At 46.9% G+C, this 476,599-nt stretch overlaps 5 protein-coding genes, 2 long non-coding RNA genes and 1 pseudogene across 10 annotated transcripts; 2 read left to right on the forward strand and 6 right to left on the reverse strand.

The window, feature by feature from the left end:
* Positions 1-40,959: 40,959 nt before the first annotated feature.
* Positions 40,960-158,075, reverse strand: l(2)k09913 (transmembrane protein 53-like lethal (2) k09913). Of its 3 annotated transcripts, XM_055074792.2 has the most exons (5): positions 157,992-158,075; positions 110,631-111,026; positions 86,464-86,628; positions 83,927-84,178; positions 41,298-41,384 (listed from the first exon to the last, which is right to left on the reverse strand). In XM_055074792.2, exons 1-4 carry the CDS (start codon positions 158,073-158,075, stop codon positions 83,957-83,959), a joined length of 867 nt encoding a protein of 288 aa, XP_054930767.2. In that variant the 3' UTR covers positions 41,298-41,384; positions 83,927-83,956. The 3 variants fall into 3 exon arrangements, with proteins under 3 accessions (XP_050041268.2, XP_054930767.2, XP_054930768.2); XM_050185311.3 differs by lacking the exon at positions 83,927-84,178 and having other exon boundaries at positions 40,960-41,384; XM_055074793.2 differs by lacking the exons at positions 41,298-41,384; positions 83,927-84,178 and adding an exon at positions 84,185-84,430.
* Position 158,076: 1 nt separating this feature from the next.
* On the forward strand, positions 158,077-246,057 carry LOC126538464 (protein arginine N-methyltransferase 1-like). Of its 2 annotated transcripts, XM_050185307.3 has the most exons (10): positions 158,077-158,160; positions 166,566-166,657; positions 182,765-182,803; positions 189,343-189,627; positions 195,083-195,160; positions 202,161-202,367; positions 210,340-210,427; positions 224,398-224,664; positions 230,167-230,288; positions 245,773-246,057. In XM_050185307.3, exons 1-10 carry the CDS (start codon positions 158,151-158,153, stop codon positions 245,854-245,856), a joined length of 1,272 nt encoding a protein of 423 aa, XP_050041264.2. In that variant the 5' UTR covers positions 158,077-158,150; the 3' UTR covers positions 245,857-246,057. The 2 variants fall into 2 exon arrangements, with proteins under 2 accessions (XP_050041264.2, XP_050041266.2); XM_050185309.3 differs by lacking the exon at positions 182,765-182,803 and having other exon boundaries at positions 158,136-158,160.
* Positions 234,069-238,595, forward strand: LOC140217429 (uncharacterized; annotated as a pseudogene).
* Positions 246,058-248,960: 2,903 nt separating the features above from the next.
* LOC126538362 (uncharacterized) lies at positions 248,961-277,426 on the reverse strand. Its single transcript, XM_072287702.1, has 3 exons — positions 275,503-277,426; positions 251,144-251,257; positions 248,961-249,106 (listed from the first exon to the last, which is right to left on the reverse strand). The coding sequence occupies exons 1-3, from the start codon at positions 277,424-277,426 to the stop codon at positions 248,961-248,963; spliced, it is 2,184 nt and encodes a 727-aa protein (XP_072143803.1).
* Positions 277,427-390,281: 112,855 nt separating this feature from the next.
* Positions 390,282-390,977, reverse strand: LOC140217286 (uncharacterized). Its single transcript, XM_072287703.1, has one exon. The coding sequence runs from the start codon at positions 390,975-390,977 to the stop codon at positions 390,282-390,284; it is 696 nt and encodes a 231-aa protein (XP_072143804.1).
* Positions 390,978-395,709: 4,732 nt separating this feature from the next.
* LOC140217203 (uncharacterized) lies at positions 395,710-398,021 on the reverse strand. The gene is made up of 3 exons (XR_011893733.1): positions 397,836-398,021; positions 396,884-396,995; positions 395,710-396,676 (listed from the first exon to the last, which is right to left on the reverse strand). It is a non-coding gene; the product is annotated as an uncharacterized lncRNA (long non-coding RNA).
* A 15,104-nt stretch (positions 398,022-413,125) lies between these two features.
* Positions 413,126-428,466, reverse strand: LOC140217287 (uncharacterized). The gene is made up of 3 exons (XM_072287704.1): positions 428,326-428,466; positions 427,999-428,106; positions 413,126-413,773 (listed from the first exon to the last, which is right to left on the reverse strand). Exons 1-3 carry the CDS (start codon positions 428,464-428,466, stop codon positions 413,126-413,128), a joined length of 897 nt encoding a protein of 298 aa, XP_072143805.1.
* Positions 428,467-428,494: 28 nt separating this feature from the next.
* Positions 428,495-429,368, reverse strand: LOC140217204 (uncharacterized). Its single transcript, XR_011893734.1, has 3 exons — positions 428,980-429,368; positions 428,648-428,896; positions 428,495-428,552 (listed from the first exon to the last, which is right to left on the reverse strand). It is a non-coding gene; the product is annotated as an uncharacterized lncRNA (long non-coding RNA).
* Positions 429,369-476,599: the final 47,231 nt, after the last annotated feature.

The following is a 476,599-nucleotide window of genomic DNA, read 5'->3' on the forward strand; positions in this document are numbered from 1 at the left end:
AATAGCAACATCTGTGGGTGTCGATGTCTCCTAAGACGACATTGACGTTGTGCACCGAGTCCGTTCAAAGGACAAGGATAGACCTAATGTTGTGTTGCGCTTTTCCACTCGTGCTGTGCGGGATAAGTTCTTCTCTGCAGCTAGAAAGGCAAGGCTTACCACAAGAATTCTTGGCTTCGAAGAATGCAATCCGGTTTATGTTAATGAGCATCTCTGTGTTGAGAACAAAGTACTGTTGAGCAAAGCACGTCAACTGCGCCTAGAGAAAAAATGGAAGTTTGCCTGGGTTTCGCAAGGAAAGATCTACATGAGGAAGACAGAAACCTCAATTGTATTGAGAATTGAAAGTGAAAGCGACCTGGCTCAAATTGTATAGTTTTTTTTTCTTGTACATATCTTCTCGTTGTCTTTGTTTCATCATGACATTTAGTTGCGATCAAGTTGATCAATTAATAAAACACCAAGATGTGTTCTCAGTTTTTCATTGCAATGTGTGCAGTATCCAAAAAAATCTGAACTTACTGAGTGCTTACCTATCTAAGCACACATTTTTTTTTGACATGATCGCTATTACGGAAACCTGGCTCAAAGATAAAGAATCACCATTTATACCAGGCTACAAACTTTCCTCTCTGCCAAGAGTTTCAAGGGCACGAGGAGGTGGTGTTGCCTTCTTTATAAAAGAAAGTATTGATTTTGAAGTTCTTCCTGCCCTTACTATCAGTGACCCTACAATTGAGGCACTTTTTATCAAAATTGAGTGTGGTATAACGGTCGGTGTGGTGTACCGGCCTCCCAGTTCTGCTGTTTCAGTTTTTATTGAGAAACTTGAATCAATTATAGAAATCTTAACCTCTAAAAAAAGTAACCGTGTTGTAATTGTAGGAGACTTTAATATAGATGTTTCTGGAGAAACTAACAATTACACCTCACTTCTACAATCATATAACATATGCAATCTTATAACAGAGCCAACGCGTATCACAGACAGTTCTAGCACTTCAATAGATCATGCGCTTACGAACATCCCATGTGACAGATGGGGTGGAACTTAACTAGATCCGATAGCCGATCACATGCCCATATTTTTTGCTGTCAAAATCGAAGGAAAGATATCTGCGATCATATCTGGTCACGAACGGCAGAAAAAGATTGACTATAAATTAATTCGCGAGAACCTGCGGCAAGTAAACTTCTTGGATACCTATGACACCGACATAAACAAAGAATATACAAACTTTACAGTTGTCCAGAGTGCCGTCTTGCAGAGCACCATACACAAGTTCTCTGGTCGATATGTTGCACCTATATGTCCATGGATGACTCGCGACATCCTACGCATACTAAAAGAGAAAGAAAAATGGCATGAAAAGTGGAAACGTACTAAAACCAATAAGTATTATTTAAGCCAGTTTAAGCGTTTCAGGAACCTGTCGGTGTCTCTAATGCGTAAAAGAAAACAAGAATACCACTCTTCTCTTATCATTAATGCTCAGGGCAACTCAGGTAAAATTTGGAATATTGTAACAGGTGCAGTAGGGCTTCGTTCTGAGCAGCGTATATTGCCTGATGTAGTTAACCAGGAAACAGTTGATGAATTTAACGAGTATTTTGTAAATATAGGACCGCAACTAGCAAACCAACTTCCTCAAGTCACCGAATGTACGCAGTCTATCCAATCAGTGGTGAATACTATGGTAATTGAGGATATCACAGTGGATGAAATAATAGCAGTTGTTAATGGGCTAAGAACTAAGGCAGCTGGGCTTGACCAAATACCTGTTAAGCTAATTAAGGACAACATTGACATATTAGCGGGTCCCCTCCTTCACCTATTTAATCATTCCCTTCATTCCGAAACATATCCCTCAGAATTAAAAATAGCAAAAGTAATTCCGATTTATAAGGAAGGAGATCGCTCTAGTCCATCAAGTTATCGGCCGATTTCTATTACTAGCGTGATCAACACTGTGTTTGAAAAGATACTCTCTGTGCACATAAACAAATTCATATCCAAATACAACATACTGAGCTCCCACCAACACGGTTTCAGACCTCAGAAATCAACTTCCTCCGCTGTTTTCACCCTGACGCACCTACTTAATACGGCTCTCCAGCAGAATAAAATTGCGGTCGTTGTCTATCTCGACATAAAGAAGGCCTTCGATACAGTTGACCATCAGATATTACTGAACAAGATTAACAATCTAGGGTTTAGGGGCAAAATCCTGAACCTGCTTCGAAGCTACCTCAGTAACCGCAAGCAGCAAGTAATACTTAAAAATTATACGTCTACTTTACAAACTGTACTAACTGGTGTGCCACAGGGTTCCGTTCTTGGGCCCATGCTCTTCTCACTTTACATAAATGATTTCCCTGCAACGCTTAGGCATTCACAGGCTTTGATGTATGCTGACGACACCGCTCTTCTATTTACTGGAGACAGTCTGCCCGATATACAGGATAATATAAATGCAGAATTAGATAATGTTTTTAAGTGGTTCACGTCCAATGAACTGACCCTTAATCTTAGTAAGACTAAGTATACAGTTTTTCATTCCAGGAAGAAAAAGCTCAATACTGAAATACTGGACATATCATTACGTGGCATAAAACTACAACAAGTTATCTCCTACAAATATTTAGGCATTTTCTTTGATTCAGACATGCACTGGAAAACTCACATTAAACACCTTTGTTCCAAGCTTGCTTACGGATGTTATATTCTTCTTAAGGCTCGTGAATGTTTCGGATATCCTGTCCTACGCATTCTGTACTTCTCCATTCAGAGCCACATATCGTATTGTATTGACTCATGGGGAAACACCTTTACAACTTACCTTGAGCCTGTATTCCGTCTGCAAAAACGCGCACTAAGAATTATCACCTCTTCTAGGTGTACACAATCCAGTACGTACTTGTATAGCTCATTGCATGTGTTGCCAGTGCAGGCATTGTATGAATTGAAAATTGCTGAGGTAATTCATAGTATTATCGAGAACAATAATCCACTTCCAATTACCTTGTTTAAAATCCCGTTACGAAATACAAGAGCTGCAAGTAATCAGTGTTTTAATTTGCCCCCATGTCAAAACCTGTATGAGAAAAGGCACGTGGAATTTAACGGCGTACTTATTTGGAATTCTTTGCCAATACATATAAAAGAAGCCCGTAACTTTAGGTCTGCTGTGAGAAAATACTTTTTTTGAAAAATACTGTCGATAAAAGGAAACTTATTTAAATTTAGATTCCTGTCTAAGTTGTACATGTCAATTGCTCAAGTTGTGCATGTGAATGTCATTGTTAAGTATTATGTCTGTTTTGTTGCTCGCATGCGTTGAGGATAAAAGAACACTGAGTTATATTTACCTTCGTGTCTGAGTTATCTATGTTTATATTACTATTATGTAATATGTCTGCTGCTTTTGTGTACTTGCGTGTTGCGTTTTATAGCCTAAGTTACCCGCCGTGGTTGCTCAGTGGCTATGGTGTTAGGCTGCTGAGCACGAGGTCGCGGGATCGAATCCCGGCCATGGCGGCCGCATTTCGATGGGGGCGAAATGCGAAAACACCCGTGTACTTAGATTTAGGTGCACGTTAAAGAACCCCAGGTGGTCGAAATTTCCGGAGTCCTCCACTACGGCGTGCCTCATAATCAGAAAGTGGTTTTGGCACGTAAAACCCCACAATCTCTATAGCCTAAGTTCACCTTGGACCCGGGACTAGCCAATGGCTATGGGTCCAGTAATGCTTTCGTATTTTGTAAAATATGTTGTAAATAATGAATGAATGATACTTTAAGAAAAACAGAGCCCCAAACAGTCGTCTAGGACGAGACAAGGGAAAGAGCTTTTAGCGCCCTGAAGAGCGCCCTAACAAGCCAGCCTGTGCTACAATCGCCAGACTACACAAAAGGGTTCGTTGTTCAGTGCGATGCTAGTGAGCGAGGCATGGGCGTTGTCCTGTGCCAACGGGAAAATGGAGAAGTGGAACACCCCGTCCTGTATGCTAGTCGTAAGCTGACCAGTCGTGAGGAGGCGTACAGCGCCACCGAGAAAGAGTGTGCGTGTCTCATGTGGGCCGTTCAGAAATTGTCTTGCTACCTGGCCGGCTCGAGGTTTATCATTGAGACGGATCACTGCCCTCTCCAATGGCTGCAGACCATGTCTTCCAAAAATGGCCGCCTCCTGCGCTGGAGCCTCGCTTTGCAACAATATTCCTTTGAGGTGGGTTACAAAAAGGGGAGTCTCAACGGTAACGCCGATGGCTTAAGTCGAGGCCCCTAACGTAGGAATCAGCCTCAAAGTTGTTTGTTACTCATGTTTTTCTTCCTGAGGCAGGATTTTAACATATTGCTTTTGTTTAGTGTTTCAAAGTCATGACGTGCTTTCTAGTGCAATTTTCCAATTTGTGGACGCGTTCTGAGTGCTGCTAAACTACTGTAAGGAACTAGGCAGTAGTATAAAAGGGGAAAGAGCCTGGCATGACTTAGTGAGGGTTGTGTCGTGCTTGCTGACTGAGCGGTTGAGTTACGGCGTAGTTCTAACGCTTGCTGGGAACGAGAAAAAAAATGGCAACTCTCCCGAAGTCACTTTGCAGTGTCCTGTGTGAACCTGGACGTGAGAACGAGGCCTTGTCTGTGCGCTGCGCTCAAGAAACGCCGGGGGACGACCGACTTCGGTTATGAGCATCATCGAGCCACATCCCTCCGGACAGCGGATGCAGTCCTCTGACCATCGGCGTCTCCTTCTCCCGGCGGGGCGGTCTGTTACGTTTCGCCTCCGACGCGCGGTATAGCCGGCGCGGATGCAACGGACGCCGGGGCTTCGTTCAAAGCGGCGGACATTTTGGCCAGTTCAGCGCTGCCGCAACGCTTCCTGCCAAGCGCGTCCAGGCATGTTTCAATGCCACGTGTCTTCGTGTGTGCGTGTGTGTGTGTGTGTGTGCATGTTGGTGCCCACGCTTCTCAAAGCGCGGCAGCCGGGGAGGGGAGCTCCCCAACGGTGATGCGAGGAGGTCTGACCGGCGCCGGCCCGGCGGATACGTCACTTCTTGTCACAACGTGTCCGTGCGCCGCCGTCACGTGCGCCTCTTTCAAGCCGTTCTTTCTTGCCCTAGACTCCGAGAGTATAAAAGCAGCTGCCCCCGGACGCCGATAGAGGCTTCGATTTCTTCCGTCGAGTAACGTGGTCTCCCGTCTCTTCACTTCGGTCGACCTGACCGGCCGCTCTTTTGCGATGCTAGAATAAACAAGTTGTTCTGTTAGCAGTCGACTCATCCTTTGCGACCTTCGGATGCTTCCAGCTGTGCCCCAGGCCGCCAGGCCAACGCTACCCTTGGGGCTTGCGACTCAGATGCAACAGATCGCCGAGCGGTGGCTCTGTGATACCGCTGTGGTCACTGCGACACCGGCGTTTCGCTCCTGCTGCTGTAAGTACCTGTTGCGCGAGCATAGAAGAAGGTTTCCAGGCGTCGTGTGCGCGCCCCGATGGAAAACAGTAACACGCCCTTGATTATTGAAGTTCTGGTGTGAAATTATTTCACATTAAAGCCAACTGATTACGTTGCTTCCTATGAGTTCGATTTGTCTCTGACGTCTTTTATTCGTTAACGCTGACGGCCGACGGTAACCGCACTTTTAACACGCGGTTTGGCATTTTATGCACTTTTAGACAAAAAGATCTAAAAAAAGTTCTTGAGTTAGACGTTCTGAATGTGTTTACCAAAATACTCTGGTGCCACCAGTAGTTGGTTTTACCGCAGATGGAATATATACTAGCATATTCCAGGTGCTGAGGTTATGTTTAGAAGAAATTCTATTTTCAGTTGTGCGGGATGCGAGCGCGGCTGGAAATCAGCAGAAAGCACGAAGCACGAGGCTTTGGCGACGGCGCATAGGATTGCTGACAAAGTTCAAGGCGAAGAGAAAGAACGTTGCCATTTAGAATGCGTAGATGTGATCCGCAATACTTTCAAAGGCACGAAGAAAGGAAATTCCATGGTGAGATCGGTGGCAAGCTTTTTTAGGAACTCAGATCTCGCTTTGATGACGGCCGATAAGGAAGGAGGCTTTGTGGTCTTACCCCAGAAGCTTTTTAGCGATAAGGCCATGTCCGCTGTCTTAAAGAATTTTAGGATTGTAGATCTGAAACCGTCTAAAGTGAAGGCAAAGGCGGTTGCACTACTAAGGGATCTGAAACTCGATCGGCTAAAAAGTGAAGTGGTGAAAAACAAGGTCACTGTGCTCTCAGTGTTCTTCAGTGCCAAGAGCCACAAGATGGAGTGCCCTTTCAGAGCCATCGTTACGGAAACTGGTTCTTGGCAAGCTGCGGTCAGTCAGTACCTTCTGCGCCATCTGGGAAGTCTGGCACCTGACGATCCGTACAAGGTCAGCAGCTCAGATCGTGTGGCGCAAGTACTAGGGGATAACCTTTCTGCTGTTAACTCGGGTTTCTCGGTTGACATTGAAGAGCTGTTCTATTCCCTTCCCCATGAAGACCTGATCTGCGCAGTCCGGAACTGTATTGAACGATCTGGCGCTGTGTCTTTCCAGAACGCGTGTGGTATTTCTGTGGAAGGTTTTCTAGAGTTGCTTAAGGCATATCTTTCTTCAACCATTGTGAGTTTTCAGGATAAATTTTATGTGCAAAAACGCGGCATTTGTATTGGGTCGTGCGTAGCCCCTGTTTTGTCTTAGATTCTTTTAGCCGATCTTGACCGCTCGCTATCGCGGGTACTTTCTGACGACCGCATCATTCGTGTGTTCCGGTACGTTGATGATTTTTTGATTCTTTTAAATTTAGACCACAACGACGACTTGACACAGGTGGCATCGGAGGTTTTAGCATCCTTCAAGTCTGCTTTTGCCAGCTTTAATTTTACTGTTGAACTTCCTGAAAATTCTTGCTTGCAATTCTTAGACTTAAAATTATTTTTTAATGACCCTGCCCACCTCTGCTGGGCTTACATGCCTAGGTCGAAAAAAGCACTTCTACCCTTCAACTCGAGCCATTCGAAGCTGGTCAAGAGGGGGATTGCGTCAACGTGCCTCAGGGCTTCGTTGGTGAAGTCCTGCCCTCATAAGGTTCAGTCCAGTTTTGATGCCCAAGCTGATCGCCTTCGGTCGGCCGGTTTTCCGCTGGCCCTTCTTCGGGCTGTTGCCGAGTCCCTGTTGAAGTCCTTCCGATTAAGTTCAAAGCCTCGTGGGGTGGATCCACAGGAGAGGAGGAAGTATGAAGTTATGCCCTATGTCCACAGGGTCTCGCATGGCCTGAAGAGAGTCGCGGGTAAATTCGGCATACAGGTTCTCTTTTCGGCACCTTGTAAGCTGTCTAGTCTGTGCAATTTAGTTAGACCTGATAGAAAAAAGAAAATCGAGTGCTGCACTAACCACAGGAACAAGTTTGTGCCCTGTAGAGCGAATGTCATTTATGAGATTCCGCTGAGTTGTGGCAACGTGTATGTTGGGCAAACAGGCCGCTGCATTAATATTAGATTGTTAGAACACGCCAATTCCCTAGATGATTCTAGAGGACAGCATCTTCCGAAGCATTGCAAGACCTGCAGGCATGACGGGAATGCTTGTACCCCACTTTTCGGCAGGACTAAGATTGTCGGACGCGCAAGGGATAAGAAGGAGCGCGAAGTAATCGAAGCCTTTGAAATCGCGAGATTAGGGCCTGATAAATGTGTTAGCGAAGCTTCCATACATTTGTACCGCAAGGAGTTGGCGTTTCTAGGCTTGACCACATGATAGCTGCATTTGTCTTTGTGGCTGGTGCGCATGCGTTCTGTTGTTGGTGGGAAAGAGGCGTTGGTGCATTAAACCAGTTGTTAGTCTGCGCCCGTGTCGTGTGGTTCTTTCCTTGTCTTGTCCTTTTTTGCGCAGTTTTTTCTTGGTTCTCATAAGAAGCAACAACCGACTTTATTTTTGTGTTCGTCTAGCCCCTACGGCTCGGTTGCGCACCCACGCACCACTTCCCTAATCCGCACACTCCGCGATAAAATTTTACTGAGTCAAAAAGGGGAAAAGGTGTCTAGCTGCTGCTGTGCGACCGTAAGGCCGCCACATCACTTCCCCTCCTAGTGAGTGAGCGAACGTTCATAGGACGATTTAAATTGGTCAAAAGTCCATACGACGGGGCGCCTGCAGACTCGTCCACTGCGTGTCCTTGTGACTTGGCGTGTTTGGACTAGTAGAGCCTTGGAGGGTGGTGTCAGAGATGACTGTGCATGTGAAATGGGGTCTGCTTGTTCAATGTGCGCTGGCTTCAGCCGATCGAGTGATAGCACTTCGTGACGACCGCGCACGTCGATAGTGAACGGCTTCTCACCTCGACGCAGCACTCGGAATGGTCCGTTATACGGTGGTTGGAGTGGCCGATGAACTGCGTCATGGCGCACAAACACGTGTGTGCACGAAGCGAGTTTAGATGGTACATACAACACGAGTGGCGCTGCCCGTCACGGTGGCGTAGTGCGAAGGTTTTCCATTATGTCTCGTAGCCTCAGTGCGTAGGCTGTGGTGGCTTCTTGCGGGCTGCCCGTGAAGAATTCTCCTGGAAGGCGTAATGTCGTTCCGTAGACCAGTTCAGCCGCGCTGAAGCCGATGTCTGTCTTGACAGCTGTCCGGATTCCCAAGAGGATGAGTGGTAGTCCCTCCATCCAGCTGCGTTCTTCTGTTGCGGCGAGCGCAGACTTGAGCTGGTGGTGGAAACACTCCACCACGCCGTTGCTAATCGGGTGATAGGCGGTCGTTCTGATGCAAGAAGCATCAATGAAACGTGTAATACTGGCAAAAAGTGATGATTCGAACTGCCTTCCACGGTCCGTTGTTATTATAGATGGTGCACTGAAAGGAGCAACCCAGTTGTGCAAGGCGCGGGCAACCGTATCGGCAGTGATATCAGCTTAGGTATGGCCTCTGCCCAGCGCGTGAATCTGTCAGTGCACGTCAGTAAATAGGCACGCTCTTGGCAAGGCGGCAGAGGTCCGACAATGTCGAGGTGTACGTGGTCGAAACGCGTGTCTGGATGCACGAACGTTGCCGGAGTCACAGTATGTCGATGAATTTTGGCCCGCTGACACGGTATGCATCCTCTTGCCCAGCAACGCACGTCTCGGTTGATACCTGGCCAGATGAACCTTGCTGTGAGCAACTTTACACAGCGTTGATTCCAGGATACGATAGCTTGTGAACAGAAAGGAAAATGGGGCGACGTAGATTGGCAGGCACCAAGGGGCGTGGGTTGCCCGTGGAGGTGTCGCAGCAAATCTGGTCGCTTGATCCCGGAATCTTTCATTTCATCTAATTTTTATTTCCTTAAAGACGAGCTAAAACCCCTTGTAGGGGGTTTTACATAAGGGGTGGGGCTAACATGAGAAAGCAAAGCATTTTTTTTTAATGATGATAGGTGGGATGTAACTTTTTCTAGGAAGGGTGATGGACAGGGGGAAGGTAGTTCCAGTCGCTTGCTGTTCGGAGGAAAAATGACTTGGAAAATGTAGTCGTACGAGCACGTTGGCGTGAAACTTTCAGCGGATGACCAATTCGGTGAGACGTGCGTGATGGCGGTGCGCAGATGTATGGCTGCTTTCTGAGCTGGGAATAATAAAATTTGTAAAATAGGCACAGGCTTGAAATACGGCGACGGAGGGAAAGACTGTATAGTTGGGACAGTAGCTTGAGAGATGAAACCCTAATACAGGATGAGTATGAGCGGTGAATGAAACGGGCGGCTCTGTTTTGCACAGCTTCTAATGAATCAATGAGGTATATGCTTGCTGTGGATTCCAGATGGCGGATGCATACTCAAGTTTTGGCCTGATTAATGATTTATAAGCAAGTATAGCTTTACATTTTGAGGGGCGTCGTGATGACGTTTAAGCCTAGTTTTTTATTCGCAGATGATATTAGCTTTGTTACGTGCTCGTGCCATGATAAGTCATTGCTGATAGTGATGCCTAGGTAAATTCGACAGGAGAATCGGAAATCTTATAAGTAAATAAATGTGGGTTGTGACTACGATGGAAAGACATGAGCTTGCACTTATTGGGATTAAGTGTCATCAACCAGTGATTGCACCACGATTGAATGCGGTTAAGATTGTCCTGGAAGGATTCTTGATCAGCGGTATTAGTAATCGGGGCATAAATAACGCAATCGTCGGCGAACAGACGAACATGACATGATAAATTTTGTGGCAGATCATTAATATACATTAAGAATAGGAGCGGGCCAAGGACAGTTCCCTGAGGAATGCCCGATGTTACCGGTAGACGGTTAGAGTAGTTGTTAATAGTAACGGACTGTGAACGATGTGTGAGAAATTCTTTTAACCATGCAATAATTTCTCGATGCAAGTTGAGTCTGGAAAGTTTTAAGAGTAGACGTGGATGAGGTACCTTATCGAATGCTTTGGCAAAGTCTAAAAAGATTGCGTCAGTTTGTAAGTTAGCATCAAGGTTGCAATGAAGATTGTGAAGAAAGATGGCAAGCTGTGTCTCGCACGATAAGCCTTTTCTAAATCCATGTTGGGATGGAGTGAAAAATTTAGAGTCTAGATGTTGCATTATCTGGGAGTAGATGATGTGTTCCATGAGTTAACAAGGGATGCTAGTCAGGGAAATGGGGCGACAGTTGAGTGGAGAGTCTCTGTTACTCGATTTGAAAACAGGAGCGACCTTCCCCATCTTCCAGTCTTCTGGGATGATACCTGTGTCGAGTGACTGAGAAAACAACAAGCATAAAAACTTGGATGAAATGTCTTTAGTGTTCTTGAGAAACTTTGTGTTAATTTCGTCGGGTCCGGCTGACGATGAAATTTTCAATTTGTCGATTGCACACGACATGCCATTTGGATGAAAAATGATAACTGGCATTGCCAGTTCAGTAATGGAGGGTAGTGAAAGTATCTTCAGGTTCTTTCGTGAACACTGATGAAAAGGCAGTATTAAATATATCGGCAGACTGAGCATCACTAACAGAGTCGCCGTTATCATTAGCAAGGGTGATGTCATGCGTGCTGGGGATTTATCACGTTCCAAAATGTTCTCGGCTTAGTTATCATTTTGGATAAGTCGCTGTGAAGAAAGAAACGTTTCGTGCTTTTCACAGCTGCCAAGTATATGCATCTTCAGCGCTGAAGTATTTTTCCCATGCAGAAGATCTGGGTCTAAGTTTGGCTGCACGGCACAGCCACTGCTTTTTATTTTTTAGTCTTTTGAGTGTTTTGTTGAACCAAGGATTCTGGGAATCAGAGTTGATAGTGCATTTTGGAATGTATCTGCTCGTTAGATCAATAATTTTGCGTTTGAAGATCGACCAGTTTTTGTCGACTGTTTGCTGATGGAACTGAAGTTCAAAAGGGAATAAGAGGGAGTTTAATTCATTATTTATTGCTATGTAGTCGGCCTTATCGTAAAGCTTTATTGTATGTTTGGACACTTTCCTTTGAACGGGAGTAATGTTAAACGAGGCGTGAATAACTTTATGGTCACTGATTTCCCCTAGGTAAGGTCTGAGGATGACTAGTTAGAATAAGATCAAGAATGTTTTGTGAAGTCTCTGTGATGCGTGTTGGCTCAGTTATTAGCTGTGAAAAATTAAAATTGAGACATACGTCGAGAAATTCTCGAGACCCTTGAGAAACGGTAACGTGAGGTTGGTGCCAGCTTATAAAAGGGTAGTTAAAGTCGCCGAAAAGAATAATTCGTGCGCTTGGATACCTAGTTGTTAATTGCAGCAAAACACTGTTAAACTCACGGGGAAGTCAGGGCTATTATGCGGTGGTCGATAGCAGACGCCAATTAGCGTTGTTATTGGCGCAGTGCGGCAAATGAGCCACATAATTTTAAGGTGCGATGTGATGTTGACAAGCGAAAATGGTAGTTCTCGATTAACGGCGACTAAAACACCCCCCTCCCCACGAGAACGCTCGCGGTCATTGCGAAAGAGGCGAAAATTTGGCAAATCATGCAGAACTTCAGAATCGCTGATGTTTTCGTTGAGCCATATTTCTGTTAGTACAAGTATGTTGCTTCCGGACGACGATACAAGGTTAGACTCAAGGTCTGGTTTGAGAAGGAAGCTGCGTAAATTTGTGAAAATGATGGAAAGGCAAAGGGTGGTTCGGAAGTTGGTTCTAGGATTACAAGCTGACAGAGTGCATTGTGGAGACCGGCGCCGAAAAGATATCTGTTATGCGATTTCCTTCACTGTGTTTTTTGTTTCGTCGAAGAAGTAGCGCTTGGGCCCGGTATGAAGCGTCTTATAGCGGAGCGAGAATTTATCAGTTGTTTCTTTTGCAAATGCAACCAAGTGCTCTTGAATATTTTGGACGCGGCGGGAATAATCTACGCCCACACTGAAGTTTGCTCCTGTAAATTTGGGCCCTTTAGATAGAATAGTTTCTTTGGTCTTGGATGATATGAATTTGACAATGATAGGGCGTAGATTGTTTGGGGTATGGTGGCCAAGCCGGTGGGCACGCTCTATTACTTTGGGATCCAAGGCTATTTCCAGGTGTTCTAAGCAATGATCAGCGATTAATCTTTTCAGACTCGGCATATGTTTCACGGGGGAACGAATCAGGCAGACTGTAGAAAATTAGATTGTTCCTGCGGGAGCAGTTTTCAATATCATCAAGACAAAGCTGTAAGTCTTTATCCAAAAGAGCTGTCTGGCTAGCTGTTGACTGAATGATTTCAATGTCGGATTTAACTGTATCCGCTGCATCCACTGCAGCTTGAGGGCCGTTTTTGTTGTTAGGAGGCTTTTTAGCTCTTCGTCTTCTCTTTGGGCTGCCCCCAGCGCGTCGAAGTTAACTCCTTCTGGGGCGTTGATAACGATTATAGCGCTCCGCGACATGGCGTCGGCAACGACGTTGTCGCTCCCTTTTACGTTGGGGATGTCTGTCGTGAGCTCAAAGATGTATGCCAGTTGCCGAAATTCACGGGCCGTGTGCGTGCCACCGTCCGAACGCAGAGAGCATAGGTCAGCGGCTTATGGTCGGTTAAAATGAAGAACTCGACGCCTTCCAAGAAATTTAAAGCAGTTCTAGTTGACGAGTTTTCTTGTGTAACTGCTGATTACGAAGTAGTTCAGTTCAGTTCAGTTTATTGTCCTTAAAGGACCCCAGAGGGGGTATTGCATAAGAGGTAGATTTAACGTAAGTTCCACATTTGGTACACTTCATTAGTTATATTCAAAGTGATCAATCACACGCTGTAGCAATGAAGACAGGCAAGTGATGCCAACAATGTCAGCAGAAAGGCCGTTCCAGTCTTTAGCTGCTCGAGGAATGAACGAGGCGGAAACATGAGTGGTTCGGGCACGCAGGCGTGCGACTTGCTGCGGATGACCGGTGCGGTGAGAGATGCGTGCCGCAGGAACGATCTATGGCGCATGACGAAGGGTACTGGAAAAGAACTTGTGATAGAGCTCAAGACTAGCAATGCGTCGGCGATTAGATAGTAATGTTATTCCGGATTGTGTTTTAAGTGCGGAAATACTGACATCATATGAATATTGTGAGTGAACAGATTCAAGTGAGGTGATAAGATATGTTTGGTGCGGGCTCCAGATAGCAGATGCATATTCAAGTTTTTCCCGAACAAGGGACTTGTAGGCAAGCAGTTTTACGTTTTGAGGTGCCCGGCGGAGATTACGTTTTAAAAAACCTAGTGTTTTATTAGCAGATGATATGATGTTAGAAATATGTTTATGCCAAGACAGATCATTGCATACAGTGACACCTAGGTATTTATAGGACTCTGCTAGTTCCAGAGGCATGCTTCTAATTTGGTACGGAAATACCAGGGGATTACTGCTACGAGTGAAAGACATAACTTTACATTTTTGTACATCGTTTCATTAACCAATCGTCACACCATGTTAGTATGTTGGCGAGGTGTTGCTGCAGGGCTGTTTGATTGCAGGTGTTGCACACAGTGCGATAAATAACACAATCATTGGCGAACATTCGGATATTACAGGACACATGCGAAGGTAAGTCACTAATATATATTAAAAATAATAGAGGGCCAAGAACCGATCCTTGAGGGACGCCTGATGTTACTGGCACAGGGTTAGATAGGTGATTATTTATAATGACAGATTGGGAGCGGTTGCTAAGAAATTCAATGATCCAATTCAAAACATCAACATGCAAATGAAGTCTTGCAAGTTTCAATATTAGACGTTGATGAAGAACTTTATCGAAGGCCTTAGAGAAATCCAGGAAAATTGCGTCAGTCTGTATGTTACTGTCAAGGTTAGTGTGAACATCGTGCAGGAAAATGGCGAGCTGTGTTTCAGAGGAGAAACTTTTGCGGAATCCGTGCTGGGCGGGATGGAAAAAGTGAGTCAAGTCAAGAAAATTCACGATAAGAGAGTAGATGACATGTTCCATGATTTTGCAGGGGACGCTTGTTAGGTAGATGGGGCGGTGGTTAAGAGGCTAGTTTCTGCTACCTGATTTGTGGACTGGAACGACCTTCCCTATTTTCCAGTCATCTGGAATGAAACCTGAAGAAAAAGACTGCGCAAATATCAAAGACAAATATGCTGCAGAAATAAGCTTAGTGTTTTTTTTTTATTTTTGAGTTAATCTCGTCCATGCCGGAAGATGATGAACACTTGATTTTGTCAATGATCGCACAAATAGCGTCTACATTGAAAGCAATGGCTGGCATTGAGGAGATTATACTAAGCGATGACGAAACGGGAGGCGCATTAGATTCGTTTGTGAACACAGAAGCAAAGGCCGAATTAAACACGTCGGCGCAATCGGAATCATTAATAATTTCGTTCGATTCGTTAGTTATCTTAATAGTGCAGCGTTTCGCTATTGTTTATAATTCTCCAAAATTGCCTCGGGTTATTTATTAATAGGTTCGGTAGACTATTGTGATAAAAGGAGTGTTTAGCGTGACGCAGTGCGTCAACGTAGCTCTGTTCGGCTTCATAATATTTATCCCATGCGCATGGGGGTCCTCTCTGTTTGGCGGCGCGATACAGACGCTTTTTTGTTTTCTAGGCGTTTTAAGGCCTTTGTGAACCATGGTTTTTGCTGATAAGAACGAAAGGTGACTTTCGGAATAAATTTATTTGCAAGATCACTTAGTTTGTTATTGAAGCGCGTCCAATTGCTGTTAACGGAATGGTCTTGAAAAGTTTATTCGATTACAGGAAAGAATGTATTCATAGCTTCAGTTATAGCTTCGCAATTTCCATTATCGTATAGACATATTGTTTTCTTAAAGGTATCCCGTGTCAGTAAATTGAACGAAAATGTGGCATGGATTACCTTGTGATCACTGATCTCAGGCAAATAAGAAATGGATGAAAGGCTATCAGGGTGGTCGATTAGTATGAGATCGAGGACGTTAGCAGTTTGCTGCGAAATCCGGGTTGGTTCAGTTACCAGCTGGGAAACGCTTAAGTTAAGGCAGAAATCGACAAAATTCTTGGCCTCTGTGAGTCCGGATATCGAGAATGATTGTATGGTACGCCAGTCTATTTGTGGGAAGTTCAAATCACCGAAGAGCAGGATTTGCGCGTTTGGGCGAGTGGTTACCAGTTCGCTTATGACGTTAAGTTGATGGCAGAAATCAGAGGTAGCACTGGGTGGTCTGTAACAGATACCAAGTAGCAGTTTTTCTGGATAGGTATGCATTATCACCCATAACATCTCAAGATCTGACGTTACGTTAATTAGCGAGCATGGCAACTGCTCGCGAACAGCGACTAGTACACCACCACCACGGGTTCCTGCACGGTCGTTCAGGTAGAGGCAGAAGCCCGGCAGGTCGGCTAGAACTTCGCTATCAGTAACGGCGCTGCTCAGCCATGTCTCAGTTAGTAGTAATATGTTGCTACCGGTTGATAAAACTATGTTCGACACCAATTCACGCTTTGGGAGGAAACTGCGCACGTTCGTGTATATCATAGAAAGCGAAGCGTATCTCTGGAGCAAGTCGGTGTTATGTTATTTTTCTGTTTGGGGTGATGTAGCTGCCATGCCAACTCTTTCACACTACTCGAGGCGGCATCAGAGGTGCATATTCTTGAACCGATGAACAAAGTCTTAAAGCAGAGAGAAAACGGGACGCCTTTACTTTTTGCGAACGCAACGAGATGTTTTCGGGAATTTCGTACTGATCTCGAAAAGTCCTCGCTAATACTGTGGTCGGTGCCCTTAAGCTTTCAGCCACTCGAAAGGATGTTAACTTTGGTTTTATGGAAAGCAAATTTTGCTATGAGGGGCGAGAGTGATTGGGGGAGTGACGAACGATGCGGTGTGCACGTTCTATTTTTTTGGGGTCAATGGTTAGTAGCAACTTATCGCGGCAAAGTTCCACAATCAATCTTTCGGAGTCGGCAGTGGTTTCCGAGCTGGAAGGGTCAGGAATGCCGTGTTGCAAATGGGTCGCAAGCCCAAGGGTAGCGTTGGCCTGGCGGCCTGGGGCACAGCTGGAAGCATCTGAAGGTCCTGGCAAAGGATGAGTCGATTGCTAAAAGAACAACTTGTTTATTATAGCATCGCAAAAGAGCGGCCGGCCAGGTCGACCGAAGTGGAGAGACGGGAGAGCACGTTACTCGAAGGAAGAATTCGAAGCCTCTCCCTTGGCGTCCGGGGGCAGCTGCTTTTGTACACTCGGAGTCAAGGGCAAGAAGGAACGGCTTGCGAGAGGCGCCCGTGACGGCGGCGCACGGACACGTTGAGACAAGAAGTGACGCATCCGCCGGGCCGGCACCGGTCAGACCTCCTCGCTTCACAGTTGGGGAGCTCCTCTCCCCGGCTGCCGCGCTTTGACAAGCGTGGGCGGAGGCGAAACGTAACAGACCGCCCCGCCGGGAGAAGGAGATCCCGATGGTCAGGGGACTGCATCCGCTGTCCGGAGGGATGTCGCTCGATGATGCTCATAACCGAAGTCGGTCGTCCCTCGGCGTTTCCTGAGCGCAGCGCACAGAGAAGGCCTCGTTCTCACGTTCATGTTCACACAGGACACTGCAAAGTGACTTCGGGAGAGTTGCCATTTTTGTTCTCGTTCCCAGCAAGCGTTAGAACTACGCCGAAACTCAACCGCTCAGTCAGCAAGCACGACACAACCCTCACTAAGCCATGCCAGGCTCTTTCCTCTTTTATACTACTGCCTAGTTCCTTACAGTAGTCTAGCAGCACTCAGAACGCGTCCACAAATTGGAAAATTGCACTAGAAAGCACGTCATGACTTTGAAACACTAAACAAAAGCAATATGATAAATATCCTGCCTCAGGAACAAAACATCAGTAACAAACAACTTTGAGGCTGATTCCTACGTTAGGGGCCTCGACTTAAGCCATCGGCGTTACCGTTACACCCATTTTTCTAACGCACCTCAAAGGAATATTGCTGCAAAGCGAGGCTCCAGCGCAGGAGGCGGCCATTTTTGGAAGAGATGGTCTGCAGCCATTGGAGAGGGCAGTGATCCGTCTCGATGATAAACCTCGAGCCGGCCAGGTAGCAAGACAATTTCTGAACGGCCCACATGAGACACGCACACTCTTTCTCGGTGGCGCTGTACGCCTCCTCACGACTGGTCAGCTTACGACTAGCATACAGGACGGGGTGTTCCACCTCTCCATTTTCCCGTTGGCACAGTACAACGCCCATGCCTCGCTCACTAGCATCGCACTGAACAACGAAACTTTTTGTGTAGTCTGGCGATCGTAACACAGGCTGGCTTGTTAGGGCGCTCTTTAGGGCGCTAAAAGCTCTTTCCCTTGTCTCGTCCCAGACGACTGTTTGGGGCTCTGTTTTTCTTAGAGCATCCGTCAGGGGAGCCGCGATATCAGAGTACCTGGGGATGTACCTCTGATAGTAGCCGGCGACACCTAAAAACGACCGAATATCGGTCTTCGTGCGCGGTTGCGGGAAGTCTCGCACAGCGGCCACCTTTATTTCAGAGGGGCGGCGACGACCCCGACCAATCACGTGACCGAGGTAGACAACCTCGGCCTGTGCTAACTGGCACTTGGGAGCCTTGACTGTCAAGCCTGCTTCGCGCAGTCGGGTTAGCACTGCCCGCAAGTGTGCCATATGCTCAGACCAGGATGGGGAGAATATCGCTACGTCGTCTAAATACGGTAAAGCGAATTCTTGCTGTCCCCGCAACACTTTATCCATGAGGCTTGAAAAGCAGTATGGATCGTTCTTCAACCCAAAACTCAACACTTTAGGACGGAATGTTCCCATTGGTGAAATGAACGCCGCATACCTACTAGCCTCTTCGGTAAGTGGAACCTGCCAATAACCCCTGACAAGATCTAGGGTGGAAATAAACTGAGCGCTACTAACTTTCTCAAGGCGCTCCTCGATGTTAGGGATCGGATAAGTTTAATCCTTAGTGATGGAATTAAGCCTGCGGTAGTCGACGCAAGGACGAGGTTCCTTGCCCGGTACATCAACTAAAATCAAAGGGGAGGTATAATCACTCTCACCCGCCTCAATAACACCGAGCTGTAGCATTTTCTTTACCTCAGCCTCCATAATATCACGCTGGCGGGGTGACACCCGGTACGCCTTGGATCGTACTGGCTCTGGGGAGGTAAGTTCTATTTCATGAGTAAGGACAGAAGTCCTACCAGGCCTCTCAGAGAACGGACCTTGAAACTCTTGTAAGAGCTGGTGTAGTTCGGTTTTCTGCTCAGGCGACAGCGGTGCTTTACTGAATAAGTCACTAATGACTTGATCGGTGTCTTCCCTGTTCGTCACTGAGCCTAGTCCCGGAAGCTCGACCGGAAGCTCTTCGGGAACGTTTACCATCATACACACCACTGCTTCCCGTTGTATATAGGGTTTGAGCAGATTACAGTGGTAAACTTGCTGTGCTTTCCGTTTTCCTGGCAGACTCACCACGTAGTTAACGTCCGACAGTTTTTGAACAACCCGTGCTGGGCCCTCCCACTGCACGTCGAGTTTGTTTTTTAGCGATGTGCGCAATATCATTACCTCATCGCCCACCTCAAAACGACGGGCCCTGGCTGTCCGATCATAATAAACCTTGGCCCTCTGCTGGGCCTTTGCCATTGCTTCACCTGACAACTCCTGTGCCCTTCTTAAGAGTTCGAGGAGCCTAAGCACGTACTCCACCACGACTGGGTCATCGCCCCTGCCTTCCCACGAGTCTCGAAGCATGCGAAACGGAGACCGCAGCGAGCGACCGTACACCAGCTCAGCTGGCGAAAACCCCGTAGCCGCATGCGGCGCGGTCCTTAATGCAAACATCACCCCAGGCAGACACAGCTCCCAGTCAGTTTGTTGTTCAAAACACAATGCTCTCAACACGCGCTTCATGACGGAGTGGAGCTTCTCAACGGAATTCGACTGTGGGTGGCACACTGAGCTGTGTAACAGCTTTACCCCGCACCTTTCGAGAAAGGCTGTCGTCAAAGCGCTAGTAAACACTGTGCCCTGATCTGACTGGATTTCCGCAGGAAAACCAACTCGCGCAAATATGGACAGTAGTGCATTGACTATCTCAACTGAGCTGAGTTCTTTAAGCGGCACTGCTTCAGGGAACTTTGTCGCTAAGCAGATCACAGTCAAAATGTGTCTGTACCCCGTGGTTGTTACCGGCAGAGGTCCCACTGTATCAATAACGAGCCGTCTAAAAGGCTCCGTCATGATAGGTACCAACTTCAACGGCGCCCTCGATTTGTCCCCTGGTTTGCCCACCCACTGACAGGTGTCACATGTCCTCACAAAGTATTCTGCGTCACGAAAACACCCTGGCCAATAGTACTCTTGCAAGAGACGGTCCTTAGTCTTCTTAACTCCTAGGTGTCCGGACCACGAACCCCCATGCGACAAGCGCAACAGATCCTGACGGTAGCACTGAGGCACGATCGGCTGATCGAACTCCACTCCCCTGCGGTCTAGGTACTTCCGGAACAGGACCCCACCTCTTTCCACAAAACGAGCATTTTTCTTGGCGATACCTTCCTTGACATTGCAGCGCATGTTTTCTAGGCTGGCATCCTTTTTTTGCTCGGCCATCAAAGCCGACCGGCTGACTTTTAACAACCTATTGAGTCCATCTGACGTAGGGGCGATGAGCAAATCTGCAGATAGCTTTTCTAACTTTCCCGTGTCGGGCATTTCCTCTCCAGTATCTGGTGCCTTCAACGCTACAGGCTCAAGTTTATTCAGTTCGCCCGTGCTCTGAATATCAGCTTGCTGCGCCTCCGACCCTTTCTCATTGTTAGACAACGTCGGCCCCGCAACTACCGCCTTTGCAGCGAGCTCCCGCACTTTCGATCTGGTTAAGGCCTGAACGCTAGCCTCACCAAACAAAAGCCCCTTCTCGCGCAGGAGGTGATCGGACCTGTTCGAAAATAGGTACGGGTACTGTGGGGGCAGCATAGATGACACTGCGGCCTCCGTCTCAAGCGCCCCGAAAGGTCCTTCAATAAGCATTTTTGCTACAGGCAGACACACGCTATGAGCTTCCACGGCTTGCTTGATCCATGCGCACTCGCCCGTGAACATATCGGGTTCTACGTAAGAGGGGTGACTACATCCATTGTAGCTGCGGAATCGCGAAGCACTCGGCACTCTTTCCCGTTCACGAGGAGGTCTCGCATGTAAGGCTCGAGAAGCTTCATGTTCTCGTCAGTGCTGCATAATGACAAAAACACGACTTTTGTTTTTGTTTCCGGACACTGCGCCGAAAAGTGACCCGGCTTCTGGCACGTATAACACACGCGCACTTGCCTCGTCTCGAACCGCTTTCTGCGTTCAGCTTCGGCTGCCGCCGTCTCCTTACGTTCGGTCGGACTGCTTTCACTCGCATCCGCACTACGTGTGTCCAGTGGCGTAGCAACAGGGGGGGCCGGAGGGCCGTGGGCCCCGGGTGCAAGGGGCCAGAGAGGGGGGGGGGGGAGTGTCATATACGTCTGAAGACACCCCTCTTTCCGCCGGCTACACCCGGGGAGGGGGGTGACAGAAGACCTATGGGCCCCGGGTGCCAGACGACCTAGCTACGCCACTGCGTGTGTCCCCCCTTGCTCTCATGGGTGTGAACTTCGGCCTCTGAAACTTGGAGCCAAATTTACCCTTTTGACCGTCCTTAGCTCCGCGAGCCCGACGCGTCACAAGCTCCTCGGCTAGCTCGGTGGCTTTAGGCACCGTACTAACGTCTGGCCTATCCAAGACCCAGTACCGCACGTTCTCAGGTAACCGACTATAAAAGTGTTGCAGCCCGAAACACTGCAGAACTTTCTCGTGGTCACCAAACGCTTTTTCTTCTTTGAGCCAGTTCTGCATGTTTGACATAAGCCTGTAGGCAAACTCTGTATATGACTCACTTCTGCCTTTCTCATTTTCCCGAAACTTCCGACCGAACGCCTCCGCTGACAGCCTGTACTTGTTTAGCAGACTCGATTTCACTTGGTCGAAATCCTCTGCCTCCTCTCTCTTCAAGCGAGCGACTACGTCGGCCGCCTCGCCGGGTAACAAAGTGAGCATGCGCTGTGGCCACGTTTCCCGAGAGGACCCCTGCTTCTCGCACGTTCGCTCAAAGTTAACCAGGAACAAACCAATGTCCTCTCCAACCTTAAACGGCCGCATCAGGTCAGTCATATTGAACGATACTCGTTCTCCTGCACCGTGTGCCTGACTTCCATTACGAGTGCGTTCCATCTCTACCTCGAGACGCTTCATTTCCAAAGCGTGTTGACGGTCGCGCTCCTCTTTCTCTTTCTCTTTTTGCTCTTTACGTTCGCGCTCCCTCTCTTCAATGGTCTCAAGGCATTCCGACAGCTCGTCATGCTCAGCTTCTAACTCAAGAATAGCCCTTAGCGGTTCTGGTTTTCTGAGTTTGTCTGAGACATCCAGACCCAGCTCTCTTGCAAGCTCCAGCAATTTCGGTTTGCGCAACGACTTCCCATCCATGGCTGCTCTGAATGCTGCTTTCTCTAGCGCCTGTTATTCTCTTGCCGCAAAATAACCCGGCAGCAACATCAACCACAATTACCAGCAATGTTTCTGACACTAACAAAAGCCTGGCAAAACTCAGAAGAAGAAAGTCCCGCACTCACCAAACCTCGAAGCCAAGAATTCAGCGCAGTCGTTCCGCTGCAGGCAACCAGTCATCACACAGGGCTCGTTGCACTGCTCCCGGATGGTCGTTGTGCTGCTCAGCATACAGTCGACCGCATATCTTCGCTGCTGGCCTCTGTTGTCGCGATCCCACCGCTGCCACCAGTTGTTGCAAACGGGTCGCAAGCCCCAAGGGTAGCGTTGGCCTGGCGGCCTGGGGCACAGCTGGAAGCATCCGAAGGTCCTGGCAAAGGATGAGTCGATTGCTAACAGAACAACTTGTTTATTATAGCATCGCAAAAGAGCAGCCGGTCAGGTCGACCGAAGTGGAGAGACGGGAGAGCACGTTACTCGACGGAAGAATTCGAAGCCTCTCTCTTGGCGTCCGGGGGCAGCTGCTTTTATACTCTCGGAGTCGAGGGCAAGAAGGAACGGCTTGCGAGGGGCGCCCGTGACGGCGGCGCACGGACACGTTGAGACAAGAAGTGACGCATCCGCCGGGCCGGCGCCGGTCAGACCTCCTCGCTTCACAGTTTGGGAGCTCCTCTCCCCGGCTGCCACGCTTTGACAAGCGTGGGCACCAACATGCACACACACACACACACACGAAGACACGCGGCATTGAAACATGCCTGGACGCGCTTGGCAGGAAGCGTTGCGGCAGCGCTGAACTGGCCAAAATGTCCGCCGCTTTGAAGGAAGCCCCGGCGTCCGTTGCATCCGCTCCGGCTATACCGCACGTCGGAGGCGAAACGTAACAGCCGTAAAAAAATTAGGTTGTCCTGCCGTGAGCGATTTTCGCCATCGTCGATACGTGCTTCGAGCTCGGAAATACGAAAAATAGCCTGCTCAGTCGTGGTGCGCATTGCATCCACTTCGTTTCGGATGGGCAAAAGCGTCTGGTAGTGACTCTCAAGATCGTTCATTTGTTTGCTTAGATCAGAAGTAAGTTGTGACTTCAGACCATGAATTTCAGTGATCAGCTGGCTCTGAGCGGCGGTTAGTTTTCGCAATTCGGTTAGTAGGCTTTCAGGAATGTCAGGACCCGGGTTTGTTTCCACATCACCGGCCAAAATCGGCAAGGCATAAAGAATATGAGCACATTCGACAGCAATGGCGGCACAGCAGTGCGTGCTCGGCAACTGCATCAGGAAATAATTGCTAGATATTTTGCAAAGAGAGCATATGGTTGACTAACCTGCATTGCAAGAGCAAAAGGTTTAGCGATGGTGTTGGGCTGCTGAGCACGACGTCGCGGGATCGAATCCCGGCCACGGCGGCCGCATTTCGATGGGAGTGAAATGCGAAAACACGCGTGTACTTAGATTTAGGTGCACGTTAAAGAACCCCAGGTGGTCGAAATTTCCGGAGTCCCCCCACAATGCGTGCCTCATAATCAGAAAGTGGTTTTGGCACGTAAAACCCCCTATTAAAAAAAAAGAAGGTTTAGCGAGCTGTGCAGATGCGCATCGCCGAGCCCACAAAGCTGTGTTGACGGCCGCCCCAGTTTATATATGGTGACTGCGTTGCCGTTGATGACGATGGGAATTGCCACCCCCGACTGAGGACCACCGGCCGCCACTTCTTCTGTAGGATGTCCGGGTATGACGCATCGCTGGTACGGAAAACCTGGATGTTGGCTGGCTCGTTTCCTTGGCAGTCGACCACGCACCTCAACGAAGCTGACGTAGCAGCAGCGGTTATCGCAGGCAGCAGGAAATGCACGGTAGCAAAGGTGACGATCTGCATTGCAAGAACAAAAGGTTTAGCGAGCTGTGCAGATGCGCAGTCGCCGAGCCCACCTGTGTGTGTGTTATTTTTAGCAATGTCGTCATTGTTTCCTGTTATCGTCCTCCAGATGGCAACATGCGTTCTTTCCTTGTTTTCTTAGATAACTTGCTTACATTTGTAAATGAAAATCAGTATAATGTTGTCATCGGCGGAGACTGCAATATAGATATGAATTGCGATTATGTAAAAAAATTTTAGTTCGAATATTTGCTTTCATGTTATAACTGTGCAAAACGTAGTAAATATTCCTACAAGGGTTACCATGTGCTCGCAGACCATTATTGATTTGTTTATAACAAATTATTATAAGTCCTTATTGGTTACAACAGGAGTGCTTTCGTACCCAATCAGCGACCATAGGCCAATATGCTGCTGTATTAAGACCGACAGTCCAAGAGTGGACACTGATCTTGCTTCTGGTTTCCAGCGTGTCTCGCAAACGGCTCTGGATGCTTTCTATTTGGATATAAGTAACGTGTGTTGGGACAATATTTTTCACTCTACTGATGCCAATGTGGCTTATGATACCTTTCTTGACTTATTTCTCGGCAGTATACAAAAAACACTTCATCTACAAACGACTAGAAAGGGTGAAAGGCTGTGGAAAGCCATGGATGACACGTGAGCTTTTGCACAAGATTGACAAAAAAGATCGTTTATTTAAGAAGTTTATGCGTACGCGTAAAGAAGTACACCTAAGTGCATTTAAGCGGTTTCGAAATACCTGAGATAAAGAACTTAAAAAATCAAAGGAAATGTATTACTTTCATCTATTTTCTTCCTGTTCTAAACGAACAAATGTAGTATGGAACAAGCTGAATTCACTTACAGGACGGAGCGACAGGAAGGAACCGGTGACAGAAGTCTTGCAGGGTGGGGGAACAGTCCGTGGTGACCGTATTGACACGTGTACTTCTTTATCTTTATCGGGTGACCACTCATGACGGAGTAATCGGCCCCTGTGTCGACTAAGGCGGTGACTGCATGGCCGTCGAGAAGCACGTCGAGGTCGGTGGTTCTTTGTCTTGCGTTACAGTTAGGTCTTGGCGTCGGATCACGGCTGCGTCGCGTTGACCTGTGGCTGGTATGGGACGTCGTCAGGTCGTCTTTCGTCGTCGTATTCTTTGCTTTCACACTTCGTCGGGACGGCGGCGTGTCGTTACGTCGTCGAGGTAGTTTCTTCGGCGTCTTCGTCGGCGGCGGAGGATCTTCGTGAGTTCGACGAACAGCAACCGCACCTCCATCGGTTGCTGCTTTTAGTTTTCCGGATATGGGCTCGCTGACCGGCCCCGGGCTGGGCCAGTGTATGGACGGCGTTGCGGCGACAGGTAGCGGCATGGTGACGGCGAACGGGACGGTCGTCGAGAGTCGCACTGAGTGGCGGCTAGGTAATCGGCGATGTCACGTGGGCGCTCCCCAAGCTGTGGACGCGGCGCGTTAACGGCGAACCCTCTCAGTCCCAAGTCGCGGTATGGGCATCGGCGGTACACATGGCAGGCTTCTCCGCAGTGATAGCAGAGCGGGCGGCGGTCGGGGCTCGCCAAATGTCCGTCTTCCTCGCGTAGGTGCGCTGGGCGACGGGTGGGCGTGCTGGCGGCGGCGGCGGCGGCGGACGACGGAATTGCGGCGTTACAGGGCCCATGCGCCGTCGCGGCGGGGGGCCTTGACGGCGTGCGACGGCGGCGTAGGTCATCGCTTCTGGCTGGGGCTGCGGTAATTGAGGTTGCACCTCAAGAGCTCCCAGCGATCGCTGAACCTCATCTTTCACGATGTCGGCGATCGAGGCCATTTGAGGCTGCGACGAAGGCAGGACCTTGCGCAGTTCTTCGCGCACAATGGCCCTGATGGTCTCTTGAAGGTCGTCGGAACCCAGTCCTTGGATGGCGTACTGCGGCGTAAGCCCCTTGCGGTTATATTGCCGGGTGCGCATCTCCAGAGTTTTCTCGATCGTCGATGCCTCTGCAGAAAACTCAGCTACAGTCTTCAGTGGGTTACGAATAAGTCCGGCGAAAAGTTCTTGCTTGAGGCCCCGCATCAGGAAGCGGACTTTTTTCGAGCCATCTGCTCCGTGAAGATAGCGATCGTCTCATTTGGCAGCTGCACTCAGGCTTTTAGTAAAGCTTGGGCTCGCTCTTTTCGCACCACGCTTGTAAATGTTTGCAAGAAGCCGCTTCGGAACAGGTCCCACGTCGTTAATGTGGCTTCTCGATTCTGGAACCACGTCCTGGCAGCGTCTTCCAATGCGAAGAAGACATGTCGCTATCACAGCGGCGCCGCTCACGACCTGAAATTGTTCACGTTGTGCGACTTAAGCCGTACTACCAGCGTTAATGAATTTGGTACTTCGCGTAACCGACCTTTGGACTTTGCTTCTTTTCGTTGTTTTGTTACTTTTCTTTAATAAGTGTCCTCTTGTGTTTCGATCTCTTATATTTGTAGTATAGGGACGATGCTGTTTAAGAGGGGGGTAATGACACGTGTACTTCTTTATCTTTATCGGGTGACCACTTCTCGCCGCCTAACAAATGTTATCGCACAGTGCAGGACGCGCCTGCGTGTAAAAGAAGTTTCTGGAATGTTATCGATGGTTCCGTCCACTGTCTTTCACCGCAACTTGTGTAATCTGATTGCATGTGTGCGCGACGCGAATAATGTGGAACATTGTGGAAGGAACGCGGGTCCCAGCGATTGCTCTGGAACATTCGACGACAGATGTATAAAAGCCGACGCGCTCGACCCGCTCATCAGATTTTCGACGATCACGACCGTGTTCGCCGCTATCGTTGTGCTATAAGTGTAGCCTGTTTTTATGGGCACAGGTTCGCCCAATAAAAGTTAGTTTTGTCTTTGACAGTATTGCTAGTGTGCTCTTCAACGTCACCACGATGTGACAGTATGGTCAACGTGTTTAACAACTATTTCGTGCAGCGAGATTTTGACACTGGGCCACGTGCATCCTACACAGCTCTTGATCCTCAAAATGTAAATACATTCTTTTTAGAAGCAACAGTAGAACATGAAGTTAGCGCTGTTTTCTTGGCCTTCAAAACAGCCGAAGTTGCGACGCTGGTGGGCTGCAAGTAAGGCCAGTAAAATACGTAATATATATATATATATATATATATATATATATATATATATATATATATATATATATATATATATATTGTACTGAAGGTACTGGGCAGTGGGCATGGTGCTGGTGTGCTGGTGCAAGAGAAGACGACGAGAGGTGCTTGCTTCCCCGTTACGATATAGCGCCGACCTGTTTACGCCTAGCGCTACAACCTATATCTAGTTACCCTTCTGCTAGGCGAACACCCCCGTTGCATTTGGTGGAGCTGCTGGGTTTCTCTACGACATCCTGGAACGCCGCAGCCGAACGCTACCACCACCTGTTGCAATGGATGAACCGGGACCGTCCCAGGCTGCTGCTCCCGTGCCTCCCGCCATCGTCTGTTGTGGCGTCATCCGGCAGCGCGATCCGGCTATATTTAGCGGCACAGACGACCACGACGTGGAAGACTGGCTCGCCGAATATGACCGTGTAAGCGCCTATAATAAGTGGGACGACCGCGCCAAGCTCACAAATGTCATCTTTTACTTGACTGACGTACGTGGCAAACCTATGGCTCCGCAATCATGAAGCCGATTTTACCACCTGGTCGGCTTTCACGGCAACTTTGGCAGAGGTCTTCGGCCGTGCCGCCGTTCGCCGGCTTCGCGCTGAGCAGCGCTTGCGTGGTCGAGTTCAACGCCAGGAGGAGACCTTCACTAGTTATATTGAAGACGTGCTCTCGCTATGCAAGCGCGTCACTCATCTATGGACGAAGCTGACAAGATTAAGCACGTCATGAAAGGCATCGATGACCAAGCCTTCCAGATGCTCGTCGCGAAGAGTCCGCGGACGATTGCCGAGGTCGTACAGCTCTGTCAGAACTACGACGAGCTGCGCAAGCAGCGTGCATCAACACGCGCTGCTCAGCAGGACACCACGGATCTATCTCCGTTGGATTTCGGCCGCGACGCTGCCGACATCTCTGCTTTAATGCCGGAGATAAAGCAGTTCATCCGTCAGGAAGTTGCACGCCAACTCTCTCTGGCGAACAGCACACCCGAGCCGTCGACAACCTTGGCTCCCTCGCTTCGCCACGTCATTCAGACCCAAGTTGCCGCGGCGCTGCCATCTGCCCCTCCTCCGCAGCCTGCAGCTGGACCGCTAACTTACGCTGATGTTGTCGCCCGGCCTTACGCTCCTCCGGCTCCTGATGCCTACCGGGCCACTGGCACCTTCCATGTGCCGCCGCCACCTTCACGCCCGATGGTCGTCCTTTACTCGGCCGCTGGAGCCCCTGTCGTCAACCCATGGCGTACATCTGACAACCGGCCAATATGCTATTTCTGCCATTTTCCGGGCCACGTAGGACGATTCTGCCGCCGTTGCAGCCTCCGTTTACCTGCCAGTGGGGGCGCCTCAAGCTACAGGCCTGCTCGACTTCCGCGTCAGGACTCATCTAGCCTTCCTCCGGACTCATCTTACAGTCGCCTCCCTTTCGATGCACGCCGGTCACCTTCCCCACGTCGCCGATCCATTTCCCCGATGGTTCGCCGACCCAGCCCAGCCCGAGAGGAAAACTAACAGTCGCAGTTCCAGAGGCAAGAACTGCGTTTACGTCGAACATTTCAAGGCCTCATTCTAGCCCGGCGAACGAAATTGAACTGTCCATAGACGGCGTCACCGTACACGCACTTATCGACACCGGAGCCGCCGTTTCTATTATTAGTGAGAAGCTTTGCCGCAATTTGAACAAAGTGACCATTCCCCTTACCTCTCTTTCTCTGCATACGGCAACCTCGCATCGCATTCAGCCTTCAGCGTCGTGCACAGCCCGGGTTGTCATTCAAAGCGTTATGTATGCTATAGAATTTGTCGTCCTACATCGTTCCTCACACGACGTTATTCTTGGATGGAATTTCCTATCTGTCAATCAAGCTCTTATCGACTGCGCTCGTGCCGAACTTACGTTATCAGTGCCGTGCTGCGACCTTGACGACCATTCTTCTCCTAAAGTTGTTGCCGCCTCTGCCATCGATATCGCACCTTTCTCCGCCACTCTGGTTCCTGTGTCATGTAACTCTGCTGCGAACTCATCTGTTCTGTTTACACCGTCGGCCACTTGTGCGTGCCGCCGGAACTTCCTGCTTCCGTTTGCTGTCGTCACTTTTTGCGACGGTTCTGCTGCCCTTTACGTGTGCAATACGTCCGCCTGCCCATCATCCCTACTCCGCGGCGAGTGCCTGGGTACCGCTGAAGCTTTCAATAGCGTTCTCCCGGCCACCATGTTTGGCGATACGGCATCACTTCCGATTTGTTCCGTCACTAATCCCGCCGCGACTGATGCCCCTGTAGACGTCTTCGCTCGCGCTGTCGACGCAGAACTCACACCTGCGCAGCAAACAGAAACCATCAAACTCCTCCAACGTTTTCGTTCCTCATTTGACATTGACCAACCATCCTTGGGTCGAGCGTCCGCAGTCGTTCACCGTATCGACACCGGTCAACAAACACCATTGCGCCAGCGTCCCTATCGTGTGTCGGCTGCTGAACGCCGTATCATCGACCAGCACGTTGACGACATGCTGGAGCGTGGCATCATCCAGCCCTCTAACAGTCCCTGGGCATCTCCGGTTGTCCTCGTTAAAAAAAAAGATGGCTCCATTCGGTTCTGCGTCGACTATCGCCGCCTTAACCGAATAACGCGCAAGGATGTCTATCCTCTGCCGCGCATCGACGATGCCTTGGACTGTCTGCAGGGAGCGGAATTCTTTTCGTCGCTCGATTTGCGCTCCGGGTACTGGCAAGTGCCAATGGCAGAGGCCGATCGTCAAAAGACAGCCTTCGTAACGCCTGATGGGCTATATGAATTCACTGCCATGCCGTTCGGCCTCTGCAACGCGCCTGCCACTTTCGAGCGAATGATGGACACCATTCTTCGAGGGCTGAAGTGGAAAACGTGCCTCTGTTATTTAGATGATATTGTGGTTTTTCCCACCGACTTTTCGTCGCACCTCAACCGCCTCGAGCAGGTACTTGCGTGCCTCTCCACTGCAGGACTGCAACTAAATTTGAAGAAATGCCACTTCGGCGCTCGTACGCTTACTATTCTCGGCCATGTAGTTTCAACAGACGGTATCCTTCCGGACCCCACAAAACTTAGCGCCGTATCCGAGTTCCCTAAACCAACCACCATGAAAGAGCTTCGCAGCTTCATCGGCCTGTGCTCATATTTCCGACGCTTCGTCCGTAACTTTGCCTCTATCATCGCCCCCTTGACGCAGCTTCTCACCGGCCGTTCTGACCTATCAGCCTGGTCCCCGGCGTGCGACGACGCATTCCAAGAACTACGACGCGTTCTCACCTCGCCTCCAGTACTGCGACACTTCGATCCCTCTGCTCCAACGGAGATCCATACGGACGCTAGTGGTGTCGGGCTCGGCGCTGTTCTTGCACAACGCAAGGATGGCTTCGAAGAGTACGTCGTCGCGTATGCCAGCCACACCCTTACCAAAGCCGAGGCGAACTACTCGGTTACTGAGAAGGAATGTCTGGCCATCATTTGGGCTATCGGCAAATTTCGGCCTTATGTGTACGGGCGTCCATTTGACATCGTGACCGACCACCATGCCCTATGTTGGTTATCTTCACTAAACGATCCAACTGGTCGGCTTGCCCGTTGGGCATTGCGCCTACAAGAGTACGACATCCGCGTTGTCTATCGCTCAGGCCGAAAGCATTCACACGCAGACGCTCTATCCCGGTCACCCCTGCCCTCTGGTCCTGTCCACTCGTCTATTTCTACCTGCGGTGCCTTCGCCCTCAACATTTCCGACATGCCATCAGAGCAGCGCAAAGACCCATGGATCTCTTCGCTTATTGACTTCTTGTCCAGCCAGTCGCCAGCAGCGATCTCTCGGGCGCTTCGTCGCCAAGCCACGCACTTCATCATTCGGGATAACCTGCTGTACCGCCGCAACTACAATTCCAGCGGCCGTAAGTGGTTGCTTGTTATACCCCGACACCTCCGCTCCGACATCTGCGCCACGTTCCACAACGACCCACAATGCGGCCACGCTGGTGTATTAAAGACATATTCTCGCCTCCAGCTTCGGTACTACTGGCGCGGTATGTACCGCTTCGTTCTCCAGTACGCCCGGTCATGCCTCATATGCCAACGACGCAAGACGCCACCTCAACATGCCACCGGCCCCTTGCAACCTTTACCATGCCCCGCGCGCGCGTTCGACTGCGTCGGCATTGACCTATACGGTCCGCTTCCCAACACTCCCAGCGGCAACCGCTGGGTTATTGTTGCTATCGACCACCTCACGCGGTACGCTGAAACTTCAGCCCTAGCATCTGCCACAGCAAAAGACGTCGCCAGTTTTATCCTTCAAAATCTGATTTTGCGCCATGGAGCACCTCGAGAATTACTAAGCGACCGCGGTCGCGTTTTCCTCTCTGACGTCCTTTCAGCATCGCCAAAGGAGTGTCGCATCATTCACCGCACTACCACAGCATATCATCCTCAAACTAATGGGATGACAGAACGTTTCAACCGCGCCCTTGGTGACATGATGGCCATGTATGCTTCATCTGACCACTCGAATTGGGATCGCATTCTACCTTTCGTCACCTACGCTTACAATACCGCCACGCAAAGCACCACTGGGTTCTCCCCTTTCTTTCTCCTTTACGGACGCGAACCTTCATGCACTATGGACACGATTCTACCTTACCGGCCAGATGCTTCGGAGTGGACGACTGTTTCTAGAGCGGCTGCTTACGCCGAAGAATGTCGCCAGCTCGCTCGTTCGTTCACATCCCAGGACCAGTGGTGCCAAAAGCTTCGCCACGATTCATCCACTACGGCTCCGTGCTTTGCGCCTGGCTCGCTGGTCTGGTTGTGGTGCCCTCTACTCCTCCAGGCCTTTCCTCCAAGCTGCTCTCCAAGTACCACGGTCCTTATCGGGTACTGAAACAAACATCCGCGGTCAACTACCTCATCGAGCCACTCGAACCGCCTTCCGACCAGCGTCGTCGGGGCCAGGAAATTGTCCACGTCTCCCGGCTCAAGCAGTGCCATGACCCCCCTGTTCTCCTGTCCTTAAGTCGCCAGGTTGGCTACTCTTTCGGTGGGGAGTGATTGTACTGAAGGTACTGGGCAGTGGGCATGGTGCTGGTGTGCTGGTGCAAGAGAAGACGACGAGAAGTGCTTGCTTCCCCTTGCGATATAGCGCCGACCTGTTTACGCCTAGCGCTACAACCTATATCTAGTTACCCTTCTGCTATCTGCTAGGCGAACACCCCCGTTGCAATATATATATATATATATATATATATATATATATATATATATATATATATATATATATATATATATATATAACTTATGTATTTCAACGGGCGCTTTTCCATCCAAAATGCAAGTGGCTCGTGTAGTGGCTTTATATAACAAAGGAGACAAAAAAAAAGACGTCTCGAATTATAGACCAGTGTCGATACTGCTTGTATGTTCTAAAGGTTTCGAGAAAATAATCTATAATCGACTATGTCCTTTCTGTAACCAGCACGTGATAATGAAATGCCAGTACGGATTTATAAAAAATCGATCAACAGAACTAGCTCTTCTCGACCAGAAAGAATATATATTGGAGAAATTTGAACAAAAACAATTTGTTCTTGGTGTTTTTGTTAATTTTACGCAAGCCTTTGATTACATAAATCATATCTTTCGGAAAGACGTCAGTTTGTGTCAATGAATGAAATAGTATCTGACAGAAAGCAAATAATCTCAGGAGTACCACAGGGTAGCATTCTCGGGCCTTTTATCTTTAATTTATATATAAATGACATACTCCATATATCTTCAGAAGGTAAATTTATAATTTATGCTGGCGACACTAGCATATTTGTTTCGTCTTCATCAGATGCCGAACTTTTTCATAAAGATAATGCCATTTTAGAGGAATTAAGCACGTGGGCAGATAATAACCAATTAAAGATAAATACAAAGAAAACAAAGGCTGTGATGTTTCATTCTATAGGCAGGAAGGTTTCAGTAGTATGTAACCTAGTTTATCGCTGCTCAGAGATAGAGCTAGTTAGGTCTATTAAAGTACTTGTGCATTTATCAGAATCACTGCAGTGGGATGAGCATATCAATGCGATATTACAAAAGTTAGGCGCAATAACGGGAGCTCTGAACAGAAACCGCTACTTAATTCCGCAGTCAATAAAATTGTTAATCTATAACGCCCTCTTCGCTTCCTATCTAAACTATTGTCATTTGGTCTGGGGGACTACAACACAATCGAATTTCTCGCGGCTATTAGTAATGCAAAAAAGAATTTTGAGAATAATTGAGAATGTGCCACTCCGGCATTCTACTGTGGAGCTCTTTAAAAAATTTAAAATAATTTGGGTACAAGAGACATATGAGTATAAATTGTTGCGTGAATATCGCCTTAACTATGACTGTCATAATTCTCTCTTCATGGGTTTAGTAAATCTCCATTTGAAGGAAGCATCATATGCCACCAGAACAACAGAAATATGGATTGTTCCATATTGTCACACTGGCTATGGTCGGCAAATGCTCCAAAACAAACTTCCACGTCTACTAAATGAGTTTAATAAAAAACAAATCGATATTCGCGAAGCAAAATTATCTGACTTGTACACATTCTTTTTAGCCTAACATTGACCTCTAGAGCTGTTTACGATTGGTATTTATTTATATTGTTTCAATGTCACTTTTACTAAGCGTACGTTATGAAATGTGCTTTCATTCGATGCTGAGGTGAAGTTAAGTATGTTAACGCATGATGCCCTACGTAGGACAGTAACTAATATGTTTAATTTTATGGTTTTGTCAAAGTTTATGACAATGTTGTGCTTAATACGATGGTTTTGTAAAAGTGTACTACCATATGAACAAAACGTGTGTGCCTCTGCTGTTGTCTTTGCCAGTATGGGGGCGAAGGACTCCCTCAAGCCATCCTTGAATGGCTTTTCCCTTCGCCTCCCATCACATGTATATGTGGTAAACCAATAAAGAATCAATCAATCAAATGCCGGAAGGTTCATATACTCGAGTAGACGGCCAGCAGTTCACGCCCGAAGGTGCTGCAGCGGCGCTCAGTAGGTGTCAGCTTCCTCGAGAAGAATGTAGTTGGGCGCCATGTGCCGTCGCTCAGCCGTTGCAACACGGCACCGATGGCTATGTCTGAGGCGTTGACCATTAAACACTGGGGAATTCCTGGCGGTGGGTATGCCAGGAGAGCCGCATTTGCCATGACCTGCCTGCTTTGGTTGAAAGCCCTTTTTGCTTCTTCGCACCAAGGCAGGTCATTCGAAGATCCTTGCATTGCCTTGAGCAGGTGCGTGAAACGGTTGCATGATATGGGCGCATTTAGGCACAAAGCGGCAATAGTTAGCAATCCGAGAAATTCACATTCACACACACACACACACACACACACACACACACACACAGTTGGCGCTTCGTGGTTGGCAGCGGAAAATCTAGTATGGCCTGCACTTTAAATGGGTATGGCCATACTCCCGAGCTCGAAATGATGTGGCCCAGAAATGATAACTCAGGCACGCCGAGTTCACTCTTGGCCGCGTTGACGATAACGCCATGCTCAGAGAGGCGCCGAAAAACAATCCGCAGGTGCTCTTCATGTTCTTCTGGGGTGGTGCTCGCGATAAGCAAGTCGTCCAGGTAGGCGTGACAAAAATTGAGGCCCCGAAGAATACCGTCGATAAACCTTTGCAACGTTTGACCAGCGTTGCGAAGGCCGAATGGCATGCGCATGAATTCGAATAGACCAAAGGGTGACCTCTTCCGGTGACACAGGTATCTGGTAGTATGCCCGCACGAGATCAATTTTTGAAAAAAGTTTGGCCCCATGCAGACCTGCCAGTATGTGATGAATATGTGGCACGGGGTACCTGTCGGGTGTTGTGACACTGTCCAACGCTCGATAGTCCCCGCAAGGACGCCAGTCACCCGATGATCGCTTAGGAACCATGTGAAAGGGAGATGCCCAAGGACTGGAAGAAGGTTGGATGACACCCAACTCCAACATATGGTCGAATTCCTGTCGTGCCACCACCAGTTTCTCAGGCGACAATCGACGTGGTCGAGCGTGAACGGGTTGTCCAGTGGTGGTGATGTGGTGAAACACGTCGTGTTTTACTGAGGATCCCACTTGGCGCTGGCGTGTCAGGTCAGAAAATTCGCTCAGTATGGAAGTGAAACAAAGAGGGCCTGCTGGCTTGATCAGCGCAGGGCTGAGCGGCGTATGCCTTGAAGGCTTGCCTTTTACAGCGCTTTGGGACACAGGGTCCTGTAACCTCCAGTTACGCACGTCGACTAACAGTCCGAAATGCCGCAGAAAATCAGCCCCGAGAATGGCGAATTTCACGTCGGCTACTGTGAAAATCCATCTTAGCGTTCTCTGCAGGCCCAAACTGACGGTTAGGGAGTGGTTCCCATACGTGGCGATGGCCGTGTTGTTGACTGCTTGTAAAGGCGATGTGTTCAGGCGCTTGCGGTCCGTGGGTGAGGCTGGAAGTACGCTCACTTCGGCGGCTGTGTCGACGAGGAAGCGGAAACCGCTGTTGCGGTCAGTTAGGAAAAAGACTGATGAGCGACATGCATGGCAGAAACGCTTTCTTGCATGGCAGAAACGCTGGTCACCGTCAGCGCCTGCCCGGGCCATTTCCCGGGAGCTCGCAGGGTGGTACGCATTTACGCGCAGCATTACCGAACTTGAGATGGTATCAACGTAGTTTTTGGCGTTTCATGGGCGACTGCGGAGCACTCTGACTGGTTGACCGTGATGCGGTATGGAGGGCGGCCACGGAATCCGCGAGACGCGAGACTTCGTTCTTTAGCTCTTGAAGCTGCTCATGTGGAAACTGTTCACTTGTGACGGCCGCGACAGATGTGGGAGCTACCGCGATGAGCTTGTCTGCTAACTCGGCCAGCTTGGATAGATCGTTTTCATTTCAGGCAGTCATTACCATTCTGACGTTTGGGGGGATTTTTCGTAGAAATATTTCTCGGAGCAGCTGGCTGTAAGACCATCCACTTTGCTACCCAATAATTGCTGCATATGACGCAGCAGCTGGCTTGATGTTCTGTCGCCGAGGCTAGCTTCATGGAGAAGCTGTTGTAGCCGTTGGCTTTAGGGTGGCATGATCCTGCGAATGAGTGTTGCCTTCAACGCCTCGTAAACGTTGTCTGCTGGTGGGGAAAGCAACAGGTCTCGAATTTCACTAGCGGTTGATGGGGGCAGACTGCTCACCACATAATGGTATTTCGTGGAATCTGCTGTGATGCGCCGTGCAGCGAATTGTGATTCCAACTTAATGAACCACAATGCAGGATCCGCAGTCCAAAACGGAGGCAGTTTGACGTCGACGCCGGAGAGTGTCGGAATTTCGGTGCCTTGAGGTGTGTCCATAGCACCTACTGCTCGTCTGGGTCACCAATGTTGTGCAGGACGCGAGCGCGGCTGGAAATCAGCAGAAAGAAGCGAGTAATGCGTCCCTGAAGAACAAGCAACAACTGTCTTTATTTTTGTGTTCGTCCAGCCTCTATGGCTCGGTTGCGCACCGTCGCGCCACTTCCCTTTCCCGCACACTCCGCGATAAGATTTTACCGAGTCAAAAAGGGGAAAGGGTGTCAGGCTGCTGCTATGCGACCATAAGGCCGCCACACAGTCTTATCATAGCCCAAGACGTCTATATCCGTTTGTAGCCGTTTCAAGAAGTTTTTGGCCGCAAAGGACCGCAGGCTCGCTGATAAGGATTAACATTTTTATTACCTAACGTTAACATTTTTATGCGTCCGATTAAGTAAATGCGTATCGCATGCGTCATATGCACTGTATGTGAACCTACGAAATCACGTACACATACTTTCACGCTGTCAAAACTTGGAAACTCTGGTAATTACGAGCGTGTTTGAGCATATCGTGTCCATGTGTCGTGTTTCAGCAACACGAACTTTCAACATGCGCGCGCTTTACGTTTTAAATAATGGTCCTTTTCTCTATTTTTTCCGCAATTCCATCACGACATTCTTGAGGTCAGTTACCGACTGCTGAAGCAAGATCTCGATTGAAAAAACTGCTCCGCAGGTCTCGAACGAACTTTTCCGTGGATTTCCTCCGGTAGCGTGTTAGCCGTCGTCTGCTACGGCAGGGCCAGCATGGGCGGCGCCACCGTCGAGGCCACGCCGAGCGGAGGAGGAGGGAAGTGGTTAGAGCTACTTTTGGAGATTGAGGGGTTTTAGAATGGTCTGCATGGTGCAGCCACCTGGTGGCAGAGAGCTCAACCACACACAGTAGCAGTAACGAAATGTATTCTTTGCTGCTGGCGTAAATTTTTCGCAGGAGTGTAATTGTTAACACGTTGTTTTTGTAAATGTTTAAAATGTTTTACACTTGGTTAGAGCAATATTAGCGCGTTGTTTGGCTGGCTAAGCTTTGCGCCAACAGGTGGCTGGTTGGTGAGACGATTAGCGAAGGTATATCGAATATATATATATATATGTGAGCACGGCTGGCAACTTCTTACTGTTCGATCATCAAGCTCATAGTTTATTGTTCCCGGTGTGTGGAGAAACTGGCTCATGCTCACAAGCCTCGGAGCACATTTTAAGTCATATGCCGTTGGCACTGGCTTCATTAGGCGTACTACAGAAAAAAAATTTCAGGCAGTCTTGAAGTAGCCTGCTCGTTAGGAAAAATTCGTAGCGTTCATTGCCCCGGAAAACTTTTGGAGGCGAAGGACAACTGTCGTGGAAATAAGGAGCCCAGCTTGGGGTGGTTTCCATTGAGATGTGGCGCCCATATTCATCCCTTGAATTGTTTCTGCTGCAAGGCGCAAGGTTTTCGAAGCAGCATAATATTTGGCCCTATTTCGGTGCCTTAAAGCTTAAGTGGGATGGCGTGATGACATCAAGGCATACCACTTTGACACCAGATCCATGATGTCGTTTCGGCAGATGGGTCAAGCAGCCCTTCTTTTACCAAAAATCGGATGGCCGGTGCAGCTTCTCTGAAGAATTGGAGAGCTACACTAACCTTCATTTTTGTGAAGTGGCCGCTGCTCACATGAACCTCTGATAGGGCAAGGGCTACTTTAAGTTCGCTCTCTGCGTCGTAGTCCACCGCTGCCTGGACGTGCTCCAGTTTCACATTCGGTGACGGTAGGTTACTGTCGAGCACGGTGGCATCGCTCAGTGTAAAGACTTTGGAGCTTAAAAGTTGCCATCGTAGGTTCTTCAACACATGTTCTGCATCGGCAGTGAAAAAAAACTCCTTACCGTCCAAATACGGGCGTGGTATCGAGCACACTGTGGTGGCATTTCTGTGGCTCGAAAACCCGAATTCTCGCCACATTTCTCATTTGCTGATTCCACGTCACATGTGCACGGACTCTTAAGGAAATCTGGCTACAGCGCCAGGTGATGTCGAGCACATAGTCTTTGAGCTGGGCACCTTCTACGTGTCGGCCAGTGAATTCATATCCGATGACCTGCTTCCACTGCTGATTAATTCCGCCCAACATGAACACCAACGCGTGATTGGCGGGCTCCTCTGGCTTTGAAGGAAGTGTTGTACCTCCAAGGAGAATGTCTTCAGTTCTATCCAATTCAAATGATGTAGCTATTTCCATCTCGTCTAGAAACAGCACGCAATCTTTCTCCACGTTTTCCATAGTCTCAGCCTTGCACTTCATGACATCAAAAACTGGAAGGTTCCTTCCATTCCTGGAATGAACCTCAGCCCCTGGATCCTCCGCGCCAACGTCCTGCTGGATGGACGTTGGCACTTCCCCAGTGTCTCATAACCGGTCGTTCCGAAAGCGAACTTAATTTGCAAACCTTGTTTAACTGTCTCCGCAGACCATGTGTGACCCTGGGTGCTATTTTTAGAAAGAGCGGAAATCTGATCTGAATTCAAGAACCGTATATTTTTTGCGAAATTATCCGCCTTACTTTCAAGCTTTTGCACTTGCTCTTTGAGGTTTTGGATTGTGTTCTTAGCAATTGTGTGATGTGATGTGTAATTAACCAAGGCAACTGATTCCCTTTTTCAAGAGAGAGAGAGAGAGAGACAACTTCATGTAGTCGCCTGCAGAACGACACCATGACTAAATGGCGCCGTGACGCGGGCCCTGACGTCTTCTCAGCGGGTGCTCTCTACTCAACTCCAGCGCGTGTTACTCCCGCGGTTGGTCGCCCTGTGGGGCAACGTTCCGTCGGTTTCGCTCGGCCTTTGTCTTTCAAGAGCCGCCGAGACCTGCTGGACGGCCCAGGTTTGGCTTTCGTGGTCGTAGCATTCCGCCGCAGCCGCGAGTCGCGGAGGAATCGTTGTACTTGTCGAAGCCTCATTGGGGAACTTGGTGCAATCCCATAGGATGTGCGTCAGGGTGGCCCTCTCCCGCTGGCACACGCGGCACACATCACTCACATATAATTTAGGGTATAGATGAGTCATTAACACTGGGGTGGGTTGAGATTAAGGTTGTTGCATGAGCCAATCGACAGTACAATTGATTAGGTAGAAATGCTTCTCGATAAGAGCGGCAGAAGCAGCTTTGATACACACATGCGCGCACACACGCACACATGGATGCGCACATCCGTACGTAGTGCATGCATGCATACATACATACATACATACATACATACATACATACATACATACCTTGTTAAAATCAAAATAAGTGACGCATGTCGGGCCAGCGGCTCAAATACTGCTGAAGTGTTTCCGAGCGACCACCACTCTTTTAGTAACAAATGTATGCATTTTCTAAGAATGAGGCGGTGAATCAAACGGGAAATGCCTACCTCTGAATGGGAAAACCATTGGTACAGCATTTGGCTTCAGCTTATTCCATCCATCTGCTCAGTTTTGTTCAAAACAGGGTTTTTCAAAGTGAGCCTGCACGAAAAATTGTTGTTAATGTAGGTGCCTTATTCCCCGAGAAATAAGATTAAATGACGTTAAAAGAAGGAAATTGAATGAACTGACCACGCATATGGGCTCACATCCGCACACCTGCACAAAATATAGGTGTAATTCATACATTTCTTTTTCAACTTCATGCGCTACTTCCGTGACATGTGATAAGCTGAAATAAATGTCTTGAATAGCATAATTTTCATGCACAAGAAAAAGTATAAAAGACCTTAATTTGAAGCAACGCGGAGAAAGCACGAGCACAACGCGTCGCATGCTGTTTTGCGCACTGGGACTCGCCCTCCACACTATATGCGCCTGTCAAAAGCGGGTAGCGAGGGCTTTTGGTGAAGTAAGCGTGATGCGCTCCAGATCACGCTTCGTGGCTGAGAAAGATCGTTTATATTTTTATAAGGCTGTGCCTTATTTCGTCATGCCAAGTGAAATAAATAGAGCTGCAAATGGACCTGAGGTATCATGTCGGCCCCTAGCTCTAAGAGGCTACGTCCGTTTGCAGCGATCAAATAGCAGAAGGCCGCAAAAGCATGAACACATAAAATCGTACGCATGGTTTTTAGGAACAGTTGCACAGACAAGCTGTACGTAAGCCCAAAAATGGATTTGGTGCTGCTGAGAAATCGGGTACTTACACTGCATATACATGAGTAGTTCGTCGGCTGCCACTTGTCCCGCTTGATTTTCACAGTCCACAGAAGTCGTTTTCTCCTCTCTGCAGTTCTACCTGCGTCCCCTCTGGCCTCGCACGTTAGTAAAATGGTTTCTGCAATACTTCTGAGGGAAGTCACGGATAATTACAGCTGTCAAGCAGTTAATTGGCGACGGCCAGGGAGCTCCACAGGGTATTGTGCAGATTCGACGCGGTGGAGTGAAAACTAGTTTTTCCCGTCGCCTTTTCTCTTATACTCGCGTCTATCATCTATATACACGCTCTCAACCACCTCCCGACGCGGTGTGCGTGACAGCAGCAGCCCACAGCAGCAGTAGCAGCAGTGGGAAAGAAGAGACAAAGAAAGCTGCGCTTTAAAAGAAAAGGTTTTATTTCACACTCAGGCTATGAGCTGGGCTTTGCGAAGCAGGCGCAGCACCTCGCCACTATAGAGGTCAGGGTAGAGGCCCATGTGCTGCACGTGCTTGGAGTCATCGAACGTGCAGAAGGTGACGTCGGTGCCCCTCTGGCGCCACTGGTTGGCAACCCGCAGATTGTCCTCAATGGAGGCAACCTGGTCACGCTTCGAGTTGATCATCAGCGCTGGGCAGCTGAGCGGGTTCTCGTGAAAGGCGCGCGACGACGCCTTCCAGTGCACCGTGGACACGGGATAGAACACGAACCGTTGCAGGCGGATCATCAGCTCCAGCACTTTGCGAATCACCTGGTTCCGGGTGAGCGCCGTGGGGAAGCCCTTGGGGATGCCTTCATGGTCCACCAGGCTGTCGTAAACCTGCACGGACCGATCGCAATAAGCCACAGTGCAACGCCGACAACCTTATGCACACCCTATTTTGTGCGCAGCTCTGTGTACTCGGGGAACATACTTTTTCAGCTTGTCAGGCTTGAACATTGTGCGCACACGCAAAACTATTAAATATCGAAAAAGGATACACCCAGTTGAACCGTCTAATAAATATTTTATCCAGTGTGGGAATTTGGGAACATTGATATGCCATAAGGTACAATACAGAAGGGACACAAAGAAAGAACACACGGTCATGCTCAACCTGCCGTGGTTCCTCAATGGCTTTGACGTTGCGCTACTATAAAAGCACGAGGTCGCGGTATGAAATCCCGGCTTCTCAGCCACATTCCGATGGGGGCAAAATGCAAAAGCGCCCGTGTGTCGCGCATTCGGTGCATGTTAAAGAACCCCAGGTGGTCGAAATTAATCCGCAGTCTACAGCGTGCCTCATAATCATATATCATGCTTTTGGTACACCTAAGAATGTAATAGTCACCTCCCCCCCCTCCTTTTTCGTGTCCCTGTCCCGTTCGCGCTCTCACTACGACCAACTCGCTCAGTTACAGTTGATATTTCTGGACACAAAGAAATGCACACCCACATACACCAGTGCGCTCATAGTATTATTTTATGTTAACCATGTCAAACTTTTTAACATCGCTATAATCATCATGGTTGCAAGCAGATTTTCTTCTTCAATCATACAGGGTCCATTATGATAGCAATGCCTAATACGCATGGTTTTATTATGACGCGACTACCCATGGCAGCGCGGTAAGATCGGTCGGGAAATGTGGCGAGGGTTCTGCCCTGCCAACGCAGACGATCGCCAGTTTAGTCCCACGACGCGATGCAGCGTTCGCTTGAACAGCGGTACGCTATCAAGTTTTGCGTGAAGCTTGGAGAGAATGCAACTGAAACATTCCAGATGCTTCAAGAGGCCTTCAAGGACGACTGCAAGGGGGGCCAGGAGGAGGTCGCCGACGAACCCCGTTCTGGACGCCCAGCAACGATCCGAAACGACGATAACGTGGATCGTGTGCACGAAGTTTTGCGTTCCGATCGTCGATTGAGCATCCAGCAAATTGCTGGCACTCTACACATGTCCACATTTGCGGTACATGGGATAGCGACCGAGAATCTGCAAATGCGCAATGCAATGCGCACGAGCTTCTGCACGAGGCTCGTGCCGAAAGTGTTGACGGAAGATCAGAAAGAACTTCCGAGTTTTGCGCTGTCAAGAATTGTTGGATTTGATCGAAAATGAGCCGAACTTCCTTAACTCTCTCATAACCGGAGACGAATCTTGGATAATAATAATAATATTAATAATAATAATAATAATAATAATATCCTTTATTTCATGCAAATATTACACATTCAAAAGCCCAAGCCATGAAGAGGCTTGTTGGGCTGTACCCAGCAGTCAGCGACAAGTACTCAAAAAAATAAAGCAAGGTTAGCAAACTATAAACTGAAGCAATTTACAAAAAACAAAAGCAAACTACAACGCAAAAGGAGGCTACAACACAAAAGCAAAGTACCACAAACAAAACGTGAGCTATGAGCAAACGCAGGCTACAAAAGATTTACAGGGAAACAAACAAAGATACACACCAATCTAGACCAAACGAAACTAATCGAAACTATAGCGCGGGCTCTAATAGTGTCGTTGTAGTGTAGTGTCGGCTGTCTGTACGCTGCTGGTTCTTGATCCGTAGGCGGGCGACCTTTTTATTTATTTATTTATTTCATCATTCATCATTAGTACAGAAGGAGGTCCCGGAGTTACAAGAACTGTCAGGGGGACCTCCCATTAGTAATTTAACAATGCAGGAATTAATACATTATGGTAACATAGCAGCGACAGACATCAGAAAACAGGAAGTTAAGGAAGCAAATAAACAAATACAAAAAGGTGCTTACAATAACTTAAGTTCAAAACACAAGCAAATGAAACCGATACAGCGTATGAATAAATAAATATGTAGTAACTGACAGGTTATGGAAACATAGGAATGACACAGATAATTAGAAACAAATATATGCTTACAATACGCAAAGTGCAAAGGTTATATAGACTATACGACAAAAAATTTAAAACGCCTAAAAAATGAGAAAAAAGAAGACAAAAGGAGACATAGAATAAAAAATAAATAAAAGCTATCGATACATTAAGCAAATGCAGAATCATTGAAAACTGGCAAGTACACAATATATACTTATAGTAATGAATCAGTAGCCAGTAGTGTCGTTAGTAAATATTTCTTCGTATCTCTCCTGAATGTTAATGTTGTGCGGCAGGCTTTAATATGGGGTGGTAGTTTGTTCCAGTATTTAATGGCCGTAAAAAGGTAAGTAAACATTCCATAATTAGTGTTTATTCGAGGGAGTAAAAAATTGTTGTTAGAGGAAAATCTCGTATTGTTAGTGCTGGTAAGAGCAGAGTTATCAAATGCATCTAAAATTACTTCATGATTTAGTGCGCAGTATAATAGTAAAACCGATTTGAGCTGGATCATGCAACGTAATGGTAGTATTTTTAAGGAACTGAAAATTGGTACTGCATGTGACATGTAACTAGAGAAGTTGATGATCCTCAAGGCTTGATTTTGTAAATGTTGTAGATGTATTATGTGCGAGCAATATGTGTTTCCCCAAACTGAGATGCAGTATTGCAAGTGGCAATGAATAAATGCGTAATAAAGTGAAGTTCTAACATTTTGTGGGAAATACGAGCGCGTTATGATTAGTACTCTTATTCCAAAGGCAATTTTTTGAGACCATGTCAGCATGCAAGTTAAACTTAAGTTGGGGGTCAAGTTTGACGCCAAGGAAGACAACTTCATGCGCAGGTGAGAGAACGTGAGTTTGTAAGACGAGCGGTGGCGCGGGCGCGATGATGCGTTTATGTGTATGAAAAAGCATAAACTGAGTTTTCGAAGGGTTGACGTGAAGTTTGTTATTTGTGCACCACGCAGATAAGTTGCTTAGGTCAGAATTTAGTCGTTTTATTACAGTATTTATGCATTTTCTATTAGTAGATATAGTCGTGTCGTCAGCATGTAGTATAGATGAAGTACTGGTTAAACAGTGAGGAAGATCATTAATGTACACCAGGAAAAGTAAAGGGCCTAAAAGCGAGCCTTGTGGGACACCCCTAGTGACTGATGTAGTACGTGAGAGTGAACCTCCGAAATTTACAACTTGTGTTCTGTTAGTCAAATAACTGCGGATGAGCGTAAGAGCTGGGGCACGAATGCCCAGAGCTTCTAACTTGTAAGAAAGGATGTTATGACAGGTGGTGTCAAATACTTTACTAAAGTCAACGAAAACTGCACCAACAATATGGGAGTTGTCAAGGGCACGTTTTATTTTGTCAGTGAATGATGTTATAGCTATTTCAGTCGAATAACCTTTACGGAACCCGTGTTGTTCAGGCGAGAGAAGATTAAATTTGTGAAAGTAGTTTGTTAAGCGGTTTACAAGTAGTTTCTCAATGACATTGCTAAAAAAAAAGAGAGCATGCAGATAGGGCGATAGTTTGAAATTAATTCTTTGTTACCTTTTTTTAATATAGGAGTTATTTTACCGTGTTTCAATTCGTCGGGGAAAAGCCTGTTGTGAACATGCAGTTTATAATGTGCGCGAGTACATCGGCGATATGAGATGATACTAATTTGATTACTACAGGTCCCATCAAGGCCGGGACCTGTAGTTCGTAAACTAGCGATTGTATCGGATACTTCTTTGGGTGATGTAGGGAACAAGTAAAATGAATAAGGGTTTTGCCTGAGTACTGGCTGTGGTATGCTGTCTAGTGAATCATCATGTGTAGGGCAGAAAAAAGTATTGAATTCATCTGCGATATCAGTGGCTTCCGTTACTACCCTTGTTCCTGTATTAAGTTGGCTCAGTGCGTGGTTCGGTGAAGACGGATGAATAAAGGACCTAACGGTATCTCAGCTTTTGCGGGTGTTACTTTACTGTTTAACAATCGTTTTCTCAAAGTAGGAACGCTTGGCTTCTTTCAAGAGAGTGGTAAGTGTATTAGAATAAGTTATGTACCGCGACTTTAAAGTTACATTAAAAGGTTGGCATTTTAAATTTATGGAGGTTATCACGTTTTTTAATACTTCTTAAGAGGGATCCTGTTATCCATGGGTTCCTAGGGGCGAATAACCAGTGAGTATTTTATGTTAAACTCGTACACTCCTAGTACACGCTTTTAACTTTGTTGTTAAATTGTTCGAATGCCAGGATTGGGTCTGTTATAGAAAGAATCGGGTTCCAGTCGATTTCAGCTACTTGACTAATGAACTTAGTGGTGTGAAAGTTCGCTGTTCTTATGTTTCGTTGGTACGGTGGGTTAACAGACTTTAATAGAACAAATACGGGATAGTGGTCTGTTATGGGAACAGTGACTACGCCAGCACATTGCTCTAGGTGTAAGTTTTATAATACATGGTCTATTAAAGAGTGAGATCCGGACGGAGGACATATTGTGGGTATGGTTATTAATGAATCTAGGCCATATCCCGCATAGCAGTTCGTATAATTAGAGCAATGACTATCATTGGGGTTAGTAATATCTATGTTTATGTCTCCGAGGATGACGACATTTTTGTTTTCGTTTGCAATGATGTTTAAGATAGCATGTAGTTGAGAACAAAAGTATGGGGAACGGTATACTCATCCAATTATTGTGTTTCTACTGTTAGCTGAAAGAAAAGATTTGTCGAAGTCCAAAAATACAGATTCAACGTTAGGGCAAGAGAAAGATAGACCATGGCGACGGTGACATGGATAGTTATCTTGGACAAGAATTGCTGAACCACCTTACCGAACATCCTTACGAACACATACTTACATTGTGTATCCGGGTATACCAAATAGCTTGCTATCAGCGTTTGTCAACCATACTTCTGAGAGGCAAATGATAGTGAAAGGGTTATAAAAGAAATCTATCATGTTATCATAGTTCTTTGAGAGGCTACGTATGTTGAAGTGTATCAGGGATTTATGGGTGAGCTTGCTGTTATTTAGTGAACGTTTTAGTTCTTCTGAAGAAAAATACATTGTCTGGAATATTTATTTGATTAGATATGAAAACGAAAGGCTTGGACAGCTACGAGGCGATTAGCGAAAGGTCGCATGTGCTAGAAATAATGTATACGCGGCCTCCTTCTGTCTTTCGTGCTTTGATGCGGCAGCTGTCCGTCCATAGAAATTTCCAGTTGTGCTGCTTTTTCAGTTCGAGGGCTTGAGCAAACAGACGTTTGTTGTCTTGTGTTAAGTGGTCGTTAATGAAGACCTTGGCCTCTGCAGAGAGAGGGAAGCCGAGAGTAGCAGTAATTAGTCGTGCTTTCCGGGCCTTATTTACGAAATCAGCCTTCTTAGTGGGGGAACAGAAGCGTGCAATTATATGTTTATCCTTCTTCGCAGGGACGCGGTGAACAATGTCTATGTCAGATGGTGCCACAGGGCAGCCGATCTTGTCGCCGATTTTTTTCGAGAACAGCGACACAATTCTCGCCCTGTGTGGACGGCACACCCCTCATCTCGACATTGTTTGTACAAGAATACTGCTCGAGGTCCGCTACCCTTCTAGCCAGCGTTTCGTTTTACTTTGCGAGTGTTTTGTTCTCTGCATTCACAGCGTCACATTTTCCCCTCGATTCTTCGTACAGCTGGTTCATCATGCGCAAACTTTCACGCATTTCTGCGATTTCTTTCCGAAGGGCATCAACATCGCGAGCAAGTCCTGCACTACTGGGCATCGCTAAAAAACCACAGGAGTAACCTTGGCAGCAGCAGGCGTGACAAAAGTTAAGAACAGAAGTGGTAAATGCCGTATAAAAGCGAAGACTAACCTGCGCAACCAAAAAGTATTGTTTAGTGGTGTGTCCCTGTTGCCACGGCTGCTGCGGCCAAGTGAAGCGCAGGACCAAACGGATCCCTTTTTTGTCTACTTGCAACCAGCATGTCACCCTCACTGCGCTTTATTTTTAGCAAATTAGCATGCGTTTCGCACAGGTCTCTCCCGCAGTACCTAGCTAGCTGAACACACCACTGACTCGCATTTAAATTTGAGTTCTTTTCTGCGAATCGACACACAGTCAAACCTCGATATATCAAACACGGATATATCGAATTATTGCGTGTTCAAACACTTTTTAGATCAGCTGGCAAATTGCATGCATTTTTTATTTTTTATTTCGAACGGGGTCGGACATAAAATTTATATATCAAACTCTGCCACCCCAGACCACGAGCACTCTGTTGACAGGCGGTAAGCTTTTCGACAACACACTCGAAGATAGCGGTGGCGCGATGGGCGTTCCCAACTGCTGCGCACTACAGCTATTCCAGTAGATCATACTATCCAACAAACTGCATGTAAATGGTAACATTTATGCGTGGGACGAGCTGAACAACTGCAGGGTATTGCTGCACAAAGCAGCCCACACGTCCCAAGATTGACGAACAGATACCACCGCACGCGTTGTGGAAAAATCACTTCGACTAATATGTTTGAATGCGCAAAGTTTGTGCAACAAGCAAGACCGGCTCGAACAGTTATTACTCTTCTATTATCCACACGTGGCGATTATATCTGAAACTTGGCTTCATGCCGACATTCCTGATAGCTGTGCCGTACCGCCTTCATACACATGCTACAGAAAGGACCGCTCCACGAGGGGCGGCGGAATTGCGATTCTCGTGAAGGCTAGATTGTCTTCTGTCCTTTTGCCCGATGTTTCCACCTTTCATGAAAGCGTTTCGTGTAGGCTGATGTTCTCAGGTAACCAAATAACTATTGTTGGTATCTATAGGCCTCCTGGGGCGGGACCAGTGTATCTACTGGAATTATATGATTACCTAGAAAAGTACTTAAATCAGAATATTATAATGGCAGGTGACTTTAATCTTCCCCACATTGATTGGGGCACCATGAAGTTTAGTCCCCCCGATGCGCATAGTTCAGAAGTATTACTTGATATATTGTTAGCGTATAATCTAGTCCAGACTGTACACTCTCCTACACGCGTAACTAGTTCAGCTTCCTCAATTCGAGACCTCATTTTATGTTCCGCAGGCATAAAAAATTGCATTACTGAAGTTTACGAGGGCATTTCTGATCACAATCTAGTCTACTTTAACTGCATGCTCCCTCGCCAACTGGGAACGTCCACGCCAAAATTACAAACTGTAAAGCATTTTGACGCAGCAGACAACCCACGCATTATGCATTTTTTGCAAGATGCCCTCTTATTGTTTTGTGAGGACGACGTAACTGCGTTGTGAGCGAGGTTTAAATACCTCTGCGATTACTGCATACGAAACTTTGTACCGGAAAAAGTAAAGAAACTAGGGAGAACAAACCCTTGGTTAACCTGAGAACGAATACAATTAAAACAGAAGATCAAGCGTTGCAGGAAGAAAAAGAATAAAAATGCGTTACTAATTACAGAATTAAGCGCCTCCCTCAAGCATAAACTGCAAAAAGCAAGAGACAGGTATTTTTCAGAGACACTTGGTCGTTTTGCAACGCAAAATCCTCGAAAATTCTGGCAGTACCTTTCGAATAAGGACAATAAAAAGTTAGACCAAGTAACGGTTGACGGGGAAGTTGTCACGGACAAAAAGGAAATGGCAGACAGGTTCAACCTCCATTTTCAAAGCGTATTTTCCAGAGCTGATGCAAGGATTGATAACACGTCAGTTAGTGATGACGCAAGCACCATTACCATCTCTTTGGAAGGTGTTACCGAACTTCTATTGCGATTGGATCCAAAAAAATCAGCCGGCCCTGATAACATTCCCGCAGCATTCTTAAAAAGGTATGCAGAAATTCTGGCCAGATTTCTCGTCGTGATCTTTCAAAAATCTGTAGAGTCAGGCGTCGTACCCCATGACTGGCGTGTTGCGCGTGTTGTACCCGTATTAAAGAAAGGAAATCTATCGGAAATCAATAATTACCGCCCTATATCTCTCACCTCTATTCCTTGCAAACTAATAGAGCATATTATACTCAATACCTTAACAGCTTTTTAGACACGAATAAAATAATTAGCAACAGGCAACACGGCTTCCGGCAACTAATTTCCACTACTACACAACTAATTGATACCGTACATAATCTAACAAAAACTCTCGACAGTGGTGGTCAGGTAGATATAATTTTTATGGATTTCTCCAAGGCGTTTGATAGGGTTCCTCACTCCAAATTAATAACCAAGATGAAAGAAATGGGTATCCCTTCCTGTATCATCGCTTGGGTTATGTCATATTTACAAAATAGAAAACAATATGTGGAAATTGATGGCAACTGCTCCCGCTTCTTAGATGTTCACTCTGGTGTTCCTCAGGGTTCAGTCTTGGGGCCTGTTTTATTTAATATATATATTAACGACCAGTTAGGTATTCTGGAACTAAGCACGTCAGCCAGGTTATTCGCCGATGACTGCATTATCTTCAAAAGCATTCATTCTGTATCCGAACAACTTGTCCTAAATTCGAACTTACAGCTCTTTGCAGACTGGTGTAACAAGTGGGATATGACAATTAATTATGATAAAACCGTTTATTTATGTGCTACGAATAGGATCAACAAAATGAAATTTACGTATGGCATTGGGGACAACATAATTAGTCAAGTGGAAGAATACAGATACCTGGGCGTGACTTTAACATCTGATCTTAAATGGTCATCCCATATCTCCAACATCTGCTCCTCTGCAAGAAAAAAAGCTAGGTTTCTTAAAATATAAATTAGGTAATTCTTCAAGCGTACTTAGACTTTAAGCTTATAAATCAATTGTTAGACCTACTCTTGAATACGCCAGCATAGTATGGGACCATGATTTTGACTTCTAGCGCGAAGTGAAACACAGACACAGAAAGGAGCAGACAGGACGAGCGCTCGTCCTGTCTGCTCCTTTCTGCGTCCGTGTTTTACTTCACGCTAGAAGCCAAAATCATGTCACCGTACCAACTCGCCCAACTGTCTATCCTTTAGTATGGGACCAACACACCACAATCAACATAGATAAACTAGAAAAAATCCAGAGATTAGCAGTAAGGTTTATATATAACCGCTGTAAGCGAAGGGACTCTCCGTCCGCCATGTTACATCAGGCAGCCCTTGAGCCATTGGCTGAAAGAAGAAAGGCTGCCCGGCTGCACTTTTTTCACTCCTTGTATTTTCAAAAACTAGGCATTCAGCCACAGGATAACTTCGAAAGGGACACAACCAGACCCTCACGACATAAACATAGCCATAGCATCAAGCCAATATTTGCCCGCACGAATTTCTTCAAACATTCATTTTTCCCTAAAACAATATCCGACTGGAATTCCCTGCCTCATGACTCACCTCTCCTTTCTTCAACTTCTTGAGAGCCTGTATATAAGTATCTATATGTATGGTTAGAAATGATGATTACTTATTAACTGTGCGTAGTGTGCTTTTTTGTCTATGTACCTGTGTTTGGGGCACGTACTCTCACAAATTGTATTTGCTTTGTAACCTTGTTTAGTTTTGTTATTATATTTTCTGGATGTAAATTATAACTTCCCCAGTGTTGCTGATCCTAAGGCATAGTGCTTACTAACAAATGTATGTACCCTCTCGTGCTTGGACCGATCCGGTCTGCAGTATTTTGTAAATGAAAATAAATAAAATAAAATAAAATAGCTGCACACATCAATCGCACCGAGGGCGCCATTTGAATGTAATGGCGTACACATGCGGTGGCTTGGCTAGTTCGACAACGTTAACGGCACTTGCAAGACAATACTTGATCTGTTTCGCAAAACCGCGAAGAGTAAAAAGAAATCAGTAGGCATACACCAATGAAGTGTGCTATTCATGCTAGTTCCCAGTCGTCCTTCTATTTCACAGCAGTTTTTCAGGCGTAGGCAATGCAGGGCCCTCAGATCACACACTTCGGAAAGGTACAGCATCCCTGGAACACCACTGGCAACTAAGGTCCTGCCCGGCAGCTGTTACATTTGTTTCATGCTTAGCGCTTGCATGACTTTGAGCCTCCAAAATGCAAAAAAAAAAAGAGAAAAGGAAGCCAGTATCGTAATCCTGCACTTGATTGCTTTGATAGTACATGTACGGTGGCACCGCGCTTTGTCACCAACTCTGCAAGTCATTCATTGCTTTAAAGAAGAACTCGGCCAAGCCGCCACGCAAAGCCATCTTTCGGTTTCACCGGCCACGAACGAAAAGCAACCACCGTCGCCTGTCACCCCACATTCTTGTCAGACGGAGCGTCATACGCAACTGCTGTGTCACACTAGGGAGGGGCCTCATAGCGGGTGCCGCCGTCTCGCATGCGTAATTAGACGCCTTGGCCTGAAATTTAAGACTTGCATATCTCAGGACACATGCATGTTCCTAAAATTGTACAAAATGGAATAGTCACCAAATTGCACCACCTCTGAGTTTTCAATATAAGCATACATGCTTAACTGCAGTAAATACAAAGTTAATTATCGAATTTAATTAGATACTCACATTACGACAATAATTATGCTCACAGTTTGCGACCACCTGGCCGCATAATCTAGGTAGAAAAATGGCTTCTGTGTGCTCCTCTTTGCATATTTTTTAAAAGCCGGAAAGTCTAACTTTGAACACCCTGTATAATTACGACATAAACAAACATTCAATGCTTCAAAAAAAATTTTTTTTATGTGTACATTCACGCTACAGCACAGATTAAAGCATACATATGTAGTGCATAAAGAAAAAAAATATTAGCACAATAGCATCTTATTTATAATTAATTTGAGAATGCAAGAGAAAGGTTTTTATACATTGTTTAAAATGGGGTGCATAATAATAAATTTTTTGTTCGGCGATGCTTAGTAGCCAAGGTATTTGATAGTTTAGATCCTGACGTCTGTAGTTAGTATGCCTAAATGGTGGAATTCTGATTTGATTACGTAATGGGCATTGAGGAAGAGAAGTGGGTAGGCTGACAACATGGAGTCTGTATTTTCTTTTATATGTAAGAATAATCTATAGTAAAAACTTGATTTGCTCGGATGAATTTTTTGTTGCTCGGATTTATTTTTTTTGACGACTGTAAAAACTGCCTTTCTGTATTACCTTAGCATTTCCTTTACTTAGTGTGTTAGTTTGTTAGTGTGTGTTAGTTTGATTTATTTTACGGTAGTGCTGTTACCGCTCCGAAATTTTTCCATGGGGCTGTGGCCTAGTCAAGCTGTTCTGAAAAACAGCTTTTTGTCACAGTCCTTCTTTCTGTATCATTGACAGAATGAAAATAAAGATTGATTGATTGATTGAATGAATGTTTGCCAAAAAGATTATGTATGGGTAAATCACAAGGCCTACCATGGTAGTTTTCAAAAATTCTGACTACTCGTTTTTGCAGATTTAATAACTTCTCATAGTTTTTTTGCTGTCGTTGTTCTCCAAATCAAGGCACAATAAGTTAGCTTCGAGTAAAGAAAGGGCATAGTATATTGCTTTCTTTAGCCATAATGGTATTAGATTTTATACATACCGCCTACTTCATTACTAAAATCATTGCTCAGCTTGTTGACATGATTGTCATAGAAGTTCTCCTGAAACCATACCCCCAAAAATGTTTGCATTGTTGCTTTTCTAGTCTCTTTGCTTGAAATAGAACATTTACAGTAACAGGCAATGGCTTATTTATTGGTTTAATTATTATAAACTTGGTTTCATTGACATTCAATTCAAGTTAATTTACAGCCATTCAGATAATAAATTCAAATAATTATTTATTTATTTTTCTAAGCACTGCGGGGAAGAATTTGCAAAGAAAATATTAGTATCATCTGCGTACATGATGATATTAGGTGAGGAAGAAATGTTAGGAAGGTCATTGATATAAAGATTAAATAATATAGGACCAAGGATGGATCCCTGTGGCAATCCAGTCTGTATTTTGAGAAGTGAGGAAGTTGCCTGATTAAATGAAACAAACTGGTAACGATCCGTTAAGTAACTCCTCATCAAATCTAATGCCATACCACGTATAATGCAGTCATTAAGTTTGGACAGAAGTATAACATGATTCAGACTGTGAAACGCCTTATGCAGGTCCTGAAACAAGCCTACCGTGTATAATTGTTTTTCAATATTGTGCAGTATTTCATGTTCTATATTTAGGAGTGCATCATCACAATTTATTTTTTGAAATCCATATTGTGCCGTACTAATAGTAGCACATTTCCTTAAGAAACCCTCAAGCCGTGTGTTTAGTACTGTCTTAAAAAGTTTTGAGAAAAGAGGTAGTATTGATATATGTCAAAAATTGTTTACACTATGGTCAGTGCCACCTTTATGAATCGGGCAAACTCTGGGTATTTAAGTTTGCTAGGAAAAATTCCGCACTCAAACAATTTATTGAGAATGTGAGCTAAGCCATTAAAGATGATGTCAAACACATATTTTATAGGAGATGCCATGATTGAATCGAAACCTCTCTACTTCGCTTAGTGTCGCTGGAAATATTATTAAAGAATTTGGTTGTCTGTTGTTTCCTAACAGAAGTGGGCTTGGCGGCACCGGCCTGAGCAGAATGAATAATTTACATCTCACCCTTGTCCAGGTGCTGATCTGTTCAGCACAAGCTTTACCGGGATATGGTCTTGTCAATGCATCATAGAATGCTGCTTTCCCTTGCACTGTAGAAGCTACAGAGGCGGTTGTGACAAGCGTCACCGAATGGCAATGGACTGGCAGCTGCTGTATAGGCACTCAGGCATCACCAGGAGCATCAACACTATCAACGGGGGCATTTTCTTCGAGCCTGCCTTTCGTCGACTTCGGCAGTGAGCTTGACAGCACTGGCCCGAACAGAATGAACAATTTACTTCTCACCCTTGTCCAGGTTAATGAAAGACAGGATTACACTTGTATTGAGGACGATCGTCCTGGTCTGCTGGTGCTGCCAAGCCCACATGCTCTCTTGTCTATAGCTGTTGCGTGCTGCGATGTCATTCCCGTCTTTCTGTTGTGCTGTGGCGATATTGAAACTAACCCGGGGTTTGATACGACAGCTTTGTTGCAAACTCTTCTTGAATGCTAATATGAAATTAAGGCGGATATATCTGAAATGAAGCAAGCACTAGCTGGCATGGAAACGGTTTTATCTCGTGTGACCAAATTGTCTTGAAGGCTTGATGAATCGAAGAAAGAACTGTCTAGTTTGTGTGGACGAAATGTTAACAAAGATAGACAACGTTGAAAACCACTCTCGTCGGAACAACGTCATTATTCGCGGCGTTGCTGAAGTTCCAAACGAAAAGTACGAGCAGCTAAAAGACAGTGTAGCAAGCGGTGTTTTTCAAGATAAACTGGCCGTTTCTGTGGCGAGCACTCAGCGCATTCATAAGATAGGTCAACTGAGCGCAGACTGTTCCAGGCCCGTTATTGTGCGTTTTGGAAACTACAATGAAAAGGTAGCAGTACTAAGTAACGCCAAGAAATTGAAAGATATTGGTTTTATCATTCACAAGGACTTCTCAAGTATCGTTAGAAAAAGGAGGCAAAACCTTTAGAAGAGTGCTGCGGATGGCCGAAAGAAGAAACAAAAGGTGACTTTAGTTTTTGATAAGCTGAAAATAGATGGGGTCGTGTATGCATGGAATGATGCTACAAACGAACATTATCTGGTCCATCCGTCACTATAAACTCAAGAGGGTGCTTCTACGTCTACCGAAGACTGGCAGACACATGGGAATGAATTTCATATACTAAACATAAATGCACGGTCTTGTTAACAAGGTCGACGAACTGGAGCACGTTTCATTAGAACACCAGCCTGATGTTGCAGTTGTCACAGAAACTTCGCTTCACTCCAATATCTTGGATACGGAGATATGCCCTCCTGGTTATGGCGTTATCAGATTTGACCACAACAGCCGAGGTGACGGTGTAGCAATTTTCATCGACAATAAAATACGGTGCACTGTTATCCCAGATGCTCCTAACATCGAATCCGCCTTTGCCGAGTCTACCGTGGAACACATTAACTTTAATTTGGCATTGTGCGTCGTCCTTCGGGCACAAAAAAATATTGATGCATTGAACGACTTTCTACACCACTTGCGAATCCAAAACAAAAACGTGACAATCGCAGGGGATTTCAATGTACCGGGTGTAAAGTGGGATAAAATTATGTCGGGAAAATGTGAACGAGAAGCAGCGCTCAGTCTTATTGATTTGTGCTTTCCCCATGGGCTCCAGCAGGTAGTACGAGAGTGCACAAGAATACAGGATGACTGCAAATCAGTCCTAGACCTTCTAATTCTAACGCAAGGTGTTGCATCATAGCCCTTTGAAGTTGGAGTGTTTCCTGGTCTCTCGGATCATTGTTTATTTAGTATGAAAGCGTCCTTTGTTTCTTTCCGAAAGCAGATGATTAAAGTGTCATTCTTAGAGAGACTTTAACAAGCCTGACGATACTGCTGTTCTCGACGAGCGAGACTACTGCTTTGGTTTGTTTGAAGAATTAAGTTGTAACGACATGGTAACTATTAATTAAATATGGTTACAAGTCAAATCTTTAGTCCATACGTGCATTACTCGTTATGTGCCACTGATAACAAAAAATAAACGTGCCTGCAGTCCTTCGACAACAAGGAACATTATTCAGTTGAAAAGAAAAGTGAGCCGGCACAGAAAGGTGTACCGACACACACGTGATTCAGCTGTGTTGAGTGATATGCTACACCTAAGCAGCAGATTGAGGTCCCTTCTCAAACAATCAAAATTCAAGTTTTATAATGTTACAATGGAAAAATTTCTACGAGAATCACCTCAAAGGTTCTGGAGGCACTGGGCTACACCAAAGGAAAAAGTCACTAAGATATGGACAGAGAGCAGGACTACAAGTGATAAGTCAGAAATCTGCGACAGTTTCAATATATATTCTGCAAGTGTTTTCGGTGAATAGAATAACAGCAGGTAGTAACAGCAGGTAGGCAATAACAAGCCTGCGGTTTTTGGGTCCACTCTTAAAATTCGTGCAATTAAAAGGCAAACCTTTCGATGAAAGGCTTACTGAACTTATTGTTGGACCAAAAAATATTGTTGCGTGTGGAAAGACACAGACAGAAGAGGCTATTTACAGGCTATTTACACTGGAGCCAGGCAGCCAGGCCTACACTCGCTCGCGCCAAGCGCACCGACCAACTTCATCGTCGTTCTCGCGGCGGCTCGATTCTTGAGCATCGCTCTATGATATCGTAATACTACCCCCCCCCCCCCCCGGCGGCAAAAGCACCGTCACGGTGCTGTTAAATATCCAAGGCACATGGAGAGTTGTAGGGCTCGAGTCGGGCGACGTGGACAATGTCACTGGTTGTCACAGCGGAGGACGTAGTGAGCGTGGCTAGAACGATTTCATAGGTGACATCGGTCACTTTGCGGAGCACGCAATATGGACCTGTGTAACAAGAAAGAAGTTTTTCACATAGGCCGACTTTACGCAAAGGTGACCAAAGCAACACGAGGCTGCCGGGCACAAAATGGACATCACGGTGACGGAGGTCGTAGCATTGCTTCTGCTTGTCTTGAGACACTTGTAGACGAGCGCGCGCAAGTTGGCGAGCGTGGTCAGCATGGGCGATTGCATCACGGGCATAATCACTAGTTGAAGCTGTGACGGACAGAAGCACAGTGTCCAGGGGTAGCGTTGGTTCGCAGCCATACAAGAAGTAAAACGGGGAAAATCCAGCAGTTTCGAGACAGGAAGAGTTGTATGCAAAGGTAATGTAAGGTAGAGCCAGGTCCCAGTCACGGTGGTCGTCGGAAACGTGTTTGGATAACATGTCTGTAAGGGTGCGGTTCAAGCGCTCAGTGAGGCCATTCGTTTGGGGATGGTAGGAGGTGGTAAATTTATGCCGCAGTGAGCAGGCATGCATGATGTCGTCGATGACTTTGGCCAAAAACGTACGGCCATGGTCTGTTAGCAATTGACGTGGAGCACCATGCATCAAAATAGTATTATGTAGGAGGAAGTCCGCAACATCAGTTGCGCAACTGGTCGGAAGAGCACGGGTTACGGCGTAGCGGGTCGCGTAGTCCAGCGTGACTCCAACCCACTTGTTCCCCGATGTAGATTCCGGAAATGGGCCGAGAAGGTCTAAGCCGACACGATGAAAGGGCTCGGCAGGAATGTCGAGCAGCTGCAGGTAACCAGCGGGGAGCTAGGAAGGCTTCTTACGTCGTTGGCAAACTTCACAAGCGGCAACGTAACGTCGTACGGAACGGGCAAGACCCGGCCAGAAAAGACGGCGACGTACACGGTCATAGGTTCGAGATACGCCGAGATGTCCTGCCGTTGGTGCGTCGTGGAGCTCTTCTATTGGAGTGGAGGTGTTTAGATATTACAAGTAGGAACTCAGAGCCATCCGGATGAAGGTTACGACAGTACAGAGTACCGACGCGGAGGACGAAGAGGCGTAAAGTAGCATCGGCCGGAGAGTGCTCAAAACGGTTGATGAGTGCTCTGATGTAGGCGTCACGGCGTTACTCGTCGGCGAAATGAAGCCGCTGTGATACAGAGAATACGCAAGAAGCACTGGTAATATTAGAAGAGTCAGAGTCGTCAACAGGGTAACGCGACAAGCTGTCAGCGTCTTAGACTTGTACACCACGGAATATGAAAATTCTTGTAGCCTCAAAGCCCATCGACCAAGCCAGCCTGTAGGATCTTTTAGCGAAGAGAGCCAGCAGAGAGCATGATGGTCAGTGACTACGGAAAAAGGGCGACCGTAAAGGTAAGGACGGAACTTCGCAATCGCCCAGACTACAGCAAGGCATTCTCGTTCCGTAATGGAATAGTTGCGCTCCGATGGTGTGAAGAGGCGGCTCGCGTAAGCAATAACGCGATCCTGGCCACGCTGACGCTGGGCTAAGACGGCACCTACGCCATGACCGCTGGCATCTGTACGCAATTCTGTAGGGGCATCAGGGTCGAAGTGGGCGAGAATGGGTGGGGAGGAGAGTAACGAGACGAGAGAAGGCGGCGGCTTCTTCAGTACCCCAAGAGAATTGTACGCCTTTCTTCAAAAGATTAATGAGGGGTCTAGCAACTGCCGCAAAATCTTGAATAAAACGAGGAAAGTACGAGCATAGCCCTACAAAACTTCGAACGTCTGCGGCTGTCTTCGGAACCGGAAACTCTCTGACAGCGCGAGTTTTGTGGGGATCAGGCTGTACTCCGGAAGCATCAAGGAGATGGCCCAGAAGAGTAATTTGCCGGTGGCCAAAACGACATTTGGACGAGTTAAGTTGCAGCTTCGCCTTTCAAAATACATCAAATACAGTTGTGAGACATTCAAGGTGAGTGTCGAACATGGGCGAGAAGACGATGTCGTCGAGGTAGCAGAGGCATGTGGACCATTTGAAACCTTGGAGCAAGGAGTCCATCATACGCTCGAAGGTGGCAGGGGCGTTGCATAATCTAAACAGCATTACTTTAAATTGGTATAGGCCATCAGGTGTGATGAACGTGGTTTTTTCTCGGTCCATATTGTCAGCAGCAATCTGCCAGTATCCCGAACGAAGGTCAATAGACGAGAAATAGCTGGAACCGTGCAGGCAGTCAAGGGCGTCGTCTATACGTAGGAGCGGGTAGACGTCCTTCTTAGTAATGTTGTCCAGATGACGGTAGTCTACACAGAAGCGCCACGTGCCGTCCTTCTTCTTAACCAACACCACAGGTGACGCCCAGGGACCCGAAGAAGGCTCAATGATGTTTTTATCGAGCATTCTGTTGACTTCATTTTGAATTACTCGGCATTTTGACATAAACTCGATACAGTCGTCGGTGAATAGGCGTAGCGTCGCCAGTAAGAATCCGATGCTTGACCGCGAGCGTCTGGCCTAAAGGGCGATCGTCGATGCCGAAAATATCTCGGTAGGACGATAATAATTGGCAAAGCTCTTCGGCCTGCGCCGAGGACAGGTCCGTCGCAACCATCAGCACCCGAGGCTGGCACGAGGGGCCTGCTAAGCTCGCGAGAACCATCGGTCGATAACGCTGCCACGTATTGGTCGCCGAGACAATCAACGGTGGCAAGGCAAATTCCTTGCGGTAGAATTTGCTTTGCCAATCCAAAGTTACAGACAGGCATACGAGTGCGGTTCCCAGTAATATTAGGTATACTGTGAGGCACTGTAATGTCATACCTTATTGGAATGTCGGGCAGAGGAGTGACGAGGTACTCGCCATCAGGAACTAGTGGGAAAGACAACAGTTCAATGTAGGCTATTGACTTTGGCTGCAGGCGAAGAAAGCCAGTGGGATGTAAACGGCAGTGGGGCGCGTCAGAAGGTTCTGCGAGCATCGGCATCTCAAGGCGAAGGGTACTGGAAGAGCAGTCAATAAGAGCAGAATGTGCGGAGAGAAAATCGAGGCCGAGAATGAGGTCGTGGGGGCAATGAGCAATTACGGTGAAGACGACAGGAGTGTGGCGGCCGGCGATGCTGATGCGTGCCGTACACATGCCGATGATAGGCACAGTACCGCCATCCGCAACGCGGACGACGTGTGCCGACGCTGGGGTGAGGAGCTTGTTCAGTCGTCGTCGGAAGGCAGCACTCATAATTGAAAGATGTGCTCCTGTATCGATGAGTGCCGTGACAGGATAGCTGTCAACGTCAAGAAGGTTTCGGTTCGTGGGTAACGTGAGCAGAGGACTTGAGGGCAGGGTCGACAACGCAGCTTCACCTCCAGAAGCTGCAGTGCCTAGTTTTCCGGCTGGATCCGGGAGGCGATAGGCGGCGAAGAGAAGCAACGGGGTTGGGGCGAACGAGACTGATGGCGTCGAGGTGAGGGTGAGCGGCTGTACCGAAGGTTAGGAGCAGGAGCATCAGCGGCAGTGGATTCATGGCGGGTGGTATAGGGAACGGAAGGTCCAAAGGTGCAGGAATAAGCGGCGGTGTATGTCCGAGCAGGTGGTGGCCATCGGTTGCGGCAGTGACGAGCGACGTGGCCGATGCAACAGCAGTGGAAACAGATCGGCCGGTCATCAGGGGTACACCAATCGTACGGGTTGTGGCGAGATGTGGCGAAAAAGGACTGCCGAGGACGAGCAGGGCCACTAGAGAACTGGGGAACGCTGGGTTGAGACATGGAACACACGGAGTTCAGACCCATGTTCTCAAATTCCTGTCAGACGACGGCCTGGATCATCGCAATGGTGATTGCTGGCGGATCGGGCGGCGTCGTGGAGAAAGCTGGCGAACAGGTGGCCTCGAGTTCGCGGCAAACAATATGGGTGACGTCGTCACAGGTGGTGGTCTGATGTGGTCGACCCTCACATGTCGACGTAGCAGCAGTGTTGGGTAGCCGTGTGATGTGGTGTGTGATACGGCGACTCTTAGCTTGTGCAAGGTGACGGCATTCTTTGATGATGGCGTCGATAGTCGAGACGTTGCCGAAAACAAGCAAATTGAAAGCGTCATCGGCGATGCCTTTTAGAATATGCGACACTTTATCGGCTTCGGACATAGCATCGTCAGCTTTGCGGCATAGAGCTAAGACGTCGAGGATGAAGGAAATGTACAGCTCCATAGATGACTGAACACGAGACGCAAGAGCCTTTCTCGCGGCAGCCTTGCGCCCAATGGGGCCGCCGAACAGTTCCCGTAGCTTCTCTTTGAAATTGTCCCAACAGGTTATCTCGTCGTCATGCGTTTGGTGCCACACGCGTGGGGTGCCGCCGAGATAAAGGACGACATTGGTGAGCATAATCGTTGGGTCCCACCTGTTATTAGCACTGGCGTATTCATAGAGTTTGATCCAGTCGTCAACATCCTGGCCCTCCAGGGCAGAGAACACACCTGGGTCGCGATGTGGGGCGATCGTGACGACTGGAGCAGTGAGACAAGCCGAAGCCGTTGCAGAGGTGGGTGCGTCACCGGGAGGCATGGTGACAAGCTCGGTGTGCCGACCACTTCTGAGTTCCGTGGTGAGGACGGGGATCGCTGACCTCCACCAGAATGTTGCGTGTGGGAAAACACAGACAGAAGAGGCTATTTACAGGCTATTTACACTGGAGCCAGGCAGCCAGGCCGACACTCGCTCGCGCCAAGCGCACAGACCAACTTCATCGTCGTTCTCGCGGTGGCTCGTTTCTTGAGCATCGCACTATGATATTGTAATAATATCAAATTCAATGGGCCCTGATGATATTCCTAATTTATTCTTGAAGCGATATGCAGAATGTTCAGCCTAATACCTCATACTAGTCTTTAGGAAGTCGTTATCAACAAGTACGGTACAAGATGACTAAAATTAGCAAAATAGTCCCTATTCTCAAGACTGGAGATCAAAAAATGGTCAGTATTTACCGCCCAATTGCTTTAATGTCGACCTTTTGTAAGCTTCTAGAGCACATTGTCTCTAAACACATCCGCGAATACTTAACAGATATTGAATTCTTTAACAGTTGACGAGATGGTTTTCGGCAGGAAATGTCAACGGTCACGCAATTAATAAAAACACTGCACAATCTTAGCGAAATTATTGATCAGAAGGGTTAAATCGACATAATCGACATAGCGACGATGAATCTACTACAACGCTGAACGCCTGTCTGCATTTTTGCCGCAGATTCCCCTGTCCCAGAAGCTGCAAGTTGTGCCTCCCACCAGTTCGTTCTGCAAGCGTGTCCGGAGCGTGGCGTGACGTGGCGGAAATGGCAGCGATTTTCCTGGTAAAGCACGACTGTTAGCTGAGCCAATCAACTGCGGCATCGGCGGCGACGTCACAGCGCCAAAGCTTCATAAACGAGTGCTTCGCGGGAGTTCAATTCACTTGGCAGCAGCGACGACGAATCTACTACAACGCTGAACGCCTGTCTGCATTTTTGCCGCAGATTCCCCTGTCCCAGAAGCTGCAAGTTGTGCCCCCCACCAGTTCATTCTGCAAGCGTGTCCGGAGCGAGGTGTGACGTGACGTGGCGGACACGGCAGCGATTTTCCTGGTAAAGCACGACTGTTAGCTGAGCCAATCAACTGCGGCATCGGCGGCGACGTCACAGCGCCAAAGCTTCATAAACGAGTGCTTCGCGGGAGTTCGGTTCACATGGCAGCAGCGACGACGAATCTACTACAACGCTGAATGCCTGTCTGCATTTTTGCCGCAGGTTGGTGTTTTAAGATACTATTGTACTAATACTATAGCATAAAATTTACCGTCGCTGCTGCCGGGTTTCATTGCTTTGTTTTCTTTGCTTTTCTTTGCTTTGTTCTTTGCTTTGTGGAGTGCATATTTTGTGTTGATAAGGTATGGCTAAGGAAATAGCTAAACTAAAAGAGGAAATGAAAGCTGAACTCACTCAACTGAAACAGGAATTTAGGGATCAACTAAAGCAGTATCGTGAGGCATTGGAAAGGAACATGCGCAATGAGATTCGAGAAATGAAAATAGAGCACAAAAATCGAATTCAGAGCATTGAGTTTGGTCACGCCTCAGTTGAAGAACTGAAGACAAGACTGAATGCTGAAGAAACTGCAAGACGAAAACTAGAAAATGAAAATATAGTGCTTCAAGAAAGATGCGACGCCCTCGAACACAGGGCCTTCGAACTTGAAAAACGCTTTGTGCACTCGGAGCAGTACTCGAGAAACAAAAATCTCAAAATACAAGGTGTCGTAAAAAAGATAATGAAAATGTGCTGGACACCGTTCAGATGATCGGGAAAGTTATCAAAGAAGAAATTGTCGAGACTGACATTGAAATATGTCACCGTGTACCCACCCGAGACCCAGAGAAATCGAATATCATTGTGCAGTTTAAATCCAGGACCAAGCGCGATGCTGTGCTTAACAAGGCAAAGAGGGCACGTCTTTCTAACAAGGATATTGGAAATGATAACACTCACAAAATTTACGTGAACGAGCACCTATGCCCTGCCCTAAAGCAACTACTTGGAATCGCTATCGGTAAAAAATGTGACCATGGACGGCAGTCCGTCTGGTCGTATAATGGCAGGATATTCGCGAGGCAGTCTGACGACACACCCATTGTAAGAATACAGCCTCACGAAGGCCTTTCGAAGATATGCTAAGTGTTGTGTTAAATCTTGTACTTTCTGTTCAAAATGGAATATTTTGAATTTGCGCTACCACAAAACGTTCATCTACAAGATACCCAGCTTATCTCTGTTTTGCATTTTAATTTCCGTTCCGCTATTCACAAAAGTTACAGTATCTCTTGTCTTCTCAACCAATTTTCTTTCCAGTTCGACGTCATCATGATTTCTGAAACTTGGTTTCAAAATAGCTACGATGTCGTTGGCCTGGATGGATATTCTTCTTTATACTTGAACCGTCAGAATAGGCGAGGGGGTGGCGTTGCCCTTTATACTAAAAATAATTACCATTACGAACTGGTGCCAGAGTTTACATTCATAAGTCTTGACTGCGAGATGTTAACTGTCAAGGACAAGAAAAGGGTCTTATCAGTAATATACCGCCCACCGAGCGAAAGTATTGAGAATTTCATTGATTGTTTTGGTAAGCTTCTGGAGTTCTGTTCATTTAATAATGTTCATTTTGTCTGTGGAGGTGACTTCAACATAAATATTTTAGATAAAAATAAGCATGTGCAGGATTTAAACAATCTACTACTATCATTTGGCTTTACCAATCTGATCACTACACCAACGAGGGTTACTCAATCTACCTCATCTGCCCTCAACCTTCTTATTACAAATATAGAAACCTCAGTCTGCACCACGGGTACACTTTCTAATGATATTAGTGATCACTGTCCAGTCTTTATAGCGTACACATTAGATAACACTATCAAACAAAACATTGAATTACTTACCTACCCACACATTTCAAACGAAGCACTGGATTTATTCAGTCTAGCTGTAGGTACGCAAAACTGGGATTCCGTGTTAAGAGAAAAAAATGTTAACGAAGCGTATAACAAGTTTCTTGAACTATTTGTGCGCATCTACACTGCGTATTTCCCCTTCAAGCAAGTTAGGAAATCAAAAACGATACGAAAACCGTGAATTATGAGTGAGCACATCAAAATGATAAAGAAGAACCGCCTTTATCATGCGTTCTTGCCCTCCAGATCAGAAATTAAACTTAAGGAATTCAAAACCGAAAGAAATAAACTGAATAAAATACTAAGGCAGGCAAAAATAGATTACGACCAACGTCTGTTTTTTGAAATCAACAAGAAACGTCCGGATGCGGTTTGGAAAATAATAAATAACGTTTTAGGTCGTCAAACTAAAAGTAGTGTACCCAAGTCGATAAGCTACGCAAATTGCGAATTGATCAGTAAAGTACTGGCAGACCATTTCAATACTCATTTTGTGAATGCAAGCATTACGCACACCCATGACTCCCAAGTCATGTATTCATTAGATAAATGTGTTTCTGAAACTATATTTATGGAGCCAACTGACGAACATGAGGTGTTTACAACAATAAAAAATCTTAATAACAGCAATGCATTGGATATTGACAATTTACAAATTAAGCCAATAAAATATGTCTTACATCACTTGCCATTTATCTGCACGTTAGTCCATATATTCAATTTAGCTATAGAATCGGCGACTTTCCCAGACGGCATGAAACGAGCTAAAGTATCTGTGCTATACAAACATGGCAATATAAATAATGTTTCTAATTATAGACCAATATCTGTCCTACCCATTTTTTTGAAAGTGCTAGAAAAAATTATTGCTACGCGCCTAACAAACTTTCTAGACAGACATGATGTAGTAACAAACTAACAGTTTGGTTTTAGAAAAGGTAGATCTACGGAAGCCACCCTTTTATCCTTGAAAGAAAGTATTGTGCAAAGCATAGACAACGGAGAATTCGCCCTCGGGCTCTTCATCGATTTTAGCAAGGCATTTGATTGCATCAGTCATGACATTCTTAAATATAAACTATCAATATATGGAGTACGCGGACATCCACTGACTTTAATGGAATCACATCTCAGAAATAGAACTCAGTGTGTATGTATTAACAACGTCCTATCTTCTTTCTTGACACTTAAAAATGGAGTGCCGCAAAGGAGTGTTTTGGGCCCACTATTATTTAACTTATATATTAATGACTTAGTAAATATAGATCCTACAGTTGATTTCTTTATATATGCGGATGATAGCACTATACTCTTCTGTGGAAAAGACGCAAACGAACTAATTATCAGGTGTAATGCATTGCTAATGAAACTATCTGATTGGTCACATTCAAATGTGATCAGAATTAACCCCACTAAAACGAAAGCTATTCTTTTCAGAGCCAGAAACAAACCTTTTCAGTTGGAACATTCAATCACTTATTTAGGCAAACACATAGAACTAGTTAATGAACACAAAATACTTGGAGTAATATTTTCATGTCATTTGAGTTGGGATGCTCATTTTAATAACTCGCACCAAGTTTTCTGCAGTCGCCGGTGTACTATCTCGCTGTAGAGCTTACATGCTGACAAAAGCCAAGCTACAAATTTATCATGCATTGTTCACCTCGCAATTTAATTATTGCAGTTTAGTATGGGCAACCACAACACGAACTAACATAAATAAAATAGTTACATTACAAAAGGCGCTCTTCCGACACATTGCTAATATTGAAGCCCGATCAACAACAAAAACATTGTCACAAACATACCAAATCATATGGGTAGATCGATACTACGAATATCGTCTTTTACAAATATTTTATTTTGCAAGGAAAGGATGGAGAGATTTTCTTACATCACTAGCGACCTTGCAGCACCATGACATACCTGTGCATCTCAGAAACCCTGAACCTTGGCTTGTACCGCACTTTCGCACCGAGTATAAGTTACAATCTATTAAACACAATTTGCCGAAAATTCTAAATAATCATGTTCATGCTAATAAATTCTCTCGTAAAGAGTTGAAGATGTATTTCGTTAACCTATAACATATATATCCATGTATAACAATGCATATAAATGACCATGTTTTCTTTTTTGCCTTTTTGGTTTATATGTACAAAAATTTCTTGTTGTTTCTTACATATCCTGTCATAATCATGTATCTGAGTTTTCAATTTTATGTTTAGTTTATGTTTAGTAAATTTCTGTTTAAGTTTCTTTGTACCAAAAAGGTTATTGTTATCGCGCTGCCATGTATAATGCCTCCTGGGTCCAGTCAAGCTGCTGACGGCAGCTTTTAGCCCGGGAGGACGTTTCTAGTCTGTACTAGAAGAAGAATAAACTTGAACTTGAACTTGACTTTAGGAAAGCCTCTGATCAGGTAAATCATAGAAAACTTTTAAGCAAGTGTCACTCAGCACTCAGAAACCAAAATATCATTCATTGGCTAGAATCTTTTCTGGTGGGCCACAGGCAGTTTGTGAGTGTTGACAAGAATTCATCTCGGGTCTGTGATAAGACTTTGGGAGTACCTCAGGGCTCGTTACTGGGGCCGTTATTGTTTCTTGTATATATAGACGATCTCATTGTAGACTCAGAAATTAAGGCCAGATTATTTGCAGGTGACTGTATTATTTACACTCATGTTAACTCTGTTGATGACCAAATTAAGCTCAATGATTATCTGTGCCTTATCAACGAATGGTGTAATAAGTGGCAAATGTCTTTAAATCCCACTAAAACAGTATGTATGAAAGTCACACACAAACACCAGCCGCTCTAATTTGGGTACTCAACCCAGGAAAACAAACTGAATTGGGTGACAGAATATACATACTTGGGAGTGACCATAACCTCAGACTACGCTGGAGTACACATGTACTTAACAGCTGCTAGGGCCAACAAAAGATTGGGTGATAGCCGCCGTGAATGGGAGAGAACTCCTTGACCCTCGCAGCCTCCGTAAGGGCAGAGACCCCAGCTGCAGCTGAGACCATAGCCGTGGCGCTGGTAATAAAGCAAGACGACAGGGTAGGCAGGGAAGTCCATGTCGTTACCGACTCGCAACAGGCCTGCCGTAACTTTACCGACGGACGAACACTGCTGCTGGCGGCTCAGATTCTAGGCCCGAGGCTGCAAGGATACCATCAAATCATGTGGACGCTGAGCCACGCGGGTCTGGAGGGGAATGAAAGGGCGAACCCCCTAGCTCGAGCGCTAATTAATCGAGCGGGGCAAGACCAATCGTCTCATCAATCCCCACCCTTTACCTTCATGCCCCTGCCGTCCAATTACTGCAACCGACTCGAGATCCAGCGACTCAACCGCAGGATTCACCCTCCGCCTCACAGAAAGCTCAGCACTGAAGATGCCGTAGCTCTCCGACTTATTTAGACCAACACATTTCCAAACCTACACATATACAGTAAAATGTTCCCACATACATATTGCGGCATCTGCCCCTGGTGCTGCGACATATGCCCTACACTCTTTCACATCTCGTGGGGGTGTGGGGGCAAACCTCAACACTTAACGACGCCTAGCATGTCATTTGAGCAGTGGGAGGTACAGTTGACCGGCGATACCCTGGCGGGACAAGAAGCTCTCGTCCAGCAAGTACGTCAAGCAGCCATGGCCAGTGGGGTCCTGGAATGAGGACACCACCCACTCGACCTCAAGAGCAACCACCTCGATGGTCCGAATAAATGTTTTCTCTCTCTCTCTCTCTCTCTTGAGATTCATTAGGCGTTCACTTAAACATGCTACACAGGATACTAAACTAACTGCTTGCAAGATGTTGGTGCACCCAGTACTGGAATATGCGTGTGAGACGTGGGATCCGTACACTCAAAGACTGACAACTGAACTGGAACGAGTGCAGCGACGTGCACTTCGCTTTATCTATTCTCGCTTCCAACGACAAAATTCAGTAACGCCGCTTTATACCTAAGCTAACTTGCTCCCTCTTTAACACCGAGGAAACAAAAAAGGCTAATTATTTTCTGCAAAAATCATGAACAACATAGTACTCACCAAACAGCAACAATACATAAGTGAAACCACATCACGGGTCAGTCGGGGTAAGCATCTTAGGCACGTAAAAGAACGAATGTTTTCTAAATGGTGTTATCAGCATTCTTTTTTCATTTCCACAGCGACAGACTGGAACAACTTCCTGAACATGTAGTGCTCGCTCCAAGTGTAGATGTTTTCTCTGCTGGTGTCTTAGAATTGTTAAAATCAAGCGCCTGACGCATTGTGTTCTTGGCTTTTGTGTTAAACATGGAGTGTTTTCCCAGTGTTCTGTTTTTAGTCATATTGAAACTCTGTATACTTTGCTACGAACAGATCAGTCCCGTTTTAAAAGTGAGTAATTCAGCACCGATTGGACGGTGCTTGTGTTCTGTCTAGTATGTTCACCTTTTTTTAATTTTTATTACTCCACTCCTATCTTGGTCCTGACTGGACCAATAGTATCCCTAATAAATAACTAAATAACAGTACGCCCTATACCTTCTGGATCTTATACAGAAATGTTGCTGCATTGAACAAAGTGAGTATTTAGGGCAGAGACTGCTTCATAATCTGCAAGAATACCGTTAACAGAAGGTATTCGTAGGTCTTGAGTGCTTGCCTATCCTCCATATAGCTTCTCAATTTCCAGTCAAGCTTTTCTTGAATTTGTATAAATGCGCGACAACACTTTCTCATATTATTTTTCTCTTGCCTTTTTTAATTCTGAACTTACTTGGTTAAGGTACTCCTTGAATTTCGCTAAATAATTTATGTCTCGTGTCTGAACAAACGCATGGCACATTTTATTTTGATTTTCGTGAAATGCACATCTATCTACAGCTTTCTAATTTTTTGGGTTGTTTTGTAGCACTATGTTGTGGGAAGGCTATGTCATACCAAGCGATTAGTTCATGAATTGTATGCCTTACTTGGGTCACTTTCAGTTAGCTCAGATTCCCAGTTATTTTCACAGATAAGAGAGTGAAAATAGGCTAGCGTTGTTTGGTCGACGAGGGGGCAGGAATATACAGGCACATTTTGCTTGTATTTCTGGGAACAAGGCAGAAAACAAAAGATTGGAAGGTGATCACTTATGTCAGAGGACATGACACCAGCAGTCGCAGAAGAAACATGTACATTAGTGATAAAGATGTCTAACAAGGTGGCACTATGTGCTGTTACTCGTGCTGGCAAGGTTATAATATTCGAGCATGCGTAAGAGTACAGCAGCTGGTTATATTGTCTTGTTATTGTATTTTCAGCCATCATATCTATGTTTGAATCGCTTAGTATGGCGAACATTTTGCCATCCCACTGGGATAAGATAGTAGCTTATCCATAAAGGGAAAACAATTCCTTTTTGTTGCCACAGGGCAACAAAACTAGACTGACAAAACAGACAAACTAGACAAAACTGTAGACTACTGCAAAAGTCCCTGCTTTAAGAGAATACTGAGGCATTCAACATTATGATTATTTAAGAAGAAATCTGCAATTTTCTCTAAGTTTAGATCATTTTGAACATAGGCTACTAGACCACCACGTCTTGCATAAGTACGGTTACGTTTGTGACAGGTGTAGTTCTCGAACCGTATGAGGTAATCCTTATCAGATAACCACGTCCAAGTAAAAAGGGGCACATTGGGACAAGTTTTGGTCTGTTGGAGCAGTTCTTCAATATTTTTCTTGTTTAACTTTTGCACTTTGAACGGTTAAATGAAACATGGGAATATTGTCTGTGTCCCTTCACTTGTCCTGTTGTTTAGCGCTGTTTTTTAGTGCTCGTGCTCATGGAAATATGTTTTTGTAAATTGGCAGATATATTTCCAAATGAAACGTAATCATGATATAGACATTTATCGACCAAAGCCATATCTGCACTCAAACCCATAAAAAGTCATTCTCAAGAAAAAGCAAGAAAAATATTAGCTTATCATTTTGCTGATATCTTCAATGCTGAAGATATGTAGAATAGGAGACGTTTCATTGCGCTTCACCATTGCTTTTCCCCCAGTGGTCCAGACATATTTCCAACCAACCTCATTCTTCCTTTGTTTCGCAGCACTTATGGACTGCTTACCTTGCCAAAGTAACAAAGGACCTAATAAAGAAACGACAAAAAATGAAGGTGTCCAACTCAAGAGGTAGGATGGAATTCGCGGAACTGTCAAAACTGATGAACAAGGCAAAAATAAGAGACATTCGAAACTATAATGTGAGAAAGACTGAAGAAGCCGTTAAAACTGGACGCAGCCTGAAATCGGTGAGAAAGAAACTTGGCATAGGACAAACCAAGATGTGTGCACTGAAAGATAAGCAGGGTAATATCATCAGCAACCTCTAAGGTATAGTAAAAGCAGCGAAAGAATTCTCCACTGACCTGAACAGTGCCCAGAGGAGTTGGGATAGCTCCATTAGAAACAGTAATGAACAGGACCCAGTCACTCCTCCTATAACTAGCGATGAGGTCAGAAGGGCCTCGCAAAACATGACACGAGGAAGAGCGGCAGGAGAAGATGGAATAACAGTCGATTTAATCAAAGATGGAGACATAATGCTTGAAAAACTGGCAGCTCTTACTACGAAGTGTCTATCGACTGTAAGGGTCCCAGAAAACTGGAAGAATGCAAGCATTATACTAATCCACAAAAAGGGAGACGTTAAAGCATTTAAAAATTATAGGCCCATTATCTTACTCCCAGTATCATATTAAATATTTACCAAAATAATCTCCAATAGAATAAGGGCAACACTGGACTTTAGTCAACCAAGGGAACAGGCTGGCTTCAGGAAGGGATATTCTACAATGGATAACAACCATGTCATCAATCAGGTTATTGAGAAATCCGCAGAGTACAATAAGCCCCTCTATATGGCTTTCATAGATTACGAAAAGGCATTTGATTCAGTAGAGATACCAGCAGTCATAGAGGCATTAGGTAATCAAGGAGTACAGAACGCTTACGTAAATACCTTGGAAAATATCTACAGAGGTTCTACAGCTACCTTAATCTACACAAGAAAAGCAGGAAGATACCCATAAAGAAAGGGGTCAGACAGGAGACACAATCTCTCCAATGCTATTTATTTCGTGCTCGGAAGTATACAAGTTATTCAACTGGGAAGGCTTAGGCGTAAGGATCGACGGCAAATATCCCAGCAACCTTCGGTTTTCCAAAGACATTGTTCTATTCAGCCACACTGCAGTCGAGTTACAACAAATGATTGACGACCTTAACAGAGAGAGTGTAAGAGTGGGGTTGAAAATTACTATGCAGAAGACAAAGATGATGAATAGATTGGCAAGGGAACAAGAGTTCAGGATTGCCAGTCAGCCTCTAGGGTCTCTGAAGGAGTACCGTATTTATTCGCGTATAACCCGCACCAAAATGTGAAAAAACGCGTTTAAAAAGTGGGGGTGCGGGTTATCTGCGAATTTTTTCCTTGGGAGGGGGGTCGGCTTCACCGCAATGTGCGGCGGCCTCCCCGTGTAGTCCGCCATCCCCATCGTCATCGACGCTTGTCAAGCCGATGAAGGGCCAACGAAAGGCCAGCATTGTTGAGCCTCGCGTTAGGCGCTGTTTAGTGTACTTACCCCAGTTTGCACTGTTTGCCTGCTTTGTTTTGGCATCATGAGTGCGACTCGACGGCAGTGTTTCACAGCGAAAGAGAAGCTAAAGATTATAGCCGCTGCCGAAGAAATCGGCAACAGAGCTGCTGCAAGACAGCATGACGTCGACGAGTCGTGCATTCGCGACTGGAGGAAGAAAAAAGAGAGTCTCGAAGCAACGAACCGGGACAGGCGAGCGTTTCGGGGTCCGAAGACTGGCGCGTACCCCCACCTCGAGACGCAGCTTGCGAAGTTCATTGAGGAGCAGAGAAGTCGTGGCCACGCTGTTTCGACTGAGATGGCGCAAATGGAAGCCCTGAAGTTGGCCCGGGAATTGAACATTCCACGTGAGTTTCGTGCAAGCCGTGGATGGCTTCAGCGCTTCATGCGAAGACATGGATTTTCTATGCGGCGGCGAACAACCATGTGCCAGCGGCTTCCTGAAGCCTACGAGGAAAAGTTGTTGAACTTTCAACGATATGTGATCGCACTTCGGAAGGAGCACAGCTATTTGCTGTCTCAGGTGGGAAATGCTGATCAAACACCTGTGTACTTTGAGATGCCGATGGACACGACCATGGAAAAAAAGGGCTCCAAATCAGTCAGCGTGCTGACCGGCGGAAATGCCAAGCTGCGCTGCACAGTCATGCTATGCGCTTTGGCTGACGGCACGAAACTGCGCCCGTATGTCATTTTCAAACGCAAGACGCTACCTAGCATTCCACTGCCCCCAGGAATCGTTGTGCGTGCGGAAGAAAATTCGTGGATGAACAGTGGCCTAGTCGGTGACTGGCTTCGAGTAATCTGGGAGCGAAGACCAGGTGCCTTGCTGGCACGCCGGTCGATGCTCGTACTAGATTCCTTCAGAGGCCACTGCACTGATGCGGTGAAGGCTCGCCTTGCCGAGACCAGCACCGACCTCGTCATAATACCTGGCGGCATGACGTCCATGCTACAGCCACTCGACGTGTGCCTGAACAAGCCGTTCAAGGCACACGTGAAGCGGCTGTATGCCCAGTGGATGGCCGACGGCATTTACGCCCTCACACCGACGGGACGCGTGCGAAGGCCTGATATTCCATTGCTGTGCCAGTGGATCGTGGATGCGTGGAAAGCGATACCGGCCGATTTGGTGCGGAAAAGCTTTAAAAAATGTGCGATCAGTAATAGTTTGGATGGTTCCGAGGACGACTACGTCTTTGAGAGTGGCGATGAAGCCTCGGATGGCAGTAGTAAGAGCGGCGACGATTAAGAATCGGATAACCAGTGACGTGGTGGCGGTCGTTTGAATAAATGTTCTGAAAACGAAATGATCACTGAGTGTGAGTTGCATCTTTCTAGCGCTCATTTTTTTTTTTTTTCAGGTAAACGTGCGGGTTATACGCGAGTTTTTTTTTTTTTTTTCCGCCGAGTTCAAAGTTAGGGGTGCGGGTTATACGCAGGGGCGGGTTATACGCGGGTAAATACGGTATGTTCACCTAGGTCAGCTGTTCACTGGGAACCCTGATCATAAGAAGGAAATTCACAGAAGAATATAAATGGGTTGGATCCCTTACGGCAGGCATTGTCAGCTCCTGACGGGAAGCTTACCATTATTATCAAAAAGTAACGTGTACAATCAGTGCATTTTACCAGTGCTGACATATGGGGCAGATGCTTTTGGTACTTCAACTTCACGTAGTAAATGATACCCTGATCCATCGGCTAAAGGGCACATGTAGTGTTGGGCGACAAAAAAACTACCTTGACGCTCTTCAGTTCACCTGTACAGTTATGTGCACTACAGTTGTCAACAACCGTAATTATCTTACAGTCCTTAGACATGAAGTGTCAGTCTAACTGCTGCAGCCAGCCTTAAAAAATGTCCGGGGCCATCCAAGCCTTCCTGTTCACTCTGTACTCGACAGGAAGGCTTTTGATGTTTTTAAAATAACGTGGTTATGCGCTTTCCCGATGACAACAAGTGGCAAGCGTTCCGTGCCAGTCATATTGGTGGCAAAAAGCACAGTTATCCTTTGCTTGCACTTCTTGCCACCAATGCACGGGTCCCCTTTGAAAGTCGCCGTCTTGTCAGGCAGAGCTCTGAAAAATAGAGCAGCTTCGTCTGCATTGAACCCGTCACTTGGTTCATATGCAGCGATATGCTCAAGCAGCTTCACATTTTTCCACTGGGTGGTCACGCTTTCATCAACTCTGGTCTTTTCACCGCACACACTTCTGAAGACGTGTTCGTGTCTCTCTCGAAACCTCGCGAACCACCCTTCTGAAGCTCTGAACGATTCAATGTTCATCATTGCAACGTACTCTCACCTTGTGCCATGATGAGAGGTCCACTCAAAGGCACATGCACGTTGCGACAGTCAATAACCCACAGGAGCAAAGCTTCTTCGAGCTGGGAATGAGCTGCGGTTTGCAACCACTTTCTTGATGCATGAAACTTCTCGCTTTCCAAGGCTTGAAGAATCTGTTGTTCATTATTCACGTACGTTCCCAACGTGCTCCACTTCAATTTTTAATTTCAATTCAATTCAGTTTATTTTTCACTGATAATTATTTGTATAAAAGAACTGTTGGACCAGTAGCCACAGGCTAGTGTAGGCCCATAGTCATATATGTAGCAGGAGTTACAAAGTCAAGCGCATATCTAGTTATTAGTGATACAACCTAACACAGTTAGGTGGACACATACAATATAAACCATTAAAAAAGAAAACAGTGCATATCAATCACTAGTAATAAAACAGAACTGTTAGGAAAATACATACACACAAAAAAACAAAAAAGAAATAGCATATTATACATAGAAGTAACATATTTGTGAAGGTCTGTGCTCAAGTGTTTAGGGTTTTTGAATAGATCCAAGGAGGAATATTCTGGCACAGTATGGGAAGCGGTGGGAGCGGTGGGAGGTACAGTTGACCGGCGATACCCTGGCGGGACAAGAAGCTCTCGTCCAGCAAGTACTGCGAGCAGCCATGGCCAGTTATACGTATGTATGTATGTCCATGTATGTATGTATACATACATACAAGTGGAGAACCAGACTGACGGAAAATCAAGTACTTTTTGATAGGTATAGCTCTTTTACAGCAGACACGAAATGGTTGGCCATTTTTACCTCAAGAGTTACTGCGTTCCAAATTTTGGCACCATGAAACTCAAGTAGTCATTGCCCATAAGTGTTACAAGTGACTGGTAGGTTGAAATGTACAGTTGTTCCACCCTTGGAATGCAATTAGGTGTAATAAACAGGCTTGGTGATAATGAATGATTCCCACATAAAATAGTGTTAATCAAAATGGCAACTTTCATTTCGCATTCCAGAGATAATGGTAGTATACCGAGACGACCGAACAGCATGTCACTATTATCATGTGGGCTTGTGTATGTCACAATGCGCAAGGCCCTTTTCTGTAACCGAAAGACGGGATCTATGTATGTTTCTTATGTGCTAGACCATGATTCGGAACAGTATATGATGTTACAGTGAAATGTGGAAAATTAAACAACTTTAAGTACGCTAAGGTCAAGATATTCTCTGCATTTTATTAATAAATAGCAAGCCAAAGCTAATTTTGTGCATACACTAGATATATGTGGTCTCCAGTTCAAGTTGCAGTCCAATAATACCCCTAAATATTTTATGTGGTCGAGCTGTTCTATAGTTCCACCTAGAAGGTGAATTTGCATGCCTATTGTGCCACACTTGGATAACGGGAGTTGAATACTACATATTTTGTCTTATCTCTGCTTAGTGTTAATTTATTGCATGCAAACCAAGTTGATATGTTCGATAACTCACTGGTTATTCATTCATTCATTCATTCATTCATTCATACATACATACATACATACATACATACATACACACACACACACACACGCACGCACACGCGCACACACACACAAACACACACACACACACACCTCACAGGCTCCAACTGGAGTATTGCGTGAGGGGGGTAAGAGAAACAAAACAACATGTAGCAAAAACAGGAGCAAAAACATAGCTAACATGAAAAACATAGCTAACAACAAATCGAACAATTGAAAAGAAAATTGAATCGAAAGACGCCAAATAACATCAAGCAAATGAAGAACAACAACACTCTGGACGATCAGAAACGCGCATGGCTCATCGAACTCCTGCAAAGAACTGCAAACGCACGTATATTTATAAACTGCTTGTAAGGATAGAGAATGACAGTCAAGTCACATGGTACAAATGAAATGTGTGCGCATAACTACGGAATCAATTTTTTAAATGTTTCTCTAAACGAGTCCAGATTATTAATTTCAACAATGTGGCTTGGAAGATCATTCCAAGCTGCTATTGCCAGAGGTAATGCAGATTTGTTAAATGCATTTGTGTGTCCAAAAACAAGCGTGAAACTGTGTGCGTAGCAGAGCTATCGTCCTTCTAGATTCAAGAGATGGGAGTGATAGCGATTTCTTTATAGCAGTAACGCTAGAATGCCTACTGTAATCTTTCACAATGAAACGTGCGGCACGGTTTTGAACAGATTCGAGAGAATTTATTAAATACTCCTGATGTGGAGACCAGTTGACGGAAGCAAATTCAAGCTGAGGACGAACAAAGGTTCTGTATGCTATTTCACGAGCGGCTGAAGGGGTTTCGCGTAGGTTTCGTTTTAGGTAACCAAGTGTGCTAGATGCTTTTGCTGTAACATGTTTTATATGTGCCTTCCATGATAAGTTTGTTGTAATATGAATACCGAGATATTTGTACAAGGGGGTGACAGTGACAGCACTGTTATGAAGCGAGTAAGTGTAAAGTGAGTTAGTTTTCTTTCCGCTGACAGTCATTTGCACTTTTCTGTATGTAGTGGCATTCGCCATGGCGTGCACCAGTTTGTAATCTTATCTAGATCTTTTTGAAGAGTGATGTGGTCGTCGGGTATCTTAATTTGGCAATAAACTAAGCAATTGTCAGAAAATAATCTGATTGCTGATGTTATGTTGGATGGCAAATCATTTATGTAGATGAGAAATAATAGCGGACCCAGCACACTACCTTGAGGTACACCAGATGACACATCGGCCAAGGAAGAAGAATGATTGTCAGTAAACATAAACTGTTTGCGGGATCCAGAAGAACTTCACTTTGGCCTAGTTGGTGTTAGTCGGCCAGGATGTGAGGAAGTTTCTTATCCATGATATTGTAAGGCTGTCTAAATGTAATGATGATAATTTGGCTATTAATCTAGAGTGGGGAACACGATCAAAGGCTTTGGCAAAGTCAATAAAGATACTATCAACCTGGAAACCATTGTCTATGTATGTGAATAGCTCGTTAGTAAATTTAATCAGTTTAGTCTGACAGGAAAGTCCTTTCCTAAAACTGTGTTGCTTCAGATAGAAGAAATTGTTAGCTTCTAAGTGCTGCACAATATTAGATGCTTGACATGCTCTAGTAATTTACATGGAATGCTTGTTAACCCTTTCGCTGTCACGGACGTACCGGTACGTCATCGCGCTTCCCCCCCACGGTGTCACTGACGTACCGGTACATTCTCTATCGTGCGTTCAAAATTTCGCGCCTGAGCGCAAAGCAAGCGCTCCTGAATTGGCCATGCCATCTGTTGACGCTTTCTACAATTTCGTATATTCTCCCCGACCTGTTTTAACCCATGTATTGAAGAGTACGGTACGACTGCCACTCCGCACTTTCTCTTTGCTGAGTGGCGCGGTGGCTCCGCGTTCGCTGGATCATGCGTCGCGCACGTGTGGTTATGGGTTCAAGGGTTGTTCTGCCATCTCCGCTGGTTTGAAGGTTTTTATTTTATGCGAAGCATATTACAAGAGCTCAACCCAGCTCCTCAGGCGCGGCGGTGTCGCCTTCAATACCACGTGACACCGTGACGTCACGACAGAGAAGAAACGGGGCTCCAACTCGCGCCGTCGCTCGCGGCGTCGCAACGGTATATAAGCAGCTGCGCTTGCCTCTGCTAGACACTCGCGAGGTGAGATGCCTCCTGGAGACAAAGCTGCTCGTTGGAATGAGAAGCGAAGGTTGCGGCGTGCTACAGAGACTGATTTTCTAGGTGGCTTTGGCTCAACTCTTGCAAGATGGGCTGGGTGGGAATCGAACCAGGGTCTCCGGAGTGTGAGACGGAGACGCTACCACTGAGCCACGAGTACGATGCTTCAAAGCGGTACAAAAGCGCCTCTAGTGAATGCGGTGTTGCCTTAGAAACGAGCTGTTTCTAAGGCTCAGGCGTGCGTCGCTTGCTCAGGCGCACATTTCGTTGCCGCGCCGAACGCTGCGTTGCTCGACGCTCACCGCGTCCAATGCGGGGCGCGTAGTCGCTGCGCCGTAGCCCATTGTCTTACACCCCTTGGCGGGTCGACGGGAACGCTGTCGTGTTGCACTCTTGAAGGCGAAGCAGAGTAACGCATGAGTTGTTTCTTCGTCTAGCCGAACCAAATATAGCCAAGCAACAGCAGTTCACCAGGCTAAACAGTGGTTCAACAACTAAAATAAAGGCTAGTATGCTTCGCATCCTGAGCTTAACCTTAGCTAAGCCACAGCCATTTTTTCTTCTGTTGGTGTGTCTGCTACGCCGCGTCAAGTTCAGGCGCACGTGCCGTTGCCTCTCCGAAAAGAGTGACTCGATTGCTGCTTTCGCTCTCTCACCACACCCTCGCTTCCGACTTGCAGCAGTAAACGTAAAGCCCTTCGAACTTTGTTTAGCCTTTTTCCATCTCCCTCTGTCTTCTTGATCACACAACGTCCCATTTCTCTCCGTTGTGCGGGCGACTGAAAGCGCATCCTCCCTGCGCGCGGTTACTTTCGGATGGCTGAGCGCGCGGGACCTTCGTCTGCTCATTGGTGTGGTGGCTCAATTCCGATTTAGAATACGAGCCGAGCTCAGATTCGGACTTGGACAGAGTCGCATGCGAGGAAGAGGGTTGTGCATCGTCAGATTCGGATGTTGAACGGATTTTATAGTCAGGCTGATGATGATGATGATGTTTACTAACAGCAGCTGCAGAACACTGAAATGTGCATATAGCATTGACTATGTTATTTGTATACCAATCATAATCAAAAAAAAATTGCTATGTTCATTCCCTGTTATGCTCGTTCCCTGAAACCAAGCCGACACTGGGGGTGCGTCACGGCCAGAAAGGTCCGACAGCAAAAGGGTTAATGACATGGGTCGGTAATTACTTATCTTACTTTTATCGCCAGACTTAAAGATCGGAATGATTTTCCCGATTTTCCAGTCACATGGCAGTTCCCCTGTGGATAAAGATTGCTAAAAAATGCGTGATAGAATGGGGGCTGTATATGTGGATGTATGCTTTAAAATTTTATTATTTATACCATCAACGCCGGCTGAGGTAGAGACCTTTAGTTTTTTAATTAAAGATGACATGCCAAAGGCATCAATGTTTATAGGTGCCATATACCTGTAGTTTACATCTGCGATTGCGGAAATGGTAGAGTAATCCTCGCGTGTAAACATCGAGATAAAAAATTATTAAAAGCAACTGAGGATTCTTCTGAAATAGGTGCTCCGGTATTGTCTTGGAGTGAAATTCGGCTCGAGTCTTTTTGAGGGGAGATCACTGCCCAGAATTTTTTAGGGTTATTTTGCATCATGGATTGGAGGTCATGTGAAAAGAATTTGTGCTTAGCGCTACATATGTTACAGCAATAATCTTTTTCGGACTCTTTATGTTTTAACCATGCCACTGGGGTTCCTTGCCGCCTTAGCAATTCTGAACAGGCGTTTCTTTTTATTTTTTAATGAGCGTAGCGTCCTGTGATACCATGGTTTTGAACTATTTACCCAGAAGTGAATTAGCGGAATATGAGCATGTGTAAGCTGCATTAGTGCTTCCTTAAAAAGCTTCCAGTTTTCCTCAACAGGTCGGGAAACAGAATTACGCATGAACGAGCTGTAGAAATTCTCCAAACCTATGTTGATGGCAGTGAAATCAGCCTTCTTATAATTTAATATGCGCTTAGGTGTTGTGCTTCAAAGTGTAGTGCGTTTGCATAAGGGTAGCTTTATTGTGAGGTTAACGAGTAGATGATCACTAAAACCAGGCATCAAAGAAACTGATGCAACCGTTTCGGGATGGATGTGAAAACGAGGTCAAGAACGTTATTGCCACGGGTGGGTTTCTGAATCATTTGCACTAGAGAAAAGTCTAGTGCAAGCGCTACGAAATCGTTGGAGTGTTGGCAGGGTGACGTTAGGTTAGCCCAGTCAACTTCTGGGTAATTAAAATCACCAAATAAGAATATGTTAGCTTTAGGAAATTGCGTAGTAATTTCGCAAAGATTTTCATACAAATAAGACGTGAACGTTTCTGTACTGTCTGGTGGTCGATAACCATATTCCAAATACGTTCTTAGAATGCGAAGATGGAATGCAGACCCAGGTTATTTCAAGTGTGCTTGAAATTTTAAGTGGAAAGGCAGTAATGTTATTTTTTTTTACGGCAATCAAACTGTTTACAATTCACCAAGAAATGTACCTGAAAATAATAGCGTGGTATCGTCAGCGTACATGACAGCTTTTGATGACTTTAGTATTAACGGGAGGTCATTGACATATGGCGAGAACAGTATGGGCCCCAAAACTGATCCTTGCGGAACTCCTGTAACCATAGAAGTATACTGGGAAGCAAACGAGCCAAATTTTACATATTGTTTTCGACCGTTTAGTAGCTTGAAAAGAGGTCTATTGTTTTTTTGCTAAAACCATTAGTTCACAATTTTTTTTAGAAGTATGGAATGACAGACCAAGTTGAATGCTTTCTTTAAATCTAAAAATAGTCCTACGGCAAACTCGTTTTTGTGTAGAGCTGTGTATATACTCTGGGTTAGTTCTAACACTGCTGATGACGATCAATTGGCTCTGAATCCATGTTGAGAATTTGTTAGAAGCTTGTTTTCGTTTAGTTAGTGCTTCAGTTGAGCCGCGATGACCTTTTCAAATACAGTATTTATTATGCTAAGCACAGAGATAGGCCGATAGCTTCCAGGGTCATTGACGTCGCCTTTTTTATATAAAGGAGAAACTCTTGCGATCTTTAAGATGTCAAGGTATGTGCCTCGACTTTTACAGTTATTAAGTATTTGAGTGAGTACTGGCACAAGAATATCCATATTGTCTTTCAATGTTTTACCATCGTGGCCAGTAGCTTTGTAGCAAGGCATGCCTGATATAACTGAAGTTATGTATGCTCATCCACTTGATCCAAGAAAAAGCATGCATGGATGGGGCAATCGACATTGCTTTCAGTAACTGGAATACGTTCAGCTAGCTCTGGACCAATGCTAGTAAAGTACGCATTAAAAGTGCCGGCGCACTTGGCATTGACATGTTCAGGAGTGATCGGTCTTTTATTTGGGTTATCAATTACTCCTTTTATAATTTCCCACATTTTCTTGGCATTGCCTTGTGCTTATTGTATAAAGAAAGCATTGTATTGTTTTTTCCGCCTCCGGATAAGAGCTACTACGTGGTTACGAAATATTCAAAAATTTTGCAAATAATAAGTGTTATCTCTCTGTTCTTTTTCCATTTTTGGCACCACCAGTCCTTTTCTTTTATTGCTGTAAGTATGGTGCTATTCATCCACGGGCACAAAGGTTCCTCATATTTGTTTTCTTTATATGTGCTACACTGAGATATCATGTGTGTTAATGCATTTGCAAAGTTTGCGCATTCGATATGAGTGTCACTGCTAAATTCATCTTGAAATTCTTTTTCCTTGATTTTTTGCCCCAGTTTTTTGTAATTAATCCTGCAATTTGTCACGTTGGTCTTTTTTACAATCGTATTATTTGAGCTGTGTAATAACGGAAAAATAGGGCAGCGGTCAATGAGATTCATATCGCATACGCCAGAATGTATGTTATTACTGTTGCATAATACATGGTCTATAGCTGTAGATGCACTTGGTGACAACCTAGTAGGTTCATGGATTGTATTCTTAAAATTGTATGACTCCAGAAGGTGCGAGTATTCATAGTTCATGTCTTTGCTAATATCAATGTAAAGGTCGCCAACAACAGTGATGGTACCATAGCTCTTAGTACTTAGGGTGGAAAGGATAGATTCTAACAATTGATAAAAAATGGGCTGACTCGAGCATGGTGGCCGGTCTATTGTACCAACAACTATGCATGAATCTAAAAGAACAAAGAGAGATTCAACCGCACTGTTACTAATTTCAGTATCGGTGATTATCCTAAAGGGTACCTCTGCTTGATTAGTAGAGCCACTCCACCACCATGTGAAAATGCATTCCTGGGATTGCTTACAAGACTGTATCCCGGAATGGAGATGTGCTCACCTTCTCTTAGCCAAGTTTCCGTTAAGCCAATTACATCAAAAGTAAAATTATGCTGTGCCAAAAAGGAAAAAAGTATATCTTCGTCTCTACGAAAACTACGAATGTTACAGTGAAGTATCGAAATACACTGGGTTTTGTGGAATTCCCGTTCAACATCACGAATTGCAAACGCCACGATTGGTGTGACAAACAAGATTTAACTTGAGAGGCTCCTAAGCTACCTTTTTCAGGTCATTTTCAGAAATGATGTGCAGTACACGAGAATTCTCAATTTTCCGCATTAGAATTTTGGCCTGCGATACCCAAACATACTTCCAATTTTTATCTCTTCTCGCTTGACGAGCTTTTGCGAGAAGAATCTTATTCTCTTGGCAGAGGTGTTCATTAATGAATATGGACTCATTATTTTGGAAGCCAAGGGCAGATGTAGACAATCTCTCTTTCTTGGCATTCTTTATCATTTTGTCTCGGACTGCAGTGGAGGTAAATCTTACCAAAATGTTCTGTTGAGCCTTGTGTTTGGTCGGAACTCGATGCATTACATAGATATCTTCGGTACGAAGTTCCATCTTCAAGCAAGTCGCTAATTTTTGCATCATGTCTGGCAACGATTCGTCTGCCGACACAGGAACATTTCTTATTTCCAAGTTGTTCCGACGAATGTATTGCTTGAGCTCGATTATCTCCTGTCGCATTTCTCTTACTTCCCCCTGTAACTGGCACACATCGCCAATAATGCTAGCCTGCTGGTGTTTCACTTCTGATAGTTCACGGTGCACATTATGCACATCAGTTCTGAGTTGCTCAAATGTCTTATTCATGACATCCAGGGATGTCTTGATGTTCTGCATGTCCCTCAGAGACTGTTTGTTGTCTCCTACTAAGCTTTTTATGTCAACTCTGATGCTTGTTGTGATACTTTCTAGCTTTGAGATCATGTCAAGCAAGACTTTAGCTAGTTCCTTAACGGTACCCAGTGGTTTGTCCACAAGCACCTGTCCAAGTGATTTCAGCAGCTTTTCACCCATTTACAAGTTTCCTACAATAGAGCAGCAATACAGTGAACAAGTACAATGCGTTGTACTTGTTCTGCCGCTTTGCCGGTGTTTCCATCACTGTAGCACACGATGGTGGGGGCATGCAAAACAAGGTCACAACGAAAAAAGAAAACTCTGCAAGAAGAGATGACGCCGACTCGACAACAGAAGGGAAAATGGCGTCGAAGGCGCAGTGGAGCGAAGAAAGAAGACACCGACATTCGGTGACGCTGCGATCGCCCCCACTAATTGACGACAATGGCGATGCCTCTCAGGTTTTGGTTTCACTCCAGTGGTGCCAGCACTGCTTTACCACACTTTCGTGTAGTGGCAGCTGTCAGCATTTGTTCAAATTAAGCGGTGCGGGGCCAAATTCTGACGAATTACCACAGGTTTGGTCCCATAGACTAACATGCACTTTGGCCGGGACCAATAGAGCCGCCCGAATTATTAGCATTTCCGAATTAATGGGTGTCGAGTTAACAAGCCTTTACTGTAGCACTATTCCATGCGTGTAAACAAGAGAAAAGTTTGAGGTGCAGTTGGCTGCAGTCTGGCAGCGGTGCATAAATTTAAGTGGGACGATATGGAACAAATAGTGCTTACCTGCAAAGCAGACAGCTATTAGTTGTGTACTCAAGATGCACTGCTGCCAAACTGCAAGCCTGGTCGTCGATCCGTCGCTTCTCTAAGCCAGCCGTGCTGTCCTGCTGCCCTCTTGTGGTAGAGAAGGCGCCAAGGGAACCACGTAGATGTCCGATAAGAGTGTTGCAAGGTCAGGACGATGTAGCTCCTCAATCTTGTAGGCGTCACACCACGTTTTCCATGTGCAGCAAATCCAGCAACGAAAATGATCAGCTGCAAAGAAGATAGCTATTAGTTGTGTGCTCAAGATGCACTGCTGCTGAAGTGCAAGCCTGGTCGTCGTTCCGCCACTTTTCTAAGCCAGCTGTGCTGTCCTGCTGCCCTCATAAGGTAGAGAAGGCGCCAAGGGAACCACGTAGGTGTCCAATAAGAGTGTTGCAAGGCCAGGGCGATGTAGCTCCTCAATCTTGTAGGCGTTACATCACTATTTCCACGTGCGGCAAGTCCAGCGACGAGAACGATCAGCTGCAAAGCAAATAGCTGTTGTGTGCTCAAGATGCACTGCTGCCGAACTGCCTTTCTTTCTTTCATCAGAGGCAGTCAGCTACAACCACCGTAAAATCTAGTATCCCACAACAGTCGGTTCTCAGCCCTCTCTTTTTCATTATCTTCATTAACGATCTACCAGCTGGCCTCTCGCCTTTTTGACGAAGACTGCCGTCTATCGGTGTATTCATTACCATGAATGACAATCTTTCCTGCAAGATAACCTTAACACAGTAATTACGTGCACCTATCCCTGGCAGATGTGACACTGAACACGCCTAAGTGCAAATGATAGCAGGTTCATTGCAAGTATTCGAATGTCTTGAAAAATGATAGACCGATCAGCTTACTGTTCGTTGCCTACAAAGTATTTACTAAGGTAATCGCAAATAGAATCAGGAACACCTTAGACTTCTGTCAACCAAAGGACCGGGCAGGATTCCGTAAAGGCTACTCAACCATAGACCATATTCACACTATCATTCAGGTGATAGAGAAATGTGCGGAATATAACCAACCCTTATATATAGCTTTCATTGATTACGAGAAAGCGTTTGATTCAGTCGAAACCTCAGTAGCCATGGAGGCATTACGGAATCAGGATGTAGACGAGCCGTATATAAAAATACTGAAAGATATCTATAGGGGCTCCACAGCCACCATAGTCCTCCATAAAGAAAGCAACAAAATCCCAATAAAGAAAGGCGTCAGGCAGGGAGATACGATCTCTCCAATGCTATTCACAGTGTGTTTACAGGAGGTATTCAAAGACCTGGATTGGGAAGAATTGGGAATAAGAGTTAATGGAGAATACCTTAGTAACTTGAGATTCACTGATGATATTGCCTTGCTTAGTAACTCAGGGGACCAATTACAAGGCATGCTCACTGACCTGGAGACGCAAAGCAGAAGGGTGGGTCTAAAAATTAATCTGCAGAAAACTAAAATAATGTTTAACAGTCTCGGAAGAGAACAGAAGTTTACGATAGGTACCGAGGCACTGGAAGCGGTAAGGGAATACATCTACTTAGGGCAGGTAGTGACCGCGGATCCGGATCATGAGACTGGAATAATCAGAAGAATAAGAACGGGCTGGGGTGCGTTTGGCAGGCATTCTCAGATCATGAACAGCAGGTTGCCGTTATCCCTCAAGAGAAAAGTGCATAATAGCTGTGTCTTACCAGTACTCACCTAAGGGGCAGAAACCTGGAGGTTTACGAAAAGGGTTATACTTAAATTGAGGACGACGCAATGAGCTATGGAAAGAAGGATGATGGGTGTAACGTTAAGGGATAAGAAAAGAGCAGATTGGGCGAGGGAACAAACGCGAGTTAATGACATCTTAGTTGAAATCAAGAAAAAGAAATGGGCATGGGCAGGATGTGTAATGAGGAGGGAAGATAACCAATGGTAATTAAGGATTACGGATGGGGTTCCAAGGGAAGGGAAGCATAGCAGGGGGCTGCAGAAAGTTAGGTGGGCGGATGAGATTAAGAAGTTTTAAGGGACAGCATGGCCACAATTAGTACATGACCGGGGTAGTTGGAGAAGTATGGGAGAGGCCTTTGGCCTGCAGTGGGCTTAACCAGGCTGGTGATGATGATGATGATGATGATTCGAATGACGACTTTCAGTATTGCCTAAACTCAAAGTAATTGAACAGGTGAAATTGTATCAGTATCTTGATGTCAAAATAAATAGTTCTAATGTGATAACGCGTTAAAAATAGTCAATGATGCTCCAAAAACAATTGGTTTTATCAGGAGATCCATTTCGCTAGTGAGGTTATTTAATATGTTTTGCGCAAACTGAACTCGAATACGCATCTGCAATCTTGTTCTCTTGATCAAATTCCTTGCTTTGGGATCAATACAAAACTGTGCAGCTCCAGTTACGACCGTTTCACTAATGCTACAAACGACACATCAATCTTTGGCCATACTCCTCCGAGCTGGAACGTAAACTTGCACCTTTATCTAGAGAGACAGTAAACTGTGGCATCAGTGACTGACCTGTGCCTTGAAACGAGGCAGCACCCCATTGTAATCACCTCCTGCCTTGCGTATCTTGACCAGCACCTCGCCAAACTGGTAGCCACCCACGCTGAATCCATGCACCACCAGACGGCTGTAGTTGGGGTGGTTCACCAAAAAGTCTAGCAGCCGCTTGGCCACCACCTTCAAAGACAATGCACACGCCATCGCAAAGTAAATGAAAAGTGGACTGAATGAAGCACTCCACATGCACTGAATGTGACAGGACCAGCATAATCAGAGCTTATCAATGCTAAGGCTGCCCAAGGTACCATAACAAAAGAAAACTTTAAGGTCACCACCCACATAAGGAAAGAAATAAAGATAGCGGACCTGTGTGGCTTTGCAGAAATACAGTCCCCTCATTTTCATTAAATGTCAACTTGGTGTGAGGTAGCATTTTTTTGAGATACTGGAAAAACATACGGTCGAGTGCGCCTCTACAACAAAATAATTCTGTCGCAGTTTTATTGGCAGGTGTTCAATGCACGACCTTTACAAACAAGTGACTTGTATAATGAATGATTTCTGAGCCCTCAAACACTTCATCATAAAGACGTTCGACTATAGTGACTCTTTTAATTGACCTACACATCACCAATAACCTCGCCCTTATTTTCACTAAACAAACTTGGTGCCTGATTTAGTTCCTCAAGGACACTGGGGAAACCTACTACTGTAGATGTATCATGTACATTACCATGTACATATTTAAAACGATATGTACTCACATGCTTCACTTGCATTGTTTATGAGGCACATTTCTTTGTCAAATTGACTGTGTTTTTTTTTTACTGTTGTCCCCCGATATTTGACTGTTGAAATAGAAAGCCCACTTGATTTGATTTGTTTCGTGGAATGCATGAGGATAGGCAGAGAAAAAGTATTAAGTAATTACAGTCAAACCCGGATATATTGAATCTGAAAGGGATCACAAAAAAATATGATATACAGGCAATTCGATATATTGTAACCAACAGTTACAACAGCCGTTTCTAAGAAAACTTTATCTGGGTGAACCTGTGCCTGTCAACTCAACAGACTCCACACTAAACAAAAATGTCCCACGAGCTTTGCTTCTTCGAACATTGTTCTCTTCTTTGTCACCTGTTGTCACGTGCCAGTCTTCTGATTCTCAAGCACAAGCCACCGGCCTATCAGCACGTATTGTGGGTACGTGCTGCACAGCGTTGCCTTGCGGTACCTTGCTTGTGGTGTGGCCGCTCTCTGGCACACAGCTAGGATGTGGCAGGCGTCTTTTCGATCTTGTAATGCTAGCGACAATATAATATTGTTCCGGCACATTACGGCATCTCCGATATTAGGCCACTTTGATCCATCTGCACCAAATCAAGTTCGCACAGGCGCCAGTAGCCATGACATAGGTGCTGTCCTCGCCCAAAAGCAAAATGTAGTCTAGCACGTAACTGCCTACGCCAGCCGCCTCTTGGCCCCTTCAAAGCAGAATTTTTCTATTATTGACCATGAGCGCCTCGCTCTGGTGTAGGCAGTGGCTAAATTTCACCCTTACTTGTTTGGCCGCCTATTTCCTGTCACCAAAGACTACCATGCCCTGTGCTGGCTATTGCCATTGAAAGATCCGACTGGCTGCCTTGGTAACTGGGCACTCGGACTTCAGGGGTATTCTTTCACTGTGATGTACAAGTCTGGCCACTTACATCTGAACACCAACTGCTTGTCTCATTATCCCGTCGATCCTGCTGACGATGATGGACAAGATGCCAACACTTGCCTTCTGGCCATTTCTGACTTTCGCGACATCGTTACTGAGCAGCGAAAGGACGACTGTCTCTGGACGATCATTGAGCGCTCGACTTCTGGACAATCAGACCGCTCGACCAGAATGCTTGCGCTCCATGACAACATCCTTTACCCACACAACAACTCTGATGGACCAGATTTACTTTTAGTTGTCTGTCGTCTCCATTGTACTGTTCTTGCCAAGCTTTACGACGCACCTGCTGCCGAACACCTTGGCGCCTGCCGCACTTATAACAGAGTTGGCATACTAAAGTATGACAGATTATTGCCATACTAAAGTGAAATAATATCGAGGAAACATGTACTTCTTTAACCAATACAAGGAGCACAGAAACAAAGCCTTGGCAGCAATGAGAATACAGAAGAAGCTTTATTACAGTAACCAGATCAATGCGTCATCTCACAATCCGAAAAAATTATGGGCTACTATAAAAAACCTACAGTTTCAAAACGAATTCTTCCATCGATAGCTACGGGATGCGATGCTTCATCAGTAGGTGAAGAATTTAATCATCACTTTTGTACAGTTGGAACCCAACTTCTTTTTGGCATGCAAAGTAGGTTCGAGCCATCTTTGCCTGCTTGGAATTCATGTTCCTTTGGCTACATAGATATTTCAATCCAGGAAGTAATAGCAACTGCAAATCTATTAGATAGAGGAAAAGCACCTGGTTTCGATGGTATTGTGGTGTCCGTAGTGAAAAATAATATAACAACCTTAGCACCTACTCTCGCTAAATTGTTTAACAAAGCATTTTACACGGGCACATACCCGAAGGTATTGAAAATAGCAAGAGCGACGCCTGTTTATAAAAGTGGGTACCCCAACGATTTCGGTAATTATCGACCTATATCGATATTGAACTGCATAAACATAATTTTTGAGAAACAACTGGCCAATAGAATAAGAAAATTTCTATACAAAAATAACATCCTTTCCCCGCATCAACACGGCTTTCAGAAGTCCCGATCGACAACTACGGCTATTCTGTCTTTAACTAATGTAATCAATGAAGCCTTGAACAACAATGAAATATCAATAGGAGTAATTTTAGATCTAAGAAAGACATTTGATACTGTCGACTATCGCATATTATTCATGAAACTGGAAAGACTTGGATTTTGAGGCATTTCCTTAGACTTTTTAAAAAGCTATCTCGATAACCGTAAACAAGCAGTGGTCATCGATGAGCACACCTCAAGTCTCTCTGACATTACTATGGGTGTACCACAAGGATCGGTACTTGGGCCAATATTATTTACAATATACATAAATGACCTTCCGGACGGCCTAAATGAAGCACATGCCTTCATGTATGCTGATGACACAGCTCTTGTGGTCAGTAGCAAATCTTTAAATAACGCTGTTAAAACAATCAACAATGAACTTCAATATATTAGCAAATGGTTTGAAAGTAATCGACTAACCTTAAATACAAATAAAACTAAATTTGTTATTATGTCCCCGTTTAAGAAAAAGCCTTTTGAGGAGCCATGCCGCATTACGATTGGCCGTGATGAAATTGAAAAAGTCAACTCGGTGCTCTACTTAGGGGTGACCCTTGATTCCGCTCTGAACTGGAAGCCTCATATCAATAGGCTGTGTGGTAAGGTCTCTTCCGCATGCTTCGTACTTACAAAGGCGCGGAGTAATTTCAGTTTCGGAACGTTTAGAACCTTGTACAGTGAACACTCACTTGAGTGAACTTCAAGGGACCGAAGAAAATAGTTCACTTAACTGAATGTTCACTAAACTGAATATTTACTAGACCAACATAAGACATGGCATAAAGAGTCAAAAGTTTGAAGAGCAATTCATGGAGCAAAAGAAATGGCATCCATAGTGTTAGAAATGTGTGAAATGGAATTTGTACATATCAACAATATGAGGTTCATAACAGTTATAATGCTGCCTTTCTCACTCAGAAAAAAAATCTGTAACCTTCTTCTGCACTTGTGCTTTTAAAGCACAGGAAGTAACAAACTGTCCAAAGAGTCAATGTTCTTGTACACTTCTTCTGGCACAGCTTGCTGTTGAAACACAAAGTCTTTCAACTTTCCAATGTACCCTACAACCTCAGCTAGAGTTATAGGGCTTGAAACTGGCTCGGCAGTTGCCTCTTCTTCGTCGCACTCTTCTTCTTCTTCAGGACAAACACTGGAAACAATCTCCAGGTCCGTCTGCCCAGCAGAGGTAATCAGTGCACTGTCACACTGTGCATAGTCTTCAAACGAAGTATCTGATCGTAACTGATAAGTTATGATCAGATAAATGAGTAAGTAACTGATCGTAAAAATAAGCCTTGGCCCTCTGAGCGAGTTCGTTAAACTGAAATATTGACTTCCGAAATTCGTTCAAGTGAAACATTTTTGCATAGAATTTATAAGAAAACTGCCGGGGATTTTTAAAAAGTTCGTTAATCTGAAATATTCGATAAACCAACGTTCGTACAACTGAGAGTTTACTGTATTTTTGTCTCGTTCATTCTCACTTAGCCTACTGGATTGAATCCTGGGGATTTACATACAAAACATCCTTGAAACCTGTAGTACGGCTTCAGAAGAGAGCTTTGCAGATAATCAACTACGCTAGCTTTACTACATCATCAAGAAATCTTTTTCTTGCGAACAAAGTCATGTCATTATCGCACCTGCGAGATTACCGCGTTGCCTTATTAGTGTGCTCGATAACGAGATGCAACACGCCATTTCCTGCCCGTTTCTTCAATAAATCGACATTTAACAGTTGCTCAGCCTTCCTCGAGAAATTTCTCGTGCCGATATCTCCCAACCAGTATGGCCAGCAACGCATATATTATATAGGTGTCAAAATATGGAACTCACTTCCTGCAAATATTAAGCAGTCGAGCAAATTTTAATACTACTGTAAAAGAATTCTTTCTTTCCGATCTAAACTGATTAGTCTTTAACGAAAGTTATAATGACGTCAACAACTGGATACAGCGTTCCTGTTATGCTTTTTTGTTGTTTCTATGTACATATGTGTTCATGGATGTATAGCAACGTAAGTGTCAATGCCGGTGTACCCTTGTTCTTACTCGACACAGCGTGCATCAAATGTATATATAGCATATCAGTGTACATTCTTGCTGCGTTGAGTAAATAATAATTACATGTTACCGTTCTGTAAATGGCTAAAGTCCCAAATCTTCAACCAATTCATGTATTCTTATGGCAAGCATGTATGTGTGCAGGCTGCCATGGGAGGGAGGCCATGGGTCTTGTCTCGGATACGTGCTGCCTCACTGGTGGTGTGGGGCTCCTGTTGTGGTGACACTAAGCAGTTCGGACAGAAACTGAGCCTTTTCACTACTGGGTGCGGATGGCTGTGTCGTCGGCATGCGGGGAATGGTGCATGCTCGAGCCGGCGGGGACCGTGGCTTTTTCCCTCCTGCAGTGATCTGCACCTTAGTTTATTGGTTTTTGTTTGGTTGCATTTCCTTCTTTCATTTTTCCTTTTTTTTTCTGTTTTTGTTGTTTGTTTGATCCAAAACAAATGATTGTGCTCGTGTCTGAATCGTTTACTTTTCTTTTCTGCATGGATCCATAACTAGCCTATGGCTAAGGATCCAAACGTTGTCGCATACCAGTTTTGATTATTTGAATAAAATTACTGTTGTTGTTGTTATCAAGGGTTGGACATCGCTTCTTCAGGCCAGGCTTTTACTGCTCTGTGCGAGGTTACATTGCGGCTTGACACCTCTGCCAGCATCAAAAGATGCCATGTGCGCAACCTGCTGGCCACCTTCACACAATCGATGTTCCCATGGAGCCTTTCTTCCGTGTCGGCATGGACCTTCTTGGCCCATTCCCTACATCCACAAAAGGGAACAAGTGGATAACCGTTGCCACAGACTATTCAACGCACTATGCCATTACACGTGCCCTGCCCACCAGCTGCGCTACAGATGTAGCAGAGTTTTTACTTCAAGATGTGATTCTTCACCATGGCACGCCAAGGCAGCTGATGAGAGCTCTTGGCCACTACTTCCTGTCCCAAGTTGTCAAAGACATACTCCATTCCTGGTCCAATGACACAAACTCGCAACCGCTTATCACTCACAAACGAACGGACTGAACGATCGGAACAGCACTTTGCCCTATGTGACATTTAAATAAAATTCATCACGTCATGATACCATGAGTTTTTTGCCTTTCAACCTCTTGTTTGGTCGCCATCCCACTCTGCCTTCTGACACTTTACTACCTCCGGTGTCACAATGTACCATGGAATACACCCATGATGCTATTGGTCGGGCTCGTATGGCTCGCCAAATTGCCTGTGATCGACTTACAGCGGCTCAGGTGTCACAAAAGACTCACTACAACAGTCAGCACCGCAACTTTCAGTTCACTCCCGGAAATCTCGTTCTTCTGTGGACTCCAGGTCGCCACGTCGACCTGTCCAAAAAACTGCTGTCGTACTATACCGGGCCCTACCAGGTATTGCGATGATTAGGTCACTTAAATTATGAAATCACCCCTGTTGAAGACACACCACCCTCATCCGAGCTATGAACTGACATTGTCCAAGTGTCCCGTTCGAAACCGTACTGCTCATCTAGTTCGCTATCATTCTAACAAGCGCCGAGATGGCGCTATAGCCCCCGAGGGTTATGTTACAGTGCATTTGAACAGGATCGTGCGCGCAAGAGGAAGACAAAAAGGAAGTGGTGGACTGTCTACTGGAGCTGTGACCTCTGACACTTGAAAAAACCAGCGAAAAAAATTGAGACGCAAACACGACAGAACACAACAGTGTTCTCTGTCACAACAATTTTTTTTTCTGGGTTTCTCTGTCAGCATGAACCAACTGGCCCAGCAAACAGCACTTTTACAAAGCTGTGACCTTTGTACCGGCCTGCGCGATTACCACAAGCTTTTCCCCATGTAAATAGTTGTACATAGATTTGTGCATGGGGCTTTCTCTTCAAAACGATATAATAGGCCCTGAGGCAAACGGCAGCTTACTGATTGGTGCATCCTAAGGCCGCTAAGTTAATGAACGGAACTCGTAAAAAAACAGCATGCACAGTTTATTTCCGTGTTTTTTACAGAATGTTTTTTTGTGCGAATCTCCAAGAACCATACATAAAGACATTCCACAATTTTCTCGTGGGCAGGAGCGCACACACGACAGGCTCCCAATCTCATATGGTCAGAGGCTTGTAGTTTTAGCTCCTTATTGTTCTTCAGAAGCATGCTCAATGTGCTGTGTGGGATGCCAAAGTCGTCTGCTACCGTGGACTTCTCAGCTGCCTTAAGACGTTGGATCACTTTCAACTTCATTACACAGCCCAAGTTGATTCTTTTCTTTACACTTGCAGTGGCCATCGCTTGCAGAAAAGGGCACCACGAGTAGGCACTCAACCCACACAACAATGCCAGGAAAATCAGAAAGAAGGAATGTTGATGTTCGATGCAGCACAAGAGCTAGCTGAACAGCTTGAAGGGGCTCAACCACACGCGCAAGGTGTGCAAGAAACAAGAAGCAAGGAGCATAAAAGAAAAAAGAAAGTTACAGTGACGTTTTACTTTGTGAATACGGGTGACACGCAAGCGCATGGGTCGCCACAACGCTTCGCCTCGTTTCTTCTTCCCCTCTTCTCTTAACATCCCCTAGATTTTCCTCTAGGTGGCGTTGCTTTGCTGTGCGCTGCCCCGTACTTTCCCCAGTCAGAATTCTCTTCCCTACCTCCAGGCACCACGCCAACCACGTTGACAGTCATATGCGAATAACACTCTTTTGCAGTGGCTATTTGTGCAGTTATCGTATGTTGTAATCACAGTAAATGCAGCTTGAGGAAGGACTCGGCGAAAATGAACTTTTGTCTGCTTCCAAAGGTTGTGGAATGGCAAGACGAATGAACAAAAGCACTTAGCTTGAAGTATGAAGCGTGCCGGTCACAAGGGCGATCTCCCAAACATACGAGTGTGTGGTGTCCACTTCACAACAGGTAAGCCTGCGCTATTATTACATAAGGCGCACTTAACACTGTGTTAGAATCACATTCGCCTGCATTTGTAGGGAGACCGTCCAAGATCTATGAAGAAACAACCCCAGACTGGGCGCCAACGTTTTTGCTAGGCTACAAAGCAGACTGAAGGCACTGCATGCTACGAGCGTGCTGCAAGGCTACGGTCCAAACGAACAACCCCTGAGATCAACGCGGAGAACGCTGCATGGGCAAGAGCTTCTGGAGTCACTGCAATGCCACTCGAAAACAACTGCAATGGCGGTGACAATGACGACGACGGCACACACGCAGAAGACAGCCTGTCACTGCCGCGAGCCAAACGTGAACTCCAGGCTGCTGAAAATGAAGCGGGTCAGTATTGCTTCTTTGTTGAAGTCACAAAGGTAGATCTCATTCACTCTGGATTTTTGTTTGGTGTGTTTACATCGCTGTCATAAAATGTCTGCGTGCTGGTGAACCGTTCTGCTTTGATCCCTAGGTTTGCACTGTTAATTTCAGGAGTTGCTACACAGACAGAGATGACCATGACAGGCATTACAGCATTGGAGCAACAGTGCACTACACTAAATGATAACCTGTATGCCCTGCGTGTCCAGACTGACCAACTGGAGAGGACTGAAACAGCCTTCAGAGAGAGTAGAGCCAAGGTCATCTACTACACAGGGATGGCAAACTTTGATATTCTGTAAGGCGTATCTAAAGTTGTGGAGTGCTATATCCCACACAGTGTAAACAACAGTCCATCAAAGTTTCAAAAGTTCATTCTATTTCTGATGAAGCTGAACCTGATCTTGCACAACACTGACCTTGGCTTCAGCAGAGATTTAGAGCTTCAAAGGCGACAGTGTTGCACATTTTTGATGAGTGGCTGTATATTGCAGATTGTCGATTGAAGCCATATATTTCATGCCTGGACCGAGTCTCACTGCAGCAGACAATGCCGCAGGCTTTATTTTTATTCCTTTGGTGCAAATGTGGCAACAGTCATTGACTGTTTTGAAATAAAAATAGAGCGGCCATCATCGTATGAGGCAAGAAGTGAGACACGGTTGCAATACAAACAGAGTAACACTGCTAATTTTCTTATTGGAATTGCTCCTCAAGGTGTTGTCACCTTCATTTCGGAGAGTTGGGGAGGTCGCTGCAGTGATAAGCATATTACAGAACATTGTGGCATTGTCGATTGCCTGCGTCCTGGTGATGTTGTGCTTGATGACAGAGGCTTCAATACGTACCTCTGAGAGTTTCTATTGCGTGCGGTTGCATGTTTGAGCATACACAAAAGGCAAAAAACAACTGTTGGCAGAAGAAGTCTTGAGCACCAGAAAACTTGTAAATGTGCATATTCATGTGGAGAGAGTGATTGGGCTCATAAGGAATAAGTTCATCATCTTGAAAGGCATTCTCCCCATTTGAGTATGATGCCCACTGAGAAGGTGATGGTACACTGCCACACGATAGAAGTGTCACTGTATGCTGTGCTTTGCCCAATCCGTGTCCATTATTTGTAGCAGAGCTAAGGGAAGCCAACGGTGCAGTGGCTTTACACACCTCAGAGCTTCATTAGTGTGTAATGCTTTCACAAGCCTTTGCTTGTGCTATACCATTCAATACTGTTGTCGTTTGTTCTCGTGCAGTTTTTTTTTCATTGAAACATTAATTGCACTTCTATCAACATGTATGGCAGAGGTTGAACATTTGTTATGAATAGAGAGATAAGGCTAAATTATTATGTAGTGCTACAAGCTCACAAGAGCCTTGCCGTTTGTCAAACAAATAGCAGCATGCCTTAGTAAATAAACCATACTTGTTTTGGATCTTGTACACTTGTTTATTTACTAATTGAACTGATTACTGGTTATTCAAGAGATGATTCCAACAGAATAACACATGAATGCCAAACGAACTAGTTCTCTTTATCTTGCTTGCATTGTGGACAGTGCCACTTCATTGCCTTTGGTGCTCGTGTGATTCCTACACATGAAAAATCATCATCGTCATCAGCCTGTTTTATGTCCACTGCGGGACGAAAGCCTCTCCCTGCGATCTCCAATTACCCCTGTCCTGCACCAACCGATTCCAACTGACGCCCGTGAATTTCCCAATTTCATCGCTCCATCTAGTCTTCCACCATCCTTGACTGCATTATCCTTCTCTTGTTACCCATTCTGTAGCCCTAATGGTCCAATGGTTATCTAACCGGTGCATTACAGGACCTGCCCAGCTCCATTTTTTTTTTTCTTGATGTCAATTAGAACATTGTCTATACCAGTTTGTTCTCTGATCCAAACCGCTCTCTTTCTGTCTCTTAACATTATGCCTAGCAATCTTCGTTCCATCACTCTTTGCGCGGTTCTTGACTTGTTCTCAAGCTTCTTTGTCAGTCTCCTAGTCTCTGCCCCATATGTCAGCACTGGTAAAATGCACTGATTGTACACGTTCCTTTTCAATAATAATGGTAAGCTTCCCGTCAGGAGTTTACCATTACATGAAAAGCAGATGAAAAATGCAACCAGTTAAATGTGCACAATGGGTTGTCGCATGCCATCATCTTCCCTGTCTCTGGTCCTTGACAGAAGCAGTAAACATTTGTTGGTGGTAATGCCTTTTCTGGGGCTTTCTGCTGCTGTGTGAAAAACTTGCTGAACAGCACAGGAAGAATTGCTCTAACGAAAAATTCCCTTGCAGTTGCAAACATCTGGTTACAGAAATGTTCATCTCTCAATTTTTTTTTATGTGGAAGAGGTTCGGAGTCCAGGCAATAAAGTCACAATAGTCAACTTTGCATTGAGTCATCTGGGCTTGAACTTGGTAGTAATACTCGTGCTGCTTAGGAAGCTGCAGAGTTCCATTAATCTCTGTCAAACATGACCTAGCCTCAGTAAATGAGGTGGCATTATGCAGCAAATAGGAAAATTTAACTTTGGCTAAGCCTTTTACACAGCATGAGCATAAAATCAGGGCATCTGGTGTTGCTCCAGTAAATGGATATGAGGCACTGAGTTTCAGATATACAACACTTAAAATTGTCGTGCTTTTGCTTGTGCTGATTTTCATAGGTCTTCAGTGCATCCCGTTTGTGCTCCAAACCCCAGGCAATGGCAGGAGTCTTTAGCGTTTTTTCTGGGTAACATATTAATTTCATAATGACAGGCTAGGAACTTGAAATCAAGAGTTCGACAAAAACTCGTCTAGTCGGGATTGCTCATAGTCAAGGGTAAAACGGATGCCAACCAAAAACATTAAAAGAAAAGAAACCAAGACGTTTCGGCTCCCATATGGGGGCCTTGTTCACAATTAAAGTAAACGAAAGGGGGAGATCATTATGAACGTGTGAATAGATGGCACAGAGAGCGGGCATAAACGAAAGGAATGCTGCCATTACTGCGGTTCAGCGCAGTATTAATTGAGATTAGTATAGACTCGAGATGCAAACGCAGGGTTAGATTACTTTCAGTGGCTAGCATATGTGCCTTAGCCCAGTCAATATTATGTCCTTCTGTTACAGAGTGCTCAGCAAGAACGTTAGAAGAAACTTATTGTTTTTTTACATCATGACAGTGTTCCTTGATGTGCCTTTGAAAGTTGCCCATCTTGCCGATGTAGATGTAACTACAGTCTGCACAAGGAATGTTGTACACAGCACCTGGGTACCTTTCTTTCGAAAGCTTGTCTTTGACATTTACAAGCACGTTTTTCAGCTTTTTTTTGCTGGTGCATGTGCAACATGCACATCAAAAGTACGAAGCATACAGGCTAAGACTTCACTAGTATCGGGAGCATAAGGTATCACAGCACGTTTACAAGGAACAAATGTGGTGGAGGAAGCACTAGGCGGACGGGATAGGCAGCGCTGCACTGAAGCCAAAAATCTAGTAGGATAGCTGTTGCATGAAAGTTCAAGATGAATGGCTTCCAAATCTTTTTTTAGGTATTTAGGAGAACTGCAGGTTTTTTGCGAATGTTGTATGAGTGATGCGGCAAAGGAATGTTTGTTGCAAGCAGGATGAATTGACATGAGGTTCAAGTAGGGTGCCGTGTGCATAAGTTTTCGGAACACCTTAAAACGAAGTCCTGTTCCTCCCCATTGCACCATAACATTCAGAAAAGACAAGCGATGATCCTCCTCCAATTCAACCAGAAACTTTATGGCATGTTCTATCAAGTTTCAATGCGATAAAAGAAAAAGCATCTAGGGCATCCGTCTTTATCACACAAAAGCAATTATCCACATATCTAAGAAATATTCTTGGTTGTGGCACGAACATCACTGGAGCCCGGCATTCTACTGCTTCCGTCATTAGGTTTGCAGCGGTGACCGACAGGGAGGCTAGGATTATCTAGAGCTGTTCGGCAGACGGTTTTCATTACAAATGCTGTCACTCTACCGGCTTGGTAAAGGTACCAGTCAGGTGAATTGTTCTAGTTTTCAGTTTTTGATTCAATCAACTTCACTGTTTCGTTGGTGACATGAAGTGTGCTCAAAAACTGGTTGGCCTTGTCAACGAGGGTGTCGAGTCTATCTGCCAAAGCATCATCCATATACAAATTTCGAAGATGTGCTTGATGTCTGGGCACCGGTTCCTTGAAGCCAGTGGAATGGCCAGGCAGCATGGAAAGAATTGCAGGACCAACACCACTTTTTTGAAGAGACTGCATAGGTGTTCCAATTTATTCTAGTGAGGCTGGTGGCACACAAAATCTTTGTTTTATCGCTTTCTTGTTTGTGGGGGTGCTCTCAATCCTATCATCAAGCTGCCATTCTTTTCCTTTGACAGATGCAAAATTAACGTCTTTCAATCTTTTGAACTGAACCTTTTCCACATAAGTAGAGAGCCAAATGTTGCTCTTTTGAGTGCCGCTAACCGAGTTGTTCCTCATTCTCACGCCCGTGTCAACGGCAAACAAACCGGCACCAACATGCGAGCAAGCTTCTCCCTCACCCGCCATGCATGTAAAGTGTGTAGTCAACACATTACCACTGTTTTTACAAAGAATTCACACTTTAAGTGGACGCTCGCCGAGTCGTTGTGAGTGGTTCACCTGCAAAGCCGTTCAAGGGAAAACTAAACTGTTGAGATCAAAACATATATCATGTACACAATGCACAGATATCCAAAAGAAGCATAGCAAGCATGCACACTGTGCATTCTTCCTTCTAAAGCCAATCAAGGAAAAATGAAAGTGTTGAGATAAAAACATACATGATGTATACAATGCAGATATATATAAATAAAGCAGAGCAAGCACGCATTGCATTCTCCCAGCCACAAAATACTCGCGCAAGCTGCAATGTTTTGTTTTAAGATTTTCTGACCCCAGCACGTGAACTCTGGTTTTGCGCGATTGTTAAATGGACAGTATCAGTTGGTTCCCTCTCTGCACCAAGCTCCAATCTTGCGTGTCTCCTGCACACACCACTGACTAACCAGGGAATGCCTCTGAATGTCCTACACAAAATGCAGGGCTGAAAACGGGGGCTCCAGCTTACCTCTCCCAGTAGGAGCACCTTTTCTCCTTGCAGCCACTTCGCCAACAGTGTTTTTACCCAACCGCTTGTGAAGTATTTGTGGGATTCAAGCGATTTATAAGCCTTCATATCGTCCATTGTTGCAAAGCTTGAAGAGAAAACCAAGTAGTTGACAACGTCTCTGTGCGAGAACTCGGGGAAAGCGCTGATGTCCAACATCGTATCCACACCCCATCACAACGCGTACAGGTCCACATCGTCACACAGTTTTACTTTTTAACGCAACAGCGTTAAGGAGCTCGTGTCGCAGAAAAGCCGGTGTCGTCGGCGGCGGCGTCGGCCGTGAGCGATAAAACCGGGAGGCACTTCATAAATAAAAAAACAACTTGCAAGATAGGCTGGGTGGGAATCGAACCAGGGTCTCCGGAGTGTGAAACGGAGACGATACTACTCAGCCACGAGTTCGATGCTCCAAAGTGGTACAAAAGCGGCTCTAGTGAATGCGGTGTTGCCTTAGAAACTTGCCGTAGAAAGTTATACTGCGGTGTATATCCGTAATTATGAGCATGTAACTTACAGAAGTCGCAGTTACACGAGTAGCGAAGTACGTTTCCGCTACGTTTCTTCTGCTGCGCTCTGCGCACACGCAGAGCCATCTTGCGGCAAACACAGAAGACCCCTCCTCGCAGTGTGCGGCGCTGCCCTGACGCGTGGCGCGCCACTCGCCCGCTTCTCCCCTTCGGGCCGTGCAGGGACCGGTACGAGGATGCCCCACTACCCTGGCGTTTAATAAGTTTTCTCGCTCTCTCCCCTTCCAACTTCCAGCGTACATCACTCGAACCCTCGTGTTTAGGCGACGCGGCTCCTCTTTCCGCTCACAGCGCGATTCCTATGTGCAGCGTCCGATGCGGGACGCCTCTGACGTGATCGCTGTGTCGTAGCGCGTCTGGTGAAAAAGCGTCCCCTGCGATGTGTGCCGAGCTGCTTCGGAGGAGTCATGCTCCCAAGCGAGATAGAAGACGATCCCATCGAGGCGTCAGGCCCATCGTTTGGCTCGCGTAGATCGTTTCTCCCTCAGAGACACCGAGTTCTTTGGTTCGTTCCACTTGCTCAGGCGCACGTTTCATTGCCGCGCCGAACGCTGCGTTGCTCGGCGCTCACCGCGTGATTAGTGGGTGCAAAGTCTGATGCGGGGCGCCTCATAAGTTATCGCTGCGCCGTAGCGCATTGTCTTACACCCCTTGGCGGGTCGACGGGAACGCTGTCGCGTTCCACTCTTGAAGGCGAAGCTTAAGCGTCCTCCAATTTTTTCTTGATATCATGCATGCACTGACCCAATCAGTCCTACGTAATATGCCTCGTTAAACACAGGTCTACTGTAAATGGGCAGCATTTATTGCAAGGAGCAGTGACATCTGCTTAGAAAATGCAGTGAGACAGCAACACTACAGCGCACAACATCAGCCAACGCAAGTGTGGCGCGCGCGGTCGTCCAACATGGCACGGACGCAGCAGCGCGGGCGGATGTGACGTCACGTTCAAAAGTAAGGACAGTAGTTTTATCAGCCGTACCAACTTTTTTAAACATTCACTTACTATCTAAATTAACAAGCATGGTGTTATGTGCACACAAGCAAACGTGAACACATCTCACTCAATGACTGTGGAAACTTTTTATGAGAATGTGCGATATCACACATCAGAATGTGCAATAGCAGGTGCGAGCAAATTGACTTTTGTGCGGCCTTTCCCTTCAACGGGAATGAAGCGACGAGAACACAGCACGGTATGCGTAGATGTTTAGACTGTCTCCATCGCAGATCGCTTTCAAGATAGAGGCCACACGGCCATACCTATGCAGCAGCAACCGGAGTAGAACGTCTGTCTTGTTTGCACCCAGTCCCGCATGCAAGTCTTGAGAACATGCATGCTTGATGCAGCCTGATTTCCACCCGTCTCCGTACACATGATCACTTTCCTTTTAATTGCAGCATCGTGATGAATACTCGGTATGTCTTCGTAGTCGGCACTTCCATGCTGATAGAGCAAATGCAGAAAATGGGAAGAGGGACGGTGGAACAACCTAAGCATACATACTACAGCACATGGAGGAAGCTACGGCAGCTAGGCTTGAAGCGCATACAAGGCAGCTATTTTGAAATGCTGATGGCGATATGGTAACACAGATTTAGGGTCGTACTCGATCCTAACGCGCACACGATTTTTGGACCCGTTTTATCGGGAAAAAAATGTGCGTTAGATTCGAGTAAATACGGTATCCTTTAAAACATGTGCAGGCGACAGAAGAATTCAATTGTGGAGCAGCAGATGTAACTACCTAAACGTTTTGTACTTTATGACTAGCAAATATCTAAAAACAACCAGTGCATCCAAGAACATTCTTTAATTCTTTTATTTTTGAAGTGCCCATCAACAGCTACTATAAGCCTTGGTAAAGGTGCACTAGTGAATTGAGAAAGAAGGAAAGCAAGAAACAAAGCACTCAATGTGATAGAAATAAAAAAAGATTGATCGAGAACAAGAACAGAAATTATTCAAAGAGCACACTTTGAGGTTTAAAATGTCAAGATAATCAATCAAGCAAGGCTGCATAACACCATTAGAGGTAGAGCTCAATTTAACCCTTTGTTGGACAGCGAGACACACTTGTCCCACTTTTCATTTCATGTTCACAGCACTGTAGCTCGATAACAAAACTTGCGCTGTCATATATGGGCCACTAGCTCAATCTATCGAATATAATAGAACATTCTGTGTGCATTTTCGTGGGAAATGCTGCTAGATGGAAGCATGCTACAAGTAGTAGTTTTTGTTTTTTCCCATGCATGTTTCATCAGAGTTTCAAATTCTTTTATACTTGTGAGCTACATTCAAGCAAGAAGAAATGTCTGGCAAGTAAATTTTGTCTAACAGCAATATTTCGTTATGTTTAAGATTGTATAGATAAACAGAATGTCTTTTATGAAAAGCAATGCGATTCACCTGTTGCACGTTAGGCTTAGTGTAGCGATCGCGTGGTGGCCATTCTATCTGTACTGATTTTTTCTTTTTTTCTAAAAGCAAGAAGAAACATGTATCTCACGGTTGAAGAAACAATTAAGGAGTTATTCTGGAGAATGGCAGAAAACGCTAACACAGTGACGATGAGGATTTTGAGCACACTTAAGATGAGGTTTTGAAACCACTACCCAATGAGTACAGCGAGAATGAAAGTGATCTCAAGGAACAAGCTCCTGCTGGCTGCTCAAGCATGCAGAAAAAAGGACAGTGTCCACAATATGCATGTAAAATCAAAAAAAAGGAAAAGCAGTTTCGAAACCAGATGCTGAAGGCGATTACGAAGAGCTTCACTGAGATATGTCGATAGTTAGCAGGCTTATGCCCATGAATCACACCTCCCAGAGGCTTAGCCAGATGAGCACTGTCCTTGGAGCATTCTCTTCCATTTCGATAATGAGGTGTTGGACCATATTGTCGAGCAGACAAACCTCTACGTTAAGCAGACACAGCAAAAGGGATGGGTGCCATTGACACGCAACGACCTAGAAGCTTGTATGAGAATGCTGATCCTTGTGAGCATCTAACCACAGGCATAACTTCAAGTGTACCCGTGCTCCGACAGCTTACTTTATGTCAAAGAAATTGTCCAAGTTATATGACATACAAGCAATTTCAAATAATATGCCATTGTTTTCATCTGAACACCACCACAATGCCAAGCTATGGTGACAAAGAGTTTGATCGTACACATAAAATACATCCATTGATCAACATGATTCAGGCCGAATACAGCTCATCAACACCTTCTGCAGTTGATGAGAGCATGATTTTGTTCAATGTACGCTAAAGCATGAAGCAATATGAAGCCTAAGATAAAGAGAGTCCTCTTGACCACACATTAGGGGAGCATATTGTTCTAAAGAAGGATCAAGAATATTGTTCTAACACTAGCAGATGGTGTCGTGCCTGCCGAGTCTCAGTTGTTTTTCAATAACTTTTTTACCTCCAAAAGCTGTTGCCAGAATTGCGGGACATGGGCATTTTTGCCTACGGAACTTTCCGTACGAAGATGAGCTTTCGCCTGAGGTGAAAGTTGACAACAAGATGGACAAGGAATAATACTTGTGGCAAAGAAACCAGGACATCATTGCTACCAGTGGAAGGACACAGAGAATGACCGAACCACCACGAACTAGAATGTTGCGTCAATGTTCATGATGGAAGAAGTGCTTCCAATAGCTGTGTACTGGAATCGATTAGTAAGAAAGCAACGGATCCATGACAGTGCGAGAGGGTCGAGACCGAGGCATGAAAGTTTAGCCAAAAGCTGCTGATGGGGAACACAGTCAAATACTTTGGCGAAGTCTAGATATATGACGTCAGGTTGAAGTGATGAGAGTCTAAGTTCAGGTGAAGTTCAGTAATAAATTCAAAGAGCTGTGCATTGCATGACAAACCAAGCCAGAAACCGTGCTGATTGTGAAAAAAGAAGGAATGATCACCGAGACGACATGCTATTTGCGAATATATTATATGTTCTGGGAGTTTACAGGGAATACTCGTTAGGCAAATGATGATGGGCGATAGTTGGAAGGATCAGAGTGGCTGCCTGACTTATATACAGGTACCACTACCGGTATATAAGGTAGTGGTACCGGTATATATATAAGGTGAAGTTCAGTAATAAATTCAAAAAGCTGTGTATCGCATGACAAACCAGGCCGGAAACCGTGCTGATTGTGAAAAAAGAAGGAATGATCACCGAGATGACATGCTATTTGCGAATATATTATATGTTCTAGGAGTTTACAGGGAATACTCATTAGGGAAATGGGGCGATAGTTGGAAGGGTCAGAGTGGCTGCCTGACTTATATACCGGTACCACTACCTGTATATAAGGTAGTGGTACCGGTTCACTTCCAGTCATATGGAAGTGAACTATCGGTAATGAACTGGGTAGAAATTATTTGTAATATTAGACTGGAAATTGCTTTCGTACCTTTTAGTATCTTAGAAGTGATGTTATCTGGCCCGGGGCACTAGAAATCTTTAGGTTTTCAATAAGTTTCATAATGCCTTGATAATTAAACGTAATAGGAAACATGAGGGGAAACTGTGGCTGGGCAAATCAATGTCCTTCAGTGCAGGCTCACGAGTGAAAACAGAAGAAAAATATGCGTTAATTACGTCTGACCAGTGATCAAGCGGCACGTTTGAACAGTCAGGATAAGTCAAGGAAATGTTATTGGAGCTATTGTTTGGTTTCAGAATATTCCAAAATTTCTTGGGGTTGACACGTATGATGTTAGGCAAATCGTGGTGGAAGAACTTTTTGGATTGTCTCAAAGTGCTAGTGTATTTCCGCAGGCATTTGAAGTACTTTTCCCACTTTGAACAAGATTTAGAGCGTTTTGCATCACGAAACAGACGTTTTTCTTTCCCGACAGCCTCCGAAGTGTGTTAGAAAACCAGGGTTTCCCTAAATCACCGCGAGTGCGAACAAGAGCCACATGTCTCTCAACAAGCCATAATAATTTATTCTTAAATAGCAACCGGTTTTCATCTACTGTACGAGAAGGAGCAGTCTCACGAAAAAAATTTGAAAAAGTGTTCAGTTCAGTGTTAATTTTGCTAAAATCTGCTTTGTTGTAGTCCCTAATGTGTTTGGTCGAGGGCTGTCTGAAAGGAACTACGATGCAGAGATTAAATAGCAATAATTTGTGGTCACTTCGACCAGCAATAGATGACAGCGATTTTATTATTTTGGGGTTATAAACAAGGACAAGGTCTAGAATGTTCTCCCCCTGGGTTGCCATATTAACCATCTGAGTAAAGTTGAATGTAAGGATTGTGTCAAGAAAATCTTTGGATTGCCGGTTATGTGCCTCTAGATCTGCCCAGTTAATGTCCGGAAAATTAAAATCGTCACAGAGCATAAAATTCGCAGACCAGCAGCGTGAGTAAAGATTTGCTAGCACAGAATTTAGTTCATGGTTGAAAGAAACATCACAGTCAGGAGCGCGATAACAAGCAATAATCACAGTCATACTTGACCGAAGTGATTATTTACACACAAAATTTCCTGTTGACAGTTCAATTTGGTGACATATGAAGGAACACTTTCTTTCACGAAAATCAAAATGCCACCTCCCCTGCACCCCAACCTGTCAAGGCTGTGAACAGCGTATGTTTGGCTATCATTTAGTAGCTCGTGGTCAGCAATATTTGGATGAAGCCAAAATTCCGCAAGTATAGCGAGGTCAGTATTGTTCTTTCAAAATATATTCTAGGGCGTCTTTCTTAGGCAGATAACTACGCATGTGTGCGAGCAAGACCAACATATTTTGATAAACAGGGACAGTAATCGAGGTGAGGCAGGTATGGGGGGGAGAAGAGGGACGCGCATGCCTGGAGAGACGCAGTGACCGCTTTGCCCTCAATTCAACTATACAATCAGATTCAGCATTGTACGTGAATTGCTTGCCATCAAGCAGCAGCCTGTCAAAGCAAAGTTTAAATGATCTGCCATTCTGTTGTCCATGAAGATAAAAGTTTCCTTCGCACCTGTCAAACTCTGGCTGAGCAGTCCTCGCGAATAGAAAAATTCGTGCCCTTGAGCTTAGAAGCCACTGCAAGAATTCTTGATTTATTTTTAAATCTTGCATATTTTACAATAGGCCTAGTTTTGTCCTGCTGGTAGTGACCAAGTCGGTGTGCCCGCTCCAAGTCTGTACTAATGGATAAACCGAGTTTCTCGGAACAGAATGATACTATTTTTGTCTGGGACTCAAGCCAAGTCTCACCCTTTGTGTCTTGAATTCCACAAAAAAGTAAGTTTGAACGACGCACGTGATTTTCTGCATCATCGCATTTTTCGGCAAGAACTTTGACTTCAGTGGAAGGTTTTGTAAGGCTACCATTCACGTTCGCCTTTAAACCTATTTCGTTTGACTAAGTCGACTGGACAATCTTCTCCAGGGCATCAACGCGAGCCAAAAGGCTGGTCACGAGAGTCTCGTTGCCATTCTGTGATGCTCAGATTAAAGAAAGTTCGGACAGAACAGAGCTTTGTGATGTTTCTATGCGAGATATGGCCTTTGCAATAGTTTCTATGGACGGCAGTGAAATGTCATCTGGTCCTGGGTTTAATTCTACATCTCCCGACAGCAACAGGAGCAGAATAATTGTTTTAGCATTGATGTATAGAGATAACATTTCACACAACAGCCCGCAACAAGTTCCAATAACACAAGGAGGGCATGACACCGCAAGAAAACAGCGATTTCCAGAGCGAACACAAGCCACGTTCGGAAGGTAACTGACCTGCGTCAAGAAGGAGATTTTTGTGACCACTGTCATTGCAGTGGCATGCCCCAACTGGCTCCAGTCTGGTGGTGCAATATGTAGTCGATGCGGCTGTCCCTTGCGCATAGTTGCACAATGTTTCCAGACGAAAAACTGGACTGTGGCAAGGAATGGCTTGTCTGAGGTGACTTGCGAAGAATCGTTCAGGGCCATGGGTAGCATCTGGGTGGGTGCACTTTGGTGATAAGCCACAAACGTGTTGCTGCTGTGGAAGCTCAGCCGAAGCGACAATACGAACCACAGGACGAGAACCTGCGTCAAGAAGGGGATTTTTGTGACCACTGTCATTGCGGTGGCGTGCCCCAACTGGCCCCATTCCAGTGGTGCAATATGTAGTCGATGCGGCTGTCCCTTGCGCATAGTTGCACGATGTTGCCAGACGAAAAACTGGACTGTGGCAAGGAACGGCTTGTCTGAGGTGACTTGCGAAGAATCGTTCAGGGCCATGGGTAGCATCTGGGTGGGTGCACTTTGGTGATAAGCCACAAACGTGTTGCTGCTGTGGAAGCTCAGCCGAAGCGACAATACGAACCACAGGACGAGAACCTGCGTCAAGAAGGGGATTTTTGTGACCACTGTCATTGCGGTGGCGTGCCCCAACTGGCCCCATTCCAGTGGTGCAATATGTAGTCGATGCGGCTGTCCCTTGCGCATAGTTGCACGATGTTGCCAGACGAAAAACTGGACTGTGGCAAGGAATGGCTTGTCTGAGGTGACTTGCGAAGAATCGTTCAGGGCCATGGGTAGCATCTGGATGGGTGCACTTTGGTGATAAGCCACAAACGTGTTGCTGCTGTGGAAGCTCAGCCGAAGCGACAATACGAACCACAGGACGAGAACCTGCGTCAAGAAGGGGATTTTTGTGACCACTGTCATTGCGGTGGCGTGCCCCAACTGGCCCCATTCCAGTGGTGCAATATGTAGTCGATGCGGCTGTCCCTTGCGCATAGTTGCACGATGTTGCCAGACGAAAAACTGGACTGTGGCAAGGAATGGCTTGTCTGAGGTGACTTGCGAAGAATCGTTCAGGGCCATGGGTAGCATCTGGATGGGTGCACTTTGGTGATAAGCCACAAACGTGTTGCTGCTGTGGAAGCTCAGCCGAAGCGACAATACGAACCACAGGACGAGAACCTGCGTCAAGAAGGGGATTTTTGTGACCACTGTCATTGCGGTGGCGTGCCCCAACTGGCCCCATTCCAGTGGTGCAATATGTAGTCGATGCGGCTGTCCCTTGCGCATAGTTGCACGATGTTGCCAGACGAAAAACTGGACTGTGGCAAGGAACGGCTTGTCTGAGGTGACTTGCGAAGAATCGTTCAGGGCCATGGGTAGCATCTGGATGGGTGCACTTTGGTGATAAGCCACAAACGTGTTGCTGCTGTGGAAGCTCAGCCGAAGCGACAATACGAACCACAGGACGAAAACCTGCGTCAAGAAGGGGATTTTTGTGACCACTGTCATTGCGGTGGCGTGCCCCAACTGGCCCCATTCCAGTGGTGCAATATGTAGTCGATGCGGCTGTCCCTTGCGCATAGTTGCACGATGTTGCCAGACGAAAAACTGGACTGTGGCAAGGAACGGCTTGTCTGAGGTGACTTGCGAAGAATCGTTCAGGGCCATGGGTAGCATCTGGGTGGGTGCACTTTGGTGATAAGCCACAAACGTGTTGCTGCTGTGGAAGCTCAGCCGAAGCGACAATACGAACCACAGGACGAGAACCTGCGTCAAGAAGGGGATTTTTGTGACCACTGTCATTGCGGTGGCGTGCCCCAACTGGCCCCATTCCAGTGGTGCAATATGTAGTCGATGCGGCTGTCCCTTGCGCATAGTTGCACGATGTTGCCAGACGAAAAACTGGACTGTGGCAAGGAACGGCTTGTCTGAGGTGACTTGCGAAGAATCGTTCAGGGCCATGGGTAGCATCTGGGTGGGTGCACTTTGGTGATAAGCCACAAACGTGTTGCTGCTGTGGAAGCTCAGCCGAAGCGACAATACGAACCACAGGACGAGAACCTGCGTCAAGAAGGGGATTTTTGTGACCACTGTCATTGCAGTGGCGTGCCCCAACTGGCCCCATTCCAGTGGTGCAATATGTAGTCGATGCGGCTGTCCCTTGCGCATAGTTGCACAATGTTGCCAGACGAAAAACCGGACTGTGGCAAGGAATGGCCTGTGTGAGGTGACTTGCGAAGAATCATTCAGGGCCATGGGTAGCATCTGGATGGGTGCACTTTGGTGATAAGCCACAAACGTGTTGCTGCTGTGGAAGCTCAGCCGAAGCGACAATACGAACCACAGGACGAGAACCTGCGTCAAGAAGGGGATTTTTGTGACCACTGTCATTGCGGTGGCGTGCCCCAACTGGCCCCATTCCAGTGGTGCAATATGTAGTCGATGCGGCTGTCCCTTGCGCATAGTTGCACGATGTTGCCGGACGAAAAACTGGACTGTGGCAAGGAACGGCTTGTCTGAGGTGACTTGCGAAGAATCGTTCAGGGCCATGGGTAGCATCTGGATGGGTGCACTTTGGTGATAAGCCAGAAACGTGTTGCTGCTGTGGAAGCTCAGCCGAAGTGACAATACGAACCACAGGACGATAACCTGCGTCAAGAAGGGGATTTTTGTGACCACTGTTGTTGCGGTGGCGTGCCCCAGGTAAACCTTGCAGAAGTCGACGCCCCGGACAACGCCGTCCATGCACCGTTAAAAAGTTCGGCCTGCATTCCTTAAGCCGAAAGGCATCCATAGAAATTTGAACATTCCAAATGGAGTTGTTATTGCAGTCTTGGGAACACCCTCTGGTGCTACAGTTATCTGATGATATGCTCTCACCAGATCTATTTTTGAGATGTTAGCACCATGCAGATCAGAAGGTTGCGTGTTCGAATCACATCCGGGTCACCAATGTTGGAACGCGCTGCTAGGCTGAGCTAAGTGAGTATAAGCAACTACGCGTCCCAAACAACAGCTGAACTTTTATTCCCTCTGAAGCTCACGAAGAAAAGTCACGTGGTTCCTTGCGCATGTGCTCTTGGCATTGCGCATGGAGGCGCCATTTCGCGGCGCTACAAGTACTAACATGTGTGGCAGAAATTTCTGAGGTTTAAAGAAGCTTGAGAAGAAGTTGAGGATGGCGCAACAAGTAATGGAATGGAAAGTGCTAGGCATAACTTTAAGAGACAGGAAGGCACTGGTGTGGATTTGAGAGCAAATAAGGTAGCCAATATTAGACATTAGACATATTGACATTAGAAGGAACGAATGTAGTCAGGCAGTACATGTAATGCATAGGCCAGATAAATCGTGGTCTATTAGAGTTACAGAATGGGTGCCAAGGGAAGAGAAGTGCAGTTGAGCAAGGCACAAAATTTGGTGGTGCGAAACAAGGAAATTTTCCGGCATAACGTGGAATTGGCTAGAGCAGGACAGGGGTAATTGGAGACTGATGAGAGAGGCTGCTAAGCACAATGAATAAGAGCCTCATTATAACATTTTCTGCACTCACCTGTGCCCCTGATGTGGGGAATGCCAGCTGCAGGGGCAGTGTGCGCACTGTGAGGACATCGAAGCCCAGCTGCAGGTAGAAGTCGTGATAGTGCTGAAGGTGCTTGTCCTTTGCATTCATCCAAGCCAGCAACACGGTCAAAGGGTTCTCGCGCAGCGCACTGCTGCTGCTGCTGCTGCTCACCCCCCGGTGACCCATCACCTCGTCTGGCCGTGCCGATGAGGAGGAGGTGAGCACAGGGCACACTACGCCTTGGCTGCCTCCACCCCCTCCAACCAGGGGTGCTCCAGCCGTGGGAGGTGGTTTGTCCGACAGCCGCAGCTGCATGTTCTGATTAAGGGTCTCGGTGCGCACCGCCGTGCTCATGCTCTGCAATGACAGGCATGGCACCAGCACCTGCACAATACACACACGAGGCAGTATTTCACAAAAATTGCTCAAGAAAAGTTGCTTTGCTTTTCAGTATATACGACTTATTTATTTATTGATACTGTAGGCTTCAGGAGGCCTACACAGGATAGGGCACACAAGAATAAATACATCAAAATATGGTCGCGTATACCCTGCTGGAGTATACAAGCTGAATGAAGATACAGGCGGTTGCACTTTACAAAACGCAAGCGGCGACGCGCGATGCCAAGATGAACCTCGTTCTCCTCTTCTTCAGTCCCTTGCTGCGCCACACCATGTGGCATTACTCCTCTTCAAAAAGAAGAAAGAAGAAGGAAAGCATACATAGGCTTGACCTGAGAGTGCCGAGATGGTCTGGGACGAACACATAGGCTGTAGTCACAATCACTGTGGTGTGCGATATAGTCACAAGGCACTGATGGACGAGCAACCACAAAAACTAACCGAAGTGACTGAAAACATCGAATATTAGGGGCTATAGTATGGTTTCAACCGCACAACGTGCACCATCTCAGATTGCGGTTGCCGGTGTCGGGGAGGCTGGCTTCCATCAGGAAGGACTTCATAATTCACGTCACTAATTCGCTGCAACACTCTGTAAGCTCCGACGTAGCGACTCAAAAACTTCTCGGATAGTCCTTTTCGGCGCACGGGAGTCCAGACCAAAACTTGATCACCAGGTTGGAACTCGACATGTCGATGGCGGAGATTGTAACGGTGCACATTGATGCTCTGTTCTTGTTTTATGTGCACTCGGGCAAGCTGACGGGCTTCTTCTACGCGTTGCACGAAAAGTTCGGCATCTTGGGCGAGGTCGAGATGATCGATGTTGTCGCACGGCAGCATTGCTTCTAACATAGTCTGCACTTCACGGACGTAAACGAGGTAAAATGGCGTTAAGCGTGTTGTTTCTTGCGTAGCAGTATTATAGGCAAACGTTACGTAAGAGAGTATCTCGTCCGTCTTGTGCTGTACGTGCACGTACATAGACAGCATGTCAGTCATCGTTTTGTTCAGTCGTTCGGTCAAGCCATTTGTCTGCAAATGATAGGCAGTTGTCCTTCGATGGGTCGTGCAGCTGAGTTTAAAAACGTCTTCAATGAGCTGTGCTGTAAAGGCTTTGCCTCGGTCTGTGATGACGTGCGATGGGGCGCCATGGTGTGGGACGATGCTCTGTATGAAAAACTGGGCAACCTCGGAAGCTGTGCCTCGAGGCAGCGCCTTTGTCTCAGCATACCACATTAAATAGTCTGTGGCCACGATTATCCACCTGTTGCCAGAAGATGACAGTGGAAACGGGCCCAGAAGATCCATGCCGACCTGGTCGAAAGGTTTGCCAGGTGGGTCAATCGGATTCAGCAATCCCGCAGGCTTCACAGCTGGCGACTTCCGGCACTGGCATTCACGGCAGGCTTGGACGTACCACTTAACACACTCTGCAAGTTTCGGCCAGTAGTAGGATTTGCGCACTCTATTAAGTGTTCGCGTAAAACCCAAATGGCCAGATGGAGGCTCGTCATGACAGGCGAACAAAACTTCGGCACGGAGGTCTGCTGGAATGACCAAAAGGTAGGTCTTGTTGGTGGCAGCGGAGTTCTTCTTTTACAAGACGCCATGTCAAAAACAAAAAGACAATCCTTGAGCGATATGCCGGGGTATTGATGGGTTTCGTCCTTTCAGATGTTCGAATATTGGCCGTAGTGTGTCGTCTGCACGCTGCCGTGTGGACAAATCAGTAACGCTTACGGCCCCAAGGAAAGCACTGTCGTCCTCAATGTCGTGGTCGGTAGTGTCGATAGGGGCGTGCGAGAGTGCGTCAGCATCTTCGTGTATGCGGCCCGACTTGTGCGCGATGGTCACGTCGTACTCCTGCAAACTTAGACTCCACCGTGCCAGTCATCCAGAAGGGTCCCAGAGATTTGCAAGCCAGTATAATGAGTGATGATCAGTTACAACTTTGAATGGGTGGCCGTAAAGGTAAGGCAGAAATTTGGCCAACGCCCATACGAGGGCAAGACACTCTTTCTCCGTGGTGGTGTAGTTGGTCTCTGCACGCGATAGTGTGCGACTTACGTAGGCGATCCCTCTTTCAATACCTTCCTGCCGTTGTACAAGCACCGGACCAACACCAACGTTACTGTCGTCTGTATGAACTTCCGTGTCCGCCTCCTTGTCAAAGTGGGCCAAAACTGGTGCTGACACCAGACGCTGTCGAAGCTCGGTGACAACAGTCTCTTGCTCCGAGGGCCAGACGAACGATACATCGTCCCTCATGAGGCGAGTCAGCGGCTCCGCCATCTTCGAGAAATTTTCCATGAAACGCCGGTAGTATGTGCAAAGGCCCAGGAAGCGTCGGACACCTTTCTTGTCGTTCGGTGTTGGAAACGAGGCTACAGCGGCAGTTCTCGCGGAATCGGGGCAAACGCCTTCCGTGCTGACCACGTGTCTGAGAAACATCAGCTCCTTGTAGCCGAAATGACACTTCTGAGGCTTAAGGTTGAGGTTAGCCGATCGGATGGCTTCGAGAACTTGCCGCAGTCGTTTAAGGTGGTCGTCAAGTGTCGCAAAAAAAACAACCACGTCGTCGAGGTAGACGAGGCAGCTTTGCCACTTCAGACCAGCGAAAACGGTGTCCATGATTCGCTGGAAAGTTGCTGGTGCTGAACAGAGACCGAAAAGAAGTACTCTGAATTCGTAAAGGCCATCTGGAGTGACAAAAGCAGTTTTTTCGCGGTCTCGTTCATCGACCTCAATTTGCCAGTAACCACTCTTTAGATCGAGAGACGAAAAATACTTAGCTCGCCGCAACCTGTCTAAAGAGTCATCGATACAGGGTAGTGGGTACACGTCCTTCTTGGACGTGTACGAAGCGCAAGCAGCGACGCGCGATGCCAAGACGAACCTCGTTCTCCTCTTCTTCAGTCCCTTGCTGTGCCACACCATGTGGCAATATAATATTGAAGCAAAAGAAAAAATAGAAAACTTAGTACATTGGACAACGGCTATGGAAACGGTGAAACGCAATCAATCATGCATCAACTTGAACATACTGAAGCACAGCACAAATGATTAAAAAGGAAACTTCAAATTAAGGTACAGGAGCAGAGGCACAACGCTGGGAACAACTCTGATATCGTAAATGTCCTGAGTACAGACAAAGAAAGAAAAAAAGAAGAAAGACACCAGAGGTATTGTTACATGATAGCAATATCATTTGCTCATCCTGAAAAAAAAAAAATGTACATGTGCAACAAGGAATGGACGGTGCGAGGTAGCGTCGTTGCCCACATCGTGCTTGCTTGCAATCCCAAGTTTACTCCAACAAGAACTGAAAATAGGCTTCTAAACATAACACAAACGTACTGGCCAACCCAATGCTCACTGCATCACTTGGCAAGGTTTTCCACGCTTTAATGATAGAGAGAAAAAAAGTTGCAGTTTCGCCCAAAAGGCGAAGCATCGATTGTGATAGCAAATTAGTGAACAGCTATGCAAAGTAAGGGTAGTAGATTTATTGGCCGTATAAACTTGTAAACATAAGCACACTAACCAAACTAACGAACATGGTACCATGCACACACAAGCAAACATGAACACATCTCACTCGCTGACCGCAGGATCTCGCTGTCTAAACTCTGGACTGAAGAAGCGCGGCTACAGCAGCGAGCAAATCGACCTTCGTGGTGTATCTCGCATCAATGCGAACTAAGCCACGTAAACTCTGCCTGCAGATGGCTTTCAAGATACAGCGGCCCAGGCGGGCACGTGCAGAATGCGGCAAAAACAGAACGCGCGACCTGCGGAACCCAGCATACCGATCCACTTGTTAGTTGCAAGGAAGGGGTAGTTTATCAAATTCCGCTCTCATGCAAAAAGGTTTACATTGGACAAACGGGGCGGTGTTTAAATGAAAGGCTAAAAGAACACGAACGCTCACAGGAAAAAGGAACTGGTTCCAATATGGCCACCCATTGCAAAGAGTGTGGGTGCAAGCCTCGCCTAAGAGATACCATTGTTCTGGACAGAAGTCGAGACAGCGTTGCCCGTGAGCTGAAGGAAGCCTTCCACATTAAAAGGAAGGGCCTTGAATGCATGAGCGAACCATCAAAAATTCTGTATAAAAGTGAAATGTCCTTTTTAGAAGCCCTTAGTTAGAACTGAGCATATTCCTGCGTCGCCTGCACTTGGTGAAAATTCTTAATCATTTAGTTTATAATGGGGTGTTTGTGTATCGCGTAACCATTATCATTTATAGTCATTTGGCCCTGTACACCATATGTCATTGTCACGAACGTCACCTGCACAATCGTTCTATCGCCTTTTGCCTGGTTACCATGTGATTTTTGACAATGCGCGAGTTGCGCCGCCAAATTTGCGTATATATATTGTGTTTCCGTCAATAAAGCATTCTTGTGTTGTCTGTTTGGTGCTTTAGTACTTCAGTAACATGCACCAACTAGCCCAACAAAAAGTTCTGCTGGAATATCTTGTACAGTGGGCCCTTCAATATGTGTTTCCTCCCCTACGTCAAATATGGCAGCCCTTGTCACCAACATCACATGGTCTTCATGCCACACCAGACACATCTCGTTTTGCCTCAAGAAGGGACTGATCCCTGGTGAAATTTCCGCCCTCTTTGGTGCGATTCAGCCTTCCTACGGGCACGCAAAGCGGGTGTGTAGGATTGTATGTTCGGAATTGTGGAGGCAAGTGGGGCTCTTCTTTTACTATTTGCGCGCGACATTTCACATCAATTATCCTGAGTGGGTTGCCGAGAAGAAATACCAGGAATACAGGAAGTTTGCGGCACAAACGGTGGAATTCTGGTGGCGACATATGTTAAACAACACACCCAAGCCCCAGACAAGAAGAAGGCCAGTGTTGCCGTAAAAATCCTGGGACAAGTGCAAGTCATGGAGAAAGTAAAGAATGTGCTGGTGAAGGGACCGAAGTTCAGCCTCAAACCTGAAACAGCAGTGCATGAACTACTATATTTACTTCATAATACCCCTAAAGGCCCCCGAAGGGGTATTACATAGGGGGAACCGATACATGAAAAAATTTGAGCTTTGCGCGTTACAGAAAAAAACTAAAGTACACAAAAGTTATACAAAAATTTAGAAAAAAAAACACAAGTTATACAAAAGTACAATGTCTAGCAAAATACACAAGTAAATCAATATACAAAATACATTAGTCAAGTAATACTCAGATAGAAAATACAAAACTGTCTGAGAAACCAAAGTAAGGGAATTAAATAGGCACAATGTAAAAGAAGTAAAACAAGGTGTTGCTTGAAACGCAGTTTCAAGGAACAACTTTCTTTGAATAGGTGTGCTGCCAAGAAGGCATCACCTGAAGACCAGGAAAGGTGCCTACTGGAAGGAGTGGACGCTCTGTCAAGAACAGTTTCGAAGAAATCTTCGAGCAACCGATCTGGGATTAACAAAGTAATCACATTCTTCAAGGACAATGGCCTGCTGCTTTTACAGGCTGACAAGGAAGGAGGCTTCGTTGTGGTCCTGCAAGGAATCTACAAGGAGAAGGCCTGCCGAGCTGTGGAAAAGAATTTTGCCACATCAAGCCTCAAGCCAGCTAGAGTGAAATCTCAGGCTGTGTCCCTCTGCAAGGAACTGGAACTAGGAAAAATAGCAAATGCCATACGTAAGTGCAAAAATAAGACTCTGGGCATGTTTTTTACCGCCAAGACCCCCAAAGAAGAAGTTCCGTTCCGGTGTACTGTGAGCAAAAGGGAATCTTGGCAACGTCATGTTAGCCAGTTTATGTTAAAGCATTTAAGTTCACATAACATAGAAGATCCTTTTGAAACAAGGAACTCCTATGATGTGGTAGGATTTTTGCAGTCCTGCGGTACCGTAGGTAGTTTTTTCTCGGTCGATGTTAAGGATCTTTTCTATTCTATCCCACACAAGGAGCTGTTTTTAGTTGTCAAGGCATGTATTGAAAAGAAAGGCACCATTCCGTTTCAACATTCTGTGGGCATGTCAGTTGAAAATTTCATTAGGCTTCTGAAGCTTTATCTTAGTTCCTCGATAGTTCAGTTTGATGATAGGGTTTATGTTCAGAAGAAGGGCATCTGTATAGGGTCCTGTGTAGCCCCTATCTTAAGCAACATTTTTCTTTCGGCCATTGATAGCGTTTTGGACAGCATGCTTGACAAACAGAAGGTTTTGAAAGTATTTAGATATGTAGATGATTTCCTTATTGTGTTAAGCAGACAGTATCCATCAGGCCACCAAGAATCTGTCAAGGAGATGCTAGATGTTTTTATGAAATATAGCCATGGTTTAGAATACACCTTTGAACTACCAAAGAACAATAAGTTACAGTTTTTAGACCTCGAGCTCAGCCTGAGAGCTGAAGTGCACTGGAAGTACCACCCCCGAGCACAAAGAGTGCTCTTGTCTTATGAGTCAGCCCACTCTAAGATCGTAAAAAGAGCGATAGCCACAGAGGCATTGGAATCGGCTGCCAGAAAATCATGTAAGCATGCCGTACGAAGCAGCTTCCAACAGCAGATTGAAAGGCTAAAGGAGGCGGGGTTTCCAGAGACAGTTCTAAGTTCTGTAGTAGAGTGCCTGCTCCAGAAAATAAAAGGGAAAGCAAGAAAAAACACGCAAGAACAAACCAGGAGATTAAGACCCGTAGTCGTACCGTACTCTCACCACGTAGCTCACAACCTGAAAAAGGTTGCGAGTCAATTCAAAGTCCCGGTTGTTTTCTCAGCCCCTTCAAAACTTGCTACATTGTGCGCCCGCGTTAACAACCAAAAAACAGAATGCGCAACCTGTGGAACGCAGCATACCGATCCACATGTCAGTTGCAAGGAAGGGGTAGTCTATCAAATTCCACTCTTATGCAAAAAGGTTTACATTGGACAAACGGGGCGGTGTTTATATGAAAGGCTAAAAGAACACGAACGCTCACAGGAAAAAGGAACTGGTTCCAATATGGCCATCCATTGCAAAGAGTGCGGGTGCAAGCCTCGCCTAAGAGATACCATTGTTCTGGACAGAAGTCGAGACAGCGTTGCCCGTGAGCTGAAGGAAGCCTTCCACATTAAAAGGAAGGGCCTTGAATGCATGAGCGAACCATAAAAAATTCTGTATAAAAGTGAAATGTCCTTTTTAGAAGCCCTTAGTTAGAACTGAGCATGTTGCTGCGTCGCCTGCGCTTGGTGAAAATTCTTAATCATTTAGTTTTTAATGGGGTACTCCCTTACGGCGGTGTTTGTGTATCGCGTAACTATAATCATTTATAGTCATTTGGCCCTGTACACCACGTGTACAATGGTGGTGCAGCGGTGGCGTAGAGGTAGAACACCCGCCTCGTGTGCAAGAGGTCCGTCGTTCGAATCCTGGTGCCGCGCAATTTTCCACCACATTAAAAAAAAAAAATCCGAGTGTTCATAAAATTGCATAAACAGGCCTGGAGTGTGGCCTGATCTCGGTGACCAGAACCGGTAACACACTCCCTCCCCAGAGCAAGACTGGCCACCCTGGTGCAGTACTTAGCCACAACCTCCTATATGAACACAACAATCAAACTCCGGCCCTCAGTCCCCAGCAGCTGCGAAGCAACTGACCACGGCGGTGGTCAGACCTGTGATGCAGCAGAGGGTGCTAAGAATCCCTGGCTCCGGACAGGCTGCCATTCAAATATGAACCTGGCAACGTTTAACGCTGGAATGTTATCTAGTGAGGGGAGTCTAACAGTGCTATTGGAGGAATTAGAGGGCAGTAAATTGGATATAATAGGGCTCAGTGAAGTTAGGAGACCAAAAGAAGCATATACAGTGCTAAAAAGCGGGCACGTCCTGTGCTACCGGGGCTTAGCGGAGAGACGAGAACTAGGAGTCGGATTCCTGATTAATAAGAATATAGCTGGTAACATACAGTAATTTTATAGCATTAACGAGAGGGTGGCAGGTCCTGTTGTGAAACTTAATAAGAGGTACAAAATGAAGGTTGTACAGGTCTATGCTCCTACATCCAGTCATGATGACCAGGAAGTCGAAAGTTTCTGTGAAGACGTGGAATCGGCGATGGGTAGAGTGAAAACAAAATACACTATGCTGATGGGCGACTTCAATGCCAAGGTAGGCAAGAAGCAGGCTGGAGACAAGGCAGTGGGGGAATATGGCATAGGCACTAGGAATAGCAGGGGAGAGTTATTAGTAGAGTTTGCGGAACAAAATAATATGCGGATAATGAATACCTTCTTCCACAAGCGGGATAGCTGAAAGTGGACGTGGAGGAGCCTGAACGGCGAGACTAGAAATGAAATAGACCTTGTACTCTGCGCTAGCCCTGGCATCATACAAGATGTGGACGTGCTCAGCAAGGTGCGCTGCAGTGACCATAGGATGGTAAGAACTCGAATTAGCCTAGACCTGCGGAGGGAACGGAAGCAGCTGGTACATAAGAAGTCGATCAATGAGTTAGCGGTAAGAGGGAAATTAGAGGAATTCCAGATCAAGCTACAGAATAGGTATTCGGCTTTAACTCAGGAAGAGGACTTTAGTGTTGAAGCAATGAACGACACTCTTGTGGGCATCATTAAGGAGTGTGCAATAGAAGTCGGTGGTAACTCCGTTAGACAGGATACCAGTAAGCTATCGCAGGAGACGAAAGATCTGATCAAGAAACGCCAATGTATGAAAGCCTCTAACCCTACAGCTAGAATAGAACTGGCAGAACTTTCGAAGTTAATCAACAAGCGTAAGACAGCTGACATAAGGAAGTATAATATGGATAGAATTGAACATGCTCTCAGGAAAGGAGGAAACCTAAAAGCAGTGAAAAAGAAACTAGGAATTGGCAAGAATCAGATGTATTCGTTAAGAGACAAAGCCAGCAATATCATTACTAATATGGATAAGATAGTTCAAGTGGCTGAGGAGTTCTATACAGATTTATACAGTACCAGTGGCACCCACGACGATAATGGAAGAGAGAATAGTCTAGAGGAATTCGAAATCCCACAGGTAACGCCGGAAGAAGTAAAGAAAGCTTTGGAAGCTATGTAAAGGGGGAAGCCAGCTGGGGAGGATCAGGTAACAGCAGATTTTTTTGAAGGATGGCGGGCAGATTGTTCTAGGGAAACTGGCCGCCCTGTATACGCAATGCCTCATGACCTCGAGCGCACCAGAATCTTGGAAGAACGCTAACATAATCCTAATCCATAAGAAAGAGGACGCCAAAGACTTGAAAAATTATAGACCGATCAACTTACTGTCCGTTGCCTGCAAAGTATTTACTAAGGTGATCGCAAATAGAATCAGGAACACCTTAGACTTCTGCCAACCAAAAGACCAGGCAGGATTCCGAAAAGGCTACTCAACAATAGACCATATTCACACTACCAATCAGGTAATAGAGAAATGTGCAGAATAAACCAACCCTTATGTATAGTTTATATATATAAGGTAAAAAGAAGCATTTGCACGTGGCAGGTACGTTGCATCAAAATCCTTACCAGTTGAGTTAATGTGGGACAAAAAATAGGAACTCAGATCATTACAAATACCTTCCGGTGTAGTGTACACAACATCATTGTATATTATTTTTTCTGGGGGATGTGGTTTTACGTCTCGCCCTAGAAACTGGTTGAGAAGGCACCAGCTTTTTTCGAATCCGTCCCGTTCTGTTCAATGAGATTGCTAAAATAAGCTTTCTTTGCTGCATAAACTGTTCTATTTAGAGTTTGTGAATACGTAGAGTATCTTTCCTTCAAGGAAGTGTTATAAGGTTGCCTTTTTAATTTCCTATACACGTTATATTTCATTTTATTAGAACGCAAGAGCGCGCCCGTTACCCAAGGATCTCGCGGGATTGCATGTCTATTGCGCACACAGTAAGTGGTGGAGGCGGTGGCGATCGCCTCAGTAAACATGTCTACAAACATGTCATAACTATTGTTATAACATTTCGAAGAGTATACACATGACCAATCAATTGCACGTGCATTATTTGCAAATATGTCAGCGTTAAATAATGTCCGGGTAAAACACTTCTTGCTTGAGTTCAGGCAGTTCGACGTTACAAAAAGCACAGGGTAGTGATCAGTAATATGAACATCTAAAACTTGCGCATATTTGCAAACAGGAGTGTTAGACAACACGTGGTCTATAAGTGTACTACTGTGTTCTGTTACACGCGTTGGTTTGTCTACAAGCAATGAGTAACCATAACTAGTAAAACAAGACACACATTCCTAACAAAAAAAATCAATGTCACTTACATCAATATTAACATCACCCATTATTACCACACGAGCATTAGAACTCAAGAACGCATTAAATATACGGTCAAGGTCATCGCAAAAGCCGTGATAAAATGCAGACGGCGACCTATATATAACGCCCACAATAAGGTTCTGTGACGGCTGCAAATGACTTTTATCCACCCCAATCCATACTGATTCACAATGAGGTGTTTTAAATTCAGTATCGTATCGTCTCCTGCACGTAATGCTATCGTCTATGTACAGGGCAGCACCACCATGGGCGATCCCAGATTGGTTGTAGGTTGCATGGCAGTTCGCTTCTAGCTTGTAACCAGGTTTATTGTGAAGTCCGACTTCATTTTTTGTCAACCATGTCTCTGATATGCCAATAAAGGAGAACTTCTTGCTAAATAGGCTAATAAAATTACGGATTTGGTCCTGGTTTTTCCAGGACCAAATCAGGACCAGGAAGTTTTTCCTGGTGTCTTGGGAAGGAATGTCTGAAGGAAGTTCAAGAGACCTTTCTGACTGGGATGAACCCGGTCGTGGGGGTGAAACAGGCAGTTGTAATGAAGTGGATGCAGCAGGAAAACGGGTACCAGTAAGAACTGGAAGAAAAGGTGAAAACTATCATCTAGGGATGCATCTGCATTGAAATTTCTTCTTTTATTTGTCATTTCATCCTGATGTACGTGTACTTCATCAGTTTAGAAGCATTCGAATACTTGCCATTTTCAAGCTGGAAAGTACTCCGACCAACTTTACGATAAATCTTCAAAGGACTGGAGTATTTAGGACCCCATTTCCGTGAGGTACGTACTTTGACAAGATCTCCTGGTTGAAACTGAGGGAATTTGGTTGCACGACGACCATCTACATACATTTTGGTATTTTCCTGTTTTCGACATACTCTACTTGCACTTCCTGATGCAACTTCGAAGAAGCAAATTCTGGATGAATTGGAGGCATGTTTGCAATGACCAGGCGAGTTTGTGGTTGACGACTATGAAGCAGCATAGCTGGAGACACACTGGTAGTCATGTGTGGAGTAAACCTGTAAATTTCCAAGTATTCTAAGACCGCCAACCTACGGTTTCGCTGTTTTAAAACAGCATTCTAAGGACACGGTTAAATATTTCTACCTGGCCATTGGCCTGTGGGCAATAAAGAGAAGACAAGAAATGCTTAATGCCTCTCTCCTTCAGGAAGTTCTGAAAATCTGCCGAAACAAATTGTGGTCCATTGTCGGACACTATAGCGTCAGGAAATCTTCTCTACTGAATATGGACATAAGACAGTGCATGATGGCTTCGGATGTGACTGAAGGCATAAAAGCAACTTCAGGCCACTTGGAATGATAGCCAACAATGACTAAAGCAAAATGTGCATACTGTGGAGCACGGTCAAGAGGGCCTATTATGTCTATGGCTAATTCTTCCCATGGTCTTAAGGGCCATTCGACAGGCTGTAATGGAGCAAAAGACAGCTTGGCAGATTTATCTACTTGTCGACACACAAAGCAGTTTCCCACAAGTTCCTCAATTTGTCTATCCGTGCGAGGCCACCAGTAGATGCCTCTCAGTCTGAGCTTTGTTTTAGTGATGCCTAAGTGACCTTCATGAGCAATTGACAGGAGTGTCTGACACAAGGAAGCAGGAGGAACGAAACGTTCACCTCAGAGAAGCAGATTATCCACATAGGACAATTCGGACTGTACAGCAGCATATGCCTGTAATTCTGGCGGAAGATCTGCCGCATTTCTCCATCCTCTTACTATTTATTCTTTTAATGCTTGGCAAACTGAATCTGCTTGTGTAGCTGCTTGGAAATCTTCCTTTGTAATACAAGACGAAACCAAATACACTATTTCCTCATCTAGTGCTGGTTCCCATTCGGCAGGGTCAGGTAAGCACGACAATGCGTCCGCAATGACATTTTGGTCACCTTTATAGTACTCAATGGTGAAATTGTAATATAGTAATCTTGCACTCCACCTTGAAATTCTTAATGGACTCCGTCCAGAACCCTTTGAAAACAGTATTGCGATTAGAGCTTGGTGATCAGTTCGTAGTGTGCACTATCGACCCCAGAAGTGAACATGCCAGTGTTCACATGCAAACAGACATGGCAATGCTTCCCATTCGCCTACAGAGTACCATCGTTCTGCGGAAGATAACGTACGAGAAGCAAAAGCTACTGTAAAGAGCTAATTTCCGGATCTTTACTGTAGGGCAGCTCCTTCGCCAACGTCAGAAGCATCAACCATCACAACAACAGGAAGATGCAGTTGAAACATTCGTACCACCGGGCGTGATGCAAGTACGTCTTTAATTGCCGGAAAGCTCTATTCAGTATCCTGATCCCAGACAAAGGCTTGTCCTTGCCTCAAGAGTTTCCTTAGCGGTTCTACTACGTCGGCATACTTCAGGATAAATTGAGCGTAATATCCCGTGAGGCCCAGAAATTAATGTAGAGCCTCTTTGTCCTTAGGCTGTGGTGCCACCATGATCGCCTGAATTTCACTAACCATTGGCGAAATGCCGTTTGCGGAAATTTTATGTCCTAGGAAAGTTAATTCTGGGATACTGAATACGCACTTGTGGTTAAGCTGCATGCCTGCATTACTTATTCTGGACAGGACGGCTTGCAAATTTTTGTCGTGGTCACGTTGAGTGAGACCCCATACAAGAACATCATCAAGGTAGCACAAGGTGCCTGGGCAGTCTTATAAAACAGATGACATGATCTGTTGGAAAGCAGATAGCGCAGATGCCAAACCGAAAAAACACACACGCTTGAAGCAAAAGAGACAGTCATGAGTGATGAATGTAGTAAGCTCAGGCTTTTCTCGGTCAATAAAACCTGATGATAAGCGGTCTGTAAGACCAACTTACTGAAGACAGTAGCACCAGTGAGTCGATGCAACAGTTCGTCAGCCCTCAGTAGTGGAAAGGCATCGTTGATGATAGCCTTGTTGGGTTCTCTAAGATCGACACAAGGTCGAATGGAATTGTCTTTCTTCTGAACCACGACGAGCAGAGAAATCCACTCGGACGCTGAGACTCGTTCAATTATATCAGCTGATTCCAGCCGTTGCAGTTCGGTGGAGACTTGCTCACAGAGAACAAGAGGTAGAGGATGCAGCTTCACTGAGACTGGTTGCACTGAAGCTCAAAGACGAACATCAAGGATGAAGCCCTTTACAAGTCCCAATTGTCCCGAGAACAGATGGGCAAACTCTGACAGAGCGTTGTGCGGTCGAGACGAAAGCTGAATGCTTGGGTCAGCTGGAGCTCCTGATACTTGTTGACATGTGAGCGACGACCCTTGAATGTCAATGCTCAAAGCCTGAGAGAAGCCCAGGAGAAAAGTGCCTTGGTTCGTGACGTGAGATGTCACTACTGCAGCCTTGTGACTGTACTTGACGAGCACAGAGAAATTTCCTGAATGCGAAATTTCTTGCTGGAACTAATTCTTGAGTCGAAGACTCAAAGGAGATATGGGAAAACCGTTGAAATGTTCGTACAGGGTGCTGTTCATCAACGGCACCGTAGCTCCTGTATCCATGAGCAACTTGAGTGTAGTATTCGCAATGACGACTTCAGCGTGAATTATTGCAGTACGGGAATGCGGTGCTTGAAATGTAAGCACAGAAGGGACTGTAGTGGCTGATTCTGTATCGGCGGTAGCGGAAACAAGCTGCATTTGAGCAGGGGACTGTCGAAGCATTCTGTTCCTCGAATGGCAAACTGAAGCGTAATGTGCTTGGCTGGACGGCCTGGATCAGATGTGATGTGGTGAGGTGAACCACATCGATAGCAATGGATGGTTTGCAAAAATACTGTTGCCTACCCAATCGCTTCAAGAGCCTGATTTCCTGCCTGGACCTATGTGAGTGTTATCGGCACTTCTTGACAGTTCCTTTAGCAACTCCGACGTCCCTTACGCGAGCCGCAGCCCTTTTTAGGGCTCTCGGCTGACCGTCTCGCTGCTGGGCCTAGCTCCACCTAGCATGGGCGCAGGAACGGAGCGCGATGGCGCGTGCACCTGGCGTGAGATCCACAATAGCCTCTAGAAACAGCGTCAGCATCCTTCGCCACGAGCATACCCCACAGTGGCTCATAGGACTCAATCAAGAGCAGTACCGAAGCCCCCGCCGCTGCCGCGCAGCGATTATAAAATCATCCTAAGAGTTCGTGGGGGCCTCAACTGCGCTGGAATCCATGCATGCATCCTCAGACAAGTCATCCTCAAGGCTGCGGGGCTCCCCATCACCGACCGCACCAGTTCTGACCAAATTCGTGTCAACACCATCAACAATACCATTCTAATCAGCACACCAGACATGGGACGTGCAGATCTCTACCACAACATCCAGAGTCTGCAATTCAATGGTAACCCTTACGAAGTCGCCACCCATGTGGCCGATCCCATCGATACCTGCAGAGGATGCATTCACTTGCCCCCAGATTACTCAGAAGATGACATCGCCTCAACCCTCCGCAGATGCAACCCAACATTGATTATTGGGGGTGCACGACGCCTGGGCAATACTGAAACCATCATGGTCATATTCCAAGGCGAAATCATCCCTTTCTACGTCAACTACGACGGCTGTTCACTTCAATGCCACCCATTCAGGCAGGCGGTAGAAGCCTTCATCCGATGCCGCGGGATTGGTCATCGCCAGGACGTCTGCACTAATGCCACCGACACACTCTGCCCCAAGTGTGGAATGAAAGACGCACCCATGGACCATGAATGTGACCCTATATGTGTTGTGTGCAACGGAAACCATCAAACCGGCTCCTCACTGTGCAAACAAAGGTTCAAACCGCGCCCTACACGTCCCAGGCACAAACAAGACACTTCACCCACCAACCGAACTCCCAGTCTCGACCGCACTCGCGACTCAAGCCGGCGAAGAAGTCGGAGCAAAAGCAAGGACCGCGGGCCTGGCTATGCAACCCAAGACGTCGCCTGGCCAGCTCTATCATCAAGCCCTACTCTCGCCAACTCCTCGCGCAACCCACCCCAGGTAAGCTGGGCTAAGGTAGCCTCTTCCAGCTGCTCCTCAAACCAGACTGCTAATAATGAATCTCTCCTTGAAGAAAATACAATTCTAAAAGCCGAAATTCAAAGACAAATTAGAACTCCAATCTCGTCACCCCTCTACTTCAACCTCTGAAGCCCCTCTCTCTAGCACGACCCTTTTGACTCATCATCCATCAGCCCTACCTGAAACCTCTTCACACCGCCCCATGGACACTAGCCCCTCCACTGAACGGGAACCGCCTCACCCTCCCCCCGGCAAACGTAAAACTCCGAGCACTCCGCGATCAGAGGACACCCTAGACGAGACAATCTTAAATTATAACGACAGACTAACCGCTTTGGAGACTAAATTCCATAATATACTCACTGCAATTGAAAAAATCAATACAGATTACACAGCCAGGAATGAAACGCTCGACAAATTTATTGAATTCGTACAAGCACACATCCAACAAACTGCAAGTTGGATAGCTGGAGTCACCGCGAATCATCCTAACATAGTTGCACCTGCTCGATCCGCCTCCCCACCAGCTCCGCTTAACAATGGCCAATAACCCGACCCGCTCCGAGTTTGAAGTGTGGCAGTGGAACTGTAGGGGGTTTCGAAAAAAGAAAGCACACCTCCAGCACTTTCTAGCCTCCTCTTCTAATCTCCCAGCTGTCATTGCGCTTCAGGAAACTCACGGACTAATCAGCTTCCCAGGTTATAATGTCTATCAGAACAATAAGGTCTCCCGGCCCGATACGGCAATTCTTATACAAAAGCACCTCACTGCCAATCACTCCCAATTCGACAGCGTCGATATAGAGCACGATTTTCTAGAAATTATTCCTCGCAAAAATAATGCACCTGGCCTTTATATTCTCAATATCTATAGTCGTCCACAAGACAAACATCACCGCTTTGACTCCCTTTTCGCTCAAGCTATTGCCGCTGCCACCCACCACCCCCTCCTAATCCTTGGAGATTTCAACGCACCCAACCATTTGTGGGGTCACTCCGTTTCTACTCCTAAGGGCAGAGCCCTATGGATCCACATACAAGACCACAGACTCACATTACATAACGACATCGATGCACCAACCAGGCTAGGCAATAGCGTAGCTAAGGACACCTCCCCCGATCTTATGCTTACACACAGAATCCAACACGTCACATGGCACAACTCACAAGTTAACCTCGGCAGCGAGCATTACATCATTACCATCACACTACAATTCAAACACAAACCCTTTGCACCCAAACGCCTCAGCCTTACCAATTGGGACAATTTTCGAGAGGCCCGCCAGATATCAGCTCCCACAAACATTCAAGACATTTCAGAATGGGTTCAGCAACTACACGCAGACGCCCAGATGCACACTACCACTCTGCCCCCCGAAACCGCTCTCACTACGGTTGATTCCAAGCTTCTACACATGTGGGAAGCCAAACAGACTCTTCTCAAACGGTGGAAGAGGCAACGGTTCAACCGAAAACTAAGACTCAGAATTGCCAAATTATACCTCCAGATCCAGGAGTACGCCACACAACTGGCCTGCCAGCAGTGGGGCCAGTTATGTGAAAGCATGCATGACAACCTCGATAACAAGCGCACATGGCAACTCTTGCGACACTTATTAGACCCTACCACATCGCGCACACACCACAACCATAGCATAAACAAACTGCTACATGCACACAAAAACAATCTCAACGGATTCTTCGACGACCTCCGGCATAAACATCTGCCTCCCGCTCAGAAGTATGACATGCCAAAATATACTGGCGAACCCAATGACCTACTTAGCGCCGCTATCACGGAAGCAGAGGTTCGCCATGCCCTCGCCACCCTGCGCACAATGTCAGCACCAGGCCCCAACCTTATTAACAATAAAATACTCCGAAATCTTGACGACAACTCTGTCACAGCCATCACGGCGTACTTCAATCACTGCTTTGACACTGGCACCCTACCTAGTTCGTGGAAAGATGCCAGGGTAATTTTTATCCCAAAGCCAAGCAAACCCCTCAACACTTCTAATCTCAGGCCTATATCACTAACCTCTTGTCTAGGTAAAACACTCGAACATGTCATCCTCAACTGACTCAGTAAATACATGGAGGACAACAATCTTTATCCATCTGAAATGGTAGGTTTTCGAAAATCTCTTTCATGCCAAGATATCATGCTTCGAATGAAGCATGACATCATTACACCCAATAGCAGTCTAGATACGCAAGCAATTCTCAGTCTGGACCTCCACGGAGCCTTCAATAACGTTTCACATTCCGCCATCTTCCGAGAGCTTAATCTCATTGGGGTTGGCGGAAAGACATATGACTACATATGTACCTTCTTATCCAACCGTACCGCAACGATACACATAGGCACAGAGCAATCCCATTCATACGCTTTAGGTAGCTACGGCACGCCCAAAGGCTCAGTGCTGTCCCCTTGTCTTTTTAATCTTTCTATGATGCCGATGGCGCAAGCATTGCGGTCTATTCCCGATCTCAAGTTTTCACTCTACGCCGATGACATCACTCTTTGGACGACTGGCGGCTCCAACGGAGAGATTCAAGACACTCTACAGGCCGCAGCAGACGCCGTCGTGGCTCATGCCGGGGCTATGAATCTCACATGCTCCCCTCAAAAATCCGAGCTGCTACTTCTGCCATCCCACCGGGGGCCCGGAAAACACATGTCTAGCATAGAGGTAATACTAAACCACATCCCCGTTACTAGAGTGGACAGGCTCCGGGTGCTCGGTTTACACATTCAAAGCAACCGGCTCAACACATATACCCTACATACACTCCAGACCACAGTCGATCACACCCTGCATCTTCTAGGGTGAGTCTCCAATAAACATGGCGGACTAAAGGAGGCCGAACTTTTCCGCTTGATTCAGGCCTTCGTTATCAATAAGATTACATTCGCAACACCATATCTACATTTTCTTAAATCAGAATCAGATAAGATCGACACTCTTTTACGCAAAATATATAAATTCGCTCTCGGGGTCCCCATACGTACCTCCACTGAAAGGCTAATGCTTACTGGAACTTGCAACACACTTTCTGAACTCGCAGAAGCCCACCTCACATCCCAATATAGCAGACTGTCTAACACCGCAACAGGTCGACACATTCTACAAATTCTTTCTATCACTCCGGCACCCATCATCAAGACTAAATACACCATTCCACATCACATACACGAGAACCTCTGCATCCCCCCCCTTCCTAAAAACATGCGCCCTGTGCATTACAAACAGCGCAGGAGGCAGCGAGCAAAGGCTCTCCAAAAACAATTCTCCACCTCTAAAGACGTGCTCTATGTTGATGCCGCCGAATATGGGAACAGAAATCATTACGCAATATCAGTCATTAACTCTCACGGGCAGGTCGCTGCGGCCGCCTCCATTCCTGGCTCTTCCTCGGAGGAGGCGGAGGAAGCGGCCATAGCCCTGGCCCTCACAATTCCAAATTCATCAGTTATCGTTAGCGACTCCAAAGCAGCCATACATAACTTCGGAGCGGGTAGGGTCTCTAAGCCAGCTTTTTCTCTCCTCTTGGCTCATCCTTTCAATCAAACTGTGGCATTAATCTGGACTCCCGCGCTTGCGGGCCTTGCCGGAAACGAGGCGGCTCATGCCAGTGCCCGAGGATTTACAGTCCGGGCTCAGGCATCAGATGCGTCGGACCTCGCCACGAAGGAGGCGCCGTTTACAGCGCGGGATCGACTTATTACTTACCACGAAATCTGCACACACTACCGATTAGACCGCTTAACCTTTCCGCCACTCTTGGGCAAATTCCCGCGTAGGTGTGAAGTTCTGTGGCGACAGCTGCAAACTCGCACCTTTCCGTCCCCTTACCTCCTCCACCGCATTCATCCCGCCATTTACCTTTCTCCCTCTTGTAAATTCTGTGTCTCTCCCAGAGCATACTTAAACCACATCATGTGGGGGTGCCCTAAGCACCCCCTTCCCCCTTTCCTCAAGCAATTAATATCTAGTGAGGAGCAGTGGGAGGCTGCCTTGCGCAGCTCCAGGCCCGATCTTCAGGAGGCCATCCTGGAGTAGGCTGAGAGGATAAAGGAGGCCTACTTCAAGTAGTTCCTCCCCCCCCCTCTATTCCATTGCCCCCTTCCCTTTAAAGAGGGATAAATAAAGTTTTTCATCATCATCATCAGATGAACAACCAACGCAGCTTTGGCGCGTCTTGAGACACTGGTTTGTGGTGGTTTTGATTGCAGTATCTTTGTGAAAAGGTCAGCTAGCTGTGTTGCGTATCGTGCGCAAATTGCTTCACTGACAAATGGAGCATGAGTTTATTTCAGTTTCCGTCCGAGAAGAGCTATCCGGAGAGGAAAGCAGCATGGATAAGCGACGGCCGGAGATGCCATCACAGCATGCAACTTGCTCACTTCTGGCAGAGCCGGTTCTCATTGCGCTACTTGCAGCTACTGAATTGCCATATGCCAGCACTGTGAGCTTATTTCAGCCGGCAAGCTTCGAGACGCCTTAAACACAGCTGCATTTTGCCAGAATCGGGAAAGCTCATGATGGACAAGGACGGACAGCGCTTGCGAAAGTGCAGTGGTGTCACTCAGTTGGCACTGACATGTAATTATAATAAATATTATAAAGTGATGTCAAAAGTGCACCTCATATGACAATCAGCTCCCAGAACTACGCCACTGAAGTGACCGAAACACACCATCCGAGGGCAGTTGGTGTTGCTGACGGGCAGCATGGAGCGACCACCGTGCGACGGAGTTCGCCTGGTTTGCTCTTTTCTGCCAACGGTGTACAGATATGCAAATGCATTTTTTCATTTAGCCTCTTTATATTCATGCATGCATTAAAGAGTTCACAAAAAGCTATGCGTTTAATTGCTAGCAGGAGCTTCTTTGTAACCAGTGGCACCCACGGTGAGCAAGCAAGGCTAACGTCTTCCATCGGTGGCCGTTAGTGCATACAGTTGAGAGAATGGCGCGCCCTTTGAGACTTTCTCATATTTACCCTACGCAAAGATGGACCATCGTAATAAGCCAAACAGCTCTGTGACACTTTGCTTTGTTGCAGATGGGTCACATTAGTACAGTAAACTCTCCTAAGCGGAGCATCACACTCGACACGCTGACTTTGTCGGCAGCCGCCGATCACTTCAGCCAGCAGGCCTAGCTCCCGGATGTCGAAGCAGCAGCCGACAGCGCTTGTAATGAAAATGCCGCGAGTCATAAAGCGTTTATGTTTGTGAGCATTATAGTGTCTAGACGATTCTGTTGCAGTTAAATGGACACAGAGTATACTATATCGGCAGCAAAGAGCAAATAACGCAAGCTGCCTTGCATGGTGGTCGCTGTGCGCGGCCAGTCTGCGAAATCAAGTGTGGACACTCTGCGACACATCGGCAGTGTGTTTCGACGACGTGCATTCAGCTCTTCGTTGAAGGAGTGCACGTCGCTCGCATCAGTCCTGTGCTGGAAGCGGCAGCCTCCGAATATATATTTTTAACGTAATCTTCCTTCAGTGCCGAGCCTCGATGAGCCTGGCGAATAGTGACAGCTTTCGAAAGCAGACATTGCCACATGCGATCAGTTTGAATGGTACGATTCGAGAAGTTGGAGGTCCATGTCAGGTACGAAAACTGGAATGGAGTGATGGCGTCTTCAATTATTTTTGCTGCAGTGAACATATGCGGTTGACGCGGCAGAGGTTAGGCAGAGGCCGAGAAACAAAACTTGCTTTCTAGCCACATACTCTCACATGCAGAGCGCTGCAGCTTTGCCTGCTGTGTGCCAGATGACACTCACTATTTTGCAAACCGTCCACTGACTGCGATGTCTCGATTGGCTTCGCTGAGTTCGGGCCAGGCGCCATGTTGGCTGGCCTCCCCAGGTCGCGACTTTCCTCCATGTCGTTGAGCGCCATCTTGAAGCCACCGCGTCAACGGAGAAAGGTGGCGGGAACCGCCACCTTGTGTGCCCGGGCAAGGAAAGTGATGGCTGGCGACGCCATCTTGGCGTTGTGTCGAGACACAATGGTCAGACAACTTGTTGAAAACTTGAAGTTCCTTGTGAACTTGTTCTACACTTCATCTGATTTCCTCAGCTTTCTTGAGCATGAGGGATGATCCTTCGTAGAGCAACTTTTCTCGTATTCTTGCTGATGCGACGCCTTGCAAGATTTGGTCATGAAGGGACTCGTGCCAAGCCTCGAACGCACAAGCAGGCACTAGCCTTTGTAACGCGGTGACGAAGTCCTGAAAGGCATGTTGTTGCTTTCTCTCCCTGAAGATAATACGATGCACCAGAAGATTGGTGCTTTCTTCATAACGTTAGTCTAAGAGGTGAAGAATGTTGTAGTTGTCAGGTCCATTTGCCATGCCAGGTCGTACTAAAGGCGCTGCATCGAAGTCTAAGTTACTGAGTAAAATGGCTTTGTTCCTCTCATTTTGTAGTGCCTCGCATCCGGTCGCCTGGAGAAACGTGCAAAAAGAATGTTTCCATGTGAGCCACGGTACCGAAGGAGTACCGGGTAATGCAAAGAAAGGTGGCATGGGGGTTGCGAACGCCGTGCCGGGCACCGAGCACAAAGGCGGGGAAGTTGAGGTGCACAGAGAACCAGACCTAGCTGTTGCGTCTTGCATGTCGAAAGCAGGAATAGAACGACAGAGGCAAGTAGTAAGCAGAAGAATGGTTTACCTCATCGCCAATTTGTAAAAGCTTCGATGGGGAGGCCGGACGCGAAACCTACGGCATGGGGCCGAACGACCTGGTGCGAAGCACTGCAATAGGAGAGCTGGACTGCTCGAGTCGGGGACCAGACAAAGAATGACTTTGATGGTAGTGATCTAAAGAAAGGAAAGCCGCTTGATTCTGCAACCCGTGAGGGAGCACGGCGAAGCCAAAGAATGACTTTATTCCAGTGAGGAGAAACGCAGCAGGTATACTTACAGCTTAGAACGACAGAAAGCTGAGCTAGTTGGCAAGGATTCATTATACAAAAAGGTAAGGCATGCAGACAGGACACAAGAGAAGAGAAGTGGACAACACGAGCGCCAACTATACACTGAAGGGAGCACTTAGGTGCAAAGAAGAAAGAAGACACACAACCCATCTGCGCAGTATTACTGACTGTCGTATGGGTGCGGTTTATAAAGTTCCCTTTAGCTGTGGCCAGTTCTACGTAGGGCAAACGGGGCGGTGTATCAATCAGAGGCTAATGGAACCTAAAAGGTTGTTAACCGGTGGATCGCCTTCTAATCTTTCCCTACATTGCCAAGATTGTAACTGCTTGCCAGAGTTAGACGAATGTGCGATATTGTACAGGCACAAGAATGAAGAGACGCACCTTATGGTAGAGGCATGGCATATCTATAATGGTGGAAGTGCGTGCGTTAGTCAGCCTTCCATTACTTTACATAAGGAAGAGATTAAGTGCCTTAACGGTTTTCTCTCACGTAGACCGGCACATGTACCCGACTGACACGTGGTGATACCATTCCAGAGCTCGCGCAGATGACTTGTGTGTCTTCTTTCTTCTTCTTGCCTAAGTGCTCCCTTCAGTTAATAGTCGGCGTTCGTGTTTCTCTTCTTTTGTGTCCTGTCTGCACACATTACCTTTTTGCATAATGTATACTTAAAGCGTTTGGCGCTCAGTGGTGCCCTGACGTAACGATTCGAAACCCAATCTATACGCCGACACAGGATATCCCAATATTCACCAAAGTAATCTCCAATAGAATAAGGCCAACACTGGACTTTAGTCAACCAAGGGAACAGGCTGGCTTCAGGAGGGGATACTCTACAATCGATCACATCTAAGTCATCAATCAGGTTATTGAGAAATCCGCAGAGTGCAATAAGCCTCTCTACATGGCTTTCATAGATTACGAGATTCTAGCAGTCATAGAGACATTACGTAATCAAGGAGCACAGACCACATAAGTAAATACCTTGGAAAATAGCTACAGAGATTTCACAGCTACCTTAATTTTACACAAGAAAAGCAGGAAGATACCTATAAAGAAAGGTGTCAGAAAGGGAGACACAATCTCTCCAATGCTAGTCACTGTATGCTTAGAAGAAGTTTTCAAGCTATTAAACTGGGAAGGCTTAGGAGTAAAGATCAACAGCGAATATTTCAGCAACCTTCGGTTTGACATTGTTCTATTCAGCAACAATGCAGACGAGTTAAAAAATGATTGAGAGATAACTGCGAGTCGGCCTAGTTGGAATAGATTCATTAAAAAAAAAAACCTTTTTGTACACAAACAAACAGGGACAAAGAAGAGGAGCAACACAAGGGCGAGTGCTTAGTCGTGCTCGTCCTTGTGTTGCTCCTCTTTGTTTCTGTTTGCTTGTGCACAAAAAGTTTTTTTTTTAATGATTGAGGACCTTAACAGAGAGAGTGTAAGAGTGAGGTTGAAGATTAATATGCAGAAGACAAAGATAATGATGAATAGATTGGCAAGGGAACAAGAGTTCAGGATCGCCAGTCAGCCTCTAGAGTCTGTGAAGGAGTACGTTTACCTAGGTCAATCACAGGGAACCGTAATTATGAGAAGGAAATTCACAGAAGAATAAAAATGGGTTGGATCGCATACAACAGACAGTGTCAACTCCTGACTGGAAACTTACCATTATCAGTGAAAAGGAAGTTGTACAATCAGTGCATTTTACCAGTGCTGACATATTGGGCAGAGACTTGGAGACTGACAAAGAAGATTGAGACCAAGTAGTAGCTTAGCACGGAAAAAACCACGGACACAAGAAAGACGATAATCTCCCTCGTGGTGTGATTTTTATGCGCGGAAGGTATTGTGGTGTTTTTATAGATTGGAGTGCACCCATGCTCAGAGCAATATTGAGGCCTACTATATCAGAAAAAAAGGGTCGCGTTTTGTAAGCATGCCATCGTTAAATTTGCATGACAGTGAATTTGAATTTTTAAGCCGCCTCATAGTGTAGCATTAGATTACAGGGTTTTGCATTTTTTGCCTGCGCACTGATAATGACGCCATCGATGGGAGAGCACGTGGCTATGGGGTTGTGTACATAAGTTTGTGTATGCCTTCAAATAAAGTTAGTTGTGAGTTCAGCGCTGTCCTGTGTGCTCCTGCCTTCTGTCATCGTCTTATTGTGCTGCCCCTTCAAGATGTTCAACCAGTACCAACTCGCCCAAATGTCGATTCTTCTACGTCTTTCTTCCCAGGGTTGAAATAAGGTTCTCAGATGTGATTTCAGAGCAGCAGGAAATAAATAGAAGCTAAGCAAAAGCACCAAACTAAAAGTTGTTATCCCGCTCACATTACCATGTGGCGTTGTCTGCTAGGCTGCATCGGACAAGGGGATGCCACCATCGATGGGCATGAGGAGAAACAAGCGCGAAGCAGAGAAGGGTAGTAGAGATGGCGCTCAATTTAATCAGTGAGGGGTTTTAAGGTGGATGGCCTGATTGCACCATCGAAAATTCCTCCATCAGCTTATGGGTAGTAGTAGTATTGAAGGGTTTTATTTGCATCGGGCGAAAGAGGATATGTGCCACGTCTGCCCGTCATGGCCCTGAGTGGCACTCGCTAACACACCTAGGGCTCAATCAACATCATCATCAGCCTATTTTATGTCCACTGCAGGACAAAGGCCTCTGCCTGCGATCTCCAATTACCCCTGTCCTGTGCAAAGAGCGATGGAATGAAGAATGTTAGATGTGTATCAGAGAGCAAACGAGGATAGCCAGTATTCTAATTAATACTAATAGAAAAAATTGAGCTGGGCAGTCCATGCAATGCGCAGGTTAGATAACCGGAGGACCATTAAAGTTACGGAATTGGTGCCAAGAGAAGGAAAGCACAGTCGAGGACGGCAGAAAACTAAGTGGCGTAATGAAATTAGGAAATTTGCAGGCGCAAGTTGGAATTGGTTGGGCTAGATATAGGACACATAAATACCCAAGACAGTGGCCGGTTGGATAGCCGCTACTGTAGTATAATTGCAGTGCAATACATGCTTAACATGGAGGTTGTTGGTTCCTGGATTCCACTGGCGGCAAGTTATTTTCGTCCACATTCATTTCCATTTTCCTCATTTTCTACAAGTGAATTTACGACAGCTAATATCCCTTTCACTTTCCTTGGTGTCATCTTTTGGTGGCTTTATATAGCCTAATATGAAGGTATTTTAGTTATTGAGGTGGTCAATTCACAAGAAAGCCCGAGTTTCTGAAAGTCTGTAGGCCAAGTAGACCTGCCCGAGTTTGATTCTGGTAAGTGAGCGCAGGTAAAGTGAAGTTTATTCAATAAACAATGTGAACCAATACATATTAGAAACTCTATACAGGAATTAAAGTGGAAAGGTGTGTGAGTTGGTATGCATTCATAATGGTAACAGCGTGAACGTAGTTATTCACCCCATCTGTCATTTTGTCCACACTGTTAACATTATACATCTATACAGGAAGATGTCTTTAAGTGAAATCCCTGTAGTGGCGTCATGAGTTTGTGCGCAAATTGTGGATAAAGAAGAGTGAGACAATGGTCCTCGCGAGGTGAAAAAGTGGAATCGTAAACAGACAGATGATGCGAGACTGCAACGTGATGAAGGAGCTGTGAATGAGGTGGCAGGTCAGTGTGTAACGTGGCCTTGGGATAGTGCAGACATGTCTACAGCTGCGCTCCGTAGACGGCAGTGGGTGGCTCACACAACTTGGCTCGGAGAGGTGACCTACCGGCAACACACCGGCCCGCTCACCATCCCCCAGAGTGCTGCAACAATGCAGTACATGGGCAGGTTCCCACTGCAGTTTTGGCCCCGTCCTGTGCCATGGAGGCCAGCCCAGCCTTCAGCACGTCACCACTCATGAGCCCCGTCCTGTGCTATGGCGGCTACCCATTCATCAGCATCCGTCCTGATGAATGGGTTGTCTGACAACCTGACTCGTCTTGTGCCATAGCAATTGCCCCGATTCCACTACTAGTGAGCTACTAAAAAAGCGGCTAGGATCTATTCTGAATAGGACTGTACAACAGGTGTTTCAAGAAATGCATTCAAAAATCCTAAAAAAATAAGGGGAAATAGGACTGTACAACAGGTGTTTCAAGAAATGCATTCAAAAATCCTAAAAAAATAAGGGGAAATGCGATATTTGCTTGCTACCTAATGTATTGCTTTTCAGTGTCGGCAGACATCATACGATGCGTAGAGACATTAATTAAGGCAGTAATTATAAAAATTATAATAAGTAGCTTTTTTACCAGAGGAGGACAGTGGTCGGGTCAAATGGAAGAATTGAAGTCCTTCCTGCAAAGAGTCCACAGCCGCTTTGAGAGTTTCAAAAAAGCCGCCGCTGGTAATTTTTGCACAGTGATGAAATCAGACTATTGTTGGCACCTTAAAATAAAATTAAATAATCATCCAGCTGGTGGTGTGCTGCAGAGGCGTGAAGTGTGTCATGATGAGTAGAGTTACGAGGTGAAAAGAAAACAAGGGTGACACCGACAAGCATCAACATCCAAATGAATTTTACTGAGTCATCTCGAGCTTAACATTAGCAGCTACTCAATTCGGTTATAGCAAAGGCAATGTTTACGAGTCTTCTTTTTAACAAGAGAATGCTAATGTGTTCCCTCAAAATGTGTGCTACACAGAACCTATCAGATCAATATTTAAGTTGAGTGAGGTGAGACAGATTATAAATGAGTGCAAAATGTAGCTGCAAGCTGTCTCATTGGTAAGTACAGGTCAGAAACCAGAAGTCCCTTAAGCACACATTAAAATGGAAGCACCTCCACAAAAGAATTTGCACTTAAAGCTCAGGACTGACTGTTGAACTATAGTTGGCCTTGCATAATAATTATGGTAAATTAGTGCAAATTAGGGACACAAGGAACAAATTGGACAAGGACTAGCAACTGTTTATTCTCATGCCACCCACCAATATTTGTACAATTTGCTGTGCACGCACAATGTCACATCACAAGGCAGAAACTGTGATGCAAGGCTCATGCACAGCAAAGAGTGACTTGCATGAATTCATACTCTGATGAATGCAAGCTTATCGAAGTTTCGCTGATACTTTGCTTTCTTCAGTGTTCGAAATTCTTCGTCACTTATTGATCACCCACATCACTGATGCTACTTACCCAGCAAGGAGCTAAGGATTTTACATACACAAGGGAATCGTTCCAAAGGAGGTTGGTAGCCTTTTAAGAGCTTTGAATCCTTCTTGGAATCCTGTGAAGAGAATCATCATCATTTATTGGTCCTTAAAGACCCCTGGAAGGGGCATTACATAAGGAGGGGCAGAACATTAAACACAACAACGTAGGTCACTGTCAAACATTGTCACAATCAGTGATCAGCAGGATATATATACAGAAGAAAACGTACAAAAACCCTTTAAATAAGCATTAACAAATATAAAAATAGCAACAGTAATGTAAACAGGCAAACAGAAGCGGGCAATAATTTTCACATCATGTTTTCAAATAGGATGTCAGCAACTGCCGGAACTTATATGGATCGCATTCTATTACAATATAATCTGGTAATGAATTCCATTCTTCAATTGCAAGAGGCAGGAATGACTTGTTAAATGCGTTAAAGGAGCCGTGAAGACGTAGGATGCTCATGGAGTTGAAAAGACGGTGTGATGTTCGGAGAGGTGGAAGCAGAAGAGAGTCCCGAAGCGAAGGAAAACAGAAGTATAGCTTATGAAATAATGACAAACGGGTGATTTTTCGTCTGTGCGTCAGAGGCTCGATGTCAAGCGATAATTTTATATTGGTGACACTGGAGTGGGTGTCGTAGTTGGATGAAATATGTCGGGCTGCACAGTTTTTAATGGCTTCTAGGCTATCGATTAGGTAAGACTGATGTGGATTCCAAATTGGGGAGCCAAATTCTAGTTTGGTTCGGACAAAAGTTTTGTATGCTAGACTGCGAATAGAAGGAAGGGTGAAGCTGAGGTGCCGTCTGATGAACCCAAGTGATTTTGATGCATCAGCTGCAATTTTCGTGATGTGCTCGGACCAGGTGAGTTTGCTAGTGATGCGAATTCCAAGATAACGGTAAGATTCAACTTGGGAAAGGGTGGTTGAGTACAACGAATATGCATAGCTGAGGTTAGTGCGCTTGCGTGTTACCTGCATGTATTTGTACTTTGATACATGCAGTTTCATTAGCCATGTCGAACACCAGTCTTCAATTCTGTCCAAGTCATTTTGGAGCAATAACTGATCATTGGATGTGGTTATGCAGCGGTACAAGACGCAGTCATCTACGAAAAGACGAATGCAAGATGAAATGATGGAAGGAAGATAGTTTATGAAGATTAAAAACAAAAGTGGGCCGAGCACCGAGCCCTGCGGGACACCAGAAAGAACTTCAGTTGTGGGCGAATGATCATTATCTATAAGAGTGAATTGACAACGACCGGGTAGAAAACAACGAATCCATGTTAATACCAGCGGATCAAGACACAAGCATGTGTCTTCAGTTGTGGGCGAATGATCATTATCTATAACAGTGAATTGACAACGACCGGGTTGAAAACAATGAATCCATGTTAATACCAGCGGATCAAGACACAAGCATGAAAGTTTGGCTAAAAGGCGCTGATGGGGTACACGATCGAAAGCTTTCGAGAAGTCGAGATATACGACGTCCGTCTGAAATGAGGAATCTAAATTTAGGTGAAGATCGGTTGTGAAATGGAAAAGTTGGGTTTTGCATGAGTAGCCAGGTCTGAAGCCGTGCTAGTTGGGAAAAAAGAAGCTGTTGGAATCAAGGTGAGATGCAACTTGTGAATATATTATATGCTCCAGTAGTTTGCAAGCAATGCATGTTAGTAAAATCGGTCGGTAGTTAGAAGGATCAGAACGGTTACCTGCTTTAAAAACCGGTACTACCTTGCTCAGTTTCCAGCCCTTTGGAAGATAGAGACGATATATTATCCGGTCCAGGGGCGCTTGAAACTTTAAGTCTTTCAATAAGCTTTATGATACCATGTGAAGTGATGATAACAGGCGGCATCTGTGAAAACGGAAACTTAGATAGGGGAAGGATATCTAAGGTCGGTTCATTAGTAAAAACTGAGGAAAAGTAAGAATTCATCACATCACTGCATTTGTCTGGAGGAACTTCAGAACCATTACTGTTAACCAATGAGATATTATGTGATGACTTAATGGCTGGAGTTAAAAGTTTCTAGAATTTTTTTGGATTGGAACGAATAATGTCCTGTAAATCCAATGATAAAATTTTCTTTTTGAGCATCGCAAAAGTTTTATGTAATCGCGAAGACAAGAGAAATACCTTTCCCAACGCAAAGCGCTAGCGGAATGTTTTGCTACCCGGAAGAGTCGTTTCTTTTTATTTGAGAGTTTTCTGAGGGCATTAGAAAACCAGGGTCTGCTAGCGTCGCCTCGAATGCAAACAAGGAGTTTATATCGGTCAACGAGTGATAACAATTTTTGTTTGAAAAGCAGCCAATTTTCATCTACTGTTCTGGAAGTGGAGGACATGCGGAAGTAATGAAAATACTTGTCCAGCTCGATGATAATATTCTGAATGTCAGCCTTCTTATAGTCTCGGATATATTTGGCAGATGGTTGACCAGTAGGGATGGGTACGGACAGCTTGAACAATAAGGAGCAGTGATCGCTGAAACCGGGAATGCATGATAATGACTGCATGGATTCAGGGTTCGAAACAAGAACAAGGTCAAGAGTATTGTTTTGGCGGGTTGGCATGTCAACTATTTGTGTAAGATTGAAGGTAAGAACTAAATGAATAAACTATTTCAATTGGCCACTGTGCACTGATAAGTCAAGCCAGTTAATGTCAGAGAAGTTGAAATCGCCGCAAAGTAAGCACCTCGTGCGGGGATAGCGGGCCTGAAGATCCAGTTGTATTCAATACAGTTGGTTAGGAAATGAAATGTCAGCGTCCAGGGCACGATAGCATGCAATTAAAATGATTGTACTGGAAGGCAGTGTTAATTTCAGAGCAACAATCTCATGATTACTGATTGGTAAGCCACATAAAGAGGGCACACTCGACCGCACGAAAACAAGCACACCGCCACCCCTCCGCCCCACTCTGTCACGCCTGTACACCGTGAAAGATCGCACATTGTGTAGCAACTCATCATTCGAGATATCAGAAGTTAGCCAAGACTCAGTAAATATTGCTATGTCTGTACTGCTATCTTTTAGGAAGGCTTCACCAGCGTCTTTCTTCGGAAGATAGCTGCGAATATTGGCTAGAAGAACCGCCAAAGTATGACAAGTCAGTGCGAAGTATCTCACACAGGGTGACTGCGGCCGGGGGCGTGGCGGCGACCTGCAAGCGAATGGCGATTGCTATAATTGAACCTCGACAAAATTTGTTTCAGAATTGTATATGAATTGTCTGCCATTCATGGTGAGCTTGTCAAATCGGATCTTAAAGTTAGTGCTCCTTTCTTGGGCGTAAGTGAAAATCATTTTTCGGGCTGTTCGCACGCGTGTTGAATAATCATCACGAATTGCGTAAGGCGTATCTTTAAGCTTGGATCCCGCTGATAGAATGTTTGATTTAACTTTGAAACGCCCGAATTTTACAACTATAGGGCGCTTTTTGTCTGCCTGGAATTACCCCAGCCGGTGCGCTCGCTCAGTGTCGTCAGGATTTACGGTAACGCCAAGTTTCTCTGAGCAAAAGGAAATAATCTGGGTCTCGGACTCTGCCCAGGTTTCGCCTTTATTATCCTTTATTAAAAAAAAAATCAAATTTGACTGGCAAAGGCGATTCTCGGCGTCATCACATTTGTTGGTAAGAGCGTTGATTTCAGTGAAGAATTTCTCGATGCTTGTTGTCAAGGCGCAAGAAGACGATTCGTTCGGTTGATTATTCTCGACAACTTTTTCCAGTGAGTCGACACGCGAAAACAGGCGTCCGACCAGACCCTCTATATTAGTTTGGGCAGCGCAGATTAGCGAAAGTTCTGCGAGAATAGTGGTTTCGGACTGTTCCAGGCGAGACAGTGTGGGTGAAATAGATACAAGCGATACAAGTTCGTCACCATTCGAAGGCCCGGGATTTTGTTCCACATCCCCCGACATGACAAGCAAGAGAGATACCAAATGGACATTGAGGCAAAAATAACGTGAAAAACACAACAATCTGCAGTAACAATCAAGCAGGTCAGACGAGCACGACACTGCGACCAGAAAAGGCCTACTGGTTCAGAGGCAACTAGTGAGAGGGAGGTAACTAACCTGCGCAAAAAGGAGCGGTTGCATGACGACGTTCGTCGCATCAGCGTGCCCCGAATGGCCCCAGAACAGAAGCAGTATTTGTAGGCAAGGCAAAGCTGCGGAGGTGGCAGTACTGCGTGGTTGCCAGGTGAAGAACTCGACTGTAGCTGGATGCGGAAGATTCAGCCTGTCTTCTGCTGCTCGGTCGCCATCCACAGGAGGCTGTGTAGCAGCGTCATCGGGTTGACGAGCGGTGGCGGGATCGATGAGGCCAAAACCGGAATGTAGCGGAGCAAGGGTGCATAGCAGGAAAGCCTGTGCAAGAAGGCGTGGTTGCATGACGACGTTCGTCACAGCGGCGTGCCCCGAATGGCCCCAGAACGGAAGCGGTATTTGTAGGCAAGGGAAAGCAGCTGAGGTGGCAGTACTGCGTGGTTGCCAGGTGAAGAACTAGACTGTAGCTGGATGCGGAAAATTCAGCCTGTCTTCTGCTGCTCGGTCGCCATCCACAGGAGGCTGTGTAGCAGCGTCATCGGGTTGACGAGCGGTGGCGGGATCGATGAGGCCAAAACCGGAATGTAGCGGAGCAAGGGTGCATAGCAGAAAAGCCTGCGCAAAAAGGAGCGGTTGCATGACGGCGTTCGTCGCAGCGGCGTGCCCGCTGCAATGAGAGAAAATTTGGAGGCCCAACTTGTAGCGACAAGTCCACTTGTTTCAGGACTGCCTGTGTGTTTTCTGCTAGACAGAAAACCCAGAGTGGCTGACAGTGCGCAGCTGCAGAACTACAGGATGTCCAGCGGCTTGGCTAATTAAGAGCAGGTGGCAGCAGGTTCTGAGTACTTTGCCAAGGCTCAATGAGAAGTCGAGTTCATAAGCCAGTCACGGTTTTGGGAAACCGTGACTTTTTTGTGTTTGTTAGAGAAGGCACCCAAGTTTGCTTTACTTCCAAATGTTCCTGCACATGAACTAATTGAAATGAACTGGGAATCGAGGTCAAGTCAGTATAACAGGGTACACTGTCTACTGGAAGGAGTGCCTGCCTGCTAAGTGCCGCCAAGAACAGACAGGGTGATATAGATGGAGCAGTTTCTTTCTTCAAAGAAAACGATGCTCCACCAAGCTCGTACGGAAGCCAGTTTTGTGGTGATGCCAAGAGCTGCGTGCCACGATCCACCTGGGTTCGTGAACAAGGGAGGGCTCGAGGCACCCTCCGTTAGACCGACGCTCCGCAGCGTGGTGGTGATGAACGATGACTGACCGCCGAGCAACTGTGCTCGTCGATGTTTATTGGGTGCGGTGACCAATGTTGCCTACCGAGCCTGGCAGGCCACCGCGCCTGGCGGGCCAACGAAGATTATGCCCGAGGGGGCGTCACATGCTTGTTACACACCCTTACCCCCAGTTTGTTTGTTGACAACAAACATCCAAGTTCAAAGTACGAGGCTCTGCCCCCGCCCTAGCCGGATCGATGGCGCCTGCTATCCAGGCGAGTAACAGTCCTGTGGCCTCCGCCGTCGAGTATTCCGCCTGGGCACCGGTGTTGACGGGCCGAGTGCTGCCCGAGACAGACTCGCTCCATCGGGAGGGTCCGCAGTGGTCGGCCTTGTGAGTGGTGCCGGAGTTGACACCTGCCAAACGGGCGCCGCACCACTGGTAACGCTTGCCACCTCCGAAGTGGGTGGTGCTCCGCTGAAAGTGACTGGTGTTGCCGCTAGTCCTCCTGCAGGCTGGAACTCTGAAGTGGCAGTCGAGGGTGCTGGCCAGGTCCCGAGGCGAGGCCTGACATGGTCAGCTTGCATGGCCCCATCTGGCATGCGGATGAGCAGCGATGAGGTGTTGGCAGGAGCCACCACCTGTTCATCGGACCAGGGTGGGCCAGGACAGAAGTGCCTGGCAAAAACTAGAGCTCCCGACTTGGCAAAGGCCCGAGACAGCATCCTCAGTCAGCAGCCAGCTTCTGCTTCAGCTGCTTCAGGAGCACTGTGGATTGGAGGTCCGGATGCAAGACGTCCAAGGGTGTCTTGACGATCCGACCCAGCAGGAGCTTATAGGGGGCACGGCCAGTGACATCGTGGGGTGCGGTCCAGTACTGAAACAGTATCCGGGCAATCTGCGTCTGGAAATTTTCAGTCTGGCTCTTCTTGAGCTTGTCCTTGATGGTTTGCACCACCCGCTCGGCTGCACCGTTTGAAGCAGGGTCGTACGGCGGAACCATCATCCAGTGGATTCCGTTATTCGTCAGCCATGCCAGGTACTCTGTGCTTGCGAATGCAGGACCATTGTCGGACACGATGACGTCTGGCAACCCCTGGACGGTGACGACCTGTCGTAGCGCTGCAATGGTCGCGTCTGCTGATGGAGTGGTGACAGGTAGAACCTCCACCCACTTCGAAAAGGCGTCCACCACCACCAGGAAGTAATGGCCCTTGAAGGGTCCCCCAAAATCCACATATAGGCGGGACCAGGGTCTCTGTGGGAACGGCCAGGGGGTGCTTTACACATGACGCGAGGCTCGCTGATGCTCCTGGCAGATTTGGCAGCTCAGCACCATGTGAGCGATGTCCTGGTCCAGGCCAGGCCACCAAACATGGGACCGGGCCACTATCTTGGTCTTCTCCACGCCAGGATGACCCGCGTGCAGCAACTGCAGGACCCTGGCCCAGAGACTTTGTGGGATCACCACCCTCGAACCCCACAGTGGGCAGCCCTGCTGCAAGCTCAGCTCGATGGCCTTGTGGCTACAGGCCTGCTGAACCAATTCATCCCCACAGGACACCGCCTTGGTCACCTGAGACAGGACTGGGTCCCGGCTGGTCGCTTGCGATACCACAGATTTGGAGAGTACCTCCGGGTACGCATGCTTTAGCATGAACACTTCTGCAGGTTCTAGAACAGCATCAGGCACCTCAAACAGGGGCAGGTGACTCAGGGCATCAGCAGGTCCCAGGTCCTTTCTTGGATGATAAACCAGCTGGTAACTGTAAGCTGCCACCCTCAAGGCCCAGCGTACCACTCGAGGTGATGCCTGCAAAGGAACTGCCTTGTCAGGCCCCAGTAGCCCCAACAGCAGCTTGTGGTCCGTGACCGCCTTGAACTTCCGGCCCCACAGATACTGGTGGAAGCATTAGACACCGAACATGAGGGCCAGGCCTTCCTTGTCCGGCTGGCTGTAGCGTTGCTCTGCAGCATGAAGCCAACGAAAAGCAAAACGACACGGCATTCCAGGCCGTCTCTGTCCTGGTGCACCAGAACGGCTCCCACGCCGTACGGTGAAGCATCTACGGTAAGGACGACAGGCTTGGAAGGATCGAAGTGTACCAGCACTTGAGCCTTGATGATTAGCTCCTTGCTGCGCTGGAAAGCCCGGTCCTGCTCATTCTTCCAGACCCATTGATGACCATCTCAAAGCAGAAGATAGAGCGGCTGTAGATGCTCAGACAGGTTTGGCAGGAAACTCCTGTAGAAGTTAATGAGGCCGAGGTAGCTCTGAAGCTCCTTGTTCTGCGGCTTAGGCACCTTGAGCACAGCATCAACTTTGCGGGGCGCCGGGGTTAGGCGAGCCTGGGAAATGACATGTCCCAAGTACTCTACACTGGGGGCCAGGAAAATGCACTTTTCCAGCTTGAGCTTGAGACCGGCGTCCTGCAGTCGTGCCAGGATGTTGCACAGGTTTTGCAGGTTGTCCCCGTCATCCCTGCCAGTAACCAGGATGCCATCCAAGTACACTGCCACGTGCATTATGCCCCTGAAGAGGTTGTCCATCTCCCTCTGAAATATGACCGGGGCTGAGGCCATGCCAAATGGTAAGCGCGTGTACTCGAAGAGCCCCAACGTTGTCGATATTGTGACACACTTATAGGAGGCATCCTGAAGCACCAGCTGCTGGTAAGCATCTCTGAAGTCGAGCTTGGTAAACTTCTGTCCACCAGATGACTGTGACCAGAGATCTATCTGGGGCAGTGGGTACTTCTCGACGGTAGCGACGGGATTGATGGTAACCTTGAAATCCCCACAGATCCTGACATTGCCGTCTCGCTTGAGGACTGGTACGATGGGAGTGGCCCATTTAGACGTCTTGACGGGCACCAGGATGCCCTCTCGCTGCACCGTTGCAGCCCCTGGGTGACCCCGTTCTTCAGGGCGAATGGCAGTGGACGAGGCTTGAAAAAACGTGGATGGGCTCCTTCAGGTACACAGATGCCAGCCGTCGTGCCAACAAATGTGCCCACCCCTGGCTGGAACAGGGACTTGAACTCGGTCAGGAGGCTGGGGATGTCTTTCACCGCATGCAGGCTGGCTTCCTGGTACTCTGGCAGACAAACGCCCAGTGCATGAATCCAGTTTCGGCCCGGCAGCATCGGCAACGACCCCTTGTTTAAGTAAAGGGTCCCTGTCGCCAAAGCGATTGCTGACCTGTGCCTGACCCTGGGAGAGCTGCCCGGAGCAGCTGCGCAGCATCACGCCCGAAGCCTTGACGGACACGCTGGAGAAGGTATGCTTGAAGAGTTTCTCGGCCATGACAGGCATGCTGGCCCATGTCAAGCTCCATGGAAATGGGTGCCCGCAGACTTCGACACTCAGCATGTACGGCGGCACAGACGACGGAAGAAAGCCTGTGTGCCACATGTCGAAAATTGGTGGGTCCTTGGCCACAACGTGGAGCTTGGCCGTGGAAGAACTTGAGCCTGCTGCCGCACGCCCCTACCGCATGCCCTTGCAACAGCTACCCTGGTCACAGGCTTGTGTGGTACCTCGGCTTGAACCAGGCTGCTGCTGCTGTTTGCTGTTCGTCCTCCCCCTTCAGCATACCCGTGCCAGGTGCCCAGTTTTCCCGCAGGTGAAGCATTGTGCTTGAGAGAACTGGCACAGTGAGAGGGAGTGGGCACCACCACAGTGACCACAGGTACTGCCCTTTGTCGCCAACTTGTGGATCGCCGCTTCCGCCGACGGTGAGCCAGTCGTACGGGCAATCTCGCCGGCGTAACCTGACTCGCAGTGTTAAAGAAAGGAAATGCGGACAAGACAGATGACGTTTATTGTTGTGTGGCAAGATACAACCCAAAGGGTGTACTTTTCTTTTAGAGTGTAGTAGGGCTGGTTGGTAGCTTGAATGTATTTTTCACTGTCAAAACACACAAGCCTGTGATTCCCCTTTGAACAACTGTGAGTGAAAGGGGGGGGGGGGTGTAGCAACATGATGTGAGCCAGTTTCTTTTGAAAAAATTAAAGAAGCTCAATGTAGAAGACCCCTTTCATGTCAAGAACTTGCATGAAGTTGCAGAGTTCTATAAGTGCACTCAAAATATAGGTAATGCATCTTTCTTTTTTTTAGATCTAGAAGATCTTTCCTATTCTGTGCCACAGGAATGAAAGCCTGTGTCAAAGAATAGAGGGAATGTGATTTTCTGAATTTTATCGGCCTGTTGCTGGAAACTTTTCAATCTTAGAAGAATTTTATCTTACCATCACTTTTATTGTTTTGTATGAGCAGCCTTTTTTGCAGTGTCAGGATGTGTGTAGCGCCTTTATTATGCAATATATCTTTATCTGATATTGACAAAGCATTGCACCTTTCTTTTAATGGGGGCAGCCGGTTTTAAAGGTATTTAGATATGTAAATAATTTTTTAGTTCTTTCAGCAAAGCATGGTGACGTTACATCCCCTGCTTTTATTTTAAATGTTCTAGTCAACTCAGGCAGGGGATGGTTTTCATGCACGAGATTCCCGACGTGAACGAGTTGCAATTTTTTTTTACCTTAATTGAATCTCAGTGCTCACCAAATGTGTTGGGCATACTTTTCCTGTGCCAAGAAAGAGCTTCTGCCGTTTGACTTCGCCCACTTAAGGTTGACCACTCTTCGCCTAGAGTGGTCTTCATCCACTCTAAGACCTGAAGAGGCAAAGCAGAAGGGTGGGTCTAAAAATTTATCTGCAGAAAACTAAAGTAATGTTTAACAGTCTCGGAAGAGAACAGCAGTTTACGATAGGTAGCGAGGCACTGGAAGCAGTAAGGGAATACATCTACTTAGGGCAGGTAGTGACCGCGGATCCGGATCATGAGATTGAAATAATCAGAATAAGAATAGGCTGGGGTGCGTTTGGCAGGCATTCTCAGATCATGAACAGCAGGTTGCCATTATCCCTCAAGAGAAAAGCGTATAACAGCTGTGTCTTATCAGTACTCACGTACGGGGCAGAAACCTGGAGGCTTACGAAAAGGGTTCTACTTAATTAAAGACGACGCAACGAGCTATGGAAAGAAGGATGATGGGTGTAACGTTAAGTGATAAAAAAAGAGCAGATTGGGCGAGGGAACAAATGCGAGTTAATGACATCTTAGTTGAAATCAAGAAAAAGAAATGGGCATGGGCAGGACATGTAATGAGGAGGGAAGATAACAGATAGTCATTAAGGGTTACGGACTGGATTCCAAGGCAAGGGAAGCAAAACAGGGGGTGACAGAAAGTTAGGTGGGCGGATGAGATTAAGAAGTTTGCAGGGACAACATGGCTACAATTAGTACATGACCGGGGTAGTTGGAGAAGTATGGGAGAGGCCTTTGCCCTGCAGTGGGCGTAACCAGGCTTATGATGATGACTCTAAGATTGTCAAAAGTGCTATTGAGTGGCAATGTCTGTGCACCGCAAGTCATGCCCACATCTCATGCAGGATAGCGTTGATTTCCAAGTAGGCTACCTTTTGGCAGCGGGCTTCCCTATGACCATTGTTCTTGGTGTATCTCCGTTGCAAAGAGTGAAACCAGGAGCCATAAAGGATAGGGCACAGCGCTTGAAGGGGAGACCAGAGGTCATGCAGTATATAAACAAGATTTCACACCTCAAGAATGTTGCCAGCAAACATGATGTCCCTCTGGTTTTCTCAGCCCCTAATAAGCTGAAAAAACTCTGCCCTAGGATCTGCACCCAAGGTACACGAGGCTGCCAAACATGAGTGTCAACGAGGAAGAGTGTGGATGAGGGTGAGTCCATGAGTGTGCATGAGGATGAGTGTCCCTTTGTAAAATGCTCCAGTGGAGTAATTTATTCCATCCCAATGTCATGTTGGAAAATCTACATCAGCCAGATGAAAAGGTATGTTAATGACCATCTCAGGGAGCATGTTCAAAAAGTATAAAAGAAAGATTAAGCACACACATTTGGTTGTGCACATTTCTACACATGGCTGCAAACCATGACTTTAGTGGGGAAGAAGTTTGAGCGTGTTGGTGGGATACATACAAACTGGGATACATAGAAGAATGACACAAAGACGAAGCAGGAACACGGGACGAGCACTAACTTTCAACAATTGATTTATTGCAGCTAGTGAGCATATATATACTCACTGGGACGCCACTGCAACAGAAACACTGAAGGGAAGGAGGAAAAGCAGTCATGCGACTACTATGCCCAAAAATTGCATGTACAAGAAACAGGCTTACATATTATATACAGCATCAGGAGTTCCCAGAGTGAGAAACTGCCAGGGAGACCTCCTATCATTAGTGGGTGCATAAGAGTATTAGAGCAGCAAGTAGAGGGCGAACAAACAAACAAAACAAAAAAACGCGTCAAGAAATACAATTCATAGGAAACAAGCTAAAATAAATAGAAAACAAATAGATATGTAATTAAAACAGCATTATACAGTAATATCACAATAGATAATCATAAGCAGGAATATCTAGTAGTCATTAACAAAAATTTGGCTCTTCTGCATATTACTAACAAAGAAAAATACAAAGTGTTTTACAAAATACAGAAATATGAAGCCTAACGATACAATAGAAGTAATGTAAAGAAAATGTAATAATTATGAAAATGTATTTATGACAAATGAAAAGATGGTTCTGCTAACAGTATTCTTTTCATATTGTGTTTCAAAAACTGCAATGAAAGAGACGACTTAATATTATTTTATTTATTTATTTTATTGTACCCTCAAGACCGAAGTATTATAGAGGGGAGTGGGTAAACAAAACACACACAAGTAAATAAACAAAGCAGCAAATAAACAGCAAATTTGATTTGTTAATTGTATCCGGGAGTAAGGATGTCTGATAAGGCCGAACGAAACTTTGAGTTGTCCTTGATTGCGACAACTGCGCCGGGAAGGTGGTTCCATTCCTGAGAGGTCCTAGGAATAAATGATTCGTTACAGGTTCTGGTGCAGCACTGAATGATTCCAACCTTACGGCTATGGTCGATGCGAGAGGAAATGTAGGTAGGAGATGATATTAGATTATCGCGTAGATACGAAATGTGGAAATATAGTTTATGAAATAAAGCAAGGCGAAAGCACTTATGCCGGGCTGAGAGAGGAGCAAGCAGCAAAGAGTTTTTCATGGCAGTTACGCTTGATGTATGGCTGTAATTGCTATGAATGAAACGTGCGGCATTGTTTTGGATTAGTTCAAGTGATTGAGTAAGGGTTTCGAGGTGCGAGTCCCAGATGGATGAGGCGTACTCCATTTTACTCCTAATAAGCGTCTTGTATAGGATTAATTTTAATGATGTAGGAGCAGAAGAAAAATTTTGGCGAAGATAACCTAGCATGCGATTAGTATTGTTAATTACGTTGTCGATGTGCAACGACCAGGAAAGTGACGAGGTTATGTGGACGCCTAGGTATTTATAGGAGGTTACGACCTCCAGGGGAGTATCATTAAGGTAATAGTTCGGTCGAGGAATATTGCTGCGAGTTACACGCATACATTTACATTTACTTACGCTAAGTTGCATTAACCATACGTCACACCAATTAGAGATAGCGTTTATATCGTCTTGTAAGAATTTGTGATCAGATATGTCCAAGATTTCACGGAGGATAACACAGTCATCTGCGAAAAGGTAAATATTAGAACAAATGTCATTGGGTAAATCGTTAATGTAAATTAAGAAAGGAAGAGGGCCTATAACTGATCCTTGGGGCACACCAGAGTCTACAGGATTAGATGGGGACATATGATTTTTTAACAAAACATACTGTGACCAATTAAAGAGAAAATGTTCAAGCCATGCAAACAGGTGAGGATCAAGATTAAGTTCACTAAGTTTAAATAGAAGTAATTTATGACACACTTTGTCGAAGGCCTTGGCGAAATCAAAGAAAACACAGTCTGCGAAAGAACCTTTGTCGAGAATAAGATGAAGGCTGTGAGTAAAAGAAAGAAGTTGGGTTTCACATGACAAGTTTTTTCGGAAACCATGTTGTGCTTTTGTAAAAAATGAATTATTGTGTAAGTGCTTTGCTAAATGTGAGTACAGAATATGTTCAAGAACCTTGCAAGGAATGCTTGTGAGGGAAATGGGGCGGTAGTTGAGGGGCGAATGTTTGCTACAGGACTTATGAAGTGGGACCACCTTCCCGACCTTCCAATCTGCAGGTAGCCGATAGGTATCTAAGGAGTGCTGAAAAATTTTCGAAAGCAGAACAGATGAATAAACAACAGTATTTTTCAGGAATTTCGCGTTAACCAAATCAGCACCAGGACTTGATGACAACTTGAGACATTTAATTACATTTTCGACCCCAAGAGGTTCAATAATAATAAAGTCCATAGGTGGGTAATTGCAAGACTCGAGAGGTGGAAGCACAGGGTTACTACATACGATAAGGTTGTTACAGAACACAGAGTTAAGGATATGGGGACATACATCTTCGGGTACTGGTATTAACAGGGATGCGATTCCAAAGTGAAATACCATAGAAACGAAGTGTAAATTTTCCATAGTTAGATCTGATTTTAGGTAATAGAAGATTATTGCGTTCTGAAAACCTAGTAATATTATTGTTCATGAGGTTATCAAAAGGAAGACTGCCTAAGGTTATTTCACGATGAAAGAGACGAAATGTAATGAGTGACAACTTACGATAGAACAGCTGTTGAATGGGTAAAACGTTAAGATGTTGATAGATAGGTAAAGAATGGCAGCGGAATGAGCTAAAGGTCATTAATTTTATTGCCTGATTTTGAAGACGTTGAAGTGGTTTGAGATGGATGGCATATGTATTACCCCATGAAGATAAACAGTATGATAAATGACTGTTAATATAAGCATGATACAATGATCTAATAACATGAGGTTGGAAGAATGCACGTGTTTTAATGATAATGCAGATGCCAAATGAAACCTTTTTTATTAGCGAGTTGGCATGGCTATTGAACTTAAGGTGTTTGTCGAGAGTAATATCCAGAAATTCAACAGTATCAGATGTCAGTATAAGATAAGTCTTTAACAAGACCGTTATGGAAGAATAAATCGCCGTTTGTGGATTATGAAATAGTACAAAGGTTGTTTTTAAAGGACTGATTTGAAGTTTATTATCAGTGCACCAGAAATACACATTGTTAAGATCAGTGTTAAGTGTGTCTTGAAGCGCGGTAAGCGATTTCTGTGGTGAGTAAATGGTCGTGTCACCAGCATATAACAAACAGTTACAATTGGCAAGTACATTAGATAGATCATTTATAAATAATAAGAACAACAATGGACCTAGTATTCAAGCTCTTTCTTTCATAAAAGAATACCAAGGATTCTTCAGCCGTGATCAACTTTTTAAATGGAGCCGACGGCAAGTGTTTAACTGCATTCTCTGTCAACATAAAAGATTTGTATTATTCTTTGCCACATGAGGGTTTGCTGCCCAGCGTTGAGGCGGCAATAGATGAGCACGGCGCTGTCCTTTTTTCTAACACTTGTGGTGGTGTTAGTGGGGCAAGGTTTTTAGAGTTTCTATCTTATTATTTTAGGTCTACTTTTGTTGAATTTGACAATAACATTTACCCGCAAAATCAGGGTGTTTGCATAGGCTCATGCATAGCACCCATATTAAGTGACCTGTTTTTCGCTCGATGTGACAAAGCTCTTTTTGCACGGTTGGGTGACTTGGGCGTTGTAAAGGTATTTATATATGTAGATGATTTTTTTTGTATTTTCAGATCGATAACTACTTGTTCCGGCAGCCAGTTCTCATGTAGATTGCTGTTTTGACTGCTCAAACCCTGCTGTTGACAGTATCTTTGCCTTATTCAATGAGTTCACCACTTACGTTCACCCCTGAATTTCCTGCGCAGGGCAATATCAGGTTTTTAGACTTGTGTTTGCATTTCAAAGCTGAACACGTGTGTTGGGTATATGAGCCCAGAGCTAATAAGCCGCCCTTGAGGTACAGATCGTACGTTCTTTCTTGTTGTGCGCTCTTTCTAAGTCATGTGCTCACTTGTTGGATGAAGGCCTTAGTAAGCAGGTGGCTCGTCAGGAAGCAGCGAACTATTCTAGACATATCATTATCTCAGTTGCTGCATCGTCTCGGTTGCTATCTCGGTTGCCTGCATCGTCGAAGAAAGCTAACTTCACGCATGAGCTATGAGCAGAGCGCAGATGACGAAAGAGAGGAAAGAACAAAGGGACAAACGAAAGGTGGCTGTAATTCCCTACTTTCATAAGGTTTCCCACAACCTAAAAAACTAAATAAAAGTTGGGCAACGGTCTAGTATAAACATTGTTTTTACAGCACCTAACGAACTCTTGAGGTTAAGTGTGTTGAGCTGTCCCATGAGGAAACGAAAGCCAGGTTGCGCTACCGTGCACAAGGATCCTTTTGTTACATGCACTCGCAACATAGCGTATAAGATTCCACTTTCGTGTGGGAAGTACTATGTGGGCCAGACGTCTAAACGTGCGTCTGGCGGAGCATAGTAATAAAGTGAAGAGCATCGCAATAGATGGGCATCTGGCTGCCCATTGTAGAAAATGTGATGCGAAGGTACCATGCTTCTTTCTCTTAAAACAAACTGTTGTTGTCTATCGCCACAGGAATAAGATAACGAGGGAAATTGTCGAAGCAGCTGAGATAGCTAGAGCAGGTGACAATTGTGCTAGCACGCTGTCTATTCTTTTATCAAAGAAAGAGCTTGAATTTTTGGGCACAGTAGTAACATGACTGCTTTTCCTCCTTGCCTTCAGTGTGTCTGTTGCAGTGGCATCCCAGTGAGTATATATATGCTCACTAGCTGCAATAAATCAATTGTTGAAAGTTAGCACTCGTCCCGTGTTCCTGCTTCGTCTTTGCGTCATTCTTGCGCTATGTATCCCAGTTTGTATGCAAACCATGACTTCGGGAGACAAAGATCCAACAAAGATCCTATACAGCAGCAAAAGTTGCAAGTCTCAGTTGGCTTTGGAGGCAGTCTTTATCAAAAAGGATGCCTTTATTTGCATCAGTGACGCTTCAATAGGCTTGCACTCGTCCAAGTACAAACTCGTGCGAGAGCCTTGAGTCACGGTTCCTTCCCTTCTGATGCGACAGTGTGCATGCACAACAAGTTGTACAAACATCAGTGGGTGGCATGAGAATAAACAGTTGCTAGTAGCACCCGTCCTTGTCCACTTTCTTCCTTGTGTCCTTTATTAATTTGCTAATTTACCATAATCCATGATCATCATCTTACTTTGCCAATGCATTTATTAGATCAAGATTAGATGCCTGATATAACACAGGGAATGTACTCATTTGTGCATGTGTGCTAAGCTTTCATTTAAGTAGTGCAACTTTTTTGTCACAGTGCTGATAGTTCACAAAAAGAACTATTTTTGAAGCTTTAGCAACCACCAAGACAAATGTGCGAGTGTCACTGCAGAAGTAGTGGCACTAATCAATGAAAGCTAAGCATGCATGCAGTGATAGTCGGTTTCTTTTTTCTTTGTACAGAGTTACTTGTAGGACATCTCTTGTACTACATTTCATACAATAGGTGCAATGCTGTAGAGGGCAGAGAGACTTTTTGCAGTAGCTGTGTCCGCACTTAGGAATAGTTCGATGTTCTTGATTGCAATTGTGCAAAACTCTTCTTTATATGGACTCAGTATTAAATCAAACATTTAAATCCTTAGAAACAAACCACCTGTGGTATACGGCTACTAATGGGTTGTTTTAGATCAATTCAGTTTTCATTTTGTTTTGTTTTTTTTTCGGTTTTTTTATTGGTCGCGGTAGCCTCACATGCACGCATGCACGAGCAAACGCCGTTGGCAAGCAGCAAAGCCTCGATGGAATGCATGGAGTGATAAATCTTCAACACCGAACTTCTTGCACAGTGTCCACAGCGTTGCACACGATGTCTGAAGCCGAGTCCAGATGTTCGTCGACGCTGGTTGATACTGGCATTTTCACCCTCACTCGTGGACAGTGTTAATGCCTCTGCAGAAGGGATGCAACTGGCTGACTTCACTGAACAGTCTTGATTTGCTTTTGTTTGACCTACATAAGATCAGGCTATTTGCCTGCTTTTCGCATTGTTGCACGAATTTTACATGACGTTGCAGGAGGGTGCATTCTCACTCTGCTACTATAGCAAGTCAATAATGTTATGCAATTCTGTTCAATAACCGTTCAAAGCAAGAGTTAATACAGCTAGTGCCATAAGGATACAAAGGTCACAACATATTCAAGGTTTATTAGTTTCTGTGCAGGAAAAAAAAAATTCTCCGTCACCGAAGAGATACAAGTTAATGTGCATGAAATATTTGAAAACAAGTCGACGACGCTGTTTATTCAAGCCACGGAGTTAGATATGCTATCATTGAAAATTCATTACAATAGCCTGCAAGTTCGGCATGTCAAATTTATTAAGCAAGTGAGGTAAAACAACCTTTCAAGATGCATCTGGAAATTTATGTGTGAAAAAAAAAACCAACAGGAAACAATGCAACTTAAGGGTCGCACATTGAGTGCAAAGTTGAAACTTGGGGTACTCTGCTGTCTTGTCATTTGCCCTTGCCAAGGTTACAATTATAAACTGCTCCGTACACATTATTTTTGTGTGCTACTTAACGAAAGAAAATTGTGAGGACCCCAAAAGGCCATGTCATATCATGGGGATCGAACACCTTATAGGCAACTCGCAAAGGTGTGTCTATAGCATATGAAGCAAACATGAAAATGAACTTCATTTGCTACATAGTGTGTCAACGAATGCATAGAAATGAGAGACTGGAATCTGCGGTACAAGTTTTTTATTCTCCCTCCCCATATGTATCGGAGTCTGCAATCCCCGTCTTCGCACATTGCACTTGTTGAGCAAGGCACCATTTCCCAAATCAAACCGCGAAATAGCTCTCGGTGCAATTTTAAGGAAAAATCGCAGCGAACGCTGCGATTTTCGTTGCACGCAACGGAAATCATCACATGCACCGATCACGGCAGCTGCAATTTTCGCATTTGCAAGCACGCAGCGGAGGACCAAATTATTATTGGTGTCAGTTCGCTTCCGTAAGAACAAAGTAAAGCGACTTATTAGTTCTTTGCGACTGAATGCGTTACTTTATCAAAACAAAAAATTAAGTAGGATTACTTAACAAATGCAATAGAATCTATACAAAATCGTAGCGCATGTTTCATTCTTACTAACTACTCTCGAACATCAAGCGTAACATCTATGAAGGCTACTTTAAGCCTCCCTCTCCTCTCATCCCGTAGGGAAGTTAGTACGTTTATCACTGCTGCACAAAATTTATTATTACAATCCAGAATTAAAAAGTGAACTTTTGTCCGAACCTGCATACCTATCATCTCTGACCATCGCCATAATATGAGCGTTCCACACTGCCGCAAGAACCTATTTTTTTATTCATTTATTCCTAAAGCTACCAATGAATGTAATCATCTGCCAGCCTCAACTGTTCATATAACCGATACATCTGCTTTTAGAACTACTATTGAAGAATACTTTAGTTAATCCACACTTTCCATTTAGTTTTTTTAATATTATACCCAGTTATCTGCCCATGCTCTGTATTTCCTTCCACTCCATTCTGTAACGCCTTCGGGCCTTGAAGGTACAATAAATAAATAAAAAGGCAACATCTACCATCCACGTTGCGATTGGTTCCCCTTCCTTGCCACATGTGCTTTTTGGTAGAGAGGTTCAGCACTCCGAACATCGAAAAATCGCACGCACGACGGCCCGCCTCAACTGCGAATGCAGATTATTATCGCTGCGAGTTTTTTAATTGGCGGCTGACGTGAAACCGGTGTCACACGGCCACTTTCCATCGTGATCTTGACCACGATTGGCTCCCTCCCACAACTAGCGCAAGTGATCGAGTCAATCGCAATTGGATCCCGATGGGCTCGACCGAAAGTGACACCCGTGCAAAACAAGCAACACGTGTGTGAAAGGAAGAACGCCCGCCGGTGCTCGTGCCGTGCAGAGCTAATTCACAGAGCAACTGCCGTTGATCGGCGCCGTGTGCACAGGCTAAGGCGGCGTTCTATCGACAGCACGTAGCAACACTTATCGCAGGTGTAGGCGGAAGTCTCGGCTAACCTAACCAGCTGCGGTAGCAACAGCGCGACGGCCACGTGATCCCATCAGCTGTATTCCAAGGTTGCGCAGGGTGTCGCTCACCTTACAGGCGGAGCCGAGGCCCGTCTGCTTTCCGGGTGCGCCGACGATCCGTGCTACCATGCGCAATCCTCGCAGTGCCATCATTGCCAGCCAGACGCCACTAAGCACGACACGCAATGCACGTCGCCCCTAACGACTGCGGTTGTCACCCCACTACTGATGGTGATAGGTATGTGGTATATGCGGTATCCGCGGCGGCGGTGTGTCTGGCGCTGTCGGCGTTACCCATGGAGTGTACATGGGAGTGAAGGGTGAGTGTAACAAGCATAGAGTTTCTATGGTAACAAGCATGTGACGCCCCCTCGGGCAGGCGGGCGTTGGTGCGACCCTAGTCTCGTCGATTTAGCTGCACTTTGTGCACTAGTTCAGGGGGTGCAGTACTCTAGCACTCGATTTGCCAGTGCAGCTAGCGCCACCTGCACTTCGGCACTCGATTTGACGTCGTGCTGCACGAGTTCATGTACACTTCGGCACTAGACTCTCCGCACGTTCTTTTCTCGTGCATGTAGTGCAAGGCTTTTGATAGCAGACGACACATGCGGCTCCATGGCCATGCGGGTGTTGGTAGACGGCATCGACGGCGCCTGCTATTAGCACGGACGCCAGTTTTCATCAGGATGTGTACGCAGCATCTTGTTAAGGGCGCTTTCCGGGTTCAACTGCTGCTAAGTGCACTGAAGGCCGGGATTTTCCCTCAGGTCACAGTCGTTTGTATTAATTTTCACGAGCTTACCGCTACCTCGACGTTAAGTTTGCGCGAAACCACATCGGTCAGTCGTTTGAAACGTTGTGCCATATATGATTCAGAAAGGTGTGGAAACCACGCTTGGTCATGCTTTCTGAATAATGACACACCAACAAAAGAAGAGCCACAGCCACCCAGTCGCAGCGGACGAAGGCCTGTACGTTTCTGCACTTTTGTCCTCGATTTGACCGCTGCACCGAAAGCGCTAGCGTCGCGCTACACTCACGCTAGTAGCGCTACACTCAGAACTAGCGCTGCACTGGCACGACACTTTTCTGAACTAGCGCAAAAAGTGCAGCCAAATCGAGGAGACTGGCACTGCTGCACTGTGGTATGCATGGGAGTTCGCGAACACTACAGGGTGCTTGCATGCAGCGCTACTTTGCTCCTGGCGCGCAAGACGTGCGCGAACACGCGTGCGCGCACATGTTATTGTTTGCAGGCGCTGAGCATCTGCGGCAAGCGCTCGAACCTTGTCAAACTGCGTGCTCCGACATACCTGGTTGCAAGCAAACACCAATGGATTTTATAATTAATCCTGACGACCCGTTCAACGAACCACTTTCGGCCGCTCTGCACCACATTGTTTTTGGACGAGGTCGATCAGCATGCCGTCTTCGCTGTCAGACGAACTTGAAAAAAGCTAATCGATTGCGGCAATTAGCAGCGCTTCCTTTCTCATTGCCGACATCCGCCAACTCCGTTGGAACCGCAGCTATCGGGCCAGAGCATCCGCGGTTCTGCAGTCGGCAGAGAACGAACAGAAGCGTCTCCCCGCAGGCTGGCTGTACCCGGTTTGGAGGCAAACCGGATGTGACGTGAGCCAGTGGCGTACTCCCTGCCCCCAGATAGGTACTTGTACATGTACGCCTAGGGAAAGATGCTGCTAGGTGCTGCTGCTAAATCCCTGTGGTTTCTGCCGGCCACATGTTCTTTATTCTATGATAAGCGTCCGCGGCACAGATTTGCGCGGAGCCGTCCGTCGTGTGGATACACCATTAACGGTATTATAACACGGATGTTCAGGATTAGAGAGGACTTTCAGAAAGTATGTTTGGCTTATGTATGTTCTCTGGAGATGAAGTGACCACTCATTCGATTCTGCATATGAACTTTCAACGGGACTTGTCCTGAAAGCGCCCGTGGCTAAGCGGATACTTAGATGGTGAACAGGGTCTAGCATCTTTAGCGCACTCGGGGCGGCAGAATGATAGATCACGGCGCCATAATCTAATCATGACCGAATCAAGCTCTTGTAAAGATACATTAAGCACTTCCTGTCACTACCCCACGTTAGGCTGGAATAGAAGTTTCATTAGGTTCATTGTTTTCAGACATTTTTCTTTAAGATGTTTAATGTGGGGGACGAAAGTGAGTCTATAGTCAAGTATAATACCTAGACATTTGTGTTCTTTGTTTGCAGGTATCTGTTGTCCACATAGTTCTAAGCAAGCATCTGGGATCAGGCCTCTTTTTCTTGTAAAAAAGAACACAAGAACTTCTGTTAGGATTGATCTTAAATCCATTTTTGCCTGCCCACATTGACACTTTGTTCAGGTCATGCTGTACCTGTCTCTCGCAGACTGCGAGGTTACAAGATTTGAAAGGTATTTGAATGTCGTCCACGTAGACAGAGTAAAAGACGGCCGGTGGCAATGAAGCGCGAAGCGTGTTCATCATCACCATAAAGAGCGTGCAGCTGAGCACGCCTCCTTGGGGTACACCAGTTTCTTCTGTAAAAGGACGTGAGAGGACATTGCCGAGTTTTACCCGGAAGGTACGAGTGGACAAATAGTTTTCTATTAGGATTAGCATATTACCATGGATGCCCATTTCTGACAGGTCTCTCAAGATTCCGTAGCGCCACGTTGTGTCGTATGCCTTCTCCATATCGAGGAATATGGATAGGAAAAGCTGTTTGTGTACAAATGCGTCACGGATGTTTGCTTCAATACGTACAAGGTGATCAGTTGTGGAGCGCCCTTCCCTGAAGCCACACTGATAGGGATCAAGCATTTTTCTCTGTTCAAGGAAATGGATGAGTCGCCGATTAAGCATTTTTTCAAATACCTTACAAAGGCAACTTGTGAGGGCTATCGGGCGGTAACTTGCCACGGAGGAAGGGTCTTTGGCTTGTTTCAAAACAGGAACCACAATGGCTTCTTTCCATGCAGTTGGAAGGTATCCTGCAGCCCAAATGGTGTTGAAAATTGTGAGTAGTGTAACTTGGGTGTCATTGTGTAGGTTTTTGATCATTTCATACATGATTCTGTCAGATCCCGGTGCAGAGCTCTTGCATGAGCTCAAGGCAGCTCTCAACTCGGCAATACTGAAAGGGCAGTTGTACGATTCATTCTGTAGACATTTTCTTTTGAGTGGCTTACATTCTTCTATTTGCTTATATTTCAGAAAGGATTTCGAATAATGTTTTGAACTTGACACGCTCTCAATGTGCTCCCCAAGTGAGTCTGCCTGGTCTTGCAGCGTATCACCCTGTGTGTTTACCAGAGGGAGTGAGGGAGTGAATATGTTTGTCGCCCTCTAATTCTATTTACGCGGTTCCAGACTTTCGCCTCATCTGTAAACGAGTTGATGCCGGATAAAAACTTTTGCCAACTCTCTATTCTGGCCTGTCGGCGGTTCTCCTGCCTTGATACTTAACTTTCTTAAAGTTAACAAGATTCTCTGCAGTGGGCGAAGCGCGTAGCGACCCCGCGCTTTGTTCTGATTCCTACGTGCGATTCTACATTCATCGTTCCACCACGGGACATGCCGTTTGCATGCCGAGCCACTTACTTCACGTATGCATTTAGATGCGGCATCTATAATGAAGGCTGTAAAGTACTCCACAGCAGCATCAATTTCTAACGAGGACATGTCATCCCATGATATGCTAGTTAAGGTTCGGAATTTCTCCCAATCTGCTGTGTCAATCTTCCACCTAGGAGCCTGTGGTGGATATTCGTTTTCTTTAAGTGTTCTTAATATTATGGGGAAGTGGTCGCTTCCGTAAGGATTGTTCGTAACTTCCCATTCGAGTTCAGGCAGTATGGACGGGGAAACTACGCTCAGATCAATTGAAGAAAAGGTGTTGTTCGCAAGACAGTAATATGTGGGTTTCTTCTTATTCAGAAGGCACGCACCAGAAGAAAAAAGGAACTGTTCAACAAGACGACCTCGCGCATCTATACGAGAGTCGCCCCACAGGGAGCTGTGCGCATTGAAATCGCCAAGAACAACATAAGGTTCTGGCAATTGATCTATAAAGGATTGGAATTCATGTTTTGTTAATTTGTAATGTGGGGGTATGTAAACAGAGCTAATGGTGATGAGTTTGTTTAGGAGAACAGCTCGAACCGCCACTGCTTCAAGGGGTGTTCGTAGCTGTAAAGGTTGACACGCTATGCTTTTATGAATAAAAATGGCAACACCGTCTGATGATACGACATCATCATCGCGATCTTTGCGAAACGTGGCATACGGTCGGAGAAAGTTTGTGTGTTGTAGTTTTAGGTGTGTTTCCTGTAGACATAGCACCTTTGGATTATGTTTTTGTATAAGCTCTTGCACATCATCAAGGTTCCTAAGAAGACCTCTGACGTTCCATTGAATTATTTGCGAATCCATATTTGAAGTAAATCGGTGCTGTGTAAACAGAAACACAAGTGATGCATTAGGTTACAGTGCTCTTTCGAGGCCCTGTAACCGGGGTTTTGCTTTTTCTGAAGCGTTCGAGGGAGCCTCGCCGCTCCTTAGGCGCTTGGTGCGCCTTGAGGGTAGGTGTAGTGTCCATTGCCTCTAGTGAGGCGCCGGACACGTGCTCTTGCGAGCGAGAAGTTACCAGCGAGGGTCCCACCTTGGAGTCAAGACCCCTGCGCCCACCAGCCCGGAGGTCGATGGGGCTCCCTGAGGGATTTGGCTGCGCCGGCTGTGGCCAGCGCTGGAAGGGGCCGGGGAGGTTGGGGAGCCTCGGCTGCGCCCACCTTCGGGGTCGATGGCCCCGTCTGCTGTGTTGGCGTAGCAGCGTCAGCTGCAGCCGCCGGGGGTGGGGGGGGGGGGGGGTGCGGATGGCGTCACTGCCGCCTCACTGGGTGTGGGTCGGACAGCCGCCGGAGACCGTTGTGGTGCTGCCCCCTGACGCGTCACATCGGCAAAGCTTTTCTTTGGCAGGTATGCTACCCGCCTGCGTGCCTCTTTGAAACTTATGTTTTCCTTAACTTTGATTGTGACTATTTCTTTCTCTTTTTTCCAGGACGGGCACGACCGCGAGTATGCGGCGTGCTCCCCTTCACAGTTTACACAATGGAGAGTGTTCACGCAAGCTTCAGAAGTATGTTCGTGGGCACTGCACTGTTCATGGGCCTCGGCAGCTCTGCGAGCTGTGACCGAAGCGCTGGCATTTGAAACATCGGAGTGGATTTGGCACGTACGGCCTTACACGGAGCTTGATGTACCCGGCCTCGATTAACTCGGACAAGATACTTGATCCAAAAGTAATTATTAGGTGCTTCGTCTGAATCTCTTTACCATCCCGCCTCATCTTAATTCTTCTGACGTTGATCACATTTTGTTCGCTGTAGCCCTCCAGGAGTTCCGCTTCAGTCAGCTCAAGCAAATCATCATCTGACACAACACCACGGGTGGTGTTCATTGTACGGTGCGGGGTTACTGTTATGGGGGTCTCCCCAAATGACACTAGTTGCGGTAGTTTCTCATATTGTTTTACATTGCGGAGCTCCAAGAGGAGGTCGCCGCTTGCCATCCTCGACACCTTGTAACCTGGACCAAAAACATCAGTCAGGGATTTTGAAACAAGGAATGGTGAAATGTTTCGGACTACTTTGTTTGGCTTTTCAGAATGAATAACGTGAAAGCGGGGAAAATTCTAGGTTTGGCGTCCAAAAAACTTGAAGACATCTTCGGTGCGCCCTCGTTTCTGAGGGCGATCAGCAAGGGAGGGGAAAGAAGTTTCCATGAAAAAATGTATATATTCGGCAACAGCGCCGACCGCCCACCACGGAGCCCAACGGGGGACGCGGCAGAGCTTGCATACAAGTCTGCACGACGCCAGTCGTACGCCGTCACTATAACCGAATATGGTGTACCCAAGGTTGGATAGCCACACAGGGTTAACCCTTGCCGCCAGGAGAAAGGAAGTAAAAAGAAGAGAGAAGGAGACAGGAAAGGTCAAAAAGTGAAAGATAAAGACGAAGATTCGAGGAGGGAGAGACAGGAAAAGGCGACTGCCGATTTCCTGGACTGGATTTCCTGGAGTCTGGAGGTGCCGTCTATGTGAAGCCGAGGCCGAAGAGGTGTGTTGCCTCCGCCGGGGGGCCTTAAAGGTCCAAACACCCAGCATCGGCTCAACCCCTAGGATCCACTTTTCCCCAGACACGGCTAAGCCGCGCACGGCTACATGCGGGAGGGTCCGACCCTCGTGTGCTCGGGTACGTGGTGTCGCAACACACCAAACGCCTGGTGGTGCTCATGGTCGGTGCGCACCGGTGCGGTTGATCGAGGATGAAAGTGCGCTATAAGGAGAGGCCCTGACGTCACTCTTTGTGAAGCTAATAGCGTCCTCGATCACCCTCACCGGTGCGCACCGGGTCGCCTTGGTGCGCACTTTCATCCTCGATCACCGGAAGCGCACCCTGTTGGAGCGGTTTCCCGTTGCTCCATCTCGCACCGAGAAAATCGGCGGTGCGCCGGAGTGCAATCCCAGCAAGCACTGCGGGACGCGCGACGTGCGCGCGTACTGCCGACTGCAGAACCGCGGACGCTCTGGCCCGATAGCTGCGGTACGTTGCAACGGAGTTGACGGAGTTAGCTAGTGGATTTGTCGGCAATGAGAAAGGAAGCGCTGCTAGTTGCCGCAATCGATGAGCATTCTTCAAGTTCGTCTGACAGCGAAGACGACATGCTGCTCGACCTCGTCGAAAAACAGTGTGGGGAAGAGCGGCCGAAAGTGGACAGGTTCATTGAACGGGTCGTCAGAATCCATTGGAATTTGCTTGCAGCCAGGTATGTCGGAGCACGCAGTTTGACAAGGTTCGAGCGCTTGCCGCAGATGCTCAGCATCTGCAAACAATAAAATATGCGCGCGCACGTTTTGCGCGCCAGGGGCAAAGTAGCGCTACAGGCAAGCACCCTGCACAGGGTGCAGTTTTGTCCTCGATGTTGACCCTCCGCAGTGCGGCACCACGGCGGGGCAAAGCGCACCATTCTGGTTTCGGGGCAACCCCGAGGCAAGGTGTTCGAGGACGCCACGGAGGAAGGAAACTAAGGAGAGGCCCTACCCCCTCCGCGCGCTAGAAAAGTGTGGCGGAAATGACGTAGTAGGTTCTCATTTTTTTGCTGCTTTTTTTTTTGTTGTTGTATGGCCACGCCTTTTGGGCCACAATGGCGGCGTTGTTTGGTTTTGAGCGCTCACACGTGTTGCTCTGGTAGGTTTCGGGCCGTGGCAAAGGCGCTGAGTGGGCGGGTTTGCGTTAGTCACCGTGTCTTGTTGCGCTGTGTTACCTGCACCGTGCTCTGCCAGATGCTGCGCGAGCGCGCGACACCACGCACAGCGCGGCGTGGTTTCGCGAAAGATGTAAACAAGAGAGGAGGGTGGCCCAAAAGGCGGAGCATCGCCATGAGCAACGCCAAATTCCGGCTTCACTTTTGCTTCACAAAGAGTGACGTCAGGGCCTCTCCTTAGTTTCCTTCCTCCGTGGAGGACGCTATAAAGTGAAGCCGGAAGTTGGCGTTGCTCCGCCTATCGGGCCAGCTCTCCTCTCTTGTTTACATTTCGCGCGAAACCACGCCGCGCTGCGCGCAACCGTGCTGCTCGGACCCGTGCGCTCCGCAGCAATACTAAGCAATCGTTAGCACGTTAGCATGATTCCGCGAAAGAGGGCAACATTTCCTGCGAATATTCCTTCGTTCGTAGCCATTGCCGTGGCGCGGTACATAGCGTACGGCGTTGCATGCGCGTTCATTTCACGAACTTTAGTTCCTCCTGTCCCAGCTGGCCACAGCAACATCCGGTAGAGCACGGTCCAGATAACGCTGCGCAACAAAACACGGAAACTAACGCAAACCTGCCCGCACGACGCCTTTGCCACGGTACGAAACCTACAGAGCTACACAGAACAATAACAAAGCCGCCATTGTGGCCCGAAAGGCGGGGCCACTACAGCAAAGAAATAAAAAAACAGCCAAACAAAGGAGACCCTACTACGTCATTTCCTCCACACTTTTCTGCTAGCGCGCGGAGGGGGTAGGGCCTCTCCTCAGTTTCCTTCCTCCATGTTCACCGGACTCAGACGCATGTTTCCCATGCATACCACAGCGCAGCAGCGCCAGATTTCCTTCTAGGTAATGTAGTGAGAAACTCTATAGACTGCGACGAGCTCGTAGCATGGTCTGTGAGATGTGACGAGCCTTTTCGCACTCGCAACAGGGCAGAAAAAAGTGCGAATCGGCGCAAAACTCGGCCTAGAAACGCGCTTCGCCACAGCCAGGGCTCAATTCGACCCAAGCTGGTACGACCCCAGATGTCGTTTCCTGCGCCGCCACCAGGCGCCGCTACTATAAGTCAAACTCCAGCGCAAGACGCCCACATGCCAGTCAGTATAGTAACTCTATGCCACATGCCCTTTGTTTACCCATATCCCGAGCGTTTTGGCTCCAGAGGGCGCCACCTTACAAAGCGTGACATTGGACATCATTTATTCTTGGCTAAACAAATATTTTATACACTTAACAATTGTTTAAAATACGGGCACATATTTTACATATTACCTTTTTATGTGAGCGTAACACCTGATACATTTTTCAAAATCAAGCGCAAGCCAGCAGCGGAGCTGGCGGCCGCCTCGTAGCGCAAACCACGTGGGAAACGTTACTGCAAATGGACGCTATGGCGGAACAAATGGACGTGAGTCGCTCTTTTGTCTCTCTTCACATAACATATGAAATGTGATATTACCGTCTGCAGTTCAGCATCCGACAACGCCACGGATAACGGGGCATTATCTTCTCATCATTTACCTTGTTTTGCGGCTAGTAGCGGGTGCGGGCCGTAGTTTGGGGCTACCGGCGCGCCTCGGCGCGAATGAATGATCGTGTCTCGAATCCTTTCATAGCGGCGTCCACATATCACCTTTTAACTGCGCTTGTTCTCGAAGAAATGGTATCGGCACCATCAAGTATTTGCCGCTGCTGTGTTGTAGCTGAGGTCCGCCACCGCAAGTACTGGAGCTTGTTCCTTTGTTTGGCCGCCGGTGCCTTGTAGCCGGCATTTCGCTATGGCCCAGTCTCGGCGCATTTGTGTAGTGCTGCTGCCTCTCCTTGTGCAGCAGAGGATTGAACAATGGCTTTTGGTGGCCGCGCCTTGCTTCTTCGTGGCGGCGACCACTGTTAAAGCTTTTGCCGGTGCGTCTGCTGTCTGCAAAAAAAAAAAAAAAAAAAATGAAATGAATGCCTCACTGGTTACAGTAGTTGCGGCGGACATGCGGAAAGCAAACCAGGATCTCGCTAATACGCGTGGGGTTAGCTCTGTCATTTCATGGCGCCAGCGGAATGGCTCGCCAGGCGCGCTTGCTGCAGCAAAGTGCTCAGGTCGTGCCGCGTATCTGTCACTTAAAAACATTGTGGACAGTTGCTTAAGAATTTAAATTTATATCAAGTTCAGGTATAATTGCAAAGAGTTGACAATTTGCCCATGTCACTGTTACCACAGGCACAGCAGTAGTAAAACTGTGGGGCAGCCTTTTTCCCGTCACACTTGCCATGTTTGCACTTTATCTATGTGCCTTTTGAATTCGCGAATAAGAGACAGGAAAATTGGCTGCAAGCTGACATCCCATTTGCTAAAGTGTCCTTGAGACTTGTTTAATCTTTTGGCACTTTGCAAGGCATGTAGAACCACGGGTAGTGGTGAACTGTTCTCACTTGCACAAAACAGATTACAGGCGGGGGATTATGTCTCAATTGCAGTCGTAGCGCTGGATTGACAGGGACATGAAAGACGACAAAATGTGCGCTATCAACTGAATTTTATTTCAGAAAAGCATGGTATTTATACCGGCTCACACGTGAAAATCGTCGAATTGCAACCCAGCATTTCCCAGATAAGTCATTTCCTTTCTGCTCGGAGAGATCGACGAAGCTCTGACGCAGTTTGCACCTTCTTTTTCTATCAAGCTTGCTTCTACAATCTCCGTTGTATCTTTATTTGCATTTCTAAACGCAACTATGCAATCATTAAACAGTGGTTTACACCCGCAATCATCACAATGCACGGAGACATGTTGCTCTCGATAACAATTCAATTTTCGTTTGTGTTCTCTTAGCCTTTCATTCAGGCATTTGCCTGTCTGCCCTACGTATACTTTGCCGCACATGAAAGGGAAGCGGTATACGACACCTTGTGCGCAGTGCACAAACGGTGCCCGATGGTTCTTTGCGCAACCTCGGCGCATCTTTCACAACGGATCGGTGGCCTTACATATGCTTGGCAGCTTTTGTGGAGCTGAAAATACGACGTCCACTTCCACTTTTCGGGCCACTTTCTTTAAACCATGCGATATACCATGCATGTACGGTACAACCACCTCCTTTCTCCTTTCATGGCTGCGCTCTCGCTTCCTACCTGGTTCCGCTAGTTTTTTCAGCGCATTTTCCGCCACTGATAAAAGTACGTGGATAGGGTAGCCTGCTTCCAGTAGCCGCTCTTTCTGTCTAAGAAAACTTGCAGTCATCCGGTGGGGGCATGATTTGTGGAGTGCATTCACAAAACAATGGTACTTTGTGGGGCTGTTACAATTTTTATGTCAAATTGTGATGATTGCGGGTGTAAACCACTGTTTAGTGATTGCATAGTTGCGTTAAGAAATGCAGATAAAGGTACAAGGGAGATTGTAGAAGCAAGCTTGATTGAAAAATGTGCAAACTGCGTCAGCGCCCCGTCGATCTCTCTGAGGAGAAAGGAAATTACCTATCTGGAAAATGCTGGGTTGCACGTGCGATGATTTTGACTTGTGTGAGCCGGTATACATACCATGCTTTTCTGAAATAAAATTCAGTTGGAAAAAAAAGGCAATTATGGGGTTTTACGTGCCAAAACCACTTTCTGATTATGAGGCATGCCGTACTGGTGGACTCCGGAAATTTCGACCACCTGGGGTTCATTAACGTGCACCTAAATCTACACACAGGTGTTTTCGGATTTCGCCCCCATCGAAATGCGGCTGCCGTGGCCGGGATTCGGTCCTGCGACCTTGAATGAATGAATCAGTGCTTTATTTAGACAATACGTTGTCTGGGATGTAGGGGCTAAAGGCAGATGCAACTGCCTGACAAAGGCCCCCCTACCCGTACATTGCTCAGGTTGTGGAACATCATGAAAATAAAGTGGAACAATGTAGAAACAAGAAAAAGATCAAAATGTATGCGGCAGGCAATCAAGTATACAAAGAAGAGTGTTACACTTTATACATAATATATCATCAGTAATGTGTGAGAACGTGGAAATATTTAAACAAGTAAATAATAAATGTGTGTTACAAAGCATTATATAGCAAGTAGGAGAAAAAATGACTAAAATAAAGTTATCGAGACCGCAAGGATAGTTAAGTACCATTAGGAACTTAGCATAAGATAATTCCTAACCTTTTTCTTTAGACTATAAGGAGATCTGCAGTCCTGAATCATAGTGGCGATTTCTGGATTATTATTGAAGAAGTGAGGTACTAGGTAGGCGAGTGTCTGAGTACCATATTTGGTTCTAAACATAGGTGTTCCGAGTCCGTTATGCCTAAGGTGATAGTGAGTTGTCGGATGACAAAAATGTGGACAGGGTATTTGGGCCATGCAGAATTTCCCTATGTGTATACATAGCAAGCCTTAGTTGGAATAGACGATCTATTGTATGTTTAGCTTGGAAATGTATAGTCCAGTGTGGTCACCACATTGAAGGTTTTTGATGCAACGCACAGCTCTTTTTTGTAGGATTATTAATCTATCTAAATTTGTCTTAGTAGTTGTACCCCAGATTAGTAGACAATAGTGTATATGTGAATGAACAAGGGCATAGTATAGCTGTAATTTTAACCATTTTGGCACCAAGGCTCTGGTATTATACAATATAGAAATTTACCTGCACATATTTGCATGTATCTTGTTTACATGTGGTGTCCAGCTCAAGTTTTCTTCTAAGACTACACCTAGAAACTTATAAGTAGAAACCCGTTCAATAGCACAATTTTTAAATCTAATACAGGTACTATAGTCATCAGGCTTATTACGGCTTTTGAAAATAATATACGTAGTCTTCTGTACATTTAATTGAAGTGGATTACAATGCAACCAGTTTGATAAATTAGTTAACCATCTATTAGCTGCCTTTTCAAGTTCAAATAAGTGTTTACCTGTAAAAAGAATACTTGTGTCGTCTGCATAAGAACTATGTCAGGAGTTCGTGGTATGTTCCCAAGATCATTTATATAAAGAATAATGGTCCAAGGATAGAGCCTTGCGGTACGCCATATTTTATCGGCTGTAATTGGGAACGGTAACCATTTAGGCTAGTAAATTGCACCCTGTTGGATAGATAACTGCATATCAGATTTAATACCAAACCTCTAACACCGTAGTGAGGGAGTTTGCGAAACAAAATGGGATGCTTAATAGAATCGAGCGCCTTTTTAAAGTCTAAAAATAAACCAAGAATGTATTGCTTATTATCAATATTAACTAATTTTTCTTTAATATCTAAGAGCGCAGTTTCGGTTTATTTCTTTTCACGGAAGCCAAATTGCTGCTTGGAAAGCATTTGGTGGTCGCCAATAAACTTCAACAATCGTGATTTTAATGTATATTCTAACACTTAAGAAAATAAAGGTAGCACAGAATAGGCCGATGGTTATTTAAATCATTATGAGAGCCACCTTTGTGAATGACTACTACTCTGGCTATCTTCATGCCTTCAGGAAAAGTGCCCGTGGTGAAAGCTTGATTGCAGATGTGCTGATGTGGGCCGTATAGTAATTCAGCAACATGTTTAATTGGGTCAGCCTCAATTTCATCATAGCCAGCGGCTGTATTTTTATTTAACGATTTCACGTATGTAACCATTTCTAATTTACTACATGGAGTCAAGATTGCGCGCAGGAAGAAATGTATTGTTCACAGTCATTTGTTGTATTATTTGCCTGACCTGCTGCACCAGAAGTTAGGAAATGATTATTGAATTTGTCTGCTAGGTTGGCTTCAGTGAATTCAACGCCGTCAATGGTTCGTGTCATAGGAAGGCTAGCCTTTGTTTTCCCTATGAGCAGATGTGCCGCGTTCCAAGCTTTCCTAGGATTACACAGACCCCAGCAAACCTTGCCTGATAATATTGAATACGAGCTCTCTTCAAATCTGAGTTTAATTTGTTCGCAAACTTTTTTGTATTCATGTAATAGAGATGTTCTCTTAGTCTAATGAAGTTATGGTATAGTTTATCTCGTTCTCTAATTCTATTGTAAAGATATCTGTTAATCCATGGTTTCCTGGACTGGCTGTGCCTTTTGTAGTATTGCAGTGGGAAGGCAGCATCATAGCAGTTCTTTACATCTTGTAGGAACAGATCATACGATACGTTAGGGTTTTGGTCACTGTACACATCACTCCAGTCGATGCTTTCAATACTAGTATGAAATGTCGACAAGGCATTGGTATTGAATGAGCTATATGCAACAGGAGCATCGTTAACATCATGTTTTTCTTTCTTTGTCACAAGGAAAAAACAAAACACTGATAAATGATCGCTCAGATCAGTTGTTAGCACACCGGCATTGACGTCATTTCTATCATGGTTAGTTATACATAGGTCTAGTAGAGTTTCACTTACAGTTGTTATTCTGGTAGGTAATCCTATTAAGTTTGTGCACGAGAATGACTCAACAACATCTAAAAATTGTCTACTATCTGGGCTAAGTAATAGCAGATCAATATTAATATCACCAACAAGGACAATATGCAAATTTCTTAAGGACGCATGTTCAAAAACCGTAGTTATCAATCCAAAAAATTCTCGAGTATCCGCTGATGAGGGGCGATACACTGAGGCAATCAGAGATGTTACACAATGAACAGCAACAGATTCATAATGTGCGCAAACACAACAAAATTCAGGAACCACCTCATATAAGATATCTTCTTTGATATATAGTGACACTCCACCACCCCTGCGATTCGGTCTACTCACACCTTCATGTTTGCATCCTTCGAAAAATACTACATCGAATGCACATGAGTACCAGGTCTCAGTGAAGGCCAAAAAATGAAACGTATGATCTAATGAATCAAGCAGCACATCAGGTTGTTTATTTCTTAGACTGCGTATGTTCAAGTGGAAAATCGACATTCTGTCCTGCTTCTTAAGAGGGGCACTGCACAAGAGATTTAAAAGATTCAGCATCATGATATATGGCTTCATGTAAGATAGCCATAGCAGTAACACTAGCAATTTAAATAACGCAAAGGATGAAAGAAAAGAAGCTGTTCAGCGAACCTTATCAAGGTCACTTTCACTGTCGATGCGCAGTGCTCGATCACCAGGCACCTTGCGCACAAAAAACTTGCCATTTTTGTACCACGCGAACTGATAATGATGCTCCTCGGCTTTTGCTTTCATTAGCCAGAGAAGTTTCGTGTTCTGTGGTGTCAGATTGTCAAGGAAATACATGCCAGAATTGGCGGTTTTTAATTCGGCTTTCTTAGCCATCCATTGATCACGTGTGACACGTGATGCGAAACGGATGAGCACGGCAGGAACTTTGCCAGCTTTTGGCGGCAGTCTATGCACGCCTTCGACTTTGGGGCTAGTCAATCATGGAAGGGTAAGCTTATTTGCTAAATTATTCAGCTTCCTGAGCAAATTTTTGTTCTGGGTGACAGGCAAGCCATGGATTTCAATATTTTGTCGCCTGCTGTATTGCTCTAGGGCATTGACTTGCTTTTGCAACTCAAGAACATTCATGCTGGTGTTAGATGCCCCGATGTAATCTGCCCCTTTTTTAAGGGCGGCTATTTCAGTTGATTGCTTTTGCATTTCAGCAAGCACCGAATCATATTGATCAGACAAATGCTGAACAGACAGCTCCACTGTATTCTTTAATACCATTAGTGAATCTACCTTGCTTTGTATGTCAGCAGGGTGTCTACCAACCGGGAAAACCGGGAATTCTCAGGGATTTTGAGTAGTTTAGAAAAAGTCAGGGAAAACTCAGGGAATTTGGGCCTCTAGAGATGAGGGAAAATTAGCGGCAATTTTATTGAAAGGGTCGAAAGTCGCCGTAATGCTGGATCGTGTAAAAGACAGGAATCGTAATGAATCGTCTTTCGACTTTCCGCATTCCCGATCATTTGGACGGCTTCGCGGCCCCGCCACGTACCCCATAGAGTCAACGTATAAAAACGTGTGAAATTTCCGACGCAAGAACTCTTCGCCGTCCGAATTTCCGGACGTTTTGCCGTGACCGCAGGTCTGAAGCGGCAATAATCAAAGGCACCACCACTGCCGTGTTGATTACTTTGCCACCTCGAACCGGCACTCTCGCACGCAGTTCCGCTGGCAGCCGTTGCCACCACTGCGGCAACGCTAGGCCTAGCTGCTTCGACATTTGCTATGAAGCTTCTTGCCGTTGGGTGCTGAGTTTTTTATTGAAAGACTTGGCTGCTGTCAGCAATGGCACGGACTCCGCCTTTGTGGTCCTCGCGATTGGCTTAGAAACTTGGAAAACCCGGTGCATTGCATAATGCTGGTTCCTGGAAGTCAGCTTTGCCTCTCTATAGAAATGTTACTTGGTGAAGCATACACAAAAGTATTGCAGTGAAGCATAACAAGCATGGGAAGGGGCCACGGAACACAGTATGTATTCCTTAATTATACACGCAGGCACCCGGTATTTCCTGTCACAGTACGAGCACCGATGTGCTTAATATGTGTACTGACAGGCCTTCAGAGCGTTTTCGAACGTGCCTGTGGTGGTTTGAGCCCCTAAGGGCAGTAAATGACACGGATTTATTTTTTTTCAACTGGCCCATTTTTCGGACGTTTTCGCGGCCCCTAGGGAGTTCGAAAAATCGGTCGTGGACTGTGCAACTGACCAAGATGCTTCAAATGGTCCTTGGGGCAAACGAGTGGCGGAATGTCGACAAGAAGAGCAATGACCTACGCATTGAGGAATAAACGGGAATGGAAGCTTGCTGCCTCCGTTTTGAAGGAGCTTGAGCTCAAAAAATAAAGTTTTGGCTGATGCCGAGATGCAGGTGTCCCTCATCGAAACCAAAATAAACTCTTTAAAGCAGTGAAACACCACACTCGGGCGTCGTGCGCGGGCTGAGAGTATGTCAGGACAGTTGAGGTTTACGAGCTGTTGAGAGAGAATCTCAATTGTGACAGAGTTCGGGCCTCATCCCACTGAGGTTGCTATCAGTTGATAGAAATAGCTCATATTCGAAAATATTTGCTTGTATATGCATCTCCTTTTTATTCGTATTGGATAATGTCCAGCCCCATTTGCAATTTTTTCGAAGACACTTTATTTGCTGTGCATTTTACTAACCCATGCCTTCTATTCTCTTTTTGAATAACATAAACACTGCTCCTTAGTATTCAAATTGGATTAAGTCACGTTTTTATTGTTTTCATGTGCTTACTAGAGAGTGACAGCATCAGGCGATATGGTTTCAGTCCGTCTTGACATAAACCATAGTTCTGCATCACTCCACGAAATTTGCAATGGGACTCGGGGAAAACCTGGAAAACTCAGGGAATTTGGAAATGTCAACTTGGTAGACACCCTGGTCAGGTATTTGGGCCAGCTCCTTATTAATTTCAATAAGTATTTTCTTGTAGGTCAATTTATGCTTGCCGGTGTGGCTCTTTTCACTACGTGCCCTTCGGGCCTCCAAAACAAGGCATGTCTGGCACTTCCATGGTTTCCTTGCGGCATCGTCTTTTTTGAGGGTCGTCTTGCTCACACCCGAGCATGCTCCCAGGTGATAGCCATATTTGCATGCTGAGCAGGTTGGATATGTGCCACTATCTAGGAGTGGCTCAAAACAAACTAGGCAGGCATCGGACTCGGCCATATCAAACAGAGCAAAAATCAAAGGCTCATGGTAACAGTGATCGTTGAAAGGAAGCTACAACGATCACCAACAGGAAGCTATTGCAACAGCGGCGGTGGCAGTGGCGGACAACGACAATCTTAGTGAGGTGTAGATACAGTGCACACCTATCTGCGAAGTCAGTTGATAGGGGTTAGTCACGAGCTGACTCTTTTCGTTGCCATCACCGCTGAGCAAATGGTCCTCCAGTGTCTGGATAGCGCCTTTTGTAGAAGTGTCCCGGTGACGTAGGTCACGTTGGGGGCACTGTCGATTCTTGATATGGCGTTGAAGTGAACGGGGCAGCAGGCGCCGATCGGTAACCACACTTGGGCAGTAATCTGTGAAGTCAGTCGATAGGGGTTAGTCACAAGCTGACTGTTTTCGTCGCCATCACCGCTGAGCAAAGTCTTGTACTCAGGCGCCCAACACCATAGCCACTGGGCAACCGCGGTGTGTAAATTCAGTTTACAGATAGGGCACATCCTGTCGTCTTTCACGTCCCTGTCAATCCAGCGCTATGACTTCAATTGATGCAACGAACCAACTAGCCCAATAATCTGCACTCCTGGATTATCTGTACTGTTGTGGGTGTGACTGTATACAGAATGTAAAGGTACAAGTCAATTGTTGACATGGCTCGCAAAATACAAGACTGATCAGACCTTGAAGGCATTTGCTTTTCCTAATGGGTGTGGAAATAAGCAAACACATAAACGGTGTACAGTGCGCGTTTTATGGAACTGTTTGCGTCCCTAATATACAGACACTCCAAGTCAGTTTTGAGTGATCAGGTCCTCTATTTTTGTCAACCCCAGCACCAGTGCATTCGGTGATGTGGCATATGTCAATGTGTTTTCTCATATTCGAGAATACAGCATAGTTCGTGTTTACCAAGAATTAACTGTGCCGACCATCGAAATTGGTGATGCCACAGCTAGCCAGTGCTGGAACTTTAGGTTTTTCCAACCCTTTTTGGTCTAATGGTTCCTGTAACAATAATGCTATGCAGAAAATATCCAACATCAAGGAAAACAACTATATTCAGAAATGTGTCAGCAAGGCTAATTACATTAATTTGTGCTGAAGATATAGTCAGGCTCTCTCTGAAAATTTACTAATTTTCAAGTGTGGTATCGTGCTGAGTATTGGCCTCCGTATTCTTATTTTTAGAGCCTAATGCATATCGCTTGCCTTGGGCAGCACAAAAATGGTCTTTAAATATCTGTGGCCAAAATTTAAGCCATTATGATTGTGAAGTTTCAAGTCTGAAGAAAAACACATTTGAGTTTTTGACAGTGCGAAAAACTTATTTGCAAAACTTCAGTGGACATTATTTATTCTTCCCTGATGTCGTTGATAAGATGTTCACTTCATTCAAAAAGATTGGGCCAGAGAGTGTTAAGCATTTTCTGATAAAAAGGGTGGCTTTTCTGACATTTTTTTTTTGTGCAACTCGCCCTTTATGTAATACATTTGACAGGGTTGTTCAGAGACTTAAAGGCACACTAAAGGTTACTATTAAGTCAATGTGGACTGTTAAAATACCATCTCAGAAACCTCGAAACGCTTGTTTCGTGCGAAGAGACTTAAAATGAGAAAATGCGTTCTGAAGCGTCCGTGTACCTGTAGCGCAGTTCAAATCGCCCGCCCTCCGATCGAGGAGTGGTGATGTCATGGTCTCATAGTGACGTTGCGCCTTCGGTGAGTAAAACTGCGCCACATGACGGCACTATGGCTTTTCTGCGCAAAACGCAAATGCGCGGCCAGAAACAGAGCCAATACAGAGCCGACAGCAGCGCGAAAGTGGAACTATGGTGGCTAGCGGAAGGGAACGCGCGAGACGATAAGCTGGTTCATTATTTTATGACGTCAGCTTCGACGCTCGTTGCAATGGACGACCCTGACAACAACACATTGGCTCGCGATGCTGGGCTCGAGTTCAGCGATTTAAGCACTGATGAACGTGACCTGCTGCTGAGGGCTCGCGCTGCCGGCGTCGTTGCGTACTACTATGACGGTGGCCTGCTTTGAAAGGCACTCCACATGACTTCAGTAAGTCGGCGTTATTGAACTCGTAATCCTCTGGACAAAAGTGCAGCGAGCATACTACGTGATTTTTCGGCCATTTGCCAGCGCGCTGTGGCAGAGGTACGAAACTTAAAGGGACACTAAAGCGAAACAATAAATCAGTTTAGACTAATGAAGCATTGTTTGAGAACCCTGCAGGCAGTCATTTAAAAAAATAGTTTATTAGATGAGAAAATGAAGTTCCAAGTATCATTATTTGAATTTCGCGCCGAAACCCCAGCGCCGATTCGTCAGCGTGACGTCAAGGATTCCAAAGTATGTTTTCGCATTTGGGCCCCGTTGGCCTGAAACTTGCCATGTTTTATATTTGGTTCCTTTAGAACACTATGTAGTCAATCTGTGCCACTGTATGTAATTAGTAGGTCCTAGAAGATGCCATCAAAATCCAAGACGTCATAGCCCCCAGGTGCGGGAACTTAAGTAGGAGTCGCCACCCGTATTTCGTTCTTGCTAATTTTCTGGCTCACCAAAGCGTCTTATCGTTGTAAGAGTGGTGCTTTTGGTGTTGTGGAACGGTAATTTACTGATGCAGATGAAATCACTTTAGTGTCCCTTTAACCACTTTGAACAGAGAGGTTCACTCATTGGCACACAGTGATAAGTAACGTTTGATTCGCCGCTGCAACTGCCCTTTGCCAAGTTCTGCAGACCGTTTGCGCATCCCACGGCATCACATGGACGTGGCATTCTCGCTGCTTGTTCCAAATGCAAGTTTCGCAAGCCAGCAGGACCACCGCAGCACAATGCGATAATGAAACAACTGAAACTCCAAGGCGCGCGCGGCACAATGTCGAGCGCGCAGAGTCGAGCGAAAACAAAACCTTTCGATCACCCATACTACTCAAGGGCAACGTCAAAGTAGCATTTTCTTCCGTCTTATAATCTAATGAAATGGATCTTTTTAATATGAGTAGTTGAGTACTAGTGACATAAATTATGATGAAGAGTGCCTTCGCCATAGGGCTAGTACTGAAATGTCGCTGGGGTGTCTCAAATCGTGTCATGTATTTACCTCAATTTCTTGGTTACTAATGCTTTGTTCGTGATTATATTGACGCCTTAGACATTCTAGAGCATTGTTGTATCATTTTAACTTCATAGTAACCTTTAGTGTCCCTTTAAGTGAGGTGCAGAAAGGTAGAAGTTTGTATGACAGAGGCAATTTCATGGGCATGAGAATTCATCTCTGAATGGGTCTTTCAATGGGGCAGGCCATTATATTTGGCCTTTCTGGGCAATTGGGATCACTGGAGTAATGAGTTTGCAACTTACTCGTATTCCACATGGCACCATGTGTTATAACGCAATTACTATAATCAGTTTTTTGTGGTGGGTGGGGACCCCATTGTGTTAGGGTGCCACTGGGTGGACATAATTTTCTCATCTCGAAGTGATCACGGCCAGTGTGCCTCTGCTGCAGAATGACCACTTCTTCAAACTTATGGTGCAATAAATACCCTTGGTTAGCTCTGAAGAAAAAAATAGGCATTTGGTTATAAAAGCTTCAAAGTGGTACTCATCGTCACTTATATTTATAACAAATTGACTGGCATCCTTTGATGGACTAGATGAACTTATTGTTGGGTTGTTTGGTCTTTCATTACTCATTGGTCTTTCATTGCTGCTAGTCAACAGTCAATTGAAGCTGGAGGAAAATTAGCACAACAAAACACAATGCACATGTTTGTCTTCCCTTCCTGTTTGCATTGCCTTTTGTTTTGCTAATTTTCCTCCAGCTTCAATTGACTGTTGACTAGCAGCGTGTATATTATCTACAGGGCACGTCAAGTTATTGCATTCAAATAAACACGTAAAGATGGTTAGGATGTATTGTAACAAAGTGAACATTTTTGTTGCCGTGCTATGCAGCCTACGTAACAATAAGGCAAGTTTTTAAACATCCACCTTTTGTGCCAACATGTGCGTTTATTTGTTTTCAGTGGTAGCATGTGTAGTATTTGTCGATGGTACATGCTTTCTCCAATGCAAAATGAAGATAGGTCAAGTTTCTGTGGAGAGGCTGGGCCTTCTTTTTTCTCTTCTCTTCTTTTTTCATCATCGTTAGTTGGTAACTAAAGAAGTCGTAAGAATGGCTAGAGTTGCAGGAGTGTGAGATAATGTCCTGGATGTTATGCACATCATCAGCACAGGTACATTTGGTGTGTTATTTCCCTGTAGATTCATTAATGCCAAAACGTGCCCTTGTGTTCCAAATATATTTCTGTGCAGTGTGAACTCTCTAATATAAATGTTTGGTTATGAAAGCGGCCCTTGAGAGTTCAGAACGACAGAAAGCTGAGCTAGGTGGTAAGGATTCATAATGCAAAAAAGTTACTTTGTAATTATGCTAGATGACATGGTTTCAGAAAAAGTGATTTCAGCCATAGAAAAGAATTTACAGCCAATAAAACTCGAGCCGTTGGCAGTTAAGCAACGTGCGGTTGACCTCCTGTCAAGACATAATCTTGATAGGGTTGTCTCTAATGTCAAGAAAGCAAAATTCCTCAGCTTAGAACTGTTTTTCTTGGCGAAGACCCATAAGCAAGAAATTCCTTTTCGTGCTATAGTGTCAGAGAAAGGGACGTGGCAGGTCTGTGTCGCTAGTTACCTACAGAACTGCTTAGCTTCACTAGTTTTTTCAGACCCCCTTTTGCGTGTGTAATTCTCAGGCACTAGTTCATTATTTGAGAGAGGAAAATCCTGGTGATTGTACAGCTTTTTTTAGTATGGATATCGAAGACCTGTATTATTCCTTGGTGCATGACGGGTTGCTAAATTCCGTAAATGAGTGCATTAAAGAACAAGTGCAAGAGTCGGCTTTTATTGACAGATGCGGTGTTTCCACGGGAACTTTTCTAGAAATACTTTCAATGTACTTGAAGTCGACGCTGATTGAGTGGAGAGATGGCATTTTTCTGCAGAAATCAGGCATTTGTATTGGCTCAAAGGTTGCCCCTATTCTTAGCAATATTTACCTGAATAAGGTTGACAGCTGCTTAAACAAAGCCTTAGGTGATGGCGTTATTAAGATATTTCGTCACGTTGATGATTACCTGATTTTCTGCAATAGGGAAGAATTCGATTCCGCTGCTACCTCAGTAAGTGAGCAATTTAAACTTTATAGAGGAGGATTAAAGTGTATCAAGGAATTTTCTCAGCGACGTGTAATTCAGTTTCTTGACATTTCCTTGGTCTTCGAACAAAATCACGTTTGTTGGCAGTACTCCCCAAGATCTTCGAAGCTGTTGCTAAACTTTCAATCCGAGCATTCCAAAATAGTAAAAAACGGAATTGGCTTGTTGTGCCTTAAGTCTTCTCTCACCAGATCCTGCATGCACAAAATGAGCGCCAGTTTTAATGCGCAGGTCCGGCGCCTATTAGAAGCAGGTTATCCTAGTGTAGCAGTGGCCACTGTGGCTGAGCGCCTAAATGAAGTTGGTTTCAAGGGGGATGGACGGGATTACAAAAAAACAGTAATAGCAAAAAAAGAGTAGTGACTGTTCCGAACATTCATTCAGTGTCGCACAGGCTCGCAGGCTTAAAACGGCTGCAAGTAGATATGATAATGTTGCTTTCACTGCTCCCAATGAGCTAGGTAAGATATGCGCTGCCGTACAGAGGAAAAAGGAGCAGGTAAAATGCAAAAAAAGAATAGATATTTGTCCATTGAAGCACAATAAGAACAACAGGTCTACTGACTGTCGTATGGGTGTGGTTTATAAAATTCCCCTTAGCTGTGGCCAGTTCTGTGTTGGGCAAACGGGGCGGTGTATCAATCGGAGGCTAATGGAACATAAAATGTTAATCAGTGGATCGCCTTCTAATCTTTCCCTACATTGCCAAGATTGTAACTGCACGCCACAGTTAGATGAATGCGCGATGTTGTACAGGCATAAGAATGAAGATACGCATCTTATGGTAGAGGCATGGCACATCTGTAATGGTGGAAGTGCATGCGTGAGTCAGCCTTCGATTACTTTACACAAGGAAGAGATTAACTGCCTTAACGGTTATCTCTCACGTAGACCGGCACATGTACCCGACTGACACGTGGTGATACCATTCCTGAGCTTGCGCAGATGAGTTTTGTGTCTTTTCTTTTTTCGCCTCAGTGCTCCCTTCAGTTGATAGTCGGCGTTCGTGTTGTCCACTTCTCTACTCTTGTGTCCTGTCTGCACGCCTCACCTCTTTTTTGCATTATGAACCCTTCAGAGTGTCGCGGCATTTTCCCATCGAAATGTCAAATTTCTATTATAACAGATCTTACAGCCTACCTAGTACCTATACAGCAGATTCCTCTGGTAAACCACACAAAGGTTTTGTTCCTACATGAACAGCCTTCAGATCATGGGACTGATTCCTCGTGCGAGGCGCTGCATTAAGACTGTGGAGCAGATTTGACCAAGGATGTGTTTCGAGGGCAAAAAAAAATGGGAGTTCCTCGACATCAGCACTGTCGTGTGCAGTCAGCGAATAACTGTGCTGGATGCAACTCTGCAATAACTCTGGATGCAACTTGTTAAATGTTCTCACACTTGTAGTGATATTAGCCTCTTTGGTGGAATAGTTTCATCCTAGACCTTGGATTAAGTTAATTGCAGAGGAACAACAGTGCAAAATGCATGTAATTTGGCAAGACAGCAGCAGTCATCAGAACTGGAGAATCCTTAACACATCATACTTGTGCGAAAAACAAGTGGTATTGCTGCTTGCAGGCTATTAATTAGTTGGTTGCTGACGATGTCAGTCATGAACTCTGAAGCTTGTTGGGAAAGCAAGGATTGTGACTCCCAGAAGTTACATCGTTGACAGCGTGCTCCTTTCTTCATTCTCTGTTTGTGCATATTGTACAGATAACAATGTTTGCAAGATGCACCAGATGCTACCGAGTGGCATATAAAACATAGTAGCTAGAGATTTCAGTGTCACACACACAAACCCTACAACAGTGAAAATGTGCTTTTAGGGTATTGTTAGTGCTAATCACTTTAGTTAGTGCACAATCATCGCTTGTGATGGTGCCACCAGAAGCACTTGGTATCAAGTGATGGAAATTGAGTGCACTGTGGGTAGCAGTGATGCGCTTGCGAATTTCCAAGGCCATGACTCGATATGCATTGAAAAGTGCCTGTTGAACATGGGAACTGTTGCTAGTGCACGCAGCAAGTATCTTTGTTACACCTGTGACAGTGTGGCGACCACCGAGGCTGTTTCCAATAATGTTGATTCGGGGAGCCTCATTGGGGTGATGGCGCTCTTTGGCCATACCTGGCCCTTGCGCCATAAAACCCCATACATCATCATCATCATTGGGGTGCTGCTCGTGCTTAATGAAGTGAACATTGAGTTGCCTTTCTTCAACGTGCAGGTTGGTGCACTCAAACGGGCATTTTTTAAAATTTTTTGTGACTCTTTCTGCCGTCACTGAAGCTGCATGTTGCAGAATAGCTGGTAGTCATTTGTACTGTATGCTTCACTTCAGTGTCTTACCTTGTATCAAATGCATGTTCAAAGTGAGGTCCAACGAGCTGGCCCAGATCTGCTAAAGGATATTCATGTGGCAAGTAATTGGTACCGGAGGGTTTCTTTGTTAGCATGCAGTTATGGTTCCTTTTGGCTGTCGTAAGGAGCAGTGATTGGCCTAGCTTGCTTTTATGCCTAGGCGGAGTGGTTCGACAGCTTGGTTTGCGGGATAGCACTTTGTTGAGGTTCTAGCACTGAGGGCCAAAAGGAACGATGACTGAGGAGCACGGCCGGTGCGCTCACTTAAGCCCTTGCTTCCTCTTTCTAGGAGATGCGATTAGGCTCCGGCTCTGTGAACGGCCCCCAGGTGAGCCCCTACCACCACTCTCGGGCAGCACCCTGGTGGCAATAATGCTCTGCATCACTCATTTTTGCGGTGTTGTCTACCATCAGGGAAAACCTGGAAATTTCAGGAAATTTATCAGTTCTGGAAAATTCAGGGGGAAAATGGAATTTTCACTTCAGTTACTGTGAATCGAGGAAATTGGTACCTACTGTGGTTATGGTGAAGCTAGTGGTATGCCAGAAGGAAGCAAGATTTTTAACTGAACCTGCTCAGTCTGCAAATTATGGTGCCTTGCTGGCTTTGCGAGTAGGAGGTTGGAATATTGGAGAACACATGATTCACTCAAATCTCGTAGTGCATCCCACCTGATTTACAACTTGCTGCTAGTTTTTGAGGCGAGTAGCACGAAAAATAACTTATTACGAAGGCGAGGAAGACAAAGGCAGTGCTGACTACCAACAGTTAATCTTCCTTGCCTTCGTAATAAGTGTTTTTTCGGGCTGCTCGCCTCAAGAATGGAACACCAACTCTCCAAGCAGGCCATTCTTCTGAAGTGTATATTACTGGTAATAATGTTGGAAATTATGGGCTGAGATGGTAACCACTTGGTAAGCTATAAGCCATATTTTCTCCCCTTGCACCTCAACGTCTAGTGTTGTAGACTGTCAAGGAATTTTCATAAAAACAAGTCGGCAAAAAGCGGGAGAAATCTGGGAATTCGTAAGTGCCAGTGCAATAGATGCCTTGATACTGTTATGCATAGATTTTAACTCGATGCTATATGAGGCATTCTACATTCTAATTGTTCTACTTTTCATGTCTAAAGGAAACCATTAGTCATGGCCAGAAAAACTATAGCAAAGTAAGAGTTGAAAATGTTGGCAGTGCTATTAGATGCCAAAAAGAAGCAGCCAGTTTAAGCAACAATTGTTGTTAGGCACAGATCCAGTGGCACTCTCTCACTATTGTTGAGCGATCTTTGCCTCAGGCACCTTTAGTAGCGAATCTTTGGCCCTTCGATGTCCTTCCTGGTATGTCCTTATATAGTACATTTCAAGACTTGCGTGTTGTAGCAGCAACCTGCTCTGCCCACTTTACCTTATGGCCATTATTTTAAATAGGGGTGAAGCAAATACTGCATGGAAGTGAGTGTGTTCTAGCAAATTTGTGTGTTTACTTTAAAATGTATAAGCAGCCTGAAGAAGAAAACTACTTTTGCTCAGTAGCTGTTGGCATGAGTTTCTTATTCTATATTTGATTTTCATATGGTCGTACTGTCACTTATTCTATAACCTCTGACAAACTATATGTTAAATTTTGATTTGCTATTTTACATTGTTTACCCATGTCACCTTAATGTAAATGAATGAAACATTGGCTTAATGTAAATGAATGAAACATTGGCAAGATAACTAACTGCAAGGTTATTAATCAGGGTGTCTACCAACCGGAAAAACCGCGAATTCTCAGGGATATTGAGTAGTCTGGAAAAACTCAGGGAATTTGTGCTTCTATCAGGGAAAATAAGCTGTAAATTTATTGAAAGGGAATGAAAGCTGCTGTAATGCTGGCTCGAGTAACATGCAGGAATCTTAATGAATCATGTCGTCGGCTGGAGGAGTTGCCGGTGTACAGTGAACGACCGACTTTTCGGACGGCTTCGAGGTACCACCACGTCTGAAATTTCGGACACAAGAACCCACGCCGTCCGATTTTCTAGAGTTTTTTGCCAGGACCGCTGGTCCGAAACGGCATTAATCAAAGCCACCACCGCTGCCGTTTTGATTACCTCGCCGCCTTGAACCGGCGCTCTTGCACGCAGATCCGCTGGCAGCCATAGCCACCACTGCGACAACGCTATGCCTAGCTGCTTTGACGTTCGCCATTAAGCTTGTTGCTGTTAGGTGCAGTGTTTTTCATTGAAAGAGTTCGCCGCTGTCAGCAATAGCACCGACTCCATATTTGTGGTCCTCATGATTGGCTTGGAAGCTTGGACAAAACGGTGCGTTGCATAATGCCGGTTCCTGAAAGTCAGCTTTGTCTCTGTACAGAAATGTACTTTCTGAAGCATACGCAAAAAGTATTGTGGTGAAGCATAACAAGCGTGTATTGCCACGGGACACAGTATGTATTCCTTAATTATACACATGGGCACCCGGTATCTCCTCTCACAGTACGAGTACCGATATGACTAATACGTGCACCCATAGGCCTTCAGAGCTTTTTCGAATGTGCCTGTGGCAGCTTGAGTCCTTAAAGGGACACTAAAGCGAAAAATGATTTCTTCTGCATCAGTAAATTACCATTCTACAACACCAAGAACACCACTCTTACAAGGATAAGACGTTTGGTAAGCCAGAAAAAGCGCAAGAACGAAATACGCGTGGCGACGCCTACTTAAGTTCCCGCACCTGGGGGCTGTGATGTCTTGGATTTTGATGGCATCTTCTAGGGCCTACTAATTATATATAACGGTACAGATTGACTACATTGTGTTCTAAAGGAACCAAATATTAAACATGGCAAGTTTCGGGAACCTTTATTCACTCAGCCAACGCGGCCCAAATGCAAAAACATACTTTGCAGTCCCTGAAGTCACGCTGACATACCGGCGCTGGGGTTTCGGCGCGAAATTCAAATACTGATATTGGGCCTTCATTTTCTCATCTAATCATCAAACAATTTTTTTGAAATGACTGCCTGCAGGGTTTTCAAACAATGCTTCATTAGTCTAAACTGATTTATTGTTTCGCTTTAGTGTCCCATTTAAGGGCAGTAAAGACGTGCGTTCTTTTCCAACTGGCCGATTTCTCTGACGTTCTCTCGGCCCCTAGGGAATTAAAGAAATCGGACGTTGACTGTACAACTGACCAAAAAGATGCCTCAAATGGTCTGTGGGGGCAAACAAGCGGCGGAAGGAGGACGAGAACGGAAAGGACCTATGCATTGAGGAATGAACGGGAAAGGAAGTGTGCAGCCACTGTTTTGAAGGAGCTTGTGCTCAAAAAACAGTGTTGGCTGATGCCGAGATGCAGGTGTCCCTTATCCAAACTAAAATAAAATCTTTAAAGCAGTGAAAGACATCAACAAGGCATCGTGCACGGGCTGAGAGTATGTCAGGACAGTTGAGGTTGACTTGCAAGCTGTTGAGCGAGAATCTCAATTGTGACAAAGTTCGGGCCTCGTACCACTGAGCTTGCTATCAGTTGATAGAAATAGCTCATATTTGAAAATATTTGCTTTATGCATCTCCTTTTTATTTGTATTTGAGAATGTCCGACTCGATTTGCAATTTTTCAACTTGTTTTTTTTTTTTCACATGTTTACTAGAAAGTAACAGCATCGGGCGACATGGTTTCGCCTGTCCTGACATTAAACCTAGTTCTGTGTCATTCAGGTAATATTGCAAAGGCACTCGAGGAAAACCTGGAAAACTCAGGGAATTTGGAAATGTGAACTTGGTAGACACCCTGATTAATGCACATAGTGCAGATGATGCCATGTGCTGTGCTGTGTATGGCGTACTGGGCAGCTGCACTGACAGCAGTTGGCATACCTGGACATGGCCGAGTAAAGGTGATGCTCCATGTTTGTCTGCCCGTGTCACTCTCCGAGTCTCCGAGACTAAGGGCTGTCTGGCTCAGAAGCCACAGCCCTTAGTCCACAGTATAAAGGCATACAATCTTCAAGAGAAAGTGCCAACTGCTACCCGCTATTACACATTGAGCTCTACTGGAACAGAGAATGAAATCTTGAGTCACTGGTGCTTCACCACAACATTTGGTGTGTGACCGTTTTTTACCTGTCACTGTAGAAGTGCCTTTTAAATCTGCTGGCATTTAGTTGTCCAGCTTGATCCTTTCCTCTATTTTGGTTGGTTCTTCATTGAAGCAACAGGGGTGACGGGAAAGAGATCTCAGTGCAACATGGCATCAGCAAAGAACTGAGGGCTTATCATGCAGTGTCAATAAATATGACAAAAAAGTATGATGCAGGAGACATGGAAAGCCAAGTTAGGGAGTGTGAAAGTAGCAAAGTGCAGAAGACATTGTAGCAGTGGTCATCTCAAGATGAAGTCATGCACACTTTTTCACAGCATAAAATGCAGGATGTGAGGGACGTCGTAGATGATCTGTCAAAATGTGCACATAGTAGCAGCTGAGAAATTTGCCTACCAACAATGTGGGAGACCCACCAAAGCCATTGCAATCAATCTCTCACATGTACAATTTACCAACAAGCATAGTCATAGTCAATGACCTGCATTTTTATTTGACAAGATATTGTGGTTCCTGAATCTTGAACAAGATGGCATTTTACTGCAGTTAAGTGCTTAACAGCACTTAAGTGCTCAAAACTGTGTCTGCCTTTTTGTGCTGAAAAAAAAAAAAAGTTTTGCTTTAAAAGTCTTGCTTTTTAGATGATGCAGCTTGCTTTAAGTAACATCGTGTTCTTTATGCCCACTGCGGCAAATATGATATTTGCTTCGTTATTGCTTGTTAATTTTTTTTATTGTGCACAGCTGACAGTGTGAAGTATTCGAAACTGTCAGAAAAATATTCATATTTGCAAATAGTGGCTATTCAATTTATTTTTCAAGAGTATTAGCACATTAGCACACCCCTAATGGGCACTGATACGGGCACATCTTTTTTGTTTGAAATATGCTCTTTCACATAAGCCCCTGGCGGCTCTTGTCACGATGTGCTGCCAGGGATGCTGCCCAAGCATGGTGTGTGTCCTGGCACTCACTGTTGCTGCTTGCATTTTGCACTCATTTTGAGCATTAGCTAACGCTGATTTGAATCACTGGTGTGCCTGTTTTCTGAGTAGGCAAGCTGTGCCTTTTTCTTTTTTCATTGCTTCGTCCCAGGTACATGTAGCGGTTGCGGTAGGACGTGTCACTGGCTCGTGTTACACTAATGTATCTTAGCTGCTGTGTAGCAGTGATTGGGACGTCATTTGAACCTGCATGAAAAGTAAAAAAAAAAGACACTGAAGGAGTCTGAAAGGGTTGAGAATGAAATTATACAAAGTCAACATTCTGAAAAACACAGCAGAGACCAGGAAGAAGGGAAGACAAGTACTTCGGAGTAATTATTTATTTAGAAATACTGCCAACCCTCAGTTGAGGGTCATAACAGGGAGGGATGTTACATATACGTTCATACAAGACAGTCAGATACAAAAGAAATATGCACATGCACTACAGTGTCCTACGGATACAATACAAGATACGATATACAGACTGTAAGACATGTATCAAATGTTCAACCAGCTGCCGCACGCACACAAACAGAAAAAAAGGAAAAAGATAAAGAAAGAAAAGAAAAACACCTTGCAATATCCACGTGGTACAGTTTTAGTAAAGAACCTTGATTGCATTTGTAAACAATGCAGTATCAGAACTGCAAACAATTCCTGCAGGCAGCTTGTTCCACAGCTCTAGTGACTCTGGGAAGAGCGAACAACGAAAGGCATTGGTTCGGGACAAGTATGGTAGAATAGCTTCACTATGATTTAAGCGGGAGCTCAGTCTGCCTGGAGGTTTTAAATACAAATCTTTATTAATTTTTAGTTCGCCGTGAATTATTTGAAATAACGTTTTTACTCTCTGCTTCTTGCACCGATCTTCCAATAATTCAAGATCGCAAGACTTTAACATCGCCGAAACTGAGCCTGTCCTTCTATATTTCGAACAAATAAAGCGCGCCGCCCGGCGTTGCACCTTCTCTATTTTGGCCCACATTACCTTTTGATGGGGCACCCATGCTACTAACGCATATTCTAGGGATGGTCGAATAAGAGATCTGTAAGCCAGCAGTTTAACATCTTTTGTTGCCCTCCCCAGTTTTGTTCTTAAAAAACCCAATTTCTTCTGTGCCGCAGGGCACACTCTTTCTACTTGATTGTGCCATTTTAAATCATGCGAAATAGACACACCAAGATATTTGAAACAAGGAATATTAACTAGATTGTAGCCTTGAATATCGTACTGAAAAGTAAAAATATTCTTTTCTGCAGTGATATGCGTGTATGTGGTCTTATCAAAATTAATTCGCATTTCCCACTTGTCACACCAACTCCCAAACGCCTGAAGGTTTCGGTTGAGCTTAATCTGATCCTCTAAATAAGATACCGGCGCAAAAATCAAGCAGTCATCTGCAAAGTTTTATCTTAGCAGAACTATCTGCATTACTTTCTTGAAAACTGTGCTGTTAGAGACTGGGTGAGCGCAAGATGATTGCACTCATACTTGTAAGTCGTCTTGCACTTGTTAAAGTGCTCGGTTTTCAAGAATGAGATCATACCAACTTGCCCTGCTGTCTATACTTTTTGCCGTATTACTGCTTGCAGGACATTGTTACTGTAATGTTCATTATACTCAACAGCAGCAGCCTGTTCGGTTTTGAGTGCAGGTTTCGGAGATATACATTTATCAGTCTGGACTGTATTCCGCTGGTACCACCAGCAATGCCAGCCACACCTGTTTGCTGCTCCCAGGTGTCTTCTCCTCGTAGTCCTCTGCATGCAGGGGTGCATTCCGTTTTGTTGTGCAGGTGACACCCCACAAGGCTGAGCAGAACCACGTGAATGATGCGGCCCCAGCGCCACCTGGTGGGGGTGGAGAGGAGGCGGGCCCTTCGGGGGCCATCTACTGCTGGCGGTGCCAGAAGGAGATGACCGGCCTCACCACCTTCCTGCCCGAGGAGATGACCTCCAAGGACTACTACTTTGACTCGTACGCCCACTTTGGCATCCACGAGGAGATGCTCAAGGATGAGGTGCGCACGGCCACCTACCGCAACTCCATGTACCACAACAAGCACCTCTTCAAGGGAAAGGTGAGCAAGCAAAGCGACCTCCATTTATTTCCACTATATGGGCATGTTTACGTTATTCCTGCAACTGTTTTTCTCCGGCTAACAAATGTAAAGGTATAACGAGACACGCCTTCTTCCGTCAGAACTTTTTGGCTGTTGTCGCCGATTTTATGGTGATTATTCTATGGTGAAAAAATTGTTAAAAGATGTGAACCAGGCTAAGGCATGTGGCCCTGATGACATTCCTGCCACTATCATACAGAATTGTGCGGATGCGTTATGCTTTTATTTCGCCTGGTTGTTTCAGAAGTCCCTCAATGAAATCGACATGCCTGATGATTGGAAATTAGCACGAGTTGTGCCCATACATAAGAGTGCGGTGCGTAACTCCGTTCAGAATTACTGGCCCGTTTCCTTAACTAGTATAACCTGCAAAATTATGGAGCATGTAATATACAGTTGCGTTATGGCCCATTTAACTAAACATAATCTGCTAAGCCCCAGCCAACATGGTTTCAGGCGTGGTTTATCTTGCAATACACAGTTGGTATAGTTTATTCACGATTTTAGCCTTGGCATTTGGTAAGCAACAAGTTGTGGACTGCGTTTTCTTAGATTTCAGTAAAGCATTTGATCTAGTTGCACACTGTCTCTTACTCTCCAAATTAAAAGCTTATAACTTGGATGGTAAAATAATAGCGTGGCATGACGAATATTTGTCATTGCGGAAACAGGCTGTGGTTCTGAACGGTATATCTTTGCAATATGCATCAGTTACGTCGGGAGTTCCCTAAGGCTCAGTGTTAGGGCCACTATTGTTTTTGTTGTGTAATAATGATATTTCAACTGTTATACAGCCTTCATACAGGATGTTTGCCGATGATTGTGTTGCTTATAGAGTTGTAGATGCCATTTCCGATTCACAAATCCTGCAAGTTGACCTAAATACTATAGCAGACTGGTGTGTGCGTTGGGATATGTCATTAAATATAAATGCAACTGTTCACGTCACCCTCACAAGAAAACGAGCTAATCATCCGTATAGGTATAGAATTCATGATTCAACTCTAAACATAAGCAAGAAATTTAAATATCTAGGTGTGTTTTTTTACTTCTGACATGATGGAACAAGCATGTTAACTATACAGTAAAAGCTCGTTAATTCGAATTCCGCGGGAATGCTATGAACATTCGAATTATACAAAATTCGAACTAATGAAAGTCAGAGAAAAAAATCGCTCGGTTAAGGCGCGTATATAGTCTGACGTGGCGTGAGCACGCGCGCACACGCTACGTCACGTTGGCGTGAACAACGTCTATACTTCGAAGCTCTGGCGCAGCCAACGTAACCGGACGTGGCCAGCGCAGTCCGACGCGCCCGACGTCGAGATGGCTCTTGCTCCATCCGCGCGTTTGTCGCGCTGACTGGGGCGGAGAAAAATAAAGTCTCCGTCTCGCGCAAAAAGCGAAGCATCGATTGCGATAGAAAATTAGTAGATAGCTATACGAAGTAAGGATAATAGTTTTATTGGACGTATAAACTCGTGAGCATTTGCCAACTAAATTAACAAGCACTGTGTCACGCGCGCACAGGTGAGCATGAACGCATCTCGCTCGATGACCGCGGAAACTCGCTGAAAAACGCTGGAGTGAGGGCACGCAGCAGTAGCAGCCAGCGAATTGACGTTCGTACAGCCCTCGCTTCAACGCGAACGAAACGTAGCAAGCACATCGCATATGAAGCTACCGGCAATACGCGCACTCTGCAAACATCGCAGATCGCTTTGAAGACGAGGCCCACGCGGGCGCGCACTTTGGCCACGACGCAGATCGCTTTCAAGATGCGGCGGCCGCATGGCCGCGCCGTAAGCAGCAGCTGCCTCAACCGCCGAAGATCGTCCCCCGGTCCCTCCCTCGCCTCGCGCGCGACAAGAGAGGGCGCGCTCCGCCCCAACTCCCCCTCTCGCGCATGCGAGATTGAGCCGCGTTCGCCGGCTCACCCTCGCACGCTCGTACGCAAAGAACATGGCGCGCGGCGAGGGTATTATCGTCCTTGCCGCTGATCGAAAAAGCAAAGCTGCGCGACCCGCGCACTAGCACTCTCCCCATCCACGATGATGCGGAGTTCGAATTATCGGTGGCGGTGCGGATTTCAGTGTGAATTAGCGGGATGTGTTACATATCGCTTTCAATACATTGTGGGACGGACCGCGGCAACTAGTTCGAATTATCCGAAATTTCGAATTAACGAGTAGTGAATTAACGAGCTTTTACTGTATTGGAAATAAGGGATCAGTTTGGGATTCTTGTGGTGCAATATTAGTCATTTACCAAGTAGCTTAAAGACGCAGTTGTATTTCAGTCATGTGCGTTCAACACTTGAATATGGGTGTGTTTGTTGGGATCCACACACATCTGAGCTTCTAAATAAATTAGAAAAAATCCAGAATATGGCAGTTAGATTCGTTCTTGGTAACTATAGCCGGCAGCTTAGCATGACAGAAAGCAAACTTAAATGGAAAGAGCTGAAGGATCGTAGAAGGCGTATCAGATTAAAATTTTTCCACAATATTTATTATTCTAAAGCAGGTATAAACCGCGATCCAGGCACTACACTACATATCTAAGCAACTTGACCACTGTTTGAAGGTCAGGGAATTTTCTTGTAGGGGTGACGTATTCCGTTATTCCTTTTTTGTTAGAGCTGTCCGAGATTGGAACAGTTTGTTATTGAACATTGTATAAATCACAGAAAATGATCCTTTTTTCCATGCATTGAAATAATTTGTTCATATATTCATTCAAGTCTGTAACCTCCCTGCTGTAATGCCCTACGGGGCGATGCAGGTAACAAATAAATAAAGAAAATTTGTCTAATCACAAGTGTGCATGAAGTGAATAACGGTGTATGTTCTTGAATGCACGTGAGCTCCTGGTGATTATGCCTGAATTCGTTTATAAAATGAGTCATGTATAACTAGCTGACACGTTCAAGTGGCAGCTCTGATTTCAACAACCAACAATCGTGCTTGCCGTCGTCATTGGTACTGCTGTCAGTGTTGCTTCTATTTCTGGGCACAAGCTTGCGCAGTAAAGTAGGGATATGCGAATGCTCGAATATCACCGAATCTAATCAAATAGTGGATGTTCTAATGTTTAGTATATTTGGTTAAACACCTGGAGTGGTGGTACAAGGCTCATCAGTCAGTCAGCAGCAATGATAGAAATGATCACACGACGTTGACAGAGGGAACGGTGACAAAAGTGGTGCGAATCTTCGAAAACATGTGAAGATCGGGCCAATTGGTTACTGCAAGGCACACATGTTCACGCAGTTTGGAGCTTCCTGTCGAAAATGGCATGGATGCGGCTTTTGCATCGTGAAAAGTGCCTAAAAAATGAAGTTGTTATGAATAATTTTTTAATTACTGTGTAGTTCTCTACCCAATTCTGAAACATCTCCACTGAAAAGCTAAAGTGAAAGTGCTCTAAAACGTTTGTTGTATCAGCCAGGGATTAGCCGTGGAAAAAGACTGGTGTTTTTTCGATCCGCGAGGGTTGCAATGTGGGCTTGTTGGTAATGCATCTTGAAGGAGAGTACGGTAGCACGATTAAAAGACGGGAGAAAAGAAGACGCATAGGGACACACAGCACTGTGTGTGTCCCTATGTGTCTTCTTCTGTTTCGTCTTTTAATCGCACTACCGTACTACCCTTGTCGATCCAGATTATCTTTGTCTTGTCAGATGGTAAATTTCTCTGTCTTCAAATTTGCTGCTTCAGTTGTCTCCTCCCCACCAAAACAAGTGCGCAAATATCAAATGCTTGAAGGCCATTCTGAGGTATCCGATTGGCAGCGTCCACCACGTGGCTCTGGTGTGCTCTGCGATTTATTTTTGACTTATAATGTAGACTTGCTGGGGACCATCGAAAGGCCTAAATAATGGGGATTCCTAAATACCAGATTCACCAGAAAATAGGTGACCTTATACAGTGAAAGCTCGTTAATTCAACTTCCGTTAATTCGGAAAATCCGACCTGCGCCTGGTCCCTACAATTATATATAGGAGTTTACGGGATGAAACTCTCGTTAATTCGGACGGATTCCAGCCCACCTCGGATAATTCGGACGATTTCGGGCAGCCACCGAGGCTCAAAAAACGAAAATACGGCAAACGTGGCACAAAAGTGATACCCAAACCAATGCCTCGTTGCCCAAACGCAGCATCGCCATTGACATCAAGTGGCTGAAACTTGGCCAATCCAATCCACACACACACACACACACACACAAATTCAACAAAAGGCGTGACAGAGCACTTTCAAAAGAAGATTGCGAGGCTAAGACAACTTCTACTGGCAATTTATTCCAGTCATGCACTTTATTGTGAAAAAATGAGTTTTTAAAGACATTTATACAGCACTGGTATTCTTGAACCTTTAAAGAATGATCTAAACGGGAGGATATATAGCTGGGAGGTTTCATGCATAAATCTTTAAACAAACCTGTTGCGCCTATAAAAAATATTGTAAAATAGCTTAAGTCTAAGGTAATTGCATCTGTCTTGCAATAGAGGCCAGCCCAAATTTTTACACATCTTAGAGGAGCTTTTGGTGAAATCATAGTTTGCATACACAAACCTTGCTGCTCGTTTTTGAATTCGTTCAAGTTCGCTGATAAGTGTTTTTGTTTCAGAGTCTCAAGTCGCACAACCATATTCTAAGATGGGACGCTCAAGTAGCGTGTCTCTTTCAAATCAGCAGGTGCCTGCTTGAAATTGCGTTTTAGAAAGTTTAACACACGGCTAGCTTTGGCAGCAGTATGGTTTACGTAGTTGTTCCAAGAAAGGTTGTTTGCGAAGATAACACCCAAGTACTTGTAATTCTTAACAAATGACAAGTTTCTGTCGCATAAAGAGTACTGGGTAGGTAAGGGATGCTTTTTATTTGTAAATTGCAGAACTTTACATTTTGAAAAATTTAATGTCATGTTCCATGTTTTGCACCATGCCAAGACAGAGTCGAGGTCACTTTGCAATTCATAGGAGTCGCTTAAACATGTGACATCACGGTAAATGCAACAATCATCAGCATACAATCTGACCTGACTGGAAACCCGGTCAACTATATCATTGATAAATATTAAAAAAAGAAGAGGGCCCAAAACTGATTCCTGGGGAACACCCGATAAGACTGCAATATCAGATGAACTTGCGCCTTCAAGAATAACGCATTACTTTCTACCGACAGAGCCATTTCAGCAGGGTGGGTGGAACTTGAGGGTAGACAGTTTCAGCAATAATAAATTATGTGCGACAGAATCAAAAGTTTAGGGTTGCAACTTTAGGGAGTGGTCGGACCCGCGTGTTTTCTTCAGCAGCTTCTTTTTGTTGGGAAAGCACAGAAAGCCAACAAACTGGCACATGCAACAGCAGCAGGGCGACCGACTGTATGTAAATTTTTGTACCTCTTCACAGGTGGTGCTGGACGTGGGCTGTGGCACCGGCATCCTGAGCATGTTTGCAGCCAAAGCAGGTGCGGCCAAGGTCATTGGGGTGAGTCACACCTGCAACAAAGTTGAAGAAAGCAAGGAATAGAGGAAAGTGAATTCTAAAAGAAAAAAATAAATACCTGGAAGGTAGTGTTCCTTGAATACTGAATGCATATGCAATTAAAGACCAACTGCAACGAAATTTCACTTCATCTAAATTGGCTATAAGTGCATAGCATATACTGTCGCAGTAATCTTGGCGAAACCGCAGGGCTGGTACTGCATTTACTTGAATCTAGGCCAGCCTCGATTCTAAGCCGATCCTCAAAAGTTCGAAGCCAGAAAAAAAAAAAAATTTTTTACCTGGACTGTACACCGAACAAAAAGCAAGGACAGCGTTCACAAAATGAAGACAGCATGTATTGAATAATGAACATGCCGAGCTCATTCTACGTCATCATCGCTGCTAGCCTTATTGCTGTATTTGTTATCGCTGTCTTCAAACAGCGCATTACAGTTAAGGGGACACGGGTCTTAAAAGGCCGAAAATTGCGAAAAAATCGACTTTTTGAAGCTGACAGTTTGGGAATCTAGAACCATTTTTGCACTAATTTGCGAAGTTTTTAGCTTCACTTATCATTATTTTCGCCGCAAATTCAATTTGTAACATGCCTGTGAGGTGAATCTGAGTGCAAATTTAAGCAAAAATGGCACTTTTTCCGCGTCGAACAGTGGCCGTCGCATACAGGTTATCACGGCCGTCCTGATCTTGTTTGAAAGAGCCGCCCTTCACCTTCAATTTCTCGCCGTCGCTGGCTGTCCTTGCTCATTGGCTTTCTAGAAAAAAACGCCTCATCGAGATGTACCAACGCTCGATTGTATTGGCTGCTCGGCGCACGTGACAAAAATCTAGGCACCCGATTGGCCTAGAGGCCTTCCCGTCGTCTGCTTGGTGTTGTTGACTGACTGCAGCTATGGTTTGGCCAATCAAGAAGTTCAGCACCAAGAACAAATGTGGGAAGCGAGTGAGGCGATCGCTATCGGAGAACTTCAAGAAGAGTCTCACAACGACTTGGGACGAGGATGACGACTTCGCTGTGATCGGCAGTGCAGACCCCGAAGCGGTCGCCGCTGTCGCCACGGTAGGCCTAACGGACGCTAGATCTACGGGCTCGTCAGCTGTCAACAGCATCGCGGAGAGCGGCCGTGTGCGTCTTGACACGCAAACTTTGCTGCCACAGCTGTTAGAGGATGAGAAGAAGGAAGCAGAAGAGAAACTTTGGGAAATGTCATCCATTGCGGCGACAGAGCGGAAGCGAAATCTTATCGCTAAATCCGCCGACGCCGTGGTTCCCTCCTCCCTGACGAAACAGCCTTCACTATCGTGCACTTGGAGCTGGTGAATGCAAAGGGCAGTGATGGTCACTTATCACCCCATCATATCAAATGATAAAGTGGCCGACCACACCTTTTGCCCAACGGGGTCTGACTTGTGTCGGCAGAATGCTTCAAATGCTAAGGGCGAGCCTGCACCAAAGCATCCCTGCAGCTTGCCTCCTCATGTCTGCGACTCCTTATTGCCGATCTATCAGAGACTTTCTGATAAGAGGCTACTGCTGCGATGCCAATGGGGCAAGACCCAGAATAATGAGTTCTTGCACTCAATGATATGGGCACTTGCGCCAAAGGAGCGGCATGCCTCGTTGTTCGCTATTGAAGCGGCTGTAGCCAATGCGGTCCTGAGATTCAACGCAGGAAATGCAAGAAGCTCTACAGGCACACTAAAGGAGCTTGGCCTGGCATTCACAACTCCAAGCGCATGGCTGAAAAAGATCAGCGTTGTTCTGTGGCTTCAGCATGCCAGTGCTCATGTGCCGACAACCTGCAGCGCACCTTGAAGAAAAGGTACACAGGCATAAACAGTCAATCTGACTACATGCCTGGTGCATATTAGCCCATTAGGAGTGTACATACCATGATATTTTAACTGTATAAAGCTAAATAAAGTATCAACCATTTTTCTCAATTTCTCAGAACACAGATTTTGGCCACTTTCTTTGTTTGCTGCTTTGATACCTTTGGACCTAAGACATCATCATCATCAGCCACTGCAGGGCATAGGCCTCTCCCATGCTTCTCCAACTACCCCGGTCATGTACTAATTGTTGCCATGTCATCCCTTCAAACTTTTTAATCTCATCTGCCCACCTAACTTACTGCCGCCCCCTGCTCCGCTTCCCTTCCCTTGGAATACATTCCGTAACCCTTAATTACCATCGCTTATCTTCCCTCCTTATTACATGTCCTGCCCATGCCCATTTCTTTTTCTTGATTTCAACTAAGATGTCATCAACTCGCATTTGTTCCCTCACCCAATCTGCTCTTTTCTTATCCCTTAACGTTACACCCATCATTCTTCTTTCCATAGCTCGTTGCGTCGTCCTCAATTTAAGTAGAACCCTTTTCGTAAGCCTCCAGGTTTCTGCCCCGTAGGTGAGTACTGGTAAGACACAGCTATTATACACTTTTCTCTTGAGGGATAATGGCAACCTGCTGTTCATGATCTGAGAATGCCTGCCAAACGCACCCCAGCCCATTCTTATTCTTCTGATTATTTCAATCTCATGATCCGGATCTGCGGTCACTACCTGCCCTAAGTAGATGTGTTCCTTTACCACTTACAGTGCCTCGCTACCTGTTGTAAACTGCTGTTCTCTACCGAGACTGTTAAACATTACTTCAGTTTTCTGCAGATTAATTTTTAGACCCACCCTTCTGCTTTCCCTCTCCAGATCAGTGAACATGCATTGCAATTGGTCCCCTGAGTTACTAAGCAAGGCAATATCATCAGTGAATCGCAAGTTACTAAGGTATTCTCCATTAACTCTTATCCCCAATTCTTCTCACTCTATGTCTCTGAATACCTCCTGTAAACACGCTGTGAATAGCATTGGAGAGATCGTATCTCCCTGCCTGACTCCTTTCTTTATTGGAATGTTGTTGCTTTGCTTATGGAGGACTACGGTGGCTGTGGAGCCGCTATATATATCTTTCAGTATTTTTACATATGGCTCGTCTACACCCGGATTCCGTAATGCCTCCATGACTTATGAGGTTTCGACTGAATCAAATGCTTTCTCGTAATCAATGAAAGCTATATATAAGGCTGAAGTACTAAAGCACCAAACAGACGACACAAGAAGAGACACTGACGAGCGCTCGTCTGTGTCTCTTCTTGTGTCGTCTGTTTGGCGCTTTAGTACTTCAGTTAAATGCGCCAACTAGCCCAACAAAAAGTTCTGCTATATGTAACGGTTGGTTATATTCCGCACATTTCTCTGTCACCTGATTGATAGTGTGAATATGGTCTATTGTTCAGTAGCTTTTACGGAATCCTGCCTGGTCCTTTGGTTGACAGAAGTCTAAGGTGTTCCTGATTCTGTTTGCGATTACCTTAGTAAATAGTTTGTAGGCAACTGACAGTAAGCTGATCGGTCTATAATTTTTCAAGTCTTTGGCGTCCCCTTTCTTATGGATTAGGATTATGTTAGCGTTCTTCCAAGATTCCGGTACGCTCGAGGTCATGAGGCATTGCGTATACAGGGTAGCCAGTTTTTCTAGAACAATCTGCCCACCATCCTTCAACAAATCTGCTGTTACCTGATCCTCCCCAACTGTCTTCCCCCTTTGCATAGCTTCCAAGGCTTTCTTTACTTCTTCCAGCTTTACTTGTGGGAGTTCAAGTTCCTCTGTAATATTCTCTCTTTCATAATAGTCGTGGGTGCCACTTTTACTGCATTCAGCCATGGCATAGATGCTTTTGGTTCAGAAGTTTAGGCAGCAGTCATGGATGTATATTACTTTTTCAAAAGTGCTGTACAAAGTGCTTCGATTAAGGCCCAGCAAGAAGTGCTTCAACTGCCAAGCAATGTTTTCTTATGTCACTTAAGCTCCAAATGGCTTACGTTAGGGCCTGCAGTAGATCGCCTCATTGAGCAGTTTTCAGCGATCAGAAGTGTTGTCATGTCTGATTCAGCTTGTCGTTTGGGAGGACAACTGCGTCACCGCCTGAGGAAAGCGTTTTCAGACAGAACATTTTATGCAAAGCTCCTGTTCATGAAGAATGCTACAGATATTTTTACACATTTTTTGTCTCTGTTTCAAAAGAGTGAACCTTTGGCTCATCTACTTTATAGTGAAATGGTGGCTTTAGTTTTTAAGCTGTGTGGACGTTTTATGACTAAAGAGCCCTATAGCTCTAAGAAGGGCACAGAGCTGCCATTACTGCAGGCCGAGTCTCCTGCAAATTGGAAAGCTAAAGTGGAGATTGGAGAGGACACTGAGCGGGAAATATCATCTTATGAAGCAGCGGACAAAAGAGCATTTAGGCTGGGTGCCAGAAAGTTTTATATCAAGTGCACAGAATACCTCGTGTCACGACTGCCATTCGGTAATTTATTGCTGAAGAGTCTACGCTTCTTGAAGCCAGAGTCCAGAGAAATGAAATCTTCATGCAGTAATCTCGGACAACTAGCTTCAGGGCTTCCACAAGTTATACAGCCGCGCGACATCTCTGCTTTGGTGGACGAATACAACCTCCTCCAGCTGAGGCACATCTCTGTTGAAAAGCACTGGCAGACCTTTTTTGATGAGAAGCCTGACAATGGAGCCAAGTACCCTCAGTTGAGCAAGATTGTCAAAGCGTTGCTCTGCATTCCACACGGAAATGCAGATGTGGAAAGGGGGTTTAGTGTAGACCGCCGGCAACTTAATGAAAGGTCTAGAGTGACTATTCAGCCTGTAAATGGCATAAGGAACATTGTTTCATATGCCAAACATTTTGGTAGTGACCCGTTTAGCTTTGATGTTACGCCTGATGTCGTCAGAGCAGTGCGAGGGGCAAGCAAAAGGTACAGAGAACGTTTAACAACTGAAGAAGAGCAAGCAGCCAAACGGCAGCGTGCCAATGTTCCCAGGATGACGCAGAGTGATGCTGACAAAAACCTCCAGCTGGAAGTAGAAACAGCAAAGAAAATGTTGGTGAATGCAGAGCTCCTCATCAAGAACGGCATAAAGACGAAGAATTTTGGCGATATTGAAAGTGGGCAGGCCTTGCTTGCTGAAGGGAAAACAAGGCTTTCAGCTGCTCTTGACAAAATGTCACCTAAGGCAGCCAACTAGGCAGTATTTTGTAGTTAATGATGTTGCTTGCAGAAAAAGGCACAGAACAAGTCCACTGCTTTTTGATAGGCCAAGAAGCCGAGAAGTTGTGCTGTCGTTACATGTACATAATTATTATTCAGTTCATATATGTTTAGAACTGTTGATGGTGTTTTTTCATTGTTTTCCTGTAAGCTTGTGATCTGCATTCTACTCATTTTTGTTTTTTCATCCTTTTTCTGTAAGCTTGTCATTTGCATTCTCATCATTTTTAAATAAAAGTTCGTGTCTTGCTTGTTATCCATTTATAACTGCTGTCCTGTAGGGGCTTGGCGGCTATAACACAGCGCTGATCTATACTTGGTCACATAGCAAATTAAATGATGCTGAAGTTCTAAAACTAGTTATTTGGGCCTAAATATGATGTTGCACAGTTGCCTCTAATTTAATTAAATTATGGGGTCTTACGTGCCAAAACCACGATCTGATTATGAGGCGCGCCGCAGTGGGGGACTCCAGAATAATTTGGACCACCTGGGGTTCTTTAATGTGAACCTAAATGTAACTATACACGGGTATTTCGCAATTTGCCCGCATTGAAATGCATCCCTTTTTATGGAACAAAAGGTCTTGTTCCCAAAGGCTTCCTCCTTATTTTACTATTTTACTTCTCTCAAAGTCAAGTTTTCCGCTTGGCAATGAGCCTTGAGCTGCTCCAAAAGCCTGTTTCCCTGCTCCAAAATGCCCTTTTGGCTGCTCCAAAACGGCTTCAGCCAATCGCATCACTGCTACAGCTATCGCAGATACAACGTGCTTTATGGATTTCTTGAATAACATGTTTAACATTGCTTGATTATTTGTATTGAATTTGTTCTTCTGTTTTTAGCTCATTGTTGTTTGTTTTAGATGTTCAAATTGCTCTGCTTTATCTTAGTTGCGGCTGTTTCATTTCATTTTTGTATTAAGCTGGTGATTGTTCATGCTTCTTATTACTGTATCAACTGTATTTCCAATTTCGGTCTGTAATGTGCAAACCCTGAGGGTAAAATAAATAAATCAGAATAAATAACATCTGGTTCATGCTCCAACACAATGCTCTCTAGGGATTCAAACTTATTTAGGATACTTCTGGCATTCACATTAATAATATTAAACTTTCCCTCTTTTGTTCGACGTTGTCGGGTGTTTCTTGCGTGAAGTGGTTGCACAAGGTTGACCCTTTGATTTTTATCTTCATCCCAACCGAACATTACATTATTAACTTTCAATTTATTGAAGATCAATACCACTTTTGCTCCACCTTTTCTATCTTCTGAACAAGAATTCCACAGCTTCTTTCGTAATTCAACAATCCTCAGCTTCTTTGAGCCGTGTCTCCTCTTAACTGTACGATGAAGCTGCACACGCTACATTTTGCGAGCACACTCGCTTAGCAATGCCAGGTCTCCTTACCATACGCTTTCTCGGGATGACAACAAGTACTACACTTGAACCTTATTGTGGTGAAGTTGAAGGGGGAGCCGAAATTACTTTGTTAGATCCATTACTGCCATTTACTCCAGTATACGCCCAATGGGGTGCATAATTGTAGACATGGAAATAAGACAGTTTTGCAGTCCGTGGAAACGCTACACGGCCATACGTGTGACGAAAATTTGAATAAAACGATGGATTTTAGGCGTGTGCAGCATACGACCTTTTAGCACGCAACACAGTGCTCCACTATGTGTGGGCTTGGGGGAACATGGCTCGTGCAGGTAGGCATACGTGCAGCCTGAGTGTGACCCATGAGATGCGGCGGGAAATTGTGGAGGCCACGCCCAGCTGGAGTGTCTGCTGCTACAAAAATGCACCACTAGCTTGATATTCGTAACACAATGGTGTTGTGCTTTTTTGCTTTCCAGATTGAGTGCTCGGGTGTGGTGGAGCATGCTGAGCGCATAGTGCACGAGAACGGCATGGCCAACATCGTGACCATCGTCAAGGGCAAGGTGGAGGAGGTGACGTTGCCCGTTGACAAGGTGGACATCATCATCTCTGAGTGGATGGGCTACTGCCTCTTCTATGAGTCCATGCTGGACACCGTGCTCTACGCTCGCGACAAGTGGCTCGTGAGTTTCTCCTCTCTCTGTGGTCAAATGATCACAGATGTTTAACAGTAGAGCACTAAACAGCTACTGCATTTAGGCAGACTGCAGAGTTGAAACTTCCAATTCAAGTTTATTCTACTTGTGTAAAAAAAGAAGTGCTGCCAGATTCATTCATTCTTTGTGCTCTTGTGGAAACGGCGTTTCGTAAAATTCCAGTCTTCCCTATCGCCCCTTTCCTCCCGACATCGCGTTGCTACCTTTTTGTTATTTCACAAATTCTATTATTATTCTGCTATCAACTGTGCACCCTTAAGGGGAGACACAGGTCTTCTGGCCCCCAAAAATTTTTTTTTAAAATCGACTTGTAAATTTTTTTCTCAATTTAGATGTCCTAGAGAAGCTATTGCTGCAATAATAACGCATTCTGATCAGTACTTATTTTGTTATTTTGTTCTAAAGTCAGCTTCATCACCGCTTTCGCTCGCAAACGCCCATCGAAAAGAGGCGAATTCAATACCTTCGTCTACGCCAACCGTTACCTGCAGCGCGGCCATTTTGGAATCATTCGAAAGCTGGATTCTTCTACATTCCGTTTTTAGCGGGAAAAGGGCACCAAGTCTGGCTGTTCTGAAGGTTCACGCTTTCGAAAAAGGGGGAATACTTGCACGACATTGGTGCCTTTGTACCACGTGGGGCAAATCCTGATATCTGATTGGACGACTGGGAGTTTTGTTTCTCGACAATGCGAGAGGCCATGTTAGACGTGGTTTGCACGCAGTCTAGTGCGCCGTAGCAACACGACAATGGCTGGCAGTCGACGAAAGTTCGCGACGGCTCATGCTTTCGGGAGAAAAACGCAAGCGGCGTTCTCGGATACCCGAGTGGCGTCCGATGAATCGGCAGTGACTACAACCAGCACAGCGACATGTGCCAGCGAGCGAACGGCAGCTACCGAAGCTACGGCCGCATACGCAATGTCTGCGGCTAGCAACACGTCGAGGGCAACGCGTGTTGACACACTTCTCATCACAGAAGCCGAACAAGTGGCAATTGAACGTCGCGTGGTGGAGTAACTACAGAAGCTGTCTTCGTTATCAGCTACCCACCGAAAGCAGTCACTTATCGGAGATTCCTCAGAAGCGGCGGTGAGCGGGACCGCGTTTACGATTCTAAGCCTAGCAGCTCTAAATCGCCTGCTTTGGTGCGCGAAATGCGAATTTTGCCGTGGCCCCTTGGAACGTGTTAAAGGGCGACCGGGAATATGAAGTGGCCGTGAAACTAGTGGTGAACTGTGCCATTTGCGACGACATAAGCACCAGATGGAACTCACCAAGAAGAGGGGAATAAAGGCTGAAAAAGACCAGCATCGGCTAGTGGCGTCTGACAAGAAGCACGCCAGAGCAGAATAGTTCATGCATGCCATAAAGAAGAGGTGCATGAAAGAGAGCGATGGTGATTATGTGCCTGGTGGCTTCTAGTGCAAAGTGGACTTGAAATTCTTGCTGCAATTGCTAAGAATAAATCTAGATCATGTCCTGGAACTTCGTTTTGCGTTTTCTCAAAAGCTGCATTTCTCCTATGACACGTGCTGTTGCCCACAGTATCTTTTGATGTAATAGTCCGATTTCAATTATTATTGTTGCATTCAAAAGCTTCTACACACAATAAAACTAATAAAGTATGATATCCCTTATGCTAGAATTTTTTTATGTGGCAATACAACAGATAAGAATTTTGAGCTTCATAACCACCACATTAGATATGGCAATAACTTTTGTAACTTAAATTACAATGATAGTCTAATTGTGATCTCTGATTGTTCTAGAATGGGTACATATAAATTTTTCTCTGATATTCAGTGGTAAAATTGTTGAAATGTTGGGCAAATTGAGTTTCAGAAGGTATTAATTATCCCAAAGACTACTTAAAATAAGAAAAAAATAGATTGCATACATGCTTCTAGCAGGCTAAAGTATACCTTGCCTGAAAATTTCATTTGTATATGACAAAAAAAAAAAAAAAAATCAAACACCAGTGTCTCCCCTTAAGGGGGGAGGTGGGTCCTAAAAATGTTTTTCTTATTTTTGGGTGAATCTTTAATAAATTCCACTGTCTGGGGTAATTTTTCGTGCTGATTTCAGATCTGTAATTAGATTTCTGATAGCTGTAGCAGTTCAAAAAATATTGAGGTCTGAACTCAAATTAATTTCAAACTCGTTACGGGGCTTTTTGATGATTCCGTCTTGCTAAACCAAAAACTAAGTGCATGACACCATTGCTAAAGACCTACTGTAGGGGGTGATGCTATTTTTATTCATTTAGAAGCATTTTGCGGACAAGAAAACAATCTTGCATTTATTATGAACATTTTTTTCTAATTAGCAGCGATTACTATACCTGAATGTAATTTTCATGACTGTGCAAGAGTAATAAAAATAGCATCACCCTCCAGATCATTTCAATACGAATAAAATGATGCCACCCTTGTCATTTTTCGCCAAAAACAACCCAGAAAAAACCCCCGCAAGGCGGAGTACAGTGTGCAAAAACATCGAACTGAAATAAACTCATTTGAAGTTTCAAACAAATGTAGCTTTTGCTGAAGTGAATCTACAGCAATACAAATGGCACCATTTTGAAGCTGTGCTTTGTAAGAATGGCCATACTAAATGTGTGACTGCACACTCTCAAAATAATAGCACACTGGCCACTGAACTAGCACAAGAAACTTTATTAGGCACCACGCTCTACAAAGAGCATGATGCCTGGGTTTCAAACCGAAGTGTAGAACTCTGTGTGGGCATGAATATAGTTCCAGTGTTGTACATGCAGGCTGCCTGATTGATAGCAGTCTCCATTACAATCAGTGAGGCACTTTTTTTTTTCATTTGGTAGAATTGACCGTGTTACTGAATGAAGGCTCTGAGTATAAGTAGCCTTCCAAGTCATCTTCACCTGACAGTGGCTGTGGATCAGAGAGCCAGTGATAGATATGCAGCTGCTAGGTGCTTTCCAGAATTTTACTTTTGTATGATGCCTCGATCACTTCTGCAGCCAGGTGTGTGCCAGCCCAAGGGGCCTAGTGAACAGAGCTCTTGATGAGGTTCTCTTTATGAAGGGGTGGTATGATAGATATTGTTACGAGCTATCGTGACAATATAATAATAGAGTGAACGCGCAATGTGCTTGGTTGCGAGTCCGAAGTGCCGATGTGCGAAATGTATAGCTGCAGATACAAGGAGCCGACGCGCGATGTGCTTAGTTTGCGCAGTTCAAGGTGCCGACGCGCGAAATGCCTAGTCGCGGGCTCGAGGACTCGACCCTCGATGCGCTTATTCGCGCAGTCCGAATTGCCGACGCGCAAAATGCCTAGTCGCGGGCTCTAGGAGTCGACACTCGACACGCTCATTCGCGCGGTCCTACGTGCCGACGCGCGAAATTCCTAGCTGCGGGCTCGAGGAGTCGACACTCGATGCGCTGGTTCGTGCAGTCGGAGGCGCCGATGCACAAAATGATTACGTGACGGTCCGAGAAGTCCGCGCGCGATGTGCATGATCGCAGAGTCGGAGGCTCCCTATGCGCGAAATGTTTAGCCGCGTTTCCGAGGATTGCGTGCGCGATACGAATTTGTCACGAATTCGAAACACCGAGTGCTGAAAGGCTTAGCCGCATGTCCGAGGATTCTGCGCGTGAATCTTGGTCGCGAAGTCCGCGTCACCGATGCTTGGAATGCTTAGCCGCGAGTCTGAAACGTCCACAAGCGTAGGGATCGGCCACGCTACTGCGATGTCCGCGTAGCGCCCGTTTTGACACGTCGAGATTACGGCGAGTGGAGACACCAAACTCGCGAGGTGCAGAGAGCCGAGCAGACGACGCGAGCGCCGGACCAATGGCGAACCGCGCTGGAGTCACGTGGCGGGCGCGGCCAATCGCAGACTCTGGCACGACCTTCAATCATTTGGTTTTTGTGCGCTTGTTTCTGTATGGAGGAGATCGCTGAAGCGGCAAATTTGAAAACGGAGAAATGCGCTTTCCAACGAGACCAAGATGGCGGCGCTCGGTCGCGCCGTTCCAGAGATATTGTGGCGTGAAAAACGCTGTTCTTTCTTGATTTCCGCGAGATTTTTCGCCACCTTGGCTAATGAAACGAATTTTTTAGAGCACTTCTAGGTGGTTTACAGGGATGATATTTGGGTATCATATAGAAAAAGGGTTATAGAAACTGAAAATGTGATTTTCAAAAAATCGGTTTTCTGGCCATTTTTCACGATCTAAAACCCGCGTCCCCCCTTAAAGGGACACTAAAGGTTAATATTAAGTCAACGTGGACTGTTGAAATAAAATCCCAGAAACCTCGAAACGCTTGTTTCATGCGAAGAAGAGACTTATATTAAGAGAAAATGCGTTCTGTAGCGTCCGCGTACCTCTAGCGCAGTTCAAATCTTCCGCCCTCGATCGGGAAGTGGTGATGTCATGGTCTCATAGTGACGTTGCGCCGTTGGTGAGTAAAACGGCGCCCCCAGACGGCGCTACGGCTTTCCTGCGCAAAACGCAAACGCACGGCCAGAAACAGAGCCAAGACAGAGCCGACAGCAGCGTGAAAGCGTAACTATGGTGGCTAGCAGAAGGGAAAGCGCATGACGATAAGCTGGTTCTTTATTTGATGACACAAACTTTGACGCTTGTTGCAATGGACGACCCTGACAACGCCACATTGGTTCGCGATGCTGAGCTCGACTTCAGCAATTTAAGCACTGATGAACGTGACCTGCTGCTGAGGGCTCGTGCTGCCGGCGTCGTTGCGTACTACTACGGCGGCAACTGTATGTCATGGCTGTACATATTGCACATTTGTAGCTTTTCCTTCGTAAAAACCAAATGCCGCACTCACTGTCCGCCATGAGAGGGCAATACAGATGTGTGATATCATCATGAGCAGCTGCAAGGTTGTAGGGACTTCTGTCGTCTACTAGAGGGGTCACGAATCCATATCCAAAGCTCAATAGTGCCGATAGTGTCCCTAGCACCTCCGCAAACCTGTTGCCATGCTGTTGTCTTTGTTTGCGTGCGCATGCGGCTTTAGACTTCAGCGAGCTTCGGTCACTGCAGTGTTTGCCTCGCCTTTTGCGTGACTAGCTGCCGTGTTGGACGCAGTGTGACTCCGGCCTGTAGCGGCTTCACAGTGCAGTGGCGGGTTCTAAGCTCTGACATACTTCCAGGTGTTCTTGAAATCGTACGTTGCAGAATTTCCGTGCCTTGTGCCATCGAAGAAAGTGGATCAGTTCGGATTCTGCACCACGTGTGCCTGTGATGTGAACATCTCGCATGGCGGCAAGTCTGACATCAAGGTCCACATCGCTTCGAAAAAGCACCAGGGATATGTGCGAGCCGCGGAAGGCCAGTCAAGCCTAGCAAGTTTTGTATGCAGCGACAACAACTTCGGTGTGATTCGTGCAGAATGCCTCTTCACGGTGTTTTTAGTTGAACACAACATCTCACTGAGTGCCAGCGATCATGCCGGACCGCTTTTCCAGAAGATGTTCCCAAGTGCGAAGAAGCCTGTGGTCGAACAAATACATAGTGATGAAGACATAGTCATTGGCAGCACAACCTTCTCTGTGGTTGAGACAGAGCTGCATTGAGAGAGGCCAGTTCTCTGCTGTGCGTCGGTACTTAACCGACAGTACTTACAATGTGCCTGTAGAGCGTCTTGCATTTCCTGCGTTGAATTTCAGGACCACTTTGGCTACGGCCGCTTCAATAGCGAACAACGAGGCATGCCGCTCCTTTGGCGCAAGTGCCCATGTCATTGAGTGCAAGCACTCATTATTCTGGGTCTTGCCCCATTGGCATCGCTGCAGTAGCCTCTATTAGAAAGCCTCTGATAGATCGGCAATAAGGCCTCGCAGACATGAGGAGGCAAGCTGCGGGGATGCTTTGGTGCAGGCTCGCCCTTAGCATTTGCAGCATTCTGCCGACACCACGAGTCAGACCCCATTGGCAAAGGTGTGGTTGGCGATCACTGCCCTTTGCGTTCACTGCCTCCAAGCGCATGATGGTGAAGGCCGTTTCGTCAGGGGGTGGGTGGAACCACGGCGTCGGCGCGTTTAGGGATAAGATTTTGCTTCCGCTCTGTCGCTGCGACGGATGACATTTCCCAAAGTTTCTCTTCTGCTTCCTTCTTCTCATCCTCTAACTGTTGTGGCAGCAAAATTTGCGTGTCAAAACACACACGGCCGCTCTCTGCGATGCTGTTGGCAGCTGACGAGCTCGTTAGTCTAGCGTCCGTTAGGCCTACTGTGGCGGCAGCGGCGACCGCTTCGGCGTCTGCACTGCCGATTGCAGCAAAGTCGTCATCCTCGTTGTCCCGAGTCATTGTGGCTTGAAGTTCTCCGATAGCGATCGCCTCAGTCGCTTCCCAAATTTGTTTTTGGTGCTGAACTTCTTGATTGGCCGAACCATAGCTGCAGTCAGTCGACAACACCAAGACAAAATTGCGCGCGCCTGTGCGCGTCTCGACAACACTAAGCAGACGACGGGAAGGCCACTAGCCCAATCGGGTGCCTAGACTTTGTCACGTGCGCCGAGCAGTTAATACAATGACGCATTTTTTTCTAGAAAGCCAATGAGCAAGGACAGCCAGCGACGGCGGGATTTTGAAGGTGAAGGGCGGCGCTTTCAAACGAGACCAAGACGGCCATGATAACCCGTGTGCGACGGCAACTGTTCGACGCAGAAAAAGTGTCATTTTTGCTTAAATTTGCGCTCAGATTCACCTCGCAGGCGTGTTACAAATTGAATTTGCGGCGAAAATAAGTGAAGCTAAACACTTCGCAAATTAGTGCAAAAATGGTTCTAGATTCCGAAAATGTCAGCTTCAAAAAGTCGATTTTTTCGAGATTTCCGGCCTTTTAGGACCCGTGTCCCTCCTTAAGGGGGGACACGGGTCTTGAAACGGCAAAAAATCACAAAAAAGCCGATTTTCGGAAAAGTGCATTTTTGCTACGTTTATATATTTAAGAATCCCTCCTTGAAATCTAGAAGCTAAATCTAATCGGAAAATAATAAAAAATCGCGCTTAAAGGGGCCAGGGGGAACGCAAAATCAGCAAAATTTGGTCAGAAATGTTCAAACTTCGCGCCGTCGCAATTTGCGAACGCGGTGGCCGGTGGCCGCCATCTTGCGCTTGTTTTGAAGCTGTTTTCCTTGTGCGCATTTTGCGGCAGTTCAAAATGGCATATGTTCGGTGCGCGGGAGCGCGATATGCGCCTTGTACGCATCCAACTTCCGATCTTCCGCAGCGATGTGCCGACTGCGTAGACGCTTTTCAGCGGCGGAACTGTGCTGTAGGCTGTCGCCAGTCGAAAATCCGACACACTGAGTCTGCCTGGAGCAGCAAGAGCTAATTAGAAGCTCCGCAGGAGCTTTCTAATAAAAAAACACATGCGTTCAACTTTAAGGCCTGTTTTCTCAGAATGGATTTTTTTCGCTAGTAGTGGTGCTGGGGAAGGCGATATCTCAAGAACCGCTCTTCAGATTTGTGTGCAGTTATTTTTATTCTGTTCCTGAATGACTTTGCCAGCGGGTAACAGGCTTCTTTTTTTTTGAAAGCTGGTGCAGTTAATTTATAATAAGCAATTAATTTTCTATGAATGTGGTCATTACTGGCTACATCAAATTCAAAGTTGTCTTAAAATTTTTTGGAGGGGAAATTAAAGAAAAGGGCTCTTTAGCCCCCTGGGATATCTGTCAAGGGATCATCACGGTGAATTTCTGCTTCCTTTGAGAATACCCGCTTTGCATTGGCACACAGAGCAAGGACACTGAGGATAGTAGTGCACCTGATGGCTGTCTATCACAATGATTTTTAGTCTCTTATTTTTTGTATTAAAAGCAAGTAAACAAGTGAGAAACAAGATCTTGATGCCGAGAGTTTTGGCTGTAAGAGACCTGCTGCTACAAGCAGCCTTTGTTTGCGCATGCTCTTTTGCAGAAGCCTGGTGGCCTGATGTTTCCTGATCGTGCCACTCTCTTCCTGTGTGCCATTGAGGACCGCCAGTACAAGGATGAGAAGATCAATTGTGAGTGTGTCTCTTAAGACTGCTGTGCTTGTTTGTGGCATGCACAGTTAAACTACCCTATTTACACAATTGTAAGTCGACCACTTCTTCTAAATTTGAAAATCTGAAGTGGGGGGGTCGACTTACAATCGAAACCAAAACATGGTACCGCCTAAAAAGTGGCAAGGGGCATGGGTTTGCGGACAGTGAGGGTGCACTTTTTTTGTCAGTTCCTCTCCCAGTACTGAGCTTATTCATAACTGAGCTTATTCATGCGAACAAGACTACGACGGACTAGTTCACACTGTTCCCATTGTGAATGTATACCAACTCGCCCAACTTTCTACTTTAATTCTGAGCTTATTGCGTGACATCAGGTGTGATGAGCGACTACTGGCAACTGGCACAGGGTTGAATGCCTCCGAGCTTGCAGGCATTTCTTGTCGTATAGTGAGGAACAGGCTGGCGTGGACAGCTAGCGGGAATTACTAAATTTTCCAAGTTAAGCTGGCGCGTCAGGTGGCCATGTTTGCGGCGTGAAATTCAAACCGTTATAGGGTAACTAAACGTTATCATATCAAAAAAAGTACTCCTATCCCTGTGTGCACTATGCTTTCTAGTTTCAAGACATGTGCCAACAGTGACCCTCTAAAAAGTAGTTTTTCTGTTAATGTACCTACAAACAATGGCTAAATTTATTTTTTCGAAAATAACATGCAGAAATACAGTAGTCGATGGATTTTTTGGACTCCACAAATTCGGACTTGATGGATATTCCGGACTTCATAAATGCACTGTTAGGGTTCCCATAGTGCTAATGCATTTTCGTGACCAATTTTTGGACGAATTTAGGCTCCAAAGTTTCATTTTCTAGATTAAATCGCCCATTCCAAGCCATGCTACCCAATTGTGGGTGGGGGCTGCCATGTTGGATATTCCGCTGGCTTGGCCAGGGTCAGCTTCCAGTAGCCTGCTGTATAGCCTCCAAGATTGGGAGGCGCCCGTTTCGATAGAGAGAGAGAGGGAGAGGCGCTATGAGCGATTAAATTTCCTGCCGCCGCTAGGTGCACTGTAGCGCGCTGGTGTGCCAGTGAGGTCTGCTGGGCAAGCAAGCGTAGGCATGCTTGCAAAGTCGAAGGGTCGAAGCAAAGTCGAAGGGTGGGTCTAATATCAATCTGCAGAAAACTAAAGTAATGTTTAACAGTCTCGGAAGGGAGCAGCAGTTTACAATAGGTAGTGAAGCACTGGAAGTGGTAAGGGAATACATCTACTTAGGACAGGTAGTGACTGCTGATCCAGATCATGAGACTGAAATAATCAGAAGAATAAGAATGGGCTGGGGTGCGTTTGGCAGGCATTCTGAGATCATGAACAGCAGGTTGCCATTATCCCTCAAGAGAAAAGTTTATAACAGCTGTGTCTTACCAGTACTCACGTACGGGGCAGAAACCTGGAGGATTACAAAAAGAGTTCTACTTAATTTGAAGACGACGCAACGAGCTATGGAAAGAAGAATGATAGGTGTAACGTTAAGGGATAAGAAAAGGGCAGATTGGGTGAGGGAACAAACGTGAGTTAATGATATCTTAGTTGAAATCAAGAAAAAGAAATGGGCATGGGCAGGACACGTAATAAGGAGGGAAGATAACCGATGGTCATTAAGAGTTACGGAATGGATTCCAAGGGAAGGAAAGCGTAGCAGAGGGTGGCAGAAAGTTAGGTGGATGGATGAGATTAAGAAGTTTGCAGGGACAAAATGGCCACGATTAGTACATGATCGGGGTAGTTGGAGAAGTATGGGAGAGGCCTTTGCCCTGCAGTGGGCATAACCAGGCTGTTGTTGATGATGATGATGATTACTGTATAGCACTGAGTAATGTTTCTTTTTTCTCATTTTTCTCAAAACATGGTTTTTGGACACTGCTTATTTGCTGCATCAGTATCTTTGGATCCAGGACAGCTACAGCTATTATTTTTTCTTTGCAGCGTGAAGCTGAATATGTTGGAAAAGTAATGCTGAGAGCAGATGTTTAATTTTCTATTCCAAAATTTTTTTTTATTTGCATTTACATTTGCTCTTACTATTGATACTGTGAACACAGAACTTCAATGGGCTGTAAGATGACAAATAGTTGTTCAATTCCTAATCTGTTTCCAGCATTGCGATCCTTATGCATTGCAGTATCCGTCTATATGTTTACAACTTTCCCTTTAGCAGTTAAATTTTAATTGTTCCAGCAAACAATAGAAGGTAATTACTAATTATCTCGGCAACTATGTATATGCATAATATAATTGGATATTTAGAATCAGCAAAAAAAAAAAACGGAATCGGCATATGCAATTTCACCAAATTTGATCAAGAAATAACATACCGTATTTACTCGCATAATGATCGCACTTTTTTGTCAGAAAAATTGACGCAAATTCAGGGGTGCGATCATTACGCGGGTTAAATTTCCCGCGAGAAATAAACATTTTTTTTCGTCCCGCGTTTGCTGCGGGATGCGGGTGCGGGACACCAAAACAAAAATGGCGGCCGGTGGAGCAAGCCGAACGCGCCGAACGCGATCTTTTTTTTTCTTCTCGTGAGTACATTACGTGCATTGAAACAGTTTCTTCCGTATCAGTGATAAATAATATCGTTAATATCGGCAAGTTTGCGGCAATAACGTAGACATGGCCGGCGTGCTGCGGAAACTGCGGCATCTGTCTTCACTACTATCCTAACACGGCACGTTTCCGCTAAGGGTAGGCAAATATCTTAGCTGTGTTAAAAGCGTCGGCGTATGAATAGGGTACCGTTTTAACGTATCAGTGTAAACGTGGCTACTATCATTGCCGCGCGCGATTTGTTGCGTGCTCACGAGTGCAGATGAAAAGAATCGAAAGGCGCCTTTTTTGTTTTTGTTGACCACAACCATTATAAAGCCTACCCATAATAAAGGCAAGTTTGGTTGTACGTCTTTTTGCCATGGAAGTGCGGAAAGTGATGAAAGTAATGAAATGAGGCATCTACTTAAGAATGTTTGGTGCGTGCAGACGAGTCGTTCGTGTAGCATTCGACAGATGGTAAGCGCGATCATTATTAGCTAGACTTGGCACACGACATATCGCTGCGGCAAGTTCAGGGTGCGATCATTACATGGGAAATAAAAAAAATCGAATTGTGACGACAAAATTCAGGGGTGCGATCATTATGTGAGTAAATACGGTAGGCTAGCTCTACAACCCATGTCCCCCTTTAATAGGGGAGGGGGACATAGGCCTTCGAGCCATTCCTTAATAAATACATGTTGTCATCATCAAGGGGGTACACGGCAATTGAAATGGTCAAATTGTCAAAATTTTCGATATTGTGATTTATTTTCTTTTAAGATCCACAGACATTTATTTACCTCACAGTGAAATATTATAACAAAATATGTGGTAGAAATCAAGAAAACAGCTATTTCGTAGAGTGCTGTCATAAAAAATTGCTGAAAAATTGGGCTTCGGAAGGCCCCGTCGCACTGCGGATCGCCTGGCTATTTGGCGACACCATCACCAGCACCACCATCTTGGTATCATTGTAAAGAGGAGAGATTGGAGCTAAAGATAGCTGGACCAACGCATTTCTCCACCGAAAAATAAACCAGCAAACGCAAGCGAAAAAAAAGGCAAACGTGGCAATGCGATTGGGCGTAGCAGTCACGTGAGGCACATGGCACACTCCATATTGGCTGTTGTAGATTTGAATTGCTGACGAACCTCTCTCGCTCGCATTTTCGCAGTAGCAAGCTGTCCGTTCCTATCAACGTGATTGACGATCATGGCATCTTACGCACGTTTTCTTCGATGAGCCCCAAAGGAATGAAGTTCCGAACGGCCCACATGACTACGGAAGACTATGAAAGGTGTAGAAAAGGAGAAAAACTACTCGTAGAAGCGGATGCCGCCGAGCTTGTTGACGAGGCACGACACGTCAGTGACTGGGAAAGTGCTCCCGCGTGCGCTGCTGACGACACGACCACAGAACACCTACGTGTCCACGAGTGATAATGGAGCGAGCGACGGTGACGGCGCATCTATGAGCGACGCCAAAGGCGCGACCGCAAGCGATGGTGACGTTACGTCCGCTTGTGGTCGTGACAGCAATGCGACATCGGCGGAGCAGAAGTTCTCGCGTCAAACATTCAACTGCGAATTTCAGTTCCAACTCCACTAATAAAGAGGTTGCGCCACGAGAGACACCAGCGGGCATTTTGAGTGCGCTGTCACCTGCCTCTGCACAACGGATGGATGCACAATGACCCAAAAGGCAACTAAGGTGTACGAAACTACTGCAAGAACACAAAAAACTACATCAATGTAAAGCAAATGTGCCCCCACAGGCAAAGGACTACATCGCAAGCGAGTTTCAGGGGCTCAAAATAAACATTTAAATGTTTACAACAAATGATACTTTGAGCTTTGTTTTCTCAGCTTTCATTTTTTGTGCAGTTGCTTTGTCATCCCAGTGCCATTTTACAACGAATGAAGACAAAATAATTCTGTCTTTCGCACTTGGATCCTGAAACGTTGATGAGTGCAATAAAGCTGTACATTTTTATTGCGCCTCATAAAAGAATTTATAATGGGTGTTTGCAAAAGTTGTTCGTAAGACAATATGCGTAGGAAAGCTGAAAAAATATTTTTATGCTCATTTTGGCATTTAAAAATTACACCAATAGTGCTTTATTGCACAGAATGGGCCTTAGTGAACATGCAGATGTGAAAATCTTGGCGAACTTATGTGTAATTCATTAAGTAATTTGCGGATGATCATTAGAGGCTGTCAATTGCTGTAACTCGAAAACTATAATAGATAGCCCAAAAATAATTTGAGTTATGATATTGCTATGGAATAGTATTTCCAGTGATAAAGAGGCGAGCTGTAAGAAGAAGACGACGACGAGGATTGGAGGCTAGCGCATGCTGTTGCCTCTAGGCCAAGTGCGGCGTATTACGTTATAAATATACTTGTACATAGCTTTTCATCTGCGTCTTATGTAACATATCTGGTGAAGGTGGACGTTCACTATACCACGTCACGGAGCTTCGCAGTGGACGGTACGTCGAGCCTTCCTTCATGGCTCCCGGCGATGACAACTCGACTCGGCCGCCTCCTACACCTGCTGCCACTTCGACGACCTACATCACTCTCCCTGCTCCTCGTGATCCTGGCGTATTCTCGGGCAAAAATGGGGAAGGTGTTGAGGACTGGATCAGCCTGTACAAACACGTCAGCCGCAATAACCGGTGGGACCCTACTATCATGCTCGCCAACGTAGTCTTTTACCTCAGTGGCACACCTCGAGTTTGGTTTCGGACGCACGAAGATGAGCTCGCCAGTTGGGATTCGCTCAAGCAAAAGCTCCGAGACTTGTTCGGCAACGCCTATGCTTGCCAACTTGCCATGCAGAAGGCGCTTTCCGGCCGTGTGCAGACGTCAACAGAGCCCTATGTTGCGTACATTCAGGACTACTTGGCTCTGTGCCGCAAAGTTGACTCGCGCATGACTGAGTCAGACAAGGTATCCCACATCCTCAAAGGCATTGCCAATGACGCCTTCAACTTGCTCGTATTCAACGTCACGACGGTGGATGCAGATATAGAAGAGAGTCGCCGCCTGGAACACGCTAAAAGCCGACGTATCGACCAGCAGTTTGCCTGTTTGCCCAACACCCCAGCGACATCTTCCTGTGCCGATGCTCCTCGTCCCAACAACACTGGCGATATTACCAGGATTGTCCGGCGTGAGATCGAGGCTGCCTATCCGGCTGCCTTCGACTCAAGCCCCTCCAACGCACCTGCAGTCATGGTTTCCCTGACCCCGGCAGTTGTCTGCCAGGAGTTCGAAAACATGGGTCTTCACACCATCTGCTTGACCCATCGCCCTGATAACCGCCCGGCTTCTTCGATTCCGCCCCGACCCCTATCTTCGTACCCACCACGTTTCCGTGACCCATCTGAATGGCGCACTGCTGACGACAAGCCCATTTGTTTTCACTGCCATCGAATCGGGCACATTTCTCGGCACCGTCACAGTCGCTGGACTTCCCCGACCCGGTCTGCTTATACTGCCTACTCGCCCCTCAGGTGGCCCTTCTCGTCCCTATGCCACACGCTCCGATAATGCCCCCACTGATTCTCCTATTCTTGTTCACCTTTGCCCCAACGACGACAATCTCGCTCTCCCCAGCCTCGTCGCTCCTTTTCGCAGACTCCCTTCGGACGCCGCTCCCAGCCGGAAAACTAGATGATGCAGCGCCTCGAGGTGACGCTGCATTGCTCCCTACGCCGCCAAATCCTCTACTGACGTTGCCCACTCATCTGAACCTTCTTGACGTGCAAGTTGACGGTGTTTCTGTATCTGCTCTTATAGACACTGGGGCGCATTTGTCGGTAATGAGCGCTGACCTTCGTAACCGCCTGAAGAAAATAATCACGCCCGCCACAACGCCTGTTGTCCGTGTCGCCGATGGCAGAACAGCCCCCGTAATTGGTATGTGTACCGCTCGTGTCTCCTTCGCAGATCGCTCCGCAATCGTGCTATTCAATCTTCGCCCATTGTCCCCACGACATCATCCTCGGCTTAGACTTCCTCTCTGCACATTCTGCTCTCATCGATTGTTCCGCTGGTACTCTCCGCCTTGACCTGCCTCTTCTGGATTCCGCTGAACCACAACTCAGTCGCCTCAATTCCGTCGACTTCGTTCGCTTGCCACCTTCATCGCTGACTTACGTTGACTTAGTGTCATCCCCACCAGTGCCCGACGGTAACTATATCATGGCTCCTGTACAAAATGTCCTACTTACACACGGGATCGCAGTAACTCATACCGTTTTATCTATTACTGCGAATTGTCTACCTGCCAGTGGCCAATGTTCGCTTGACGACACGAGTGCTGCGACGCGGTATGTCTCTGGTCCAGCTTTGCTCATTCGAGAATTGCTCAATAGCATCTATTGCAGTAGACGACAATTCAGCCGATCCTCCTCTACCATCGCAGTCGGCAACTTGTACCATCACCGACTTACAGAAAATGATTGCGCCTGACATGCCGTCTGAGCATGCTCGTGAGCTCTACCGCGTTCTGTTTTCCTACCACAATATTTTTTACCTTAACCATCGTCCCTTGGCCCAAACTACAGCTGTTAAACATCGCATTAATACCGGCGATGCCCCTCCTATTCATCGCCGCCCGTATCGAGTGTCACCGGCTGAACGTCATGTTATTCACGCAGAAGTTCACAAAATGCTTGCCAAGAACATCATAGAACTGTCATGTAGTCCATGGGCATCACCTGTTGTACTGGTAAAAAAGGATGGCTCATGGTGCTTTTGCGTGGATTATTGGCACTTTAACAGGGTTACTGTGTATCCCCTACCTCGGATTGATGACACCCTTGACTGCCTCCACGGTGCTCGCTACTTGTCCTCTATTGACCTTCGCTCCAGCTACTGGCAGATTGCCGTGGACAATCTCTACCGCGAGAAGACTGCTTTTGTAACACCCGACGGTCTTTATCAATTCAAAGTGATGCCGTTCAGTCTATGTAACACTCCTGCCACTTTTGAACGCACGATGGACTCCCTTCACGGTTTCAAATGGTCCACGTGCCTGTGCTACTTGGACGACATTATAGTATTCTCCCCTACATTCGCTATGCACCTCGAGCGCCTCTCGGCAGTCCTGGACGTTTTTTGTCGAGCCGGTCTGCAACTCAACGCATCGAAGTACCAATTTGACCGTCGCCAGAGTACCGTCCTTGGGCATCTCGTTGACGCGAACGGAGTGCAACCGGACCCAGGCAAGATCCATGCTGTTACGCACTTCCCTGTTCCGAAGTGTGTCAAGGATTTGCACAGCTTCATCGGCCTTCGTACTTCCACCGTATCGTGCAAAATTTTGCGGCCATAGCACGACCACTAACCGAGCTTTGAAAAAAGACGCCTGTTGTATTTAGTTTCGTTATTAATTTGAGTTCTTTATTCCCCAGGGGGCACGTCTGTTCATCGTTATACAGTCGAACCCGGCTATATCGAACTCGCCAAAAAACGCCTATCAGTTCGATATAGAGCATAATTCGATATAAGCCTGCTAAATAATTGGATGTCATAAAAGCACATACCTATCAAAAAATCACTTTATTGATGAAACTAGCTTAGTTTCGCACGAAATAGTCCTGCATTTTCTTCTGCTTGGGCAATTTCGCTGCGTGCCAGGCACGCACTTTTCCACTTTGTTTAAGGAGTCGGAGCAGCTGAGGCCGCAACATTCCGCATTCGCGCAGAAGCACCGGACTAGTGCGAGCGCACCAATCACTTCGGAGGATGTGGGCCAAAGACGGTCGTTGCTTTCCTCGTTGTGCCCATTTTCACTTGTGCTCGGCACGATGTCAGCAATGTAGTCTTCGTTTCCGGGCTCTCCCGTGGTCGCGACACCATCATTTGCACTCACAAACTCGTCCACCGTTGATTCGTCAACAGCTTCCGGAAATTGTGACAGCTCGCTCCAAACTTCGGCAACAACGGCAACGTCGCATTAATCAGAATTTACAGTCATCACCGAGCACGCGGAAGTCGGTACGGCTGAAGCTATTTTGGATGAACCACTCGTACACGGTCGTGTGTACGCGTCGGGCGCCACGGGCGTAACTACGGGCACTGGGTCGCGAGTTAGGCCGCTTTAGCCCTAATTTCCCCCTTCAAGATCGTGCCGAGAGTGCACCTCGGAATCTTGTACGTTGCGGGGACATCCGACTTGTCACCGCGTTCGACCCGATTTATGATTTCGAGCTCCACGACGAAAGGCGAATTCTGCCGCTTCATCACGGCAACACTGCGGGAGAAGGCGCACACAATGAATCAGATAAGCCGCGAGACAACTCGCACTTTCGCTGCTTTCGCCATCTTGCACGACGAGGGCACAAGAGCCTCTGATTGGCTGTCTGAGCAAGCGCTGCGGGCGGGCGGGCCAGGATCATTTTTTGTAGGGGGGTGTCGGCGGCTCCGAGGTAGCGCGGTCACGTAGGGAGAGCGGTTGGATGGAGCCGCGCCGCCGGGTTTTCCCGTCACTGCGAGGGAAAGCCAACTTCCGGAGGCACTTTCCGCCGCTTGACGTTCGATATATCGGGAGTCGCTACTAGTTTTGTTCGATGTAAGCGTAATTTTTGCTATATATACTCATTGTAACTATACCGTGTCCAGAAATTGTTCGATATATGGAATAATTCGATGTAAACGGGTTCGATATAGTCGGGTTCGACTGTATATATATATATATATATATATATATATATATATATATATGGTTGTATATGTTGAATAAACGGCTTTGTACTTCGGGACGGCTGGAGCCTGACTTCCACCTTCCCTCAATATCACATTGGCGACGAGGATGTCATGAACTTACCCCCAGCCCCGCTGCGCCGTCCGTATCCGCCCACCATGAGCTTCACCGGGCTTGCTCCACCACCGTTTTTCCTTCCGACGCCCGGCCGTCCGTCATTGCCATGGGAGCAGTGGGACAGTGGGAGCAGATGTTCAGCATGTACTCGCTGGCATCTGGAGCCGCTGCATTCAAGCCAGAGCGACGCAAGGCCATTCTTTTGCATTCTTTGTGGGCGGAGGGCCAGCGTATTTATCAGACGCTACAGGCCGGGACAAGCGCCGCAGCACCAGCAACGCCAAGTGCTGCAGCACTCGCCGATGACAAGTCTGTCGTGGCACCTTCTGACGAATACGACTCTGCACTCGCCGCATTACAGAACTAGTTTTCGATGTCGCACAACGTTATCATAGAGCGTCATCGCTTTCACAGCCGCTTCGGTTTGTACCATTGATGGTCACATAATGTGTTGCAAGTGTGAGAGCATTTGCGAAAATTAAAGCACCCCGCAGTCGTCACATTGGCTGAACAAGCTGCGCACTGTACTCGTGCATCGCGTGCATAGTCGGGTGAGGCTGTAGGGGGGATCAACAGCGCTATGCGTCGTCACACTGCCCACCATGGTTGGCGCACGCCTGCCGATCAGCCATGGTCTTCAGAAGACAATGGATGAAAATCCAGGGTGTCTACCAACCGCGAAAACCAAGAATTCTCAGGGATTTTGAGTAGTCTGGAAAAACTCGGGGAAAACTCGGGGAATTTGTGCCTCTATCAGGGAAAATTAGCTGTAGATTTATTGAAAGGGTCGAAAGTTGCGGTAATGCTGGTTCGAGTAACAGACAGGAATCGTAATGAATCATTGATGCCCTTTCGTCGGCTGGAAAAATTGCCAGTGTACAGTCAACGACCGGCTTTCTGAATTGCCGATAATTTGGACGGCTTCGCGGCATCACCACATACCCCAGAGAGTCTATGTACCAGAACGTCTGAAATCTCGAATGCAAGAACTCTTCGCCATCCGATTTTCCGGATGCTGTGCCGTGACCGCAGGTCCAAAACGACATTAATCAAAGCCACCACCCCTGCCATTTTGATTACCTCGCCGCCTCGAACCGGCGCTCGCACGCAGATCCGCTGGCAGCCGTAGCCACCACTGTGGCAACGCTAGGCCTAGCTACTTCAACGTTCGCTATGAAGCTTCTTGCCGTTGGGTGCCGCATTTTTTTATTGAAAGAATTCGCTGCTGTCAGCAATGGCATGTGCTCCGTCATTGTGGTCCTCGCGATTGGCTTAGAAGCTTGAAAAGCACAGTGCTTTGCATAATGCCAGTTTCCGAAAGTCAGCTTCGCTTCTGTACAGAAATGTTACTTGGTGAAGCCTATGCAAAAGTATTGCAGTGAAGCATAACAAGCGTGGGAAGGGCTCTAGGCACTGGACGCAGTATGTATTCCGTAATTATACACGTGTGCATCTGGTATTTCCTGTCACAGTACGAGCACCACTATTCCTAATACATGCACCGACAGGCCTTCAGGCCGATGTGCCTGTGGCGGTTTGAGCCCTTGAGAGCACTAAATGACATGCATTTATTTTTTCCAACTTACCGATTTTTCGGACGTTTTTACAGCCCCAGGCAACTGACCAAGACGCTTCAAATGGTCCGTGGGGCGAACGAGGGGTGAAAGAAGGAAAGAACCTACACATTGAGGACAGGACAGGACAACTGTCCTGTGCTCTCCTGTGTCCTTTCACTCCGTCTTCGTCTTGTTCGAACTGTTCCCATTATGAATGCAGGTGTCCCTCATCCAAACCAAAATAAAATCTTTAAAGCAGTGAAACACTGAGGCATCGTGCGCGAGCTGAAGGCATGTCAGGACATTTGAGGTTGACTGACAAGCTGTTGAGAGAGAATCTCAATTGTGACAAAGTTCGGGCCTCATACCACTGAGCTTGTTATCAGTTGATAGAAATAGCTCATATTCGAAAATATTTGCTTCTGTATGTATCCTTTTTCGTATTTGGGGATGTCCGACTCGGTTTGCACTTTTTGAAGACATTTTATTTGCTGTGCATTTTACTGACCCCTCCTTTCTATTCTCTTCTTGAATAACATGAACACTACTCCTTAGTATTCACGCTGAATCAAGTTGTCTTCTGAAATTTTTTTTCATGTGCTTATAGAGAGTGACAGCATCGGGCGACGTGGTTTCAGTCCATCATCATCATCGTCATCAGCCTGGTTACGCCCATTGCAGGGTAAAGGCCTCTCCCATATTTCTCCAACTACCCCGTCATGTACTAATTGTGGCCATGTTGTCCCTGCAAACGTCTTAATCTCATCCGCCCACCTAACTTTCTGCCGCCCCCCGCTACGCTTCCCTTCCCTTGGGATTCAGTCCATAACCCTTAATGACCATCGGTTATCTTCCCACCGCATTACATGTCCTGCCCATGCCCATTTCTTTTTCTTGATTTCAACTAAGATGTCATTAACTCGGGTTTGTTCCCTCACCCAATCTGCTCTTTTCTTATCCCTTAACGTTACACCTATCATTTTTCTCTCCATAGCTCGTTGCGTCGTCCTCAATTTGAGTAGAACCCTTTTCGTAAGCCTCCAGGTTTCTGCCCCGTAGGTGAGTACTGGTAAAACACAGCTATTATACACTTTTCTCTTCAGGGATAATGGCAACCTGCTGTTCATGATCTGAGAATGCCTGCCAAACGCACCCCAGCCCATTCTTATTCTTCTGATTATTTCCGTCTCATGATCCGGATCCGTCGTCACTACCTGTCCTAAGTAGATGTATTCCTTTAACAATTCCAGTGCCTCACTACCTATCGTAAACTGCTGTTCTCTTCCGAGACTGTTAAACATTACTTTAGTTTTCTGCAGATTAATTTTTAGACCCACCCTTCTGCTTTGCCTCTCCAGGTCAGTGAGCATGCATTGCAATTGGTCCCCTGAGTTACTAAGCAAGGCAATATCATCAGCGAATCGCAAGTTACTAAGGTATTCTCCATTAACTTTGATCCCCAATTCTTCCCAATCCAGGTCTCTGAATACCTCCTGTAAACATGCTGTGAATAACATATAAGAGATCGTATCTCCCTGTCTGACGCCTTTCTTTATTTGGATTTTGTTGCTTTCTTTATGGAGGACTATGGTGGCTGTCCATCTCAACATAAAACATAGTTCTGCTTCACTCACGGAATTTCGCAAGGGCACTCGGGGAAAACCTGGAAAACTCTGGGAATTTGGAAATGTCAACTTGGTAGGCACCCTGTGGGTCTAAAAATTAATCTGCAGAAATCTAAAGTAATGCTTAAGTCTCGGAAGAGAACAGCAGTTTACAATAGGTAGTGAGGAAATGGAAGTGGTAAGGGAATACATCTGCTTAGGGCAGGTAGTGACTGCGGATCTGGATCATGAGACTGAAATAATCGGAAAAATAAGAATGGGCTGGAGTTCGTTTGGAAGGCATTCTCAGATCATGAACAGCAGGTTGCCATTATCCCTCAAAAGAAAAGTGTATAAAAGCTGTGTCTTACCAGTGCTCACCTACGGGGCAGAAACCTGGAGGCTTACGAAAAGGGTTCTACTTAAACTGTGGACGACGCAACGAGCTATGGAAAGAAGAATGATAGGTGTAACGTTAAGGGATAAGAAAAGAGCAGATTGGGTGAGGGAACAAACGCGAGTTAATGATATCTTCGTTGAAATCAATAAAAAGAAATGGGCATGGACAGGCCATCTAATGAGGAGGGAAGATAACCGATGGTCATTAAGGGTTATGGACTGGATTCCAAGACACGGGAAGCGTATCTAGGGGCAGCAGGAAGTTAGGTGGGCAGATGAGATTAAGGAGTTTGCAGAGACAACAGGGCCACAATTAGCACATGATCGTGGTAGTTGAAGAAGTACGGGAGAGGCCTTTGCTCTGCAATGGGCGTAGCCAGGATGATGATGATGACGATGATGATGATGATGATGAAAGTCTTTCTAAGCTTTGTAGCACTGCCTGCTATGTGTAAAATGGGGTAGTATTCACTGTAGTATTGCATTTCATGCCTTGTTTGTGCTGCTGCACACCAAAAGATTCAAATTCGTCTTATTTGGCACTTGCTAAATCATTATCTTGCATCGCTCAATGCCAGGTATGTATTAACAAAGTTGCACTAGGGGTAGTGATTTAGTGCTCATTGTACAGAACGGAGATGTGCTCACTGGCACCTCTTGGCATCTCAACATTCTGTGGTGCATGAGGTGGGTTTGCTGGGACTTGAATTGTCTGCAATGTGGGCAACACAAGAGGCAATGGTGAGCAAAGTCCTGTAGGCCTCACTAGGAGGTGGCCGGATGGCGCGACAATGCTGCCATAGTTGGCATAATAGTCACCAATTAGGCGGAGGTAGCTGAGGAGAGGAAGCCACCTTGACCAAGGTTTATGACAGCTGGCTAACCATGGTGCCAATGGTCCCTGGGAGATGCGACTGCCTGGGACGGGTGTGCTAGCTTGTTCTATGCAGGCTGCACCAAGCTAGAAGTTGACTTCCCCTGTGTTGTTGTGTGCGCAGGGTGGGACAGCGTGTATGGCTTCAACATGAGCTGCATCCGCAAGGTGGCCATCTCAGAGCCACTGGTCGATGTGGTGGACCCTAAGCAGGTGGTGACCAACGCCTGCCTGCTCAAGGAGGTCGACCTGTACACTGTGCGTGTTGAGGATCTCTCCTTCACTTCGCCATTTCACCTGCAAGTGCGCCGGGACGACTACATCCAGGCCTTTGTCACCTTCTTCAATGTTGAGTTCACCAAGTGCCACAAGCGCACGGGATTCTCCACAGGTACTGTGCGCTGCTTACATGAAAATTGTGTGCTAGAGCACTGCATCACAGTAAAGGACATCGAGAGGATGACTGATTTTACTGGGGACAGCAGATACGAGCTGATTTTGTTTTTGATTGTTCGTTATCCTTTAGATTAGGCAGTGCACATGATGGAATGAAAGCTGTCGCAGACATTGCCTACCATGTGCAAGTTTTATGAGCCTTCAACTTGTGAGGGAGCCTCATAACGTAGTCCTGTAGTTTTTGAGGTAGCACTGGAGTTCTCAAAGTATTGCAAGATTTCTGCGAAGGTCACATAGTGGTTCTCATAGCTGCTGCCTACAGTAATTGAGTTAAGGGGAGACGCTCCTCAGAAACCTTTTTTTTTAATATTAATGCTAGACAAATGAAAATTGCACCACTTATATAGCTTGATATCCTCATTCCAAATCTGTTCTTAGATTTAGGATAGCTTGATGCTTTCATGTCCTAAGTGCCATGCATAAGTGAAAAACAGTGCATGTTTGTGCAGCTACTGGACCTAGCAGTTGGCATGATATAGCTGTGCAAAATGGCTTTTCTTGTCCCTAACACTCCACTGAGTGCTAATAACCAAGATAATGCAATTCCCTTGACAGGCAACATTTTGAGAGAATTTCATATATGATGCTTCGTTTTCAGTGACTGGTACCCAAGGGTATTGAACATTTCCATTCTTAAAAATAAACTGGTTGCACTAAAATCTAGATCAGTGCATTCTACACATCTTAAAGATGATGCACACCAAATTTGGTCTTGATTGGACCACAATAAGTACATAAAATGTCATGCACAAAAGCCATGTTTGGCCAAAAATATGAAGCTGAGAAAAACACGATTGAAAGTTATAAAAGTTCTTTATTTGTGTTGTAGCGCTGAAATCTATATAAAAATTGCACATAATGCAGGCCAGGGTATCTAGATCCAGTGCACTACTTTAGAATTCACCAGCGCATATGTTGTTCTCTCATAGAGTCTTCGTGAGCACCATGCTGACCCACTTCCTGCGCTGTTACTTTCCGAGCCAACTCCAAGTTCAGTCACTGCTTTTGTAGCAGCGAGGTGCACTTTCTTTGTTACGGCGGTGAACGATTTATGGTGCATCGGTTTTGGTAAACCAAGAACTGCACAAAATCGGACGAGTTGATTGTGTACAGCTCTAAATGCGCGCGCCGCAACCACTGCCTTGATATTCACGGGGAAACTCTCTCTTGGGCTGGCCGAAGGGCGCGCTCCATCGTTAGCGTCGTCTGCCGGAGATGCATGCCGCGACGAATACGTTGATGAGATAACGGACGTGGTACATGCTGCATTGTTGCAACACAACCACAAAAACGACGCGAGTCGTTTCTGTTTTTTGGCCAACTCACGGATAAAAAGGTCACGCCGGACATGCCGCGGCGCTCACGTTCCCGACGCCGATCTCGCAGATAAAGGTGCTTGCCGTCTCCTCGCCGCTCCTATCTTGATTGTCGAAGATTATCTACTTTTTCTCCGATGCGCTGTCAACGAAACTTAAGCGGCCGGCCGCTCTGAACCGTCGAAAGCGTCGCCGTCACCTAGGTTAGGCTTAGCTGCCGCGGACGTCTCCATTGCACACCGCTTGACTTTGCGGCGAGTCCCCTTGAACTTGTGCTTCGACCGATACTTTCTAGATCGAAAATCGCGTTTCTTCATGGGATCCATCAAAACAAGGAGCAGAAAAATGCCTGAAAGCCTGGGAACACGTCGAGAGAGCGTCGCGTCGCAGAAAGAGCAGACAACCTGTGGCCGCGTCGTGCGCTAGCAGCCAATGGCGTGGCCGGAATCGCACCACGTGATTTAGAAATCCAGCGAAAGCGCTCGGTTTTGGCGGTGAAATGTTGTTTTTATTATTACTTCTCGGGGAGATTGTGACGCGGCAAAGCCGACCTCGGAGAGAAAAAGCGTAGGCCTACTGCCTTGCACAAGCCCAATAGCTTGCGACGCCGCGATTTGGCAGGAACTTTGATCAAGTGCTTCAGGTTTGCTGACGACTACCTGGTAGTTATCCGCTCCCAAAACAGTTCCAAAATAATGGGAGATATTCTCGCCACTTTTGATAAAGAAGGAATGGGTCTCAGATTTACTCATGAACTGCCCAGTAATAAGGAAATTCAATTTTTTGGATTTGCAGTTAAGATTAACAGCGCAACATATTTGTTGGCATTATAACCCCAGGACTAGCAAACGAATTCTAAACTACGCCTCGGCACACTCAAAACTTGTGAAAAGAGGAATTGTTATGACGTGTTTGGGTTCCGCACTTAGAAAGTCATGCCACCACCTCACCAATCTGAGCTTTTCGCTACGACTCAATCGTCTAGAGAAGGCCGGTTTTCCTAAATCCATTATTGTGTCAATATGTGAAGGGCTAGTGAAGAAAATAAAGAAAGGGGAAGCACCCCAAAGACAGATCGAAAAAGTTAAAAAAAGTACGCAGTCATCTCTTATGTACATCAGATGGGGCATGGGTTAAAAAAGACAGCCATGAAATATGGTGTTCAAGTAATCTTTTCAGCAAAGAACTCCTTAAACAAGATTTGCAATCTTGTCAATAGACCTAAACAGGCGTCCAAAGCTACATGCCACGTCAAACACTCGGGGCAGCTTGTGGCATGCTCGGCGGGAGTGGTCTACGTCATTCCACTTTCGTGCGGCAAAATGTACTTTGGGCAGACGGGACGCTGCCTTAACATCCGCCTTAGGGAGCACCAAGGTGCGATCAGGAATGAAACAGGTTCGAATCTGGCCGCGCATTGTAGAGTCTGCTCATGCAAACCCATGTTTGAACAAACGGAAATACTGTATAAAAATATGCATCAAATTAACAGTGAGATTGTAAAGGCCTACTTCATGCATGTGAACTCGAGCGCATGCGTCAGCCAGCCTTCTATCACTCTACAGGATAAAGAAGCCGAATTTTTGAATGGCAAGATAGGCTAACACCCTTGTAAACGTCACTTTACACGTGTTTACATTTTCTGTATATTAAAGTCCGTTGCTTGAAATAATAAACCAGTTGTTAGTCTGCGCTCGTGTTGTGTTCTGCCTCTCGTCCTTCTCCGGGTTGCGCTGCCCACTCATAGGAACATGTTCAATCACCAACTCGCCCAGCTTGCCGTCTTAAGGGGAGACGCGGGTCGAAAAACGGTGATTTTCATCAGAAAAGTCAGTTTCACGTTTTTGACTGTTTCAGCAAGATTGACCCCTCCTCTTTCACATATAAAGAAATCAGAGCCGTAAATGATTGGGAAATTATAAATAAACTTGGTGAAAGCACCCTAGGTGGCGAGAAAAGGTGCAAATCTGGCCCATTTTCCAGCGCGTGATGCGTCAAATCGCGGCGTCGCAAGCTATTGGGCTTGTGCAAGGCAGTAGGCCTACGCTTTTTCTCTCCGAGGTCGGCTTTGCCGCGTCACAATCTCCCCGGGAAGTAATAATAAAAACAACATTTCACCGCCAAAACCGAGCGCTTTCGCTGGCTTTCTAAATCACGTGGTGCGATTCCAGCCACGCCATTGGCTGCTACCGCGCGACGCGACCGCAGGTTGTCTGCTCTTTCTGCGACGCGCCGCTCTCTCGACGTGTTCCCAGGCTTTCAGGCATTTTTCTGCTCCTTGTTTCGATGGATCCCGTGAAGAAACTCGATTTTCGATCTCGAAAGTATCTGTCGAAGCACAAGTTCAAGGGGACTCGCCGCAAAGTCAAGCGGCGTGCAATGGAGACGTCCACGGCAGCTAAGCCTAACCTAGGTGACGGCGACGCTTTCGACGGTTCAGAGCCGGCCGGCAGCTCAAGTTTCGTTGACAGCGCAGACGAATTCGTCAGCGCATCGGAGAAAAAGTAGATAATCTTCGACAATCAAGATAGGAGCGGCGAGGAGACGGCAAGCACCTTTATCTGCGAGATCGGCGTCGGGAACGTGAGAGCCGCAGCATGTCCGGCGTGCGGACGGCGCGACCTTTTTATCCGTGAGTTGGCCAAAAAACGGAAATGACTCGCGTCGTTTTCGGGGTTGTGTTGCAACAATGCAGCGTGTACCATGTCCGTTATCTCATCAACGTATTCGTCGCGGCGTGCATCTCCGGTAGACGACGCTAACGGTGGAGCGCGCCCTTCGGCCAGCCCAAGAGAAAGTTTCGCCGTGAATATCAAGGCAGTGGTTGTGGCGCGCGCTTTTAGAGCTGTACACAATCAACTCGTCCGATTTTGTGCAGTTCTTGGTTTACCAAAACCGATGCACCATAAATCGTTCACTGCCATAACAAAGAAAGTGCACCTCGCTGCTACAAGAGCAGTGACTGAACTTGGAGTTGGCTCGGAAAGTAACAGCGCAGGAAGTGGGTCAGCATGGTGCTCACGAAGACTCTATGAGAGAACGACATATAGCGCAGGTGAATTCTAAAGTAGTGCACTGGATCTAGATATCGTGGCCTGCATTATGTGCAATTTTTATATAGATTTCAGCGCTACAACACAAATAAAGAACTTTTATAACTTTCAATCGTGTTTTTCTCAGCTTCATATTTTTGGCCAAACATGGCTTTTGTGCACGACATTTGATGTACTTATTGTGGTCCAGTCAAGACCAAATTTGGTGTGCATCATCTTTAAGATGTGTAGAATGCACTGATCTAGATTTTAGTGCAACCAGTTTATTTTTAAGAATGGAAATATTCAAATATCCTTGGGTACCAGTCACTGAAAACGAAGCATCAGATATGAAATTCTCTCAAAATGTTGCCTGTCAAGGGAATTGCATTATCTTGGTTATTAGCACTCAGTGGAGTGTTAGGGACAAGAAAAGCCATTTTGCACTGCTATATCATGCCAACTGCTAGGTCCAGTAGCTGCACAAACATACACTGTTTTTCACTTATGCATGGCACTTAGGACATGAAAGCATCAAGGTATCCTAAAACTAAAAACAGATTTGGAATGAGGATATCAAGCTATATAAGTGGTACAATTTTCATTTGTCTAGCATTAATATTTAAAAAAAAAGGTTTCTGAGGAGCGTCTCCCCTTAATCCTGGAAAGCTTGTCAAAATGAAACTGCCCTGCACAAAACTGCAGCTGCTATCGACGTGATTGGGGATGGCAACTACGTACTCGTAAAAGCACGCAGCCTACGCGCGCACTTTATTCAAAGCCAGCATTTTCTGAATAACTTCATATTTGGATTAGAAACGCACTCTGTTTGAACAGCTATAGTGCAATTAGGTCGTGTCCAAAAACCGACATCTATGATGTGTTTCCGGCTCTCGCAATCGCTTCCGCTGCACGCTGCCACCAAGAAAGGCTTTGAGATCTCCATCTGTGATCTAGATGGTCTCATTGCTGGGGTGTGGATTTTTATGCCACCTATTACAGACCAAAACGATACAACAGTCTCAGATATTCGCTTTGTGACCGGTGAGCGAACTGCTTGGTAAGTGGGCTGTTATGCTCTTTGTGCAGCTCCCGAGGCAGCCTACACCCATTGGAAGCAGACAGTGTTCTACTTTGATGATTACATGACCGTCAAAAAGGGTGAAGAGATCTGCGGTGTGTTCAGCATGAAGCCCAACCCTAAGAACAAGGTATGTGCCTCCACTTGTTATGGACAGCTTTGTCAAGGAGTTTAGAAAAGGTGCACAGTCTTGTGGTCAAGGGATCTGGTTTTACACTGCTTACTCACTTAAGAGACATTGGAATTACACTTTAATGACTCATTGGATTGAAATGGAATGGATTGAAAGGGAAGATATGAAAAGTCTTAATCTTCCAACCCATTGTTTGAGCAAATACAGTCGCTGACGGATATTTTGCACCAAAAATTCGGACTTGATAGATATTCTGGGCTTTATAAGTGCACCGTCAGGGTTCCCATAGTGCTAATGCATTATCGCAACATATTTTTCAGACAAATTTAGGCTTCAAAATTCAATTTTCTAAAATAAATCGCTCGTTCCGAGCCATGCTACCCGATCTTGGGGGCCACCATGTTAGATATTCTGGTGGCTTGGCTTGGCTTTCAATGGCCCACTCTATAGCTTCCAAGATCGGGAAGTGCACAACATCCTCCCATCTCGGAGGGCATGGCCGCTCTTCCTGGGCTGACAGTGTTTTGCTACCGAAGACCGTGGAATACGATTGGAGTCAAACTGGTGGGGTATTGCGAATATCGCATTTTTGAAATACAAATTGAATACAAATATGAAGCTTTGAATATTGAATCAAATAATCAAAGACAGAGGCTACTTTCACTTATAAACTTTCATTTCACCATATATTTATTTATGTTGAAAGCAATGTATTATTAGAACGGAGTGTGTGATTGCTCAAAACTATTAATATCTGCAATACAGTTACTGTTGTGACAGACTACGGAGACTATTTATTTATTTATTATTTAATTATTTCGGATACTTTCCTGGCCTGAAGGCACTACAGAAAGGAGTGGTAAGTGAAGAAAAAAATATGAGAATAAAACAGTACGTAATTATACAATAATAGGTATTTAAAAAAAACTGCAGAAAATACTGCAGTCTTGAAGTCAGCATCAGTAATGGCAGCGATGGAAGGAGAAAGGTCATTCCAGTCGGCGCTGTTGTTAGGAATAAAAGACCGACACATTTTTGTTCTAACAAATGGAACACCAACTTTAAACATGTGATCAAAACGGGATGAAATGTGTGAAGGGCTACTAATAAGATGACCTTTTAATAGTGGGTTGTGGGGATACAGCCTGTGGAAAAGACAGTCTAAAACATTTACGGAGCAATGAAAGCTCCAGTAATGTGTGTTTTTCATGGAAGTAACGCTGGCACAACGGGAATAGTTAGATAAGATGAAATGTGCTGTGTAATTCTGGATGGATTCTAGTGTGTTTATCAGTGTGATTTGATAGGGATCCCACATGGTGGATGCATATTCTACCTTTGGTCGCACTAATGTTTTGCAGAGGGTAAGCTTTGTTGGCATAGACGCAGCAGAGAAATTTCGACGCAAGTATCGAAGAACCTGGTTAGTGTTATTAGTGACGTGTTTGATGTGCGTATGCCATGAGAAGTTTAATGAAATATGAACACCTAGGTATTCGTACGAGTTGGCGGATTCAAGAGAAGTATCGTGAAGTAAGTAAACACGCGTGTTGTCAGTGTTAGTGCGACTCGATGCACGTATTATTTTACATTTATTAATGTTTAGTTGCATGAGCCATTTATCGCACCAGTTGGATATGCTTCTAAGATCGTCTTGAAGCTTATCAGAATCAGTGTGGTTAGTTATTTTGCTATAAATGACGCAGTCATCTGCGAAAAGCCTGGTAGATGAATGGGAAATGCATTTAGGAAGGTCGTTTATGTAAATCAGGAAAAGCAGAGGTCCCAGTACCGATCCCTGTGGTACACCCGAGGTTGCGGAAGTGTGAGAGGATGAACATTTATTAGCCGAAACATACTGAGTTCGATTAGACAAAGCTTTTAATCCAGTTTAGTACATTAGGGTCAATGTTAAGCATGCTAACTTTAAGAATGAGGAGATCATGTGAAACATTGTTGAAAGCTTTTGCAAAGTCCAAAACACAGTCTACATTGAAGCCAATGTCAGTATGGGTAAATTGGTCATTAGTAAAACGTATGAGTTGCGTTTCACATGAAAATGTTTTCCTGAAACCATGTTGTTCAGTCGAAAAGAAGAAATTTGACTCAAGGAAATCAATTAGATGAGAATGTATAATATGCTCCAATATTTTGCATGGTATACTTGTCAGTGATATAGGATGATAGTTATTTGGGGGGAATGAGTGTTACCTGATTTAGGGACCGCAACAACCTTGCCAACCCTCCAATCGCTTGGAAGTACCGAGCAACCGAGAGACTGGGAAAAGAGCATCGAAAACATAATGGAAGAATATGGTTCAGTAATTTTAAGCATTTTACAGTTGTTTGAATCTTCACCTGATGAAGATATTTTCAGGTTTTCAATCAACTTTTGTATGCCGACCCAATCTATATAAATGAAGTTCATTGGTAAATAAGAGCATTTAGTTACCGACAGTAGAGTGGCAGGAGCGCATTTCTGAAAAATGGAAGCAAATACATAATTCAAAACAGAACAGCACTGCTTCAGAGGGATTGCGACATTGTCAGAACGGGCTTGTTGGATTATTTTGCTTTCTTTGCCACCAACAATATTCCAGAATTTACGTGGATTAGACTGCAAAAGTGATGGAAGGGTGTTATCAAAATAATCTTTTTTGCATTTGTATTAGGATGGTATATTCTGCGTGAATGCTATGCTATGGTGCCCAGCATTTGGGAAGGTTAGTTGCTTTGGCGCGACGAAAAATGTGCTTATTTTTGTTGCGTAGACGGCTTAGGATTCCAGTAAACCATGGCGAGGCAGGATTCGAAACAATCTTTCTTTTAGGCACATAGATCTATTAGTGTTAGCAGTTCTTGTTCATTGACCAGTTCTTTATAACGGTACGTTCAAAAATGTTGACTGTAGCCCGTAATGAATGATTCTAGTTAATTTGTAATGGATGTGGTATCGGCGGCATTGTAATCACATATTGTTTTAACGGTTTTCTTCGAGCGAACTTCTTAAGTGTTAAGTGGAGAAGTGAAAGGTCACCGATTTCTTTAAGGTATGTTGGAGGAGAAACCAAATCTGCGGCTGTTGTAAAAAAGATATCTAAAGTATTATAAGAAGTGCTGGTACTGTGTGTGGGTTCATGAATCAGCTGGGTTAGATTAAAATCGGCGCAGATGTCTAAAAAATCTGAGCACCAATTTGCCCAAGAAGTCCTTTTGGAATATCCAAAAAATGAGTGCACTCGGAAGATGACTGCTTAATGGCGCGTTCACACTGAGACATTCGGCGTCTGGAGCGGCGCCCAGTTCGGCGGAACCCAGTTCGGCGGCGGTGAGATCCGCCGGAATAGCCCCTTCCGCGCCGATCGCTCCCGGACCGATTTTTGCGGCAGCTGCCGCCTGATTCCCTCGCCGCGGTCCAATCGGAGCGCGTCTCAGCAATTCGAAAGATGGCGGCCAAGCTCGACGCGCTCGTCATATCGCAGTCTTGTACGCATCGCGACCTCGGAAATGCTCATCGAATTGGTGTGTAATCGCCCCGTCCTTTTTGACAAGTACCATGCGAAGCACAAGGTCTAAGCGACCTGACAAGGTGGCCTGGCCAAGTTGCGCGCGCTCTTGCAAAGCAGGACGAACCCACCAACGCCGGTGGCGTCGTCTCTTCGGCGAATGCTTCTGCGCGCCACGCTTCGCCAGAAAGGTGCTCGCCAAACAGGGCTAGCAGTACTGCCTCTTCTTGCTCAGGGTTCATAATTGCCTTTCCAAGCAATGGGGGAGACGCGCAAAATGGACACGCGAACTGGACGTGGGCAGAGACAACTGTGCAATTTCGAGTCGCGCGAACATCCGGGATATCCCGCGCTCACTTGGAGGTTAGCACTTTATGGGGCAGATGGCGCTGTATCTCGTTCCGGCGGCGCGGTGCGCAAGCAGTGTGAATGAAGCATTTTTTCGGCGGCAGGAGAATTCCATTCGCTGTAGACGCCGGATTCCTCAGTGTGAACGTGCCATAAGGGAGGGAACACCGTTTTGCCACACTATGTTTGGAAAATTGAAATCACCTAGTAAGAACAAATGTGATTTTCGGTATCGAACAACTGAGTTGTTAAGGACATCATGAAGGTCAGCGCATAAATTAGTAGTGGAGGATGGGGATCTATAACGCGCGCAAAAGATGAGGCCGCCAGTGGGAAAAGCAACATGAGTGCAAACTATTTCTAATGGTGAGTCAATGGAGATAGTGAAGGAATGGATAGCAGAGCTCACGGCAATCAGTACACTTCCACCTGTACGGAAATCGCGATCGTACCTGTAAAAGCTATGTTTTTTGACAGTCTAGTATTTCACTATTTTTTATTTTTGCTGAAAGCCATGTTTCGGTGAGCACAACTATATCAGCTGAGCATGCATCGATATGTGATGACAGTGATGTGCGTTTGTTGCTGATACTTCGGACATTTGTAAAAAGAAGTGGTAAGCAGTTTGCTTGCTTTTGAACACGAGATAGCTATGCTGCACCCAAATGTGAAGATTGTGGACCCGATGGTTTGTTGTTTTTTGGGGTAATCGCGCTCCTGCCTGGTCCGATCTCGCATACTTCATTTGTAGCTGCGCAATAAACGTAACATTTTTACCTTTTCATATTTAGCATTTCGTTTCATTTACATTTGATTTTTTTAGCTTTTCAAATCACAATTTTCGTGTACACAAAATTTTCATTTTGGCTAAAAAAGTTTAAAAACAGGTGGCAACAAACATTAAAAGTTTTCATGTAGAAAGGTGAGTGGTTCCACGTGGTCAGGAAGTAGGCACTCCCTTTTAGCAGACACAACTGCCCCTGCCACAGAAAATGCTCTTTCACTTGGGACCGAAGTGGCTGGTATTGCCAGGTAGTTAAGACAGAGTTTGGCTAGACTGGGGTACCTGAAGGAGCCCACAGTCTGCCACCAGCTATATGAATCACTGTCTTTTCTTAAGGGGAGACACGTGTCGAAAAGTAGTGGTTTTCTAAAAGAAATTCACTTTTTCGTTTTAAGCTGCATTGTCATCTTTGGTCTATAAATTTTTATTTCTGTAAGTATCAAGCCGAAATTCGCACGAGAAGTCGCCAAAATATGCGCCTAGGTGAGCGGTTGTAACTCTATAACCCACCGAAAGTTTAGAAAGTCTGCGCCGTTTGCAGCGTTCTCACGCCCAGAGTCTCACCACCCGCCATTTGCAATCATCAGGGCGCACAGCGTCAGCCCTTTCCTCCAAGGTTCAATGGCTGTCAGTCTCGTATGTTCGCGGAGAACAAAAGAAAAATGAGAAAGAAAACGAAACTGTCACATGTTTTGAATTGCGCGCCATGTAACACGGCGCCGCCATTGGATGGCGGTGCTCCTTTTGTGCAGTAAAGCCGAACCACTGCTGCCGCGCGTTCTCACTAGCTGCACAGTTTTCCGTGTTCTCTCCACATTTTCTTGAGATGACTAGCCCGAAAAAGCGCATTTTCGATGCCCGGAGCTATAGAGCTCGACACAAGTACCGCGAAAAGCGCCGTAAGACAGTTAAAGAAATGACAGCCAGGAAGGATGCCTGCTCCAATGTCGATTAGGCCTACCGCAGACACCAGTAACCACGTCTGTGGTGAAATCTACGCTGCTGTGGATTTCATCAGTTCATCACAGAAAAAGATGGAGTTCTTCAAAAGTGAATAAAGGTTGGTCGGTGCCCCTGCTGCTAGCAAGGTGTTGTGTGAGATCGACGCATTGACGGCACTGGTGGCAGGTTCGGCATGTGCCACTTGCCACGAACGGAAACTCACCGTCCGAGAAAGCAGCTGAGAAGCACAAAGGACTTCCATCATACCTAGAGCTACGCTGCAAAAATCCCGACTGCCCTGACTCTGTGCTTTCATTCATGCACACTTCCAAGCGGATCATCTTAGTCGGTGAGTGTGGTGACCCCGGGGTGAACATTTGCTACTACGACAGCGGGAGCTCATGCGACGGCTTCGCCGTAAACGGGAACACTGTTTTGGCAGCGAGTGCTATAGGTGCTGGATATGACCAGCTTTCGCAATTTTGTGCGATCATCGGCCTGCCAAAACAGCTGCATCACAAGACATTCCATGCTATTTTTAAGAAGCTCCATGTTGCTGCAATGGAGGCTGTTAGCCAAAACTTGGAACAGGCACGAAAGGTCACGAAGGATGCCGTTGGCGGTGGCGACATGCCGGTCTTGTTTGATGGCACTTGGCAAAAAAGGGGCCATAAAAGCCACAACAGAGTGGACACAGGTCTTTTCCTGGACTTTGAGGTCCTTTCAAATTTCTTGCTTGCAGTATCCACAAGGACATGGGTGATGATCAGTGGCGTAGCTAGGTCGTCTGGCACCCGGGGCCTATAGGTCTTCTGTCACCCCCCTTCCCGGGTGTAGCTGGCGGAAAGAGGGGTGTCTTCAGACGTATATGACATCCCCCCTCACTGGCCCCTTGCACCCGGGGCCCACGGCCCCCCAGCACCCCTGTTGCTACGCCACTGGTGATCATGACGAGATATGGCAAGCCTTTCATCATCCTGTAAGTGAAAAAAAAAGAACACCAAATGTTCACCCCATGCAATGGAACCTGAAGCAGCAGTGCACATATGGCAGAGGACTTTGTCGTATGAGGCCCCACTGCGCTTCAAGTTTCCTGAGCGATGGCGACAGCAAAGCCTATACTACAGTCTGTGTGGCTGAGGTGTGCGGTGACACTGCCATCAAAAAAGAAGAGTGCACCAACCACGTTGCAAAATGCCTAGGCACTGCTCTGCGAAAAATGACAATGCCACTGCCACGAGATGAAAAGCCAAAAGTCGCAGCCATCCAGAAACTGCAGACATATTACCAAATAGCCATAATGAATAACAACAGCAGTGTGCGCAGCATGTACACTGCTATATGGGCCTCCTATTTTCATTGTTGCTCCAGTGATGGGGCCAGAAGCCACAAATTTTGCCCTACTGAACCAGATTCCTGGTGCAAGCATAGGCATGCTAAAGCACTGGGGGAGCTTACACCACGCCACACTACCTTGTTGACAAAAACTCGGGGCTTGGCAATTATGCCTATGTACAAGTGCCTTACTGATGAAAAGCTCCTGGCTCGCTGCCTTCATGGCAAGACGCAAAATGCAGCGCAGTCGCTCAACAGCAAGATATGGCTGCTGTGTCCAAACACAAAATTCGCTTCCCAGACATGTGTGGAGACAGTCACAGCTATCGCCATGCTGTGGTATAATAAAGGCCATACTGACTTTGAAGAATTCGTACAAAAGATTGGAGTGCTTCCCCAAGAAGAGTTGGTCACATGCAGCGACCATCCTGATTACATGTGCATAAGGAAAATGAAAACCTCAGCAGTCATGGAGGCATTACGGAATCAGGGTGTAGACGAGCCGTATGTAAAAATACTGAATAAATATCTATAGCGGCTCCACAGCCACCGTAGTCCTCCATAAAGAAAGCAACAAAATCCCAATAAAAAAAGGTGTCAGGCAGGGAGATACGATCTCTCCAATGCTATTCACAGCATGTTTACAGGAGGTATTCAGAGACCTGGATAGGGAAGAATTGGGGATAAGAGTTAATGGAGAATACCTCACTAACTTGCAATTCGCTGATGATATTGCCTTGCTTAATAACTCAGGGGATCAATTGCAATGCATGCTCACTGACCTGGAGAGGCAAAGCAGAAGAGTGGGTCTAAAAATTAATCTGCAGAAAACTAAAGTAATGTTTAACAGTCTCGGGTAAGAACAGCAGTTTATGATAGGTTAGCGAGGCGCTGGAAGTAGTAAGGGAATACATCTACTTAGGACAGGTTGTGACCACAGATCCGGATCATGAGACGGAAATAATCAGAAGAATAAGAATGGGCTGGGGTGCATTTGGCAGGCATTCTCAGATCATGAACAGCAGGTTGCCATTATTCCTCAAGAGAAAAGTGTATAACAGCTGTCTTACCAGTAATTACATACGGGGCAGAAACCTGGAGGCTTGCGAAAAGGGTTCTACTTAAATTGAGGACGCAACAAGCTATGGAAAGAAGAATGATAGGTGTAACATTAAGGGATAAGAAAGGAGCAGATTGGGTGAGGGAACAAATGCGAGTTGATGACATCTTAGTTGAAATCAAGAAAAAGAAATGGTCATGGGCAGGACATGTAATGAGGGAAGATAACTGATGGTCATTAAGGGTTACGAACTGGATTCCAAGGGAAGGGAAGTGTAGCAGGGGATGGCAGAAAGTTAGGTGGGCGGATGAGATTAAGAAGTTTGCAGGGACAACATGGCCACAATTAGTACATGACGGGGTAGTTGGAGAAATATGGGAGAGGCTATTGAACTCGAAGCGAACCGCAGAAGCAAAGGCGCACCGTCGGAGCACGGTGAAAAGTGCTCGCACTGAGGAGGCCAACCATAGGAGTCGGGAAAGGCCAAGCTACAGCGCAGGAGCATTCTAAAAACTTTGTGTGCTGTCTGTGAAGCTGTTCTTCAGTGTGACCAAGATTCATGTGAAAACAATTGCATTTTGAAAAATAGAAGGTTTTGAAACTTTCAAACCTGTTTATCTCATTTTCAAATTTTTTTATATTTCCTAGCCTTCTGGAAGGAAGCCTTTTGTACACTTAGAATTGCTGCGTACAGTGGAACCTCGATTATACGACTTTCTTAGGACCGCTAAAAAGCGTCGTAAAATGCGGGCGTCGTAAAACCAGAACATAAATTATGCCTATAAAAATACTACTTATTTCACACGACAGATTTACGAGAATCTTCAATGTAGACTACTAACATACTCTGCAGGGGGCTTGGAAACCCAAATTACCAAAAAAGTAAATTCGATAAGAATTAATGCTGCAGTACAGGTACCAATCATCCTGTATTCAAACGAACCTTTACGGCATTCCACTGCCGCGGTTCCCATCAGCCAACGCGAACTTTAAAAGAAGTCTAAGTTTCTTTTAGACCTTGTTTGATCCGTGAACCAAGAGCTTTCACTCGAGTTGGGTAACGTCCAAAAGGAGGTCCTCTGCGGCGTCGCATCAACAGATGAACTTCCGGATGCCATCGATGTGCTGTAGCGCCTCGGTGAACGTGGTAGGCACAGGCGTGGCATCTGTGGCGGCATCGCCCTCGTCTGATGTCGCAGCGGTGTCTGCACTAGGAAAAGCCTCCTCGATGGTGTCATCCAGCGACACCTTGCCGCAGATAGCAACATTGTCGTCGGCCTCCATGTACTCGGTGAAGGTCGTGGTGTGGTTTCAACCCTCCAAATCGTCGTCGGTGAAGCCTGCATCAGCCTCGAACAGCATCGAGTTTGTTGCATCCCTGGCAGAGGAGGCAGTCTCTCGCTTAAAGCCACAGTGCTTGAACGAGTTAGCGATTGTGCGTTGCGACACCGCGTCCCATGAACTGGCAATAAAATGCATGCCGTCGAGCACAGTGATCTATTTTTCCGACTCGCTGCGCTCCATAGCCTCCAGCCGACGCTGCACTAACGTTTCCGATACCCTTGCTTGACCCACTTAATGATGCCGGCATCCAGCGGCTGCAGCCGGCTTGTGCAGTTGGGCGAAAAAAAAAAAGGAAAAAAAAACCTTTATGTTCCTCGGGCTGGATGTATCGGGTGGGTGGCACAGTGCATTGTCCACGAAAAGCAATATTTTCCTCGCCTTAGCACTCGCCTTAGCACCCATTGTGTGCGAAGAACACGTGCGATAAACTTAGGCCTCTCTGCGCTACCTTGTCGGCAATCTGCTGCTGGGAAACTGGAAGGAGAGAAACATTTCCCCAACGCGACGAGAGGCGACGCTACCGAGAAGAGAGGGAAAAAGTGAATGTGGAGAAGAAAAGGCGCTATTTCAGCACAGCGGCCGTCGCGGGCAGCTGCTGATGGGAGATAAACGAACGATGAGATGAGGAAGGAGGAGGCAGGGAAGAAAGCTGCGCCGGAGCGAACCGGTCGAGCGGTGTCAAGCGGTCCGCATTCGGAGAGACGGAGCGAGGAAAGAGACCCGCGGCACTTTTCTTTCGTCCGCCATTCTGTCCTGCACTTCGCGAGGGTCGTCGTATAACGCGGTCAGGCATAAAGTTGCGTCGGAAAACCGGGGTTCTTAATGCATTGCTTCTATGGGGACTTTGCCGGGACTGCGCTAATCCGTCGTAAGACCCAGATCATCGCAAAACCGCGGGACGTATTACGGGGTTTCACTGTACTAACGAAATTTGGCATACATACTCTTGAAGGTATGTAGAGTGCCGATATCTACTTGAAATTTCAATATCGGTCCTCAGTAATTACAATAGTACGAAGCTGTTTCAGGAAACTGAACAAGAACAATGGTTGAAGTTCATAATTCTTTTGTCCCACTTTCAATAACTGAGCACGTTTTGTGACTAGATATTGGCACTCTGTGTTCTACAAAGAGCTAAATAAGCTATAGCACCTTTTGTGAAAGTTTAGTGCACAAAAAAGTGCCCGTAAAGATTGCTATAATTTGTCATTCAGTATAATATAACTCGAGAACTATGGCAGCTACACAAAAACTAATTGCATATTTGAAATCTGCATAGAAAAGTCTCTAATTGGCTGAATTTGGAAGTCGCTGGTACAAATAATAAGAAAAAAGTTGTTTCGAGGAGCTACTCCCCTTAATAATGCCTCCTCGGAATATGCAGCAGTTTCACATTCTGATGAAGTTTCCTATTTTCCGCTTGGCTACTGCAAGATAGGTTTTCTAGTCTCAAATTTTGGGATCAGCACTGTGTCCCTTCTCATTTTTTTCCCTAAATTCAGGCAAGTCATAGAGTGCACAAAAACTGATGTAGTGTCTGAGGACGCTGAAATACTTTGAAATCCTGTAGAAATCACCAACAAGAATTCACATTTGTTAAGCTGCAACTTTAGAATTTCATAACTTTGGCTGAAGTACAGATACAAACATCCAAGTGCTAACTTGCAGTATTCGAACATCCAGGAACATACCTGGTTAATTTTAGCTATGTTGTTGCAGTACGTCCTTTGCAAATCACATCCCAGTTTATAACAGAATTGTTGCTACTTTTTTTTATGAACCGCTACTTTTTTTTATGGACCTCAGAAAAATCTAATTGTCTATTTATAAGCAGCACTCAAAATTGGATGTGTCCTGAAAGTTTGATGTGTCAAGAGCGAGTTTCAGTAATGGTTTTTCTGATGCTATGTTCCCTCATATTTAATGGCGTTTGTTTTTTTTGTACTTTTCTCGAAACACAAATTTTTGGGCTCCTCGATATCTCAACGCTCGTCTACCGTTGATTTGTCAACAGCTTCTGGAAATTCTGACAGTTCGCTCCAAACTTCAGCAACACCGGCTACGGCTTCGTCGCACGCGGAAGCCGGCATGGCTAAAGCAATTTCGGATGAACTACTCATACACGGCCCTACGTACGCGTTGGGCGCCACGGGCACCGGGTCGCAAGTTTGGCCACTTTGGCCCTAATCTCCCCCTTATTCTTCAAGATCATGCTGAGAGGGTTCCTCGAAATCTTGCACGCTGTGGGGATATCCGACTTCTCACCGTGTTCGACCCGATTTACGATTTCGAGCTTCACGACGAAAGGCGAATTCTGCCGCTCCATCACAGCAACACTGCGGGAGAAGGCTCACATGGCGCTCACACAATGAACCATAAAATCAGCTCAACAACTCGCACTTTCGCCATCTTGCACGATGTGGGCACAAGAGCCTCTGATTGGCTGTCTGAGCAAGCGCTGTGGGCAGGCCAGGATCATTTTTTGTAAGGGGGTGTTGACGGCTCGTCCGAGGCAGCGCGGTCACGGTAGGGAGAGCGGTTGGATGGAGCTGCGCCGCCGGGTATTTCCACCACCGCAAGGGAAAGCCAACTTCTGGGGGCACTTTTCCGCCGCTTGACATTCGATATATCTGGAGTCGCTGCTATTTTTGTTTCATGTAAGCGTAATTTTTGCTATATATACTCATTGTAAGTACAGTGGAATCTCGATGATACAAATCTCACGGGGTCACGAAAAATATTCGTATTAGCCGAAATTCGTATCGTCGAAACAATTATGGGAGAGGCCTTTGCCCCGCAGTGGGCGTAACCAGGCTGATGATGATGACTTCACACGAAAACGTGGCAGACCCATGTGAAGACGAAGTTGACGCCAGCGGCTGACCGCACAGCGCGTAATCTGACAAGCGACTGCACGCGGTCGGTTTGCGACTTTTACGCTGAACTGAATGTGGGTCATACCGGGAACATCGCTGTGTCGTATGACGGGTCATGGATGACCCGCGGTCATACGTCCCATATCGGCGTCGGTACAGTGATCGAGTTCTTCAGCAGACTTGTGCTCGACTTCGTTGTATTAAGCAATTTCTGTGCTGGGTGCAAGTCGGGGTCTAAGGAGAGTGACCTTTCCTATGGAGCCTGGAAGAATGGCCACAAGTGTCAGAAGAACACTAACAAGAAAGCTGGCGAGATATAGGTGTACGCTGCCCTCATCCTTTTCAGGCGATCATTAGAGCGCCATAATCTGCGGTATACAACGGTACTTTGTGACGGGGACAGCTGCAGTTTTCTCGCTTTACAAGATGATGAAGTGTATGGCTATATCCCAGTTGAAAAAGAGGACTGTGTGAATCACGTGCAAAAGCACATGGGATGGGTTTGCGCAACTTGGTGGCAAAACACAGGCCCTGGACCTGAGAGTCTTGGTGGAAAGGGCCGCTTGACAGCAGACTTGACCTCCAAGTAAACCTCATACTATGGATGGGCTCTGAAGACCCGCAAAGGAGATGTAGATGCCACTCAAAATGCAAGGAACATTGTTTAACTGCGCTAACAAACGGACCACAGAGACAGCATGGGACAAGGATGGGCGCAGACTTGCAACTGTTTATTCCACAAAGACCACATATAAGTACACCCCCGACATACACCACTGCGCGTGCGCGAAAAATAAAAGATAAAGGAAAGAAAAACCTTGTGTATGCAAACGCTCGTCAGCGCCTTGGCAGAGGTTTGACTTTCACCCATGAACTAACAAAGGATAATAATATTCGGTTTTTAGACAGCACTAAAAGCTTCTGTGACGACCATGTGTGCTGGAAATATAACCCAAGATCTCAAAAGAAATTGTTGCCCTACGATTCGGCTCATTCAAAAACGGTAAAGCGGGCAATAGCCACCCAGTGCATCATATCAGCCTTAAGAAAGTCCTGCACACACAAAATGCAGGCAAACTTTGACAGGCAGATTGTAAGGTTGGAAGAAGCAGGTTTCCCGCAATCAGTCATTTCAGCAGTAGTGGAGGCAGTGCTTAAGAAGATAAAGACGGAAAGCAATATTACTGAAGACGCAAGGGAGCGCAAGGATAAGAAACCTAAAGTTGTGCCTTATGTTCACAAGACTTCCCACGACTTAAAAAAAGGTTTTGAAACGGTATGGAGTTGAGATAGCGTTCTCGGCTCTCGGCAAGCTCGCTGGGCTATGCTCGTCATAGGAAGAAGTAAAGATAGGATCCAAGGGTGCGGAACAACACTCCATTTTGCACGTCGATTGCAGTGTTGGAGTAGTTTATCAGATACCTATCATGCGGCAAAGTTTACATAGGCCAAACAAGAAGGTGCGTGATTGTGCGCTTGCATGAGCATGAACTGTCAATTAGAAATAAAACGAATGGGCACCTGCCTGTCCACTGCTTGGCGTGCCTGTGCAAGCCGATCATGAAGGAAGTAAAGATTTTGTGCCGCTGCCGAGATAGCCGAGCCAGAGAGCTACTCGAGGCATACCATATTAGAAAGAAGGGACAGAGTGCGTCAGTGACACCTCAGTTTATTTACATAACAGTGAGATGAGGTTTATTCACGAGCGTAGGTAGGTCGCGTTTGGTTATACAAGGTTGTACTTTTCTTTTATCTTACCTTTTTTCGCACACGCGCAGTGGTGTATGTCGGGGGTGTACTTATATGTGGTCTTTGTGGAATAAACATTAGTTGCAAGTCTCTGCCCGTCCTTGTCCCATGCTGTCTCTGTGGCCCGTTTGTTAGCGCAGTTGAACAATGTTCGCCAATATGTACGAACTCGCCCAACAACAAGTTCTTCTAATCAAAATGCAGGGATGGCCACATATCATAACATTACATCAAGCGATGATGTGGCTAATCACACTCTTTGTCCATCAGGCGCAAACTCCTGGTGCAAGCAAAATGCTGTAGTGGCCAAGGGTGAGCCGGTTGCAAAACACTCTCGAAAGCTTCCTCCTGATGTGTGTCAGGCTTTACGTCCGATATATGAATGTCTTTCAGACAAGAAACTGCTGCAACGTTGCCAGCGTGGTAAAATGCAAAATAACAACGAAAAGCTGCATTCTATGATCTGGGCACTGGCACCAAAAGACCGGCACGCTTCTTTGTTCATGGTGGAGGCTGCTGTGGCAGAGGCAATATTAAAGCTCAATGCAGGCAGTGCAAGGGCCTCTGTATAAATCCAAGCTAGCAAAGTCGCACCCACATGACCGAGAAAGATAAGTGTCGAATGGCAGTATCAGCCAAGAAGCGCAAAGCATCAGAAAATTTGTGCCTGTCCCTCAAAAAAGCGGCACACAGGGGCTGGGAGTCAGCAGGACTACATGCCTGGTGTCTACTGAGCTGTTCCAGCTGTAAATTTGTAAATAAAATTGGGTTTTGCATGTTTTCGCACTTTTCTCAAAACATGTTTTCGGGTCACTTCACCAGACTGTCGGAGTCATATCTCATGATCTAGAACAGCTAGAGCAATATTTCTTTAGCAGAAAGCCTAATCTGCACATTACAAAGTGCTGAAAGCAGAATTTCAAATTTGTGCGCATGTATATTTCCATTTTATTAATTTTCTTTTGGTGGGGTAGTCTTAGGACAAGGAAAGTATTTTGATCACCTGCAGAATGGCTAATTAGAATTTCATTTGAAAACGTTCTGCAGCATTGCAGTTATTGCACATTGTAGTATCTAGCTATGCAATAGTATACACTTTCTGCGGAGCAGTTTTTTTTCCATTGTCTCGGGAAACAATAGAGTGGCAGCACTGTCAATCTCCGGAACTAATGGACCTACAAGAAAAATTATTGCATATTTGCAATCAGCACGAAAAACTAAGTAAGCTTGTTTATTTTCATCAGTTTTGGCCATAAGATGCAGGAAATGCAGGAAACCTCCCCAACCCATGTCCCCCCCTTAAAGCTCCTGTAACAAATTTAATGACACTGTACAATATTGTTCACGTAGTCATTTTTATAATGGACCAATTAGTTTTTCACGATTTCTTGGTCTTTAAAACCAATGCCCCCCGCCTCCTGCAGGATCTCCTCAGCGTAGTGCTGCAAAGGCTGTGGCTTGACCAAGACAGGAGAGCTCACTGAAGTGTTCTGGTCTTTGTCTGTGACTTGCACTGATCACTTGTTCTTGGTTGCAGAGGGACCTGGACTTCAGCATAGACATCGACTTCAAGGGGGAGTTGTCAGAGCTGTGCGAGAGCTTTGCCTACCGGATGCGCTGAGAGGGCTGCCAATGATAAGCTGTGCCGTCAGCAGATAGGGAGGGAGGGAGGGAGGGCCTGCAACAGAGGGGAAGAAAAATAAAGGGACATCTACATCCTGTCTTCATGTTTCCCCTTTCTTGAGTCTGCCTCGAGCATTGCTTGCTCTTGTGCTGGTGTGGCTGAACATTAATAAAGGATGGGAGCTGTGACGAAACCAGAGCGTAGGCAGTAGTCATCTTACATTCTGCATCTAGATTTCTTGACTTTTCTGGCTGGGTGTACATACGTCATTGGTGGCGCTAGCAAATTAATGAGGGATCTTAGCATGCCGCTTTGAGTGACATGGTAAGGGCCCTGTGTGCATGTTCTTTTGGTGCACTCGAGTGCCCAATTGGCGCTGTTGCGTAAGTACAGTTGAATCCACTTCTAACAATATTCAAGTGCCAAGAAAATTATCACCAGGTGAACGTGAAAATCATTACAGACATGCATAGGTCGGCGCACCGATTTCAAAGGCATGAGTTCCAGAGTGTGAGCCGAGGTGTGTGCGAGTATGAGAGTGTGAGCGGAGGTGTGTCAGTGAGTGAGCGTGAAGCGTGTGTGTTTCCGAGCGAGTGCCAGTGAGTGTGAATGTGGGTGAGTGGAGGTGAGCGTGAACCTGACTGAATGTGAGTGAGTGCTTGTGAGTTGAGGTGACTGAATATGAATGTTAATGACTGTATGTGAATAAGTGGTTGTGATTTAGTAGACGTGAGTACGAAGGTGAGTGAGTGAGCGCGAGTATTAGCGTGGGTGAGTATATCGCAGCTAGCACAACAATTGGACTTAAAGTTCCCTTGAAGAGTGGAACGTCGTAGCGTAAACGTGCTACGTTCGCTTCGGAAATCAAGGCAGGCTGTTGTTGGCGGGACCCTATCGAAGAGGAAGTGGACGCAGCATCGAAGGCGGGCATATGCCGCATCCGAACTTAATATAAAACCCTGTAGAGCATGCGCACAAACGAGCGACAGTGGCTGAATTCGGCAATGAATAAAAGACTGGCTGAATGGGTTAACGTGTTGTAGGTTAACCTACAGTTCCTAGGGTCGAATCCCTGGCACACGATTTTTTTTCAGGTTAATGTCTATTGCCTTACCGGGGTAGTTGGAGAAGTGTGGGAGAAGCGCGCTGAACCAGCGGCAGCTAGAGAAGCTACAAATAGCGTCATAGAGGCCCTCTCAAGCCTTAACAATGGCGGGCCACACTAAAGAATTTATCATATGGCAGTGGAACTGCGCCAGTTTTCAGAGGCGAAAGGCCCCACTGCAGCAATTTATCACGACACAGACGAACGAACCACATGTTATCTTACTACAGGAAACTAAAACTGAAATTTCGTCATTTCGAAGTTACTGAGCTATCTCGGCAACCGCAGAGGGCAAACTCGGCCTGGCGGTCCTAGTTGCGAAGGAGTGCTTTCAAGAGCACAAATTGCAGTTGGGCAACACGAGGGTGGAGGTAATGCTGGTAGAAATCATTCCCAGCAGCTGGCTTAAAAACTGTTTTCATTTTAAACATTTACAGTTCCCCGAGAGACCGCCAGCAGGCATTTTTGTCAATTGTAGCCAAGGCGGCGGCAGAATTAAGGGATGCTTCACTGGTGGTGGCTGGAGACTTTAACGCGGTGCATCAGGCGTGGGTTATGTGATACACTCCCCTAAAGGAATAAATCTACTTCAAGCGGTTACAAACTGCTCATTAGAGCTAGTTACGGACCCGCAGTTTCCCACACGCATCGGTAATTCACTCTCGCGGGATACCACGCACGATCTGGCCTTCGTTAAGAATGCCACCTCTGTTAGTTGGCACAATAAGCAAGAGAACCTGGGAAGTGACCATTTTATTATGGAGATTTCTCTGGAAGTTGCCGCAGCCCCCCTTGGGGCGTTCGCCGTAGTAGACCGGGACGCCTTCCGTAAACGCCGGCGAGACGACTTGGAGGAGTACGAGTCCTTCGAAGACCTCTTAAAGAGACTGAAAGAGGACGTCAAGGCTGTTGCTAAAACAGTCGAAACTGACTTAAAGGTCAACAGGATGGATGCGCACTTGGTGCACCTTGTAGAGGCCAAAAGCTCCTTACTCGCCAGATGGCAAACGCACAGGCTCAATCGGAGGCTGCGTAAGAAAGTGCCGACGTTAAATCGTGAAATCGAAGCGTATTGCCAAGAGTTGAGCGAGCAGCTGTGGAGCGAGGTTTGCTCGGCACTTGATGGACAGATGCGTATGGGAGGCGGCAAATGGAACCTCCTGAAGCAACTGTTAGATGACTCACAATCCAAAAGCAATCAGTGCCTAGCTATTGATAGAATAATTCACGATCTTAAAGGAAAGGGGCTAACAGATGCAGACATACTTCAGAGCCTAGCAGACAGGTTCCGTAGGCAGTCAGTCCACGTAGGCCCCACGGGGCACGAAGACTACCCAGAGTATACAGGTGAACCCATAGAGGAGCTTGATGCCCCGGTGACTAAAGCGGAAGTCAGAAAGGTGCTACACGAGCTAAACGGCCGCTCGGCGCCCGGGCCGGATGGCATCTCCAACAGACTCCTGCGTAACCTCGATGAGAAATCAATTGAGAAGCTTACGGAACAGATCAACCGCACGTGGGAAACTGTCTGGAACCCAGAGGACTGGAAAACGGCCTCTGTGGTCCTTATCCCGAAATCAGTTAAGCATTCACACTCGAAAACCTTAGACCAGTCTCGCTCACGTACTGCGTGGGCAAGGTGGCTGAGCACGTCTTCCATGAGAGAGTAACGAGATACATCGAGGAACGAGAACTGTTGCCGTAGGCTTCAGGCCCTCTCTATCCGCGCAAGATGTCATGCTTCTCATCAAAAGGCAGATAATCGACGTGAACACCGGGGAAGTCAGAGGCATTTTAGCGTTAGATCTCGCCAAAGCCTTTCACACCATCACACACACATTCATTCTGGAATCCATCTCGCACTTAAACTTAGGGAAACGCTTTCACGCTTACGTCAGCTCTTTCTTAAGGGACTATAAAGCCACTTAAAATCGGTCAACTAAGATCCGACGAGTTCAAGTTAAGGGCTAAGGGCACTCCGCAGGGTGCAGTAATCTCAACCCTCCTTTTCAATATAGCGATGAAAGGCCTCTCGGAAAGGCTGGCTAGAGTTGAGGGCGCGAATCATGTGCTCTATGCGGACATCACCGTTTGTAGCGGTGGGGGGTCCTAGGGGGCCGTGGAGCGTGCCCTTCAGGAGGCCTTGAATATTACGGAAGAGTACTTAAAAGGGACGGGACTGTGTCTATCACCATCAAAGTCAGAACTACTGCTTTATAGACCGGATCGCAGGGGCAAGAGGCACTCTACCCCTCTCGAACAGATTCCTATTAACCTATACGCAGAATCTGGTCAGATGATCCCTAGATTCGAATCGGTCAGGATTGTAGGTCTGCTCCTAAATGCAAAGGGAAGCAACAATCAAAGTGTTGTCCGCGTCCAGGCAAAAACAGAAAGCATGCTCCGATTAATCACAAGAGTCTCGAACCGCAGAGGCGGCCTCAGTGAGAGCAATCTCCTTAGGCTGTATCAGGCGTTCCTCATGAGTCACATAAACTACGTAGCATCGGCGCTCAACTGGTCCCGCTCGGAGGAGGCCAAAATTGATGCGCTGATGAGAAAAAGCATTAAACACATACTGGGAATTCCCACTAGCACCAGCATGGAAAAGCTCCTACAATTAGGGGTTCACAATACCCTGACGGAGGTGACCGAAGCACAAAGAACGACACAAACCGTCCGCGTCTCGTCTTCGAAGGCAGGCAGAAGCATATTAATGTCCGTAGGTCTGGCCCCCTTGGCCGTCGACCAGAATGCCATCATGCTCTCACACCGTTAGGGCAACCTTTCAAGTTAGCCCTTTCCCTCGGAATGTACACCCCCAATATGATGCAGCTAGACGCAAGGCACGAGCCCGCTCTCTCATTGACTTTACGCACAAAAGCCTGCAATTAACTACCTATGTAGATGCTGCCCAGTATGGGCGCACAGATTCATTTGTAGCTGTTGTAGCTGATCCTCACGGGAAAATCTTAAAGGGCCCCTGAAACGGTTCGGACAAATTTTGTAGACGCGTAGGGTATAGCTTAAGTAGAACATTCGTACCACAATTTAAATGAAGCGTTACGCATTAATGGAGCTACAAGCGATTACAAGTTACTCCCCTCCCTAGCCATGCTTTTCCTCCTCAACTCGTTCGCCGAGCGATCGGGGCTAAGCTCCGCCTTCACTGGTTCTGCGTCACGATGCGACGTCACATCGTCCACTTCCGGTTGTTTTGGAGCCCGCCCGCGCGAAACGTCTCCGCTAGCGGCTTGGTCGTCAACCCCAAGCGAGAGCTATCGAAGCAGTGTGCGTTGCGAGCATTCTGTCGTAGCGCCGAACGTGTCTGGTATTCCGGTAATCGCACCCTGGCAGAACGTTTCGACGGAACGGTGAAGGCATAAACTCAAGTTGATGAAGGAACTTTAGCGTAGACGTACAGTCGCGGACAGAATAAAATGGACCACGGGATCTCCGAAAACGTTCAATTCCCGAGCAGCCTGTAGCAGTAACCAGTAAAACTGCCCACGACAACGTTGTTAGCATATTCTAGTCCAGGTCCAAAATGCAAATACCAGATTGCGTTGTGAGGTTGCGGAGATATTCAGCTTTTTCTTAGATTTCATGGTCCATAATATTCTGTCCGCGACTGTACGTGAGCTGCCTGATGGGTCTCCACGGTCCAGCCACCCGTTGGCGCAGAGCTTAACCTGCCAAAGAAAGAGCTAATATTGCTCTAACCAAGTGTAAAACATTTTAAACATTTACAAAAACAATGTGTTAACGATTACGCTCCTGCGAAAAATTTACACCAGCAGCAAAGAAGAATACATTTTGTTACTGCTACTGTGTGTGGTAAGTAAGTAAGTAAGTAAGTAAGTGGTCCGGATCCCTTTTGACTCAGGGCAGGCGTTTGTCAACGCCACAGGAGATGTTGAAAGTACAAAAAGGAAAGAAAGTAAGGCGTAGAAAGTAAGGAGAGAAAGAACATAAAACACAGTTTTGTCACAGTCACAGTCTGTGAGTCCGTCTGGTTGGTCCGGTTTGTTGTATTCTCTGGCTGCCTGGTCGGCCGTCTCTGTCTTAGGAGCTCGTGTAGCTGAGGTGGTCGGCATCAGCGGCCACTCACTGTGACTAGGCGGCTCTAGCCGGGCGATGTCTGTCTGGGGGTTTCCTTCACCTATTCGGCTCGCTTACCCAGTCGTTCCCACTGTTCTAGCCGGATCTTCGTAGTCTCGGCGCGTGCAGTTCGGTCCTCCTCGGTGAGACCAGTCAGTGCCAGGCTCTCAGCCAGGGTGCACGATCGGGGATCTGCGGGAAGTCTCGGACATTGTTGTAGCACATGGAGAAGGGTTTCTTCTGGTGCACCGCACAAGCGGCACGTCGGATCCACGCCGAATAGTTCGTGGCGGCGTTGGTTTGTGAGGAGAGCGCCAGTGCGGGCTTGAAACAGCAGGGCGCTGCCTCTATCTCCTCGGTAGTCTGGTGATGAGCACGGTTCCGGCACGTGTTGGTAATGTAGTGCCAGGCTTTGCTTTTTGCCACTGTCGTGCGCCAAATCGTTTTTTCAGCATCATTGATTTCCTTGGTGACTGCCTTGCGCCAATCTGCCTCTGTCTTATTGTAGTGGTGTTTTGAATTTTCGCTGTATTTCGTGTCTATGGACGTGTATTTCCGAATCCAAGCAGTCTTGATGTTTTTGTATCTTAGGTGTAGGTACATTCTGCTACTGTAATTTGTGTTTGCCATGAATCTGAGTCTGCCGGCATATTGTAATTTTGACCTCGCCTCCCTTGCCTCGTACGAGGACCAGCTAATTTCCCCGCTTACTGCTGCATTTGCAGTGGCTATGCTGCCCCCTAGCAGCCAACGGCCTAGTTCTGTTTGATGAGGGCCGATTTACGCTCGAGCCGCCTATCGCCGCAAGCCGCACCGCACGCGTGCGGTTGCGCGAAGGATTGCACGTATCAAACACTTGTGCACAAATTTTGGTTTACAATGTGTAGGGTATACACTGTGCACACAGTGTAAATGGTAATTTGTGCACATGTGCTGGATACGTTCAATTTTTCGCGCGACCGCAAGCGATCGGTGTGGCTTGCGGCGATGGGCGGCTCGAGCGTAAATCGGCCCTGACGCTCCAGGCATTTTATGGTTTCACTGGAGTAGGCCAGCACATCGTCTGCGTATGTTGCCGCTGGTACTGCTACTCCCTTCCACAGTGTGCGTCCGACAGTGTATGGGTTGTATGAATGTCTGGCCAAGTGCCAGATGCGGCCTTTGAGGCGATTAGATTTTTTTTACTAATGCATTTTGATGCGGATCCAGAAAGGTTAATTTGGATCCGGAAAGTTCCGGATTCTGATCCGGAAAGTTCCGGATCCTGATCCGGAAAGAAAGCTTCAACAAAGTAAGACGAAACACCTTTCTAATAATTCACCGTCAAATAACGCATTAGTTCTTGGAGATGCCATCGTAAGTGATACCTATAGAAAAACCCCTGCTTTAAGTCCTAAGCACTGTCTTAAGCCTAACATAAAACCCGTTGACATTTTAAGCATACCGCGCTGCATAACCAGGTTCGTCCCGGAAGAAGAACGCTCGCGCTGTATTTCAGATTGCATTGCTAGCATTGAACAATCAAATTCTCATTTTAAGACGTCTGACCCTGTCCGACCGGTAGTTAATTACCTTGTGGAGCATAAACTTAGACCAGTAATATCTGACAAGGAAGGCTATTTCGTAATTGTGCCAGATGACATGTTTTCAGAAAAAGCGATTTCAGCTATAGAAACGAATTTGCAGCCAGTAAAACTCAAGCCGTCGGCAGTTAAGCAACGTGCGGTTAACCTCCTGTCAAGACATAACGTTTGATAGGGTTGTCTCTAATGTCAAGAAAGCAAAATCCCTCACCTTAGAACTGTTTGTCTCGGCGAAGACCCATAAGCAAGAAATCCGTTTTCGTGCTATAGTGTCATATAAAGGGACGTGGCAGGTCTGTGTCGCTAGTTACCTACAGCTGCATAGCTTCACTAGTTTTTTCAGACCACTTTTGCTTGCGTAATTCTCAGCAACTAGTTCAGTATTTACGAGAGGAAAATCCTGGTGATTCTGGCATATCTATAACGGTGTAAGTGCGTGCGTGAGTCAGCCTTCGATTACTTCACATAAGAGATTAAGTGCCTTAACAGGTATCTCTCACGTAGACCGACACATATGTATCCGACTGAAACGTGGCGATACCATACCTGAGCTTGCGCAGATGAGTTCTGTGTCTTCTTTCTTTTTTCGCTGCAGTGCTCCCTTCACTTGATATTCGGCGTTCGTGTTGTCCACTTCTCTACTCTTGTGTCCTGTCTGTACTCCTCACCTCTTTTTTGCGTAATGATTCAGTACGCATCCCGCCAGCCGCGCTTACGGGTCGTGCTTTTCTGCTGCCGCTGGTGCTGGTCCGAAGGCCTGGTTCTGCAGCATCCTCGCAAGCCTTTAACATCGTCATCATCATCATCATCATCATCATCATGATCTTTATCACCCGCCGTGGTTGCTCAGTGGCTATGGTGTTAGGCTGCTGAGCACGAGGTCGCGGGATCGAATCCCGGCCACGGCGGCCGCATTTCGATGGGGGCGAAATGCGAAAACACCCGTGTGCTTAGATTTAGGTGCACGTTAAAGAACCCCAGGTGGTCGAAATTTCCGGAGTCCTCCACTACGGCGTGCCTCATAATCAGAAAGTGGTTTTGGCACGTAAAACCCCATAATTAATTAATGATCTTTATTTTCACCACTGAATACAATGTGAAGAAGCGAGAGCCGGAAAAAAAGCCGAAATTTCTTCGGCTTGACAAAGCTCCGGTCTCCCAGACAGGCACGGTAGCGGCTGGTGGCCAATACAATCACGCCTAAAGTGTGTATATAACAGCATTTTAAACACATATATGCAGATAATATTATGTTATGTAAACTAGTTACAATACAGTAGCGAAAAATAACTACCAGTATACAATTACAATCTGTTATCTTCCATATTATTTAACACAGACTCAATCTCACATATTGCCACATTCTATATGGTCGCAGCGGGTATGTGCCAAGCGATGAGAACGACGCTGAAGTAGCGCGCGAGTAGAAAAACAGAGACGACAACGACGTCTCGTTGACTGCTCTCATAAAGTGCTTTTACACGTCCTCGACACCGGCTTTCCCGTCTCCTACTAGGCTGTGACACTGGTGGAGGTGCTGGGTGGGATTGCCTCATGATCGGCACCCCTTCGCGGAGCCATACATTGAACGCGGAATCACCTGCGTTCGTCCAAACTCCTGTTCACCGCTACAGTCGCCGCCTGCTAGGCCTGACGCCCGAGTTCAACCCTTTGCAGGACCCTGCAAGAACGCGTCTACCAATTTCCGCCATGGCCACTGCAACTCCATCGCAGGGGACGCTGCAGAATCCCAAGATCCCAGAAAGTTTCCATGGTGACGCTTTTGAAGATGTCCAAGATCGGCTGGACCAATTTGAGCGTGTCGCCAGTTATAATGACTGGGGCTCCCAGCAAAAGTTGTCTAATGTCAATTTTGCGCTTCAAGACAGTGCGCGTACGTGGTTTGTGAACCGGGGGAGAAATTTGACCACGTGGGATGCCTTCCGCTCCCAGCTGCTAGACACATTCACTCTAGTAGCGACAGAAGAGACACCGCGCAGCGCCTTCTCGAATCCCGTATTCAAAAACCAAACGAGAGCGCTGTCATGTTTGCAGAGGATATGGCCCGCCTTTTCCGCAGAGCAGAACCTGAGATGGCCGAAGAAAAAAAGTTGCGCTATCTCTTGCGCGGAGTGAAGGAGGAACTGTTTGCCGGGCTCGTGAGGAACCCACCGACGACAGTGGCCGAATTTACCAAGGAGGCTACCGCTATAGAACCCCGCAGGGGCGTCTGCGCAAGCAGGCGTTTGGTGTGTTGCGACACCACGGACCCGAGCACACGAGGGTTGGACCCTCCCGCGTGTAGCCGTGCGCGGCTTAGCCGTGTCCGGGGAAAAGGGGATCCTGGGGGTTGAGCCAATGCCGGGTGTCTGGACCTTTACGGCCCCTCGGCGGCGGCAACACACCCCTTTGGCCTCGGCTTCACGTAGACGGCACCCCCGGACTGACCCACCCGGGGGAAATCGGTAGTTGCCTCTTCCTGTCTCTCTCTTCCTCTAATCTTCGTCTTTCTCTTACTTTTTCATCTTTCCTGTCTCCTCCTAGCTTCCGTTTACTTCCAATTTTCCAGGCAGCAAGGGTTAACCTTGTGTGAATAACCAACCTAGGTTATCTCATATTTGGTTATAGTGATAACGTACAGCTGGCGTTTGCAGGACCTGTTCTTACAGTCCCTGTAGCGTCCCCTTGTAGGACTCCACGGTGGGTGGCTGGCGTTATTGCCGAAAATTCAATCCCTTTATGGCAACCTCTTTCCCTCCGCTTCCTGATCGCCCTCACAAAAGAGGGCGCACCGATGAAGTTTTCCAGTTCCTTGGACGTCAAAGACCAAACTTCCCACATTACCATGTCATCCACTCAGAAAAATCCGACAAACAAGTACGAAACATTTCCCCTTTTCTAGTTTCCAGGTCCTTAACTGATGTCCTTGGCCCAGGCTACAAGGTATCAAGGCTGGCAAGTGGTGATCTCTTGTTAGAGCTCCATGATCAGAAACAGTACGAAAAGTTGCCCAGTATAGTATCATTTGGAGATGTTCCACTAACAGTAACTCCACACCGCACTCTCAACACCACCCGCGGCGTTGTCTCGGATGACGATTTGCTCCAACTGACAGAGGCTGAGCTCCTGGAGGGCTTCAGTGATCAGAATGTCGTCAATGTGAGAAGAATTAAGATGAGAAGAGATGGGAAAGAAATTCAAACAAAGCACCTAATACTCACATTTGGTTCAAGTATTCTGCCCGAGTCTGTAGAGGCGGGGTACATCAAGCTCCGTGTCAGACCATATGTGCCGAATCCCCTAAGATGTTTCAAATGCCAGCGTTTCGGCCACAGTTCGCAGAGCTGCCGGGGCCGCCAAACATGTGCGAAATGTAGTGCCCTTGAACACGCCACTGAAGCTTGTAATAACTCCTTTCACTGTGTAAACTGTGACGGGGATCACGCCGCGTACTCGCGGTCGTGCCCCTCCTGGAAGAAGGAAAAAGAAATTGTAACCATAAAAGTAAAAGAGAACATATCGTTCAAAGAGGCACGAAGGCGGTTAGCATACCTGCCAAAGAAAAGCTTTGCCGAAGTGGCGCGTCAGGGGGCAGCGCCACAACGGCCTCCGGCAACTGTCCGACCCACAAATAGTGAGTCGGCAGTCACGCCATCTGCCCCCACGGTGGTCGCAGCTTGCGCTGCTCCACCAACCGAGCAGAAGGGACTACCAACCCCGAAGGTGGGCGCAGCCGAGACTTCCCCAACCTCCCCGGCCCCTTCCAGCGCTGGCAACAGCCGGCGCAGCCAAATCCCTCAGGGAGCCCCATCGACCTCCGGGCTGGTGGGCGCAGGGGTCCTGCCCTCCAAGGCGGGACTCTCTCGGGAAACATCTCGCTCGCAAGAGCACGTGTCCAGCGCCTTGCAAGAGGCAATGGACACTACACCTATTCTCAAGGCGCACCAAGCGCCTAAGGAGCGGCGAGGCTCCCTCGAACGCTCCAGAAAGGGTAGAACCCCCGTTACAGGGCCTCGAAAGAGCTCTGTAACCTAAGGCGTCACCTCCGTTTCCGTAAACACAGCACCAAATTTTTCTTTAATATGGATACACAAATCATTCAATGGAATGTCAGAGGTCTTCTTAGGAATCTCGATGATCTACAAGAACTTATCCACCAACACAATCCAAAAGTGCTGTGTTTACAGGAAACACACTTAAAACCAAAACACACAAATTTTCTTCGACAACACGTTACTTTTCGCAAAGACCGCGATGATGCTGTCGCATCATCGGGTGGTGTTGCCATTGTAATTCAAAAAAGCATAGCGTGTCAACGTCTGCAGCTACGAACGGCCCTCGAAGCAGTGGCGGTTCGAGTTGTCCTACTAAACAAACTCATCACTATTTGTTCACTTTACATACCTCCACATTACAAACTAAACAAACCTGAATTTCAGTCCTTCATAGATGAATTGCCAGAACCCTATGTCGTTCTTGGCGATTTCAATGCACACAACACCTTGTGGGGAGACTCTCGCATCGATGCGCGAGGTCGTCTCGTTGAACAGTTCCTTTTTTCTTCTGGAGCGTGCCTTCTCAATAAGAAAGAGCCCACATATTACTCACTTGCAAACAGAACCTTTTCGTCAATAGATCTTAGTATAGTTTCCGCGTCTATACTGCCCGAACTCGAATGGGAAGTTACGAGAAATCCTTACGGGAGCGATCACTTCCCCGTACTGCTAAGAAAATCCAAAGAAAATGAATTTCCTCCACAAGCTCCTAGGTGGAAGATAGACACAGCCGAATGGGAGAAATTTCGAACTCTATCTAGCATCTCATGGGCTGATATGTCTTCTTTGGAAATTGATGCGGCTGTGGAGTATTTTACAGCCTTCATTACAGATGCCGCATCTAAATGCATATCTGAAGTAAGTGGCTTGGCATGTAGACGACGCGTCCCATGGTGGAACGACGAATGTAGGATCGCCCGTAAGAAACAGAACAAAGCGTGGGAGTTGCTACGCGCTTCGCCTACTGCAGAGAATCTTGTTAACTTTAAGAAAGTAAAGTCTCAAGGCAGGAGAACCCGCCGACAGGCCAGAAGAGAGAGCTGGCAAAAGTTCCTATCGGGTATCAACTCTTATACAGAGCAGGCGAAAGTCTGGAACAGGGTTAACAGGATAAAAGGACGACAAACTTATTCACTTCCCCTGGTAAACACCCAAGGCGATACCCTGCTTGAACAAGCAGACTCACTTGGGGAGCACTTTCAGAGCGTGTCAAGTTCCACCAACTATTCGCAATCTTTTCTCAAATATAAACACATAGAAGAATGCAAGCCACTCACAAGAAACTGTCGGCAGAATGAACCGTTCAACCGCCCCTTTAGTATTGCAGAGTTGAGAGCTGCCTTGAGCGCATGCAAGAGCTCTGCACCGGGCTCTGATAGAATCATGTACGAAATGCTCAAAAACTTACACAATGACACGCAAGTAACACTACTTACACTTTTCAACACCATCTGGGACGCAGGGTACCTTCCAACGGCATGGAAAGAAGCCATTGTGGTCCCTGTTTTGAAACAAGGCAAAGACCCTTCTTCAGTGGCAAGTTACCGCCCGATAGCCCTCACAAGCTGCATGTGCAAGGTATTCGAAAAAATGATAAATCGGCGACTCATCCATTTCCTTGAACAGAACAAAAAGCTTGATCCCTATCAGTGTGGTTTCCGAGAAGGGCGCTCCACAACCGACCATCTTGTACGTATTGAAGCAAATATCCGGGACGCCTTTATACATAAACAGTTCTTCTTATCGATATTTCTCGATATGGAAAAGGCGTACGACACAACGTGGCGATACGGTATCTTGCGAGACTTATCGGAAATGGGCATTCATGGTAATATGTTAAACGTAATAAAAAGCTACTTGTCCAATCGCACCTTCCGGGTAAAAGTCGGCAATGTGCTCTCACGTCCATTTACACAAGAAACTGGTGTACCCCAGGGTGGCGTGCTGAGTTGCACACTCTTTATTGTTAAGATGACAACACTTCGTGCTTCCTTACCACCGGCCATTTTGTATTCCGTCTATGTGGACGACATTCAAATAGGTTTCAAGTCCTGTAACCTCGCAGTCTGCGAGAGACAGGTACAGCATGGTTTGAACAAGGTGTCAGGGTGGGCAGAGAAAAATGGATTTAAAATCAATCCTCACAAGAGTTCTTGTGTTTTGTTTACAAGAAAGAGAGGCCTGGTTCCGGACCCTTCCTTAGAACTGTGTGGACAACAGATACCTGTAAACAAAGAGCACAAATTTCTAGGTGTCATACTTGACAATAGACTCACTTTCGTCCCACACATTAAACATCTGAAAGAAAAGTGCCTGAAAACAATGAACCTAATGAAACTTTTATCCCAGACTACGTGGGGTAGTGACAGGAAGTGCTTAATGAATCTGTATAAGAGCCTCATCCGGTCACGATTAGATTATGGTGCCGTGATATATAACTCTGCCGCCCCAAGCGCGCTAAAGATGCTAGACCCGGTTCACCATCTAGGAATTAGACTGGCCACTGGCGCTTTCAGAACGAGTCCCATACAAAGTTTATATGTAGAATCAAATGAGTGGTCACTTCATCTGCAGAGAACATACATCAGCCAAACATATTTTCTTAAAGTCCACTCAAATCCTCAACATCCCTGTTTTAATACCATTAATGACATGACACATGCTACACTCTTTCGCAATCGTCCCTCCGTAAGACAGCCTTTCTCGCTGCGTGTGAGGGAGCTTAGTGAAGAAATGCACGTTCCACTCCTCGAGCTTCGCCTAATGCATCCAGCCAAGCTGCTACCTCCTTGGGAGTGGCAGCTCATACAATGTGATATATCTTTCGTGGAAGTCACAAAGCATGCTCCAGAGATTGAAATCCAGATGCATTTCCGGGAACTCCAGCACAAATACTCCTGCACGGAGTTCTACACAGACGCATCGAAGTCACACGACGGGGTGTCCTATGCAGCCGTCGGTCCATCCTTCTCGGAATCCGACGTACTGCATCCGGAAACTAGTATCTTTACGGCTGAGGCTTACGCACTCCTGCAGGTCGCAAAGCATATAAATAAATCAAAACTCCAGAAATCAGTTATATATACGGACTCCCTTAGTGTTGTGAAGGCCTTGATGTCTTTCTGTAGCCACAAAAATCCGGTAATTAATGAACTCTACTCCCTACTGTGTAAAGCATATATATCTAACCAACATGTGATCATATGCTGGGTGCCTGGACATAGGGGCATCGAGGGAAACGTTCTGGCTGACCAGATGGCCACATCAATTTCATTGCATGCAGTTAATCCTACTGCTTCGGTCCCTGTCACATACCTGAAGCCTTTCTTAAGAAGGAAACTACGAAAGCATTGGCAACGCATGTGGGACGAAGAAATAAATAATAAACTGCATGTAATAAAGCCACAATTAGGGTTTTGGCCTCCTGTAACAAAATCCCGCCGTACAGATGTCCTATTCTGCCGTCTAAGAATAGGGCACACGTTTGGCACACATAACTTTTTACTCACGGGAAACGAGCCTCCAACCTGTGGCAGATGCGGGGAGAGGCTGACCGTCCTCCACGTCCTACTGGAGTGTCGGGAAGCCGAATCCAATAGAAAGAAACATTTTCACTTAGCATACCGCCAGCACATCCCCCTTCATCCAGTAATGTTACTCGGCCCAGAACCGCTGTTTGACTCCAGCGCAGTCCTGGGCTTCCTGAAAGATGTTGTCTTGCATGTTCTTAGCCCCACATGTTCGTAGCGGGTCCTCTCTTCAGAGGATACCGCTGTGATAGCTCTCTCGTATAGCACGCGCCTCTAGGCCCTTGTGTTTCAAGGGCTCTGGCGAGGCAGCAGTGCTCCAAGTAATTTTACTATCTTATACATTTTCCATTTTGCATCATTCTCCTACGATGGATTTTAATGGTCATAGTTTTCTTCAATAATCATCGCCATAATTTTATAGCACGTAGATTTTACGCACTTTACATCGACTATTTTTAGGCCACTTTACAGCCAAGTCACATCTTCCATAATACATCAACATTAACACTTGTCATGGCGCTCTTTGGCCAAACCTGGCCCTTGCGCCACTAAACACAACACATCATCAACCGCTATAGAACGGGCACTACAGCAGCGGTACCCCCAATATGACCGCAAGAGCTCGCCGGTGAATGCTTCTATTCTACCTGAGAGCTGCAGCACGTCTCTGCGTGAAGTTATCCGAGAGATTGTGCGAGAGGAGATCCGGCAGCTCGGGATCTCTCCCATGGCACCAGGGGTGGCTTCTGTCGCTGATATCGTTCGGGAGGAAGTTCGAGAGGCCTTTTCGTCGCCCGACTGGCAGGTGGTGCCGCGACGATTAACCTACACGGAAGCTGTCTGTCGTCCACCTCCCGCCACTTCGATGCTGCTGACGCCGTCGACCACTACGACGCAGCGATCACCCCACCCCGACGCCCTATTTTCGACAGTCACAGCCGCCGCCAACTATGCCGTATCGCCGCCAGTCGATCGCTGCGCCTCGTTTCTACGGCGACTCCCCTGCCGGATACCCGTTTCGAAAGACCGATTTGTGGCGCACCGCTGACCGCCGGCCGCTATGCTTTCATTGCGGCGAAGCAGGACATGTTTACCGCGCGTGCCACTACCGCGCGGCTGAGTATGAAAGATTTCCCAACTGCAATTACCCTGTGTCTGATGCTGCACGTAGCTGCGACAGAAATTCTACAAACTTTCGGCCAGAAGGTTCAAGGACGCCTCGACGCCACTGTATTTTTTTCACTTAGCACTCCTTTCCGTAATGCCTTCGGGCCAGGAAAGTATCCGAATTGAATAAATAAATAAAAATGCGCGTACTTAGCACGTGCTTTGGCAGAAAACTACGTACGCGCGCTGCCAAGAGCAGCATGCGCGTGCTTAGCACGTGGTTTGGCAGAAAACCTCGTGCACGTGCTGCCAAGAGCAGCATGTGCGTGCTTAGCACTTGATTTGGCAGAAAACCAAGTGTGCGCTTCCAAAAGCAATACGCGCGTGATTAACACGTACTTTGGCAGAAAACAATGAGCGCGTGCTGCCAAAAGCTGCATGTGCATGCTTAACACGTCGGTTGTCAGAAAACCACGTGCGCGCGCTGCCAAGAGCAGCATGCGCAAGATTAGAGCGTCGTTTGTTAGAAAAGCACGTGCACGTGCTGCCAAAAGCAGCATGTGCGTGCTTAGCAGTGCTTTGGCAGAAAACCACGTGCGCGCGCTGCCACGAGCTGCATGTGCATGCCTAACACGTGATTTCGCAGAAAACCAGGTGCACGCGCTGCCGAAAGCAGCATGTGCGTGCTTAGGACGTGCTTTGCGCGTGCCTACCACGTGGTATGGCAGGAAAACACGTGGGCGCTCTGGCAAGAGCTGTTTGTGCATGCCTAGCACGTGCTTTGGCTGAAAACCATGTGCGCGTGCTACAAATAACAGCATGTGCGTGCTTGACACGTGGTTTGGCAGAAAACCACGTGCGCGCGCTGCTAAGAGCTGCTCGTGCATGCTTAGCACGTGGTTTGGCGGAAAACCACGTGCACGCGCTGCCAAGAGCAGCATGCGCGTGCATAGTGCGTGGTTTTGCAGAAAAGCACGTTTCCGTGGAGCCAAGGCAGCATGCACATTCTTAGCACGTGGGCTGAAAACCAGGTGGGTGCGCTGCAAAGAGCAGCATGCGCGTGTTTAGCTCGTGGTTTGGCAGAAAGCCACGTGCGCGTGGAGCCAAAAGTAGCTTCCACGTGGTTTGGAAAAACCACGCGCGTGGTGCCAAGACCAGCATGTGCGTGCTTATAGCGTGGTTCGGCAGAAAACCACGTGCGCGCGCTGCCAAGAACTACATGTGCGTACTTAGCACGTGGTTTGGCTGAAAACAACGTGCGCGCGCTGCCAAAAGCTGCATGTGCATGCTTACCACGTGATTTGGCAGAAAACCACGTGCGTGCGCTGCCAAGAGCACCATGCGCGTGCTTAGCACGTGGTTTGGCAGAAAACCACGAGCGCGCAGCCAAGAGCAGCATGCGCGTGCTTAGCGCATACTTAAGTAAAAGACCACGTGCACGCGCTGCCAAGAGCAGCATGCGCGTGTTTAGCATGTAGATGGGCAGAAAAGCACATGCGCGAGCTGGGAATGCTTAGAGCGTCGTTTGGCAGAAAACCATGTGCACGCGCTGCCAAAAGCAGCATTTGCGTGCTTAGTAGTGCTTTGGCAGAAAACCACGTGCGCGCGCTGCCATGAGCCGCATGTGCACACGTAACACGTGATTTGGCAGAAGACCACCTGCGCGCGCTGCCAAATACTGCGTGTGCATACTTAGCACGTGCTTTCGCAGAAAAAAATGTGCGCCCGCTGCCAAGAGAGGCATGGGCGTGCATAGCACGTAATTTGGCAGAAAACCACGTTAACGCGCTGCCAAGAGCAGCATGTCCCTGCTTAGCACGTGGTTTGACAGAAGACAAGGTTTGCGCACTGCCAAGAGCTGCATGTGCATGCTAAGCACGTAGTTTGGCAGAAAACAATGTGCGCGAACTGCCAAAAGCTTCATGTACTTGCATAGCACGTGGTTTGGGTGAAAACCACGATCACGCGCTCCCTAGTGCAGCCTGCGCGTGCTTAGCATGTCGCTTGGCAGAAAGCACCGTGCGCGCGCTGCCAATAGCAGCATGTGCATGTTTAGCAGGTGATTTGGCAGAAAACCACATACTGTGCTGCCAGTAGCAGCATGCACGTGCATAGCACATTGGTTGGCTGAAAACCACGTTCAAGCAGTGCCAAGAGCAGCATGTGCGTGCTTAGAACGCGGTTCGCCAGAAAAGCACGTGTGCGCGCAGCCAAAAAAGCATGCGCTTTCTTAGCATGCGGTTTGTGTAAAATCGAGGTGCGCGATCTGCAAAAAGCTCCACGTGCATGCTTACCAATTGGTTTGGCAGAAAACCACGTGCGCTTGCTACCAACAACAGCATGTGCATGCTTAGCACTTGGTTTGGTAGAAAACCTTGTGTGCACGCTGCCAATAGCAGCAGGTCCGTGCTTAGCACCTAGTTTGGCAGAGAAGCATGTGCGCGCGCTGTCAAGTGCTGCATGTGCATGCTTAGCACGTGGTTTGGCAGGAAGCAACGTGCGCGCGCTGCCATAAGCAGCATGCGCGTGCTTAACACTTAGGCTTTGTAAAAAACCATGTGCGATCGCTGCCAATAGCAGCAGGCGCGTGCTTAGCACGTGGTTTGGCAGAGAACCACGCGCGCGCGCTTCCAAGAGCAGCATGTTCGTGCTTATAGCATGGTTTGTCAGAAAACCAGCTGCGCGCGCTGCCAAGAGAAGCATGCGCGTGTTCAGCACGTGATTTGGCAGAAAACCACGTGCGTGCGCTGCCAAGAGTAGCATGCGCATTCTTAGCATGCGGTTTGGCAGAAAACCTCGTGAGTGCGCTGCCAAAAGCAGCATGCGAATGCTTCGTGCGTGCTTTGGGAGGAAACCACGTAAACGCGCTCCGAAATGCTGCATAGGCGTGCTCAGCGCATGCTTTGGAAGAAAACGTTCGCGCGGAACCAAAAGCAGTACGCGCGTGCTGACCACGTTGTTTGGCAGAAAACCAGGTGCGTGCGCTGCGAAGAGCAGCATGTGCGTGCGATGCCAAATACAGCATGCGCGTTCTTGGCACATGGTCTTGGCAGAAAGGCCACGTGCGCGCGTTGCCAAAAGGTGCATGTACATGTTTACCGCTTGGTTTGGCAGAAAACCACGTGCTCGTGCTACCAACAGCAGCATTCGCGTTTTTAGCACATGGTCTTGGCAGAAAGGCCACGTGCGCGCGCTGGAAGAGCTGTATGCGCATGCTTATAGCACGGGGTTTGGCAGAAAACAAAGTGCGCGCGCTGCTAAAAGCTGCATGTGCATGCTTACCACTTGGTTTGGCAGAAAGCCAGGCGCGCGCGCTGCCAAGAGCAGCATGCGCGTGCTTTGGCAGAAAACCAAGAGCACGCGGAGCCAAAGCAGCATGCGCGTTCTTAGTACGTGGGTTGGCAGAAAACCAGGCGCGCGCGCTACCGCGAGCAGCGTGTGCATGCTCAGCACGTGGTTTGGCAGAAAACCACGCGCGCGCACAAGAAAGAGCAGCATGCGCGTGCTTAGCGCGTGGTTTGGCATAAAACCACGTGCGGGCGTTGTGAAGAGCTGCATGTGCATGCTTAGCACGTGGTTTGGCAGAAAGTAACATGCGCGCGCTGCCAAAAGCTGCATGTGCATACTTAGCACGTGGTTTCGCAAAAAACAACGTGCACCCGCTGCGAAGAGCAGCATGCGCGTGCATAGCACGTAATTTGGCAGAAAACGACGTTCACGCGCTGCCAAGAGAAGCATGTGCGTGCTTAGCACGTGGTTGGGTTGAAGACAAGGTGTGCGCACTGCCAAGAGCTGCAGGTGGATGCTGAGCACGTGGTTTGGCAGAAAACCACGTGCCCGCGCTGACAAGAGCAGCACGTGCGTGCATAGCACGTGCTTTGGTAGAATAGCACGTGCATGCGCTGCCAAGAGCTGCATGTGTATGCTTAGCACGTGATTTGGCAGAAAACCACGTGTGCGCGCTGCCAAAACCAGCATGCCCGTGCTTAGAACGTGATTTGGCAGAAAACCACGTCTGCACGCTGCCGAAAGCGGCATGCGCGCGCATAACACTTGGCCTTTGTAGAAAACTCCGTGCGCAGCTAAAAGCAGCGTGCGCGTGCTTAGCACGTTGTCTTGGCAGAAAGGCCACGTGTGTGCGCTGCCAGAAGCTGCATGTGCATGCTTACCACGTGGTTTAACAGAAAACCACGGATGCGCGCTACCAAGAGCAGCACGCGCGTGCTTGCGCGTGGTGTGGGAGAAAACCATGTGTGCGCGCTGCCAAGAGCTGCATGTGCATGTTTAGCAGGTGATTTGGCAGAAAACCACATACTGTGCTGCCAATAGCAGCATGCGCGTGCTTAGCACGTAGTTTGGCAGAAAACCACGTTCACGCACTGCCAAGAGCAGCACATGCGTGCTTAGCACGCGGTTTACCAGAAGATCACGTGCGCGCGGAGCCAAAGCAGCATGCGCGTTCTTAGCACGTGGTTTGGCAAAAAACCAGGTGCGCGCGCTGCCATAAGCGGCATGTGCATGCTTAGCACGTGGTTTGGCAGAAAACCACGTGCGCGCGCAGCCAAGACCAGCATGCGTGTGCATGCTGGTCGTGTGCGTGCAACCACGTGAGCTCTTTGGCATTTCAGCACTAAAAGCTCGCGCTCAGCTTGACGACTTATTTCATCGCCGCATGTATCCGTTTCCGCTATGTAGTACCCCTTCGGGGGCCTTTAGGGGTATTATGAAATAAAATAAATAAATGCGTGTGCTTAGCGTGTGGTTTGGCAGAAAACCACGCGCGCGGAGCCAAAGCAGCATGCGCGTTCTTAGCACCTGGTTTGGAGCAAAACGATGAGCGCGCGCTGCCGAGAGCGGCATATGCATAATTAGCACTTGATTTGGCAGAAAACAACGTGCGCGTGCTGCCAATAGTAGCACATGCGTGATTAGCACGCGGTTTGGCAGAAGACCACGTGCGTGCACTGCCGAAAGGTGCATGTGGATGCTTGCCACGTGGCTTGGCAGACAACCACACGCGCCCTTCCAAGAGCAACATGCGCATGCTTAGCACGAAGTTTGGCAGAAAATCACGTGCGCGCGGAGGCGAAGCAGCTTGCACGTTTTTAGCACGTGGTTTGGTAGAAAACCAGGTGAGCGCGCAGCCAAGAGCAGCATGCGCATGCTTAGAACGTAGTTTGGCAGAAAACCACATGCGCGGGCTGCCAATAACAGCATGCGAGTGCTTAGCACGTCGTTTCGCAGAAAACCACGTTCACGCACTGCCAAGAAGAGCACATGAGTGCTTAGCACGTGGTTTGGCAGAAAACCACGTTCACGCACTGCCAAGAGCAACACATGCGTGCTTAGCACGCGGTTTGACAGAAGACCACATGCGCGCACTGCCGAAAGCTGAATGTGCATGCATGCCACGTGGCTTGGCAGAAAACCACGCCTGCGCGCTGCCAAGATCAGCATGCGCGTGCTTAGCGCGTAGTTTGACAGAAACCCACGTGTGCGCGGTGCCAGAAGCTCCAGGCGCGTTCTTACCACGTGGTTTGGCAGAAAACCACGCGCGCGCGCTGCCAAGAGCAGCATGGGCGTGCTTAGAGCGTGGTTTGACAGAAAACCACGTGCGTGCGCTGCCAAGAACTGTGTGTGCATGCCTAGCACGTATATTGGCAGAAATTATCGTGCGCGCGCTGCCAAAAGCTGCATGTGCATACTTAGCAGGTGGTTTCGCCGAAAACAACGTACGCGCGCTGCAAAAAGCTGCATGTGCATGCTTACCACGTGGTTGGGTAGAAAACCGCACGCGCGCGCTTCCAAGAGGAGAATGCAGATGCTTAGCATGTGGTTTGGCAGAAAATCATGCGCGCGCGCTGCCAAGAGCAGCATTCGCGTGCCTAGCACGTGCTTTGGCAGAAAACTACGTGCGCGTGGTGCCAAAAGCTGCATGTGCATGCTTAGCACGCAGTTTCAAGCAAAACAACGTCCGCGCGCTGCCAAGAGCAGCATACGCGTGCTTAGCGCGTGGTCTGGCAGAAAACCACGCGCGCGCGCTGCCAAGAGCACCATGTGCATGCTTACACCGTGGTTTTGTAGAAAACCACGCGCGCGCTGCCAAAAGCAGCATGCGCGTGGTTAGAACGTAATTTGGCAGAAAACCACGTGCGCGCGGAGCCAAAGCAGCATGGGCGTTCTTAGCACGAGGTTTCGCAGAAAACCAGGAGCGCGCGCAGCCAACAGCAGCATGCGCGTGCTTAGCACTTGCGCTTGGTAGAGAACCACTTGCACAGGCAAAAACTGCTTGCGCGTGCTTAGCACATGGTCTTGGCAGCAAGGCCATTTGCGCGCGCTGACTGAAGCTGTATGTGCATGCTTACCACGTGGTTTAACAGAAAACCAGGTGTGCGCGTTGTCAAGAGCAGCATACGCGTGCTTAGCGCGTAGTTTTGCAGAAAACCACGTGCGTGTGGAGCCAAAAAGGGCAAGCCCGTGCTTACCTAGTGGTTTGGGAGAAAACCACACGAGCGCACTGCCAAGAGCAGCATGTGCGTGCTTATAGCGTGGTTTGGCAGAAAACCACGTGCGCGCGCTACCAAGAGCAGCACGCGCTTGCTTAACGTGTGGTTTGGCAGAAAACAACCTACGAGCGCTGCAAAAAGCTGCATGTGCATGCTTACCACGTGGTTTGGTAGAAAACCACAAGCGCGCGCTGCCACGAGCAGAATGCGCGTGCTCAGCGCGTGCTTTGGCAGAAAACCACGTGCGCGCAGAGCCAGAGAAGCGTACGCGTTCATAGCACGTGGTTTGGCTGAAAACCAGGTCCGCGCGGTGGCATAAGCTTCATGTGCATGTTAGCACATTGTTTGGCAGAAAACCACGTGCGCGCAGGCAAGACCAGCATGCGCGTGCTTAGCCTGTGGTTTGGCAGAAAACCACGTGCGCGCGGAACCAAATTAGCATCGGCGTTCTTAGCACGTGGTTTTGCAGAAAACTATGTGCGCGCGCTGCCAAAAGCTGCACGTGCATGCTTAGCACGTGGTTTGGCAGAACACCACGTGCGCGCGCAACCAAGAGCAGCATGCGCGTGGTTAGCACGTGGTTTGGCAGAAAACAACGTGCGTGCGCTGCAAAAAGCTGCGTGTGCATGCATACCACGTGGTTTGGTATAAAAACACACGGGCACTGCCAAGACCAGAAGGCGCGTGCTTAGCGCGTGCTTTGGCAGAAAACCACGTGTGCGCGGAGCCAAAGCGGCATGCGCGTTCTTAGCACGTGGTTTGGCAGAAAACCAGGTGCACGCGCTGCCATCTATTAGGTTCATATTGTTACGTGTAGAAACTCACAGACGACAGAGACTACTTACAGGATATTTACACTGGACTGGAGCCAGAGCACCAAGTCGACATTCACTCTCGCCAAGGGCAGAGACCCAGTTCTCGCGGCGGCTCGCCCATTGAGCATCGCTTGATATCGTAATTGTCCCCCGGCGGCAAAAGCGCCGTCACGGTGCTGTTAAATATCCAAGGCGCGTGTTGAGTATAGAGTTTGAGTCGGGCGGCGTGGGCAATGTCACGGTTTGTCACAGCAGAGGACGTAGTGGGCGTGGCTAGAACGATTTCGTAGGTGACATCGGTCACTTGGCGAAGCACGCGATATGGGCCCCTGTAGCAGGAAAGCAGTTTTTCACAAAGGCCAACTTTACGCGATGGTTACCATAGCAACACGAGGGTGCCGGGCACAAAATTGACATCACGGTGACGGAGGTCGTAGCGTTGCTTTTGTTTGCCTTGAGAGACTTGTAGACGAGCGCGCGCAAGTTGGCGAGCATAGTCAGCATGGGCGATAGCATCACGGACATAAGCGCTAGTTGATGCTGTGGTGGACGGAAACACAGTGTCCAGTGGTAGCGTCGGATCACGGCCATACAAGAGGTAAAAAGGAGAAAAGGCAGCAGTGTCGAGACGGGAAAAGTTGTACGCAAAGGTGATGTACGGTAGAGCCTGGTCGCAGTCACGGTGGTCGTCTGAAACGTATTTGGATAGCATGTCTGTAAGGGTGCGGTTCAAACGCTCAGTGAGGCCGTTCGTGTGAGGGTGGTATGAGTGGTAAATTTATGCTGTGTTGACCAGGCACGAATGATGTCGCCAATGACTTTGGCTAAGAACGTACGGCCACGGTCTGTTAGTAATTGACGCGGAGCACCATGAATCAAAATGATATTATGTAGGAGGAAGTCCGCAACATCAGATGCGCAACTGGTCGGAAGAGCGCGGGTTACGGCGTAGCGGGTCCCGTAGTCAGCCGCGACTGCAACCCACTTGTTTCCTGATGTAGATTCCGGAAATGGGCCGAGAAGGTCTAAGCCGACACGATGGAAGGGCTCGGCAGGGATATCGAGTGGCTGCAGGTAACCAGCGGGGAGCTGGGAAGGCTTCTTGCGTCGTTGGCAAAGTTCACAAGCTGCGACGTAACGTCGTACGGAACGGGCAAGGCCCGGCCAGAAAAAACGGCGACGTGTCCTGCCGTTGATGCGTCGTGAAGCTCTTCTAGAACGGTTGAGCGGAGGTGTTTAGGTATGACAAGTAGGAACTCAGAGCCGTCCAGATGAAGGTTACTACGGTACAGAGTACCGTCGCGAAGGACGAAGAGGCGTAGTGTGGCGTCGGCCGGAGAGTGTTTAAAACGGTGGATGAGTGCTCTGATATAGGTGTCACGACGTTGCTCGTCGGCGAAATGAAGCAGCTGCAACACAGAATACGCAAGCAGCACTGGTAATATTGGAGGAGCCAGGGTCGTCAACAGGGTAACGCGACAAGCTGTCAGCGTCTTGGTGCAGGCGGCCAGACTTATTGACCACGGAATATGAAAATTCTTGTAGCCTCAAAGCCCATCGACCAAACCGGCCTGTAGGATCTCTTAGCGATGAGAGCCAGCAGAGAGCATGATGGTCAGTGACTGCGGAAAAAGGGCGACCGTAAAGGTAAGGACGGAACTTCGCAACCACCCAGACTACAGCAAGGCATTTTCGTTCCGTAATGGAATAGTTGCGCTCCGATGGTGTGGGGAGGCGGCTCGCATAAGCAATAACGCGATCCTGGCCACGCTGACGCTGGTCTAAGACGGCACCTACGCCATGACCGCTGGCATCTGTACGCAATTCTGCTGGGGCATCAGGGTCGAAGTGGGCGAGAATGGGTGGTGAGGAGAGAAGAGTAACGATACGAGAGAAGGCGGCGGCTTCTGCACGACAATTGTACGCCTTTCTTCAAAAGATTAGTGAGGGGCCTAGCAATGGCCGCAAAATCTTGAATAAAACGACGAAAGTACGAGCATAGCCTACAAAACTTCGAACGTCTGCGGCTGTCTTCGGAACCGGAAACTCTCGGACAGCGCGAGTTTTTTCGGGATCAGGCTGTACTCCGGAAGCGTCAACGAGGTGGTCCAAATGTCGTTTTGGCGGCGGCCGAAACGACATTTGGACGAGTTAAGTTGCAGCTTCGCCTTTCGAAATACATCAAGTATAGCTCTAGTATAGTATAGTATAGCTGTATAGTATAGTATCAAGTATAGCTGTTAGACGCTCAAAGTGAGTGTCGAACGTGGGCGAGAAGACGATGACGTCGTCGAGGTAGCAGAGACATGTGGACCATTTGAAACCTCGGAGCAAGGAGTCCATCATACGCTCAAAGGTGGCAGGGGCGTTGCATAATCCAAGCGGCATTACTTTAAATTCGTATAGGCCATCAGGTGTGATGAACGCGGTTTTTTCTCTGTCCATATCGTCAACAGCAATCTGCCAGTATCCAGAACGAAGTTCAATAGAAGAGAAATAGCTGGAACCATGGATGCAGTCAAGGGCGTCGTCTACACGTGGGAGCGGGTAGACGTCCTTCTTAGTAATGTTGTTCAGATGACGGTAGTCTACAAGAAGCGCCACGTGCCATCCTTCTTAACCAACACTACAGGTGACGCGCAGGGACTCGAAGAAGGCTCAATGATGTTTTTGTCTAGCATTTTGTTCACTTCACTTTGAATTATTTGACGTTCCGACGCAGAAACTCGATATGGTCGTCGGTGAATAGGAGTAGAATCGCCAGTAAGAATCCGATGCTTGACCGCGAACGTATGGCCTAAAGGGCGATCGTCGAAGTCGAAAATATCTCTGTAGGACGCTAATACTTGGTAAAGGTCTTCAGCCTGCGCAGAAGACAGGTCCGTCGCAACCATTTTCTGTATCTTGGCATCGGCGGCCGAGGCTGGCACGATGGGCCTGCTATGCTCGCAAGAAGCATCGGTCGATAAAGTTGGCACGTGATGGTCGCCGAGACAGTCAACGTTGGCAAGGCAAATATTTTGCGGTACAATTTGCTTTGCCAATCCAAAGTTAAAGATAGGCATGAAAGTGCGGTTCGCAGTAATAGTAAGTACAGTGAACTCTCAGTTGAGTGAACTTCAAGGGACGGAAGGAAACAGTTCACTTAACTGAAAGTTCACTAAACTGAATATTCACTAGACCTACATAAGACATGGCATACAGAGTCAAAAGTTTAAAGTGCAATTCATGGAGCAATAGACATGGCATCCATAGTGTTGGAAATGTGTGAAATGGAATTTGTACATATCAAGTGCAAGGTGCATAACAGTTATAATGCTGCCTTTGTGTGCACACACGGAACCGACGAGACTGGAAAGAAAGAGACGGTCGACAATGCCACGGCTAGCCGGTCGGAAAAAAACACACCACATGGTTTGTGGTGCGACAGATCGCAGCTTTGCTCTGGCGGCGTTGTAAGCGTCAGCGATGTTACTTTGTTTATGGCCTCCGAGATTACACGCTTGCTCATTTTGCGCGGGTGATCTCGGAGGCCATGCCTCGTTGCCGTCCGTTTTCCGTGCCGCGGCCTTGCCCCAGGGGCGCTGTAGCGCCAGCGACGTTACATTGCCGCTGGAGCGGCGGTTTGATGAGGGTGGGCATCGGATGCGCCTGCACTGCAGGGCGCAAAACTTCGTTAAAAATGAGCCTTGGTCCTCTGAGCGAGTTCGTTAAACTGAAATATTGAGTGTTCCGAAATTCGTTTAAGTGAAACATTTTTGCATAGAATATATAAGAAAACTGCCGGGGATTTTTAAAAAGTTCGTTATTCTGAAATATTCGATAAACCGACGTTCGTACAACTGAGAGTTTACTGTATACTGTGAGGCACGGTAACGTCATACTGTAGTGGAATGTCGGGCAGAGGAGTGACGAGGTACTCGCCATCAGGAACTGGTGGGAATCCGGTGGGACGTAAGCGGCAGTGGGGTGCGTCAGAAGGTTCTGCGAGCATTGGTAACTCAAGGCGAAGGGTACTGGAAGAGCAGTCAATAAGAGCAGAATGTGCGGAGAGAAAATCGAGGCCGAGAATGAGGTCGGGGGGGCACTGAGCAATTACAGTGAAGAGGACAGGAGTGTGGCGGCCGGCGATGCTGACGCGTGTCGTACACATGCCGATGATAGGCACAGCACCGCCATCCGCAACGGGACGACGCGTGCCGACGCTGGGGTGAGGAGCTTGTTCAGTCGTCGTCGGAAGGCAGCCCTCATAATTGAAAGATGTGCTCCTGTATCGATGAGTGCCGTGACAGGATAGCCGTCAACGTCAAGAAGGTTTCGGTTCGTGGGTAACGTGAGCAGAGGATTTGAGGGCAGGGTCGACAACGCAGCTTCACCTCCAGAAGCTGCAGTGCCTAGTTTTCCGGCTGGGCCCGGGAGGCGATAGGCTACGAAGAGAAGCGGCGGGGTTGGGGCGAACGAGACTGATGGCGTCGAGGTGAGGGCCAGCGGCTGTAGCGCAGGTTCGGAGCAGGGGCATCAGCGGCAGTGGGTTCATGGCGGGTGGCAGCATAGGGAACAGAAGGTTCAAAGGTGCGGGAATAAGCGGCGCCGTATGTCCGAGGAGGCGGTGACCATCGGTTGCGGCAGTGATGAGCGACGTTGCCGATGCGACAGCAGTGGAAGCAGATTGGTCTGTCATCAGGGGTACGCCATTCGGACGGGTTGCGGCGAGATGTGGTAGAAAAGGACTGTCGGGGACGAGGAGGGCCGGTGGAGAACTGGGGAACGCTGGGTTGAGATCTTGAACACACGGAGTTCAGACCCATGTTCTCAAATTCCTGTCTGACTACGGCCTGAATCATGGCAATCGTGGTTGCTGGCGGATCGGGAGGCGTCGCGGAGAAAGCTCGCGAACAGACAGCTTCGAGCTCGCGGCGAACAATACGAGTGACGTCGTCACAGGTGGTGGCCTGACGCGGTCGACCCTCACATTTCGACGTAGCAGCGGTGTTGGGTAGCCGCGTGATGTGGTTTGTGATACTGCGGCTCTTGGCTTGTTCAAGGCGACGGCATATTTAATAATGGCGTCGATTGTTGAGACGTTGCCGAAAACAATCAAATTGAAAGCGTCGTCGGCGATGCCTTTTAGAACATGTGACACTTATCTTATTCAGACATAGCATCATCAGCTTTGCGGCATAGAGCCAAGACGTCGAAGATGTATGAAACGTACGGCTCTGTAGATGTCTGAACACGAGACGCAAGAGCCTTTTTCGCTCGCGGTAACCTTGCGGCAAATGGTGTCGCCGAACAGTTCCCGTAGCTTTTCTTTAAAAGTGTCCCAACTGCTTATCGTCGTCACGTTTTTGGTACCACACGCGTGGGGTGCCGCCAAGATAAAAGATGACATTGGCGAGCATAATGGTTGGGTCCCACCTGTTATTAGTGCTGGCCTGTTCATATAGCTTGATCCAGTCGAGAAGTATGCGCGTTCTTAGCACGTGGTTTGGCAGAAAACCAGGTGCACGCGCTGCCAGAAGCTGCATGTGCATGCTTAGCACGGTGTTTGCCAGAAAACCACGTGCGCGCGCTGCCAAGAGAAGCATGCGCGTGTTCAGCACGTGGTTCGGCAGAAAACCAGGTGCACGCGCTGCCAGAAGCTGCATGTGCATGCTTAGCACGGTGTTTGCCAGAAAACCACGTGCGCGCGCTGCCAAGAGAAGCATGCGCGTGTTCAGCACGTGGTTCGGCAGAAGACCACGTGCGCGCACTGCCAAGAGGTGCATGTGCATGCTTAGCGTTGGTTTGGCAGAAAACAATCGGCGCCCGCTGCGAAAAGCTACATGTGCACACTTAGCACGTGGTTTGGCAGAAAACAACGTGCGCGCAATGCAAAAAGATCCATATGGATGCTTCCGCGTGGTTTGGTAAAAAACGACACGCCCGCGCTGGCAAGAGCAGAATGCGCGTGCTTAGCGCGTACTTTGGCAGAAAACCACGTGCGAGCGGAGCCAAAGCAGCATCCGCGTTCATAGCCCGTGGTTTGGCAGAAAACCAGGTACGCGCGTTGCCAAAAGCTGCATGTGCATGCTTAGCACTTGGTTTGGCAGAAAACCACGTGCGCGCGCTGACGAGACCTGCATGTGTAGCTTACCACGAGGTTTGGCAGAAAACCGCGTGGGCGCGCAGCCAAGAGCAACATGCAGGTGCTTAGCGCATGCTTAGGGAGATAACGTTCGCGCGGAGCCAAAAGCAGCACGCGCGTGCTTACCACGTGGTTTGGCAGAAAACCACGCGCGCGCGCTGCCAAGAGCAGCATGCGCATGCTTAGTGCGTCGTTTGGCAGAGAAGTGGTTCTTGAAGGGAGAAGGAAAGGTTGACGCTGTTTTCTGCAGCACTTGCGGGAGCACGGCTCAGCGTCAATAGGGGGGGGGGAGAGTGGGAGCAAAGGATATAGGAGAGTAGAGGGTTAAAGTGACGCCATGGGCAGCGGCTGAGCAGTCCGGCAGGAAGGGCCCATTGGGTCCGGTAGGAGTGGTGATCGGTTGAAAGGCCAGGGGGCGGTGATCCAGCAGGAGCCAGATGATTGGGGCAGGTTGAGTAGCCTGTAGTGGTTTGGATAGCCGTGAGGCTATCCGTCTTTGCAGAAAATCCTAGAGTCTCGCCGAGAGCCCCGACGAGTCGAGGTACTCGACGACACTTAGGAGGGCTGGTAGCTCGCTACGACCAGGGAAGAGGATGTCTTCCTGCCGTGCAGAAGGAAGCCCCAGGCGTCGGAACTACTGCAGGAGACGGTCACGCTGCTGTAGGTAAGCAGGGCAGGCCAGCAGGAGGTGCTCCAGGGTCTCGGGCTCCCCACAGGAGGCACAGGCTGGAGAGGCGATGAGGCCATGGCGGTGGCGGCGAGCACCCGTCCAACAGCAGCCAATCCTCAGTCGCAGAAGGAGGGAGGTCTCCCTGCGTGCGAGGCCGCGCTGTGGAAGTGGTCGCGGAGGGCGGCCCAAGGACGTCCGCTTGTCCGGATGGCAGGCCAGCAGATGGCGCCGAAGCCTGTGGCTTGTGAAATCATTGGCTGTCACAGCCAGGCTGGGCGGGACCACGCAGTGGTGGGCACGCTTTGCCAGTGCATCTGCTTCCTCGTTGCCCGGTATCCCTACGTGGGCTGGAAGCCAGTGCAGGGACACTGAGCAGCCCGCCTCCTGGAGCGCCATCAGCCTTGTCGAGAGCAGGGCAACCCCGAGGCTGGCCCTTTCTGGCCTCTGCAGGCTGAGAAGTGCCGCCTTGGAATCGCAGTAGATGGTCACTGGGGTCACCGGCAGCTCCTCTGCGAGTAAGTCCACAGCCAGGTGAAGGCCTGCTACCTCTGCCGCTGTTGACGTCGCATGGTCGGGGAGGCGACACTGCTTGCTCTTCCGCAAAGCGGGCACCACGCAGGCCGCAATCGACGAGCATGTGTCTGGCATCACCGAGCCGTCAACGTAGATCTGCAGGTTTCCTCCGTGGTCCTCATGCAGGAGGGAGGCAGCCGTCTGTTGAAGGGCACAAGTCGGGGAGCGCCGTTTGGAAACGCTGGGCAGCTCTGTGGTGATGTGTATGGGTGGTCTCTGGGGAGGAGGCAGCTGTGCGTTGTTCGCTGGAGGCCTCCCGATCACCTCCTCGTACAGCCCACAGAGTCTGCCCATCTGTGAATGGGGCCGCGAGCGCAGTCGGGAGAGCAGGGCACTGCCGTCTGGTCCATGGTGGAGGCGGTCAACATGGCGTAGCCCCTGCTGCAGGAGGAGGAGTGACAGGGGCCATGCTCCCGCCTCGGCCAAGGTTGCAGCGACTTGGGAGCTGCGGGGAGCGCCCAGGCAGAGCCTAATCGCGGCCCGATGCTGCAGCTCCAGCTTCTTGAGACGGGCAGGTGGTAGTGCCACGAGTGGGAGGGCGTACCGCAGGCGTGAGGTAGCTGCTGCATCGTACAGCCGCAGTGCCCACCCAGTGGTACAGCCCTGTCCTCGGGCAAGAAGCTGGGAGACTGCCTTGTGGACCCGGAGGACCTGCACATGCAGGATCTTGACAGCAGGCAGCCAGGACAGTCGGTGATCAATGCGCAGCCCCAGGCACGTCACTGCAGTGCTCCAGGGTAGCTGGACGCCTTCCAGGTGCAGCCGGGGTGCTGTGCGGCGGGCGGCTGCTCTTGGGTGGAGCAGCATGGCCTCCGTCTTCCTTGCCGAGATGGCAAGGCCAATGCTGCTCAGGTAAGCAGCGGCGGTGTCGAGAGCTCTTTGCAGGGCCGAGCGTGCGCTGCGGTGGTTGTGTGGTGGGCTTCGCACCCACAGGGCGATGTCGTCCGCGTAGATGGAGGCGCTCACCGGATAGTCGGGGTCGATCGGCAGGGCAGCAGGAAGCCGGGCCAGGGCCAGGTTGAACAGGAAGGGGCTCACCACTGACCCTTGTGGGACGCCCGCTGCCACCGGCCGAGGGGAGCTCCTCGATTGGCCCACTCGTACCCTGAGGGTGCGTTCCTCCAGGAACGACGAGATGAACCGCCGCAGATTCCCGTTGATGCCAAGTAGGTCCAGGGCCTGCTGAACGACTGGGTGGGGCAGGCCATCGAAGGCCCCCTTGATATCGATAAGCACCAGGAGCACGGCGTCACCGCAGGCCTTGGCCTCTTCCAGCGTGGAGACCACATCCGCGATGGAGTCCGCGGTGCACCGGCGCCGCCGGAACCCCGTCTGCTCGTCGGCCAGGAAGCCACGGGCCACCCAGTCCAGTCGGACCAAAGCAATGGCCTCCATCACCTTGCAGGAGGCGGAAGTGAGGGAGACCGGCCGGTAGGAGCTCACGTTTCCAGCCGGCTTTCCGGCCTTCAGGATGGGGGCCACGATGGCTGTGCGCCATGACTCCGGCACCTGCCCTGACCGCCAGATGTCATTGTAGCAGTCGAGCAGCTAGCGCTGCTGCTCGCTGGCGGCCAGGTTGCGGAGCATTTGGGTCGTCACTCCGTCGGCTCCTGGCGCCCTGCGGCGCTTCCCCCTCTTCAGGGCCACTTGGAGTTCGTGCAGCGTCAGTGGGTCCTGGCAGATAGCAGTAACCTGGCTCGATGTCCACCCCGGGTGATGGTTGTGCAGGCAGCTAGGCAGGCTGAAGGAAGGCTGTCCTACCGGCAGGATGGCTGCAGTGCGTGGTACAGCCGGCGCAAACTGGTCGGCGAGGAGTTCCGCAAGGGCCTCTTCGCTGACGCCCAGCGTGATGGCAGCGGCGAGGACAGGTTGTAGAATTGTTCTCCTGCCGGTGAGAGATTTGAGCAGTCTCCAAGCCAGGGGTCCCCTGGACCTGTCCTCGATGGCAGAGCAGAGGCTCCTCCAGCTCTGGCTCCTCCTGCGCCGGGCCTGGCGTCTGCAGCGGGCATCCGCGCGTCTGTACTCGGTCCAATGCTCTGCCTTGCCCGTCCGGATTGCTCTACGCTCCATACGGCGCCTGGGGGCGCGGAGGTTGAGCAGGTGGAGGTCCGGAGCGGGGGTATCTGGTTGGGCAGAGCACTGAACGGTGGCAGCCTGAGCACAGTCCGCGATGGCGTTGAGGAAGTCACGGCCATCGTCCAAATCGCTGCAGTGCTTCCGGAACAGGGACCAGTCTGTGACGTGGTATGTTCTTGATCTAGGCCTTCTCCCGGACCCGGGGCTGATCACGATAGGGAAGTGGTCAGACCCCCATGTGTCCGGAGTTGTGGCCCAGGAGTAGGAGCACTGCTCGGTGGTGATGGAGAGGTCGATGGCCGTGCGAGCTCCGCGACGGACGTAGGTAGGCTCCCCGGTGTTCATGATCAGCAGGCCAGCTCGGCTGATGGCGTCTGTGAGGTCCTTGCCTCGGCGGGTGCAGCTGCGGCTACCCCAATCCGTGTGGTGTGCGTTGAAGTCACCGCACAGGACTGCATGCCCACCGAGGCGAACAGCCAGCTGGACGACGCTGGAGGGATCCCACGGCTTTCCGGGACGAATGTAGATGCTCGCCACAGCCGTGTCCTGACTGCCAAGGCGTACGGTGACGGCACATGACTCCAGGGGGCCACCCGCGATGTCAGTAACGGGTAGAACAGCATGCGCCAGAGTGCTGCGGACGTAGATTGCGGTGCGTGGCTTCCCTGTCTTGTGGGCTCCATCTAGGCAGGGTGCCGCAGTGCAACTGCGTGTGGCACAGGTGGTGGCGCCCGAGTAGCCCGTGTAGCCGGAGAGCCGTAGGTTCTCGGCCACGGCGTATACCTCCTGCAGTGCGAGAACGTCGAAGTCGCACTGCAAGAGGTACTCACACAGCTCGCCGTGCCGTCGCCGCAGCGAGTTTACATTCCACTGGAGCACCCTCGGGCGGCTGCGGCGGGACCTCGTGGGATGCTAGCCATGCTGGTGTTGGGTGGATGGCACGCCTCCCGCCTGGAGGCAGAGGGCTCGGAGTGGGCTATCAGCAGGCAGCATCTCTCCGATGGCCTTCAGCGTCAGCTGCAGGCTCGCGATCAGCTGGTCGCGGGGGTCTGGACAGGCCTGCGGTGGTGGTGTGGCTGGTGCCTCCGTGGTTGTGGTGGTGGCTACAGATGGTCCGGCTCGGAGGGTCCGTGGGGCTGCTTTGGGTGGCTGGCCAGGAGGGAGCGTGGCCGGCTGGTGCATTCGTGAGCGGCCGGTTAGGGCCTGTGCATACGAGACTTGCGTGGAGGTCTTCGCCTGCTGTGTCTCTTCCCGCACAGAGGCCCGGACGGCACGACGAGAGAGGGGAGTAGGGGCGGTCGCCATGATGGTTGCCACCCTACGTTCTTCCTGCCACCTGGGGCAGGCAGGAGTATTAGCAGGGTGATTGCCACCACAATTATTGCAGTGGGCGGCATTTGGGCAGCTTTCTCCTCGCTCGTGCGACCTCCCACAGTGCAGGCAGCTGGTAGGTCTGTCGCAGGTTGCAGCCACGTGCCCATAGCGGCCACATTGCTGGCACTGCAGGGGGCGCGGTCTTCCAGGCCTCACCCGGAACTGGAGCTTGTATATGGACACATGCTCGGGAGGGACCTGGCTGCTAAAGCGAAGCATCGCCTTGTTGCCGGAGCGGGTCGCAGACAGGATAGGGACACTGGACTCGATCGCACCAGCCAGCTCTGCGTCGGTAGTCTCTCCGTCAATGCCGTGTATAAAGCCCGTGCTGTTTCCACGGACAGCTGGTGGACGAGCAGCAACGGGAATGCCTCGGAGCTCGGTGGTGGCGAGCAGTTCCTCCAAGCAGGCCTGCGAGGTCGCGTCCGCGGCCACGATGTTTCTTTTAGTGTTAACCCGGACGGCGGACACCCCTGGTAGCGCAGAGAGCACGGCTGCAATAGCAAGGCGGGATCCTCGCTCGAAGGCCCCTCCCGGGCCAGAAGGTCGGAACAGGGCCGTCCCGACCACCGCTGGGTCAACCGGTATGGTGGCGGCTTGTAGAGCCCTGGCGCGACGCTGGGCGTTCCTGGAGAGGACGGTGGTGAACGCGTCCTCTGCTGGTTCGCCGCTCTCGGGTGCCAGGGAGAGTGCGGTTTGAGAACTGGTGGGGGTGTTCTTCAGTGGCGCCTGTTGCTGTGGAGAAGCCGCTGGGCCCGAGGTGGTAGCAGTCGCTGGAGGCTGCCTGGAGTGTTCCGTCGCTTCCCCTTGCCCTTCTTTTTGGAGGCAAGGCGCTTTGCAGGGGGAGCTGGCGGATCCTTCAGGAAGGCAGCTGCGCTCTGTCCAGTAGCTGGTGGAGCGTGGTCATGAGTAGTCGCGCCCTCTCTTGGAGAAAGTGCCAAGGAGGCAGTCGATGACTCATCAGGCGTCCGAGAGACGGCGCTCGCGTTGTCTAGGAGCGGGGACAGGCAAGTCGCAGCAGCCGGCGCCGACGTTTCGAGACCAGCGCCATCTTGTGCGTGGGTCAGGGACGATTTCATGGCCGTCACTCCTGGTTGTCGGGGGATCGCGCTGTCGACATCCGCCCGCTCCGAGCGTACGTCGGGTGATACGTGAGCCTCGGAGCACGGTGCGGCGCTTGATGGCTGCTTGCGAGGGCCGGCCACGTCGTCCTCCTCACTCTCAGCTTCACGGGCGCGTTTCCGCGAGCTCGAGGAGTCCATGTCTTCCTCGTCGTCTGAAGAGGGAAGAAAGGCGGCAGTCCTCTCTGCAAGGGTGGAGTCCTGCGTCAGGGAGATGGGGCTCGCCTGGGGTAACTCCACAGCTGCTGCCTGTGCCACAGTGCTGTCGAGTGCAGCCATAGGCAGAGCGGGAGCCGCTGGTTGCGTAGTGGTGGCTTGCTTGCGCAGCCACTCGTCGACAATGTGCGCGGCGCGGTTCTGGAGCTCTTCTCTCGCACGCAGCTCTTGAAGAGTAGTCGGCTCGAATGTCACGAGTGACATGCTGGCATGCCGACGGTGAACCGCGCGCGGTGGGCGTCCTTCCGGCGGGCGGAAACTCATGCTTTAAAAAAAAAAACAGAAAAAAAGAACGCTTACACAATACATCCGCAGGGCACGATATCAGGACGTCGCGAAAAAAACGCGTGCCCACCGCGGAACACACTCTCGCTCGACACGCGCAGCGCGCGCACAACACAACACACGTGCGTGGAGCAGGTGTCTTGGTGTCTCGTCACTCGAAGTGTGGACGCAGGGTCGGGGGAGTGATCCCGCGGCAGGCACGATGCAGCGGGGTAGGCGCAGAAGGTCGCGCAGGGCATGCGTGGCAGCACGCGATGGCGGTGGCCACGCGGCTCATGCAGCACACGCCAGAGCGATGTACAAGCACGTCCGCACACGTGGAGTCGGGTGCGACTGGCGAGGCGAGGTCGTCGGAACGAAAGAGCTGCGTGACCTCTCTCTTCGACTGTCCGCGACGATCCCGTAGCAGTAAGGGCGCGTCAGACCGACTGGGCGGCTGGAAGCGACCCGTCGTTTGGCAGAAAACCACGTGCCCGCGCTGACAAGAGCAGCACGTGCATGCTTAGCACGTGCTTTGGCAGAATAGCACGTGCACGCGCTGCCAAGAGCTGCATGTGTATGCTTAGCACGTGATTTGGTAGAAAACCACGTGTGCCCGCTGCCGAAAGGGGCGTGCACGCGCTTAACACTTGGGCTTTGTAGAAAACCACTTGCACAGTCAAAAGCTGCATGCGCGTGCTTAGCAGATGGTCTTGGCAGCAAGGCCACGTGCGCGCGATGCCAGAAGCTGCATGTGCATGCTTAACACGTGGTTTAACCGAAAACTACGCGTGCGCGCTGCCAAGAGTAGCATACGCATGCTTAGCGCGTGGTTTGGCAGAAAACAACGTGCGCGCGAAGCCAAAACGAGCATCCGCGTTCTTACCTAGTGGTTTGGCAGAATACCACGTGCGCGCGCTGCCAAGTACAGCATGCGCGTGCTTAGCACGCGGTTTCACAGAAAACCAGACGCGCGTGAGGCCATTAGCGGCATGTGCATGCTTAGCGCGTGGTTTGGCAGAACACCACGTGCGCGCGCTACTAAGAGCAGCACGCGCGTGATTCGCGCGTGCTTTGGGAGGAAACCACGTGCACGCGCTGCCAAAAGGTGCATGCGCGTGCTTAGCGCATGCTTTGGGAGGAAACGTTCGCGCGGAGCCAAAAGCAGCACACGCGTGCTTACCACGTGGTTTGGCAGAATACCACAGGCGCGTGAATACCACAGCAGGCGCGTGATTAGCATGTAGTCTGGCAGAAAACCACGCGCGCGCGCTGCCAAGAGCCGCATGCGCATGCTTAGTGCGTCGTTTGGCAGAAAACCACGTGCCCACGTTGCCAAAAGCAGCATGTGCGTGCTTAGCACGAGGTTTGGCAGAAAACAACGTGGGCACGATGCCGAAAGCAGCATGCGCGTGCTTAACACTAAGGCTTTGCAGAAAACCCCTTGCGCAGCCAAAAGCTGCATGCGCTTGCTTAGCGCATGCGTTGGGAGAAAACCGCGCGCGCGCGCTTCCTAGCGCAGCATGCGCATGCTTATAGTGCGTCGTTTGGCAGAAAACAACGTGACCGCGCTGACAAGAGCAGCATGTGCGTGATTAGCACGTGATTTGTCAGAATAGCACGTGCACGCGCTGCCAAGAGCTGCATGTGTATGCTTAGCACGTGGTTTGGCAGAAAACCACGTGTGCACTCTGCCGAAAGCGGCATGCGCGCGCTAAACAATAGGGCTTTGCAAAAAAAGCCCGTGCGCAGCCAAAATCAGCATGCGCGTGCTTAGCACATGGTCCTGGCAGAAAGGCCACGTGGGCGCGCGGCCAAGTACAGCACGCGCGTGCTTAGCACGTGGTTTCACAAAAAACCAGGCGCGCGCGCTGCCATTAGCGACATGTGCTTGCTTAGAACGTGGTTTGACTGAACATCACGTGCGCGCGAAAGCAAAAGCTGCATGTGCATGCTTAGCACGTGGTTTGGCCGAAAAGCGCGTGCGCGCGCAGCCAAGAGCAGCGGGCGCGTGCTTCGCGCGTGTTTTGGGAGGAAACCACGTGCAGGCGCTGGCAAAAGCTGCATGCGCGTGCTTAGCGCATGCTTTGGGAGAAAACGTTCGCGCGGAGCCAAAAGCAGCACGTGCGTGCTTACCACGTGGTTTGGCAGAATACCACAGGCGCGTGAATACCACAGCAGGCGCGTGATTAGCATGTAGTCTGGCAGAAAACCACGCGCGCGTGCAAGAAAGAGCAGCATGGGCGTGCTTAGCGCGTGGTTTGGCAGGAAACCACGTGCGCGCATATCCAAACTAACATGAGCGTTCTTAACACGTGTTTGGCAGAAACCCAGGTGCGCGTGCAGCCAAGAGCAGCATACGCGTGCTTAGCGCGTGGTTTCGCATAAAACCTCGTGCGCGCATTGCCAAGAGCTGCATGTACATTCTTAGCACGTAGTTTGGCAGAAAGTAACGTGCGCGCGCTGCCAAAAGCTGCATGTGTATGCTTAGCACGTGATTTGGCAGAAAACCACGTGCGCGTGCTGCCAAAAGCTGCATGTGCATGCTTAGCACGTGGTTTCGCAAAAAACAACGTGCGCGTGTTGCAAAAAGCTGCATGTGCAGGCTTACCACGTGGTTTGCTAGAAAACCAGACGCGCGCGCTGCCAAAAATAGAATGCGCGTGCTTAGCGCGTGTGTTTCCAGAAAACCATGTGCGGGCGGAGCCAAAGCGAGGCGCGTTCTTAGTACTTGGTTTGGCAGAAAACCAGGGACGCGCGCTGCCATAAGCGGCATGTGCATGCGTAGCACGTGCTTTGGCAGAAAACCACGGGCGTGGGCCGCCAAGACCAGCATGCGCGTGCTTAGCGTCTGGTTCGGCAGAAAACCACGTGCGCGTGGAGCAAAAGGAGCATGCTCGTTGTTGGCATGTGGTTGCGCAAAAAACCAGGTGCGCGCGCTGCCAAAAGCTGCATGTGCATGCTTAGCACGTGGTTTGGCAGAAAACCACGTGTGCGCGCTTCCAGGAGCAGCATGCGCGTGCTTTGGGAGAAAACGTTCGCGCGAAGCCAAACGCAGCACGCACCTGCTTACCACGTGGTTTGGCTGAAAACCACGCGCGCGTGCTGCCAAGAGCAGCATGTGCGTACTTAGAGCGTGGTTTGACAGAAAACCACGTGCGCGCACTGCCGAGAGAAGCATTCGGGTGTTACGCACGTGATTTGGCTGAAAAGCACGTGCGGCCGCTGCCAAGAGTAGCATGCGCGTGCTTAGCACGTGGTTTGGCAGAAAACCACGTGCACGCTCTGCGAAGAGCGGCATTTGCGTGCTTAACACCTAGCTTAATAGAAAACCACGTTCACACGTTGCCAAGAGCAGCATGTGCATGCTTCGCACGTGGTTTGTCAGAAGGCCAGGTGCGCGTGCGGCCAAAAGCTGCAAGTGCATGGCTAGCACGTGGTTTGGCAGAAAACCACGTGCGCACGCAGCCAAGAGGAGCATGCACATACTTAACAGGTGGTTCGAGAGAAAACCACGTGCGCGCGCGCTGCAAGAGCTGCATGTGCATGCTTAGCACGTGATTTGGCAGAAAACCACGTGCGCGTGCTGCCAAAAGCTGCATGTAAATGCTTAGTACGTGGTTTCGCAAAAAACAACGTGCGCGTGCGGACAAAACCTGCATGTGCATGCTTACCACGTGGTTTGGTAGAAAACCACACGCACGTGTTTTTCCAAGAGCAGCATACGCGTGCTTAGGGCGTGGTTAGGAAAAAAACCGCGTGCGCGCGGAGCCAAAGCAGCATGCGCGATGTTAGCACCTGGTTTGGGTGAAATCGAGCTGCGCGCGCTGCCAAAAGCTGCATGTACATGCTTAGAACGTGGTTTGGCACAAAACCACGCGCGTGCGCTAGAACGAGCAGCAGGTGCGTACCTTTAGCGTAGTTTGACAGAAAACCACGTGCGCGCGTTGCCAAGAGCTGCATGTGCATTCTTAGCACGTGGTTTGGCAGAAATTAACGTGCGCGCGCTGCCAAAAGCTGCATGTGCATACTTAGTACGTGGTTTGGCAGAAAATAACGTAAGCGCGCTGCGAAAAGCTCCATGTGGATGCTTACCACGTGGTTTGGTAGAAAACCACGCACGTGCACTGCCAACAGCAGCTTGCGCGTGCTTAGCACATGCTCTGGCAGAAAGCCACATGCGCGCACTGCCAATAGCAGCATGCGCCTGTTAGCACGTAGTTTGGCAGCAGACCACGTGCGCGCACTGTCAAGAGCTGCATGTGCATGCTTAGCACGGGGTTTAGCAGAAAAGAACGTTGTGGTATCCTGTGTTAACTTCTGGTTTCGGTTTTAGGTCGTTTACGTCAGGGCGCCCCTCAGCGCCAAGCCCTGTAAGTTGCCTCCGCAGAAATAAACATTCTTTCTTTGTCTGGTCCCCGACTGAAGCACTCCGGATTCTATGGTCCGGCTCTTTCTTGCAGCGCTGCGCCCCCCGGCCGTTTAGGTCTCATGCCGTAAATCCTCCGTCCGGCCGCCCCGTCGAAGCTACAACAAACTGGCGACGAGGTAAACCGCTCGCTTTATTTTTTACGTCCCCTTGCTTTTCTACTTCTGCTGCTCCCCTGCTTCCGGCATGCAAGACGCTACGTCCAGTTCGACGTCGTCCCCCGCAACTCCCCCGCCTTTCTTCTTGGTGCCCAGCATGGCGTTCGCACCCCCCATGCCGCCTTTCCTTACATTACCCGGTACTCCTTCGGTACCGTGGCTCACATGAAAACATTGTTTTTGCACGTTTCATCAGGCGAGCGGATGCGAAGCATTACAAGACGAGAGGAAGAAACCATTTTTCTGAGTAATTTAGGCTTTGAGGGGCAGCGTCTCTACTATGACCTCGCGTCGCAGACGGACCAGACGGCCACTACGTTCGAAGACATTCTTCGCATCTTCGACCAGCACTACGAAGAAAGCACCAATCCCCTGGTGTACCGTATTATCTTCCGGGAAAGGAAGCAACTACCCGGAGAAACTGTTCAGGACTTCGTCACCGTGCTACAAAGGCTAGCACTTGCTTGTGCGTTCGGCGCTTGGCACGACGAGTCCCTTCGTGACCAAATCCTACAAGGCGTCGCATCAACAAGAATTCGAGAAAGGTTACTCTACGAAGGAGCGCCCCTCACGCTCAAGACGCAGGAAATCGGACGAACCGTACAACAAGTTCACAAAGAACTTCAAGTCTTTAGCAGCTCGTCTGTTCAGCGCGTCTCGACGCAGCGCCAAGATGGCGTCGACAGCCATCACCTTCCTCCCCCGGGCGCGCAAGATGGCGGTTCCCGCAACCCCTCTCCATCGACCCGGTGGCTTCAAAATGGCGCTCGGCGGCATGGCGGAAAGTCGCGACGTGGGGAGGCCGGCCAACATGGCGCGCGGCCCGAACTCCGCGAAGCCAGTCGAGACATTGCGGGCCATCGCTACCGATGTGGTTCACCTCACCACATCGCACCTGATCCAGGCTTTCCGGCAAAGCACGTTACCTGCCGTGCGTGCAGAAAAGTGGGACATTACGCTTCGGTTTGCCGTTCGAGGAACCGAACGCAGCGACAGTCTCCTGCTCGAACGCAGCTTGTTTCCGTTACTGCTGATACAAAATCAGTCTCTACAGTCCCGTTTGTGCTTACAATTCAAGCACCCAATTTCCGTCCGGTAACAATTCGCGCCGAAGTCCTTATTGCGAATACGACACTCAAGTTAATCGTGGACACAGGAGTTACGGTGTCGCTGATGAACAGCGCTGGATTGGGAAGAATTAATTGGGGATAAGAGTAAATGGAGAATACCTTAGTAACTTGCGCTTCGCTGATGATATTGCCTTGCTTAGTAACTCAGGGGACCAACTGCAATGCATGCTCACTGACCTGGAGAGGCAGAGCAGAAGGGTGGGACTAAAAATTAATCTGCAGAAAACTAAAGTAATGTTTAACAGTCTCGGAAGGGAACAGCAGTTTACGATAGGTAGCGAGGCACTGGAAGTGGTAAGGGAATACATCTACTTAGGACAGGTAGTGACTGCTGATCCGGACCATGAGGGTGAAATAATCAGAAGAATAAGAATGGGCTGGGGTGCGTTTGGCAGGCATTCGCAGATAATGAACAGCAGGTTGCCATTATCCCTCAAGAGAAAAGTGTACAACAGCTGTGTCTTACCAGTACTCACGTACGGGGCAGAAACCTGGAGGCTTACGAAAAGGGTTCTACTTAAATTGAGGACGACGCAACGAGCTATGGAAAGAAGAATGATAGGTGTAACGTTAAGGGATAAGAAAAGAGCAGATTGGGTGAGGGAACAAACACGTGTTAATGACATCTTAGCTGAAATCAAGAAAAAGAAATAAGCATGGGCAGGACATGTAATGAGGAGGGAAGATAACCGATGGTCATTAAAGGTTACAGACTGGATTCCGAGGGAAGGGAAGCGTAGCGGGGGGCGACAGAAAGTTAGGTGGGCAGATGAGATCAGGAAGTTTGGAGGGTCAACATGGCCACAATTAGTACATGATCGGGGCAGTTGGACAAGTATGGGAGAGGCCTTTGCCACGCAGTGGGCGTAACCAGGCTGATGATGACGATGATGAACAGCTCCCTATACGAAGAAAATTTCAAGGTTTTTCCATTATTTCCTTCGAGTCTTCGACTCAAGAATTATTCGCAGCAAGAAATTCTGCATTCAGGGCGTTTCTCCATGCTCGTCAAGTATCGCAACAACGCTGCAGTAGTGACATTTCACGTCACGAACCAAGGCACTTCTCTTCTGGGCTTAGATGCCATTCAAGCTTTGGGCATTGACATTCAAGGGTCTTCGCTCACATGTCAAGTATCAGCACTTCCAGCTGACCCAAGCGTTCAGCCTCCGTCTCTTCCGCACAACGCTCCAACAGAGTTCGCCCATCTGTTCTCAGGGCAATTGGGACTTGTAAAGGGCTTCGTCCACGACGTTCGTCTCAGACCTTCAGTGCAACCAGTGTCAGCGAAACTGCGTCCTCTACCGCTGGTTCTCCGGGAGCAAGTCTCCGCCGAGCTGCAACGCCTGGAATCAGCTGATGTCATCGAACGAGTCACTGCGTCCGAGTGGATTTCTCCGCTCGTCGTCGTTCGAAAGAAGGACAATTCCATTCGACTTTGCGTCGATCTTCGAGACCCCAACAAGGCTATCATCATCGACGCCTTTCCACTACCGAGAGCTGACGAACTGTTGCATCGACTCGCTGGTGCTACTGTCTTTAGTAAGTTGGACTTGCAGTCCGCTTATCATCAGGTTTTATTATCCGAGAAAAGCCGTGAGCTTACTACTTTTGTAACTCATGACGGTCTTTTCCGCTTCAAGCGTGTGTGTTTCGATTTGGCATCTGCGCCATCCGCTTTCCAGCAGATCATGTCATCTGTTTTGAAAGACTGTCCGGGCACCTTGTGCTACCTTGATTATGTGCTTGTATGGGGTCACACTCAACGTGACCACGACAGAAATTCGCAAACAGTCCTGCCTAGGATAAGTAATGCAGGCATGCAGCTTAACCACAAGTGCGTATTCAGTGTCCCAGAATTAACTTTCCTAGGACATAAAATTTCCGCAAACGGCATTTCGCCGATGGATAGTAAAATTCAGGCAATCGTGGAGGCACCACAGCCTAAGGACAAAAAGGCTCTACATTCATTTCTGGGCCTCACGGGATATTATGCTAAATTTATCCCGCAGTATGCCGACGTAGTGGAACCGCTAAGGAAACTCCTAAGGCAAGGACAAACCTTTGTCTGGGATCGGGATACTGAATGCAGCTTTCAGGCTATTAAAGACGTACTTGCATCATGCCCTGTGGTACGCATGTTTCAACCGCATCTGTCCATTGTTGGGACGGTTGATGCTTCTGACGTTGGCATGGGAGCCGTCCTGCAGCAAAAATGCGGAAATGAGCTCTTGCTTCTCGTACGTTATCTTCCGCAGAACGACGGTACTCCGTAGGCGAACGGGAAGCATTGGCATGTCTGTTTGCATGTGAACATTGGCATGTTTACTTGTGGGGTCGACTGTTCACTCTACGAACTGATCACCAAGCTCTAGTCGCATTGCTATCTTCAAAGGGTCCTGGACAGCGACCGTTAAGAATTTCAAGATGGAATGCAAGATTGCTATATTACATTTTCTCCATTCAGTACTGTAAAGGTGACCAAAATGTCATTGCGGACGCATTGTCACGCCTACCTGTCCCTCCCGAATGTGAACCAGCACTAGATGAGGAAATAGTGTGTTTAGTTTCATCTTGTATTACAAAGGAGGAATTCCAAGCAGCCACACAGGCAGATCAAGTGTGCCAAGCATTAAAAGACAAAATAGCAAAAGGATGGAGAACTGCGGCGGACCTTCCGCCAGAATTACAGGCGTATGCTGCTGTACAGTCCGAATTGTCCTACATGGATAATTTGCTTCTCCGAGGTGAACGTATCGTTCCTAATGCTTCCTTGCGTCAGACACTCCTGTCTATTGCTCATGAAGGTCACTTAGGCATCACGAAAACCAAGCTCAGATTGAGAGGCATCTACTGGTGGCCTCACATGGATAGGCAAGTTGAGGAACTTGTGGGAAACTGCTTTGTGTGCCAACAAGCAGATAAATCTGCCAAACCATCTTTTGCGCCAGTACAACCTGTCGAATGGCCATTAAGACCATGGGAAAAGTTAGCCATAGACATAATAGGCCCTCTTGATCGTGCTCCACAGTATGCTCGTTCTGCTTTGGTCATGGTTGACTATAATTCCAAATGGCCCGAAGTTGCTTTTATGCCTTCCGTCACATCGGAAGCCATCATGCACAGTCTCATGTCCATATTCAGTAGGGAAGGATTTCCTGATGCTATAGTGTCCGATAATGGACCACAGTTTGTTTCTGCACAGTTCGAAAACTTCCTGAAGGAAAGAGGCATTAAGCATTTCTTGTCCTCTCTTTACTACCCACAGGCCAATGGCCAGGTAGAAAGATTTAACCGTGTCCTTAAAGAATTCATACAGATTGCTATTTTAGAACAGCGAGACCTCAGACTTGCGGTCTTAGAATGCTTGGCAATATACAGGTTTACTCCACATATGACTACCGGTGTGTCTCCAGCTATGCTGCTCCATAGTCGACAAACACGAACTCTGCTGGACGTTGCAAACATGCCTCCAATTCATCCTGAATTTGCTTCTCCAAAGTTGCGCCAGGAAGTGCAGAGTAGAGTACGTGAAAAACAGGAAAATACTAAAAAGTATGCGGATCGTCGTCGCGCAACTAAATGTCCTCAGTTTCAGCCAGGCGATCTGGTTAGGGTACGTACTTCACGGAAATCTGGTCCTAAATACTCCGGTCCGTTCAAGATTTACCGCAAAGTAGGTCGAGGTACTTTCCAGCTTGAAAATGGCAAGCGTTGGAACGCGTCTAAACTGGTGAAGTACTCGGTACGTTAGGGTGAAACAAATGAAAGGAGTAATTTCAATGACGGGACATCCTTTGACGATAGTTTTCCACCTTTTTTTCCAGTTCCTACTGGTACTCATTTTCCTGCTGCAACCCCTTCTTTGCAACCACGTGTCTCACCACCACCACCGGGTTCACCCCGTGCAGAAAAGTCTCCTGAGCGTCCGTGCGACACTCCTCCCCAAGACACTGCCCCTGAAGGCACTCAGGTCTCTGACACACCTTCCAGTCCCTATACGAGTAACACTTCTGCTGTTCCTCCTCTACAACCTGAACCAGTCCTCCGTAGGTCTACACACCATAGACAACCTCCGGAACGGTTTAAGGATTATGTTTCCAAGTAGCTTGTTGCCTTGGGTTACTGTCTACAGAGGTTTCAACCCGCCCATGCGAATTCGGCTCTTAACGCCAAAAGCATTTCCTCTCTTGTTTGTTAGGTGAATAGGACATAAGTAGTATCCTTCAAATGGGGGGATTTCTGGCAGCATAAACGGTGCTATGCGCACGCAGTACTTACTGCTATACTGCAGATTTATCAGTGGATCCTAGTGGTAGGAACACTTTTCTTCATTTCTTAGCATCCCCGCAGAAGAGATACCATACATTTCTTGCAGCATAAACATGTAGTATGCACATTTTCACCATGGTAGTAGCCGCCATACTAAGTTGTCTTTCATGCGAAAAAGTTTTTTAACACTAAAAGTCGTTAGCATTCTTACGGGGGGACTATGGAGTGTAAAGTGCTTTTACGCACAATGCCCAATCCACGACAGCCACAGAGACTGTCTCGAGTCAGGCTCAGGGCGAATGAGCCACCCATCCGTGCTGTCCCAGGGGGCAGACAGATGTTTGTACTGTCTCCGTTTCTACTTCGTGAATTTTTTTTTCATATGTTATCTGTGTGTGCAAGGCTGCATCTCATCGTCTTCCTAAGACGGGTACTGAAACTCTGCAGAAGTGGAATGCAATAGATCATATTCAGTTTTCATGTTGTGCGTTTTTCTTAAATGGGGAAGCCAAAGATCTTTTTCTATTGTGTAAATATGTCATCACTAAACATGTGTGTTACAGTGCTAACATGTGCTCTTTGACTCATGACTTACTTCTGTTGCGAGGAGAGCGAGTAGAGGATTTTTCCTTTCAAGGGAGAGGTGATGTGGTATCCTGTGTTAACTTCTGGTTTCGGTTTTGGGTCGTTTACGTCAGGGCGCCACTCAGCGCCAAACGCTGTAAGTTGCCTCCGCAGAAATAAACATACATTCTTTGGCTGGTCCCCGACTGAAGCAGTCCGGCTCTTCCTTGCGGCGCTGCGCGTCCCGGCCGTTTAGGCCTCATGCCGTAGATCCTCCGTGCGGCCGCCCCGTCGAAGCTACAACAAACGTGCGCGCGCTGCCAAAAGTTGCATGTGCATGCATAGCACGTGGTTCTGCAGATAACCACCCGCACGCGCTAGAAAGAGCTGCATGTGCATGCTTACCACGTGGTTTGGCAGAAAACCACACGCGCGTGCTGCCAAGAGCAGCATACGCGTGCTTAGCACGTGGTGTGTCGTGGTGCGGCGCTTGGTGTGTCGTCTTCTCTCACGTCTGCGTCGTTTTTTTGTCGCGCAATATCATTAAAGAAACCAAGCATTTTCATTCTTTCAAGGACGTCACAACTAGTGAAAGGTATTTTGCGCTAACATAACTACTTTGAGACTTCCAGTAAATATGTTGTTCTCATAAAAAGTATCCAAATAATTTTGGCCTAAGCAGTTATACATTAACCATGTAGGATTCATCAACTTCTGACATAACTTGGTCTTGGCAAACTTGGGAGCTGACAAGTTTGAGAAATAGAAATAGAAAATAGAGCATGGAGTCACTTCCCTCCATATTTGTTTCGATGAAGGCTTGCGCTTTGGTGCTAATCTGGATCCACCCCAGTTTCCTGTGATTACCACTACGGTCTTCAAGGCACACACCCTCAGGAAAACTTTTCATGCACCAACCTGGTTATTTCACACTTTTACTAAGACATACATTGAAAGCAAGGCTGGCATAGCAGGCATGTTGGTTACCTAAGTACTCTGTTAAATAGTTCTGTAAGTATTCACCTAGTGGACATGTCCATATCCTCTTCTGCTGAAGTGCAAATTAGCTAAGGGAGCCTGTCTCCTTCTTATGCGTACCCCAGCCCAGCCAATCAGAACTTCAGCAGCAGATGAAATGGACATTTCCACTAGGGCGAGACGGAATACCCCCCCTGTGCTCTCTATCTTTCCACCCTTCTCCATGTATTTTACTCAGTAAGCTACTGGTTGAGCATGTTGGTCACCTTAATCAATCTTTCAATAGCTCAGCACTTAAAGGGTACACAATACAAATAAGGCACTGTAAACCTTAGCAGTTAGCCTGGCGATTGCTGCTGTTATGCACCATACAGGCTCAAGAAATGGCTTCACCGTAGCTTTCTAAGTTAACTTTACCGAACTTTGAATGTAGGGAAGGCAGCATATAAAAACAGACTAGCATTTTTCTAATGTGCTTCACCCCTTCTGCTTTCTTGCGTTACTACAATCAGTATATTCAACTCAAATGAACTAAAAATAAAAGGAAATTGTGACACTAATTTCATTTCACTGTATCTTTTTTAAAGGTATAGCAAGATTTTTTAATAGCATTACGAGTTGTTACTCCTGTTTCAATCTTAATGTTCATTTCTCATGCTCCAAATAAGGCTACAACTGTTCCCTTATCCACAGCTATCAAGACGTTATGGCAACTTTGGAAGCTCTCTGAACTGAGTAAATGCTATGCATTGCATAATTTCTTAATACGTTTTCATCTCTGGCTTTAACATCTATAGTTTCTCATTAAAGCCAGCATCTCTCTTGTGACCACCATTAAAGAGCCTGTGGTAATGTATGCCTAACAAGGGAGATGGGTGCTTTGTAGTGCTAGTATGCTCTGCTAAGTATATCGTCTTATGCGAAAATTGCTGACATACATGTCTGACAAATACCGCATCAAGCAGTGGTGTTTGCTATTTTGCCTTCTGTTTCAATTTCACTGCATCTATACATGTTACCAGTGCACCAGTAGGGTTCAAGGCTGTTCTTTAAAATGCTCATGAGCACTTATCATGATCAATTCCCCATATAAGTGGTTTTGCTGAAGAAAATACAGGAATACAAGCATAATTACACAACGAGAAATGTGGGTAGGAACACTTTATTTTCAGCACACATTTTTTTAAAGAACTGCTGTTATACTGCTAAAATCTGCGCATTTAATAAAAGTACACTGCTCTTTAAGTGCAAGTATCTTGTACCAGGAAGTCAAACCAAGACGTGGGATGTTCAGTCTGTGAAAATAAAAACGAGTTTGAAACATTAAAGTCCAAAAAATAAAGCACACTCAAGAAAATAAACACAGTACAGGAACAAATCCAATGAATCAGAATTACCTTTTAAAGCAAACATATAGTTTCTATGGCACAGTAAAGAAACTTTATTCCTCCTACTTTCTTGTGCACGAGAAAATATAAAAGTGCATGTGTTCTCCCCATTTTGTTTGTGTGATACCTTTTCACACACTACGAAGATGTCTCAATGCGCCCAACTGTCTTTGCACATCCATTTCTGTGCTCTCATGCCATGATACCTACAGGTAAAGGCTGTAGTAATGCTCAGCTTGAATGAACCAACAACAGCTACATGCACGGTGCTGTTGAAGATGGCATTGTAAGTTAGATTCATGCAGAGCATATTCATGTGCTATAAACATTTGATCGGGATTGTAGGCAAGATAAATAAAAGGTATGTAAATAAGAATGTTCCCTAATAAGCTATGCAGAAGTGCTCTCCCATTTAGCCAGAAGCCGAGCGCAACTGTAGTGAACAAGAAGACAACTTATACAGCATTTAAAATCTAGGTTCTAAATGTGCTACAGACTTTTGCTGAATTCATGGTCGGAAATGTAGGTGTTAAAGGTGACACACATTTAAACAGGTCTCTGTCCGGACTGGTAATGCTATGTATCGCTTCGTTTGATAAAATATACCGTACCACTGGTCTCCCAAGCTAAGGCTACTGTCTAGTTGCAAGTGCAAATCACTCAATTATGAGCAAAAGGCAGTCACGATTACTGTGTCACAGAGGTCTATTTCCTGGCATCTGATTTCTTCTCAGAAAGCTACCTCTCTAAAAAAAACCTTCACAACAAAATAACCCCTACCTTTCTTGAGAAAAGACATCACACTGGTCCTTGAACACTAATTAGGCAGTGGCTCCTTCCGATGTAATGTTATGTACGTCAGCACCTTACAAAGTACAGGAAAATTTAATAATGGCAGCATGACAAGTACATAAAGAAGTAAAGGGATAAAATATCACACAGGCTGCCATGAGTGTTCATGTCTCCATTTCAATGTGGATGTATTTAGCAGTGAATACATGTTCTCATTAAACTGAGTGTCATAATATCAGAAAAGCAAGGGTCTTTACGTTCTAAACTGACAAATGTGCTTTATTATGCAAAATAGAAGTGAGGCGTGCAGACAGGACACAAGAGTAGAGAAGTGGACAACACGAACGCCGACTATCAACTGAAGGGAGCACTGAGGCGAAAAAAGAAAGAAGACACATAACTTTATAATGATTCACCGCAATACAGGATGTGTTTTGTAGTGAACGGTCACCTAAGGTTTTGGCTAACTACAGCGGGCGTGTCCTGCAGCGAGGCTTCTTCTGTATTGCAGTAAAGCGTGTTATTCTGACAAGAGCTAACCTGGCATGTATAGCTTTAGCCAACAAAAGTTCTGAAGACATCGTGCATTCTGCCGCGAAAGTATGTTTTTTTGAGAGTAGAACATTAGGTTCGTCGCTGACTGAAACCATACATTCCAGATTCGCGTAGATCCTTCCCAATATCGGCATGCTTCACCGCAACACAGAGATATGTTGTGGTGATAACAGTGGTCGAACAGGCTGGTGCAAATGTTTCGACAGGGGAGCTTGCCTTCATGAGGGCTACTGCTTTCCTTGGCAGTTTTCATATACGTGAGTCTTCCCCACTCCCAACAGGGGAGATTTAGCTGGACCTTTGCCAAGAGACGTACCGACAAGCGTTCGGTAGTGGTTGGTAGAGATGCAGGAGTCTAAAAAAGCGTTGCAAGATTCGGTTCAGTAAGGTTAGCTTCACCGCAGTACAAGTATGTTAAGCGGTAGACATACAGATGTTTTGCGATGAAGCATATCAAGGGTGCCTGGCCTTTGATGCAAAGCAGCTTCTCATGAGGCACGCTGATCTCATGGCTAGTTATGCAGTTCCTCGCGTTCGGTGGTTTCCCAGTGACATATAAAATGACATTCATTGACTGTGTTGTAAATGGGCGACGGCACTATATACTGGTGGAAAAGCGTCGTTTCGCTTTCAAAAATTGCACTCGGCTAAAGAGAACACCTTGACTCGCGTATGACTAAGGCAGTTGAACAGGAAACTACGAAATTACGTGGCTATGATGGAAGAAATCAAGAGTTGAGAAAGAAATGACCGTGTAAACATTAACTGGCTTACGTGGTCGACAAACCAACGGTTCAAAGCATCACAGCCACGTCCGAAATAGCTCTGAAGGTCGGCCAGTACACTTATTAGGTGCCTCGGCGCGCGTAATTTAATAGGAGACGGCGGGTGCACGCGTACATTATTAAGGAACACATAATATATACGTCGCGTGAACGTGGTCACTCTTTACTTCTGACATGCGTCACTGCAATACAGTTGGGTGTGCTTCACTGCGTAAAGTATAAACCCCATGCAAGCGATCTTGCACGCGACAGCGACAAGCGACGCGATGGAGATGGCTGTCGCGTTCGCTCGTCGCCTACAAGTTGCACCCCATGCGAGCGATGACTTCGAGCGACGTCTCCCCAGTGTTGCCGGTATGAGGGCAGCAATATAGGCGCCGAAACTAGCGTGACGCGTGCTTTATTAACTTAAGTTGATGTATTTTACTGTAAAAAGCAGCATAACTATTTCTGAAAGTCTTGCAGTAGATTCTTATCCTTACACGTATAAAAATTCAATTGTTTGCTCGTTCCGTGCGACAATCGGAAGTGCTGGAGTTATGTACGTCCCGTTCCGGCTTTGCGCTATTGGCTAGTCGCTCATAGCACTTCCGGGCGACGAGCGACGGATTCTAGATTTGCAAAACCGAGCGATCGCGCGACAAGACCGAGCGATCTGTTCAAGCGACGGCCCGATCCGTCGCGCGAAGCCGTCGCTCGTCGCTGTCGCGCACAAAATCGCGCCAATGGGGTTTAGCCTTAACACTAGTCTACTGCGGCAAGGCTGACTCCAGGACGCCGATCTTTTGACCACATTTGACCACATTTTCTGCATTAATTTCGTTTGTTCTTTTTAATTTTCCTTTCATAGTGACCCTGTATCACGCAGTAACAGAGCTGGTGCCGCGTCTTAACTGCGTTAGGAAAGGTAAGCGTGTATGCAGCAGGCACGGCGGCATTGGCTCTTGTTGGGAAACTTCAAGAGACGCTCTTCTGCGCAGCGATGCCATTTGTATTATTAAAAGAATGCAGGTGATGAATAAATGCGCTGCAGCAAAGCTGTAAAAAAGCAGTAGTAATGCTGTTCTAAGATCCTCTCGCTCGAGCGAGATGGTCTTAGAAAAAAAGCGCGATGTAACGCGATCTGACGGAACAGCTCGTCATGCCAGTGTTTTCTTACGTCCTCGTTCTTTCGCGCATCCTCCCCTGAACCAGACTACTGAATGGTTCTCTGCACGCACTGACGATCCTGACGGAGGTAATACCACTCAAATGAGCAGTTCTATATAAGATGCCCGGCCTATTCCACATGCCGGCTGCAATTTGACGCGGCCAGGAGGCAAAATGTGCGCGCAAGGTACTTAACGGTAACGCATCAAATAGCTCACAGCCCCAAGCTTTTATTGCACGGATATAGGGTGGAAAGATAAATTACTCACGTTGTAAGTGGCCACGGAATACGGACTGCTTCGCAGCGCAACCGGTCCCATAAGACACGCCACGGAAATGAATGGATGTGACATCATGGGTTATAGCGGGCGTGCCGTCATGGGTGAACGTAGACATTGAGGGCACCTTTGGTCTGCTGTGCCCCGGTCGCATCAGTCACGGCCTTTTAAAAACTCTGGCTAAAGTTAGCTGGGATACCCTGTACATACAAACTCTCAGAACTTCATTTCGGACTGAAAAGAAATGAAGCTAGCGCCATTTCTTTCATCAGAGCACCGCATTTACAAGTGCAATGTGTTAAAACCTACGTGAGCTTTGCTCGCTTGCGAGCATAATTGCGCACTCAAGGCAGGTTCTCGCTGCAGGAACGGAGCATGAACATGCATTCGCGTCAACAAATAAAATTGGATGACATGGGCCGTAAACATGTCAAATTGCACACGGCATTGGAAACGCACAAGAGTGTCGCAAAAGCACCGACACTGCGGCAAAACACGCGTGTAATAAACACCGCCAAAACGCGTGAATTGCCGCGGTCACATAGAATAAAGAGCCAACATTAGAGAAGGGAAACTGTACGTTCTGCAGTTGTTCGAAAATAAGCAGCGGTAGCGCATTGAACTTGCCTAGGTGGACGCCAGATGGCGCTGCTAAAACAGGAAGCGTAAAAGAGTAAATTCACAATGTCAAGAGCATCTTTGGTTATCAGGTACAATGAGTGGGAAAGAAACTTGGCTGGGAGTTACGTATTTGTGGACCGGAAAAAATTGCACAGAGAAGAATAAAGAGTTAGTGGAATGCATAAGCGCTGATATTAAGGGTTTCGGGAATGGTGCTGAGATTGTCCTATTAGGTGACATGAATGCCCGCATACAGGATTTAGATGGCTATACCGACAATAACGGGAAGTCAATGCTAGACCTTTGCGAGCAACATAACCTCGTGATCGTGAATACAGGGCTTCAGTGTGACAGACAGATCACTTGGGAAGTGGGAAACCGGCAATCGACCATTGATTACTGTCTGATGACAGAAGGAATTCATGATAAGTTGAGAGAAATGGTCATCGATGAGGAATGGTTTAGCAGCATAGGGAGTGACCATAAACGCATCATTTTGAAAATGGGATATTGACACGTGTACTTATCTTTATCGGGCGACCACGTTTCGCCGCTTAACAATCTGTAATCGCACAGCGCGGGACGCGCTTGCATGTATCCGACGTTTCTGGAAAGTTATCGATGCTTCTACCCGGCTGTCTGTTGTCGCCGAACCTCGCGTTATCTGATTTCATCGCTTGACGCGAATTGTGTAGAACTTTGTAGAAGGCATGCGGGTCCCAACGATTAGTCTGGAACATTCGATGACTGCTGTATAAAAGCCGACGAGCTTGACCCGCTGATCAGATTTTCGACGATCGCCGACCGGGTTCGCCGCTATCGTTGTGCTTAAGTGTAGCCTGTTTTGTGGGCACAGGTTCGCCCAATAAAAGTTAGTTTTGTCGTCCACAGTATTGCTACTGTGTTCTTTGAAGTAACGACCACGTGACATCTGGTGGAGGTGCTTTTCGTCCATGTACCGGACGCCCCCGACAAGCCGTGATCCAAGCCCGGACCGCAAAGAGAGCACCAACGTAGTCCTGGACCATCGAGCAAGCCGTCGTCTACAACAGCTGCCCCCGGAGCACGGACTTCTACCTGAGAAGCCCAAGAAGATTGTGGCCAAGACAACCACAATGGCTGCCCCAGTGTCGCCCATCGTACTTCAACAACCCAGGGAGCCCCCTACCTTCCGTGGTGCTACGTCAGAGGATCCTGAAACCTGGCTCGAAACCTTCGAAAGGATCTCGACCTTCAATAACTGGACCTCTGAGGATAAGCTACGACACGTGTACTTCTCCTTGGAAGATGCCGCGAGGACTTGGTTCGAGAACCGGGAGTCCACCCTAGCAACATGGGACCTGTTCCGCAGTAACTTCCTGAGGACGTTCACGAGCGTTGTCCGAAAAGAAAGGGCCGAAGCTCTACTGGAAACCCGAGGCCAACTACCCAATGAGACCATCGCCATCTTCACAGAAGAGATGACCCGTCTTTTCCGGCACGCCGACCCGGAAATGTCCGAAGAGAAAAAAGTGCGTTTCTTGATGCGAGGCGTAAAGGAGGAACTTTTCGCCGGAATGGTAAGAAGCCCACCGAAGACCGTCGACGAGTTTCTTCGTGAGGCGACGAGCATCGAGAAGACACTGGAATTGCGGAATCGGCAATTCGACCGCCGCACCAAGCCAACAAGCTACGCCGGAATTCAATCACTGGCCATGGACGATCTGTGCGAGACCATCAGGGCCATTGTGCGCGAAGAACTGCGCAAGGTCTTGCCATCGTCGCAGCCTCAAGTGGCCTCGATCGCCGACATCGTGAAAGAAGAGCTGCACCGATCGCTTGGAGTTCCTGAGGTGCAACCACAAGTACCGCCGCCTCAGCCAGAAGCGATGACTTACGCCGCCGTCGCACGTCGTCAAGGTCCCCCTTCGCGACCGCGCCAGGGCCCTGCAACGCCCCAATTCCGTCGTCCGCCGCCGCCGCCAGTACGACCACCCGTCGCCCAGCGCACCTACGCGAGGAAGACGGACATTTGGCGCGCCCCCGACCACCGCCCGCTCTGCTACCACTGCGGCGAAGCCGGCCATGTTTACCGCCGATGCCCATACCGCGAGCTGGGATTGCGAGGCTTCGCCGTCAACGCACAGCGCCCGATGGAAGGTGAACGCCCTCGTGACATCGCCGACTACCTCGCCGCTACTCAGTGGAGCTCTCGACGACCGTCGCGTTCGCCGTCACCAGGCCGCTACCTGTCGCCACAGCGCCGACCATACACTGGCCCAGCCCGGGGCCGGTCCGTCAGCCCATATCCGGAAAACTAAAAGCAGCAACCGATGGAGGTGCGGTTGCTGTTCGTCGAACTGACGAAGATCCTCCGCCGCCGACGAAGACGCCGAAAAGCCTATCTCGACGACATAACAACGACGACACACCGCCGTCCCGACGAAGTCTGGCAGGAAAGAACACGCTGACGAATGACCACCTGACGACGCCACGTACCAACCACAGGTCAACGCGACGCAGCCGTGATCCGACGCCGAGGCCTAACTGTAACGCAAGACAAAGAACCACCGACCTCGACGTGCTTCTCGACGGCCACACAGTCACCGCCTTAGTAGACACAGGAGCCGATTACTCTGTCATGAGTGGACCCATCGCAGCCCAATTGAAGAAAGTTAAGACTGCATGGGAAGGCCCGTTAATTCGGACCGCTGGAGGACACCTCATCACGCCGAGTGGAATCTGCACGGCAAGAATTACCATTCATGACCGGACTTACCCTGCCACCTTCGTTATCCTGCAACAGTGTTCACGAGATGTCATTCTCGGCATGGACTTCCTGAATCAACATGGCGCAGTCATCGACCTGAACTCGAAATCGATAACGCTGTCACAAGATCAAGCGATACCGCCGGAGAGCTGTCGTAGTCACCACGCCTTGAGTGTGCTCGAAGATCAAGTGAGCTTCCCGCCGCGCTCCAGCATTATTATTTCCGTCGGCACTGAGACACCCGCTGACGTAGAAGGGCTCATCGAGGGCGACCAACATCTACTGCTCGACCGCGAAATTTGCGTCGCAAGAGGGATCGCTCAACCCCACGGAGGGCAAGTGGAAGTTATGCTAACCAACTTCAGCCAAGAGTTCAAGCACATCAACAAGGGTACGACAATCGCATACATCGAGGAAATTGTGCAGCAATGCCTTTGTCCTCTCGGATTCAGCCGCATCTACCCCGATGAGCACTGTCCCCGAACCAGAATTCGACGTGAATCCAAGTCTTCCTATGAGTAAGCAGCAACAGATCAGAAGTCTTCTCCGACGATACAAAGACTGCTTTTCGACGTCATCGAGGATTCGACAAACACCAGTTGCAAAGCATCGCATAATAACCGAAGAGAGCGCTCGACCACTCCGCCAGAGCCCTTACCGAGTTTCGACGCGAGAACGTGAAGCTATTAGGCAACAAGTCGACGAAATGCTGCGCGACGACATGATCCAGCCGTCGAAAAGCCCGTGGGCCTCTCCTGTAGTCCTGGTGAAGAAAAAGGACGGAACCCTACGCTTCTGCGTCGATTATCGTCGATTGAACAAGATCACGAAGAAGGATGTGTACCCCCTTCCACGGATAGACGACGCATTGGATCGGCTCTGCAACGCTAAATACTTCTCGTCGATGGACCTCAAGTCTGGCTACTGGCAAATAGAAGTCGACGAGAGAGATCGCGAAAAGACTGCCTTCATCACGCCAGACGGCCTCTACGAGTTCAAGGTCATGCCATTCGGACTGTGCTCGGCGCCTGCAACGTTTCAGCGCGTCATGGACACGGTGTTAGCCGGACTGAAGTGGCAGACGTGCCTTGTTTACCTGGATGACGTCGTTGTCTTCGCCGGAAATTTCGACGATCACCTTAGGCGGCTTGCGACAGTGTTAGAAGCCATCAAGTCATCAGGGCTCACTCTGAAGCCGGAAAAGTGCCGCTTCGCTTACGATGAGGCCACGTGATCAGCAAATCAGGAGTACGCCCCGACCCACAGAAGACAGCTGCCATCGCAAAGTTCCCGCAGCCAACCGACAAGAAGGCAGTGCGCAGATTCCTTGGCATGTGTGCCTACTATAGGCGCTTTGTCAATGACTTTTCAAGCATCGCGGAGCCGCTAACACATCCAACCAAATGTGATGTCGCGTTCAAGTGGGAAACGCCGCAGGCCAAGGCATTTCAAGAACTCAAACGACGCATGCAGTCGCCGCCGGTACTTGCACACTTCGACGAGGACGCCGATACCGCAATCCACACTGACGCCAGTAGCCTAGGCCTCGGTGCCGTCCTAGTCCAGAGGAAAGAAGGTCTTGAAAGGGTGATATCGTATGCTAGCCGGTCACTGTCAAAAGCGGAAAGCAACTATTCTACGACTGAAAAGGAATGCCTCGCCATCATTTGGGCTACGGCAAAATTCCGCCCTTACCTCTATGGCAGGCCATTCAAAGTCGTCAGTGACCATCACGCATTGTGTTGGCTAGCTAACTTAAAGGACCCTTCAGGACGGCTGGCGCGGTGGAGCCTCAGATTGCAAGAATATGACGTCACCGTAATATACAAGTCCGGAAGAAAACACTCTGACGCCGACTGCTTATCACGCGCCCCCATCGATCCCCCGCCGCAAGACGACGAGGACGACGACGCCTTCCTTGGAGTAATAAGCGCGGAAGACTTCACTAAACAGCAGCGAGCAGACCCGGAGCTAAAAGGCCTCGTCGAGGACTTGGAAGGGAACACCGACGTTGTCCCTAGGGCATTTAAGCGCGGGTTGTCTTCGTTCACGCTACAAAACAACCTGCTCGTGAAGAAGAACTTCTCACCAATCCGCGCCAGCTACCTTCTTGTTGTACCGTCAGCGCTGCGTCCAGAAATACTGCACGCCCTACACGACGATCCAACCGCTGGGCACCTCGGATTCTCCCGGACGCTGTCGAGAATACAGGAAAGGTATTACTGGCCGCGTCTGACCGCCGACGTCGCCCGTTACGTCAAGACATGCCGAGACTGCCAACGACGCAAGACACCACCGACAAGGCCAGCAGGATTACTACAGCCGATCGAACCTCCTCGCCGACCATTCCAGCAGATTGGGATGGATTTGTTGGGGCCGTTTCCGATATTAACATCCGGGAATAAGTGGATCGTCGTGGCGACGGACTATCTCACCCGCTTTGCTGAAACTAAAGCTCTACCAAAAGGCAGCGCAGCCGAAGTGGCGAAATTTTTCGTCGAGAACATCCTGCTGCGACATGGTGCCCCAGAAGTCCTCATCACCGACAGAGGAACGGCTTTTACAGCAGAGCTCACCCAAGCCATTCTGCAGTACAGCCAGACAAGCCACAGGAGGACAACTGCCTACCATCCGCAGACGAATGGTCTCACGGAGCGCCTGAACAAGACCCTCGCCGACATGCTAGCAATGTACGTTGACGTCGAGCACAAGACGTGGGACGCGGTCCTGCCGTACGTAACCTTTGCGTACAACACGGCGGTGCAAGAAACAACGCAGATCACGCCGTTTAAGCTGGTTTACGGCAGGAACCCGACGACGACGCTTGACGGCATGCTGCCGCACGTAACTGACGAAGAGAATGTTGACGTCGCTAGCTATCTCCAGCGCGCCGAAGAAGCCCGACAGCTCGCCCGCCTGCGAATCAAGAGCCAGCAGAGGACCGACAGCCGACACTACAACCTCCGACGACGCTTCGTCGAGTACCAGCCTGGCGACCGTGTTTGGGTCTGGACCCCGATACGCCGACGAGGACTCAGTGAGAAACTACTCCGACGCTATTTCGGACCCTACAAGGTCATCCGACGTATTGGCGCTCTGGACTATGAGGTCGTGCCAGACGGCATTTCGCATTCACAGCGGCGCCGCGCACGATCTGAAGTGGTCCACGTGGTGCGCCTTAAACCCTTTTACGGACGCTGACGAACTTCATTTTTGTTCTTTTCTTTGCTACGAGTGCTTTTGTTTAGTACTTTCGTTTGTTTGCAGCATCGGGTCGATGCTTTTTAAGAGGGGGGTGTTGACACGTGTACTTATCTTTATCGGGCGACCACGTTTCGCCGCTTAACAATCTGTAATCGCACAGCGCGGGACGCGCTTGCATGTATCCGACGTTTCTGGAAAGTTATCGATGCTTCTACCCGGCTGTCTGTTGTCGCCGAACCTCGCGTTATCTGATTTCATCGCTTGACGCGAATTGTGTAGAACTTTGTAGAAGGCATGCGGGTCCCAACGATTAGTCTGGAACATTCGATGACTGCTGTATAAAAGCCGACGAGCTTGACCCGCTGATCAGATTTTCGACGATCGCCGACCGTGTTCGCCGCTATCGTTGTGCTTAAGTGTAGCCTGTTTTGTGGGCACAGGTTCGCCCAATAAAAGTTAGTTTTGTCGTCCACAGTATTGCTACTGTGTTCTTCGAAGTCACGACCACGTGACAATATGAACACCCTTGGGAATGAAAGCAAGGAGTGCAAAATGGCCAGTCCAAATTTGAACGTTGAACAAATAGCAAATATAGTCACTAGTGTTGAGAAAGAACTTAGCAAGTGGCCAAGTAAGGAGTGGGAATATGGTGAGCTTCTAAGTGTAATAACGACAGAAATACGGAAAGAGAAACAACATGTTCGTTGGAAAGCAAATAAGAAACCGAAAAGCTGGCGGAACAAGGAGATACGAGAAGCGATCGCCGAACGACAGAAAGCATCTCGAGAGCACAGGCAGGCAAAGAAGGCGCAGTTGCCACAGGATGAAGTAACCAGTAAATCGGAAATATACTGGGAGAAAAGGTCTATGGTTCAAATACTGGTGCAAGCAAAATTAAAGGTGAAAGTGAACGTTGGTTGTCAGAAATACGTGAGAAAAAGAAGGCCGCACCTAGAATATATTGGAACCACATAAAATTATTAGGCAGGAAGCTAACAACAATAGAACAACATATCCTAGACGAAGATGAAAACAGACTGGAAGGAGAAGCGGCAATAAATTACATCCAAAAAGTAACAGCCGAATCTTTCCAAGGCAAGGACGAGGTTGTATTTGAAGAAAAAAAGAGCATGAAAGAGACCCAAGTGGAAAAGAAGCTGGTTCTGACAAATTTAAACTGGAACAAAGCGGAAGAGAAAATTCCTAAGCGCACAGCCACAGGGCAAGACGAGGTTCCTGTTAGGCTGATAAATGAACTGGGACCAAAAAGTAAGGAAGCTCTGGTGAAAGCAGCGGAAAAAACTTTAAAAGATAGACGAATACCAGACAGTTGGCGACAAAGTAGAATGAATTTAATGTATAAAGGTAAGAGGGAGAAAAACAGAATTCACTCGTATAGACCGTTGACCATTACATCGGTAATATACAGGCTAGCAATGCAGACAATCAAATTAAAGCTTCAAGCATGGGCAGAGAATAATGGCATTTTGGGAGAGCTTTAGAATGGCTTTAGAATAGGTAGGCGTTTGGATGATAACTTGTTTGTTCTTACTCAGTGTATTGAAATAGAAAAAGCAGAAAGCAGACCGTTGTATGTGGCCTTTTTGGACATTACAGGAGCCTACGACAACGTAGACCGCAACATTTTGTGGGATATTCTGGAAGGGGAAGGCTTAGGTAACGATTTTCTACAGCTTTTGAGAGAGATTTACCTAGAAAATACCGTTTGCGTTGAATGGGAAGGGATGAGGAGCGCGGAGAAAGTTCATATCTACAAGGGACTGAGGCAGGGGTGCCCTTTATCCCCGCTGCTGTTTATTATGTACATGGTGAGGATGGAGAGGTCGCTAGAAGGAAGTAATATCGGGTTTAATCTCTCATACAAACAGGCAGGTACAGTAATAGAGCAGCAACTTCCAGGTTTATTTTATGCGGACGACATTGTGTTGCTGGCTAACAAGCAAAGTGATTTGCAACGTCTGGCAAATATCTGTGAACAGGAAGGCAACAATTTAGGTTTGAAATTTAGGGTTAGAAAATCAGGTGTTATGGTATTCAATGAAAACAGTGAACAGACAGTGGTGATACAGGGCCAAGAAATACCTCGGGTAACAGAATATAAATACCTTGGTATATGGATAAACGAAGCCAATTGATATATGGAAACACAGGAAAAAAACATAACAGTCATGGGGAAGAGAAATGCAGCCATAATGAAGCACAGAACGCTATGGGGATACAATGGGTACGAAGTCCTCCGAGGTATGTGGAAAGGGGTAATGGTTCCAGGACTTACTTTTGGAAATGCGGTTGTTTGCTTTAAATCAGGGGTACAATCAGGACTCGACGGGAATCAAAGATCAGTGGGTCGCCTCGCATTGGGCGCTCACAGGAAGACTACAAATGAAGCTGTGCAGGGGGATATGGGCTGGACTAGTTTTGAAGTAAGGGAAGCTCGCAGTAAAATTGAGTATGAAGAACGGCTGAGGAATATGGAAGAAAGTAATTGGGCTGGGAGAGTGTTCAGGTATCTGTACAGGCAAAGCATTGATTCACAGTGGAGGAAAAGAACTAGGAAACTTACCAGCAAGTATGCGGCCTGTGGGGTGGGCAACACAGCAACAAAGAAGGTCAAGCGGAAAGTCAGAGAGGCTGAATTAATCTCATGGGTGGCGGCAATGGAAAAGAAACCTGCCATGACTAACTACTTAAGAGGAAAAAACGAAATCAGGAAAGAAACCATTTATGATAACTCAAGGGCAGCTCATTACTTTTCGAAGCGAGATCGGGATGTATTAGAACACGCACCTATAAAGCGAGATATAAGAAGGAAGAAGAAGCATGTGCTTGCTGCGGTAAAGCTAGGGAAACGACGGAGCATATTTTATTGATATGTGAAGACGTCTACGCAGTGGTCGATTTAGGCACCACTGGCCGCCTTGAAGCCCTTTGGTTCAGCGGGAGCAGTGGTAAAGCAAACAGGTCCGCAACAGACATTAGTAAGAGGCGATTGGAGGATTGGTGGAGGAAAAGTAGGGAAACGACAAAAGACGGAGACGTACAAAAGCACAGTTCGCAATAGGGCATCAGAAAATTTGGACGTGGTAGTTCATAGTGTTTTTCTTTCTTTTTTTATTGGTTAACCTAGGTAGGATATTAGGCAGCATAGTAGCAAGAGCTTGGTGGCGCAACCCACCGCCCCGTTCCAAAGGGGACGCTCATAACGTCTATCCATCCATCCAGCGGAAGTGCAGTTTTTTTAGCGCAATATTCAATATGGCCGCGTTTCGTCGGTCATGTACGCTTGCATCCGCTCGTACGCGCCGTGCTCGCCCTGCCGGCTATGCGGCATGCCTCGATGCCTCGGCTGTGGCGTAGCCGGTGCGTTCTAATTGCCAGGAGACCAAAGAGCCTCTACTGACGCCCATACAAACAAGCCACAAGTGAGTGAACAGAATGTGCGACTTTAGTGGCAGAAGACAAGCAGTGTACATTCTCGTGAAGTAGCAGCAATAAAATTTGCATGTCGAGATACGCTGGAATCATTTACGCGATCTCGTAAACGGCTCACCGTCGTCGGTGCACATGGCGGTCTGGTAACGAGCGACAACCAGCGGCACAAGCAGACTGGGCAAAGTGTCCCACCTGTCTGCAGCGGCAGTCGTCGTTAAAGATGAGCAACTTGCATTGCGATGCTATCGGGTGATGCAGGCATCTGCTGCCGCAGCCAGCACAGCGACATGGACTACCCGGCTCCTTTGGACTACCCGGCTCCGTTGACTCCTTTCCGACCTGCACGTTTTTTTTTTTCTTTCGGGGGCCTCTAATGTGTGGCTCACACTTGGTGTCCCACATTGTTTCAATATGGACAAGTCGCTTTCGTGGGCATCACCTTCATCAGCCACTTTTGCAGGCCTTTCCACCCATGTGGCTATCAACTTCATACACGTCGGACCATGTAAACACCTATGCTGGTCTCCGTTCGTGCTTAATCACCGCCGAGAAAGGCCACAGGCGCAATTTTCTCATGGCTGCAGCAGGAGAGGGTGAACAGGGAGCACAAATCACGGTGTGTGTAAATTGGGAGTCTGTGTCACTGGGCAGACTGCAGGTGGAAATGCTTACTTCGAGAGATTGCTTTCCAATGCAGCTGACCAGGCTGCCACATCCGAGAAGCATAACACGGCGACCGTAACCAAGTGAGATAACAGCAAAATTAAACAGCACTCAATCACTGCATAGAATTCAGACAATACATTATACATTGGCTACGAACCACGTGGCAACAGTGAGCATTCTCGTACATGGGTCTCTTGCGGTACATTCAGCCGCCTACCTACAGGCGTAGTGCTTGCCTTCGTCGCATGTGGTGGTCTGGTAACGAGCGAAAACCAGCAGCAGAAACAGATTGGACAGAGTGTCCTACCTGCTTGCAGCGATAGTCGCCGTTAAAGATGAGCACCTTGCAGTGCGAAGCAATCGGGTCACGCAGGCATCTGCTGCCGCAGCCTACACAGCGACATGGACTACCCGGTTTTTAGCATTAACTCCTTTCCAACCTGCACGTTTATTTTATTTCGAGGGCCGCTAATGCGTGGCTCACACTTGGTGTACCACTTTGTCTCAATATGGACAAGTCGCTTTCGTGGGCATCACCTTTGGCAGCCATTTTTGCGGACCTTTCCGCCGATACGGCTATCAGCTTCATACACTGCGAACCATGTAAGCACATATGCTGGTCTCAGTTTTGAGCAAATCATGGCCGAGGTGGGCCACAAGCACAATTTGCCCATCGTTGCAGCAGGAAAGAACGAATGGGGAGCACCAGTCACGGTGTGTGTATACTGGTAGTCTATGTCACTGTGCGGACTGCAGGAGCAAATGCTTACTTCGAATGACTGCTTACCAATGCAATTGACCAGGCCCCCACATCCGAGAAACGTAAGACGGCTACCACACCAAGTGGGGCAGCAAAACCAGATTCTGCAATCAATCACTTCAATGTAGCTTGCGCAAATACCCAGGCTATCGAGGAAGAAGAATAATCATCAACGAGACTAGCAATATGGATAATGAGAAAGCTTGCATTCAAGGGAGAAGGCACTCTGCTCTGCAAGCATTGAAGGCTTTAAACATCAAGAAAAGTAAAATTGTACATAGCACACGGTGTGTAGGTTAATGCAAGACCCATTCCGATGCTGCATCAGCATCGCAACAGCATCAGGAGAGGAATTGTGCATGAAAACATACACTAGAAGATACTGCTACAGATATGTTAGGCTACTAGACAATGACTGGTATTAAGTATAAGTTTGACCTTTATGTTTGGATGAGGAAGAATGATCTCTAACGAAAATGGGCAATGAAAAAGCTTGCATTTATAGAAGAAAAATAACACTTGGCACAAATGGAATTGACATGGTCAGGAAGCTGATTAAGGGCAAACTGACGAAACTCTTTTGGCCAGCGTCGTCCGTGCTTGGTCAGAAGTTGCAGGTGCATCTGAAGACGAAGAATTTCTAGAAAGTCCTTTTTGAGTTACCTGGATGACTCAGCCAAATGCCCGTGCTGGTGGAATGGTGGCTGAAGCTCTTTTCAGTCTTGGCACATTCCTCTGCAGACTTGATATCTCATCCAAATTCTTCTGCATGCGCTTCTTTGTTCATGGTGTAAAAGCCTTGCAAATTCAGCTCCAGCCCCTTCAGATTGGTGTAGATAGGAGCTCCTGTGATGACCAAGATGGGCTTGGCATAGACTCTGACGCGAGATACAGCACAGATTAGCCAAACTCATGTGTGTTTTCTTTTATGTTCGAACCAATTATACTGAACCATAAATATGAACAAACATTCATATCTGCTGCAAATAGCAAGCCAATACAGCATATATCAAGCATATTTAATTCTGAACCATGTGTTGTTTACCTTGTAATAGCTGCCAACGTCCACACAATGGCCTTGTTGTAACAGGCAGCAGCTTCTGTTTAGTGCGTGGAGCGTGTTGCTTTATACTGGTGCCGTCCTCATTACTGCATGTCTGGAACAGAAATTTTGACTGAATCAGAAATTGAAAAAGCACAATTTTGCAATATGAAATGCAAAAAGGTGTGACATATAGACTGTAATGGTTTGCTACTACAGAACACATGCAAATGTACACTGTCTGTCCTAGGGTGCTTAAGCAGCATGTTAAATAAATATTGCTACAGAGAGAGAGAGTAAAAACTTTATTGAACATAAATAAAATAAGGCACGATGGTTGGAGCCCCTATTCCAAGGCCCCACTGGCAAGAGCGACTCGCGGGGCTTGGTCCAGTATTGCCAACTGGCTCTTCCGACCCTCGTCCGCAAGCCATGCCTCCCACCGCCTATTCCTCATTAGTGGATGTTGGTGTAATATGGGGCTGTCTATGTGCGGAGGCCTCCTGGGGCACTCCCATGTGATGTGTTTTAGTGTGGCTGTGTCTGTGCACCACGGGCACTCGTCAGTGAACCTCGTGGGGTGTAGTCTGTGTAGGTGGTGCAGGTTTGGGCATGTATTCGTCTGAATACGACGCCAGTCCCTCTCCTGTTGGCTGTTTAAATCGGAGTGAGGATGTCGAAAACGTCTCCGCTCCTGCCTTTGCTGTAGGAGGATGTCACGAGAATTCAGTGGAAGGTCGTCGCTAGGCCATGCCGTTGCTCGAGCAATACGGTCTGCCCTCGCATTTCCTTCCAGTCGCTCGTGTGCCGGACACCATACGATAGTGTGGTGCTCCTTTAGTTCAGTGCCTAAAATTTTGATTATTGATTTGGGTGCTGTTCCATGTAGAAACAGGCGGCAAGCCGCTTGTGACAGCCAAATTGGTTTGGCGCTTGGCGTCCTGAATGGCCAAGGCTATGGCTGCAGCCTCGGCCACGCATGCCGAGGCGGTTTTGAAGGATACCGTTGTTATGTTGTTGTTGCATGTAGAGACTATGGTGAAAGTGTCTGAGCTGGCTCGACTGGCCTCCGTATAATACACCCCCGGTTCCATGCCAAACCGTTTGGGAAAAGTCTCTACCCTTGCTCTGCGTTGTCCGGGATGGTAATTGGGGTGCATGTTTTGGGGAATTGGGGCCACCGCGATGTGCGATCGAACGTTGCGGCCTATCTGTGGCGTTTCCTCTCCGCAATACTGGGGTCTCAGGGGAAAGCCTAACTTCGCCAATATAACCTCGCCCTGAGTTGAAGAACAAAGTCGTTCTTTCTTAGTATATAACATCGCGACTGCGTACGCGTCAAAAGTATTGTGCAGGCCCAGTCCCTCGAATCTCTGTGCTAGCGCATTCGGGAAGCTCAAGGGCGGCTTTGAAGGCTTTTCTTATTATTGTGTTTGCCTGTATATTTTCTTGGTTTGTCAAGGCCTGATACGGAAGGGCGTATGTGATTCGGCTAATTACGAATGAGTGAACCAGGCTGATGGTCTCTGCCTCACTTAGGCCGTCTCTGCTTCTTGCCACTCTCCGTATCATTCTGGCTACGTTTCCTGTGACCGCCTTTAGTTTTTGAAGGGTGTGGGATGTCCCGGCGTTCTGCTGTATCCACATCCCCAATATTCTGAGTGTCTCCACTTCACGAATTGGCGGCCCGTCGAGAGTCAGAGTGAGTAACACCCAGTCCTTCTTTCTTGCGTATTTCGCACGCACCCGAATGAATTCCAATTTTTCGGGTGCGCATGCCATGTCCGCCGCCCTCGCGTATTCCACGACTGCGTCTATGGCCTTTTGAAGAGTTTCTTGCTTGTCCCCGTAGGACCCTTGGTGAGCCCAGAACGTGAGGTCATTGGCATATATCGCACCGCCGAGATTCGGGTGTTTATCTAGCTCCAGGGCTAGATTTCTCATCCCTACATTAAATAGCCGTGGAGAGAGCATAGCTTCCTGAGGGGTACCACTGTCGGAACAGTTGAAGGTGTCGGACCTCGTGGAGCCTAATCGGATAGTGGCCGTGCGGTCGCTGAGGAACGAGCGGATGTAGTTATAAATTCGCGTTCCGCAGTTCACCGCTTCCAGCCCCTCCAGAATAGTGTGGCGGGAGATGCTGTCAAAGGCCTTTTTGATGTCCAATGCCAGTACAAATTTATCGTCCGGCCCTTTGTTGGGGTGCAGGACCTCGTGCTTTAGTAGTAGAAAAACGTCCTGCGCTGACACGTGGGGTCGGAAACCGAACATGTTGGAGGGAAACATGTTGTTTAGCTCTATGTGGTTCGAGAGATGTACCTGCACAACCTTTTCAAAGAGTTTCCCCGCGCACGACGTTAGGGAGATGGGTTGAAGGTTGTTGTTACGAGGCTTACCTGGTTTAGGAATGAGAATAATTTTTGCTTTCTTCCATTCTTTTGGAAGGACGCCGTCCTCTGTCCAGACCGTGTCGTTAAAGAATTTGGTCAAGCTCTTAGCGTGTCGTCACTTAGATTGCGAATCATTGCGTTCGTGACCTGATCTACCCCTGGGGTCGTGTTTTTCCTGAAGGAGTGTGCCGCTGCATAAACCTCTTCAAAGGTTATGGGGGCGTCCAGTTCCGGTTGGTCCTGAGCTCCGTAAACGGGTTTGGTGGATTGCCCGATCGGAACAGTTCCTACGTATATCTGTTTAATTTTGTCTATCATGTCAGCTTCCCGACCTTCAAATTCGTTTTCAAGCAGCTTGAGTGTGCGATTCGCGGCTGTTTTTGTTCCTCCCGGGTGAATCATACTTCGAAGAATGCACCATGTTTTCTTTGTAGTCAACGTGCCCTGAAGCGAGTCGCTAAACTGACGCCAATTGCTGTCGCTTAACTTTTGTGCGTATGCGTATTCATTAGCTTCCTGCGCTGGCTGAGCTATCCGTATCCTGAGTTTTCGATTAAGCTTCTGCCTTTTCCATCTTTTTGTGAGGCCTCTCCGGGCTTCCCAGAGATGCAGCAGGTGACGATTCACGGCTGGAGCCTCCATTGTCGTTTCAATTGTTTTTGTAACCCCAGAGTGAATAACTCTGATCCGCTCGGCCCATTCTCTTACGTCTGTTATGCTACTGATTGTTTTCTGTTTTTCACGAAATTTGGTCCAGTCGGATAGCCTTGCCTTGCCAATAGCTCTTCGAATCCTGGCTGCATTAACCGATATGCTTAAGATATAGTGATCACTTCCTAGGTTTTCATCTAGGTTCGCCCATCGCGTCTCACTTTCGTTGTTGGTGAACGTGAGGTCGGGGGAAGTGTCCTTGGACACGCTGTTCCCGATTCGCGTTGGGAGATCCGGTTGAGTTAGCTGGAAAAGTCCGTAGCGCGCTACAACGTCTGCTAGGCCTGGAAGGCCTGGAAAAGGTTATATTTAAACGTCTTTCTACATTTCTGGAAAATAAAAACCTCTTAACTAACTGTCAGTACGCCTTCCGTAAAAACCGGTCAACACAACTTGCCTTGTTGGGTCAAAAATAATTTATTCTCAAAAACATCGAAGAGCGCTTGCTCACACTTGCAGTGTTAATAGATTTTACGAAAGCTTTCGACTGCATTAATCATGAACTTCTACTCAATAAATTGTTTAACTATGGAATTCGCGGCGTCGCTCTTGACTTAATTAGATCATATCTAAACTCCAGAGTTCAGTTTACACACGTAAATAACCTGTCCTCTCGGTTAAGGAACACATGGATAGGATTGCCGCAAGGGAGCCTACTTGGCCCTCTCCTTTTCAATATCTACGTTAATGATATTGTCAATATTGACAATGACACCAAATACATCATCTATGCTGATGACACTACACTACTGTTTTCGTCTCTCATGCCTCAGACTTGTTAAGGACTGCTAATGCAGTACTAGACAAGCTACATGTGTGGTCCGTTAAATATGGTCTCATAATTAACACTACTAAAACAAAAACCATATTATTTCAAGCCAAGAACAAAAACGCTACGTTGCCTGCTGACATCACACTTAATTCGAAGAAAATTGAACTAGTGAACAGTTGAACAGTTAAGAGCCTAGGGATCATTTTCGACCACGATATGTCGTGGAATAGCCACATATTATCACTTGTCACTAAACTTTCACAGATAGTGGGACTGGTTTTCTCCCTTAGGTACCTTCCACGCCATGTAAAAATGCTTATATATAACTCCGTTTTCATCAGTCATCTGAATTATTGCTGCCTTGTCTGGGGTACCACATCTGTCACAAATATAGGTAGATTATTCATAATTCAGAAAAAAAATTCTCCGTGTGATATGTGATGTACTATGGGACTCCCCAAGTGAACCTCTTTTCCAAGAACTGAAAATACACAAAGCGCATAATTTATTATACACTTACAGGTTAGTCCGTGCATACGTTAGAGTGTAAATATAATAATTGTTGTATCCGTTCCATAGCTAACCTTAAACAGAACATACGCCATTATCAAACGCGATCTCCAGAATATTGGTACGTAATGCATCCGCGCACTAATTATGGAAAGCAAATGATAGCTTATACGCTGCCTGTCCTGCTTAACACACTGATCGCAGATGATATCGATGTTTTAGAGTCTTCGTTAATTAGTCTGTATAATTATTATTGCTGCTAGAGCTGGTTTTATGCTTAATACTTTGTACTTGTTGATCACAATATTACTTTTGCAACATCATCTGCTGTTAGTATGCATGACTGATCTGAGTGACTGATCTGAGTGCCGTATTTTTTTTTCTCCATACTGCTGATTTCTTAATATGCAAGCTAAGTAACTTGCTTTGGTTTATCAATTTTTGTGTTTGTTTCTTTTGCGTTATTTTATTCGTCTTATTCTGCTTTATTGTTATCATTTCGACATGCACTGTTGTTCCCCCTGCTGCTGCCATAAAATGGGTTTTAGGACTTAGTCAATCTGCTGCCGCAGCTTTTTTCCTCAAGACCTGTCCATATTCAAATGTATGTTGTATATGGGAAATAAAGCACTCACTTACTTACTTACTTACTTACTAACAAGATGCCCTTGGGATTGTCTCTACTGTAGCCCCAGTTTAAGTGTTGTGCGTTAAAGTCGCCTAACAATATTAATTTGTCCCTACCTTGAGCGAGTCGCACCGCGGTCGCCACCACGTTTTCGAAATCCGCCTGTTTTTCTCTGGGAGAACTATAAACGTTGAGAATAATCGTTTTAGGTTTGCCCCTTTTCTGCGGCCAAATCGTGATTATCTGGTGCTGAATAGGTTACCCAAAAAAATAATTTACGCTAATCGCGACATCCTTCTTGGCAAAGGTGGCTACTTGAGGGTAATCTGGGTGAGCATAAAGCTCGTATCCTTTGAGTTTTTGATTTTGTTTCCCTATTTCCTGATACAAATAACGTCGGGAGGGATTGGCGCCGATTCTATGTAGTGCGTGAAATTAGCCAATTTAGTGCGTAGCGTGCAGCAATTCCATTGCCAGATTTCAAGGTGTCCGGTCTTTGTGTTGTTTGCCACATTATCCATGGATATTGCTGTCACTATCAGTGTGCTCTATAGCTTGCGGTGTCCTGGTAGGAGCTCCCGGACTTTGACTGACCCTCTTTCGGGGGACGGCTGCGGCTTTTGTTTGCACATCCTCTATCATTCGCTTGAGTTTGTGTAGCTCTGCGAACATTAGTTGCGTGTTTTGTGCTAACTGTTCCAGCGTTACCGTTTGAGCTCTGGAGGCGGTACTTTGTTGCAGTGATGTCTGCGGTGGTGATCTGGAAGTGTGGTCCGCAATTTGTATGGTTTGCTGTGATGTGCTGTTGTTTGCCATGCGTTTAAAAGCTTCAAACTCGGCTCGTAGCTCGGCTAAATGGTTTCGAAGTATCTTGTTTTCTTCTACTATATTCTGGTACTCTGGGTTTTGTGTGATTGGTGTAGGTGTATTCTTAGCATTGGCAGTGGGAAATGCGACTTGCGCCCAGCTCACTTGATTATTTTGAGGGGTGCTGCAGCACAGTAGGATCCCTGGTGACTTACTTCTTGTGGCCTCCTTCTTTTTCGTCTGATGTTGCTGAGGCACCTTGGGTCGGGATGCCGACCGTCTTCTCTGGCCCGGCTACCCGGAACAAGATTGGCTCCGCGACGGCGACCGGGTTCTGGAGCGGCTGCGACGATCCATCGGCGGAAGGAACTCCAGCTCGGACTCCTCGTCTTCGGTGGCGAACCACCGTAGCTGGGTCTTCGTTGGTTTCTTTGGAGGTGGTCTTGATATCTGCCTGACTGGCTTTAGTCTTTTGGGACATCTGCGCTCACCCGTTGGATGATCCCTCCCACAAATGGCGCATTTGGGGGTGCACGTGTGTCCATCGGCAGGCTCCCGCACCCCGCACGAGCGGCACACCTGTACGTCGGGCTGTGGACATACGTCGGTGCGGTGTCCCACGGTGCCAGAGATACGGCAGAATTATACCGCATTTCGGTAGGGTGCGCAGAGTTTCTCTCCTCACCCCCCCCCCCCCCCCCCGAAGTGATAAACACACCCTGGCACTCGGGTGCCATAGAAGATGAGCAAAGCACTTTGTGAGTCACCCATCATTCTTGCGTCGATCAACTCCAGTCCCTGCGTTCGGATACGTAGGTTCGATCGCAGCACGTCAGAAGGGGTGTGTGCTTCTATCCCGTGGATTACTCCCCGCGTCGTGTGTTCTCCTGCCGTAACGCACGCATTGACTGGGTGTTGTCGTCCGTTGATGTTCGAGGATTTAATGGCTTGCATGATCTTGGCCGTATACCGATTCGGGGTGGATATCACTGCAATGTTGGAACCTGACTTGATTCTTAGAATAAAATTGTTGTCGGTGGTTCTGTCCTGGCACGCCTCCATGAAGGCTCTTGCCAGGGCCTGACTGGTAACATTCTTGAGTGGTAGCGCTTGGTGTGGTCTGATGACCACCTTCAGGTCACTCTTCGGTAGCGGCGGAAGACGCTTGAGTCATGGGCGCCCGCGATGCGCCATGGGTTTGGATGAGTTGGTAATCGGACCTGATGGCAGTGCGCTTCCTTGCGCGGAGCGTCGCTCCTGAGCGAGAATTTTCTTTTGCTTCAGGGAAAGAACGCGCTCCCATCCGGCTTCTGCTGTCGTTTCGTCGACCACGGTAATGGTTTGCATGTTGTTGTTGATCGTAGCTGCCTTATTGCATTCGTGGTGCGGTGTTGCATCACCCACCTGCAATAAAGATGCAGTGAAATCCATCTGTTCTTCAAGTCGCGACGTTTTAATAAGTCGCGGGTTCGATATCGCAGCCGGACTTCTTAAGGCCGCCATGCTCGAGTGCGCGCTCGCCCGCAGGCGCCGGCGCTGCTCCCCTAACTGAAGTTAGGGTTGGCACCTCGCCACGTTCTGAAGGTGGAAAATCGGCCGTAAAACGCCGAAATAAGGTCCGACTGACCTGCAGTTGGTCTTCACAGGCTAGGGACAACTTCTTGGAGATGGTGGTGACCATTTCGGGCCGGTCCCAGAAGGTGGTCCACCCGAAAAACCAAACATGCGTAGCCCGATGTGAGCGCAGCCGTTTCGAACGGCGTCTTCTTCTTCCTCCCAAATATTGCTATTGTCAAGCTGTTGACATGCATTGTAGTTAGGCAGACATCAATATTATGGACAAATATTGCTATTGTCCATAAATTCGATGTCTGCCTAACTACAATTCATGTCAACAGCTTAAGTATCATTAAGATCCCAAATGAGAACACTTGTGCGTTCATTTATACACTAGAAGAGATCACAATGCTGGTTCCACAAGAAAAATTCATGGAAGTCATGAAGCTATTAGAACTGATGCATTATTTTTCTGCACGAACGTGACGCACCGCTTCACTACTGCAAAAGTAAATGCCCTACGGTGAACCAAACTGAACAGCAACAACATTTGGAACCAACAAGTACGAAATATGGGTGAATTATCATGCTTGCAACTGTTTAATACATGAAATTCTGTACTTTCACTTCATTTTACCAAAGGATTATGCGGTTTTGTGGACGAAAGAAGTTGCCGGCGGACTCGAAAAATATTTTTGTTTGTACATTGATAAGGCTACTCAGTCACCTATGACCACGGCTACAATAAGATGAAAAATGAGACGCACGTTCCGAGATCACTCTTTCTTTCCTGATTGTGTGTGTATAACGTCAGCCTCGCAAGTAAAGGTTTATTTAGAAAACAGCAACTGAGATCCTGACTGCCCATATGTAATGCAGGATCTAGTTCGTTAACTTGTCCCCGCCTGTACGTTAATGAGACGGATATCATACTGACACCTGTACTTATCTTTATCGGGCAACCACGTTTCGCCGCCTAACAAGGGTAATCGCACAGCGTGTGACGCGCCTGCATGTATCCGAAGTTTCTGGAAAGTTATCGATGCTTCTATCCGCTGTCTGTTGTCGCCGAACCTTATGTTATCTGATTTCATCACCTGACGCGAATGGTGTAGAACTTTGTGGAAGGCACGCGGGTCCGAACGATTAGTCTGGAACATTCGACGATTGTTCTTTAAAAGCCGACGCGCTTGACCCGCTGATCAGATTTACGACGATCGCCGACTGTGTTCGCCGCTCTCGTTGTGCTTTAAGTGTAGCCTGTTTTGTGGGCACAGGTTCGCCCAATAAAAGCTAGTTTTGGCTTTCACAGTATTGCTACTGTGTTCTTTGACGTCACGACCACGTGACATCTGGTGGAGGTGCTTTGCGTTCATGTACCGGACGCCCCCACAAAGCCGTGACCCAAGCCCTCACTCGGAAGACACCAACGTCGCCAAGAACCAGCGAGGTAGCCGCAGGCTGCAAGGACTGCCCCCGGAGCACGGACTTTTGCCTGAGACGACTAGGAAGATAGCCAGCAAGTCCACCCCAATGGGAGCCCCAGCGTCACCCGTCGTGCTGCAGCAGCCCAGGGAGCCTCCGACGTTCCGCGGTTCAACTTTCGAGGACCCGGAAAGCTGGCTTGAGACGTACGAGAGAGTCGCTACCTTTAACAACTGGAACAGCGACGACAAACTGCGATATGTCTTCTTCGCTTTGGAAGACGCGGCCAGGACGTGGTTCGAGAACCGAGAAGCCACCTTAACGACCTGGGAACTTTCCCGAAGCGGCTTCGTGCAGACATTCGCAAGCGTCGTACGCCGAGAACGAGCCCAAGCGCTATTAGAAGCCCCGGAGCAGCTACCTAATGAGACGACCGCGATCTACACGGAAGAAATGAGCCGTCTCTTCCTCCACGCCGACCCTGAAATGCCCGAGGAGAAGAAAGTCCGCCTGCTAATGCGTGGTGTGAAGGAGGAACTTTTTGCCGGAATGGTACGAAGCCCACCGAAGACCGTCGACGAGTTTCTTCGCGAGGCCACAAGCATCGAGAAGACACTCGAGATGCGAAACCGGCGATTCGACCGCCGCACGAACTCGACAAACTACGCCGGAGTTCAATCACTGGCCACCGACGACCTGCGCGAGACTATCCGAGCGGTCGTGCGGGAGGAGCTACAAAAGCTGTTCCCACCATCACAGCCTCAAGTGGCTTCGATTGCCGACGCCGTGCGTGAGGAGCTCCAACAACAACTTGGAGTAGCCCCTGTATCGCCCCAGCCTGAGCCGCAAGCGATGACCTACGCCGCCGTCGCACGCCGTCAAGGTCCCCCTCCGCGACCGCGCCAGGGCCCTGTCACGCCGCAGTTCCGTCGTCCGCCGCCGCCACCGCCAGCGCGACCACCCGTCGCCCAGCGCACCTACGCGAGGAAGACGGACATTTGGCGCGCTCCTGACCACCGCCCGCTCTGCTACCACTGAGGAGAAGCGGGTCACGTCTACCGAAGATGTCCATACCGGGAGATGGGACTGCGAGCTTTCGCCGTGAACGCTCCGCGCCCGCAGCAAGGTGAACGCCCCCGCGATATCGCCGACTACCTCGCCGCTACTCAGTGGAGCTCTCGACGACCGTCGCGTTCGCCATCACCAGGCCGCTACCTGTCGCCGCAGCGCCGACCATACACTGGCCCAGCCCGGGGCCGGTCAGCGAGCCCATATCCGGAAAACTAAAAGCAGCAACCGATGGAGGTGCGGTTGCTGTTCGTCGAACTGACGAAGATCCTCCGCCGCCGACGAAGACACCGAAGAAACTACCTCGACCACATAGCGACACGCCGCCGTCCCAACGAAATCAGGAAGCCAAGACTACACCGATGAAAGACGACTTGACGACGCGACGTTCCAACTTCAGTTCAACAAGACGCAGCCGTGATCCGACGCCAAGACCTAACTGTAACGCAAGACAAAGAACCACCGACCTCGGCGTGCTTCTCGACGGCCACGCAGTCACCGCCTTAGTAGACACAGGAGCCGATTACTCCGTCATGAGTGGACCCATCGCCGCCCAGTTGAGGAAAGTTAAGACTGCATGGGAAGGCCCTCAAATTCGGACCGCTGGAGGACACCTGATTACGCCGACTGGGATCTGCACGGCAAGAATTACCGTTCATGACCGGACTTACCCTGCCATTTTCGTTGTCCTCCAACAGTGTTCACGAGACGTCATTCTCGGCATGGACTTCCTGAATCAACATGGCGCAGTCATGGACCTGAAGTCGAAATCGATAACGCTATCACAAGATCAAGCGATACCGCCGGAGAGCTGTCGTAGTCACCACGCCTTGAGTGTGCTCGAAGATCAAGTGAGCATCCCGCCGCGCTCCAGCATTTTAATTTCCGTCGGCACTGAAACACCCGCTGACGTAGAAGGCGTCATCGAGGGCGACCAACATCTACTGCTCGACTGTGAAATTTGCGTCGCAAGAGGGATCGCTCGACTCCACGGAGGGCAAGTGGAAGTTATGCTAACCAACTTCAGCCAAGAGTTCAAGCACATCAACAAGGGCACGACAATCGCATGCATCCAGGAAATTGTGGAAACCAGCAATGCCTTTATCCTCTCGGATTCAGCCGCATGTACCCCGATGAGCATTGTCCCCGAACCAGACTTCGACGTGAATCCAAGTCTTCCTATGAGTAAGCAGCAACAGATCAGAAGTCTTCTCCGACGATACAAAGACTGCTTTTCGACTTCATCGAGGATTCGACAAACATCAGTTGCAAAGCATCGCATAATAACCGAAGAGAGCGCTCGACCACTCCGCCAGAGCCCTTACCGAGTTTCGACGCGAGAACGTGAAGCTATTAGGCAACAAGTCGACGAAATGCTGCGCGACGACATCATCCAGCCGTCGAAAAGCCCGTGGGCCTCTCCTGTAGTCCTGGTAAAGAAAAAGGACGGAACCCTACGCTTCTGCGTCGATTATCGTCGACTGAACAAGATCACGAAGAAGGATGTGTACCCCCTTCCACGGATAGACGACGCATTGGATCGGCTCTGCAACGCTAAATACTTCTCGTCGATGGACCTCAAGTCTGGCTACTGGCGAATAGAAGTCGACGAGAGAGATCGCGAAAAGACTGCCTTCATCACGCCAGACCGCCTTTGCGAGTTCAAGGTCATGCCATTCGGACTGTGCTCGGCGCCTGCCTGTTTCAGCGCGTCATGGACACGGTGTTAGCCGGATTGAAGTGGCAGACGTGCCTTGTTTACCTGGATGACGTCGTTGTCTTCGCCGGAAATTTCGACGATCACCTTAGGCGGCTTGTGACAGTGTTAGAAGCCATCAAGTCATCAGGGCTCACTCTGAAGCCGGAAAACTACCGTTTCGCTTACGATGAGCTTTTGTTGTTAGGCCACGTGATCAGCAAATCAGGAGTACGCCCCGACCCACAGAAGACAGCTGGCATCGCAAAGTTCCCGCAGCCAACCGACAAGAAGGCAGTGCGCAAATTCCTTGGCATGTGTGCTTACTATAGGCGCTTTGTCAAGGACTTTTCACGCATCGCGGAGCCGCTAACACATCTAACCAAATGTGATGTCGCGTTCAAGTGGGAAACGCCGCAGGCCAAGGCATTTCAAGAACTCAAACGGCGCATGCAGTCGCCGCCGGTACTTGCACACTTCGACGAGGACGCCGATACCGAAATCCACACTGACGCCAGTAGCCTAGGCCTCGGTGCCGTCCTAGTCCAGAGGAAAGAAGGACTTGAAAGGGTGATATCGTATGCTAGCCGGTCGCTGTCAAAAGCGGAAAGCAACTATTCTACGACTGAAAAGGAATGCCTTGCCATCATTTGGGCTACAGCTAAATTCCGCCCTTACCTCTATCGCAGGCCATTCAAAGTCGTCAGTGACCATCACGCATTGTGTTGGCTAGCTAACTTAAAGGACCCTTCAGGACGGCTGGCGCGGTGGAGCCTCAGACTACAAGAATATGACGTCACGGTAATATACAAGTCCGGAAGAAAACACTCCGACGCCGACTGCTTATCGCGCGCCCCTATCGATCCCCCGCCGCAAGACGACGAGGACGACGACGCCTTCCTTGGGATAATAAGCGCGGAAGACTTCACTAAACAGCAACGAGCCGACCCGGAGCTAAAAGGCCTCGTCGGTTATTCGGAAGGAAACACCGACGTTGTGCCTAGGGCATTTAATCGCGGGTTGTCTTCGTTCACGCTACAAAACAACCTGCTCGTGAAGAAGAACTTCTCACCAGTCCGCGCCAGCTACCTTCTTGTTGTACCGTCAGCGCTGCGTCCAGAAATACTGCACGCCCTACACGACGATCCAACCGCTGGGCACCTCGGATTCTCCCGGACGCTGTCGAGAATACAGGAAAGGTATTACTGGCCGCGTCTGACCGCCGACATCGCCCGTTACGTCAAGACATGCCGAGACTGTCAACGACGCAAGACACCATCAACAAGGCCAGCAGGATTACTACAGCCGATCAAACCTCCTCGCCGACCATTCCAGCAGATTGGCATGGATTTGTTGGGGCCGTTTCCGATATCAACATCCGGGAATAAGTGGATCGTCGTGGCGACGGACTATCTCACCCGCTTTGCTGAAACTAAAGCTCTACCAAAAGGCAGCGCAGCCGAAGTGGCGAAATTTTTCGTAGAGAACATCCTGCTGCGACATGGTGCCCCAGAAGTCCTCATCACCGACAGAGGAACGGCTTTTACAGCAGAGCTCACCCAAGCCATTCTGCAGTACCGCCAGACAAACCACAGGAGGACAACTGCCTACCATCCGCAGACGAATGGTCTCACGGAGCGCCTGAACAAGACCCTCGCCGACATGCTAGCAATGTACGTCGACGTCGAACACAAGACGTGGGACGCGGTCCTGCCGTACGTAACCTTTGCGTACAACACGGCGGTGCAAGAAACAACACAGATCACGCCGTTTAAGCTGGTTTACGGCAGGAACCCGACGACGACGCTTGACGCCATGCTGCCGCACGTAACTGACGAAGAGAATGTTGACGTCGCTAGCTATCTCCAGCGCGCCGAAGAAGCCTGACAGCTCGCCCGCCTGCGAATCAAGAGCCAGCAGAGGACCGACAGCCGACACTACGACCTCCGACGACGCTTCGTCGAGTACCAGCCTGGCGACCGTGTTTGGGTCTGAACCCCGATACGCCGACGAGGACTCAGTGAGAAACTACTTCGACGCTATTTCGGACCCTACAAGGTCATCCGACGTATTGGAGCTCTGGACTATGAGGTCGTGCCAGACGGCATTTCGCATTCACAGCGGCGCCGCGCACGATCTGAAGTGGTCCACGTGGTGCGCCTTAAACCCTTTTACGGACGCTGACGAACTTCGTCATTTTTGTTCTTTTCTTTGCTACGAGTGCTTTTGTTTATTAACTTCGTTTGTTTGCAGCATCGGGTCGATGCTATTTAGGAGGGGGGTATTGACACGTGTACTTATCTTTATCGGGCAACCACCTTTCGCCGCCTAACAAGTGTAATCGCACAGCGTGGGACGCGCCTGCATGTATCCGAAGTTTCTGGAAAGTTATCGATGCTTCTATCCGCTGTCTGTTGTCGCCCAACCTTATGTTATCTGATTTCATCACCTGACGCGAATGGTGTAGAACTTTTTGGAAGGCACGCGGGTCCGAACGATTAGTCTGGAACATTCGACGACTGTTCTTTAAAAGCCGACGCGCTTGACCCGCTGATCAGATTTACGACGATCGCCGACTGTGTTCGCCGCTCTCGTTGTGTTTTAAGTGTAGCCTGTTTTGTGGGCACAGGTTCGCCCAATAAAAGCTAGTTTTTGCCTTTCACAGTATTGCTACTGTGTTCTTTGACGTCACGACCACGTGACAATATAACGATTAAAGCAGCGGTGTTAAAGGACTCACCATTATTGCCGTTGTCAGCCGCAGCAAAATCCAGCTCCCGTTGCGATGCAGACGTGTTCCGAATGGCTCACGACCGAAACCCAACTTTCGGGCTTACATGTCCGCTTGCAAACACGTCACTTCACCCCAAGTTAAATAACGCGAGACATCGAAGCGCAATAAACTAGCTTTAGAAACAAAGAAGCAACCAGTATGAGTGTACGAACGAATGAATCCGTGCCGCCGAGCACTCGAAAATACCGGTAAAAATTTTAAAGGCGGTAACTGGTGACACGCGCGTGGTAGAAGCGAAATGCCATACTAAAACGCTGCTGCCACGCACGGAAGTGACGTCACAGTTATGATGACGTTGTTTAAACAAGTATGGCGTGTTCCGGTTTATAGTTTTGCGCGCGCTGCTGGAGCTCCTTCAGCTGTTCAGCCTAGCTAAAACACAATTTTACGGTTTCTTACTGTGTTGTGTGATAGAATGTTGTTCTAGTTAGTTGCGCTGGAAGAACCGGATGGTGTTCGAGATTGCGATCTCGAGCCGCACTCGGGCGCAACGCTGGAGCAGCTCGTTTCCTTATGCCTTGGAGCGCGTTTATGGTTGGTAGCTTGTGCAGCTCCTGTTACGTTTTTCAGTGCTGTTGCTCTTGTTTGTTGAATTTACTGATATGAATGGGGCATATGTGGGCTCTTAGTTTGGCAGAACTTTTTGCTCTTATGGTAAAAACGTTTAAACTCGCTCCAAGTGCTTGTTGCTGCAGTTGCCGCTTAGTGCTGTGCATCGATCGCGAAAAAAAAATTGTTTCATCCTTCGTAGGATTGCTGTTGCAGATATTGCCTGAGTAAGTGAGTTGTTGCAATTTTTATATGGCACTCGATGTCGCATTTACCTCTACTGTTTCTTGTCTTTCATGTTCATACTGTTCCCTTGTTTATCTCGGATTTTGGCGGCTAGCGAATCGCGACTTGCTTGAGCACCTGCTCGCCACAGTTCAATAGGAACATGTTGAGCAACCCCAATGTAAACTATGAAGACAAATATTGCAGAACGTGGCCCAGCCGCTCATAATTCTACTCTGGCTCAATTTTGTTGTAAAGCTTGGCTGTCTTGAAGACCAAAAAATTTTCTTATATTTCTTCCAGCTAGTTTGCTAAGCTGTTATTTAGTATTGCTCCTTTTGAAGGTGCTATGCGAGGTACCAGGTTTGTGCAAATGTTCCTCGCAACTTGTTTACAAACACGATGTAGGCTCATTGCAGCTAGGAACCTGCATTAGGTTATAGATGTGAGATGGACGCTAATATGACCGGTGTGGGTTTGCAGGTCCATGCATGCCACTCTCAAGCAAATGCCAAGTTTCCATTGTATGGAAATGACTTGACTTCTTGACTTGACTTCGCAGGGCTTGTTTGGTTAATCCCTTCATCTGTGCAATAGAATGCTCATAGGTCTTGAGCCTTAGCCCGATCCTCTTGTCCAACAAAAAAAAAATCCTTTAGGCATTGCGTTAGGGAATATATCTGAGTGACAATGTGACAATTTTTGCGTCTATAACCTTTTTTTTCTCCCATCTTATCAGTGAAGGCCTTGTTTGAACAGAGTGCCGTGCAGTGACAGAAATTCTCATCACAATAAGAAAATCTCTGAAGGAGATCTTTGAGTCTGACTAGGACTTCGTCTTGGGCAAGTTGGTGAAGTCTGCTGCACATTGTTTTTTCATACAAACTACACATTTCTTTTTTTTTTTCATACAAACTGCAGCCCGTTAGGGCTATGACAGGAGTGGGTGTACATGCGAGTAAAACTAATTATGATATGCAGAAATGGGAACGTAGAAATAGAAAAATGTAAAGGAACTATACATCAGAAACAGCATTTAAATATTGAGAAATGGGTAACAAACTAACTTCGGCAGGTAACAAATTCCACTGTTCAATCATGCGGGGGGAAAAACTATATGAAAGTGTTAGTGCGTGGATGGAGTGGTCTGATATTAGAGGCATGATAAGCTCTAGTTGAAGTCGAGCAAACAGGTGTTAAAAGGGAGGGATCTGATAGGTGACAAAGAGAGTTCTTATAAAAATAGAAAATCTTCTGAGATTATATGTGCCGCCGTCTAGAAAGAAACTGGATGTTTAATTCCGCAAAGCAGCTGACGGTGAAAAGTCTGTCGAAGCGACGGTAAACAAAACGAATAGCCTTCCTCTGGACCAATTCAATACAATTAATTTCACATTGTTTATATGGGCTCCATACAGAGGAAGCATATTTACAGGGGAAGCATATTCTGAAATTGGCCGAATCAGTGTTTTATATGCTACTAAATTAGTGTCCCTCAGAGCAGCAGACAAAGTACGGCGGATGTAACCAAGTTTTTTTAACGCTTTAGTACAAATGTAATTATATGTTTGGACCAAGACAAGGTGGGTGTAAAAATGACACCTAAATATTTGTATTGAAAAACTCGTGTTAGTGGTACACTGTTGCATATATAATCAAAACATACGGGCCTGCTTCTGTTAGTAAAATACATTATAACAGTTCTATCAAAATTGATGCTCATTTTCCAGGTAGCACACCAGTCACAAAATGAAACAAAGGCATCTTTAAGGCGCTGATGATCAGCGAGCGAGTCAGCTGGGCTGTACATAACACAATCGTCTGCATAGAGGCGTATTTTTGAAGTAACATGGTCTGAAAGGTCGTTAATAAACAATAAGAATAGTAGAGGGCCAGGTACAGATCACTGTGGGACCCCTGAGGTGACGTTGACTACAGATGAATCCGCAGAATCATAGCATACGAATTGGGAACGCATAGAAAGGAAACTGGAAATTCAAGGTACTAACTGAGGGTTATTTACAATATTATGGAGTTTCAAAAGAAATTTAGATTGTAGTACAGTGTCGAAAGCTTTGCTATAAAGTCAGTGAAAATGGTGTCAATCTGATTACCTAAGTCGATGTAATGGGAAAGGTCATGAGTGAACTCCGCAAGTTGGGTTGCAGTACTAAAACCATGCCTGAAGCCATGCTGAAATATGTTCAATGGGTAATATTTTCAAGGAACATTATTATATGCTTATAGATTATGTGGTCTAGTATTTTGCATGGGGTTTTGGTTAAAGAAATAGGCCTATAGTTAGATGAGAGCTGTATGACACCAGATTTATATAAAGGTAGCTCTTTAGCTCTTCCAGGAAGAAGGCACAACGCCGCTGTTAAGGGGCTTCTGACAATGAACAGATATTTAGATGTCCATAGCGAGAATCGTACTAAAAAGGAATATGGAATTCCATCAGGGCCGGCTGTTTCTTTAGTATCTAAGTTTAGTACGAGATTCAAAACACCTAGGCTAATGTTGATATCATCAATTGCATAAGAATCGTTAGTTGTAAGTGTTGAAAGACTGGAATCATCCGAAGCAAGTACTGACTGAAAATATGTATTAAACGCTTCTGAAATCTCTAATGGATCGTTAACAACACTGTTGTTGATTTTAAAAGATGTGGAAGAAGAAGAGCCAGGAGATATGAAAGACCAGAATTTACGGGGGTTAGACTTGAACAGTTTCGGCAACTGAACATTATATAAGAAATTTTTGGCCGAGGTTTTTTTTTTTCTTCTGCAGTTCATTTTTTACCTGAGTGTACAAAACGCATGCCTGAGGATTGTTTGAGCACTTAGTGCAAAGTCTGCCAGCATGTCGCAATAAGTGCAGCAGTTCTCGGTTCATCCAGGGAACGTTATTGTTTTTTTTCTTAGTTTTCAAAGGAACAAATTGATCTATACATGATTTTACAATGCTTTCAAAACATGCCACGAGCGCATCTACGTCACTAGATAGTCCAAGTGCCATTGAGGAAAGCGAAATGGAAAATTGATTTAGGGGTGCGTTAAGGCAGATATAAGTCCAGATTTTTGTAATAGGGCTGCCTCACGGTCGACTTCCGCCGCATTATTAGTATGCGTTGCACTGCTATCACAAGTTGCTGACAAGCTTCACACTATTTTAAATGTAAAACTTGTCTCTAGTTGCAAATCAGACTAAAGGGTCCGGTTAGGCAGACACTGCTACTCCATGTAAATAGCAGCTCCCAGGTGCATACCTTCACTGGACGCTGAAGTAACTAGAGCCTGGTCTGGCCGCCAGCATGAAACAAGAGAGACTATGAAGCCTATGAAGCATTGGGGAGGGGGGAATCAAGTGAGGCACTAGATCACCCGGAGCAACAATCTAAAGAAAACATGTATTTTATGTTAATCTTGCTTTATTAAACAATTGTCTCGCCTTAATGTGGCAAAGAGGACATCTTAACCAAGCCTCTTCACGGACAGGCAGAAGAATGACACAAATGTCCGGCAATGCCGTTAGAAATGTGAACATACGAGCACGGAAAGCACAGCTGCCGGTGATGTGAGGACTGACGACTTAACAAGTACCACAACGCGGAATCGAAAGCGTACGCGTCGGCTCCCGCCTTTTAAAAAGATTCATATTTTTATCGAACACGCCAATACCATGCTGTGCGCCGACCAGCTTCAAGGCCGCAAACTGCACTGTCTTGCAGGGTACCTATTCCCCCATCTGTCCCCTAGTTGCGCTTCTGCTGTGACAGGTGTTGCGGCGCTCGAAGGCAAGCTGCACTGTCAGGAGCATATACTAGATTGACAAGTAACCTTATTTCCGCATTTCTTGTCAGCAATTGGGGCACACTTTGCTAAAGCTTTCATGTTTAGTGCACTAGTGAGTATTTACTCTAAGCACCTATATGAAAAATTGACTGGCTTTGCTATGCGTTTAGCTGAAAACCTTCTACGTTTTTAATACGGATTCTGAACAGTATCCACAATTGCCAACCAAGTCACTTCCTATGGCCTTCTCGGACGTTCTTATCTGAAGTATCTGAAGCTGAAGTAGCCCGTATCGAGCTGAGCCATAACTGTTTGACCAGATGATGAAAATAGGTAATGAACTCGGAGAAAGTATAGGGTAAATTAATTGTGCAATTTCGGAATTTATAAATAGTATGGAAAAGGGGAATGAAAGGGGACGACCTTCATTAGGCATGTGGCAGCTTACCAATTCAGCTACTGTGGCACTCACCCTCCCATTCCCTTGGCATAAGCCACTACCACTCACAGCCACAGCAGCAGACGTCTTAACTGCAGGCATCATGAAATACGTCAGCAGGCAACTGTTCGAGGGCTCTGACTTCGGCTGCCCCTTGATGCCCTAACATAGGGTGGTACGATGGTTTATTGGCCATTTGCCGAATTGGGGCAGTGGCCTGTTCATGCGATTTCATCGAATGAAGAGGCATTTGAAATCCAGCTTCACTCAATTTGTTGTACATGCTGTGACCAAATCTGTTCTTTGAAAGGTGAAGCGTTCCTCACTAGCACACACCATCGGACATAAAAAGAACAGATATCACTAGATATGACTTCGTGCCATATGTGCTCAGAATTAGCCACAAATTGAAAACCTTGGCTGTTAGATATGGTGCCCCAGTGATTTCTCCTGCACCGAAGTGATTAGCCCAATTGTGTCTTTGTAACACGAGCACTGAGAGACAAGGATGTATGAAGAACCATGCCAAGCACTTCGTGTGTTGTGCTGTGGGGGTTATCAGCACAATACCTCTCTGCTGTGGCAAGTCCTATGCAGGTCAGAGTGACTAGTGTCTAAAAGGACACTAAAGGCAATTATTAAGTCAAGCTAAAGTAATAGATTAGTGCTCGAGAACGTCGAAGGCATCACTGTTATTGCGAACAGAGCTTCAGTAATTGATAAACGGAAGTAACCGCAGGACACAATTAGAGGCTGCCCCAGCACATTAAACTACCAGCCCGATGATGCAGGCACTCCTCATTAAAGTTCTGTCGCTAGGACTTATCTACTAGTAATAAAAAGATTGCTGCATTGCATTATAATATGAAAGAAAATGCTACTCGTCTAGTTCTATTTGATATTTAGAAAAAAAGAACCCATTGAGGTTACCCTTGAAAGCATCGCCCACGCTTACACGTTTTAGTAGTTTCATTATCACATAGTGCTGAGCTGGCTTTTCTGGCTCGTGATACTCACACAAATGCAAGTTACAGAGAATTCGATGTTTATGTGATGTTGCGGGATTCCCGAACAGTCCATGCGACTTGATCAAGAGGAGTTGCAGCGGCGAGTCTAACGTTCTGTCCTTGCTCGGTTGCTCCATGGCCACGCATATGCATTTTGCACAAAAAACTGTAGCACCGTCTGTAGGGTAGTGTTTTACTCACCAATGGAAGTGAAGGGCAGTGATGGCACAACGTCGCCACTCCATCCTCAGGAGCAGGTGATTTGAATTGCTCTCTAGGTATGCGAACCCTTCAGATGCAATTTTCTCGTAAACTAAGTCGTTTCTTGGCACGAAACAAGCACTGTGAGGTTTATGGAATGCTACTTTAATAGGCCACATCTACTTCGTATTTGCCTTTAGTGTCCCATTAAATGACCGTATTAGGAAGCACTCAAACAATTCAAATAAATTTCATCGTGTGCATCTTGGCACGCTTTGCAAGGCCTACTAATGTGAACTGTGCTTTTCGCGAGTTATGATCTTGGGCAGTGCATGAGTTCATGGAGGCATATGTTATTAGAACGATCCTGCATGTGTTAGTTAATATAATTAATTTTAATTGCATGTAACCTTAGAAGCAGGCTAGTAGCCTATAAACTCTTGTATGCTACCCCAAGGCATTTAGGCGGTCAAAGTTAGGGCCGTCGACCATTTGTCTGCTCCTAAGCTCAATTAATGGCAAATCAGTTCTGTGGAAGCCCGCAAAACCAAGGAAGGTTCACGAAAAGGAAAATTCTCATCCACCTGACTTTAGCACAATGTCCTGGGTTCCATCCCAGGACCTGGAGAAAATCTTTTTCAGCTAGGAAGTAGAAATCATGCCGTCATTGTCACACAATCAGTCACTGACGTCTTTTTGCTTTCGTTACGCACAGTTCATTTTGCACAAACATGTCGGTCCGCCTAGCAACACTTCACGTTAATCATAACAATGTTGGGTTACCAGCAAAATGTTACCATAACATTGGTTCCCATGATGCATGGGAGTCACTCCATTTTGATTTCCGACTTGTGTAAATGTTTAACCCTTGTGCTGGAATGCAAATTAACAAGTCCTCATGGTTGATTACATGAATGCAATAATGACTTGCAGGCTAAGGCAATCTTTTCTGACTTGCGAAAGAAGCACTGTGAGCAGAGGTGTATGTACAAAGAAATTGTGGGAAGGCTAGGTTCGGTCGTCCTGGTCACCAATTTATGGGAGGCAGCATGAAGAGGTAGCCACGGCTTATTCAAGCCAGCCAGCCATGGTGTCACGGGATCTTGGGAGCAGCCGTTCAGGTCGCGTGCACTAGCATGTTCTATTCTTGCTCTGCCTGTGCGTGAGCCCATCTTCTTTGCCTGTGTTGGAGGCGATAGTCGCACGGCTACAGAGCCCATCTCCTAGTGCGAAGTGCAGTTGAAATAAAGTCCGATGGTAAAGCCCGGGTAAAGTGTGCAGACGGTGTCGTCATTGGTAGTGTCGGGTTCACGCAATCTGAGAGATATACACCAGGCAGCATCGGCAGCATAGGTTGTGAGTGAGGCGCTGCCACAATGATACCAGAGTGCGAAATCGCAACCTGCCACAGGCACTCGTTGATGCACGGGCCCGTAGAAGTCGGAGCTCAAAAAGTAGACCGTCTGGCAGCTCGGCACTTGCGTGGAGATAGCGCAAGTGTTGGTCACTCATGTTGTTGACGTAGAAGTGATTCTCGAGCTGAAGAAATCGTATGGCAGAGTTGCTCCTGCAAAACTTCGGTAGGCCATGCATCCGCGGAAGGTGTGAGTACAACATCGGAAAGCTTGCCTGCTGCTGCTTGCAGTGGAATCTCGAATGCCGATAGCATCAGGGTTGCAGCGGTCACTCAATGCATCACGAAGGTTGTGCTTGTGGCAACGCCGTGCTAGCGAGAGTGAAATTTGTGCCTTGTTGAGTCGGTGGCTGAGCCTCTGAATTGGCAATGAGTGAGTTGCCCCGAGTGGAAAAGCAGGCAGCTTGTGGGAACGTCTAAGGAAGGAGAGCGACGAGCTGTAGAGTAGCCGAAAGGGCTTGCATTTAGCCCAGTGTATTTCTTGGAAAGAATCGTCGAGCAGCTGCCTTTGAGCTGGGGAGGAAGTTCACGGACCAAGTAGAGGTTTGATGCTGGGGTCGGCGCATGCTGACGACCGGCATGGGTGGACGCAGGTGATGTGGGACGACTAGATGCAGAATGACACGATAGACGGCGAGAGCTGTTGTGATGGAGCACCAGCTGGAGGAGAGTGAGCACTCAAGGTGACATAGTGAGCAAGGACGGCTGCCCTCGAGTCCTTGTACAAGTCAGAGCAGGGGCTGAGAGCCGGAGCCTGGAACCTTGTTGAGAAGGAAATGATTGTTTAGCGGGATGAACCAGATGTCCAGCATGTCAGTGTAGAATTCCCGTGCACCCTACAATCGCAGGACCTCTGCCAAACCGTGTGAGGCAACGTCACTACTATACTCGCCTTGGTAAAGTTGGTGCGCTGATGCTGGCATGGCAGGGCTCAGTCGTCCTGGTCACCAAGTTGTGGGAAGGCTGGGCTTGGTGAGCTGCGTCATCACTTTGAGGGAGGTGGAGCGAAGAAGTAGCTGCCGTAGCCACTGTTTGTTTAAGCCAGCCAGCCATGGTGCCACGGGATCTCGGGGCAGGCTGACCCGCGGCCGCTTTGGTCAAGTGCGCTAGCATGACCTATTCTCGCGCTACCTGCATGTGAGCTCATCTTTTTCGCCTGTGTTAGAGGTGACAGTCATGCCGCTACGAGGTATTAAACATGTTTACTGTTTGAGCATCTCTGAATTGCATGAGCTATTAAATACACCCATCACGTAAGTGCAGAGCCCTTCCGCTAAGTCTATCTGGCAGGAGTCCTTTGTCCTGTAGATGTTCACGTTCTCCCTGTCCATTGTACAGCTGTATCCTGCTACGTCTACTTGGTTAGATGCCAACGCCAAAATTGGAGGAAAAAGCGAGGAAGCTAGATCCTTATTAAATGACTTCAATGTGATAGAATTTTTAGAATTATCAGCATTCAAAATTAGCTCTCATTACAAACCACATTTAAATTTGTGAGAAACTCTCACTAAAAGGCAAAGCTTGTACTTTCTGATGAGCCTACCCTGTGCATTTTCATTCCTTAAGAATTTGTGTACTTTTCCTTATAGCTTTTGTCTTCAACATTAAGTGAACAGGGTTTTTCAACTCATGAAAAAAAAATACATTTACACAAGAACTAAAATTCGTGCTATCTTGTGCTGTCTAGGCCAAATTTCAGCTTTTCTGTGTTGTATGTCATCTTCCTTTTGTGTTCTACTTGACGCTTAAGCTATCCTGATAGACAATTTACACACAAACAAACCATTTGTATTAGACTCTTCAACTTTATATGCAAAAAGTACTATCGTTGCAGACAGAAAACACTGGAATATAGTAAGAAATTCTGATAATTGTTTTTCGCGCAAGAAATTTGGTTGGCTTTGGGCAAGGGTCTAAAAATGTTGCAGAATTTGGTTTCCTAAAGTCAGTTTTTCCGTAATACAGCCGTAGTCACAGGACATGTGTGTTCCTTAATTACACATGCACACACCTACTGTCCCTTGTCATACTACAAATACCGACACATGTAATAACTGTACTGGCAGCCATTCAAAGCTGTTTCTGTGGATATTTAAGGCCCATGTTCTGGGATGAAAAGTGTGGCCCTAGCTCGTAAGAAAGTAACGTTTTGTTTATCAAGCCAAAGTTTATAGTGTTCATGTTTTTTAAGTGTTTATTATTTCTAGAGTATTAGCTACATCCTTGTAAGGTGGTTGAAATAAGAGCCCACATTGCCACAGCCATGTCCAAAGTAGCTCTGATGGCCTGCTAGTACAATAGGTGTATTGGTGCTTTTACTGACAGGAGACGGAGGGTGCACACACGTATCATTAAAGGGACACTGAAGCGAAACAATAAATCAGTTTAGACTAATAAAGCATTGTTTTAGAACCCTGCAGGCAGTCATTTTAAAACAATAGTTTGGTTATTAGATGTGAAAATGAAGTTAGAAGTATCAGTATTTGAAATTCGTGCCGAAACCCCGACGCAGCTGCGTCAGTGTGACATCAGGGATTCCAAAGTATATTTTTGCATTTGTGCGGTGTTGGCTGAGTAAAAATTCCCGAAACTTCACATTTGGTTCCTTTAGAACACAATGTAGACAGTCTGTACCGCTATGTAATTAAGTAGGCCCTAGAAGATACCATCCAAATCCATGACTTCACAGCGACCAGGTGCGGGAACTTCAAGGAGGCATCGCCTACCGTCTTTCGTTCTTGCGCTTTTTGTGGCCTACCAAGCGTCTTATACTGGTAAGAGTGGTGTTTTTGGTGTTGTAGAAAGGTAATTTACTAATGCAGAAGAAATCATGTTTCTCTTTAATGTCCCTTTAAGGAACACATTATATGTCCCGTGACAGTGGCCCCTTTCCACTTCTATAATATGCTTCGCCGTCGTACATTGCATATGCTTCACTGCACAACAAGACTGTATTGTAGCGAAGCTGATTTTAAGAAACTGAATTATGCAACACTTTTGGGAACCTTACATGACTTCATTCTGTAGAGGCGCTATGAAAAGGCATGCTGCTCTATATTGGCAGCAAACATAATCTGCGTCATAGAACAACAAATGTTTGTGATATTTATTTGCAAAATATTCATGTAACGTCAGCCGAAATATTACCTGCCGTTTTATTGTGGCTCTGCTGCCAGTAACCCTGAATAACTGAGTGGGTCTAAGTAGTCTGGCCCTGAAAATTGCCCATTGATAATATTTGCATTCCGTTAAGATCAGTTTTTGCCTTTACTAGGATGCAAATGAAAAAATGTTATTGTGACGTAGCATTTAGCATGACCTTTAATACGCCCCGAAGACATGGTGGACCGATCACACTGAAGGCACAGATCAATCTTAAGATGGGTCCCCACAATAGATGAAGATGAAGAACACGATCTGATGATGATCATGTGCAGATGCTGAAGTGCCTAAGAAATGCCCACATTATAATTATTTGCGTCAATAAAATTATAAGCAACCTCTAGAAATCTGACATTTTGTGATGAAATTGTAAAAGTTGGCAGGTATGTATTATGACATCAATGCAGAAAACATTCATTTTGTCATTAAAGAAAGGTATGTATGCATTCACATTTTCATCTTCCCTTTGTGCTTGGGCCTTCATCGGTCTACATTGTGCAACAGGTAAAATGATGTGAAATATAACTGGTGACAAAGAAAATCCTAGCCTGCTAACACACGCCTACTCAGTACACTATTGACACGTCCTGATTTATTAAGCGTGCTCATCTGTCAATTCAAGCACAGAAGCAGGTAACTATAACTTCTGTTCTTGAGCTGAAAAATACACAGCCATGCTTACATAGGAAACAACTTTCAGGAGGCCAATTATTGACACGCATTGCAGATAGTACTATGGATCAAACATGGGGCTGACCACAATGCCCTCGAACTCTTCCCAACATACACATATTTTCTAGCATCCTGGGCCAACCTTCTGACCATGCTTTGAAGCTGCTGTCAGGTTTCGAACCAAGCCCAATCTTTTTGGCTTTGTTCTCCTCCTTGTCTTGCCATTTCCCCTCTCATTTATGTTTGCCATATTGAGACAGATATGTGATGATTTTTCATTTGTGTGTAGTTTGGGCAAAGTCAGTTTCAAATAAAACAAGCCACTCAGCGATTTTTATGGCCTAATTGTTTTTGCACTGATTGGTCAGGCAGACCTACCTGCATGGCTGCATGTATATGGTAACTGAGTTGTCATCAGATGTTATGTGAATATTTAATTAATAAACTTCATATACATTTCTGCGCAGCACAGACCCATTGCGGCTGCAACTATACTGAGCTGCATGGCTGTTCACAGCATCATTACGGAATAAAATCTGCCAGCCTTTATTTAATAAACAGTCAACATAGTGAATAACCGAATAATATATTGTATATTGTTCTAAATTTAAGTACTTTATGGCTTGCACTGTCGTGTTCTTATAGCTTTGGCAGGCCTAAAAATCTCAGCAGACCATCTAACTATGTGGAGTGATTTTTTAGCCATTACATATTCACTGCATTCGCCTGCTTTCCACACGGCTACCAATAATCAGCAGATGTCATGTCGGTTATTTATATTTGGAATTGGTGACTTGCCCAAAACCTCATAGTACCCAAAAGAAAATAAGGCCATCGCATACATGCAACAAAAGTTTAATGCACCCATGGAAGGGGAAGTAAATCGTGAAGTTTTACACAACGGCACAACGGCCTAAAGTTCACAAAGCCAGGATGCCCCCAGAGGTGAATGACACAACCTGTCAGCCAAGCCCTTGTAGCAGCCCCTGACCTGCCTATCGATGCGAAGGACAACTGCAATGACAACTGCAAAGCTTGCAAGGCTGGGACGATAAATTTTTTTCAGTGACATCCATGTTGAAAGCCTAGCCCTTGAAGTGAACGGCACATAGAGTGCACACTTATCTCGCCACCACAACGATGACTGCTCCATAGCTCACAAGGCTGGGATAGCAAGTCTCATCGGAAGGCTGATCGTGCAGGCCTAGCCCTTGAAACCACCAGCTGTGTGCCTGAAAATATCCTGCGCCTTCATCGTGATGGGCACTCCAAGGTTTGCAAGGCTGGAACGCTGAGGTCATCCCATCTGAAATTTGGAAGCTTTGCTCTTCAAGCATCCAGTACCACCATGGCAGTGTTAAAGATGGGAGGAACTGCGAGGATCACTGGTGTTTACTAACAATTATGTGGGAGTAATATTAGCACACTAGAGCCAAAATGCAATGATACCCTTACTAAACTATCGGCATGGACTAGAGTAAATAAAATCAAAGTAAACCCAACTAAATCCGAAGCAGTTATTTTTTGTGCTCAGAATAAAGCAGTTCCTCTGGTGAATTCATTTTTCATCATCATCATCATCATCAGCCTGGTTACGCCCACTGCAGGGCAAAGGCCTCTCCCATACTTCTCCAATTGCCCCGGTCATGTGCTAATTGTGGCCATGTTGACCCTCCAAACTTCATTTTTCAAGACCAGCATATAGAAATAGTCACCGAGCACAAGGTTCTCGGTGTGTATTTTTCTGCCCATCTAAAATGGGACGCTCATGCTGTTTACATCTCCAGAAAACTGTCTGCAGTTACAGGTGTAATCTCACGCTGCTGCACATTTCTTCCCACAAGCGCTAAACTACAAATATATTATGCCCTATTTTTTTCTCACATTAACTATTGTACACTGGTATAGGCTACAAAAACTAAAAGAAATATGAACAAGCTTCTTGTATTGCAGAGGAAAATTATTTGCCTTATCGATAACATTGAACCAACGTCAAGTGTTAATCCCACAATAGTATCATTCAATTTGGTCCGTGTAGATAATATATATCAATTTCGTTTGTTACAAATAACATACTTTTCTTCCACAGGTATGAGTAATTTCCTCACACAACTTCCCTTGAATATCGTACACCAATAGTTAACACTCGTTGTACTGACACTTGGTCCTTACCACAGTTTAGAACCGATTACAAGCTGCAATCCTTGCTCACAATCTGCCATTTTTTCCCAATAAACATAAAGATACTGCTGGTTTTAGTCGAAAACAACTGCGAACATACTTTGTGCACATGTAATCCGTATTTCTTCATATCTCGTTTAAGAAAACTTCTGTGTTATTGCTGTACTTGATTTGATGCTGTACTTCATTGCTGTACTTGATTTGATTTGATGACTACTTCTGTATTGCTATTGTTATTTCGTTCTGTCTGCTGCTGACATGTAATGGTTTCCTGGGCCTTCGTCAAGCTGTTCGTACAGCTTTTAGCCCAGGTGACCATCCAGATACTTGCTGGAGAATAAAATATAATTTGATTTGATTTGAATTATGTAGCATCCTTGTCTGTGCACTCACGAGTGCCCTAGGGACCTAAAAGACTGAATTATGGGACATGGAGTGGCTGAGAAGTATGAGAATATTCTTGCACACTGACATCAAAGAAAAGTGATAGAATACTTGCATCTATGTCACGAATAGTTGTTAAGTTCAACTTAGTTTGCTTTCAACAAAAGTGACGTAGAGGCTTGTGAATACATTGAATTAGACATCTGCTGCAGTAAAGTGAAGCTCGAGGTCTGATTGACCAAATTAGACAAGAAAGCATGTTACACATCAGCTATGCCAACAGGGATTTTAATAAGCAGGCCATAGATAGAGCTGGGTTTGTTCACATGACTAGAGGATGCCCATTGATGAAGCTAAGTAACTCGGTCTAAAGAATGCTGCAAGAATTTAACACTACTTGAGCAGCGATATTCTCACACCAAATAGATGCGTTGTAGAAGCAACAGTCATAGCTCCAAAAGCACAGAAACTCAGAGGTGAATCTGAATTTGTGCCATAAAAGCCATTCTGTTCTCTGTCAGCAGGTCTGCTATGCTGTGTCGGTCAATGGGTGCCGTGTCTGCCCTGAAGACGGCGACATCTTTCCTTTAACTGCGACTGATAATCCATCTGGCACCACTGCTAAAGAAATGTTAAACATTTGTCCTAAAGACAAACACGCAAAACAAAGCGGGGGGGGGGGATGAAGCTTGCAGAAAAACGAGACAAGGATTCTTTGATATAAGGTGTGGCAGTTAGGATCAGAACCAGAACGATAAGTCAAAGGAGAGTTTTTGCACTTTCGTGTGTGATTAAACAGACAGGCATCATGCTGAAGGCATCAAGAAGAGCACAAGGATGAAGCGAAGGCACTTGGCAGCTTGGACAGACAGAGTGATGCACTCGAATGCAGAATAATTGCAGGAAACAACTCAAGCACCTGAATGCAAGAAAAGAGTGAAAAGAATACTTTACGTTAAAAAAAGAAAGGATTTCCTTTTGAACACTATAATAAAATAACACAGCCACACTGTACGATACATAAAACATTATAAACAGCTCCAAAATTGCATAACTGTGCAAACTCAACCTGAAAGCCTGAAATAGATGGAATAAAATTTGTTCCTTGTGAGCAAATCGGCCATCCCGATTTGCTCACAAGGAACGTGTGCAGTTTTCACACACAGACAAGGAACGTGTGCACGCAAGGAATGTGTGCAGTTTTCGCTTAGCAGAAAGGTTATTAATTAGTCAAACTTCTATAGTGGTGACCAAAATAGGAGTTCGGCAATGGGAAAGAAAAGAACATTTGTGTGCAGTACTGTGAGAGTTAACGTGGGCAGAAGTGCAATGTGTAAATAGGGTCTGTTTTGGGCAGATATACCGAGATATAAATTGCACTGGTATTGTACTGAATCAAGTTATCTTGACATGAAGCAATAGCCTGCCCTTTAATTTGCATAGATTTTGCCATACAGTTTGCCAACACTTGCATGGCTGTTACACTACTGCATACCTCGGCAAAGCCAGATGGCTGTCATGCTAAATGTCATGTGTAAGGCAGCCATGTATGTCTATCCACGAGCAGGCATATCTGTATTTTATGACTGTGCGCAAGTTTATTGTTGACAGATACCGTATGTTGTGCATAACATAAAGTAAAACATAACATAAAAGTTCACTGGGCACGGCGGACCACACGGAAAACTGGCTCTAAGCATGCCTCCCCTTCTGCTTATCCAGGTTGGTTGCTACTCCTCAAGCAGAAGCGATAACCTTATGTTGCTGGTCCTGCCGTGCCCACGGCGTTTGATGTGTATTGCATATGAATGCTTAATTGTGTGCAAACTGCTCTTATGCGGTGATGTAGAAAGCAACCCTGGCCCTCCTGTTCAGGAAATGTTCGATAAAATCATGAAATCCCAAACCATCATACAGCAGGAAATTTCGGAACTGAAAGCTTTCCAAAGTAAGCTAGATATATCTCTCAGCTCCTTAGCAACTAGACTAGATCACATAGAACATCTGTTTGGCGACTTCAAGCCCGGTATTGAACCACTTGCTCCAATGGAACAGCATATGAATTCGATAAAGCAGTCATTTTCCAAGCAACATCAAAAGCTCACTGACCTGGAGGATCGCAGTCGTCGCTCGAATTTGATTATACATGGCATAATGGAAGATACCTCTGAAACTGAAGAGGAACTTAAAGATAAGGTGATTTCTGAGGTCTTTGAAAAACACCTTGGTGTCTCAACGTCATCCATTGCCCGTATACACAGAATAGGAAAAGCAAACAACAACTCAAACCGACCTGTAATCGTATTTTTCCAAGATATTAATGAAAAAAAGGCCCTGTATGCAAATGTTAGTAAACTTAAAGGTTCGGCTTTTTCCATACAAAATGATTATTCTAAGGAGACACTAAGAAAACGAAAATTGCTCTGGGAATCTTGCGAAACCAAAAGGAAGGATGGAAAGAAGGCTTATCTCGTTCATGACAAGCTCAAAATCGGCAACAGCATGTACGCTTGGAACGATTCAACTGAACAACAGATTAGCCTTTCTCCTCTCTTCTAGTAACTCTGATTGACAGACCACCTTAGATAACCCAGCTCTTCGTGACCTTGTTATATTAAACATAAATGCCCAAAGCATAGTGAACAAGGCAACTGCCCTTGAGATCGCTCTGTTTACTCACAGCCCTGATATAGTTGTTATAACCGAGACTTGGCTTCACTGTGATATCAATAATGATTGCATCTTTCCTCCACCATACACTGTATTCAGGCATGATAGGGGGTCACGAGGAGGTGGCGTAGCCATTTTACTAAAACCGAATGTTTCCGCTACAGTTCTAAATTCACCAGAAAACCATGAAAGCCTTGCTCTGAAAATCACGTATCTTGGCTACACTTTCATCTTATGTGCACTGTATAGGCCCCCTAATTCAGATCTGGACTATCTGCATAAGCTGCAGGATTTTTTGTTCAACTACAGAAATAAAAAATTGATACTTGCAGGGGATTTCAATCTGCCAACCATAAACTGGTCTAACGAAAACCTTGGATGTTCTGAAAATGCTGACGCTATCTATGATATTTTGTTGTCCCACAACCTTCAGCAAATAGTCACCGAACCAACTAGAATACATGGTTCTACTGAGTCAATCTTAGATTTAGTATTCATAAAACGCTCTTTTTGTGATTACACAGTATCTGTTCATGACGGGATATCTGATCACAAGTTAGTAATCGTATTTTCACTTGTAGTCCACGGACGTATAGAAAAAGCAAAGCATAAGAACGTAAAAGATTATTCAAAAGCACTGGATGAATCCACCCTAGATTACATGGAATTGGCTTATGAAAGCTTTGAGGGAACCAGTGTCACACAGTTATGGAACACGTTCAAGGAACACTGTAAATATTGTATCAATAGCTTCATACCTGATAAGAAGAAGCGCTTAAAGAAAGCAAATCCCTGGTAAATCGGCACATTATTCACCTAAAACGAAGGGTTAAACGGCTGAAAAAAGCTAAGAACGCCAGTTCTAGTCAGTTAGCTATTTTATCAGAAGAGCTTTCTTCTAGCATTAAATCAGCAAAAAACATTACTTTACAGAGAGTCTTCCACAATTTATGCGAAATGATCCCCATAAATTTTGGGATCACCTTCGAACTTCCCACAAGCAAATAAATCAAATCACTATGCATAACAACGTGATTACGTGTTCTCAATCAATTACTACGCATTTCAATGCCTACTTTCATTCTGTATTTTCTGAAGAAAGTGCCAATGAACATGTGTTTGACCTTCTACCTGAAGAATCAATCACTGTATCCTACGAAGGCATTGTTGAATCCCTACTCCGGTTAGATACCAAAAGTTCGCATGGTCCAGATGACATACCAAACGCCTTCTTACGCCGTTATGCTGAATCATTAGCTCATTTCTTAACAAAAATTTTCCGTTTATCCTTATCGTCTTTTTCATTGCCCCCCGACTGGCTAACAGCCAGAGTTCTGCCTGTGCAAAAAAAAGGGGACCGCGCATGTTTAAGCAATTACCGTCCGATTTATTTGACGAGTACCTGCTGCAAACTAATCGAACACATTATCGCTAACCACATACTTGAAATAGTAAACTCTAAAGTATGCTTGTCTCCATTTCAACACGGCTTCAGGAAAGGTTTTTCAACTGTCACGCAGTTGGTTACTGCTATCCATAACTTTAGTTTCGTATTAGATAAATCTGGACAACTGGACATAATCTTTTTAAACTTCAGCAAAGCGTTTCATAAAGTTCCCCATAATAAACTTCTTGAAAAACTGAAATTAATAGGCGTGCCCTTGACCTTAGTAAACTGGATTGCTTCTTACCTACAAAATCAAACACAGTTTGTGGATATTGGTGGCATCTCTTCCACGTTACTTCCAGTGACATCTGGCGTGCCCCAAGGAAGTGTCCTAGGTCCACTGTTATTTTTGGTTTATATAAACGACATAGTGTGTTCCATTGATAGAAATGTTAAAATTGGTTTATTTGCCGATGACTGCATGCTGTACACCCCAATAAGTTCTGTGGCTGACCAAACATTACTGTATGATGCTTTCCGCGAAATTGTGGCCTGGTGTGACAGATCAGGAATGGTCTTCAATTCTGATAAGACTGTGCTTTTGCGCATGACAAGAAAGTGACGTCCTATCCACTTTAGTTACTCTGCTTACGGCACTACTATCTCTGAAGTCGAAAAATACAAATATTTAGGTGTTTTAATAAATTCACAGCCTAACTGGAGCGACCATGTTGATTACATTTGTTCATCTGCGTTAAAAAAACTTGTATTTTTGAAACACAAGCTCAAAGGAGCACCCTGTCACGTTAAGCTATTAGCCTATAACTCTCTTATTCGGCCCAAACTTGAGTGTGCGGCTATAGTGTGGGACCCGTACACCAAAAAAGATATAGCAAAAATAGAAAACGTGCAAAGACGGGCTGTGCGCTTCATTTACAATAAATTCAAGAGAACTGATTCCCCATCTGCTTTAATGGCCTCCAACGAAATTAAACCTCTTCATATAAGACGGAAAATTGCTCGATTAACGTTTCTTCATTCACTCATCCAGGGAAAGTTTGGAATTTCTTCTTCACCTTATGTTACACCTTCAACTACACGAAAAACCCGTCACCAACATACCCATGCCCTAACACCATATTTTGCGAAAACAAACTTGTTTAAGTACTCATACTTTCCGCGCACAATAAACGATTGGAATACACTGCCTGAACAGATTGCCTCAAGTGACAGTTTTGAAAGAAATCTTAGCAATGAATTTTGATGTGCAGATTGATGTGCAATGTATTTCCTTTGACTTGTATCGCTCATTTGTGTCATGTGTCAAACCTTTTGTCTATGTAATAACTTTATGGCGTTTGTAAATATGCCTTGTTATCTGCCCTTCCTGCTTGGACCACATGAGGTCCGCAGTATTATGTAAATAAATAAATAAAATGTCCTTGCATTCATGCTGGACGGCAATATTTTTCAGTTCTACCCTGCCCCCTCACTCTAGGTTTTTGTCCAGAGAAGGATTGCCCACTGCTTGAGTGCCCATGACAGAGTCGATGCTGCTTCAAGCTTCAACAATTATTGTGCCAGTTACAGCTATGCAAGCCAATATTTGCACCAAGAAAATGTTACTTAGCTCCTTCAGGTTTTTCAAATAAAGTACTTTACCAACAAAACTATGCCCGGGGGCTATCCCCCTTCGACTTTCCTTTGGCATTTACAACACATCCTCAGACCATAAATGCTTATTCAAAGCACCCGATACACTTTAGGCCGAACATCATCTGCAAAGTTCCACTTGAAGAGGTATTGACATGATATCTTCAATTATTCCTTTTTTTTTCTTGTTGAATTAAGGCTTTCGAGCTCTAAAAATATAATAACAAGCCTTGGAGTGGCGTGATTTAGTATAATAGCTTTCCTAGAGCCGGTTTCCGTTTTGTTTTCTAGGAGGATACTGTGTAGTGACATCACAACCCAGTATGTGGTCACGTGGGAGAAGGACATTGCGACGTTTTAACACTCTCTTGAGGCCTCCGGCTAGCTCAGTCGACTTGTGCGCTGCTAATTGTGAAGACCAATGTAGCAGCATAGCGGACGACTGAATGAGCTAGAGCAATTGTCTTAACATCGCAATGTCCTGCTCCCACATGACCATATACTGCATCGTGACATCAGGGCATAGTATCCTCCTGGCAAACAAAATTGGCTGTAAAGAAGCTACTATATTAAATTATTTACAGCGTTTTGAGGCTTCACCCCTCTAATGCTGTCTGTCGTCTTCTCTCCACCCATCTTCAGCACTGTTAAATTCAATTATAAACGTGCACTAACCAGCTCAGTTAAGCACACTCGTGCAGTATGTACTATCAAACGCTTTTTTATCCCCTTCCATGTCGCACTGCTACCCCGATAGGGGTGAAATGCAAAGACACCCGTGTATTGTGCATTTGGCGCACATTAAGGAAACCCAGATGGTCATAATTAATGCGGAATCCCCCACTTCGGTGTGCCTCGTAATCACATCATGATTTTGACATGTAAAACCCCACAACTCATTTCATTCTGACGAGAAGTGGCTAACGTATTTTTAAAACCTTAGTTGGCAACGTGTTTTACCTGCTCAGAAAGAATAAATTTGCTTCTTCTTGTGTAGTCCCATGAATTATGCATTGCCTTCGATCAAAAGCCTGACTAAGCATTGAGACACATCTTGGCTTGTCCATGGCATTGCTAGAGAACGCAAAGTACTGTTTATGAGCTGAGCTTTTCTTTGGCCGTTTTTAGCAAAAAGCCACGGACGAACCTAGCTCGTCGAAGGCACGGAAAATGTTAAACATACCACAATGTGTACAAGTATTTCATTTCAGAATCAAGTAGGGGAACACAAGCTGCACACCTGGCGAGTATTGCTTGTGCAATTGACGGAAAGCTAAGTCTACCAATCTTGCTAGAAAGCACGCCTGAAATGATGTACGTCAGCGATTCCAAAACTACCAGGAATCAAGAATCAAGAAGTCTTTATTGAGTAACACAAACAAAATGTATACACAGATATTTGGACCGATAGCCAATGAGGCTAGTAAGCGGTCCAATACAAAATAACATATAGGACAGCAATCACAAACACATTGAAGAAAAACTAACTTTGTAGCCTTGCTTCCATTCCCAAAAAATGTTTCTTGCATGTCAGTTTGAAATTCCTAGCTTGCTTTACTTCAATTGGCAACGAGTTCCAAATTTTCGCTCCTGTAAATTCTATTCGTCTTTCTCCGTACGCATTATGGCAAATAGGAAGGTTAAAATTGCCATTGCTGGCTTGTCTAGTGTTGCGGACGGGAATACTGAATGCACCAAGAGGTAAGGGGTAGTTGGTATTTATAATATTATTAACCATAAGAGCTATTTTGTAATCGCGTAAGGTTGTGAATGACATGATTTGCATTGCGTCAAAAATGTTATTGTTAGAACTATTCGAAGAAGGTAATCCCATGGTTTTCAAGGCACGTTTTTGTAGTCTTAGCAATGGTGTTAAATACGTTTTGTATGTGATTCCCCATGATTCACTGCAATAACTGAGATGACTGTGACATAATGAAAAATACAGTGATCTAAGAATAGCAGGTGGAAAGTGCCGCCGTGCCTTAGACAAGGTAAAACAACCGTACGCAACCTTTTTACACACACTGTGTACCTGTTCCTTCCAAGACAAGTGGCAGTCGAACATGACCCCTAAATATTTAAAAGAAGACACACTATCAATAACATTGTTGTCAACACATATAGAAAAATCACTTAATTCAATGCACTTTTGTTTTGAACGAAAAATAACATATTTAGTTTTTTCGGTGTTTAAAGTTAGATGATTATTACGAAACCAGGTCGAGATACGTTGGAGTTCATTGTTAATAGGATTTTCTATTGACTCAAGTGAGTTGCCAGTAAAGATAAGTGCAGTGTCATCCGCATACATCAAAATTTGAGAACACTGTATTGCATTGGGGAGGTCATTAATAAAGAGCGAAAATAAAAGCGGTCCCAGAACTGACCCCTGGGGTACACCACACGTAACAGTTTGGTATGCAGACTTGAACTGTTTGAGGACAACTTGCTGCTGTCGTGAAGAAAGATAACTTTTAAAGAATTCAAGGGCCCCGCTACGCACACCATATGCTTCCAGTTTCATTAAAAGAATGGAGTGTGAAACTGTGTCGAAAGCTTTTTTGATGTCTATAAATACGCTTACAGCAACATTATGGTTATGAAGAGCAGATAGGATAAGCTGTGATAGAGTAACTACAGCCGTGGACGTGGACCTGCTAGAAACAAATCCGTGTTGCTGAGGACAAATAATATGATTAACATCAAGAAAGGTTTTCAGTTGGAAAGCAATTAATTTTTCAAAAATGGTATTGACGACACTCAGTACAGATATTGGCCTGTAACTAGACGGGTTGTTAGGGTCACCAGTTTTAAATATCTGGTTTTAGACAGCAAGGACAAAAGTCTAAGAATGCAAGGCATGCGGTGAAAAATGTTGAGTAGCTTTTGCAAAGAAACTGCAGGTACATTATTAGGCTACTATGAAAATGCCTTTGGCAGACCAGTTCTTTTTAATATTAAGTTGATGACACAAAATTGCATTGCTTAGACAAAGGAATACTGTTAAGAGCTTGGGTCATGGCTTTCAGTGAAAGGCAATAATGAAGAGCAAGTCTTAACATAGCCACCTACATGCTCTTTCTGTTTGGACAATGATTTAAAGCAAGGGGGGGGGGGGGGGGCTCAGTAGCAGATTAAGAATAATGTATGTAGGACCTGCCACACATCATTAGCAATGGCAGGTGACATCGGTGGTATTTCTGGCTCCTGTTCCAAACATTAAAATATGAACCAGATTCTCTCTACAATGACTACTTTATCATCAGGTTTATAATATTACACTTTTTTATATACCTAAATTTATAAAAAGGAGCTGCAGACAGGCTTCACACAAATCAGGTAGCAATGTCTTTTGACAAATGAGCTTAATAGCATCAGCATTAGGCCTATTTCCACAATCCAGTTCATTAAGTACTACTTGGAACATATACAGAGGAAAGGTCACTTATATTGATATTAATTAGAGCTGCACGAATCTCGGAACTTTCAAGCAAGCAGAGGGGCTCCATGCTGTTATGTCTTCCTAGTTGTATTAGTATGTATGGAATACAGGTTTAGTCATTATATGTACACTAAAGGCAAAACATTTTTATTAGTGACCATGGTTCTTTCTTTTGTGTTTCTTTTTCAACTTGGAAGGAGAGAAATGAGTGCAAGATGATGGTTGTTGGTACATTTAGATTGCCACAACAGAGTGATTAATGAAAATAGAGTTGCCGTGACCCCGTTAAACGCGTATCCAATGTATAAAGAAGTGAACCTTAGCAAAGCTGCACAACCACAAGTCAAGTCCATTCAAGTGCATATACTAGTTAAAAAAACAAGCTTAAAATATAACGTACCAAATATTAATTTAGCCGTCATATATACCACTCATAGGTGCTAGCGTGGCTGAGTTAGTGATCAGAAATGATCCTACAAAAAATCATTGTTGTATAAAAAACAAAATCCATGTTCCTGCTAGGGTTTGGGTTCATGACTTAATTTATAAGCCAGGTGTTCCATACATGACATGGCCGCAGTTACATTCTTTTCTTTCTAATGCAGACACAATCCAATAATTGTAACCCAGTGTATTTGACCACATTTGAATGTTTCAACAATTCAAATGCTGAACTCTCAAGAGTACTAAAAGTGAAATATTTTCATGTGGGTAGTTCCATCAGTCAATACAGCCCTCCTTAGTCCACTATAACTGCTGTTGTCTTAAATATTAAATGACGTGCAATATTGGGAGATGTTGAACAAGTATGCACCATTCGAAGATAAATAAATTTTGTACACCACAGGTCTTAGAACAGTTACCCATTGACAAAAAGCTCATAAAATTGACATCGTGCTTAAGAAACCCGAGTATGTTAATGGGATCAAAGGCTTTGCAAGTTTAAAAGCTGTCCATCAAGAAAGATGTGTTTTCAGGTAACGCTATATCATAGTAAATACAAAGGGCAAGTGGAACAGTAGGAGCTCCAGATTATATTTGGTCATGGCCAGGACATTACGTGAAATGATTATGAGATACTTTCAGCTGTCCACAGAGTTGACATTGCAAGCCTTACTTTAATTGGAAGGTTTCCCTAAAAGGCTGCCACAGTAGGTTGACGCCTACTTGTATGTAATGGTTCATTTGAAGTTCTGTGGGTTGTTTTCATCACCCCACTTGGGAGAACCCTTAGCACACCCCTTTTACTATCGCAAACTAATCCTTGCCTTCAAAGCTTTCCACTTCCCTTTCCATAGCCTTCATTTTACTCTTGCGCACCTGCTTATCCTCCTCGACCTTTGCGAGCGATGAGCTATGTGGAAATCAGTTGTTAATAATGCAAGTCCCTTTGTCCAAACATTGACTCCAGGCAGAAGATTCTCTTGTTCAGTGACTGTCTGTCATTTAATTTATTGTGTGGTGCTCTACTTGCTCAACACAAAACCTTGCACAATAAGGTGTAATTTAAAGCCACCATTAATTTCTGGCAAAGTGGTACCTTAGTTGGCCAGGCCATTGCCTGACTATGTGTGCTGACCAACTGGCCATCTCTAGTTAAGTACAAGGGCATCTCAGTCATTCAAGTGAGTATGGGAAAGAACATTTCAACAATAACTTTGATTTATTCTCACATAAGAATAAGTTATTCTAACAGGGCTGCCTTTGTGGAATCGCTGGATTGAAAAAGCACACATGCATGAATCACTGCATGCTTTCATATGAAAAGCTGACATTTCTATTGCGTCATTGTTTCACGCTACAAGTAAATGATCTATTTCATTAATGTGGAAAGCTGGGCTAGTTGGTGATTAATCATCATACCTTGCAGCTAGTGTCATAAATTCTTAGGTGTCTTCACCTTGTCCTTGTCAGTGCGCTAGCTGCTTCACCACCAAGATATGATAATCTATTTCATATTTCGCAAAGGCTAACTATGAAGCTTTCGATGACAGTAGATAAAGAACTATCAACTGACAACTCTGACTACCTAAAAGATATAGAACATCAGGACACCAACATGATCGGGTAAAAAGAAAGCAGAGCAGTTCATGACTGCCACCTTTGTTTCCTATACTAGCGAACGTGCCACAAATGTTGGACACGTAAATTGGGCAGCCACAACACAACGGCTCCTGAATTTCACAGGCGCAAACACCCCGTCAAGAATTGTAATGTGTAGTGCGGAAAGACATTTTTATAGTGTATTTTGTATGTATTGGTAGTGCGCTATCAAAGATCTGCGGCGCAGCAAAATTGTGAAGCTATTACAAAATCAGCTATATTTATACATCCTTCGCTGCAACCAAGAACGTTACCAGAAAGCAGTTCCTGCCTTTTACAGATATAATCGAAGCCAGATTCAAAGCCATGCATGTTTAGAATGTTCAAAAAACAGCGCTATCTTTTACAAGTCCTCCATCCTTAACCTGCACAACGCCTTGTATTACATTAGAAACAGGAAGGGAAAAAAGAAAAAAAATGTAAATATAAAACATAAAAATGACAAAATCATTGCACATTGTCCAAGTTTCTAAATACTAGCACATACAGCTTTAATGGACGACTGCAAACAGCAGACAGAATGATCGAATCACTGATTGGTAGCGCACACCAAAAGACACGCAGTATGAGCGGAATGAGTACTGATTTGCAGGGACTGTCAGATCACTGTGACCATTGTGAATATGGACAGCAGTTCGTGGCGAGAACCACTAATTTGTTAGTCACTGCGCAACGATTAAAGAATATGTACTTCTGACATGCAGCTTCTTTGCAGTACAACGTAATAATGAACCTCACTGACAAAAAACTAGAAAGTTGGAAACATCTCACTCGCACGAAGACACTAAAACTACGAAACTCAAGCTAAACAGCTATTGGCTTAATTTTGCGGATGGTTTATTGTACCAGTGCAGTCGGATATGTATAGTACACGTGGAATACATTTTCACTGCAGCACAAATTTTATGCAATGAAGCCTATAGATTTTGGTGTATAAGTTCATCGCAGCCACTGCAACTGCTGAGAACATATCGTAAAAGCTTGATTTGCATATATATATATATATATATATATATATATATATATATATATATATATATATATATATATATATATATATATATATATATACTGGCTACCTGCGAACACTGAACGTTGCGAAAACATGATGAAGCGCAATGTGTTTACCGGAGTTTAAATTTTTTTCCGATAGCGCTTCACTGCATAATACTTAATGCTGCTGTAAAGCCCATTTGCAGACAACAATTATGCATTGCAGCGAATAGCTGGGTTTATTAGTTGGTTTTATTGTTCGCGAGTGGTTGTGTAAAGAGGGCGCGAACAGAGAGGAATCCTGAGGGCAAAACAACGGCTTAAAACACCACACCAGAAACACCTCTGAATGCATGTCGGTACACATATTAGATGGTTCAGTGCTCATACTGTGACTGGAGGCGACGTGTACGCACGTGTGTAATTAGGGACTCTTATTATAGTCCCCGTGAGAGTTGAACTGAGCCCCCTTGCAATCTCAGTATGCTTCACAGCAATGCAGTTTGTATAACTCACCACATAACTTGTCTGTATTGTGGTGAAGATAAAGCAAATCTGTCAACAACCATTACGAAACACATACCAGACTTTTGCCCACGTGTAGGTGTGTGTGTATATATATATATATATATATATATATATATATATATATATATATATATATATATATATATATATATATATATATATATATATATTAGAACATATGCTTCCCTGCACTGCATTTTGTACAATTGAGCCCATAAAATGTCTATGTTGTGGTGAAGCTAACTAAAGCAAATTTGTCGACCATTATGAGATGCATACAAGACCTTGCCCACATGTGGGTTTATGTAAGCTATGACTACACTCTAAAAAAAGTTTACCCCCTTTGGGTTGTATTTTGTCCCCAAACAATAATCATCATTTGTCATGCCCGCATTTCCTTTTTTTAATGCTGCGAGGCCGGTACTTCCTAGTGACGAACAGCTTGTGCTTGATCAGCTTGACACAGCACTCTCGACAGTAAAGTATCGAGCGCCGAGTTTTCAAGAAAGGAAATATGCAAGTAAGGCAGATATGACGATTATCGCTGTAGGACAAGACAAGCCCCAAAGGGCGTAAACTTTTTTTAGAGTGTCCTGTGGACTGTCAGTAGCTGTGAAATCTTCAACATCTTGCTCTTCTCTCTCTTTCGAGAGAAAATTTAATTGCATCTAGATAAGCCCCAGCCCCAGGCTTGGAAAACTATTCTCCATGTTAGACGGCAAAGGACTAAAGAAAGGAAGTGAGAAAAAAAAAGAAAAAAGCACACTGACTTACACTTACATCTATGCGAAATGCACTATCACAAAAGCAATTTTCTCATTGCCTTTCTAGAGCAGAGCTCAGATATATATTTGGTTGCACCACAAGTCGTGTATTGTGTGGCTACTGAATTCCTAAGGACAACCCTCACTGTTACAAAGCCTCTGCAAATAAAACTCAATGGTCCCTGTCCTAGTCAACACAACAGGCGGGTACATGTATGGCCCCCCATGCTGGACAAATAATTCTAAATAAATCCCTCTTGAGTGCATGGCCGTTAACGAGACCTTTAGCATGTTGAAATGTAAGTTTAGCTCTCAACTGGTTAAATTGGTGATATAGCCATGGTCTCGAGGTAGCATTTTCTTGAATCTACTGTGTGTAAAACACACTCGCGATTGTTGACAGTTGAATTGTTACAATTACAATCAGCAGAGAGACCTAATCTCAGCCTACATAGCTATACATACTAAAGGGCTCAGAGCACATATTCAACATTCCACCATCTTGCTTGAGTACCATGTCGTTTGCTTGAAAGTGATGAGCTCTCGGGCTACATTTTCAAGAACCATTGTTACTCACTAGCCTCCACTTTCAAAGATGTTTGCACCTGCTGCAACATCACCATCTCCCTTTCGAGGTGAGAGAAAGCTCTATTAGAACTGTCTATGTCATCTGGGCCTTCTTTGTAACCCCCGGTATTTAGAGGCATACTTGATCAAGTGCCTTTACAAATTCACTGTCCTTCGTTATTAAATGTGACCACTGTAACTGCAAAAAGACCATTGAACACCTCCCCTGTCAGTCTTTGACGTCCAATGTCAGCCCTTTTAGAGTGTACCCACCCAACTGGATAGTTCACCTTTCACAGAGGCTAGGATCCTGGGTGCTTGGCCATATTAATGAAGAAAGCTATGCATACATGCTCTTATGACTTTCTAAAATAAACGAATCTCAAAAGATACTTATAGACACCATCTGTCTTGTGCAAGTGAACTGTCTCGATTTGCCTCCTTTTTTTCTTTTAACCCCTCATACCCTCACCCCCATGCAGGGTAGCCAACTGGATGAACGTCTGGTTAACCTACCCGGCCTTCCTTGTTCCTTTCTTTCTCTCTCAGATGTAAACCTCATGCAGGAAAACTAAAAATCACACGAAATCTAGTCAGCCATACCTGTTGAAACTAAGATGCGACATGCTTAAACAATTTCAGACGTGTAAATGCACCTAAAATACAAGTACAAAAGAAAGGAAAACACACACGTAGCACATGCACTACTGATTCTTGTCCTTTCTTTTGTCCTTGTATCTTATATACTTTTACAAGCCTGCAATGCTGAACCAACTCGCCCAACTACCTACATTGCTTAAACCAATTCAATTAATATTTTGGTTAATTTATACTCAGGAATTCGTGCGATGATTAGGCAGATTCTTCTCTTGCAGAACTTCATCCAACCGAACACCAGAGAAAAGAGTGATGCTGATACAGACAAGTTTTGTTGGCAGTGAAATATGTTAGCTGGACAAACTACTGCAAGTGTTGCATAGCAAACTGCATTGAAGCTGGTGAGCAAGTTGAAGTGCATGATCTGCAAATTTTCTGCTAATAATTTGCATTGTCAGACATCTGTGACGAAGGTGCAGAAAGGATTGCTGGTATCTGGACCAGGTTCTTGCTAAGTTCGTAGCAACCGCTATTACATTGGAGGGCAAAATAAAGCAACAACTGTGCCACCTGAAGCAGTATTCTCGCTTCTTGCTTAATCCAGCAAGGACAGAAAAAGAGTGGAGAATGCTGCCTTCCAAGCTTAATTACAAGCAATGGGAAAGCAACCTTGGAAATCGAATCAACTGCATCATTCTGGGCAGAAATGGGAGAAGTAAAAAGATAGGATGACATGCAAGAGTACAGAAATATCTGTATCGGTACAGAAATATCTGTACAGTAAATATCTGTAATCAACTTTATATTATTGCGGCAACTGAAGGAAGCTATGCTAAAAAAAAGAGCAGCAGCTGGGCTTGGAGTTGAAAAACTGCATGCCATAATCATAATAAAATCAGCTTTTGCCATGGCTGGCAGGAGGTATGTCAACATGTACAAGCATCAATGACCAGCAAATTAAGGTCCACCAAAAAGGAAGTGGACTAAACGAGACATTTGCTTGAGCTTTGGCAAAGTGTTATCACCTGGCATTTCTACTTTCATGGCCTCATCGATAAAATAAAGTCGCATAAGTAATACAATATTGCTTTTGCTGTAATGGACTTATTATTGTGTATTTGCTTATGTAAGTGTACGATTTTTTATGTAGTTTTATAGGTGCAACAAAGCACTAAATCTTTTGTTATTGTTTGTATTGAAAGATTTCAATAATGGAGTTGTTACTCCTGCATTTTTTTATGCCAACCCATTAGCCCAAGTTGTATATTAGCTTTTGCCACTATCTAGATGTGTGAATGTGTTGTGTTTGTGATGCCATCGTGTTCGTTGCATTGTCGTCATTCCAGCTTTGTCATGCAACTTTCACGCTACCTGTGTTGGAACCAGATGGCTCACATGAAAAGATCCAGGTGTCTTAGCAGTAGCACACCCACCCATTGTTGGTCGCCTCCGTTTGAGATTCAAAAGCAAGTTTCACATGAATGTTCATTTCGGAACGACCGATAGCAACACCTCACCTTGGCATAGCCAACTACCTGTAAAATACTTCACATAACATCAATTCCCACATTGCGTGGGATTTACGCAAGCTTATCTCATAGTTTTCATGTAGAGCCTTTTGGACCTTAATGTGGGGGATAATAAAATGGCTTTTCAAGTCTAACTCCTCTGAAATATGTATAATTCGACACCTTGCATGCTAAGCTGCAGCTTCTTAAGTCCCAAACTGGCATCAAGAAAGCCAGGACCGTAAAATGATACTGGGCTGGACAAATCAGTTTCCAAAGATTTATGTTGCGTTCTTGACCTCCTTTCCAGAGTTCCTGTGACAAGTTTGTGTGAAAAGACATTCTCAAAGCTAACATATGTAGAGACCAGCTCTATGTCAAGAATGGCTTAGCTGGCTGATGGTGCCTTTTGTGGAGCAATGAATTGCAATTTTTTTATGATGTTATGAAGATAAATAACACTATAGCATGCATGCTTACGCTGTAGCTTTCTTTCCTGCCATGCAACACCAAGAAAGCAAATGAGTAATTGCAAAGTAATCTGCATATTGTATCCCAGGTGTATTGTGTGTACTACATTACCAGAGAATCCTGTGACCTTTAATTCACCTTTCCAGCACAACATGTCTTTATCAAGCCATACCTTTACGTTGGGTTGATATATGTAGGGATTCCCTTTCACCTTCATGTCAGCTTAGCTCTGTCAACAGCAGATGCACTAAAGCTAAACACTCTTGCTACCTACTTCGCATATTGCAACTGAAATGAAGGAAACACAGGTCTTAACAGTAAACTTTTAAACAGTGCATTTAAATACTTGTGCAACCTTCTTTTTGGAAAGACCATGTGGCGCCTAGAGATGTAGCTTGACAAGTAAGAAACTGATGTGCTTTTATCTAAAAATAGAATTGATTGATGTTTTTTGGGACGAGGTGCCTGGTGTCTCAATGAGCACACTTTATGGCTGAGCATATTTTTGCCATTGCGTCAGCTTTGAAAACTTGTCAGAATCTTTAATCTTGGTGCATTAGAAAACACCTTGACACAAAATGAATGTAACCCTTAATGTCATTGAAAGAAAGGTGCTGAAAATAATTTGATGAATACAGCAGAATGAAATGTAAGGAACTTAGATGGGAAATAGGCAAGCAATTTGCCAACCACGTTATGAATGCAAGCAGCTGACACTTAATAGAATAAGAAGGCGCTGTAGCAAGTCTCTGGCTTCCAGTGCAAGACCTGTGCACACTTATGATGATATTGCAGTATTCATGGCAGGGACGGGACCATTCAACCTTGCACGCTGTAACAGTCTGTATATCTCTTTGAAATCTTCTTCTACCAACATGTACAAACTGCATGTTGCAAACAGTAAAATCATTGATATTGTCCTACAGACAGTTTCCATGTTTATTGGATTCTCATTTTAACAGCTGACTTAAAACTTCCATACTGAGAGCTGGACGAGTTAGTGCGTTTTTGGAAGAGTAGAAACAGTGCACAAAGTATGAAGGACAGTGAAAACGCAACAGGAGCACTGACTTGCAACTGAATTTTTTATTCAGGTATACATACAAGAAGAATATGCACACACCATGCAATGTGAAAAAAGCAAGCAAATGAAGTGCAAGCTATTAATCAAGATTGAGATTGCTAGAAAACACAAGCACGAGTGACGTCGTGAGTTGACTGCGACGTGGTACTAAATCCATGCAATAAGTCATGTTAAACTTACATGGGCATTATGCGATTCAATGAATTCAACAGTATGCTTATAAACTATGTATTCTAACATTTTACTTGAATAAGGGGCTAAGGAGATCAATCTATATATAGCTACAAATGCCTTAGTCACCAGATTTGAAAAGCAGGAGGACTTTCGTTTGTTTCAAAGATGAAAGAACTATACCTGTTGTGGGAGAATGCTGAGAAATAAAAGCGATACTGAGGAGTCCGTTGGGAATAATATAATGTACCAACATGCATTAGGAATTACGTCAGGATCTCAAAATTTATTAAATTTGCAGACATACTTCTGTATTTTAACAACATTATTAAGGCATACAAATTTAAAAAAGAAATGCCACTACGTTAGTATTTGCCATAGCAAATGATTTCCTAGGGGTGCATGTACAATGGCCCCCAATTGAATATTGTACCACTAATTCTCTACCACATGTGTTTGACCCCTGCTGATTGCAAGTCACACAAGAGCAACTTGGCCTTCTTTGTAGAGCAAGGACAGTTAGCAAAAATGAAGCACACAAAGGTAGAGAGGTTTTGGTATAGCCTGTACAGTGAAAGATCCACTCAAGATCCAGGTGCTGTACCGTATCTTCAGAAGATAAAGCATTTATCTAAACACGTGCACAGGGTGTAAATGATCGCACTCCGATGCATGTGATACATAATGACAATAACCACGAAAGCCTATCGCATTACTATTACTTCCACAGGTAATTTTCATGGCTGCTATGGAATGGCTGTCTCACTGCACCACAATCTATAGCAACTAATACACTGGGCATTTCAAATGGTTCATGAAAGCGGGTTGGTACATGGCCAGTCTGAAGCAGCGGCAATCCACACACTGTTCAACGCCCAGCCTCGTGTGAGTCACTTGACACTCGTCATGGACACTTGCTGACATTGCCTTCAGGCGGGAACAGGCCTTTCTGTTAGATTCACGTTTCACGTCCAGGCTTTCGTTACTAGGCTTCTGCGTGCGTAAGGCGACGCGAAATGTTTGAATGCACTTTGCTCATCGACAAAAGCCGCCCTTACTTTGCAAAGCGATTTGGAAATGCGTATGCACCCTACATCGACGTCAATGCCGACGCGCATCACTTCTGCGTTTTCGAGCTCGTGAGCAGTGTGTCGACGTGAAACCAAGGCCAAACAGGCATCCGGCTTTGCCAGAAGGCGTACACACAACTTAAAGAATCGCTACATATGACACACCCTGCAATATGCATTATCCGTGTCGGCACCATATGCAGTCGGCGCTGTGTTACCACGACTCTTCGAAACCGACAGTCCAAATGAGGCGACATGTCATGCTGTTTCGTGGATGCAGCACAGTTCGTTCGAAGCTTCTGTGCCTTCGTAACAACAACGTTATTCGTACTCGCCGATATTACACAGTGATCCAGTACTACAGTACACACCACACGGCCACAAGGAATCACAACGGTCCTCCCACTGCGTGCACGCGTGTGTAGGCCCCCCACAGTCATTTTCGATTTTAAAACGCAGCCTAACATAAATGCTTTATTTATTTAGGCGTAGTGCATTTACCAAAAAAACGATAACGTTAGCATTTCATGTATTTTTTATTAAGCTTTGTTTTTGTGACGTCATCATGCGTGGCAGCAGCGGACTCCACTTGGGGTCGTCTGCTGCCACGCGCGTGCACCCAGCGCCGGCCAATTTTAAATCCAGGCCAGAGGTCGCGTGAAAGATCGATGATGCTGAACGCTATTTGCGTTTATAGGGACGAAGAAACAATAAACTTACTAATAAATAGTGCAATATCTAATAAGCAATGATAATTTTGCCCTCTTCTTTATGTAATAAAAATGCTTCCCTAATTGTAAGGTTCGTAAAATAAAATTGCACTTATTACTGCGCCTCTAGCGGAAAATGTTGGAACAAACGTAAGCACACCTACTATGCTGGTTTTGTTAGCAGCGGCGCGCGGTTGATTTTTTTGCCCTCTGTGGTCATTTGTTGAACGTGAGAGTGTGCGGGGCCGGCGGACAGCGCTTCGCCGCCCCATCCGCGCCGTGCTGACCGAGCAAAGTGCGACAGCAGCGCCACAAGATGCGAGGATCGGTAGTGGGTCCACGTAGTCACGGGAGTTTAAAAACTGAACTTAGTTTAGTAATGACGGTTATACTAACTCTATGGAGAAGCTGGTCCGAAAAAGTGGGAACCGCTAGGGCGACACCCTGTTGCTACTGGTGAATGTGGCCAGCGCAGTTATTATTGAAAGAGCTGAAAACAAGTACAAGTCACCTCATGGTTTGTCATTTAAAAACGCATACCTGATGGCCTTATGAAGGTGATGCGTTAATATTAAGTGTACAGAAAGCGCTTAATACGTGCGATACTTATGTAAATCACGATGTACGCATTCATGCAATAAATGATGACACGAGTTTCGGTTTGTAATCTCTGTTTTTTGGATGCGTAGTAGTTTCATACAGTTTAGGTTTTACATGCGATCGCGCATCAACGTCGGAGGCTATGGCACATTTATGCCTTTTGTGACACCCAAGCCCCGATGTGCTCTGGCATATCCCTTCACATGGAAGTAAACGAATGTATCTTCTTGTTCAGAACATCACGCGAGTAGACAGCTCTTGTGATGCATCACAGTCGTTTGAGAAGCGTCACAGTAGAGCATTTTTTTTTACATGTGGAGCCGGGTTTTTATTTGCATTTTTCCCTTCAGTAGGAAATTGCTGGACCAGTGCACCGGAATTGTACTGGCGAATCCACAAGCAAGTCAGAGAATCTGTGTAATTGTTGTACTTTGAATAATCATGCTTCTACAAAGGCCACAGCAGAAAACAGCCCGATGCTGAGTATTTCTGTGCCACAAAGCAATCAGGAGGCGAGTGCCTAATACGGACGAAATCGAGTGCATGAACCCACATATTAATAGCGTAGGAGTTTTATTAACTGTGCAAAAAACATTTTCAACACTTGCCTGCATGCGATTTCGTGTGGCATATTTTTTCTGGTCACTAATTTGTGCAGCGAATCTATTTGCATGATCGACTCCGGCCCTGTGGGACCGTTCATTTGCACTTGATGCTGAGTCTTTTGCATGCATCTATAAACTGCAGATATGCACATCAGATCCTTACGAGCATTCTCAAAATTCAATTATTTTAAGCAATACGCACATATGCCATACTGACATAATTTCAAGTACCACTAAGCAGCTGGGGCACACTTTTGTTGAATATACTCGCAGGTAAAATAAGTAGATCATGTGACAGCTCCAGCTCATTTTCCTTAAATCAGTGTGTACAAGGGGTGTATGCAAAAATAACTTTTTTTCTCGCGCACCGATTATTTTGCTGTATAAGCAAGAGAACCCACCACATTAGTGCAACATATGTTGTACATCACGCTAATATGTGCTTTAATTTACCAAGTGAGATGAGTTACTTTTATGGCTCATTCAGTCCAATCACACTGCAAGCTGCATTCATCAATGTTCTATTGGATATTTCAAATATTTAATGAAACATGTTTCCCTGTTATGCAGATATGCAATGGCAAGCCCTTCTGTGTGTTCCAAAGGTAAAATTTCAGCTCTAAATTAAATAAGACAACTCTAGTCAGAAACAACAAGCAAAAAGGGTGAATGCATAGTATCAGAAGCCCAAGGTACAGAAATTATGAGAAGTGTCGAATGATTTTAAGGAAAGAATGGTATTTCAATATGCAAGACTCTTTAGTGCAGGTCAAGCAAGTCAATATAGGTAGAATACTGTGCAAAATTACTCAGGTGATGGGATGGCAAACAATGGGTCAGGAAATGCGTTCTGATGACAAAAGCTGATGATTGTCATTACATAAGCCACTTTGGCATCATGAGACTGCTGCTTGTAAATTCAGAAACAAACCAATAAACAAGACGTCCAAAAAAAAAAAGGAAACAGCTTAATGATGCTCTCTCCACACTGGGATAAATAAAAAGAACCGGATCACATCTAATGTGGACATATCAGACGCCTTGTGAAACACTAAAGGAAAAATTCAGTTTCGAGCTATGGCACTTGCTGCATAGATGGGGGGGGGGGGGGGGGGCTTGCACCAATAATTATATTTACCACTGCATTGAGAAATTGAAAGCATTCATGCAAACAAGGATGATTCTTTTCCTCCAAGTGCTACAATGCTGCGCGCAGCCATACTAAGGATCGCACAGCAACACCTCCAGGTAAAATGCAAAAGCAGTCAAAGTGCTGGTGTATTCTGGGCACTATCTTTGAAAACATTTATTTATTTATTTATTTATTTACTTACATACCTACAGCGCCCAATGTTGGGCATTAGAGTAGGGGGAAGGAATATACAAATGATGGAAATATAGATGATTGATGTTACAAAAGGATACATCTAATACACAATACAACAAAATATTGATCTTGAAAACAGAGTACTTAACACAACATTACACCGAAGGTTATTATGAACTACAATATAATTACACTTTAGTACATAATACGACGCAATGATATTATTAATAATAATTATAATTATAATAAAGTAATGAAAAAAGAAGAACAGCGAGTAAGGCAAAAAGCCGCGGACAGAAAAGGTTCATCTCCTATTCTGTCCGAAGCGAAACACATTTTAGAACTAAAGATATAAATGTTTCGACAACAAAGTTTCGAACACAGATGGCGTTGCTGTAACAATTTCGAGCGGCAGTTTATTTCAATCATGTAGAGTTTTTGGAAAGAAGGAATGCTTATATAGGTTGATACGGCATTTGTACTCTTGTACCTTTAGCGGATGATCTGTTCTAGGTGATATGTAGCTTGGGTTCTTTATGTATGTGTCCCTGCACAAACCAGTCTTGCCTGTGTAAATATTGAAGAAAAGTTTAAGTCGCAAATATTTCCGTCGGTTCTCGAGAAGTGTCCATCCCAAGTTAACACGTATTTGTGATGAGCTCTGAGTGAAATCATAGTTGGCAGTAACGAACCGGGCGGCGCGTTTTTGTATTCGTTCCAGTTGGTTAATGGCTGTGTTTGTCTCTGGGTCCCAGGCAGAGCTGCCGTACTCTAACATCGGACGAACGTTTGTTAAATAAAGCGTTTCCTTTACCTTATGGGGGGCTCTCCAGAAATTAAGTTTTAGAAAATTTAACATACGACTAGCCTTTGACGCCACGCTCTCTATATGGTCATTCCAAGAAAGATTATTTTTAAAGACAACGCCTAAGTACTTGTAACTAATTACCTCGATCAATGGTTCAGTGTTTAGAAAGTAATTTTTAACAAGTGATACCCTCTTGTTAGTGAAGCGAATGACATTGCACTTGGCAGAGTTTAATTTCATGCTCCAGCTGTCGCACCACGTGGACAGTGTTAGAAGGTCATTTTGTAAGGTACTTGAATCGGCAGGGGACGTAATGGTGCGATATATACAACAATCATCAGCATACAGGCGTATGTGACTTGAAAGATGCGTTCCTATGTCATTTATGAATATTAGAAATAACAGTGGGCCCAAGACGGACCCCTGTGGAACGCCCGATAAGACTTCAGTCTCTGATGAGGTCAGTCCTTCAAGGACAACACGCTGCTTTCTACCAGTAAGATACGCCTCAAGCCATTTCATCAGTGATGCTGGAATTTTGATGGCAGACAGTTTTGTGAGTGGAAGGTTATGTGCAACAGAATCAAAAGCTTTCTGAAAATCCAGCAATGCGCAGTCAACCTGGTGTCCGTTATTTATTGATGATGCGATATCATGGGTGAATTCGATTAGCTGAGTGTCACATGAGAATCCCCGGCGAAACCCATGTTGCGTGGGCCAAAAGAATCCGTTGCTCTGTAAGTGACTCATTAAGTTGGTATAAATTATATGCTCTAGTAGCTTACATGAGACGCTAATTAGTGAAATAGGTCTGTAATTTTTTGTCTTTGTCTTGTCGCCGCCTTTGAATACAGGTACTACGTTACCACTTTTCCAATCTTTAGGCAGGGACCCCTCTTCGATAGATGCCTGAAAAAGAATTAGTAGAAATGGGGCGACGGATGCAGCACAGTTCTTTAAGACATAGTTTGGAATGTGATGGGGACCAGATGCGGAGCTAACTTTAACGTTCTTGAGCAGTGAAGCAACTCCCTGTTCTGTTATTTCTATGTTTTCCATTTGTTCGAACTCGGTAGGAATTGGTAAGTCTTTCACAATAGCAGCAGTGCCGGAAAATATTGATTGGAAGTAAAGTAATGATTGAAGTGCTCAGTTTTGCTGGTTACGTCATCACCGTAATTTGCGTCATCTATAGTATCAGGCACAGCTACTTCGTTGTTGCCTTTACTTTTGACATACTTCCAGAGATCTTTCGGATTAGATTTTATTTTATCACCTAATGTGCGCAGGTACGTAGCCTCAGCGTTCCTCATTTCTTTGTTGATAGTCTTGCTTAGGTCTTTAATCTTAAGATACGTGTCGGAATCCGGGCATGCGCAATATTTGCGATATAATCGGTGCCTTCTGTTAATAATTGATCGAAGGTTCTGGTTCATCCATGGCTTATCAGTTTGCCGTCGGGACGATACGATGCGTGATGGGACGTAAACTTGAACAAATGACAATAGCTTAGCTTTAAACAAACACCAGGCAGAACTAACGTCCATGTTCGAGGTGTGTCGACGAAATTCAGGTAGAAAGCCGTCAATTTTAATTAAGTTCCAGAGATAGCGATGAGTACTGCTTTATTATAAAAGAACACCTTCCGTGGCGGTGAGCTTTTTCGGTGCATAGCAGTACACGTCAGTTTTGCAGTAACGACTTCATGGTCGCTTATACCGGGAATTACGGTGACGCTGGACACAAGATCTCGATCGTTACAGAGGAACAGATCAATTATGCTTTCATTAGCTGACCCTAACCTTGTTGAGCGCTCAACAAACTGGAACAGAGAGTTGGCTTTTATCAGCTCGCAAAATGCTGTGTAAATAAGAGACGAGGAATTGTTTTGCGGTTTAAAGTTTTCTCATTTAATATGGGGAAAGTTAAAGTCGCCACCAAGAATAACATATGTCGTGTTTAACGAGAGCATGATGTCATTCATATCCCGGACAAGGGGGCTGTTGTGGTGCAGCACCACTGAGGGACTGCACTCAACACACAAACAGCCATGTCGGTCTAACAGGACTCAAGCCTGACTGATCCTCGGACTGCCTTGACGCAAAAGAGGCCAAGGCATACAACCACGGAGAGCACCAAAGCCGTCCGCGGAGCAGCGCGAGCACACAAGGGTGCGCCACCACCGGTTCTAGCTCTGGGTTCCACTGAGCCAAACAAAACTCCGTAGATCTACTGGCACACAGGGCCGAGTCGAGCGACCTTAGGAGCATGCATCATGACTTAATGGATAGCTTTCCACCTGACTCATCAAAAATCACGGCAGGACGGGCCCACACTTCGAGAAACTTCTTCTCGCCCAAGCGGTGCCGCTCCCGGGTGAGATGGAACCAGACCTCCTTCCGTGCTTTCGCAACCACTTCGTGAAGGCCCGGCGCCCGATCCCCGAAAACTGCATCGTGGCGTGCCAACCAAACTTGGTAGGAGCACTCGGCGAGGAGAAGCACGAACTGGTTGACCGCCTCATTAGGCAAAGGGTGCAAAAATCGAACTGTCTGATAAGGAACGCCTGGGAGATTAAAAAGACTAGCAATCCTACGGAGAAGAGCTGCAGGAAGTAAACACTGCGCAAAGGCATGAACCGAGTCCTCACGAGCGCCACAGAACGGGCACACTCCACTAGCCGGGATGGCTGTGAAGGGCCTGTAGCCCAACGACAAGCACCCTCGCGCCAGGTGGGGTGCTTCACCCACCTGGCGCGAGGGTGGGCGAGCCACATGAACGTGGCTCGCCTAGCATCGAGGAAACTGGCCGTGATGAGCTTCCAGTTCGGCTTGTGAATGGACAGGACATACATTTGGCAATGCGGAGGGAGGCCTGGGGTGAGGATGTCTACTAATTCTTGGAGCAGAGTTGAAACTACGTCGATGTCGGGGCGAACCGTGCGGAGGCTTAACAAAGAGTTGGCACCCGCCGCATAAATGGTGGACGGGGAACCTGAGCGAGGAACACAGTGGGAAAATGTGCTCTGCGAAAACAAGCGGAGTCGGGTGCTAAGGAAAAACGAGGTAAAGCTTCGAGTCAGGAGCATATCTGAGTTAAGAGCGACCTGGGTCCATCTGACGTGTAGTGCAGTGGCATCGTGCATCGTGGATACACGGTGCCCAGGTCGGGAATTCCGAGTCCTCCCTTATCCCTGGGCAACTTGAGCACCCGCCTAGCTACACAACTCGGAAAATGTGAGTGCGAGAGGAAGGGAGGCTCGGACTGTACTCCCGCTGCGCACGCACTACTTCACTTCTACTGGGCCACCTCCTATGGACGTCAGACTCTGGAGTTTTGGAAGACGCGTAGCGCCACCTGCCGGTGCGAAGAGAGAGTAATTGAGTAGTGCCACGGCCGCCTCGATCACGCGCGCACGGGGCACGGGGCACGGGGCACGGCGGGGCAAGCCCCGCCGTGCGCGCGTGATCGAGGCGGCCGTGGTAGTGCGAAGCCCGACTCCCTTGCTAAGTTGCCTATGCAGCTAGCGACTGCGAAACAACGATTTAACTAGATTTTGGTCCATATGGCGAGTGTTTTGCGCATTTAACACCCAGACAGAGAGCTATGAATTTCTACTCTAGTCGGACGCGCCGCCAAACTGCCATAAAGCGCTTGCTGGCTCACTCATCAGACTGATGACGGAAACAACGGCAACCGCAATAGCTCCGCGCGCTACGAAGAAACGCCGCAATCGACGCTACTGTTGTGTTGGAAATCGTCAGGAACGTGAAGGACTGAATAACAACGTTCAGTTTTACCGATTTACATCGCGATCGTATGAAGGGGAAAGGCGAGACCGCTGGATACGGGCCGTTCAACCTGTTGGGTAATCGGATTACTTGCATTCCCTACAACACAGCGGCTCGCATGAGAAAGTGCGACAATTTTGTTCTTCTGTAATTGTGTTGCGTAGCCCTGACGGAGGACTGTGGTAACCAAGCGAAAACTCAAGAATTTGCAGCCGCCACTTCGTTGGTAACATAAAAAACAACGTTGTGAACCATCCTGCTTATGTTCCATCAATATCTCCGCCTTTTAACAGACGTCCACCTGCGCTTGACTCAACAAGTGGAACGGAGAGATTTGGCAGGTCAGCTTAACCAAACATTTTGGTTAGTTTATGAATTCAAAATCTTGTTCTGTAGCATCGTTTTATCGCGAGCTCACTTCTACTTTCGATATTTTGTATGTCCTGCGCCGATACAACAAGCACGCTTCGCAATGTGCTGAGCCTGCTCGACTGCGTTTTTCAAATGTGAGCAATAAGCTTTCTGTAGGAGCACTGGATGAGTAATTGCGAAACAACGCACGTGTACGTGTAAAGAAAAAAATTTAGCATTTATTTACATTTATGTGTGCGCGCTTGCTGCTCGAAGCGTCTGCAAAAAGTTCAAATTAAGGTACTGAGCGATGCTGTAGCTCCTGCAAGAAAGAAAGATGCAGCGCGTAGGCAATGAAGGAAGCTTACTTTCGTTATGATCGTACGCTATTTGCTGCCTTGAAAAACGTTTTTTGTTTGCTGCCCTGGAAAAGGCTATGAACGGATTTACTCTGTGTAAATAATTGCGAGACAGAACATTACGATAAAATACATAAAAATATAGGAGATACCTAATAAGTCTTGTATTCAGGACATATTCAATATGAAGCAATTTGAAATGCTTATATTTTTATTCTGATATGCCTATAGACAAACCTGATGCTCTCTGTACTTGCGAGTTGCAGCACGCCGAAATAACACTTGAGACTTTATTTCATATTGTACACGTACCTCGCCCTGTTGAGCTTCCTTTCCGAAGCGTGGATGGGCGGAAGAAGCTTTCCAGGTCCTTGATTTTTAGGAAACCGCGCCTCGACACAAACGAAAGAGAAGGATCCATTGTGGCCTATGCACTTTCGCTTGCGGACAGCTCTCCTTGCACTACTCAGTTCGCGCCAAGGCTCCGATAGGGGCGCTGGTGACGGGTTTTTTGAAGGGTTTTTTGACGAGTCACGACCTAGGCTAGGTTGTGGCTCGTGGTTGGTCGTGGCTCGCGGACGCTCCTGTGCACGAAGCTTCAGTGATGTCGTTCGTAGCTAAGTACTCTTTTATCTTTATTAGCTAGTGTTTTGAAGTGTTTTCTTTTGCATGGAGTAGGGGCGCAAATTTTGAATTCTTGGTAGGAGTAGTAAACGTACCGGCTTTGTCTAGGTCTGGCGGCTCCCCCGTTAGGCCTAGGTGGTAGGAGGGACCTATTTGATAGGCTTATTTAATTCTTTCAGCTAGCTCTTCGGATTCTTACATGGAGTAGGGAGTGATAATTCTTTATTTTTGTTTGGGATAGCGGTCGAGGTCGGCTTTGCGTGAGTGATTTGGCGAACTTGCTCGTTGGGCCTAGGGACGTAGGCCTAGCGAGGAAATCGAAGAACGTGAAGGCCGCGGGGGACGGGGAGCAAGTGCAGTGCGACGAGTGCCTGCAATGGTGCTTCCTCGACGAGACTAAATTGCAGAATTTAGCAGACGCGGAGGGGTCTAGCTTCACGTGCAGGTCGTGCGAGGGCGTCAGGGAAGCCGTCCAAAAACTGGAAGGGAATTGGGCGGCTAAGTTCGAAGAGCTTAAGGCAAACCTGAGGGAGGAGCAGGAGAAGCGCGTAGCACTGCAGGCGAAAGTTGAAAATTTAGTCAAGGTGGAGGCGGCCCAGGCCGCGCAGTTATTAAGGACTGTGGCCTAGCTTGAGGAAGAGAAAGAAAGGAGCGCCGAACTGAAAAAGCGGCTCGACGCGCTTGAGACGCGGGCAGCCGAGAATGTCGGGTCAGGACACCAAAGCGGTGGCAAAGACTCAGAAAGTAGGGTAGACCCTACAGGCGAAGTGGGAGGCAGGGAGCCAAAGCAAGCGGTCGCCAGCTCGCCGCCGGTGAATCGGCCTAGCTATAGTGAAGCAGCGCAACACGCCCCGAGTGAGGCGACGCTGCAGCCACAGGAAGCTGGAAAGAGCGGCACCTACATTGAGGCCGCCACGCGGAAAAAGCAGGAGCCCAGGGGACAATGCCCTTTGTCTAGTCCGAATCACGCGGAAAAGGACACAGGGAAGCAGGGAGAGGTAGGAGAGAGTGAAAGGGTGATTATCGCTGGCGACTCAAACATGGCTGGGTGCTCAAAAGCAATTGTGGAGAGGGCGAAAGGCGACAAAAGAGTGGCGGTAGGGACATTTCCAGGGCGGACACTGAGTTCTGTCATGGAGCGAGCAAAAGGAAAGCTCACGGAAAATGCCCACGTGCGCAACCTTGTCGTAGTAGCAGGTGGGCTAAATGACGTCCTAAACAGGAAAGGGTGGACGACTTGCGCGAGCTATCCCCTCAGGTGCAGATCGTGGTGTGCACGGTGCCGGAGGTGTCTGTGCGTGACAGTGACGTACAAAGAGCCGTAATGGCTGCCAATGAGGCAATATGGAAAATGAGCCGAGAGAAGGGCTTCGAGGTTGTCGAAGTAAACAGGGAAGTCAGAAGTTGTGGTGGGTTTAAACAAGATGGGATACACTTCAATTACAGGCTAGCACGAGAAGTGGGCTGGCGACTTGGGGATCGCGCTGTTGCTTTTTTAGGAGGCCCGCGGGCGCTCAGGAGGTCAGAGTAGGTAGTAATAAAGAAGGTCCCCTAGGGGAACATCAGAAGGGTATCGCCGTCGATAACAGAAAAAAAGAGGAAAGCAAGAACAAGAGCTCGCCATGCAATAGGCTACATAAACATGCAGGGCGGCAGAAGAAAGAAGAAATGGGCAGAGATTGAGGAGCAGTTACATAGAGAACAAATAGGGGTGTATGCAGTTATAGAAGCGCACCTTAGAGACTCAGAAGAGCCACCAGTTATTGAGAATTATGTATTGGAAGGGTGGAACAGAACTAAGTCGGAAAGAAAGGAAGGGGGAGTCGGAATGCTCATCCATCAGGGAGCCAAATGGAAAAGAGTAAATTCACAATGTCAAGCGCATCTTTGGTTATCAGGTACAAAGAGTGGGAAAGAAACTTGGCTGGGAGTTACGTATTTGTGGACCGGAAAAAATTGCACACAGAAGAATAAAGAGTTGGTGGAATGCATAAGCGCCGATATTAAGGGTTTCGGGAATGGCGCTGAGATTGTCCTATTAGGTGACATGAATGCCCACATACAGGATTTAGATGGCTATACCGACAATAACGGGAAGTCAATGCTAGACCTTTGCGAGCAACATAACCTCGTGATCGTGAATACAGGGCCTAAGTGTGAAGGACAGATCATGTGGGAAGTGGGAAACCGGCAATCGACCATTGATTACTGTCTGATGACAGAAGGAATTCATGATAAGTTGAGAGAAATGGTCATCGATGAGGAAGGGTTTAGCAGCATAGGGAGTGACCATAAACGCATCATTTTGAAAATGGGATATGTACACACTTGGGAATGAAAGCAAGGAGTGCAAAATGGCCAGTCCAAATTTGAACGTTGAACAAATAGCAAATATAGTCACTAGAGTTGAGAAAGAACTTGACAAGTGGCCAAGTAAGGAGTGGGAATATGGTGAGCTTCTAAGTGTAATAACGACAGAAGTACGGAAAGAGAAAGAACATGTTCTTTGGAAAGGAAAAAAATAAACCGAAAAGCTGGTGGAACAAGGAGATACGAGAAGCGATCGCCGAACGACAGAAAGCATCTCGAGAGCACAGGCAGGCAAAGAAGGCGCAGTTGCCACAGGATGAAGTAACCAGTAAATGGGAAATATACTGGGAGAAAAAGTCTATGGTTCAGGTACTGGTGCAAGCAAAATTAAAAGGTGACAGTGAACGTTGGTTGTCAGAAATACGTGAGATAAAGAAGGCCGCGCCTAGAATATTTTGGAATCACATAAAATTATTAGGCAGGAAGTCAACAACAATACAACAACATATCCTAGAGGAAGATGAAAACAGACTGGAAGGAGAAGCGGCAATAAATTACATCCAAAAAGTAACAGCCGAATCTTTCCAACGCAAGGACGAGGTTGTATTTGAAGAAAAAAAGAGCATGAAAGAGACCCAAGTGGAAAAGGAGCTGGTGCTTACAAATTTAGACTGGAAGAAAGCGGAAGAGAAAATTCCTAAGCGCACAGCCACAGGGCTAGACGAGGTTCCCGTTAGGCTGATAAATGAATTGGGACCAAAAAGTAAGGAAGCTCTGGTGAAAGCAGTGGAAAAAACTTTAAAAGATAGACGAATACCAGACAGTTGGCGACAAAGTAGAATGAATTTAATTTATAAAGGTAAGGGGGAGAAAGACAGAATTCACTCGTATAGACCGTTGACCATTACATCGGTGATATACAGGTTAACAAAGCAGGCAATCAAATTAAAGCTTCAAGCATGGACAGAGAATACTGGCATTTTGGGAGAGCTTCAGAATGGCTTTAGAATAGGTAGGCGTTTGGATGATAACTTGTTTGTTCTTACTCAGTGTATTGAAATATCAAAAGCAGAAAGCAGACCATTGTATGTGGCGTTTTTGGACATTACAGGAGCCTACGACAACGTAGACCGCAACATTTTGTGGGACATTCTGGAAGGGGAAGGCTTAGGTAACGATTGTCTACAGCTCTTGAGAGAGAGTTACCTAGAAAATATCGTTTGCGTTGAGTGGGAAGGGATGAGGAGCGCGGAGAAAGTTCATATCAACAAGGGACTGAGGCAGGGGTGCCCTTTATCCCCGCTGCTGTTTATGATCTACATGGTGAGGATGGAGAGGGCACTAGAAGGAAGTAATATCGGGTTTAATCTCTCATACAAACAGGCAGGTACAGTAATAGAGCAGAAACACCCAGGTTTATTTTATGCGGACGACATTGTGTTACTCGCTAACAAGCAAAGCGATTTGCAACGTCTGGCTAATATCTGTGGACAGGAAGGCAACAATTTAGGTTTGAAATTTAGTGTTAGAAAATCAGGTGTTATGGTATTCAATGAAAACAGTGAACAGACAGTGGAGATACAGGGCCAAGAAATACCTCGGGTAACAGAATATAAATACCTTGGTATATGGATAAACGAAGGCAATGGATATATGGAAACACAGGAAAAAACCATAACAGTCAAGGGGAGAATAAATGCAGCCATAATGAAGCACAGAGCGCTATGGGGATACAATAGGTACGAGGTCCTCCGAGGTATGTGGAAAGGGGTAATGGTTCCAGGACTTACTTTTGGAAATGCAGTTGTTTGCTTTAAATCAGGGGTACAATCAGGACTCGACGGGAACCAAAGGTCAGTGGGTCACCTCGCATTGGGCGCTCACGGGAAGACTACAAATATAGCTGTGCGGGGGGATATAGGCTGGACTAGTTTTGAAGTGAGGGAAGCTCGCAGTAAAATTGAGTATGAAGAACGGCTGAGGAATATGGAAGAAAGTAATTGGGCTGGGAGAGTGTTCAGGTATCTGTACAGGCAAAACACTGATTCACAGTGGAGGAAAAGAACTACGAAGCTTACCAGCAAGTATGCGGCCTGTGGTGTGGGCAACACAGCAACAAGGAAGGTCAAGCGGAAAGTCAGAGAGGCTGAATTAATCTCATGGGTGGCGGCAATGGAAAAGAAACCTGCCATGAGTAACTACTTAAGAGGAAAAAACGAAATCAGGAAAGGAACCATTTATGATAACTTGAAGGGAAGCTCATTACTTTTCGAAGCGAGATCGGGATTCCTTAGAACACGCACCTCTAAAGCGAGATATAAGAAGGAAGAAGAAGCATGTGCTTGCTGCGGTAAAGCTAGGGAAACGACGGAGCATATTTTATTAGAATGTGAAGACGTCTACCCAGCGGTCGATTTAGGCACCACTGGCCTCCTTGAAGCCCTTGGGTTCAGCGGTAGCAGTGGTAAAGCAAACAGGTCCGCAATAGACATTAGTAAGAGGCGATTGGAGGATTGGTAGAAGAAAAGTAGGGAAACGACCAGTGGCGTAGCTAGGTCGTCTGGCACCCGGGGCCCATAGGTCTTCTGTCACCCACCTCCCCGGGTGTAGCCGGCGGAAAGAGGGGTGTCTTGAGACGTATATGACACCCCCCCCCCCCTCTCTGGCCCCTTGCAAACGGGGCCCACGGCCCCCCGGCCCCCCCTGTTGCTACGCCACTGGAAACGACAAAAGACGGGGACGTACAAAAGCACAATTCGCAATAGGGGATCAGAAAGTTTGGACGGGGTAATTCATAGTGTTTTTTTTTCTTTTTTCATTGTTTAACCTAGGTAGGACATTAAGCAGCATAGTAGCAAGAGCTTGGTGGCGCAACCCACCGCCCCGTTCCAAAGGGGACGCTCATAACATCCATCCACCCATCTTCGCAGCGCCCCCTGGGCGATGCAAGAGCCCCATATATCCAATGGCGGGTAAAAATATCGTTCAATATAAACGTACGAATTTCTATAATTTCACACAGAATTTTCAAGGGGATCATTTACAAGTTCAATATCGACAATAATTCGATATATGTGGGTTCGATACATCCGTGTTCGACTGTATTATTATGCTGAAAATGTACTACAGAGAGTAACTGAAAGCACACGAGGTGCTCGTGAATCTGGACGCCTCTTACCTTAATGCAGCCATATCTCAGTGATTACCGGTACAAGATTTTCGTTAGAATAGCAGCTTGGGCTTGTTGGTTTTCCATCCTGCAGTTAACAGCGCAAAATGTAGACAAGAGACGAGACAACAAGACACCACAAGCGCTGTGGTCTCTTCTTGTCGCGTCTCTTGTCTGCATTTTGCGCTGTTAACAGCAAGATTTGCGTACAGTCGTCAGCAGATGAAAGACGATATGGCGGGCGTTGTTTATCCACGGCGAAACATACGACGGTGAGTAAGTGAAAGCATACGAGTTCTACGTGAATCTAAACTCCTCTTACCTTAATCGCGCAGCCATGTATCAGCGATTCTCGGTACACTAACAATGAGCACAGAATTCATTTAAGGGCTCACGTTCGCTTTGTCGCATTTCATTGTTGACGGCTGTAGGTGCACACCAGGACGAACTCGCGTACGCATCCCAACAAGAATCACCGCGCCGCGAACGTGCAGTACCCCGTTTGCGATCCGGATGTTTATATCACGCGGTCTACATGGATGGATGGATGGATGTTATGAGCGTCCCCTTTGGAATGGAGCGGTGGGTTGCGCCATCAAGATCTTGCTATTATATTGCCTAATGTCCTACCTAGGCTAAAAAATAAATAAAAAAAAACAATATGAACTCCCACAACCAAATTTTCTGACCACCTATTGCGAACTTTGCTTTTGTACGTCTCTGTTTTCTGTCGTTTCCCTACTTTTCTTCCACCAATATTCCAATCGCCTCTTACTAATCTCTACTGCAGACATGTTTACTTTTCCCCTGCTCTTGTTGAACCCAAGGGCTTCAGGAGGCGGCAAGTGGTGCCTAAATCGACCACTGGGCAGATGTCTTCACATTATAATAAAACATGCTCCATCGTTTCCCTACCTTTACCACAGCAAGCACATGCTTCTTCTTCCTTCTTATATTTCACTTTAATAGGTGCGTGTTCTAAGGCATCCTGATCACGCTTCGAAAAATAATGAGCTTCCCTTTGAGTTATCATAAATTGTTCCTTTCCTGATTTCGTTTTTTCCTCATGGCAGGTTTCTTTTCCGTTGCCGCCACCCATGAGATTATTTCAGCATCTCTGACTTTCCGCTTGATGTTCTTTCTTTGTTGCTGTGCAGCCCACCCTACAGGCTGCATACTTGCTGGTAAGTTTCCTAGTACTTTTCCGCCACTGTGAATCAATGTTTTTCCTGTACAGATACCTAAACACTCTCCCAGCCCATTTACTTTCATCCATATTCCTCAGTCGTTCTTCATAATCAATTTTACTGTGAGCATCGCTCACTTCAAAACTAGTCCAGCCCACATCACCCTGCACGGCTTCATTTGTCGTTTTTCCGTGAGCGCCCAATGCCAGGCGGCCCACTGGCCTTTGGCTCCTATCGAGTCCTGATTACCCCTGATTTGAAGCAAACAACCGCATTTCCAAAAGTAAGTCCTGGAACCATTCAACCTTTCCACATACCCCGGAGCACCTCATACCTACTGTATCGCCATAGCGCTCTGTACTTCATTATGGCTGCATTTACCTTTCCCGTTAGTGCTATTGTTTTTTTCTTGTGTTTCCATATATCTATTGCCTTCGTTTATCCATATATCAAGGTATTTATATTCTCTTACGCGAGATATTTCCTGGCCCTGTATTGCCACTACCTGTTCACTGTTTTCATTGAATAGCATAACACCTGATTTTCTCACACTATATTTCAAACCTAAATTCTTGCCTTCCTGTCCACAGATATTAGCCAGGCGTTGCAAATCCAAGCGATCAAGACAGGAAGCTGGGCTAGTTGGTGTGACATCATTAATCAAAAGACTAGCGCAAATAACAGGGACACAGACGGTCGCTTCCTCCGTCTGTGTCCCTGTTATTTGCGCTAGTCTTATGATTAATGTTGCAAATCCCTTTGCTTGTTAGCTCGCAACACAATTTCGTCCGCATAAAATAAACCTGGAAGCTGCTGCTCGACTACTGTTCCGGCCTGTTTGTATGAGAGCTTAAACCTGATATCAATTCCTTCTGGCGCCCTCTCCATCTTCCCCATGTACATCATAAACAGCAGTGGGGATAAAGGGCTCCCCTGCCTCAGTCCCTTGTTGATGTCAACTTTGTCCTCGCTCGTTATCCCTTCCCATTCAACGCAAATGTTATTTTCTAGGTAAATCTCTCTCAAAAGCCATATACAATCGTCGCCTAAGCCTTCTCCTTCCAGAATATCCCACAACATATTGCGATTTACATTGTCATACGATCCGGCAATGTCTAAAAAGGCCACATATAACGGTCTCCTTTCTTCTCTAGATATTTCAATACGCTGAGTACATATATTGCCGCGAGAAACTTGGTGACATTCAAGTTGCGCGCCCTTTGTATTGTACACTGTGCACGCCGTACTGTGGTGTTGTTCAGCAACAACAGGCAGCGATCTTCATGGCACGTTCAGCCAGTTGGACCCGGCTCGCATTCGCCACGCGCACGAGGTGCCACGCGGGGAGGAAGAAGACGGTTCGAGGCCAGTTTTGAGAACGCGACTGCCGGGGATTTTCTTCACGACCGCAGTGACTTTTACTTGTGGGCACAAGTTCGCCTTTAATAAATATCGTTGTTTTACTAACATCATTACATTTCTGGTGGAGGTGCGGGGTATGAGTCGAAGCCCCACGAACGAAAGTCAGCGTAGCCCCGACAACCAGCGAGTCCATCCCGTGGAACTGACACCTGTACACCAGCGGACCAGCCGCTGTCTTCGAGGTGACTCGCCCGCATTCGGCCCTTTTCATGCCAAAAGAAACTCAGACAACGGACGCCGCCACAATGACTACCCAGGTGACACCTGCACAGCTAGTCGTAAGCCAACCTCGCAAGCCGCCAACATTCCATGGTGACTCGTTCGAATACGTGGAAGATTGGTTGGAACTGTTCGAGAGAGTGGCGAGCTTTAATGAATGGAATGAGAGACAGAAGCTCTGTAACGTATATTTCGCTTTGGAGGACTTCGCAAAAACGTGGTATGAAAACCACGGACCCTATTTGTCCTCTTGGGAGGAATTTCGACGACAACTGCTAGCAACGTACGCCGGCACGGATCGTAAAGAAAACGCGGAAATTGCACTTCAAGCCAGGAACCAGCTCACAAACGAGAACGTGGCGACATACATCGAGGACATGCCCCGCCTGTTCAAGCGTGCTGATCCAACCATGAGTGAAGATAAGAAGCTGCGCCATCTCATGCGTGGAGTAAAGCAGGAACTCTTCGCAGTTCTCGTCCGCAACCCACCGCGCACGGTCGCCGAGTTCAGATGCAAAGCAACGACCATCGAAAAGACGCTAGAACACCGGGCTCGGCAATAAAACCGTGAAGCAAACTGCACACCTGCCCATGTCTTCCCTGGAGGCGTGCCAAACGAACCTGGAAGCCCTGCGGGAGCTCGTCTGGTCAGTGATCAGAGAAGAGCTCAACAAGTTGCAGAGACCTCAGGTTCCAACTGCACTATCTATCGTCGACGTTGTACGGGACGAACTGAGGAACGTCATACGGGATCCAGAGCGTCAGCCACAGCCGACGCCGCGCACCCCAACGTACGCCAACGTACTCAGGGAACCCGCGATACAGTAGTGGAGCAGTTGCGACGACCGTTCCCTACCCGCCGACAGTACGCAGTGCTCCTCGTCTACTGCAACCACCGGCTGCCTATCAGCCTTCAGCACGTAGTGCACCTCGTTTTGTGGAACAAAGGCCCCGGAAAAGTGACGTCTGGCGGGACCACGAGCGCAGGCGTCTGTGTTTTCACTGCGGAGAAGCGGGTCACCTGTATAGGTTCTACCCGTACCGTCAAGCTGGATTAAAGTTTCTCCCTTAAGTGCCCCATGTCCCCGAAACGGTGAACGGCCAGCAGAGGTCGAAGAATACTTGTCCACGCGCCAAAGCCCCACTGCTCCTCGCCAACATCAACCACGGTTACCATCGCCCATGCGCTACCGATCGCCTAGCCCACGCGCGTCTTCAAGACTGCCTAGGCGTCGTTCACCAAGCCCACACCAGGAAAACTGAAGCAAGCGACCTGTGGACGTGAGGCCGCTGATAACCAGAGTTACGAAGACCCTCCAACGCGGTTCCAGTGCGATGACGAGATAATTCCAGTAAGCAGGTGCAGGAACGAAACGATTACATCAGACTGCGGTTGACAGTAGTAGATGGATGCGAGCTGAATGCCTTAGTCGACACCGGCGCTGATTATTCGGTGATAACCTTCAAGATGGCGAAACACCTGAAAAAAGTTGACACAGTGGACTGGAGCGCAGATACGCACGGCAGGCGGTCACCTTATTACGCCCCTTGGCCGATGCACCGCAAGACTTACGATAAAAGGCTTCAACTTACGTTTCTGACTTTATTGTACTTCCAGAATGTTCACGGGAACTTATATTGGAAATGGATTTTCTACAAGCTAACGGCGCCATAATTAACCTACGTAGGGCCAGTGTGTCTTTCTCGACAGAACAAGCTATACCTGTGGAAGCATCAGAGGAGCGACGTCTCGCTGCACTGCGCGTCGTTGATGATGATGTAACTGTGCCGCCACACTGCAGTGTAATGGTTCTTGTGGAGAATGAAACATTTTACTACCGCGAAGGCATAGCGGATGGAAACATAGAGCTCCTCTTCAACAAAGGCATTTGCGTGGTTCGGGGGCTTTTTCACTTAAGCGATGGCTGTGCAAATGTCGCACTTACGAATTTCGGAAATGAATTCCAACACATCGCAAAAGGAACAGCTATTGCTTATTTCCACGAGTTCTGTGTAGCGACCGAGTTATGCAGCCTAACGACAACGTCAACTGCCCTGCCAGCTCACGAAACACGCAAGCAGCTATTTGATGTCTAAAAGATATCTTGAACGGCTAATTCAAAAGTCCAGTAGCTGTCTTGATCAAGACATTTTGTAGCCATGGACGTCTAAAATTACTTCAGTAAGCCCTGCTAACGTTACGCTAAATGTTAGCTAATGGACAGGTTGACAAGAATAACTGAAGACTTTTATCAGACATTCCCAAATTTTTGCGGCAGCTGTTACAGTAACACGACATTTGCCCACAGTTACAATTTATTTTAAACGACGCATGGATATCAGAAAAAAAAACGTATATTGTCGGATAGAGGGATGCACAGGTAGTTTTTCCAGATGTGAACCATGCGAATAGTGCATTAAAGCCTCATTGGTCGATTAGACCAATCATTGAATGCCGCCTGTCAGATTTTTTTTGCAAATAAAACAAGATCTGTATTGCATGCTATCATGCCAATGTTCGCCCATTGTACTAAACAAGAACATCTCTGCATGAAACACGTCATTATTGACAAAACTTCGCCCTGCTGGGTCTCCACCAAATTGAAATAGTTTCTAGCAAAGAAACATTTTGACAGTGATGCTGTAGTTCAGGCAAAAATTACATCCTGGTTTCAGCTACAGGGGGCACAATAGTCTTACACCAGTATACGAAACAGAACGCTGTGCTGCAATGAGTTAAGAAATAAAGGATAGTACACATCTGGAAAAACACTCTGCAAACCACTCTAACTAGCAATATAAATGTTTTTTCTGATGGCCATGCTTCATTTAAAAGTAAATTGTAACTTACTTTGTGGGTGCCTCTGGTAAGGTAACACCACATGCTTGCACAGCATCACACAGAAATAATGGCTAGTTATTCGGCATACCATCCATTAGTGAATTGCTTGTACGTTGCATGTCACCAGAACTGAAAGATAAATCATAATATGCTGTTATTTTTTTATACACTGCACGATGAGCTTTTCATGCATAAAAGAGGACTGCAAGCGAAAATGCAGCAAGACATCTACTTCACACCATGTCACATACTCGTACTTTATTACCTAATAAATTAGAAAAGATGCAGGAAGTGTAATTAACAAGAGTGACAAATAGCTGCAAAGGTGATCATGGATAAATCTTGAAGATGATTGCCGCCGCTGCCAGAGCAGGCCAGCCTTCGTACGAGAGCACTTGCTGCCCACAAAAGCTTGCTGTCACAGGCCACGCGTGATGGTTCTTGTAGACATAGGCAAGCAATACCTGCACAGAAGAGGAAAAAAAAGGCGAGGGAGGAAATGGGAATATTGAAATTGGAACTTCAATTAGCAATATGTGCTAAGTAAGAAGTTTGGCTCACTTAAAAATAAATTTAAGCCACTCCTCTTAAATTACGGGTATCTTAATGTATGTATGTGATGATGTTTAAGATGACTAGTATATTTCCTGGCATTAAATTGCATAGCAGAGTCAGTCAGCCTTTAAATTAATATATGGTGTTTTGTGGCTAAAAAGCCACTTATCAACCTGTCAAACAAGTCTGAGAAGCTTCCTGCAAAATATAATCAGTTTAAAACAGTAATCCACTCTGCAGGTAAATGATGTACTAACTTAATTAAAAAGTTAGTTTTATATTGTTAGAGTTATATTATTGCAAGTTTGGCATTTTGCACTGCTTAGCTGTTGCCTTTCTTTCAAACTTAAACATGACACAGCACAGAGTAAGCAGGTAGCATGCAAAGGAGTACTGGTGATAAAGTAGTTGGAACACAACACTCCTAGCTGGATTAATTACTTTTGTTGATATATTTTCATGTGACCCTAATTGGCTTAGGGCAATACTTCACACCAATGATGCATCACCTTGGATGATGCGTCATACAAAATTGAAAGAATCTCATGATGTGATTAAACGATAACATTGCCCACTGTTTTGGAAGCGTTAACATGCTGTTTGCGCGAGAAAGTGCAAAGTGATTTGTATAGGTAGCAAATTCATCAGTGCATTTATAGCCTCAGGTAATTCTGAGAATCTACGTTGGCTCGCAATTGAGAAGCCACTGCACAAAAAAAGATGTATTCAAGTAATGGTCCATGTTGAATAATTGCCCACCTAGTGAAAAGTCAAAAGTTGCAGGCTAATGGGCCAGGGTAAATAAACTGCTAAAATCTGATAACACCTCTAATGATATTATCGAAATAGGTGACAAAAAACAGCACAGGTAAAATTACAGTTATGACAAAATTTTAAAAGCACCTCTGCAAACTGCTGGAACCCTCAGCATCATGCCTGTTCTACACGCACATATGTTGCAGCGCAATTTATATCTCAGACGCAGGCGCCTCCACACATCACTGTGTGATCTCCTCACAATAAGGTTAAAAAACTGTCTGGCACAAGCTACCTGATGTGATTCATTTTGCAAGCGCAAGCCAAGTGCTGACGGTGGTAGAGCGAAATTGAAGTTCGTCGTTGTATGAAAGCCTCGGCCCATGTTTTATAAATTCTAGCGGCAAAGCACACCTTTTACAGCCCACATAAATCTTAAATTAGACTGCTTGCTGATGCCATACAGTAAATTTCTGTAAAGAAACTAAATCACACAGAAAACATGTAGAATACCAAACTAATCAAATACTGGCTTGAATACATTTGTGCATTAGGGAAACAAGGTGTAATGTACACTGTTGTAGCAAATTTTTACTCATCTATGGAATACTTGTATGACACGACAGAGTTAATTTTTGAGTTCTTACATAGCAATGACAACCTACAGGTACATTTTGTAAGGCTTAGGGAAACTAATTATTAGTAGAACTGTGCATGTACACTGGCACTGAGAAATTGGTTATAATAGTGGCAGCTTTTAATGGACCAGTGCAAAAAAAACCTGTTTGTGAGACACCAACTATTTTACCACGAAGCGCTCCTTGGCCTTAACCCATATAAAAAGCACTGGGAGAACCAGAGAGGCTACAGTACATTGGCTTACACTGATCATGATGAGGTCCCGTCATCCAGCTAGCGCCAAGGTACAAGAAGGATGTCCAGCCGTCTATAGAGTGAAAGGAACAAAATAAGAGAGCATCAAGTCAGTTGAAAGACAGACTTGCAATTACAAATAAGGCGACCCAGTCACAGTCATTCATTAATAAATGCCACGCTGTCGTGATTGCACTCCCAGATGAAGCTACTACTTTGCTGCTTATTTAGAACAAACCACAAGTTAAATTTGTATATCAGCAGACGATTGCATTTGGAATTGTATAGATGAAGTAAACATTGCAGTTATATTTTTCTTTGCTATAAAGTGGGCACGCTACAAACTAAATGGTTACCAACTCACACGCGCGCGCACGCAACGCTGTAATCCATGCAAGAACAAAAGGACACAAAATAGGGCGAGTTCAGTCTGGTTCAGCCTTACAGCCAGCGCGTCGTCTTCGAATGCACTCCCTTCTGTTGGTTCGTGTTACGTTAACCACAAAGACTAAAAAGTAGGGCAAAGTTCTGACTGGTGTTGCGGAAGTCGTGGAGCGCGGTAGTGCTGAACGGCTGAACACAAGCAGAACCCTCGTATGAAACATTTTTCATTTTATTGCCTCTGTGTGTAGACATGTATGATCTAACAAAGAGCGCATACCGTGCTAATCTTTATGAGGCTTACTGGTTCTAACGAACAAATATTGTAATCATTTTTGTTCATGAATTTATGAACTCTTGTGTGAAATATCTATGTACGTTATATGTGTGTTCATTTGTACTGATTTTATCCGCTGTTGTAACCGTGGGGTCTGGGACCTCTGTCAGGCCTGCGTGCCTTTAGTCCCAGTCTCCCCTCGCTCGGACGAGAAATAAAGTACATATGATGATGATGATGAAAGTAAAGATGACGAAGACCCGCAGGGCAGAAGAGCCCATCCATCAAGAATTGTCGCGGGCGACACTTAAAATATTCACATTGTTGACGAAAAACGAAGTGCAATGTGTTTCACTTACCGGAAAAAAGTGTTATCCGAACGTGCGACGTACAAAGACGCACCGAGACACGAAGGCGGTGATCGCAGTTCCCGCCATTGTGGTAGTAAGCCGTCGGCGAAAACACGCAATACAGCCGGTGTCACGAAGCACTGATGCAAAACACACGGCAAACAGCATCAGCACAGCTAAATGACTCCAGTTAATATCCAGTATAAATGTACAGAACGGCTTAGAATGACGCACAACTGGCATAACGAACCCACGACCGAGACATTGCGGGCGGCAGTGGCCGTTTTTTCAAACTCCCTGCCTCCCAGCGTTTCCAGCACGGAATGAGATGTCCGACAAAATTGGAGCAGGCCTCCAATTTGGAGCGTGCCGGCGTGCCGCCGAAGTGATCGCAGCGCGGTGGCTCTGTGACACTGCTGTGCAACACCGGCGTTTCGCTCCAGCTGCGCTTGCATAGAAGAACGGTTTCCAGGCGTAGTGTGCGCGCCCCACATGGAAAACAATAACACGTACGCCCTTGATTGTTGAAGTTCTGGTGTGAAATTATTGAACATTAAGGCCAACTTATTATGTTGCTTCCAACGAGTTCGATTTGTCTGTGGCGTCTGTTCGCTAACGCCGACGGTAACCGCACTTTTAACACGTCGTTTGGCGTTTTATGCACGTTTAGACAAAAAGATCTAGAAAGGTTCTTGAGTTAGACATTCTGAAAGTGTTTACCAAAATAGACTCTAGTGACACCAGTAGTCGGTTTTGCGGCAGATAGAATATATACTAGCATATTCCAAATGCTGAGGTTATGTTTAGAAGAAATTCTATTTTCAGTCTTATCATAGACCAAGACGTCTATAGCCGTTTGTAGCCGTTTCAAGTTTTTAAGAGGTTGTGTGTTCCGTGGGAGGGACCTGCAGTGTCGACAGATCAATTACCGTCAACCCGAGACTCCCGGAAGCCCAAAAGAAACAGATATATGCCCTGATCAAGGATATTTCCGACTGCTTCTCCACTTCCTCGAAGGCACGGCGCACGTCGGTTGCAAAGCACAGAATTATAACAGAGGACGCCACCAGACCGGTATGCCAGCACCCGTATCGAGTTTCACCAAAAGAAAGGGAGATCATCAAGAAGCAAGTAGAGGAGATGCTTTCTGATGACGTTATTCAGCCTTCCAGCAGTGCATGGCCGTCTCCCGTAGTGCTCGTTGAGAAAAAAGATCACACACTTCGATTCTGCGTCGACTACCGTAAACTGAACAGCGTAACTAAGCGGGATATGTACCCCCTTCCGCGTATCGACGATACGTTAGATCGGCTCCGATGTGCAAAGTTTTTCTCCTGCTTGGATCTCAAGAGCAGATATTGGCAAATAGAGGTGGATGAACGGGACCGTGAAAAAACAGCATTCGTAACCCCTGATGGCCTCTACGAATTTAGAGCACTTCCATTCGGCCTCTGTCCCGCGCCCGCAACGTTCCAGCGAATGATGGACTCTGTGCTCGCAGTATTGAAATGGCAGTTATGCTTAGCGTATTTGGATGATGTGGTCGTATTTTCCACCACATTTGACCAACATCTAGAGCGCCTGCCACTGGTATTAGAAGCTATTCGCGCAGCAGACTTGGCAATTAAGCCGGAAAAATGTCAATTCGGCTTTGATGAACTTCGGTTTCTCGAACACGTTATCAGTGCTGAAGGCGTTCAGCCAGATCCCGAAAAGACAGCAGCTGTTGCGAGGTTCCCGACACCCACAGATAAGAAGTCAGTGCGACGTTTCTTAGGTTTATGCACATACTACAGAAGATTTGTGGAAAATTTTTGAAAGATTGCTGAGCCCCTTACAATACTGACAAGGGAAGGTCAACCTTTCATGTGGAAACGCGAACGACAAGACGCCTTTGACCAGTTAAGGAAACGCCTGCAAGCTTCTCCAATCCTTGCCCATTTTGATGAGACAGCCGACACTGAAATTCATACCGATGCGAGTAACGTCGGCCTCGGTGCCATACTAGTGCAGTGGAATAACGGCCATAAGAAAGTAATTGCTTATGCCAGCCGTAAGCTGTCGAAAGTAGAGGCAAACTACTCCGCAACCGAGAAAGAGTGTCTTGCAGTCATTTGGGCAATATGTTGTGGGGATGCGCGTCTCTCACGCGCCCCTGATATGTTGTTTTCTCGCGTAGCTCCCGTCTCCTGCAATCCGGCTTCGCCGCGTGGCCTGCGTAATGCCCGCGGAAGTCGGTCTGGTTGAGGCGCAATACGAGAGATGGCGCGAGTGTTGCGCTGCTAACGCTGCCTACCGGCGGGGTTACTTGGGCGCGAAAAGACGAGGCACTCCCTCTTGGATTGCAGATCGGCGAGCGCCGTGGAGGTCCCGCGCTTGCGCCGATCCATGCTTCTGCGAGACCGTCTCGCGTGGCCTCCTTCGAACGCGCCATCGTTCGCGTGACCGTACGCGCGAACGACCAGGCGTTGGGATCCAGCATGGGGCGAACATATTCGCTCGTTATCCGGTCGCGGTGAGTCGGACTTCTAGATTCGTCGCGCGCCCATCGGCATGTTTTGTGGATAGCAACTCGGCTAGCAGGCATTGATCTATGAAAGATGCAATAAATACCCTTGTGATTGTTTGCACTACTGTGTTGTTCCTTTGTCCCAAGAGCACGGGAGGTGAACACCACAATGTAAATTTCGCCTCTACCTCTATGGCAGACCATTCAGAGCAGTCAGTGATCACCATTCGCTTTGCTGGCTGGCAAATTTCAAGGATCCATCCGGACGACCAGCAAGATGGAGCCTCAGGCTTCAAGAGTATGACATTACAGTTGTATATCGTTCCGGGAGGAAACAAAGCGATGCCGACTGCTTGTCACACGCACCCGTCGAGACAACTGTGTCAGAAGAAGAGGATTTCCTGTTCCTTGGCATTGTTGACGCGTCACAAATTGCTCAACAACAACGAGATGACCCGGAATTGCTTCCACTTATACAGCGCCTGGAAGGACTCGACGTTCAACTCCCGCGTACTTTCTCTAGAGGGCTATCCTCATTCTGTCTGCGAGGAAGTGTCCTCTACAAGAGAAACTTTGAGAACAGCGAGATAAAGTTTTTACTTGTCGTACCCACATCTATGCGAGAAGAAATTTCGCATGCATGTCACGATGAACCGACGTCTGGACACATGAGCGTGAGCCGTACAGTCGCCAGGATTCGTCTGAAATACTACTGGCCCAAGTTATTAGCATCAGCGCAGCACTATGTCAAGACTCGTCGCGAGTGTCAAAGGCGCAAGACTTCATCCGTAAAACCGGCAGGCATCCTCCAGCCAATAGAGCCACCAAAAGCCCCATTCCAACAAGTCGGTATGGACCTCCTTGGGCCATTCCCAACAACATCTTTAGGCAAAAAGAGGATAGTTGGGGCCACGGACTATCTGACCCGTTACGCAGAAACTGATTCCCTATAGAGTGCAATGGCTGTCGAAGTTGCAAAATTCTTTGTCCACAATATCGTGCTCAGGCATGGCGCTCCCGCAGTTATTACCTATCGTGGAACGGCCTTTACTGCAGACCTAATAAAATGCTTGTTGCAAATGACACATACTGATCATAGAACTACGGCGTACCACCCTCAGACAAGCGGCTTAACTGAGTGCCTCAACAGAACACTGACTGACATGCTTTCGATGTATGTCGACGTTGAACATAGGCTGTGGGACGAAATTTTGCCGTACATCACCGTCGCATATAACACGGCCGTTTAAGAAACAACACGATTTGCCCCGTTTTAACTTGTATTCGGCCGAGCAGTAACCACAACTTTGGATGCTATGTTGCCGTTAGATGAAGAAAACAATAACTCATCCGACCTAGACGATTTCTTGCAACGAGCCAAGGAGGCACAACAGATGGTAAGGTACCGAATACGCCGTCAACAACGCATCGACTCCAGCCGGTACAACCAGCACCTTAGTGAAGCTCATTACCAGCCCGGTGACAAGGTGTGGGTATGGACCCCAGTGCGATGCCGTAGACTGTCTGAAAAGCTTCTGTGCCGATACTTCGGCCCTTACGAAATACTTCGTCGTATAAGCGACGTCACTTACGAAGTGAAATCCGCTGGACACGAGAGCCCAAGACGGCGCAACTCCATGGAAGTTGTGCATGTTGTCCGCATGAAACCCTACCAGGAGAGGTCATGAACAAAAAAATAATGAGAGCCCATAAAAATAATCGTCAAGCGTACCGATCTTCTTAAAGGCAAATAGAAGCGTGTACAGTGTTAGGGGAAAACTCGGAACGTATTGCATTGCGATGCGGCAAGCAATTGAGTCGTGCGGCGGCAGCAGCTCGAGCAGGCGCAGACGCTCGAGGGGCGGAATCGTGATCTGCGTCGTCAGCAACGGCGGCGCGCGCTGGCCGCATTGTCGGGAAGCGTGCTCTGTCAGGGGCAGAGTACCGATTTCATCGGCACTGCGGGAGCTGAGCTGATATTCTTTACTAAACGTTGTGCGGCGCCAAACTCTGAGCCTTCATTAGCGATAATGGAGTTCCACAAACTTCTTTTAACAGCATGCTTCGTTTGTTCTTTCGAAAGGGTGGGGTACTGAGCGCGTGCACGTATATTTGTTCACTGTGTGTGCTACCGTAATAAGCAGCGACAAGACGCACCAAGATGTGCGTGCAAAGTGCCCAGTCTTTGTTTGACTCGAAAGGAAAACAAAGCACTCAACAATGATTACTATGGGGGTCGAACACGATGAAACAAACGGGTACGATTAAAGGAATGTTTTAGGTAAAGACAATGAGCTGGAAGTGATTTTTCTAGACAATCAATCACTACACCAGAGAGACCCTGCCCGCCGGCGGGGAATTGGACACGTCACGCTCGGAACTTCGGTTAGTATCTCGTCATGTCCCCAGCGGCAGCGATGACAGCGCTCATCCTGAAGGCAGTGAAGTGTAGAATGACTTGATCAGGGATGTGTTCATTCGCAGCACGTCTCAGTCGCTGACGATGGTGGATCGAAGCCTATCTTCGGGCGACTGATAGAGGGGATGGTGCGGCAGCGATACTTTCAACGGGCCCCAGACATTTTAAATGATGTTGGCGCCCGGGGATTGAGGCGACCACTCCAAGAGAGTGACTGCGCGCTCTTCCAGCAGTTGTTGCACAACGCGAGCAGTGTGGATCGGCGACCTATCGCGTTAGAATATATAGTCGCCTTCCAGAAACGGGCCGTCAAGAATGTATGGAATCAGTACGTCGTCTATGAGTGCCCTGTAGCGATGAACTTACCTTCCAGGCGTATCAGTGGGCGTCGCACAACGCTTAGTAAAGAATACCGGCTCATTTCACGCAGTAACGATGAGATGGGCGCCCTGCAACTGACAGTAGACGGTTTCCCGACAGTGCGGCCAGCGCGCTCCGCCGTAGCAGACGACGCCGTTCAAGATCCCGCCCCTCGAGCACCTGCGCGAGCTGCTGCCTCCGCCTGACTCAAGCGCTCGCCGCATCGCGATGCAATGTGCTCCGAGTTTCCCCCTAAATGTGAAACAGACTGTACATACATCGCGCTTCGAATGAAATGTCCGCGCGCACACCCGTAGGCACACACCGCGCGCGGCACTAAACGTGCCCAAACACGCGCAGTGCAGGAGGCAATCAAGGCGGTGCGAACGAGAGATGGGAGAGGGGTACCACCCGCTAAAAGAATTTTGCTTCGCATGCGGCGCTCTCAACGCCGGCGCAGCAGCGCCGCTCTCGGTGCCGTTCTTGTCCATAGGGACCACAAAGCTAGCGCGATTGTGATTGCGTACCTGTGGAGTTGGCCAGACTGTTCAGTGGCAACAGTACGTGAGATAAGTACGCCACTGCGATAGGGTAAGAACAGGCTGTTCGTGAAGTTAGGCTGCTTATGTTATGTTTGGGTATTGGTGTTTGAAAGGATTCGGTTTAATTCTGCGTAAACCTTTACTCTTGTGCAGCACGACAGTCAGGTTTGGTCGAACTGAAAGGGGAACGTGAACGCTCGCTTTGGCGGCATGAAATTTTGGGGCAAAATTTGGGATTCCCAGTTGAGTGACTTGCATTGGAATTGTGATAGGAGGCCTGGTGGGTTAGCAGCTGATTCCGGGCGTTTGAACGCTGAGCGGTATTGTGTTGCCGGGTCGGCTCTTCTGTGCCAGTTGTTGTAAGATGGTTGAAGGCATTCCAAGTACACAGGGGTTGCAGAGAGCAAAACCATCGTCTTGCTCGCCAGCCATTCTCTTCCTGCCCAGCGGTTGCCAGCACTGGCCAGGCGAGATTTTCCGGGCCATGGAGGAGCTGTTAAGAATGGCCGTGCGGGGTGGCAACGTGCCAGCTTTCAGCCCGCTGCACGTGTTCCAAGCCCACCAGACGGGGCGCCCTTCGGAGAACAGCGAAGGGCCGGCAGCCATGTGGCGCGCGATCAGCTCAGGAAATTGGTACTTGGCGGAGCCATCCGGGACAAAGCAGTTCTACGAAGCCCTCTGACGTCGGCACTGAAAGCTGGGCGGTACCGAGAAACTGCGGATGACCGGCAGCCACGAGGCGCGCGGTCAGCTCAGGAATGTGGTACTCCGCCGCGCCACCCGAGACGGAGCACAGTTCTACGAAGCCCTCGGTCGTCGACTCCGGAGCCTTTGTGTGTATGGGCTCGAACGTGTGTGCCTTTGTGTGTGTGAGCCATACTGCGGAGTGGCAGCAAGTTTACAATGATTGGACGAACCTTCCCGACCATTCCTGCTCCGTCCCCGCCGAACGATGACGTCGAACTATGACGTCAAGCGGAGAGCTTATAAGCAGCGTTTGCCGGCTGCTAGGGTGTGCTCGTGTCGTGCTCGTTGTCGGGAGCTGAGTGCTCCTTGTCATGCTAGAAATGAACTAGTGAGATGTGTGCTCGTAAACTGTTTGCTGTATGTTAGTCTTGCGGGCTCCATATGGGAGTCGCGCTAGTCTGCCAATGTATCTTGCTTAAACTGTTAATATGTAAATAAATCCTGTTCACCGAGTTCCTGTCTACGACCTTATTCCCCTTCAAATGGTGGCAGCGGCGAGATAGTCCGACGACTCCTACATCTGGTCGACAGCGGTAGGATCGCCTGTCAAATCTTACAGGCCCAAAAGGCACTAGGTGACGCCGGTTGCGCTGTAGGGTGCCACCTCGTTGCGTTTCGACCACGTAGCTTCTTGGTTTTTGCCCCGGACTGAGGACCGTAGCCTGCACTTGATCAGGTCGCACCAAGACACGCTGTCCTGTTTGGAGTGACGGCAAGTCTCGAGCTCCATGATGCCTGTTGTAGTTGTCGGCCTGCTTCTGCTTGTAAGTCGCATACTTGGCGACAACTTCTTTCATTGGGGGCCAGTTGGGACATAGCTGGGAGCCTTGCTTTGGGACTCTGGTTCTGAGTTGACGTCCCATCAACAGCTGGGCTGGACTAAAGCCGTTGACTCCTGGAGTGTCCTATAGCTAAGCAGAGCCAGATAAGGATCCTTTGACTTGCGAAACAGGTCCTTGATAGTACGCACCATCCTCTCCGTTCGATTGAGCGTAGTGTGGACTGCTGGTCCTGTGGTTAAAGCCGTATGACGCTGCAAATGCCGCGAACTCTTGCGACGAGAACGGTGGGCCGTTGTCTGACCTGACTCCTTGCGGGATTCCATGGCGGGCAAAGATGGATTTAAGAGCGTCAATGACTGCCTGAGCTGTCGTGCTCCTCAGGGTCAGAACCACAGGGAACCTTGAGTAATAGTCCACCACCAGGATGAACGTCTGGCCGTTGAGGTGGAGCAAGTCCATTCCAAGGAATTCCCAGGGATGTCCAGGTAGGGCCGTGGAGAGCAGGGGCTCGGCAAAGTTCACGCGGGTGGAAGCGCACTGTTCACAGTTGGCAACGAGAGATGCGATGTCTGTCGAGATACCGGGCCACCAAACTGACTCCCGAGCTAGGGCTTTGGTCCTGTTGATGCCCTGATGACCTTCATGCAACAACGTCAAGACCGCTGGCCGAAGGGACGATGGGATGACTATCCGGGCGCCTTTCAGCAGAACTCCGTCGCAGACAGAGAGCTCGTCTGCCACAGAGGCGTACTTTGAGAGGTGCAGTGGTATCGTGGTCCTTTTAGGCCAACCATTCTGGCAGTAGGAAGCGAGGGCTTTGCACTCACCATCGGACTCTTGTGCCTGTCGCACGTCTTTAGGGCTGAGTGGCAAGACTTCCGACGTGCAGCCGACTACCTGTGCTGCAAAAAGTTCGATAGTGTCTAGAGGAGTGGGTGGCTTGTAGGTGATGCGCGACAACGTATCAGCTGTGGCTAGCAGCTTTCCTGGCACGTGCAGCATATGGAACTGGTATCGCATGGTCTTCAGCCGTAGTCTCTGAATACGAGGCGGCAACATGTCCAGTTCCCTCTTGCCGAGAAGCGAAACGAGTGGCAGGTGGTCACTCTCGACGTTGAAGGGGATGCCACGGACGAACTCGTCGAACCTTTGGATAGCCCACGTCGTTGCCAAAGCTTCTTTTTCAGTCTGGCTGTAACGCTGCTCGGTATCGGTCATTGACCTCGAGGCGAACGCGACTGGGCGGCGCTCTCCTGAGGGTTGCGTGTGTAGCAAAACTGCGCCGAGTCCGAATGAGCTTGCGTCTGCAGACACCGTAGTGGCGTACGACGGGTGGTACTTGGCCATGCACCTGTCTGACGTCAAGAGTTCCTTGATTTTCTCGAATGCTGCCTTTCGCTCATGCTGCCACACCCAACTCGCAGACTTGTTCAGTAAGGCTCTGATGGGAGCTGTGACGTCCGAGATGTGTGGCAAGAACCTGGCAAGATGGTTCACCATTCCGAGCAGTCTTCTAACGCCAGTAACGTCCGTTGGAGCTTCCGTGGCTTTGACTGCTTCGACCTTGCCCGGATCTGGCCTGATGCCCTGTGCTGAGACGACAACTCCGAGGAAGGAGACCTCGGGTACCCCAAAACGACACTTGTCCTGGTTCAATGTGATACCTGCTTTTGCAAGGCGAGATAGCACCTGGCTCAGTCTGGCGTCATGTTCCTGGCGGGTGCGTCCAAAAACCAAAATATCGTCTATCATATTGGCAACTCCTTCTTGGCCCTCCAGGATTCTTGCCATCGGCTTTTGGAAGTACTCTGGTGCGGAGGTGATGCCAAAGGGGAGCCGGCAGAAGCAGTATCGGCCATATGGGGTGATGAATGTCGTAAGCTCTTGGGAGTCTTCAGAGAGCTTCACCTGGTGGAAGCTTGCGGTCGCGTCCAGCTTCGAAAAAACTGTTGCATCACCGAGGAGGCCAAGGACTTGCTCGACAGTTGGCAGAATGTCTTTCACGAAGGACGACCTTGTTGAGTTGTATTAAGTCGACGCAGAGGCGGTAGGAACCATCGCCTTTCCGGACGACGACGAGACCCGAGCACCATGGTGTTGGCTTGTCGACCCTACGGATCACGCCTGCGCTTTCCAATTTGTCCAGCTCGCGGCGGACGATCTCGCGCAGCGGGATGGGGATCCTGCGAGGTACGCTTAGCGAAAAAGGTACGGCATCGGGTTTCAACCGGATGTTGTATTCATCCTTGAGGGTGCCCAATCCATTGAAGAGCTCGGCGTGCAGCGTCGCTTTTGAAGTCTTGAGTTGATCAAGAAATTGAACTACTTGGAGGGCTTGGAGCGCAGGCAGTCCCAGAAGAGGCACAGTGAGAGACTGGATCACGTAGAGGCGCTGACAGCTTGCTTTCCCTTGCCACTGAAGTCGTGCCACATATGAGCCCAGCACGCGCAGTGGCTGTCCTCCCGGGCCAGTGAGCAGAGTGTCGACTTGGTCGAGTTTGGTAGGCAAGGTAGGAAAGTCACTGGGAACAGCAGATACTTCGGCTCCGGAGTCGACCTTGAACTGCGCCGTGTAGTCGTCAACGGTGACGTCGACGAACTTTGCCGAGGCGGGTGTCGCGACGGCGTGCAGGTGAACGGAGCTGAGCATGTACTGCTTGAACTTCCGCGAGCGGCATGGGCGTCTTGCGCTGGAGTTTACCTCATAGTAGCGGCGCCTGGTGGCGGCGCGGGAAACGACATCTGGGTCGTACCAGCTTGGGTCGTATTGAGCCCTGGCTGTGGCGAAGCACGTTTCTAGGCCGAGTTTTGCGTCGATTCGCACTTTTTTCTGCCCTGTTGCGAGTGCGAAAAGGCTCATCACTTCTCACAGACCACGTCGACCACGCTGCGAGCTGGTCGCAGCCTATAGTTTAACGAAAACGGACTCTCCGTGTGCCGTGGGACGTAATGCTGGAAGCAGAAGGAATCGGCGACACCGATCCGTAGAGACCTAGCTCAGCATCGAAAGAGCGTCACCGTCGATACTGATGCGTCGTGGGCTCCCATGAACAAGAATGCCTGAATCCCAACATCCGATTCTATCGTTTCCCTTCAAGGCCTCACGAAGCGGAGCGTCGGGCGCGCTGTATAACTGCAGTTCGTCGCGCTGGGTAAGCGAAACTTCGCGCCATGCTGACTGCTTCACCTGTCTTGAAGCTTGCTTGATTATAGATCTGCGTTCTAAAATTCAGTCTTTTGCACCTACAGGCCCGACGGCAGACCGACATAGCAGCAGGCATGGCTGGTGATTCACGATTCGAAACCCGGCCACAGCGACAATTAAAATTCGACCGGTGCGAAGTGGTGAAGTGCCCAGGTCTGTGCAAATGACCACAAATGGCCGGGTTGATTCGGTGATAATTCACTACCCCACTACGAGCAGCACAGGTTAGAGAGTTAAATGTGCTCATACTTGACCTCAAGCCAGCATGTTGAGGTAGCGCAGCAAGATAGTATTGATTACAGCAGATCGATTTTCGAGCGTTGTCATTAAAAGCTACATCAAGCGAGCAGCGAACGAGCTCGCGCTGCGCGATTCGCACGTACGTGCGAGCTCATATGCATTGCATCAGTTATTACCAGTTACTAAAAGGGACAGATGGCCGCTACTACAACGCAGACCTAACTACTTGTTTAGCGGCATGCAGTCAACAAAGATTGCAGGAGACCCGCCGTTTCGCGGCATGTCGAAAGACCGCTGCCGTCGCGGCGCGTAAGATCGTGCGCTCGAGCAGTTCGTACATCGCGGCATGCTGAAAGACCGCTGCCGTCGCGGCGCGTACCGTCGTGTGCTCGAGCAGTTCCGTACACATGATGTCTGCTTATCGCTGCTGTGGATTCATTTATAGCAAGCATTTCCTCGCGTTTGTGCGCCTGAATCTAGCAGCGTGCAAACCTTACCTGAAGTTCCACTTCGTACGCGACTCGCTTCACTTCCGATTGACACCGCGCTAAAACTTCGCCGCTTAATTCTTGAACGGCATACACGTATTCGGCACTGCATAATTTCTTGCCTTTACGCAGCGTGCCACTCCTGAAAAAATCTTCGGCACCCGATATTCGCTGCAGGCCGTGATACAACACAACCGAAAGTGGCGGGTCCATATTGTAAACGTGCTTTCCGAAGCAGACGACCGAGCTTGGTACGACCCATTTTAGGACAGAGGGCGCTTTTTAGCACCTTTTTCGCAGCGCCCCCTGGGCAATGCAAGAGCCCCATACTTCGGCAAAGTGGCCTTTCTTTTTGCAGAAGTTGCAGGCGAAGCGTCGGGCCGGGCAGTCTGAAGCGCAAGATATACTCCGGCGTAACGCGCGCGCGCGGCCACGCGCGTCGCGGTTAAGCGACGTCGGTGAAAAACGCGCAGTCTACAGTCCGGCGTCACGGCGTAGCCGGCGTGCCCAGGCGCGCTTGGCGAACTCAACGCCGCCGGCGTGGAGATAGAGCACGTTCTATTTCACGCGGCTGACGCTAGACCAGAATGCACTGCGCGCTGTAGCGGCAGCGAGCAGGAGGCAGAATGGCGGCCTGCGGTGCGCGTACTGGCAGTGTGGCTGTGGTTTTTTCAACATCCGTGTGTGATGACAGCGCGAGTGAGGACGCCTGCTTGAAGCGATTCGCAATCATCCATGTGTATACGATGTGAAACGCATGAACTACCGCGACACAGAGCGGAAGAACAACGCGTGGGAAGCTATACGAAAGAAGTGTGGTCTCGCCACAGGTAAGCTGCATTTCGCAGCTCCTGTACTAGCTGGTGGTAGTCGCCGAGTTGAGGGCGCTTGTCGAATACCTTTCGTATGTACATGGTCCGCTTCCGTTTTTGACGTAGCCGACGTACTAGCAATATGAGTGCGGTGTTGTGGCTGTCAGGACAAGTTAACGCCATGCCGCAAAAATTTTTGTTTTATGCGCACGGAAGGAGAAAAAGCGCGCGCGCTACCCGAACCATAGAATAAAGAACAACTTTAGAGAAGGGAAACTGTACCTTCCGCAGTGGTTCGAAAATAAGCAGCGGCAGCGCATGGAACTTACCTAGGTGGACGCCAGATGACGCTGCTAAAACAGGAAGCGGAAATGCGCATTTTTTTTTTAGAGCATTATTCAATATGGCCGCTTTTTGCCGGTCGTGTACGCTTGTATCCGCTCGTAGTACGCGCCGTACTCGCCTCGGCTGCCGCGTAGCCGGTGCGTTCTAATTGCCAGGAGACCAAAGAGCCTCTACTGACGCCCATACAAACAAGCCACAAGTGAGTGAACAGAACGTGCGACTTTATTGGCAGAAGACAAGCAGTGTATGTACATTCTCGTGCAATAGCAGAAATAAAATTTGTATGTCGAGATACACTGGAATCTTTGACGCGAGCTCGTAAACGGCTCACCGTCGTCGTCGCACATGGCGGTCTAGTAACGAGCGACAACCAGCGGCTCATGCAGATTGGTCAGTGTCCCGCCTGTTTGCAGCGGCAGTCGCCGTTAAAGATGAGCAACTTGCACTGCGAAACAATCGGGTGAACCAGGCATCTGCTGCCGCAGCCAACACAGCGACATGGACTACCCGGCATTTTAGCCTTAACTCCTTTCCAACCTGCACGTTACTTTTCTTTCGGAGGCCGCTAATGTGTGGCTCGCACTTGGTGTCCCACATTGTCTCAATATGGACAAGTCGCTTTCGTGGGCATCACCTTCATCAGCCACTTTTGCGGGCCTTTGCACCCAACTTCACGCACGTCGGACCATGTAAGCACGTATGCCGGTCTCCGTTCGTGCTTAATCGCGGCCGAGAAAGGCAACAGGCACAATTTGCCCATGGCTGCAGCAGGAAAGGCTGGACGTGAACGGGGAGCACGAATCACGGTGTGTAAATTGGGAGTCTATGTCGCTGTGCAGATTGCAAGAGCAAATGCTTACTTCGAGAAACTGCTTTCCAGTGCAACTGACCAGGCCGTCACATCCGATAAGCATAACACGGCGACCGTAACCAAGTGAGATAACAGCAAAAATAAACGGCAATCATTCACCACATAGTGTTCAGAGAATACGTTATACATTGGCTACAAACCATATGGCAACAGTGAGCATTCACATACACGGGTCTCTTAGGATACATTCAGCCGCCTACTTACAGGCATAATGCTTGCCTTCGTTGCATGTGGTGGTCTGGTAACGAGCGACAAACAGCAGTACACACAGATTGGACAGAGCGTCGCACATGTTTGAACCGACAGTTGCCGTTGAAGATGAGCAACTTCCATTGCGAAGAAATCAGGTGATGCAGGCATCTGCTGCCACAACCAACACAGCGAAATGGACTATCCGGCATTTTAGCGTTAACTCCTTTCCAACCTGCATGTTTCTTTTCTGTCGAGGGCCACTAATGTGTGGCTCACATTAGGCGCCCCACTTTGACTCAATATGGACAAGTCGCTTTCGTGGGCATAACCTTCGGCAGCCATTTATGCGGGCCTTTCCACCCATGTGGCTATGAACTTCAAACACGTTGGACCATGTAAGCACGTATGCTTGTCTCCGTTCGTGCTTAATTGCGACTGAGAAAGGCCGCAGGCACAATTTGCACATGGCTGCAGCAGGAAAGGCTGAACGGGGAGCACGAATCATGGTGTGTAAATTGGGAGTCTATGTCGCTGTGCGGACTGCAGGAGCAAATGCTTACCTCGAGAGACTGTTTTCCAATGCAACTGACCAGGCCCCCACATCCGATAAGCATAATACGGCGACCGTAACCAAGTGAGATAACAGCAAAAATAAACGGCAATCATTCACAACATAGTGTTCAGAGAATACATTATACATTGGCTACAAACCATATGGTAACAGCTAGCATTCACATACACGGGTCTCTTAGGTTACATTCAGCCGCCTACTTACAGGCATAATGCTTGCCTTCGTCACATGTGGTGGTCTGGTAACGAGCGACAAACAGCAGTACAAACAGATTGGACAGAGCGTCGCACCTGTTTGAACCGACAGTTGCCGTTGAAGATGAGCAACTTCCATTGCGAAGAAATCAGGTGATGCAGGCATCTGCTGCCACAACCAACACAGCGAAATGGACTATCCGGCATTTTAGCGTTAACTCCTTTCCAACCTGCATGTTTCTTTTCTGTCGAGGGCCACTAATGTGTGGCTCACATTTGGCGCCCCACTTTGTCTCAATATGGACAAGTCGCTTTCGTGGGGATCACCTTTGGCAGCCATTTTTGCAGGCATTTCCCCCCGTACAGCTATCAACTTCATACACTTCGAACCATGTCAGCACATATGCTGGTCTCAGTTTTGAGCAAATCATGGCCGAGGTAGGCCACAAGCACAATTTGCCTATGGCTGCAGCAGGAAAAAATGAACGGGGAGCACCAGTTATGGTGTGTGTACACTGGGAGTCTATGTCGCTGTGCGGACTGCAGGAACAAATGCTTACCTCGAGAGACTGCTTACCAATGTAACTGAGCAAGCCCCCACATCCGAGAAATGTAACACGGCGACCACAACCAAGTGGGGCAGCAAAACCAGATTCTGCAATCTATCATTCAGTGTAGCTTGCTCAAAGACCCAGGCTATCGAGGAAGAAGAGCAACCATCAACGAGACTAGGAATATGGAAAATGAGAAAGCTTGCATTCAAGAGAGAAGCCACCCTGCTCTGCAAGCATTGAAGGCCAAAAACATCAAGAAAAGTAAAATGGTGCATAGCAAACAGTGCGTAGGTTAATGCAAGAAACATGTCGATGTTGCATCAGCTATTTCAGGAGAGGAATTGTGCATGACAACATGCACTAAAAGGTACTGCTACAGATATGTTATGCTACTAGACAGTGACTGGTATTAAGTATCAGCGAAGAATCGGTTGACCTTTATGTTTGGATGAGGATGAATGATCTCTAACGAGAATGGGCAATGAAAAAGCTTGCATTTATAGAAGAAAAATTACACTTGGCACAAATGGAATTGACATGGCCAGGAAGCTGATTAAGGGCAAACTGATGGAACTCTTTTGGCCAACGTCGTCCGTGCTTGATCAGAAGTTGCAGGCGCATCTGAAGACGAAGAATTTCCATAAAGTCCTTTTTGAGTTACCTGGATGACTCAGCCAATTTGTCCGCGCTGGTGGAATGGTGGCTGAAGCTCTTTTCAGTCTTGACACAGTGCTCTGCAGACTTGATATCTCATGTAAGTTCTTCTGCATGCGCTTCTTTGTTCGTGGTGTAAAAGCCTTGCAAATTCAGCTCCAGCCCCTTTCTGTTGGTGTGGATAGGAGCTCCTGTGATGACCAAGGTATGCTTGGCATGGACTCTGTTGGGGCAGAACGGTGACACATGAGATACAGCACAGATTAGCCAAACTCATGTGTGTTTTCTTTTATGTTCGAACCAATTATACTGAACCATAAACATGAGCAAACATTCATTTCTGCTGCAAACAAATGACATGTATCTCAAGACTAGCAAGACAATACAGCACATATCAGGCATACTTATTTCTGAACCACATGTTGTTTACCTTGTAGTAGCAGCCAATGTCCACACAATGGCCTTGTTGTAGCAGGCAGCAGCTTCTGTTTAGTGTGTGGAGTGTGTTGCTTTATACTGGTGCCATCCTCATTACTGCATGTCTGGAACAGAAATTTTGACTGAATCAGAAATTGAAAAAAGCACAATTTTGCAATATGAAATGCAAAAAGGTGTGACATATATATTGTGATGGTTTGCGACTACAGAACACATGCAAATATACCATGTCTGTTCTAGGGCGCTTAAGCAGCACGTTAAATAAATATTGCTATTGTCCATAAATTTATGCCTGCCTACTAATACAATGCATGTAAACAGTTTAGGTATTATTAAGATCACAAATGAGAACATTTGTGCGTTCATTTATACACTGGAAGAGATCACACTGCTGGTTCCACAAGCAAATACATGAAAGTCATGAAGCTATTAGAACTGATGCATTATTTTTCTGCACGAACGTGATGCACTGCTGCACTACTGCAAAAATAAATGCCCTACGGTAAACCAAACTGAACAGCAAGAACATTTGGAACCAACAAGTACGAAATATGAGTGAATTATCATGCTTGCAACTGTTTAATACATTAAATTCTGTACTTTCACATCATTTTACCAAAGGATTATTCGATTTTGTGGACGAAAAAAGTTGCCGGCGGACTCGAAAATAAGTTTTATATGTATATTGTTAAGGCTACCCAGTCACCTATGGCCACGGCTACAATAAGATAAAAAATGAGGCGCGCGTTCCGATATCGCTCTTTCTTTCCCGATTGTGTGTGTATAACGACAGCCTCGCAAGTAACGGTTTATTTAGGAAACAGCAACGGAGGATCCCGACTGCCATATGCTGTGCAGGATCTAGTTCGTTAACTTGTCTCCGCCTGTAAGTTAATGAGACGAATATTATATAACGATTCAAGCAGCGGTGTTAAACGACTCACCGTTATTGCCGTTGTCAGCCGCACCAGAATCCAGCTCCCGTTTCGATGCAGACGTGTTCCGAATGGCTCACGACCGATACCCAACTTTCGGGCTTACATGTCCGCTTGCAAACACGTCACTTCACCCCAGGTTAAATAACGCGTGACATCGAAGCGCAATAAACTAGTTTTAGCGAAAAAGAAGCAACCAGCCTGATCGCACGAACGAATGAATCCGTGCCGCCATGCACTCGAAAATACCGGTAAAAATTTTAAATCCAGGCCAGAGGTCACGTGAAAGATCGATGATGCTGAACGCTATTTGCGTTTATAATGACAAAGAAACAATAAACTTACTTACAAAGAATACAATATCAAATTAGCAATGATAATTTCGCCCTCTTTTTCATGTAATAAACGTGCTTCGGTAATTGTAGGAGAAAGCTTGCAAAAAAATATTGCGCCTATTACGGCGCCTCTAGCGGAAAATGTTCAAACTAACGTAAGCATCCCGACGTGATATTACTATGCTGGTTTTGTTAGCAGCAGCGCGCGGTCGATTTTTTCGCCCTCTGTGGCCATTTGTTGAACTTGAGAGTGTGCGGGGCCTGCCCGAACGGCGCGCTATTCGCCGCAGCCGTGAAGTTGCGCTCCCGGACGCAGAGATGGCGCCAGCCTCGCGCTGCGCGCGCACGCCGAACTGTAGAGGAAGCAAATTTCTTGCACCCCTGGCGTCGCTAGCGCAGCGTATCCGACTTCGCCTGCCGCGGCCTGGCGCGCCGAGCACGTCGGACTATATCTTGGCCTCGATGAGGCGCGCGGCCGCAGAATTCGCATGTGGACGGCTCGCGTGAGCGCTCTGCTTGCGGCTGTGGCAAACGAGGCTCAGCGCCGGAGCGACGACGAGAGGGGAACTTGTTAAGGCTGTTTCACATGCTGTGACTGCAACGACGAAAATCGGTGCTGTCGCACGCGTCGCAATGCGATTTTTTGAGGGCTCATTTCACATGATTGAGATTTCAACAATGCGACTGGTGCGACGCCCAGGGTTGCTTACTGCCAGGCTTCGTGGCACACGCTGCATAATTCTTTTATTGTAGTGAATAAAGCGTTTACACTATAATATTATTGACTGCTCTTGATTAGAAGCAAATAATATGTACGTTTACTAATTTAAAAACGTTAGTTAAGATTTGTCTTGGGGTGCGCGACGGCGGTTTCTGTAGTTCAGTGCGACATCGCGCACGTAAACAGCTGTTCGCAGGTGGTTCAGCGCTGTGTGTTGTCTTATCTACATTCTATGACCGTTTCGTTCTGCCTGCGCTACAACAATCTACAAGATGACCTATCGACAAGTTCATATAGCTACCCTCACCGTATATGCAGTATTCGGAATTCGGCTGCCACGAAGTTTTCGTGTCAGCCCAACAAGATCCTCGCGCTACCCGTGCTCGGCGTCAGCTTCTGGAGAAATGATGCGTGTATATTGCCCGTCATTGCGCATATGTGGTGCCTGCTCCTAGCCATATTCTTACGCCAAACGCAACAAGAAACACCAACTCGAACGCCCGCGTGTGCCCCTGAACGAAGCCTCAAACGATCTGTGTGATTACGACGTGGAATGAAAATCGTGTTGTGAAATTCAACCTTAGCGCTAGCCTGGTTCGTCCATCGCCGTGCTTGCGCTGCGAATATATATATATGGGAGCCCTCTCTAAATATTTCTAAAGGCGCAAAAGCCGACGCATCAAATGTTTCGAGCAGTTACCGTCACTTTTGTAGAAACCTGTACGTTGTAGATAGATAGATAGATAGATAAACTTTATTAAATTAATAAAAAAACTGCTAATGGTCGGGGCCCTTAGTCCAGGGCTCCGCTGGCTCTTGCCATCTTCTCAGCTCTCTTAATCAGCTTGAGCTGGTCGTCGAGGGCCGAGCTGGACAGCAGTGCCTCCCATTGCTCCCTCGTGGTGTTCGTGTCTGGGTGTTCTATGTTGTGTAGTGTGCACTCCCACGTAATGTGGTATAGGGTTGGTGTGGCCCCACACCATGGGCATTCTAAAGTCCCTCAATCTCCCAAAGTAGCGCCATTCGCTTCCCTCCTCCTCCGCTCGGCGCGGCCTCGACGGTGGCGCCGCCGGTGGTGGGCCTGCTGTAGCAGACGACGGCTAACACGCTACGGGAGGAAATCCGCAGAAAAGTTCGTTCGAGCCCTGCGGAGCAGTTTTTTCAATCGAGATCTTTCTTCGTCAGTCGGTAACTGGCCTTTAGAATTTCGTGTTAGAATTGCGAAGGAAATAGAGAAAATGACCATTATTCAAGGCGTATTTAAGGCGTAAAGCGCGCGACGTTGAGAGTTCGTATTGCTGAAACACGATTACCAAAGTTTCAGGTGTTGACAACGTGAAAGTATGTGTACGTGGTTTCGTAGGTTCATTCACGTACCTGCAGGACACTTTTTTTCGGTCACGCGTGAGAGATTCCGGCTGTGTGCGGTCAGCAATGCCTGGCAACAGGGCCGTTTTTTCATTGCGGGGTGCTTTGGTAATCGTGACGATATATTGTTTCTTTTTTTTTTACAAGTACTGCTCCAGGAGGGCACATGTAATGGCTAACAGAGGCCTCTGAAGAGCACGTAACATTACACTAATGCAGGCGTCGCAGGGAGTGTTCGCATACAAAATTGGCTGCCCGCGATCTTATACCCCCTTGGCATGCACTGGCTTCGGCGAGCCCCATCCAGCGCTGGTTCTAGCTTTGGTGTTCCCGGTGCCGCTTTGGTGCCCTGGAGGCGCCGTCAATAATACGAAATAATGACAAGTTGTTACACTAGTAAATAAAATTTATTGAAGAAATACAATCGCGCCGAGGCGCCAACTTCTAAAGCAGCGCTAGCGCGCGAGTATTATGAAACGCCAACGAGGAATTTACCAGCCCACGTACGACTCTACGATCAAAGTGCACGTTAAACATCCCCAGGCGAGCTAGATAAAGTTATCCGGAACCATCCACTACGACCTCCATCCTAGCTTTAGTCGCTTCGGAACGTTAAAAACATTAATCACCACAAACCAAATCTATACATGCGGGCGTACATTCGAAGCTGAAAGACTGCATCGTAAGTCATAGTGGGCCTTGCAATAGCGTCGAGAATGTGCTAACTTCTGGTGGAGCTCAAAACACACCCTGAATAAAGTCGCTTTTATGTCACAGGCCAGCTGCAGATGCGTGCATTTCACCGCAAGACGATACTACATGAAACAAAGAGAGCACATTCGAAAAAAGAAAGTCAAACGACGCGCTAAAAACCACGCAGAGCATGAACACCCACTTTTTCGAAGCGGAAGGCGTGAACTAGGCTCAAAATAAGAGGTTGTGAGTAGCCGTGGCCCTTACTTCACTAAGCCGTGCGTTCTTTGCCACTTCATCGAAGTCAGCCCGCCCGATCCTGCAATCCACACTTCTTTTTGCGTTGCGCCCGCCGGACGGCAAAGCAAAAACCTTTTTGCCCTCGCTGTGTCTGTTGTGGCAACCGAAGGCGCAGCAGCATGGCATCGCAATTAAGTTCTCGGCCCTGCACATTCTATTACGCTAACGCACTCCGTCAGTCCGCCTGCCGTACTTTCGTCGCGCAGGCCCAAGAATGGAGGTCGGTGCGCGCTGGAAAGAAAAAATATACAAAAGCGCGGCGCCTGCTCCGCGCTGGAAAGAAAAAATATACAAAAGCGTTGCCTGCTTCCACGTGACACAGATTGGCCAATGGGGGAGCGGAGGAGGCTGGGGCGACAGGAAGCGTGGAGGAGGACGCGCCAGGGTGAGCGGGGTGGCGGAAAGATCTAAGAATGGCGCTACTTTTGGAAAATTGAGGGGCTTTAGGGCATTGGTCCCTGTAGGCTGTGGGGTGTATCCTATGTAATATGTGTAAGTTCGTGTAAGTGCCTGTCTGGAGCCTACGCCAGGCAGCGGCATCTTCTGTGTTTAGATTTCGATGGGGTGGTGGATATCGCAAGCGACGCCCTCTGTGGTAGTTCACGATGGCTGAATACTCGAGGTCGACAGGATCCAGGTCTTCTGCAGCCGGCGTGTTGAGTGCTCGGTTATGTACGAATCCTCGAGCTGCTCTGTCGGCCTGCAGGTTGCCCGTGATGCCAGTGTGGCCCGGTATCCAGATGATGGTTTGGGTGGCGAAGTCCTCAGGGTCCTCCTTGAGTATTCCGGCTAGGACTTGTGCAGCAGGTCTTCCAATTCTTCCCTGTAGGAAGTTGCGGCAGGCCTGCTGGGAATCCGTGAGGATCGTCAGTGGTTGGTTTGCGTGTAGGCCCTCGCGGATGGCTAACGCGATGGCCAGCTCCTCGGCTTCCGTAATCGTGCAGGGGCGGGTCGATGCAGCGGAGGTAACGTGGCCTCGGTAGTCGCATGCCACTGAAACTGCGCCCTTGTTGTTCGTGCCATACATGGCAGCGTCCGTAAAACGGGCCGTGGTGTTGAATCTGAACGCTTTCTCCATGTACTGGGCCCTTGCTCTCCTCCTGCCGGAGTGTAGGTTAGGGTCCATGTTGCGTGGTATCGGGGCAACGTGAAACCTGTCCTGGACGTGACGAGGTATGGAACAGGTTTCTTGGGTTCGTGTTGTTATTGCTGGGAACCCCAAGGTTTGTAGGACCTGCCGGCCCGTGCGAGTCCGCGCAAGTCTGTTGTTGCGAGACGTAATGGGCTTCTGCCAGTTCGCTGAGGGTGTTGTGCAACCCTAGCGCCAATAATTTTTCAGTCGATGTACTCATCGGCAGGCGGAGAGCGGTCTTCAAAGCCATCCTTAAAAGTGTGTCGGCCTGCTTCGTCTCGGACTGTGTGAGGTGGTAGTAAGGCAGGCTGTATGTGATTCTGCTCACCACCAGGCTACTGACCAGTCGCAGGGTGTCGCTTTCCTTCATGCGTCTGTTCTTGGATGTTACGCGGGAGATCATGCGTGATATCGCCTTGACACTGGTTTTGAGGAGTGTAAGGGTGTGTGTGGCCCGCTGGTTGGACTGCAGCCACATGCCCAGCACCCTCAGCAATGGCTTCTCTGGTATGAGGCCCCCATTGAGGCGTACCTCGAGTCTTCTTGTTGGGTCTGTGGGGACTGTGTGGTTACCCCGGCCTCGCCAGACTCGTAGGAGCTCAGATTTCTCGGGGGAGCATTGTAGTCCCCGTTGGCTGACGTATTCCTGGATGATATTTGCTGCAGTTTGCAGCCGTTCTTCTTTTTCAACGAGGGACCCTGTTCTGGTCCAGAGTGTTATATCATCTGCGTAGATTGCGTGCCGAAGACCTGCTACGTCCTGCAGTTTGCTTGCGATACCGATCATGGCGACGTTGAACAGCGCGGGAGAGATGACAGCACCTTGTGGTGTGCCCTTGTTGGGAGGGTGGTACACTGGAGTCTGGATCTCTCCCATCTTCAGCTCCGCCGTGCGGTGGCTCAGGAAGCTCTGAACATACTTGTACGTTCGCTCGCCGCAGTTGGTGTTGGCCAGCCCTTCTAAGATTCCTTGGTGGCTGACGTTGTCGAAAGCCCCTTTGATGTCGATTGCTAGGAGGACGTGTTCGCCACTGCGGGAAACGTTACTGAGGACTTCTTCCTTGATTTGGAGTAGCACATCTTGTGTGGACAGGCCTGCGCGGAAACCGAACATGGTGTCCGGCAGGTGTTTGTTATCTTCCAAGTGTCTCTGTAGTCTCGCGTTTATAACTTTTTCGTACACCTTGCCAAGGCAGGACGTGAGCGATATGGGCCTAAGGTTTTCAATTGCCAATTTCTTGCCCGGTTTGGGGATCATGATTATTCGTGCGTGTTTCCACATCGCCGGCACCGTACCTTGTTCCCAGTGTTGGTTGACAAAGGCCGTGAGCGCGGAGATAGACTTGTCGCTCATGTTTCTGATCATCCAATTCGTGATCTGGTCCGTGCCCGCCGCTGTGTTACGGGTGGTGGCTGCGATGACTGCTCTCACTTCGTTTTCGGTGATAGGTTCGTCCATTAGCGGGTTGGGTTGTCCTGTGTAGCGTGTTCCACATGCTTGTGTGGGAGTGGGATCTCCATAGCACTTGGTCTTGATGGCATCGATGAGGTCTTGTTGGCTACCTGGGTAGGTGTGTAGCAACCGTTCCAGAGCCCTGTGTCCTTCTCCTTTGGTTTTGGTGGGGTCCAGGATGGCTTTGAGGATGTGCCACGTCTTGGCCGTGTCCAGCGTGCCACCGAAGGAGTCACAGAATCTATACCAGTTCGCGGAGGCGAGTTGCATGGCATATTCTTCTGCTTCCGCTGTTATTTGTGCTATGCGCGTCTTCAATTTCCTGTTATATTTCTGTTTTTTCCAGCGGCGGGTAAGGCCCCGTTTGGCATCCCACAGGTGTAGTAAGTGGGGATCCACCTCTGGGGTCTCTTCCGTTCTGGCGATTTCCTTTGTGTGGCGTTGTTTATGTCGACGGAGGTTGTCGCACCAGTCTTCCAGGTTCGTGATTGTGTCGGCGTCCTGTTCTTGGGCTTCCCTGATTTTTCGCCAGTCAGTGAGTTTAGCTGTGCCGATCTGCCTGCGTAGGCGTCCAGTCTGTAGTGTTATGTTTAATATGTAGTGATCGCTGCCTAGGTTTTCGAGTGTGTTGAGCCATTCGGCTCGCGTGGTTTGAGTGATGAAGGCGAGGTCGGGAGTGGTGTCGCGTGTTACGCTGTTCCCTTCCCTCGTCGGTATGTTCGGGTCTGTGATGAGTGTGAGGTGACACTGTTCAATTAGTGTTTGTAGCTGGAGACCTTTCCAATCCTGCCTCTGGTATCCCCACAGCGTGTTCTGAGCGTTGAAGTCGCCTATGATTACCAGGGGACTGTCTTTAGCGAGGCGGAGGGTGTCCCCAAAGAGTTTACCTATGTTTGCCCGCCTTTGGCTGGGGGGGCAATAAATGTTGAGAACGAAGGCGCTCTGTTTCTGGTTGCCTTTGTATATTATTTCGATAAGTACATGTAGTACGTCCACGTCGTCTATGGGTTTGTGTTGAATGGTTGCGATGTTTCTGTCTACTAGTGTGGCTACCTTCCACTTGTCGTCTTGACTTGTGTGGTATTCTTCATAGCCATGTAGTGTTGGTCGGGTACCGGGCTCTTGTAGGGCTATGACCCCAGGTGGCTTCGAGGAATGAGCGATAAATTGTGTCAGCAGCCCTTTCTTCCTCCGGTACCCACGGCAGTTCCATTGCCAAATTTCCAAGTTTTCTTTGACTTCCCTGTATGGTCTAGGCATTGTTGGACGTTGTGGTCGGTGATGTTACAATTTGGTTCGGTGCTGCTACAGGTGTGGCCTTGTAAAGGTTCTGTCGTAGCGTCTTACGTAGTTTTATGGAGTGAAGCTGGTTCTTAAGCTTGCTGTCTACAGTGGCTTCCATGTATTTTATTGCTGCATCTGTGCGTTGTATTGCAGTCTGTGTGATTTGTTCCAATTGGGTGCGTGTAGCGTCCATGAAGGCTTGCATCTGGGTGCGGATGGCATCGACATGAGCTTGTAGGTCAATGATGTCCTTGTGTGGAGCCATCTCTTGTGGTATTTGTGTGAGCTGTAACACTTGTTGTTTGAGTTGTCTGTTTTCTTGTGTGAGTGTTTGTATCTGTGTGCGCATGGCCGCGAGTTCCTGTTCCAAGTTTACAGATGGTGGCGTCTGTGGCTTTTTATACGAAGGGGAGGCTACTGCTGCCCAGCTTACCTCGTGTTCTTTGGTGGTAGTCCTCTTGAGCGAGGCCTCCTTGGTCTTTCGGTTGTGTTGCTGGGGCCCCTTGCCTTTGAGTGCCGCGGTCACTGGTGCTGCCTGCTGTCCTTGTTTGGGCGTCGACCGGGGTCGCCGTCTGGGCGACCGAAAGTGAGACCGGGGGCGAGAGCAGGAGCGGGACCTGGACCTCGGGTTGGAACCCGACCGGGATCCGTAGATGCTCGGAGACTCCGAGTAGTCGAAGTCGGAGTCTTCCCGCTCGGAGCTGAACCATCGCGGGCGAAGGTCAGCCGCCTTGGTCGACTGAGTGACCGGGCGGGGCTGTCGTTGGGTTTTGGGTGTGGTGGTGGAGGCAGGCTTCCATCTGGGTGGAATGCGCTTGAGCTTGTTGTTGCACCCTGTTGCGGCCGTGAGATGGGCCCCTCCGCACAGGGCGCACTTCGGAACACAAGTGTGTCCGGCGTCTGGGTTGATGTTGTGGCAAACGTTGCACGCACGAACCGTTGGGTTGGGGCAGACGTCTGGTCGGTGTCCGGTGATTCTACAGATGGAGCAGAACTGCCTTGTCGGCTGGTAGTCTCGGCGAGGCATCTCCCCTCCGTAATAGTATACAAATCTAGGCAGCTGGGGTCCCTCGAAGTGGAGTAGGGCTGTCTGGGATTGTCCGAGCATACGGGCCCGCACGATGCGGACTCCGTGTGTGCGGACCCGAAGATTCGCCATAAGCTCTTCTTCGCCGGTGCCTGCGTCGATGCCGTGTACGACACCTTTAAGCAGGCCCTCGGGTGTTGATAGATACACCTTCACAGGATGTGATCGTCCGTGAAAGGTGAGGCTTATAATTTTCATGAGGGTGGCCGCCGTGGCCTCGTGAGGGGTGCTCACGATGATGATGTTCGAGCCGTGTCGCAGGCGGACGATGAAGTCATCCCCCTTGCAGGTCGGCGCACCTCCGGTGGCTTGTACGATCGCCTTGGCCACTTGGTGGGTCTGTAGTTTTCGAACGATGAGGCCCGGGGTCGGTCGGATAATGATTTTCATGTCAGTGCGCGGTAGTGGAGGCGCGCGTCGGCGAGGCCTGTTCCTTGCAGCCGCGTCTTCAGAAATGGGTGTTCCGGCTCCGCGCTCTTCGCAGGTAGCTTGCGACGTGGCTTTCGAGGCGGCAGCTGGCGCCTGGGTTAGAGCTAGCCCTAACGGTGTGGTTTGCGATGGCAGGGTTTGCCCGACTGGGTCTTGCTCACCAGTGGATTGTTGTTTTTGCAGACGGCGTTTCCGATGGAGGGAAACGACCGTTTGCCACTGGGATTCTTGATTGTGGAGCTGCTCTGAGAGGACGGGAGACGGCCCGGGCAAGGCCTCGTCAGGCAGGGGTCTCGGGTGACTCTCGGATACAACTTCCATGGTTTCGGTGTCGGTGGGTTGGTGGGCAATGGTGCCTGGGTTTCCCACGATCGTAGCGTTCCGGGCTGGGTCGCCCCCACAGCTCACCGTAGACACGGTGGCTGCTTGCGGGTCTCCGAGCTCCCGCGCGCCAGCGTTCGGCGTTAGGGCTAACCCTACCGTCGGCGTGGCCGAACCAATAGGGCTCTCGTTGGTCTTAAAACTGCGGCTCACCGAAGTTCGGCTCCGTTGAATCCCCTTGATGTTTACAAATATTCCGCTGATACCGGTGGTACCAGGAGATTTTGGGCGCTTGGAAAATTTGAAACCACGGAGCCGATGCAAAGCACGTCTGCACGCTTCGAGCTTCTTCTTCTTCCTGTACGTTGTAACATAGCATTCTAAAAGACACGCTTCTCGTCCACTTTGTTGTCCCGTGTCTCGCGCTGGTAGTATACTCGGAACTTCTAACAAGAAGACCATATCAATACGCGCTATTCGTAATGCAGGATCGTAGGCCCACGGCAGGCGCACTTGCCGTAGAATTTTTCAGCTTTCTGCTCAGCCTCGCACGCCTCTCACGGTTAGCCTGTTTTGTGGAAATAAATATTATAATTATATTATTAATGTTATTAGATATTATAGTTTCTTCACTGTAATATATAGCAATCATCCAGATTTCTTAAGCTAGTCATGCATTTAACCTGTATTAGATCAACATTGTTACGACATGCTTATGGGAGTCATTTCAAACTAGATTGCTCAGCCAGAGAAAGTACAAATGCAAGCCTCAATGTTCATTCCAATTTGGTATTCCTAAACAGATTATATTGGCAGAATTTTATGCCTGCTTGCATTTCCTGCAATTCAATGTTCAGAGCTGGAAAAACTGATTCCTTTTCTAGCTGTCGAAAGGCTGCTTCAATGTCGATAGCAAGCTATAATTATTCATTTCGAAAGTGTGAAGCAATGACTATATGTCTAAGCTTATCAATGCGTTTTTGTTCCACGCACAAAAAGAATGCATGACGTGCTTATGTACTTATTTATTTATATACCTCGCAGGCTGCAAGGTTGGAGTATTATGCAAGGGGGAATAAAAAAGTTGTTACAAAAGGAAGAAGGGCACAACATCAAGAAAAAAAACAGCAAAAAAAGCAGTACCAATACATTGCACCAACTAGCCCAACGTGTTTTACTGGCACAACATTATACCATACTTAACAAACAATAACAGAAAAAGTTACTGCCCATGCACCCTGTAGAGACGGTGAACCGGCAAAGCTGAAATGTGCAGCCCCGGTGTTTATCACTGGGTTAATTCCAATGGTTTATTCAAGTCTTTCTATATTATTGGTTATGTCTGCGTTTCTTAATGAGGTTATGCACATGTTTGGCTTGGGTTTATCACATTCTTTATTTGGAATGCCACACATTGCACTTTGCAAGATCACCATCATAGAAAGTGCAATGGAGGGGTTCATTGTGTTAATCCAGCGGGTCCATCAAAGTCTTTCTGAATTATGTTACGCACTTGTGTTTTGTAATGCGTTAATCATAATGTTTATGACTCAGTTATGCACTGTAGTTACGAAGTGACACACTGGGGCTGCACATTTCATTTAATTAAATACAGGGACACATTTTCGAACCTATTGGGAAGTCGGAGAGACTGCTGCACGCGCGCTCTGCTGCTAGAGAGAAACGACGTCACTATCTGTCTAGCCAATGGCCCACCACACCTTTGCTGTGATAATAACATCATGATCTTGTCTTAACCCCATCCCCCTCTGTGTCCCTTCCCTGCAATAATACGCAGATATAATGTATGTTTGAAATACATAAGCATTTCTATGTCTACCCAACAAGAAATGTCTCCATCCATCATGCAAGACAAATGCAATGGCTCATACCCCTACACTAGGGTTTTCGGGATCGGACCATGAGTGTTTCGCCTAGGCATATACAGCTTCACTGTAAAAAGAATGAACGCCTTTCTGCTAGAGACCAAGACAATCATGAGGTGTATTAACAAATGAAAGTTTATTGAACATGCCGAGTAAATGCTGTTCGACAAGCAATAAAACGAATTTACACAAAAAGCAGAAGCAAGATCTGATGTGTGTCCATACAGATCCCAACAGGAAACGCATCCATCTCTGAAAGTGTAACAGCGGCCATGCTGACACAAGATTCTCCCAGTGTATTTGCATCTACAGCATCCATAATTTCTCTAGGCAGCCGATCTCCACAGAATGCTAGCTTCTTCCTCTACAATGCACTCTCCACATCTGAGCGTGCATTGTAGAGGAAGAAGCTAGCATTCTGTGCAGATCGGCTGCCTAGAGAAATTACGGAAGCTGTAAATCTAAAAATGCTGGGTTAATCTTGTCAGCACGGCCTCCGTTAGAAATGGATGCATTTCCTGTTAGGAAACGCACATGAATTTTTGCTTCTCCTTCTTGTGTATGTTCAGTCTATTGCTTGTTAGCGAGCATTTACTCGGTGTGTACATTAAACTTTTGGTTGTTAGATCATCTCGGTTTTCTTGTTTGTCCTATGTGTTCTCTGGTGCCATTTGCAGCCAGGCTATTCATTTTTTTTTAGACTGCAACAAGTCACTTTAATGGCCCTCATGATACCTTATAAAATCTTTTATTTGGCCAATGTAGCAAGAATGTACAGTGTGAAGCAGTAAGAACAGGGTATGCTAACTTCTAATTAAAAGGTTTATTGTGAAAATGCAGTGATCTATAAAGGTTACCACAAAGTAGTACAGCAATAAAACCTGATAAAGACTAGTGCTTGATGAAACCAAACATAAAAGTGGGAAAAGGAGAAAATACATATAGACCCTCCAGGAAACTCATTTTTTTCCCAATGGCATGAAACTGGAAGAATGTGCTTGCATATGCAAGCTGTCAATCTGTCTATTGGAATAACAACAGTGTTGAAAGGTGCCGGCATGCAGGATTGGCAATTGTAATGATTTTTTCCTGCACTTGGAATTTTTCTCTATTTTCTTTCTGTAGCATATTTATTTATGCTTGGCTGCATCAAGCACCAATTTTTATCTATCCTTCAAAGATGTCTTTCTTTTTCTGGGGAAAACTCGGGGAAGGCAGGAGATGGAAATTCAAGACGATGAGCAACATGAGAACAAGGTGAAAGTAGGAGCCACCGTTTCCACACGTGGACCTTGAAGAAGACAAGTCCACTTGTCGAAACGTTATATGGGGTTTAAGTTTATGTAGTGTCATACTACTGTTACACTGCTATTGCCAGATCAGTGTACTATATGTGCCTTATGTTTGCTTGCATCTTCATGATTAGCAACCTCCTCTGTGTGTTTGGCAGTTGCATACAGTCTCCTGGCCTAATTGTTTGCCCCCATATTCCACGGTATGGGCCTGTTATGTTTCAAGTTCAGGTACTCCCGAGGTTGTGTTTCTGAAGGGAGGGGTAGTCGTCTTTGCATCTCATATGCTAGCTGGCATAGTATCTTGGGACCAGGTTCTGAGCTCTTGAGGCAAAGAATTTGTGCTGCAGGCTGCAACTCTAATCTGTCTAGGTGCTTGTTCGTTTGCTCTTTCTCATAGAGGTCTTCAAGCATGGTAAAGTCTGAAATACCTGTTGTTACCAGATGCCTGCATTCGATGAGTTGTCTTTTTTGTGCGCTGCTGGTAATTCATACTGTACCATACCTTGGACACAAACACAGCATCTGCGATTTTCCATAGTATCCACTCGTCCACCCCCCATGATTTCAAGATTATTCTTTTCACCAGGTGTAGAATTTGCGTCCAGGCATGGCATAATTGTTTCACCCACATGCTGACTCTGCTGTCATGGTCTTACACTAGCTGAGGATTTGTGGATGTTGACTTGCAGGTATGTTTCTCTAGCTATTGGGAGCACAATGTGCAATCTGGGGTAGTTCTTGATTCTAGTCTTTTTTCCGACGTTGATGTAGTCGACTTATCAGAAAGCGAGAGGCCAGACTGGCCAAGAAAGTCTGCAGTGTTGTCGGGGGCTTGTTGCATCATTCTTGATTTCTGTATAAGATAGCCTTCCCATAGACTGTAATACACCATAGGCTGTAGTGTTTCTTGTAGTATGCCTGTATTGTTTGTGTGGGTGGGCCAAATGTACCTCCAACTCTCACCTGGAATTTTCTGTTTTTCAGAAAGTTACTGTTTAAGTGCTCTACCAGAAATGTTTTGCTCATCGTTCCTCTTATTAGAGTAGCATGAGGTACTGCTGTTAAAAGCCTCTTCACTCTCTTCATTCTTTCATAAGCGGTATTACACAATGTCCTGCAATAAAGTTTCTGCTGCTTATGGCCCACTCATATCTGCCAGAAGGGACAACTCTTGAAAAAGGTTTTTTTTGTGCTATGTGTGCGACGTAGTATGAGCATTCATGCCTTGACATTTATACATCTGTAGAACCAGCTTCCTGACAGAGTACTTGCTATACCTGATCATGCTTATTTGTGCAGTGCTGTTGAACAATACATATGGATGCAATGAATATTTACACACTCGAATCATCACGAAAGATGGTTGTTTTACAATTCTGCCCTTTGCTTTCTATTGGTGTTAGATTTTGCATAAGCATGCCCCCCTATGCAATAGCATTTTGAAGTGTAAGGGTTCAATAAAAGGTGAACTAAACCTAAGTGCAAGAGCTTTTTTTCTCACTTACGACTCCCATCGAAATGAGACTTCCATGGCTGGCAAATCAACCCCTCGCCTTGTGTTAGCAGCAGATTGCTATAGCCACAGTGGCAGGTGAACAAATTGAAGAACAATATTTCTGTCTATAATTCTTTTTCTTCCCTATATGTAAGTAAAGTTTGGAATAAGTTTGTCATTGCAAAAAAAGCCCAGTTTGTGGTCTTTTATTGAATAAACAACATATTGTGTATAGTTGAAATGCAGAAATTTGTTCTAAAATCCTCGGGTGATGTATGTTCTTGCAAGTAGCATGGTATTTCATTACTTCTAAAGATAGTAATCGCAGCGGATATCGTTATATGGGTTTACACACTAATATATGTGATCACAAACTTATTAGAAACTTACTAGAAACATGTAAGGCATGAATGTTTCTGCACACTTGATCAGCTGTGAACATGCAAGAACTGCTTGTACTGGCTGACTTCACTGCACAGTTTTGATTTACTTTTCTTCAGCGTGTCGTTTTATACTGGTTTATCCCCACAAGAACAGGCCGTTTGCCTGCTTTTCGCATTGTTGCACGAGTTCTACATAATTGTGCAGGAGGGTACGTCGTCACTTTGCCACTATAGCAAGCAATTTAATTAATCTACTAGCTGTACAGTTACTTACCTTGCAGAGCAAGTGTTCATACAGATGCAGTAAGAATACAAAGTCCGCAACATAGTCTATGTTTATTGGTTTTTCTGTGCAAGAAAAAAAAATTATCCAGAGAAGAGGTGCAACTTAACGGGCATGTAATATTTTATTCAAGCCACGGATTTAATGCTATCGTAGCAAATTCATTACGATAGCCTACACTTTTGCTCTGTCAAATTTAGTAAGAGGCAAGATAAGCTTTCAAGATGCATCGGGAAATTCATGCTTGAAAGCCGACAAGAAAATGCAACTGAACGGTACCGCGTTCAGCGCAACGTTGAAACTTCGGGAACGTTGAAACTTCGGGTATTTTGCTGTCTTGTCATTTGCCCTTGCCGAGGTTGAAATAATTCAAGCTGCTCCGTAAGCGCGATTTTACAAAAGAACATTGTGACGACCTCGTCGTCTGCTGGGGATCGAACACCTCCTAGCACTGACAACTCGCAAAGGCGTACAAAGCAAACGTGAAAATGCACTTCATTTGCTGTGTAGCGTGTCAACAAACGCATAGCAATCGGAGAATGCAATCTGCGGTACAAGTTTTTTTATTCTCCCTTCGCGTACGTACCGAATTCGACGATCCACGTCTCCGCGCATTGCACTTGTCGTACGAGACGCCATTTTCCAAAACAAACCGGCGAAATAGCTCCGTTGACAGCTCTCCGCGCAATTTCGACGGAAAATCGCAGCGATCGGTGCGACGGTGCGACTGTGACCAACCGGTTGGTCGCAGCCGAAAATCGGGGGGTCGGCACTGCGACTGCGATTTTCATCGCAAACGACGGAAATCGCACTTCCGGTGCGACGAAAATCGCATCATGTGAAACAGGCTTTAGCGTTTGCGGCGTCGAGGTTAAGCTCACGGGAGTGCTCGTTGCGGTTCTGGGGCAACGCCTTTTCCCTGTCGGCGTCTTCGGGTTGACGGGCTTGTGTCCAGGCATCCTGTAGTGTCAACTTCGCGTTCCGGCACAGCTGGTCCGAGAGACGGGAGTCGCGGAGGCCGACGACGAACCGGTCGCGTACGAGCCTTTCCTCGACAGCAGCAGACGGATAGTTACAGCGCTTAACCATCCTGCGCAGTTCTGCGTAGTACGTGTCGACGCTTTCGTCGGGCAGCTGAACGCGTCTGTGGAACCGCGACGATTCGTAAAGCTCGTTTGTCGGGTGCACGAAGTGCTCAGTGAAGCGGGTGGCAACGACTTGGTATGAAGCGAGCGACTGGGCGTCGAGCGAGAAAGTCTCGAGAAGCGGGTGGGCCTCCGGGCCCATGCAGTACAGTAGCGAGCGTACCTGCGTGTCTTCCGACGCTTGCGTCAGGCCTGAGACCGCTGCGTAGTCTTCGTAGCGGCTGAGCCCTCTCGCCCACGTTGGCGGGTTCGCGAAGTCGAACGGTGCCGGCGGCTGGAAGTTGACGCCATACAGTTTCGGCGGCTCGCCGGTCTCGAGGGACACCTTGGTGCCTTCCTATGAGGTGAGGGCTAAGGCAGTGGGGCGTTATCCGGCCACTTCTGACACCATGTCGCGTGGTTAGTGCCGCGTGGGGCACGAGCACGCAGGGACGGACCGAAACGTACGGCCACTTGCTTGGACGAAAAGAAAAGGGAATGCCCCTTCTTCATTGGGCCCGAACATATATAGAGACACACACACAGGTCACAGGGGGCGTCATACTCTGGTGGCAGCTAGAGTCACTGGAAAAAATTTCAGAGTACCGCAAAGGTCGGGATTTGACTGGCAACACTGAGCGGCCACCGCCATATACCTTCCAAGCCGACTGCGTCGCAGAAAGGCCGCCGTGTTGGAAGAGCTTGATATTCGGTCACGCATCGGGTTGAGTGTTTACTGAAGTACAAATACTTTGTGCCCGGAGATAATGGTTGCTAAGAACGAAAATAAAATGTTATGTTGTGCGAAGTATTGCAGCCGGTGGCTGTTTTGCACGCCGATCGTGTTTACTGCTGGAACTGTGCTACGATTGTGGGCAGCAGCTTACCGCTGCTATGGGGAGCTTATGCACGCGTTTTTTTTTCCTTCCGCGGAGCGAGCTACGAAGGAAACATTTCGTCACTTCGAGCCAGAATGAGGCAAGGTTGTGCTTTTGGGCATGAACATCGTGGACCGCCGTCGGCTTCTATTGAATTTTTCCAAGCAGGACGAAACTAACAGCTGACAGTGTCACAGGCACGTACGTTCATTGTATAATTTCACAAGCTAAATCGGATACATCTAATTTAGTTTGTAAACGGATACCGCGCGTTCTCGATTCTGCAGGGCGACTTTGTCCGCCGTATACGCACGACACACTGCGACTTCCGCGTGCGCACCGGAGTTTGGCCGTGATCGTAAGACGATCTGTGCACAGCAGGCGTAAAAACCAACTTCGATGACCATTTTGCGCACTAAATATTGTGGAAGGCCAATATGAGCCTTTTGCGTGATTACAGCAACGTATATGTACTTCTGTACACTGATAATAAGCGAGAGTTTGCTACATTGTGATTTATGAAGGCGGCTGTCTAGTGCGTTCATGAGCGGCTACTCTTCTCAACTTATTTATGACTGTTTTCTTAGACTGCCAAGATTTGCTGCCTGTGTAACAAAAAAAAAAAAACGCAGGAACGCCCGCTTGTGACGCAGCACTTTTTTTTCTAAGTTACATAGGCGATGTATGAACTTGTTGTGCTTTTAGAGCGGCTTATGTAACATGCATAGTGACAGAGTGAAACTAAAGCTACTGGGTGTTCTGTTGTTTTGTATTTCTTGTTATGCATGAAGAACAACATTATTTGGGTATGCGCCGTAGCATTTCAACATAAAACATAATATGTATGCTGACTTCAGTTCATTGCATGTGCTCGGCTTACAAGCTGTGTCGTGAATATCACCTGGCCATTGGTTTCAAGCTCGAAATGCGTATGTATAAATGAGCAAAGGATAAGTGGAAGAAAGGAAGTATCATGGGCCTCGTACTGACCATGTTTTTATTGACTGCGATCGTCACGATCTGCGAAAAACAAGTGCCATATGGGTCGAGTGACTCGAGGCGAGAGCGCGCTCACGTGCGCGGAGAAATGCGAGTACCTGGTGCACGTGAGGACGCGAAATTCTCGCGCGACAAGTGTGCCTTCGCGTGCCACGAGCACGGAATAACCACGTGTGTTGAGCAACAAACGCGTACACTTGTACCCGCGTCAAGCGTGCAAGATGCGAACGATCCCTGCAATGAACTCCTATTTTCGTAGCATCGCTAACACCGCGTGCACTTCGCCTAAATATCTTCTAAAACAGTGCCGAAAAGCACAAGCAAGGTGTACTTGTACCTCGCACACGCGGGTGTTTTCTGTAGTCTTGAAGTTCTCCCGGCCGATTCTGTGTAACCACGCAGAACGACGCTCTCGGTCATTTTTCCCGGTCGGAATCTAGAAAAAAGTCTTTCCAGACTCAGTTCGGTTGCTGCACCCGAAGGCGCAGCAGCCAGGCATGATTTCCTTGCAGTCAAATGCGAGCGCGACAATCAAAACACACACACACACACACGCACACACGCACACGCACGCACGCAAAAAAAAAAAAAAAACGTAGGGAACCTGCGCTGCCTGCGCTCTAACTCAGCCGGCCCGCCCGGCGCTTGGAAGGTATATGGCACCCCAGAGGTCACATGGTACGGTTGGGCCAATGAACGCGTCGGCGGCGCGGGGAAAACGAATGCGGTACTCTGAAATTTTTTCCAGTGACTCTAGTGGCGGGTAGAGTCACTCTAGTGGCAGCCTAACAAACGAGGATGAACTGTGGCGACCTCTACACCCGCAAGCCATCTTTAAAATATATTCGCCACTATAATAAAGCCGACTATGCGCAAATTAACCTTGAACTGGAGGCTTTTCTTTATCACTTTAGTAAAACTGCTCACAACCGAACCGTTAATAGTAACTGGTTACTTTACAAGCAAAAAATACTTTCACTCATGGAAGCATATGTCCCGCTGATCTGTATTCGCGGAGATGCTGATAAGCACTGGCTTTCTAACGGCCTTCGACGGTTGTTAAGGAAAAAAAAAAACGACTTTTCCGAGCTGCCAAAAATTCTGCCTCTGCTTCAAAATGGGACAAGTACTTTGAATGCCTCCGGGGTTATACAAATCTTTTGAGGCATTCCAAAAAGAAATTTTTCCATAAAGACTTGCATAACATCATTCGAAATAACCCTAAAAAGTTCTGGAATATCCTCTTGCCAAACCGAAACTCGCCTCAAAATATAATCTTGCACGACCAAGATGGCTCGCACGTCGCCGCAGATCACTGCGCAGATGTCATGAACACTTACTTTTCTTCAGTTTTCACTCGGGAACCAGTCCTAAACGTACCCAGCTATCCCAGTCATAATTTCAGCCAGATGCCTCCAATTTCCATTTCAGTCGAAGGCATAGCTAAACTCACTGATAACTTGAAGCCATCAAGCGCTCCCGGGCCGGATGACATAACTACCAAGATACTAAAAGGTACAAGAGATATTTCATGCCAGATATTACAAATAATTTTTAGTCAATCACTTTCAAGTTCAGCAATTCCAAATGACTGCACATTAAGTAAGGTTGTCCCGGTTTTCAAGGCTGGTGACCGCTCCGATCCATCAAACTATCGACCAATTTCATTAACATGTATTGCTTGTAAAATGCTGGAACACATCATATACTCACAAGTCTGCTCTCACCTGGACAGGAACTCCTTCCTTTTTACCAAACAACATGGATTTCGCTCTGGATTTTCGTGCGATACCCAGCTTTTCGAGTTTACTACCGACCTTCACCTGAACTTAGATTCATCTTTTCAAACTGATATCATCTACCTGGATTTCTCTAAGGCCTTTGACCGCGTTCCACATCAACGTCTTATGGCTAAACTCTCCTCTCTGTCTCTAGATCCCTTAATATTATCATAGATTTCTAGTTTCCTTTCTGACCGCACCCAGTTTACTGTTATCGGCAACCACCGCTCCAAAACCTCCAAAGTCATTTCAGGCGTACCCCAAGGCTCTGTCCTTGGACCACTCTTATTTTTAGTCTTTATCAACGACCTTCCTGCAAATATCTCCTCCACAATTCGCCTTTTCGCTGACGATTGCGTTCTTTATCGTCGCATAACTACCACCTCTGACCAGAGACTCCTCCAGAAAGACCTTGATATAATAGAAACTTGGTGCACCACCTGGCTGATGAATCTAAACATATCCAAATGCAAGAGCATGCAAGTATCTCGAAAGCTTTCCACCTTTAACTTTTCATACTCGTTAAACTCCACTGCCATATCACGTGTTGAATCGTACCGATACTTAGGTGTTGTTATCACCGACAAACTCAACTGGTCTGAACACATCAGGAAATTAGTGGCAGAGACATCCAAAACCCTTGGTTTCATTAAGCGTGCCCTTTCTTTATCCCCCCGTTATATCAGAAAACTCGCCTATGAGGCGTACGTTAGGCCGAAACTTGAATATGCAAGCGCAATATGGAGTCCTCACCAGCAATATCTAATTGAATCACTTGAAAGCATTCAGAATCGGGCGGCTCGCTTCATCGTTTCCGAATATAATAGACGGGTTAGCATTAGTGCCATTAAATCATCCATTAATCTTGAATCGTTAGCTCATCGAAGGAAGATTTCACGGCTATGCCTGTTTCAAAATCTATACTATAATCGCCCTGACCTGAGAACCTCCCTTTTAGTGCCACCTGTACGGACATCACGTCGTCTTTTCAATTCTATGAGTGTACAACGCATAACTGGTTCGACAAACACATTTAATAAGTCTTTCTTACCATTGGCGATTGAAGAATGGAACTCGATTCCAGAACCATTAGTCAATGAACGTGACAACTCAAAATTCAGGCAGCTAATATCGGCTCACTTTGCCAAATAATCTCGTAATCGGTAAACATTTCCTGCTTTTCTCATATATCCAACGCGTATTTCACTTTGGGGCTCTTCCCTAACATGGGACATAACATATATGTCACATTTTCTGCTTTGACTTGTGTGTGTATATATATGTGTATTGAATTGTATTCTGTATTGAATTGAATGTTGTATTGAATTGAATTTTATATTGAATTGTATTGTAACCTTTTTATTCAATTGCAAACATATGCGGAGATCAACTGCATGGGTGTTATTTTCGTCTTTTTTTTTTCGTCTTTGCCTTCAACCACGGTTCCATAACAATGTATAACGTTTACTTTGCCTGTCTGCCTTTTTATTTCGCTTTATAATTACATGACCATGTGAATACTTCTCTTGTTACCCCCCCCCCCCTTATGCAATGCCCAATCCAGGGCCCTTAAGGGATAATAAATGATGATGATGATGATGAGTCTGTCAAGAAACTGAGAGTGACTTTAGCAGATGTACTAGATCAAATTAACCAGCTGGACAAGCAGCAAACTGCTCACTGCATGCCTCCTTGCACTTGAAGATGAGCAGCATGGGAAGAAGTGGACCTGTGACGCTTTATGACGCTGAATGGTGTGGCATTGTACTATGCCATGGCTGGACCATGACGGAGGCTAGTGGCGAGCTTCTGTTACCCATTGCCTCGGGGCAAAGTGTTGATCAATGCATACACGAATGAAGTTGGATGAATTCAAGTGCAACCAGCTTACATCCAAAGAAGGTTACCATCAATGTTCACCCGGGTAAAAGGACCCACAGGGTGAACAAGGTCCATATTGAAATTGCCGGTGTTTTTGGTATGACCCTGTAATCCAACTACTTGGAGACCTCGGTATGAGACTGCGTCCTTGTGAGAGTTCAATCACTGCACTGTTAGGGTCGGGTTCGGTTGCGCATCCCTGTAATCCAGCTTACTGGAGGCCACAGCACGGAAGTCGGTTCTTGTAAGTCGATCCTGGGACATTCCGACAACCATTCATGGTCCAGAGGTGCCTGAGTGATGCGGACGGTTGTGTGTTCATGTAATGCAGCTTGGGCGTAGTTGCGGCCTCTAGACAAGAGCTCTCCCCACCTCCAAGAGGTGCGTTACGAGCAACGTGTGAGGGACTTCGGATGCTCGCACGGCTGACACGGGGAGCTGGGGCTGCAGCAGCAGGGGAAGAAGTCCTACTCTAGCATGTGCTTTCCCCTGCCACCGCTTTATGGGTTCGGCACCCATGGGAGGCAAATGGGCAAGGAGTAGAGTGTAATCCGAGCCCTTGGTGCTTGGCCAGTCAATCAAAGGAAATTCTAAGAAAGCCGCTGCCGAGTGGCAACGGCACCAAGCGTGGTCGGGCCTAGAAGGTCCCAGGATACGTGGGCAGTTTGAACGCCGGTAGGCTGAACGGAATGGCTCCCTATTGGGCACATGGGCTCCCGGTGGATGTCTGAGTGTTCCTACACTAAAACAGTGGTCCTGTGCTCAGCCTGCTTCTGCAGATGACATCTCGTTGGGTTACCCCCTTTTTCGTCTAAAAACGTCGCATGTGTCTGCAGTTTCTAGAGGGGACTGCAGTTGGTACTGGTCGGAATACAAGTCGACAAATCCAACAACGGTCCTTCTGCCTCATCAGAAGGATGAGAAAGCAGGGAAAGCAGGCAGCACCTGCAGTCAGCCATCCTGAAGCGTAGCATTTCTCGTAGTAGGTCCACATCCTGCAAGTCTGTTCCCTCAGTTGCACAAAAAAGTGAAACACAGCAAGAAGCCACAGGAGGCTGCACCAGTCAATAGCTACCGTCCACAGAGGGCTGTGCTCCCTCGAGTCAGGCTCTGCATAAGGAAATCAGAAAGCCATATCACTCTTGTATGCCAAGCTTGAACAGGTCCTCATAGGACAAGGCAAATTAGTTAAAACTTCAGTCAACAGCACATTACTCACATTAAACAGCAATATCGGTAGCAATAACAGATGATGGCAGTGTACATGGACCAGTATGGCAATCTGCTCCGAATCCTCATTTATAATCATAGTGATGTTCGCTCAAGAATCTTTTTCTGTTATTCTGAAAGACTGCAAAATCCACAACCCCAACTATACTCCACTGCTAGCCTCGCTTGATTGTTCTACATGGCCGGTACTACAGACCGTATGCAGCAGAAACTGCAGCTTGAGCGTTAGTGCGACCAAATTAGGTCAGCTGTTTTGGCAAAAGGACCAACCCATCGTTCTGCTGCTCCAGGAAAACAGAGCCGCAGCACCAGACATACAAGGGTACAAAGGCCAACTCCAAGTAGCTATAGAGCATCGGGCATGGCGAGGAAAGGCACCGATTGGGCAGGCTCAAACAGTCATCTTTGTTTCCACAGACGCTCCGCATATAACTGAACCTTATTCCATACTGGACCTCTTATCAGAAAGTTGTGGTGGTGTGCTGCAGGCTAAGGCAGTGAAAGGAAGCCATTTTGGTATTGGTCCACCTCTGCCCCTAAAGCAGGCACCGCACCCGAGGTGACTTCACTTGGCTTTGACATCTGCTAATTCGCTTTCCCCTGCACAGAATACTCAGTCAATGTGAGCTCCATACACATTATCCACATTGGGGATGCAAAGACATATGACCAAGAGGATGCCACCTTGACGAAGCAGACACTACAGACCTCAAATTAACAAATGACACCAACTATCCCAACTGCCACACCCTCCATTCAAACCAGAAGGGCAGTATACTTACCTAGCATGGGCAAATGGGACCTTCATCCAGGGTGTCAGTGCGACTCTGCCCCAAAAGGCAGCGACCATTACCCGAGATAACATTGATATAGGGGTGAATATGTGCCACATTCACAAAATCAGGGTTTCAGGCTAGGAGCATTTCCATGATGCACTTCAGTCCGCAGAATGTGAAGGTATTGAAATATCGCTAGAACATGCATTCCTTACACAGTGCAAAGAGCGACATGCAAACTAGAGCTTACTGGGGCAACATCCAGCCCTGACAAGGAACTGCTGCAACTTAGGGTGAGCAAGCCAAGCTGCATACTGGATACTTGAATTGTGGCTGCACGCAACAAACCCCGATCAATGTTCTGCACAAGACTGGGCAGCTAAGATGTCATGCTAAATACTTTCCAGACCAGTGGATGGACTGCTGCGCGTAATTTGAATGCGTCTCAGTAAGCTGTGACACATTCTCGGCTATAACAGGATGAACCAAATACTGTAATACTATTCAAAACACGTTGCTTAATCTTCAGTGAATATCTGAGAAATTTGAGGAACAAGCTGCAGATGCTTTCCCCGACCACCTCACAGTGACTGACCATAACCAGAGTTGTACGCACCTTAATGACCACTTGCCAAGGAAGGAATGGAACGCCTCTTTACGATGGCAGAACCTGTTGTTGCTTTCGAGCATGTCAACACTTAAAGCGCACGGGGAAAAAATGGGAGTAATTTTGCAGATGTTGAGGAATCTTGCCGAAACGAGAAAGCAAGCACTATTGCTTGTAATCAATGAAATCTGGAATATTGGAATTCCCTACAGAGTGGAAACACTTGGTCATGATGCCAGTACCGAAACCAGCCAAGAAACCTCACACCATAGCCAACCTTCAATCAGTATCACTCAGTGACAGCGTGCAAATTCACTGAAGGAATGTGTCTCACGAGGCTGAACCACCATCTGGGAAAGACAAGACCACCTATGCCAGAACGGTTTCTGGCCCAAGGTTCACATGTGAGACAATAGCCTCTTTCTGCATCAAAGCGTCACCAATCCAGCTGCTTCGGTGGAAAGATATATGGGTTCTTAGTCACCGTCTAACCAAGACGGATGTTTAGCACAGTTTGCAACGAGGCGGTACTGGTGGCATTTCGTGAAGCCTGCCCAGGCATTAGGGTTGCCAGTGTTGCCAAAGCCTCTTCTGCAACCGAATGTTTGAAATATGAAGTTACAGTAAACAGCCAAAGACTTTTACCAACTGCACAGGTGGAAATACAGGTAAAACCCGGACCAGCACACTTGATTGCAGGAGTGGTTCGCTGATGAGGTAAGGTGACAACAGTTGATGATAAGGTATACCAAATGCAAGTATGTGTAATGTGTATATACTGCTAGGCTGAAACATGAATTTTCTTCAAAGCAATATCAAAAGCTCATTTTCTTTAGGATGCCACTCGTAAGTGGCACGGTAAGTGTGGACAGGTTTATATAAAACTGCATAGGCAAAATTTCCAACTAGATACAGCTGTTAAGCGTAACATTTTTTCTGGGCTAAATTCTTGCTCACTGAACTTATTTGAGATCATTAATTGTAGCACTAAAGCAGTGGACCACTACCAGAACAAAGGCATGTAGTGTGCCCGTCTCAATTCTTGTACTTGTGCCAGTCTTCTTTTGTACAGCGATAGCTGCTATGGGCTCACTCCTCTGGTTGTTCTGATGTCTACTGGTGTTGTCACTGGAATTCTCAATTTTTTTCTTAGAATATTGCAAATAAAGAAAGTTCTCATTGTGCTGCGAGGATTCGAACTTACGACTAAAGGATTGGCAGTCCACAATCCTATATCTGAGCCACTCTGCTCAAGGTACAGCCGTGGTGAATACTGATCCTGGAGAGTGCGATCTAGCTAACAGGTGCCATGATTGACTAGCACCTGCTCAGTGTCTGCGTACTGTATATAGAGCTAGTGTCCCCGCAGGGGCGTCTGCGCAAGCAGGCGTTTGGTGTGTTGCGACACCACGGACCCGAGCACACGAGGGTTGGACCCTCCCGCGTGTAGCCGTGCGCGGCTTAGCCGTGTCCGGGGAAAGGGGGATCCTGGGAGTTGAGCCGATGCCGGGTGTTTGGACCTTTAAGGCCCCCCGGCGGAGGCAACACGCCTCTTTGGCCTCTGCTTCACGTAGACGGCACCCCCAGACTGACCCACCCGGGGGAAATCGGTAGTCGCCTTTTCCTGTCTCTCTCTTCTCAAACCTTCGTCTTTATCTCTTACTTTACATCTTTCCTGTCTTCTTCTCTCTTCCATTTACTTCCTTTCTCCACGGCGGCAAGGGTTAACCTTGTGTGGATATCCTACCTTGGGTACACCATATTGGGTTATAGTGATGGCGTACGGCTGGCGTCGTGCAGGCTTGTACACAAGCTGTGCCGCGTCCCCTCGTTGGGCTCCGTGGTGGGCGGTCGGCGCTGTTGCCGAACATACACATTTTCCTATGGCAGCGCAAGCCTCTGTTGTTTATGATCGGCGTCTGAAGAGATGCCGCACCGAAGTACCATTTCAATTTTCCTTTCAAAGCAACGCCCCAACATTTCCAAAGTACTATGTAGTGCATAGTGAAAGCAACACTCCGGTAAGGAAACTCTCTCCTTTCCTGGTAGCGAAGTGTCTGAAAGACAAAATCGGACCAACATACAAAGCATCCAAAATGTCTAGCGGGGACCTCCTCCTAGAACTGAATAACAAAGATCAAGCAGATAAGATCTCTGAACTTACCAGTATTGGCGACGCGACAGTTACTGTTTCAGCCCACAGAACACTTTATTTATTTATTTATTTTATTTATTTATACATACTGCAGCCCGTTAGGGCTATGGCAGGAGTGGGTTTACATGTGAAGAAAACTGATTATGATATGGAGAAACAAGAACATAGAAATATAAAGATGTGAAGGAACTATACATCAGCAATAGCATTTTAAAATTGAGAAAGGGTAACAAACGAAATATAAAAATCTGAAGGAACTATACATCAGCAATAGCATTTAAAAATTGAGAAATCGGTAACAAACGAACTTCGGCAGGTAACAAATTCCACTGTTCAATCATGCGGGGAAAAAAACTGTATTTGAAAGTGTTAGTGCGTGGATGGAGTGGTCTGATATTAGAGGCGTGATAAGCTCTAGTTGAAGTCGGGCAAGCAGGCATTAAAAGGGAGGGATCTGATAGGTGACAAAGAGAGTTCTTATAAGAATAGAAAATCTTCAGAGATTCTATGTGCCGCCGCCTAGAAAGAAACTGGAGGCTTAATTCCGTAAGAGCAGCTGACGGTGAAAAGTCTCGGTCGAAGCGACGGTAAACAAAACGAATAGCCTTCCTCTGGACAGACTCAATACAATTAATTTCACATTGTTTATATGGGCTCCATACGGAAGAAGCATATTCTAAAATTGGGCGAATCAGTGTTTTATATGCTACTAATTTAGTGTCCCTCGGAGCAGGAGACAACGTCCGGCGGATGTAACCAAGTTTTTTTAACGCTTTACTACAAATGTAATCTATATGTTTAGACCAAGACAAGGTGGGTGTAAAAATGACGCCTAAATATTTGTATTGAAAAACTCGTGTTAGTGGTACACCGTTGCATATATAATCATAACATACGGGCATGTGTCTGTGAGTAAAAGACATTAGAACAGTTTTATCAAAATTTATGCTCATTTTCCAAGTCGCACACCAGTCACAAAATGAAACAAAGGAATCTTTAAGGCGCTGATGATCAGCGAGTGAGTCAACTGGGCTGTACATAACACAATCATCTGCATAGAGGCGTATTTTAGAAGTAACATGGTCTGGAAGGTCGTTAATGAACAATAAGAATAGTAGAGGGCCAAGTACGGATCCCTGTGGGACTCCTGAGGTGACATCGACTACCGACGAATCTGCAGAATCATAGCACACGAATTGGGAACGCAAAGAAAGGAAACTGGAAATCCAAGACACTAACTGAGGGTTATTTAGAATATTATGGAGTTTCAAAAGCAATTTAGAATGTAGTACAGTGTCAAAAGCTTTGCTAAAGTCAATGAAAGTGGTGTCAATCTGATTACCTAAGTCGATGTAATGGGAAAGGTCATGAGTGAACTCCGTAAGTTGTGTTACAGTACTAAAACCGCGCCTGAAGCCGTGCTGAAAGCTGTTCAATAGGTTATTATTTTCAAGGAACAGTATTATATGCTTATAGATTATGTGTTCTAGTATTTTACATGAGGTTGCAGTTAAAGAAATGGGCCTATAGTTAGATAAAAGCTGCCTGTCACCAGATTTATATAAAGGTAGTACTTTAGCTCTTTTCCAGGAAGAAGGCACAACGCCACTATTAAGGGACTTCTGACATATAATAAACAGATATTTAGATGTCCATTGCGAGAATCGTACTAAAAAGGAATTCGGAATTCCGTCAGGGCCGGCTGGCTTTTTAGTATCTAAGTTTAGTATGAGATTCAAAACACCTTCTAGGCTAATGTTGATATCATCAATTGCATATGAATCGTTAGTTGCAAATGTTGAACGACTGGAATCATCCGAGGCGAATACTGACTGAAAATATGTATTAAACGCTTCTGAAATCTCTAATGGATCGTTAACAACACTGTTGTTGATTTTAAAAGATGTGGAAGAAGAAGAGCCAGGAGATATGAAAGACCAGAATTTACGGGGGTTAGACTTGAGCAGTTTCGGCAACTGAACATGATAGAAGAAATTTTTGGCCGAGGTGGTTTTTTTCTGGAGTTCATTTTTTACCTGAGCGTACAAAACGCATGCCTCAGGATTATTCGAGCGTTTAGTGCGAAGTCTACCAGCACGTCGCGATAAGTGCAGCAGTTCTCGGTTCATCCAGGGAAGGTTAATGTTTTTTTCTTAGTTTTCAAAGGAACGAATCGATATATACATGATTTTACTATGCTTTCAAAACACGCCACGAGCGCATCAACGTCACTAGATAGTCCAAGTGCCAAAAATGCGTCGAAATTATTGGATAGTTCATCCGTGATACGGACGTCATCAGCTCTGGAAAAGTCTCGAAACGTGGACAGCGTAAAACTTTGGTTATGGATTGGCCGGTTTACAGATAGAAAAACAGCAATGTGATCCGAGATACCATCAATTATTTCGTACTTGTAACCCGTCTTGGCAAAATCAGTGCCGAGAAATATCAAATCCAGTACTGCGTCACCACGTGTGGGACTGTGAACGACCTGCTTTAAGCCAAGAGATAACGATAATTCAACAAATTTCCTGTTTAATGCATTACCATGATCAAAAAATGAGATAGACGTCCAGTCGATTCCGGGAGCATTAAAATCACCCAGTAAGACGAAATTTGAGGAAACTAAATTCTCTTGCAGTAAAAGTTGGTCCAGGTTGTCAAGAGTTTCCAACGAACTATTAGGGGGACGATAGAAAACGCATACGTTTAAGAATTGTTTACCGTAGTAAAGTCTGCAGCAGACTGATTCTATGTCTAGCGGAGAGAAGAGGACTTTGAATTTGAAATCAGAGCGAAAAAGCAATGCAACTCCACCACCTCTTTGATTATGACGATCATTTCGCACGGTGACGTAACCTGGTGGTGTAAACTCCGAGTCATGAATACCCGCATGTAACCAAGTTTCGGTGATACCAATAATGTCAGGTGAATAGGACAAAACAAGCGCAAGAAAAAGGGGAAATTTATTAGCTATACTTCTAGCGTTGATGTTCATAATGGTAAGGTCTCTTTGGGCTGTAGAAGTTCAAGCTGTTGCTGACTGTGATGCGGGACCTGTTGTCTTAGAAAAGTTGCGACGATTAGAGATTTTTACAAGGGAGTTGGTGGAATCGCACCAGTTATACCGAATGTTGTGAATGAAAATATGGTCAAACCTAATCTTAACAGAAGACCCATTGTTGCGATGCTGACTGGACGCCTCCCATAGTTTCTTCCGAATTCCACGAACTCTGGGTGAAAAGTCATCAGAAAGCCTAAGTCCGGAATCGGTAAGCTTAAAACCATTCTTCAGCAAAGTAAGCTTGTCATTAAAATCAAGCATTTTCAATATTACCGGGCGTGGATGGTTTTCACGAGCTCTTCCCAAACGATGGAGGCGTTCGATGCGAGGACATTGAATACCAAGACTCTGTTGAAATAATTCAGATATTTTAGAAAGAAGGGAATCGTGAGTTTCATCAACAGTTTCTAATAAGCCATGTAAAATAATGTTGTTCCGCCTAGACCGATTTTCTAGATCTTCATTCTTTCCAGTCAACTCAGAGACTGAACGCTTCAGTGCACTTATTTCGTTATGTAATTGACCATTTTCAGGCCGTGAAGCAGGGGTGGCCAATGCCTTTTCAACAGCGGAAATGCGCAATTCAAGTGCCTCGAAGCGCATACCAACAGAACTTTTTATCTCTGCAATGTCGCGAGCCATGTTCTTATTGTTAGTCAATATTTCAGTCAAAAGTTGTACAAGCACAGGATTATCGGAGTTCGACAATGCTTCCTCAACCACCGGCTCTCCAGTAGGATTAGAAGCCCTCGGCGAATTAGTAGAGCGGCTTGAATGGCCCAAAGAAGCGCGACCCTTTTTAGTAGATTTAGTCGACCGGGTTCCCGTAGTAGGTCCAGGGTTAAGCTCGATATCACCACTCAAGAGAAGGCGGTTGAGGGCCGTCAACATAACAGAGCATACATCATGAAAAAAAAGTGGCTGTGGGCAGCACAGCAACAGCAAAAAACGATCGTCGGACTTTAAACAATGAGCATTTTTGCGGTAACATACCTGCATAAGCAAGAAACAGCATTTAGGCGGCATTCCGTAGCTGTTGCCAAGCTGCCCACTGATGAGGGGAACCGCACACAGGGCTTTTAAACCTCTGCCTGATGATGTCGCTGAGCTGATTGGTTTGTCAGGAATGGCAACGTTGAGGGCGGTGTCTAGCGGCAGAGATGAGCGGATCGATGGCCCGCACCCATGACACACGTCGGCGATAGTGCAGACCTGCGCAGCTTCCTCGATCTCAGCCACGTGCAATTGCACCGGTGATGGTGCAGTCAGCCGCGTGAAGGCAGCAGCAGGGACGACGGTTCCGAGGAAAAGACTGGCAAACTGCATAAGCAAGAAACAGCATTTAGGCGGCATTCCGTAGCTGTTGCCAAGCTGCCCACTGATGAGGGGAACCGCACACAGGGCTTTTAAACCCCTGCCTGATGATGTCGCTGAGCTGATTGGTTTGTCAGGAATGGCAACGTTGAGGGCGGTGTCTAGCGGCAGAGATGAGCGGATCGATGGCCCGCACCCATAACACACGTCGGCGATAGTGCAGACCTGCGCAGCTTCCTCGATCTCAGCCACGTGCAATTGCACCGGTGATGGTGCAGTCAGCCGCGTGAAGGCAGCAGCAGGGACGACGGTTCCGAGGAAAAGACTAGCAAACTGCATAAGCAAGAAACAGCATTTAGGCGGCATTCCGTAGCTGTTGCCAAGCTGCCCACAATACAAGCAGGGGAGTAATATCTGAAGAAGACTTCATTGGTTTAAGCGACGAGGAACTCCTGGAAGGTTTTCAGGAACAAAATGTCACCAAAGTACAAAGAATAGTAATCCGAAGAAACGATCAAGAAATCCCCACCAAACATGTTATACTCACCTTCGGAACAAGCGTAATGCCTACTTCACTCGATGCAGGTTATGTCAAAGTCAATGTGAGACCGTATATCCCGAATCCCAGACGGTGTTTTAAGTGCCAAAGATTTGGACATGCTTCACATGCATGCCGAGGACAAGCAACTTGTGCTAAATGCAGCTCCAACGAACACCAATCTGAGAATTGCACTTCTTCGCCACATTGTGTTAACTGCAAGGGAGATCACCCAGCTTATTCGCGGTCCTGCCCTTGCTGGAAAAAAGAAAAAAGAAGTCATTGCACTAACTGTTAAAGAAAAAATCTCGTTCTTCGAAGCCAGAAAAAGACTGTCGTACCTTCCCCGAAGAAGTTATGCCGAAGTGACGCAGGCGGGGGCAGCGTCACAGAGGCCTCCGGAGTCCTCCGAGCCCACGCGCAGTGGTGCCGCAGTGACTCCTCCCGCCCCCGTGGTGGAAGCAGTCAGTACTGCTCCACCCTCTTCGACGGCCCTGCAGACACCAGCCCCGCAGGGCCCTAAAATCAAACGAACCCCAAGGCCCGAGGCACGTGTCTCGGCGCCTAACTCTCGGTCCTCCAGCGCCTCAGAGAGAGCGATGGAGGTCGACACAAAAACTCCGGTGTCCTCGACACCGAAGGACAAGCGCTCCCTCGAGCGCGGTAAGAGGGACAAAATCCCAATAACAACTCAAAATAAGAAGGCGATAACCTAAGGGTTATCGCTCATTTGTATTAGCCTTTTTAATCCTTGTCACCTATAATCCCACCTCTTACTTTTCCGTAGTGCCATTTCTGACCTTTCAGTTTCAATATGGCTTTCATTATCCATTGGAATTGTAGAGGCCTTTTACACAACTTAGGTGACATCAAAGACTTGTTAAGTAGCTTCTCTCCTGTGGCCTTGTGCTTACAAGAAACCAACTTAGGGGAAAAGCACAAAAACATTTTAAAAGGATTCAATGTTGTACGGCGCGATCGTACTCAGGCGAACCGGCTTTCTGGTGGCGTAGCTATAGTTCTACGGAACGGCATTGCAGCTAGAGAAGTTACCATTAATACTCACTTGGAAGCCATTGCTGTCACGGTTTTAGCACACAAAACCATTACCATTTGTTCAATGTACATTCCACCACATTCCCATTTTACTGTAGGAGATCTGGAGTTAGTTTTAAACCAGCTACCCAAACCTCTTTTAATAGCAGGTGATTTTAACGCTCATAACATATTAGGGGGTAGCAAAACAACTGACACCAGGGGACAAACGCTTGAAGATTTTATCTTGACTAACGAAATATGCCTTTTAAACACTGGTGCGCCAACCTACTGCTCCCCAAGCACAGGAGCTATGAGCTGTCTTGATCTGGCGCTGTGCACTCCATCTCTGTTGATCGATTTTAAATGGAGTGTGATTAACAATCCTTATGGTAGTGATCATATGCCCGGCATTATTAAAAACACATCTCCTTTCCCTACAGTACCATTAAGACCACCCCGTTGGAAACTCCATCTAGCAGACTGGCCTCTCTTCAGCGAGAAGGCCAGTCTTGATCACATATCAGATGATCAAACAATAGACGAAATGAATGAAAAGATTATTGCCTCCATACTTGCTGCAGCAGAAGAGACGATCCCGCAATCCTCCGGCTTCTTAAGGAAAAAACTAAAACCCTGGTGGACGAATGAATGCACTCAAACTAAAAAAGCACAAAACAAAGCATGGGATATTTTTCGGCGATATCCAACACATGATAACCTCCTGTATTTCAAAAAAGCAAAGGCGAAAGCCAGGTACACGCGTAGGCAAGCCGAAAGACAGTCTTGGCAAACGTATGTATCCTCGATCAATAGAATGTGGGATCAGCTTCGTAAGTTTAGAAGCGAGTACGCTCCTTATACAATCCCCATACTCTCACCTCCAGGTACACAAACGAATTTAAAAGAACAAGCAGATATATTAGGGCAGCATTTCCATAACATATCAAGCTCACTAAACTACTCCACTGAATTTCAAAAGTATAAACAATCAGCAGAAAAACAGAAGCTTCCGACAGCAGGAAGTTCCGAGAAACCATATAATGCCCCTCTAACACTTTCAGAAATTAACAGAGTACTCACTACTGGTAAAAAAACAGCGCCAGGTCCGGACAGAATACATTACACAATGCTCGCACACCTATCATCAAAAGCAGTTAAGACATTGCTCCGCTTTTTTAACATAATCTGGGAAACAGGAAAAATGCCGAATGCGTGGGAAAAAGCCATTATGATCCCTTTCTTGAAAGCTGGAAAGCATCCTACAACAGCTACGAGCTACCGACCTATAGCACTCACAAGCTGTCTCGCCAAGTCCTATGAATCCATTATAAACATCAGGTTGGCATACGTCCTCGAAACTGAGAACCTGCTCGATAATCATCAGTGTGGGTACAAGAAAGGCTGCTCTACAACAGATCATTTAGTTCGGTTAGAACACGAGATACGTGCGGCCTTTCTACGCAAGCAATATTGTCTCACAGTTTTCTTTGATCTTGAAAAGGCGTACGACACAACATGGAGGTTCGGCATTTTAAGGGATTTAGCGGATTTAGGGATCCGCGGCAGAATGCTTAAATGTCTAGCTGATTTCATCTCCGATCGAACATTCCAGGTGCGTTTAGGAACGGTGCTGCCCAGCGTATTTATTCAGGAAAACGGAGTACCTCAGGGATGCGTATTGAGCACAACATTGTTTGTGGTGAAAATGAACTCGCTGAATAGTGTAATTCCATCTTCTATAATGCACTCACTATATGTGGATGATCTTCAAATTGCATGTCGTGCATCGAACATGGCAACCTGCGAACGACAAATTCAAATTACACTAAACAAACTAACGCAGTGGGCATCTGAAAATGGCTTTCGCTTCTCAAGTGAAAAAACAATTAGTGTTGTCTTTACACAAAAAAGAGGCCTACAACCAGATCCCATCCTTAAATTACAGGATGCCACACTACCCGTGAAACAAGAACACAAGTTTTTGGGTGTTCTGTTTGATAAAAAGTTGAACTTTCTCGCACACATCAATAGTATTAAAATCAAAGCGAACAATGCACTTAACATTCTAAAAATCCTCTCCCGGAAACGGTGGGGCTCTGACCGTAAATGCCTGCTACACATCTACCGCACTTTGGTGCGTAGCATATTAGACTACGGTAGCATTACATATGGTTCAGCCAGACTATCTTACGTCCGACGACTTGATCCAGTCCATAACCTAGGACTACGACTGGCATGCGGTGCTTACAGAACATCACCTATACAGAGCTTACATGTTGAATGTAATGAAGCTCCTTTACAGCATCGCAGAGCGCTACTAACTTTTTCCTACATACTCAGAATTCGATCCTCACCACAACACATATGCTACAACATCGTCACAAAGTGCAGCTCACGCTTACATTACACAAATAAACCAAACATGATTAGGCCGCTTATCCTGCGATACGAGGAATACTGTCGGGATTATGACATCCCTCAGGAAGTCCTCCAGGTTGCCAGAAAGCCAGAACGTTTACCCCCGTGGTGTGATTTCATAGCGGTATGTGATTGGACACTAACACATCTAAAGAAAAGAGACACACCACATCAACACATTATACAAGAATTCCACGCTCTTCAAGACAAGTATATAAACTACACTGAATTTTATACTGATGGTTCTAAAACGGAAAAACACGTGGGTGTAGGGGCCATAACAGAAAATTGGGAAACAAGTATTCGATTACCTCAGCATGCTTCTGTCTACACAGCCGAAGTGTATGCGATATGGACGGTAGTTCAAAAGATCATTGCTGACAAACTTGAAAACACTGTCATATACACAGACTCATTAAGCGTACTGAAGGCTCTGCACATGAAATCCCAAAGTGAACCCTTGTTAGGCGATATTTGGAATGCATTAACGTCAAACAAATATGGCAGATCAATTAAGTTTTGCTGGGTACCAAGCCATGTTGGAATATTGAGTAACGAAGCGGCGGATAGATGCGCATCAATGGCAGCGTACAAAAACATTCAAAATACAGCACTTCCATATAAAGACAGTGTCGATGCGATTTGGAAGGCCTTGACGTCAAAATGGCAACGCGATTGGGACACTTGTTTAAGCAACAAGCTTCATCTAATTAAACCTGTAATTGGCGAGTGGAAATCATGCAGTCACCAGCAACGATTCTACGAGGTGATCTTGTGTCGACTTCGAATTGGACACACACATCTGACGCACAATTTCCTTCTCCGAAAAGAAAACCCACCAACTTGCGAAAAATGTAATGAAGCTCTTACAGTCATGTACATCTTAATAACATGTCCACACATCAATACACTGAGACGGAGGTTTTTACACAGCCTGTATAAATTGCACATTCCATTACACCCTGCCCTATTACTAGCAGATGACCCCCTAGTGCCATATCCTAACCTCTTCGACTTTTTAGAAAAAACTGGTTATTTACACCAACTATAATGTAATGCAGGTTTACCTGCCCTAACGTTCCGTTTTATTTTGTCTTGTGACTGGCGCAGCATGGCCTTAGTTGCCTTTGTGCCACTAAACCCAAACTAACTAACTAACTAACATAGAGCTAGTGTCTACGCCTTCGTCACCTTCCCACTTGTGTAGGCAGTCCTACGTTAAATTTTCTTCTAACACGTAATGACAGTGATCTGGTGCATCTGCTTCATTAATCTTCTACTGCTAGGCTGGATGGGGTTGTTGGTGCCTTGTTTTCCTCAAGCACAGCACGAGATCTAGCAATGGGTAGCCCAAATATAGGTGTAGTGACGCGAAGCGCCGAATGATAAGACAAGACTATGTATTGACGGGGAACCACAGAACTGAACTTTATTTTGATGGCAATCGCTTATATACAACCGATATAACTGACAGCGCCCCCTATACACAACACATTCCCCCCTCATAAAAAAGGAAATAAAATCAATCCACTTTCGCGCACTCACTTCACATCACATGACACGAACGACATTCTTAGGTAAGCTCATAGTCTTGATATCGCGCTGGCACTCTTCTTGTTCGTTCCGGCCTGGTGCGATGTGGTGCTGTGGTTGTGGCCAACTGCAACCGAGAATTGTCCTGCTGATTGGGAATCTCTGGTATAGGCTCCGTTACTGTGGGCTGTGCACCGTCAGAATGGTTGGCGCTTCCCTGGATGTCTTCTGATGGCACCATTTCAGATTGATTCTCGACGGTAGTAGGGGGTATTTTGCTCCGCCATCTTCCCTATGTGAAGATCCAGGTCGCAGGAAAACCCTGAGGCTGCACTGCGTTGCGCTGTAACCGCGTCAGTTAATGCTTGTGCCTGTCCTGTCCCTACTTTACCAATTACTGTTAATTTTGATGCGTTCCATTTCGTACCGTTTGTCAGCAAAAACGAATTCGTGCCCACTCGTCTCTTCACCTGGATCGGCAAAGAAAACTTGTGTTTTGTCTTTGGTCCGCCTTGCTTTATCTTTACGAAATCTCCTGGTTCAATGGTAGACGCTCTGGCACCTCGTTTTTCATCGGTGTACTTTTTTGTTCGTTGTTGCGGCTCCTTAACGCACTGTTTGAACTTTTCCATGGCGACACGCGGCTCCTCGAAAAATTCCCTTTCTGGGAGGCCAACAACATCCAATCTTGTTCCGAGTCTTCTTCCATGCAGTAGGTAAGCCGGTGACGCTCCTGTAGTTGCATGTGGGGTGGCCCTGTAAACACACAGGTAGTCCCAGATTGCCTCCTTCAGTGGTCTTCGTTCCAATGCCGCAACCTGAATCTATTACTTGAGAACGCGGTTGAACCTCTCAAGCAAGGTGAGAGTACTGGCTAGTTGGTATTCCATGGTAAAATCGTCACTTACAGTGCATACATAGACGGACATAACTTTTCCCACGGCTTCCCGGGCCACTTTACTGGCTCCAGTGGGGCCATTACGGTTTTTGCAGATTTATCTGATGCTTTGCACATAGCACAATTCCTAACCAGCGATTCAACATCACTGTCCATTCCGGGCCACCAGTACTGTTCCCTCAACCGTAGTTTGGTCCTTACAATGCCTGGATGCGATTCATGTGCCATCATGACCAGCCTGGAAGTGAGTGTCAATGGGGGAACGACCCGTTCAGCGCGAAACAGTAGCCCGTCTATCACCGACAGCTCTTCTTTTATACAAAAAAACAACCTTAATTTTCCAGCTAAACAGCCCTTTTCCGGCCATCTGGACGTAACATGCTGCGCCACCTCATTTAGTAATGAATCCTCAGCTGTTGCTGCTTGCAACTCACTCTTAGTGATCATGCTGGAAACCACAGCAACTACTTCCTTTACTGGTTCATCCTCTGCAGAGGTCAAAGGTAACCTAGAAAGCACATCCGCAACGACATTGGTGTTCCCCTTTGTGTACTGCACAGTGAAGTTGTATCTCAAAAGTCTAGCACACCAGTGTTCAATACACAGTGGGCATCTTCCAACCCCATTTGTGGACAGCAGTGTCACCAAAGCCTGATGATCAGTTCGTAAGACAAACTTGCGGCCCCACAGATAAACGTGCCAATGTTTGCACGCCCATAAACATGCCAGCGCCTCTCGTTCCCCGGTAGAGTACTTGCGTTCTGTTGGAGTTAGTGTCCTCGAAGCGAATGCCACTGTACGTACTTCTCCGTCGATTACTTGCTGTAGCGTCAGTGGTCACTTGTACAGGCAAAGACTCGTTGAACATAGCCACCACCCCTGATCCTGCAAAAACTCTCCTCGGTGCTCTGATCCCACACGAACTTCTGTCCTTTATGAAGAAGCCGTCGCAGCGGCTCTACCACTTCTGCATAATTGGGAAGAAAATGGGAGTAATAGCCTACGAGCCCAAGGAAAGACTGCGGCGAGACTACATCGGCAGGCGTTTGTGCTTTAATCACAGCATCCACCTTTGACTTGAGTGGGGCAAGACCACTTGCACTCACGCAATGACCCAAAAAGGAGAGTTCCTTGACAGCGAACAAGCATTTCTGATTTAGCTGCAGCCCCGCCTCAGCGATCCGATGCAATCGTGAAGGTTACGATCCGAGCACAACCGTGAAGGTTACGGTTGTGCTCGTTTTTAGCCTTTCCAAAGACTATGATGTCGTCGATATAAAACAACACGCCCTTGCAGCCTTTAAAGATTTCTTGCATCATTCGCTGAAACGCGGGTGGTGCCGATGCGAGGCTAAAACACACTCTGCGCCTTTGTGCGTAATAAACGTCGTTAATTCGCGACTCTCTTCGGCTAATTCTACTTGACGGTAGGCTGCAGCAAAATCCAGTTTCGAGAACCATGCTGCTCCGCTCAACGCATGCAACAGTTCCTCCGTGTGCGGCAAAGGGAATCCATCAATGACTACTGCTTTGTTCGGCTCGCCAAATCGACGCATAGACGAATAGTTCCATCCTTCTTCTGCACAACCACTATAGGAGACACCCATTTCACAGCACTGACCTTTTCTATAATGCCTGCATCCAATAATCTTGCCAGTTCAGCCGCTACTTTCTCTCGCAGCGTCAGGGGCAAACGTCGAACCTTCGCTGCTACTGGTTTTACATCTGCGCACCGCTTCACAGAATGTACAAAGTTTTTCGCTAATCCCAACTTATCAGCGAAAAGAAAGGAAAACTCACATAATTCAGGAGGAAGCGACTGGGGGCTGACCGTGACTTGCAGACACTCCAGTGTAGAACCGATGGCGTGCAACTGTAGCTTGTGGACCCCATCCAGTCCTAGTAATGCCATGCCTTGGGGAACAACGCAAAATCGAAGGCAAGCCGAGTTGTTCCCGCGTACAACTCTGGCTGTGAACCATCCCAAGACTGGAATTTTCTTCTGTGAAAAATCCCGCAGCGTCGCTGAAGCCACAGTCAAAGGAAAACTGTCGGCGAACTTGGCTCGATAAACGTGGTCTGGCAAAATAGACACCGACGACCCAGTATCTACCAGCAACTGAAGTGGCTCGTTCTCAATAACGACGTCAACGACCAAAGTCCTCCGTTCCACTTGTCTGACCGCCAGCACAGTGAGCACATCCTCCTCGCTAGCGCCGTCGTTTCGGACCGTCCGCACGTCACGCTCCACCAACCTGCCACAGACCGCTCGGAAATGTCCCATCCTGTGGCACTGGGAGCAACGTTTCCCCCGTGCTTTGCATTCCTGTGAATTAGCTAGGTGCCTTGTAGAGCCGCACCGGTAACACTTGCGCGCCGGCGTCATTGCCGCGTCACTGTTTGGGCTTCTGCCTTGAGATACATGCTGCACTACGTCCGTTTGTGACGACCCTTGGTCATAGACCGCAGCACCCTCCGCTGCCTGCTCGTACGTCTGCAGCATTTCCACTGCCTCTGCGAGCATAAGTTGTGACCCCTTCACGAGCAATTTCTGTCGCAACTCAGTGCTCCGTACTCCGTCAACAACCGTCTCGTAGAGCCACTTCCAAGAATTGCCCGAAGTCGCACGTCTTTGCTAACTGTCGGAGAGCACTGACGTACTCTCGTATCGGCTCATTCGGCAGTTGCCGACGTAAAGTGAGTCGACGGTGCTCGACCAGAACGTTGACGGTGCTTGAGAACTGCCGCTCCAATAGGCCCAACGCCTCCATGTAACTATCCCCTTCACTTGCCTCCGTCTTGTCTCTTCCTGCTGGTTTGCTTGTCTCCGGCCCGGCTTTTGTCGTGTCTGACGTTCGTGCCGGCTCTGGGCCCAATGTGCGAAAAACACGGCATCCCTCGACCCCAAGACATTGCAACAGAATGGCATTTTTCCGTAGTGGCAGTTGCGCGTCCATCCCCGTCGCTTCAAGGAAATTTGTGAAATCATCGCGCCACTGCTCCCATGGAATTGTCGCATCTCCAGGAGTCTCCAGGAAAGGCGGTAATGGCGGTAGTCCGTACACTGCCATCTCGTAGGTGACGCCCCTTGGAACAGCACGAAGCCAGATAAGTAAAGCAGTTCGTCGCTAGCTCGCTAGCTTCGCCGACTGCGCCAGATTGTAATGACGCGAAGCGCCGAATGATAAGACAAGACTGTATTGACGGGGAACCACAGAACTGAACTTTATTCTGATGGCAATCGCTTATATACAACTGATATAATTGAGAGCGCCCCCTATACACAACAATAGGTTCAAGAAAACCAAACGAATTCAGCAGCAAGAAGCTAAAGGGTTGTTTTGGTATAGAGCAGTGGCTAAGTCCGGATATGAAAGAGGAGGAAGAAAAGCCGTCTTTCCACTTCAACACTGGGAGGCCCAACTCCCACAAACAAACATGACTTGTACTTATTTTACTTCTCTAAAGGAGATTACTGACTTGCATTGGCAAGTGTTCACTTCAACAAACACCACATGAAGCAAGCTTACTAAACATATTTTACCAGCTATTGCATCATTGTTTCGCATTATGAGTGAAAATGCAATTTTCTTTATGCCACAACTTGCCCAATCTTGTGTTTTGCAGTAGGATATTAGCAGTGCTATTAAGGCGTTTGAATACTCATGAATAGTAGTAGAGAACAAAAAAAAATAAAAGTAGGGAAACAATGGCTTTTTGTGCATAAACTATGCATACACCTGGTTGATACAATATTAAAGTTGCTGAACTGCAGCGCCCCCAAGCAGCACTGCCTTTTTTGTGTGGCTGCTGAGCCATGACTAACGGGCAAGATATAAGTGGCGGCAGTAGTCGCGTTCGGTAGAATAAAAAAAACATGCGAGTGCGTTATTACTGGGCGTGCTTGGCCTGTTTATTCGGTGGCTGCGCTTCACGGGCCAGCATGGTTCAAATTCACTGAGCTATCATACGCAATTGTATCACTGGTGCTCTAATGGTCATTTTTTCCATATCTGCTAAACCATTCTAAACAGCAAAAGCTTATATGCAATTATTGTGCAAGGTCAGACCACAATTAAACTAGAGGTATCTTTGGTAAGCAAGGTATATTTATTTGGTGACACTTTCTGCAGCCCTGCTATTGGGCTTTCTTTCCTGTTCAACTGTGCAGGTTCATTAAGAATCTTAGTGACGAGACAGTTTGACAATTTTAATAATTGAAAGACAGCAAAACCTTTCTTGGGTTGCTTTTTCTTGGTTTCAGACTCTGCACATTGCATTTTCAGGAATGTTTCCTTGTTTTTGCTTTTGTTTCAGTTAGTTTATGGGGAAGGCATATAAACATATTTTACACCATGTCAAGTATGTGGTGCCATAGAGTGTTCTTGGATGAAGTCTTGCCCTTTCATTCTGTACCTCCGTCACCCAAGCTTTACCTCAGTCACCTCCGTCGTACCTCCGTCACCCAAGCTTGAAAGTTTGCTGCCCACTGCTGCTTGAATACTCGCACAACATATTTTCTTCTTTCAATAAAAGTAAGTTTGTCAGTTATCCTGTGCACTGGTTGTCTTTTTCATTTTGAATTCCAATTTGTTGCATTTCAGATTAGGAATGCCTATCATAGTTGACATCATTTAACCATATTGCACACAATATAGATGATATGTACTTGCATTATATGGCCACTGTAAATATAATATATAGAAGTCAGTAATTCATGAATAGTGCCGTTGCATGGTGGCGCAGCCATGAATTGTGGCTATAAGGCACCAGCGCTGCAGGTAGCGCTGCTTGTGCAGAATATTGTTCAACTCCAATAACACTGCTTTCAAACATCATTCTTCTTATCTGCATTTGTATAGCTCCAGTTCTTGTGAACAACACACATCTGGTGGAAGAGTAGCTTGCACCTGCAGTTGGGGCCAATAAATAGCCGAATTTCTGCCCGCTCTTATGTTATTAGCACGTTAGAAAGGCAGTCGTTTTTATAGTGACCTGTTTGCCCAGCGTAGAGGCTGCTGCGGGGTGTCAGGATCTTGTACAAAAGATCTTCAACTTTGGAGGGGACAGAGCATCTGGCACATAGTTTGTCACAGGCCGTGTCTTCAGTTGAACCACTTGACCCAGTTGAGTTGACCCACTAGCAAAGGGAGAACCAAGCTTGTTGGATATGAAGTAAACCGCCTGTATACTCAGTGGCCTTCTTCATTTTGTATGACATATGTGGTTATAGCGACCCTTGTTTCGTGCACTTCTTGTGCAGCAGCGATCTTTTGCTTTTGAAACTCAGCATAGCTTTCAGCAAGCTGGACAGGAATAACCCTGAAAAACCAGCAGATGTTGCCTGTATGACCTAGCAAAGAGTGCATAAAGGTAACATTTGTTCTGTTTATGCGGCTTCCTGATTCCAATGAACAAATATTGTAATCATTTTTGTTACTGAAATTCTGCTCTCCGGTGTGAATTGTATGTACGTTATATGTGTCTTCATTTGTACTGATTATAACCACTGTTGTAACTGTGAGGTCTGGGACCTCTGTCAGGCCTTCATGCCTTTAGTCCCAGTCTACCCTTCCTCGGACGAGAAATAAAGTACATATGGTGATGATTTTAAGCATTGCACTTATCATGCGAAGCTTCATACAGTATGATGAGGGCGAAAATAAATTAAGGTGTACCTCAAAGCCTTGTAGCACATGTCATGAGTTTGGAGAAACATGATGTATAGCAATATTTTGATCGCATGCTATAGGTTCAGCAGGTGTGGCCATGGTTGAAGTGCAGCGCAAGGTCAAGAAAACAGATATCTGTGAGCAGCACCCTGGTAAAGGAGAGGCTGGAAAAACTAGTGGGAAGCCTGTTGAACATCTGGTTGACCCTGTTGCTGGCTTCATCAGGCAAAGTGTGAAGATAAGAGAATCAATTCATCAACACATCAGAAGGTTTTTACATATATACACTGTGCTAAAGTTCTCAGGAAGGTCTCTGTCATAACATGCCAAGTCAGCCCGCAGGCTATGAACGACCAACTATATATGCCTTCTGTTCGGACAAAGAACTGCTCATTGTAACTGATTAGAATGGAATGGGCAAAACAAAAAAAGCAGCTCCATTAATCTTGTTTCACTGGTGTCAGCAGTGTTTTGCAAGAGTGCATCGCCATACTCCCCAATGCGTTCTTGGGTGACATCAGCAAGGGCCAGCTTGAGGCAAGGCGTAATAGACATATTTACAAGCTAAAAATACATGCATGCATGGAGAGCACATTGCATCCAAAAAGTGGACACTTCACAGGGGCACTGGAGAAGGAACAGATTATTGACAGTGGGCAAAGACAAGCTTCTCTGCTACTAAACATCCAACACTGTTGCAATGTAACGACCCCTGAAACAATCCCTCTCGAAGAGGAAATCATCATTGTGCATCCATAAAGAGGGCAGATAGGCAAAGCCCCTTCAGCAATGCTGCCAGCTTCAAAAGGCCCACTTCGCACATTCTGAAAGCTTCCTTCTTAGACTCTGCTGGGTGCAAGCACTCTGCTGTTCAAAGGTTGTCATTGAGAGCGCTGTTGGTATGGTGGCAATACAGTTCAGAAGTAATTGCAACAAACCTCTCTTCCTAGTTGGTCTGAAGGCTCACGGTGCTCATGGAGCGACACCATGAGACAAGCAAGGTAACTAGATGCCTCCGAGCCCTTGTTTGTTTATCACACTGTTCTGTTAGTAACGACTATGAGACCTCAAAACCAACAAGCTCAAGTTGGCAATCGCGTGGTTGCTGCGGAGGATCCATAATAAAAAGCCCCAAAACAGAAAACTCAAGGGAAAGGATAAAGCACCATTTAACACTTAGTATTGCTGCAGCCCACCCCTTTCTTTTATTTTGTCTGGTCGTGCTATATATTTTTTTTTACTATATATAGGCATGAACTTTTCTTGTGCACAGCTTACTGCAGAAAGCATAGGTGATGCTCCCAAGCTCAATCAGTCTGATATTTATATACACTATGTGCTGGCTCCAAGAGGCTCGAAACACTTTAATGCAAGCTTCTAATAGAAAAGGTGCCTGGAAGAAAAAAAATGATGCTGTACTGCAACTATCTTGGCAACATCCTGTCCCCTTCATAAAAATTGTGCTTCCATATCAGCTTAAGTCCTCCATTTTAGACTAAGTAAAGTACCGGTGCACTTATGAACAAATCAATTCTCAAAGAGCATGTGTAGTCTAGCCAAAAGCATGGCCATGAATCTGCATTGTGCTCCTGTACTGAAGGTCAAAAACGTATTCCATATAGCAAATGCGATTTAGTAAGCTTCTCTGCAATATGAATTTGTGATGTAGTGAAACATATTATTACAAAGAATTGTCAATGAAGCTTACGAGTGCAGATGCACTTGCAAATTATATCACAGTTGAAAATAATGAGCAGTTTAAACCTGTGTGCCCTTTCCATGCTTTAGTATGCATTACTGCACGATGCTCATTTCCACCCCCAACACACTATCAACACGCTTCACCGCATGACACCCCTGTATTGCGGTGTAGCAAGCTATGAAAAAAAAAAGTTGCATAATTGGCCTTTCTAAAATTACCTTTTTCGCAATACACCAACGTTTCGCGATGAAGCCTGAGCAATGTACTGTGGTGAAGCATACTAAAAGTGGAAAGGGGTCATTGTCACTGGACATAAGTGTTCTGTAATTATACACTCGCGCACCCGCCGCCTTCTGTCACAATGTGCACACCAGATCGCTTAATAGGTAGACATACTATGCTGAGTGATAGCGGCCCTCTCCCACTTTTAGTATGCTTCACCGCGTAACTAAAATGTACTGCAGCAAAGAAGCAGTACATTCGTAATGAGTGAATAAACAAATGGTTTTTACAACAGTACAAAAATAAATGCACACCATGCATCAGTCTACCACATGGAAGAGCGTTGCAAGAAAAGGTAGCTGATTTACACAGGCCTAGTAGCCCACTTATCAGTCGTAAATGGTATATTATGGGTAATTCAAAATTTCAGACTCACAGAAATTTATTTATTTTTATTTATTTATTTAGAAAACACTGCAGGCCTTGTAGTGGCTCTTGCAGGAGGGGCAGAAGTACAGAAAAATATAACAAGAAAATGCAAGAATACATGAGTAGCAAAACAGAAATAACAACAATTAAATACATTGGAATGATTGCAGGAAAATAAAAAATAATCAATTTCAGAAACACTGCAACAAAACAAGATAAAAAGAATCAAACAACACTTTTCAACTGTCGCATGTTCAGCTGTCAACGCATTCAATGATGTCAGTGTTAATAAGAAGCGATATGGGCAAGTTATTCCATTCGGTTATTATGCCAGGAAAGAAGGGATATTTAAAGGTGTTGGTCCTGGCAAAACACGGAGTTAATGACTTGGCGTGCCGGTGCCTTGTTAATTGCCCTGTTAGTGGTTGTATGTAATGCTGCGGATTAAAAGATAGCCGATTATTCTGAAGCAATCCTTCTGAAATTCTGAAACTTAATCCTTTCAATTTTCCTTCGCAATTTTAGTGTTTGTATATTATTCATTTTCATTAAGTTTGAGGGAGAGTCAGTTGGACGGTATTTAGAAAATATAAAGCGGACAGCTTTTCGCTGAATTTTTTCTAATGCATCGATGTTGCGTTTCGTGTACGGGTCCCAAACGATTGCCGCATATTCTAGTGTAGGCCTTATAACAGAGTTGTAAGCCAACAGCTTGGTTTCCGGAGGTACCATTTTTAATTTATGCTTGAGCAGACCAAGTTTTCTTAAAGCTGAAGCACATGTAGCAGAGATATGTTTATTCCAGGAAAGATTATGCGCTATGATAACCCCCAGGTACCTATATCCCTCGACTTCGGATAAGGGTTGAGATGCAAGATCATAAGTAAATGGTAAAGGGTGCATTTTTTTAGTAATTCTCACAGAAACTGTTTTATTAATGTTGAGCTCCATATTCCACTGCTGGCACCAGGAATGAATGCTCTGAAGGGTAGAATTTAAGAGGACTTGATCTTCGTGGCATTTAATTTCATTAAATAAAACAATCATCAGCAAACAATCTTAATTGAACGGGGTGAGTGATTACTTCTACAATATCATTAATATACAGTGAAAGCTCGTTAATTCGATTCCGTTAATTCGAAAAATCCGATAATTCGACCTTCGCGCCTGGTCACTACAATTATATATAGGAGTCTATGGGACAAAACTCTCGTTAATTCGGACGGATTCCAGCCCACCTCGGATAGTTCGATTTCGGGCAGCCACCGAGGCTCAAAAACGAAACTACGGCAAACGCGGCACAAAAGTGATACCCAAACCAACGCCTCGTTGCCCAAGCGCAGCATCACTATTGACATCAAGTGGCTGAAACTTGGCCAATCCAATCCAATTGGCCCGACTTGTGGCTGGATGGGTGCTTTTCCTTGTTTTTACATTACAGTGTTCTAGGAGGTAGTGCTAGTAGTGCGCTCACATGGTGGCGGCGCTTGATGCACTTCGTGTCGCCGCCGACAGGTGGCGCGGTTCGCAGCGTCATCTGAAACTCGCTGCCATGTCGGAGTAGAACGAGTACCGCGCATTGCTGCAGTTCCCGAAAGAAATGCAGCACACACGATGTGCAATGCGCGATACTTGTTCTGGTGCATCTTATCAGTGTACAGAGAAAAGAATTACCGCCGCTGTGGCTGATCTACGGAGCGTAGGCGATGTCTTGTACCGGAAGCGCGGATGAACGCGCCTGGCTATTAACACATATACAGGGCACGAAGCAACGGACGATCCTCTTTTATTTCCTGCTATTAAAATCTGCAATGTGGTTTCGCTAATGCAGCAGTCATATTGGACAGAATTTTAGCATTGCCTTTTTTTTTCGTATTCGCTGGCCTGCAGCGGGAATGCGCGCTACAAAGCAAAATTTTTTCCACGACACTTAACATTAGATAATCGCTTTTTCGAGTGTTAAGCTCATGATTTATATGCATGACATCGTTCGCACTGTTAACACGACACAGCATATAGAAAGGAAATATAAAATCCAGGTACATTTATGCAATGTTTATTTACAAAGAAACGAGGAAGGAATGTGGACCAGAAAAATCAGGCTCAAGAAGGCTGAACGGCTGAAGTGGAGATGTTTACAAATTGATATAAACATGCGCCTGCAGACTCGCCTCAGGAAGTGTTCGCGATCTTCCTGTGCATGACTGTTTTCCTTCTCTCGTGTCTTTCCGAGTTAATGCCCTTTGTAAAAAAATGGAGCCGCGTTGTAATATAAAAGCTTATTACATTCTTGGTGAGTTCGGCTGAATGCTCACTGCAACCAATTTTGTGCGAGCACTTTGCTTTCACCAGACTATCCAAGATGCTATCAGCATGTAGTTGTTTTTTGCTGAAGCATTCAGTAAACATGTCTTCAAGCATTTTTACAAACGAAAAAAGTGTTCCACGTGGGTAGAGAAGCCCGCCTCTATCCCTGTGCAGTGTCAACGCAGCAAGCCCAGGATTCTCATCTTCGGACGACACGGTTAGCGCATTCATGCAATCCTGGCAGTTGGTTTTCATTACGCACTTTCGTGCGACATATCCAGACACATAGTAAGTTATCCGAGAGTCGCTCCTCTCTATGTGCTGGTCGTGATCGACCGAAGACAACACTACAACACCTTTGGTTGTTACTTTGCCGCTGCAGTGGACGTTGAAGTAAGTCGCATACCTGATTTTGAGCTGCTTCTGGAGGCCTGCTGTTAAAAAGCAGGTATCATACTCTTTGGCATTCAGTGCACCAACACAAAGTTCGGTAGCTTCCATGCTCTCCAACACGTTCTCTGCTTCTTCCTGAGATTTTAGGATGCGTTCCTCAATCAGGCGCCCCCTCATGTACACCTTGCAGTAAGCATCGGGTTGTTTATCACAGACGAACATGACAACTTTTTCGGACGTGACAACACCTTGTTCAAGGTAAGTCGACGTGCAATAAACCACTCCGTTAAGGTCAGGAAGCTGATGTGTACTCCAGTACCTGGAAGGAGTCTTTAAACGAAAACAAAATGACAAACAGTGTTGAAGCTCTGATGGAAGGTCTTCCTCTAGCGCCGAGAGCAGCCGGTGGAAATTCGGAACGGTCACTGTCGTGTGCGCTTCGACATTTTTTCTTCGTGGCTGCAGTCATTTTCGCACCTCTTCCTTTTGTTCCTGAGCTTCGGTGTCTTCTTCGTAAGGTACTGCGGCAAATTCGGAAGAATCGTGGGGACGGCATCTTTCGACAGCAGCGGCTTGTCACGAGGAATGCGCAGATCTTTGCCGTCTATTATGTGCACGAAGTCCCTGATTATAAAACGCGGTTCAAAATGGAGCTCGCAGACTGCACAAGACTCATCTAGCTTCTTATCTGCACGGTGGAGATTCCTCTTCCACTCCTTTCGCCGTTCTTCATCATGTGGGACGCTGAAGAAAGACGCCTTTGGTGCATCCTTCGCACGACTGTATCCAGTCCGGCACCCGGGCGCGAAACAGTAATTTCGACGGCGGCCAGGCATTCTCACGCACACATACTGCACATTGAGCCAAGCACCAAGCACAGCACAGGCACAGAGAGATATTGCCACGCATACAACGCCGGCGGTATTTGCAGTCGAGCACCGACAACACCAAACCAACCGATTTGCATGTCGAGATACGCTGGAATCATTGACGCGAGCTCGTAAACGGCTCACCGTCGTCGTCGCACGTGGTGGTCAGGTTAACGAGCGACAACCAGCAGCGGAAACAGATTGGACAGTGTGCCACCTGTTTGCAGCGACAGTCGCCGTTAAAAATGCCCAAATTGCATTGCGAAGCAGTCGGGTGACGCAGGCATCTGCTGCCGCAGCCTACACAGCGACATGGACTACCACGGATTTTAGCCTTCCTTTCCAACCTGCACGTTTCTTTTCTTTCGGGGGCCGCTAATGTGTGGCTCACACTTGGTGTCCCACATTATCTCAACATAGACAAGTCGCTTTCGTGGGCATCACCTTCATCAGCCACTTTTTCGGGCCTTTCCAACCATGTGGCTATCAACTTCATACGCATCGGACTATGTAAGCACGTATGCTGGTCTCCGTTCACGCCTAATCGCGGCCGAGAAAGGCCAGAGGCACAATTTGCCCATGGCTGCAGCAGGAAAGGGTGAACGAGGAGCACAAATCACGGTGAATGTAAATTGGGAGTCTATGTTGCTGTGCAGGCTGCAGGAGCAAATGCTTACTTCGAGAGACTGCTTCCCAGTCCAACCGACCAGGCCGCGATATTAATAAAAGATAACACTGCAACCGTAACCAAGTGACATAACAGCAAAATTAAACAGCAATCAGTCACCGCATGAGGTTCAGAAAATACATTATACATTGGCTACGAACCATCTTACAGGCATAATGCTTGCCTTTGTCGCATGTGGTGGTCTGGTAACGTGCAACAACCAGCGGTACAAACAGAATGGACAGAGCTCACACCTATTTGAATCAACAGTTGCCATTGAAGATGAGCAACTTCCATTGCGAAGCAATCAGGTGACGCAGGCATCTGCTGCCACAACCAACACAGCGGCAAGGACTACCCGGCATTTTAGCGTTAACTCCTTTCCAACCTGCACATTTATTTTCTTTCGAGGGCCGCTAATATGTGGCTCACACTTTGTGTCCCACTTTGTCTCAATGTGGACAAGTCGCTTTGTGGGCATCACCTTCGGCAGCCATTTTTGCGGGCCTTTCCACCCATACGGCTATCAACTTCATACACTTCGAATCATGTAAGCACATATGCTGGTCTCCGTTTTGAGCAAATCATGGCCGAGGTAGGCCACAAGCACAATTTGCCCATGGCTGCAGCAGGCAAGAAACGCACGGGGAGCAGCAGTTACGGTGTGTGTTACTGGGAGTCTATGTCGCTTTGCGGACTGCAGGAGCAAATGCTTACCTCGATGGACTGCTTACCAATGAAACTGACCAGGCACCCACATCCGAGAAACATAACACAGTTACCACAACCAAGTGGGGCAGCAAAACCAGATTCTGCAATTAATCACTTCAGTGTAGCTTGAGCAATGACCCCAGGCTATTGAGGAAGAAGAGCAATCATCAACGAGACTAGGAATATGGAAAATGAGAAAGCTTGCATTCAAGAGAGAAGCCAGTCTGCTCTGCAGGCATTTAAGGCTAAAAGCATAAAGAAAAGTAAAATGGTGCATAGCACATGGTGCATAGGTTAATGCAAGACACATGCCGATGCTGCATCAGCTATTTCAGGAGAGGAATTGTACATGACAACATACACTAGAAGATACTGCTACAGATATGTTAGGCTACTAGACAGTGACTGGTATTAAGTATCAGCAAAGAATCGGTTGACTTTTATGTTTGGATGAGGATGAATGATCTCTAACAAAAATGGGCAATGAAAAAGCTTGCATTTATAGAAGAACAAATACACTTGGCACAAACGGAATTGACATGACTAGGAAGCTGATTAAGGGCAAACTGACGGAATTCGATCTTTTGGCCAGCGTCGTCCGTGCTTGGTCGGATGTTGCAGGTGCATCTGAAGACGAAGAATTTCTAGAAAGTCCTTTTTGAGTTACCTGGATGACTCAGCCAAATGTCCGTGCTGGTGGAATGGTGGCTGAAGCTCTTTTCAGTCTTAACACAGTCCTCTGCAGACTTGATATCTCATCTATATTCTTCTGCATGCGCTTCTTTGTTGGTGGTGTAAAAGCCTTAAAAATTCGGCTCCAGCCCCTTCCTGTTGGTGCAGATAGCAGCTCCTGTGATGACCAAGATGTGCTTGGCATAGACTCTGTTGGGGCAGAATGGTGACACATGAGATACAGCACAGATTAGCCAAACTTATGTGTGTTTTATTTTATGTTCGAACCAATCATACTGAACCATAAATATGAACAAACATTCATATCTGCTGCAAACAGCAAGCCAATACAGCATATATCAAACATATTTATTTCTGAACCACGTGTTGTTTACCTTGTAGTAGTAGCCAACGTCCACACAACGACCTTGTTGTAGCAGGCAGCAGCTTCTGTTTAGTGCGTGGAGTGTGTTGCGTTATACTGGTGCCGTCCTCATTACTGCATGTCTGGAACAGAAATTTTGACTGAATCAGAAATTGAAAAAGCAAAATTTTGCAATATGAAATGCAAAAAGGTGTGACATATATATTCTAATGGTTTGCGACTACAGAACACATGCAAATGCACACTGTCTGTTCTAGGGTGCTTAAGCAGCATGTTAAATAAATATTGCTATTGTCCATAAAATTGATGTCTGCCTAACTACAATGCATGTCAACAGCTTAAGTATTATTAAGATCACAAATGAGAACATTTGTGCGTTCATTTATACACTAGAAGAGATCACACTGCTGGTTCCACAAGCAAATGCATGAAAGTCATGAAGCTGTTAGAACTGATGCATTATTTTTCTGCACGAACGTGATGCACCGCTTCACTACTGCGAAAATAAATGCCCTACGGTAAACCAAACTGAACAGCAAGAACATTTGGAACCAACAAGTACGAAATATGGGTGAATTATCATGCTTGCAACTGTTTAATACATGAAATTCTGTACTTTCACTTCATTTTACCAAAGGATTATTCGGTTTTGTGGACGAAAGAAGTTGCCGGCGGACTCGAAAAAAAAGTTTAATATGTATATTGATAAGGCTACTCAGTCAGCTACGACCACGGCTACAATAAGACGAAAAATGAGACGCGCGTTCCGATATCGCTCTTTCTTTCCTGCTTGTGTGTGTATAACGACAGCCTCGCAAGTAAAGGTTTATTTAGGAAACAGCAACTGAGATCCTGACTGCCCATATGTAATGCAGGATCTAGTTCGTTAGCTTGTGCCCGCCTGGAAGGTAATGAGACGGATGTTATGCAACGATTCAAGCAGCGGTGTTGAACGACTCACCGTTATTGCCGTTGTCAGCCGCAGCAAAATCCAGCTCCCGTTTCGATGCAGACGTGTTCCGAATGGCTCACGACCGAAACCCAACTTCCGGGCTTACATGTCCGCTTGCAAACACGTAACTTCACCCCAAGTTAAATAACGCGAGACATCGAAGCGCAAGAAACTAGCTTTAGAAACAAAGAAGCAGCCAGTCTGAGCGTACGAACGAATGAATCCGTGCCGCCGTGCATTCGAAAATACCGGTAAAAATTTTAAATCCAGGCCGGAGGTCACGTGAGAGATGGATGATGCTGAACGCTATTTGCGTTTATAATGACGAAGAAACAATAAACTTACTAACGAAGAGTACAATATCTAATTAGCAATAATAATTTTGCCCTGTTTTTTATGTAACAAAAATTCTTCCGTAATTGTAAGAGAAAGTTTGTAAGATAAAATGGCGCTTATTACGTTGCCTCTACCGGGAAATGTTGGAACTAATGTAAGCATCCCGAAGTGTTGCTACTACGCTGGCTTTGTTAGCAGCGGCGCGCGGTCGATTTTTTCGCCCTCTGTGACCATTTGTTGAACTTGAGAGTGTGCTACCCCTGGCACCACCGCAACCGCAACACGAGGCAAGAGAAGTTTTTCAGGTTAAACATGCGTCAGCGCCCCTGGCGGGCATGCGGGAAGTCGACGCTGATTGCGCCGCGGCGGAGCGGCGCAGGGATACGACATAGGGTGCCTCGATGTCCTCCTCGCCCGCCGCTCCGTTCAGGGTGGAGACAAGTGCGTCGTCTGCTACGGCGTCCGCCATGTTCTTGCCCGCTGCGAGCGGCGCGTTGTTGGCGCGCGTGTGGATGAGCGGCTTGACGGAAGCAATGCGCTTTTTTTATTACTTCGATTACGAATTTCTCTATTATTAAGAAATATTCTTGCACCGAAAAAATATGTGCGCATTCCCTGAGACCCCTCTTTTATGCCAGCTCAACTTCCTGTTTCTATTTAGTGTCGTTTTAATGCTGTCGTCTGGAAGTACCCTCTTAAAACGCGTTGCAACCACTGATCAGCGGCCTGGCGTGTTTTGTTTACGAACTGTAAATACAGAAATTAAGTTGCGCGGCAATCACTTTGTTTCACAGTGGGAAACGATGCGTTTAACACACGCGTTCATAGAGGAATGCAAAAATTGTTACGCTGCCAGCATTTCTGTTCTTCGCGAAGAGTTACGCCGTGAACCTGTGTTGCTTGTGAGCATGTTGGTATGCAGCCCTGGAAATTCCTATTGCATAAGAAGATGCCGGTGGTAAAGAAAAGAGGTCAATAAGTGACGAGTAGATACGTGATTTCGGTCACGACGTTTGCGTCGCCATGCAGGTTTTTATTATGTCAGCTGTCAGGAGGTGTCAATTGCCACAGGTCTTTCGTAGATCTCAGACCAACGACCAGAAACTACAAGGAAGCCTTGAATTAACTTGAACAAAATAAATTAGAATGTCAGCTTGCAGCTAAGCTCGATAAGTTGGGAAAAAAAAGCGGAAAATTGCACAGACACAAGGTGAAAAATCAGCACGCACAGCAAAGTAAGAATAAACACATGAATGAAAACTATACTAAAAGAGTAACACAAATGAAACGAAAGTTTTTGAATTCTGGCGATATGCGCTAAAATTTAATTTCAGTGTTCACTGTAGGCTCACTCCTGCACACGTCTTGCTTACATGCCCGTCAAGTCCCGTTGCCGCGGCTTTTTTTCTTTTTGGATCTCTTGGGAACTGAAACATTCGCCAACCAATCCTTGAGTGATTACTGCACAACGGCACACAGCAGCCGGGCATTTTGTGCCGATGACACCCAGCGAACTCATCGCAGCAACGTCCTACCACCTGCACCGTGCAGCGCGCGCGGCGGGCATGAACATGGCGGCGGTGGCTAGAACGAACCGGTTCTGGCGGCACCGGCGCCGTCAAAGAATGTCTCCACCCTGAACGGAGCGGCGGGCGAGGAGGACATCGAGGCACCCTAATACGACAGTGAGCCCACTGCCCCCTAGGGGTCGCGATTTCTCGGCCTCGATTGGGCGTGAACGGAGACCAGCATACGTGCTTACATGGTCGTACGTGTAGGAAGTTGGGTGGAAAGGCCCGCAAAAGTGGCTGGTAAAGGTGATGCCCGCGAAAGCGACTTGTCCATATTGAGACAATGTGGGACACCGCTTCCACCACCGGCCAAGCAACTCGACAAAACGCAAGCGGTCGCGTTTCGGCGACTTCAGACAAATACATACCCACACCCAAAATACATTGACAAAATCACAGGGGGCAGGGAAAGCGACAAATGTAGGCTATGTTCAGAAACAGGAACACTAACACACATAATGTGGGAATGCACCTCGCTCCCGTTCTCTCATCCCCCCGTCAGCAGCGAGACTGACTGGACAGCCTGGCTCAGTTCCGGGGACGTCGACCGACAACTTGAACTGGTGGACTGGGCGGAAAAGGCCAAGCAGGCCCAGGGCCTTACTTGAGCCCTAACCCTCAGCCACGTCCCTCTTTACCCTTCCCCCTTTCAATAAAGTTTATCACCACCACCACCAAGTGTGAGCCACACATTAGCGGCCTCCGAAAGAAAAGAAACGTGCAGGTTAGAAAGGAGTCAATGCTAAAATGATTGGTAGTCCATGTCGCTGTGTAGGCTGCGTCAGCAGATGCCTGCATCACCAGATTGCTTCGCACTGCAAGTTGCTCATCTTTAACAGCGACTGTCGCTGCAAACAGGTGGGACACTCTGTCCAATCTGTTTCTGCTGCTGCTTGTCGCTCGCTACTAGACCACCACGTGCGACGAAGGCAGGCACTACGCCTGTAGGTAGGCGACTGAATCTACCCTAAGAGACCCGTGTATGTGAATGCTCACTGTTGCCATATGGTTCGTAGCCAATGTATAATGTATTGTCTGAGCCTTATGTGGCGATTGATTGCTGTTAAATTTCGATGTTATCTCACTTGGTTATGGTTGCCGTGTTATGCTTCTCGACTGTGGCGGCCTGGTCAGTTGCAGTGGGAAGCAGTCTCTCGAAGTAAGCATTCCTTCCTGCAGCCTGCACAGCGACATAGACTCCCAATTTTCATGCACCGTGATTCGTGCTCCCCGTTCGCCCTTTCCTGCTGCAGCCATGGGCAAATTGTGCCTCTGGCCTTTCTCGGCCGCGATTAAGCATGAACGGAGACCAGCATACGTGCTTACATGGTCGGACGTGTACGAAGTTGGGTGGAAAGGCCCGCAAAAGTGGCTGATGAAGGTGATGCCCGCGAAAGCGACTTGTCCATATTGAGCCAATGTGGGACACCAAGTGTGAGCCACACATTAGCGGCCTCCGAAAGAAAAGAAACGTGCAGGTTGGAAAGGAGTCAATGCTAAAATGATGAGTAGTCCATGTCGCTGTAGGCTGAGGCAGCAGATGCCTGCGTCACCCGATTGCTTCGCACTGCAAGTTGCTCATCTTTAACAGCGACTGTCGCTGCAAACAGGGGAGACACATCTGTCCAATCTGTTTCTGCTGCTGCTTGTCGCTCCTTACTAGACCACCACGTGTGACGAAGGCAAGCATTACGCTTGTAGGTAGGCGGCTGAATGTACCCTAAGAGACCCGTGTATGTGAATGCTCACTGTTGCCATATGGTTCGTAGCCAATGTATAATGTATTGTCTGAGCCTTATGTGGCGATTGATTGCTGTTAAATTTCGATGTTATCTCACTTGGTTATGGTTCCCGTGTTATGCTTCTCGACTGTGGCGGCCTGGTCAGTTGCAGGCCCGCAAAAGTGGCTGATGAAGGTGATGCCCACGAAAGCGACTTGTCTATATTGAGATAATGTGGGACACCAAGTGTGAGCCACATATTAGCGGCCCCCGAAAGAAAAGAAACGTGCAGGTTGGAAAGGAAGGCTAAAATCCGTTGTAGTCCATGTCGCTGTGTAGGCTGCGGCAGCAGATGCCTGCGTCACCCGACTGCTTCGCAATGCAATTTGGGCATTTTTAACGGCGACTGTCGCTGCAAACAGGTGGCACACTGTCCAATCTGTTTCCGCTGCTGGTTGTCGCTAGTTAACCTGACCACCACGAGCGACGACGATTAGAACGCACCAGCTACGCGGCAGCGAAGGCATTGAGGCATGCCGCATAGCCGGCAGGACAAGCACGGCGCGTACCAGCGTACGCGACCGGCGAAAAGCGGCCATATTGGATTTTGTTCTCAAAAAAAAAAAAAAAAGAAACTGTACTTCCGCTTCCGGATTGAGCAACGTCATCTGGCGTCCACCTAAGTAAGTTCCATGCGCTGCCGCTGCTTATTTTCGAACACTGCGAAAGGTACAGTTTTCCTTTTCTAAGTTGTTTCTTTATTCTATGGCCCCCCTTCTAGAACACTGTATTTTACATGTATCGGCGTTATCGACAGAGTCATTTTGTCGCTTTGTTGCTGTTGGTGCGCTACATCCTTGCACGCTGTTTTGCCGAGGACCGCTGGATTTAGCGCAGCTCAGTTATTGAACTTTATTGGTGCTTTTCTGTTGTGCGCCCGTGTCACTGCATTTTCTGCCGATGGCAACGCCGGCGAAGTGGCCGAAATACGAGGCGAAGGACTTGGCTACCAAGGTGGAAATTTTGCAGGCCCTGAAGGACGGACTCTCTCGACAAGAAGCCATGAAGAAGTACGACGTGAAAAGAAGTACCTTGAGCACGTATGTGAAAAATGAAGAACAGATTCTTCAGGCGTTCGAAAGCGAGAAGTATCGAGCGTCACGAAAGCATCTGCAAACAGCAGCTCATCCAGAGTTGGAAGAGGCTTTGCTTCGGTGGGTGGTCGACTCGCATAATGCAAATCTGCCATTGAGTGGACCCCTCATGATGGCGCAAGCCGAGAGGTTTGCACTGATGATGCATATCGATGCATTCAAGGCATCAGAAGGGTGGTGTGCGCGCTTCAGAGAGCGACATGGCCTCGTTTTTAAGACTGTGTGCGGCGAAAGAGGCGCTGTCAACGAAGACGTTGCAAACAACTGGAAGAACGCTCAGCTGCTCGAACACATCGCCGCCTACGATCCAAATGACATATTTAATGCTGATGAAACAGCACTTTTCTTTAAGGCTTTGCCAGACAAGACTGTGACCACGAAAGGAGATCCGTGCATCGGTGGCAAAAGACCCAAGGAACGCGCCACCATTCTTTTAGCCGACAACATGACAGGAACAGAGCGCTTGCCGCTTGTCGTCATTGGAAAGGCACAAAAGCCACGGTGCTTTAGAACATGCCTGCTCTTCCGGTGGAATACCGAGCGAATAAAAAGGCCTGAAGGACGTCGGAAATTTTTCGTGGCTGGATGCAGAAGTTAGACCGACAGTTTTTCGCAAAAAACCGCAAAGTGTTAATGGTGCTGGACAATTGTAATGCGCATAACAGTATCACCGGACTGGACAACATAGAAGTTGTTTTCTTGCCGCCGAACACAACATCGGCCCTCCAACTGATGGACCAAGACAGCGCCTCCTCTATTTTTTCAATGCCCGTCAGAAAGGGTACTGAACAAAGGGAGCGCGCGGGACGCCGCGTTTTGCACGCTGGCCGCAGTGCGGCGTTGCTGGCTGACACTATCGTTTGGATCGTTTGGCTGACACTATCGAGGCGTTTAGATTTTGTGGCGGATGGACGTGCTTTTCGGGGCTCCGTGGCGACGACGAAATCATAAGTTTTTGTGCATGCTTTGAGCTTGCTTCTGTTTTTTATTTGCTGGTTTTTTGCATTTAAATAGTAATTGGGGGGTTTTCCTTTTCTTTCCCTTTTTTGTCTCTCGTATTTCGGGTGCGCGGGTGTGCTTCGTGTAAATTTGTTTTGCAGGATGATTAGAGCGTCCTTTCGTGCCACGTGTTCCAACACGTGCAGCCGGGTGGGACGTTGAGTGTTTGTAGTCTTTAACTAGTAGCTTGGAAGTGACAAGACAAATAGCTATTAGCGGTTTTACTGTACGTGTTTGGTAGAAAAGTGAGCGTGGCCGCGTGGTTGAGCGCGTGCGAGAGCGTGTCATACCTTCGGTCTCCGCGACATCGTTTATTTTTGAAACAGTGGTGACAGTTGCTTTGCGGCATTTTGAGGATTTGGATCCCGTGCGTATCATTTTTTTTCTAAAAATCACGTGCTCTGCATTGATATAGAATTATAGTATTTGCAAAAAGCCGTGCAATACATGGCGAGAAAGCCGGTAAAGCAGGCAGTACGGGGGGGGGGGGGGGGGGTCCCTCAAGGCAGATGAGGAAGCGGGTGAGAATGGAGAGGGCGTCGAAACAACCGGCACACAATGTGATGTCGATACTAGGCTGCAGAAAATGGAGGCTTTCCAGGAAGAGCTTCTCAAACAGGTGCAAGAGCTCAAAAATGAGCTAAACAGTGAGCGTGAGGCACGGAAGGTAGTTGAAAAAAGGCTTAAAGCAGCCGAGGAAAAGCTGAACAGGGCCGCCATTGTGAACGACAATGTGCGTGACAATGGAACGCAGACCCCCGACGCGACACGCGAGGGAGGGTCAGAGAAATACGTCGAATGCAGGCAGGGTGATAAAGGGTTAGCTGGAAAGGGCAGCACCTACCTTGAGGCCGCTACGCGGAAAAAGCAGGAGCCCAGGGGACAATCCCCCTTGTCGAGTCCGAATCACGCGGAAAATGACAAAGGGAAGCAGGGAGAGGTAGGAGAAAGTGAAATGGTCATTATGGCTGGCGATTCCAACCTGGCTGGGTGCTTAAAAGCAATTGTGGAGAGGGTGAAAGGCGACAGAAGAGTGGCGGTAGGGACATTTCCAGGGCGCACACTTCGTTCTATCATGGAGCGAGCAAAAGAAAAGCTCGCGGAAAATGCCCACGTGCGCAACCTCGTCATAGTAGCAGGTGGGCTAAATGACGTCCTAAACAGGAAAGGGCCAGGACTAGCCCAGCGCTTGGCGAAGGGGGTGGACGACTTGCGTGAGCTATCCCCTCAGGTGCAGATCGTGGTGTGCACGGTACCGGAGGTGCCTGTGCGTGACAGTCACGTACAAAGAGCCGTAGTGGCTGCTAATGAGGCAATCTGGAAAATGAGCCGAGAGAAAGGCTTCGAGGTTGTCCAAGTAAACAGGGAAGTGAGAAGTTGTGGTGGTTTTAAACGAGACGGGATCCACTTCAATTACAGGTTAGCACGAGAAGTGGGCTGGCGACTTGGTGGTCGCGCTGTTGCTTTTTAGGGGGCCCGCAGGCGCTCAGGAGGTCAGAGTAGATTGTAATGAAGAAGGTCCCCTAGGGGAACATCAGAAGAGCATCGCCGTCGATAATATAAGAAGGAGGAAAACAAGAAAAAGAGCTCGCCATGCAATAGGCTACATAAACATGCAGGGCGGCAGAAGGAAGGAAAAGTGGGCCGAGATTGAGGAGCAGTTACACAGAGAACAAATAGGGGTGTATGCGGTTACAGAAACACACCTTAGAGACTCAGAAGAGCCGCCAGTTATTGAGAATTATGTTTGGGAAGGGTGCAACAGAACTAAGTCGGAAAGAAAGGGAGGGGGAGTCGGAACGCTCATCCATCAGGGAGCCAAATGGAAAAGAGTAAATTCACAATGTCAAGAGCATCTTTGGTTATCAGGTACAATGAGTGGGAAAGAAACTTGGCTGGGTGTTACGTATTTGTGGACCGGAAAAAATTGCACGGAGAAGAATAAAGAGTTAGTAGAATGCATAAGCGCTGATATTAAGGGCTTCGGGAGTGGTGCTGAAATTGTCCTATTAGGTGACATGAATGCCCACATACAGGATTTAGATGGCTATACCGACAATAACGGGAAGTCAATGCTGGACCTTTGTGAGCAACATAACCTCGTGATCGTGAATACAGGGCCTAAGTGTGAAGGACAGGTCACGTGGGCAGTGGGAAACCGGCAATCAACCATTGATTACCGTCTGATGACAGAAGGAATTCATGATAAGTTGAGAGAAAGGGTGATCGATGAGGAAGGGTTTAACAGCATAGGGAGTGACCATAAACGCATCATATTGAAAATGGTATATGTAGTTGGGAAAGAGAGCAAGGAGAGCAAAATGGCCAGTCCAAATTTGAATGCTGAACAAATAGCAAATACAATCACTAAAGTTGAGGAAGAACGGCAAATGGCCAAGTAAAGAGTGGGAATATGGTGAGCTTCTAAGTGTAATAACGACAGAAATACGGAAAGAGAAACAACATGTTCGTTGGAAAGGAAAAAAGAAACCAAAAAGCTGGTGGAACAAGGAGATACGAGAAGCGATCGCCGAACGACAGAAAGCATCTCGAGAGCACAGGCAGGCAAAGAAGGCGCAGTTGTCACAGGATGAAGTAACTAGTAAATGGGAAATATACCGGGAGAGAAAGTCTATGGTTCAAATACTGGTGCAAGCAAAATTAAAAGGTGAAAGTGAACGTTGGTTGTCAGAAATACGTGAGAAAAAGAAGGCCGCACCTAGAATATTGTGGAACCACATAAAATTATTAGGCAGGAAGCCAACAACAATACAACAACATATCCTAGACGAAGATGAAAGCAGACTGGAAGGAGAAGCGGCAATAAATTACATCCGAAAAATAACAGCCGACTCTTCCCAAGGCAAGGACGAGGTTGTATTTGAAGAAAAAAAGAGCATGAAAGAGACCCAAGTGGAAAAGGAGCTGGTGTTGACAAATTTAGACTGGAAGAAAGCGGAAGAGAAAATTCCTAAGCGCACAGCCACAGGGCTAGACGAGGTTCCCGTTAGGCTGATAAATGAATTGGGACCAAAAAGTAAGGAAGCTCTGGTGAAAGCAGTGGAAAAAACTTTAAAAGATAGACGAATACCAGACAGTTGGCGACAAAGTAGAATGAATTCAATTTATAAAGGTAAGGGGGAGAAAGACAGAATTCACTTGTATAGACCGTTGACCATTACATCGGTGATATACAGGCTAGCAATGCAGGCAATCAAATTAAAGCTTCAAGCATGGGCAGAGAATAATGGCATTTTGGGAGAGCTTCAGAATGGCTTTAGAATAGGTAGGCGTTTGGATGATAACTTGTTTGTTCTTACTCAGTGTATTGAAATATCAAAAGCAGAAAGCAGACCGTTGTATGTGGCCTTTTTGGACATTACAGGAGCCTACGACAACGTAGACCGCAACATTTTGTGGGATATTCTGGAAGGGGAAGGCTTAGGTAACGATTGTCTACAGCTTTTGAGAGAGATTTACCTAGAAAATACCGTTTGCGTTGAATGGGAAGGGATGAGGAGCGCGGAGAAAGTTCATGTCAACAAGGGACTGAGGCAGGGGTGCCCTTTATCCCCGCTGCTGTTTATGATGTACATGGTGAGGATGGAGAGGGCGCTAGAAGGATGTAATATCGGGTTTAATCTCATACAAACAGGCGGGTAGAGTAGTAGAGCAGCAACTCCCAGGTTTATTTTATGCGGACGGCATTGTGTTGCTCGCTAACAAGCAAAGTGATTTGCAACGTCTGGCTAATATCTGTGGACAGGAAGGCAACAATTTAGGTTTGAAATTTAGTGTTAGAAAATCAGGCGTTATGGTATTCAATGAAAACAGTGAACAGACAGTGAAGATACGGGGCCAAGAAATACCTCGGGTAACAGAATATAAATACCTTGGTATATGGATAAACGAAGGCAATGGATAAATGGAAACACAGGAAAACACCATAACAGTCAAGGGGAAGAGAAATGCAGCCATAATGAAGCACAGAGCGCTATGGGGATACAATAGGTACGAGGTCCTCCGAGGTATGTGGAAAGGGGTAATGGTTCCAGGACTTACTTTTGGAAATGCGGTTGTTTGCTTTAAATCAGGGGTGCAATCAGGACTCGACGGGAACCAAAGGTCAGTGGGTCGCCTCGCATTGGGCGCTCACGGGAAGACTACAAATGAAGCTGTGCAGGGGGATATGGGCTGGACTAGTATTGAAGTGAGGGAAGCTCGCAGTAAAATTGAGTATGAAGAACGGCTGAGGAATATGGCAGAAAGTAAATGGGCTGGGAGGGTGTTCAGGTATCTGTACAGGCAAAACACTGATTCACAGTGGAGGAAAAGAACTACGAAGCTTACCAGCAAGTATGCGGCCTGTGGTGTGGGCAACACAGCAACAAGGAAGGTCAAGCGGAAAGTCAGAGAGGCTGAATTAATCTCATGGGTGGCGGCAATGGAAAAGAAACCTGCATGAGTAACTACTTAAGAGGAAAAAACAAAATCAGGAAAGAAACCATTTATGATAACTCAAAGGGAAGCTCATTACTTTTCGAAGCAAGATCGGGATGCCTTAGAACACGCACCTATAAAGCAAGATATAAGAAGGAAGAAGAAGCATGTGCTTGCTGCGGTAAAGCTAGGGAAACGACGGAGCATATTTTATTAGAATGTCGAGACGTCTACCCAGCTGTCGATTTAGGCACCACTGGCCTCCTTGAAGCCCTTGGGTTCAGCGGGAGCAGTGGTAAAGCAAAGAGGTCCGCAATAGACATTAGTAAGAGGCGATTGGAGGATTGGTGGAAGAAAAGTAGGGAAACGACAAAAGACGGAGACATACAAAAGCACAATTCACAATTGGGGATCAGAAAGTTTGGACGTGGTATTTCATAGTGTTTTCTTTTTTCTTTGCTTAACCTAGGTAGGATATTAGGCAGCATAGTAGCAAGAGCTTGGTGGCGCAACCCACCGCGCCATTCCAAAGGGGACGCTCATAACATCCATCCATCCATCCATCCATCGCTAGGGAAACGACGGAGCATATTTTATTAGAATGTGAAGACGTCTACCCAGCAGTCGATTTAGGCACCACTGGCCTCCTTGAAGCCCTTGGGTTCAGCGGGAGCAGTGGTAAAGCAAACAGGTCCGCAATAGACATTAGTAAGAGGCGATTGGAGGATTGGTGGAAGAAAAGTAGGGAAACGACAAAAGACGGAGACGTACAAAAGCACAGTTCGCAATAGGGGATCAGAAAGTTTGGACGTGGTAGTTCATAGTGTTTTTTTTTCTTTTTTCATTGGTTAACCTAGGTAGGATATTAGGCAGCATAGTAGCAAGAGCTTGGTGGCGCAACCCACCGCCCCGTTCCAAAGGGGACGCTCATAACATCCATCCATCCATCGCGAGTACAGGCAAGCGCAGGCCAGGTATGGTAGGCCAGGCCAGGCCGTGCTTTTTCGCTTGCGCTTGTTTGATGATGGTCTATGCTATCGAAAACACACTTCTGAGTTTGTCGAAAATGCAGACGGATCATTCTTGCCGCAACGGCGGCTCAGTGGTTATGGCAACCGAATAAGCAAATTTTGGTTGCGGTGGCCGCATCTCGATCGACGCGAAATACGAGAAGCACTCGTGCACTGTGCGATATCGGTGCACGTTAGATTGCCCCAAGCGGTTGAAATTTAACCGGAGCCCTTTACTACGGGCCTGCTTTCATCCCATCTCTCAAATCCTTTCCTCAAACGGCGCGGTTCTGGTGTTCATCGTTAGCTGCCGATACAGTTTCTGCACCTGGTCCTTGCCTGGTAAGCACTGTATTGGTATTAACTATATTTATATCAAGCAAGAAAGCAGCTTTTACGACCTGAGGACGCCTGTTTCATTTGCTTGCTGTACAGTTTTAACCCCTGAAGAAATACTTCCTAATAAGCATTTTTTTGAGGCAACCCCATTTAGCTCCCAAAAAGTACCCTTAGTTTTTTTACGACTTCTTTAATCCAATTATGAGCAGAAGACTTAAATGCGAGGACAAAGGGGGAATAGCATATATTTTTTCCACAGTGGATCAATCACAGAACAAGGACAAACACGTTAGAAGTGCTACAATTTTAGCACTTTACGTGAGAGTGGTTCTTTAGCATACATTTTCATCACGGAGTTCTTATCTGTAACGTTCATGGCATGGTTGCTGAGCAATGGTTTAATAAACTTGCGGCATAGAACTTCCAGGAACTGCTTCCCGTGACTCGCATCTTGATTTCTGCACTGCAAGATTGGAGCATCCATCAAAATAGCAACAGCACGCTCCACACTGGCTTCTAGAGGTTTTTCAATGGCTTTCCACAATGTCCACAAACCTCTGGAGACTGATCAACACTGTGATTAGTGCTCTTGTGGGATACTTCAGTCCACCCCTGTCCTGATAAGCTATAAGCCCATCTACAGGAGCATTTCCTTTTGGCTTTTTGACTGTATCAATACAGTCCTCGTAGCTCACCTTCTCTGCTACGACACGGGCTATATATCCTCCAATCAGAGCTATGCTGGCAATCTCTGGGTTGGGAAGCCACTGGTTCGGCCAGGGGCATACTTCTCGCAACCGATTTTCTGCTGTCAACGGAAAAAATGGCTTCTCAAGGCGGCTGACGTTCTGGGTGCTCAGGCCCTGGACTGCCGTGGCAGCACAAAATGATGCCGATATATTGACATTGCTTCTGAGTGACGAAGAAACAATACCAGTCTTTAGCATTTTTTCAACGCCACAGAGCACACTTCTCATGGCCATCGCGTCGTCGCATCCAGCTGTTCTGCGTAGAAAACCGAAGAATGCCTCAATGGGGTCACTAGAGAATTTTCTTGTGAGGCCGAAAATGAATTTTTTTTCATTCAAAAGAAACCTAATGGACATGACATTAGAGAGCGTCGTAAGCACAAGTGCACTGTAGGTTTCCTTGTTCAAAAAATTGTCGGGGTGACTTTCACCTTTTAGTCTCTTGAGATATGCTAGGAAGGTTTCTTCAAGCCACTGCAACCTTGAATCATTCGGATCACTGAAGTGCCTAGTGTCTGGGTCATTCTTGTGGATGTGTTGCTGTGTTGCTCACATCCATAAAAACAAACCATCTATGCACTGCTATCATGAATTCTACAGTAGGGCCCACTGTGGCAAACTCAGCATCACACGTGTGTCCAGCCTGGTCTTTCATATACTGCAGTGCAGCTGTGACAGGGGGTGAGAAAATCTGCACAGCATGTCTGACACTCATCTTCTCCAGATTAGTAGGGTTAAGGTATTTACGTGTCAGGAACCTCACTGGTTTCACCGTGGATCCTTTCTGCATGTTATAGAGCTCCTTCAAAGGGGCAGAAGAAATCTCCTTTTTTCCGCCTATGCATTTTGCGAGAAACTGGGATCGTATATTTTTCAGAATATGGCACTGGTCGAATGCCAAGAGGCGTCTTGATGGGTCAGATGGATGTGGGGCTGATATCTGTGCCTGCCCTTTGCACAATATGTCTATTGCTGAAACATTGGTTTTATGGTTGTCGGCCACAAGACGGACAATCTCAAATCCTAATTCTGTTTTCTTCACAACATGTGCAATCGTTGCAGCGAGGTCGGATCCTGAGCAGCATTTTGTGAATAGCCTACTGGTATTTTAAAATGACCAGCTAGGACACAAAGGAGGAAACAAAGGAGTGAGTTTGCAAGGTGGTCGTTTTTGTTACTTGGCGTCAAATGCGCTAAATCAGAGCTCATGCTGACGTCACCAATGAATGCATCGCGCTGCTTGTTGTACTCCAGCTTCTGCCTTATGTGCATTTCATCCACAATCAAGCTGCACACTTTCGACTGATCTGCAGGTAAGTTTTCAAGCTCTGTTTTAAGTCTTAAACGCACTAGTGGACTGCAGCCCACCTCCCCATTGACGTGCCTATGTATTTGTGCAGTGTATTCCTGCATGGCAAGCGCAGCAGCCCTTCGGAGCGGATGTATTCGTAGGCTTTAGTGGATAAGTTCCTCAGAACAACACAGTATCTGACAGTCGTTTCACCCCATGTTGCTCTCTTCTTGCTGTAATTCTTGACTTGATCTAGTGCCACTGGCGGCAAAATTTGGTGAATAAGAGAGGGCGACAGGAAAGGGGTTACAGGGCGACGGGGAGCCCTTCTGCCGGGCATTGAAAAAATAGAGGAGGTGCTGACCAAGGCATAATTCAGTATGTCAAGACCAAATACCGCAGGCGTGTGCTGGAACGGATGCTCCTGTGCCATGAAGTCGGCAAGCAGTACGACTTGAATCTTTTGAGCGCGGTCAACATTCTTGCCTACGTTTGGCACAACACGCCCGCGCACGTCGTCGCCAACTGTTTTAGACACAGTGGCTTTGTTGTGCGTGAGCCTGGCGATGATGCAGTGGCCGAAGTGTCGCTAGATGACAATGGAGATGACTGCGAGGATTTTGGAGGAGTTCTGCCGGATGCGGTGACACTCGCTGATTACGTCGGCATTGATGACGGCGTTGTTGCAGCCGGCTCGCTTACCGAAGAAATTGTCAGGGACGTGCTGCACGGCGAAGATTCTGAGGAGGAAGAGAGCCGCGAGTGGAGCAGCCTCGGCCCTCTCGCACTGTGAAGGAAGCCGCGGAGGCCCGCGCTGTGCTGGAAGAATTTTGTGCAGACAGCATGCGAGCTGCTAAGCACCTGGAAGGACTTCGTAAAATAGTATCCGCGCGGGTTAATGCTCGAAAGCAGACGAGCATCCTCGATTACTTTGCGCAGTAAAGGTTTGTTTATGAAAGTCGTGCATTTATTGTTTTTGTTGTCCGCTCGATAATTCGGACATTCGGTTAATTCGGACATAAATTACGGTCCCTAGAAGTCTGAATTAACGAGCTTTTACTGTATATTAAAAATAACAAGGGGCCAAGCACGCTTCCTTGAGGGACACCGGAAGTAACTGGCACTTCATCTGAAGGGCAGTCGCTTATGCTGACGAATTGTGTGCGCTTAGTTAAGTATGCAGACATCCAGCTAATTAAGTATGGCAGCAGTTTTATGACTTCAAGCTTCTCAATTAGTTTATGGTGACAAACAAGATCAAATGCTTTTCTGTAATCCAGGAATACAACATCAATCTGACCAGGTTTATCAAGAATGTTAGCAAAGCTGTGGATGACTGAAGCTAACTGAGTGACGGTGGAAAACCCCTTCCTAAAGCCATGCTGTACCGGTGTGAGGATGCTGTTGTCACTTAAGAATTCTTTTATCTGGTTAGCTATAATATGTTCCAATAGTTTGCAGCAAGATGAAGTAAGGGAAATCGGCCAATAATTCGTTATTAATGTCACTTCGCCTTTCTTAAGCACCGGTACAACCCGAGCCGGCCCGCCGTGGTTGCTCAGTGGCTATGGTGTTGGGCTGCTGAGCACGAGGTCGCGGGATCGAATCCCGGCCACGGCGGCCGCATTTCGATGGGGGCGAAATGCGAAAACACCTGTGTACTTAGATTTAGGTGCACGTTAAAGAACCCCAGGTGGTCGAAATTCCCGGAGCCCTCCACTACGGCGTGCCTCATAATCAGAAAGTGGTTTTGGCACGTAAAACCCCATAATTCAATTTTTTTTTTAACCCGAGCCGATCGCCAGTCTTTGGGAAGGGTGGCGGAAGATAAAGATACACTAAAAATGCGCACTAGAAAGCGTGCAACCACTTCTGCAAAGCGGCGCAAAAAGGCATTTGGGATGTTATCCGGTCCTGGTGATGATTTTGTATTAAATTTAGCAGCATAGAAACCACACCAGTCGTCAATATAACAGCAGGATCAACATAACAAGGGGTACGGCTGAAGGGTACATGGTTCGAGACACTTGAAAATACACTGTGAAAAAATTTATTAAAGTGTTCCGCTATACATCGCTTCTCAGTAACCGTTACGACGTTGTGCACAATGCAGTCAATGGTTTTCTTTGTGCTAGCTAGATGGTTCCAGAATTTTTCTGGTGCACTGCGCATAAAGCTAGGCAGGGTATATTGAAAATACTGTTGCTTAGCCTTGAATACAGCCCGATTCAAGGCCTCTCGAATGTTCTGGATTTCAGTGCAAAGGGCATGCCGTCGCTTTAGCCTTTTTAGTTTTAGTTTAAGTTGCAGTACTTCTTGTGTAATCCACGGATTACGTTTGGACTTCTTTTTAACTTTGTTTGGAATAAAACTATAGAGACAGAAATGGCACATTTCTTTGAACTTATTCCAGAGCACCACGACATCATTCCCATCAAATTCGCTCAGCCTGTGATCTATGTAGTCCAAAACACTTTCATCTCTGGAACGGAAAAAGTCCTTTACAATCACTGTTTTATCAAGGGCAATATCGCAACGTTCCACGGGACATGAAAAGTACACAAGTTCATGATCCGAAATACTTTTTTCTACAAAGGTGACAAAATTTTCAATAGAGCGACTAATAAAAATAAGATCAAGCATAGTTTCACTATCTCCTTGTAAGCGCATCGGCTGTGTCACAATTTCTTGCAAGTTATTAGTTAGCATATTATCAATCAAGTAATTGACATTCTGATCGTACCTGTAAGCAGTATAATCCCAGTTGACACCAGGCAGATTGAAGTCACTAACGAGAAGTATTTTATCCTGAGAAAAAGTCGACATATGCTCATAAAGGTCATTTAGGAACTGGATAGGTGACTCAGGTGCGCGATAAACAGCGAATAAAAAGGATCGCCCCCAGCAGCGAAGGTTTAGGCTGATACTTTCGTGATTTTCAATCTGCCAAAGTAGAAAAGCAGGTATGTTATGTTTGACTAGTACAGCTACACCGCCTCCTCCGGAAGGCCTGTCACGTCGAAATGCTTGATAAGGTGGAAAAACACTTGTGCTATCAATGTCATCGTGCAGCCAAGTCTCAGTAATCAAAACAACATGTGGATTGTAACTTAAAAGGGTAGCCTCAAGCTGGGCACTTTTGTTCACTACGCTGCGCGCGTTTATGTTTAAAACCCGTAGATTCTTAGTAGCTGAACTAATTCATTGAGGGTTGGATGAGGTTTGACGACTATTTAATTCTATTCTGGAGTTAGTGTTTTCGTCCCACACAAACAATTGTCCATCCACTCGTAGCTTATCATTGATAAGTTTTACTTTCTTGCCCAGTTCTTTTTCGCTTTTCGCACTCTCCCACAAAAGTTTCCGCTTTCTGCGCGTGTCCAGAGAAAAATCACTTTGAACTGACGTTCTCAATCCTTTAAGCTTGTATGCGTTTTTCAATACTTCCCGTTTCTCGTTATAATCTTGAAAATATATTATAACTGGCCTATTTTTGCTAGGCTTACCCAACCGATGAATTCTCCCTACAGAGTTGCATGTAACATTAAGTTTCTGTGAAAAGAGGTCCCTCAAGACTTTTTGCTTAATATCATTACAGTTTCGTCACTGCCTTCTTGTACCCCGAAAACAATAAAATTTGACCGCCTGCTCCAGTCCTCTAGGTCGATGATTATTTTATGCAGAAGATTCACTGATTGTTCAAGGGATGCAACGCAAACACCTTGTTTAATGATTTCGTTGAAACGTAAGGCCATATCTGACATTAACTTTTCCATCATGCTTTGCCGAGTCCTAAGTGTCGCCACTTCAGCGGTACGTTTGTGTTACCCTTCCAAAAGTTCTTTCAGAAGTTCTGCTGTCTGTGGGCCAGGGTTCAATTCTACGACCCCGCAAAGAAGAAGCTGGCACACACAATACACATTGTACGCCATGATAATGCACTGTTGTGGGCATGGCACGACCAATATACTGCGGCAATCACTTCTAAGCGTAGTAAAATATTAGCTAACCTGCGCGATACAGAAGAAAGGCTTAGACATCATTCCGAAGCTCGGTCTGCCATGCCCACTGAACTCGCAGAGCTGCAGCTGTTCTTTTATAGTCAGGCATGATGACGTCACTTGGTCCCAAGGTGGCGCTGAGGATGCGTCGCAGATGATGTCCTCGAAAACGAGGTACTCCGTCGCTGTTCCCGCTGTCCACGAGCAAGATTCATCCGGCAGTATCTTGAAATGGCCAGACAAATGATGAAGCGGTGTTGACGCTCCGGCTAAGCTCAGCAGAAAAGCCTGCGCGATACAGAAGGGCTTAGGCATCATGCCGAAGCTCGGTCTGCCATGCTCACTAAACTCGCAGAGCTGCAGCTGTTCTTTTATAGTCAGGTATGATGACGTCACTTGGTCCCAAGGTGGCGCTGAGGATGCGTCGCAGATGATGTCCTCGAAAACGAGGTACTCCGTCGCTGTTCCCGCTGTCCACGAGCAAGATTCATCCGGCGATATCTTGAAATGGCCAGACAAATGATGAAGCGGTGTTGATGCTCCGGCTAAGCTCAGCAGAAAAGCCTGCGCGATACAGAAGGGCTTAGGCATCATGCCGAAGCTCGGTCTGCCATGCTCACTGAACTCGCAGAGCTGCAGCTGTTCTTTTATAGTCAGGTATGATGACGTCACTTGGTCCCAAGGTGGCGCTGAGGATGCGTCGCAGATGATGTCCTCGAAAACGAGGTACTCCGTCGCCGTTCCCGCTGTGAACGAGCAAGATTCATCCAGTGGTATCTTGAAATGGCCAGACAAATGACGAAGCGGCGTTGACACTCCGGCTAAACTCAGCAGAAAAGCCTGCGCGATACAGAAGAAAGGCTTAGACATCATGCCGCAGCTCGGTCTGCCATGTCCACTGAACTCGCAGAGCTGCAGCTGTTCTTTTATAGTCAGATATGATGACGTCACTTGGTCCCAAGGTGGCGCTGAGGATGCGTCGCAGATGATGTCCTCGAAAACGAGGTACTCCGTCGCTGTTCCTGCTGTCCACGAGCAAGATTCATCCGGCGGTATCTTGAAATGGCCAGACAAATGATGAAGCGGTGTTGACGCTCCGGCTAAGCTCAGCAGAAAAGCCTGCGCGATACAGAAGGGCTTAGGCATCATGCCGAAGCTCGGTCTGCCATGCTCACTGAACTCGCAGAGCTGCAGCTGTTCTTTTATAGTCAGGTATGATGACGTCACTTGGTCCCAAGGTGGCGCTGAGGATGCGTCGCAGATGATGTCCTCGAAAACGAGGTACTCCGTCGCTGTTCCCGCTGTCCACGAGCAAGATTCATCCGGCGGTATCTTGAAATGGCCAGACAAATGATGAAGCGGTGTTGACGCTCCGGCTAAGCTCAGCAGAAAAGCCTGCGCGATACAGAAGGGCTTAGGCATCATGCCGAAGCTCGGTCTGCCATGCTCACTGAACTCGCAGAGCTGCAGCTGTTCTTTTATAGTCAGGTATGATGACGTCACTTGGTCCCAAGGTGGCGCTGAGGATGCGTCGCAGATGATGTCCTCGAAAACGAGGTACTCCGTCGCTGTTCCCGCTGTCAACGAGCAAGATTCATCCAGCGGTATCTTGAAATGGCCAGACAAATGACGAAGCGGCGTTGACACTCCGGCTAAACTCAGCAGAAAAGCCTGCGCGATACAGAAGAAAGGCTTAGACATCATGCCGCAGCTCGGTCTGCCATGTCCACTGAACTCGCAGAGCTGCAGCTGTTCTTTTATAGTCAGGTATGATGACGTCACTTGGTCCCAAGGTGGCGCTGAGGATGCGTCGCAGATGATGTCCTCGAAAACGAGGTACTCCGTCGCTGTTCCCGCTGTCCACGAGCAAGATTCATCCGGCGGTATCTTGAAATGGCCAGACAAATGATGAAGCGGTGTTGACGCTCCGGCTAAGCTCAGCAGAAAAGCCTGCGCGATACAGAAGGGCTTAGGCATCATGCCGAAGCTCGGTCTGCCATGCTCACTGAACTCGCAGAGCTGCAGCTGTTCTTTTATAGTCAGGTATGATGACGTCACTTGGTCCCAAGGTGGCGCTGAGGATGCGTCGCAGATGATGTCCTCGAAAACGAGGTACTCCGTCGCTGTTCCCGCTGTCAACGAGCAAGATTCATCCAGCGGTATCTTGAAATGGCCAGACAAATGACGAAGCGGCGTTGACACTCCGGCTAAACTCAGCAGAAAAGCCTGCGCGATACAGAAGAAAGGCTTAGACATCATGCCGCAGCTCGGTCTGCCATGTCCACTGAACTCGCAGAGCTGCAGCTGTTCTTTTATAGTCAGGTATGATGACGTCACTTGGTCCCAAGGTGGCGCTGAGGATGCGTCGCAGATGATGTCCTCGAAAACGAGGTACTCCGTCGCTGTTCCCGCTGTCCACGAGCAAGATTCATCCGGCGGTATCTTGAAATGGCCAGACAAATGATGAAGCTGTGTTGGCGCTCCGGCTAAGCTCAGCAGAAAAGCCTGCGCGATACAGAAGAAAGGCTTAGACATCATGCCGAAACTCGGTCTGCCGTGCCCACTCATGTGCCATGCCCAAATGTGTTTATATATGTACGTTTGTACTCTCTTCAAAATAGGACTGCCAGAACTTCCACAATAGAGAAAATTTCCAACACACAAACGCAAAGAACACAGACATATGCCTCGTTTTCAACTCGGTCATCATGCAAATGACATCAAGCACAGACATCTAGCACAAGCTGTGTGTTAGTATCGTAAACTTCATACTAGGCAAGGAGCACACCGCAATCCTGCGACAGCCGCTAATGAGACCAAACAGGAGCACATGTCTGTGAACACGCAAATGGAGCCCCTAAGCTACTCTGCTCCTCCACCACCCCAGCTGCACGGCTGCATCACTCGTTACAAGCACAGCACACCAACCACACTCAGCACTGGACAGTAGGTGGTCAACGCAGTCGCATTTGCATGACTTGTAGCTAGCAGCACATCCCTCGATGTCCGTTAAGCAAAGGCAGACATGGCAACACCACATCACAGTTCGCTGAACTGCGATGCCGAGGCGCTAGGTTACTTCGACGTTTCGATCCGCCTTTTGCGATGCCGAACTGCGCATGCGCAGCGCCCTAGCAGCTTAGGAGCGAAGCAATTTGGCAGGTGCATGACGGGACTCGACTCTCTCCTCCGAGTGAGTTGAGTCTGGCCGTGGCAGGTGCTGCACTTGTCATTGGAATACGGTGCAAGCGGTTTCTTTTATAGACTCTTACAGACCGGCACATATCCGTGTCTGGCCATTCTACAAGAAGTTTACCTTGACATATATTTCGACGAGGTCTGCTCGTCCAGCGGGCAGACCTCCGCTTTAGCACACATTCTCTGGGAGTGCGGGTCGAGATACCCCAAGTTCAGCAAGGGGGAGTGGGACTCGCTTCTGTGTAGCCCCACTGTAGACAAGCAAATCCTGGCTGTCCGGGGTACCCGCGACCGGACAGGTGAGCTAGACCTGCCAGTCCCGATGTGGGACTAGCCAGGTGTGTGACGAGTTCCTGTGCTTGCCGGACTTCCAATAAAGTTCTTCCACTCCCTTCTGAGCCTCGCCATTCTCGCTGCCGCACGCGCGGAACGCCTTTCGAACATTATTGCCATCGAAATTTGGCGTGATGCCAATGTCGTCTCTCGCTTACGGTTGCACCTCCCATGACCATCCCAGCAGAACAGGGCGGTTTTCCGATTTCTGTCGGTAAAATGCGATCGACAGTGCCGTGAAGCCTGGATTAGGGCTGTGAAGCGGCAAGATTCGCAAGGGCGTCCATGGCAGCTGTCAGCTGCATCTTCACTGTGCGGGAAGCACTTTGTGACATATGTATATGTACTTGGTATATGTAGTTTACCTGTTTTTTGTCGTTACTGACTCATATGAATAATCTTTACAAAAACGAAAATGCATGTTTGAGTTAGTGACACAAACAATATCTGAGCTGGCGCGAGCCAGCTATGTGAAACGCGAAGTGTTTATTTTTTTGCTATTATTTTGTGCGGCCACTGCTGGAACGCTGTCATTCTGCAACTTCACACCGCACACACTTACAGCTTCATAAATGCTGGTGGAGAACGCTCGTGATGGCGGCATAGTTATTTTTCGGAGCCAAGTGCGCTTGCACTGCCGGCTGACGTGGGAAAGAGCATGCACTGTGGAAGTAGATGATGGTGCTAGTTAGCAATCGTTGCTAGTTGTCGTCTCGTGATTCTTGTTGGCACTAAGTATTATTTATTTGCAGAAGGTTTATGTTCGTTTAGTGAATCGTGATGTAGTACGGTAATGTACTAAGGCTCACTTTCCCGTGCGGCGTCTTCTGGAGTCGAGTGGCGCGTCTTACTGCATAACTGACACATTTCAAGGGCGCCTTCGCTGTTGCCCAGGCATCTGGACTTTATACCGATGCTGTCTGTGTACACGGACCAGTTCGAGAAAGGAAAGAAAAATATAAAGGACGCGATCAGCCGCTACGTTCTTATTGCGGTGCGTTCTAAGAGAAAGACAGGTGCTCCACAAACAGGAGGTATCACCGATTTTGGGCATTATGACCATTTTCTTGTCATTTTTGTAGGTGTACGCACACTTTGTGGGTAAATAATGTATGCAAATTAGTATTCTGTTGGCCTCCCTGCTGCCTGTGTATATATATACGCCTAGCACTATGCCACTTGATAAAGCAAGAGATGCAGTGGTGAAACATGACATTTGCCCTAAGAACTACACCTCATGCTCTATTCGAGTCATGCGTTTCTGTGCATGCTGATACTGTTTTATTACTCATTCACTTTAGGCCACAGGTGCAGTAGTTTCAGGTCAAAGAGGAGCTTGTAAAGCGTTGCCAAAGCGCTTCTTCCAGCCGATCGTCACGCTGAAGAAACCACCGAGTACAAAGCATTCATCAGCGGGCTCCATGGCTAGCTGACGATGACAAAATATGACGGCGGGGCGTACACGTTGTTTCGGTCTTGCCTCACACGCTGCTTGTTTGGTCAGGAGTCTCGAGTGGAGCGGCTGTCACGGCACCTGCCAAAGTGTTTCTCGTGACCACCGCACGATGGCGCCACAATGCATCGCAAGAGGTGGATTGTCACCACCGCCAGTTTCTCAAGGAAGCACGGGACACACATCGCAGATTCTGTACTGCCAGAGCTCACCGAGGCTAAAGCCGCACTGCCGCACCACCACTACTCAGGACTTTTCGCCAAGTAACACAGAACCTACAACCAACACACAAGCAATGCAAGCATAATCACATGAGCAATGTTGAACAACGCGAGGTCCAGAGAACGATAACGCCGAGAACGAACACGCCACGGCATCGCTCGACGCCACCATCGCGCTTTCTAAAAAAAAATAAAAAATTATGGGGTTCTACGTGCCAAAACCACTTTCTGATTATGAGGCACGCTGTAGTGGAGGACTCTGGAAATTTTGACCACCTGGGGTTCTTTAACGTTCACCTTAATCTAAGTACCCGGGTGTTTTCTCATCTCGCCCTCATCGAAATGCGGCTACCGTGGTCAGGATTCGATCCTGTGACCTTGTGCTCAACAGCCCAACACCATAGCCACTGGGCAACCACGGCGGGTCATCGCGCCTTCTCAAAAATCCCTAAACGATCCTGTACCTAGGCACCCAGGATCAGGTCATGTGAAGGGATTTTTTTACAACATTTAGACGCACGCTCTTCAGTAGGGCACGAGAGCACATGGTGGCGTGGCTAGGCGTGGCAACGAAGCGATGGGTACATGCACGATGTCAAGAAAAAACAAAGTATAAACGAAAAAAAGAAAAGCGCAAACAAAATTTGACACACACACTAAACGTTCTGCCGTCCTCACACATGCACCTGATGCAAACCGATAAACACGATAAAAACAACAACAAAAATGCTGCACAACTCCGCAACCACACAACTGCACCTGACTGCACAAGCAAGACAACGTCGGAAATGGCGGACAGCAATACAAAAGAAAAAACATGTACGTATAGATACCTCTATTCTAGTACACTGTAGTATAGATTAGGGTTGCTAGCATAGACCGATAACTACCTTGCCGATAACCACAGCGATGCAGAGGTAGTAGTACCAAGCACCAAAAGCGACTGCAAAGCCAGAAGTACGTCATCGCCACCATGCTTTTTTAGATGTAGGCTTGTCTATTATGTAGCAATAAAATAAACATGGCGGCCTTGACATATGTCCGGTCTTTTGGCACTCCCAGTACATGCAAGCATGGCCTTTGAGATTGGTGCACGCTAATCGGAGACGCCAGCGCTGGCGGTGCAATTTGAACACCCCCTAGTGCCACCCGATCCTATATGCCTCACGTGCCTCTGAGCTCCGTGAACTGTCCGAATGAAGCGAAGTACGACCAAATGTGTCCGAATTAATGGGAGTTTCGTGCCACAGTGTTATGTACATGTTTGACGGGACCAGATGGCGTGTCCGAATTAACGGGGGCCAAATTAACGAGGTTTTACTGTAGTGTGTGTGACAACAGTAGCATGACAAACAATGACCATTGTTGAAGAGAATCGTATGGAGGCAACGGCATGATTTCTGTGCTAGCCATTTGACTTTAGCTTACGGCATGGAGATTGTTGAGTTGCAGATTGGTAGTGGACCACCGTAGCCGAGAGAAACACAAATTGCAACATGATCAGCAACAATGGGTTATACAATCGTATGCACCTATAGCTATGTCATGTGTCATGTGGTGTATGTTAAAACGATGATGGCATTTCTACTACACTGAAGAAATGTTAAAGCATGATTATCTTGGGCGATCATAAATTCAGTAGAATGTTGCACAGTTAGTATGTAACGCAACCTGCTACGAGGAAAATGGGCCAGCCCCAGACATAGGGGAATCTAATACAGCACCTCCAAGTGCAAACTGTCACCAGGAAAGAAGACAAGTGACACGGGGGCATACGCACCAAATGTTTCAAAGTGCTGGCTCGCTTTGGAACGAGAGAAGCATGTGAGCGATTGTGGCCTAACGGTTAGAGCGCCGGGCTGCTGTGCTCGACGCAGAGGCTCCATTCCACTATTGGTGACAACTTATTTTCTGATTATCAAAGCTAGGCAAGACAGAAACCTATCTACCTACCAACTGGAAAGTGCTGATAATGAGATAAAGAATTCTTCGCATTAAAAGCTGTAACTTTGATATGTTCTGCGATTCAAAGCCCTGTGCTCAAATTATTTATGGTACGTCTAGCAATCGGGAGCAATCCCTGTGCAACATACCTAATGCTAGCGACTGCCACTGAATAGGGGAAACAAGCGAAAATAGCAGTGGTAAACTACTGTCTTGAACAAAAAAAACCTTAGGTGCGATGACAAACAATAATTAAAGACGTAGAAAATAATTCAGATGCTGTCTTGCATAACAAGGGAAGGTGGCAAGCAACATGATGTGGTATCTGCTACTGTTTGCACAAGCCTCAGCACAGACAGCATAAAGTAAAAATTGCGCCATAAGCGGACGGATCAACCTCGTTGCAGCTGTTCTTGCCTTGTTATCATCATCAGACGAATGCCTCTCCTTATGATCTCCAATTACCCTGTCTTCCGCTGGCCAAATCCAACTCACGCCTGCAAATTTCCTCATTTTACCGCCCCACATAATTTCCTGCGTCCTCAACTGCACTTCCCTTTCCTTAGCACCCATTCTGTTACTCTAACAGTCCACTGGTTATCTGCCCTACGCATTACATGGCCTGCCCAGCTCCCATTTTTTACAGCGAAGCTGTATATAGCTACCCTCTGGCGCTGGTTGATGTGCATCTCCCTAAGCATCACGTCGTCACGAAAAAATTTTTGACTCCAGTTTCTCGCAAATGCTCTGTAGCTAACTAGAGTGGTTGCTTGGGCTAGTTGGTAATTCATGATAAAAAATAACGTACAGCGGGAAGGACAAGGACTGCGAGAGACGACATACACAGCGCTGTGTATGTCGTCTCTCGCAGTCCTTGTCCTTTGCGCTGTACATTATTTTTAGCTCTGTAGCTCTCAATCTAATGTAGGTATCTTGGAAAATATTATACTGAAATTGGCCACTAAGACGACTATCACTTCGCCGAGTTTCAGTCATAATTAGTTCACAGTGAAGTTGTAAATGTACAGAATTCCCGTCTGCTGTCAATACATGGCCGTCTACGGAAGGAGTACGATTACAGAAAACAGCTGTCACTTTTGCTTTATCAAAACTATCCCGAAACACATCAAACTGAAATTGGCCACTAAGACGACTCAAACACTGTGCTGAATTTCATCTACTTTTCATAATCATGTAGTTCACAGTGAAGTTGTAAACATTATGGAATTCCCATCTGCCATGTGGCAGTACTTGCACATGTCACTACTTCATAAAAAAAATAAGCATACATCACTCCATAGTCAAAACGTATTTGTCTGTGTCCTTTAACAACAACAACAACAACAATACCCATACATACATAGATGCTTCAATTGAGGTAAAACACACCTCAGCTTCGCTGCTCGCCCTTCACAGAGTGGAAGGGCTGATGAATTTTCTTCCTTTAAGGGGGGACGCGGCCCTTGAGAACCGAAAAATCGCGAAAAAGTCTATTTTTGAGAAACCATATTTTTGGGTTGTATGTCTCATAAACTACCTGTTATGTAATTATCAGCACCTAATTCAACCGTAAATTACCCCCAAAAAACGCTACTTTTGAGGCCACCGCGGCCCACAAAACACGCGCAAATGCCGAAATGAAGTCAAACTTCGCGCGCGCGCCATTCCCGGCCCATGCGGCCTGCCCGCGCCATCTTGGTGTCGTTTTGACCATGAATTCTTTGTCTCTATTTTGCCGCCTTGCAAAATGGCATCGTCGGCGCGGTTGAGGCGCTATGGGCGGGTTCCCGCGATGCGATGCGGAGCGCTGATTGGCCGGAGCAGCGCGTTCAAATCCCGCGGGCTAAAGCGCGCCTGACATTGGCTGCTGCACGGGCGGCGGCGGCTGCTCAAATCCCGCGGGCTAAAGAGCGCTTGCCATTGGCTGCTGCGCGGGCGGCGGCGGGTGCTCCCTTTGATGCCGCGCCCGCCGCGCTCGCGTCATTGTTGTCCCTTGCTCCGTCCGCCTCAACATGAGCTTGCGAGCTGCTCATCGCCTTGCGCTATCTTTCAGATTATTTGCTCAGCTTTCTTTTTTCTTCGATAGCTCTTCGCAGCACGCGATGCCGGCAAAGCCCAAGACAGTGCAGATGTTCGGTGCACGGGAGTGCGATATGCGTCTTGTACGGGCATCGAACTTCATATCTTCCGCAGCGAGTGCCGACTGCGTAGACGCTTTTCAGCGGCGGAACTGTGCTTTCGGCTGTCGCCAGTCGAAAATCCGACACACTGAGTGTGCCTGGAGCCACAAGAGATAATTAGAAGCTCCGCAGGAGCTTTTTAATAAGGAAACG

This window comes from Dermacentor andersoni, chromosome 4 (genome assembly GCF_023375885.2).
Source record: "Dermacentor andersoni chromosome 4, qqDerAnde1_hic_scaffold, whole genome shotgun sequence".
Classification (NCBI taxonomy): domain Eukaryota; kingdom Metazoa; phylum Arthropoda; class Arachnida; order Ixodida; family Ixodidae; genus Dermacentor; species Dermacentor andersoni.

What these genes read in the sequence shown, in the direction of transcription:
- LOC126538464 (XM_050185307.3), top strand. An exon ending in GCTCTGTGAACGGCCCCCAG is followed by an intron (nt 182,804 to 189,342) that starts GTGAGCCCCTAC and finishes TTTGTTGTGCAG; the next exon opens with GTGACACCCCACAAGGCTGA. An exon ending in CAAGGATGAGAAGATCAATT is followed by an intron (nt 210,428 to 224,397) that starts GTGAGTGTGTCT and finishes TTGTGTGCGCAG; the next exon opens with GGTGGGACAGCGTGTATGGC.
- LOC140217287 (XM_072287704.1), bottom strand. Translation starts at nt 428,466, where the DNA reads ATGCCGCCTAAATGCTGTTTCTTGCTTATGCAGTTTGCTAGTCTTTTC. An exon ending in AGATCGAGGAAGCTGCGCAG is followed by an intron (nt 428,107 to 428,325) that starts GTCTGCACTATC and finishes TTGCTTATGCAG; the next exon opens with TTTGCCAGTCTTTTCCTCGG. An exon ending in AGATCGAGGAAGCTGCGCAG is followed by an intron (nt 413,774 to 427,998) that starts GTCTGCACTATC and finishes CTCACCTCATAG; the next exon opens with GAAGGCACCAAGGTGTCCCT.
- LOC126538362 (XM_072287702.1), bottom strand. Translation starts at nt 277,426, where the DNA reads ATGGAGGCCATTGCTTTGGTCCGACTGGACTGGGTGGCCCGTGGCTTC. An exon ending in CTCTCCAGCCTGTGCCTCCT is followed by an intron (nt 251,258 to 275,502) that starts GTGGGGAGCCCG and finishes GACTTCCCGCAG; the next exon opens with ATCCCCGATCGTGCACCCTG. An exon ending in AGAACAGTGGGAACGACTGG is followed by an intron (nt 249,107 to 251,143) that starts GTAAGCGAGCCG and finishes GTAATATTCAAG; the next exon opens with GCCTCCTGAAGGGCACGCTC.
- LOC140217286 (XM_072287703.1), bottom strand. Translation starts at nt 390,977, where the DNA reads ATGCTCAGCTCCGTTCACCTGCACGCCGTCGCGACACCCGCCTCGGCA.